The 513,149-nt window shown below is 43.2% G+C and overlaps 5 protein-coding genes across 21 annotated transcripts; 3 read left to right on the plus strand and 2 right to left on the minus strand.

Annotated features, from left to right (window-relative positions):
* Positions 1-120,554: 120,554 nt before the first annotated feature.
* LOC121284785 (extended synaptotagmin-3-like) lies at positions 120,555-257,632 on the plus strand. 3 transcript variants are annotated; one of them, XM_041200436.1, is made up of 24 exons: positions 120,557-120,985; positions 121,086-121,252; positions 137,900-137,941; positions 141,100-141,234; positions 162,150-162,226; positions 183,286-183,355; positions 184,430-184,519; positions 188,668-188,723; positions 209,131-209,251; positions 214,602-214,778; positions 218,781-218,863; positions 219,555-219,603; positions 228,721-228,810; positions 233,919-233,999; positions 238,241-238,309; positions 239,834-239,908; positions 241,230-241,316; positions 246,076-246,225; positions 247,596-247,957; positions 249,766-249,864; positions 251,007-251,138; positions 251,576-251,681; positions 254,351-254,400; positions 255,672-257,632. In XM_041200436.1, exons 4-24 carry the CDS (start codon positions 141,130-141,132, stop codon positions 255,721-255,723), a joined length of 2,181 nt encoding a protein of 726 aa, XP_041056370.1. In that variant the 5' UTR covers positions 120,557-120,985; positions 121,086-121,252; positions 137,900-137,941; positions 141,100-141,129; the 3' UTR covers positions 255,724-257,632. The 3 variants fall into 3 exon arrangements, with proteins under 3 accessions (XP_041056368.1, XP_041056369.1, XP_041056370.1); XM_041200434.1 differs by having other exon boundaries at positions 120,555-121,252; XM_041200435.1 differs by lacking the exon at positions 214,602-214,778 and having other exon boundaries at positions 120,555-121,252.
* An 890-nt stretch (positions 257,633-258,522) lies between these two features.
* cep70 (centrosomal protein 70) lies at positions 258,523-323,563 on the minus strand. Of its 8 annotated transcripts, XM_041200444.1 has the most exons (20): positions 323,424-323,563; positions 306,589-306,708; positions 303,072-303,207; positions 302,742-302,767; positions 297,357-297,439; positions 297,020-297,119; positions 289,008-289,131; positions 285,492-285,672; positions 284,081-284,256; positions 283,908-283,967; positions 281,499-281,616; positions 279,210-279,295; positions 277,090-277,195; positions 271,788-271,886; positions 270,998-271,174; positions 267,265-267,423; positions 265,694-265,862; positions 265,355-265,469; positions 259,646-259,725; positions 258,523-258,742 (listed from the first exon to the last, which is right to left on the minus strand). In XM_041200444.1, exons 7-20 carry the CDS (start codon positions 289,085-289,087, stop codon positions 258,681-258,683), a joined length of 1,668 nt encoding a protein of 555 aa, XP_041056378.1. In that variant the 5' UTR covers positions 289,088-289,131; positions 297,020-297,119; positions 297,357-297,439; positions 302,742-302,767; positions 303,072-303,207; positions 306,589-306,708; positions 323,424-323,563; the 3' UTR covers positions 258,523-258,680. The 8 variants fall into 8 exon arrangements, with proteins under 8 accessions (XP_041056378.1, XP_041056375.1, XP_041056372.1 ...); XM_041200441.1 differs by lacking the exon at positions 297,357-297,439 and having other exon boundaries at positions 265,694-265,808; XM_041200438.1 differs by lacking the exon at positions 297,357-297,439.
* On the plus strand, positions 305,934-345,140 carry faima (Fas apoptotic inhibitory molecule a). 3 transcript variants are annotated; one of them, XM_041200448.1, is made up of 6 exons: positions 305,934-306,172; positions 324,143-324,274; positions 331,329-331,463; positions 338,176-338,404; positions 342,878-342,927; positions 344,026-345,140. In XM_041200448.1, the coding sequence occupies exons 3-6, from the start codon at positions 331,353-331,355 to the stop codon at positions 344,173-344,175; spliced, it is 540 nt and encodes a 179-aa protein (XP_041056382.1). In that variant the 5' UTR covers positions 305,934-306,172; positions 324,143-324,274; positions 331,329-331,352; the 3' UTR covers positions 344,176-345,140. The 3 variants fall into 3 exon arrangements, with proteins under 3 accessions (XP_041056382.1, XP_041056381.1, XP_041056383.1); XM_041200449.1 differs by lacking the exon at positions 305,934-306,172 and adding an exon at positions 323,600-323,710; XM_041200447.1 differs by lacking the exon at positions 324,143-324,274.
* Positions 345,141-409,744: 64,604 nt separating this feature from the next.
* parp9 (poly(ADP-ribose) polymerase family member 9) lies at positions 409,745-438,009 on the minus strand. Of its 5 annotated transcripts, none has more exons than XM_041200193.1 (7): positions 437,929-438,009; positions 437,142-437,382; positions 436,293-436,420; positions 433,568-433,598; positions 431,742-431,828; positions 414,378-414,458; positions 409,745-410,779 (listed from the first exon to the last, which is right to left on the minus strand). In XM_041200193.1, exons 2-7 carry the CDS (start codon positions 437,332-437,334, stop codon positions 409,827-409,829), a joined length of 1,473 nt encoding a protein of 490 aa, XP_041056127.1. In that variant the 5' UTR covers positions 437,335-437,382; positions 437,929-438,009; the 3' UTR covers positions 409,745-409,826. The 5 variants fall into 5 exon arrangements, with proteins under 5 accessions (XP_041056127.1, XP_041056129.1, XP_041056128.1 ...); XM_041200195.1 differs by having other exon boundaries at positions 437,938-437,981; XM_041200194.1 differs by lacking the exon at positions 437,929-438,009 and adding an exon at positions 437,485-437,560.
* Positions 438,010-455,756: 17,747 nt separating this feature from the next.
* On the plus strand, positions 455,757-506,061 carry parp14rs1 (poly(ADP-ribose) polymerase family member 14-related sequence 1). 2 transcript variants are annotated; one of them, XM_041201674.1, is made up of 17 exons: positions 455,758-455,989; positions 464,087-464,229; positions 465,381-465,420; positions 467,150-467,392; positions 470,755-470,991; positions 472,232-474,486; positions 474,575-474,811; positions 474,909-475,130; positions 482,387-482,465; positions 484,590-484,742; positions 485,859-485,921; positions 491,932-492,108; positions 496,049-496,255; positions 496,355-496,984; positions 497,628-497,773; positions 503,281-503,458; positions 504,014-506,061. In XM_041201674.1, the coding sequence occupies exons 1-17, from the start codon at positions 455,797-455,799 to the stop codon at positions 504,319-504,321; spliced, it is 5,511 nt and encodes a 1,836-aa protein (XP_041057608.1). In that variant the 5' UTR covers positions 455,758-455,796; the 3' UTR covers positions 504,322-506,061. The 2 variants fall into 2 exon arrangements, with proteins under 2 accessions (XP_041057609.1, XP_041057608.1); XM_041201675.1 differs by lacking the exon at positions 491,932-492,108 and having other exon boundaries at positions 455,757-455,989.
* Positions 506,062-513,149: the final 7,088 nt, after the last annotated feature.

A 513,149-nucleotide genomic window follows, 5' to 3' on the forward strand; every position in this document is an offset into this window, starting at 1 on the left:
ATGCACACATGGGGCAGAATCTTGTTGAGACGTTAGTGGGGCTTGCCTGCTGGCTGGAGAGCCAGCAAGAAACCCATGCTGCCTCTTTTTGGGAAGGACGACCGAATCACACAGGCACTGGAGTCTGAAGATTGCAGAGCAATCCAGACCACAGGTAAATAATGTTGGGGTGAGTTTTGTGGGGTGGAAGGTCATGGGTTGCGGGTTGAAAGCAAGAGCAGTGGTTGGCACTCAGCAGGACCCCCTTCCCGATTCCAGTCCCTCAATCAGGCACTCAATCACTCATGCACCATCCCCACCCATTCACTCATGCCTTCTCTCCAATCAGCCCCAACTCATACAGCTTTCTCCTTCTCCACCATCCCCTTACCTGGATTTCATCACATTGCCTGAATGTGGGAAAGCTCCCACCCCAGCCCAACACCTTCAACCCCCACTGCCGACTCGGGCCTACCACCAGCAGCCTACTGCCAGACCTGGGACCCTGGCTAGACCTTCCCCCCCACTACTGATTCAGGCTACTGCCTCCCATCAAACCCAGAACGCTGGCTGGACCTTAGCCCCCTAACACCGATTTGGGCCTGCAGCGTGGACCACACCCCCACTCTCACCCCAGCCCCACACCCTTACCTGCTTTATTCTTCTGCCCAAGTGCCTCCCTGTGGTGAAACTCGTACCCCTTTGAGAGTGAGTGTTTCTGGAATCCGTACCCCAGTAAAGGTCAGTGTCTGTTGAACCCTTACCCCAGTGAGAGTCAGTGTGTGGGGAACCCATACCGCAGTGACAGTCAGTCTGTGTGGAACCCTTACGCCAGTGGAAGTCAGTGTCTGTGGAACCTTTACCCCAGTGAGAGTCAGTGTGTAGGAAACCCATACCTCTGACAGCTCTGACAGTCAGTCTGTGTGGAACCCTTACCCCAGTGGCAGTCAGTGTCTGTGGAACCTTTACCCCAGTGAGAGTCAGTGTGTAGGAAACCCATACCTCTGACAGTCAGTCTTTGTGGAACCTTTACTCCAGTGACGGTGTCTGTGGAATCCCTATCCCAGTGAGAGTCAGCGTTTGTGGAACCTGTACCTCAGTGAGAGTCATTGTGTAGAATCCATACCCCAGTGAGAGTCAGTATCTCCAGAACCCTTACCCCAGTGAGAGTCAGTGTGTAGAAACCATCCATTTCTCCACCCTTTCCCCAACCTGGATTTCGCCATTTTTCCCCAATGCGGGAGAACTCCCAAACCTCCTCACCCAAACACCGCCTCGACCCACACTTGTCTGCCACTAGCTCGGGGCGACTGCCAGCCCCCTACCACTGACCTGGGATCTTGATTGGACCCTCCCCCTGGCACCAACTCAGTCCTAATGTCCATCAGTAACCTGCCTTTTCTGATATCCAGAATCATCCAGGTATCTAACATGGGTGAAATGGCGGAGGATGATCCTTTGAAAGCAAAGGCTGGTGGGGTGATAAGTGAGGACAACCACCATGGGTGGAAAACTTCGACTGTCCACCAATATTCATTACAAGCCTACCAACTCCCACAGCTGCCTCAACTACAGCTCCTCACACTCCACTTCCTGTAAGGACTCCATCCCATTCTCTCAGTTCCTTCGCCTCCGTCTCATCTGCTCTGATGATGCCACTTTCCAAAACAGTTCCTCTGACATGTCTTCCTTCTTCCCTAACCAAGGTTTTCCACCCACGGTGGTTGACAGGGCCCTCAACCATGTCCGGCCCATCTCCCACGCATCCATCCTCACACCTTCCTCTCCCCCCCAGAACCATGATAGGTTCCCCCTTGTCCTCACGTCACCCCACCAGCCGCCCCATTCAAAGGAACGTCCTCCGCCATTTCCACCAACTCCAGCATGATGCCACGACCAACCACATCTTCCCTTCACCCCCCCACCCCAGGCGGCTTTCCGCAGGGATCGTTCCCTCCAGGACACCCTGGTCCACTCCTCCATCACCCCCTACACCTCAACCCCCTCCCATAGCACCTGCACATGCAACAGCAGAAGGTGCAACACCTGCCCCTTCTCTTTCCCCCTCCTCACTGTCCAAGGGCCCAAACACTCCTTTCAAGTGAAGCAGCGCTTCACTTGCACTTCCCTCAATTTAGTCTACTGCATTTGCTACTCCCAATGCGGTCTCCGCTACATTGGAGAGACCAAACGCAGACTGGGTGAACGCTTTGCGGAACACGTTCGGTCTGTCCACAAGCATGACCCAGACCTCCCTGTTGCTGGCCATTTCAACACTCCACCCTGCTCTCAAGCCCACATGTCCATCCTTGGCCTGCTGCATTGTTCGAGTGAAGCTCAACACAAACTGGAGGAACAGCACCTTATCTTCCGACTAGGCACTTTACAGTCTTCCGGACTTATTATTGAGTTCAACAATTTCAGATCATGAACTCTCTCCTCCATCCCCACCCCCTTTCCGATCCCCCTTTTTCCAATAATTTATAATTTTTTTTTACAAATATATTTTTCTTTTCCCATCTATTTTTAAATTTATTTCAATCTATTGTTTCATCTCCACCTTTTAGCCCATTTCGATCCCTTCCCCCCACCCCACCCCCACTAGGGCCATGTGTCACTAGCTTGTCCTGCTTGCTGCCCTTAATGTCCCCATTAGCGCATTCCTTAGATGATATCACCACCATCAACACTCCTTTGTCCTTTTGCCTATGACATCTTTGGCAGTCTCTTCATGGCCTCCGCCTATCACTGGCCCCCTATCGAGCTCTACCTGTCCCACCCCCCTCTACCAGCTTATATTTCATCTCACTTCTATATGTCCTAGTTCTGATGAAGGGTCATACTGACTCGAAACGCAGATTTTGTCAGACCTGCTGAGTTTTTCCAGGTATTTTTGTTTTTGTTGTATATGTGCATACGGTATCAGCGGCCATCATTGCGGCTATCTTGCGTTGGCAGGAGACACAGTGAATATAGACTGAGAGTAGCAAGATTTACAGTAAATTTTATAAGTCAATAGTTAAGTATCAGTTAGAGTATTGTACCCAATTCTGGATACCAGACATTAAGAAGGCTGCCAAGGCCTTGAAGCAGTGTTGACGTGTTTTACTGGAATAGTACCAGAAATGAGAGATTTTACATATGTGGAGAAGCAAGAGGAACTAGGGTTCTTCTCTCTCCAGCAGAGAAGATTGAGATTTAATAGAGGCATTCAAAATAGAGGAGTTTTGATACAATTGATTGAAGAAAAACTGTTTCTGGTAGCAGGAAAGTTGGGAACCAGAGGGCATAGATTTAAGATAATTTGCAAAAGGATCAGGGAGAGAATGAGGAGATTTTTATGCAGTGAATTGTTCTGATCTGGAATGCGCTGTCAGAAGGAGTGTTGGAAGCAGATTTACTAAATAACCTTCAGTTCTTGGTGGCACTAGGGCTGCATTTTCCTTGTATAGTTCTCAGTAGTGTACAAGACCATTCACTTTTATATTATTTTTCATTCTTTATTACAATGCTGAGCCAGAGTTACCTCATGGGCAGGATCTTCCGGTCAGCGAGCAGGGGCGGGGCCCGCTCGCCGAAGCGTAAAATGATGCAGGATGACGAAGACTGGAACTCCTGACGTCACCCTGCGTCATTTCCATTTTCAGGTCAGCGGGGGCACAGCTGAGTGAGCTGCCAGCCAGCCGACCTGTCAATGGCCTATTGAGGCCATTGAAAAAGTAATTAAGGTCATTAATGGACCTGCCCATCCGACCTTAAGGTTCTGAAGCCTGGCGGGCTTCATAAAAAGCATGAAACCTCATCCACGGACAGGGTGAGGTTTCATGAGGGTTTTTAAATCTTTTAAGAAAGGTTTCAATGAAACCTATGGACATATTCCAACTCATGTGACAATGTCACATTTCCACATGGCAGGGAAATTTTTTAAACATGTTTAATAAAAGTTTTAAATCGGAGCTGATCTCCCTGACGCAACACTTAGCCTTAGTGAAAGAGCGCACTCCCGGCTGAGGGAATCCCCCACCTGCCCACACAGGCAGCGCATTGTATAAAATAGCGGCACGCCCCCAATCAGGGGCGCCGATCAGAGGCACGCCCACCCCCGCACTTCCCCCCCCCCCCAATGGGGGGAAAATTTTCCCCCATATATCATCCATTATTGTGACACATTAATGATAGGATCTGTTTACATTGCATAATCCCCAATAATCAGAAATATTTCTTTCTATTACAATTTATTAATCAACTTAAATGTAATAATCAATGGCTAGGATGGTCACAGCAAGATTCTCTTCTACTGGAAATCTAATGAAGCAATTCAAATGTAGTATGCTTTAGGGTGTTAATGTATCAAACATTCTCTTCAAAAAAATTTTAAAGTAAAAGTAGTTGCACTGTGATGTGTTGATGTCACTTTTATATGCAATAAAACTATAAATGAAATGGCATCCACACTTGTGGTATAAAAAGTTTCTTCTTATTAAGAGAACACAACAGAGCTCTCAGATATAAACACTCCAAATCTGTTCTAAGTCATGTTACCCTCATGATGTCAAATTGTTAATAAATGTGATAAATTGCAGTTTTACAAGGACTCTGTCATTTATTTGACCTTTTCATAGTTGTTCTGAATACTCCCTAATTTTAATAAAGCTATCCTGTTAGCAGAAAGGACATGCAGAGAAACACACACAGATAGCCCTATAAATTCAGTGGCATGCACCCATTTTTGGGCATTAACCAATCTACTAAGCCCCAATATGGTGGGCAGTAGGGAAGGCTGCATGAACCAGCAACAAAATTTAAAGGAAGGAATAACACATGGAAATTAAGGTCCTCTGCTTTTTGCAGCAGCCATATTCAATTTTTGACTGCCCCAGTGTGACGCTTGACATGTGTTGCACTTGCACAGCAGAGTGCTGCACTAGCCAGCATGAAAGCCCCACACTACTGCTCTTTAAAGGGACCATGCAATACTTACAGGTTACTTGCTGGTTTTTTATTTCTGGATGTAGTTTGACTTCTGAGTGCTTTTTGGTATGTTGTAGCACTCCAGAAAATTCACTTCGTCTGCACAGTCACAGAGAGAGGTTTGGCCGGACTTTTACTGTTGTTAGCCTGGCTCAGTGGTAGCACTCTCACATCTGAGGCTGAAGTTGTGGCTTTAATTTCCACTCCAGAGACTTGAACACAAAAATTGAGGCTGACACTCCATTGCAGTACTAAGGGAGTGCTGCACTATCACCAGTGCCAACTTTCAGATGGGGCTTAGAAAATCCAGTCTCTGTCTGCCTTCCCAGGTGGACATAAAAGATGCCATGGCGCTATTTTGAAAAAAAGCAGGGCAGGTAACCCTGATGTCCTGGCTCCTATTTATCCCTCAGTCAACAATCAAAAATAGATTATTTGGTCATTATCACATTGCTGTTTGTGGGAGCTCGCTGTATGCATATTGGCTGCTGCTTTGCATGCATTACAATAGTGGCTACTCTTCAAAAAGTACCTTATTGGCTACAAAGTGCTTTGGGATGTCCTGAGGTTGTGAAAAGCCCTATATAAATGAAAGGCTTTTTTGTTATTGTTGCCCTTTGCACCACAAATACTTGGGCTGTAAATGTGGGCGATTTCATAGGACTGCTTTTGGGGCTAGAGGATGAGGGGAACAAGGAAGATCTGGACAAACTGCCACAGTGGTGAACACTGAACAGGATATATCTACAGAGGGTCATCAGTGAGAACTTCTTCATCAACTTTACTCAGAAACAAGGTGAATGTAAGCCTTTGCTTCACTAAGGGGGCTGTCACTGAGCTATGTCACCTGCTGCAGCTCAAATTGAAAAAGATTGCATTCTTTCAAGCTACAATTCGATCGAAACCACAGGCAAAATATTGTGCAGGTCTGATTCTGTTATCCCAATGCTGTGATGATTCATTCTACACCAGTCCTTAGCATTGCCTTTATACTAATCAAGCAACCACATTAAGGTTAGTTATTGGGCGATAAGTGTGATCTCCAGATATGGCTCCTGTCTACAATGGCTACAATAAGAGCACAAAGAACATTATCAAACATGTTCAAGTGACACATCCACAGCCTGGATCATTCAGGAAGAGCTTTAGTACACCCTTGATCGGGATATCAAGATTTATGATTGTCTGCTTCATGCTCCACAAACGTCACCAACATGATGGACAAACCCTAACCTGAGTAGCAAAAAATATAGGATAAGGAGTGGGAAGAGGAGGCAGAAGAGGAGGAGGTGAGACAGTGACCACTAAAACCCCATCTGCCTGAGATATCAGTAACAAGCTCATTGAGGATTGTTTCACCTAAGCCAACCCTCCCAATCTGGCAGGGGGATGGGAACCTGAGCGGGGAGACACAAGAGAGGGAATCAAAGATAGGAATGAAAGACAGAAAAGTAGAAAGCAAAAGTGGAAGGCAGGGGAAACAAGGGCTAGCAGTAAATAGGGCCATAATGCAAAATAAAATGGATAAAAATGTTAAAAAGACAAGGCACTGTATCTGAATGCATGGAGCATTTGCAATAAGGTGGACAAATTTACAGCACAAATATATGTAAATGGATAAGATATGATTGCAATTACAAAGACATGGCTGCAGGATGACCAGGGCTGGGGTGGATAGGCAAAAAGGAAAAAGAGGTGGTGCGGCATTGTTAGTTAAAGATTAAATCAGTGCAATAGTCAGAGGATATGGACTCAGAATATCAGTCTGGGTGGAGCTAAGAAGCAACAAGGGGCAGAGGGGCAGAAAACATTAGTGGGAGTTGTCTATAGGCTTCCAAGTAGTAGTGATAAGGTAGGGGATGGCATTAATCAGGAAATTAGAGATGCATGTAACAAGGGTGCTACAGTAATCGTGGATGACTTTAATCTACAGATAGACTGGGCAAACCAAATTAGGAATAATAGTGTGGCGGATGAATTCCTGGAGTGTGTACAAGATGGTTTTTTAGGCCACTATGGTGAGGAACTGTCCAGGAAATAGGCTATCCTAGATTTGGTATTGCGAAGGGGTTAATTAAAAAAATCTTATTGTGCAGGGCCCTTTAGGGAGCAGTAACCATAACATGATTGAATTCTTCATTAGGATGGAAAGTGAAGTAGTCCAATCTGAAACTAGGGCACTAAATCTAAACAAAGGAAACTACAAAGGTATGAGGTGCGAGTTGGCTAAGATAGATTTACTTCAGTAAAAGGCATGACGGTGGATTGGCCGATTGGCCCACCCATCCACCGTAAAAGTGCATGGGTCACAAAAAATCACGTTCAAGTGCCTCTTAATGGGCTTAATTTCCCACTTCTGACTGTCGCGTGCACCTGCCGAGCGAGATTTCGCATGAGTACACTACGATGTCGGGACACTCACCTGACGTCATCTTGCGCTATTTCATGGCTGGATGGGTCGGGCGCGGGCCCACCTACGGAATGTAAAATTCTGGCCCTGGGGTATTGTGTGCAGTTTTGGTCTCCTTACCTAAAGAAGGATAAACTTGCCAGAGAGGGAGTACAGCGAAGGCTCACCAGACTGATTCCTAGGATGGCAGGATTGTCGTATGAAGAGAGATTGGGCTGACTAGGCCTGTATTCACTGGAGTTTAAAAGAATGAGGGGGGATCTCATTGAAACATATAAAATTCTGACAGGGATGGACAGGGATGCAGGGATGATATTTCCTCTGGCTGGGAGGCCTAGAACAAGGGGTCACAGTCTCAGGATATGAGGTAGACCATTTAGGATTGAAATGAGGAGAAACTTCTTCACTCAGAGGGTGGTGAACCTGTGGAATTCTCTACCACAGAGGGCTGTGGAGGCCAAGTCACTGAATATATTTAAGAAGGAAATAGATAGATTTCTGGACTCTAAAAGTGTCAAGGGGTATCAGGAGAGAGTGGGAGTATGGCATTGAGATAAAGGATCAGCCATGATCCTATTGAATGGCTGAGCAGACGCGAAGGACTGAATGACCTTCTCCAGCTCCAATTTTCTATGTTTTCTATGTTTAGTCCCCATTCACGAGTTTGCATTCCCCCAGGACTTCAGGGTAGGTGGTGGCATAGTGGACTACTCCACTAGTAATCCAAAGTAGTAACAGACTAGTAATCCAGTGAACCAGGATAATGCCCTGTGGGACCCAGGTTCAATTTCCACCACAGCAGATGGTGGAATTTGAATTCAATCAATAAAAACCTGCAACTAAGACTCTAATGATGATGTTGTAACCATTGCCAATTGTTGTAATAACCCATCTGGTTCACTAATGCACCTTTAGGGAAGGGAAATCTGCTGTCCTTACACTGTCTGGCCTACACGTGACTCCAGACCAGCAGCAATATGGTTGACTCTTAAATGCCCTCTGAAATAGCCCAGAAAGCCACTCCATTGCATCAAATGGCTAGAAAGTCAATAAGGAATGAAACCGGATGGACTACCTGGCATTGACCTGGGCACCGGAAACAACAATGGCAAACTTAGCCCTGTCAACACTGCAAAGTCCTCCTTACTAACATCTGGAGGCTGGTGCCAAAATTGGGAGAGCTGTCTCACAGACTAATCAAGCAACAGCCTGGTATAGTCAGGAATCATACCTCACAGACACACCCATCCCCATCCTTGGACATGTCCTGGACACCAGCAGGAAAGGCCCAGCAGATGTGGCAGCACAGTGATAGACAGTCAGGAGGGAGTTGCCCTGGGAGTCCTCAATATCGACTCCGGAGTCCATGAAGTTTCATGGCATCAGATCAACCATGGGCAAGGAAACCTCCTGCTGATTGCCTCGTACCGCACCACCCCCTCAGTTGATGAATCAGGACTCCTCCATGTTGAACACCACTTGCAAGGGCACAGAATGTACTCTGCGTGGGGCACTTCAATGTCCATCACCAAGAGTGGCTCAGAAGCACAACTACTGACCAAACTGGCCGAGTCCTAAACCAGCTCACAGTTAGGCTGCATCTGTGGCAGATGGTGAGGGAACCAACAAGACCTCATCCTCACCAAACTGCCTGCCACAGATGCCTCTGTCCATGACAGTATTGGTAGGAGTGACCACTGCACAGCCTTTGTGAAGACAAAGTCCCTTCTTCAGATCAAGGGTACCCTCCATCATGTTGTGTGGCACTACCACCATGCTAAATGTGATAGATTTTGAACAGATCTAGCAACTCAAGACTGGGCATCCTTGAGGTGCTGTGGACCATCAGCAGCAGCAGAATTGTACACAACCACAATCTGTAACCACATGGCCTGGCATATCCCCTACTCTACCATTACCACCAAGTCAGGGGATCAACCCTGGTTCAATGAAGAGTGCAGGACTGCATGCCAGGAACAGCACCAGGCATACCTAAAAATGAGGTGTCAACCTGGTGAAGCTACACCACAGGGCTATTTGCATGGTAAACAACATAAGCAGCATGTGATAGACAGAGCTAATTGACCCCACAACCAGATCTAAACTCTGCAGTCCTGCCACGTCCAGTCATGAATGGTGGTGGACAATTAAACAACTCACTGGAGGCGCAGGAAGCTCCACAAATATCCCCATCCTCAATGATGGAAGAGCCCAGCCCATCTGTTTGAAAGATAAGGCTGAATAATTTGCTACAACCTTCAGCCATAAGTGCCAAGTGGATAATCCATCTCAGCCTCCTCCAGAGGTCCCCAGCATCAGAGATGCTTGTCTTCAGCCAATTCAATTCACTTCACTTGATATCAAGAAACTGCTGAAGGCATTGGATGCTGCAAAGGCTTTGGGCCCAGACAGTACTCCTGTAATAGTACTGAAGCCCTAGCCAAGCTGTTCCAGTGCAGCTACAACACTGGAATCCACCCGGGAATGTGGACAAAACAGGACAAATCCAACCCGGCCAATTACCACCCCATCAGTCTACTCTCAGTCTCAGTAAAGTGATGGAAGGGGTCGTCAACAGAGCCAACTAGCGGCGCTTGCTTAGCAATAAGCTGCCCACTGATGGCCAGTTTGGGTTCCGTCAGAGTCACTCAGATTCTGACCTTGTTACAGCCTTTGTTCAAAAGGGCTGAACTTCAGAGTTGAGGTGTGAGTGACTGCCCTTGACATCAAGGCAGCATTTGACTGAGAGTGGCATCAAGGAGCCCTAGCAAAACTGGAGTCAATGGGAAACAGGGGGAAAACCCTCCACATGTTGGAGTCATGCTTAGCACAAGGGAAGATGGTTATGGTTATTGGAGGTCAATCATCTCAGTTCCAGGACATCACTGCAGGAGTTCCTCAGGATAGTGTCCTAGGCCCAACCATCTTCAGCTACTTCAGCAATGACCTTCCTTCCATCATAAGGTCAGAAGTAGGGATGTTTGCTGATGACTGCACAATATTCAGCAGCATCCATGAATCCTCAGATACTGAAGCAGTCCATATCCAAATGCAGCAAGACCTGGACAATATCCAGGCTTGGACTGACAAGTGGCAAGTAACATTCACGCCACACAAGTGCCAGGTAATGACCAGCTCCAATAAGAGAGAATCTAACCATTGCCCAATAAGATTCAATGACATTACCACCACTGAGTCCCCCACTATCAACATCCTGGGGGTTGCCATTCATCAGAAACTGAACTGGACTAGCCATATAAATACTGTGGCTACAAGAGCAGGTCAGAGTCTGGAAATCCTGTAGCGAGTAATTCACCTGCTGACTCTCCAAAGCCTGTCCACCATCTACAAGGCACAAGTCAGGAGTGTGATGAAATACTCTTCGATTGCCTGGATGAGTCCAGTTCCAACAACAACCAAGAAGCTTGACACCATCCAGGACAAAGTAGCCTGCTTGATTGATGCCCCATCCACAAAAACTCACTCCCTCCACCACCAACGATCAGTGGCAGCAATGTGTACCATCTGCAAGATGCACTGCAGAAACTCAAGGCTCCTTAGACAGCACCTTCCAAACCCATAACCACTACCATCTAGAAGGTCAAGGACAGCAGTTGCATGAGAACACCACCATCTGGAATGTTCCCTCCAAGCCACTCACCCTCCTCACTTGGAAATCTATTGCCATTCCTTCACTGTCGCTGGGTCAAAATCCTAGAATTCACTACCTAACAGCACTGTGGGTGTACCTACACTGCTGGGACTGCAGCGGTTCAAGAAGGCAGCTCACTGCCACCTTCTCATCAGCAACTAGGGTTGGGCAATAAATGGTGGCCGAGCCAACAACACCCACATCCAGTAAATGAATAAACAAAAAGCTATTCCAATAATGGCAGGCACCATCTCCTTCAGTGGGGTTCATGCATTCATGCCTGAACCCTCTAGTTAGCTCCTCCTGTTTCCAGTTGAGCATTACCTTATGCTACATGAGAAGGAGAAGTATGTCAGTGAGTGCCATACAATTTGTTTGTGTGATGTTGCTGTTATGGTTGAATTGCTGCCAGTATGTGCAACCTGTGAGATGTGGCTACGAGGCTAGTGGAAGTGATAAATGTGTGAGGCTCAGTTAAAGCCTCACCAAAAGGTGTTATGTTTCAGTCCTGATTGATTGGTAGAGATTGTCGTTAGGTTTCTCATGGGGTTGTGGTGAATTGAGCAGTGGCTGAGGCTAGTTGTGCAGCTGGTAGAATATGGCATTTGAAGATATATTCACTGACCTTGACCACATGTGTGAGGTCATTGAAATCCTTGCAGCACTTCAAATAGATCCTTATGACTTACTCCTGCCATTGACCTCTACAAATACCTGCTCCCAGTGCCATTTAACCCTGTGCCTGGTAGCCCTTCTGGTCCCTGGAAGTACAAAACACCTCCTCCTTTCCACCTCCTTCACCAAGACAACTAGAACATGGTCTGAGCTCTTTGGAGCCTACTTTCTCCCACATTGTGTCAGCACTCATTGTCTACCAGTGCAGAATCACAATGCAATTCCCTTGTAAGGAGTGCAGGCGAGCTTTACACAGTGCAAGTCAGCTTTAAGTGGTACATGGAAATTCTGTTATCATGGTTTTATCTCAGGATTCATTAGCTTCTTGCTCTAGAAGAGATCCTGCTGGAGGCAATGGTTTTTTTGATGAAAACACATTTGTATATAAACTAATTATTTACAAAGTTTAAGTAAGACCAAGGCCCGAATTTTCAGCATTGGTGGGGGCGGGGGTGTGGGGGGGGCGCATGATCGGCGGGCCTGGGAGTGGTCGAGAAATGGATCGGCCCCCGACTGCAATTTCACGTTGGCTGGCCAATTAATGGCTAGCCAGCATGAAGCGCGGGCTGAAAAGCTCAACACTACTGAGGTGGGGGTGGGAGGAGAGCGGGCAGTGACTTTCCATGGGCGAGCGCTGAGTGAAAGCGCCCTGAAACCAGAGGGCTGCCTCAGGGAGCTGCAGACCCAAAACCCACGAAATAAAGTTTTGAAAATCAGGAAAAAATGTCCAAGCATCACAATCAGGCACCCGAACATACAGATGATAAAAATGCTGTCCCCAGATTTTTATTTTATATAATAACGGAAACCTCATCCCGCCCTTGGATGAGTTTTGATGAAAAATGCACAGTCTGCCTGGCCAATTTGCCCGTCTGCCAACCATAAGAATGGACGGACCACAAAAAATCGGAGATTTGCACCGTTAATGGGCTTAATTGCCCTCTTAATTGTCGGTGGGTGCTTCCGACTTTTGCGCGCACCCGCCAAGTGAAATATGCTGCGAGCGCAGGATGACGTCAGGACACTCACCCAACATCTTCTCGTGCGATTTTACACCCAATCGGCTTGGCACACACCCACTTGCGGGACCTAAAATTCTGCCCCAAGACATAGCTGCAGCTACCCTCTAAGATGCCTCTCAGTCATCTTCTCTCACTGAGTGACATCACTGTGACAGAGCTCCTTTCGAACGTGCTCAGTGGCTATTATTAGAGTTAATCCTTTATTCTACAGAAATCACAATTTGAGGTCCTCTGCTAATGTGTGCAGCCAAAGAACAGTGAAGTCAGCATTGGCTACACGCAGACATCATTATAGCAAGCAGGCAACACTAAGTTGGCGTGCTGTTTGTGTTATGAACAATGCATAATTTTAAGTTGAATATATACATATATATATATGTACTTATGTGTTTGTGTGTTAAGAAAGATGAAAATGGTTTCAGTTTCATATGTATTTTGTTTATGAGCCTTGGTGCCTGGGAGTCTGGATAGACTTGTGACTAAAAGGTTTCAAGTCTTTTGGTTTTGTATGTATATATACATTTTTAATGAGGTCTTATAACCTCTGAAATTAAAGAGATGGGTTAAAGGGGGTTGAAAGTTCAGTGATTCTGGTAAAAAGCACAAAGTAAAAAGGCCTTACTGTTGCCTAGCAACAGTGACCTGTGACAAAGACACAGAAAAGATGAGTTGGGAGGAAGTTAACAGCAAAATACTGCAGATGCCGGACATCTGAAACAGAAACAGAAAATGCTGGAAAAACTCAGCAGGTCTAACAGCATCTGTGGAGAGAAAAACAGAGTTAACATTTTGAGTCCGTAAGACTCATCTTCAGCTCTGAAGAATAGTAATACGGACTCAAAACGTTAACTCTGTTTCTCTCTCCACAGATGCTGTTAGAACTGCTGAGTTTTTCCAGCATTTTCTGTTTCTGTAGTTGAGAGGGAGTGTTCATTGTGTGTCAGAGAGAGAAGACAGGGATTTTAAGCACTCTGAGAAGAAAAACTACAAGGCTAGTGGAACAGTAGTTAACTGAATAATCAGTTATGGGACTCAGCAAAGTGATCAGTTTAGTGGAGGCACTACTGGAAGGCTGAGTTTAGGGAACTTTTTTTGTTTGTTCTGCAGTTGAAGAAACAATGAGTTTAGAGTGCGGTATTTGGGTGTCTCAGGAGAGATAAGAGTTGGGTGAGAAGCATCAAATGGATTCTCAGGAATTCACCAGAAGAAAACCATTTGCAGCTGTGCCAGTCCTAAGCAAGAAGCCGTTGTGTCAAGCTAGTGGTAACACTTCACTGGTTTATGTGTCTGTTAATATATTACTGGGGTAAAGAATAGTGTGAATTTGAATTGTCTTCTTGTGATAATATTGAGAACTTTCCAACTGTTTTGCCTGCTGTAATATAGTTCACTTTTCTTGCTTTAATAAAGATTTTATTCTTTATATTAGAAGTTCACCAGCAGACTCCTGTGAATTTGTTCAGTAACTTTCCTCCATGGTTTCTAAAAAAAAAGTTAGGATCTATCAAGCCAGATTTCAGTGTGGGATTTGACTTATCCAGTATTAACAACTGGGATCGTAACACTTGCATTTCAACCAACGGACACAATTTAATTATGGATCAGGATCCTATGTCTGTTTTGGGAGGATATCCTCTTTATCTCTGCAATCTCCAACTGTTTTTAAGAGCCTCATGCTATTACCAGCAATTGAACAAGGACCCAGTAGGGTTGTCAACCCTCCAGGATTGGCTTGGAGTCTCCAGGAATTGAAGGTCAATCTCCAGGACACTGCTATGTGCAATCCTGGAGAAAAATCATTGGGACGTTAAAAAAGATTATTTTTAAAATTTCTTCTTCACCGGATACAAAAATATTGAAAATGTGGGGAAAAAACGACTGTTTGGCTGACAGTCAAACATCATCCGATTGGGCAGAGAAAAATACATCTTGAGGGAAATAATTTGAACAGCCTACTGCTGGGGAACTCTGAATCTTTAATTCATAGATATGACATGATCTGTGGAGTAATATGGTTATAGTGTAGGATTGTAGCTTACCTGCAGCAGCTGTTCTATTTTGGCAAGCCAGTTCTAGCACTGTGTATAGTCTTAGTATATGAATATGATAGTTGGTGCTCAGAATTATTAGCAGTAGGTTTGAAAGATTCAATTACTTTATAAATGCTTCAGTGCACTTCATTAGGTGGCCTTTAATTCCACATGCCTATGGCCCCAAATGTGAAGAAATTATTCCTCAGATTGAAACAAAATCATAGGGCAGAGTTTTCCACTGAGCGGGCAGGCACGGGCCCGACCCACTGGAGCATAAACTAGCCCATGATAACGTCGAGCGAGCGTCCCGATGTCATCACACAGTCCATAAGACCATAAGACCAGTTGCACGATATTTCGGTTGACGGGCGCATGCAAGAGTCAGAACCACGCCCGCCATCAATTACAAGGCCAGTTAAGACCATTAAAAAGGCAATTAAGGTAAATTTTACTTTGCTCATGCGATTTTGTACTCGTCGCATGGGCAAAATGGATAGGCAGGCAGCCAACAATTTCAAACACCTCATCCAAGGTCGGGTCTGCAGCATTGTCAGTGTAAGTAGTGAGGTGTTTTGGAGGTAGTTTGTTGCTGGTTGCTTATTGGTAGTTGGCAGCTTCATCTCTGTTCAGGGCTTCATTCTTAGTATTCTTAGCATTTCCAGGCTTAATTTCAGGACTCATCGTTTCCAAGGCCCCTGGAGGATTCAGGCCATGTGGACCCTTCCAGGTATCAGACAGCCTTCTGTTACCCTAGTAATGGGGATAGTGGTCTCTGCTGGTGGCGCCTCCTCTGAGGAGGAAAAGAGGGGCAAAAGGGAGAGGAGGCCAGGTGTCCCAATGTAGCTTCCAGGGGAGGGACCTGTGGGAGGAGAGGCGCAGGCACAAGGGCACAGGGTCAGCAGGAAGGCCAAGGCTGAAGGAACTGAAGTAGATGCCACTATCCTGCTGTCAGGGTTTACAGGCTGTGATGCAGCTACCTCAATATGTCTGAGGTACAATACCGAAGGACGCTGCGACCTCCATTTGTCAGATGATTGGGCCTGAGATCAGCTCCAACTATGTGCGTAGACACCCCATGCCAATGGCTCTGAAGGTCACAGTGGCCCTCAACTTCTATGGCTCTGTCTCTTTCCAGGGGTCAGTGGGAGATCTTTGTGGAGTCTCCCAATCAGCTGTCCAAAGTTGCGTGAAGCTGGTGACAGAAGCTCTGTTCTGGCGGGTACTGACTTTTCTTCTTTACCATGTGGACAAGGCCAGCCAGGCTGAGCAAGCCAGAGGCTTTGCAGCGATTGCTGGTTTCTCCCCATTCAGAATGCCATCAATTGCACACATGTGGCCATCAAGGCACCAGCGGGTCAGCCGGGTGCCTCGTAATCAGGAAGGGCTTCCACTCCATGAATGTGCAGGTAGCGTGTGACCACAGGATGCAGATTCTGCAAGTCTGTGCAAGGTACCCTGGCAACTCCCAAGACTCTTACATCCTGAGACATTCCCAGGTGCCAAGGTTCTTCAGTGCTCCAGCCTGATTGGATGAATGGCTGCTGGGTGACAAGGGCTATCAGTTAAAAATGTGGCTTATGACACCTTTTTCCACCCAAGAACAGTGGCTGAGCAGCGGTACAACAGGAGTCATGCCCCCACAAGGGCGGTGTTAGAGAGGACAGTAGGTTTTCTCAAGATGTGCTTCCGATGCCTGGACAGTTCAGGGGGAGCACCACAGTACCCCTCAGAGTGGGTGGCACTGATAGTGGCTACATGCTGTGCTCTACACAATCTGGCACTAGCAAGGAGGACCCACTGGAGGAAAACAATTTTGAGGTAACTGCACAGGCCACAAATGACGAATCCAGTGGTGAGTCAGAAGAAGATCACAGTGAAGTGAATGCTGAGGGTGTGGAGGCAGACCTTGATAGCCTTCAGGGAGACAGGGACACCAGGGATGCCTTGATCCAATGTTCCTTCAGCTAGGCTACCAAAGATCTGCTTCCACCTCATGCCAGGGCTGTCGCCTCCATCCTGGATGTCTGAAATGACCCTTTCATTTGCACCCAAAGTCAACTGTCATGAAGAGATATTAATGTGTATAATGGCATTGGAAATTATGTTTTAAAATAGAATTCTAGTGGGGGTCTGTGTCAAGGGGCAGAAATTTCTGCCTGTTGGGCGGGCGGAGCTGGAGCGACCGCGGGTGGGCGCAGACCCGATTGGCACCCGCAATCAGGTCCATGCCACCATTTTGCGAGGACGGGTCAATTAAGACCTGCCCAGCATGTTTCCGACTCCCATGGATAGCAGGAGTGTGCAGGCTGTGGTGAGCGTGCACAGACCACCGGGTCCAATGGCAACCCGGCAGTCTGTTTAAAAGAAGGCCTGGCAGCCTCCTGTAAGCTGCTTGCAATGGCCACATGGAGATCCAACCACAGGGGGTCTGCTTAACAGGGCACTCTGAAGGGAAGGGCAGAGGAGCAGGGCAGGCTGCAGGGTCTGCCACAGGAGCAGGGCAGGCTTCAGGGTAGACCAGCAGAGGGCCAGTGCGCCCCTCACTTTTCTGCCCTCCTTGAGGAGGACGCAGCACGGCGGGAGGTGTTGGTCCCCCAGGATGGGAGGAGGAGGCCCCCCCACATGACCAAACATGCCTGGGAGGAGGTGGTGGAGGTGGTGAGCTCCCGGGACATGGTGCGGCGCACCTGGATCCAGTGCCGTAAGCAGTTCAATGATTTGTTGCACTTTGGAGGGGTGAGTACCATGTTGGCATTGGGCATTTAACCCAGCAGGTAGCCTTAGCCTTTGAGGCCCTCCCCTGCTAAGTCCTAATGTTGTGACTGCATTGAATCATGTTGGGCATTTCACGTACGCTGGGTGGGCAAGCAGATAGTGCCCATGCTTACATCAGCCTGAATGGTTCATGAGGAGATGGATTCTTCCCCGCACCATGTGTTGCTCTTGGTCACACATTACTAGTCTGGGGTCAATCTGCAGGAGATGCAGCTAGGCGCATACTCAGAACTCCAACACATGTCCTATTCACGGTGATGAGATTGTGGCAGGGGTGCTTTAAGGTGTCGTGGCCAAGAATTATCTCTTGCCCTCGACTCTGCACGTAGTTGTGCCTCCCTGCTATGGGAGCAAAGACCATGTATTTCCTAAAGTGATGGATGCAGAATGTGTCCAAGGTGGCTGTTGGTGGGGGTTGGGAGCAGGTGTACAATTTTTGTGTGACTGATCAGCAGTAGCGTGGAGAGGAGGCACTGGAGGCCTGATATGGGCCAGTGTGGTTGGGGTGCAGCGTGCGCGTGCAAAGTCCATGTACAAATTGCCGCAATGAATGGTCTTCTCTGCTTTTCAGGAGAAGAATGCTCATAATGCGTCTGAGCGTTCGTAAGCAGGATCGAGAGTCCCGCATGGTATGTTGTCTGCCCGGTCCCTGGGTGAGGGACATATCTGACCGGCTTGAAAGGATATTGGAGAGGGAGGGGGAGGATCCAGTTGTTGTGGTCCATGTCGGGACAAATATCATAGGTAAGACTAGGAAAGAGGACCTGTTTGGGGATTATCAGGAACTAGGAACTAAATTAAAGAACCATCAAGGGTTATAATCTCTGGATTACTACCCAAGCCACGTGCAAATTGGCATAGGGATGCGAGAATAAGGGAAGTAAACAAGTGGCTAAAGGAGTGGTGTGGGAAAGAGAGGTTTCATTTCATGGGGCACTGGCATCAGTATTGGAACAAAAAGGATCTGTACCGTTGGGACGGTCTCCGTCTGAACTGATCTAGGACCAATGTTCTAGTGAAAAGGGTAAATAGGGTGGTCAACAGGACTTTAAACTAGAAAGTGGGGGGGCGGAGGGAAGGGTAAAACTCCAAGAAGTATGACTAATGGGAAACAAAGCAGCAGGTTAGCGTGTGGGGGGTGGATTCAACTTCATGGAAAATTATGAAAAAACTGAAAAGAAAGGAGAGCCCAGGAGAGGCTATTAAATTCTCCAGAACATAAAATAAGACAAGAGTGTTTGGAAAGGGCTAGGAATCTAACTCCAAGCACGTCAGATAAAGGGACGACAATGAGAAATGGGACGGAAGGTGTTGTATCTGAATGCATGCAGTATACGAAATAAATGAGCTTGTGGCGCAGATTGAAATTGGGAGGTATGATGTGGTGGGCAACACGGAGACATGGCTGCAAGGGGATCAGGACCGGGAGCTAAATATCCAAGGATATACATCCGATAGAAAAGATAGGCAGGTTGGCAGAGGGGGTGGGGTTGCTTTTTAGCAAGAAATGAAATTAAATCGATAGCAAGAATTGACATAGGATCAGATGATGTAGAATCTGTGTGGGTAGAGTTGAGGAACCGCAAAGGTAAAAAAACCATAATGGGAGTTATGTACAGGCTTCCGAACAATAGTCAGGATGTGGGGCACAAGATACACCAGGAGATAGAAAAGGCGTGTAAGAAAGGCAAGATTACAGTGATCATGGGGGATTTCAATATGCAGGTAGAATGGGAAAATCAGATTGGTAATGGATCCCAAGAAAAGGAATTTGTAGAATGTCTACAAGATGGCTTTTTGGAGCAGCTTGTGGTGGAGCCCACTAGGTAACAGGCAATTCTAAATTTAGTGATTTAGTGAAGGAACTCTTAGGAGGAAGTGACCATAATATGACAGAATTTACCCTGCAATTTGAGAGGGAAAAGCTGGAATCAGATCTAATTGTATTACAGTTGAATAAAGGCAACTACAGAGGCATGAGAGAGGAGCTGGCTAGAAGTGACTGGGAGATGGGCCTAGCAGGAAAGACAGTGGAGCAGCAATGGCAGGAGTTTCTGGGAGTAATTTGGGAGACACAGCAAAAATTCATCACTAGGAAGAAGAAGCATACTAAAGGAGGACGAGGCAGCCATGGCTGACAAGGGAAGTCAGCGACAGCATAATAGCAAAAGAGAAAGCATACAATGCGGCGAAGAGCAGTGGGAAACCAGGTTATTGGGAAGCCTACAAAGACCAACAGAGGCCAACTAAAAAAGAATTAAGGAGGGAGAAGATTAAATATGAGGTAAACTAGCCAGTAATAAAAAAGAAGATTGCAAGAGACTTTTTTAGATATATAAAGGGTAAGAGAGAGGCAGAAGTGGACATTGGGCTGCTGGAAAATGACGCTGGAGAAGTAGTAGTGGGGAACAAAGAAATGGCAGAGGAACTTTAGAGGCACTTTGCATCAGTCTTCACGGTGGAAAACACGAGTAACATCCCTAAAGTTCAAGAGAGCTGGGGGGGGCAAAGGTGAGTATGGTGGCCATTACCAAGGAGAAGGTGCTAGGAAAACTGAAAGCTGGATAAATCACCTGGACCAGATGGATTACATCCCAGAGTTCTAAAGGAAATAGCTGAAGAGATAGTGGAGGCATTAGTGGTGATCTTTCAGGAATCACTGGAGTCAGGGAGGGTCCCAGAGGACTGGAAAATCGCTAATGTAACCCCCCCTGTTTAAGAAGGGATTGAGGCAAAAGACGGGAAATTACAGGCCAATTAGCCTGACCTTGGTCATTAGGAAGATTTTGGAGTCCATTATTAAGGATGAGATTTCAGAATACTTGGAAGTGCATGATAACATAGGGCAAAGTCAGCATGGTTTCATCAAGGGGAGCTCATGCCTGACAAATCTGTTAGAATTCTTTGAGGAGGTAACGAGTAGGTTAGACAAAGGAGAGCCAATGGATGTTATCTTATTAAGGACTTCCAGAAGGCCTTTGACAGGGTGCCGCACAGGAGGCTGCTCAGTAAGATAAGAGCCCATGGTGTTAGAGGCAAGACACTAGCATGCATAGAAGATTGGCTGTCTGGCAGGAGGCAGAGAGTTGGGATAAGGGGGTCCTTCTCAGGATGGTGGCGGTGACTAGTGGAGTTCCGCAGGGGTCTGTGTTGGGACCACAACTTTTCACTTTATATAATAATGATCTAGATGAAGGAACTGAGGGCATCCTGGCTAGGTTTGCAGATGATACAAAGATAGGTGGAGGGACAGGTAGCATTGAGGAGGTGGGGAGACTGCAGAAGGATTTGAACAGGTTAGGAGAATGGGCAAAGAAGTGGCAGATGGAATATAACGTGGGGAAGTGTGAGGACATGCACTTTGGTAGGAAGAATAGAGGCATAGACTATTTTCTAAATGAGGAGAGAATTCAGAAATCTGGAATGCAAAGGGACTTGGGAGTCCTAGTCCAGGATTCTCTTAAGGTTACCTTGCAGGTTGAGTGGGTAATTAGGAAGACAAATGCAATGTTGGCATTTATTTCGAGAGGACTAGAATATAAAAGCTGCTGAGTCTTTATAAGGCTCTGGTCAGACCACATTTAGAATATTGTGAGCAATTTTGGGCCCCATATCTCAGGAAAGATGTGCTGGCCCTGGAGAGGGTCCAGAGGAGGTTCACGAGAACAATCCCAGGAATGAAAGGCTTAACATATGAGGAACATTTGAGGACTCTGTGTCTATACTCAATGGAGTTTAGAAGGATGAGGGGGGATCTGATTGAAACTTACAGAATACTGAAAGGCCTGGATAGAGTGGATGTGGGGAAGATGTTTCCATTAGTAGGAGAGACTAGGACCCGAGGGCACAGCCTCAGAGTAAAGTGAAGACCTTTTAGAACAGAGATGAGGAGAAACTTCTTTAGCCAGAGAGTGGTGAATCTATGGAATTCATTGCCACAGAAGGCTGTGGAGGCCAGGTCATTGAGTGTATTTAAGACCGAGAAAGATAGGTTCTTGATTGGTAAGGGGATCAAAGGTTACGGGGAGAAGTAGGGAGAATGCGGTTGAGAAACTAAGCAGCCATAATTGAATGGCGGAGCAGACTCGATGGGCCGAATGGCCTAATTTCTGCTCGTATGTCTTATGGTCTTATGGTCTTATGGACTGGAGGCAGCCAGGCCCACCTAATGATGTTAAGCCATTTCGAACAGGAGGCACTGGAGATTGACAGGGGCCATGCGCCCAGGTCAACTGGTGTCAGTGAGGCTGGGGTGGAGCAGCCAGGTATTTGAGGCCAACAGTGAGATCCGCTATGTCCTCCCAACATCATATCACTGATGATTGTTTAATTTGTTATTGTTGCAACATTGCTCGGTCACAGAGTGATAGAGTCAGAGAGGTGGATCATAGAGAAAGGTTCTTCGGCCTTTCAAGGATGCGCGCGTCAAACACTTTCCAAAGTTGCCTTGTCCCATTTCCCAGCACTATCCCCATGGCCTTGTATGCCATGGCATCGCAACTGCAGATCCAAATAGTTATTACATTGTAGGAGGGTTTCTACATCCACCACCCTTTCAGTGTGTTCCACATTCCCAAAACACTCTGTGTGCAAAAGTTGCTCATCACATCACCTGTCAACCTCATGCCCCTTATCTTAAATCTATGCCAACTGGTTACTCCTCCCTCCGCCAAGGGGAAAAGTTCCTTTCTGTCCACCCTATCTATGCCCCTCATAATGTTATAAACCTCAATAATGTCACCCCTCAATCCCCTCTGCTCCAGGTGAAATATCCCCAGTCTATGCTATGTTTCCTCAAAAGTCAAACTCTCCAGTCCAGCATGCATCCTAGTCAGCGACCTCTGGACTTTCTCCACTCCAATCACATCGATCCCGTGAAGCGCATTTCACAACTGCACACAGAATTATAGCTGTGGCCTAGGCAGTGTTTTCTGCACTTGGAACATTACCTCCCTGTTCCTGTATTCTATTCCTCAGCTAATGAAGGCAAGTATTGCATTTACCTTCTTAAACACCTTATGCACCTGTCCCGCTACCTTAAGGGGCCCAGGCACATGCTGAGTCAATGCGTGATGATGTGCCACTGGAGTTGTCCACGACGCAGCAGCTGCAGGAAATGCGGCAAGGTGTGCGGGAGCATCTGGAAGTGTTGCATGAGACTGTGCTTCTCTTGGTGTCCGTAGTGGAGGAGTCCACACGGAGCATCACTGATGCAATGAGCCTCATGGCAGAGCGTCATGCTTCCTCCATGGATAAAGTGACAACTCTCGTGGAGATGCACCTCCAGGAGAACAATCAGGTCCTCCTAGGGCTACGCTAGGACCTGCAACCCCACACAGTGGCATTGGTCACAGCTGGTCAGTGCCAATGTGGGAGATGGTGTGGGCTTCAAGCTTTCCAGCTCATTGCCCAACCATCCACGGTGAGCAGGGAGGTCCAAGGCGACCTCACGTCGGCGCAGCAGCTGCCTGTCGTATCTGTGGGCTCCTCTCACAGCGCTCTGGATGAGGCCAACAGCTGCTCCACCCTTTTCCAATGACCACTTCATCGGGTGAGGCTGCGACGACTGGGGAGATACCAGCTGTGGAACTGGCAGCTCCCTCCCAGGCGGGGCCAGCACAGGCTACACGGACCAGAGCACAGCCGCCAAGGTCATCGAGGCCAACAGGACAGCAGAGTCAGCAGATTGTCTCAGATGCCACTCCAAGCGATGGGGCGGCACCCAGACGTAACACCCATAAACGTAAGCATAAGGCACCTTAGGCACACCACTGATTTCTCACTGGTACTTTTGTGTTGGCCTGAGATTAGGCCCTTATGATTTGTTTCTGCTTGATTAACGTTTTGTTTTGAATTTGTGAGGACTTCTGGTGGTTAAAATAAAAAGCAGATGTGTTACCATGGTTGAGGGTGGCTCCTTTGTTCTGCATTTATATGTTTTAGATACATGTCATGAGTGTTTGAGTGGACATCGAGGTTTATGTCCAAAGCCATTAGTTGCAGCTGATGACCTGGCAGATTTAGCACTTAAGTGCCGAGTATGGAAGCGCCAGACAAGCCTGGTCCTGCTGATCCATTTGTGTGGAGCTAGCTGAAGGTTCGTTGGATTAAAGTGTCCCAGGTGTCCCTGCTTCCTTGGTGTAGTCCCGGGTCAGCGTTTAACCCTCAGCGTTCCCCTGTGCCTCCTCATCCTCAGAATCAGTGCTGGGCTCACCATGCACAGCCGCATCCAGAGCGTCAACATCTTCATCGTCCACAGCATCCCCCTTTCCAGCACAAGATTGTGGAGAGCGCAGCATGCAACCACTATCACTGACACATGATCTGGGGGATACTGGAGTGCGGCCCCTGAGCAATCCAGGCTTCGGAAGCCCATCTTGAGAAGACCGATGGCTCTCTCCACCACAGCCCTTGTGGAGGCGTGGCTCCTATTGTACCGCTGCTCAGCTTCTGTTCTTGGATGGCGGAGAAGTGTCATGAGCCACCTTTTGAAGGGATAGCCCTTGTCACCCAGAAGCCATTCATCCAGCCGGGCTGGAGCACTGAAGAGCCCCGGCACCTGGGAGTGTCTGAGGATATAGGCATCGTGGGATCTGCCTGGGTACCTTGCACAGGCTTGTAGAATCAGCATTCTGTGGTCACACACTATCTGCACATTCATGGAGTGGAAGCCCTTCCTGTTGACAAAGGCACTGGGCTCACCTGCTGGCGCCTTAATGGCCACATGTGTGCAGTCTATTGCACCCTGGACATGGGGGAAGCCAGCAATGGCCGCAAAGCCTTTGGCTCACTGTGCCTGAATTGCCTGGTCCCAGGGGAGGTGGATGAAGGTCAATGCACACCTGAACAGAGGTCTGTGACCTGCTTGACACAAGTGTGGACAGATGATTGGGAGACACTGCAAAGATCACCCACCGAGCCCTGGAAGGAACCAGAGGCATAGAAGTGGAGGGCAACTGTGACCTTCAGAGCCACTGGCATGGGGTGTCCGCCCACACAGTTAGGAGAGATCTCAGGGCCAATCATCTGACAGATATCTGTCTCCCTTGACAGTTGGAGCCTCCTTCAGCACTGCACCTCAGTCATATTGCGGTAGCTGCTTCTCCGCCTGTATACCCTGGCAGCAGGACAGTGATGTTTTCTGTGGCCCTTCCGCCTTGAACTACCTCTTGGCCCTGCATCCCTTGTGCATGTGCCTGTGTTCCCAAGGGTGGCTTCACTGGAGGCTGAATGTGCACTCCTGGCCTCCTCCTTATTCTAGCCCTCCCTTCTTCCTCCAATGGACATGTCAGAACCCATTCCCAGGCTAAAGGGAGGCCTTTGGAAAGCCGTAGACTCAATATAGATTACTGACTACAGAATGGTGACCTGAAGGTTCAAAGCACATAGAAAGCTGCTGGAATTCATTCTGAACTGCTGCAGATCACACAGGCAAGTTTAAAAAAATTGCTGCAATAAATACTTCACAGACCAGATTGACGACCCCGCTGACCCCTTTTATCTCGCCCGTGGATGGGTTTCATTAAAAAGTCTGTTACCCGCCTGCCCGTTGCGTCCATGCGCCAACCCGAAGATCACATGGGTGCTTGAAAATCGCCATCAATTGACGATTTAAGGGCTTTAACTAGCCCGTTAATCAATGGCAGGCGCACGTCAAACTTCATTGCATACCAGCCCAGCAAAATATCACAATGGCACGTGGTGACATTGGGACACTCACCCATTGTCACCGTGCATCATTTCAGGCACCCCGCATGTCAAGCAGAAAATTCTGCCCTAGGTGTGTGTCTGTGTTTGTCTTAATTGGATTAAAGACAGCTAGTCTGGATGCTTTGATGTTTCGTAGTTTTGAGATGCTAATTGGGTGAACATTAAGGAAAACAGGAAGGTAAAAAGTTCATTTGCATTTGTTGAATAAACCGTTGAAGAGTACAGGTAAAATCCTGCACCTAGCTAGAATAAGCCAAACAATGTATTTATTTTTTCAGCTTACTAATAAAATTGGTGATATGAAAGGGGTTTTATTGTTAGAAGTGCTGAAGTTCAAAAGACCTAATGATGACAATGGAAAACTTACATTCAAAGGGAAAGCTAGGTATATAAAGAAAGGAGCTTGTGTGTGTCAGTAGAGGCATTTAATACCTAACCAGCCTGTATGCCTCCATCCCACTTACAAAGGAACCTCATTTGAAATTCGTAAGGTCAAATGTGCTTTGCCTGGTGTCTATTTAAAGTGTATGGGTTACTGTTGCCTTAATGGAGGTTTACCTGGGGCTAATTAATTTAGGGATTTGTTAAAGAGTTATTATAGTAGTAATTTGTAGCCATGTGTATGTGTTTAATTTGTTGTTAAAGTCATAAATGTTTAATTTAGTTTTATATAAACACCACGAGACTCCGTTGTCTTATTCCTACTGAGTTCAAAGTCTGCAATCTCGAAATTACAAATTGCAAAAATGGATTATGACAGTTGTTTCAAGTTTCCCTCTGGGATTTGAACAACTCAGCCTTTACTATCGGCTGTGTCATAATAACACTCAATGCCTTTGCATTAAGGTATCCAGCCACTCAGGTCCAGCATTACATATTGGTGTACCCTGCACCAGAAAGGAAAAAGGTGAAGCATACCCTGGCCATCAGAACAAAAGCAAATTTAATGTCATTATCACATTGAATGCATAATGACATTACCATTACTGGCGTTGATGTCCACACCAGCAGACACATAAACCAAACATAAATTAACAGAAAATCACCCTGTGAGCTGTCCCTCGTGCTCATGGTGCCTTTAACTTGTGTTTCCGAGTGCTACATCTTGGTGACACCCCCCCTCCCCCATCACTGGCACCAGCATTGGAGACAGCCTGCTGTCTCTGCTGTCTTGTTGGCCTTGATGACTTTGGCGGCCATCCTCTGGCTAGTGGAGCCTGTACTGGTCCCACCTGGGAAGGAGTGGCCAGTGCCACGGCAGGCATCTCCCTATTCATTACAGCCACATCAGTCACTTGCGGAGGGGCGGAAGAGCTGCTTCTGCCATTCAGAATGCGCTGAGAGGAGCCCACCGAGGCGACAAGCAGCTTGTGCTCCAACATGAGGTTGCTCTGGGCCTCCCTGCTCACCATTGATAGACGGGCACCTATCTGGGATACTGAGTGCCTCATCCATCTCCCACATTGGCACCGGATGGCCACAAGGTACTCATCCGAAAAGCGGGGACTGAGTGCCCAACCGACCTGCCTTCCTGCCTGGTGTCTCCAGCCACACTCGACTCCATCACTTGAGTTTGCTAACACAGAACAGACATTTTTCTGCTGCAGCCTTCCAGGGGCTGCTTGTGCCATTTTTAAACTGGCCGCTGGGTCACCATTGGACCCGGTGGCTGACAGGCACCCCCCTCCGCTTGGCCCTTCCCAACCTGTGGGGAGCTGTGTTTCACACTGGGCGGGCCTTAATTAGCCTGCCAGCATGAACTCGTGGTCAGCAGCCAATCATGGGCAACAGCTTGTTCCCTAGCCGATCGCAGGCCCACCGATCATGCCCACCCGCCAAACTCAAAATTCTGCTCATAAGAATGCTGACAACACAAGGCAAGTTTATCAACATCTGTAAATATAAAAAGCAAGTTAATATTTCATCAGTGCAGCATTGTCTGCTTTGATTTCAAATTTCCAACATTTATTGAATTATTCATTCTTTCAACCTGAGTTTAACTGTGCTCTTTCATTTATAATTTTATGATAGATTTTTCACCCTTTATAAATGGGTGGAATCTAATTTATAGTTGTTCTATTCCGGTTTGAGGTAAAGCACCTCTGAACATTGTCAGCTTAGTTGAGTTGGTAGTACCTGCGTTCTGAGTCAGAGAGCCCAGCTTCAGTAAGGCCCACGTAATTAAGATTTACAATTCTGTTTATTTTGAGGCAGTGCTGGTTCCCTTCGAGGTGCTGTTTCTCAGATGATAACCGGGGCTTTAGTTGGATGCAACAAATCCCATAACGTTATTTGAAAAACGGGAAGTTCTTCCTGAACCAACGTCACAAAAATAAAACAGTTCCATCAGAGCATACATACATGTTTGTGGTGGGGTTGAAGATGATAGCTTTAGTCTCCCCACTGTGTAACTGGAGTAAATTGTGACTCACCCAAGACTGGATGTTGGAGAAGCAATCTGACAACACAGAAGGGTCAAGTGAGGTGGTAGCAAGATAGAGTTCAGTGTAGTCAGGATTCATGTGGAAGGTGATCCCATGTTCTCAGATGATATCTCCAATCGGATCCAGACAGATAAGGAAGAGGAGAGGGCCAAGGATAAATCTTTGGGTATTTGAGCAGGCTAGAGAGTTGGATATTCCTGGTTACAAAATATGCAGGTGAGATTGTGCTTTAAAAAAGAAAGGAAGGGTTCAGTGTTATGAAGGATTCCACAACAGCACTAGAATATAGAAGTATAAAAGTACATGATTTAAATGTGAACATACAACATTTTCTCGGAGTCATGCCCCAGACTATCACTTGAAGTGCATTGCTGATTTTATGATTTCATCAATTTATATTTTATGCATTCATATTTCTTTATCTTTGAATACAGGTGAAGGAAGTTATTGCTGTACCCGCAGCTCCAGTTACAAAACTTGCTTGACTATTCATTTTGTAGGCTTATGATCAGGGCCACTCTAGATATGAGCTGCATCAGCTTTTTTGAAGCTATTGCACAGTTTTTGAATTCAAAGTTGGCAAGTGTGTTAATAATAAAATTGCACTACAATTGCACTATTTTCCTGGTGCAACTGTCTATGGACAGACACTGCACTTCAAAGTAATTCATTATTTACAGACAACTAAATGTTATTCCTTTTCTCCGCAGTCAACCAATGGGTCTCTTCATTATTTCATAAATATTAGATCATTCTTCAAGCAAATATACATTTTGTACAATTTAGCAAAATGATAAATAATGTGGTATATAATTCAGAAGCTTTTATTCACAATTCAAATATTATATCTTACAACATGCCTTGTGCTCAGTCACCTGATCACCTATGTTTCATTTATTAACAATTGCTGAATTAATAACAAATATGTGCATGCTGTATGTTGTAGTGCAATTTTATTATTCCCTTACCCAGGGAAAAATGGGTTAAAAAGCTAGCTGCAGAGCTGTCTAGTGTGTACTAATGTGCTGGTGTGCTGTGTGTGTGACAGCAAGAAGACCAACTAGCCACCTCTGCAACTGCAGACAAAGTCTCTTTCTCTCTCTCTCTCTCTCTTTCTCTCTGTTGCTGGAGGCAAAGCAGTAGAAGCCACAATCAAAAAGGAAGTAGGACAACTTCTTCAGCTATCCTGCAGACCCAAGTGTCTCCAAACTATTTGTGAAACTACCAAAGCCAGCTTCACCGGAATCACTCAACGGCCACAACGTTTTGTCACCTACGCCTCATGTACAAACCAAACTCTGATTCACTTTTCTTTTTAAAATTTTATATAGACTCTTAACTTCTCATTTCTGATCTGTGTGTTGGGTTTTTATTATTTTCCTTGGGTTTTTAGTAATGAATGAACTTACTCTTTCTTTGGCTCAAGGAAACCTGAGTGGTCCCCCGGAATTGTCAAGGCATCGGAAGTGCATCTTCAGAAGACTTATGGTTATCTCTACCACAGCCCTTGTGGAGGCAAGGCTCCTATTGAATTGCTGTTCAGCCTCTTTTCTTGGGTGGCAGAGAGGTTTCATGAGCCACCTTTTGAGGGGATGGCCCTTGTCACCCAGCAGCCATCCATCCAGCCGGGCTGGAGCACTGAAGAGCCTCGGCACTTGGAAGTGCCTCAGGATGTAAGCGTCATGGGAGCTGCCTGGGTATCTTGCACAGACTTACAGAATCTGCATCTTGTGATCACAGACTATCTGCGCGTTTATGGAGTGGAAGCCCTTCCTGTTGTTGAAGGCACCGGGCTCATCCGTTGGCCCATTGATGGCCACATCTGTGCAGCCTATTGCACCCTGGACAATGGTGGAACCCAGCAGTCACTGCAAAGCCTCTGGCTCTCTCTACCTGGTTGGCCTCGTCCATACGGTAATGAATGAAAGTCAATGCACACCTGAATAGGGCGTCTGTCACCAGTTTGACGCAACTATGGACAGCTGATTGGAACACTCCACAAAGATCCCCCACAGACCCCTGGAAGGAGTCGAAGGCATAGAAGTTGAGGGCCACTGTGACCTTCAGTGCCACTGGCATGGGGTGTGGGGTGTCCACCTAAACAGTCAGAGCTGATCTCAGGGCTGATCATCTGACAGATGGAGGTCACTGTCTCCATTGAGAGACGGAGCCTTCATCAGCGTTGTACCTCAGACATATTGAGGTAGATGCATCACTGCCTGTAAACCCTGGCAGCAGCATATTGGCATCTTTTGTGGCCCTTTCCACCTTGGACTTCCTGTTGGCCCTGCACCCTTTGTGCCTGCATCTCTTCTCCCACAGGTCGGTCCCCTGGAAGCTGCATAGGGACCCCCTTCTAGCCCTCTCTTCCTCCTCTGAGGAGGTGCATCCAGTGGAGACCACAATCCCCATTAACAGCATAAGGGAAGTCTGTCTGATACCTGGAAGGCCCCATGCGGCGCAAATCCTCTGGGGGCCTGGAAAATAACAGTTGCGTCCTGAACTGAAGCCTCTGGAATATCTGAATGCAGCTCTGAAGTGAAATGAAGCTGTCCTGTTCACAGAAGCAAGCAGCAGCAAGTGACATCCTGCACCCCTCACTAATCGCTTTGACAAGGCCACTGACCCCTCTTATCCTGCCCGTGGATGAGATTGTGGCCTGCCCGCTTGCTCGTTTTGCCTGTGCCTAAGTAGCCTAAAAATCGCACAGGCTACATAAAGTCAGAGACAATTGGTGTCTCAAGGGCCTTAACTGGCCACTTAATTAATGGTGGGCGCACCTCCGTCTTCATCGCGCACCTGCCTAGCAAAATATCGCCAGGGTGTGCGTTGACGTCTGCATGCTTGGCCGACGTCAACGTGCTTTGTTTAATGCTCGAACGGGTCTGGGACATGCCTGCCCGCCATGCTAAAAATTCTGCCCATAGTTATCCAGGAGTTAGAAGTGATTTAATTCTTCTAACTTCTCCTGGGTAACTATCCTACTAAGAGAGTTGGAACCATCCTAAGTCTCCAAATTAAGTTGGAGTATTGGATGTTTACCAGTGTAGGGTTAATGCCCATCGGATGTTTGAACTTCCTGGGCAATTTCCATGCCATCTTTGTTTGGGGACTTCCAGTGCAACTTCTGGCCCTCAAAGGATTCACACTGCGTAGAGCCTTCTAGGTATCAGACAGCCTTCCCTTATCCTGGCAATGGGGATTGTGGTCTCTGGTGGAGGAGGAAGGGATTACAATCTCCCAGTATGACCCCCACATGGAGGTCAGAAGTTCTGGGCCAAAATTTTTGAACCTGAAATGTGTCCTTGCTACTCATATAATTTATAGCATTTTGCTGAATTCAGAAAAAGAAGCTGGAAACAGTGAATTTAATATGATCAAACTCGGCATGAATTTTATATAGGTACCAAAAATCTTCAATTGATATCTTTAGTATGAAAAATGGCATTGATGGATTAAGGAAGAAAATGTGAATGGATGTGATGGAGGTGAAATTAGTGCATGAGTTTATATTCTGGTTACAGTCACAAAATAGATGAAGAAACCAATTGATGTATCTAAAATTGTCCTTAATGGACTATGGAAACTTCTGTTCTGGACACCTAGACTTGCTCCTTTTCTTTCTCCAGTGACACAATGGCCAGATTTGTTTGCATCTGCCTTTCACAGGTTTGGACAATTTCTAAACTTAGAAAAAATGTAAGGAGTGTTGAGAAATGCATTAAAATCTGGATGTTTTGCCAACTATGAAACCAACATAACCACAGACCAAACAGGTGAAAATGGTTGTGCAACAATGAAATTATCACAAATCATCTAGCCCTGGACATTCTATTGTCAAAAACAGTGACCTATTTCTGTGCTGATAAGCAAGTATAGAACAGGATGCCAATTGATCAGTGTTTAAAAAATACAATGCACTTTACAATAAGAAACCCCTCACCCTCCCCTCAACCCTACAACTTCCCACCCCACCCCACCCCTACTCCATTCACTCATATTATTTCGTAAGGTCAAACGAAAGAACTTCAATATTTTACATTCTTTACATTCTCCATAAGGATTTTCCACAATTCTTTCAAAATGTTTTTACATGATGGTTTCTAAATCCTTATCAGTATTAGTTTATTTACAGACCAAAGAAAACAGCTTGTGCTCACTGTGTTCTTTCATTCAATTTGGCATCAGTTGGCAATCATGAACTATAAGATTTTAGTCACATGTTCCAGATTGGACATTTTACATGTTGGAATGAATACTGCTTTAGTTCATATGTCAAAGAAGCAATCCATTTTGACTCAAGAATGTATTCATAAATGGTGTTTTTCTGGTGTAGAGCATTCATAATATAGCTGCACAGTTACCAGATATACTGTGCTCTCATCCCCTGCCTCTAATGGAATTTAGTCATTAATTTTGTCATCTACCACTCTGATTAGTGCATTTCTAGAATGGTTTCCTACATCTGAAAATGAATATAATCAGAGTAATGCGGTGTCACTCACTTTTCCAGAATCACTTCATCCAATTCAGGGTTGCAGGGTGTCAGAGCCTGTCCCAACAGGCAATGGGCTCTTGGCAGGGTACACCCAGGACAGGACACCAGTCCATCACAGGGAACACACTGACAGACAATTTACATAGCCAATCCATCAAACCAGCACATCTTTGGAGAAAGCCAGAGCACCCGGAGAAAGCCCACACAGACACAGGGACAACATACAAACTCCACACAGACAGACACCCAAAGTCAGAATTGAATCCATATCCCTGGAGCTGTGAGGCAGCAGTGCTAACCACTACACCACCATGGCAAGCCATCACACAGGGTCACCATCAGCAAATTCAAAATATGTGTGCTGATTTCTACAAAAAAGGGATTGTAACAGATTAGCGTTTTTTTTTTATTTATTGGTTTCATTGTGATTGTTGACACCCAGCAAATTAGTGTGCTATACCCAACATAAACTTTAAATTGAAAACTTCATAGTATCATTGTAAAATATAGTAAACTAATCAATTTATAGTCTTGCATCTGTCTCCTCTGCTCAGATCGTCTGCTGCTGCAACCCATAAGAGCATCAGGCAGTCTAAGTGTTGGAGTCCACAGGGATGTCACACATGACCAGCAGATGGAACATCAGCCCTGACTGTCTGCCAGCCACTTTAAGATCATCATCTCATGTAAGTTCTTGCACAAAGAGTGTCCTAAACCCTTACTAGGGATGGCTCACCACATACAACAGGCATGTATGCTTCTGAACTGCTCTTTCATCCACAGTGTTCACAGTCAATCTTTCTGCCTTTATGCAGGACAAGATTGTCCACAACAGAAAGGAGAGAGCCAAGGCCAGAGGCGGGGTGGGGACCACAGAGCTGAGGACATTTTCCTCCTATGAGCAGCAGGCGGCAGAACTGGTAGAGATCACTCCTGCTGGATTGGCTTCCCCCAACAAACCAGTGAGGATCCATCTAACATACATCGGCCACGTGCAGACAATGACTGTGAGTGGCTGTTGGAGCCTCGTCAATCACTAATTATCTCCTCTCCCTATTCCAGCTACCAGCAAAAAAAGGCAGAGGAATAGCTCCAGCAAGTAACTCAGCCCCAGGCCCCAGACCACCTCAGACAAGGAGGCAGAGCAACCATCTAATGAAAACCAGTCACTATGTCCACCTGCACCCTCCACCAGCACAATTACACGCACATCGATGGGACCTAGTTCTAGAGTAGGCTCGGGTTCACAATCTGGTGATCACCTCATGGACATGTCCACAGCAGGCAGGGTGAGTGGCAGCCAAGGTCTCTGATGCTTGGAGGACTGCTGCAGGCAAGCCCATTGGAGAAGCAATGGACAGGGGAACATCACACAGGTTTGTCAGAGGCCTTCAACAGACAGAAACGAAGGATGGAGGAGTCTGTCCATGTTCTGTCTGATGTCGTGGCTCTGGCACATGAGCACACCGACGTCTATATAGACAGGGTCATAACTGTCTTCGATATCCAGGTCCATCAGTTTCTGCCACACTTGCGCTCGGACCTGCACATCTTCACTCTAGCCATGGGTGCAGTTCAGCAGTGGCTAGGCAAGAGGGGGGTCAGGAAACCTCAGCCTCCCTCCAGGTACCCCTTCTCCTCAAGGAGTCAGGGAGGGGCCCTCGGCACTCAAAGAGAGGAAAGACATGAGCCAGACACCCTGGTAGCATCCGCCAAGCTCACTCCAAGGGTGTCCTGCGACTCCAAATCCCTTCTGTCTGTGATCCTATCAGCTCCAGCAGGTCAGGCCAAGGAGGGTGCACCTGTCCTAGAGCAGGAGACCCTTAGCAGGCCAGGGATCTCCAGGCCTCGAGCCACCAGGGGATGCCTGCCAAAGTCAACTCAGACAACAGGGCATAGCAGTCAGCAGGCTGCATCCACCTCTGCTGTGGATCGTTGGGGCTGCACCTGGACATAGCTGTAGAGTTAGGAAAATTACCAAGTGTGAATGCACAATGGCGGCATGGGCATTCGTTCGCTGTACATAATCTGTACTAATATAAATATGTTTCATATTTATCCATCTCCAAGTCTCAGGTACTGAGTAACAAATAAATGTGATGCAAGGTCCCACGTTCATTCAAGGATCCAAAATGTACCCCCATCAATTATCTCCCATCTGGGTCCTCAGTTCCTTTAACTCTCATTCAATCTCAACGCAGTGATTAGTCTTTATTTCCACATACGTGGCATGAACAGAGGCACTTCACAAATGAAAATGATGGCTGGAAAATACCCATGTGACCCTTGGATCTCAGGCAGACATTATCTGGCCTCATGGGAATGGGTCATTAAGGTTCGTGATTATCCTGATGCTGTCACACTGAAGTCTGTAGTTTGGATGTTATAAGTATTCGTCGTGACCAACGTCAGAATCTTTTCTCCCAAGTGAACTTTATAATGGTGTTTATTTTATGTCTGTGAATTTTTAGGAAAAGTAGTATTAATCATCGAGCATCATAGTCTTTCATGCCTCCCTGTTGTCTATGTGATTAAGGTTGAACAATGTTCCTTTCTTAGTTCCCTCTTTCTCCATGCTTGACATTGAACGATTGAAGTAGGTTCTACTCGGTGATATTTGAAATGTGTGCTAGAGGGGAATGTGTGTCCAATATTAGAGGTGTGTGCTCATCCTGATCAAGCCACCTACTTACCTGTGAGGATCTTACTTTGCTCCTGAATGGCTGCCTAGTGGTGCATTTTGGAATCCTTCTGTAAAGGCACGGTACACATGGAATTCATTGCATGACTGTGCACTCATTAACTTAGGGTAAATAGAAAGCATTGGCCTTTGTGAGATGGACAATTTAGAGGACTGTAATGCTATGAGAGCGATGCTCCAGCACTTCTCCTAAGTTCTCAAAAGGGCCTATGAAGCAAAGAAGGCCACATCTCTCCCAAATGTGAAGGCAGTGCAGGACATAGACTTGACAGGCTTCTGACAAATCCTGAATGATTGTAAGTAATCAAACAATAGTCCTCCTGAGTCACTCTCTGTGACGAAAATGCGAGCATAACTTGCTGCTTTGGGTGAATGCTGTAGAGCAACAGGTCACTGCATCTTGATGTCCGAAGGCATATCAGGGCTCAGTATCAAGATGAGGCCTCTACATTATTCACCCATGAGAGCTGGTGTTGGAGAGATGGTGCTGTCTGGATGTAGCTTCCTCTTGGGACAGTCAAGCATTAACCATTGATGAACATTTTTCCTATTAGCGTTGCCTTGCTAAGCTGCTGTCGCACTGGCATGAATTCATCCATGTATGCAATGGTGTTTTAGCCGCTTGAAGGCTGCCATGCTCACTGACTTGTTGATGTCATGGCTAAAAGGACTGCACTATGTTTAGTTGCTTAAGGAGGTATGCCAATTGGTGATTGGTCCTTGTTCTCTTCGTTCTAATCATAGCTATCAACAAGGTAGCCTGCATTCTCCTCTCCTCCTTGTACCTGTGAACAGATACAATTGAGCAATCCATGGTAATTCTCATTGAATGGTCTCCCTCCATATACAAGGCAGGAATGCAGTCTATAGCCCTTGACTTGCTCTTAGTCTGTACATGGCATACCAAGGCCATACCTTGTAGAACGAGATCATTCTAGAGGCAGCTGAGCTTTCCCCTCAAACGTGACTGTGGATTGTCTCAAAAACAGGAAATTGTGACTGAGTGAGATCTATTTACAATGTCAGCAGCTAACCATAGACATGTTTAACTGTTAAAGAAGACCTGCTTTAAAAAAAACGAGTAAAGACACTGATCAAACTATGGCTGCTATGAGTCACCTGACGTTTGATATTGTAAGTTGACCACTTCTTTGGAAAGTTTCAACATGAATTGCAGTGCACACCTGGAGATCATCAAGGCCCATTTCAAACAGGAACTCTCTTGAAACAAAGGCATTAAAAAATGCAAAGTGCTGGACTTTGATCAGCTGTAGTTCTATCAGGACAATGGGAACTGCTAACCAGCCAGAACGTCATCTGGAGTATGGCCTCCATATTCAAATGTGTGAAAAGTTTCTGAGATGAAAAGCTCAAAAAATGGGATTACTTGGTCTGCAACAATGACTGCAAGACATGATAATCAAACTCCTTTCTGGGAATATACAGACAGGAGTTTTAAAAACTGGTTCTGCCAAACAGAATCAGAAGAAGGAGGAGAAAGAAACACGACAGTCATCTGAAAATATTACTGGAAGAGAGCTGTAATGATCTCTCTCTCTACCACTGAAACTAAAGGAGTGTCTTCAACAAAATGCAGACTTGAACCAAGTCAATTCCAGAATTCTACAGGAAATCAACTAACTTCAAAAGGCCACAGTGTTCAATAATCTACACCTCAAAGACAAGCAAAGGACTTAATTGTATAATCATTTAACGTTTCTTGGACTCTAACTTTCTTACTCCTGATATCTGTCTGTCTGTCATTGCATCTTTATTATTTTTTCTTGGGTTTAATAACTAATAAACTTACTCATTCTTTGCCTCAAGAAAACCTGGTTTACTGGCTTCTTATTAACAAATAAATACATTTGGTTTGGAAAGGGCATTTACAGGGAAAAGAAATTTTAAAACCTTAGTTGTGAACAACAGAAGGGACTGAATAGAGGGGGAGCCAGCTCACTCCTCCTCATCTGGTCATAACAGCATTCACAGTGTGGGTCTTAATTAGGATCAAAAGACTCATGTCCAAAGAAACATAGTCAGGTTTCTGCTAGTTGTCCTCCAGTGGCTGTGACAATAAATATTAATACCCAATCGTTGCACTTATGTCATGACTGAAAGCATGGTGCCTTGAATGCCATGACAATGCAATGGAAACATGGAGGCTTGTAGGGCCCATGCTGCCTTTCTGCAGCAGTCGTGACCCTTGATTTTTTGATCCTACATCCATTCTCGCATGCCTCTGAAAGGATCAGATGTCACTTAAGGCCATATGCATTGCAGTACCTAAAATTAATGGATTCTTGTCTAAATGTGCACCATTAGTAAAGGAGCCAAGCACATTCACTGTCCGTTAGACTTTCGAGACCAGTACTCAGCTGAACCATACCATCCATGGTTTGAGCAGGAGATTTATAGGGTGCCTCTTCAATCAGCCCAAAATTGCTGTGCTGAACTCCTCCCACTAGCCCTGAGACCCCTCCCCAATTAATTTTTACTAGCTTGTTTTTCAAACTACATCATTCTTAGGTGAAATCAAAAATGGTGCTGCTGACCTTCATCCGTGAGACCAGCTTCCGGCCTCCACCAAGTTCCTCCCAACCTCCTTCATACTCACCGCCTCCTAATTCCCATTCCTGCTGTCACTACCCAGCCTCCCACTGTTACCCTTGACCCCATCATTGCTCATGTAGATATTCCTGTTCTCCCCCAAAACCTTTAGTGTTGATGTCCCCATGCTGTATATCAACCTGACCTCTTCCTTTCCCAAAGCCACTTGCACTCTTTCTTTTCTAGACACCCTTCATGAGACCATCCAATAACCCCCATGATGTTTCAGCTACTGACTTACATGATCCAGATGCCTCCCCTGAACATTACTGGGGCCTCTGTCTCACAATACCATGACTTGAGCCCCCAGGACTAAATTCCTTAGATGACTGACCATGCCCTGCACTCCATACTGTGCATGACTATCACTGCCCAGAGAGGCCTTTCCCCACCCAAGACTGGAACCAAGACATGTGTGCCATACAGAGACCTCTCACATGGCCTGTACAGCCCCAGGTCAGTCTCTTGAATATGCCCCATGACAGCGTGGCCTCAGCTTCAGGACAGTCTGTTCAATATGCCGTCAACAGTGTGACTTAAGCCCCAGGATAGTCTCTGACTCCTCCTTGGACAGTCTTATAACTCTTGCCTCAGGACAGTCTTTCACTACTCCTCTGTTCTTTGACCACCCCATAGTCCTACCTCTATCTCCTCCCTCCTCACCCATGTTTCCCACAGGCCCTCCTCTGTCTCCTCCCTGCCCGCTCCTGTTCAACACACCCCTCAGTCCTGCCTCCGTCTCCCCACTCCCCTCTCATGGTCTACACACTCTGCCAGTCCTGCCTATGTCTCAACCCTCCCTGCTGCCCTTAACTCCCATGCCCAGCCTTGGTGCAGCTTGTGCTAAAGGCACCCAACATTTCACAACAATGCTCTCAAAGGATGCCAAAGTCAGCATCTACTGTCCTCCAAGTCGTGGATAAACTGAAGTTCATCAGGTGCACACCATTTTTATACAGTTGTGAAACAGACCATTCTAATCATCCATTGCCAGGACATTTAATTTGGAGCAGGAATGTAATTCCGGCCAGTTGGCCTTTTAATGAGCATTTATAAGATGCACATGTGGTTCCCGACATAGATCACCAGGAAACTTGACCCACCTTTAACCCGCCATCAAAGTCAAGAGAACAAAATTCCAAACTAATTCCCTGCTGGCGGGAAACTGGCTTTTTCCATCATGCTAAATTTAGTGCCCACGCACACCATGACTTCCACAGCCAGCAGGAGTGGAAAATTCCACCCCAAGTGTTGCAAACTGACCCATTCCAAGGTTCAGGACTATGTGCTGAGAGATGCACTGAAGCTTGGGACACCTGTCTCAAAGACTCAATTTGGGATGACAACTGCCTAATACCCTCCTGCCTTAGTATACCAAGAGACTGGAAGCCATGTAAAAACCCCTGGGCTGTGTGTACCAGAGAATGTTTGACATGGAATGTAAGTATACATTACAAAAATAATCCCAAATGGCATGTGTTATGAGGCAGCTTGTGTACTGTATTGAAAGAAACTGATCTGTGTACTTTTACAAATTTTATGAACAAAGTGTGTTTTGGGAGAGCAAAATCATGCTTGAGATAAAGAAGACACTAAAAATGGTTTAACTGCACCGATCATAATGTTACAACCATACATGGTAGTTCTGGCAAAGCTGCGTTGCAATAACATTGAGGAATTGGTTTTCTGGGCAAGGATCATTATGAAGCAATTTCAATGTCTGTTCCATCTGCTGCAAGGACATTTCCACCTGTACAACTGAAACACATGGCCATTGGTAGACACTGTTCCCAATGCACTCCAATTTTTTGCCTCCACCTGCTTCATGTCTGACATTGGGAAAGAATGCATTCAAATGTGCTGCCCAAAGGTATGTGGAATGAATAACTGATTCATCAGCCTTGGCCACTGACAGACACCAGTATAATGGCATGGCTGTCTAAAGTCATGGCATGCTGCATTTCCCACAATAGGTTGCTTGACAACAATTTGTAGCTTACATATTTAAGTATTGCATGTGGCAAATGGTATCAACGTGTAAGCTCAGTTTTAACAATTCCCTTAATATGTGACAACATCTTCCACAACTATCCCAAGGTCATAAGGGTGAAGCACAAGGTTTCAGCCTGCCTATCTACTTCCAGCTTGCTATACTACAGTGCTGTCATCTGAGCAGAGACAAATCTTCCTCAGCCCCATCTCATGAAACAGAATATCCCACTCATCAGCAAGGCAATGATGAATTAGATCCATCACTTGGTCACATACTTTCCTTTCTGCCTTTACATATACATTTTATCTGCCACTGTTTCCTGGCAGTGAATGTTTGTCCCATTGTGGCTTTTGTGAAGTTTTATTTTAAGTGTTACACATTTAGTACAATATTTACACAGATTTTGAAACAAGATCCTTAATAAATGATGTACAAACTTCTGACTCCATATATGGACCTGATATTTTTTAAGTTGTTGCATCATTTTAAATTTCCCACAATATAATGTCAGCAATCCTTCAAGGGAAATTTTCCCTCCTCCACCTCTCCCACCCCTTTGGTTATCTCCAAGTGCCAGAATGAAGACAACATTTATTGTGAGTTTATCTGCACAAATTTTCATAAGTAAAACTGAAATCCTGTGAAGTTAGCACGTGCAAAAAGTGGTAACCATAATGCCCGCTACAATCTGGCCCTGCTGCTTTAGAATGTTGAAATCCTTTGATCTTGCTTACATTGCTGCCAGCTGTCTCAAAACATCCAGGTTGCTATCACAGGCTAATTGCCTCTTGTAGCATCTATTCACTTTTCCACCTATAATTCACCAGACATTGTGGTGCTACCTCCTTGGCTGCAAAATTTATCCCTGTCAGAAATTAATGTCACAAATACATACTTTCCTTTACACCTCAATGCCAAAGGCACTGGATTGTGTGAAACACTGCCGGAGTGGGATGGAGGTGCAACGAACTTTCTGAACATGAAAAACCTAAAAAGTGCCGTCACTCAACCTCCCTACTGGAGCAAATCTAAGTTAGTGGCAAGTTAGTGTGATTTCTCACCCTATTATAGAGTTATCTGTAATTTAAGGTGAAGATTGCTGCTCTGTCAGATTATTCACAGATTTTTTTCATTTTTGCCACCCAATGGAAATTCCAGGTAATGGTTTTCAACATTTGTTATAAAACAATATTTTTTTTAATCAAAAATGACTTTATTTATTGAGTGCAGGATAAGTTTGAAAAAGACTAACAACAGACCATTTTTAAATGGTCTAAACAGCAATTCTTAAAATGGCCGATTGTTGACATGACTTCATCTTGCAAATTACAAAGCTATCAGAAAAAAGATATGCTGTCTGGAAATGGACCACCAGGACAATCAGCTTAAATTAGTGTGAATGGCTCAACCCCTGGACTACTTACAGACATTCTGGCAGAATGTAGTTTATCTAGGTGCATCCAGACCATTCAGTTAAAATCATCACATTGGACCATAGGCCCCAAATGAGAGAGGTCTCCATCGACCTTCTAATCTGATCACTTTAGGAAATGGACCCCAGCTGAGCAGGGTCTCCATCCCAGATCATTCAGATACCTGCTACAGTAAGCAATTAACACTTAGACCATGGACCTGGAATGAGGGCTTCCCAGCTTGCTGAGACCATATTTAGTAACTGGCTCGATTGTGAATTGATGTCATGTGCTAGCAAGCTAACTCTTTGTGTTAAATGGAAACTGCTTTTCCAGAGTGAGTCAGTCACTAACAGTGAGTGAGTGGATAAAGGCAAGAAGAGAACTCGTGGCCTTTCTCTCTCTCTCTCTCTCTTTCTCTTTCTCTTCAGCTGTTCTGCAAGGCATGCCCTGCTTGTAGCTGACCAGCCAAACACTTCAGGCAGTGTCATCAATGTAAACCCAATAGCTGTTGACTTCAGAAAAAAAGAAAGAGATCATCTGTCAAGAATTGAAATCGTCTCTGTGCAGAATCCAGGAAAAATCACCAAACAGGGCCTGAAACCATCCAACACTTAAACCCATATGATCTATATATGATTGCCTCTGTTTTGGACACTCTTAAACCATTTGACCTACCTTGCCTCCTTGTAACCTACGTGTATGTGTGTGTGTGTGTGTTTATCTTTTGGATGCATGTGTGAGTTAGAGCATTTTTATTATTTTTTTTACTTATCAAGTATCAAGAACAATATCTGTTGCAATCAACTGAGAGGTGGAAAGAGAGCAGAGCTATTCTCGCACTCCTCACCTGGCCCTAACAGCTTAAATAGTACTTAGGGTTAATGTTTTCTGTTCCACTTTGTTATACCATCTTGCATACTTCTCATAAGGTCTCTTCTCATGCTTCTTGCCTCTTTGATTAGGGAGCAGCCTTATACCTCCTTTTTGTACTGTTTCCAAAGTTGTATTGATCTACATAGACTCTGCAACAAAGAAAGAAGCCATTTTGTCCAACTGATTTGTGCCAGTATTTATGCTCCACTTGGATATCTTCCCCCCCACTTCACCTAACACTATTTGCCTAATCTATTCCTCATGTACTTAACTAGCTTCCCTTAAAGGCATCTATGTCTAACTTATGAGTAACTTTAGTAATTACCTGTCCCCTTTCAATCTTAAATGCTTTGGTATAATTTTTGATCTCTTCTTCAAATATCATGCCCTGTAAGTTTCCCTACTGAATACCAAGTTAAATTAATTATTGATTACTTCTGCAATTTTGCTGTCGTTACCCGTGAGTTTATCTTGTGCATCCCTTAGTGGCCTTTTCCTGATTTTCATTTTGTTATCTGTGTCTGTAAAATATCTTACTATTTATTTTTCATATCCCTTTACCATTTAATATCATGTATCTTTTTTTGCCTTCCTAGTTGTTGTTTTTTTTGCTTCTTAACCCTTCATATTCCCTTTTTATCATTCACTCCCTTAATGTCTATGTACTTAGTTTATATCCTTATCATTAGCTTCAATTTTGTACCTCAGTAACCAGAAATAAACACAATGTTCAATATGCAGCTATATACCCCTTCATCTATACACGCAGAGCACTATATACAGTTTCATCTATATATTCAGAGAACTATATATACCTATTTATACAACTATATATATGTACAGAGCACTACATAGATCTTCAGCTTGATTTGAGTGTGTAGTCCAGACATTTATTTGCTTTGTTAATTGTTCCACTCCATTTACTGGATCTGGTTGGCATGGACAAATCTGATAACGTCCAGTCATTTTCTCTTTCAATTTCAACTGCCATCATTCTGCTATTCCACTCACTCATAAATATTGTTTAAGTCCTTCTAGATTCCCTCATCCGATTCATTACATCTTACATCTCCCTTGCTTCATCCCTCAATTTGGTGACATCTGCAAATTTGGTCAAATTGAGTTACTGAATCCAGGTCAGTTATATAGATCAGATTGGTGTGCAGGATTCCAAAAATACCCTTCCAAGAATTTTTAAATCTCAACTCTCTAAGAATGCAAAAAATCCCAGGCTTCAAAAAAGATTGTACCATAATTTTCCTGACTGTTAGCTTTCCACCTTGGTCTAGAATTTTCAGCTTTGTCCTACATGATAGCTACGAGCAGAGCTGTCTGCATATATTTCTCTAGGTTACCTTTCAAATTGTCTTCTCTTTGTCATAAAGTAATTACTTCCCTTTTGATCAAATTTCTGGATGGGGCTTTTAGTTTATCAAGTTTCTTTTTAAATAATGCTAAAAAAATCTTGGTAACTTTGTTTTCAAAATAGGAAAAAAATTAATTGAAAGAATGAAAAATGTAAATATACTGAACTACTAGTGTGTAGACTGATGTGTACTTCTGATAGGGAGAAATTCTCTTAAGTGTGAGAACACTGTTTCAGTAATTGAGCAATAATGAGCATTGGTGGGATGTTGGGCTCAAGGTCAAAATTCCATTAGTCAATTTTATATAATTGGCCAGTTCTTTCAGACTCAAATAATGGTCATCATTGTTTTTGTGAGAGAGAGAGAGACTTGTTCATAAAACTCTAATGGATAAAATTGTTCAGCTACAGGGAGCATCCAGTTGAAAGTAAAAGTAAATTATTCAATGAAGTACAACAGTTAATAGAAGAGCTCTGCTGTTTCTAACTGGTTAAAAGGTGTGTTCACACTGGCATGTGAAATATAACCAAAGGTTTCTGCAACCATGTTATAAACTGTGACAAACTCAGTTAAAAATCACTAAATAGGTCACCATATCTATCAAATTGCAAATCAAGCACCTGTCATTTGCTATTGACTTCTGGGTCCTTGTTCACCAGCGTTGATTTGTTTTTAACAGCAGAAATTCAAACACTATCCCCAGTGTTGTTACAATTATTAATTTTACACTAGTACATAGTCATTGATAAAACCTGATCAGCAATGTTCTTAGTTCATGGAAAACAATGCATCAAGAATTAAGTCAATGCCATGGGTAATATTGAGTTTGGAGTAAATGAAGATTTACAAGCTGTAAAATAGAGCCATCTGCTGTTTACTTAATGAAATGCAGCATTTTATATGCTTAGATTAACCCTGATTTTTCTGTAACAAGGCATCCCGCAGCATCTGCTGTTAGAAGAGTGTCTGAAGAAGAGCCATACAGAATCAAAATGTTAACTCTTTTTTTTTTCTCTACAGATGCTGTTAGACCTGCTGACTTTTTCCAGCATATTCTGATTTTGTTTCAGATTTGCAGCATCCGCAGTATTTTGTTTTTAACATCTGCTGCTACTTAGACTTGCCTTTGTACATTTAGCTTTTTAAATTTTTGCGTGACAAGTTGCTGAAAGCACAATCTGACAATGTCACAGTGACAGAACTGTGTACCTCCTTAATCAATCAAATTGAAGGAGTGTGAAATAACAGAGCACAGACTGAGAAGGAAGTATAATTTAGAAAGAGAAGTAAAGAGAGGAAAGAAAAATGTGGATTATGAGAGAGGAGGAATGAGATTCATGGGCTGAAATTTTAAGCCCCAATTGGAGACAGGCAGGAGTGTAAATTTATGCTGCTGGCTGGCATGCCGATTTTCCGGCTCCATCCCGCCAATGGCCATTTTCCCAGAGGCGGGATGGGGAGCAGCAGGGCTGCTACCCCCAAGCAGCAACTAACCAACAGACCTCATTAAAGGCTATTAATGCTATTGTCGGAAGCTGACTTTTCTTGTCTGCCTTTGTGCCCTCAGGGGCTTTGGGGTACAGTGAAGCTGCCTGGAGGTGGCCTATTCATGGCAGATCGGGGGATCCAGCAGGCCTAGAGGCCCTGCCTGCCTGCCTAGTTTCAGCTGCAGTCATAGGTTGTCCTGTGAAGGGGTTCCTCTCCACAATGGCCACCTGGCCAGTGAGGCCATTTTTAAATTTGAAGTTAAAAAAGTTGGAGACTTACCTGAAAAGACAGCCAGCCACTTCTTCACAGTTGGGGGGCCTCCTATTGGACGACCCACCCATCCCAGTTTCAAGGGCCTGCTTGCCATCCTTAATTGGACAGCAAGCCCAGCCCCTGGCCTTTAATTGGTCAATTCAGAGAAAATAACAGCCGAGTGACTGTTCCCCATGCAGCACAAGCTTCTAAACTCCATTTGACCCTGATGTTGAGGTCTCAAAGTCCCCGAGGAAAATCCTGCCCCACATTTGTACTAGCTAAATTTCAATGCCAGAGAGGTTCATTGGCAATAATTAACACTTCTCACATCATTGAAAGGGTACTTAGACTAACTTAACTTTCCATGACAAGGTTAGTTCCTATTTCTATAAATACAACAGCTTCATGCTATTCAATTTCACTGATGAGACAGACTGCGAAATAGTGCATTCATAAAACCGCAGTGAAGCAGCCCATCTCAGACAGCAAGTTCTGAAAATTAATCTCTGCCCCTTGCCTGAATTTGCTATCCCATTCATGTATAAATAATAGTAACGCCACTAGCCTGATATTATTTTGACACCAAAATCTGGCCCAATAATTCAACAATGTTAATCATTTATTGTTTTCATTTATTTCCATGTTTTTTTTTCAATTCAACGTTCCCTCTTTCCTGAAGGCAATGGCTGAAGCTGGAGTACAGCTAGCCTCCAGCATTCCAACCAACTTTACATTTATTTCCTATGAGCCCAGACAGTGGTTCAAGGTTTTCTTTTGTTCTACCATTTGTTTTCAGGCAGTAGAGCCTGAGTGGGAACAGGATACCAAGCAATGACTCTTTACACTGGCTCCCCACTTCCAGGACTTCTTGCCAAAGTGACAGCAGATGTTGAATGCTTTGAACCAAATACGGGCTGGTGTGTTCAAATTATGTGCTGATGAACGGAAAATGTCAAACAACATATTTCTCACCATTAACTGTAATATAAGGGTCTGGTATATACAGGGTTAATGTGGGACTGAGTACATTACTGCCCACATAGTGGTGTATGAAGGCACATGACCCAGACATAGGGTCTGTGTGGTGTTGGCCAGAGCATGTTAAGATCTAGACATGGAGTTAGCTCCTTCCCTGTACCCTTTACCGTATATATGTATATAGTTACAAGTAGGTAATAAAGACTTGCTGTTAACATACAGAAGAATACAAAGACTTCCTTAACAGGCACATTCTGTAACCAACACCGTTACAGCAGCATGACAACATTGAACACTAGAAAAGTTGGTATGTTCCTTGCCCCCAGTGACAATCAATTGCAGGACAATGAATTAGACTTGGTCAGCACACTATCTTCTTTTTAGTTGACCAACTTCAACTGCCTGAAAGGTCAAGCTTCCGTGCTGCAGGTGCCCAAAGCCTGCAGCAGCAACATTCTCTTGAACCCTCCTCTTTTCTCCACAGCTCCCATCACTGCACCCCAACACCACCTAACTCCTGCACCCACCACCCCCCACCCCCCAACATACCCTGAAGGCAGGCTCCTCCATGATGCTGGAAATGCCACCAGGCTCCCAACAAAAATGTGCAACTGAGATTTACCCCAGAAAATGTGTCTGTTAAGGAAGTCTTCGTATTTTTCTGTATGTTAACAGTAAGTCTTTATTACCTACTTGTAACGTTTCCTGGTTGTTGAAATGATGGAAGGTATTCAAAAAACATCTACCTACTTTGAGTTCTAAAAATGGGAAAAAAAATGGATTTACAGATTAAGTTTTATGACTCACTAAGTTTGGAACTAAAATGAATTACTTTAATTAAGACAAGAATTTAATTGTTTGATAAAATCACAATTCATAGACTGGAATTTGAACAGCGCAATGACAAAAATAAATCACTGAATTCAATTTGGCGCACTTTCTGTTTCATTAGCTTCAAATGAAATGGACTTAAAAGGTGATTTATGTTGGAGTGGGTACTATTGACTTTAACCACACCAACTGTGAGGTCATGAAACTTCGGTACAAAATGAACAAACAATATATATTTCAACCTGTCTCTCTATTGTGCAACTTTCCTTTAAACATACGTGCATACGAATTAGTAACAGGGGTACAACACTCGGCTCCTCAAACCTTAAATATGAATCATGGCCTGGATTTTTCAGATGGCAAGGTTATCCTTCCTGCCACCTGAAGAGTCAGTGGGGGACACACCCCTGCCGACACCGAGTGCCCCGCAGCCATTTCACGCTCGAATGTGCATCAATTTGTTATGAGTGAAACTAACATCCCGGAAGTCCCGCCTTCGAGAGCTGCTGGGCAATCTGATTGGCCAACAACTCTCCAGTCCCTGCAGTGACAAGAGCTGCAGTGTATATAAGAGGAAGTTCAGGGAGAAGCTTCAGCCTAAGTCCCAGGACCAGAGAACAAGGGGTGTTCAAGGGGTCCCGGGGAGGGGACGGTAGGGAAGGCCCGGGAGTGGGGGGGGGCACGCAACATGGGTGATCGGATGTTGGGGGAAAGGCAGGGGGAGAGGAGTGAGGTCTAGCGGTCACTGGACCTTAATGGGGGCTTCTGATGGAGGCAGACCACCCCCCTTCCATTACCACCCTTCCCACCCAAGATCTAAGCCCATTCTTTTCCAGGCTATCCCCATGCCAGGTAAATCCTTCCACCAGCCTAAAAATTGAGGCTGAGCAGGAAATAGCCATTAAGTGGCCAATAAGTGGCCCAACATAAAATCGTTGTGAGGCCAGGGCAGGCAGGAACCTAGAGGGATCCCATTTCTTCAATTTCACACCCCGCACACCCCCCCCCCACCCCCAGCCTAAAAACCCACTGCCAAGGGACCATGAAATTCAGGCCCGAAACTATTTTCCCCATCAGTACAGAGCAGTTTGCATAGTCCAGCAACCAGAAAACATTAGTTTGTAATTTGAACACTTTTACATTTAATGAAATAAGAAATTGAGACCTGGAAGGTACAACTTTATACTTCAGCGGGAGATGGGCAGAGCGAGAGCAATGACCACCTGGAGGAATCAATAAGGGACCCACCCCAGTTCATGCTTAATCATTATTTATGTAATTGAGGCAAGTTGCCAATGTGAAACCCAATACCCATGGGTGATTTGCCAATTAGGAGGCAGGAAATTGGGGACTATAGCAAGTTCTTAAGGGCTGAGAGAAGCTTAAAGGGGAAGTCCAATTTTTATGGCCAAAACTGGGAAATGACACTGTGGATCTGCAGACACAGATCAGAGTTGCTACTATAGTAATTATGGAATATAAATGATAATTTCTTCCCCTTGGATGCCAAAACCAATTGGTGAATAGCCAGGGGAAGAGTTGGCACAACACATCATCATTTACTTCAAAATCTGGCTGCAGTTCAGAAAGAAAATTAATGATCACACCAGGAGCCATTCATACCTATTCATACTTTCTGCACAGCCCTGCAGAATCCTACCTTTACCTCAGTACAAATAGGAACTGTTGCTCCATTCAATTAGATCATGGCTTACCTGAACCTCAACTTCATTTACCCGCCTGTGCTCCAATTTCTTTGACACCTTTACCAAACAAATAGCCCTGGATCTCAGCCTTGCAAGTGTCAGTTGACCAAGCATCTACAACATTTTGAGCAAGAGAGTTCCAGAAAAGTGCTTTTGATTTCATGCCTAACCTCCTAATTTTAACAGAGTCTTCCTTGTTTGGGATTCATTCCCAGAAGGAATATTATTTCTCTGTCTATCCAGTCAAATCATTTTAAATACCCTGACCAGAGTGCCCCTCAATCTTCTATACTCAAGGTAATACAAGCAAAGTTTATGCAACCAGTCCTCATATTTTGACTCTTTAAGCCTTAGTATCATTCTAGTGAATCTGCACTGTATCCTAATATCCTTTCTGAGGTGTGCTGTCCTAAATGGAACGCAGTACAGATGAGATCTGATGAAGGTTCTGTAAAACTGAAGAACCACTTTCTCTCCTTTGTATTTCAACCCCCTTAAGTTCAGAGTTCACATTGCAGTTTGAATTTTTCAGTTTCACTGCCAGATCAACTACAAAATCAAACACAAATTAAACATACAATTCTCTAGGCCCGGTTGGTACATCTCCTGCTTCAAATAGTAGAGCTGACATGTAACACAGTTTATTGTTGAAGCAACCCACTATAGACTTACGTGGCGCCTTACCACATCACATATCTCAACGAAAAACTAATAAAATGCATTGACTTTTATCTAGGATGAATTTTGGAATGTAGAACTGCACATTTTATTTTCAGTCCTGATGTAACTTGAATATTTAATCACAGTAGTGTGCCAAAAGCTTTTCTTTCAGCTCTCTGGAGTTCCCCAAGGATCAAATCTTCAATTCCTCATCGACCTGCTGCCTCTCTGTGACATAATTTAAAAATGCAATATCAAGTTCCACATGTACACTCACTACTTTACCCCAGTAAGCCTTTCAACAACAACACCCCACCCCCTGCCCTTCACTGCCTCTGTGTCCTCAGGATGCCTGTCTGACATCCATACCTGGGTGAGCCCTTTTTTAAGGTCAATCAAAAGTTGCAATCACAGATACCACATAGATTGATGATGAACACTTTAATGATACTCTGAATCCTTCAGAGCACCAGCACAGCAAGCAGCATCTCACTTAGATAGCAAGTTAGAGAAATTTGTGCTGAGGGACAAGTGAGCAGGAGGAGGTGGAGGTGGCAAGGAAGGTAAAGGGAAGAGCAAACCAGAGAGCCAGACACCTCCCGGATCTGCTGAACAGAACAGAGATGGATTTTAAGGGGCAAACATTTTGAAGAAAGATGGGTTCCCTGAATAAGTGATTGCTGAATGCATTGGGCTGCCTGCATGGAAGTTTCCAAAACATATTGGATAATATGAAGGAATCTACTAACCACTTGTGTAAGATTCTTAAGCATGGTATCAACACTCAACAGTTAAACATGGAGTAATTGGTTTGTTTTTCACATTCACTTTGGAATGTGGCCTTGCATTTTTAAGTAGTTTTGTTCTGTCTCATTTCAAATTGCAATATTTCCAGTCAGTTGAAAGTTGAATAGTCATATTTTCAAAAATAAACGAGCATAGCCTTGTGACATTACAATGTCCACATCATCAGCCTTTGAAAGGTGGCTGGGGCATTTCTGAGTCCAAATGGCATGATTCAACATTGGTATAACCCATCCAGAGTCACATAGGTGGAGATTTCTTTTGTGCAGACGGTCATGGGAACCTGCCAGTATCCCTTAAGTGAATCTATCTTTGTAATGTAGGCAGCCTATCTCTGCATCTTCTAGGTGGGGTGTCGGATAGGAGTCACCTCTGGTCACTGCGTTAACCTTTCGTTAGTCAATGCAGAGCCTTTGTGGAGCCATTCAGCTTGGGCATGAGCACAGCTGGGAAGCTCCAGCTACAGCTGCTAGGCATGGTGCTGCAGCATGTAGCTAATCTCCTCCCGGGCCTGGGCCAGCTTTTCTGGACATAGATATCAGGGATGTTGCCTTATGGGACGGGCCTCTCCCACACCCACATCATGTAGAGCCAGATGCAGCCTGGTTTGTCTCAACAAGTGCTTTTAAATTCAGTGAGCAGCCTTGTCAAGTCTCCTTGCTATTTTGCATTTAGGTGGGTGAATATGGTTCCAAATTCACTAGAATTTCTGTATTCGCTAGCCAGACATTAGCGGTTCAATGTGGGCCTCAGTCATGTCTCCCTCAAATTCATCCTCTCTGTTCCACTCATCCTCCATGTCTGTTGTAATTGGATTCCCGTTATCTTCTTGTCCTCTCCTCGGCTGTGATATTGTTTAATCATGTTGACATGACGCAGCCTTTGCTCTTTCCTGCAGTCTAGGGTGTCATTTAGATAGTTTACCTCCCCAAGATTCTTTGCTACTCTGTACGGGGCACTGAACTGGGCATTTAGGGGTTTGCTCAGTATTGATAGGAGCACTAGCACATAGTCTCCTGGCTGAAAGGTTCAGACTCTGGCATGTTTGCCTGTATTTTCATAGCTGTCTGGGAGATTTTTAAGCGCTCTCAAGCCACATCACAGGCTCTCATGAGTTGCTCACAGAACACAGTTATGTAGCCTAACTTGGAGATTTCCTCCTTCTGCTCTAAAAATCTCTCCTTGATTAGTGTCAGAAGACCTCTCACTCGGTGTCCGTAAACTAATTCAAATGGAGTAAAACCGGTGGACTCACTGGGCGGGACCCTGGTAGTGAACAGAAGAAAACCTAGTCATTTATCCCAGTCATGGGGCTACCCATGGCAGTATGTCCTGGACATTGTGTTTAGGGTCTTTTAGTACCATTCTAGTGCCCCCCCCCCCCCGTGACTGCAGGTGATACGCTAAGGACTTCAGCCAGGTCACGCCCAGGTTATAAGACCATAAGACATAGGAGCAGAAATTAGGCCATTCAGCCCATCAAGTCTGCTCCGTTATTCAGTCATGGCTGATAATTTTCTCAACACCATTCTCCCACCTTCTCCCCGTAACCTTTGATCCCCTTACCAATCAAGAACCTATCTACCTCAGTCTTAAATACAGTCAATGACCTGTCCTCCACAGCCTTCAGTGGCAATGAATTCCATAGATTCACCACTCTCTGGCTAAAGAAGTTTCTCCTCATCTCTGTTCTAAAAGTTCTTCTCTTTACTCTGAGGCTGTGCCCTCGGGTCCTAGCCTCTCCTACTAATGGAAACATCTTCCCTATGTCCACTCTATCCAGGCCTTTCAGTATTCTGTATGTTTCAATCAGATCCCCCCTCATCCTTCTAAACTCCATCAAGTATAGACCCAGAGCCCTCAAACGTTCCTCATATGTTAAGCTTTTCATTCCTGGGATCGTTCTTGTGAACCTGCTCTGGACCCTCTCCAGGGCCAGAACATCCTTTCCTGAAATACGGGGCCCAAAATTGCTCACAATATTCTAAATGTGGTCTGACCAGAGCCTTATAAAGCCTCAGCAGCACATCCCTGCATTTATATTCTAATCCTCTCGAAATAAATGCCAACATTGCATTTGCCTTCCTAACTACCGACTCAACCTGCAAGTTAACCTTAAGAGAATCCTGGACTAGGACTCCCAAGTCCCTTTGCACTCCAGATTTCTGAATTCTCTCCCCATTTAGAAAATAGTCTATGCCTCTATTCTTCCTACCAAAGTGCATGACCTCACACTTGCCCATGTTGTATTCCATCTGCCATTTCTTTGCCCATTCTCCTAACCCGTTCAAATCCTTCTGCAGCCTCCCCACCTCCTCAATACTACCTGTCCCTCCACCTATCTTTGTATCATCTGCAAACTTAGCCAGGATGCCCTCAGTTCCTTCATCTAGATCATTAATGTATAAAGTGAAAAGTTGTCGTCCCAACACTGACCCCTGTGGAACTCCACTAGTCACCAGCCACCATCCTGAGAAGGACCTCCTTATCCCAACTCTCTGCTTCCTGCCAGACAGCCAATCTTCTATCCATGCTTGTACCTTGCCTCTAACACCATGGGCTCTTATCTTACTGAGCAGCCTCCTGTGCAGCACCTTGTCAAAGGCCTTCTGGAAGTTCAAGTAGCTAACATCCATTGGCTCTCCTTTGTCTAACTTACTCGTTACCTCCTCAAAGAATTCTAACAGATTTGTCAGGCATGACCTTCCCTTGATGAAACTATGCTGACTTTGCCCTATTTTACCATGCATTTCCAAATATTCTGAAATCTCATCCTTAATAATGGACTCCAAAATCTTACCAATGACCGAGGTCAGGCTAATCAGCCTGTAATTTCCCATCTTTTGCCTCACTCCCTTCTTGAACAGGGTGGTTACATTAGCACTTTTTCAGTCCTCTGGGACCCTCCCTGACTCCAGTGATTCCTGAAAGATCACCACTAACGCCTCCACTATCTCTTCAGCTAATTCCTTTAGAACTCTGGGGTGTAATCCATCTGGTCTAGGTGATTTATCCATCTTCAGACCCTTCAGTTTTCCTAGCACCTTCTCCTTGGTAATAGCCACCATAATCACCTCTGCCCCCCGACTCTCTTGAACTTTGGGGATGTTACTCGTGTCTTCCACCATGAAGACTGATGCAAAATACCTATTCAGTTCCTCCGCCATTTCTTTGTTTTGCCACTACTACTTCTCCAGTGTCATTTTCCAGCGGCCCAATGTCCACTTTTACCTCTCTCTTACCCTTTATATATCTAAAAAAACTCTTGCAATCTTCTTTTATATTACTGGCTAGTTTACCCTCATATTTAATCTTCTCCCTCCTTATTTCTTTTTTAGTTGTCCTCTGTTAGTCTTTGTAGGCTTCCCATTCCCCTGGTTTCCCACTGCTCTTCGCCGCATTGTATGCTTTCTCTTTTGCTTTTATGCTGTTCCTGACTTCCTTTGTCAGCCATGGTTGCCTCGTCCTCCCTTTACTATGCTTCTTCTTCCTAGTGATGAATTTTTGCTGTGTCTCCCAAATTACTCCCAGAAACTCCTGCCATTGCTGTTCCACTGTCTTTCCTGCTAAGCTCATCTCGCAGTCAATTCTGGCCAGCTCCTCCCTCATGCCTCTGTAGTTGCTTTTATTCAACTGTAATACTGTTACATTTGATTCCAGCTTTTTCCTCTCAAATTGCAGGGTAAATTCTATCATATTATGGTCACTTCCTCCTAAGGGTTCCTTCACCTTAAGCTCCCTTATCAAATCTGCTTCGTTACATATCACTAAATCTAGAATGACCTGTTCCCTAGTGGGCTCCACCACAAGATGCTCCAAAAAGCCATCTCGTAGACATTTTCTTGGGATCCACTACCAATCTGATTTTCCCAGTCTACCTGCATATTGAAATCCCCAATGATCACTATAACCTTGCTTTTCTTACACGCCTTTTCTATATCCTGGTGTATCTTGTGCCCCACATCCTGACTACTGTTTGGAGGCCTGTACATAACTTCCATTGTGTTTTTTAACCTTTGCGGTTCCTCAACTCTACCCACACAGATTCTACATCATCTGACCTTAAGTCATTTCTTGCTATTGATTTAATTTCATTTCTTACTAACAAAGCAACCCCACCCCCTCTGCCAACCTGCCAATCTTTTCGATAGGATATATATCCTTGGATATTTAGCTCCCAGTCCTGATCCCCTTGCAGCCATGTCTCCGTGATGCCCACCACATCAAACCTGCCAACTTCAATCTGCGCCACAAGCTCATTTACCTTATTTCGTATACTGCGTTCATTCAGATACAACACCTTCAGTCCTGTATTTCCCATCCCCTTTCTCATTGTCGTCCCTTTATTTGATGTGCTTGAAGTTAGATTCCTAGCCCTTTCCAAACACTCTGTCCTATTTTGTGTTCTGGAGACTTTAATTGCCTCCCCTGGGCTCTCCTTTCTTTTCAGTTTTTTCATAATTTTCCATGCTAACATGTTGTTTTGTTTCCCATTAGTCATACTTCTTGGAGTTTTACCCTTCCCTCCCTCCCCCACTTTCTAGTTTAAAGTCCTGTTGACTACCCTATTTACCCTTTTCGCTAGAACATTGGTCCCAGATCGGTTCAGGTGGAGACCGTCCCAACGGTACAGATCCCTCCTGTTCCAATACTGGTGCCAGTGCCACACGAAATTGAACCCCTCTTTCCCGCACCACTCCTTTAGCCACTTGTTTACTTCCCTTATTCTCGCATCCCTATGGTCCAGGTGATTTATCCACATTCAGACCCTTCAGTTTTCCTAGCACCTTCTCCTTGGTACTAGCTACCATAATCACCTCTGCCCCCCGACTCTCTTGAACTTTGGGGATGTTACTCGTGTCTTCCACCATGAAGACTGATGCAAAGTACCTATTCAGTTCCTCCGCCATTTCTTTGTTTTGCCACTTCTACTTCTACTTCAGTGAGATTTTCCAGCGGCCCAATGTCCACTTTTACCTCACTCTTACCCTTTATATATCTAAAAAAAAACTCTTGCAATCTTCTTTTATATTACTGGATAGTTTACCCTCATATTTAATCTTCTCCCTCCTTATTTCTTTTTCAGTTGTCCTCTGTTGGTCTTTGTAGGCCTCCCATTCCCCTGGTTTCCCACTGCTCTTCGCCGCATTGTATGCTTTCTCTTTTGCACGTGACTCGGGTAGTAATCCGAAGATTATAACCCTTGAGGACCTGTTCTTTAATTTAGTTCCTAGTTCTTGATAATCCCCAAACAGGTCCTCTTTCCTAGTCTTACCTATGTTATCTGTCCCGGCGTGGACCACAACAACTGGATCCTCCCCCTCCCTCTCCAATATCCTATCAAGCTGGTCAGAGATGTCCCTCACCCTGGCACCGGGCAGGCAACATACCATGCAGGAATCTCGATCCTGCTTACAAAAGATGCTATCAATTCCCCTAATCATAGAATCCCCTACAACTACCACTTGTCTTTTTGCTCCCTCCTCTTGAATGGCCTCCTGTGCCACGGTGCCGTGGTCAGCTGGCTCATCCTCCCTACAGCCCTGTTCCTCATCCACACAGGTAGCAAGTACCTCGTAACTGTTGGACAAGGTCAAGAGCTGATGCTCCTCTGTTCCTGAATACAGGATCCCTGTACCTGCCTCACTTGCAGTCACACTCTGCTGACCCTGACCACTGACCGAATTTGAGGTACTTAATCTACGGGGTGTGACTGCCTCCTGAAACAAAGCGTCCAGGTAACTCTCCCCCTCCCGGATGTGCCACAGTGTCTGGAGCTCAGACTCCAGCTCATCAATTCTGAGCCGGAGTTCCTCCAGCAACCAACACTTGCTGCAGATGTGGTCACTGTGGCTCGCAATGGGATCTGCCAGCTCCCACATCATACAGCTACAGCACATCACCTGCCCAGACATCTTGACTTAGATAATTAATTTATTAATTCGCCTTGCAGTGTTTTTTTTTTCAAATTTGGTGCAGATTTCCTATCAACCAATCAGGTCACAGCTATCCTGTGATGTCACTTTTTCAGTTTTGGCTTCAGTTAATCTGTGCCCCAATGTCACCGCTCCGGTGGTCCTCCCTCCGAGTCTGCTCCTTGGAGACAAGGCCGCGAATCCCCAAGGTAAGCTAGATTTATACTCACCGCTCTTGTGCTCCTCTCTCCGAGTCTGCTCCCAGGATTTACTCACCAATCAGCTGCTTTTTCTTTAAAATCCACTTTCAGAAGAGTGTCCCTCGCAGGTCTGGTGCACTCCTGAAGGCACAGCCTCTTCCTCTATCTTTTTTTTGGGTTTGAGGAAGAGGGAGGGATGGAAACACTACAACAATGTAATGTTTGGGGCTATTCTGTTCTTTGACAGTGGGTCGTCCTCGATTCCCTCCTGAGTCGCAGTGGCTGCGGTGACCTCTCCCAGAATGCTTCAGTCACTTCTCACCAGCCTGTTGGATCAGGTTACTCATGAATCCCTGGAATATTCAGGACAGGAAATTTGAGCCCTGTTCCGACTGGACCTTGGTGGGACGACCATACCAGGTAAAGAATCCTGTTAATTCCCTCACCACTGTTTTGAACAGATATGGCTCTCAGGGGAACCACCTCTGGGAAGCGGGTAGCCACATCCATGATTGTAAGGTTATACTGGTAATCCCCTTTTGTTTAGAGCAGAGGCCACACAAAATCCGTTAGCACCTTGCTGAATGGTTCCCCAAAAGCCGGCACAGGAATCATAAGTGCAGGTCGTATTGCAGGCTGGGATTTTTCCACAACCTGGCAGGCGTGGCATGTTCTGCAAAACCTTACTACATCCTTGTAAAAATATTGGCTGGTGTGGGCTTGAGTTTCTCATTTATCTATTTGCCCATCTCTCGTAACTATGTATGCTAGTCTTAATATTGCCTCGACGGCACGACTACCTGGTGGATCACTGTCCACCCCTCAAGTGCAGGTCTGTGAGGCAGTCTCCATTTCCTCATCAGCACCTCATTCAATGTATTGCATTCAAGAACTGCCTCTGCTTCAGCTTCAGTTTGGGCAGTCTGAGCTAACCTTTTTAACAATGGGTGGCATGCTGAGCCTCAGCCAAGCAAGACCTGCTTATTACCTCCTTAGGGTCCTCTAGACTCATAAAAAAATATTCAGATAACCAGACAGTAGAGTCATCGGTCTGCTGTGCCAATTCAGTCTCCCCTGACAGAGATTGTTTGGCCATAGACTGGGTTACCACACAGTCAGGGAAAATACCAGGCACTTTCTCCTACAGCTGTTCCATCTCCCTGACCTTGGTCAGCTTCTCTGAGACTACTAGGGATGCTATCACTTTTGATCCCTCTAGGTCATTGCCGAGGAGCAGGTTGACCCTGTCCTTAGGCAAACTGGGGACTACTTCCACGGTCACTGGTCCTGACACAAGGTTGCACTCCAGGTGCAACCAGTATAAGGGAATGGATATGTACCCTCCTTAAGTACCCTTTACCAACACCTTGGCACTTACTGCACTCTCTGGTGGAAAGGTCATACCTTTTCCCAGCAGGAGAATTTGAATGCTCCTAAATTAAAAATGAGGTGCTGATGAGGAAATGGAGACTACCTCACAGACCTGCAAATGAGGGGTGGACAGTGATCCATCAGGTAGTCATGCCGTCGAGGTATTGTGGGGAAATATTAAGACTAGCATACATAGTTACGAGGGCTGGGATATAGATACTGTATCCCTCAGTATCACTACAGGCTTACTCGCCTCACCCTGGGGAAATGTGGCCACTCTTCCTTTTGATGCAAATTTCTTGTAACTCTCAGGGATTTTTTTAAACTCACCTGCATTCACAGTAGTGCATCTCTAGAGATTTTCTGCTGGAGTCAGAGCCATTGCCTGGTCTGCTATGCTCACTACCTGACTCCCATTTTCTGCTTAGGGTTTGTGTGCCCCAACAAATCCCACGGGTTTTTCCTGTAACCTCCAGCAATCAGCATGGAGGTGTCCTACTTTGTGGCTGTTAAAATATATTGGCTTCTCGGCTTCACTCCTGTTCTCAGCACCATCCTTTCTGGCCTGAGGAAGGCCCCCTGTGTTTCCAACTGCCACCTCTCTCCTAAGGGCACACAGTTTCCTATCACTCTCCCACTTTCTATCATTCTCAGCTGGTTGGGGGTGACTAGGGAAAGGTTTCCTTTGTGATGAGGGTTTGTGGTAAGCTTATATTCAACAGCTAGAGTTGCAGCCTGCCTGATCCTTGTTGCTCTCTGTCCCTCTATGTGAGTTCTTATCGGGAAGAGTATGGAGCTTTTGAACTCCTCGAAGAGAATTATTTCATGAAAGTTTTCTTAGGTGGCCTCAATTTGAAGCACCCTACCCACAGGTCAAAAGTGCGCTGCTTAAGCCGTTCAAATTTGAGGAACATCTGGTCAGGTGTTCCCTGAGGGGATGGAATTTCTGATGGTACACCTCAGGCACTAACTGGTACGCACTTAAAATAGTCCTTTTTTGCTGCCTCACAACTTGTTGCACTTTCCTCAGGCAAGAGGGAATAAACCTCATGAGCTTTTTCTGTCAGCTTTCTCTGCAACAGCAAAGACCAGTGTTGGGCTGGCCACTTTAACTGCTGTGTTAACTTTTAGAAAGAGATAAAGAAGTTGTCCACCTTGTCTTCATTAAGGATTAAATGGGAAAACTTGAATATTTCAGTCCTTAAGTCTGAGCTAGGGGTCTCTTCAATGGGCACAGTGGGATCCTCCCTTCTCAGCTTGAGCTGTTTAAATTAAATTCCCTTTCTTGTTCTCTTTCCTGGAATTCTCTTTCCTCCTTACATTCCTGCCTCTCTCTCTCTTCTCCCCTTTCCTCAAATTCAAGTTCCAATTTCTGCTGCTCTAATCTAAGTTTTTTTGCTACTGATTTATCTGTTTCAGTGTCCTCAATGTCCACTGCTAGATGTTTCACCACCCATTTTAAAGTTTCCATTTTTTTGGCTTTTGAGCAGAACTTCACTTCTAAATGCCTAGCTGCACCTTTTAATTCTTCCAAGGACAGTGCCCTTAAGTTCTTGTCAGTTATCTTGTTCTATGAAAGCATTGGCATTGAACGTGAATATTTTAGCACTTAGTATTACAGACCCAAGAAAACCTTTTTCAGTTTTTAAATTGCTTTTAAAGGAACAATTTACTTTCCCTACTCCAATTCTTTCATCAGTCTGTGGAACGATCCCAGATACAAGCCCCCAATTTTGTTATGACCAGGTGAGAAAGGGTGAACTGCCTCCCCTCTATTCAACCTTCTCAGTTGATCACAACAAAGTTTTAAATTCCTTTTTCATGATTATATGTCTTTTCTGAATCCAAGAGTATTTAACTATTTAAGCTGTGAGCAATAAGGAACCAATTAAACAAGGATTACTTGAGTCAAAGAAAGAGCAAATTTATTAACCAGTAAACACGAGAGAAAAAAATAATAAAAACGTGATGTCACACACACAGGTATTAGAAATAAGGGAAGATTGAGCCCAATAAAAAGAAGTTAAAAGAACATACAGTTAAGTGTCCTTTGATTATCCTTGAGGTGTAGATTTTTAAATTTGCTGGTTTCGCGAATGCGGTCAGATGTAGAAGATGTTGTAATTATTACAAGATCTCACTTCACTGGTAGATTTCCAGTAAAGTTGGCTTCCAAACCAGGTAATGCACTTGTTCCAAAAGAGAGAGGGGGAGAGAGGCAGCGTTCAGCCTTTTTCCTCTGCTGAAAACTTGCTTGCAAGCACTTTGTGTAGTGGCTGGCCATCTTGCCCTAAAATACTTCACCCATTGTGTAGTTCCAGGGCGTTTTGAGTGGGTCTATCTATGGCAGCAATTGTTTCAATATTCAATAGGCACTTTGCATTTTAATGTCTCTTCCTTAGACAGTGATGAGTTTTGATGGATCTCTGAATTATAAGAAATGTCTCTCTCTTCACACTCTCTTGAGGGTGATTTGTTTGTTTTTCACCTTCACTTCAGATGGAGGCCTTGCATTTCTAAGTACTTTGTTCTATCTTATTTCAAAATGCAAAATTTCCCATCCACTGAAAGCTGAAAAAGTCATATTTTCAAAAATAAAGGGGAATAGTCTCATGACACAGGTTTGAACAGGCTGGAGTCAAATAAGCTTTTCTGCCATATACAAAATGTAAGCACAAGGGATCATATTTACAAATTCAAGATTACAAAAGATGAAAAGGAATGCAGCTGGAATTTTTTTTAACAAAAAGTATCCCAAGTGTGTGGAGTATATTACCAACATGGTGGTGCATCAAGAAATTTGAATGGGTTTCAAGAAGGAAGTAAACAGATTCTTGACCAAAAATGGTAATTTAGTTTATCAGAAATGCATCAAGAGAATATTATGGATAGATGGGTAAGATGGACCAAATGTCTTTTCCAATCTAAAACTGTTAGTAAGTAAGCACTGTTCACTGGGATTAAATACGATGTCTAAAATATTTTATTGTTTTAAAGAGCTTTTTTTCCCCTTTCTGCTCCAGTTTGTGTCTCTTTCAATCTTGGAGATGCTAAATTCTTCCTGTTGTGACAATGTTAGAAATGCAGATCTCTTTAAGAGTAAACAAGGACAAGCTTCAGAATGAATTGAGACCTGGTGATGCTCATTGAAGCCTACACTTAAGAGCTGGGTTTTTCACCAGTAGAGGCTTTTTGCTTCTGGACAGGGTAAGGGTCCAGAAGGGAAGAGTGGAAACTGGTATTTATACTTAACTATAGTTTAAGAAGAAAAGAGTTGTGATTCACAGAATGCCTTCTGCTGCCTGATTCAGTAAATGGCTATCCACCTATTAAATATTGCACACAATACACAGGCAATCGTTGCGCTCTAGTACCTTGGCCAAGAGATCATTTTTCATGGGTAACCCTAAACTGTAAGTGTCAACTGACTATCCTGACATCAAGAATTACTGGATAGTAATGGGAACATGAATCCTGAATTATTTCACTGCCCCTCCCCTCTTCATAACCAAAAAAACTAATTGGTTGATCTCCCCACCAATGTCCAGAGGCCAATTAATGTACAGAAACCAGATTCACATGACACGGTGCACTTGCTAAATAAACAATCAGGGAAGTCCAAACTCTCTCTTCAGTATTGTATCCAAGTGGTCATCATTGTTTCATGAAACTGAATGCCATAAAGCTATTTCACTAGGGTACACAGCCAATACTAATCCTGTCCTTGCCTAATGTTTATGTTCAACACATTTCCAGGGTACTGGATCAGACTCAGGAGCAGAAATACTACATAAGTTCCCCTTTAACCAAGGGGCATTGAGGCTAATTGTGTTACCTTTTCTGATACCTTGACTGAGATTTACTAACACAGAACAGACCAATGTGGTTTGAGTATCCAAATCAGTGTGGTTCATTCAGCTCACAAACCCAATTGGGGGAGCACGCAATACTTGCTCTGTTTAAACTCATGTTGCCCATCATTCAGTGACTATATCAGAAAATATGTGAAAACAGTTTATTGCCTAACATTTATATGGTTCTGCCTAGAGTAACTTTGCTTTTGGAGCCAGTCACATAGTTAAAAAAAATTTACTTATCTGTCCCATCAGATCATAAATATAGCTATGGTATTTGACATGTTTTTAAGAAAATGTTGTCTGTTACTATTGAATATACATCAGGGATTCCATGTTTCATCCAACACAGATTTAGCCACACGCTCAATGACCCAACTCTGAATAGGAAGTATTCTACATGGCATAGTCTGTGCTTATTTGCTGCTTTTTTCTTTTGTGTTAAAATTGTAACTGTTGGATACAAGCTCCTCCTTACATTACATTCTTCCAATTGGCAAAGCCATGACTTTACTCAAAGGATAAGTGAAGGACGTTACATTCACAGAAGAGAGAGCATTCAACCCATCATGTCTCTGCAAGCTGTTTAGTTGGAGATTTTGACTCTAATCCATTTTTCTGCCCTTTCCTTGTATCCTTATATGTTCTGCCATTTCAAATATCTGTTGTCTCTTTAAATGGTGATGTGCACCAGGGGAATCCCCTCTCTCAGGTCGGGTTCTGTCAGGGTGGAGCTTATTGCATGACTTTGATCCCAACCCATTTCCTTGCTAGGGACTTTAAAGGAATAGGGCCACCTCGAATATTTAACCAGCTGACCCACTGAAGGCCTCTACTGGAACCTCTCTTAACCTTCTGTTTTCTCGTAAATAGAGTCCTCATTATGTCAGCCTTTTTTCATAACAATAATCTCTCAGTTCTAGTATCACACCAGTAAAATTTCACCCTGAACTAATATTCTTCCTATAATTGTATACCCATGTAATTGATCCTGAGGTGATACCAAGTTGGTTACAACTGTCCTTTATTTCAAATACATTAATACATTTCAGTATTTAAGCTGTAATTTACAGAGAAGTAGAAAGGTATTACACCGTCCCTTCTCTGCATAGAGCATGCAGTCTAGTTGGCCTTTTTCAATGCGACATCTTGATCCCTACAATTGGAAGCTGCTTCATGTACTCCTGAACTATCAAAATAATTATAGTTACCACCTTTCCAGTTTCATCTTCCCTTATCTGGCACACCTCCTCAAGATTCATCTGTTGTTTCTTTACTTGATTCATTACCATGGCCTTTGCCTTGCACCATCATCCCTTTTGTCACTTAACCTCACCTGCCTTCCACTCTATCAGAGACCTTCCCTCTTGTTCTTTCCTCCCCTCCCCCATTTCCCTGCTCCTGAACTTCCTTAAACCTGTCAGATATCTAACATTTCCAGTTTTAATGAAAAGTCATTGACCTGAAACATTAACTTTGTTTCTCTCTCTCTAGATGTTGCCTTACTTGCTGAATATTTTGAGCATTTTCTGTTTTATTTCAGATTTCCAGCATCTGCGATATTTTACTTTTGTGTGAACCGTGGCTCAGCTCTCAGCTTTGAGTCAGAAGATTGTGGGTTCAGGTCCCACATCAAGACTTGAGCACAATAAATCTAGCCTGGCATTCCATTACAGTAGTCAAGGAGTGCTCAACTGGTAGAGATGCCATCTTTCAGATGAGACATTAAACCGAGGTCCCATCTGACCTCTGAGGCAGACAGAAAAAAAATTGCATGGCACTGTTTTGAAGAAGTGCATGTAAGTTAAATTTGGCATCCTGGACAATAGCCAAACCTCAATAAATATTACAAAAATTAGTCATTATCACATTGCCATTTGTGGGAGCTTGATGTTTGCAAAGTGGCAGCCTCGTTTCCTATATCACAACAGCAGCAACACTTCAAGAAGTACACCATTGGCTGTAAAGTGCTTTGGGATATCCGTTGGTCATGACAGGGGTTGCATGAATGCAAATCTTTCTTTCTTTTTTTAATAGTGTGTATCCTGTCTGCTTTCTGACTTGACTGCTTGATCAAGATAACATTTGTTTCCTTTTGACATTTCCTAAGAGCATGAAATGTCTCACTCACAACCCAGATAATTTCAGGTAATCACGAATACAAGCATTACCTTATCTGATGATGACCTCCTAATGTGGCAAGGAAGTTCTAAAAGTTTGTGTCCTTTCTTAATGCACCAGCAGCTATCCTATAGACTCCCTACCTTGAGTTTGGAGAACAATTTCTGATCCCCTAAAATATGATGCTAATTAATTGTTCTACTTCTGCTATGACAATCTCCACACAAGCTAAAGCCAATATACCAAAATAATTAAAACAATTAATACAATTGCTTGCACTATTAACAAGCACATGGAGATTCATTGATGCTACAGGAGTGCTCCTACATTTCAGATCAGTTCCCACCACTCCCCTAACTTTTGCATTTGATGTTCAATTGCCTCCTTGTTCTGAAGCATGTGTACATTTTAGGCTATATCAAACAGCCAGAATAGCATGCAATATTCCAATGATGGCCTAAGCAATGTCTTGTACATTTCAGCATTAGTCTTAAATTGCTCTGCTTTTATATTGTCTTTACATATAAAACTAGAATCCGGTTTGACTTTTAAAATGTTTTTTTCTGCTTGCACTCCTAATTGTGTTGCATCTCCAGATCTCTTTGTTCCCCTACTCTTGTTAGAACCTCTTGGGGGATATTTCCTTTCACAATATTTCTTTCCCCAAAATAGTGTACTTTTCTCTACATTGAATGGTAGCTACCCACTCTGTTAACCTGTCTGTCTTCCTGCATTCTTCCTCACAGTTTGCCATGCCTCCAAATTTGATTTCTTGGCAAACTTCATTATCACTTAACATGTGCTTATGCCCAAATCCTTTACATGCATGGACAACAAGAGATTCTAGCATAGATTACTAGAACACACCATATGTGACATACAGAAGAATTTCAAGACAAGGTAAGGGAATCATTATTGCTAAGTCATACTTGCAAGAATAAAGTTACACTCCTAGAAATTCAGTGATGCCGCAGCTGTTTTTTTGAGTGTTAATGCATGGCTAAGCATCTAATATGGCAGACAGGAAGGGCAAGCTCAGTACAAACCAGAAATTCACCATCTGATGTATTAGTACACAGAAAAATAAATCTCCAGGGCCCTTGCCTGCAGGCATTAGGCCTTTGTACATACAAATAAGTAACTTAAGTGTTTGAGGTTCTCTTGACTATTGGGTTGCCCTGAGGCAGTGCGTGCCAGCATCAGCTGAGTTCAGGAAAACTAGGTGTGTAAGCAAAGTAACAGGTAGTCCATAAAGAAGCCACTGCAGGCCACCACCAAAAAAGTAAGATATTGAAATACTTACTTGAACGTGGAGCTAGAATCACATCCTTTCTAAGGGAATGGTCCCTGGTTGTGAGTTAAGTTGATTGCTGGGGGGATTAGGGGGTGGTTCAGGACAGCTTTGTGGTCAGAGAGGTGGGGGTAAACCCAGGACAGAGGAGGCTCAAACAATTCTGCTCTTCCTAGTCCACAAGCATGTGTTAAGAAAATATTAAAATGTTAAACTTGGCTGGAGGTCTATATCTGCTTCCATCCTTCTTGCCATTAGATTTTGCCGGTGACTCCTGGATGATGCACACTACAGGCCACTGCATTATCACAGAATCAAAGAATAGTTACAGCCTGCTCCAGTTCTCCAAGTAAGCATTACACTTAATGCCTTTCTCCCACCTTCTCCCCACAACTCTGCACATTCTTCCTTTTCAGATGACAGCATCATTCCTTTTTGAATGCTTCAGTTGAAGCAGCTCCACCACTCTCTCAGGCAGTACACTCCAGAATTTAACCACTCGCTGCGTGAAAAAGGTTTTCCCCATGAAGCTTTTGCTTCTTTTACCAATTACTTTAAATCTGTGCCCTCTTGTTCTCGATCCTTTCACAAGTGGGAACAGTTTCCCCCTGTCTACTCTGTCCAGACTCCTCAGGATTTTGAATGTCTGTATCAGATCACCTCTCAACCTACTTCTCTCTGAGGAAAACAGTCCTAACTTCTCCAGTCTATCTTCATAACTGAAGTTCTTCACCCCAAAACAATTCTCATGAATCTTTTCTGTGCTCTCTCCAATGCTTTCACAACTTTCCTAAAGTGCAGCACTCAGAACTGGATGCAATACTTCAGCTGAGGCTGAACTAATGTCTTATACAAGCTCAACATAACCTCCTTGATTTTCTGAGCCTCTATTAATACAGCCTGGGATACTATATGCTTTATTAACCTTACTGTCAACCTGTTCTGCCACCTTCAAAGACTTATGCACATAAACACCCAGGTTCCTCTGCTCCTGCACCACCTTTAGAATTGTGCCCTTTATTGTATATTGTCTGTCCGTGTTCTTCCTACCAAAATGAATCACTTCACATTGAACTTTATCTGCCACTTATTTGACCATTCTACCAACTTGCCTTTTGAACTTTGACAGTGCAGTCACAATGGGCCAAATGGCCTCCTTCTGCACTGTAACTATTCTGTGATTCTGTTAATACAGAAGTGTGCATCATCTAGGCACCCTCACAATTCACAATGCTTCCAAGTTTTGTATTATCTGCAAACTTTGAACTTGTGCCCTATACACCAAGGTCTAGGTCATTAATATATATCAGGAAAATCAGTTCATTTTCCAAAGTTTGTCATTGGACCCTGATTCCTGAATATTGGAGGCTCCCCATGGGCTACAGTGGGCACCATAACCCATGTTCAGCTGGTTAAAAAGCCCGCCTTGGTGCTTTGGGACTTTGTCCCAGTTATAATAAAAACACAGTAGGAACCTCTAGCCCTCACCACTCATAATCGCCCTCCCCCCCTCCCGCCCCGCACAGTCTTCTTGAGTTGAATTGATGAGGTTAAAATGCAGCAGGTGCAAATGCATTGGGAACACTGCGGATATCGCACAAGCACCATTTTAACTCAAGTAAAAATAAAACATCGTGGATGCTGGAAACCTGAAATATAAGCAGATAGTGCTGGAAATACGCAGTAGGTCTGGCAGCATCTGTGGAGAGAGAAATAGAGTTAATGTTTCGAGTTGATTATGATTGTTCTTCAGAACTTGCCCTGTTTACGCCAGGCAGGCAGGATTAAAATCAGGGCTATGCTCTTTACAGCACTTAATAGCAAATATTTTGCAACTAAAATGCACATAAAGGCAAATTTAGGACTGGGTTTTCATCTTTGAGGTGGATAACTGGAGCCGGGAAATTTCCCAGTTTGGAGAAAATCCCAGTAGAAATGGGATTTTCATTCTGGTGGGTGCAGTTGCTAACAGGAGTTGGGCCGACCTCCCCAGAAAGGGTTCGGAGGCAGCAACAGGAGCTGCCAGGCGCTGAGGCAGGCTGGTTAAAAGGTGCTTTAGGACTTCGTCCCATTTGTAATAAAAAACAGTAGGACATCTAGCCCTCACCTCTCAGAACCGCCCTCCAACCCCCACTCTCCACACACTCTCCATGCACCATCTATGCCTCCTCATGCCCCCCACTCACCCCACAATGGCCCCTCATATCCTCCATTCCAAGCTATGCCAACCCAACATGCCCTCCATGCCAACCCATGGCATTTCAATGCAAATTCACCCACTGAACACTCTGCATAGAACAAATGAACCCTATAGTGACAATAGGGTGTGTTTTAAAAAAAGGGCCAATGCTGGTGAACTGAGATTTTTTAAAAAGCAGCACCGTGAATCTATGTCACAGAGTCATAGAATCTTACAGCACAGAGGAGGCCATTCAGTCCATCATATCTATGCTGGCTGACTAGTAGCCATCTAGCCTAATCCCCTTTCCGGCTTTCGGTCCATAATCTTGTAGGTTATGGTACTTTTAGTACATATTCAAGTGCTTTTTAAATTTTATGAGGGTTTCCACCTCTACCATCTTTTCAGGCAGTGAATTCTAAATCACCACTGCCTCTAGATGAACGATTTTCCCACAATCCCCTCTAAACCTCTTACATCTTACCCTAAACCTAGGCCCCAGTTTATGGATCTGCTCAACCAAGGGGAGTTGGGTCATCCTGAATCTCGACCCCTCTAGCTTTAGACACTTTAATTAGGTCTCCCCTTAATCTCTTGTGTTCCAAAGAAACAAACAGATGTCGTATTAATTTCACACAGTAACATGTCTTAAACACAATTAATTTTTCTTGTGAAAACTCTGTTTTTGGACAATGTAGGAACAAACAGGAAGGTCCCCCCAAGGAAAATGCATCAAGTCCTGGGGAAACCATATGGGTAGGGAGAGAGCTCCAGTCCACTTTACTGATAATGTCAGGAAAATCCCCCATTATACATCCCAGTCTTCAGAGATGTCCATTTTGTATCACTAGGTGGCATTATTGGGTAATTTTGCATGAATATTTTCAAAAACAATTTTAAAGGACCACACTCATCAATCTGATTTCTTTTGTCCAGAATGAAATTACAATAAATTAAATCCCCAGATGTATACCCGTTAATTTGGGATGCATATGAATTCAATCTGTTTCACCAGGAAAGGGTCAAAATTGTGATAAAATTGGCTAAAATCTTCAGCTATTTATCACTATTTATAAATGTGACACAGAATAATATAACTATAAATATAAAAAATGAACGCATGTGATTCCAAACCCTTTATACCTCTCTTGAGATCACCTCTCCCCACCTTCCTTTAGCTTACCTGTGCTAGCTGGGGTCAGTGGTGGAGTCATTGGAATTTCCCACCCCACAGTACTAACACATTTTGGTTAGAGTGATGTAGGGTACCCTAGTAAAGCATAGGCATGACAGCATAGTTCAATAGTAGGTCTTCAAACTCAGTGGGGTTCTTCTCATCTTCTGCACAAACCAGCAGAACAACTGAACCCCAGAGAAACAGTCCCAATGGTTGTTCTTGGCTGTTTATGCAATTTACCTGGGGATTCTGCCAATCTCCCATTGGAAAACCCTCCTGTAAATTCAAGGTGTAGATGAACACTTACTAGTCATATGTATTGTCCCTCTGTGATGCTGGGTCAGGCTTAGACTGAAGTGTAAGTGCTATGCCCTACAATATTGTTAAATTAAAAACAAAAATACCTGGAAAATCTCAGCAGGTCCGGCAGCATCTGCAGAGAGGAACACAGTCAACGTTTCGAGTCCGTATGACTATTCAACAGAACTAAGTAAAAATAGAAAAGAGGTGAAATATAAGCTGGTTTAAGGTGGGGGGGGTGGGGGGCAGTGGGACAGGTAGAGCTGGTTAGAGGGCCAGGATAGATAGTGGAGATAGCCAAAAGATGTCATAGACAAAAGGACAAAGAGGTGTTGAAGGTGGTGATATTATCTAAGGAATGTGCTAATTAAGGGCCGAAAGCAGGACAAGCAAGGTACAGATAGCCCTAGTGATGGTGGGGTGGGGTGAAGGGAAGGGATCGAAATAGGCTAAAAGGTACAGATAAAACAATGGGTGGAAATACATTTAAAAATAATGGAAATAGGTGGGAAAAGAAAAATCCATATAAATTATTGGGAAAAAAGAAAGAAAAGGGGGATCGGAAAGGGAGTGGGGATGGAGGAGACAGTTCATGATCTAAAATTGTTAAACTCAATATTCAGTCCAGAAGGCTGTAAAGTGCCTAGTCGGAAGTTGAAGTGCTGTTCCTCCAGTTTCCATTGAAATTATTCAGTGTCAGGGCAACTATCATGGTAATTTGTGGAGTCCGGCAAATTTATTCCCTATTTCTTCCCATGTTTATGTCCCTGTTGAGACATTACTTTTGGCTGCAACATCCAAGCTGTCCTGCTGATACTTGTGACTGAATGGTACCCCACTTCTCCAAAAGGATGCACTCTTTTCCACAGCGCAGCCTGCACAGGGGCTTAAAAGGCAAAAACTTAGAATGGTGCTGTTCTGCACCTAACTTCTGCTTTTTATTTTTAACTTGGAGCCGTTATCATTTAAGGTTGCAAGATGACCCTTCCATTCACGCCCACACTCCACACCATCCACCACCCCCCACTGTCTGCATCATGAACTTCCATTACATCAAGTGCTGTAGCACCACAAATGTACTTTTATGTGACATCTTCTTAGAGTATGAAATCAGCACAATTTACAATAGGTGCATGCGGCACCCCAAGGAGCAACGGGTCTGGTGTCTCTGGCCAGAATGCAAGTACCTGACACACAGTCTAAATTTCCTGATTATATATTGGTGGGTTAAAAGTTCATTGCTTGCAGCACAAATCAGAAACAATGTTCCTGTGAATTTACGAGATAATTTGGCATTGGGCAAAGTTCCATGCTGCTAGCATTAATTCAGAAGAATACCTGGCATTTGCTCAACATGATCAAAGTGTACAGATATTTGTCACAAATTAACTGAATACTGTTGGTTCTAAACAAATGTGAATGGCTTATTTATGATCATAAGGTTTGAGCCACTTTTTAAAAATTCATTTATGGGATGTGGCCATTGCTAGCTAGGCCAGCATTTATTGCCCATCCCTAATTGCCCTTGAGAAGATGGTAATGAGCTGCCTCTTGAACTGCTGCAGTCCATGTCGTGTAGGCACACCTACAGTGAGAGGGAGTTCCATGATTATGACCCAGTGACACTGAAGGAGCAGCGATATATTTCCAAGTCAGGATGGTGTCTTGGAGAGGAACTTCCAGGTGGTGATCTTCCCATGTGTCTACTGCCCTTGTCTTTCTGGATGGTAGCAGTCCTAGGTTTGGAAGGTGCTGCCTAAGGAGTCTTGGTGAGTTCTGCTGTGCATCTTATAGATGGTAAATGCTGCTGCGGCTGTTCGTCAATGGCTGAGAGATTGGATGTTTGTGGATCGGGTGCCATTCAAGCAGATTGCCTTGTCCTGGATAATGTCGAGCTCCTTGAGTGTTGTGGGAGCTGCACTCATCCAGGCAAGTGGAGAGCATTCCATTGCACTCCTGACTTGTGCCATGTAGATGATGGACAGGCTTTGGGGAAGCAGCAGGTGAGTTACTTGCCACAAGATTTCTAGGCGCTGGCCTGATCTTACAGCCATGGTATTTATACAACTAGTCCAGTTTAGTTTCTGGTCAAAGGTAATCCCCAGGATGTTGATAGTGGGGGATTCAGTGATGGTAATGCCATTGAACATTAAGGGAAGATGGTTAGATTCTTTCTTGTTGGAGATGGTCATTGCCTGACACTTGTGTGGCACGAATGTTACTTGCCACTTGTCAGCCCAAGCCTGGATATTGTCCAGGCCTTGCTGCATTTGGACATGGTCTGCTTCAGAATCTGAGGTGTCAGGAATGGTGCTGAACATTGTGCAATCATCAGCGAACATCCCCACTTCTGACTTTATGATGGAAGGAAGATCATTGATGAAGCAACTGAAGGCCTAGGATACTATCCTGAGGTAATGGTGCCCTGGAACTGAGTTGATCTCCAACAACCACAGCCATCTTCTTTTGTGCTAGGTATGACTCCAACCAGCAGAGAGTTTTCCTCCGATTCCCATTGACTCCAGTTTTGCTAGGGCTCCTTGATGCCACACTCAGTCAAATGCTGCCTTGACGTCAAGGGCAGTCACTTTCCCCTCACCTCTGGAGTTCAGCTTTTTTGTCCATGTTTGAATCAAGGCTGTGATGAGGTCAGGAGCTGAGTGGCCCTGGCAGAACCCAAACTGGGCATCAGTGGCCAGGTTATTGCTAAGCAGTGCTGCTTGATGGCACTGTTGAAGACCTCTTCCATCACTTTACTGATGACCAAGTGTAGACTGATGGGGCAGTAATTGGCCAGATTGGTTTTGTCCTGCTTTTTGAGTACAGGACATACCAGGGCAATTTTCCACATAGCCGGGTAGATGCCAGTGTTGTAGCTGTATGGGAACAGCTTGGCTAGGAGCGAAGCAAGTTCTGGAGCACAGGTCTTCAGCAATATTGCCGGAATATTGTCAGAGCCCTAAGCCTTTGAAGTATCACGTGCCTTCAGTCCCTTCTTGATATCATGTGGAGTGAATTGAATTGGCTGAAGACTGGCATCTGTGATGCTAGGGACCTCTGGAGGAGGCCGAGATGGATAATCCACTTGGCACATCTGGCTGAAGATTGTTGCAAATGCTTCAGCCTTATGTTTTGCCGTGATGTGCTGGGCTCCCCCATCATTGAGGATGGGGATATTTGTGGAGCCTCCTGCTCCTCCAGTGAGTTGTTCAATTGTCCACCACCATTCGCAACTGGACATGGCAAAACTGCAGAGCTTAGATCTGATCCTTGGTTGTGGAATCACATAGCTCTGTCTATCACTTGCTGCTTATGCTGTTTGGTTTTCAAGTAGTACTGTGTTGTAGCTTCACCAGGTTAACACCCCATTTTTAGGAATGCCTGATGCTGATCCTGGCATGCTCTCCTGCACTCTTCATTAAACCAGGTTTTATGGCAATGATAGATTGGCAGATATGCTGGGCCATGTGCTTACAAATTGTGGTTGAGTACAATTCTGCTGCTGCTGATGGTCCACATCTCTTGATGGATGCCCAATCTTAAGTTGCTAGATCTGTTCGAAATCTATCTTATTTAGCATGGTGGTAGTGCCATACACCATGATGGAGGATATCCTCAGTGTGAAGGCAGGACTTCATCTCCACAAGGCCTATGCGATAGTCACTCCTACCAATACTGTCATGGATAGGTGCATCTGTGACCGGCAAATTGGCAAGGATAAGGTCAAGTTTGTTTTTCCCTCTTATTGGTTCCCTCACCACCTGCTGCAGACCCAGTCTAGCAGCTATGTCCTTTAGGACTCAGCCAGCTCAGTCTGTACTGGTGCTACCCAGCCACTTTTGGTGATAGGCATTGAAGTCCCCCACCCAGAGTACATTCTGCACTCTTGCCACCCTCAGCACTTCCTACAAGTGGTGTTCAGCATGGAGGAGCACTGATTCATCAGTTAAGGGGGAACAGTAGGTAGTAATCAGCAGGAGGTTTCCTTGCCCATGTTTGACCTGATGCCATGAGACTTCATGGGGTCTGGAGTTGACATTGAGGACTCCCAGGGCAACTCCCTCCTGACTATATGCCACCTCTGCTGTTTCTGTCCTGCCGGTGGGACAAGACATAGCCAGGGATGGTGATGTCTGGGACATGATCTGTAAGTTATGATTCCATGAGTATGATTATGTCAGGTTGTTGCTCGACTTGTCTGTGAGATAGCTATCCAAATTTTGGCACAAGACACCAGATGTTAGTAAAGAGGACTTTGTTAGGTGCACAGGGTCAACAGGACTGAGTTTGCCGTTGTCGCTTCTGGTGCCTAGGTCAATGCCAGGTCGTCTGTCCAGTTTCATTCCTTATTGAATTTCTAGCGGCTTGGTACAGCTGAGTGGCTCACTAGCCCATTTAAGAGTCAACCACATTGCTGTGGGTCAGGAGTCACATGTAGGCCAGACCAGGTAAGGAGAGCAGATTTCCTTCCCTAAAGGACATGAACCAGGTGGGTTTTTCCGAAAGTCCACAATCATTTATTGGCCATCATCTGCCGTGGTGGGATTAGAACCCAGGTCCCCAGAGCATTTCTCCAGATCTCAGGATTACTACCACTATGCCCCTGCCTCCCCCTTCTTTGCTTTGATGGATTACAAACTATGAAGATATAATAGCTCAGTCAACTGCCATTCTCAATTAAAAGAAAATTTCTGGTCCCAGTTGAACATCAATATGATATTTCATAAAATATCAATTAGTTCCTATCTCCACCCCAGTATTCAGCTTATCATTAGCGTTGATAAAATTGAAATCATGTCTTTCAGTTTTCGATATATCCAAATAGTTTAGTTCTGGATGGCATTACATTCCTGAAGTGATCAGTTCCTTATTAGCATCAGCATAAGAGCAGGTGATCATGTAAGCCTTCCTTGTATTTCAAAATTTGTAGTGTATCTGTTTTTCTCTCATTAATAACCCACTACTGAAATTATGAATTTTGAAACTGACAATTTCTAAGAATGCAATTCCATTAATGTTTCATTAAGTAACTAAGGACCTCAGGAAATGTCTCCCTTTCTGTGAAGGTGATTGGCAAGAGAGCCAGAGGCAACAAGAGGAAAAACTTGCAATCGTGAAGCCCTTAGTTAGCTGAAGAGGAAAGATTGCAGGGCTACAGGGAAGAGGGACTAATTAAGTAGCACTTACAGAGAGATGGCATGGACATGATGAACTGAATGGCCTCCTTCTGTGCTTGTAACCATTCTAAGATTCTAAGTCCTTGCAAAACCCCAGCAGAATTCACATAGGTTGAGACTGACAAGTCTCTTGGAGTCTTCCAAAGGCCCCAAACCTTCGCTAGAATACTGTAATCAACCTCCTTTCAGGTTGATGACCTTCTCAATTCAGAGTGGCTCCCAAAGGGGGGAATTTTCCCAGCCCCATGGTAGTGGGTCTGGACAGTTGTGAAAAACCCCGTTGGAATGGCTTCCCAAGCATGTACCATGGCAGACTATCATTGATATCAGCAACCCACCCATGGAGGCTGGCAAACAATCAACATGATTCAATCAAGGATGATTGGCAACACTGGATTTTTCCTTACATTGTACTGATCCCCTGCTGTGTCAGGAGCCAGGTAATGAATTTGGAGGCAGCCCCTCAGCAGGAAGTTGGAAGCCCATCGGACACTGATTGCAATGGCTCATTTGGGTCTCCACAAGGATCAAAGAAGTCCAGTCAAGGTCACAGGCATTCTTGTAGAGGGGCTTCCTCTCCACTCACAGCCCTTCTGTAAGGAACATATCTTTTTTATTTCTGTTGGGCTGTTGTAAAAAATATATCTTTTTATTTTCTGTTGGTCTGTGGATTAGCATTACAATGGCTGCAGATGGAAAGGCATGTCCATTGGAACAGGATGAGAGATATATACAATGTTGCAGTACTGGTACAGAGTGTGCCATGAAAGACAGGGTGGTGCTAGAAAGGGGTCCTGGACCAATGGAGCTGCCTGACAACAGCATTTTAATCGGCTCCTGACCAGGTGACCAGGTTTTGTGTGAAAACAGTGCAGCTAAATAGCTCCTAGCCTGAAAGGAACAAGATGTAAAACCTCTCTCTCCCATGTGTGGAAGATTTCAGTAATTCCACAATAATAGCTAGCTTGCTTTTCTCCTATATATCTATAGCCTGCTCTTTCTCTGAGGAACCTCTGTACTACGGCTGAGGCCAAAATGAGATCAGCCATGATCGTATTAAATGGCGGGGCAGGCTCGAGGGGCTGGATTGCCTACTCCTGCTCCTAGTTCTTATGTTCTTATGTACAAAGGAAAAGGGGAAAACCACTGTTCGAGACATTAAAAAGCAAGTTCTCAACCAGTAAACTAAATATGAAAGTGCCAGAAGATCACTTTGTGTCATCAACAAGAACTGAAAGGAATTTGGAAGACATCAATCAAAATCAACCCACCAATTCCCGTATTCCAGAATTGGTGCCATTGAACTGTTTTATCCCACCCTTAAAATCCATGTTTCTATGTGTTGTGTGTGTCTTTGTTGCATGTTTCTATTTGTCAGTTCTTAGTACAGACTTTGGAGATATCACTTCTAAAATTGGGGGTTTTGAATGTGTATAGGGATTTGTGAGCATGTATAGGGATTTAAGAAGGTGGTAGAGTTTAAGTTATAGTCTTAGAAATTAGCAGTTCATATTTCTTTCTTTTGTCACAGTTATTTACTTATTAAGTATACAAACTTGGTGCTTGTATTCTGTTAACCTAAATTAAACAGTTAGATAGAATTGGGGCAATCTGGTGGTTTGGTCAAACTTTTCACATTTATCACAGCTCGGGGAACAGTGGGGCTTGATATTACAGCACACTATCCCCAGTGAATCGTGACACTTCTGGCCCTTGTTTTTGGAAACAGTGTTTGGAGCCTGAGCTTCTCCATTTTGAGAGCCCTCTTGGTCTCCCTCTTCGTCAGCAGCGCTGAACCCCTGGTGGTTCTGCCAGTCAGAAATTCCTGCATGCTCTCCAATTGGCCCTTCCACCTCTCTGTCCACCCACCATCCTTCATTGGATGCTAAACTCTAATTTTTCTAATTGGCTTTCTACTTGGCTGCTTGCCAACATACCGCCAAATGGAGATGGTCCCAGCACCAAAAAATAAGTGCATAATGTTCTACCCGTTGTGTTTTTAAAAATGTTTTTCTGTGACCTATTTGGGCCTTCGAAGAATTCACCTTCATATTAAAATGGTGGATCAACCCTGGCAGACCATCTCAACCATGCATATAGGCCTGTCCCTGGAATTTGAGAAAGGGTTTGCGGCCTTTGGTTAGGGCAGGTATGTGTTCCATGCTGCTAAAATTGCACCAGTCGAGTCGGGCCCAGGGAAATATGAGGTTGAAGTATTCTTTTATGCTTCATACTAAATTTCCCAACATTTCTCAGTTACTCCCTGGTCCCAATTGTAGGCACCTGCAGCACATCACTTTCTTATCCATGTTGATTAGGATGATTCAGGCCACTCACCTTGCAATCAACTCCATTAATACTGCTCCTTGGGTGAATTACTAGGCAGTTTGGGAGAGATTGTGGCATAGTGATAATGTCAGTGGATTAGTAATCCAGCAACTCAGGTTAATATTCTAGGGGCATAGTTTCAAATCCCACCATGACAGTGGGTGGAATTTGAATTTAATTAATAAAATCTAGAATTGAAAGCTAATCTCACTAATGATAACTATGGTATTATTATTGATTGTCGTAAAATCCCACCTGGTTCACTTCCCATTGGGAAGGAAATGAGTCACCCTTACCTGGTCTGGCCTATGTGTGACTCTACATCCACAGCAATGTGGTTGACTCTTAACTGCTCTCGGAAGTGGCCTAGCAAGCCACTCAATTCAAGGATATTAGGGATGGGCAAATGCTGACTTTGCCAGCAATGCCCATATTCCTTCAAAGAACATAAAAAAAAATCAAACTCATCTGAGATTGACTAAAACTTAGCCTTTAGAGGAAGAATGAGTGTGAAAGGCATTGGACGTTGGAACTTGGATGGCTGAGTTGGAATCCTAATGGCCCTGAATTGTCATTTTTCAAAACCATATGACTTACAATAATAGCACAATATTCAAATTGAAATAAGTCACTTTCTGTGTGACCTAACTGAAAAAGTCCCATTACAGTCAAACAGATTATTGTCAGTTCATTTTTTATTTTATTTTTCAATTTGCAAAAAAACAGAAACTAAAAGCCTCAAAAGCCAAGTGGAAATATTTCAGTGTGATAATCTTGATTGCTTCATCAAGTTTTATACTTAGATTAGAAAGTTGTATTATTGTGCATTCACTACCTCTGGGTGATCTGTTTTAGCATTAAACATTAAACCACCTTAAATACTTACTCCTATGCCCACCAGCACACAACGGCTGCTGTGTGTACCATCTACAAGTTGCACTGCAGTAATTCGCCAAGGCCCTTTTGACAGCAGCTCCCAAAGCCACAACCTCTACCACTTAGAAGGACAAGGGCAACAGGCACCTGGGATCACCATTACCAGCAGGTTTCCCTCCAAGTCACACACCACCTAAAATTGGAAATATTGCCACTTGTTTATCATCACTCAGTCAAAATCCCAGAATTCCCTCCCTAAGAGCAATGAAAAGTGTTGTCATCACACAAGCTACAGAAGTTCAAGAATGTGGCTCACCACCATCTGCACAAGGGCAATTAGGAATGGGCAACAAATGTCCACATCTTATGAATAAATAAAATAGACAAACATTTGCAGAGACTTCTATTTATAAGTTCTTAGTACAGACTTTGGAGACATCACTTCTAAAATTGGGGTTCCTGAAATTCCAAGGTCTACGATGTGATACTGCAAGAATGGAACACTCATCCAACCAGTCTCTCCTAAATATAGGTCATTAAATGAAATATTGCTGGACTAACAAAATTATTTTTATTTAGCGAATGCAAATCCCTGAAGCCAAGCAAAAGCCTCCTCATTTGTTGAGTTTAAGGTGAGTAGTCCGCTACGTAGTCTGTAGAAGGGACATCCTCAGTTATGTCTCACAAGTTTCCACAAGTTCATAAGGGGTTTGTACTGAGGCACCAGCAGTAGGGTTTGGTTGCACAGGAGCCCTTGCCTGTCCTGAACCTTTTTAATAAGGACCGCTCTCATCATGGTAGTTCAAAGCCTGCCATTTGACAGGTGGATTTGTCACAAGGAACTTGTTAGTGATTCCTGTGTTTCCCATTCTTTGACCTAAAGGATGTTTGCTCGAAGTGCTCAGGAAGGATACTCCATATGGGGCACTGAGATGGAAGGCGGGCAGTAGGAGGGTTGAATAGGTCATCATGTAGTGGTAAGTGAGGTACAACAAGGACTGTTTCAACCAGCTTGTGGGTTTTCGTAAGTCAGCAGATGTATGGGGGAGTGATGTTTGCAACGGCAGGAAGCCCGAAGATGGGTGTTGAGCGGAGAGTTCCAGTTATGATGCACATTGTTGCATTTAGTTGATTGTCAACAAGATGTCTAGGTGATGACCTTTGTCAGACAGGTGCATAGTATCCTGCTGCAAAGTATGATAGGGCAAGTGCTGAGGTCCGGAGCAGCAGCCCCCCACGTAGATCCAGCAAGTTTGGTTAGTAGGTTGTTTCTGATTTTGACCTTTGCTGCTGTTTTCTTCAGATGTTCCTAGAAGGACAGAGCCCTATCTAGAGTCACTAGAGTTGGGATCATGCTCTTACCATCCATGCAGATATGCAATTCTTTTTCGGCACTGGTACTGTGGAGGTGGAATATGCCAAATAGCAAAAGCTTGTATCCTACCAACAAGTGCTCAGTTGTCCAGGGAGAACAGAAAACTCATGATGGACGAGAAAAACAAGCTCTGCTGGGGGCAAAATTGCCGTGCTTAAAGCTGGACTGCTCTTAAAGCAATATCAGCACGCAACAATTGCAAACCATATATCAAAAATGATGCAGGAAGATGAGGGTCTAAAACTTCTTAGTGTAATGTAAAAGTGATTCTGATTAAAATTAGGCATGGAGCAGAAGGATAAATTATTAGGAATGGTAAGCAAGAATTCTGCCAATACAACAAATGGGAGGACTGAGTTGTGAAGGGCAATTCCATAAGCCCCAGGACCACTCCTCAAGGAAAGATAAATTTTATTGACCTCACAAGGTCAGAAAAGCTAGATTTGATGGCTATAAATTGCCATACATTTCAGAGAGTAGATCGTTAGTTACCCCAAGTACATTTGCAGATCCACAGTTATCATCTTGTGCATGAAATGATCTGTAATGACACCTGCACATGGAAAACTTTAATTAACTAGTTTCAGCATCCTGCATGGAAAACTTTAATTAACTACTTTCAGCATCCTGCAATGCATGAATAAACACTCTTTGAAACCTTCCTTCTTCAGCTAGTATTCCTTCAAAGAAACGACAGTTGTCGTACAACAGTCTGTTCAGCACTGTTTGTTATGCAGGAAAAGATGGTACACAATTTCTATGATGAGCAGCCTACAAGAGGATAAACAACAACAGGAGAAGGGAAAACAAATTCTGGGCTAATACTGTAGGGAATGTAGACATGAGTAATCCTGCACCCATCAATAGTTTACTGAATAAGGGCTAATGGTCATAGATCAGAAATAGTTTTTCTTTTTGGGGTTCCTACATTGAGGGAACTTTTACATGAGCCTAGCTACAAGGATACAATGGACAACAGGAAATTCATGACATTACTCATTCATCTGACTTCCACAGAAGCCAAAAGCAAGAATAACTTTGCAGAGAGGGTGAGAGAGGGAAAGAACATTCAACATCTGCCTCTGGCAGCTGAAATTAGATCATTTCATCTGAACTTTATCAATTGCTCTCATCAGCCCAGATAGGTTTACCTGGAGTGAGTCAGACTATCCAGATAATGAATTGGCATAAGTTCATTCACAATTTATAAAAAAAGCCAAAGGATGAGATTTCAGAGCAGAGGTTCAGGAGATGGCTGCTGAGAATTCTGATAATCATTAAAATTATTCTGCCACGAAAATATAAAAGATCAGAAAGCAGCAGTACAATATGAAGACACAGCAACTATACGTGGCAGATGGAAAGATGGCCTTTGCCATAGACCATCTTGGACATCAGCTCCAGGAATTTTTGAAAACATCACAGAGAACACAGGAGGCTCCTGACATATCCTGATATGGGGAAAATATTTTACGGCCTTCCCTTTAATTTTAGGGCAAGTCTCCAAACAAGAAACAGCCTCAATGAAGACATCCAGATGAAGCTAGCAGCTTGCAAAATAAGAGCAGAAACAATCACAAAAGCCTTAATCTAAGGATGCATCGAAACACAGCAATTCATCCGTAATGTTTCAGCATCAACTGCTGTTACCATTGGTTTACAACTGTAAATTCAGACCAGTGGGTCCCAGGTTATAAATGTCATAATTTAGGATTCATGGAGTCATCTATAACATCCTAAATCTATAATTTGCACCATAGCCAAGGTGAAAATATTTTACACCTTTTCATACGTTCAGCAAAATTTAGGGTGCATTTTAAAAGTGGCATAAATATCATCTACCCTTTCTACATCCCAAATAGCAATGCTGCCTCCCCACCTGCCCAACTCCAAGTTAGAGCTAGTAGGTCATCCCTGCTAAAATCTTTGGAATTTCAGGCTCAGGGTTTTTCATTGGGAATGCTGTGCTCATCAAAAATGTACTAAGAAATGGGATACTTTCCATGCCAGGCCAGCCAGTTTCAGCAGCAAACATCCCCATGTTTGATAGAGCACAAATAGATAAAGTTCCTTCCAATCTTCACCTACAATATTCCTCAGCTCCAAGCTTCAGAAGAGCATCCCCGTTTTCCACACCATCATCCAATAGTCTCTCTGAATCATTTTGAGGCATTTTATGTTTATAGGCCCATGCCATTAGGCAATGATTTAAGTAATTTTACATTGTGCCCACCCATCCAGCAGTAAGAAGAGAATATTATTAACCTATACTGCATTTGAACCCCTGTTTCAGTAGCACATAGTAAAACCCAACTACTAATCTTACATCAAGTACATGAATGTACATCATTCAGCTAATTTATGTAGAAGAATTTTTAATGTAATGCCCTCTTTGGATGCCAGAGTGTTAGAAATTCTAGTTGCAAGCTGCAACTTGGATGTACTCCCTGGTACATTATGTATATGTATAATAACTTTTACATAGCTGGACCCTTTTCTGGTTAATATAGAACAGCAGTAAATATGTAACAGGTAAACACGCAACACTTTACTTACACAAAAGCAGAAAATGCTGGAAAAACTCAGCAGGTCTGAGCATCTGTGGAGAGAGAAACAGAGTTAACGTTTCGAGTCCATATGGCCCTTCTTCAGAGGGTCATACGGACTCGTTTTGAAGAAGGGTCATACAGACTAGAAACATCAACTCTGCTTCTCTCTCCACAGATGCTGTCAGACCCGCTGAGCTTTTCCAGCATTTTCTGTTTTTGTTTCAGATTTCCAGCATCCTCAGTATTTTGCTTTTAACACTTCACTTATGCCATCTACTTGTCATGGAAAATTTTTGGAAAGCTTTGCCATGGCATTTTTCTTCATATCCTTTGTCATTTCCTTCAACATCACATGAGCTCCAGAAGCAGCATTGACGCTAATCATCATTCCCTACCAGGCATTTTGCAATTGTTGTCCTCTAGGGTGGCATCCTTGAGGGCCAAGAAAGCATTCTTCTTTGCATTCATTCAATGCATCATCATCTTCACTCCTGCATTTGGAAATCTAAATGTTCTTGTGTTGGCGTGTTCCATGACTTTGAATTGCTGCCCTAGAAGGTTTAATATGCCAGCCATTTTAATAGGTGCAGCAACACTCTAAATGTCAGTTTTTTGCATGTGAGCTCCCCAAGACAGCCTGTGTGTGGGTGGGAGTTCGTTAGGCACAATTATTTAGAGAATAGACTGAAACAGCCAAGTGCAGTACGTTGAGTAGATTTCAAGTTGTGCAATTTTCCAGCTCTGTAAGTACTGTTTCTCATCAATTTTTTTAAAGAAAATATTTAATTAGTAAATGCAGTGGTGATGACACATTTATGCCATTGTATCATCAGTAACATCATTTCACTTTCTGTTGATAAACAAGGTAATGTGTTTTACAAGTTTTGTTATTTGTGCAGAATTCTTGCGACTTCACTAACTTAGAAAGGGCTAACTGGTTACTAATATGGAATTGGGACTAGTCTTCTGTTGTGGACACAAGCTCAGTCTATATTGGTGTGTATCCTATACCTGAACAATGCTTTTAATCATGGGTGACAACTCTGTTCTTGTATCCTTTATTCCTCTTTTCTTCAACTACAAATCTAACTTGTGTTTAAATGTTGACATGATCATTGCTTCAACCATTAATCGTGACTCGGATTGGTAGCATTTTTGCCTCTGAGTCAGAAAATTGTGGGTTTAAGTCACACTCCTGGATTTGAGCGCAAAAATCAAGGCTGACACTCCAGTACAGGAGTGAGGGAGCACTGCACTTAGGGGTGCTATCCTTCAGATGAGATTTTAAACCAAGGCCCCATCTGCCCTCTCAGGTGAATGTAAAAGATCTCATGGCATTATTTTGAAGAAGAGCAAGAAAGTTATGCCTGGTGTCTTGACCAATTTTTATCCCTCAATCTCCATTCTAAAAACAGATTACCTGGTCATTATTACTTTGCTGTTTGTGGGAGCTTGCTGTGTGCAAATTGGCTATTACGTTTCCTAAGTTGCAAAAATGACTACATATAAAAAGCACTTAATTGGCTGTGAGGTGCTTTAGCATGTCCTGTGGTCATATATGTTAATACTATAGAAGAGCACTATTCTAGTGTTTGTCTCAACCTTAAAGACCTAGAATTCAGGCCCCTTTCCACCTGTATTTATCATGCTGAATGTGGGTAAAAAACACTGATTTTGCTCTGCTATCTCTTCTGCCCCAGGAGAACATAAAATATGTTCAAACTCTTATTGGGTCAGGTGATATTCAAGTATCCTGGCTGCTGCCTAAATGAGGAGCCCAACACCTATTTCAAGACCCAATTGGTTAGCACTGAGTGGAGTCAGTGTTTAGGTGCTTTAGCAACCTCACCAGTGATTCTTTAAGGGATCACAGAAGACAACCAACTTAAAGGTGTGTTTTTGAAACTTACCTTCATGTGGAGTCGGAAGGATCTGAAGTGCCTCTTCTGAATCCACAAGGCTACTGCATTATAATTGCACAGCTAACAACTGACTCTCGCATTTCACTGTGATCTGATAACTAACTTTTGACATGGCTTTGAATATTCCACTATATAAATGAAGCTGAAAAGGTCAGCAGTTTTTTTTGCAGACAATATGCAAACTCTTCTCAAATCTGGATTGGTAGTGCCTACTTTGTACTATGTGAGCACAGTTTTGTGATGAGTCAGGCCAGACTCCAAGTTGGTTATCACTTCCATGCTGGAAAGGATGGGCTACAAACTCTGCACAAAGTTCTGCGCCAAATTGGTGCTGGACTCCTCCATACTCCTTGGCATTAACTACAGGCAGGTTTCCCAATGCAGCATTTTGTTGTGCATACACATCAGCATTCTTAGCAGACTACCCCATCAAAATCCTCTTCTGAATCCTCTGCAGAGGAACTCATGTGCAACATCAGCCTCTGGCAAGCCAGCATGTTGAACACAGCGCCCTTGGTTTGCTGGGGCTAAAGGATCGGGATTGCACGCTTGCTTTGGGGTGACCGAGTTGGTAGAGACAGAGAACATCCGAAGGTCATTGTTAGAATGAACATATACTAATTATTTACAAACTAAACTCAGCAGCTACACTTGTGCGCTCACAACATAAAACTCTGTCTTCCCTTATCAGTGACTAACTCAAGACTCCCCCACATAGAGGTAGCCCGCGCTACTCTGCAATTGAATATTAAGATCATGTGACCTTACATTACAATACTTGTCTTAAAGGTATATTACATACTAGATTACAACATCCCTCCCCTTTACTGAAAAATACATTTTACAATTTTCAATACATCAAGTTATTTATACAGATCAATTATTTACAAAATCAGTCTCTCTTATGTGTGTAGAATGTCTCAGCTCTACAGCTCCTGAAGTTTGAATAGGAATCCCCCTTACTGTAGTTGTCTGAGCATCAGCAGGTTCTTCAGCAGGTACCTGTAAATTTTTTTCTTCAACTTCTCAGGTACAGTCAGCCCTTCAAATACATTTGTACTTGGTTGAGTTCTTTCAACAGGAGATGTTGATTCAGTCTCAAACACTGGTGGAATCACTTCTGGATATTTGGTTTCTCCACTTTGTATGTGATCCACATGTCTCCTTATTATTCAATCTCCGGCTTTCATGTGGTAGGAAAGAGGTCCCATTACGGCACTTAGTTCACTGAACAACCATGCTGGTCCTTCCCTAAAAATTTTCACAAATACCTTCTCTCCTACGTTAAATATTCTGTCCCAACTGTGACAATCATGTCCCATTTTCTGACTTTCCTGCCTTCTTTCTACCTTCCCCTCCAAGTTTGGCATGATTAGGCTCAGTCTCAATTGGAGACAGCATTTCATCAACAGTTCAGCAGGTGTGACACCTGTTGTCGAATGAGGGGTGGTTCTATAATGGAAAAGAAAACGTGCTAATTTAATCGCTATTGAATCTCCAGGTAATTTCTTCATACCAGATTTGAATGTCTGAGCTGCTCTCTCAGCGAGTCTGTTTGAAGAAGGGAGGTATGGAGATGTTTTCACATGAACAATATCATTGAGGCTTATAAATCGGTTGAATTCAGCACTTGTGAATACTGTTCCATTATCTGATACTTGCGTTTCAGGCAATCCATTTATAACAAAACTTTGTCATAGCTTGTCTATTGTCCCTGAAGATGTGGGTGACCTTACTTCGTATATGCCCATCCATTTTGAATGGGTGTCTATGATAAGGAGAAACATTGTTCCCATAAAAGGTCCCACATTGTCGATGTGTACTCATATCCATGGCCTCCCTGGCTACTCCCAGGGGTGTAATGGGGCTGTTGCAAGTAATTTTTGTACTTGTTGATACTGCATACAACTTCTCACTAAGGTTTCTTTTTCTCCTTCCATTCCCGGCTACCACATATAGCTACGTGCTATTGCCTTCAGTTTGGAAATTCTGGGATGTGCATTGTGCAGTTCAGATAACAATAGCTTTCGTCCCTTTGGAGGAACAATCAATTGAGCTCCCCGCAATAAAAGACCTTCTTGGCTGGTTATTTCGTAACTTCTCTGGAAATATGGTTACATTTCATCAGACTCTTGTGTTTGTGACCAACCATAAAGAACTTGATTTTTCACTTTGGATAAGACTGGATCCTGGTTTGTTCAATCTTTAATTTGTTTAGCACATATCGGTGATGAGTCTAGGAAGTTTAATAACGAGACGTATTTCTGGGGAATTGGAACATCCTCATCTTTTACCTGCAAGGGTAAATGGCAGAGTGCATCTGCATTTGCAATTGGACTTCTGGGTTTATGAACAAAAGTATACTCATACACTACTAAGATCAATGCCCATCTTTGTAACTCTTACTAAAGCTATAGGAGGTATAGCCTTGTCTTCACCGGATAGTCTTAATAATGGCTTGTGGTTCATCATAATAGTAAAATGACGACCATGTATACATTGATGAAACTTCTTAACACCGAAAATAATTGCCAGACTTTCTTTTCCAATTTGCGAGTGCTTTTTCTCTGCAGCACTAAGTGTTCTCGACACATATTCTATAGGTCGTTCTGATTGTTCTACTGTGGGGTCGCTTTGCTCGCGACCCGGTTGCACGCTTATCTATCGGTGGGTGAGTCTATAACAATATATTGCAGATGCAGAGGCCAATATGAAATGAAGTACATGCAATTTATTTACACAGACAATAGAGCACTAACATGATGTATGCTTCTCCAACCAGATCCTATTTTAGACTAACATTAACATTGTAGCCTGCTCTACACAGCTATTGGGTCATACAGTCACATGGTCAATCTGCTTACATTCTCATAAAGGTGTATTGCACCTCAGGTTACCACATTTTACCATATATTAATTATTTATATAAATAAACTATTTACAAATTCAGTCTCTCAGGAGGCTTTTAAAATCATGTCAACCGTCATAGTTTTACGACTTCAGGTGGTTTATCTGAGGCCTCCCTCTCAGGAGTTGTCCACTAGGGTCCCCAGTAGGAACCTGTAAGTTTGCCTCTTAAACTCTCTCAGGCTCAAGAGGTCCTACAAAGCAAGAGGAGTTCCTTCTACCTGTGGTGTAGATTCTAACGGGAATGTTTGGTGCACCTTTTCTTGTGGATCTGTTTCTCTTTTTCTGAGGTGATCTACATGACTCCTGATTGTCCAACCTTCAATTAATATGTGGAGGACAGGGGCCTTGCCACTGCACTGGCTTCACCTGTTAGCCATTTGGGACCCATGCCCAAAGTTCTTTGCAAAAACTGCTTCTCCTATAGTGAAGTTTCTTTCATGACTGCGGTAATTGTGTTCATTCTTCTGAGCCTCCTAACTTCTCTCTACCCTCCCCCCTAAATTCGGCCTTATGAGGCTCAAATGTGTCCTGAGACGTCCCTTCATTAGTAACTCTGCGGGGGCAATACCGGGGGTCATATGTGGCATAATCCTATAGATGAGCAGGAAACATGATAACTTAGTTGCTATAGAGTCTCCATTTAGTTTTTTTATTCCAGCCTTGAAGGTCTGGGCTTCCCTCTCGGTCAATCCATTGGATGCAGGGTGGTATGGCAAGGTCTTGACATGTGTTATGCCATTGAGAGTTGTAAATCTTTGGAATTCCCACTGGTGAATGCCATTCCATTATCAGACACTATTATCTCTGGTAAACTGTGTATCGCAAAACTCTGGTGCAATCTGTCTATGATGGCAGCAGATGTGGGTGATGTCACCTCATATACATCCATCCATTTGGAATGAGTGCCGATAAGTGAAAGGAACATTGTGCCCAAAAAAGGCCCCACATAGTCAACATGGAGGCGGACCCATGACCTTCCTGGCCATTCCCAAGGATGCAGTGGAGCAGAAGGAAGCAATTTCTGTACCTGTTGGCACTGCATGCAGTTCTTGACCATGTTTCAATTTCAGTGTCCATCCCTGGCCACCATAAGTAGCTGCACGCCAACATTTTCATTCTAGAAATGCTGGGGTGAGCGCTATGCAATTCTGTCAATAATAGTTGTCTTCCTCTGGGAGGCACAATGACTCATGCTCCCACAGTGAGATGCCATCCTGGCAGGTGAGCTCGTACCTCCTGTTAAAATAGGGCTTTATTTTGTCCGTCTTGGATCGTTAGACCATTCCTGCAAGACTTGTTCCCTGACGTAAGACAAAACAGGATTGCAGTTTGTCCATTCTCTGATCCATTTGGCATTCACTGGTGAGGAGTCCAGAAAGTTTAATAACAAGACAGGTTCTTGAGGGATGGGGACATTCACATTGCTGTCCTTTAAAGGTAATTGGCTCAGCACATCAGCATTGGCAATCTGGCTTCCTGGCCGATGGATAAAAGTATATTCATAAGCGGCTGGAATCAGTGCACATCTTTGGATGTGTGCTGAGGCAATTGGGGGTATTGGCTTGTGATCAGATATGATGGTGAAGTGGCGACCATGGATGTATTGGTGGAATTTCTTAACACCAGATATAATGGACAAGTCTTCTTTCTCTATTTGTGAGTATATTCGTTCTGCCACACTGAGAGTTCTTGAGATGCAGCCAATAGGCTGTTCGGAGCCACCCACCATCTGATTGGAGAACAGTACCCCTAGTCTGTAAGGGGACGCTTCACAGGTTAAAATCAATTCTTCCTTTGGGTCGAAATGTACCATTGGGGCCGATGAATGTAGCAACTGCTTTACTGTTGTAAGACCCTGTTGTTATGAGGCTTGCCAAGTCCACCTGTGGTTTTCCATGAGTAACCCATATAATGGAGCCAGTACGGTTGACAAATTTGGGAGAAAACGACCGTAGTAGTTACCTTTCCCAAGAAGATCTTGAGTTCTGTGACATTTTTCGGCGCTGGTGCCTCACGAATAGCTCTCACCTTGTCTTCTACTGGGTTAAAGCCCTGCGAGTCGATCCTGTGACCCAGGTAAATTACTTATTTCACTTGGAAGATACATTTTTCCCTTTTCAAGTGTACTCCGGCTTGTGAGAAACGCTTCAATACCACTTCCAAGTTAGCCAGGTATTCTTCATTGGTTAATCGGACATCACCGAGATAAAACACAAAATGGGGCAGACCTTAAAGTAAATTCTCCATAGTCCGTTGGAAAATGGAAAATGAGACTCCGAAGGGTAACCTGGTATACTGGTATAAACCCCTCTGTGCATTGATAGTCACAAAATCCCAAGGGGCCTTTTCTAGCTTGACTTGCTGGTAAGCATGGCTCATGTTAAATTTCTTATACGCGGTTCCGCCTGCCAGATTGGAGTACAATTCATCAATTTTTGGTATAGGATGCCTGTCAAATCTGGCCACCTTGTTAACGGCCAATTTGTAGTGTCCGCATATTTGCACAGCCTGGTCAGGCTTTAGTACTGGAACTACGGGCATTCGGAAAATTGTACAGATTGTAAGACTCCTAACCTTTCCAGCCTGTCTAATTCAATATCCACTTTTTCTCATAATACATAGGGGACTGACCTCCCCTTCAAATATCTAGGGTTTGCTCTGGGATCCATGTGGATTTTAGCTTGCAGCCCCTGAACCTCCCTGAGCACAGAGGCATATTTCTGTAACAATTCTTGCAGGCCTTTCATTCTGTGTTGATAAATCTCAGTCCGCTCCAACTTTATTTCCTTAAGCCAGTTCCAACCAAGTAGGGTTGGTTCCTCCCTTGCTATCACTATCAAGGATAGGTTAGCAGACTGGCTTCTATATTGTACTTGAACCTTGCATATACCCTTCACTCCTGTGTCTTCACCAGTATATATCTTTAATCTAGCATCTAGGTTATGCAGCTTTAGTAAATGGGCTCCTCCATTAAGATACTTAAACATGTGTTCCCTATAACTGTCGTGGATGCACTTGTATCCACCTCCATTCAGATGGGTTTTCTGTTGACTTCTACTGTCACATAGATTGCGTCTGTTTTACTGATTTTTAAGTTGTGTAGCAAGTAAATATCTGACTCTGTTTCTTCTGGTTCCTCCATTATATATACTTCACGACTTCTGCCTTTGTGTTTGAACTTTTGTCTCAATCTGTCTTTGCAATATCGCATAATGTGCCCATTGCGATGGCAGTAGAAACACACAGTTCTTTTAAATTGTCGTTCATTTGCAGGCTGTCTGGTTCCCATTCTGCTATTATTTATGTGGTTTTTATCGGTTAAGTCATTGTTTTTTGCTGGTCTGTTAATTGTGGCTGTTTCCCGCCTTCCCACGGAGCCCTGCACTTGCGCGCCATTTCTAACAGAATTGACCACCACACTGCAAACCATTGTCTTAAGTGAAGGAAGGCTGCCTATCCATGTAAATGTCTAGTATCATTCAAATTATAGAGGTTAACTGGTCTGGATCATTTGGTTATTCAAACATCCAAAACGACTATTTGCTTAATTGCAAGGTAACAGATGGCTGACAATACTAATCATCTTATGTCTGTAATGATGCTTATATAACAGGATAGTTAATAATAGCAAAGAGAGTGGCAAATGGAGCAAGTGATGTTATAAGAAACAATTTTGAAAAGACTCATAAAACCTACTTAAATGACATTGTTAAATGATGATTTTATTATCCTACTTAAACTGAAGAATTAGTGCAATTTAAACAATGGAAGCTTATATTTATATAGCACCTTTTAAGATGATAAAATGTTCCAAGGTGCTTCACAGGAGTGTTACAAAGCAAAATTTGGCACCAAGTCACATAAAGCAATATAAGGAAAGATGGCCAAATGCTTGGTCTAAGAGGTAGGATTTAAGGAGAATCTTATAGGATAAAAGAGAAGTGGGGATGCAGAGAGGTTTTGAGAGATCTGGGATGCTCTAGAAGCCAGAATTAGATAAGTGCAGACTTCTCAGATAGGGAAACAAGGTCATGGAGAGATTTGAAAACAGGAATGAGAATTTTAGAAGTATTGCTTGACTGGAAGCCAGTGTAGGTCATCAAGCTCAGGGGTGATCGATGGATGGGACTTGGTACAAGAAAAGATAGGGACAGCAGAGTTTTGGATGACCTCAAATTTACAGAGGGTCAGCCAGGAGTGTGTTGGAATCGTCATGTATTGAGATATCAAAGGTATGAATGAGCATTTCAGCAGCAATTGAGCTGAGGCAGGAGCAATGTTAGGTAATAGTGCAGAGGAGGAAATGCTAGTGATGGCACAGCTATGTGGTTGGAAACACATCTCAGATTAAAGTATGACACCAAGGTTGCAAACAGTTTGATTTTGTTTCAGACGGTTGCCAGGGAGAGGAATGGAGTTGGTAGCTAGGCAACAGTATTTGAAGTTGGAACTGAAGACAATGGCTTCAGTCTTCCCAATATTTAATTGGAGGAAATTTCTATTCATCCAGTACTGGATGTCGGATAAGCAGTCTGATAATTTAGCAGCAGTGCAGAAGTCAAAAGACATGGTGGTGAGTTAGATTTTGGTGTTTGTTGGCGTACATGTAAAAACTGATGCTGTGCTTTTAGATGATGTTGCCAAGGGGCAACAGATAGATGGTAAATAGAAGCGATAGATCCTTGAGGGAGTAGTGGTAACATTGTGGGAACAGAAAGAGAAGCCATTGCAAATGAGATTCTGGCTTTGATTAGATACATAAAAATAGGTATGGACAGATAAGTGCAATTCCAACTAGCTGGAAAACAGTAGAGAGAATTTAAATAAAGATGGTGTGGCCAACTGTGACAAAGGATGCAGAAAGATCGAGAAGGATGAGGCATCAATAATCTAAGATCCTAAAACATTGGATCTATTATTAATTAAACTATGATTCTCCACTAACAGAAGATTCTGCAGCACTTTGACAAACTTAACTACAGTGTTGAAGTGCTACAGCTTCTGTCCAAAACTTCAACAGAAGAGAAACAATGTTCTCTTTTATGTGATGTTTCTTTGGCATTCTTCAACAGGCACAACGATCGGATTTTCACCGTGGCTATGGAGGACTGAGCAGACCCATCGCCATGGAAATAACTCCCGCGTACATCATTTTCACATTGTGGTGGAGCGGGGGGGGCGCCGTGGGGAGAGAAGGGGCACGCTCAAGTCAGCTGCCATCTTAGGAAGCAGTTTGGAGGTGGCTTTGAGTGCCCAGGCGGGTTAGTTAGAAGGCCTGCCTTGGTTCTCTGAGACACTGGCCCAATTTTATAAAAGACTGTTAGCCCCCTAGCCCTCAGCTCTTACCTCAACCACATCCCATGCACCCTAATGTCCCCATGGCACTTCCATGCCACCTCACACTTCCCCATGCCACTTCCATAGCCATTCACCCAGTATCTACTATGGGCAGACCTCAGGAGACCTGTGGAGATGAAAAAAATATACTTCTAACAATCCAAGTGAGCTCTCACTTATACACACATAACACTGAAAAAACTCTCATTCATGAAACCCATTCAAAGATTTTAATCTCCTCAAGTGGTCATTCTGTTATAAAAAAGCAAACAAACTTCTATTCACATCAACCATATCAAAGGTATTTAATCCTATAATAGCCCCTTAAAACTGTCAATCAAACTGTGAACTCAGACCCCCCTTTGGAGCTTTTGAAACTCAACCAAGCATTCACCATGGGCTGAGCCACAATAACAGGGAAATGAAAACAATGAAAGCTGTTGAAACTGCAAGAACAAATGGTAATTTTTTTCTGAGTTACATTAGTTGCACTGTCAATAAATTCACTCTAGCAGTAGATGTTTGTTCTTTTTTTACTCTAACTGACAGTTGCGGTCTGTTTTTTCATGTTTTAAGGGTCGGGGAGTTATATAACTTCAGATCATGACACTCAAACAGACCATTTCCGCCCTTCCTTTGTGACTCCCACACTATGGGTTAAAGCTCTTGGAGCAGTGAAAATAGGATCTGCTTGAGTTCAGCACTAATTTCAAATTGCCCTGCTGAGTTTCGGTTTCCCATCTCTGTGATTCACATTCTGCCCCCTTCCCCCTGCAGCAAAAATTATATCTACTGGAAATAGGGACAGGACTTCTAGATCTGGGTCCTGCCTGCCATTTTAAAGGAAGCCAGAGTGTCCCAGCCCTGCGGAAATCCATTCCAATGTTGTTCTAGACCTAAACACTGCTACAGTGGCATTACTTGATGATAGCTATTTAAAAGCACCAGACCAATGCTATTACATTGCTGACACTATCCCTCATTGCAGATTTACCTGTTTACCGTTTCTCCTGTTTTAATTTTAGTCTACAATGTTGAATTAATAATTTTCTCATTTCAAGTACATTTACAGCTAAATAAGGCTAAAATCTAACATACTGATTTCATAAGTAGAATAACATGGCTTCTCTTCAGTGCAGTATTACATATCGGCAGAGGAGGCTATCCCTCAATTTAAGGATGATGTCTACTCAGGATCATGAGTTCCTGCCATGGGTCTTCATGTGACTAACAGGCTGATTCTCAACCCACAGTTCCTTGGGCATATGGGGCAGGATGTCCCACAAGGTAGTGGGACCCAGGTTGCAGGATTTTCTTCCTTATATTTCCATCTCTGCTGCCACTCTGCCTCATCATTAAGATGCTGTGATTCAAAAGTTGATGCAACTTGATGGGCAATTTGTCACCATTCTGAATGATTGGCAGCAAGCTCCTCCCAGTCATTAATATTCAATTATGGCACATTTCAAGGAGAGCTTCAGAATATCTTTGAAGCTTTTTCTTTGCCCTTCCCTGGTACAATGGCTATTTGAGAATTGAGAAAACAGGACCTGTTGGGGAAGATGGTTTCTGGCCCTTGATACACAGTATCCAGTCCATTGAAGTTGATTTTGTAGGGTGTTTTCCTGAATCCTTGTGGAGCTGGCTTCAAAAAGGATGCTAGCATTTGTACAATGGACCTCCCATTGAATCTGGAGGTTGGGATGGAGACATTGCTTGTTTTTATTCTTTCACAGGGTGTGAACATTGCTGGCTAGGCCATCATTTGTTACCCATTCCTAATTGCCCTTGAGAAGGTAGTAACAAGCCAGCTTCTTGAGCTGCTGCAGTATATGTGGTGTAGGTATATACCCACAGTGCTGGTAGGGAGGAGTTCTAGGATTTTGACCCAGTGACAGTGAAAGAACTGTGGTATTTCTATGTTTGCTTAATATAAACTTGCCAATCTCACACAGGACTGGTAAACTAAATGTAGGTTCAGTTTATCTGAAGATATAGTGCAGGATTGCTCAGCAGACGTATTTACTATAAAGATTCAACAGCTATTGTTAACATGAAAATACAGCTGCAATCCCATCACATCACATGCTACCCGCCAAACTGAAAGCTTCTCTGAACAATGTCTGCTGGTAACATAGTTTACTTCCTGGCTATTTACTCATTAGCATATTCTCTCTTAAAATGGAACTCCTGGCTTGTGCCTTTTAGATGGTGGACAGGCGTTGAGGAGTCAGGAGGTGAGCTACTCCCGGCAGATTTCCCAGCCTTTAACCTGCTCTTTTAGCCATAGTATTTATATGGCAAGTCCAGTTCAGTTTCTGGTCAAAGGTAACCCCCAGAATGTTGAGCAATGGTAATGCAACTGAATGTCATGGCATGATTATTAGATTCTCTCTTGTTGGAGATGGTCATTGTCAGGCACTTTTGTGGTACAAATGTTACTTTCCACTTATCAGCCCAAGCCTGAAAATTGTCTAGATCTTGCTGCATATGGACATGGACTGCTTCAGTATCTGAGGAATCACAAATGATGCTGAACCTTGTGCAATCATCAGTGAAAATCCCCACTCTGAGCTTATGATGGAGAGTAGATCATTGATGAAGCAGATCAAGATGCTTGGGCCTAGGACACATCCCCGAAGAACTCCTGCAGCCATGTCCTGTGACTGAGATGATTAACCTCCAACAATCACTACCATCCTCCTTTGTGCTAGGAATGACTCCAAGCAGTGTAGAGTTTTCCCCCTGACTCCCATTGATTCCAATTTTGCTAGGACAACTTGATGCCACACTCGGTCAAATGTTTCCTTGATGTCAAGGGCAGTCACTCTCACCTCGCCTCTTGAGGTCAGCCCATTTGTCCATGTTCGGACCAAGGCTGTAATGAGGTCAGGAGTTGAGTGGCGCTGAGCATCAGTGAGCAGGTTAGTGTTGAGTAAGTGCTGCTTGATAGCACCGTCGATGGCCCCTTCCATCACTTTGCTGATCTCCAATGCTTTCACGTGTTACGATACATAGATCAGGTCTCACTACAGCACAGGAGTGTGTTGTCGACAACTGCTCTATACATTGACTTCCATTGTGTCCAATGTACTGTATTGCCCAATCGGAGGAGGATGGTAGATCCCATGGCATTGTTCAAGAAAACTGAGTTCTCCAGATACTCCTGAGCCAACCTCACTAAAACAGGTTATCTGATCACTCATATCTTTGCTGTAAGTGAGATCTTGCATGAGTGATCTCTTGCTTATGTTACTTGCTGTGTCTGGAGAAAGCTCATTCTGTTGCAGCAGGGTTCAAAAATATTGAAAATTTGAAAAATAAAGAATAATTTCTATATACCTATGTCTGATTGTACCTGGTCTATATAGAGGATGTATCCATCTGAAGTCCATTTTGGGTGGTGGCAGAATCCATTAAATTCATTGAAAAATCATTATATATTAAAATATATGAAGAAATAGGGATTGATTATAGTGTGTCAATAATAAAGCAAATTATATTGTGGGAAGTGTGTGTTTGTATCTTAGGGGAAAAGCTGGAGCAAAATGTTTTGTTGTCTAGCGGGTGAAGGGGAAAATATTTTGCAGTTAAGTGGGGGAATATTAGCGAATTCTTGGTGCTCCACGGCGTTTATAAATTTTATCCTTAGTGCTCTGGGGTGTGGCATCGGATGAGAATGCATGCAGTGGAGCAGTCTAAAAAATATATCTTTAAATAGAAATGTGTCACTCATCTGCTGTTGGTTTTTGCAATGATCAAAGTGTGGCAAATTCAATCCCTAGCTTTTGATACATCAATCTTAAAAAAAAACACAATTCTTCATTAGGAGGTATTCAGATGATGACACTACATAATTTATTTAAAATAATTTTTCTGGTGTTGGTAACTTTAATGATCAGATTGTATCTTCTTTGTGGCAACCAAAGATTGAACTGTAAATTGCTCGGAGTAGCAATCAGCATCAAATTGCCACTCCATGCCCAATTACTTACTTCCGAGCCTGTCTTGCCCAACATTCCCACTCAAGCCAGGTGAGATACAGGCAGCACAGCTCATCCCGCGGTGGGGGTGGGGGGTGGTGGTGAAGGGTTCAGGCCTTGTGGGCTCGTGAGGGGTGGGGTGGTGGGGTCAGGCCTTGAGGAGTCTCAGACATTGGGGGGTGTGTGTTCGGGCCTCGGAGAGGGTGGGGAGGGCTCAGACCTTGGGGGCTGGGGGTGTCAGAGCTTGGCGGGTGAGGGTGTTGGGCCTTCAGAAATGGTGGAGATGGACCTCGGAGGGATGGGGTGGGTCGGTCCATGGGGGGATGGGGCTTTGGGAGGGGGGTAGGGTGTGTGTCGGACCTCAGTGGGGGTGGGAGTATTGGGCCTCAAGGTGGGGGTCAGACCTTGGGGGAGGATGGGAGCGATGGGCCTCGGGGGATGGGGGGTGGGGTGGGGGGGAGGGGGAGGTGGTGTGTTGGGCCTCAGGGGAGTGGTGGAGATAGACCTTGGAAGGATGGAGTGGGTCGGTCCACGGGGTGGGGGGGAGATTGGGAGTGGGTGGGTGATGAGTCAGACCTCAGTGGGGTGTGGGGTGTTGGGCCTCGGGCCTCGGGAGAAGTCGGACCTTGGGAGAATGTGGGGGTGTCGGGCCTCGAGGGGATGTGGGGTTCAGGCCTAGGAGGCTGTTGGTTGGACCTCAGTGGTGGGGGCTGGACCTCGCTGGGGAGGGTCGGGTCAGGCCTGCGGGGGGAGGGGGGAAGGGGGGGAAGGTCGTGGCGGGTTGGCAGGACTGTTGGATTGGGTTGGAGGCATCGGGTAAAGGAGGGGTTTGGGTCATGTCAGAGAGGTTGGGTTGGGGATAGATTGTGTCAGGTTGAGCCTTTGAGGAGATTCGGGCCTCAGGCAGGTTTCGAGGTGCAAATCAGGCCCGCAGGGGGTTGGGGTGATGGTGGAGTCTTGTGCTGATAAGGGGGGTTCCCATGTGGGGTTGAGAGGGGAAGATACCATGGAATGTTGGTTAGCCTGGGGTGGGTGGAGTGCCTTAGGGGGTCAGATGGTGGGGGGGAGTCCTGTGAGAGGGAGTAATCGGGTGGGGCGAGTCCCCTGAGGAGTCAGGTGTTGGGGGGAGTCTCCTGGGGTGTCTGGGTTATGGGGGAAGTCCTGTGGGGCGTTGGTCTGGGTCTTTACACTAGTTACCCAGAAGCCAGAAGAGGTTTTTATTCTACTAACTTTTTTGGCTGACTATTGGTGCAACACAGTCAGAACCATCCGAAGTTTGCAACCTAAATCGCATTTTCGGATGGTTCCCAGTGCAGGGCAATTGCCCAGAGGAAGTCTGTGCTCCTGGGCAATTGCCATGCAAACACTTACCTGTGAACCTCAATAGGGGATTCCCCAGCGCATCTTTGAAGTTCCCACCCCCCTCCAAATCTGATGGTGGGGAGCTGAGATGTTACAGCCTTGATGAATGCCCTAGCCTAAACAAAATATTTGTGTTTATTACCAGGAATTTTAAAATGAAAATTATGTGTGAATTTGTCCAGGTAGCACATTTTAATCCCTTAGTGTGACCCAGGTAGATCTTGTTTAACTCCCATTAAATCCTTTAAACATTTCTTTCGGAGTTGAAATAGAAAACAGACTTTCACTTTTTCACGGGCCATGTTTTTAAAAAATATCAGCACAGGCATTTCCATTCTTCAGTATATCCATGGTTTCAAAGACTGAATTTCTTGGCTTAAAGACTGAATGGCTTTAGTGCCTATTTATATAGTATTAAATATAGCTTTCACATTTGATTTACTGCTTTCACACAGGATATAGGATTCCCAGGGAAATTTTTACAATGCATTTTATATACTGCAAAGATGTGTCTTTATGTTTTGAGTCCCCAAAAATCCTCCCAATGAATAGCCCATTTTTTTCTATAAAATCCCACAAAAAAAGAGTCCTTAGTTTATTAGCAGAGAAATATCAGAAGCCAAGCTAAAAAAAAAATGCAGAAGAGGTCATAAAACATGATCTAGTTCAACCTAATTAAAATGAACTCTGATCAGAGATAGATGAAGAATTCTTCAGGCCCTGGGCATCAAGAACATTCAGAGCCTCTTTTTTAGACTGACCAGCATCTCAAAAATCATAACCAGGATTCCTGTCCCGGTTGGTGCAGCCCCAGAGCACTGCAGGACTGACTGTGTTTGATATGCTCCCACCCTTCAGTCTGTGGACAATATGGCCTGTACACAAAAAGCAGGACAAATCAAACCCGGCCAATTACCACCCCAACAGTCTACTCTTGATTATCAGTAAAGTAATGGAAGGGCTCATCAACAGTGCTATCAAACGACACTTGCTTAGCAATAACCAGCTCACTGACACTTAGTTTGGGTTCCGCCAGGGCCACTCAGCTCCTGACTTCATTGAAGCCTTGATTCAAACATGGACAAAAGTGCTGAATTCCAGAGGTGAGGGGAGAGTGACTGCCCTTGGCGTCAAGGCTGCATTTGACTGAGTGTGGCATCAAGCAGCCCTACCAAAAATTGGAGTCAATGGGAATCAGGGGGAAAACTCTCCGCTTGTTGGAGTCATAGCTAGTGCAAAGGAAGATGGTTGTGGAGATCAATCGTCTCAGTTCCAGGACATTAGTGCAGGAGTTCCACAGGGTAGTGTCCTTGGCCCAACCATCTTCAGCTGCTTCATCAATAACATTGCTTCCATCACAAGATCAGAAGTGGGATGTTCACTGATGATTGCACAACATTCAGCACCATTTATGACTCCTCAGTGACTGAAGCAATCCATGTTGAAATGCAACAAGACCTGGAAAATACAAGAGCAGGTCAAAGGCTAGGAATCCTGTGGTGAGTAATTCACCTCCTGACTCCCCAAAGCCTGTCCACCATCTACAAGGCACAAGTTATGAGTATGATAGAATACTCTCCACTTGCCTGAATAAGTGCAGCTCCAACAACAGTCAAGAAATTGACACCATCCAGGACAAAGCAGCCCCCTTGATTGGCACCCCATCCACAAACATTCACTCCCTCCACCACCACTGCAAAATGGCAGCAGTGTGCACAATCCAGAAGATGCACTGCAGAAACTCACAAAGGCTCCTTAAGCAAGACCTTCCAAATCTATTACCTCTACCATTTAGAAGGACAAGGGCAGACACTTGGGAATGCCACCACTTGGAAGTTCCCCTCCAAGCCACTCACCATTCTGACTTGGGAGTATATCACTGTTCCTTCACTGCTGCTGGGTAAAAATCCTGGAACTCCCTCCCTAACAGCACTGTGGGTGTACCTACATCACATGGACTGCAATGGTTCAAGAATACGGTTCCACTACCTTCTCAAGGGCAATTAGTGATGGTCAATAAATACTGGCCTAGCCAGCAACACCACATCCCAGGAATGAATTTTTAAAAAATAATAATAGGAACATGGTAGTCATGTCTATGTTCTCCCTATTCATAATGCATCATGCATGTAGATTTCAGCGGCTGTGTTGGTTTGCAGCCCCCCCTTACAAGATTAAGGCTGGGCATTAGAAGGTACATGGATGCAAATACAATGAAGTTGAAGTGTCGCCTCCATTCTTCACATCCTGTGCCAGATCAAAAGATTGCATTTCTGGCATGTCTTCTAAATAGCAACCCAAACAGTCTTCAAGGTCAAGATCACCTACAGTTGCACTCTTGCTGCTGCCTGCTGCTTCATTTGTTCTGACATCCTATGGACATGGCGTACCCAGTATCTCAATTATCAAACTTCACCCAGCTATTTTGCAACCAATACATAACTAGGTGGCCTTCCATGCCAGAAATAGATTCTTGGGTAGGCTCTTCTCTTTGTAATCCATCATTGTTTGACAGTCACTACAGCAGAAATGCTGTTCATCTCTAAACGTTAGCAGCAGCCCTTAAGACCAGCTGCCTGATCAAATTTCATATCCACTTGCTAATCTGTTCCCTGCACTCCTGAAATCCACAAAGAGTTGAATTAAAATTAGTTTGAGGGTTTAACTTTCCAAAATTTGTGCATTCCAGCCATGCTCATAGCAGCCCTGGCATTCTTAAATCTGGATTTCAAAATTGGTCCTATTATATTCTTGCGCTGTTACATGGAGGACCAGCTTGCCATCCTTTTGTACTTGGTGTATTATTAAAATAATTTTATGAACAATTTCATAGAATATTCAATTATAATAGAACAGGAACAGATCAACAATCATGTTCCATATTAATAAGTTACTATTGTGCTTTTATATGTTGAATGAACTGGGAGATTTGTTTGTCTATTTATCTTGCTGCGTGACTAATCACCATTGTGACGTGCAAATAAACTTGTGATGCCATGGAAACTATACTATTATAAAAGGATAACAAATCACATGTACCCGAGGGAAAGTTGAAAGGTCACCACTTCAATTGGGGATTATTATGTTTATCTGATCATTGCCAAGCTTCAGAATGGAAGAGAGAAAATGTGAGTTTTACTTATCACCTGGTGCATTACCTTAAATATCCTAAATATATTTCACCTAGTTTAATCTATAACCTTAAGCAATAAAATTATGTGACACAAGAGCAGGATGGACTTGAAAAAAGCTTCTGCTTTGTAGGCTGGGCAAAAATGATGACAATTTTTTTTCCTGGATATCAGTGACTTCATGAAAATGGCAGCCCACATGAGTTACTAATGGAAACATTGAACAAATAAAGTAAGCAGCCAACTGAACTAACCGGCTCCTCTATCATAACAATAGAAAAGTGAAAATTGGATACTGAGCCAGTACTTCCATCACCCTGCTCCCTGTTATACTGGCTTGTCACCTTCCTTGAACTCACATGGGAGCTCTTTAGCTGGTGCCAGAACTAGAGCCAAATTCAAAACCTGACAATTGCTCTATTTTTGTCATTTGATTAAAAGCAGGATAGTAATGCCATTTCTATATGTAAGAAGAGGGGTTCCAGTCCTCAAGATACTTGTCCTATATATACTGAGGTTGGAATCGCCCCAAATTTATTCTAAGTGCGGTAGCGGGCAGGTAAAATAATGTTTTAACCGCAATGTCAGGTTTTCACGCTGTATCGTCCCAAACCGGCATATTATTTATGCATTCCTAGGAAACACACCATTTCTATGGTGGGTGGGCTCTCATTCACCTGCCCGCTATCACTTTGCTCCTTCACCAAGCCAGGCACCATATTTAAAGTCTAGCTGCACTCACATACCTCAGTGCATCCAGCCCACGACTGCTGCAGGGAAGATATCCATGAAAGGCAAAAAGATTGCAGCTGCCAGATTTAGCAACATGTCACTGGAACATCTTTTGGATGCTGTGGAGGCCCGTCACAATGTCCTCCAACCCCACTCTGGCTGCAGGATAGGCAGCAGCATGACCAACCAGGCTTGGGAGGTGGTGGCAGAAGTGGTCAGCACCAATGCACTTCAAAAGAGCACAGCCATCCAGTGCCACAAGAGGATGAATGATCTCCTCCATTCTGCCAGGGTAAGTCACTCTTCTCATCACTCTCAACTCACACACTCAAAAATCAGCATATCGCACTGTCTGATCCACAGCAGGCGGTGGCAGGGACTTTCCAGGTCCCTAGCATTCGGAGGACTGCTGGAGACCAGAAATTTGCTGAGCCTGAGTCAGATGATGAGCCTCTGAACTGGGTCATGTCATAGTTGCTGGAGGCGCAAAGGCAAGCTCAGGAACATCAGGAAGGGATGTCCGCTGCACTCCACAGATTGCAAGGCACGATGGAGGACTCTGTCCGCCTTCAGTCTGAAATGATAGCGCCAGCCTTGCAATGCACTGAGGTCAACACTGGTAGGATGGTGGCCACCTTGGAGACCTTGGTTCAGGACATCGCTCCTGCACTGCTGCGCGGGCTGAACTCCATGACTGATGCCATAGTTGGCTTCCAACAGTGTGTATATGAGAGGGGTGCTGGGCAGCTCAATCTCACTCCAGCTACCCCTTCTCGTCAAGGAGCCAGCCTAGGGCCCTTGGGCACCCATAGAGAGGAGAATCAGCAGGTCCACATCCCGGGTCCATCCATCCAGGTGACTCTGGGAGTGTCCAGCCCGTCCGAATCTCCTCTTTCTGTGACCTCAGCAGCTCCAGCTCCACAGGCCGAGGACGGTGCCACTGCCACACAGCAGGAACCTGAAAGCAGGCCAGGGCCCTCCAAGTCATAGCTGCAGAGAAATGGTTACTTTATACAGGTGTCCTTAATGCGTGGCTGCTTCCCTCACCCACCTTACCCTCCACCCTGAATGCTTGTGTGTGATATTCAACTACAGGGCTGCCCTTGCCCTCGCCCTACAAGCCGCCTTAACGGCAGGGCTGCCCTTCACCACCATCATCCCCCCAACACTTCTCAAGCTGGAAGTCCAACAGGCGGCCCTGGCAAGCATTGCACATCGTTGCTGTGTACTCACCTCCAAGTTCCCCTCAAAGTGCAGCTTGCCAAGTGCACGACTTTTATATGCTGTTGTGAAAAACGTCGGTGTGCATTCCCACCAACGTGGGTGGACAATCCAGAGGTGGGGGAACGATTCCGGCAGGCTGACCTATTAAAGATATGCAGATGTATTACAACAAGGTTCATGATGTCTGAATGCAGGGAAAACGGCCCGCCATCGCCAGGCTGAACAGACGATCTCCAACTAGTTTCACGCCATTGTGAAACAGATCGCACCATGTTGTCCGCTCACACACCGAACAAGCCCGATACTGGCGGGCAAAGAAAATCCCAGCCTTAGTAAAAGTGAAGAAATCCAGTCAAAAATCAATGACTGAATGATGAATAACTTAAATGACACTTCACCTGGTACACGCTCGCTACTACTTTATAAATGTGGGACTTACGTTCTACAGTCAAGTTGCTAGTATAATCACAAAATTAAAACCATGCAGAATAAACTTGCACATTTGTTAACTGCAAAAAAATGAGAGCAGTTCTCAAGAGGGATATATTTCCTTAGAAGGAGTGCAGCATAGATTCATCACACTAATACCTGGATCCCGATTTTCGTCGCCGGGTCTGGTACCCCGACATTCGAAAATGGCGGCACACAGCTCCAATTTTCATTCTGGGGCAGGGCAGGCTGAATTAGAAGCCAGGTCCACCACCCTCAGTATGAGTGCGGAGGCTGCCGGGTGCGGAGGCCAGCTGAGAGGAAGGCCTGTCCCTGTGCTCCAGCACTTTGTTGAATTCAATAAAAAACGATTAAAACAAAAAACAGCCATCCAGCCCTCAAACCCCACACACTCCTCATGCTCCATACATGCCAAACGATGCCACTTCAATACCCTCACCCACATCCAATAGTTCCTCATACACCCTATGCTAAACCATGTCCCACTTGGAAATGTGTTGCTGTGGAGAATTCTCCATGGCATTGTCTCTACCAATCAGAGTCCACTTGCCAACCAATCAGCACTCTCTTCTCATGCAGTATAAACTGTTCTTCCCTTTATTGTTTTTTTTTCTTGTGAGCTGTTCTGATGCGTGCAAGATGAAAAGCTTCGATAGTATGTCTCTTTTTTCAACAATACCCAAATTCTGTACTACCAAACGACTAAATGATAACCCTCAGGCTTAAGTCAACAGGCAGAATGAAATATCAAGTACTGATTTTTTTTTAACTCCAGGCTGTTTTTTTAAACTTGAAGCACAGCAGGGTTAAATCCAATGACAGCTTTGTCAGTTCCAATGAGTTTTGACAGTTCTTTGACAGCTTTACAGTTACTTGACAGCTTTGGTAGTTCCAATGGATTTATGCACTTTTTACACACAATCATGTCGAATTTTAACAATCCCAAAATGTGCCTTACCTCTCCCAAAGTGTATCTTACCTAACCCAAAGGGTGCTTTACCTCTCCAAAAGGGTGTCTTACCTTTCCTAAAGGTGTCCCAGGATGCCTGTCAGGATGTCTCCCACATCCAAAGGGATACCTCACCTCTCCAAAGGGGTACTCTGGTTATCCAAATGAATCCACCAAGCTCAGACCAGCTTTTGCCTGGATTTCACACTCCTGGCCCACCAAGATCCCTCTTAAGTGGAGGCAGCTGATGATTTAAATGGCCAGCTGCCTCCATAAACTGCGTATGCGCAAACCCAACCTGACCCCTGTCCCAGCCCCGCAAAAATAGAGAGTGCCATGTTCAGGGATGGGACTTAGGATTTCCAGGATCATCCATAATTTTTGCCATGGCTCTCCATCATGTTGAAAATCTGGGCCCTGAACTCCAAGGGTTAAATTACCAGTAGAAATTCCACAAACTAAGACTGTACTCCATTGAATTTAGAAGGTTAAGGAGCGATTTGATCGAAATTTTCAAGATATTAAGAGGAACAGATAGGGTAGGTAGAGGGCAACTATTTACACTGACTGGAGAGTCATAGACTGGGGCCATCATCTCAGAGTTAGAGCCAGGCCTTTCAGCAGTGTGATTAGGAAACACTTCAACTCACGAATGGTAGTAGAAGATTGGAACTCTCATCTGCAAATGGCAATTTATGCTTGGTCAACTGTAAATTTTAAGTCTCAGATTGATAGATTTTTGTTAATCAAAGATATTTAGGGATATGGACTAAGGCAGGGACGCAGAGTTAGGTTGCAGATCAACAATGATATTAGGCCACAGAGGGCATGTGAATGGCAAAATAGGCTTGAGGGGCTAAATGTTCCCATGTCCTAAATTACTATTGTGCGATTGGTCCAGGGCTTTTAAAAATATTTCCTTAGAAGAAATAAAATGCATAGAAATAAAGTACATATACTGTCTTTCAAGCAGCGAGTGATAAAAAGATTTGAACTGTAATGTTGTCTTGCAAAAATGGTGTGACTTTGACTTAAGAAGTCATTCATAATGGTGATTCCTTGGAGAAAGGGAGAGTTTTAGAGGGTGCATTATACATGGGCAGGGTTAAACATAAGGATACACTTTATACTTTAGTAAAAGATAACAAGATATATTACAGTATTTGTCCTGTTCTTGAGCTCAGAACATGACAAATTTCCTCTAATTCTGTGTAGACAAACAGTTCTTCCCTTTTGACCAATTACAATGTTGCTGAGGTCATTGGATAAGAATATCCTCCCCTAATATAAATTCCACCATTACATTAGTTTCCAATGCCTTTATCATTAAAAGCCCCTCGCCATCATCTAAGAAAGTTTTTAACCTTAGCTCCTATAACTACTTACTTCTAAAGCTCAGTTGGAATTCCCCTAATTAGAATTAGCACCAGACAGTTGTGCTGTACTAAGGACCAGGCGTGCTTCAATATGAGTTTTCATAAGGTACTTTTCATTTGTTATGTAAATCTAAAACAATGAGGCTGTAGTCATGATGGGATAATGAAGGAAATTCTCTTTCACAATCCCTATTGAAAATCGAGCAGGATCAGGACACAGGATTCTGAAAAATTAGGCTGGTGACACCTACAGTTGCCTCACCCCATTTACTAGGATTTTCCTTCACCAAACCTGTCAGATGTACCTTAGCAATTCCTTGTACTCACGACAAGAAATGGCAGCGCATAGCAGTCCAAAAAAAATCTCCCTTAGGGTTTGCTTGGTTGCACAAGAGTGGAGGGGATTCCACTTGCTGATTGACATCCCACCAGGAGCCATATTCCTGCAATGAGTCTCAACCCAAGAGGGTGATAGAGGGTTGAGGTGGGTACAGAAGGAGAGGTGGAGCTCGATCTCAGAGGAAAAAAAATTCCCTGTTTGTTAGGACGTGGCAGGTGATGTGTCCCAGGTGGACCAAATCCACAAAGAAAACTTGGCCACGCTATCACAACAGTTTTACAATTTGTATTTATTATAAGAAGATTTGTGCACTGAATTTAGAAGTAATGAGTCCACTAATGCCTTTAGAGATTTTAAAAACTAAATTAAAACCTTCATTAACAAAAGAAAAGATTTCAAGCACATACATAAGATTAAGGTTACTTAATACTATAACAAATCCCAAAATCCCTAATTAACTACATACCCTCTTTAAGGCAACAGTCCCAAAATAGATTTTAAATTTACAAAGGCAAGCCAGTAAGCTTACCACAGTGCATTTTTATATCTGCGAGTATTCCTTGTCCGCTGAGATACATAACCTATTGGTCATTCTGTGCCGTGATCCATTCGATGAGAGAGCACTGCTCCCACTCCATAGGGAGATGCGTCACATGTCAGCACCAATTCTTTCGTCTGGTCATAATGCATTATAGATTGGACAAGTGCAACAATTCATTCACCTTTAAGAAAGCTTCTTTCTGAGACGCCTCCCAAGACCAACACTGGTTCTTTTGGAGTAGAGAATACAGGGGGGCCAGCACTGTGAACAAATTGGGTAAGAACAGCCCATAATATTTGATAATTCCTCGGAATGATTTAAGCTCCAAGGCATTCTCTGGCGCAGGCACCTCTCTTATGAGTTTCTCTTTCTCCTCAACCAGGTGGAGGCTGGATTATTATTTGTAACATTTTTCTACGTGCCTTCTTCTTTCTAGCACAGACTTCTTCCTTTTGATTTCACTATTGGTCAGACTTCTCTCAGATGTAAGCTCAACTTTTCTGAGCTCAGTGGCTGAGTCTCCCAAAATTTAATTATCTGCCTGCTTCTTGGGAAATTCTGCAACTTTTGCTTTCAAAACCTCTTTGGCTTCATTTAACTGATTCTTCAGCTATTTGGTAGGCAGTTAGCTTCACTGAGCTGGCACTGCCTTGGAGTTTATCCAAACTCCTGTCTCCTGGGTGTAGCCAGCTGTACACAACTCCTAGGGCTTCTTGTAAGCCGTCTCTGATTACCAGGGCTTCCCCTGAGCCCTCCTTGCGTTTCTTCTGTGTGTTTCCATTCTACTGTTTGAGACGTCCTTCATTTCTTCATGTTGCTGAATGTTCCTTTTGCATTTGATCACGAAGGGAATCAACTGTTCTTTCAACTGTTTCATTTCTTGTTTCCCTCCCTCTGGGGTCTCCTGGTGCCCTTGGTGGAGTTGCCTTCTTTCTGGGGTCTCTTGTTGACTTCTGCAGAGTTGTCTTCTCTCTGGGGCCTCATGTTGTCCTTGGCAGAGTTGCCCTCTCTCTGGGGTCTCTTCTAATTTTCTGTCCATAGCCACTTTTCTTGTATTTACCATTTTAAATGTATTGCCACTTTAAGAACAGTCACCATTTTTTTAAACTCAGGCTGTCTCTGCAGCTGTCAGCTTTTCTGCGCTGTGTTTCCCGCGCTTTTTGAGTTTTGGCAGAATCCCCGCGATTGGGGGTCGCCTTTTCTTTTAACTTTGTAAAACTTTGTTCCTGTTCAGGAGAAAAAAACAGCAGCAATTTCTTCTCCCTTTTCTGGGTGATTCTGCAGGGTTTTTTTTTAAATTTAAAACTGCTCTCTGCTCTGATTGCCTCCCTCCCCCCCTTTCTACTTGCAAGCCGTGTACCAGCCTCTCCAACCTACTGAGCCTGGGGCTGCCACCTATTTACAATGTAACTGCAGATTCTCCTTTCTTTTGTTTTGCTCACCCGTCTTGTAGATTCTCACTCAGGGGTCTTGCAATTTAGGTATTTTTTTTAAATGTCGGGAGTGCTCTGGGAGATTTCTCAGCCATTTTATCTTTAAGTGACAGCATACCTGGTGATTATGGGCAGAATTTTACCCTTGCAGGGCAGGCTCAGCAGTCAAACTTCGCGCATGCACATGAGTGCATGAAAATCTCCCTGGGGCACAGAATTGCCTCAGGGAGATGAAGGGTTTTAAAAATTAGAATTAAAGATTTCAAAAATATTATAAAACATGTCCCCTCATGTGACACTGTCACATGAATAGGGACATCTTATAAATAAAATTAAAATAAAACTTTTTAAATTTCATTTGCTGTTGGAAACCTCATCCCGCCTGTGGATGAGGTTTCCAAAAACATCCAAAGGCCGCCAACCGTAAGGCTGAAAAGGCCACAAAAAAATTTGTTTCAATGACCTTGTTAATGGCCTTAATAGGTTTTTTAATTGTCGGCGAACACGCTGCCGACTCCGGCACATGGCCGCCGACCAAAATATCACACTAGTGCACAATGACATCAGGATACTCGCCTGACACTCATCGTTGCGTATCATTTTACACTCAGTCGGGTCGCGTGCGCACCCACACAGCAAGCTAAAAATTTTCCCCTATATCTTCCTTTCTTTTTAACTTGATTTCTTCTGTTCAATCCTATGTTATCCTCACCACCAGTTTGTTGCAGGATGGCCGAGTTGTACTATTAATGATAGAGTTGATCTGCAGATATTTCTTGGGTGGAAACATTAAGTTTATTTACAATATACTCAGCAGCAACTACACATGTACTTGCAACTCCAACTCTATCACTGCTGATGTCGCCCATGCTACTCTCCTATTGGTTACTACAGATCATGTGATCTTCCTTAACAAGTATTATTCTTAAAGGTACATTATACACAAAATAAAACCATAAATACTACAGTACCAGTACCCTGATATTTCTGGTAACTGAGCATTGTTCTGCCCTCTATTAGATTTGTTTGACTTTGGTTTAAAGGCTCAAAACTTGTGGGCAGATGGTTTGTTATTGCTGTGCGCCACCAGCTTTATGAAGTGAAAGTCATCCAGAATATTTTTATGAAGACCAAGGAACAAATTCTGCTTTATGTTCTCATTAGAGATAATTGTAATTCTGGTAATAATTTCTTCTTTAACATAGGGTGTACTGAAGCACAAGTATCTCATTATATTTCTTCGCCCTGAATTCTTTTTTGTGCTTCATTTCTTATTTTCCTTCCCCCTCAAACTTGCAAGCAACTTTATTCCCAAATGATTGGAATTTTGGTGCTAAGAGAATGGAAACAAATTTTAACCAGCACATTTAGACTGTTGGCACAGAGGTTGGGAAAACCTAACTATGGCACATCAATTTGCCTGCTTTGCAAATATGTGCCATCAATATCTAGTCAAGGACTTTAGCCACCAAAGGCAAAGTATTTTTGATATATTAGTGAATCATCTGTGGCATTGCTCATAAATGCTAGCCAGGAATGGAGCCAGAGTACTTGAGCAGACAACAATTTTAACATTGTGAGCTGACATTTCGTTGGGCACTGCCATTGTATACACATAGAGGCGGTGCACATCAGTGAACTATACCCATTGTGCCACTGCCATGGATGCCCAAGCTCTAGTGCATCCCTTAGCATGTCGTTCCTGGATCTTGGAATGTGCCAACTTGCAACACTCGGTTGGGGAAAACTTTTTGCACTGGAGGCCCAATATGTTTTGGGCAGATCATAGAACATATTTCACCGTGTTGATGATCCACAAACATTTCTCTCTATCAAGCACAAGCCATACTAAGTACTAGGGTGCTGCAATATGAGCTTTTATCAATGTACATTCTGTTTCCTGCTCACGTTCATAAAAGGTTTGCTGTAATCATGGTGAGATATTGGGGAAAATTGTCTTTCATGATTCTGTCTGAAATTAAGAAACATTGGAAAATTGGGGGTGATATCTACCTCTGCCTCACCACCCCAACTGGAATTTCCCTCCCACCAACTCTACTGGGGCCACCATTTGCCATTCCTTCTCACTGCTGCAGTAAAATAGCAGCAGCTTGCAGAATTCAGGTCCCTGACAATTTCTCTCCTGGGGTTTTCTTGGGTGCATGGGGCATGGAGAAGTTTCCACTTGATGGTGAGAATCCCCCCTTGAGCAATGAGCCAAGTGAGTAGTACAGCTTTGAGGTGGATGCAACGTTGTAGGTAGAACTTGACCCCAGAGACAAGAATCTCCGCTGATGCATTTGATCAATATTTATAAATCCAGTAAAGAAACAAGGCCAGATGGCATTGATCCTTTAAAAGTTCTTACCTGCAAGTCAATTTAACTAACTCAAAATTATTCACAATCTTCATTACATTAAACCTAAATATCAACAAAAATACAAAAAGCAGCAAGTTTTCTAAAATTTTCTGGATGCTTGCCTGTTCTTATCCTAAAGATCACCCAGCCCCAATCTGATGGAATTATTTTAAGTCCACACCCATTCAATTTCTTCCAGTCATGTTTACCTCCAAAAGTTCTTATCTTGAGAGCAAATTCCAATGCTGTAACATTTGGTGAATGCTGGCAATGGGAGAAAAAGAAATGATTTAGAACTAGAATTATTCTGGATGCCAGTAATCCTACCTAAATTTTGGTTCTCTTTTGAAGTAGAATTTAACTTACTTCATTTGTTTTTAATGCTCCAAAAATATGGATACAGGGTGCATTTTCTCTCCTCTCCTCACACTTGTATGCATTAGTCCTGTGACATTTGGCATTTTGCCACTCAGAGATGGAAACAGTTTTAATGCATCCATTAAAAAGTTGTGCACATTTCACCAGAGGGAAAGGCAATTCCATTTTTATACTCTGAAATTAGCCTTCCACAGGGATGTTCTATAATATGTTGGCAGTTCTCTTATTACTTTCTGTTAAGCACACCCTGCTAAGCATGAATCAACTGGGTGTGGCAACACTACTGTTTAGAATAGGCTTGACCAACTTTTTCGTGTGGGGTGCCACATTTCCATTTTTTTCTCACTCAAAAGGCCGATGAACAAATTTCAGAAAGATAAGGTTAGGCACAACATTAAAGATGGAGTTCAAAAAACATTGAGATATGAAGTAAAGAACCAACTTGTTGAGCAAAAATAAAGCAATGTCAAAGCAATAATTTGATAATTTTTAAAAAGAGCAATTAATAAAGATGGCCATTAGAATATGAGAGAGTCAAAGTATGTGTGTCTGGCTCACACCCAGTCTCAGGGTGCTCATTAACTCACCATCAACCACTGTGTGAGTGGGTGAGTGTATATATTAGGGCGCAGGAGTGAGGGTGAGTGAGACACTGGGAGTTAGCCAGACGCACTCTCCCTCACTCTCCATCACTCTCACACACTCTCTCATACTCTGTCACACACACACGCACACACACCCCTCCCCTCCACAATCCCCCCACCAGCAGCAAGTCTCTTGACCCCTCCACCACCACACCCGCACCCCCCCCCCCCCCCCACCCCCCCCCCCCCCCCCACCCCACCCCCCCCAACTTAGGCCCCGCAGCCAGCCTTTCCCCCTTCCCCTGGGCCCTGCAGATCACTCTCCCCACAAGCCCCAGCATCTTCTCTACCTCCACAAGACCAGGCAGCCTCTCTCTCTCTCACCCCAGACCCCAGCAGCCTCTCTCTCCCCACATGCCACAGCAGCTTCCCACTCCCTCCCTCCCTGTCCCCGAAATCTCCTCTTTTTCCTCCACACACTCATCGCTGCTGATGTTAGCTGTTCTTCCACTAAGTGAACCTATCAGCAGCAAATGCAGGAGAAGAAAGCCTGCAATTGGAGGAGCAGCCCTTTGCAGAATCTCCAACTTAACTTACCCGTCTTACTGGCATTTTGAACAACTCCTCCAGAAGCCACATAGAATGGCTTCACTGAGAGCATCCAGCCAGCAAGCCACATGTTGGACAAGCCTGAGTTAGAACATCAGGTGACAGACTATTACATTCTGAGAATACTTTTTATTAGGAAACCATAAATCACAGGTAAAAACAACAGATATATCAGCAATCTGCATTTATATGGCATCTTTTAACTTAGTAAAATGTGTCAAAGCACTTCATGAAAATGTTTTTGACACCAAACCACAGAAGGCGATATCAGAACAGAAGTTTGATCAAAGAGATAGGTTTTAGGGAGCATCCTAAATGGGAGGAGTTGGGAATTGGGAGGAGGAGAGGTTTATGGAGGGAGTTACAGAGCTAAGAGCCAAGGAAGCTGTATGCACAGCCATCAATGATGGAGCCATTAAAATTGGGGATGTGCAAGAGGCCAGAATTGAAGGAGCATAGAGATCTCAAAGACTTATAATACTGAAGGAGGTTACAGAGGGGCAAGTCTATGGAACAACTAGAAAGGAATGAGGATTTTAAAATTCAGGCCTAGCCTGATTGTGAGCAACAGTGTAGGGATGATGGGTGAATGTAACCTGGAATGAATTAAGCTATAGCGAATTAAGCAGAGTTTTAGATAAGCACAGGTTTATGTAGGGTGGAAGGCAGGAGACTGGCCAGGAGAGCATTGGAATAGTCAAGTCTAGAGGTAACAAAGTCACGGATGAGGGTTTCAGCAGCAGACTAGCTGAGCCAGAATCAAAGTCTGGCTATGCTATGGTGGTGAATGTTGGCAGTCTTGGTAATGGAGCAGTTATGTGGTCAGAAACTCACCCCAGAGTCAAATGTACATCAAAGTTGTGAATGGAAACCTGACTCAGTTTTGGATAGTTTCCAAATGGAAACAGTGGGCAGTTAATGGAGTTTGTAGGGATCAAAGACAATGGCTTCAGTCTTGCCAATAGTTAGTTGGAGTACATCTCCACAGATGCAATTTTGAATGTCAGATAACCACTGAAACAAGTTAGATAGAAAGGAAGGTCCCAGAAGGGTGTTCAAGAGATAGAGCCGAGTGTTGTAAGTATACAGATGGAATCTGAGATTCTGTTTTCAGATGATGTTGGTGAGGCATACGATGTTGATGAGGAACAGAAAGGAGCGAAATATAGGTCCTTCAGGAACTGCAGAGGTAAAGTGGGAAGAGAAGACATTTCAGGTGATTCCCTGGCAAGGATTCGATGGATAAAAATGGAACCAAGTAAGGGCAGTTCCACATAGTTGGTCAATAGGGGAGAGACTCTGGAGGATGATGGTATAGTCAATTGTGTTGAAAGCTATAGATAAATCAGGAAGGATGAGGAGATATTGTTTAACACAGTCACAGTCACAAAGAACATCATTTGTGACTTTGATAAGGACAGTTCCAGTACTGCAGCAGAGCTGGAAAGTGAGGTTGGAGATGGGGCAGTAGTTTGTAAGTGCAGAGGGGTTTCAATGGGCTTTTTGAGGAAAGAGACGCTGATGGAAAATTTGAGGGGTAGGGGACAATATTTGAGAAGGAACTATTAATAATACCATTTAACATGGGCCCCAGGAAGGAACGTTAGATGGTCAACAGTTTGGTTCAAATGGGACCGAGACAACATGTGGTGGAACCCATGGGTAAGATGAGCTCAAAGAGAGCAATGCCAGAGATAGTATAGAATCTACAGAAAGCCATGAGTTCAGAGTGAGAGCAGAGGGCAAAATTAGATGAAGTTTGGCCTGTGGGCTAGAAGGAGGAACTAACAGCTGAATGAATGGTCTTGAACATTGTGATTAAAGTCCTGAATTCCTTGCACTTGTTGTTGGAAGTGAGGGTAGAGGAGGCAATGGAGGGCAGTATAATAAGACAGTTTGTGGTAGAGCAGAAGCCAAGGCTTATCTTTGCATCCTTGGATGAGCAATTTTAGTAATGCACAGCAGGAAGCAATAATGCTTTGTGTGGTTTAGCCAGATGGGGTAGTGAATGGTTAAACCAGTTGTCTGTCAAAGACGTTCAAGGTTGTATCCCTTGGACTTAAGGGAGTGGAGATCACAGAAGCACAGAATTTTAACAGCACATTGTCTCTGTACTGGCTCTCCAAATGAGCATTTGATAAGACATTTGAGGGAGAATGACTAGGAGGAGAGGGAGTAATGGCTTTAAAATGTGATTTAGCAGATTGTTCACTGCAGAAGTGACACAATGAATTGTGGATTGAAGGCTAAATAATGCAGAAACACACATTTATCTGAAGTAGGTTACTAGTTAAATATCAATCAATAAAGCCACGTCAGTTCATCCAACCAAAACTATTTTACAATCTCTCCACTGTGATACCCATGCTTACCCTTAGATTTTCCAAGGCTTTTTGTCCACTATTCTTTCCGGGACTCCATTCTATGAGTTGCTCACGCATTCGGCTGAATTATACAAGGTGCCTGGTCCCTGCTCCACCTCTCCACCCCACTAAAAAATCCACAGCCCCACAGTCATTTAACAGCCAATTGCCTGTTAATAGGTTGGAGCTGGGATTTACGCTTCTCAGAGACAGGAAGTCCTGCTTCAGAGAGTTGCCAGCCAATCCGAGGGCAGCAGCTCTAGATCTACCAGTATTGCCACTGACAGTGGTGGCCATGACCAGTACTGCACCCGAATAATAAAGAGGTGAGCTGCATTGAATTGGAACTTTGTAAGTATTTTGGGGTCAACAAGGAGTTGGTGTTGGTGGGGGCCAGGGTTTGCGAGGCCACAGGGGAAGTACAGTCTGAGGCAGGTGGGGGGTTTACTATGGGCAGGGTTCCTCTGATGGGCCCAGGGGTCCAGTTAAGGATGGATCCCAACCCCTTGTCCAACACCAACCTGCACCGAGAAACCTGCCAGGCTGGTCACATGGTATGGGCCTCTCCTGCAGCCAGTTAAATACCAGCAGTGGTGGGCTGAGTCCCTTAAGTGAACATCAGTTGTCCACTTAAGAGCCTCAATTGGCTCACTGGCAGGTGGGTGGGCTACCCTGACACTGGTATAATTACGATGAAAGCAAGGACGGCTGGGTCTGCAGTGGGCAAGTCACTCGTCACTCCTTATTTTTAACTTGCACCTTGCCTTCAAACCCATCGAGGGATGGGGACAGCATTAACTCCAGCCCCTTGTGTGGAGAATTTTAGACATTATTCCCAAATTAGCATTCTACCCGTTCTATTCTCTCATCTCCTACTCTCAGTTTAGAATAATGTGATTTTTCAGATGTATTTTTCCATACTGTTTAGTATCTTAACTATATCTATAAAATTGCTTCATAGGTGCCTCTTCTCTAGGCTGAAAATATTAAGTTTTATCTGTCTATCATCATATGTCTGACAATTGGGATCAGCTTCTGATTCTTTCTGAGCCACTAGTACCTAACTGCCTTGCCTCAGTGACCAGGACTACACACTATTCAAGGTATGGTCTGACCAGAGTCACTATTGAATTTAAGAATAACTTCTCTGACTTCTTGTTCAGCATTGCACTTGCTTTGTTGCTTGCCACTCTGCATTGTTTGGACATGTTGAGTGTTGAATTACATTTTCCGTTTTGCCCAATGTATTTCATACATCCCAAACCATACAAAGCTGGCAAAAACTATTCAATAATTCCAAAACAGCTGACAGACCAAAAGAGCAGTATATAAAGAATTGGCATTGAAATGGTGCCTTATGCATCCTCAGGGCATCCTCTTCACTGCCAATGAAATACTTTTGAAATGCAAGTCACTGTTATATAACTAAATGTGGCAGCCAAAGTAACTTCTAATTGATTTCTTCTAACAGTTTCCAGCTGCACCAGACATGGAGTTTACCTATGTAATATCATAACACATCTTATCTTTTTGCAAACATTAATTACCATGTAGTCCCACTTTTTCTGGTTTTATGCAACCACAAAAAGCTGGTTCTTCATGTAAAAACATGAGAAGTTAAAATATTGTTTAATAGGTTGACAATCAGCATAAAAACCTAATATTTGACATATGTGTAATTTGTATCCCGCGCACTGTCTCCTCAAAACCAACTGTCGTTTCTAGTTTTGGTATTTTCTGCAAATCTGACCAATTTGCATTGAGTTTTTTAAGTAAATACGAAGTAATTGTCATCTGAACATAAGTCCCTAGGCAACCACATGGCACTTCATCCAGCTCACTATCACTCCTCGAATTACACTCTGGGGGGACTTCTAACCACCAAAAGGAAGTGGATTAGGATCCAGGCTGAAAGGTTTTAAAGAGCTGAAAAGTGGTGTCAGGTTGGAAAACAACAAGATCCCACCCATTTCTGGCTAAAGCTCAGGTGTGTTTACGAATCCAAGGAAAGAAAATTTACCTTTTGAAAAAATCAAAGGAAGGGCCTCAGTGGTTTTTATGCATGTGCTTACCCTGGAATGGCTGCACATGCGCAGATGGGGCATGTTCATGTCTTCAAGCCTGTAAACAGCCCTACGCATGTGCGCGGTTTATTCTTTTTCCTTTTTCAAGACACAGTTAAGTCAAACAATGAGAACAGAAATCTGGAACAGATCCTGTTCAGTGAAGTTAAAGTAAGGATCAGAGGAAGAGGCTCCTAATTAAAGAGAGAAAGCTGCGGTGAGCAGAATTAAGGCAAAGTATGCTTGCGAGAAGCCAGAAGATCCGAGAAGAGAGCCAAAGGTTGGTGACTCCTTTCTATGGACCTGTGAAGTAGTGGTGTTCTGTCGGCATGGCTGAGTCTCTGAGAGAGTGCGTGGAAGGTGAAGCTTGAATGCACTTGGCAATCTATGGGAGAAAAACATCAGGGGGATAGATCAAAACCTCAGAGGTAGATCCTTGCTGAAGAAATTCAAGAGAAAGAATCTGTTGGGAAAAGATTCCAAGGAAAGTTCTTCAAAAGTGGAGTTTGGAAATGCTCATGTGAAAGATGGAGTTCCTGTGAGACTGGTTGGCTTACAGTGGGATGAGCATTTCGGCGGAGTTGATGAGAGATCCATAGCACCTGCTTTCGGTGCCATCTGTCACTTGGTTACAGAATGTGGGGTGTCCAATCACAGGTCACCTATTGGTTTACATGGATTGTATACTTATCCTTACGAATCTGGATATAGTTGTAAAGGTATAGTTGGGTTGAAGGAGTGGTGTAATATAGTCCTTTTTTCTTGTTTAATAAATGTTTTATTCTTATGTTAAAAGTAGATCAGCAGGCTCCTGTGAATGTGTTCAGTAACCGTTCTCCAAGTTTCTCAACAAAAAATGAAAGTTAGGATCTGTTGAGCCAGGTTCCACCCTGGGATCTGGCTTGTCTAGTAGTAACATCAGCTGGGATTATAACAGCAGGAAAAAGGGAACCCCCATGCATTTGTTGAGTAAGTTATTAAAATATGCAAAGAGGCTATTATCAGGAAGATAAAATAATTCTCATAATGTTATTGGAATTTATTGTAAAGTAACAATGGGGTCTGTGTCTATGGGCCTATAGCCGGGATTTTCTGGCCCCATTGCAGGTGGGACCCGCCGTGGGTGAGGCAGCACCCCAGCCAGAAGTCCAATGACTTGCAGCGGGACCGGAAGATTGCAGCGGCAAGTGGGTGTAGAAAATCCCGCCGTTTATCTATGTGTGGGTGTGTGTGACTTAACTGAATTAAAGGCAGCTGGCCTGAAGGAGTTGAAGTATTAGAAGATAAGCTAGGTTTGAAATGTTAAATAGGCAAACATAGGGGTAAAGGGAACATTTGCATTTTTTAAATAAACTAGACTAGATTGATTTCAAAGGAGGGGTGAAATGTTTCACCTAGCCAGGAGAAGTAAGAAGCAGTATGTTTATTTTTCCCAAAGATTACTGGTAAAATTGGTACTATGAGAGATTTTTATTATCAGAGAGGTAAAGTCCAAAGACATAGTGAAACAATGGGAATTTGCATTCAAAGGAGAGAATATGCATAAAGGAGCAAAGGTTGTTTGCAAGGAAAGCCATTCGAAGATCTAACAATTGTGAAACGCCTTCAGCATCTAAGCTTCAAGCTGCTGTCTACAAAGAACTGAAGTTGAGGAAATTTACTTTGAATCGGGTTGTTTAAGGAATCATGGGCAGAATTTTTAGCTCGGCGGGCAGGTGCGCGCCCGACCCATTTAAGCATAAAATGACGCACATTGACAAACGTCCTGACGTCAACACGAATTGCGTGATATTTTGTTTGGCGGGCACATGCCGGAGTCGGCAGCGCGCCCACTGACAATTAAAAGGCCTGTTAAGGCCATTAACAAGGTTATTGACTGACATTTTCCGCTGCCCATCCAACTTTATAGTTGGCAGGCAGGCGAAAAGGCCAAGCAGCCTTTGCACTTTTTAGGAAAATCCATCCATGAGGTTTCCTAAAGCAAATAAAAATAAAACAAAAAAATTAAAATTTAATTAATAACATGTCCCTGCTCATGTGACAGGTGATACAAAAATTGGTTGTGTAGTTGATTGTGAAGAAAAAAGCTGCAAGAAGATATCAAGGTGGGCAGAAAAGTGGCAGATAGAATTAAATCTTGAGAAGTATGAGGTAATTAATTTGGGAAGGACAAATAATGTAAGGGAATACACAATAAACATAAGCTAAGGAGAAGTGTAGAGGAACAGGGGGACATTGGAATGCATGTCAACAGATCGCTGAAGGTAGCAGCACAGGTAGATAAGGTGATTAAGAAGACATATGGGAAATTTTCCTTTATTAGCTGAGGCACGTTATGCTCAAATTGTGTAAAACACCAGTTAGGCCACAGCTACAGTATTGCATACACTTCTGCTCTCTGTATTACAAGAAGGATGAGGGTAGAGGGTGGAGATGGTACAGAGGAGATTTTACAAGGATGTTGCCAGGAATTAAGAATTTTAGTTATGAGAAAAGAATAGATAAGTTCAAGTTGTTTTCTTTGGAACAGAAGAGGCTGAGGGGAGATTTAACTGAAGAGATTTGGGAGACTTAAAATTATGAGGGGCCTAGGTAGAGTGGATAGGAAGGACCTATTTCCCTTACCATAGAAGTCAATAATCAGGAAGGCTTATGTTAATGCAAAAGGGTTAGACGGGAGTTGACAAGAAATATTTTTGCCCAAAGGATGGTTGGGGTCTGGGACCTCACTACCTGAAAAAGATTGAAAAAGAAACACACATCACATTAAAAAAAAAACTTGGATATACACTTGAAGAGTTGTAACTATGGATCAAAAGCTGGGTGGAGGCATTAACTGGATAGTTCTTTTTTGGCTGGCGCCAACATGATGGGCTGAATGGGCACCATCTGTGCCATAACTTTTCTATGTTTCTTTGTAAGGCAATAAGGAAGCCCAATCCTGGACCTGGAACAAAGGCAGTGGGGAGTTGGATGTAGACCATAAGACATAGGAGCAGAAATTAGGCCATTCAATCATGGTTGATAAGTTTCTCAACCCCATTCTCCTGCCTTCTCCCCACAACCTTTGATCCCCATACCAATCAAGAACCTATCTATCTATCTCAGTGTAAATTACACTCAATGACCTGGCCTCCACAGCCTTCTGTAGCAATGAATTCCATAGATTCACCACTCTCTGGCTAAAGAAGTTTCTCCTCATCTCTGTTCTAAAAGGTCTTCCCTTTACTCTGAGGCTGTGCCCTCGGGTCCTAGTCTCTCCTACTAATGGAAACATCTTCTCCACATCCACTCTATCCAGGCCTTTCAGTATTCTCTAAGTTTCAATCAGATCCCCCCTCATCCTTCTAAACTCCATTGAGTATAGACACAGAGTCCTCAAACGTTCCTCATATGTTAAGCCCTTCATTCCTGGGATCATTCTCGTGAAACTCCTCTGGACCCTCTCCAGGGCCAGAACATCCTTCCTGAGATACAGGGCCCAAAATTGCTCACAATATTCTAAATGTGGTCTGACCTGAGCCTTATAAAAAGCAGCATATCCCTGCTTTTATATTCTAGTCCTCTCGAAATAAATGCCAACATTGCATTTGCCTTCCTAACTACCGACTCAACCTGCAAGTTAATCTTAAGAGAATCCTGGACTAGGACTCCCAAGTCCCTTTGCATTCCAGATTTCTGAATTCTCTCCCCATTTAGAAAATAGTCTATGCCTCTATTCTTCCTACCAAAGTACATGACCTCACACTTGCCCATGTTGTATTCCATCTGCCACTTCTTTGCCCATTCTCCGAACCTGTCCAAATCCTTCTGCAGCCTCCCCACCTCCTCAATACTACCTGTCCCTCCACCTATCTTTGTATCATCTGCAAACTTAGCCAGGATGCCCTCAGTTCCTTCATCTAGATCATTATTATATAAAGTGAAAAGTTATGGTCCCAACACTGACCCCTGGGGAACTCCACTAGTCACCAGCCACCATCCTAAGAAGGACCCCCTTATCCCCACTCTCTGCCTCTTGCCAGACAGCCAATCTTCTATCCATGCTTGTACCTTGCCTCTAATACCCTGGGCTTTTATTTTACAGAGCAGCCTCCTGTGCGGCACCTTGTCAAAGGCCTTCTGGAAGTCCAAGTAGATAACATCCATTGGCTCTCCTTTGTCTAACCTACTCGTTACCTCCTCAAAGAATTCTAACAGATTTGTCAGGCATGACCTCCCCTCGATGAAACCATGCTGACTTTGCCCTATTTTACTATGCACTTCCAAGTATTCTGAAATCTCATCCTTAATAATGGACTCTAAAATCTTACCAACGACCGAGGTCAGGCTAATTGGCCTGTAATTTCCCGTCTTTTGCCTCACTCCCTTCTTAAACAGGGGTATTGGGTGAGCAGTCGGTTTTCCATCCTAAGATCCACTTTATAACACCCCTTCCAAATTCTAATTTATAAAAAATGTTTCAAAACGTCCTTTTCAACTGAAGTTTATCCACAAATACTTTGCTCCCTCTTCTAAGCTTCATTATTATAGTGCGAGAGGACAACAAACCTCCTGGAAACATCAGTAACAGACATGATTATGTAATATCATTGTCACCTGCCTCCACTCACAACTCTCATTTCACCTTTGAACCAGATCCGATCGTGACAAAAGACACAGAAGTTAAGAACAGAAAACTGCTATTACTCAATTATGTCACAAACCCATTGGAAACTGATCTTAGTATCATCAAACATTAACCAAATATGCTTTATAAATCCGCTGTAACTTCTGAATTGACTATGCTCAATAATACATCTGTCATCGGAATAAACATTCCTTTGGTCTGCCGTGTGGACGCCTCCATATCACACATTGGGCCAGGCTGTTGGCCTGGAGTTGCCCCTGTGTTGTTCGTAAGTCCTGTGTACAAGGCGGGTGAGAGGGAGTTAATTGTTAGATGATTGGAAGGTGGAATGGGTACCTTGTGAGTTTTCTATTATTGTTTGAATGTTGTAATGAGTTCATTATTTATCAAATATTTTTAGGCAAATTTCTTGGAGTGGGTGAGGAACTGTTAGGATATTTGATCGGGGAGTTGATTTTTTTTAGCGCCTGTTCTCTGGTTGTTTAATGCAGTAGATAAATCGGAAAGCTCATTCACAACAGAATACTGATACCCCGCCCCCTCCCAATAAACAGATTAATTAACTTCCAAAACCCCACCTCAATAGAACGCTAAAAGTCAGATGCTTTCAAACCGTTGGGAGCTTTCATTTTCCATATTTTAATGATAGTTATTACAAACGGGGATGTGTGATGTTCTCTCTAAACAGAACATTACAATGAACCACATACACGTATGTGAAAAAAAATAAAATACTGCGGATGCTGGCAATCTGAAACAAAAACAAAAATTGCTGGAAAAACTCAGCAGGTGTTTCGAATCCGTATGATTCTTCTTCAGAACTAAAGAGCAGAAAAGTGGTGCAATTTCACCGAAAACCTGCTGAGTTTTTCCAGCAAGTTTTGGTACATATATGTGAGTTTATGTTTCAGGTTTCACATTTCATTGTTAAAATAAACAGACATTTCACGCTGTTTGCTTCAGAGTTGCCGCTGAGAATTGGTTTGCACCTGCCAATCTGCAAATTTACTTCACTCACATCGATTGACCTGAGTGATCCGAACTGGGCAGGAATTGGATTTGTACAGAGCAACACCGAGGAACAGATCACTTAGTCTAAGCAATGGGGGGGTGGGGGTGGGTGGGGGAGGGGGGGAGGGGTGGACGATAATACTTCCTATAAAGTGAAGTGCATTTTAAATATCTACTCAACTAAAGATGCAAATATTTTAAATTGAGTTACAAATCGCGTGTGGGTTTCGGTTTCACCATTTATAAGCAGCCTTCAATCAACAAGTTTCCAAAGTTGACACTAGGGGGAGGAGGCAGCAGCAGTCACTGGTCAGAGGGGTGTGTCTCTCTCCTGTAGGCGGACGAGGCTTTCATTTGCGTAGCGATGAGAAGGTGGAGGGAGACGCAGAGGATTGAAACCGTGATTCCAGCCAGAAATCCGTGATGTTCCAGGAGCCGGAGGGAGCGGAGGGTCAAGGGCAAGGCTGAGAAGGAGGTGCTGGGTGTGTGTGTTTGTGCCGAGGCGGTGCCGGAGGTGACGAGCTGGGTTGTTGATCGGAGAAGTTTCATCCCAAAGAAGAGGAAGGTGCGCCCGACATTAACCTGCTGGGGCTGTTGGAGCCGAGCCTGCCCATTAACTGCAGCCGCCGAGCAAACATGACAAGCGCCGCGGAAGTGAAGAAATTCCGACCGAGGGAGAGTATCTCGTTCTCCAAGCGGCGAGCGTCTGTATCCTCGGAGATACTTTGTAATGAGGTGGGAGAGAGCTCAGCCGACCATCTGGTCCCCGGCTTGATGGAATTGTTGACACAATTCGCCAAAGCTTTCAGCTACCTTTTCCCCGTCTACCTGACAGGTTATTTCGGATTGAGCCTCACCTGGATCATCTTCGGGCTCCTCATTTGGATCTGGTGGAAGAGGAACAGAGGATGGAAATTTGCGCGTTTGCAAGCAGCATTTCAATTGCTGGAAGATGAGAAGTTTGTGGTTACTAATGAGATTAAGCAAGATCTTCCCGCATGGGTGGGTATAATCATTGATGAAACAAGATTAAAATCAAATCAAACGTTTAATGCAGTGGGTTAATATGCATACAGGTATCGTTTTAGGAACCTGTTTGATTTGTCTGCGTAGTTTTATAATCATCATTGTCATTTCAGATTTGTTGTTACTTGGCAACCAGATGGCAGCAAGGGGTTCCTCGCTGGATCCTGCTTTCCCCATGGTGCTAGATTGAAACTTTTGACAGTTGCTTAATTAACTCGAGCAATTGCCCGCTTTAGAATTCCTCACTCCCTATCTGTACAATTTTACAATCTGTCCGGGCTCTTTAAATAATTCTAGGTCACATGCTGTTAAATAATTGCGCAACAGAGCTGAGTCAAAATGTTGCCTAAGTTAGACCGGTTTCTAAGGGTATAATTGAGAGATACCATTATTATCCCAGTTGTCAATGGGTTATGGAGACGTTCACAAAATAACATGGTAACAACCAGGTGGCACACTTATCTTGTGCACTAAAAACATTTTGGGGTATTTTCGAAAGAAAGATCCAATAAAACAGACGTTAAATAAGTAATATAATATACATATGTATGTGTGTATATATATATATATGTATGTGTATATTTTATAAATGTGTCTATTAAAAATGTGTATATGTTTGTGTGTATATATGTTTCTCCATAAATGAAAGTAAGTATTATGTTTATAATAATGTGAAATGTGACAGACCATTGTAATAACAGAAAAAGCTCCAAGTGTACAACAGATCAGTCAGTACCTGAAAGAGAATGCTTACTATTTCAAATGGTACCTTTTCATTGGAAACATAAGTTTATGATGTGCTGAGTTGGGACACAGTTCTGTGAAGATCTGTGAAGGACTCAGAGTAAAACAAAAACAGAATTACCTGGAAAAACTCAGCAGGTCTGGCAGCATCGGCAGAGAAGAAAAGAGTTGACGTTTCGAGTCCTCATGACCCTTCAACAAAACTGATTTTTCTTTACAAGGAGAGGGGTGAAATATAAGCTGGTTTAGTGTGTGTGTGTGTGTGTGTGTGTGTGTGTGTGTGTGTGTGTGTGTGTGTGTGTGTGTGTGTGTGTGTGTGTGTGTGTGTGTGTGTGTGTGTGTGTGTGTGTGTGTGTGTGTGTGTGTGTGTGTGTGTGTGTGTGTGTGTGTGTGTGTGTGTGTGTGTGTGTGTGTGTGTGTGTGTGTGTGTGTGTGTGTGTGTGTGTGTGTGTGTGTGTGTGTGGACAGACAACAGAACAAAAGAACACACAGGTGTTGAAGTTGGTGATATTATCTAAACGAATGTGCTAATTAAGAATGGATGGTAGGGCACTCAATGTATAGTTCTAGTGGGGGTGGGGGGGCATAAAAGATTTAAAAATAATGGAAATAGGTGGGAAAAGAAAAATCTATATAATTTATTGGAAAAAACAAAAGGAAGGGGGAAGAAACAGAAAGGGGGTGGGGATGGAGGAGGGAGGTCAAGACCTAAAGTTGCTGAATTCAATATTCAGTCCGGAAGGCTGTAAAGTGCCTAGTCGGAAGATGAGGTGTTGTTCCTCCAGTTTGCGTTGGGCTTCACCAGAACAATGCAGCAAGCCAAGGACAGACATGTGGGCAAGAGAGCAGGGTGGAGTGTTAAAATGGCAAGTGACAGGGAGGTTTGGGTCATTCTTGCAGACAGACCGCAGGTGTTCTGCAAAGTGGTCGCCCAGTTTACGTTTGGTCTCTCCAATGTAGAGGAGACCACATTGGGAGCAACGAATACAGTAGACTAAGTTGGGGGAAATGCAAATGAAATGCTGCTTCACTTGAAAGGAGTGTTTGGGTCCTTGGACGGTGAGGAGAGAGGAAGTGAAGGGGCAGGTGCTACATCTTTTGCGTGGGCATGGGGTGGTGCCATAGGTGGGGGTTGAGGATTAGGGGGTGATGGAGGAGTGGACTAGGGTGTCCCGGAGGGAATGATCCCTATGGAATGCCGACAGGGGGGGTGAAAGGAAGATGTGTTTGGTGGTGGCATCATGCTGGAGTTGGCAGAAATGGCGGAGGATGATCCTTTGAATGCGGAGACTGGTGGGGTGATAAGTGAGGACAAGGGGGACCCTATCATGTTTCTGGGAGGGAGGAGAAGGCGTGAGGGCGGATGCCCGGGAGATGGGCCGGACACGGTTGAGGGCCCTGTCAACGACCGTGGATGGAAAACCTCGGTTAAGGAAGTAGGAGGACATGTCAGAGGAACTGTTTTTGAAGGTAGCGTCATCGGAACAGATGCGACGGAGGTGAAGGAACTGAGAGAATGGGATGGAGCCCTTACAGGAAGCAGGGTGTGAGGAGATGTAGTCGAGGTAGCTGTGGGAGTCGGTAGGCTTGTAATGGATATTCAAAACAAAAACAGAATTACCTGGAAAAACTCAGCAGGTCTGGCAGCATCGGGGGAGAAGAAAAGAGTTGGCGTTTCGAGTCCTTATGACCCTTCGACAGAACTAGGTGAATCCCAGGAAGGGTTGAAATATAAGCTGGTTTAAGGTGGGGGGTTTTGGGTTGGGGGGGAGAGGGAGAGAAGTGGAGGGGGGTGGTGTGGTTGTAAGCAAAAGCAGTGATAGAAGCAGATCATCAAAAGATGTCACAGATGGCAGAACAAAAGAACACACAGGTGTCGAAGTTGGTGATATTATCTAAACGAATGTGCTAGTTAAGAATGGATGGTAAGGCACTCAAGGTATAGCTCTAGTGGGGGTAGGGGGAGCATAAAAGATTTAAAAATATTTTTAAATAATGGAAATAGGAGGAGGGAAAAAGAAAAATCTATATAATTTATTGGAAAAAAACAAAATGAAGGGGGAAGAAACAGAAAGGGGGTGGGGATGGAGGAGGGAGGTCAAGACCTAAAGTTGTTGAATTCAATATTCAATCCGGACGGCTGTAAAGTGCCTAGTCGGAAGATGAGGTGTTGTTCCTCCAGTTTGCGTTGGGCTTCACTGGAACAATGCAGCAAGCCAAGGACAGACATGTGGGCAAGAGAGCAGGGTGGAGTGTTGAAATGGCAAGCGACAGGGAGGTTTGGGTCATTCTTGCGGACAGACCGCAGGTGTTCTGCAAAGTGGTCGCCCAGTTTACGTTTGGTCTCTCCAATGTAGAGGAGACCACATTGGTAGCAACGAATGCAGTAGACTAAGTTGGGGGAAATGCAAATGAAATGCTGCTTCACTTGAAAGGAGTGTTTGGGCCCTTGGACGGTGAGGAGAGAGGAAGTGAAGGGGCAGGTGTTACATCTTTTGCGTGGGCATGGGATGGTGCGATAATGTAATGGATATTGGTGGACAGTCTATCACCAGAGATTGAGACAGAGAGGTCAAGGAAGGGAAGGGAAGTGTCAGAGATGGACCACGTGAAAATGATGGAGGGGTGGAGCTTGGAAGCAAAATTAATAATTTTTTCCAAGTCCCGACGAGAGCATGAAGCAGCACCGAGGTAATCATTGATGTACCGGAGAAAGAGTTGTGGAAGGGGGCCGGAGTAGGACTGGAACAAGGAATGTTCCACATATCCCATAAAGAGACAGGCATTGCTGAGTCTTGTTCTTTTTCTAAAATATTCCATGGTAACAATTGAAGATGGCTAAAGAGTTCTACCATGTCCTCGACAATATACCTTCCACAATGAACACTACTATGTCAGGTCATCTATCAGGTTGCTGTTTCAAATTGCCTGCTCTTTTGCCTACATAAAGCTGTGACTATACTTTAAAAGTATAAAAGTAATTAAGTTATTGTGAAGTGTTTTGGGATAACCTAAAAAGGTGAAAGATAATATAAATATATTTTTTCCCTCAAGTAGCTGTGATTATACTACTAATCCACATTTACCATGGAACAGGCCCATACAAGCAGAGATGCTTGTACTGATTATCAGTCTCTGACTGCCAGTGAGATTTACAAATTATTTCAAAACAACTGATTAAATCATTATCTACTTTCAGTCATTGGGAGTTGAGAATAATTGTTCCATGGGCACCTAAATTGTTTTTGAAAATCCACAACACAATTTCTGCAGGATGCACAGCATGATTGAATGAAACTGTCTTATCTGGATCAGCTCATTATCAGAAGCACTTCTAGCATTATGCAAAACTGGCACCAAGGAACTTAATCCTTGTTGCTGTTATGCATTCTTTGTATTGTAGTGATCGCAATTAATGAATAAGATTGCAAAAGCAGGTAACACATTCTAATGGTCAGGGCAGTTTAAATTACTGTGCAACAATATTTTTTAATGTTTAAATAACATGACTGTTATGGCGATGATGGTGTTACATGACAGGATAAGCTGTGAGCGAAAGACTTCAATTATACATCATTTGAGAGAAAAGTTAGTCATAAAATATTTTGGAGAAGAGTTTACAATCTCACGTTCATTGTGCAATGTTGGAAGTGCTTGTTAGTATATTTTCAGTACTGGAAAGGTTGTCTTAATGGAGTATTAACTTCTAAGATTTTCCCTGTTTGATCAGTATTTGTTATTTTTAAAATTCATCTGGAGCTTATTATCTTTGCGAAGCATTCAGTTTCGAATACAGTACAAGCACATTGCACAGCTCAGTATTGCCTGAAGTTAGTATAATTATGTTGAACATTAATAGAGTTTGGGGATCAAGAATGGAAAGGGGATCAAAAGTGCACCCACCAAGTGCACCACCTGATGCAAACTAGCACAGACACCATTTCACTGCCTCTTATAAACTTGTACCTTTTCTATGGCTCCTTTTAATGCAGTAAGTTGTCTCAAAACCCATCATAAAATAGGATGTGGGAAGAAAAACCCCTGAGTAGATTTACAGGAGATGAACAAAGGGATATTTGAGGAGGTTTTTGAATGGGTGGAGAGAAATAGCAAAGTGCAGATTTGGAGGAGAGTTTCCAAGTGCATAATATCTGAAAGCAAGGAAAATTTGGAACTATTTTCATCAGATATGAGCGTATGTCAAATGCAACATACTTCCTGCTGCTAATCCATAACTACTTATTTGGCAGATAACTTGTGAAAAACTCCAAGATATAATTTGAGCTGAATTTATATTTTAAAACTGCATCTGCCGCAAAATGTAAAACAAAACACAGAATGTTTTAATTCCAGCACAGAAAAAGGCCATTTGCTCCATGCAATAAGTTTTCTGCAGAAGTTAAGTACACTAATAGATCACCCGCTGGTGGTTCTTCACTGCCATACTAAATCCTTTGCTGAGATCAGATCTAGTAACATTTAGGCAAGGACATGATGCAGATGTTAGAATATCACAATGCTGGATGGGTGAATATCCTATCACTGTCATTAATTCCAGTTCTAGTCACTGGAGCAATTGACAAAATAGAGCAAAAGATCCTCGATGAGTGTATATGCCTGCTTGTCTCGCTCTCTCTTTTTCTTCTTTTCCCGGCACTTCTAAAATAAAACAAAAGTTTGCATCTCAGAAACCTGAGTATTAGATACCGTGACTGTGATGGCAAGCCTCTCTGAAGTATATACCCCAGCTTTGAAATCATGTCTAGCTCCCTGAATACAATTGAACAAGCGAATTAAACAAAAATGATGGCTAACTCAGAGTAGTGATGAGGCTTTAATCTAACTGATTCAATTGCTATCATAAATGACTAAACAAATTTATTGAGTTTTGTATTAACCAGTGGAGTGAATTAGATTAGATGGCCAGAATTAGATTGCAGCCTTAATTTAATTATCTTGGATTTTGTTATAATTGTAGATACCAAATATCTGGCTGGTTATGTCCCAAACTCTTGACCCAATGTTGAAAGTTATACATTGTGAATTTGACTGAAGCATCTTCAGGGTTTTGATGCACAGTATTTTACAATTATTTAACATAATAAAAGAGGTTAACAGAATAGATTAAAATTATTCTCCATTGTAATTAACTTTGACAAGATGTATTGCAATGAATTTGATATACAAATTAGTCATGATCTGACTGAATGATGGAACAGACTTAAGGAATTGAATAACCTACTCCTGCTCCTACATAACATAGTAATTGAGGTGATGCAGTATTTAATATGTTTAAAATAATAATTAAATATGCCATCTAAGCAACCTTTCCAGATGATCAGTCCTTTCAGTAATAGATGCGTATATAAGAATGTAAACAGCTACTAGTCAATATTTAGTCTGCCAGTGCTTTTTGCATGTGTAATTGATGTAGCCCTATAGAATAAATATTATACTACTCATTAATTTAGTGCAGAGTTTTTTTAAAAACCTTCAGAAAAGGGACAGTGGTAGCATGGATAAAATATTGGCTGAATGACAGGTGTGAATGAGTAGTGGCGAATGATTTTTTTGGACTGGAAGGGGTTTGGTACTAAGACTTTTTTTGATCTATGTTAATGATTTGACTTCAATGTTCAGGGCACAGTTTCAAAATTTGCAAAAAAAAACTTGGTAGCATTGTGAACTGTGAGGAGGATTGATATTGACTTCAAGAGGACATAGTCTGATACAATGGGTGGACATTTGGCAAATTAAATTTAATACAGGGAAGTGGAAAGTGGTACATTTTAGTAGGAAGAATGAGGAGAGCTAATAAAGAAAGATGCATCAGAGTGGCCTGGGGTAATGTGCACAAATCATTTGAAGGTGGTAGGATGGGTTGAGAAAGGGGTTAAAAGGACCTTTATTAGTAAAGGCATAGAACACAAAACTAGGAAAGTTATGATAAACCTTCATAATAGACTGGTTTGGCCTCCACTGAGTTATTGGGCAGAATCTTGCCGTTGTCGGGCAGGCTCAGCGGGGGTGGTCGTGAAGTCAATCGCTGCCGGTGATCGAGGCCGGAAGGCGATTTCACACTGGCAGGCCAGTTAAGGCCTGCCTAGCGTGAAACATGAGTAGCAGTGCTCAGTGCTGCCTGTGCGAGCAGGGGGAGGAGGGAGACCGGAGGGGGGTGTGAGGGAGGAGGGCAAACTTCGCACACACATGTAAGTACGCACTTCAGAATCCCTGAGGCACAGAGCTGCCTCAGGGAGATGAAGAGTTTTTTTTTCAAATAAATTAAAAATGTTAAAACGTCCCCTCATGTGACTCTGTCACATGAGCAGGAACATGCTATTAATTAAACTTCAAAATTTTTATTTGCTTTAGGAAACCTCACCCCACCCATGGATGAGGTTTTCTAAAAAGTGCAAAGACCACTTGGCCTTTTCACCTGCCCGCCAACCATAAGGTTGGACAGGCATCAAAAAATGTCAGCCAATTGTCTTTTTAATGGCCTTAACAGCCTTTTAATTGTTGGCAAGCATGCTGCTGATTCCCGCGTACGCCCACTGACTGAAATATCATGCAACTGCTCATTGACGTCGGGAGGCTCACCCGACGTCAGCGTGTCGTTTTACGCTCAAGCAGATCGGGTGTGTGCCCGCCCACTGGGCTAAAAATTTTACCCATTGTGTACAATTCTGGGCACTGCACTTAAAGAAGGGTGTGAAGGAATTAGATAGGGTGCAGAAAACATTTGCAAGAAGGGATAAGGAACTTCAGTTCTGTGGATAGATTGGAGAAGTGCGGGTTCTTTTTAGAAAAGAAAGGTTGAGAGGAGATTTGATAGAAGTATTCAAAATCACGAATGGTCATGCAGAGTAGATAGAGAGAAACTGTTCCCATGGCAGAAGAGTCAAGAATTGGAAGACACCAATTTAAGGTGAATGGCGAAAGAACTAACACTGACATGAGGAGAAACATTTTTACCAGCAAGTGACTTAGATCTGGAGGGAGCTGGAGTGACTCAATGGGTAGTTCTTCTAACTCTGAGCCACAAGGCTGTGGGTTCAAGTCTCACTCTAGGACATGTTGGCCACAAAAAAACACAGCCACTGGTGCAGGCAAGTAAACATATATCGGCACCAGTCCTCAGCCTGGATAAATGTGAGGAGGGTTAGTGGCAGGGAGGGCATCTGGCTGTAAAACCACCTGCCAAATCCAAAAGTAATGGTAGGTGTTAAGGAATGATTAACCAGCATTGTAGTGACCCCATGTGATGTGTGAAAAACCGAAAAAGAAAGGAAAGGAATGATTAGGGTCTGGAATGCATTGCCTGGGAATGTGGGTGGAGGCAGATTCAATCATGGCTTTCAAAGGGGAATTGGATAAGCACCTGAAAAGAGAAAATTTGCAGGACTAGAGGGAAAGGGGAGACAAGTGCAGAGAGCTGGTGCAGGCATATTGGGCTGAATGACCTCCTGCAAAAAGCTGAAACAAAGCACAAAACACTGGAAACAGGTCAGTTTTAGCATCTGATGAGAGAATAAGCAAGTCTTATTCCATCAAGCCTTTTTTTATCTGAACTTGTCAGTTAATAATTATTTATTTTGAGTTCTGTCAAACAGAGGTTTTAATATCATTTTGATTGCAGAAAATAGAGTTGCCAATTTATAACATCTTTGCTGGATGGATGAAATATTATGTTGTTTGTATCATAGATATTTCAAAATAGTCAGGAACTTCCTATGTAATTGACAAACTATGTTTAAAAATCTTAGTAAAATTAAGGGAAATGTAAGTATACCTTCGAAGTTATGTTTACTGCAGGAGTTACTCTATATTCCATTAGCCAGAAGAGCAATTGGGTTAGTTTAACAAGTTTTGCCCACAAGAAGTGAGCCTTAGTTTTTAAGATTCAGCGTATGTTGAGCTCAGAATTATCTTGGATATATTATGAAGTATAATAGTTTGTGAATTACTGTAAAATGTATTGTTTTGTACTGAATACTGTTCATATACCTGTTCTGTGTTAAATGGTTGCTATATAACTTGAGGCTTAATCTGATAGTTTACCACACTGTTCTGAAGATAAAAAGAATCATGTGGTGCATTAAGTGAATTGGTGCATTGTAGCAAAGGTTCTTCGTACAATTTTGATCATTTAATTGGGTTTTAACCATTTGAGCATGTATACAACATCATAAAGAAAAACAGGACAAATGTGGCCTACAGGGGAAAGTTTGCTTAAGTCATGGAACACTGCAAAAGTTGTTTTCTTTTCCCATTTTGCACTTTGCCATAAAATATATGTGCTGTAGTTAAAGATTATATGAAGGCAATAATTAGTAACGTGAATAGTTTATAGCTGAACATATATTTGTACCCTACTGTGTTAAGTCCCTTACATGGTCTGTTATTTCAAAAAGGAGAATTTACTCTTAGACTGAGCTAATTCTTAAATCTTCAGTATTTTTTGGATTAACCACAATTAGACAAGAGACCATTTTACATTTATAACTTTTGGTTGGATAAGAACCTAAATGAAACTTCCAATCAAAAATATGAATGAGACATCAAACTTTATGTTTTGATTATTTTTTTAATAAGTTTATTAATGGGGTAAAAAGCAGGTGAGAAGTAATTTCTAAATTGACTTTTTTAAACTGGAAGAGCAAAGCAACTGAATAGATGTGCTTCCAGATTTCAGTGGGATAACTGAGGAATTCCCAAGGGAACTGCAGGTTAATGAATTCTCAGCTCAACGTAATTATATTCTGGAAAATATCAGCATGACAATACAATCCCATTATTTTCATGTCTTTTTGGGGTAACTTCTATAGTTTGGAAGAAATTCAATTGAGGATGTTTTCAAATGTTGAGTAAAGGCCTGAGAACCCTTTGATTATATCAATGTCCTGTTCTGTGGTCTCTGTAGTGAAGGGCACAAGCAGTGTCTTCTTCCTGAGTGTACAACCCTTCCACTTTGTAAAACAGATTCCTGTATCATAAAATCTGTTAAGTGCATTGACTGTTCCATCAGGACCTTTTTAGCGCTATTATGATATCATTCTTTTGCTTCAATGTGTGACTGGCAAGGGTTGCAAGCATTTAGGATTGTGTCAGCCAGGCAAGTATGAGTGGGTTGCCAATGCCTCATTAAAGAACCAAATTAAGGTCACCTAGTCCAGGAACAAATGGGTATGTTGCACACCTCCGAAACAAAGTAGACACATTTCTCTTAAATGAACTTTTAAAGACCTTTGTTTGGAATACAGAAATGGTGTTTCTATTTATAAGTTTTTTAAGTTTATCAGGAAGTCCCATTTTATAAATATATTGTTCAGATTTGTTCAGTCTTTGTTCCATTCATTGAATCTGTGAAGCCTCTGAGCAGTTTCACAGCAGTGAAGGAGGGAGCTGAGAGACAGAATACAGTCTCAACAAATCACAAGCATTTTACTAAGTTCGTAAGTTTAAAAAGCACAAAATATTCATAACTGTTTAAGATAAGACATGACCGAGAATGTAAGGCACCGGGTTTTGCCATTTATCTAGACATGAGGAAATTTTTTAATAATCAAGGCTATTTAGAGGGGATATCGAATGATTTGTGTTCAGGTGAATAGTCTCACCAGCCAAGTGATGTCAGTTTTGGTCCGTCTGTGCTGCCAGTAGCCGCCCAAAAGTAAATTCGGGGAGGGGACTTGGCAGGATAAAGTTTGGGGAGGTGGGTGGTGATCACATCTCATGTGGAGTAAGGGAAATATTTCTGTTCTTTCTGGCTCCATGGGGATGAGTTTTTTTTTATAAACATAAATGTAAGTGGTTATAATTTGACTGGGGGCCATTGAAGAATTGAGTGGGGCAAGCCCAACCTCTGCCTCACTCATTGGTGACCAACTTCTCATAGGTCCTTTAACAGATATTAGGCCTCTAATTTGCATATTTAAGTGTGCCCATGAATTTGATGATGGGACCAATGCCTTTGGATATAAACTATCCCACTGTTAAATTGAGATGTCCCAAAAAAAGGCACAATAAATTTTCTGTTAATATCTAATGTCACACTGGGGGCATAGCAGAATAATTGGTCAAGTAACTGAACATTCATTTCTGTCCTTCTGAATAGAAACTACATATTTCACTCTTGTCCACTGTAGGCTTTCTCTAAACTTACTATAACACGCCGTAACTCAAGTATCATTGATCTGATTGGCAGTTTTCAATCGTATTTACCTTTTAACTCTGATAAAGTTTTGTATGTTTTGACCGTGCTAAAATGCATTCTAGAGGCTATCTTTTATTCAAAGTTTGCACATTGAGCATTTCTCTTAGGTTTAATACTCAGCCTTCAGTAACATTTCTATGGTTTCTCAGGTTATTCAAATGGCATACATCTGTACTCAACCCCAATCACTTGCACAAGTTTCTAAAGTGGAAAAGTAAGCATGTTTGAAAGTCTGTCTCTGGGTACTGATATCTATCAGAAATTTCTTCTCTTTTCTACCATGCATAATGTAATAGTCCTCCAGTGAAGTGGAATTTACTTGCATGTAAGCAGATGTATTCAAAATCTACTGAAATGCATGGTCTGGTGGAAAGAAGGAACTAATGAACTTTGAATGGATTAACTTTGTTGTCCAACTTAGTGCAAGCTTCGATATACATGTTCTGGACATTGCAAGAAGGAACATGTGGTTGATACAAGCTGTTTAATTTGTAGCCATATGTTTTTTATTTTAATTATGAAATTTAATTAATCAGAAATATAATTTGAGCATATGATTCACATTTATGTTATCTATACCTTGCTTAGATAGAATAATTTGAGTAGAGCATATAATATGAACAAAATCATGTCTTGCATAGTACATCAAGTATCCTTGTACTTGTATTTACATCAGTGGCTTTAGAATGTTAACCACAGTCTATCTTTTATTACAATATTTTTAACATAGGCAACCATTTTTAAAAATGAATAAGCTATTATAAAAGTTGCATATTTCATAGTATCTTCACAAAAATATAGGGAATTGCACTCTTAAAAAATTTCTTGCAATCGTTAACATTTTTAAATGTACATAAGTACCATAATTGTATCTTACTAATTTCCAATGACATACACTTGGTTTTCAGCAATATTTTTGGAACGAAATGTTTCCTGATTTAATAGCATCTATTATAAAGTAATGATTTATGCATAATGTATAAATTAGCGGTTCTACTTGACAATGTAACAGTACAGTATGTCATTCACAGTTTCATTGTCATTTTGTGGCAAGTTCAGCCATGAGTGAATTTGTAGCAAAGTAACAATGAAACTGTAATAAATTTAGGAGTGCAGGGCAGGTTTCTTGTAAGAAACAGTAAACTCCTGGTGAGGCTACATGCTTGCTCCAAGACCAAGGCTAAAAAGCTCCGCCCCTAAGATTCCCCGCACTTAGGGCTGATTTGTCTATACAGTCACATGGTCCCCATAACAGTAAGAAAAGGCTTAGCTTACAATTACTGCAGAAACTGTAAATTGAGATACCATTACATTGCCCCATGTCAACTTTTAAAATTTTGTCTATTAAATTTGAATGTGTTGCTTGTACAAATGGTGCACAAAGAAGAGAGTTTAGACTTGATATTGGCTATTTCTAGTTAATATTGCCCCTAAATTCCTTGGATTCCACTTTACAGAAATGGTGTCAAAAGTTAAATGACTCCTATATGGACCTTGCCAGTATAACTTATTTCAAAGGTTTTCTGCAGTGCTCATTTGCCTAAATGAAAATGTAAATCTGGGGCAAAATGTGTACAGTTGTAGGGGTAATGGTGACTGGGGCTTTGACTAAATTGCCTCACTCTCAGAGCCTTTTGCCTATGCTGTTTCTTTTCCACCTTCATGCAAAACCAAGTTATTCACATTGGAAAGACCATTCCTGTTAAGTTTCAGGTGCATGGAGACTAACAGAGCTTTGATTTAAGTATAATGCAGATTCCAATAAGATTTTTTTTTCAAATGCAAAGAATTGCTATCAAACTCCAGAAATTCCAATTAATGTTGATATCAGGTGACAAATAGGTCATGATGTGCCTAAATTTTGGGGCATAAATCTATACCAATACAAGGCCTGGATTTTGCGGTGAGTGGTGAAGTGACAGTGCTCGCCATTGACCTCCAAAGAAAGTTCCCCACAAAGAATTAGTGACCTTCTGTGGCATGGATTTCCACTTTCCCAACATTAGTTAAATCTGACACCAAGTCAAGGAGGTGTCAAGGTATCTGGCAGCATTGATTCCAATCAGGCAGGGCAAGCTGCTAGTCACCTTGAAGTGTTCTTACAATAAACCAGGAAATAAAATGTGCTTATTTTATTATGCATTTTTATTTATGCCCATATCATTAAACTGCAAAATTTAATGCTATGGGCATAGAATTGTGATTAAGATAAAAACTGAAATATCAAACTTTATGAAAAGTTTAAAGTGTAAACATTTTTTATTATTGAAAAACTGATATTCTGCAAATATAAGGTTAGTTTCTTAGTGTCAGTGAGGCTGTTCAACTGTAAATTTGAACTTGGTACACCATTATAAGCTCCTTAAACAATGTGTAACTTTTTCTATGGTTTTTACATTGAGACAAGTTATTTTCAGTTCAGCAATTTCTAATTGTCGACTGGAGGGCTTCAACAGTGCACCCTCTGGAGAAGTGTAGAATTACTGGCAGCATTTCTGGATTTCCACATTCAACTGCACATGTGTGAACTCCAGAAGTTTCAGTGGAGTAATGATGGCAAACACTGACAGCTTTGCAATCATTACAACCACAAAACCTAGACAATTATTCTGATAAATACAGGAAACTCATGTGAGCTGGTATTTTGCCTGGGGGTAGCATTATCTAAGTAAGCGGCTGAGGGTTTCAGTAGACTTATCTTTAGAAGCAACACAAATTTCCTCAAAGTAAAATACTCCAATATCACTCTTGGACCATAGTTATGTCAAAACTTTCTAGGAAATTCCAGACCTCTCGTTTTGCCCGCAATTTTTTATAGGTATCAAGGACATACACCAGCTGATCACAACTCTTCTCTGCATTAGTTAAATATTTGTATTGGTTCCTGAAATATGGTCAGCCTGTTTTGCATAATTGCAGGAAAATAGATTAGGAAGGGATGAGGAAAGAAGTCATTGTTGTGATTATAATTGGCCAGTGACATGGGCCAAACCTTCCTCTGTGCTTGGGAAAGCCCAACCTGCACACTTTTTCAAGCTCGCAAACTGCACATTGACCCATGTGTGACTTCACACACCATTTTTGCCTTTTCACACTGGGATCAGGTTCACAGCATAGTTTGTGAGTCATGCAGGAGTACATGAGGTGTGTGGGTGAGCAGGTAAGCCGGTTAGAAGGCCTGCCTTTTTTTTCAACATAGTATAATATCTCCCAACAGTGTTTAAAGGCTCCCTAAACCTCACCTCCCTTACCCATTTCCCTCATGCCCCCTCAGATCACCTCTGCCACTTCCATGCCTCCTCCGATCACCCGTGCCTCCTCTATGCCCTCATGTATCCTTCATTGCTACTCACCCAGTGTGAACTATGTGCAGTCCTCAGATTCCATGCAACATCAGTGCAAAGAAATATATATTCCTTGGGAAAATAAATAAACCTCTCACCATTTAATAAAAGCCTCCATTTCATTGACACTGAAAGAAAAATGCATTCTGTCATGTGAAAAAAGCCTTGTAATACATGAAATCCTATTAGCTTGCGCATGCATGGAAGAACGCGCTCTCGAATTTGGGATTCAACACCCCCCCCCCCCCTCCCCTGCCTGCACAGAAAGCACATAGCGCTTCCATGCGGACATCGTGCTGGGTGGGCCTTAATTGGCCTGCCCACGTAAAATGGCGCTGCGCCCCTGATCGGGGATGCTGATCGGAAGCGCGTCTGTGCGCGCCCACCCTTCAACTTTGCCTCCAATGGGGGGAAATTTCAACCCCTGGTGTGCTTACACCCATTAGCTCTTGAAACTCAGTCAAACATTCAAAATGGCCACAGCTGTCCAAACAGTGCTCTGTGAAGGAAAGAACACAGATTGCTAATTTCAATTTCAAATCAAGCGTTCCTGTTAATCAATATAAAGGAGCAGGTGGTTTAATTTTTTTTCCATGTGTAGACTTTCAAGTGTTAAAGCCAGTTTTTTTTTATTAGCTAGAGTCATCTAAATTAAAGTAGAAAAGATGACAGCTAGAGTCATTTAAATTAAAGTAGAAAAGATGACAGCATAGGCTGTTGTAACATTTTTCACTGTATTATGGTGCTTCCTTCATTGAAAAAGTACTGTAAATGCATGTGAACAAGTACAGAAGGCTGGTCAATATTAGGGTGAACTTACCTTTAAAGGACAGATCTCTATGCATTATAAACACACATAGATTAGAAATCATTACCTAATAGAGACACTTGAAATTGTGAAAACACTTTACACTGACATTTCAGAATGTTACAAATTCCTCGGCCGGCTTTCCATATTTTTTCTGAACTCTCAAATCTTGGTGTGCTTTTAATTAATGGGCTTTCAAAATCTTTCACCACCAGACAGAACTGGTGTGCACGAGGAAATCCAATTTGCATTCTCCATTTAAATTACAAACCCAGTTTCAGCTGGGACGGGGGTGTTTGTTTTGCACACTAGGTATTCCCAACCTGCAAAAAGGCCAGAGGAAAATGGGTCCAGGGTTGGGAATTCAGGGGAAAATCAGATTTCCTTAAAAAAAAAACTAAGTGTGGCTGTTTGTACATTGAAATGTGCCTCCACATTCAGATGTAAAATGCCTGCCTTGGTTCTCTGTAATTTCATCTCAGTTGTTTTATAAACTGTTAAGCCTTCTAGCCCTCACCCTTTACACCCCTCAACCCCCACCCATCCTCCATGGCCCCTCATGCCCTCCATATGAACTCATGTCCTCATAGCCTCCATGCCAACTCATGTCCCCTTGCCCAACCACCATGCTCTCTCATAGTCCCCATGGTACCTCCATAACCACTCACTCAATATTCACTATGGGCAGACCTCGGGAGCCATGTGAAGATGAAAAAATCTCTTAACAATCTAAACAGGTCTCACTCATATACACTGCATAGTGAAAAACCTCCCATTCATGAAATCCATTCAAAGCTTTTAAATCTCCCTAGGTGATTGATCTCTCACAAAAAAAACAAACAAACTTCTATTCAGATCACATATAAAAACAACTAATCGCCTAATAGCCTCTTTAAGCTGTCAATCAAATTGTTAATTCAGAACCTCTCATTGAGATAATTGTAGCATTTGAAAGTCAGCCAAGCATTCATAATGACAATGCTAGCCTTTGGGGTTGTGGCAACAAAGAGCTCTATTAAAACTGCTCTATTAAAACTACACAATTTCTTCTACATCCAAGTCCTGTCGGCTACTCTCTAAAGGTCTGCATCATCGGGAAGACTGCAAAAATCTGTCCCATTGTGTAGAAGGCAAGGACTATTGGATAGAAGGTAGGTATGTCTGGGGAATTTAATTTGGTCAAATTTGAAGAAATTTTAAGCTGCCTGGAGTGAGCAATAAATATGGCTTCAGGGCTATTCTATCCAAAATTGTCAATGTGATAGATATTGGTGATTAATAGAACAGTTATCCAGCCATGCAGTCTTAGCCAGAGTCAGAATGTGGATCGTTTGAGAAGGAGAAATTGAGGAAGATGAGTGGAGAAAAATCTGGGCACAAGTACACACAGGCTGGCCTTATTGCTGATGGAATATTACTAAAATATATTTCAAAGTTGATCATACAATGGATTCTACCCAGATTTCTCTGCAAGTTTCAACTATTTTATATTAACCTTTTTCTTTCTTCAGGTTCATTTTCCAGATATAGAAAGAGTGGAATGGTTAAACAAGGTAAGGGGAAGAGAATTATATTTAAATTATTATGTTTTAAGTTAAAGACTTAGACTTGCCTTTCAGAAAATTGTTTACAATGCAGTGGAATTGTTGTCAATGTTAGTCCTATTTAAGATCTGAATTCTGCCAGGATATTTCACTGTAAAATGGTTTAGCTCTAATTTTAAAATTATGCTCCTTTTTGTCTTGCCCGTCAGAGGAAATAGTTTCTCAGTATAAATCTGATTGAATTCCTTTGTAATTTTAAACAGCTCAGTTAAATATCCTCTCAACCTTTAAAGGGAATATAAGTCATGTTTGTTAAACTGCATTGTTCATTTAACCTGTTGGCCTGGTATCATTCTGGTGACTCCATACTGTACTGTTCTCAAGGCCAGTGTACCTTCTTTCTGAAATAAAAGCCAAGGTACAGTTGCCTTTTCAATTACGTTTGTAGTGCCTTTGCAATAGTTTTTAGTGACTTGTGCACACAGACTCCTCATTACTTTCCCGCAGCTCCTAGCCTATTCTCGTTGAACGTCCTAATTACCATCTTAAATATTCATCCCCTCTACCACCAGTGCATTGTGACAGCATGGTGCATCTACAAGATGTACTGCAGCAACTTGCAAGGCTCCTTTGACAGCACCTGTCAAACCCAGACCTCTACTGCATAGAAGGACAAGGACAGTAGGTGCATGGGAACATCGCCACTGCTAATTTGCATGCCCCCCCTCCCCCAACCCATTAACCACCTTGACTTGGAAATATATTGCCCTTCCTTCATCATTGCTGGGTGTTGGAGCTCCATCTCTAACAGTACTGTGGGAATACCTTCACTGCACAGACTACAGCAGTTCAAGGGGGCAGCTCACCACCATCTTCTTGAGGCCATTTAGGAATCGGCAATAAATACAGGTCTTATCAGCAATGCTCATGTCCCATGAATCAATAATAAAAATTTTGATTTGTGTTTCTCGGATTGAAAGTCGATGGCCTCACATTTCCCACATTGAACTCTGTCTACCATAGTTTTGCCCACTTTATAGTTTGTCCAAGCCCTTTTTAAACTAACTGTTCCCCTCTGCACAATGCTGTGTTTCTTACATAATTTCATCCGCAAACTCGGATGCATACTTTTATTTCAGCTAAGCCATAGATGTTTGAGGAAAAGCTGAGGATCTATTGCTTGTCCCTGGGGAACATCACTTGCCACAGCTTGCCAATCAAAGCTTTTTTGTAATCTCTGCTCTCTTGTCACCTATCCCTCAACTAACTTCATCAAGTGTTAGATTATCAAGTCTTATTTCCTGGCTTCCAGCATCAGATGAATTATTATAGAGCCAATTAGACCCTAACAATACCCATCTTGCCTCTTTTTCCCTGGGTTCCCAGGTAGGTGGTTGCTATTTAGTCCTTTAATGTGAAAACCAGTTTATCAGCATTCTCTCAAATTGAAGCTTTGTTTGGAATGACCGCCCTATCTAAATATTTAAACTTGGAAACTTCTATTGCTTCCCCTACTAATTCCACCAGCAATCGTTTAAATATGTTAGATCAGTATCTTGGCTAAGTTAAATTACAGATTTAAATAAGAGCACGACAATGATTGTTTTGATTTTTTAAATCAACTTTAATGAGAATGACACTAAAAGCTTTCAACTTTATTGCTGCAACAGAACATTGGGAATATCAGCAAGTTAACAACTATCAATTAATAACATTCCAATTTCTGGCTACATGTCAAATGCGCTCCTATAAGTGTTTAAATCTATTAAACCATTCAATTTTCCTATCAATAGCTGTTAAACTTGATGGGCTGCACCACTTGACTGCTCCATGTCCCTTTTTATGACTGACTCCTCTCCACGTGTCTGTTTGATTTATGCATTGCATGTTACTGAGGCTGGTATCAAATAATCTATATCTTGCTTTTTGGACTGTAGTCTCAAGGGCACTGCATTCCTAACACATACCTTAGGAACAGAGCCCCTCTTTTGTCAGCTTTCTCCATTTCTGTTCCTTACTTTAGGACACTAGTCCCTTTGACCTATAAGTACCTCACCTATAATGCATACATTGCTATAGTTCAGTTGCGTGAGAACTTGAGTACCTTTAGGATTACATTCTCCAGTAAGCCAACACTCTCAGTCTATGCTTCACTGTCACAATTTTGCTTCATAAACATTGAAATGTGCAAAACATTGGAAATTTGTCCTTCGCATTAAACATTTTTAAATAGAGGTTCCTTCTGCTTGGTCCAGTGGTTCAGGTGGATGTTAAAGATTCCACAACACTATTTGAAGAAAAACAGTGAGTTTTCTAGTGTCCAAACTAACAATCCTTCCATAAACAATGCAACTAAAACAGAAGTTTCATCTTATTGATTTGGGGGATCCTGTTGCACACAGATTACTGTTACTTTTGCTTAAAACATTCATTTCATTTCAAAATAATTATTTGTGTGTAAAGTTATTCAATATGTCAGAAGATGTTCTATGAATGGAATTCGTTTCTTTTTTCCATTACTTGCTCAATTAGGTCCAACTCAAAGTCTTGGGTATTTGCAAATAAGGCTCCTGTTACCCGCGTGAGGTCCCCGCTTCAACATTAGCTTGACCTGAGGCAGCCTGGGCCATTGTGAGCTGCAGTCTTGAAAGACTTGCCCAACGTTAAAGCACTCCAACCCAGATATCCCCCTGCCTGATCTCCTCCCCATCCCCTGGTCTCCATCTTCCTTCACTTTAGACCAGGGGGCTCTTCCAGCCACAAAAGCTCCACGTTAATGAGATACTAGGCCAGATACCTAGGGCTTCTCGGACCTCCCTATTCTGCTGCCGGCAATGGATGCTTTTGAATTTCCAGGCTAAGAAAAGATGTGGCAGAGAGCCTATCTTTGTCATTCAGGGGCATATCTCCTATATCCAAGTACTGGGCAGGAAGCTCCTGTGACTACATTTAATGTATTTTAAAGTAAGAATTAAGGATGCATGGGTTTTCTGAGCACTTATGGAAATAGAGATACTCATTATTGTTTAGTTGATAGATACATTAGAAAAGCTAATTGTGTCAATATTGTAAGTCTTCACTGAATTAAACTTGGATGTTCGGAGCTTCACATTACATAGATATCATCTGTGTACGTGCATTTCTAATATTATAATTTTTTGAACCAGATTGTTAAACAAGCCTGGCCATATTTTGGGATGTATTTGGAGAAATTCTTTAGAGACAGCATTGAGCCTTCAATATGTGGATCAAGTGTTTGCTTGAAAACCTTTGTCTTTGCAAAACTTAATTTTGGAGAAAAGGTAAGAATATTACCCTTCATGACTGAATTGCTTTCCCGCGACATGACTAATCATAAAATAAAAACATTCATTGCATTTCTGAGGAGTCTAATTAACAATAACATTGACCATGGCTGCAATATTATTATATGATGTGAGTCCATGTCTTCATTCTGTCTATCTTTAGACTTTGCACTGGGTACATGCAATGTACCTTGCTAAACTGCAGTTTGTATTAAGAAACTGTCAAGAGGTTAGGAATTAAAGCCAAATAAGATTGTTTAACTTTGTATTAATTGTACTAACTTCTGCTGACTAATAAGCTTTTGTCAGATTCACTGACCGTCCACGAGTGAAATTATAGTGAGAGCTCTTGTTAATGCAGCATGTTCAAATCCAAATGTTTCATTCAGCCTTTTACTGTAAATTGTAAGTTTTCCTGATGGCTTTTTAAAATTTATCTTATGTTACTTGGCTAAATCTGTCTGGATCTGTTGAGGATGGTGGTGACATTGACAGCCACTGAGAAAGTATTCCACCAGCAAGAATCTGATGCAATGCACCTCAGATAGATCCTGGAAACCAACTGTTGGGTCACAATATTCGCTTGCTGTGCACCTGTTTTTCTGGTGCTGCGAGTACCATTTGGCTCCAAAATGGTACCTGCAGCACATGCACAGTCTTCAGGTACAAGCTGTGCTGGGCATTTTGGTGAGGGTATTGCCATGCATGCAGTGAACATGTGCAAAAAGTATGCAGTGTAAGCAGATTGTAACATTAAAGTAGAATGTAATGCTGACCTGATCCTAGTGTCGCCATTCTAGAGCTGAAGCTGGCATGTTGCCTGTATCAGAAGTAATGGGTACAGACTAATTGCACATTTGCAATCCCTGCCTGCATTTTTGGGATGGTCCAATTTGCCCCTTGGACTACAGACACCATGGGACACATAAGCCCTGCTACAAGTAACTCTCCTCCACCTATTGTGTTCTAATAGGCCCACCAGAGGCGGTTGTTGAGACATTTTTATTTATTCATGGGATGCGTGTGTCACTGCCAAGACATGCATTAATTTCCCATCCCTAATTGTCCTTGAGAAGGTGGTGGTGAGCCACTTTATGAACTGCTGCAGTCTATGTGATGTAAGTACACCCACAGTGCTGTTAAAGAGGGAGTACCAGGATGTTGAACAAGTGACATTTGTTATGGCACAGCCGATGGTAAATGTTGAGTTGTTCAAATCCCAAAGGGAAGCTTGAAACAACTGCTGCAACTTGTTTTTCAGCTTGCAAAAATTTCTAGATGCACCAAGTCTTATAAAACTAGATTAAACATTTATTAATAAGAGAAATGGTTTTTAAGTACGTACATAGATCTACAAATTACTGCAATGAAAACTTCTAAATACCCTAATCAATCTAACTCCCAGTTACACTTTTGTTAAGGCAACACTTTTGTTAAGGCAACTGTAAGTCACATAGGGCTGAATTTTGCCCTTATCAGGTGGGCGCGATGGGTGAGCCCGGAAGCAGTCGCGAAACCAACCACTGCCTGTGATCTGGCCCCGACTGCAATTTCACGCTGGCTGAAATTTAGAATAGTACAAATAAAGGTTTAAAAAATAAGGTGAACATGTCCCCTCATGTGACTCTGTCACATGAGCAGGGACATGCTATAAATGAGATTTAATAATTTTTATTTTATTAATTATTGTTGGAAACCTCATCCCACCCACGGCTGAGGTTTCATAAAAAATCCAAAGGCCACTTCGCCTTTTTGCCCACCTGCCAATCGAATGGTTGGACGGGTAGCGAAAAATTCAATTTAATTCATTAATGGCCTTAGTAAGCTGCTTACTTATTGGCGGGCGCGCTGCTGCTTCTCACCTGCCCAATGTCTACGCATGCTATTTTATTCTTGTTTGGGTCGGGCACGTGCCCGCCCGACGAGAGAAAAATTCTGCCCATAGATTTTAAAAGAACCAGCATGCTACCCTGAAACAAAAACAAAAATAGCTGGAAAAACTCAGCAGGTCTGACAGCATCTGCAGAGAGGAATACAGTTAACATTTCGAGTCCGTATGATGCTGCCCTGAACAAGTTGAATTCAAAGTGAGTTTTCTTAACTTCAGTCCTTTGAAGACAGCAGCTTGAGGCATTGATGCTGAAGGTTTTTCATACATGTAAGATCTTAAAATGTCTACCCTTACGCACAGCCTTCGCTCTTTTATACATATTTTCCCTTTTGAATGCATATTCCCATTGTTTCACCAAGTCTTTGGAATTTATCTTCCTGATTAAAACTTAGTGCTTTGAGAGGTTTTTATTATCAGTAATCTTTGGGGAAAAATAAACACACTGTTTCTAAACTTCACATGGCTAGATGACACATTTCACCCCTCCTTTGAAAACAATCCTGTCTGGTTTGTTTAAAAGTGCAAAAGCCCTTTTACCTTACATTCTAAACTTCCCCCATGTTTGTATCAAAGCCTTCAGACCACCTGCCTTTCATCCAATTAAGTCTCCTTTTTATATATACACACACACACTCACACTCACACACACACACACACACACTCTCTCTCTCTCTCTCTCTCTCTCTCTCTCTCTCTCTCTCTCTCTCTCTCTCTCTCTCTCTCTCTCTCTCTCTCTCTCTCTCTCTCTCTCTCTCTCTCTCTCTCTCTCTCTCTCTCTCTCTCTCTCTCTCTCTCTCTCTCTCTCTCTCTATATTACTCTATTTTACAATAAATCCCAATAACATTGTGAGAATTATATCTTCCTGACAACAGTGAAGGAATGGCAATATGGTTCCAAGTCCATATGGTATGTGACTTGGAAGGGAACTTGCCAAATTTTCCTGGTTTCTATGCGCTTGCTGCCCTTTGTTCTTCTAGGTGGTAGATGGCGGCTGCTGCTGCTGCTCTTCCTCCATTCAAAGTTGTATGGTGTGAGAAAACAAATAGAGGCCGATGTTGAGGAAAAATGCTTTCTGCTATGTTACGCTATTTATTTTCAAACAGTTCACCAACATTAAGACATACGAGCACACAAACTTTCGAGCACAAATTACATCCAGTATAAATCGAGTTTCCACTGTCCCTTTGCACTAGTTTGGAAACATCGAGATAGAATTTGGCCCTGCCCCCAACAGGCTGTGTCTTCAGATTGAATTGATCACTAATGGGAACCACTGCTAATTGCACCCATGTGTGGATCTTTAATAAGGCTCTTATAATTAAGCTGTTATTTTTGGCCTCAAGGTTGCTAAAAAGCACATTTTAAAGCTTTTAAATATAATTTTTTAATTTACTTAGTAATTGACTACACCAATATAACTAGCAAATTTTTCTGTATAGTTTTTTTTAAATGTTATCTTCAGTTAATTCAAATCTGTTTCCTCATGCTGTACTAAAACTCTGAATAAAAATGCATATTTTTATTTGGGGGGTGAAATTAGCTGCATTAATCAAACTTCGTCAAGATAACCCTCTTAAATATATCAAGGAATATTTAAAGTCAAAATTATTTTTAAAAATTACATTCTAAAGCACTGCCTGATTGCTCTGAGTCATGGCAGATTTTATGTTCGGCAAGATGCAAGTGAGTTTGAGAAGCAACTTGGGGGGGGGTGGTGGGGAGAGACACAATCACCTAAAAACTAGTGCAATTTTGGGTAAATTTTCTGCCCAGATTTTCAATTGTATCTACTGTGGAAACTCCAGTCTCTTACTTATAATTAATTATAAATTAGCTTATATTCCTCCCTCTTCAAATTCTGTACTATTTTTGTTGAAACCACACAAATACTCCTTTTAATTGAGGGGGAAGTGCAGGAGCGGGCGTGGGCGGGCACGCCTCCAATCGGGGGCATGCTGTCATTTTATGTGGACGGGCCTTCATTGTGACCACCGCCAAGAAGCGCTTTGCGTTCCCTGTGCGGTCGGGGAGGATTCCTTCAGCCAGGAGTACGCTTTTTCACACATGCGCGCGAAAGAGCGCACTGATTGCAATAAAAGTGGTAGAAGAATTTCCCTGACATGTCCCCTCATGCGACACTGTCACATGAGTTGGGACATGTCCATAACTTTAACTGAAACCTTTATTAAAAATTTAAATAATCTCATGAAACCTCATCCTGTCTATGGATGAGGTTTCCTGCTTTTTCTGAAGCCTGCCAGGTTGGACCTTAAGGTTGGACGGGCAGGTCCATTAATGATTTGAATTAGTTTCTCAATGGCCTCAATAGGCTGTTGACAGGTCGGCGGGTGCGCAGCTGAGAGCTGCGCCCCCGCCAACCTGAAAATGGAAATGACACCAGGTGATGTCGGGAGTTCTGCCCAATGTCATCCTACGTCATTTTACACATCGGTGAGCAGGCCCCGTCCCTGCTCCTTGACCGGAAGATCCTGCCCCCTAAGCTTCACTAAATTACTGTTTATAGTGTCAACTTAATACCTTGGTTTTGTAGCTGACTTTTCAAGGCAGGCTGAATAGTCAATTTGCCAGTTTCATTATGTGTTTGCTGTTTTCTAAATCAATAACCTATGTTGAAATAACTAAAATGCAATGTAAATAATTTTTTTAAAACTTCATTTTAATGATATTGTTTCTGATCGTGTTGCTTTGATGGCTAATTGCTAATTTACAGCAGGCTGATTCTATGCATTAAAAGGGTCCCTCCATTGCAACACATCTGTGAATCACATCCCTGAAAGCCGTAGAGGCAGGTGTACAATTACAGGCTTGCAACAGGCTCAAAAGAAACAAAGTTTGCCTGAAAGACATCTGACCTGATTTTGGGTCAGGGTGTTTTTCAAGTGCCTCTGCTCTGTTATGTTGACATTGGCTTTGGGCCTCTCATTGGCATATATGTTTAAGGCCTAATATCTGTTTCACGTTGCCTCTGGAAAATTAGATAGTAATAAGTGGGGCAGGAGTCAGGTCTGCGTCATTCAAAATTCTTCAGCAGCTGTTGTAGCCTAAGCAGTGGCTTAGTTGCAACCCAGTATTAATTTGCTTAAAATGGATGAGGTACTGGTTGAAGCATGTCAGCAGTTCACCTAAATAACTATAATGAGGCTCCATTTCAGACTGGCCTTGGGTTTCCAGGTTGGTGTGTATAATCCGTCCATTTCAGGTTCAAAAACAGGCCTAAAGGAAAATAAACCACCCCATTGTGCATCAGTTATGATTGACTCAAATAACAACTATCTGGCGTGTTAATCATGCAGATGGATTTGTTTTTAGTCAGTGGGATATTTGGTCTAATCAAGGGCCAGTTCCATTTACTAGACAAAAACTTGCATTTAGAAGTGGGAAAAGCAATCAAGCATTTTGGTGATTTTTTTTTCCCCCCATTTAAAGCTATCATTCATGAGTCAGCACGAACCACAAATAACTCTTTTTCTGAATTCTTCAGTGACCACCCAATTATATACAATTTAATAACAAAAATTGAATTTATGACCTGAAGAACACAAAATACTGTGGTCACAAAATTACTCATTGTATTCTGTAAGTCTTGTGGAAATCTGCCCAACATTTTTGGTTCCCATTCTTGTAGGTCTTAGAGCTTGAGATTTGCTGTTTTTCTAAAGTTTTCTCTGAACTATTCTCAGCATTTTATGGACCACTATACAGAAGACAGTGCAATTCCTCTCCTCCCGCCTTCCCCATTCAAAAGATTTATTGTCTAGACCATAATTACAGTAGCTCTTCTCTTTTTCTCTTTCTTCTGACGTATCTCTTCATTGTCTGTTCTAATCTGCACAGCCTCACGCCCATCATACTATGACTCTTCATTAACCTCCTTTTAGTGCCCACCTCATCCCACTACTGGTCATGCTCCACTGCGGCATCTGCACTATGCTTCTGGTGTGTACCTATGCCACATTCCAAGGCTTGCCCGCTCCTGAACATTGTAATTGGAAACTAGGCTAGTCTCCTGTACTATTTCCATCAAAAAGTGACTGAGGACACACCTCCATATTGAAGCGCCCTCTCAGTTACTTACCAATATTTGCAGCAAGTAGTTTCTTGGAAGCTGGAAGGACTCTGATTAACTTTCCAGCTTCAGGAGCCTGCCCTTCACCCTTAATTGTAAAGGGAACCTGCCTTCATGCCACTTAAGGAGTACCCTGGTCACAGTCCCATAGAGTCACTGGGGCAGAATCTTGTTGAGGCATCAGAGGTCTCGCCTGCTGGCTGGAGAGCCAATGAGCTGCTCTTTTTAGGAAGGCCTGCCAAACCGCAAGCTAATTAGTCAGTGGCGAGCCCAGCGATGGGGTATCCCCTGGAATCAAGACCCTGGGGGCGGAAGTCTTGCCTACTGAGAGTCTCTGGCTGATCGGAGGCTGGCAGTTCTTGTGCTCAGTGGTGCCACTGGGGTGGGGGGGGTTGGCTGCGGCTGCTGCTGGAAGGACAAGCACCAAGGTCCCTGGATAGCAGCATGGGTGTTGCAGGGAGAGGGGTGCAGAGGGTTGGCAGCGAGGGCAGAGGGGTGGTTCTCAGTGCCCCCACAACTCCCCCATTCTCAAAGCGCAGTCCCTCTATCAGGCATGGTGATGGGCCCACCTGCAGCTAAGCTAATACCAACCGTGGCGGGTTGAGGCCCTTGATTGGTCATGAATTGGTCACTTAAAGGCCTCAATTGGCGACAGGGTGGGAAGGTAGACCATGGGCCTTCCCGCCTATAACATAATTCTAGTGGAAGCAGGAAGGTGGCAGCGTTCAGGTATGCCAACATCCTGCCTAATTAAATGCCCTTCCCACCTCCAGGCTTTCCACCAGAGATCATAGAAGATTCCACTGACTGTTTCTCCTCAGGGGCAATTTCAGGACTTGTAAACGGTCCTGGCTCCTGTTTCCCACCGCTAAAGCAAAAATTCAACCCTTAAGTTGGAATCGTCCGGTCCCATTGGCAGCAGGCGTCATGGCGGGCAGGAGGGTCAATTTGGCGTGAGCGGCAGAAATTGGCTTCATGTCAGGGTGAAAATACAGTGGGATTATGCAATGGTGTCCACCATGGTAGAACGCGTATTCCGCCAGAGGCCGGTGTGAACCCGATTTGCATCGCGGTAATGGGATGCAAAGTAAGGCCCGACCAGAATCAACACCCCGCACCTGATTTAACTTTATGTCGGCATTAAAACATGCCGACCCAGAACACCTCTGCACAAGTGTGACGTTACCGTTAGGGCCTTGCTCAGATTGTGGACTTCCGAGAAGCGGAAGATGCTGGAGCCCTACAGCTATCAGATCCTGGAGGAGCATGTACATTGAATGCTGGGTGGATCCCCAAGGATATGGCTACACCATGAAGCAGCCGTTGGAAGTTGGGAGTTCTCCGTTGATGTCTTGGGCCTGCTTCAGAGCATCACGGCCTTGGCCATGGGCTGCAATGGATGATCGACGGAGGGGGAGAGGAAGGTCTAGCTGTGAGTGGGATAGGTAGGTGTACTGGGGTTGGGCGGGGGGCAGCTGGAGGAAGGTCTAGGTGGGAGAGGTAGGTGTGTTGGGTCTAGGTGCAACTGGAAGAGGAAGGGTGGAAATAACGGTGTTTGGGGGTGGGGTGGTGGGATTGCGCTTGAGGCTTGGGGGGTGATGAGTGAAGATTTTGGGATGGGTAAGGTTGGGTTGGGGGGGTGGAGGAAGGTGTAACTGCAAGTGGGGAGGTAGGTGTAAAGGAGGGAGTTCAGGGGGAGGAGGGTGTGCAGAGGGGTTAAGGAGTTCCGGTGCGGCGGGGCGGGGGTGGGGGGTGTAGGGAGGGAGAGGATGGAGGACAGAGTAAGGGAGGCAGGGTCATCCAGGTGAACATGTAAGGGAGGGGTCTGTGGCCTCAATGGCTGCCTCCTGGGGAGTGAACTGAGGGGTATGATAGGAGGGAATGGTGATCGTGAGAGGGGGCAGAGGGAGCCAGTAGGGTGGGAGGGTGAGGCTGTGTCAGTAGTGTTAGAAGAGATGGTGAGGGTGATCGTTGGGAACTTGGAGGCAGACACAGATCCTGGGAGTGGGGAGGAGGAGGGTGGGGAGGTCAGTGTGGATGGGGGTGGGATATCCTGGAAAGACAAAGGTTTAGTTTGGTAGGTGACGATCGGGGGGTGGGGTGGTGGTGGTAGAAGGTGATGCCGAGGGGGGTTCTCAGTGATGGGGGAGAGGACATGGGTGACTGGAGGAGGGGAAAGGATGGGGGAAGCTGACGAGATACATGACCACTGCCATGGCTTTTAAAATCGAAAGTGGACGGATCCTCATGTTGGTCGGGCCCAGGTGCTGCATGGGAGTACATGAAGTGGATGGGCAGAGATGCAGGTCAGCTCAGATGGACAACTGAAAGAGAACCCCAGATGCAGCTGTGAAAATGTGCGGGAACGTAAGATGAGTGTGATGGATGAAGACTCCGCGTGTGTGGGAGAGTGCTTGCACGAGGTTCTGAACGGCCCTGTCACACATACACACGTTTCTCCCTCCAGAATCATTCATCGTCCTTCTGCGTGCAGCTGAACTGCTAGTTGGGGAGGGGAGGGGGGGGGTGCGGGGTGGGGTGGGGGATGCAGTGGGAGGACTTGCGAAGCCTGTCAATGAAGCTGAAAGACAGCATTACACATTATTCAGTGAAAGTGAATATATTTTCAGATTATGAAGCAACAAAATGTGTTCACCTGTGCAACCACTTGTGATCAGAATTTCTTAACTTTTCTAGGTATACCACTTCTTCTAGGCACTGCCCTGACACCTGCAGCAGGGATGGAGACAGCCTGTGTAATGGTTGGCCCTGTTGCCTCTGATGGCTTTGGTGTCTGTCATCTGGAGAGCTGAGGCCTTGAGGGCCCTGACTTGCTTTCATTGTCCTCCTGTGGACCAGTTGCTCCCTCTGTGGTGACAGAGGATGAGTTTAAGGGGGCCACAGGAAAAGACTTGGAAGGAGAGGACAGGCTCTGAGATTCTTGAGAGGAAGACCCAGGGGTGTCCAGCTGCAGCTGCTCCTCCATTTGGGTGCCTGAGGGCCCTGGACTGACTTCTTGAGGGGAAGGCGCACCTAGAGGAATGTGAAGTATCCCGTTTCACACTCATGTTGCTACTGCAGGAACACACCCATGGCGAACATGATGGAGTGCAAGTCTATGTGCATTTCCGCATTCTGCTTTACCCAGGGTCTCCATGGCACCTTCCATCCTTCCCATAGATACCTCCATATGTGCACATGTGGACACCACTTAATCAGAGAGCAAGTGGAAGCACTCCTCTGGCTCTCGCGCCACTCTGCTGAAGGTATCCAACAGCTCTGTGTCATGTTCATCCATCTTCTGCTGACTCTCCATGATGATTTGGAAGGCCAAATCCACAGGCTCGTCATCTGATTCGGACCCTCACAGAAGCCTCTTCCCCAGCAATCCCCCGAGTGCCAGGGAGCTCGGCTGAACTGCCTCCTCCTGCAGCAGACACATGTCCACGTGGTGACCACCAGATTGTGAACCTGAGCCTGCTCTAGATCTAGATCCCACCGAGATGTGTCTCTCTGCGCTGTTGGAGGGTGTGGGTAAACGCTGTGACGGGTCTTCCAGGCTGCTCGTTTCCAGCTCTTCAATGGACAAGGTGTCCCCGTGACTGGAGGTGCAAACTTGGATGGAGCTGAGGGACTGGCTGGTCACTTGGCAGAGCTCCCCGTGAACCAAAGTAGAGATGATTCTACTTCATCGTTCATTCATCGTTCTGATGAAGAGTCATACGGACTCAAAACGTTAAATCTGTCTTCCTCTCCACAACAGCTGTCAGACCTGCTGAGTTTTTCCAGCAATTTCTGTTTTTGTTAGATAATTAGTGCATGGCAGCTGAGTCAAATGCAAGAGAGAGAGCACTCAGTTGCCTTTAGAGAGAGGTGATGTGGTGCAGGATCCTTACATGGGTATTTGGCGCTGACCTCACCATCGCCACAGGCACGGTCCACGTCCTCCCCAGTCAGTGCGATGGCATGCTCCTCAAAGTGAGTGAGGAGCCTAATGTGGGCCACTCCACCCACTGGCCTGGGACCTTTCCCTGCTGTTTAGGCAGCTTCTTCTGCATCAAAACAGATGGAGAGTATGTGAACAGGATGCGTGGCACTGTGTGGAATGTTTGTGTGGTAAGTGGAACAATGGACAGGATGAGGACGTGAGCTTCAGAGGATATGAGCCTGACAGAGATGTGAGGGTGTGTATGAGAATTAATGGTGTTGTCCTTGTGGTGTGAGATCCCTGTGGGTGTGTGATGGGTTTGAGAGTGAGAGTGCAGAGCGATGATGTAGTTCGCTTGCCCTGGTGGAACACATGAGAGCATTCATCCTCTTTCTGCACTGGATGACTGACCTCCCCTGTGCTCCGATGGTCGCTGCCACCGCCTCCCAGCTGGATTGGTGACTCTGGTGGATCTGCAGCTAGACCGAGGCTATAGGATATGGCAGTGGCCTTCCAATGTGCCCAGCTACTGTTATCTTTGCTTTCAGGGCCATCTGTCACCCGGAGCAGTGCTGGTCTCAAGACATGAATAGTGCGCTTTAAATATGGTGCCTGGAGCGAGGAAGTGCTGAGGTCACAGCATGGCAGGCAAATCTGAGCCCACCTGCCAGCGATCTGGAGTGTTGAATGCATTATTAATAAGGCAGGACACGCCGGGAAGGGGATGGTACGATGTGAAAACCCGCCATTGTGGCCAGCGCGTAAAGCATCCTTTTCCACTCCCACTACCTCACTTAGTGCAAATCTGTGATGATTGCACCTTTCATGTTTCATACATTAGGCTGTTGTCACAGTCAGAATGTGTTTTAATATTGTCCATGATCGAAGTGATTTTATGCGTGAGATTAGTTTGTTTTCTTACTCTCAGAATGATTTGTCCCATTTTGAATGATTGCAGCAGCAAGCTTTTATGGATTTAAAAATAAAGAATATAATTTATCTCACACTTGCCTCAGAGGTTTAAAACGTGATGCCTCACACACACTATCACACAAACAACATTAGATACAGATGAAGAAAAAAGCAATACAATTTACAATCTGGAATTATTTCAGTCTTTTTTGTAGCAGGCCTGTAATTTCTTGGATGAATTGATGCTTTAGTTGGAGTGGTGGTCTTGTAAAAGCAGAGGATCCTCAGTAAGCTGCAGGGCTTCTTGTAGTTGAATTACCTGGAGGTTGGCTGCCATGTGTATTTGAAGTTGGAACAGATTGGTGGGGGAGAGTTCTTCTCCCACTTTCGAGATATAGCTGTATATTAAAAGCAAAAAACTGTGGATGCTGGAAATCCAAAACAAAAACAAAATTACCTGGAAAAAGGTCTGACAGCATCTGTGGAGAAAAACACAGTTAATGTTTCGAGTCCGTATGGCTCTTCAACAGAACTAAGGAAAAATAGAAAAGAGGTGAAATATAAGCTGGTTTAAGGGGCGTGGGTGGGACAGGTAGGGCTGGATAGAGGGCCAGTGATAGGTGGAGATAACCAAAAGATGTCTTAGACAAAAGGACAAAGAGGTGTTGAAGGTGGTGATATTATCTAAGGAATGTGATAATAAAGGTACAGATAGCCCTAGAGGGGGTGAGGTGGGGGGAAAGGATCGAAATATGCCAAAAGGTAGAGATAAAACAATGGATGGAAATAGGTGGGAAAAGAAAAATCTATATAAATTATTGGAAAAAAGGGGGATCGGAAAGGGGGTGGGGATGGAGGAGAGAGTTCATGATCTAAAATTGTTGAACTCAATATTCAGTCCGGAAGGCTGTAAAGTGCCTAGTCAGAAGATGAGGTGCTGTTCCTCCAATTTGTGTTGAGCTTCATTGGAACAATGCAGCAAGCCAAGGATGGACATGTGGGCAAGAGAGCAGGGTGAAATGTTGAAATGGCAAGTGATAGGGAGGTCTGGGTCATGCTTGCGGACAGACTGAAGGCTTAATATATAGCTGTATATTACCTTGACTGCATAGTTGTCTTGCAGTTGGTTTGATGGCTTAAATGGTATTTCTGATGGTATCTGTTTCAGAACAGCTTCTGCTGTTAGATTTTAAAAGCAGGAAACAAACATTGCTGCCTTACCCATCTTACCTTTTCAAGTCCCAAATCCTTTCCCAAATAAGGTGGTGTGTTGGGTCAGTAAACATCCTGTGTTATGACTTTTCATACTTGCAGAGTTTGAGACATCAGAGTTCTTTGTATTGTGATGGCTACTCATCCAAACACAATGAAAGGTCGATGAGATACATTTCATATTCATCTACAACCCATGGAGATTCGATGTCTCTATGATCACTGGTGAAACATGGAGATGAGCCATCTGCAAAACCGATTGTCTATAGCTTTTGGCCTATTCTTAAACAATGAGATGTGTGAATCTCGCAAGTGACTGAGATTCTGTCATTCAGTTCTCTATTTAATCAGGTATTGGCCACAGACTCTATTGTCTAATGGTTCAAATGCCTAACAAGTTACATATGTTGCCGCCATCTTAAGCTTTTGTGTCTTTCTTATAAATATAGTTTTAAAATTTGTAATATCTTCATGCCTTTCCTGAGCATGGTGCTACTAATGAGTTTTCAGTTCATTGATATGTACGTCTATTGATATTATGAGATCTGTCCTTTTCAATTCCTCTCAATGTTCACAAAATATATTCCTAGATTGAACATACACTGGTGTGTGCACATAGCCACATATACATGCCCACATAACCATTGACATAGTGGCTGAATAATTTGAAAATGGGTTTACTGGACATTGACACTTTGAATTCTTCTTTTTGTTTCAGTTTATATTCTTATTGGTTAGTTCCTATTTTTCCAGAGTTCTGCTATTGTAATGAATGCTGCTGCAGTATGACCTTTCTGACTAATGGCAGTGAAACCCAAATATCAATGGAATTTCGCCATCAGTGACTCAGGCTCATGTTTTCAAATGAATTTTAATTTCATTTCATTTATTCTTTTTCTTTTAAATTGTCGTCTTATTGAGTCTTTGTAACTGGTATACAGTGGTCTCACAGTAAGTTTCTTGAAACAAGAATCGAACAATCTGGCAGATTGAGTGGGTCATTTGAAGAACATCCAATTTGTTTTGATGATTACTTCAGGACAGCATTTTCCTTGCACTTACAAGTTAATGAGAATGAACTAGGTGAGTGGCTTTGTAATGATTTAAAAAATCACTGAAAATGTCATGCCCTTCCTGACTGTTCATTAAAATGGTAACTTTTTTATAGTCTGAGTCTCCTATTCAATAAGATTTCTGACTTGTAAGCTGTGCCATAAATGTATTTTGATGTAGTTAGCAAATTTTCCAGCCATGCAAAGATACTTAGTGACAAAACCTGAGAATGTAAAGATGTGCTGAAACATTATATTAGTGGACTGGAAAAACAATTGCTGCTGAATCATAAAATTAGCTTCTCGTTTTCAATATCACAAGATTACAAGATACTTATTGAGAAAAGCCATTCAGGCCATCTTTATTCATCCATCCTGAACAACTCTTCTTTGCACCCCACTTCTCCACCAATCCCCACCCCTCACGTTGTTCCATCCAATTGGAACTTCAATGATTTCAGGGTTTTCTCAGTCTGCTTGGAAGACAAATGTTAATCACTCTCTGCCTGTGGAACAAACTTCTAATGTCAGTTCTGATATTGCCTTTGACAATAACAGCAGTATCCCTTTGTCCTATTCCTACTGTTTTAATGTAAAGCAGTATCATATTATATGTTGTAAACCTTTAATATCACTTGGAAATGTTTGCATTCAGAGGAACTTGCATGTCCTTTCTACATGAATCGCAAAGTTAACATGCAGGTCCAACAAGTAATTAAGAAGGCAAATTGTATATTAGCTCTTGTTACAAAGGGGATTGGAGTATAAAAGTTAATGAGTTTTATTACAATTATGCAAGCCATTAGTGAGCCCACATCGAGAGTAAAGTGTGCTATTTTGGTCTCCTTATCTAAGGAAGGATATGCTTGCCATAGAGAGAGTGCATCAAATGTTCACTAGATTGATTTCTGAGCTGAGGGGATTGTCCTTTGAGAGATTGAATAGACAGGCCCTATATTCTCTGGAGTTTAGAGGAATTAGAGGTGATCTAATCTAAACATATAAAAACGTAGATGTGGAGAAAATATTTCCCCTGAATGGGGAATCTAGAACATAGGGTCATGGTCTCAGGATAAGGGGGTCAGCCATTGAGGACTGTGTTGAGAAATTTCTTCACTGAAAGAGCTGTAAATCTTTGAAATTTGGCACCCAGAGAGCTGTGGATGCTCGGTCATTGAGTTTATTAAAGACTAGGTCAGTAGATTTTGGAGTATTGAAGAATATGGGAATAGTGATCAGCCTTGGCATTGAACGGTTGAGGGGGCCCATTTCTGACATTTTTGTGGATGCTTCCTTTCCAGGTTTCTCAATTCTAATCTCTAACACTTCTTTATGACTTTTCTCTGCACCCCCCTCCAATGTTTGGTGACCAGAACTGAGCACAGTTCTCAAGCTGCAGTCTGATCAGGGCACAGTACAGTTTGAGAATGACTTCTAGCCTGCTTTATGCAGTTGTCTATGTAATTCATTTTTAAAATGTATTCTTTCATGGATGTGGGCGACGCTGGCAAAGCCAGCATTTGTTGCCCATCCGTAATTGCCCTTGAACTGAGTGGCTTGCCATATCATTTCAGAGGGCCATTTAGAGTCAGCCACAATGCTGCGGTTCTGGGGTAACATGCAGGCTGGACGAGGTAAGGACAGCAGATTTCCTTTCCTTTCCTAAAGGACATTAGTGAACCAGTTGGGTTTTTACAACAATCGACAATGGTTTCATGGTCACTATTACTGAGACTAGCTTTTATATTCAAGATTATTAAATGAATTTAAATTCCACCAGCTATTGGGACTTGAACCCTTGTCCCCAGAACATTAGTCTTGGCCTCTGGGTTATTAGTCCAATGGCATTGCCACTATGCCACCGTCTCCTCCATTAGACTGGATTTGTTCATTACTGCTCTGGACAACTTGAATATTGAGTCTACAATGACTCCTAGGCCCCTTCATACTTGACTATTTCAGTGCTATTTCAATAAAGTATTAAGTTGCCCATTTTTCCTTCCAATGTATAATACTTTTACTCTTATCTATATTTAAATTTGTATCCATTATTTTTGAGTCCGCTCATATACTTTATTTAGCTTGTCCTGCAGTTTCCTGGCTCTGTCTCTCGATTCCACTGCATCTTATAGTTTGGTATTGTTTGCAAAGTTAAGCAAATTGCTCTGATTTTGAATCAAAATTGGAATCTTATAGAGGTGACGGGTTCTCGGCTTCTGGCTGGAGAGCTGACGAGAGCCTCAGACTGCCTCTTTCTGCCTCCTGGGCTGGACTAGTGACTCTGGTGGACCACCGTCTGCCGTGGTGGGATTCGAACCTGGATCCCCAGAGCATTACCCTGGGTGTCTGGAATATTGATCGTTTGACAATACCTCTATGTCACCACCTCCCTATTATCAAGCTCCTTGCATGGTGAGCCATGCACTAATACCAGCAACAGCCAGTTGAGGCCCTTAAGTAAGCATTAATTGTTCATTTAAGTGCCTCAATCAGCAGGGCAGGAAGGCCATCCACTAGTCTTCCCGGCACAGACTTAATTGGGGTGGAGGCAGGAAGGTGGTAGGATCTCTAGCCACCATTCTCCCGCCTGATTAAATGCTCCTCACCACCACATTTGCTTTGGGGAGAGCAAGTCATTGATGCAATTAGGAATAGGAGGTGACCTACAACTGAACCCAGGAGTGATCCTCACAGTGATGTGTACAATTGTTACCTTCCATTCAACCAGTTTTTAAATCTCTGCCCAAAGTTTGCCCTGAATTTTTAAGGCAGAATTTTATTAAATATTTTTGGGGAGGACAAGAACACAATGTTCGGAACAGATGTAAGCCACATGAGCCTGCACCACCATTTAGTTAGATCATGGCTGATCCGTGCCTCAGTCCCATTTATCCACCTTTGCTTTTGTTGTATGATTTATCACAGCCGACTTAGATTAACATTTCCTCAAAGAAATTAAGGTGGTTGGTCTGGCATGATCCTCCATGTTTAAAACTGTGTTGTTTACCACATTATTTGTGTACATATAATCTGTAAATTTACTCCTGATGATCAAACTCAATGTTACGGTTCCTGTAGAGAACAATAACCTTAAAAAGAGATATGTATTTCCCAGAGACCAGTGCAAAGTATGTGCACAACATTTCACATTTTAAGACTTGTGCAGTAAAAAATTAAATTCAACATTTACTAAACATTACTTAGTAGACAATGCATATAAACTATTCCTTACTAACTTCTTACACAATTGAAAACCCAACACCATGCCTATACACTGCACCACACTCTTTGCAAAAGTAGCCTTGTTTTTAAAATCCCAAGCTCCTCCTGGCTTTAATAGGATCCCTTCTCCCTGCCCCACCATGGTAAATCTTCCAGTGCCCTTTTAAACAAAATTCCCTTCATTTAATCTTCTGAGCTAAATGGAATGGGCTACCAGTAGCAAGGTACCCTCTGATGATGCCTTAGTTTCTAACTCTCCACAGTCCTTGTTTCCTCCAGCAGAGGTTTTGCCCTCATCAGCACTCCACTTGCTAATTAACCCTAAAGCAGTCCTTTTCTTCTGCTTGTCATAACAGTGCCTGTTTTCAGCTTTTTCCCCCAAATCCCTTGGCCTGACTGACTGACTCTGAGGACCAAATTTTCATGGAGTCATGTAGACTCTGTGGAGCTTCCAAAATGGCAGGCGGGATCTGGATGTGGAGATCCTGCCCCATTTCTGACAGATCCCATTTTTGTCAGCAGAGGAAAGAGGGAGGGCCGTGACTCTCACATGAGGGAAAACCAAACTCAGCAGGGCTGTTTGGACAGACTGCCAATATTCTTGAGAAGTTTTTAAAAAAAACTCTTGTGCCAGTTACAATAGCTGTTTGTTGACATTTCCCTAAGGGTTATCAATATGTCATTATGAATGCTTGGCTAATTTCCAAAAGCTAAATTTCAGCAGAGAGGTTCTACGTTCACCATTTGATTGATAGATCAAGGGGGCTGTTAAAGAATCAGCTATCTTTGTGGGGTAATGAAGAGAAGTTTGTTTTTATGAGAGATTAACCACAAATGGGAGCTTTTTATTAGAGCGAAGGCCGAATTACATTTTTAGAACTTTATTTTACTTCATTTTAACATGGCTCCTGAGGTCTGCCCATGGTGGATACTGGGTTAGTTGACAAGGGCCAAGGGTGGTGTGAGAGTTGGCATGTGGGCTATAAGGGGCCATGGGGATGAGAGAAGGCATGAGTTGGCATGGGGTATGGATGTTACATGGGGATTGGGTGTGAGATGATGGAGGGGTGAGGGCTAGAGCACCTAAAATTTAATGAAAAAACTGAGACAAAGTCCCAGAGAACTAAGGCAGACCTTTAACCAGCCCATCTTGGCACTTGGCCACCCTTATGGCTGCCTCCAGTTTGCTTCTAGTGGGGAGGGGGGGGGGGGCGTTGTGGGCAAGCCCCAACTCTCTGCTCCCCTGGAGTGAAAAGTTTAGTCAAGTGAGCACCTTCCACTGAGGCAGGTCTGTCGGGTCAGGAAATTTCCTGACTTGTGCTACCTGCCTCAGTAGCAAAAATCCAGCCCTGAGAGTCTGGACAGCAGTATTACCGCTTCTTCCTTCAGGTGTTAAAGCTTGCACCTTACTTTGAATAAGTTTTAAATTGGAGTTTCAGGATGGAATTTTATGGCCCCATCACACTGGGGGTGGGGGGCAGAAAATGCGGTGAGCTGTTCAAAACTCCATTGTCTTTGGCGGGACCAGAAGTTCTTGCCAGAGGGAGGAGTTGCAAAACTCTGTCCTCCGTCTCCATAATAAACAGGCCACATGCGCTTGTCTCTGGGCAGACTCAGTATGAGATCGTATGAGCTTGTTTGCAGGCAGATCCCGTACGAGGTCCCATTCCTACTCCATTTCACCTTGAATTAAAGGACACATTTGAAAGCATCTTGTAATATCTAGCAATCATAACCAAAATATGAAATCAATTTTGTTTAAAGAAAAACTTGTGAATTGCTAGTTTGAAAAAGCACATTCTGTACTTGCAATGGTTTCTGAAGTTGATTTTGTTGCTCTTAGCTTGCTTGTATTTTTAATCAGAAGTGTCAATAAAGCATCTACTTAGAATGGTTACAGCACAGAAGGAGGCCATTCAGCCTTCGTGTTTGTGCTGATTCTCTGCAAGAACAATTCATCTGGTACCACTACACTACTTTTTCCCCATAGCCCTGCAAATCTTTCCTTTTCAGATAATAATCCACTTCTCTTTTGAAAGCCATGATTAAAGCTGTCTCCACTATAATCTCAGGCAGTGCATTCCAGGTCTTAACCACTCCCTACATTTAAAATAAAGTTCTACTTCGTGTCATCATTGCTTCCTTTGCCAATCGCTTTAAATCAGTGACCTCTGGTTTTCGATCCTGCCACCAATGGGAACAAAATTTCCCTAGCTATTCTGTCCAGGCCAATCATGATTGTGAATAGCTCTATCAAATCTCCTCTCAGCCTTCTCTTCTACAAGGACAAGAGCCTCCATTCCAACATAATCTACATAACTGAAGTTCCTCATCTGTAGAGCCTTTCACATAAACCATAAAAGGTACCCAACAATTATAGATCAGAACATCTTATTCTTGCTCACTGTGGATATGAAGACATTAGGACAGTGAGACCTGCTCATAGCAGTTTCCAGTGATCCTCTCAGTGGTCAAAACATTTCACAGCAGGATCCATTCAAGGAATTACCAGCTGTCCTGGTAATTTGCCAAATATCATTCGAGCTCGGAGTCCATTGGTTCTGCTTTATTTGTTCTTTCACACTTCATTTTAATGTGCTTTTAGCCAGTTTTATAAATACTAAACGAACCTAACTCAAGGGATTGTGTTGCATAACACTTAAATAAATCCAAATATGCCACTGGTGAATACATTCACTAATTTAGTAACTTGGAAAATAACTCTGGAAAGCTGGGTAATCAGTTACTCCATCCCCAGATACGTGTGCTCCACAATTGCACTAATTAATGCAACGTCAGTTGAAAATAGTTTGGCTTCTTATTGTTTGGTAAGCTATCCACAGGTGAACTGCTGACTATTATACAATTCCAGCTGCAGTACTTTTTTTCAGAAGTCTCCATTTTTGCCCAGTGGTTCCAAACCAAATGAGCTCTGGTGATTTATGTCAGAAGCAGCTTGTGGAACATTCTATTTGCCAAGATTTTTTTCTGGTGCTTGAGTTTCTAAGAGGCAGGAGAGAACAAATGCTTTATATTTTAACCAGCTCTTGCTGATTGTGTACATTAAAACTACATTGGGAAAGGGAGAACTTTTCTCTCTCTGAAGGTGCTAATCAGAAGCTCGTTATTTACACAGGCGCATTTAAGACTTTTCTAGGGAATCCATTAGAAATTTTGGGGCAATTTTATACCATAATCCTCCAAAACTGATTGGTTTGGGTTGGTCAGGAGGTAAAAATGTTAAAAATCTGAAACCCTCCTCCAACTTCTGGTTTTAAAGGAAGCAAGATGGTGGGGCTGGGGGGGTGCAGGTATGGTGGGAATGCAGCCAACTCGCTCGCTGGAGGTGCGTTTGTCATTTAAATATTTAAATAAGGCTGTCTGCCTCAGAATTAGCCACCATTTTAAATTCAAACCCAGCTGGCTGGATTCCCTGTGCCTTTTACATGGGAGGTGAAGACTGCTGGATCCAGGAAGTAAGTGCCTTCCCACTTAACTGTTGGATCTAGTCTACCTGCTTCACCAATTTCCATGCCTCTGTTTCCCAAACCTGACCCTTCCAATCTCCCCCACCCATGGCCCCTGATTTTCCCTGATCTCTGACCACTAATCTCTCCTTCAACCCCAGTGCCTCCTCCCTCCCCCGAGCACATCTTTCTGATCCCTCCAGTCTATTCCCCATCTGTGGCATGGGGCCAGAGGCCATAAGTTCCCCACCAACCAACTTCAATGTGGCTGCCTAAAGTGGGGAAACAGAAACGTTGCTAATCAGCTCCTACTGTTAAATTTGAGGTAAACCTGTTCTTTTGGCTTTCCCACCCTCACTCCCTCCCTGTCTCCAAGTAAAATCAGAGTCGAAATTTCTAAGTAGAATGTCTGCAGCAAAGGTAAAATGACCAAATTTTCAAATAAAAAATAAAGGTTGCAGGCTGTATTCCTGGATTATAAAAGATTAGGCAAAGACAACCTACCACCTTGTTGGAGAGGGATTCCATTTATCTGACTGTCATCTAGGTATTGTGGAAATCGACCTGTTGCTATTCCTGATAGTCTCCAGCTGAGAGATTCATTGGCCTATTGCTCTGTTTCAAGGGTTGTTATTGGCAAACAGCAAGTGTGCAATCTGTTCAAGGTAGAATGTTGGTACTTGGTAACTCTCAGCAGTGCTTTGTGCATAATTAACTTCATAAACATCCTGGAAATGAAATAAAACAGAAAATAATGGAAACCAACTGTAAATCTGACAACAGCTGAAAACACAAATTAACATTTTTTGAGGGGACTTGTCAACTGAACTCTAGTAAATGATTCTCATCACTTTCTGCTAATGGCACTGAATTGGCCTTCGACCCCAGGAAGTGCTTATTGCCCTGGGCACAAAGGTCAGGGAAAAGCAGGATTCTATTTTAACAGATCTCTTGCACTCTTTACATAGCCATAGGAATTCCAATGCTTTCCCAATGAAGTCACCGGCCTATTGCCTTAATGCAAATGAGGCAGGAGCATGTGTACCCATCCTGCCATGTTATTTTCTTGCTAGGCATCACAGTAAAGGGACGCTTGGTGTATGTGACTGTTGCTAATACTCTAATTTTTCCCATTTCCAGGCACCTAAAATCTCTGGTGTTAAAGTGTATACTGAGCAAGTGGACAAGCGACAAGTGATCATCGATTTACAAATTAGGTAATTTTATTTTTTATAGGTTGTCTTTTGTTTATTTCCTGCACTATTTATTTCCCTAAAAATCAAAGTGAAGCATTTCCAATTATTTTATCTGGTATGCTTTTACTTTACCCATCGCTGCTCCTTACTCTATTTCCAATTATTGTACAAGATGGAGAAAATCACTGCAAGCAATTAAGACTAAATTCCTCTCTTGGTACAGAGGTTCCTCTTTTGATCCTCTTTGTCATTAAGAAAATGTTAGAGTCCATTATTAAGGAAGAATAGCAGAACATTTAGAAAAGCTTAACGCAATCAAGCAGAGTCAACATAGTTTTGTGGAAGAGAAATCACATTTGACAAATTTGCTTGAGTTCTTTGAGGATATAACAAGCAGACTTGATAAGGGGAACCGGTAGATGTAATGTATTTGGATTTCCTGAAGGCATTCGATAAGGTGCCACATAAAAGGTTATTGCACAAGGTAGGAGCTCACATTATTGGGGGTAATGTATTAGCATGGATTGAGGATTGGTTAACACACAAAAGATAGAGAGTCGGGATTAATGGGTCTTTTTCAGGTTGGAAAGACTTAACTAATGGAGTGCCACAAGGATCAGTCCCAGGGCCTCAGTTATTTACTATCTATACTAATGACTTGGAGGAGGGAGCAGACTGTAATGTATCTAAATTTGCTGACTATACAAAAATAGGTGGGAAGGCATATTGTGATGAGGACCTAAGGAATCTGCAAGGGCATATGGATAGATTGAGTGAGTGGACAAAAACTTGGCTGATTGAGTTTAATGCAGGAAAGTGTGAGGTCATGCATTTCAGTAGGAAGAGTCAAAAGGCAGACTATTATTTAAATGGAGAGAGACTGCAAAAAAGTGCAGTACAGAGGAACCTGAATGTTCTTATGCCATGAAACACAAAAGGTTAGCATGCAGGTGCAGCAAGTAATTAAGAAGGCAAATGGAAATTTGGCCTGTATTGCTATGGGGTTGGAGTTTAAAAATAGGGAGGTCTTGTTACAACAGTACAGGGTGTTGGTGAGGCCACATCTGGAGTACTGTGTACAGTTTTGGTCCCTATATTTAAGAAAGAACATACTGGCATTGGAGGCAGTTCTAAAGAGATTCACTAGACTGATTCCTGGGATGAAAGGGTTGACTTAGCAAGAATGGCTAAACAGGTTAGGCCTTTATTTATTAGAGTTTAGAAGAATAAGGGGTGACCTTATTGAAATGTGCAAAATTCTGAGGGGGCTTGACAGGGTAGATGTTGAGAAGATGTTTCCACTAGTGGGGGAATCTCGAAGTAGGAGACATAGTTACAGAATAAGGGGACACTCATTTAAAACTGAGATGCAAAGACATTTATTCCCTCAGAGGGTAGTGACTGTCTGGAATTCTCTACCTCGGAGCTGTGGAGGCTAGATCTTTGAAAGTATTTCAGGAGGAGTTAGATTTTTGAAATATTGGGGAGTTGAGAGCTATGAGGAGCTGGCACGAAAGAGGAGTTGAGGCCTAGGGCAGATCAGCCATGATCTTGTTCAGTAGCGGGGGAGGCTTGAGGGGCCGAATGGCCTACTCCTGCTCCTGTTTCTTATGTCCTTAATAGCAGTATAGACATCGGAGTATAGTGGGTAACCTATTGGATGCAAGTGAATTACTTTGACCATTATTCAATTTATTTTAGAGTATTTTATAAAATATATCACCCCTGTGCAAAATTGCCATCAATTTAAAAAAGGAACACTTAATATTTTCTCAAATTAGACAGATTTCTTTCAAAAAAATCTTGCAATATTGCAGATGAATAACCTGAGAACAGATATGTAGTCAGTGTGACATGCTTGACAGGTGTCTTAGTTAAAATAGTTGCCAAAGCTTTTCCACCACAGGTTTTTCTTGTCATGTCTAGGTCTGTTATATACAAATGGATAGCTGTGATTAGTCATCACCAGATAATTGTATCATGTGACTACTAAATTGAACCAGATGGACCTTGATGTTTTTCATCAAGTAGTTCCAATGTTCCTATTTATTGGTCTCCCACAACAATGACAACTTGCATTTATATAGTACCTTCAATGTAGAGAAATATCCTAAAAGTGTTTAAAGGAAGAATAAAGGAACAAATGAACAGCAAGCCAAAGAAGCAACTATTGGGAAGAGTAACCAAACCCTTGGTCAAAGACAGGTGAGTTTTAGGGAGGAGCTCAAAAAAAGAGGTCGAGAGGCACAGAGGTTTCAGGAAGGAATTCCAGAGCTTAGAACTTTTTAAATGGTTGAAGGTGAAATACTAATGTGATGGAGAGTGAAATTGGGGATGCCCAAGAGGTCAGAATTGAAACTGTTCCCAATTTATACTGCTGCGCTTCTGTGAACTTGCCTTCTCTCCCCCCCCCCCCCCCACTTTAATTTACCAAATTAACCTCATCACCTTTTACTTTTTATGCAAACTTCAAATGTAAAAACAGGAATGTGTTGCAAGGATGTTATTTTGGGATTGTTTTCCTAGTACCTGGAGGGTACCACCATGCACAAACATGTCTCTTGGCTCACTCTTACCTGCATTATAGTCCTTTTCATTTCAGCTAATTGGCCACCTGGAATATACCTCACCAGGTCTGTCGTAGAGCTGGACATATCCAAAGCGCAGAAAATACATTAAAAATTTGCCAGTATGAATATTACATGCAAGATTTGAATGTATAATAAAACCCTCCTATATTACTGCCATAGTATTTAACTTCTATGTAATTTCTTTTATGACATAGCCCATAAACATGGTCAGAAAGTTGGTTAATGATTGATCAAACATATTTAACATATCTGCCTGCAAACCATCCAGAGTTGAACATTCAGTTGTGTGAAACGTACTGACTCTGTGCAATAAGGAAGTTGTTAACCCCGAGCAAGCCAGCACTTAGTTTATGTCATCAGCACTTCCTCTTTTAAAAAAAGTATCTTGGAAATAATTGAAGGAAATTGTAACTGTCTTTCTATAGTACCTTTCCACATAAATCATGGGTTTCTTACTTTGGTATCGTTTGCTTATATTCTTGTACATAAGAAGAAGGTCCGAGGAATGGAAATATTTGCAACTTGATACTCTGTGTTAACAGAAAGTGCTCCTCAGCCAAAGGCACTATACTTAAGGTCAGATAACAACAAGAAGAATTTGCATTTATATGGTGCTGAAAATGTAATAAAATGTCTCAAGTCTCTTCACAGGAATATGCTCAGGCAAGAAAATTATTGACATTGAGCTAAAGGTAGACACTCGGATAGTTGCTCAAAGAGATAGGTGTTAAAGAGAGTCATGGAAGAAGAAAGACAGGATAAAGAGGCAGAAAGATTTAGGAAGTGAAATCCAGAGCTTAGAACCCCTTAGAAAGCTAAAGGCAAAGGAAGTCAGGGGTGCACAAGAGGTTATTGGAGCAATATAGAGTTCTCAGAATTGTAGGATTGGAGGAGGCTACAATGTAAGTACTTATATTTATGAGGTACCTTTAATGTATACTAACACATGGTATGTCATTTATGTCTTTGATAAGAACTGTATTAGATTACAGCAACGGCAGAAATTGGTGAGATTCAAACAAGGAGTTCCAGAACAGACAGATATTTATTGGGAGGAGACAACATGTTTGAGAACTTTGGAGAGGAAAAGGAGCTTGAAGATGGGGTGGCAGTTTACAAGAATAAGTGTCCAAGGCTTTTTTTGAGAAGAGTGATGATGATGGCTGATAGCTAAGAGAGGAGAGTCAACCATTAAAAATATTAGTTAACATGGGAACCAGGAAAGGAAGTTGGATAGTCAGAAGTTTAATGGAAAGAGGGTTGAGGGAGAAAGAAATGGTTCTCATTGGCAAGGTGACTACTGCGAGGGCATGAGGGATAAACTGGAGGAAGATGTAAGTTCAGGGCTAGTACTAAGATTCTTAGAGGAAGCTTGGCCTGGTGGGCTAGGGGAAAGGAGGCAAGTGGCAGAAGCAGCAGATGGGATGGCTTCAGCCTTCGGGACAATGAAGTCCATGAGCTCCTTGGACTTTTCTTGGAGGCAAGGGCAGAAGAGATGGGGAGAAGAGTTTAAGAAGGTGGTTTGCAGTGGGGAATAGAAGCTGGGAATTAGTTTTGCATTCCAGAATGACCCTCAAATAGCGAACAATTTTGGCAGACATGAATAGGACTGAATAGTGCTTTGTGGTACAGCCAAATCTGGTGGTGAATGACTAAACCAGTTGTCCACCATATCCAGTAAAGTTTGCACTCTTAACTTTGCCCCCTTAAGTTCAAGAGCCAGGATGAAAGAGTGAGAGAGTAATGGCTTTAATGTCTACAGAGATGGGGAAACAAAATCAATAGCTTCTACTATGTTCGACATCACCTTAGTTCAGCCTAGGACATTCATCTTGCATCTTTTCTGACCTATCGTTCCAGCTTTGTGTATAGTTATAAATTTGGTATTAACTGTAACTAGTTAAAGAGAAATTTGAAAGTTCAATCTTTCAATCCAGAGGGAGGTTGAGTTTGTTGGAATTTCTTTTAACTTTTAATACTTCATTCTTACTACTTGACCAAATATTACTATATATTTTCCCAGATTTTATAAGCTAAAATAAAACACTACTATTCTTTGATATTTTGATATACTAATGGCTACTTCAAATCATGTAAAAAGGCGACTGTAGCCAGTTGATTAAAGTACTGTATTGCTCCTTTTACAAAGATTACTGTAGTTTTTCAAATAATGTAATTTTACAGTTTTAATTAAAATGTACATTGCCTGTTGGGATGCTAGTGTATTTTAAATGTAAAAAAAAAAAATCAGCAGTTATTTTTAAATTGTAAATGTTTTAATCAGCCTATTTTAATATTTGTTCATGGAACATGGGCGTGTTGGCAAGGCCAGCATTTATTGCCCATCACTTATTATCTTTCAGAAGATATGAGGTGTTCTCGAACTGCTACAGTCTGTGTGATGTAGATACACCCACAGGGCTCTGGGAAGGGAGTGCCAGGACTAGGACCCAGAGGCAATGATAGAACCGCAATATACTCCAAATTCAGGATGGTATTTTAATTAACATGTTTGTCATGCCCTGTAGACACTTAATATTTCAATCCCACTTTTGCCATTACTCCTAGCCCAGTAAGCATTTTGTTTCACAATCTCTCCCATTCTCCATTTGCTCATTTAGGCCTTTCTTGGTTCTCCTAAAAATGTTTTAAATGTTAATTATGCTCCGTGTATTCTTAGCGTAGTTCCTGGCTTCTGGTATGCATGACCTATCTTCCTTGGACAGACAGTAGTTTTATTCTAGTCCTTGCTTTAAACTGGTTTATTAACACCATATATAAGGCAGGTTGCAGAGTATCTATGTTGCTCCTGAGTACAGTGTGTTCCATCTTCTTTCTTCAGAGTCTAGCACATGACATTGATGCATCATCGTCTATATCAGTCATTAACATATCTATTCTATTAACCCACTACACTACAGATTTATACCCCTTTTAATTAGTTTGTTAAATGTACATTTTACCCACAATTCCTTTTTACCAAAAAAAGTCTTATTTTTGTTTCCTTACTTTTCTGGTTTGTTTCTCTCCCAATCTCCATTATGTGCAACCACTAACATCTGAAGATTTCAACAAAGCTAGGAGATGTATAGGCTTGACCATGTAGAAGCTTATGCTGGTCAGGGGCTCCCAGCTAAATAGACTTATTCTCTGTTCACTCCCTGTTTTAACCTGTTAAAATTTTGAAAATCACCTTTACATTTCCTGTTTTCTTCTCCAATAGAAATGGTCACAACTGTGGTTTTGCTTCCCTGGGTATCCTCTTGCTGCATCTATGGTTGCATGCTTTTTATGGTTTTAATGTTATTTCTGTAATGGTATGTGGAAAATAGGTCTCAATACTCTTAATTATAGCATAACAATGGTCTTGTATAAATCTATCAAAACCTGTTTACTCTCATACTCCATATCTCTGTTTATAAAACCCAAATTCTTTTGGCATTTTTTATTGCATAATATGCCTGCATACACTTAACAAGAAATTGGATATTTACATCCTTGGGTCCTTATTCCTTGGCACCATTCAGCTTCTTTCCCTTGCACATCTACTCCCACTCCTTGATCTTGCTCACAAAGTGCATATTGAATTTCTTCTGGCACCGGTCAACTCATTCTGCTAATTTCCCGATGAACTGTGAGGTCTTTTATAATCCTCTTTCTGTATATTGAATTCTTTTACATTTGTATTGCCAGCAAATTGTGCTGTCTTGCTCCCTATGCACAAGTCCAAATAATATATTGGGCAGAATTTTATGTTTGTCAGGCAGCGGGCCCAACCCAATCGATGGTGGGCGTGGAGCCGATCTCTGCCGGCGAAACAGGCTGTGCCACCATTTTGCACGGGCGGGCTAATTAAGGCCCACCCAGTGCATTGCAGACTCCCATGGACAGCGGGAATTTCAAATGTGCGGCAGACGTGTACAGACCGCTGGTTCCAATGGGGTGTTCACCATGGCCAGCGACCGGTGCAGGGGGTCTGCACAGCGGGCTCCAGAAAAGGAGGGTAGGCCAGCGGGGGGGCCACTGTGCCCCTCGGTTCTCTGATGCCTGCCTTGCAGACCTCCTTGAAGAAGTTACAGAATGTCAGGAGGTCTTGTTTCCCGGGGATGGGAGGAGGGGAACCCCCCACGAAACCAAGCAGGCCTGGCAGGAGGTGACGGAGGTCATCAGCTCCCAAGATGCTGTGTGGTACACAGGGACCCAGTGCCACAAGCGCTTCAATGATTTGTTGCTCTCTGGAAGGGTGAGTACCATGTTGGCCTTGGCCATTTAACCCAGCAGGTAGCCTTAGCCTTTGAGGCCCCCCCACCCTCCAAACAACGTCTGAGTGTTGTTACTGCATTGGACATTTGGTGCACACTGAGTGGGCAAACAGATAGTGACCATCCTTACATCAGTGGTTGAGGAGAAGATGGTTCTCCCTGCTGCATATATTGGTGTTTTGTCGCATTTGAGCAGTTTGGGGCAACCTGCAGGAGAGGCAGCTAGGCACATACTCAGAACTCCAACACATGTCTTATTGATGGTGATGAAATGGTGGAAGGGGAGCCTGAAGATGTCATGGCCAAGAGCCATCTGCTGGCCTCAGTGCTGCACCAAGTTGCGCCTCCTTGCCATGGGCACTAAGACCCATGTATTATTCAAAGTGATGGATGCCGAATGTGTCCAAGGTGGCCTCAGATGGGCTGCTGTGGTTGGGGTGCGGCGTGCATGTTGCAGAGTACATGAGCGATTAGCTCCAATAAATGATGTTCTCTGTTCTGCAGGCGAAAACTGAACACAACAACCAAGAGCGTTTGCGGACTGGTGGTGGGCACGCCGTGCTGCAGCACATCACCCACTCCGAGGAGCAGGCCATGGAGCTAGGGAGGAGGCAAGTGGCCAGGTTGGCAGGTGTTGGTGAGGCTGGGGTGCAGCGGCCAAGTACTTGAGGCCCACAGTCCCATCCACTCTGTTTTCCCACATCCAAAGCACTGATTGCTGCAATCATTAATGCAGCAACACTGCTCCTCACAGACTGATACAGTCAGACATGTGGGTCATACACAAAGGTCCCTCGGCCCCTTGAGGATGGCCATCTCTAGCATCTTCCAGGCAGTGTCAGTGATGGCATGAACCTCAGGACAGAGCTTCAGGCTTCCTCCATTAAGAGATTGGCGACTCTCATGGAGAGGGGCTTCCAATAGATTGATCATCATCTGATTGGGTTATGTTCGGAACTGCAAGCCCTCACAGCGCTAATGGCCACAGGTGGTCATTGACAATGTGGGAGATGATCTGGGCACCAAGTGTCCCAGCTCGGTGCCCATCCATCTGCGGTGAGCAGGGAGGTCCAAAGTGACCTCACGTCGGCACAGCAGCTGCCTGTCGTTGCTGCGAGCTCCTCTCGGCGCTCCGGATAAGGGCAGCAACTCCTCCGCCCCTCTGCCAGTGACCATTGCATTTGTTGAGGCTGCGACAACTGGGGAGGTGCCAGTTCTGGAACTTGCCACTCCTTCCCGTGCGGGGCCAGCACAGGCTCCACGGGCCATAGGACGTCCGCCAAGGTCATCCAGGCCAACAGAGTCAGCAGGCTGTCTCTCAAGCTACTCCGAGTGATGGGGTGGCACCAAGACGCAGCACCCGCAAAAGGAAGTATAAAGTATTTTAGGCACTCCACGGGTTTGTCTCTGGTAATTTTGTGTTGGCCCTAGATTCGAGAATTTTTATTTGTCAACATCACATTTTTTCATGTTTTTGGTGATAATAAAGTCCACATTTGTGACCATGGCTGAGGATTTTTCCTTTGTGCTACATTTGTCTGTTTCACAGACATATCATGAGTGTTTGAGTGGACATTGATGTTTCTGTACTAAGCCCTTAGCTGCAGCTGATGAGGTGGAAGATGTAGCACCTAAGTGCCGTGTGTGGAAGCGCCAGGCAATGCTGGTCCTGCAGATCTATTTGTGTGAAGTTAACTGGAAGTTCTTTGGATTAAAGTGTCCCGGATGTCCCTCCCTCCTTGGTGTAGTAGTGGGTAGGTGTGCTGCCCCTCGTCATTGCCCTGTGCTTCCTCATCCTCTGAGCCACTGCTGGATTCATCATGTGTAGCCACATCCACTGCGTCAAGGTCTTCATCGTCAACCACTTCCCCCCCCTTTACAGCGCAAGATTGTGCAGAGTGCAGCATGCTACCACTATCACAGAGACACAATCTGGGGGGTATTGGAGTGTGCCCCCGAGCAGTCCAGGCATCGGAAGCACATCTTGAGAAGACCGATGGCTCTCTCCACCCAGCCCCTGTGGTGGCTCCTATTGTCCCGCTGCTCAGCTTCTGTTCTTGGATGGTGGAGAGGCGCCATGAGCCACCTGAGGGGATAGCCCTTGTCACCCAGCAGCCAACTATCCTGCTGGGCCGGAGCACTGAAGAGCCCCGGCACCTGGGGGTATCTGAGGATGTAGGCGTTGTGGCAGCTAACTTTCACAAACTTGCAGAATCTGCATCCTGTGATCACACACTATCTGCATGTTCATGGAGTGGAAGCCCTTCCTGTTGACCAAGGCACCAGGCTCATCTGCTGGCACCTAGATGGCCACATGTGTGCAGTCTATTGCACCCTGGATGCGGGGGAAGCCAGCAGTGGCCGCGAAGCCTCTGGCTCGCTGTGTCTGGCTGGCCTGGTCTCAGCGGAAGTGGATGAAGGTCAATGCACGTCTGAACAGAGTGTCTGTAACCTGCTTGACACAATTGTGGACAGCTGATTGGGAGACACAGCAAAGATCACCCACTGAGCCCAGGAAGGAGCTAGAGGCATAGAAGTGGAGGGCAACTGTGACCTTCAGAGCTGCTGGCATGGGGTGTCCACCCACACAGTTCGGGGAGATCTCAGGGCCAATCATCTGACAGATATAGTTGATTGTTTCCCTCGACAGTCAGAGCTTCCTTCGGCACTGCACCTCAGTCATATTGAGGTAGCTGCTTCGCTGCCTGTATACCCTGGCAGCAGGATAGTGGCATCTTCTGTGGCCCCTTCCACCTTGGACAACCTCTTGGACCTGCGCCCCTTGTGCCTTCGCCTGGCCTCCCAAAGGTGGCTCCCCTGGAGACTGATTGTCCAGTCCTGGCCTCCTCCTTATTCTATCCCTCCCTTCCTCCTCAGAGGAGCTGCCTCCAGTGGAGATGTCAGAACCCATACGCCCAGGCTAAATGGAGGCCTCCGGAAAGCTGTAGGCCCAATAAAGATTCCTGACTACAGACTGGTGAGCTGAAGCTTCAAAGTACACAGAAAGCTGTTGGAAATCGGTCTGAACTGTTACAGATCACACAGGCAAGTTTAAAACACTTTCTGCAATAAATACTTCACATAAAGCATTAACAACCCCACTGAGCCCATATTTCCCGCCCATGGATGAGTTTTGTTAAAAAGTCTCTTACGCACCTGCCTGTTGCCCCTGTGTGCCGAGCCAAAGGTCGCGTGGATGCCTCAAAATCGGCGTTGATTGTCGAGTTAAGGATCTTAACAAAGCCTTTGTTTAATGGTGGGCACATGTCGAACTTCATCGTGTGCCCGCCCAGCTAAATATCACGATGGCGCGCGCTGACGTTGGAACCCTCGCCAGACTTTAGCGCAGGTGACGTTTTAAGCGCTGACGTGTGGCATCCGCCGCCCAGAAAGTTCTGCCCATAATGTGTGAGAGGGAACAAAAGTGAACTGACTCCTGGTTACATTACTTTCAACTATCCTCCAATCTGATCAACATCCGCTAACCCTAGCCATGACCATGTTATTTCCTGCCCTTAAACTAAGTTTATAACCATACTGCTAAATATGTGCCTGATATTTTATAATGAGGCTTCTATGAGACAGCTTAGTGAGCACCTTCTGAAATTTTTAAATATAGTGCATTTATTGTATTCCCTTTATCCAGTTCATCACTTCCTCAAAAAGACCTATTAAATATGCAAGACTTGTCTTTAACAGAAATGAGCTAGCCATTCTTGATTATTCCATGCATCACTGAAAGCTCACTAATTTAATATTGATCTGTGGATTCTGTAAGAGTTCGCCAGCAACTGATATTTTTCGTTGACCCTTGAATAGAGGTCTTGGATTGGCTATCTATCTTCCTAATATCTGACCTTCTGTTATTTCCTCTCTGACTTCCTTCAGCAACTTAAGATAAATGACACCAGGGTTCATTAATGGAATTTATCTTGAAGTTTTAGAGAACCAATTCCTTTTCTACAGTTAACTATTTTTCCACATTCACTTACAACTGCATTGTTACTCCCACCAAGATTTCTAAAATTAATTCTCGAGATGTTGGCAAAAGTTACTGGGCAAGGGAACTGTAGTGACTATATGCTTGAAAAGAAGCCAAATACTGTGGACACTTAAAATTTGAAGTAAAAACAAAGTGCTGGAAATACTCAGCAGGTCTGCCAGCATCTGTGGAGAAAGAATCTTTTGCCTTAATAATCTTTTGTCATGAAAGGTCATCATGATGCTGCCTGACCTGCTCAGTATTTCCAGTATTTTCTGTTCCATTTAAACATTCCTCAGTTTGGCACTACAATTATCTGAGTCTCTGGAAATTTGACTTCTTTGTCAGAGAACATTGGTTCCCTCTCTCAGCCCTGGTTATAACATATGATGATAATGTTGTTGCTGTTCAGAAATGCAGACCTAAATTTTGAAAATGCCAGATTTTCTACATGGTTGAATTAAGCTCAAGTTAACAAAACAATTACTAACACTGTCTACCATGTATATAACGCTGCAGCATAGATCGGTCCAAGAAAATCACTGACATGCTCGAGCATGCACTCGGCCAGGGCTACGTTCTATGGTCAGAACAAGTTTTATGGAATGTTGTACAATACAATTTTATTGGTGACACATCTTGGAGTCTTTTGTAAAACCAGTTCTGTTATGCCTCATTGTGAGGATGAATGATGTGACTTTTTCTCCCACAAAATCCTCAGACATGGATGTTTTGTTACCATGTACCCTATACAGTAAATCATTCCTTTTTAATCTGGCATTAAGTAAGTCATTTTATTTGTGTATTTTGTTTGGTCTTTCCCATGTGTCTATGGTGCAGCAGTCCATTTTGGGGAATCAGATGCTTAGCTTTTATTGGCTTGCTTTTCATTACCAGGAGCAGCCCGAGAATGTTCCAGGTCGGCACACTTTCTGAAAGGAAAATCCTCATGTCAGGTGTGGAATTATTTTACTTACATTAGTTTTCTCCCTCAGTCCCAAAGGGCCAGCATAGGTCAGAAACTTGCCTTGTACAATATCTGAGAATGATAAATCTATACCTATCCTCTCCATCATCAAGACTACCAACATGCACCTCAGTAATATTGCTCATCTTCATCCATGCCTCTGCTCACCTACTGTTGAAACTCACATCCATACTTTTGTTATGCCCAAACTCAATTATTCCAATGCTTTCCTGACTGGCCTCCCAGCTTCCATCCTCTGTAAATTTAAGCTCATCCAAAACTCTGCTGCCCCTATTCCAATTTGCCTTGTCCTGTTTACCCATCACCTCTTTGCTTGCTAAACATTGGCATCCAGTCCAACAATGTATTGATTTTAAATTCTCATCCTCGTGTTCAAAAATCTCCATGGCTTTGCCATTCCATATCTTTGTAAGTTCCTCCAGTGCGCTAAAACTCTGCAATTCTCCAGCTCTAACTTCTAGACCATTCCCTTCTTCGACACATCATCATTGCAGTTGGGCCTTAACTGTCTAAGATCCAAACTTTGGAATTCCCTCCCTCCTTAAACCACTCCACCTCACTTTCCTCCTCTAAATTCCTTCCATAAAGCTGACCCCTTTGACCAAGCTTTTGGTCATCAGTCCTAATGTCACTTTCATTGCCTCCAGTGTAAATTTTTGGGATGTTTCACAACACAGAATTACATAAATCCTCTCTTTTGCGGGCCCTCACTCCCCCTCGCAGGTAGCTGCTCCCCCTCATGGCGCTCTGCCACTCGCGTGCGCACACACCCTTGCTCTGTCTGTCTGTCTCTCTTTTCCCCCCCCCCCCCCCGCCCCAACCTGCTGGCTTTTCTCTCTCTCTCTTTTTCTCTCTCTGTCTCTCTCTCGCCATCTTTCCTCTGTTTCTTTCATCTCCCTCTTTGTCTCCCTCTCTCTATCACATGCTGCTTCCACAGTTTGGCATGCAAATTTATCTCTGTTGTAGCTTCACCAGGCTGGCAAATCATTTTTTGCTATGCCTGGTGCTGTTCCTGGCATGCCCTGCTACACACTTTATTATAACATGAGAAATAGGAGCAGGAATAGGCCATTTGGCCTCTCAAGCCTGTCCCGCCATTGGATAAGATCACGGCTGATCTGCCCTGCACCTCAACTCCTCTTTCGTGCCAGCTCCTCGTAGCTCTCAACTCCCTGATATTTCAAAAATCTATCTACCCTCTCTTTAAGTATTTTCAGTGATCTAACCTCCATGCTCTCTCGGGTAGAGAATTCCAGACATTCACTACTCTCTGAGAAGAAATTCCTTTGCATCTCGGTTTTAAATGAATGTCCTCTTGTTTTGTAACTATGTCCCCTAGTTCGAGATTCCCCACTAGTGGAAACGTCTTCAACATCTGCTCTGTCAAGCCCCCTCGGAATCTTGTATGGTTTAATAAGATCACCCCTCAGTCTTCTAAACTCTAATGAATAAAGTCCTAACCTGCTTAACTGTTCTTGATAGGTCAACCCCTTCATCCCAGGTTGTTCCCTGGCTTGACGCTGCTCGTATAGTGGGGAATATGCCAGGCCATGAGGTCGTGGTTGAATGCAATTCTGCTGCTGTTGATGGCCCAAAGAGCCTCCTGGAAGCCTGGTTTTGAGATACTAGATCTGTTCAAAATCTATCCCATATATTACCATGGTAGTGCTATACAACATGACGGGGGGGCATCATCAATGTGAAAACAGAGCTTTGTCTTCACAAGGACTATGCGGTGGTCAGTCCTGCCAAAACTGTCATGGACAGATGCATCAGCAAGTAGAGAGGGTGAGGTCAAGTAGGTTTTTCCCTCTTGTTGATTCCCTCACCACTTAACACAGAGCCAGCCTAGCAGCTATATCCTTTAGGACTTGGCCAACTCAGTCTGTAATTGGTGCTCCAAAGCCACTCTTGGTGATGGACATTGAAGTCCCCGACCCAAAGTACATTCTGTGCCCTTGCCACCTTCAGTGCTTTTTCCAATTGGTGTTCAACATGGAGGAGTACTGATTTATCAGCAGGGTCCAGGGGTGTGGGAATACCGTAGCTGTTGATCAACTGGTGGTTTTCCTCCCAATGTTTGACTTGATGCCATGAGACTTCATGGGATCTGGAATCAATGTTGACTCCCAGGGCAACTCCCTCCTGACTGTATAGCACTGTGCTGCCACCTCTAGCGGGTCTGTCCTGCTGGTGGGAAATGATCTGTAAGGTATGATTTGGTGAGTATGACGATGTTAGGCTATTGCTTGACTAGTCTGTGGGACAGCTCTCCCAGTTTTGGCACAATCCCCCTGATGTTAGTAAGAAATTGATTTTGATTGATTGAAATTTGATTTGAATTTTGACTTGCAAGATATGGCCCTTATGATTAAAGGTAAGCAGGTTTGAGTTGTTTTCCTGTGGTAAAAAGCTAAAACTGTTTTAAAACCAATACAGCAGAACCTTCCTGTTTATGCATCCAGAAAAGCCCCTTACCTTTTAAATGTAACCACCTCTGGCTTGTCAGGTTTTTTATTCTTTCATGGGCATTGCTGGCAAGGCTAGTATTTGTTACCCACCATTCCCACTTGCCCTTGGGAAGGTAGTTGCATTCCTTCAAAGTTGTTTTACCCCAATATGTAAAATATTGTAAGCTTTGGCTTTTTGTTTTCTTTTCACGTTCTTGATATTAATGAAAGAACATAATTATGGTATTGTATGACCTGAAAAACATAATATCCATTGCAGAAAATGTAGAACAACCTTGCTGTTCCTTACAGGCAAAGTACTTGCAGAAGGAATTTATCAATTGACTGTGCAGTTAGCACATTTGTGTCTGTTTTTGGTCGCATTTTGAAACATGGTTTCCACTACCATTTGAATGAGTATTTCTCATCCCACTGACCTCGCTTTAAAGAGCATATTGTTTGAGATAATAGAATGTTTAAATCTTGCACAATTGTACTTAACAGAAGATCTAGAGCATTAGCTAACTTGCTGTGAATTGCACTTCAGAATTAAAATATAAAAGTCTGAAATCTAAAAAATAGAATAAAGAAATGAATGTCTCAAAATATATAAAACAGGAAAATCCTGGAAATACTCAGTAGGTCAGGCAGCGATTTGTGGGGAGAGGCACAAAGTTAATGGGTGGGATTTCCCACACCTCCTGGCGTGGGCCGTGTTTGGTGGCATGAGTGGACAGTATGGCGGGAAGGCCGTTCTGAAACCAGTTTGCAATCATCCAATCTGCCCTTCAATGACTGGCCACGTTTCCTGCCTTTGGGAACGTCGTTGTAATATATCTGCATATCATCATAAGGCCAACTCGCCGGAATCATCCTCCATGCTGGATCATTGAGCACACAAGTGTTTCACAACAGCATTTATAATATGTGCAGCTGGCGAGCTGCACCTTGAGGGAAACTTGGAGGTGAGAAATGTTGCACAGCGCTCACAAGGGTTGCCTGTTGGAGCTCGATGTTGAGACACCACGCGTTCAGGTGAGGGCACAGGCAAGTTGCTTTTTCCAAGCTGGTTGACAGTGCAATGCTGGGGCAACGGCTGCCCTGCAGCTAAGTCGAGTTGAGGGTGGTGGGGAAGCAGGGGCTGCACCACGGTTGATAGTCGTGCACAAGGGGGAGGGAAGCAGCCATGCATTAGGGAAACCTTGTATAAAGTGATCATTCCTCCGCAGCTGAAACAGTTCAGGTGTAGCCACATTGACATGCGTGGAGTTAGGTCCCTAGCTTATCTGCCTACTCAAGTAATGCAGAGGCATCATAGTGCCACCAAGTGCTCCAGAGCTTTTCACCCCTTAGGCACAGACTGCAAACTAATGAGTGTTTTAGTGGACTGCAGAACAGTTGGATGCCTGCGCATGTTGTACAATCACCTTGAAAAGGCTGGCCATGGAGCAGTCACTGGTGGAAGTGCTCACAACCCTTTGCAATGTCATCGCCAGGTTTGGACCAGTCTCCCCCATGGTTCAAACTCACAGTGCAGGTTAGGAGAATGCCTGAGCTAAGAGCACAGCATGCAGTCCAATGGGACAGCCACCAATCGGTCAGGTGCAGGGGGGAGGAGTTGGGTGAGGACTCGGGCAGCCATGCAGCGCACTAAACTCTGGAGTTCCAAGTGGTGGTAGCACTCTCTGAGATGCATTGGGCTTGCAGAATTAACCAAGAGAGGTTCTTAGAACACCCATGCAAACCCACACATCTCTCTCTTTCATCCTGCAGGAGGAGTACATCAGGATCATGGAGCCTTGTGACCTAGCTGTATGCCTCATGGCTTACAGAGAGCGAAGATGACAGAGAAGAGAGTGACAGAGGCGCCTCACTGGGCCGAAGAAGGAGCAGTGCCCTCAGAAATAAGGGGCAACTGGGGTTCCCGCACACGCCGCTGAAGGGCCATTGCTGGTCGGCGCCTAGTTAGACCCAGAGTTTAGAGAGGCCACTGTTCATCCCTGCAGATGACTGAGATCCAGTGTTGCCAACGACTGCGCTCGTCCAGGGAACTGGTCGGTCACATCTGCCAGCCGCTGCAGGATTTGGTGCCATGGGGACATGGAGGTCATCCACTGCCAGCGGCCATGAAAGTGACCACAGTGCTTATTCTTATGCCAGTGGCTCCTTTCAGGGCTCCACAGGTGATGTTGAAAGCCTCCACCCACAAATGCATCCATGAGGTCATGGATGCCATCTTCGCGAGGGCACACAACTTTGTGCATTTCACCCGGGACCAGGAGAGCCAGGATGCAAGTGCACAGGGATTTGATCAGATCTCGGGTTTCCCACAGGTGCTGGGTTTCATCGACTATACTCACGTGGCGCTCAGATATCCATAGCAACAAACAGTCAACTATGTCAACTGCAAGACTTCCACATGCTGAATGTTCAGCTGGTGTGTGACCACCACAACCACATCCTGCAGATCTGTGTACAGTTCCGCAGGAGTGTCTGAAACTCCTGCATTCTCAGTCAGTCACAAATCCCTGACGTATTCCAGTGTCCAAAGAGGCTGCAGGGATGGCTCTTTGGGGTAAAGGGCTGCCCACAGAGGACATGGCAGAGCAAAGGTATGATGAGACTCATGCTACAGCTCGCACTTTAGGGGAGCAAACTATTGGGATGCTGAAAATGAGGTTCCAGTGCCTGGACAGGTCTGGTGGAGCCCTGCAACACAGTCCACAGAGGGTGTCATGCATTGCGTCACCTGCTGCACCCTGGCGCTCCTCAGGCGTCCACAGCAGAGGTGGGGGCAGCCTGCTGACGACAGCTATGCCCTGTCTGTGATGACCTTGAAGCGCGTCCTGTGGAGGGCCGAAACCTGGATGGCCCCGGCCTGCTTTCAGGGACCTGCTGTATAGCAGTGGCTCCCTCCTTGACCTGCAGAGCTGGAGCTGCTGGGGTCACAGTGAGGATTTGGATGGGCTGGACACTCTCAGAGTCACCTGGATGAATGACCCTGGGGTTTGCACCTGCTAATTCTCCTCCCTATGGGTGCCTGCGGGCCCCTGGCTGACTCCTTTTGAGGAGAAGGGGTAGCTGCAGTGAGATTGAGCTACCCCCACCCCTCTCGCATTCTGGGGCCAACTATGGCGTCAATGATGGAGTTGAGCCCGCGCAGCAGTGTAGGAGCGATGTCCTGGACCAAGTTCTTCGTGGTAGCTGCCATCCTCCCAGTGTTGTCCTCGGTGCATTGGCATGCTGGTGCTATCACATCATGCTAAAGCTGGACAGGCTCCTCTGTTGTGCCTTGCAATCTGAGGAGTGCAGCGGACATCCCTTCCTGATGTTCCTGTGCTTGCCTTTGTGGCTCCAGGAACTGAGGTATGACTGAGTCCAGAGACTTATCATCTGACTTGGACTCAGCAGATTTCTGGCCTCCAGCAGCCCTCCGAGTGCTGGAAACCTGGGAACTCCCTGCCACTTCCTGCTGTAGATTGTGACCCCAAGGCTCCTCTGGAACTAGATCCGACCAAGGTATGTGTCTCTGCGCTGGTGGAAGGTGTGGGTGAGCGCTGTGATGGGACTTCAAGGACGGTGCCTCCAGCTTCCTCTTCGGGGCTTGATTGGAAGCCCAGGGTCATGGACTCCATTGGCTGTTTCCCAGATGTGCCTGCAAAAGCAAGGGGAGATAATTAGTGCATGGCAGCGGCCTATGAAACAGGACACATCGCTCACGGCATGGTTGTCTGATGGATGTTGCACTTGGTAGAGTGGTGCCGGCCTCACCATCAGCACAGGAATGGTGCTGATCTTCACTGGCCAGCTGGATGACTCGATTTTCAAAGTTCGTGAGGACCTTGAGTTCTGGCATTTCTGTGCTGATGGTGACCTCTCCCCCTTGTGTGCCAGCTTATCCTGCATGAATACAGATGGGGAGAGTCTAAGCAGGATCCTGCCAGGTGAAATGTTAAGTATGCCTGGCATGTGTGGGTGGTGAGTGGTCCCATGGACGGGATGAGGTCAGTGAAGCTGTGTGTGAAAGAGTGAACGGTGATGTCCCTTGCACTGGCAGTGAGTGAGTGCCCAGTGGATATGTGATGGGTTTGTGGGTGTGAGTTGAGAGTGATGAGAAGAGTGACTTACCCTGGTGGAACGGAGGAGATCATTCTTCCTCTTGCAGCACTGGATGGCTGTCCTCTTTTGTAGGGCATTGGCGCTGACCACCACTGCCACCGCCTCCCAAGCCAGATTTGTAATGTTGCTGCCCCTGATGCGGTCAGATCAGGGGTAGAGGACATCATGACGGGCCTCCACGGTATCGAAAAGGTGCTCGAGGGACTCTACACTAAACCGGGGGTCTGCACTTTTCTTGCATTTCAGGGCCATGTCTTCTGTGCAGCAGTCCTGGGATGGAAGCACTGAGAGGTGTGCGCATGACTGCACTTTAAATATGGCGCCTGGCATGATGAAACAGTGGGGTGGTGGCATGAGAGACCAATGAGAGCCCATTTGTCATCGAAATGGCCTGTTTCCTGGGAATGCATGATTAATGTGGTGGGATTGGAACGATATGGTGTGAGACATCGCCATTGAGGCCAGCAGGGAAAACTTTATTTTTCCTCACCTGCTACCACACTTAGTGGACATCTGGGATGATTCCGTCCAATATTTCACGTTGATGACCTATCATCAAGACTGGGAAAAAAGGGAGATGTAACAGATTTTAAGTAAATAAGCAGGGAAAGGGGGGAAGGTAGGACAGGTTAAATGACAATGGTGTAAGGCAGCAGGGGATGGTAATGGGTAAGAAACAAATGATGGGTAGGAAGTGCAACACCTGCCCTTTTACCTCTTCCCCACTGTCCAGGGTCTTAAACACTTAGGTGAAAGAAAATAAACATGCTCCAAACATAAATTGGGCAACCACTTTGTGGAACACTTAAACTCAGTCCTCAGTTGTGATCCTGAGTTTCTGGTTACTTCTAGGCCCCCACCCTCACTCTGTCCTCAACCTCCTTACATTGTTCTAGTGAAGCTCAACATAAGTTCGAGGATCTTTTGATCAAGCACTTTGCAGCCTTCCAGACTGAACACCGAGTTCAAAAATTTCAGATCATAATTACTGCCCCCATTTTTCCAGATAGCAATTGCTGAAAATGAATCAGCTATTGCCATTTACACCTCCTCCAGACCTTTTTGTATATTTGCTTGTTTTATTACCATTGTCCCTGTTGTCATCTAATCTCTGCCTTAGAAATATCATTGTTCTACCCTTTTGTTTTCCCCTCCATCCCCCTTTTCCAGTTCTAATGAAAGGTTATCAACCTGAAACATTCTCTCTCTCTCTCTCTCTCTCTCCTTCCCCCTCTCCTTCCCCTTCTCCCTCACCCTCTCCTTCCCCTTCTCCCTCTCCTTCCCCTTCTCCCTCTCCTTCCCCTTCTCCCTCCACCTCTCCACCTCTCTCTCTCTCCCCGCCCCTCCCCCCCGGCCACCCCCGCTGCTGCAGATACCTAACCTGCTGAATATTTCCAACATTTCCTGTTTCTCTTTTGGATTTCCAGCATCTGCAGTATTTTGCTTTTGGACTTATGTGAATTGTGACTAATCGACAGCAGCAAATCGTGGGGTAACCAGTTGGACCACATTTTTCTAAGTGCTGCAGTCTATTCATCTTGTGTGAAGCCATTGTAATGATTTCTGCACCATTTGTAGAAGTCAGCACTGGCTGAAATCTAGTCCACTATCATTTACTTTCCAGATCAAATAAACTTTAAGGTTCAGTACTGTAGGAAGCAACCATTACTATCAGCACAAAATATACTTTAGCACTGCATTTAATTTACAGAATGGATTCTTATCGAAATTTTAATGAATTAGATGTCTGCTTTGTAAACTCAGCCTGGGAAACTCCCAACCTATTAACCAGATCTGCCTAAGCCGTAGTTCCAAGCCCAGGACTGTTTTTAAATTCTGAGGGGAAAATTGGCTCATAGCCTTGACATCAAATCTAGGGAAGTAATAAGTGGGAGGGTGAAAGATGCCTAAATCATTTCAGCATCTAGTTCAGTAGAAAGTCAGTTGTCAGTGCCATTAGGCTCACAGATCTGAACTTCTGGGTGGTCAGTAACAACAGTGTTTGGTAGTTGTCTTCAATTTCATCGTTCCTCTTACACACACTATGGGACCAGCTGGTTAATCATATATAATTACAGTGGCCATGTTTTTTCTAATGTCAGGCATTAAGTGCCAGACCCTGTTTAATGTAATTTCAAAGTCCAAGACCCCCTGCCAACCAATGAACAACAACATCAAAGACCAAAGTTCCCAGCCTTCCAAACGTGACCTGAGAGAATGTAAACCAGAAATTTATTTTGGGTGCACAAACATTGTATTCTGGTTAATTCAGAAATTATGCCTTGAACATACTTTTCTCCAGAGCTCTTGTGCCCCAATCATTTGCTTTTACTGGGAAAGTCAGTAGAGAAAACTTTCAGGAGAATGTGGGGAAAACACATTTCTTTTTAGGTGGGAAACATAACAGAAGCCCTTGTAAAACTCAACTTAATTTTCTTTAAATTGGAAAACAAAGCAACTGTTCTAATACAAAATCAAAATACTGCTGATGCTGGAAATCTGAAATAAAAAATGGTGCAAATATTCAACAGTTCAGGCTGCATCTGTGGAGTGCAACAGAGTTAACATTTCAGGTCAAGACCTTTCATCAGAAATAATCAGCTCTAATTATTCAGCTCATCATTGGGGCTCTGTGCTCAACGCATTTGACAAACCTGAGTTTCATATAAAATGTTGTCTGTCTTTCAGCTACATAGGAGATTGTGAAATTAATGTGGAGGTGAAGAAAGTATGTAAAGCTGGCTTGAAGGGAATTCAGGTAGGTGGTAAATTTTGAAATTGGTTCTTAGCACAATTTATGAAGTAATTTAGGACTATGGTGTTGTCTCTGATGATCCAGAGTTTCAAACATACATATAATGAGGTTCATTGAAGAGATCGATGAAACTTGGCTCAATAGTGCTCGTGTCCTTGCACCATTACAGATAGCTGGGAAGCAGGTTTTATCCCCTAAGGTGCTGATCTCTGGAGTGATGTTGCTGTTTGAACTGTATATGATATGATAATCTATCTTTATTCTCCTTTTCTCTTTCCCTACATGCCACATAAGGCCCAGTCAAGGAAAGACAGAAACCTCATCTTCATTTCTAGCCTCCTACAATACTACTTTTCAAACAGTTCCTAGAAAATACACAGAAGTGGCCATGGTTACTTATCCAATCTTTTAGCTTTCTGAAATACCTATTTCGTGCTCCTTCGTCGTCACTGGTTCAAAATCCTGGAATTGTCTTCTCAAAAGCACCTTCACCAGAAGGACTGTAGTGGCTCTCCATTACTTTCTTGTGGGAAATTAGGAAGGGAGAATGAATGCTGGACTTCCCAGCATCCCAAGAGCAAATAATATAAAGAAGGTTCAGTAAGCCAGCGACTCCTATACTCGCCTTTTGAAGTCTGCTCTAGCTTTTCTGGCTTTATACATCTACACTGTGCAAAATTAATACAATGTGCAAATCAAGTAAATTCTTGGAAAAGTTCCACACTTCTTGATAATTCCTGCTTAAACAAGCAAAAGAAAAAATGATCAGCGCATTAACAACATTGCATGAGCAATTTTAGGAGTTGGGCAAAAGTTGGCAACCACTGTTGGTATGAACAAAATAATTGTATCTTAATTCACAATTAGTATATATGGTAGCTGTAATCTTGAGTGAATTGTACTTGCAGTGCAACACATTGAAATTAACATTCATACTAATCTAGTCTCCCACTATTTCTAAATGCTAATGTGCTTTGTTTGTCTGTTTCATCAAACCTTCATCATGTTAACAATTAGGAAGTGCTGGTCCTTAAAGCTGACATTTAGTAATAGTTATGGTATACGCTTGTACTACAGCTACACGGTACACTCCGAGTGATCCTGGAACCTCTCTCCAGTCAGATGCCCTTAGTTGGAGCTGTGACTTTGTTCTTCATTCGCCGACCAGTAAGTTTTTACATTTTTTCACTGTTTTAAGTTTTAACTTTCTAACACAAAGCACTGTAATTTATTAAAGTGATGTCATTCATAGTATTTTTTTTAAAGTACAAGAGTAAAACCAGTTACAGATTTGATGTCATGGGATTCAATGTAATAATTGTTTATTTCATGCCAAGGCGATCTATGACACCTCTTGGTGAAAAATAACACTTTGTTTCCCAAAACAAAAGATACCCATGAAAAACATTCATTAAGTTTTAGACACATTAATATATTACTAATTGATATTCAACTGCAGGGTTATTTATAATAACAGTTGTTAGACCACATGTCAGCCATTTGGCCTATCTAGGATGGCCACATGGCACCAGTTCTTGCTGTTCTGCTCTTCCCTGTATGAGCCCTTTCAGCTGTCTGCTACTGTCACTCTTTTTCATTCAAGCCTTCTAGTGTAGAGTTCCCATCAGCTCAGTCTTGTCCTTCTGTATGGTCTTTTCGCAAATGGGATCCAGCTTCAACCACAAGATATGAATGTATATACAAAACCATGACAGCTTTACGATATTCTACCATATTGTAAGTATAGGATGTTGCACTGCTATCTTATAAGAACATCAAGAAAAGGATTAGGCCATTAAGCCCTTTTGAGCCTGCTCCGCCATTCAGTAATGGCTGATATTCTACTTCAACTACACTTCCCCAAACTATCCCATTTCCCTTGATTCCCTGTGTAGCAATTAAAAACTATCGATCTCTGAATTGAATATGCACAATGACTGAAGATCTACAGCTCTCTGCAGTACAAAATTCCAAACGTTCACAGTAAAAGGAACAATTGTACATTCTTGAAGATTATCCAACATGCAGAAGTTTTTATCTGTGCCAAAATCCTAATAATTTTTACAATTACATCCAGCTTGATAATGGGAAGGGGATGTGCTGTCAGAAGGAACCTTTGCAATTTGCTACAGTAGATGGTACACATTGCTGCTGTGTGGCAGTGGTGGAAGGAGTGAATGTTTAAAGTGGTGAGTGGGCTGGATGGTGTTGAGCTTCTTGAGTGATGTTGGGGCAGCACTCATTCAGGCAAGTGGAGAATATTTCATTGTAATCCTGACTTGTGCCTTATAGATGGTGGGCAGGCTTTGGTGAATCAGGAGGTGAGTTGCTTGCTGCAGAATTCCCAGCCTTGAGCTGTTCTTTTAGCCACAGTACTTACATGGTAGACATTTACTTTCTGGCCCAGGATGCTGATGGTTGGCAGATTCAGCAATGATAATGTCATTGAACGGCAAAAGGAGGTGGTTAGATTCTCTTGATGGAGATGTTCATTGCCTGGCACTGTGTACCACATTTGTTACTTGCCACTTATCAACCCAAGCCTGAATGTTGTCCACATCTTGCTGCTTGCAGTCACAAACTGCATCATTACATGAGGAGTTGCGAATGGTACTGAACACTACAATTATCAGTGAACATCCCTAATCTGACCTTATAATGAAGGGAAAGTTGTTGTTGAAGCAGCTGAGATACTTGGGCCTAGGACACTGCCCTGACAGGCTCCTGCTACAAAATCCTGCCAAGACCATAACCTTTCACAGAACTTATCATGTCCTTTGTGGACCTATTTCACTGAGAGCCAAAAAGCTGGATCCTCCTTTGCTGGATTGAAAATAGTAACATTTCAACTGAAGAACCTTAATATTTCTGGGCTATATGCCCTCAATCACAAAAGCCTTAGAAATGTCAATGAGCCATGTTATAGGCACAAAATGGCTACCCTGCCCCTTGCTGCAGTGCATGATTTTCGTATTCCCTCCCCCTCCACTTCCAAGAGATGGGCTGTCTATGGAAAAGCTGGGTCCATCATGAATATTTAATGAAGTTACCGCAAGGAAAATTGGATGGTTTCTGGACAGAATAACGGGCAGTTTTGACCAATCAAGTGCAGGTACATTTATACTGAAGTGCATTGTCCTTTCAAATATCCAACTTGCCTGAAATTCGTAATAATGATTTAAAGCTTAAAAATGTGATCATGGGAGGCTTTTTTAACTTAATTAACAAAGTTAACCCTAAAAAAAAAGAATGGTTTCATTTCCTTAATATGCACCCCAATCTTTACTGAAATAGCTGATCTCACCTGGCAAATGGGTAAGGACTAACCTAACAATCTGCCAACAAATTGAATCAAAAATACTCTTCCTCACCTTCAAAAGTTTTCATGATCTCGCATCACCTTGCCTTTAGCAATTTCTTAGTCTTGTGTCCCTTTCTGCATCTTCCAATGCCCCAGCTCTGGCCTTATATGCATCTGCCCCATCCTTTGCCCTGCCATTCATGGTAGACTCTTCAGCTGCCTGAGTTGCACTCTCTGCAACTCCTTCCCAATTCCTATCTGACCCTGTCAATTTTCATCTCTTTTGAAAACTGCCTAGCATTCTATCTCTTTGACCAGATTTTCTTTCACCACTCAATCTCTTGCTACAATTGCTTAGCAGCTTGTTCCTTTCATTTTTCTCTTCTGTAAAGCATAGTGCAATGTTTTTCTGCTTAAAATTGCTGCACCAATATGGGATATTGTTATTGATCCCCTACTTTAAGGAACAAATTCAAGTTATGTAATGCACATTTCTCTTAATGTTTCATTTTAATCCCAAAGCCACCAGTTAATTGTGTTATTGCTATATATGTTTTCATTCCCTCTGCAGTTGTCAATTTGCTTCAGTTAATTCCAATCATAGTTATGGTTTTGACGTTGGTTCCGATTTCCAGTTCTGCAGATAGCAGCAGTATGCCCATACTTATTTGTCCAAATGTAAAGTATTACCATTGTGGACAAATGGAGAGAAGTTTAAAAAGGAATTCACTGCCTAAATTGGTGGTTGAGGCTGAAACATTCAGCTCATTTTAAAAGGTACCTGGATCTGCACCTGATGTGCTGTAACCTGCAAGACTACGGACCAGGTGCTGGAAAGTGGGATTAAAATGAGTGGCTAGTTTCTTTTTTTTGGCTGACACAAACATGATGGGCTGAATGGCCTCTTTCTATTCCGTAACTTTTCTATAGTTTCTATGGAGCAGATGTAACTGGTGGGAAAGGACAGTGAGAGGAAATTAATAATAACTTAATAACTGAGAAGGGGTGGGGGGGAACAAGATCAAAGGGAGCCATCTCAGTGAGCAGGGAATGTTGGCCTGAGTCAGTTATAAATATTTCACTCCTTTTGTATGATTTTTGTGGCTAAATGAAGATAAACTACTGCTTTCCATCAGTGCCATCTCTGTCTTTGAGAGAAGAAAGCAGGGATGTGGGAGGAGTTGGTGAAATGGTCTTGGGGAATTCCTTCCAAATTTCACGACAAGTATCCAGTTGACCTTAGATTGGAAAGCAGCCCAGAAGCACCAGCATCCGCTGAAGATTTGGAAGGTGAAGCAGCTCCCAGATTTTGGAGTATTCCACCTCCCGACTTGTGATGGAAGGCAAAATCACTAAGATTGTGACTGCATTGAAGTTATTCCAGAACTGACAATCCATGAAGATCTACAGAACCTACTGAATATGCAACTCAAAACATGCAAACCTTTCTGGGGCTCTGCGAATGCTTTGAGCAGTTCAGGTTTTGGCATAAAGGACAAATGCTGCAACCTTTGGGCTGATATCAATATCACCAACAAAGATCTGGTGAGTGATCTGACAGTAGAGCCTCCAGGGTTTGACCTCCCCGAAAGCAATGCCTATGCATAAAAGGATCTGCACTGTCCCATGCAAGGACATCCCACCTCCTCCATAAATGAAATTCCAAGGACAGCCCAGCATGGGATAGGCACCCAGATCAGACTCCCATCATGTTGTCAATAAATGTGACTTACAAAAATGTGCTGCCGGATTCAAGGCAATCCATCAGGGAGACACAGTCCTGTGACTTTAGCTGTCCAACATGGACTTAGACATGTAAGGCTGCAAGACGTCATATGCCAGAAGGAGACTGCTTTCCATATCAACCCCCAAGAAAATATTATTTTTCTAACCTGAAAAAAGACTAAAATATAATTTGAATATTATATCTCATTGTGGGGAGACAAAAGTTCTTTTGTTAACATATCCATAGCATGCTGTGCTTCTAGTTAATGCTATTAATTTCTCCCATCAGGTTCTGGAAATCAACTGGACAGGACTGACCAATCTACTAGATATTCCTGGTCTCAAGTTAGTATTCCACACACCTAACATTTTTCACAGATTAGGAAGTGGGAATTGATTAGGATATTGACTTCGCACTGAAATAAAGGAATAATGAATAATTGGGTAATCCTGGGGAATGAATAATTGGGTAATCTGGGTATATCTTCCTCTGTTCAGTAACTTCAGCAAAAAGTGTGCATAAAATATAGTTGCATCTACTATTTTACAAAAATTTTTGAATGTAGAATGCTGAAGTCTACCTCAAGTAATAAATCCACTTCATTATTCCTGGTCCTAACTAAGTGATGGGTAAACCAGGAGGTTTGGGCTTGGCACGATGCTGAACTCTTCTTCCGCCGTCTTCGTCTCCAGGCTCACTTCTTTGGGCAGGAGTCCTCTCCCCGTTCAACGGATCCTTTCACCCACCTCCAATATTCTCCCTCCATCTGGACCCCTCCCTCTGGATTCTTACCTTCTCTTGATCTTTTCACTGAGAACTGTCGGTACGATATTAGTCGTCTCAATTTCTCTGCTCCCCTCACCCATTCTAATCTCTCTCTCTCTCTCTCTCTCTCTCTCTCTCTCTCTCTCTCTCTCTCTCTCTCTCTCTCTCTGAACTTACTGCACTCCATTCTCTCAGGTCCAACCCTGACATTGTCATCAAACCCGCTGACAAGGGTGGTGCTGTTGTTGTCTGGCGCACTGACCTCTACCTCGCGGAGGCTGAGCGTCAACTCTCAGACACTTCCTCCTACCTCTCCCTGGACCATGACCCCACCACTGAACATCAAGCCATTGTTTCCAGGACTGTCACTGACCTCATCTCCTCTAGGGATCTTCCTCCCACAGCTTCCAACCTCATAGTTGCCCAACCTCGGACGGCCCGCTTCTACCTCCTACCCAAAATCCACAAACAGAACTGTCCCGGTAGATCGATCGTGTCAGCTTGCTCCTGCCCTACAGAACTCATTTCTCGTTATCTTGACTCCCTTCTCTCTCCCCTTGTCCAGTCCCTTCCCACCTACATCCGTGATTCCTCTGACACCTTACGTCACGTCAACAATTTCCAGTTCCCTGGCCCCAACCGCTTCCTCTTCACCATGGACATCCAATCCCTCTACACCTCCATCCCCCACCAGGATGGTCTGAGGGTCCTTAGCTTCTTCCTCGAACAGAGGCCTGAACAATCCCCATCCACCACTACTCTCCTCCGTCTGGCTGAACTTGTTCTCACACTGAACAATTTCTCCTTCAACTCCTTTCACTTGCTCCAAATAAAAGGTGTGGCTATGGGTACCTGCATGGGCCCCAGCTATTCCTGTCTCTTTATGGGGTATGTGGAACATTCCTTGTTCCAGTCCTACTCTGGCCCCCTTCCACAACTCTTTCTCCGGTACATCGATGATTACTTCGGTGCTGCTTCATGCTCTCGTCGGGACTTGGAAAAATTTATTAATTTTGCTTCCGATCTTCACCCCGCCATCATTTTCAGGTGGTCCATCTCTGACACTTCCCTTCCCTTCCTTGACCTCTCTGTCTCAATTTCTGATGATAGACTGTCCACCAATATCAATTACAAGCCTACCGACTCCCACAGCTACCTCGACTACATCTCCTCACACCCCGCTTCCTGTAAGGACTCCATCCCATTCTCTCAGTTCCTTAGCCTCCGTCGCATCTGTTCTGATGATGCTACATTCAAAAACAGTTCCTCTGACATGTCCTCCTTCTTCCTTAACCGAGGTTTTCCACCCACGGTCATTGACAGGGCCCTCAACCGTGTCCGGCCCATCTCCCGCGCATCCGCCCTCGCACCTTCTCCTCCCTCCATCCCTGAAACATGACAGGGTCCCCCTTGTCCTCACTTATCACCCCACCAGCCTCCGCATTCAAAGGATTATCCTCCGCCATTTCCGCCAACTCTAGCATGATGCCACCACCAAACACATCTTCCCTTCACCCCCCCCCCGGTCGGCATTCCGTATGGATCGTTCCCTCCGGGACACCCTGGTCCACTCCATCACCCCCTACTCCTCAACCCCCACCTATGGCACCACCCCATGCCCACGCAAAAGATGTAACACCAACCCCTTCACTTCCTCTCTCCTCACCATCCAAGATCCCAAACACTCCTTTCAAGTGAAGCAGCATTTCACTTGCATTTCCCCAAACTTAGTCTACTGCATTCGTTGCTCCCAATGTGGTCTCCTCTACATTGAAGAGACCAAAAGAAAACTGGGCGACCGCTTTGCAGAACACTTGCGGTCTGTCCGCAAGAATGACCCAAACCTCCCTGTCGCTTGCCATTTTAACACTCCACCCTGCTCTCTTGCCCACATGTCTGTCCTTGGCTTGCTGCATTGTTCCAGTGAAGCCCAACGCAAACTGGGGGAACTACACCTCATCTTCCGACTAGGCACTTTACAGCCTTCCGGACTGAATATTGAATTCAACAACTTTAGGTCTTGAACTCCCTCCTCCATCCCCACCCCCTTTCTGTTTCTTCCCCCTTCCTTTTGTTTTTTTCCAATAAATTATATAGATTTTTCTTTTCCCACCTATTTCCATTATTTTTAAATATTTTTAAATCTTTTATGCTCCCCCCACCCCTACTAGAGCTATACCTTGAGTGCCCTACCATCCATTCTTAATTAGCACATTCGTTTAGATAATATCACCAACTTCAACACCTCTGTGTTCTTTTGTTCTGTTGTCTGTGACATCTTTTGATGATCTGCTTCTATCACTGCTTGCTTGTCCCTACAACCACACCACCCCACTCCACTTCTCTCCCCCAACCCAAACCCCCTCCCACCGACACACACCTTAAACCAGCTTATATTTCACCCCGTCCTTGGATTCACCTAGTTCTGTTGAAGGGTAATGAGGACTCGAAACGTCAACTCTTCTTCTCCGCCAATGCTGCCAGACCTGCTGAGTTTTTCCAGGTAATTGTTTTTGTTTTGGATTTCCAGCATCTGCAGTTTTTTTTATTTTTATCTTTTGGTTTTCTCAGTAACTCATTAGCAAAATTTGGAAGTAATTCCAGAATATCAGTTAGTTTAAGTGATTCAGATAATCTCCAAATACTCTCTGGGCAGAATTTTCCGGTCGGCATGCGAGGGCGGGCCTGACACGCTGACATGTAAAATGACTCACAATGACGTCAGCCGTGTGTCCCGACATCATCACGATATTTTGTTTGGCAGGCGTGCACCGAAGTCAGCTGCACGCCCGCCAAAATGTAAATAGCCTATTAAGACCATTAAGAAATTAATTAAAGCACTTAAGTTTGGACGGGCAGCATTCTTAAGGTTGGCGGGCAGGCGAAAAGCCCAAGCGGCCTTCGCATTTTTCAGGAAACCTCATCCACAGGCGGGATGAGGTTTTCTGAACCTTTTATAAAATAAATTTTCATAAATATAAAAACATGTCCCCTCTTATGTGACACAGTTAATGTTTAAATAAAATTTTAAATCTTTTCTTTCATTATTTTAATATCCATTCAATCTCCCTGAAGCAGCTCTGCCTCAGGGAGATTGACGCACTCTTTCACATGCACATGCGATAGAGCGCTGGCCCTGACTCTTCCTCTTAACCTGCCCGCACAGGTAGCACTGAGCGCTACTGGCTGCCTATCATGCTGGGCAGGCCTTAATTGGCCCGCCCGTGTAATTTGGCGGCACGGGGCCAATCGCAGGCGGCGATTGGCTCCGCGCCCGCCTCTGTCCACTCCCAGCCCACCCACCGTAGGAAAAACCCTGGCCACTATTTCAGTCTGTATAAGATTTGCTTGATGTAACACCATCAATCGAATTGCATTTCTTGTAATATACTGCTGTGTCCTTGGGGTGGAATAGTCCCAGATCTGCACCAAGTGCAGTAGCGGGCAGGTAAAACACCATCCGCAATGGCGGGTTTTCACGCCTTATTGTCTCAAACCCGCTGCATTAGTTATGCATTCCTGTGAAACATACCATTTTGATGGTGGCAAGCTCTCATTCGCCTGCCACACCATCACCTCACTGCTTCAGCACAATGGGCACCATATTTAAAGTCCAGCCACACGCACCACATCTCATTGCTTCCAGCCCACAATTGCTGCAGGAAAGATGTCCACGAAAGGCAAGAAGGCTGCAGCCCCCAGGATTAGCGAAGCATCAGTGGAACACCTTTTGGGATGCCGTGGAGGCCTGCGGTGAGGTCCTCTACCCCCATGACCAACCAGGCTTGGGAGGCAGTGGCAGCGGTGGTCAGTGCCAACACCCTTCAAAAGAAGTCAGCCACCCAGTGCTGCAAGAGGATGAATGATCTCCTCCATTCTGTCAGGGTAAGTCACTCTTCTCATCACTCTCACTCTCAAACCCATAACACATCCACAGGGCCTGCAATCACTGCCAGTTCAAGGAACATCACCTTTCACTTTCTCACACTCGCCGCCATTGTTCTCATCCCGTCCATGGGACCACTCACCACCCACACGTGCCAGGCATACTTTTCATTTGGCCTGGCAGGTGTGCTGCTTATACTCTCTCCATCTGTATTTATGCAGGACATACTGGCCCACAACAAAAGGGAGAGGTCGCAATGGAGGAACGCCTGAAATCAAGGTCCTCACGGTCTTTGAAAACAGAGTCAACCAGCTTGGCAGTGACAATCTGGGTTGGTCCTGTGCTGATGGTGAGGTCAGCACTGCTCTACCAAGAGAGGGTCCAGCAGTGCAACATCCATCAGACAACCATGCTGTGAGCGATGTATCCTGTTTCACAGGCCACTGCCATGCACTAATTATCTCCCCTTGCTTCCGCAGACACGCTGGGAAACAGCTAACAGAGTCCATGACCCAGGGCCTCCAATACAACCATGAAGAAACCTCTGAAGAGGAATCTGGAAACACCCTCCTTGAAGTCCCATCACAGCGCTCACCCACACCCACCACCAGCGCAGAGACACACACCTCGTTGGGACCTAGCTTTAGAATAGCCCCAGGATCACAATCTGGTGAGCACATCGCACTGTCTGATCCACAGCATGCTGCAGCAGGGACTTCCCAGGTGACCGGCACTCGGAGGACTGTTGGAGGTCAGAAATTTGCTGAGTCTGAGTCAGATGATGAACCTCTGTACTTGGTCATGTCACAATTGCTGGAGCTGCAAAGGCAAGCTCAGGAACATCAGGAAGGGATGTCCACTACACTCCTCAGATACTGAAGGCATGATGGAGGAGTTTGTCTGCCTTCACTCTGAAATGATAATGCCAATGCACCAAGGTCAACACTGGTAGGATGGCTGCTGCCATAGAGACCTTGGTCCAGGACGTCACTCCTGCACTGCTGCGTGGGCTCAACTCCATAGCTGGTGCCATAGTTGGCCTCCAACAGTGTGAACACGAGAGGTCCCAGGCAGCTCGATCTACAACTACCCCTTCTCAAGGAGTCAGACTGGGGCCCTCAGGCGCCCATAGGGAGGAGGATCAGCAGGTGCACACCCCAGGGCCACCCATATAAATCCTCTCTCCATCTCTGCAGGCCGAGGAAGGTGCCACTGATATACAGCTGGACCCCTAAAGCTGGCCGGGGACCTAAAGGTCTCGGCCCTCCAGAGGATGCCTACCAAGGTCATCACAGGTTGCAGTCAGCAGGCTGCCTCCACATCCACTGTAGATGTTCGGGGAGCACCAAGATGTAGTGGCGGGGTTAGGAAAGTTAATAAGAATTAGCTGCACAGCCTGGGCATGGGCATTAATCACTTGTACATTTTGTTCACTGTTGTCAATAAACTCCCAAGAATGTCTCCCTGCCTATGGCTTCTTATTCTAATGAGCAGTGTTCATGGCACTCAGATGTGAAACCTTTCTACACAAGATAAAGGCAGGTGTCTCAGTCCAGGGCCACTTCCCTGTGCTTTGTGCAGCCTTCAGACAAAGTGATGTCCTACCTCACACTTCCTGGACAGATTACTGATGCCTTCACCACAATGGTGCTTGTCCTTGCTGCCAGAATGTAGTGGGCAGGCATCACCGAATTCCATCATTCTCTCTGGGTGCTCTCAGCACCTTTTAAGGTGGGGCTGGCCCCCATATTTTCAGCATCTGTGACCAGTGACATTTTGCTCCTGAATGGCTCAGGTGCTGAAGGTGTACAAAGGATCAGATGCTTCTAAAGTTTTATAGCTGTGTCTCTATGATATGATCCTGATCACAGAGCACAAACGAACTGCCCTCGGCCAGATGAGAGTCAGACATTCTCAGAGGTTTTGTGAAGATCTATGGAGTGTCCTCACTTCATGCTGGCATCATCCTCCTTCAATTAGGCCTCCACTGCGTCTCCATAATAGGAGCATTATCACAGAGGTTATGCGCGCTGCCATAAGCCAGACTGGAGTCAAACGTTCACAGATGCAATGTGAGGATCTATGGTGTCTCCTCACTGTATGTCGTCATCATCCTCCACAAATCTAGCAGCTATGAGGGCCTCCTGAGTGCACCTGTCTAGTCTAGCCAATGCGAGGGCCTCATCCCCATCATTGCCTTCGATGACCTCCTCATCCTCTTCCCATTAGTGTCTTCCTCATCAGAGAAGACCTCCAGCTCCTCCATCTCCTCCCTCAGCCAGCTCCTCTCCCCGTTGCAGCGCCAGTTTGTAAAGGGCGCAGCAGACGATGATGATGCGTGACACCCTTTGTGGACTGTATTGCAGGGCATCACCAGACCGGTCCAGGCACCTGAACCTCATCTTCAGCATGCTGCACCAATTTGAGAGTTGCAGCATGAGCCTCATTATACTGTCGCTCTGCTGCAGTCTGAGGCCACCACATGGATGTCATCAGCCACTGACTGTGCGGGTAGCCCTGATGAGCCATGTCTGCAGCTTCTGTGGACCCTGGAAGACTCCAGGGTTCTGTGACACACTGAGAATGTAGGAGTCATGGACACTCCCTGGAAACTGTGCACACACCTGCAGGATGTGTTTCTGGTGGTTGCACACCAGCTGCACATTCAGCGAATGGAATCCCTTGCGGTTGACATAGTTGACTGTGTGTTGCAATGGAGATCTGAGTGCCACATGAGACATGAGTGCAGTCGATGGCACCCTGTACCCATGGGAAACCTGAGATCTGGGTGTATCCAATCGTTCTTGCATCCTGGCTGTCCTAGACCTGGATGAAATGCATAAAAGTTGTGTGCCCTTGCAAAGATGGCATCCGTGACCTCATGGATGCATGTGTGGATGGAGGCTTGTGATATCCCACAGAGGTCACCTGTGGAGCACTGAGAGGAGCCACTAGCATAGAAATTGAGCACCGCTGTCACTGGCACTTTCACATCCACTGGCAGTAGATGCCCTCCATCTCCTTGTGGTGCCAAATCCTGCAGCAGGTGGCAGATGTGACCAACCAGCTCCCTAGACATGTGCAGTCTTCAGTGACACTGGTTCTTGGTCATCTGCTGGAATAAAAGGTTGCTTCTACAGACCGTGGGTGTCGCTTGGTACCGACCAGCGACGGTTCGCTGTAGCTCTTCAGTGGCGTGTGCGGGAGCCCCAGCCACCCCTCCTACCAGGCTGCTCCTCCACAGCCAGAAGCCTCAGTCGCTCTCTCCTCCGTCGTCTTCACTCTCTGTAGGCCATCAGACATACAGCTAGTTCACCAAACTCCATGATCCTGATGTTGTACTCCTGCAGGATGAAAGAGAGAGAAACGTGGGGTAGTTTGGGTGTACTAGGAACCTGTCCTGTTTAAGTGTGAAGGTCCCTTAATGCTTCCTGGGGAGTGCTGGCCACCGCTTGCATGGCCAGCAAAGCATGAGACCCCACCCACTTCCGCCCCACTCCACCTGACCGATTTGTGGCAGATTTACCCATTGGACTGCATGCTGAGCTCTCAGCTCAGGCACAGGCATTCTCCTAACTCAAGCTGCAAAGCTGCACTTGTCAGCTTGAACCATAAGGGAGGCCGGTCCAAACCTGAATGATAACATTGCAAGGGGCTGTGAAAGCCTCCACCAGTGACTGCTCCAAGGCCATCTTTAGCAAGGAGATTGTAAAACATGCACAGTGTTACAACAGCCCTTGCTCCTCTTGTCACGCACCCCCCCCCCCCCCCCCCCCCCCCCCGACCCCCACAAGTCGCCTCAACCACAAGGCAGCCCTTGACACCCACCCCCCCCCCTCCCCAATGGGCCTCAAGCTTGAAGTCCAACAGGTGACCCTGGTGAGCACTGTACATTGTTGCTGTGTACTCACCTCCCTGTTCTCCTCAAAGTGCAGCCCGCTAATTGCATGCCACATATGTGCCATTGTGAAACACCAGTGGGGTGCTTTCCTGTTGACGTGGACAGACGATCCTGGGGGTGGGGGGGGAGGTTGGGAGTGATCCCCCCAGGGGGACGAACAATCCTGGTGGGCTGGCCTAATAATAATATGCAGATGTGTGACAATGAGGGTAAAGTGAAGGAAAATGTTGCAAGCAGCATAAGTCTACTTCATGTCAGTTCCAGGAATTGTGAAGTTTGCATGTTCTGGGAGAATTAAAATTAAAGCACTTTTCAATTCTCAACTTCAGAAACTGCTACAAATGTAAAGAATGGCCTAGAGTTTGTAGTCTCCTTCAATGAGCTGCCTAGAGTCCAACACAATCCTTTACGTAAACAAATGTGCATCAAAAAAAATCAGTATATTAATGGCGGGAGACAGTTATGTTTTTCAAGTGTTTCACTCACCATGCATGAATCTGCTGTAAATTAAGTATCTTCTGTCAAACAGTTTAAAATATGCTTTTTCTGGTCATTAGATCATATTTCTTATAATGCTCTTGCAATATTTAAATGTGTTTAGTGGCTAGTCTTAAATGGATTCTAGATAAGATGGAATTCAACTGTTAACAGATTTATTGTAACCCAAAGGAGAACGCAAAAGTTTTCATGGCTTTATAATAAATAGTAATCAACGAATGATGCACAGATTGAGGTAACAATGATAATGCTGGGTTAAACCTCAGCTACTTTATTTGAGATGGTGAGGTTTAATTTATACTGTGTATAACAAGTTTGTATTTTATATTATCTTTTTAAACTTGTTTATGACTTAGTTATGCATGGTACACAAAGGAAATATTCCCTCAGGTTAGCGTTTCAGTGAATTTAATTAATCACTGTGGGAGGCAGCGTACTTGAATGCCTATTATCAGACGCTCATCCAAACACACTTGCTGTGTCTTCTGGCTTTTCCCACTTTAATTAAATCCATTTAAGTTTGGTGCTTTCGTGATAATGGTATATTCAAAGAACTGGTATTTAAAATGGAAATTTGATTGATGCTGAAGATAAATTGTACTCATAACTCTGCGATCTGTTGTGTGTGGTAATGCTGATGTTGGGTGAATCATGCCAAAAAACCAACACAACCAAGCAGAAGCTATCCTGTAGTATCTAGTCATTGATTTTGGATTGGCCATCTAATTCAACAATGTTTTTGGAAAAACATTCAATTATATCTGCACCGTTGTACTGTGGTACTTTGCTTCTCCCTTATTTATTACTTCATTCCTGTTTACTTTGAGAAATTGCTTGACATTAAACAAACACACAATACAGCTTAGAATATATAGCAAAGAACTCTACAGAGTACTGTGAAATCTGAAACCCAATCCATTAAAGAAAAACATACATAATGGCTTGCTGGTAAAGTATTCATTAAGTTTCTCTGTGCTTTGTAAATATTCTGCAGAGACATCACTGTTTACAATTTAATCTTATAAAAGCACTATAATAATGTTATGGTAACTAAGGGATCATCATTTTTAATTCAGCAATGTACAAAACACTAGTGACTGAGGTAATGTATATTGAAAGTTTAATGCTTATGCTTCACATGGTATTTAAGTTAAATTAACTCAAACCCACATACTTCATCCAACAGTGGACTGCAGCTAGCTTGTATCAGATTGCAAATCTAGGACAAGAGATAGCTAAAATGGTAATAACTGTAATAGTGAGGTCAGATCATTTACACAGTTCCATCTCTCTTCAGGTTGTGTGCCACTGTTAATTTTAAAAATTGACTTCAGTCACTATTGTGCTGTTGCCTGCCCTGGCCAGGCATCAAATAAAGGTAAATAAGGGTGACTCGGATCTCTACCAGTGCCATTGGGCACATGACTGAGAGGCATGGAGACTTTCTCTTCCCCCATAACTATGAGTGCGCAGACAATTGTAATTTTCCATTTTTCTTTGGTTCGATTTTAAAGTTAATTTGTGACTTTAACAGAGAGATGCATGATTAACAAATCTGAAAGTGGGACATTGGGCGGTAACATAGTGTAGCAAATCTTCACTTGGAAGTGGCCCATTTTATTTATGCTAATCCCATTTCCTTGCCCTTTCCCATGCCATTTTACTATTTATCTGCTTTAACTGCATTAGGCTCCCCCTTATTATTGCGATTGACTTGGAGTCAATGTTCGCTTATAATAAAGCATTTCACTTATTAATAATCAATTATGTAAATAAAGTACTTCAACTACCCCATCAATACTTGTAGTAGTAATGCTAAATTTATGCCTACTTGTTATTAACTGACTAGTCAGTAGATATCATTGTTGACTTCTCCACCTCTTAGAATTTTGAACACATCTATTTAATAGATCATTCCCTCTTAATGTTTGCAGCCCCGCAAGTTCCAAGTTTCTTATCAAAACTATATTTTGTCATTTTTGGTATCTTGCATATTTCCTGGTGACAAAATGACAACCCGTGTGCTTTTGTGTCATTTATATAGACCCAGAATACACTTTGTTTCCAGCCACAATCAAGTTTTTGAAATTTGTATATTTATAATTTAAATCTATCTTTTCTTCTACTTGTAAGTAATTATTTAGGTTATATTTTTATTTTCTTTCTCCAGAATGTATTGCTTAATGTCATAGACCCATAGTTTTACAGCATGGAAAGAGGTCCTTCAGCCCATCGTGTCTGCATCAGTCATTAAGCTCCTATCTACTGTAATCCCATTTTCCAGAACTTGGCCCATAGCCTTGTATGCTATGGTGTTTCAAGTGTTCAGCTATATACTTCTCGCCTCTACCACCTTTTCAGGCAGAGAATTCCAGATACCGCCCCGGCCACCCTCCGGGTGAAAATATGTTTTCCTCAAATCCCCTCTAAACCTCCTGCCCCTTAGTTTAAATCTATGCCTCCTGGTTATTGACCCATCCACTAAGGGAAAAAGTTTTTTCTTATCTATCCTATCTATGCCATTCATAATTTTGAACACTTCAATCAGGTGCCCCCTCAGCCTTCTCTGCTCTGAGGAAAACAACTCCAACCTATCTAGTCTCTCTTCATAGCTGAAATGCTCCAGCCCAGGCAACATCCTGATGAATCTGCTCTGCACCCTCTCCAGTGTAATCATGTTCTTCCTATAGTGTGGCGACCAGAACTGCACACACCACTCCAGATGTGGCCTAACTAACACTCTATACAGCTCCATCATAACTTTGTACAACTCTTGTATTCAATACCTCGACTAATAAAGGCAAGTATCCTGTAACCCCATGCCTCCTCAACCACTTTATCTACCTGTCCTGCTGCCTTCAAGGACCTAAGGACATGCAAAGCAAGGTCCCCCTGATCCTCTGTACTTCCTAGGGTCCTACCATTCATTGTGTACTCCCCTGCCTTGTTAGTCCTCACAAAATGCATCACCTCACACTTTTCATGAATAAATTCCATTTGCCACTGTTCTGCCCATCTGACCAGCCCAATTATATTGTCCTGTAGTCTACGGTTTTCCTCCTCACTATTTACCAAACCACCAATTTTCGTGTCATCTGCAAATTTACTGATCATACCTCCTACAATCATGTCTAGATCATTAATGTACACTACAAACAGCAAGGGACCCAGCACTGAACCTGCGGTATGCCACTGGACACAGACTTCCAGTCTCAAAAACAACCTTCAACCATCACTCTCTGCCTCCTGCCTCTAAGCCAATTTTAGATCCAATTTGCCAAATTGCCCTGGATCCCATGACCTCTTACCTTCTTGACCAGGCTCCCATGTGAGACCGGGTCAAAAGCCTTGCTGAAGTCCATGTAGACTATATCAACGGCACTACCCTCATCTACACACCTAGCCACCTCAAAAAATTCAATTAAATTTGTTAGGCATGATCTCTCCTTGACAAAGCCATGCTGACTATACTTGATTAATCCTTGCCTCTCCAAATGGAGATTAATCTGTCCCTCAGAAGTTTTTTCCAAAAGCTTTCCTACCACCGATGTTAGACTCACTGGCCTATAGTTCCCTGGTTTATCCCTATCACCCTTCTTGAATAATGGTGCCACTTTAGCTGCCTTCTGGCCAGAGAGAATTTGAAAATTAGTGTCAGAATCCCTGTAATCTCCCCCCTAACCTCCCACAGCAGCCTGGGGATTTATCCACTTTTACATCTCATCTGGGCCTGGGGATTTATCCACTTTTAAGCCTGCTAAAACTGCTAATACCTCCTCCTTCTCAATGCTAATTTATTCAAGTATATCACAGTCCCGCTCCCTGATTTCTATACCTACATTGTCCTTCTCCATAATGAACACAGATGCAAAGTACTCATTTAAAATCTCACCTATGTCTTCCGGCTCCTCACACAGATTTCCACTTTGGTCCCTAATGGACCCTACTCTTTCCCTGGCTATCCACTTGCCCCTAATACACTTATAAAACACCTTTTTAAAAAACATTTCTTTACATTAAACTGTATTTGTTGCATATCTTCCCGCTTCCCTAGCTTATTTGTGTCCTGCAGTCTCCTACCTTCTTCCTCACAGTTTACTATTCCCATATTGTAATCAAATTTTCACGTTCCTGTATGTTTATGTCAAAAACACTTATCACCTCTTGTTCAATATGTAGATGAGGTGATCCCAACATGGATTCCCGGACCACTAGCTACATCCTCTCTATCTGAGAAACATCCACTTACTCTTATATTCCACTTCTTATGTTTCACCTATCCTGTGTTGCCACTTCAACTTCTTCACCATGGTAATAAAGTTACTTGCCTTTCACCCACCGGAATGAAAATTGGTAGATTCTACAACAGGTAGGGGACTCACTCCAACAAATTTGTCCAGGATGTGAAAATTTCCAAAAAAAACTACCTGCCTAATCTTACCCCACGTGGATTTCAACTGAAATTCCATCCCTCTTGTTTCGAACCCACCCAGGATTACAGGTATCTCCGGGACATAAAACGTTTCTCGGACTGCTGTTCCCGTCACATTCTGAGATCCACAGAATGCCATGCACCGCCATATGAACACACTTGACCTCTCCCTCCAGCAGCACCGCCGCACCCTTTTTCAAAGCTGCGCGTGCCCCCAGTTTCATTTTATTCTTCGTCTCATCCGACGCCTCAACAAGAAACTTTTTCTCTTTCTTTCAAGTGCTAAGGAACGCAAGCTCCAACAACTCATCAACACCAACACCCATCTAGGACCCTCCACCCCTGCCTGTCCCTCCGTCCCCACCCCATCTTCCAATCCCAGCCCCGGCCGTGTATTCACTATACTCCTTCCCCTCTCCGACTCTGAACGTTCAGTGGTCAGCAAAGGACTTAGTTTCATACCCTTACGCCCTCATCTCAATGAATTTCGGGCTCGGCACGATGCTGAACTGTTCCTCCGCCATCTTCGTCTCCATGCTCACTTCTTTGGGCAGGAGTCCTCTCCCCGTTCAACAGATCCTTTTACCCACCTCCAATATTCTCCCTCCACCTGGACCCCTCCCTCTGGATTCTTACCTTCTCTTGATCTTTTCACTGAGAACTGTCGGCACGATATTAGTCGTCTCAATTTCTCTGCTCCTCTCACCCATTCTAATCTCTCTCTCTGAACTTACTGCACTCCATTCTCTCAGGTCCAACCCTGACATTGTCATCAAACCCGCTGACAAGGGTGGTGCTGTTGTTGTCTGGCGCACTGACCTCTACCTCGCAGAGGCTGAGCGTCAACTCTCAGACACTTCATCCTACCTCGCCCTGGACCATGACCCCACCACTGAACATCAAGCCATTGTTTCCAGGGCTGTCACTGACCTCATCTCCTCTGGAGATCTTGCTCCCACAGCTTCCAACCTGATGGTCGCCCAACCTCGGACGGCCCGCTTCTACCTCCTACCCAAAATCCACAAACAGGACTGTCCCGGCAGACCAATCGTGTCAGCCTGTTCCTGCCCCACGGAACTCATTTCTCGTTATCTTGACTCCCTTCTCTCTCTCCCCTTGTCCAGTCCCTTCCCACCTACATCTGTGATTCCTCTGACACCTTACGTCACATCAACAAATTCCAGTTCCCTGGCCCCAACCGCTTCCTCTTCACCATGGACGTCCAATCCCTCTACAGCTTCGTCCCCCACCAGGATGGTCTGAGGGCCCTTAGCTTCTTCCTCGAGGCCCGAACAATTCGCATCCACCACTACTCTCCTCCGTCTGGCTGAACTTGTTCTCACACTGAACAATTTCTCCTTTAACTCCTCTCACTTCCTCCAAATAAAAGGTGTGGCTATGGGTACGCACATGGGCCCCAGCTACGCCTGTCCCTTTATGGGGTATGTGGAACATTCCTTGTTCCAGTCCTACTCTGGCCCCCTCCCACAACTCTTTCTCCGGTACGTCGATGATTACTTCGGTGCTGCTTCATGCTCTCGTCGGGACTTGGAAAAATGTATCAATTTTGCTTCCGATCTCCACTCCTCCATCATTTTCACATGGTCCATCTCTGACACTACCCTTCCTTGACCTCTCTGTCTCAATTTCTGGTGATAGACTGTCTACCAATATCCATTACAAGCCTACCAACTCCCACAGCTACCTCGACTACAGTTCCTCACACCCCACTTCCTGTAAGGACTCCATCGCATTCTCTCAGTTCCTTCACCTCCGTTGCATCTGTTCTGATGATGCTACCTTCAAAAACAGTTCCTCTGACATGTCCTCCTTCTTCCTTAACCGAGGTTTTCCACCCAGGGTCATTGACAAGGCCCTCAACCGTATCCAGCCCATCTTCCGCGCATCCGCCCTCACGCCTTCTCCTCCTTCCCAGAAACATGATAGGGTCCCCCTTGTCCTCACTTATCACCCACCAGCCTCCGCATTCAAAGGATGATCGTCCGCCATTTCCGCCAACTCCAGCATGATGCCACCACCAAACACATCTTCCCTTCACCCCGCCCCCCCGGTCGGCAGTCCGTATGGATCGTTCCCTCCGGGACACCCTGGTCCACTCCTCCATCACCCCCTACTCCTCAACCCCTACCTATGGCACCTCCCCATGCCCACGCAAAAGATGCAACACCTGCCCTTCACTTCCTCTCTCCTCACCGTCCAAGGGCCCAAACACTCCTTTCAAGTGAAGCAGCATTTCACTTGCATTTCCCCCAACTTAGTCTACTGCATTCGTTGCTCCCAATGCGGTCTCCTCTACATTGGAGAGACCAAACCGTTAACTGGGCGACCGCTTTGCAGAACACCTGCGGTCTGTCCGCAAGAAAGACCCAAACGTCCCTGTTGCTTGCCATTTTAACACTCCACCCTGCTCTCTTGCTCACATGTCTGTCCTTGGCTTGCTGCATTGTTCCAGTGAAGCCCAACGCAGATGAGGAACAGCACCTCATCTTCCGACTAGGCACTTTACAGCCTTCCGGACTGAATATTGAATTCAACAACTTTAGATCTTGAACTCCCTCCTCCATCCCCACCCCCTTTCCATTTCTTCCCCCTTCCTTTTGTTTTATCCAATTATTTATATAAATTTTTCTTTTCCCACCTATTCCATTATTTTTAATTCTTGTATGCCCTGCTAGTCTTTCCACCCCACCCCCACTAGAGCTGTACCTTGAGTGCCCTGCCATCCATTCTTAATTAGCACATTCGTTTAGATAATATCACCACCTTCAACACCTCTTTGTTCTTTTGTCTGTGGCATCTTTTAATTAGCTACTATCGCTGCTTGTTGTCCTTACAACCACACCACCCTCCCCCCACCCCCACCTTAAACCAGCTTATATTTCACCCCTCTAATATTCATTCAGTTCTGTTGATGGGTCATGAGGACTCGAAACGTCAACTCTTTTCTTCTCCGCCGATGCTGCCAGACCTGCTGAGTTTTTCCAGGTAATTCTGTTTTTGTTTTGGAATTCCAGCATCTGCAGTTTTTTGTTTTTATACCTGCCTAAATGTCTGCAACAGGTTTCTTGAAGAGATTTGTCTTACTCCCAGCACTTCTGTTCTCACAGCAAAAAGGGCAGACCAATTTTTCATGGCCATAGTTTTGCTTAATTCATACTCATATGAGCTCAAGATACTATGTAAGATACCCATTATTCTCTAAAGGGCCAATAATTTTAATAGCTGGACTACGGGCCTTAGCTTCAACACTCCATCTCTGTCTCTTGTAAGTTAAACTTTGGTAATGGAAGATGATGACCTAGGTATTTGAAATAGAGACACAAATTCCATTGCTTGACATGAGGCATAGATTGCTTTATCATATCTCCTATATTGCATTTTGGTCAGATCTACTACATTCCCTACATCCTTGGCCATATTCTTGATGAACATGCCCCTTGGAGATCCATGTTGACTAAATGTTTGTACCTTTCTAAACGTTTACTAATGTTCTCTGGCAATTATCTTGGTACCCGTAGGAGCTTTAGTGGCCCTTTTCAGTACTTGGTTTATTTTTTTCCTTCTCAATCTAGAAAATAACAGGAAGCTTCCATCCCTTTGGTCTGGGATTGTATCAAACTCTTGCCTTAGAGCCCACTAACTCCCTTAATATTCAGTTTTTAGCACATTGTTGTTTGAACCCTAATTGAGTCCATCTCAGGCTAATTGGACAAAAACTTGCTCTACCCGTTTAGTATGAAAATCCTTTAAATGATTTAGTGCAGTTTCAATGCACAGTGCAAAATTGCCCATGTTTTGTGCTAATTGATAGTGCCACTAGGCAAGGCCAAAATGTTAACTGGTGTAAGAAATGGGAAACTTGTAATGCTGCAATCGGTGATGGTGTTCTGAAGTTGAAGGTGGCACATGCTATACTGAATCTTGGATGATAAATACTGCCATCATCTGATTGAAATGAGAAATGTTCTGTTCTCCATCGAGAATATCACTTGATTTGATAATTATAAAGAATCCTAGAATGTAATTAAATATTGCCAATGTGTTTTTTGACATTCTTCTCAGAAAAGCAATGAAACCATAGAAAACAAAAACAGAAAATGCTGGAAAAACTCAGCAGGTCAACAGCATCTTTGGAGAGAGAATTGGAGTTAACGTTTTGAGTCCATATGATTCTTCTTCAAAGCCATAGAAAACACATTGCTAGAGCACTGCTATTGAATGATCATTCATACTTATTTGTGCTGAAGATTTATGAATTTTCCTTTGACCTTCGGACGAGATGTTAAACCTGGGCCGCATCTGTCCTCTCAGCTGAACATAAAATATTCCATTTTAGCTTTGAAGCAGAGCAGGGAAGTTCTCCCTGATGTCTTGGCCAATATTTATCCTTTAACCAATACTACTTTTTAAAAAAGAAACATTATTTGCTCATTATGGTATTGCTGTTTGTGGGACCTTGCTGTGCACAAATTGGTGACCATGTTTCCTACATTAAAACAGTGACTACACTCCAAAAAAGTACTTTTTTTGGCTGTAAAGTACTTTGGGACATCCTGAGGTCACGAAAGGTGCTATATGTTCTTTCTTTGTTAAATCAGAGAAGAAGCACATTGTTGACTAATCAAGTATTCACACACAAGAACATTTATATGGAAAGTGGCCATTGTGAAATAAGAGACTCATTAAAATGCAGCATGCAAATGTTTAATAATTGGGCCATAATTTGCTGGAGCAGGGCATCATAAAGCGAGCACCAGGAGTTGAATCTTTTTCTTGTCCTTCAGCTCCAATTATTTTTGTGCCACAAATTGCTGAAAGGGTGAATTGATAAAGCTGCAGTTGGGCCAATGGAATATCTGCGGACCTTGTTGAGCAACAAGAGCAAGTCTATCTCCTAAACCAAAATAAGTTTAAAGAGGGGGAAAGAAATAGAGGAACGATGGAGAAGGAAATAGGGTAGCTCCGATATAGAAAGTGAAGTAGAGAAAGAAAGATGGATTGGGAGAAAGAGGGCAAAAAAAGACCAAGGAAAAGTTGAAAAATTTAAAGCCTTCAAGGTTGAGTGGTCTTTCAGCACCATTAGTAATCCCATTAACCAGCCCCTTGCACAATGAAGTAGCAGCCCTAGCTTCATGCAACGAGTTTAATTTGTGTTTAAGGTGCAAATTCAGCAATTTCTTGACAGTTACTGGGAGAGTGACAACACCTCAATTTCTGGTGAGGAGAAAATATGCTGGGAGTTGCAAATCACAATTGGTGGAGGATTTATGCCAGTGTGAAGGAATCATTTAATAGTGAAAATTTTTAAAATGGTGTTACTGAATCAATCTGTGGCAGTTCATACCGCTCAGTGTATATTTTCATCACAGCTTGTTTTTTTACTAGTAAAACCGTGTGCCATGAACCTGCCATTATATTCCCAGCAAATTCAGGACCAGTATAATGTAAAGACTTTGATTCAGTTTTATTTTCTTTGCAAGATCACCATTTTGAACAACTATGAGATAAATGGAGCTTCAATAATGCATCTTCTGAGAAAATATTCCTACATAACTAAACAATTATGTATATAACACAGTGCCAGTTTCAGTAGCGAATGAGCTGAGGCGCAGTGGATTGGGGGAGGGGGTATGTCAGACAGTGTTATGGGAGTGACAAAAGGGAGTCTTAGTCTTGGCGCAGCTATGTGGCCGGGATCTCGTATTGGTCAAATGTGACACCAAATTTGTGAACAGTCTGGTTCTTGCAGTTGCCAGGGAGAGGGATGAAGGAGGTCATTAGGGAATGCTGTTTGTGATGGGGACCACAGACAATGGTTTCAGTCGTCTTAATATTTAATTGGTGAAAAGTGCTACTCATCCAGTACTCAATGTCGGACAAGCAATCTGATCATTAAGAGGCAGTGGTGTGGTCAAGGGAGGTGGCGGTGAGGTAGAGCTTGGTGTTGTTCACATCCATGTTGGAAACTGATGATGTATTTCAAATGATGCTGTAATAAGGCAGCATGCAATGAGAAATAGGAGGAGGTCAAGGATAGGCCCTTCAGGAACATCAGAGGTAACAGTGCAGCAGTGGGAGAGAAGCCCTTGTGGATGATTCTGTGGTTCCAATTAGATTGGTTAGAAAGCAACCAGGTGACAGCAATCCCAACCCACTGAACGACAGTGGAGAGGCATTAGAGGAGAATGGTGTGGTCAACCATGTCAAAGGCTGCTCAGGAAGGATGAGGAGGGATAGATTACCTTTGTCATAGTTACATCAGAAATAATTTTTGAATTTAAGAGTCATTTTGGAACAGTGGCAGGGATGGAAACCCGTTTTGAATGATTCAAACCTGGAGTTCTGGGAAAGATGCCCAGATTTGGGAGGTGACAAAATGTTAAAATACTTAGGACAGGAAAGGCAAGGTGGAGAAAGGATGCTAGTTTGTGAGGATAGAGGTGGGGTCAAGGGTTTTTATTTTAGGTGTTGATGCAAATTTGAAAGAGAAAGGGACAGTAACTGAAGAGAGAGAGCGAATAACAGTATCAGCTAACATGGGAGATAGGAAAGAAAGTTGAACTGTCAGTAGCTTAGTCAGAGTAAATTTAAGAGAGCAAGAGGTGGGTCTCCTGGACATGATGAGCATTGACAGGACACAAGGAAAGATAGAAGGAAAACCAGAAAAATATGAATTCAGGGTTAGGGCAGAGTTGAACCTTAGAGGAAGTCTGGCCCAGTGAACAAGTGGAAGGGGAAGTGGCCGCGGCAGGAAATAAAACCACAAATACAGGTCCGAAAATAATCAGAAATCATAAATGCGTGTTTTTATTCTGTCACAGGGTGTAGGCATTGCTGGCTAAGACAGCATTTGTCCATCCCTAATTGTCCTTGAAGGGCAAAAATCTAACAGCTTCTGAAATAGAGAAAAGCTCAGTTAATGTTTCTTCAGAACATTCTGATCAAGAATCTTGACCCAAAATATTTTCTCTTTGCAGTTGCTGAAAAAAAACCTGTTGTTTATTTCCAGCATCTTTTTTTATTTCAGGTTGATCCTTGGTTTAAATCTTATTATGAATAGTGAATGTTAAGAAACAAAATCCCTCTTTATCCTAACAAATAAAAAAATGATTTTTTTTTAACCACAGACAATGGTATAAGGAGGCGTCTTGCTCACTGTTCTTATGATGAGAACACAAAAACAGAATACAATGTTCAGCATTTGTTTTGCTATTTTGCCATTTTTAATTACCTTTTTCTTCTTTTCAGTGAATTGTCAGACACAAAGATTCTTGACACTATTGCATCATACATGGTCTTGCCTAATAGGTTCACCTATCCACTCATTAACGATGTCAATGTTTCTCAGCTAAGGTTTCCTTTACCACACGTAAGTAACTTATTTTGACAAGTGCATGTTCTGAATAGTTTTTTAATCTCTGTGCTTTGTCAATTTGGTATATTGAAAATTTGAAATACTTCTGAATCTTCTATAAACTACTGGAGGCATTTGGTTCCTTTTACTGGGCTGGATAGGTTGCCTAGTGAATGATTTCCCCCACCTGTAGCCCCATCTCCTATATGCAGAATTGGATATTTCTATGGCATTTATGGGTGTTCATTCTAAGTAAGTAAACTCCCTGAACATAATCAGGAACTGTTTGGGAGTAAATTGGAAGGCCTGGAAAAGGGCGGGGGGGATCACGATGTGTGATTAACCCATGCCCTTCCTGCTGATGAAGCGAGCATGCAAACTTTGTGCTGTCTGCATGATAGCCACATGTAGCCCAGCTCTAACCACACCACTGAGTGGCTGCATTCCTCAGCAGGGGACCCAGGTTCATGTGAGGCTAGCACTACTTAAAGCTATTCTCTCCAACTTGGTCATCCTGCATCTCTTAAAGGAGAGGCACATTCTGACTGGAGCAGCTGCTAGAAGTAGAGGGTCTGACTTAGAAGAAGAGTGACAACAGGGGAGAGGGCTCCAAAATTTTCACATGCCTCACTAGAGACTATGGTGCAGGAGGTGGAGAGGTGGAAGCCTCACTACAGGAGTGTCTTGCCTCTCAGAAAGCAGTGGGGCCGGTTGTGGTCAATACAGGGAGTGCAGCCCTGTGGACCTGGATGCAACTGGTCAAGGTGAGTGAATTCACCTTCAAATGTCACTTGAACCATGAGCCTCTCACTCTGAAGGGGATTTGGTGAATTGAGCAATCACCAGTAACAATCGTATCACTGCTACTAGCCTCACCTGACATCTCACAGGCTGCACACACTGCCCCGTATTCGACCACGACAGCCACATCACCCAAATAAATACATTACGCTACAGGCCAGTGAGAGACAGGCTAGGCTGCATCTCTTTCTCCCCACGGAGAAGGTTGGCGCTCACCATCCTTGGAGTGGTTACCAATGAGGCCATGGCCAGCAGAGAGGCTGAAACTGTCAAAGATGACTGTGTGCTCATACCTAATTCTCCTTCTTTGTCCCACTTCTCTCTCAACCCACAATCCCTCCTAATTTACAAGCTGTAGATTGTTTCAGGACACACCTCCCACATTCCCCACCACCCCCGCTCCCTCACCAAAACCCTACCATTGTGCCTCCCTCATTTCAGTTACCCAAGGACTGGAACAGGCCAGGTAGTACTACAAAATCAAGAAGTGGTAGAAGAGACTGATGATGAAGAAACACCATCATTCGCAGCCACTGGCTCAGATCCTGACACTGTGCAAGCTTTAGAGGATGGCTTCGAGATGGAGCCTGCTCATTGTCAGGCATCAGGCATATATGGCCTGAGGGCAGGGCAAAGAGGTAGTGAAAGTGCCAGTTTACTGGAAGGCAAGGATGCACACAAGTTCTGCTTCAGAGGACTGACCTGAGGACTTTGGGGCTGTGTACAAAAATCATAAATGTTTGGCCTACCATCAGTAGGCCTACCAGAAAGCCTGTGATCACTGTCGAAGTATGGAGGATTATGGCACCCACTTAGCACAGGGCTTGCACAGAACATGGAATCCATCATTTCCAACATTGAAGTGGTGGCCAATTTCATGAGAATACTTGTGAACTATGAACCATGAAGCAATGTGTATTGGCCAATGCCTCAGCTTTCATTGCACCACAAGCAGAAGTCACTCAATGTTTGGGTGCAGTGGAAGCTCAGATTAAAGTTGTTCAAGGCCAGCTTGCTGCCATGCCAGCTTGGGCTGTTACCATTATGGCTGGAGATTCCAGTGCTCAATGGAGTTTGCAGGCATTCACAGCAGTCCAGCAATCTGTGCTCCAGATTACTTGGCTTGCTGCGGCACCACTCTAAGGGAGAGGCAGTGACTCCATGGAGCATGAATCTGTTGCCCACGCAGGATGACAGCAATCATTCTCCACTACCACTCCACCAGCTCCCTTGTTACTGCCTGTCAGCCAGATAGCCCACACTGCTGCTGCGCATGCCAAGATTGTGCAGTCTGAGACTGGATCTTTTCAGGCCAGAGCTGCATGAGATCATACTGCAAGGCCACCTACAGCCTTCTGCCAACCACTGGGGTAGTACTGCAAAGGAGCACCAGGCCAGGCAAAGGCACACACAAAACGAGCATTAAGTGAACACATGAGGGCGATTAGTTGACTTTGCTGCATACCTGATGGCAAGGGCTGTGTCCTCATGACAGTGAGGTTGTGCAGGATGCAGCAGACCAAGATGAATTATGACATGTACTCTGGAGACTGCTATAGGCTCCTTGACAGCAGTCCAGACAGAAGAAGCATTGCTCAAGCATTCCAATGGTCATCTTGTTTACATTTTGTGTTGCAGCATAGCTCTCATATGCATACTGCTGACATATGGGTGGATTGTGCACTGCAGGCCTGATTCAAGGCGTCGGCAGATAGCCCTTGTTGCTTAGTGACCCCCTGGTCTCTCATCGTGTCTCAAATGGTGATAGTGCAGGGGACTGGCACAGAATAAAGGCATCATGATTGCTGCCAGGATACTGGGCATTGAGCTGCTTGGGAGTATGGTCACACATCAGCTGCACATTGATGCAATATGTTACAATCCCCATGGAAACCGATTAACGTTTAGAAAGAAATTTGAACTTCCAGTTAATAACTGAAAAAAGGTGACACCACAATATTTCACATTTTAAGATTTTTACTGTAACAAATGATTAAAAATGCTATTAACTAAACACCTTTTTTGTAGACACCTTATACTTTAAACTACGGAAAGGAACGTTACGCTTTTATACGTATCACACATCACACTCTCCACAGAATTACAGTCCCAATAGCAAACAGTCCGCAGTCGTCGTTTCCAGTGGTTTACATTTTCCAGTTTCACTGAGTAGTAACTTCAAGTAATTATCCAGGCACTTCCTTCCATTTGTGAAAAGTTTCCCAAATCCACTACCAGCAGTAAAGCCTGTTCAGATGATTCTTCTTTGTCTTCCCTCCACACTCCATGCCCCCCCGCCACACCCCCCCACCTCCACCCGCCCCGCACCCTCACCCCAATCATGCCAGAACAAATCGTCGGGATTCCTTAGATGGTTGACTAGAGACCTTCGACTAGAGACCTTCTCCCTCCCACATCCAGCTTTAATAACTTAGAGAACCGGCAGCCTATCCTCTTTACTGACCACACCAATTATTGTTCATTTCCTCCCTATCTTTCCTCTTCTGTCCCAAAAGCTTGGAGCCAACATGTTTATTTACTGTTCACACAGCTGCCCTTGCCTTTTATTCCCAGGTGTGAGAACTTCACACCTTGCTCAGCCAGACCCTTAACTAAGCCAGGCTTGTTGTCAGGCAGGACTTGGAATAGTCACTTTAACCTAAATTTAAAGACATAGTCCAAAACGTAATTATCTTACAAACTTCATAATTATAACAAGTGGAACCCTTTACTGTTGTTGTACACCTCTGAATTTAGATGGGGCACTTGCAAAGCAAAGTATGTGCAGTCAGTGGCACCCTATATCATGGGGCAACCATGTGCATACTCCACATGGTTGCTTATGGTCAGAAACCTCCCTTTTTATAACAGTGAAACTGCGAGATATTGGAAAGGTTCCCTGCAAAGACGTTCATGGTCATGGTCACCTTCACAGCCACAGGCAGTGCAGCTCCGGACCTGCCATAAGGCTCCAAGTTTGGCTGCATGAGGTGCAATATTTCAATGAGCACCTCTTTAGTGAATCAGAGACATTGTGCTTCCTGTTCCTAGCTTCGGTTGAGGTAAGAGAATTACTCGCTTGGATAGATACAGCCTCCTGCTGCCCTTCTCCTCCTCCACCCCCTTTCTCTTTTGCAGAATGGCACCCATAGCATCAAAAATAACTGGCACTGCACATCTGACATTTGAGTAGTTATATCTTGATGTATCTGCCACTCAATTAGCTAATAATGCCTCACTTTTGGTATTTGGAAACTGCAATTAACTTTCAATCATTAATGCCCAGGTTTTTTTTACAATTGGAAATGATAGGAAGTAGTTCCTTGGGCCACCTCTTAACTGTCAGCTTAACTTATTGATTTCTAAATTCCTGTCTAATGCAGAAGGTTGCATCATCTGTAATGGGAAATGCTTTGCATTTTCCATTACTATTTGAGTTAAATTATAGAAATCGTACCTTCTAATCTCATACCATTAAGACATTTCAGAATAGGAAAGAAAATCATTACAAAAACCGCACACCTTCAAAATATTTCAAAGTTAGACTTTGTTAAAGATTGTCAGCATATGGGGCAGAATTTTAGGTCGGCATGTGGGCACGCGCCTGACCCGCTTGAACGTGAAATAGCGCATGATGATGTCAGGCGAGCGTCCCAATGTCATCCCGCGCTTGTGTGATATTTCGGTCAGTGGGCACGTGCAAAAGTTGAAAGTGCGCTCCCCAACAATTAAGAGGGCAATTAAGCCCATTAAAGTTGCAATTGTCCCCAATTTTTCATGGTCCGTCCAACCTTACAGTTGGCGGATGGGCAAATCTCCCAGGCAGACTTTGCATTTTTGTTGAAACCTCATCCAGGGGCGGGATGAGGTCTCCATTATTAAATGAAAAAAAAATGTATGGACAGAATTTTCACCATGTATATCTTCAAGTAACTGATTCTGCTGCATGGACATTTTTTCCTGGATTTTAAAATCTTTATTTATTGTTTTTGAATTCTTCAGCTCTCTGAGGCAGTTCTCTGCCTTCAGGGAGCTTTCATTCCCCGCACCTGCGTTTACGTCAGCGCCTGCCCTCTTCCCGCCCCCACCCTGGCAGCACTGAGCTTTTCAGTGCACATTTCATTCCGACTGGTCATTAATTGGCCAGCCAGTGTGAAATCGCGGTCGGGGGCTGATTGTGGGCAGCAGTCCATTGCCCAGTTGCTCCTGGGCCCGCTGATCACGCCCACATGCTGACCTAAATATCCCGCCCAAGAACTTGTTGCCCACGAGCTTTCACTTGAAGAAATGGTTCAGCAGTATGACTTTAGAGCCAGGATGTGGAAACTATTTGAACAGTAACAACAATGCAATGTGATCCCTATTCTTGGTTTCACTTTGTGCAAAGGAGAAAAATGGTGTTTAGGTGCAAATGGCGGGACAACATATCCAATTTAAAGCAGCGTCAGTGATTGGAGAAAATCAGATTTGAGCATGTGTAATACTATGGAGTCATTTCTGCAGTAGGAAAAAAAAATATTTTCATCTGAAAAATCTTTTGGAAATTGCCTCATTTATTTTACAGGGTGTGGTGAGAATTTATCTAAACAAGGCTGCAGATTTGATAAGAAAGGACACATATCTTATGGGCATGGTCCAAGGAAAATCTGATCCATATGCTCTTATTCGAGTTGGCACCCAGACCTTTCGCAGCAAAACAATCAAAGGAAATTTAAATCCTGAATGGTATGAAATCTATGAGGTAAGCTCTCCTAAAATTTACAACCTTTTCCCTCTGATGGAAGACTGAGTTGTGGATTAGGTAAGTACTTCAGGAACTGGGGGGAGGCGATGGCGTAGTGGTATGGTCACTGGACTAGTAATCCAGAGACCCAGGGTAATGCAAAAGTCAGAAGTGTGTGCCCCCCCACTCCTCCGTCAATTAAGAGGGCAATTAAACCCATTAAAGTTCCAATTGTCCCTGATTTTTCGAGGTCTGTCCTCAGGCAGACTTTGCATTTTTGATGAAAATTATTCATCTGCCTGCCCCGTATGTTCGAATCCTGCCACGGCAGATGGTGGAATTTGAATTCAATAAAAATCTGGAACTAAAAGTCTAATGATGACCATGAAACCATTGCCGATTGTTATAAAAACCCATCTGGTTCACTAATGTCCTTTAGGTAAAGAAATCTGTCGTCCTTACCTGGTCCGGCTTACATGTGACTTCAGACCCACAGCAATGTGGTTGACTCTTAAATGGCCTCTGAAATGGCCTAGCAAGCCACTCAGTTGGAACAAACCGCTAAAAAGTCACAAAAAAGGAATGAAACCAGACGAACCACCCGGCATCGGCCTAGGCACCGGAAACAACAACGGCAGTTGCAGCCCTGTCGACACTGCAAAGTCCTCCTTAGTAACATCTAGGGGCTAGTGCCAAAATTGGGAGAGCTGTCTCACAGACTAGTCAAGCAACAGCCTGGTATAGTCATCCTCACGGAATCATACCTGACAAACAATGTCCCAGACGACACCATCACCATCTCTGCGTATGTCCTTTTCCACCGGCAGGACAGACCCTGCAAAGGTGGTGGCACAATGGTATACAGTTGGGAGGGAGTTGCCCTGGGAGTCCTCAACATCGACTCTGGACCCCATGAAATCTCATGGCATCAGGTCAAACATGGGCAAGGAAACCTGCTGATTATCACGTACCACCCTCCCTCAGCTGATGAATCAGTGCTCCTCCATATTGTATATCACTTGGAAGAAGCACTGAGGATGGCAACGGTGCAGAATGTACTTTTGGGTGGGGGACTTCATTGTCCATCACCAAGAGTGGCTTGGCAGCACCATTACTGGCCAAGTCCTAAATAACATAGCTGCTAGGCTGGGTCTGTGGTAGGTGGTGAGGGAACCAACAAGAGGGAAAAACATACTTGACCTCATCCTCACCAACCTGCCTCCCACAGATGCATCTGTCCATGACAGTATTGGTACGAGTGACCAACGCACTGTCATTGTGGAGACGAGGTTCCACCTTCACGTTGAGGATACCCTCCATCATGTCGTGGGGCACTACTACCGTGCTAAATGGGGTAGATTTCGAACAGATCTGGCAACTCAAGACTGGGCACTCATGATGTGCTGTCGGCATCAGCAGCCACAGAATTGTACTCGAACACAATCTGTAACCTCATGACTCGGCATATCCCCCACTCTACCATTACCATCAAGCCGGGGAATCAACCCTGGTTCAATGAAGAGCGCAGGAGGGCCTGCCAGGAGCAGCACCAGGCATACCTAAAAATGAGGTGTCAACCTGATGAAGCTATAACACAGGACTACTTGCATGCCAACCAGTATGAGCTGCAAGTGATAGACAGAGCTAAGTGATCCCAGAACCAACAGATCAGATCTAAGCTCTGCAGTCCTGCCACATCCAGTCATGAATGGTGGTGGGCAATTAAACAACACGCTGGAGGAGGAGGCTCCACAAATATCCCCATCCTCAATGATGGAGGAGCCCAGCAGATCGGCACAAAAGATAAAGCTGAAGCATTCGCAACAACCTCCAGCAAGAAGTGCCAAATGGATGATCCATCTCTGCCTCCTCCAGAGGTCCCCAGCATCACAGGTGCCTGGCTTCAGCCAATTCGATTCACTCCAAATGATATCAAATAACGGCTGAAGGCATTGGATACTGCAAAGACTATGGGGCCCTGACAATATTCCGGCAATAGTACTGAAGACTTGTGCTCCAGAACTTGCCGCGCCCCTAGCCAAGCTGTTCCAATACAGCTACTAAACTGGCATCTACCCGGCTATGTGGAAAATTGCCCAGGTATGTCCTGTACACACACAGCAGGACAAATTCAACCCAACCAATTACCATCCCATCAGTCTACTCTCGATCATCAGTAAAGTAATGGAAGAGGTCATCAACAGTGCTATCAAGTGGCACTTGCTTAGCAATAAGCTGCTTGCTGACGCTCAGTTTCTGGGTTCTGCCAGAGCCACTCAGCTCCTGAACTCATTATAGCATTGGTTCAAACATGGACAAAAGAGCTGAACTCCCAAGGGTGAGGTGAGAGTGACTGCCCTTGACATCAAGGCAGCATTTGACCAAGTGTGGCATCAAGGAGCCCTAGCAAAACTGGAGTGTCAGTGGGAATTGGAGGAAAACTCTCTGCTGGTCAGAGTCATACCTAGCACAAAGGAAGATGGCTGTTGTTGTTGGTCAGTAATCTCCATTCCAGGATATCACTGCAGGAGTTCCTCTGGGTAGTGTTCTCAGTCGAACCATCTTCAGCTGCTTCATCAATGACCTTCCTTCCATCATGAGCTCAGAATTGAGGATGTTCACTGATGATTGCACAAAGTTCAGCACCATTCTCGACTCCTCAGAAACTGAAGCAGACTATGTCCAAATGACAATATCCAGGCTTGGGCTGACAAATGGCAAGTAACATGCACACCACAAGTTTCAGGCAATGACAACAAGAGAGAATCCAACCATCGCCTCTTAATATTCAATGGCATTACCATCACTGATTCCCCCACTATCAACATCCTGGGGGTTACCATTGACCAGAAACTTATCTAGACTAGCCATATAAATACTGTGGCTACAAGAGCATGTCAGAGGCTAGGAATCATGCAATGAGTAACTCACCTTCTGACTCCCCAAAGCCTGTCCACCATCTACAAGGCACAAGTCAGGAGTGTGATGGAATACTCCCCACTTGCCTGGATGAGTGCAGTTCCCACAACACCTAAAGAAGCTGGACACCATCCAGGACAAAGCAGTCTGCTTGATTGGCACCACATCCACAAACATTCACTCCCACCACCACCAATGCGTACGTAGCAGCAGTGTGTACCATCTACAAGATACACTGCAGGAATTCACCAAGGCTCCTTAGACAGCACCTTCCAAATCCACAACCACTACCAGAAGGACAAGGTCAGCAGATAGATGGGAACACGACCACCTGGAAGTTCCCCTCCAAGTCATTCACCATCCTGACTTGGAAATATATTGCTGTTCCTTCACTATCGCTGGGTCAAAATCCTGGAACTCACTTCCTAACAGCACTGTGGGTGTACCTACACCACATGGGCTGCAGCCGTTCAAGAAGGCAGCTCACCACCCCCTTCTCATGAGCAACTAGGGATGGGCAATAAATGCTGGCCCAGCCAGCGAAGCCCACATCCCGTGAATGAATAAAAAAAAACTGCAGCCTTGATGGTGCAGTTTAGATAGAATAAGGTTACAGCAGCTAGTTGATTTATAGCAGATGCTTACCCTTCCATCAAGTACTGGTATTTGGGTTTTGAAAATAACTCCCAATAAAAACCCATTATAGGTTGCACCCTTTGAGTAGATAAGCAGAACAGACCAAGCTTTCACTTCCTTTTAAGTGATTGTGATACAGTCCAATTGTGATATTTTTACACTTCTGAGCACTCTCGTGTGAGGTAAGAATTACATTTTATGACTGAAAAAGGGTGAAAAAATCTGTTTAATTTTACATCTGAAAAGAATGATAGCGTGGATCTTTGCTCTTCACATAACCAAAGTGTACTTTTAATACTCTTTTAAAAAAAAAAGTTTGCTTATCTTTTTGTGTATAGTCTCCAAATCCCAAAAAATAGAATGTTTTGATGGTTCATTTTTATTTTTACTCTGGAATACTAAAATTCAAACATTCGTCAGAAAGAATAAATGACCCATAATACTTTTGCTGCTTCCTTTTTTTAGGCTGTAGTTCATGAGGCCCCTGGTCAAGACTTGGAGGTGGAACTTTTTGATGAAGATCCAGATAAGGATGACTTCCTTGGCAGGTCAGGTGTAACTCCTCACAATAGTTCACAATAATGTGCTTTTTTAAAATTTCCTCCATTATCTCCAGAAGATGGTTGATTTCATAGGCATTGTCAGTCTGCTGGTACCTTTCCCAAGTGAGAGGCAATCTGGCCATTATGAAAGATTTCCTGAGTGCCCCTGTGAATAGTTCCATCGCGCTATCATTGATGCCTCTCCCCACACCCCCACCCACCCCCACCATCACCTGAGCCTTATTCTTTGAGAATCCTGAAGAATTACACAATTATTTTGAAGGGAGTTCATCTTCTCCCTCTTCACATGCCTTGAAAGCGAATGTCAGTATGTTGTTTGGGCAATCACACATCCTGTTCTTGCATGACACCCATTCACACAAAAGTGCACATGTACGGTACATGGGATCAATAGATAGTGATTAGGAAGGCCCAGCGTAGAATCCCTGTTTGCTGGCCTTGCTGATATTTGCTAACTCAGTACGAAGTAGGAATCATACCTGGAACCTTTCTGTCCATTTACAACTTACTACTACACCAGGCAATTCAACTATCCCATTAATGCACTCTCAAAGCATCATGGGTAATTGCTATTCTACCGATTCAAAGTGTAACTTTGAGGTTTATGCCGAAGTCTGTAGTATTAACCTACGTATATCTTGACTTGTAGTCATTTATTTTATATTCTGATATACAGCCTCGTTATAGACCTTGGAAAAGTGATGACAGACAGAGTTGTGGATGAGGTAAGTACTTTAGAAACTGCAGCCTTGATGGTACAGTTTAGATGGAATAAGGTTACAGCAGCTAGTTGATCTATAGCAGATGCATACCTTTTCATCAAATACTGGTATTTAGGTTTTGAAAATAACTCCCAATAAAAACCCATTATAGATTGCACGCATTTTGGTAGATAAGTAGAACAGGCCAAGCTTTCACTTCCTTTTAATTGTGATACAGTCCAATTGTGATATTTTTACACTTCTGAATGCTCTAGATAAGAATCCCATTTTATGTCTGAAAAAGAGTGTAAAATTGTTTAATTTTATATCTGAAAAGGAATGAAAGCGTGGATCTTTGCTTTTCACATAACCAAAGCGTACCTTTAATACTCTTTTTAAAAAAGTTTGCTTAGCTTTTGTGTATAGTCTAAAATACTGGGCAATGGTTTTTATTAGCCTTAACTATTTTGTGCAGAAGTGTTGCAAATATCAACAAGATACTAAATGCTGTGCACTCAAGTTTAATGAGTGGGCAAAAAATTGACAGATGGAGTATTATTATGTGGGAAAATGTGAGGTTGTCTACTTTGGCAGGAAGAACAGAAAAATAGATTATTTAAATAGAGAAAGACTGAAAAGTGCTGCAGTATAGAGGAATCTGGGTGTCCTTGTACATGAAGCATAAGAACTTAACATGCAGGTACAGGAAGTAATGAGGAAGGCAAATGTGGAACATTGGCCTTTATTGCAAGGGGGATGGAGTATAAAAATAGGGAAGTCTTGCTACTTATATACAGAGCATTGCTCACATCTAGAGTACTGCAGTTTTGGTCTCATAAGAACATACAAATTAGGAGCAGGAGTAGGCCACTGGACCCTTCGGGCCTGCTCCGCCATTCAATGAGATCATGGCTGACCTGGTTGTAACTTCAACCCAATGTTCTCGCCTGTCCCAAAATAACCTTTCACCCCCTTGCTTAACAATCTTTCTACCTCTGCCTTAAAAATATTCAAAGACTCTGCTTCCTCTGCCTTTTGAGGAAGGGAGTTCCAAAGATTCTCTGGCTTTTTCCTACCTGAGAGCTGAACAGAGGCAGTCGGGAGTCAGCGGCATCTCAGTTGTTGAAGAAACTGAGTAAAAAAAACAACTGTGACATCACAGGAAACTAGTAAATTGATTGGCCGTAATTGCTTGGTGTAAGGGGCAGTGTGGTAATCGCCAAGTTAGGACACAGGAATTAAGGTGACCTTTAAATAACAAGAACTAAAGCTAAAATAAAATAAAAATAAATATAAAATAATTAAAATGAAAGTGATGAAATAAAATAATTAAAATAAATACCTAAAACGCATGCAGATGCAGTATAATGTGGATAAATGGGAAATTATACATTTAGGTGTGAAAACCAAAAAGGCAGAGTGTTATTTAAATGGTGATACATTAGGAAATATGGATGTACAAAGAGATCTGGGTGTCCTTGTACACCAGTCAATGAAAGTAAACAGACAGGTGCAGCAAGCAATTCGGAAGGCAAATGGTATGTTGGCCTTCATTGTGAGAAGATTTGAGTTCAGAAGTAGGGATGTCTTACTGCAGTTATACAGGGCCTTGGTGAGACCACACCTGGAGTATTGTGTGCAGTTTTGGTCTCCCTACCTAAGAAAGGATATACTTGCCATAGAAGGAGGGAGTGCAGCGAAGGATCACTAAGCTGATACCAGGGATGCCAGGACTGTTGTATGAGGAGAGATTGGTTCGACTAGGCCTGTATTCACCAGAGTTTAGAAGAATGAGATGGTATCTGATTGAAATGTATAAAATTCTAACAGGGCTAGATGGACAAGATGCAGGGAGGATGTTTTCCCTGGCTGGGGAATCTAGAACCAGGGGTCAGAGTCTCAGGATACAGGGCAGGCCATTTAGGACGAGATGAGGAAAGATTTCTTCACTCAGAAGGTGGTCAACCTGTGGCATTCTCTATCACAAAAGGCTGTGGATGCTGGGCCACTGAGTATATTCCAGAAAGAAATTGATAATTTTGTGAATGTGAGGGGCATCAAGCAGTATGGAGAGAAAGCGGGAATATGGTGTTGAGATAGAGGATCAGCCATGATCATATTGAATGGCAGAGCAGGCTCAAAGGGCCGAATGGTCTACTCCTCCTAGCTTCTATGTTAATGCAATTAAGAATGGTATAATCTTTAGTTTTATTTATGGATGGCACTTGCATTTAGTAAGCACAGTAAATTGCAGTATACATAGTAATTATTCTGAATTAATTAAGAAAGCAATTGAATTAACTTAACTTAAGTAACAATGGCAGGACAGGTATTATGTTGCAGCCGTGGAATGTGGGGAATTTTTAGATGCCAAGGCGATCCAGGACAAAGATTTCTGCAGAAAGTGTAAGCAGATAGAGGAATTCTGGATCAGGATTATTGATCTGGAAGTTGAACTGTAGACATTGCACAACATAAGGGAGGGGGAGAAATAACTAGGGCAGGATTTTACGCCCCGTGGGTGGCCACATGCCTAAAATCACGTGTGATGACGTTGGGCCAGCATCCCAACGTCATCACACACTCACACGATATTTCAGTTGGCGGGCACACGCTGAAGTCGGCAGTGGCCTGCCGACAATTAAGAGGCCTATTAACGCCCTTCGTTAATTTATTTCTATTTTTCGTTACCCGTTGTATTTTTACAAAATCTCCTCCACGGGTGGGATGAGGTTTTCAACGGTAGATAAAAATCCAATAAAAAATTTTTAACAGCATTTTTATAATGTTCCTCTTCATGGGTCACATGTGGGGACATGTTTATGTCATTTCTAAAAATCTTTATTTGTGTATGTCCAATTCTTCAGCTCCCCGAGGCAGCTCTGTGCCCTCAGAGAGCTTTCAGTATGTACTCCCCCATTAATTGGCCAGCCAGTGTAAAATCATGGTTGAGGGTCGATCGCGGGCGGCGGACTGTTTCCCGGGTGCACCTGCCCGGTGACCTGAAAATCCGGTGCCGGCACACTTTGTTTTAGAAGACAGTCACACCACTTAGAATAGAGTCGTCTGTCTAGGCCAGCAGTGAGGGACGGAAGGATGTGACCGTGAATGAGGCAGGTAAAGGGACTGAGCAAACAGGAGTGGAGGAGCCTCAGACTTTGCAATTGTGAATCAGGTTTGAGGCGCTCAAAACTTATATGGACGAAGGTGTGGTTTGCAAGGTGGACAAGCAGGCTGGCCATGGCACCATGGTAAAGGAAACCGTTCAAGCTGGGGGAGCAAATAGGAATGTAGTGACTGTAAGGGACTGTATAGTGAGGGGGATTGACACTGTTTTGTGCAGCAATGAGCGAGAGTCCAGGTGGCTATGTTGCCTGTCTGGTGCCAGGGCTTGAGAGGAACTTGCAATGGGAGGGGGAGGATCCAGTTGTTGTGATCCATGCAGGTACCAGTGACATAGGCAGACTAGGAAAGAGGTTCTGCATAGTCAGTTTGAGGAGCTAGGCAACAAATTAAAAAGCAGACCCTCAAAGGTAATAATCTCTGGATTATTACCTGAGCCATGTGCAAATTGGCATGGGACAAATAATATTAGAGACATGAAATCGTGGCTCAAAGTCTGGTGTGGGAGAAGTGGGTTCCGATTCGTGGGGCACTAGCATCAGTACTGGGGAAAGTGGGAGCTGTACCATTGGGACAGTCTACACGTGAACCGTGCTGGAACCAGTTTTCTGGCGAACTGCATAATTAAGGAAGTGGAGAGGGCTTTAAATTAAACAACGAGGCTGAAGGATCAAGCTTGGGTAGATGTTGCAAATTATGAGGTAGATTCAAAGCAGGAGAGCAAAATAGTGATATGGGAAATTACAGTCAGAGAATGGCAGAAAGGGAAAGAGAAAAGAACTAAGAATGCATCAATAGTCAAGACTACATGTTACAAAGATAACAAAAAGGCAAAACTAAAGGCTCTGCATCTGAATGCAGTATTCATAACAAAGTAAATGAATTGAAGTAAATAAATATGATCTGTTAGCCATTATGGAGATATGCCTGCAGGATGACGAATTGAAGGCTTTATGAAATTCCAGAAGAACCGGAAGCTAGGTAAAGGTGGAGGGGTAGCACTGTTAATCAAAGATGGCACTGGTGCAATAGTTGGAGATGACCTTGGTTCAGAAGATCTGGATGTAGAATCGATTTGGGTGGAGATGAGGAATAGCAGGGGGAAGAAGTCACTAGTGGGAATGGTCTGCAGGTCCCCTAACAATAACCACAATGTAGGACAAAGTATACAAAAATAAATATTGGGTGCTTTTGATAAGGGGACAGCAATAATCATGGGTGATTTTAATCTACGTATAAATTGGAAAAATCAGAATGGCAGTAGTAGCCTGGATGAAGAGTTCATGGAGTGTTTTCGAGAGAGTTTCTTAGAGCAGCATGTTTTGGAACCAACCAGAGAGCAGGTTATATTAGACTTGGCATGGTGTAATGTGACTGGTTTAATTAATGACCTCAGAGTAAAGGCATCCTAGTAGCAGTGACCATAATGATTGAATTTTACATCCAGTTTGAAAGAGAGTGGGTCTAAACTAAGGCAGAGGTAGATAGATTCTTGTTAGGTAAGGGAATCAAAGGTTTTCGGGATTAGATGGAAATGTGGAAATCGAAACACCATAAGATCAGCCATGAGGGGCCGAATGGTCCACTCATGTTCCTATTTCTTATGTTCTTACTAGTATTTTAAACTTAAATAAGGGCAACTATGTGGGCATGAGAGCTGAGCTAGCTGAAGTGAACAGGAATACTAGGCTAGAGGATAGATCAATAGAGAAGCAGTGGCAGACATTTAAGTGGATATTTCAGAATATTCAGAATAATTACATTATTACTATAAGGGGAGGACCCACCACCTGTGGTTAAGTAAAGAAGCTAAGGAAAGCATCAAACTTAAGGAAAAAGCATACAACTGCGCAAAGATGAGTGGCAGGTCAGAGGACAGGTCAGAATATAAAGAACAGCAGAAAATGACTAAAATGTTAATCAGGAGAAAGAAATTAGAGTATGAGAGGAAGTTAGCTAGAAATGTAAAATGGATAACAAGAGCTGCTTCAGGTATTTAAGAAGGGAAAGAGTAAGTAAAGTAAGGGTTGCTCCTCTACAGTGTGAGAGTGGGGAGTTATTTGGAGATAATAAGGAAATGGCGGATGAAATGAACAAATATTTTGCTTCTGACTTCACTATAAAGGGTACAAAAAACATTCCAGTAATAGCTGTAAATCAAGAAGTGGAAGGGAGAGGGGAACTTGGTGAAATTACAATCACTAGGAAAGCCTTACTGAGCAAACTGTTGGAGCTGCGGGCTAACAAGTCTCCGGGTCCTGATGGACTTCATCCTAGGGTCTTTGAAAGAGGTGGTTAACGAGGTTGTCGGTGCTTTGGTGTTAATTTTCCAAAATTCCACATTCTGGAAAGGTTCCATTAGATTGGAAAGTAGCAAATCTAACCCCTCTATTCAAGAATGGAGGGAGGCAGAAAACAGGAAACTATAGGCCAGTTAGCTTGATGTCTGTCGTGGCGAAGGTGCTAGAATCAATCATAGCAGGACACTTAGAAAAACTCAAGGTAAGCAGGAAGAGTCAGTGTGGTTTTGTGAAAGGGAAATGATATTTAACCAATTTACTGGAGTCCTTTTGAAGGAGTAATTTGCATCATGGATAAAGGGGAGCCTGTAGACGTACTGTACTTGATTTCCAGATGGCATTTGATAAGGCACCACATCAAAGGTTATTGTAGAACATAAAAGCTCATGGTATAGGGGGTAACATATTAGCATGAATAGAAGATTGGCTGGTTGGCTGGCTGGCAGAAAACTGAGACTATGCACAAATGGGTCGTTTTCTGATTGGCAGGATATATTGACTGGATCCTGCAGGGGTCTGTGCTGAGGCCTCAACTTTTTGCAGTTTACATCAATGACTTAGATGAGGGGAACAAAGGCATGGTAGCTAAACTTGCAGATGACAAGATAGGTAGGAAAATATATTGTGAAGAGGATATAAGAAGGTTGCAGATGTATATAGGTTGAGTGAATGAGCAAAAATCTGGCAGATGGAGTATAATATGGGAAAATTTGAAGTTGTTCACTTTGGCAGGAAGAACAAAAAAATGTGTTACTTAAATGGAGAAAGACTGCAGAATTCCAAGGTGGAGAGGAATGTAGGTGTTCTAGTGCATGAGTCACAAAAAGTTAGTATGCAGGTACAACAAGTAGTTAAGAAAGCTAATGGAATGCTGTCCTTTATTATGAGAGAAATTGAACATAAAAGTAAGGATGTCATGCTTCAGCTGTACAGGGCTTTGGTGAGACCACATTGTGAATACTATGTGAAGTTTTAGTCTCCTTATTTAATAAAGGATGTGAATGCATTAGAGGCGGTTCAGAGGAGGCTTACTGGTTCGATACCTGGAATAATTGGGTTGTCTTGAGGATAGGTTGGACAGGCTGGGCTTGTTTCCACTGAAGATTAGAAGAGTGAGGCGTGACTTGATTGAAGTATATAAGTTCCTGAACGGTCTTGACTAGGTGGATGCGGAAATGATGTTTCCTCTTGTGGGTAAGTCTAGAACTAGAGGGCACTGTTTTAAAATTAGGAGTCACCCTTTTAGGACAGAGATGAGAATTTTTTTTCTCTGAGGGCTCTGCGACTTTGGAATTCTCTGCTGTAGAAGGCGGTGGGGGCAGACTCATTGAAAATCTTTAAGACGGCAGTAGAAAGATTCTTGTCAGGCAAGGGAATCAAAGTTTATTGGGGGAAGATGGGAATGTGGAATTAGAGATACAAACAGATCAGCCATGAACTCCTGATGACACCACGTCCCATTTACATTTTCAGGTAGGTGGGGGCTCAGCAAAATCAGCTGTGTGCCCACCAACTGTCAATGGCCAATTGAGGTCATTGACAGTCATTAAAGTAATTAATGGACCTGCCCATTCAACCTTAAGGTTGGTGGGCAAGCCAGGAGTCCTGGTGGGCATTAGTAAAAGCATGAAACCTCATCCATGAGAGCGTGCTCTCGAGTTTAGGGATTCCCCCTGCCCGCACAGGGAACGCATAGCGCTTCCGTGTGGACATCACACCGGGTGGGCCTTAATTGGACCACCCACAAAATGGCATGCCCTCGATTGTGGGCACCGATCTGAGGCGCACCTCCATGTGCCCACTCTTCAACTTCCCCCCCGATGGGGGGAAAATTCTGCCCTATATGTCTCAATCAAATCGGCTCTTGCTCTTCTAAACTGCAGTGGATATAGGCCTAGCCTGTCCAACCTTTCCCCATAAGACAATCTGCCCAATCCAGATATTAGTTTAGTAAACCCTCTCTAAACTGATTCCAACGCATTTACATCCTTCCTTAACTAAGGAAACCAGTACTGTACATGGCACTTGAGGTTTGGTCTCATTAATGCGCTGTATAACTGAAGCATAACCTCCCTACTTTTGTTTCAATTCCCCTCACAATAAATGATAACATTCTATTAGCTTTCCTACTTGCTGTGCCTGCATACTAGCATTTTGCGATTCATGCACTAAGACCCCTGGATCTACTGCATCTCAGAACTCTGCAAGTTCTCACCATTTTGATAATATGCATCTTTATTTTTCCTGCCAAAATGGACAATTTCCCACTTTCCCACATTATATTCCATTTGCAGGTCTTTGCCCACTCACTGAACCTAACTATATTCCTTTGCAGCCTCCTTTTGCCCTCTTCACATCTTATTATCCTACCTATCTTTGTGCCATCAGCAAATTTATCAACCCCACATTTGGTCTCTTCATCCAAGTCATTTATATAAATTAGATAAAGTTGAGGCTCCAGCACTGATTCCTGTGGCATATTACTCATTACATCTTGCTAACCAGAAAAAGACCCATTTATGCCTCCTTGTTGCATTGGAAGCAGTTCAAGGGAAGGTTCACTAAGCTGATTCTTGGGCATAAGGGATTGTCTTATGAGGAAAGATTGAAAAGGTTGGGCCTATGCTCACTGGAGTGATCTCATTTGTGATCTTATTGAAACACATAAGATTCTGAGGGGGGTGTTGACAGGTAGATACTGGGAGGCTGTTTCCTTTTGTTGGGGAATCTAAAACTAGGGGACACAGTTTAAAAATAATGGATCTCCCATTTAAGACTGAGATGAGGAGGAATTTATTCTGTCAGGTATTCATTAGTGTTTGGAAATCTCTTCTACAGAGCCCAGTGGAGGCTGGGTCATTGAATGTATTCAAGCCTGAGCAAGACAGATTTTTGATTGACAAAGGACTTGAGTGTTATGGGACAGGAGCGTGGAGTTAAGACCACAACCAGATCAGCCTGAATCTTATTGAATTGTGGAGCAGGCTCGATGGACCCTTTGGCCTACTCCTCCTCATTTCTTATGATCTTATGATCAAAATGCTCCTTAGCTGCATTGTAAGATAAAATAAAATAAAACAAGTTACCTTGCTCAGGAGTGTATAAATTCATTGCCAGAAGTTTTTTGCATTATTCTACTGCAACTTTCCATCTGATTTCTCTTTTTTTGTGGCATTGACTATTAGCAAGGATCTGAGGGAGCAATTTTAAGCTGGTAAAATGGAACTACCTGGAGCTGCTTGGTAGAGTGGTTAATATTAACGTTCCTATTTAGTTAAATTCAAGACTCTTCATCAATGTTGATCTTATAATGTTTTCCTCAGACATGTCTGTTAGATGAATAGAAATCTCTTACCTTTAATTTCTAGAGTCTGGATGTGGACTATTTGCAAATAATAATGGAAGCAGGATAGTATTTTTGAATCATACTGACATTTAAAACTGTTCTTCATGAATAATTTGACACTAAAATATTGTAAAACTAACTTCTCTTCATTACTTGTAAGGAAGAAAAATTAATCAATTTCCTTTGAAACTTGCCAAAAGAGAACCATTTACATATGATTGTACTGATATGTTAGGGTCAAGGATCAGATTATTGATAGCATGAATGAGAGTTAGTCTATCTTTAATGCAGATTCATTATATGCCATTTCACAGTTTCATATTACTGTGTCCTGTAGCCATTGCCATAACTCAAACATTTTGCCTGTTACAGTGGTTTCCTCTGAATGATGTGGAACATGGAAAAGTACAACTAAAGCTTGAATGGCTATCCTTGGTCACTGATCTAGAAAAAGAACCCATGGTATGTTTCAAACAGCATGAACATGAATTGACACAATGGAGATTTGTGTGCACAAAATGACAAACATCATTATCAAAAAAAGTATCGTGTACAGTGCACATTTTCTTTAATTGTCACAGCGACTTTTTGGAATATTTTTCCTGTCACACTTCTGTAGGGTGGCCGAGTTGTGCTATTAATGATAGATTGATCTGCAGACACTTCTTGGGTGGAAACTTTAAGTTTATTTACAACATACTCAGCAGCAGATCAACACACATGCATTCAACTCTAACTCTACACTGCCTGCTGAGGTAGCCTGCGCTACTCACCTATTGGTTACTATAGATCATGTGATCTTGCCTAACAAGTATTATTCTTAAAGGTATATTACACTAAATAAAACCATAATTACTACATTCCTTCCCCTTAAACTCATCTATATATATTATATTTACAAGTACATATTTTTCAAGATATAATATTTACACTGGGTAAGGGATTTACAAGCTCAGTCTTTCAGGTGGTTTCCTGGTACATGTGGAACATCGCAACTCCGCAACTTCAGATTCTTTGTCAGGAACCTCCTTTTCCGGAGTTGCCTGAACAGTAGGTGCTTCGGTGGGCACTTGCAGTTCTGTATCCTCAACTTTTACAGGCACATCAAACATTTCAGTCCTGGGTTGAGTAGCTTCAACATGAAACACAGACCTGGTCATGATCACTGGTGGAACCAAATCTTGGTGATTTGTCTCTCTCTTCCTTAAATGGTCCACATATTTAAAAATGATCCAGCTTTCCACCTCCACATGGTAAGATAGAGGTCCAGTCACCACACTTATTTCACCCAGTAACCACTTTGGTCCTTCCCTGAAGTTTTTTTTATGTATACCGGCTCTCCCACGGTAAATTTCCTTTTGCGATTATGCCAGTCATGTTTGGTTTTCTGGCTTCCCTGACTCCTTTCCAACTTTCCCTCTACATTCGACATTATTAAGCTCAATCTCATCCTGAGATAGCGTTTCAACAATAACGCTGCTGGTGTGATACCTGTTGTTGTGTGAGGGGTAGTCCTGTAATGAAAAAAAAGTGTGCTAGCTTGGTTGCCAAGGAATCACTAGTCAGATTTATCATGCCTGCCCTGAACGTTTGAACGTTCCTTTGAGGAAGGGTGGCATGGTGCAGTTTTCACATGAGTGATACCATTGAGACTGATAAACCATTGAAACTCAGCACTCGTAAATGCCGTGTCATTATCGGAAACGACTACTGGTAGTCTGTGAATGGCAAAACTGGCGTAGTTTCTCAGTTGTAGCGGCCAACGTTGGTGACTTCACCTCATTTTTGTCCAACCATTCTGAGTGTGCATCGACAATGAGCAGAAGTATCGTTCTCAGGAAAGGTCCAATGTAGTCAATGTGTAACCGCACCCAGGGTCTACCTGGCTACTCCCACTGGTGTAATGGAGCTATCGCTGGTAGCTTTTGCAGTTGCTGATATTGCACACAGTGCTTCAATAAACTCTCGATTTCACCATTCATTCCAAGCCACGATAGATAGCTGCACGCTATGGTCTTCATTCAGGAAATTCCTGGATGGGCACTGTGTAGTTCAATTAAAAGTGGCTCCCTTTCCTTTGGAGGAACTATCACTTATGCACCCCACAATAAGATGCCATCTTGGCTGGTTATTTTATGTCTTCGGTTGAAGTACAGTTTCATTTCATCAGATACAGGCTCCTGTGACCAACCATGTAGCACTTGATCTCGTGCTTGAGTTAGGATCGGGCCCCAACTTGTCCTGTCTCTGATCTGTCAAGTATCGTACCAGCGACAGTAAAACAAGTTCCTGTGGAACTGGGACATGCTCATCATTTTCTTATAAAGGCAAACAACTGAGGGCACCGGCATTTGTGATTTGATTGCCAGGCCTATGTATGAAAGTGTATTCGTATGCTGCCAGAATTAAAGCCCATCGTTGCTGAGGCTATAGGTGATCTAGCCTAGTCCTGACTAAACATTCTTAGCAATGGTTTGTGGTCTGAAATGATTGTAAAATGAGGGCTGTGTACGTACTGGTGAAATTTCTTGACACCAAAGATGACGGACAGGCCTTCTCTTTCTATCTGTGAGCATCCCTTTCCCACTGTAGTGAGCGTTCTTGATACGTATCCTATTGGCCGTTCTGTGCCATTGTCCATCCGATGAGAGAGCACTGCTCCCACCTCGTAGGGAGATGTGTCACATGTCAGCACCAATTCTTTCATCTAGTCATATTGCACTATTAGATTGGACGAGTGCAACAATTGTGTTTCACCTTTATGAAAGCTTCTTTTTGGGCCACCTCTCAAGGCCAATGTTGGTTCTTTTTCAGTAGAGAATGCAGGGGGGGCAGCTCTGTAGACAAATTGGGTAAGGACCGCCCATAATAGTTTATCATTCCTTGGAATGATTTGAGCTCTGAGGTATTCTTTGGCGCAGGTGCCATTCTTATGGCTCTCACATTGTCCTTAACTTGGTGGGGGCCCTGTGAATCTACCCGGTGACCCAAATAGATTACCTTCTTCGCTTGGAACGTGCACTTTTCTTTTTTTAAATGCACTCCAGCTTGCAAGAAACGTTTTAAGACCTCTTCTAAGTTTGCCAGATGCTCTTTTTCAGTGAATTCTGTCACTAATTCATCTTCTAAATAGACTACAGCCTGGGGCAGCCCCTGCAGTAAGCTTTCCATTGTGCTCTGAAAGATGGCACAAGCGGAGGAGACACCAAAAGGCAGATGTGTATATTGGTACAACTCTATGTGGGTATTAATGTAACAAATTCCCGGGAGGCATTATCCAACTCTAATTATTGAGAAGCATGACTCATGTTAAACTTTGTGTACATTGTCCCTCCTCCAACTTGACATACAGGTCTTCAATTTTTGGAATCGGGTGCCTGTCTAGTTTAGCGACTTTATTAACCGTCAGTTTGTAGTCTCCACAAATTCAGACGCTTTGGTCGGGTTTAAGGGTGGGGACTATGGGTGCTGCCCGTTTTGAGAACTGAACAGGTTGTATAATGTCCAGTTTCTCTAGTTTGTTCAGTTCAATGTCAACTTTTTCTCGCAGGGCTTATGATACCAGTCTCACCTTCATGAAGCAAGGGGTTGTTTCGAGAGCCACATGAACCTTGGCCTGCAGGTCCTGGATTTTCCTTAGTTTGTCCTTAAAGAGGATGGTGTCCTTTCTAAGTAGCTCTGGTAGCCCAATTGCTCTCAAATGGAAAATTTCAGCCCATTCTAACTTAATCTCCTTTAACCAATTTTGCCCCAGGAGGCTTGCCTATTCACCTACCACCAAGGGTAGCTTTGCCTATTGGTTTCTATAATGGATAGTTACTTTGCTTATGCTTTTTACTTGAATGTCTTCACCCGTATATATTTAAAGCTTGGCATTTGTTTGTTCTAAACTTAATTGATGTTCACCATTATTCAAGTATCTGAAGGTATGTTCCCCAGTTACTGCATTGAGAACTCCCATGTCCAATTCTATTCTAACAGGTTTGCCATTTACTTTCACTGTGACAAATATTGGTTCTGTTTTCCAACTTTCAGTATAAAACAATGAGTAAATGCCTGAATTTGTTGTTTCAGGATCTTCTACTTTGTAGGTTTCATTGGGCTTCTTCTTTTGTTTACAAGCCTGCTTGAATCTTTCCTTGCATTGTCTCATCATATGTCCATTGCTATGACAATAGTAGCATTTGATTTGTTTTAAACTGCCAATCACTAAAAGACTGTTTCCACCTCCATTAAAATTATTCTTTGATTTCGCTGCTAAGTTATTTTCCTTAATTCTTTGGCAAGGGGGCCTGCTTCTCGGCAGAGTTTTGCTTTCTCGCACCTCTTTCGGTTGAGGTTTCCCGCCCAATGTGGAGGATGGTGCCATTTTGCGCAGCCTGTATTGCTTTTGAATCTCTTACTGTGCTTTTCATGGGCAGCACTATCTCCAGTGCCTTCTTGAAATCCAGATGCACTTCGGACAATAATCTTTTCTGAATGGAGTCCTCTTTCACACCACAAATTAAACGATATCTGAGCATGTTGTTCAGAGTCATATCAAACTCTCAATGTTCTATTAGCTGCTTCAAGTTTGCTATGTAGCATGGAATTGTCTCATCCAGGGCTCTATTTCGCGAATTAAGCCTGAACCTCTGAGGGCTTTGGTTGAAAGTGACCCTTCACAAGGTCCACCAATTCGTCAAAATTCTTCTGAGGCACTAGGTGCCTTCAAACTTCGAATCAGACTGTAGGTTTTGCTCCCACAAGTACTCAAGAGGGTTGCTCGCCTCTTTCCCCCGTAATCTCATTCATTGAAAAAAGAACATGAGGTGTTCTATATATTGAGACCAATCATCAAAAGGATCAATTCTCAAAAATTGTGGCTTTTTGAGAGGGGATAACTTGTTCAATTCTAACACAGCTTGCTACTTACAATCACTGGGCAAGGTACAGTGCCAATTTCTTTTTAACTTGATTTCTTCTGTTCAATCCTGTTTTATCCTCATCGCCAGTTTGTTTCAGGGTGGCTGAGTTGTGCTATTAGTGATAGAGTTGATCTGCAGACACTTCTTGGGTGGAAACTTTAAATTTATTTACAATATACTCAGCAGCCACTACATGTGTGCTTTCAACTCCAACTCTATCTCTACACTGCCTGCTGAAGTAGCCCATGCTACTCTCCTATTGGTTAATACAGATCATGTGATCTTGCCTAACAAGTATAATTCTTAAAGGTACATTACACACTAAATAAAACCATAATTACTACAACTTCCTTGGTAACACCCCTGATGTTATAAAACAGCATGTCTTCCTTCTCACTGAGAGTCACATAGCAATTCACTAATATTCCTTAAAAACACAGAGCACAGAGAAAACCTTCCCCAATATTAAACTAACACTGCATGAAATACTCAGAAAATTGACAATTCAAAGTAAATGTTAAAATCATATTTAAACTACTAAATGTGATAGATTAGATCAAAATTGAAAAAAAGTATTCATAGTTTCAAACTTGCATGTTAGAGGAATAAGGCCATAAAGTCATATGAAAGAGAAAAAAGCTACTTTGTTCCTCTAATTTACAGGAATATACAATGAAGCAGACTCTTCCAGGCCAATCAAATGCATTGCTGGTGGTTTATTTGGATAGTGCATATCATCTGCCTGTAAGTAAACGATAATATATTTTACCCAAATGTGATTTAATTTGTGGAACATTTATCTTCTGAAATAGTCATTTAACATTATAGCAATTACTGTAGTTTCTTACAAGTGATGAGAGTACATAAGTAAATAAGTATCGTCATCTTTAGAGATTAATGACCATAATATGCAATATGTGATTAAATGCAACTTGGTAATCAACACCCACGAGAACCACAGCTAAAATATATTATAGAGCCTGCTGAAAAATGAATTATGCAGGCCATTATTATGTAAATCAACCAAAAAGTTTTGGCAAGGAAGCGATTTTGGTAAGGAAGTTTTAGGAAACTTAAAATGTTATTTTTTTGTCCTTGCTTTTTTCTGTATCTCTGTTCTCTCTCTCTCTTAATCTAACTTTTCTTTTCCCTCTGGTATTTTTCTTCCTGTATGCAATTTCATATTGAATTCGCTCTCTTTCTCATCTTCCCTCTGATTATTTCTAATTGCTTTCATCTCATTGGTTAAGGAGATACACTATCCCATTATTCACCAAGATCCCTGATAGCCCCTTGTCTTCAGAATGTCATTATCCACTTGCACAAATTTTTAAACCCTTAACTTACAGGCTGGGATTTTCCGTGCCTGCTGATGTCGAGTGTGTTCGGTGGTGTGAGTGGACAATGGGCCACAAACGGTTTCACGACGGCATGATACCAGTTTGCGATTGTTTGTTAAGCCCGCCAATGGCGGGCCACGTTCTCCGCCATCGGATGTCAGGAACCTCATTATAATACATCAGCATATCATTATTAGCCCTGCCCGCCAGAATTATCCCCTGGATTGTCTGCCCACGTCGGTGGGAAAACACGCTGGCGTAGAACACATCTTGACAACTGTGACATGCAGAAGTCGGGACTTACCCGACAGGGTCTTGCGGACATCCGAGGAGCAGAAGATGCTGGAGCCCAACACCAACAGCACACTGGAGGAATGTCCATGGCATGCTGGGTGGATTTTCATGGATATGGCTCTGCTGTGAATCAGCTTACAGAAGTTGGATAGTCATCATTGATGCTCACAACAGATGATGGTCAAGTGGGTGAGAGGAAGGGCTAGAATCGGCTGGGAATGGAAGATGTGTCTGTGGGGGGGTGAGGCTGGGAGTGGGGGTGATGAAAGTGTCAGGATGGGGTGAGGTTGGGAGTGGGGGAGTGAAAGTGTCAGGATGGGATGAGGTTGGGAGGGGATGAATGTGTCAGGATAGGGTGGCATTGAGGGGGAGGAATGAAAGTGTTGGGAGGGGGAGGGAGAGATGGGGGAGGATGGGGTTACGGGTGAGAAGAGGTAGGTGTAAGGGGGGGGAAGGTATCTAGGGGAAGGAAGGGGTGTGGAGAGACGATGGTGTCCTGGGGAAGAAGTAAAGGTGGAAGGAGTCAGGGAGGGGGTAAGAGTAAGGCTGGAGAAAGGACTTTGAGGGGGGAGGGGCTGGGTAGTGAAAGAGGTAAGATCGGAGGAAGGAGCCAGGAAGGGGGAAGGACTAAGGGAGGGAGGAGTCTGGGGTGGGGGTGGGAGGACTAGGGGGGTGAGGAGAAAGGGGTTCTGGTGAGGGATGTGAACGGGTGGGGGGGGGGTGGTGGGGGATGTGAAAGGGGGAAGGGGTGCAGAGGGGTCAAGGGGTCCGGCAGAGGATGGGTTATGCAGGTGAATGTGCACCAGAAGGGTTAGATAGGTCCATGTCTGCCTCCTGAGGAGCGACCTGAGGGTGGGTGTGATATGGAGGAAGGGTGAGAATGACCAAGGGCACAGTGAGGCCATAGGGTGGGAGGGTGAGGGTTCGACAATAGCAAAAGAAGGGAGAGAGAAGGTGGTTGGTCGGGACCCAGAGGCAGACACAGACCCTGGGGTGGGAAGGAGGAGGTCAGGGAGGTAAATGTGGATGAGGGTGGGATTTTCTGGAAGGAAGGAAATGTGCATGTTCACCTGGACATTCCCAAAGGAAAAGGGTTGGGGCTGGAAGGTAACAGAGGGGAGGTGAAATGTGATGCCAGAGAGGTCAACTGTGATGGAGGAAAGGAAATGGGTAACTGAGGGTAAAGGACAAGGGGGTGAAAGTAAAATCGAATCAGCACTATTCTGTCCAGATAGGAAATGAAACGAGAGTCGTCGTGGGCGAGATCAGGTATTGCATGGGAATATGATCATTGGGTGGGTGTAGATGCAGGTCAGCTCCAATGGACAACTGAAAGAGAACCCCAGCAGGCAGCATTCAAAATGCTCAGCACATTGAGATGAGTGTGAAACGTGAAGGATCCGCGTGGGTGGGAGAGTGCTTGCACGAGACTACAAAAGACCCTACCACACACACACTCTTCCATCCAGAATCACTCGGGCCGGCTGCTCCATCTGCAGTGACGTGTCTTCCGGGCTGCTTCTTTTCACCTCTCCACTAGAGGAGTCCTCTTCGCTGCAGATGAGGACGTGGATGGAGCTGAGAGACTGGCTGGCTGAGGGTGTTGGTCCCTTGGCAGAGCTCCCTGTGAACCTAGGTATAGATAAGTAGTGCATGGCAGCAGAGTCAAAAGCAGGAGAGAAAGCACTCAGTTGCATTGAGGGAGGGGTGACATGATGCAGGATCCTCAGGTGAGTGTTTACTGTCGCCACAGGCAGTGTCCACATCCTCGCTAGCTGGCACGAAGGCACACTCCTAAAAGTGTGAGGGGCCTAATGTGGGCCACTCCACCCCTAATCTGGGACCTCTCCCTGCTGATGTGAGCAGGCTTCTCCTGCGTAAAAATAAATGGAGAGAGCGTGAGCAAGACACATGGCAGTGCATAGAATGTTTGTGTGGTGGGTGGCGCCATTGGCAGGAATGAGGACATGAGCTTGAGAGGACATGAGCCTGATGAAGATGTGAGGGTGTATGAGCAAGGTTGAGGTGTGAGATCCTTGTGGGTGTGTGATGGGTTTGTGAATGTGAGTTGAGAGTGATGAGAAGAATGTGTTACCCTGGCGGAACGGATGAGACCATTTATCCTGTAGTGGCACTGGGTGGCTGTCCTCTTTTGCAGGGCATCAGCACTGACCACTGCTGCTGCTACCTCCCAAGCCTTGTTTGTAATGCCTATCCTGCAGCCAGAGGACATCATGGCAGGCCTTCACAGCATCCAAAATGTGTTCCAGTGATGCGTTGCTAAACCTGGGGCTGCGGTCTTTTTGCCTGTCGTGGACTTCTTCCCTGCAGTAATCATGGCCTGGAAGCACTGAGAGGTGTGCTGGACTTTAAATATGGTGCCCGGCATGATGAAGCGGCAAGGTGATGGCAGGCGGGCGAATGAGAGCCAACCCGGGAGTGCATAAATAATGTGGCGGGCTTGGGAGATATGGCATGAAAAGCCACCATTGCGGCCAGGGGTAAAACATTGTTTTATCTGTCCACTACCGGACTTAATGCAAATCTGGGATGGTTCTGCCCTCAACTGCAAGCCTAAATAACACGGCACACTACAGCAAAATTTGACCCAATATTTAAAAAAAAACAAACTTGCAGGGAATGAACAATGAATTAAAAGGAAGGAACTGAGAAAGGATTGATGAACGCTATCCCATTGAGAAAAAACTGTTAAGTCCAGTATGTAAGAAAAGTGTTTCCATAAACAAAGTTATGGATGTCAGTTAAGGTGAGAATGGAAAGGTACACATTTTGTATTCATCCAAGGTAAAGGAAGAGTATGCAGAGAAAAGTATATTAATTGGTTAAAATGGATCCACAAGAAACTTATGGATGAGAAAGGCCATTCAGTCCATCTTAATTCATTCATCCAGAAGAACTTAGACTCCTTCCCCTCTGTTGCTACAGCTAGCTATTTCTTAAATTATTCCAGAGCTTTCACCTTCACCCAGAAATCTATTTCAAGTGTTACCCATCCTCTGCGTAAGGAAGAACCATCTGATATTAGTCCAGAAGTTATATTTAACATGTCTTAACCTGTGTCTCCTTGTCCTACCTCCACTGTTTAAAGTAGCATTTCAGATGAACATTTTTTGTATGATTTTACTATCTTCTGTACTTCAATATAGTCAGCTTTCTTTTCTTGCTGGAAAGCCCAAGTCTCTCCAGTTTTCCTCATAATTCAAACGCCCGACATTTGGGATGCAGCTGTGTCACTTTTGTGTACTTTGTAAATTGTTGTTTGGTTCCTCGGTGAATTTGTAAAACATAGTCTAACTAGAAACTTATGAAAGTAATTTATTTTTCTCCAAGAGAAATCAATTTGAATATACCAACAATGAGTACAGTGTGAAGAAAAAGAACAAATCAAACTACATTAAGGTAATTTTATGTTACTACATTAAATCTAATGCATAATCACATTAAATCCAAAACAATTAGTTTAATCTGGGGATCTACTAGAAACTTACAAATTAGGGCTGCCAGACGCAGGACACCGACGCTCAATGCTTTCAGACCATTGACACCTCTCCTACCACAGCTAAAAGACCCCAGGCATACGCAGTGAGTTGTACCCCACATTAGGGCATTTATTCATACTGACCATGTCCAGCACTCCAACTGCACTGCTGTCAAACTCCAGGACCCCTATGCCATTATTCCCAATTACCACTATCCCCCAAGTGCTACCAAAATCTAGGGCTACCCTTCTGGAGCTACAAAACCCCATGATGTTTTCTTAGAACTATTAAACATCAGGTACTTGTTTCCAACCTGCTACATGTTGCACACCAGTTTGCCAAGTAGCTTTAATTTGTTCTCTGAGAAACTACCATGACATCACGTGGTATTCAATTATGTCAACACTGTTGGAAGATTATGAAAAACTGTTGGGAATGGATTTTGGGAAATCAGAGTTAACCTTTGCAACTATGGCAATTGACTTCACCAAGAAACTCCTAAACAACTAAGGAGTGTTTTGAGCAGAAGCTTGAATATCAGTTTTCTGTTCGACATGTGCCACCTCGACCTGAAAGAAAAGTGGGTGATCCAGTTCGGACAGTGAAAAAGACTAAGTGCAAAAGAGATTTTTTAATAAAGTCTTTACATGGTGAATCCTTGCAAACACAACAGTTCCCAAATTAGGTCTCTTTATATCTGGCTGTAGTGAGAAGGAGGTTCACTACAGGCAGTCCATCAATGACTGCACAAACCTAAGTGAGCACATTAGCAATGTCGGTAACTTCCCTCCATGTAACTCATAGAGTGGGGTCCAGCCTCTGACAGGGCCACCCACCTTTGTAGCACCTCCAGGAGCAGCATTTCCAGCTCTTATTCATTAAAGGGACAAAGTTGTTCACATTTCTACTATTCCGTTGTGAGCAATTAGTCCTCCTTTCAAGCCACGCATTCCACTGTAATGGTGAGCTGCTGTCTCCATTATTTTCTGCTGTCGAGTGGAACTTGCCACACGCCAATCTGTCTGAACAAACTTTTCATACGCTGGAAACTTTTTTTAAAATTTCCTGCAAAAGTCCTTTCCCCAATTTATGCTCAGCTCATGTGACTTATCCTCTCAATTTCCAATCTATATGAGCCAATATGACATTATTTGTATTGGACTTTAATAATCAGCATTATTATGTTTCTTTAAACCTTGGAATATGTATCATCTGTAAGTTGACAAAAAAGCACTTGATGATCTAGTGAGGCAAAAGCTTTAGCTAATAACATCACCATCTAAAGGAACTAAAGTTTAAAAACAATCACATCAAAATAAAACTAGTCCTAATGAGCTGGGCAATAGCAGTTAGACATTGATAGCCTTTATTGTAATTAAAAATTGTTCATATATTTGTATCAGCATGTTTTCAATGAAGGATTATCCTATTTTTACATTCACAGTCAACAAAGAGGGCCAACTTAGAACCTAGCTGCTCTGTTCAGCTTGTTGTAGGAAACGACATACAAGAAAGCAAGGTATGAGTTGTCCATGTTCAAAGCTGTATGTTTATGTGTATCTGCAATATAGTATAACGCAAATTGCATGAGTTGAATTTCTTGATGCATTTTTAGTGTTGTAAAACTTTACTGAATCACTTCTGCCTCAGATAAGATGGGCATGACCTCAGGATTCTGCCCAAAATCTGAGCAGAATAGTCAGAATGTCCATTCCACTTGCCTAAAATCGGTGACGAGAGACCTGAACCAGGAATAGTTTGGGCCTCAGTCAGATGCTGCTGGTGAGTTGTAGGCACCAAATGATTGCAGTTAGTTGGTTGTAAATGAGCAGAAAATCAGCCAGCTCCCACAATGAGTCAGATGGCAAGTTGAACCAGAGGGTGAGGGGAGATGGGTGGAAAGGGAGCGAGAGGGATCCCAGGGCAGCCCTCACATGGACTAGCAAAAGGCTCTGATTTCTTTGTAAGCTCAGCACTTCTCCTGGTCCTCCTGACCCCACATTACTTCTTTTGGCTGTATTTTGAACAGTCAGCAACAGATCCCTTTACATCTACTGGTTACAGATCTCTACCTTGTACAGTTGTGTCAATGCAGGAAATCAGTATGCTTATTTAAGCAGCCTTCTGGAAGCTGACAAGCCTTGATGTTAAAAGGGCCTGCATTGTTCCTGATTTACAACTGCCAGCTGCTCAAGGAGTCTTTGAGAGGGAGTTTGTTTTTGCTATCAAAAATCAATCGCTTTGGTGGTGCTCTAGGGTTTAAAGTCTCTGAGGGAGAAATTTGCTTATGGAACAACACTTCTAGCTGTGCTAGGCAAATTTGTGTCAATTCTCCAGGAACAGGCAGTGCTGCTGACCACTACCTGCACAGCCTGTGTGGCTTTCTTCATTGATATAATTGAAGAACACACAGTGGCCTGCAGCACTGCCTGCTCCAGTGAATTGAGGTAAGTCTAGGAGTAGTGCTACACAAATGAATTTCTCCCTCTGTTGTGGTCCTGGGAGGCAGTTTGATTATCACTGTTTTCAGCAACTTCTCACTATGACTGTACAATTAGGGAAATAAAATGAATATCTGCAATACAAGTATACATCTGAAGGATGTGTAAAAGCCATACTTTGAGGAAGTACAGAAATTGTGCTGTAATATCAAATAACTTAGGCATCAGACTATTAAAACCTTGATTAAATATATCATCATTAGACCATTGATTCTTAAGAAGGGAATACCTTCTTTGACACTAGTTAGCATTTTACTTAAAGGAATCATTTAAATAATTTGCAAAAATTATTAGCATTATGAAGGACTGTATACCTAACAAATAATTTTGGATTCACAGATTTGCCACAATACCAGTTCACCAATCTGGGAACAAGCATTTGTATTCTTCATCAAAAATGTTCATTCCGAACAGCTAAGCATAGAGGTAAAGTACTGTTATATTTCAAGCTGCTATCAATAATTGGGGTTGAACATAACAGTGACAGAACTATATTTAATAAACTCAAGCTTATTTTCAGTACTAAAATGCATTAAGTTGTTCAGATTTTGAAATTGCTTTAAGAAAACTCCAAAGTATAAGCTCATACTTAGTGGTTCACTCTGCTTGGATTACCAAATTCCCAGTATAACTGTCTGGAAGCTTGTACACATTTCTGGTCTGAAGTGTGCCATCCAAAGTCAGGGTGAAAAATCACAGTCACTGGTCCCTGATTCCAGGTCCCTTATTTCCCCCCACTTTAAGCCTCCCCATCACTTCCTTCAGGTGCCTGTTATTGGAAACCATAGTCACAGGGCAAACTCTTTTCTATAGGTTTAGAAATATTTTTTGGCTTTTGTACTCTCTGCCTCTGTTTACAAAGCCCATCAAAAGCTCAGGTTTCAGTATAATACAGTTCACAACCACGGCTTTGTCAGACAATTACACACAACTTGGTCATTTGTATCATGCAACCAGCTTGGCTTCTTTGAACCTGGTTCTATGTAATATCTGAACACCAACTGCCAAAAGACTTGAACCTCACAAGCACTGCAAACAACAATCCTATGCATTGTCGCATAATTCCTGTTTTCCCTTCCAAATTTAAAAATGGTAAAACCTTCCAGTAAATTAGCACCAAACAACTGACCTGCAATAATGTGCTATTTCTATCCACACATCTGTGCTTTGTTAACAGAAAAATTATACTTTGCATTGATTGATAAATATTTTCTCGTTTTAAATTGAAACTAACCACACTTACAAATGCCTAGCATGGAGCATATAAAAGGAAATCAAAGTACAGCAGATGCTGGAAATCTGAAATATAAACAGGATGTGCTGGTAATATTCAACAGGCCAGGGAGAATATGTGGAGAGAGAACTAGAGTCAATGCTTCAGGTCCACAACCTGCACTAGTCCTGATGAAGGGCCACTGATCTCTGTTTCTCTCTACACAGATGCCATCAGAAGTGCTGAGCATTTCAAACACTTTCTATTTCTATTGGAGCAAAAATAACTTTTTTTCCAGCCTTCCAAAAAGCAATCAGATTTCCGGTGAGCCTCTTATTCAGCAAGAAACCCAGCAGCAACTGCCTGAGATCTGGTTAAGCACAACATTAAACATGAATTTCAAAAAAATGTTAAGGTATAAAGAAAACATAAACAACTTGCGAGCAAAAATTTAAGTGTCAAAGCAATAAATTGATCAGTTAAAAAATGAGTAGTTAATAAAAATGATCGATACACAGTGCCAAGCAGCAGTGCTAACTAATAAAACCTTTTTGGCCCCAAGTCCTTTTCAAGACGGGAGGAGACAGGGGCCAAGCTAAGGAGTTGTGTTTAACTAACACCAACCCTGCATTCACCTCTGGTGGTGCACACTCCAAGCTGGCCTTAGTCAAATTCATATAAAAGTGGGTGTTGTCTTTCAGCCTGGGTTTTCCTCCTCTCCTGGCCCGGTGTGTGGATAGATTTTTGGGAGGGTGTGTCCCCTCTGCACTGGGCTGGGGGAGGGAAGGTGCCTGTGTGTGTGTCTCTGTCTGCATGCATGTCTGTGTCCATGTTTGGCTCACTCTCCATCTCAGGGAGGAGAGGTCGGTGGAGAAGGGCCGGAGCAGGTCCACAGACACCAGCGCCTCGAGAGAGAGGGAGGAAAGGCCGGGAGTGGAAACTAAGCCCAGACCAACACCATCGTCAAAGGACTAAGGAGAGGTCAGGAAGGGCTGAGGCCACAGACACCAAGGACTCGAGGGAGAACTTTGAGGAAAGGTCAGGAAGCCAACGGCCTTGTGGGGCTAAAGTAAACATCGATGCATCTGGGACTTTACCTCACCTTGCGCTTCAGCAGCTTCCAGCCAGGTCTGAAGAAGAATGAAGAAAGTAGCACCCCACAACCACAAACAGAACAGTCCACACAATAAAGATAGAAGGCACTAGGGAATCTGGTGTGTCCTACTTAGCCAATGTTTGGTGTTGTTCAGAACAACAGCAGTCATTGGCCGGGTAGCCTGTCTGGATGGTATACCTGCCAGATTGGCTGCTTGGACACTGACCAAGAGATTGACAGGCTACACAGCACAGACCCCAGTGTTGTGCTCTTTATGCACCCCGCTTCTCCCAGGCCCTAGTACCACCCACGATAGAGGGTAAGGAAAAACAAGAGGCCTTTACCAATGCCTAAAACAGGCATAAGGCCCTTTTGCTATATTCAAGTATGGGATCTAACTTCTATATCAGGCTCCCTTCTGTAAGATTGGTTTGCCCTGACAAACCAGCCCTGGGGATCACACACAACAAAAAAAAATGAGTGACTTACCTGAATGTGGAGCTGGGAGAAATGAGTACACCACCTGACCCTACACTAAAGGACTAAATCACTGGTCCCAAACTCACCACTCCCATTGCCTCTCCTCTCTGTTCCCAAACCTTACTCCCATCACCAACCCAAGTCCCCATTCATGGTAATGCTTGCTGAGGTCTACTGCAATTTTAGCAGCAGCCCAAACTTGGGAGTCCTTTTCACTGGCTAGTTCCATGTTCCACTGGTAATATTGAAATGAGGCCCAAACCCCAATACCTGGAGAGCCACAAGGCTCAACATTCAGGCTCGGCTTTCATGAACTTTCCATGTACCCCCAAAAAATGGCTGTGGACCAATTTCTAGGCTGTATAATGTGGCTTGTATAAATGTCTGTCCATGATAGATCACTTAAGATTGCATGAAATGTAGCCGGTATTTAGATGCCTGATTCAGCATGTTCCATTTAGAAGTTATAGATTTACATGAAGTAGAAAATCTGTTTACATTAGCTTGCCACCTTACTGGCTTTAGAATGTGTTACTGTAGACAAATGTTATGAATGTTCTTATTTTGTGGAACATAGTTCTTAGCATATGTATCTGCAATCAAATGTTTACGCATTGAAATAAGTTTCCAGTTTAAATCTTTCCAGGTTTTTAGTCAAATTTAATAATATAAAGGACTAGCAAAATAGATTATTTATCCCATTTGCCTTTAAATGGACAATAGCATTTTGAATATTCTCTCTTAAGAAGGTCTCCCCTCTCATTGAGAGGGGTCTTCTGAAACCTCATTTAATATTCTGTCCATAAACCAGGGGTGAGTGGTGTCAACTCTCAGATACAGGTGGGGATTGTGCCCTCAGGAGGAGAGACAACCTCCAGTGAGGCGGGGAGGAGCATTAGGAGGAGGAGAAGGGTAAGAGGACTAAGGGATCTGAGGGAGGCTCAGGAGGCTGTGGACCCTCAGGATGCGGACAGAGAAGCACCAGGTCCCAATGGTCAGAAGGAGCCTCGAGTGCCTCATTGGAGGTGCAGAAGACATGCTGCACCAAGGGTGTACAAGCAGTGATTCAGCTACCTACAAATGACTGAGATTTAGTGCTATAGACAGCTGAGGGTCTCAAAGGCAACTGTTTATCCCTTTGTGAGATGTTGGTTGGAGAGATTTTGTTAAACTGCCTTTGGGGCCACCCGATGCCTGTTGCCCTGAAGGTTATGGTGTCGCTGAACCTTTTTGAGACAGGTTGTTTTCAAGCAGCATCCGTTGACCTGACAGGGAATAGCCCAGTGTAGGTGCATACCCAGGCAGCAGCCACAACGCCTATGTCCTTCGGAAATTCACAAATTCCAGATCTTTTCACCTGCCTGGGTGCATTGGTGGGTTGGCTTTGAGGTGATAAAGGCTGTCTTCTCAAGAGATGGCATATGACACCTGTGAGGGTCCAAGATCTGAGGGAGCGAGGAGGTACAATGAGAGCCACACCAGCATCAAGGCCATGGTGGAACAGACAATTGACCTTCTAAAAATGTGTTTCCAATGCCTGGACTATTCAGGGGGTGCATTACAGTACTCTCCCTTCACAGGTTTCCCTGATGGTCATAGTCTGCTGTGTCCTCCACAACATTGCAGTAGAGAGAGAGAGACTTTGGAGGATGAAGTGGTGCCAGAAAGGTAGCAGTTGAACTGAGGTCAACGGCAAGGATGATGCCAGGGAACATGCCAATGCTGCTGGGAATGCCCCCGGCTGCGACCTGTTGGAAGGCCATGATACCAGAGGCGCCTTATTACGGCAGTGGCTTAGTAGAACCTCATACTGAATCTTTTCTGACAGTGCAACCAGCTCCTCTTCAAAACTTCCACACTGCTAACCTCCTCAGCCACCACCTCCCATGCATTGGTTCTGGGTCACAGCCTCCAGCCTCAGATTGGACATCCCAACTTCCAGAATTCATTGGGAGGAATGGCAGTCTGTCACCTGCCCTTGCCACTAATTGGTGGCAATTAGCGTTTTATCCAACACGCAACGACAGTGGGCCCGGGAATCAGAACATCACCAACTTCCATCAGCGCATGAGCATAAAATTCAGCCCCTTGTCTTTGAGTTTCATACAACCTAAAACTGTTAAGAGCTGGAATACCCTGTTGTGCAGGGAAATTAACAACCCAATTAATAATCTCCTCTCTCCACAGTGTCTTTTGAGAAGGAAGTATTTGCATTAAATATGAAGCATTTTTGGGTAATTCATATAATTTAAAATTACTTTTCAGAATTAGGGGATGTTTGGCTAATATTTTTAGTATATGCATATCTATTGTGGATTTATAACAGAAGTGATTTATTAAATGCTCAGTTTCATTCAGTAACATATGCAACTACTATTGCAATTTGTTTTGAGAAGATCAAAGACAAAGACCGGGAGTGTGCCCTTGGAATCTTGACTGTTCCTTTCTACCATTTGTTGAAAGCATCTGATATGACTCTTGACCAAAGGTTTCCGCTGGAACATTCGGGCCCCAACAGCCTTATAAAATTGAAGATGGTTCTTCGGGTAGGTTACATATACCAGAGAAATGATTACCGTTTTGGTGTATCCTGCCGCCTTAGATATGGATACGTGCTTTCGTGGCATGGACGTGAAAGCTTAAAGGGCCTTTGTTATCTTCCAGTATAAACTGAATCCAATACAATCAAATGTTTAGAAAGCAACATTTTTGAAACTTTAGAAATCTATTACCAAAATGAACTTAAACTTAACCACCTTAAATGTACTTAATATAAGATATTTTACATTTAACACTATGGAGTTTTCTTCAAAGTGATATAATCCCTCAATTAAAGATCCATATTGTAAAATTCTAATTGGCAGAGTTCCCATTTAAACACTTAAGTACTCTGTTTTTCGTGTGCTATTTATTTTAAATAATTTTTAAAATTGTATTTTAAAAGGCACAAAAGAATGTAGTATGAGCATATTCAGCTTCCATGCATGAGTTTGCCAATCAGAAATTTTACCCTCATTTATTTGGAACGGCAGCAAAATTCTGATCGGTTTTGTGCTGTGGAATTGGATTAAGATCTTGCAAATAAATTTTACCTGTGACAGTTAGCAGCCATGAAATAAAGAGACTTTGATCCCAATGTCATGTCATAGCTGGAGTTGAACTCAAATCACTAATGTGAAATGATAAACATTAACCCACTTGCTCCCAAAATTTCCACAATTTACAAAACTCTTATGTGAAGTGAATTGCTTTAAATTTGTGATGCTGAATGCTTTTTTTTCTAAAATGCACAGTGATTAAGAAGTGTACTATAGTTGAAGTAATTTAATAAAGTAAAATATTTTAAGTTTGTTTTGATGCAGAATGACTTCTTAAATTTGGTCTGGTTCTATGAAATAATTATCCTCCCATACAGAAAGTCATAAGTTGCATATGAAATATGTTGTTTCTGTTAAATTTTCTCCATGCGTATCTTTCCTTCTCAATGTAGCATCTCTGCCTAGCCTACTGTTCCATGAGCAACTACTCTCTAATATCTTACCTAAAGAGCCATTTCATGCATGAAGTTGCTATTTTGTTTGACCATGGGAATGATTTTACTGAAACATTTTCAGCAGGATCAGCAGTCAAAAGCAAAAATCCTGCCTGATACTTTTTATCATTGTTAGCTGAGAAGCATTATCCCTCTGCTTCCTGGATGAAATTGGCTAACAATGCAAATCAGAGACTGACCCTTCAGACTTTTCCATTCAATATAGTGTAGTGCCACAGCATAAGGTGCATTTATTCCTGAGGCATTGAGGTGGCCAATCATCAGAGAAAAATAAATATGAAATTATTAGAATTAGTATTAGAAATTGCAAGGACCTATGACTGAGTTGTTTGCTGACATCTGTCCTTTGTGAAATACACACAGATACTCACCTTTGAGGAACCAGATCCTGACAGTGTCTACACAGGTTTGAATGCCCTTAAAAAAGGCCCTATTTCAATAAAGAAAAAGAAAACTGGAAGCAAGCCTAACACTCCGCCTTCAACACCAAGATCACCAAATGTTCCAAAGACATGTGGTAATAGTGCAGTATGTGACCCAATGGAAAAAGAAGAAAATAATCAGCAGTCTAAACACACTGATGAAATTAAATCAGAACTGCCAGCAACTCCAAGACAATCCAACTCCTCAGATACCTTACGAAAAGATATAACCAGTACTACTTTGGAATCGTCACTCACCATTCCTAACATTGAACCTCATGACACAGATGAGCAACTGCAAAAGTATAGTCTATAGTGAATTTTGTATTTAAGTGCTTTACATGTTTTGAAACTAAAAGTACAGAAATTAAAAGCTTACGGATGACAAATTTTGTAGCTTGTGATACAAATCTTGAAATGTAATTAGGCAGGAATCTCAGGTGAAACTAAGGGTCATCACAACTTTAAGAATGACTACAGAAACCATAGAACAATCCTTATGGTAGGCTAAGGTTATCAAGGGCTAAAATCTGTCACTGCAATTGACGCTTAACCATTACACAGACAATTGACAAGCTCAGATCTTTTTTGCTTAATATCTCTAAACTAAAGCTTACAACGTTTATTTAAACAAACCAGTAGGTGCTAATGTTCCTTTCTGGAAATATTGTTTGAATGTTCCTGAGTAATGGTCAGAAAAAAGTTGATATTTTCAATTAATTTCCTATCACCTTGATCTATTTGTGGGCTTGGCTTTGTCTTGCTATGTGCTTCAGAGTTGTCTGCATTTTCGTTGATTTATTTGTTAATTGAAAATCTATTTATCTCAATAATTACTTCATAATTTGTCTTTTTTTCTTACATCCAAAAAAAATTGTCCAACATATTCCCACTTGTAGCCTGAAGTTACCAGACTTTAAAAATAGAAACGATCATGTGAGTAGCATATGCAGCTTTAGTAGGAAGACCCATACAAGCTAGTTCCAAAAAAAAAATCAGAGAATGAGTTAGACAATATGATTGGACAGAAATTAGAGACTAAATCAACGCAAGATCTCAATATCTGGAATCTGTCTCCTGAGCAGTGTATTTTAGGAACATTTGGATGAATTGATTCACCCACAGGAGAACCAGTGAAAGCTGTATAACCTTGGGATGAAATTATCTCAATCATATTTTATGATAGAATAATAGGAATGTTTCGTGAAAAATCTAGTATACATTAGAATTATTTATAACCTGTTTTAAGTAATTCCATTATCTATTTACAAACCAATTGCCCCAAAGTTCCAATGCATTGCTACAGGTTTCACAGGAGTTTACCAGAAACAGCCATAAAGTGGACCCTAAATGGTAATGGAACCACCACCTTCCTGAAACAAACAATGCCATCGTGCTGGAGGTAGAGATTTCCTATGTCAGGAATTCTCACACCCTAGATTCTCCTAATGGGCCTAATTTATAGATAACTGAAGGATGCCTGCCAGTTCAGATGTATGTCCCTGATGAGGGTTGAAGATTGGAATTTTAATAGGACTACTGTGAAGAAGCTTCTGGTGCAGGGGTAAATGACATCTCCACAACTCCCTAATACCCCGAGGCCGGGCACTCATACAATGTTGGACACTCTGGCTGCACTTCTAGAAGTGCGAGTTCTACCATTGTCAGAGCAGTGAGGGAGCCTTTGCCTGACCCCAAAGAGCCTGCCAAAGTCAGTGACTGATTCCTGTCTGATATGATCTTGTATAATTGTTGGATAGTTGGCACACACATTTTTGGGTTCTGTATCTCTTTTCTGAGCTTAAAACTTCTGAATAACAAATATCCAATGTAAATTTCTGGCACAAATCATTGAGTAAAATTGCAGCATATTAGGAAGCATAAAGAATTGTAGAACATTTCCTTTGAAGTCCTAGTGTAGATTTTTAAGTATGATTTGATTCAAGTTTGTTGATTAACTTTAATTGCCTTATTTTCTAAATGTTAACTATTGTAACTAGTGTTGAGAAGACACTATTGTAAGTTATTGCATAATTAAGGTTTCAAACCCCTGAAATCCATGTACAGAAGTGAAGTAGATAAGCAAATTAATGTCTTCATTTTTCTTCCAGTGGAATGGCCCTGAATGAGGAATCTCTGGGCAAAATCCAGCTCACAGTGCGTTATTCTGCCTCTCATGAGAGCCTGATTATAATTGTTAATCGTTGCAGGTAATATTTCTTAGTGGCAATCAGTTAAATTTATACACCTTATATTAAACCACCAATAAGGTAAATAAGTGGCTTAAACTTGAATGCCTTGCCCAGTGAATGAACCTAATAAATCAAGCAAACAACCAATTTTGCTGGAGGCCTGATTTTTCAACAATTGATTCAGTGGGAGGAAACACAGGTCATAACACCAGTATCCATTGGTCTCCAACAGACATTTTAATCTGTTAATTAAATATCCCATGCTGCATCTTATGCTTATAATAATTTCCCTGCAATATTTTGTTGATCATCCATGGCCCAAGAGCAAGTGTAGTCTTCAGGTGAAATTGTGTTAGGGGGTGGGGGATAATTGAATCAGGACACAGATGTGATTTGATCATTTCAAAGTCAGACGTTGTGTCGTTAGGTTTACGTAATACTGCGGTCTTATATGATTTATAGTTAATTAGCAAAATATACTAGAATTTTCTTTACAGTACAGCCTGAGGAGTTGGGAGATACAAGACAATGGAAGCACCACCACATATTGAACAATTAATTACACTCTAATCAAGGAGCTTAAAATGATTTAGAAATTTGAGAGGGTGGATACAAATAAACTATTTTTCAGTGAGGTATCCAGAGCAAAGGAGTACAATTTTAAAATTAGAGATAGACCAGTTAGAAGTGAAATCAAAATGCACTTATTCAAATAAATGCTAATGGGAATGTAAAACCTTCTTTCCCAAAAGGCTGGATATGATGGGTCAATTGAAATGTTCAAGGCCTAAGATTGACAGATTTTTTTTCAAACAGGGTAAGGATATCAAAGTATATAGATCAAAGGCAGGCCACTGGACTGGAGGTACATTTCTGCCATAGAATGGACAGAATGAATAAAATACCAGGATGGACTTGAGCAACTAAATGGGCTACTTTTGTTCCTATTGCCACTTGAATGATATTTATTGCACTATTGAAGTTTTATTTATACAATTTCATTGTCCAGCACATTTATAGGGTTTCAAGCTTTTCACAGATTGGCTTATATGGTTTTAATGAAATAAATGAGTTTTTATTTCCAAGAATACACCGAAGATAATATCTAGAAGTGTATGCACCATTTAATATCATGAATCATTTTGACATTTGTACTGCAGAAGCCTGATATCCTGTTCAAAGGATGGATCAGATCCATATGTACGACTCTACCTTCTTCCTGACAAAAGCTGGTCAGGTCGGAGAAGAACACAAGTCAAGAAGAAGACTGTAGATCCACAATATGATGAAAAGTATGTGGGTTGAATAACATACAGGCAAAAATATATTTTGCACCTGCTTTAAAAATGGTAGAATTAGGCTGACCTGTACAATAGTGGTTTGGAGTGGTTTGAGCTTTTATTCTTTGTGATTGACAGTAAACTTTGAATATATATAACTTTCTGATATATTGAATCACTTAAAGCTAATTTTGGATTTATGACTAACTGTACAATCAACTTTCATGCGGAATATCTATTAGGTCTTAAAAGGCTGTTGGGTTGCATTTCCCTGATGGCAGCAGAGACCCAGTTTTTCATCCTTCTCCCTCCATCTGATAATCGAATACATGACTAGTTAGGAAGCATGAAAAATGTATCTGACAATCCTAGAAATACTGATATTTAACGTAGATTGATCAGTGATTTTTTTTTTAAATATCAATTGGTTTCATTTGCACCTCTTTCAGATTTGAGTTTTCAGTTTCAGTAAAGGAAATTCCTAAACGAAAATTAGATATCGCTGTAAAGAACAACCGGTCATTTGGATCCCATGAGAGAAAAGAACTTGGAAAGGTAACGACGATTGCTACTTACCAGGATTATGCAAAATATATAATTTAATGTATTTGGGCTAAGTCTGCAGCATGACATGAGCAGTTGTTCACTGCTAAGAATATACATATGGTTTGGAAACAGCAAAATGATCAATATTTTGCATCGACTGCTAATTAAGCTTAGTTGTCCAGTTAGTGCAATGAGAATAATTTAGTGTTCTGTGCATAATTTTGGTTTTATCATGCAGCTTAATCAAATCAGATTTGACATAGCAAATGACAAAATATGACTGCTAGCAACTGTGGTATAATTAACTTTTTTGATAAAAGAAAACCCAATGTTGTGTTGCTAAATTGTACAAGAAATTTTGGAGAATTAAATGTTGAAAAATTCTATTTTTGTGGCTATTGACATCTTCCTCTTATTATTCTTTCTACCAAGAAAGTAGTAGCACATATTTGATGGTTCCACAGATGCTAACAGCTGTCATGAATCCCATGCAGATGGTTATTTTTCAATCTGAGGGCTGGATTTTCTTGTTTCCATCTGTGTAGAAGAGCTAGAAAGGCTTTAAAAATAATGGGGGGACCAGATTCCAGGATTCCCACTCACATTACAGTTTGCCAGCGGAGGATAAGGATGTGGGGAGTATGCTGCATTCCCGACCTTGCCAGCTCCTTTGCGGGAATGAACGTTTTAGACCCCTTGCAAATTTGGTGGTGTCGGTCAGCTTTTGCAGGAGATATGGTTCACACCTTGCCTCACGGGGAACCCTAGCCTGGAACTTTTTGACAGTTATGTTTAAAAGATGTTTAAATGATCTATGTTAAGTTTATTTTAAGGTACGTGTTTAAGGCTTTTTTATGGCTTTAAGTTTGTCTTCAATGCAGTGATTGATCATAGGGCTCTGTCCTTAAAAGGTAAGAAACCATTACATTGACTAGCGCTGCTGTATTAGCATCTTTTCACCAATGGATGAAGTCCTCTTCTGCAACCCACATTATGGATAATTAGATATGAATGCATGTAGAGGATCCTGGGGTTTGATCGTCACATTGATTTAATGTCCTGACATCTGCTGAGCCTTTGAAGCACTCTTCCAATACCTACTAAGTACTGAACCATGAGCCATATATTAACTGGCAAGTTCTTTTTTAATTTCAAGAGGATTTCCCTCAGGTATTCAAGATCCTGAGAGATATGGACAAGGTAAATAATGAGAAACTGTTCCCGCTCAAAAGAACAAGAAGAACTAATGGGTACAGATTCAAAATAATTGGCAAAAGGAGTAAATGTGATGTGAGGAAAATTTATTCACCTAGAAGATAGTTGGAGTCTGAACCAAGCTTCCTGAAAGGGTGGTGGAGGCAGGTTCGATTGAGGTATCCAAAAGAGAATTGGATTGCTACGTGAAAAGAGACGTGCAAGGTTACAGGGATAAGGTAGGGGAGTGGGACTAGGTGGAATGCTCTTTGAGAGCCAGTGCAGACTCGATGGGCCGAATGGCCTCCTGCTGCACGGTAAAGATATTGTGAACTAAACATTCCCTTGGGAAAAATACTTCCTTCATTCTCATAAAACTATCAAACACAGCCAGTGAAAGCCCCGTTGAAGAAATCTTTAATCCACTTGATACCTCTTAGTGTTGTTCAAATAAACACACAGGCATTGAAAAAACAGGAGCAGATTTTTATAATTTCATTAAACTGTCAATGTAACAAAGTTGGAGGTCCCCTGTGCAGCTGTGTAAACCACCCCATTCTGGGCTGACTCCATTGGTCTTTTTTGCCTAAAGATTTATTAATGGGGATTTCACTGGCGGTGTTTGACAAGATCATAAGAGGGTCAATCTTTTTCAAAGAGAGAGCCTGATTTAAAAAAAAATTTCATTAGCATTTAAAGTGTTATTATATGGCTCATGAGTTCTGTACCTAGTTAATATTGGGTGTGGGTATGGAAGATGCATATGGGGAGGAAGGGGGTAATGAGGCCCTAACTGAGCCAAAGCCCCGCTTTGTAATCTGCTGGCCTCATCATCTACCTACCTTCATTGCCACCTCGGGAGGAGGCGGCAGCCCACACCCGACTGATACAAAATACCAGATGAATGGGCTGACCTTTAGAAGTCAGATACGCAACGTCAGGAAATGGCCCAACCTGGTTCCAGAACCAAGGATGAAAATCCAGCCCCGAGTTTTTTTTTTTAGCAAACTACAATATTTGAATGAGGAGATGGGTGCTACTTGCAGCAAAGCCTAATGCCCCTGTTCTCTTACAGTTATTGGCAGGGGTTACTGAATAGCGAACAGAAGTTGGAACCCAAGCTATCCCCATTGCTATTCCTCCTATCAGCCCCCCTCCTCCCAAGGCTGTAAGCAAGAGACCCTACAGATCTGTGCTGCATTTGATGACTGGAGCACTGTTTTCCATATGACTCATTTTTAAAATTATTTCAACTTTATTGCAGAAATATTCATGCTAGGATTCATTTTTCCATGATAACTTCAGTACAGTTATAGGGAAAAAAAACTCCAAATGTCTCAGCGGTGCATTTATTGTGATCATCATTGCTGTATCCCTAAAAAGGAATAGGTTTTCAGTATGTACATAATGAAGTACTACATTGAAAGCATTTCTTAAAGAACTGTAGATTATACTCCAATTTATTAACTTTTCTTTTATTGAAGGTATTGATTGACATCCCAAACGATAACTTAAGCCAAGGTTTTACAGAATGGTAAGGTGTATTCCTTCTTTGTGTATTGATATCAAGGTAAATAACATTTTAAAAGAAGATTATATACATGCAGACACAGTTGAAACATTTAAGAGCATAATTGTATTCTATATTCCTTATCAAGTGTCACTTCAAGAACTTTAAACAGAAAAATCAACGTTTTTTAATTCAAGATGACCCACCTATTTTTGCCCTGCCACCCCATCCCCCTCCTCCCCACCCCCACCGCCTCCCCTCCCCCAACCACCCCCCACCAACAAAAGTGCAGAATAATATATTCCCAATTTTTTGGCTTTTTACTATCCTTTAGTTAGTTTATGGGACGTATACATGAACAATCTAGGTTTCTATGTCTCTGTGCAACTGATACACCAGGAAACCTGGACTGTTTTCTCAGTCTCATTGATCATTAGATTGTGAAAAACATATTCTGTTGACATTTACAACCATTGTACACTGATTTCCACTGATTCTTAAAGGTATAAATCTGGTTTCTTCAAAGGAACAATGGTATGTAACTAATATTCATTGCCTTTTTACAGTAGAAAAGAAAATATTGGAACAGGAATAAGCCATTGAGATTAAATGTACATCATTTAGTGAGATAATTTTTCTTAACTCCATTTACCAGCGTTGGTTCCAGGAAATTAAGGTCTTGTGGCGCAGTGGGTAGCATCCTGCCTCTGGGGCTAGTAGCTCCAGGTTCAAGTCCCGCCCCAGGACCTGATGGCCAAGAAAGGTGCATTCATAACGTACCAAACAGGTTGGTTATCAACCTGCGAATCCTTCTAATAGACCTGATGGCAGGCAGTAGGAGCAGGAGAGTTTGCTGGTCAGCCATACTGCAGAAGGCACTGGTAAATCACTGCAGTAATTTGTCAAGCATAATCATGAACCAATCCAATGGAAGTCCATGATTGCCAAAGCCCTCTCAGGGCATGGTACCTGTAGGATGTTCCAGGAAATTTTCAAGTAACCTTGCTAGGCTGGATGGATGCAGAAGAAAATGGAGTTCAAGAAAACCAATACTTTTCCAAAATATTTTCCCCATGGTCTCCAGTGTAGTGCACAATAATTAAAAGCTAATTATTGTAACCCTGTGGCACAATCTTTTACTGCATCCACAAAACTTACTGTTTACTGTAACTGCTCTTTTGCTGTGAACTCGTATGATAACTATGGCTTTAACAAACTTCTCTTTGATTAATATTTGTCATATGGAAGATTGTATACAAGTGGAAAATGTTTATTTCCTTTTGTTGCCTCCATAGGTATGAACTGACCAATGATGGATTGCCAAGAAAAGCAACAAAAAACCTTTAATGCTATTCATCCAGAGGCTCGTTTGATTTTTTAAAATTGTTTTGTTTGAAGAAAGATCTTGTTATTTTCATGTTAAATCACTGAATACACTTGCAGTTAATACTTAAATGTTCTGTTAAATTTCTTTTAATGACACGGAAACTCATTATATTAGAGAGAACTGCATGTATGCCTAAATTTCTTAAAACCAAATGCCCAAGTGTCGATTCTTTCATCAAGCCAAGTGCTCTAGTCACAGCCAATGGTGAGGAATTTTACAAATTAATCTGAATACATCGGAATAGCGAAAGCCTATTTGATGATATAGGATTATAAATAAACAGTAGGCCCTTGAGCACATTTTCCCCATTAAATTAGATCATTGGCTGCTCACCCCCTTGGGCACACTTCTCCATTCAGTTAGATCATAGCAAATCTGTACTTTAATTCCATTTACTTGCCTTTGATCCATACCCTTGGCAACCTTACCTTAAAAAAAAATGTTGAACTCAGTGTTGAAAATTTCAATTAACCCAGTACGAAAGCCTTCTGAGGGAGAATTCTACATTTGCACTATTCTGTGGAATCTGCTTCCAGATTTCAGCCCTAAATGGCCTAGCTCTAATTTTAAGATTATGATGCCTCCTTGTTCCTGCACTAAAAGAAAGTTTTTCTGAATGCAAACCATCAAATCTTTTTTAAAGACTTCAACTAAATCATCACTTAACCTTGCAAATTGCATAAATCAAAGTTTATGCGACCTATTCTCAGATTAGTCCTTGAAGTACCAGTATTGTCCTATTCAATTAGAGTTTGGTTTTAGAAGTACAGTGATTGTTCAAGGTGCAGTACCCAAAGCTGTGCACAATACTAAATATGAGGACCAATCAAGGCTCTGTACAACTGAAACATAACTTATTTTATCTAATTGAGGTGTTACAAATGATTTGATCGACATAAAGGGACGGAGATCAAAACCAGATAAATTGAGCTGAAGTACAAATCAGCCATAACCCAACTGAATGGTAGAACAGGCTTGAGGGACTGAATGGCCTGTTCTGTTACATTCTATCCCACTTAAAATCAAGGCCAACATTCCATTAGCCTTTTTGTACCCATGCAGTAGTTTTAGTAATGTGTACGTGGACCCAGATACCACCCCCCCCCCACCCCAAGTTTTGTCTCTCTCACTCTTGAGAAAATATTCTGACTTGTCTTGCCAAGCCTGCAAAATCGCACTTTTAGAAGAAAATTGAGAAAACTCATAGCTTAGTTGCATGTGCGATAACTGAATCTCATTATGGCTTTCATGCTTACTTGTACTGAGTTCATTAGTACTCTTCAGATTACTGCTCAGTTCAATACTATTCAAATGTTTCCTTGTATTTAAAGTTCTGAAAGAACAATGTTAAAAATCTTGAAGTCAGCTTGAAATATATTTTCTAGACACAAGATTGTTCAATTTGTACAAGTACACTGGATAAATTCTGTTTGTGTGTTAATTTTAATGTATATTTTTACCAGATTCTATTTAACTTTTGCTTTTAGTTTAGTCAGTTTTTATTTTTATGCACATTTCTTGGCCAAAAAGCCAACTTTATACTAGGTACTTTTAATTTTGGGGCTTAAATAATTTGGTATCAAAATAGTGAGTCATGTTCATGATTCACATGAATTGGTTATTATTAAAAATTTTTAAAAGAACAGATTGCAACATTTTTAATTGTTGTAAGAATTAGCCAAATATTGCCAGTTAACACTTACATTAAGGAAAACAGGTCTATTTTTATCAAGTGTTTATATTTGTAAATGTCATGTGATGTTGGTTAGTGTACAATGCTTTAAGGAAAATGCTCATGAACAGAGCATAGCTACTGAATTATGATTTGCTATTTTTTAGCAGTTGTAAATAAAATTGATTTCATATGAAGAACTGTGTTTACTTGGTGTAGTGACCTGGCACTTAATATTTAAAGATAAAGACCGAACTTTCCATGAATCATTAGTCATAAACATGTAATCAAACAAACAGCCTAAATATCAAAGATGTTCTAAGCCATTAGTTGTTGTTCATGGGACCAATCATTAAATTCCACATTGAGAAATTAGTATTATAACCCATTCAAATTTTTTACAACTAATGCCGCTTCCCCACCCTTGAAAATCCTGCATCAGTAAATATCATGGCCTATGGTAAATGTTGCACTTGTTTTTGCATATAGGGACAGTTTTCACGAACAACACAGTCTCCAAGGAAAGTTTCAGCAGGCAAGATAAATTTGGTGTGAAACTTCAGTGTTAGATAGATGAAAAGGTACAGTTCATATGTTCTTACCATAAAAAGATCTCATTACCAGTCGGTCTTACTAGTTTCTTTACCTCACATGAAACAACAATCTTAAAGCAAGTACTACTTGAAGAATACATCCACAGAAGTTTAGATTATGCTACTCAACTGTTAGAAATGCATAATCCATCTGCAACAGCGGAATAAGAGACTCAGCTTTAAAAGTTGTAGTGCTCACCAAGCCAGAAATGAACATTATAAATGTAAAAGAAAGTAGATTTTTGCTGTTTTAGTCCCATGTACTTCTGGGTGTTTTCTAGAACCTATCAGTGAATATTTTTCCCTTTTTTTATAGAAGTCTAGTTTCAATGACTAGCCACATATCCTGAAGATTTATATATATGCAGAATTTTCAGCTACTGGAAGATAATACTGTAAAGCAATGGTGTCACCATAGGGGCGTGCCCTGATGGAAAAAATATCCAACTATAAATGAAAATCCATGTATATGTTGGCAAGAATGCTTCACAAGCTTAAGATATTTAAAATAAATTTAATTGAAGGATATCCAAAAATAGAAATTCATACAGATTATAAATAGATAAAATGTACACTATTGCAAAAATAAACATTTGCATAAGCACCAGCTAACAAATACTTCCAGTAGAAATGCATGGAATTCTGAGGTCTGTTATCTGGTTTTCAACTTTAGTGCACAGACTGCTGGTAAAATATGATCCATACTGTCTACCTCTGAAACAAAAGGAGTGAGGTTACATAGAGCATAGCACAAGTCTGAATAGAGAAAAGTGTTAAACCCAACAAATATTTAAACACCATCAACATCCTGGGGGTTACAATTGACCAGAAACTGAACTGGACTAGCCATATAAATACTGTGGCTACAAGAGCAGGTAAGGGGCTGGGAATTCTGTGGAGGGTAACTCACCTCCTGACTCCCCAAAGCCTGTCCCCACATTCTACAAAGGCACAAGTCAGGAGTGTAACGGAATGCTCTCCACCTGACTGGATGACTACAGCTCCAACAACACTCAACACCATCCAGGACAAAGTAAAGTAAGACTGACAGCCCATCCACCGCCTTCAACATTTACTCCCTCCACCACCTACGCACAGTGGCACCAGTGTGTATAATCTGCAAGATGCACTACAGCAACGCACCAAGGATTCTTCAACAGCACCTTCTAAACCAGTGACCTCTACCACCAAGGAGGACAAGGGAGCAGATGCATGGGAGCACCACCACCAGTAAGTTCCTCTCCGAGCCAGACACCATCCTGACTTGGAACTATATCGCCATTCCTTCACTGTCACTGGGTTAAAATCCTGGAATTTCCTCCCAAACAGCAATGTGGATGTGCCTACACCACATAGACTGCAGCAGTTCAAGGTGGCAGCTCACCATCTTCTCAATTAGGGATGGAAAATAAAATGCTGGCCTAGTCAGCAACACCCACATCCCATAAAAGAAAAAAACATTCCTCCAAAAAGTTGGAAATTAACATTGCTATGGCATATGCGCGGTTAAAATAAAATGCCTACAATACAAACAATTGCCAATTATCTGGATTTGAATTTCATAAGAAAACCTACACTTAAAGAAAAATTGATAAAATAATTTAGAGTAGTTCTTACCCAATATCTGCAGCAAGTTCTGAAAAACTGTGTGGAATGCTGGAAAGAATTCTTCATGTTCTTCCAATTTAGTGATTATGCTTAAAAAAAATTAAAATTAAATGTCCTAAGTAAAATATGTAGTACAAAGACAGGTGACTTTATTTAAGAGTAATTTTATATTGAAGACAACACCCCATTAAAAATGGGTTTCTTTAACTGCAGCAAACTCAATCTAAGGCCATCATATGCCTTATAATGTCAACTGTAGAGCTCACTTGATTTATAGATAGGGAAAAAGCAATCCTCCCAGTGCCCTTTTACATTTCAGTGTGTAATCAATCATAATATAACCTTGCGTTTTGTACTGCTTTCAGTAAAATCTTTAGCTTCACAATAACATTGGTCTAGGACAATAGGAAGCAGAGTTTGGCATGATCTATATTAAAGAATGCTTTCAATTACTGAGGCACTGCTGACAGAAATCCCACATAGTTTTAAAAAACAAATTCCAATTGGCGTCAGTCTTAGGTCAGTGGTATCACTTTTTCATCTGTGCCAGAAGGCTGAGTTTTCAAGTTCCAACAGGTAATCTAGACTAATCTGGTTGTAAGGAAGTAAATACTGCACTGTCATTTCAATCAGATATTAAACAGAGGCTCCACTTATCTTAAGTGAGCATAAAAGATCCAACGGCACTATTCCACAGAGTAGAGACATTTTATCTGTGTCCTAGTCAACCTTAATCCCTCAACAACACCGAAAACTGATGAGGTGGTCACATATTCCATTGCTGTATGTAGGATCTTGCTGTGCGCAAATTAGCTGCCATTTTTCCTACATTGAAATATTAGTTATTTATTTGTAAAGTGTTTTGGATTTCCTGAGTTGCTTTATAAATATTTTCTACAAATTCTCATTCTGATACTTAGCTGTGCTAGACTTTATTTTCTGCTGTTTGCCCTGTGCATAGCTCTATTCCACTCTACTGACTCCGTGCTGGAGTTTATGCTTGATATGAACCTACTTCATCTAACCCTATCTGCATATACTTCTTTTCCTCTTTTCTTCAAGTAATAATCCAGCTTCTCCTCTAAGGCATCTAATGATTTCACCTCAACTAACTCCATGGGGAGAATTTTCTCCCCTTCAGGGGTTTGAGCGGGCCTGTGACACGCACCTGGAAACACAAAGCGCTCCGTGCAGGCGGGCTGGCGAAGTAAGCTGAGTCGAGGCATGCACTCTTTTGCACATGCGCAGAAATCTCCCTGGGGCACAGAGTTGCCTCAGAGAGATTAGTTTAATTTGTATAAATTTTAATAAAGAAAAAAAGTGTTTAAGACATGTCCCCTTATGTGACAGTGTCACATGAGCTGGGATATGTGAATGAACTTTAATGAAAACTTTCATTCAATTTATAAGCACTTCATGAAACCTCATCCCGTCTTTGGATTGTTAATCCATTCACTAATGCCCCTTTAGGGAAGAAAATCTGTCGTCCTTATCTGGTCTGGCCTACATGTGATACTACATGGCCTCCAGACCCAGACCCAGACCCACTGCAATGTGGTTGACTCTAGCAAGTCACTCAGTTGTAACAAACCCGCTGCTACAAAGGTACAAAATAGTAATGAATAGGACTACCAGACGTCAACCTAGGCACCGGAGGTGACAACAGCAAGCGCAATCCTGTTGATCCTGCAAAGTCCTCCTTATTAACATCTGGGGGCAAGTGCCAAATGGGAAAGCTGTCTCATAGACTAGTCAAGGAACAGCCTGACAGTCATCTTCATGGTATCATTATGTCCCAGACTCCACCATCACTATCCCTGGGTATGTCCTGTCCCATCGGCAGGACAAATTCAACAGAGGTGAGGGCAGAGTGGTATACAGTCAGGAGGGAGTTGCCCTGGGAGTTGCACTGGGGGTCCTCAATATCGACTCCGGACCTCATGAAGTCTCATGAAATCAGGTCTAACATGGGCAAAGAAACCTCCTGCTAATTACCACATACTTTCCTCCCTCAGCTGATGAATCAGTGTTGGACATCACTTGGAGGAAGCACTGAGGGTGGCAAGGGCACAGAATGTTCTCTGGGTGTGGGACTCCAATGTCCATCACCGAGTGGCTCGGTAGCAGCACTGCTGGCCAAGTCCTAAATGACATAGCTGCTAGGCTGGGACTGCGGCAGGTAGTGAGGGAACCAAGAGGGAAAAACATACTGGACCTCAGTCTCACCAATCTGCCTGCTGCAGATGCATCTGTCCTGACAGTATCGGTAGGAGAGATCACCGTACAGTCATTGTGGAGACGCAGTCCCGCCATCACGTTGAGGATACCCTCCATCGTGTTGTGTGGCACTACCACTGTGCAAAATTGGATAAATTTCAAACTCTAGACTGGGTATCCATGAGGCACTGTGGGCCATCAGCAGCAGCAGAATTGTAACTCTTTCGAGTACAAACACGTTTCCATCTGTTTCCAGATGAAGTTACATTGTTTCATAGTTTGCCATTGTGAGATTTGAACTCTTGATTCCCTTTGTAACTCTTTCGAGTACAAACTCGTTTCCATCTGTTTCAGATGAAGTTACATTGTTTCATAGTTTGCCATTGGGTGATTTGAACTCTTGATCTCGGGGTTACAAACCCAGTACCATAACCACTTGGCTATTTAGGCCAAGCCTTAAAGTAACTCTTTCGAGTACAAACCCATTTCCATCTGTTTCAGATGAAGTTACATTGCTTTACCATTGTGAGATTTGAACTCTTGATCTTGGGGTTACAAACGCAGTACCATAACCACTTGGCTATTTAGGCCAAGCTCATAGATATGTTGAGACAATTAACCTAAGCATTTAGCACCATTGTAACTCTTTTGAGTACAAACATGTTTCTGTCTGTTTCAGATGAAGTTACATTGTTTCATAGTTTGCCATTGTGAGATTTGAACTCTTGATCTTGGGGATACAAGCCCAGTACCATAACCACTTGGCTATTTAGGCTAGCCCCAAAGTGTCACTCCAATGTAACTCTTTCGAGTACAAACCCATTTCCATCTGTTTCAGATGAAGTTACATTGTTTGCCATTGTGAGATTTGAACTCCTGATCTTGGGATTACAAACCCAGTACCTTAACCACTTGGCTATTTAGGCCAAGCGCAGCAGAATTGTATTGGAACACAATCTGTAACCTCATGGCCTGGCACATCCCCCACTCTACCATTACCATCAAGCCAGGGGATCAGCCCTGGTTCAATGAAGAGTGCAGGAGGGCATGCCAAGAGCAGCACCAGGCATACCTAAAAATGAGAAGTCAACCTGGTGAAGCTATAAAACAGGATTACTTGTTGCCAAACAGCATAAGCAGCAAGTGATAGTCAGAGCTAAGCAATCCCACAGCCAACAGATCAGATCTAAGTTCTGCAATCCTGCCACATCCAGTAATGAATGGTGGTGGACAATTAAACAATTCACTGGAGGAGGTGGCTCCACAGATATCCCCATCCTCAATGATGGAGGAGCCCAGCACAGCAGTGCAAAAGATAAGACTGAAGCATTCGCAACAAACTTCAGCCAGAAGTGCCAAGTGGATGATCCATCTTGGCCTCCTCTTTTGGTCCCCAGCATCAAAGCTGCCAGTCTTCAGCCAATTTAATTCACTCCACGTGATATCAATAAACGGCTGAAAGCACTGGATACTGAAAAGGCTATGGGCCCTGACAACATTCCGGCAATAGTACTGAAGACTTGGGCTCCAGAACTTGTCGTCCCCCAAGCCAAGCTGTTCCAGTACAGCTACAACACAGACATCTACCCGGCTATGTGGAAAATTGGCCAGGTATGTCCTGTACACAAAAAGCAGGACAAATTCGACCCGGCCAATTATCACCTCAAAAGTCTACTCTCCATCATCAGTAAAGTAATGGAAGGGTTCAACAACAAAGCTATCAAGTGGCACTTGCTTAGCAATAAGCTGTTCATTGATGCCCAGTTTGGGTTCCGCCAGGGCCACTCAGCTCCTGACTTCGTTACAGCCTTGGTTCAAACATGGACAAAAGAGCTGAACTTGCAAGGTGAGGTGAGAGTGACTGCCCTTGACATCAAGGCAGCATTTGGCTGAGTGTGGCATCAAGGAGCCCTAGCAAAACTGGAGTCAATGTGAATCAGGGGGAAAACTCTCTGCTGGTTGGAGTCATACCTAGCACAAAGGAAGATGGATGTGGTTGTTGGAGGTCAGTCACCTCAGCTCCAGGACATCACTGCAGGAGTTCTTCAGGGTAGTGTCCTAGGCCCAACCATCTTCAGCTGCTTCATCAATGATCTTCCTTCCATCATAAGGTCAGAGGTGGGGATGTTTGCTGATGATTGCACAATGTTCAGCACTATTCATGACTCCTCAGATACTGAAGCAGTCCATGTCCAAATGCAGAAAGACCTGGACATTATCCAGGCTTGGGCTGACAAGTGGCAAGTAACATTCGCACCACACAAGTATCAGGCAATGCCCACCTCCAACAAGAATGAATCTTGATGTTCAATGGCATTACCATCACTGAATCCCCCACTATTAACATCCTGGGGGTTACCATTGACCAGAAACTGAACTGGACTAGCCATATAAATACTGTGGCTACAAGGGCAGAATCATGCGACAATTAACTCACCTCCTGACTCCCCAAAGCCTGTCCACCATCTACAAGGCACAAGTCAGGAGTGTGGTGGAATAATCCCTACTTGCCTGGATGAGTGCAGCTCCAACAACACTCAAGAAGCTGGACAACGTCCAAGACAAAGCAATCCGCTTGATTGACACCACATCCACAACATTCACTCACTCCACCACTGACGCACTGTTGCAGCAGTGTGTATCAGCTACAAGATGCACTGCAGAAATTCACCAAGGCTCCCTTGACAGCACCTTCCAAACCCACGGCCACTATCCCTAGAAGGACAAGGGCAGCAGATAAATGGGAACACTACCACCTGGAAGTTCCCCTCCAAGTCACTCACCATTCTGACTTGGAAATATATCACTGTTCCTTCTCTGTTGCTGGGTCAAAATCCTGGAACTCCTTTCCTAACAGCACTGTGGGTGTACCAACACCACATGGACTGCAGCTGTTCAAAAAGGAAGCTCACCACTATCTTCTCAAGGGCAACTAGGGATGGGCAATAAATGCTTGCCCAGCCAGCGAAGCCCACATACTGTGAATGAATAAAACAATAACCTTAAGGTTGGACAGGCAGCCGAACTGGAAATCAAATGACGCGCGGTGACATCGGGACACATGCCTGATGTCACCGCGTGTCATTTTACGCATCGGCAAGCGGGGCCCGCTCCCACTCGCCAACCTGAAAATTCTGGCCCATGTGGTCGTAAATAGTATTGTCATTGAACAGAAAGGTAACATTTAAGCTTTGATTTTTGCTTTCATTTAATTGTACGATTTTTGCTAATGAAGAATTATTCTCATTCTTTCCATTATACAAACATTCTTGCAAATATTCTGAATTAACTTTTGACATTACAATCTAATTTCAGATATTCCATAATTAGATGTGAAGCAGACACAACTTTAGTATGCAGGACACAAACAAAAATACCTGGAAAAACTCAGCAGGTCTGGCAGCATCTCCAGATAGGAACACAGTTAACGTTTCGAGTCCGAATGACCCTTCAACAGAATGCAGGTGTTTGAGATATCTGACCATTGACAAAAATAATTACCTGTCTACATCCTGGGTACCCAGGAGTTGCTGCACTTGTCTACAGGTGTCAGCATTGACAGAGCTGCACAGTTTTCCAATCATATTCACTAACACACTCGGAGGAGTGGATTCAGCTGAAAAGAAGTGCAAGTTTTCAAAAAGTTTATCTTATCACAAGAAAATAAAACAAATAAAAACGAATGTTAATTTCAATTCAATCTTATTTATGAAGTAATTTTAAGATAGCTGTGGTTTAATTACCTCTTACTTCTATTGTGTTTCTCCTCCAAATAATGTCATTTAAATTTTATAGCTAAATATAACAGCTATAAAAGTGCATAAATTTTAAGTTTCTTACCTAACCCCAAAACTTGTCGGAGGTTTCTCATAGCATTGCTCATTTCACCAAGCTTAGAGTATACTTCATTCATTCTAGTATAGACTCCACTGAGAGAACTCACATCAAACAGTATCTGGAAATGGGATACAATAGCCTTCAGCGTTTGTAGTGAAGCACGCTTACACCCCTAGAATAATAAACAATTAGTTTGATCTTGTACCTCATTATTTCATGGAGATATTAATAAATTCTAAGTCAATAATTAGCAATATCATTCTATATTTGGCTCAGAAGACAAGATTTTTCGTATAATGCCTAAGCCAATTTGCAGATTCACCTTTTAACACAATAAAACTAATTTCCCATTGCCAAATCAATTAGAGAAATGTATACAAGGAAATAAAGGGCTTCAGTTGTCAAAGAAGCCCAAACATTCAAGGTTACTCAGCTCTGATCCTGAGGTCAAACCGTTGCACGCAACTTGAGTAATTTATAGAACCAAAACAATTTCAGTAGTAAGGGGGTCTAATTGGTCCATTTCATATATGATCTACCTACCTCTGACTCTGACTCCAACACACTGTTTTCCCCATAAACATTTTTGTCTGATTATCTATTGCTTAAAAAAATAACTTGTACAGTTATTTTTTTAAAAATTGGGCTTTTTTTTTTAAAAGGCACATCTTAAGATGGCTTGTTCTCTTGAAATGGTAATCCTAATTTTAACTGGGCTACCAAGTTCCATGGGTAATTTTCACCACCTGTCCAGTAGGTTGCAGGAGTGTGCTTGTGCCTGTCCCAAGATACCATAATTTGAATAAAGATATGCAAGAAAAATAACTTTCCTATTTTGATAAATGTATTTATCAAATTAAATGATAATTTTAGAAACAATAAATAACCAAGCAAAAGTGTTCTAGAAGCATTAAGTAAACAGATAAAAACATTTAGATAAAGGCAAAAAACTGCAGATGCTAGAAATCGGAAACCGAAACAAAAAATGCTGGAAAACCTCAGCAGGTCTGACAGCATCTGTGGAGAGAGAAACAGTTAACGTTTCGAGTCCGTATGACAGAGCTCTGAAGAGTCACGGATTCGAAATGTTAACTCTATCCTTCTCTCCACAGATGCTGTTAGGCCAATTTTTCCAGCACTTTTTTGTTTTTGTTTCAGGAAAAAACACTTACTTGGCAAACAACAGGGAACTGGGGTTTGAGGAGATGGGTGTGATGTGGTATGGGTACAATAGGATAATGGAATATGTTCTAAACAAAACACAGTGGAGATTTTAATTTTAAATCTCATCCATACAACTCAAACGCAATCTTTGAAAATGAACTAGATTTGTCTAGGTGCCAGGATTAAAAACAAAAGCAGAAACAAATTGAATAACTTTCTTCTATTTATATGTAGCAAGAAAAAACATTAACTTACACTTTGGAAACACTGTAATGATAACAGTAATAAAACAAAAGGTGTGTGCTGGGCTTTTGCTGCACATCATTATCAATAAAATATAGTAGTATGTACTGTTTCCTGCTCACCTATGCACTAAAGAAAAATAATCAATTTTGAAAAATGAGGCATACTTCTAATGCAGTCTTTTCATGCTTATTTCCAAGATCGCCCATAATTGCATCCACTATCAACTGCAAGTCCTCAACCCTGACTTCACCACTTGAGTTACACATATCCATAGATTTTCCACATATCAATTTTGACAACTTTTTTAAAGATCCATACAAGCCCTGAACAAAGAGAATTAAAATATATTAATCGAATACGTTGAATATTAAAATGGTATATAGTTGTTGTAAGGTTGCTTTAATCAGAAATTAATACTTTCTAGCAGGCACACGATCTTATACATTGAAGAACAATAATGAAAATAAAATAGCAGCACATACCTTTGTCTGTAACTGCAGCTAATTTAGCTTATTTTAATTAATACTGGCTACCACTGTGTTGAGTTTTGCCAAAGCCAAAATAAAAGTTGGTGGGCACAAAAAGTAGAGACAATTTATTGACAGCCCAGTTGAGGAAACCGCCCCACACGGTAGTGAAAATCTAGTTGCTCTGATTATGTCTAAAGTTAGATTTAGAACTGATCTACTACAAGGAGTTGCAGATGTATAATTCTTGCCCATTCACAAATGATGCTGCACTTGGTTCCCTAAAAGTATAATTCCCAGGGGCAGGTATATTAGGTTCATTAGTAGACTTCCCTGAAATTAATCCAGGAACAGAAGTAAATGATGAGCTATTTGAGTCTACAACACCTGAACCCCATTTTTAATTACGTTAAACATCTATTTTGATTAAAAACAATCCTTTCTTTTGGTTAATTATTCATTTTAGTAAAAACTTCTACGCAAGTTTTTTTAATTCTTTTATGGGATGTGGAAGTCGCTGGCTAGGCTGAAAATTATTGCCCATTCTTGATTGCCCTTAGAAGGTGATGGTAAGTTGTCTTCTTAAATCACTGCAGTTTATGTGGTGTAGGTACAACCACAGTGCAGTTAGGGGGTTCCAGGAATTTGACCCAGTGACAATGAGAGAGTGGTGATATAGTTCCAAGTCAGGATGATGTATGCTTTGCAGGGGAACTTGCAGGTGGTGGCATTCCCATACATCTGCTGTCCTTGTCCTTCTAGATGGTAAAGGTCAGAGGTTTGTAAGGTGCTGTTGAAGGAGCCTTGGTGAGTTGCTGCAGTGCATCTTGTTGATGGTACAAACTGCATCAGTGTGGAGGGAGTGAATGTTTAAGGTGGTGGATGGGGTGCCAATCAAGCGGGCTGCTTTGCCCTGGATGGTGTCAAGATTCATGAGTTGTTGGAGCTGCACTCATCCAGGCAAGTGGAGGGTATTCCATCACACTCCAGGCCTGTGCCTTGTAGATGGACAGGCATTGGAGAGTTAGGTGAGTTATTCGCTGCAGAATTCCCAGCATCTGACCTTGTAGCCACAGTATTTATATGGCTGACCAACTTCAATTTCTGGTCAGTGGTAACCCCCAGAATGTTGATAGCGGGGGATTCAGCGATGATGTTGCCATTAAATATCATGGGGAGATGGTTAGATTTTCCCTTGTTGAGTCATTTCCTGGCACTTGTGTGGCACAAATGTTACTTGCCACTTATTTGCCAAAGCCTGAATGTTATCCAGGTCTTGCTTCATATAGACATAGACTACTTCAATATCTGGGGAATCACAAACGTGCCGAACATGGCGCAATCAGTGAACATCCACACTTCTCACCTTACGATGGAGGGAAGATCATTGAGAAGCAGAAAGTGGTTGACCCTGAGGAAATCCTGCAGCAATGTCTCAGGACTGGTTGACCTCCAACAACCACAACCAACTTCATTTGTGCTAGATATGACTCCAACAGTGGAGGGTTTTTTCCTGATTCTGATTGACTTCTGTTTTGCTAGGGTTCCTTGGTGCCATGCTCAGTCAAATGCTGTTTTGATATCAAAAGCAGTCACTCTCACCTCGCCTTTTGAGTTCAGCTCTTTTGTCCATGTTTAGACCAAGGCTGTAATGAGGTCAGGAGCTAAGTTGCCCTGGCAGAACCCAAACTGAGCATCAGTGAGCAGGTATTGCTGTGTAAGTGCTGCATGACAACACTGTCGATGAACCTTACATCAATTTGCTTATGACTGAGAGTAGATTGATGAAGCAGTAATTAGCCAGTTGGATTTGTCCTGCTTTTTATGGACAGGAGGTACCTAGGCAATTTTCCACATTTCTGGGTAGATGCTAATGTTGTAACTGGAACAGCTTGGCTGGAGGCATGGCTTGTTCTGCAGCACAAGTCGTCAGGACTATTGCCAAAATGTTGTCAGGGCCCATGGCCTTTGCAGCATCCAGTACCTTCAGCCGTTTCTTGATATCAAATGGAGGGAATCAAATTTGATGAAGACTGGCATCTGTGATGCTGGGGACCTCTGAAGGAAGCCAAGATGGATCATCTACTCAGCACTTCTGGCTGAAGATAGTTCCAAATGTATCAGCCTTGATTTTTGCACTGATGTGCTCCATCAGCATTGAGAACGAGGATATTTGTGCAGCCTCCTCCTCCAGTTATTGCTTAATTCTCCATCACCATTCATGACTGGATGTGGTAGGACTGCAGAGCTTTGATCTGATCCGTAGGATGTGGAATCACTTAGCTCTATCTTTCATATGCTGCTTACATTGTTTGGCATGCAAATAGTCTTGTGCTGTGTCTTCACCAGGTTGACCTCATTTTCAAGTATAACTGGTGCTGCTTCTGGCATGCCATCCTGTACTCTTCATTGAACCAGAGCTGATTCCCTGGTTTGATGGCAATGATAGAGTGGGGGATATGCCAGGCCATTACAGGTTGTGGCTGAATACAATTCTGTTACTGCTAATGGCCCACAGTGCCTCATTAGATGCCATGCTTTGAGTCGCTCGATCTGTTTACAATCTATCCCTTTAGTACAGTGGCCGTGCCACACAACACAATGGAGGGTATTCTCAATGTGAAGATGGGACTTCGTTTCCACAAAGGATACGCAGTGATCACTCCTACCAATATGACCATGGACAGATTCATCTGTGACAGGTAGATTGGTGAGGATGAGGCTCTCTTGCTGGTTCCCTCACCACTTGCCACAGACCCAGTCTAGCAACTCTGTTCTTTAGAACTCAGTCACTAGTGATGCTACCAAGCCACTCTTGGTGATGGACGTTGAAGCCTCCCTGCCCATGTTTGACTTGATGCCATAAGACTTAATGAGGTCCCAGGGTAACTTCCTCTTGATTGTATACCATTGTGCCACCACCTCTGATGGGTCTGTCTCTGTGACATTCGATGTATGGTATAATTCAGTGAGTATGTCAGGCTGGTGCTTGGCTAGTCTGTGAGACAGCTCTCCCAATTTTGGCACAAGCCCCCAGATGTTAGTAAGGAGGACTTTGCAGGGTCGACAGGCTGGGTGTTCCATTGTTGTTTCTGGTGCCTATGTCACATATTGGTAAGGATAGCAAATTTCCTTCCCAAAACTACATTAGTGAACCAGATGGGTTTTTACAACAATCAACAATTACTGAGACTAGCTTTTAATTCAAGATTTATTAATCAAATTTAAATTCCACCAGCTGCCATGGTGAGATTTGAACCCATGAGCAATCAGCCTGGACCTCCAGATTGCTAGTCCAGTGACATTACCACTATGTCATTGCCTCCCTCCAGAAAGTTCAAGAGTTCAATAAATAACATTCCACAATTAGGAGTATTTATAAAACAATTAGTATTGGATTGTATTACATGACTAATTTACGTTACAATACCTTCAGTGCAATTAATTGTTCAGCCCACACTTCTATAGTACCAACAAGGGGCATATACACCAAAATATCATCTGGAATAGCTTCTGCATGGGGTTGTGGAAGAAACTTTTGCCTCAGTTTATAAATCTTAGTTGGATCATGTTCACTGCTTACAAGGGAGTTGAGATCATTTAAAATCTGAAAGAAAAAAGTAAAATTAAAAAGCCATGGTAGAATGGATTTTAAACTAGAAAAAAACTGATCTCCCCAAAACTTGCAAAGCAAATCAGTAAAAGTGCTGAAGAGGTTTTAGCATATTTATTGGTATGCTTTGGCCTTTTGGCATTTCTTTTCATTCATTAAAAATCATTACAGATCAGTGCTGTACAATAACTGGTGAAAGGGTTAGTGAAGTTTAGGATTAACAAATGCAAATTGAATAATAACCTTGGTGGAATAACCTTGGTGCCAAACTAAATTTCCAATTAAACTGATTCTACCTTTCCAAAATGCAGTGCAATCAATAAATGAAGTATGTTTCAACTTTGAAGCAGAGTGTAAACTTTGAGTTACCATTACATGTTTGGCAGAGACACATGTAAAAACCGTCATGTTACAGATCAAACAATTATACTGCTTTAATAAATTTTGTTGAGTTAATAAGGTTTGACAAAAGTACTCCATGTAAGATCTTAATTTATCCAAGATGTTTTAACCATTGTCCTTTATTTCTAAGCACCACAAGAACCTTTTTAAAAAGGTGAAAATAGTATGGAGGAGAAAAAATATATAATTTTAATTTGAGATTTACCTTCTGTAGTTTGGGGTGAGCTGCTGCTAACCTAGACCTCTCGTAAACAGTTGGTAGAAGGTCATTTACATCGGTAACTTCCACTTCTTTGCAAATATTCTATGCGAGGGGAACAAAACTGGATGATCAATGTAGAAAATACAATTTCTTAAGCATTGTATAAGTAAATGGGCATCATCTTTCTCTGATGTGTGAGTATCTTTTGAAAGATGTGATCATGATTTTATACAAATTATAAATAGTTATTTGACTTTAATCTAAGAATGCTTTTGCATGAGAAGTGTCCCCAAAATAAAAACATTCTTGGTGTTTAAGTAGCATTAGGCACAAATCAAAAGCAATTATTTGACTTTAATCCATCACAGATGTACAAAATCTTATAAATGAGATCCATATTTCCAGAAAACCAATATCCTTAAACTGTTATGTAAAAAAAATTGTAAATCCTGTTATAGTTTTGACTACCATTTTTTCTAACTCCTTTTAATACAGAAGACTGTAAAGTAGCTGCCAGAAATCTTTCAACAAAATGCAACATTTCATTTCCACAGATATTTTAATATCGATCAATATATGGTTTCGCAATGCTCTCATATAAAGGATGTGTTTCTATATTTAGCGAGCTGTATATGCATAGAGGAACATATTCATATATTATAAATAATTTACATTATACATGAAAATACTTCTGTCTTTCGCTAGGAAAATTTGGATGGAATTGTAAATGTTTGCATATTTTTAAAAGGATAAAATCTCTCGACTTTTTATTTTTATTATGCACAAGGCAAAAATGCTGGTTCTAGTAAACTGATTACTTTTCTGCTTTTAGTGCATAGTATCAATATTGGACATTCTCAGGTCAGTTACAATAGGTAACAGATGCAGGATGAAGCTGACTATACCTCTGCCCCAACAATAACTCTGAATCCCAACCCATTCTCCACTTCAACCTGAGAGCCTTTTCTCTTCCATGCCCTCCCTCCAATATTCACCATCCTTATGGTTTTCAAAGTGAAAAGGCCATCCATTTTAAACTTGGCCCCTAAACTGAGATCAGTGACCACAAGGAACTGGGTTCAGAATTTTGTGATGGAATTCGTGCTATCAAAGTTTGTATCTTTTGAGACAGGCCCTAAATGAAAAGGGAAACTGAGAAAGGAAACTGATTCTCCCAGTTTCTAAGAAAACAAAAACTGAAATTGAGATTGGAAACCAAACCTTATTGACAGACTGAAACTGGCTGAGGCTATGTAAGGGATGCAGAGCGATGCAAGTTCAGCAGTAGTAGCAGTCGATGAGTCCAGTAGTGCAGTACAGGCAAGCTGAAGACGCCAGAGGCCAGATCCAGAAACCGAGAATAAGTTCAGCAGCTATTTCTGTTATTTGAAGATAAAAATTGGTGGATCTATGTCATCCATAACAGGTTGAGGAGGTTCTATATGCCATTTTTGGTGAAGACTGTGTCCATGGAACACGATTGTGCTCTGCTGGCAGGTGGGGATCAGGCTGGCTCCAAGGAAAGGAACTAAAATTCCTTGTGAGGAATACAGAGTTTTGGAGGACTTAGTGACTGAGGTTGATGACATTATGCTGCGTGGATTGCCGAGCTAAGTCATAAGATCTATCTTAGTTCTGTCTACCGTTTAATGTGCAATTTATAGTTTATAATCTACCACAATTTGGCCAATACTTTCAAGTTTAATTTATGTTGATACAGGGTGTTAGAGTATAGATGGTTAGCTAGGATAGCATTTAGTGTTTGCTTTGTTTGACTGTTGTGTAGTAAAATTCTTTAGTATTAAACCATGAAATCTTGTGACTTCATTCTTTTAGTAAATAGTTGGAATTTTGGATTTCTTTTTTCAAAAGAAGTTACTTTTCTCTACCAAGATAGTAACAATTTCTTTCAGAGCATTTTCATCCCTTGGGACCTTGAACACGGAAAAGGACACGACCACACAGTAACACCATCATATCCAATTACCCCTCCAAATTACATGTCATCCTGACTTGGATATATAAATCACCTCTCTATTGCCTCAACATTCTGAATCTTTTTACCTGACACCATGACCCACTCACAATAACTGCAAAAATTCAAGGCAGTTGCCTACCGTCATCTTCTCAACTAAGGATGGGCAATAAACACAGCTTTGCCACTGTCACACACATACTGGGAACTTTTTTAAATTGAAGTAAAGGGTATTATTGTTGACAGAGGTCATTGTAGTATAAGTTGGATTCATATTCCGGGTCTGGAGTAAAAAAGGATATTAATGGTCCATTAGACCACCCAGATCTTCTCTCCTGAGCATCTTTCACTACTAAATGTCCCTTCCATAGAAGTATCAAAGATGTTTTAGGAAGCTAGTGAAATAAAAGGAATTGTACATAGTGGGTCTAATGGTGATTAAGTCATCCCTGCACACACTTTTAAAAAACATAATAGTAGTGCTGCATTGCACATCATTTGGCTAAAAATAGAATAGTGTTATGGCACAGCCGATGGTAAATGCTGAGTTGTTCAAATCCCAGAGGAAAACTTGAGGCAACTGCCACAACTATTTTTCAATTTGCATGTTTCAAGGTGTGGGCTTTGAATTCAGTAGTGATAATACCACTGAGCCTGATAGGTTTTTACAAAACTAGATCAAACATTTATTAATAAGAGCAATGATTTTAATCACATAAATATGTCTACAAATTACTACTATAATAACTTCTGAATCCCTTAAATAATCTGACTTTCAGTTACACTTTCATTAAGGCAACTGTACGACACATAGATTTTAAAAGGCCCAGGCAAAGAAATATTGAACAATCCAATTCAAATTGAGTTTCCTTAGCTTCAGTTCTTTGTAGACAGCAGCTTGAGGCGTAGTTGCTGAAGGCTTTTCACACTTGTTAGATCTTAAAATGTCTACGCTTACACACAGCCTTCACTCCTTGATACATATTTTCCTCTTTGAATGCAAATTCCCTTTGTTGCACTTTAGCCAGAATCTTTGGATCAGCATGCAGGGGCGGACCCCACTCGCCAAAGCGTAAAATGATGCATGGTGACGTCTGCCGTGAATCCCGACATCACTGCACATCATTTTGACCATCAGTTCGGCGGGCGGGAAGCAAAGTTGGCTACGCGCCTTCTGAACTGTCAAAGGCCTATTAAGGCAATTTAAAAACTAATCAAAGTGATTAACTGAGCTGCCCGTCCAACCTTAAGGTTGGCAGGCAGGCGAAGGGCCCAGGTGGCCTTCGCATTTTTCATGAAACCTCATCCACAGGCGGGATGAGGTTTCATGAAGTGTTTATAAATTGAATGAAAGTTTTTTACTGAAGTTCATTGACATGTCCCAGCTCATGTGACAATGTCACATGAAGGGACATGTCTTAAATTTTTTTTTTTCTTTATTAAAATTTTTAAAAATCAAATTAATCTCCCAGAGGCAGCCCTGTTCCTCGGGGAGATTTCTGTGCTCTCCCGCATGTATGCGCGAAAGAGCGCAGGCCCTGACTCAGCCTCCTCGCCCCGCCCGCACAGGGAGCACTGAGCGCTTCCAAGTGCGCGTCATGCTGGGCAGGCCTTAATTGGCCTGCCCACGTAAAATGGTGGCACACAGCCGATTGCGGACAGCGATCAGCTGCGCGCTCACCTGCACCTGCTCCCATCCAACTCCCCCGACAGGGAGAAAATTCTCCACTATATCTTTGGACTTTACCTTTCTAATAATAAAAATCTCTCATAGTACTAATTTTAACCAGTAATCTTTGGGAAAAATAAATACACAGGGGAGAATTTTCTCCCCATCTGGTGGGCTGGCAGGAGCCGGCGCAGGTGGGCATGCATCCAATCGCCACCTGTGATCGGCTGTGCGCCGCCATTTTACATGGGCGGGCCAATTAAGGCCTGCCCAGCATGATGCGCACCCGGAAGCGCTCAGTGCAACTGTGCGGGCAGGGGGAGGAGGGAGAGTCAAGGCATGCACGTGAAAGAGCACAGAAATTTCCCTGAGGCAGCTCCATGCCTCAGAGAGATTAATGTAAGTTTGAAAACTTGAAAAAAAGAATTTAAGAAATTATGCAGACATGACCGCTCATGTGACAGTGTCACAGGAGCTGGGACATGTCAATGAATTTTACTAAAAATTTTCATTACAGTTATAAACCCTTCACGAAACCTCATCCCACCTGTGGATAGGTTCCATGAAAAATGCGAAGGCCGGCTGGGCTCTTCACCTGCCCGCCAACCTTAAGATTGGGCAGGCAGCCCTGACAACTGCTTTCAATGAGTTGATTAATGGCCTTAATAGGCCTTTGGCAGTTTGGCGGGCGCGCAGTCAACTCCAGTGCACGCCCACTGAACTGAAGATCGGAATGATGTGCGGTGAAGTCAGGATGCATGCCCGATGTCACCCCACACCAAATAGTAGATTCTGCCCACTGTTTCTGAACTTCACCCGGCTAGGTAACACATTTTACCCCTCCTTTGAAAACAATCTAGTCTAGTTTATTTAAAAATGCAAATACCCAGTTACACCTTACATTCTAAACTTCCCCCATGTTTACCTATTTAACATTTCAAACCTAGCTTATCTTTTAACAAATCAAAGTCTTCAGACTAGCTGCCTTTAATCCAGTTTAGCCTCACACCCATACACAGAGACACAAATAGACACAGATACCATTATTTTACAATAAATTCCAACAACATTATTATATTCTTCCTGACAACAGAATCTGGACCACAGAATAAACAGTATTAAATTCATTTTTTCTACTCATCTTGAAACTTTCATTTCACAAATAGTTTTCAAGCAGCAAATGCCAGATATACAATCAAAAAAGTTAGTGAGAGGGAACATTGCCCTACAAATCATGGGTTTTTAGTTTCGATTTAACAAAAGTGCTTTAAATTGAAACATTTTAATTGCAAACTGAGAGGGTTAAAAGTTAATTTTTTGCATGCCACAGATTGTAAATTCTACAGCAAAAGGAAGTTCTGACTCAAAAGCAGCATAAATACAAGTGCCAATGGGGGAAATATCTGAAGCAAGACGTAATAGGGGCTGGAAAGAAAAAAGATATTCCAGAAACTGGCAAAAGAAAGGGTTATCTATAGAGATAATATACACTTTTAAAAGGGCAGAGGCTCTTAAATCTTGGTTTCAGATTCTGAAGCAATGCTATTTTGCATAGTAGAAATTAAGAATTACATGCTCTCACAATAACACTAATCGACAAAACATTAAATTTGAGGCACTTCAGACATTGGGCATTCAAAAGAGCAAACACATTACAATACCTTTAGCAATCTTTTACAGGTGGCTTCCTGCATGCAATCCATGTCTTCGACTTTGATATTAATAAATTCTTCATCATTCCCACCTCGGCAGCCGCTACCTGAAAAGCTAGATCCAAGATGTCGTAAGCTAAATATATCCTTGATGTTTTCACAAAGAACGGGTTTCCGTCAGATAACATAGGGTATAATGTTAAGCGTGACATAAAAGAATAAAACAGAAAGTACTGAAAAACAAAAGAGGTTTTTCAGTAAAGCAGAGGCAGATTAATGTTTTCAGGCAAAGTCTTCATCAAAACTTGAAGATATGAATACTCTTTAATAGGCCTGGATAAACAAAGTAATGGATGTGTGGGTTGGGAAGAAAAGACAGGAAACCAAATACTTATCCCAACCAACCCACCCCTTGCTCAAAGCGTATTATTTCTCTATTTTTTCCCAGTTCTGATGAAAGGTCCTTGACCTGAAATGTTAACTCTGTTTCTGTCTCCACAAATGTTCCTGCTGAATGTTTCCAGCATTTTCTGTTTTTATTTCAGATTTCTAATGTCTGCAGCATGTTGCTTTAGGAAAAACATCAAAGTATCCTACTATCAAAATAAAGCAGCAAATGAATTTAATACCCTCAGTCTTGCAGTAAAATTAACAGTTAGGCTATTAGTGCTCACCATAACAACCATAAATTGGATAGCAACCACGCATGCATAATTAACGGAAATCAGGAAGCTGATATCTCAAGTTGCTTGTTTGTCCAGAAGCTTCACTTTCCAGTATCTTGTTGAAAGACTCAGCATTGAATTATGTGCAATACTTTGAAGTTGCTGTACTTACAGGACAGATACACACTGAAGTCACAAGAAAATGTTGGAGTTTTTTTATTCCAACTTTAAACTTTTTTTTAGCAGCATGCTAAGTCTTAATTACAGCCAATTACTCTCCGGCACTGAAAATTAATTTTTACAAGTGTGTTATCCCAGTCCTTTAGATGTTAATTATCGTTGGAGGTTTTAAAAACATTAAAAAATGTAATTTAAACTTTTTCTCTCTGTCTCTCATCCTCCTCTATGTCTCCTATGTTCCAACGGGACAGTATACACAGGAGGTTGGACAGATTTGAGCTGTACAACAGATGGTACCATAGTTAAATTAGAATGCAGGCAAAACACAATTTATATGGTTATCCTTTAAATCACATTTTCAAGAAGTAGAGAACATAGTTTACACTATATGTTACAGTATATCAGTTTATAAAAATAATTTATTTCCCCATTCATTTATGCAAATAAAGACACATAGTATATATTGTGCTCCAGGCTCCATAAAAGCTTATACTTAGAATAGCTCATACGTGTTTACTCATATGGGTGCTGCTGGAACGTTATCTTGTTCATTGTTACATATTTGTAATGTGTTAAATATGAAATTAGTCACTCCTATAAACCAGGTGAAAGGAAGAAATTCAATACATTTAGAAACTGCAAATACAAAATGCAAATGAGGAAAAATATAGGGTGAGTAAAAATGAACTTTCATTAAAGATTTTATACTTTAGTTTTATTTGATTACCACATTAATATCACTAAGGTTGAAGTAATTCACTGTAATTTTATGTGGTGATGTGGTGACTGAACAAATGGACAATACAATTTTCCGATGGCTAACTCAAGCATGAATATGAAAGTTTTGAAAAGCTAGTCACCTGGTGCTGAGTTTTAAAATATAGATAGATGTTAGTATTCAAAAAAAGCCATTGTGAGAGACTATCCTAAAGTTCTCATTTAACAGATACCACTGTTTCAGTCCAGAACCAAGGGACACCAAGAACAGGTGTTGTGTGGCCAATCCATGGCAGAAGTAGATGCAGGTCTTTCAATGAAGAAATGAAGCAGAAATTCTGAATAAAATTACACTATCATTTTCTCAGTTATTATATGCAACATCAATGAACAACAATGAGAACAGATATTTATCTTAAAAGCAAACTACTGCAGGTGCTGGAGATTTGAAATTTAAAAAAGTATTAGAAAAACTCAGCAGATCTGGCAGCATCTGTGGAGAGAGAAACAATTAATGTTTCAAGTCCAATATGACTCTTCTTCGAACTGAAAATTTATCTTTTTCACCTGTTTAGAACTTGTTTAAGATTTTGATTTTTCTGCAAAACATGATGGTTCCTGGACCTTGTTTCTTTTAAATAGTCTTCATAGGCCTAAAAGAAAAACCATATTGCTTTGTTATAAAACAGATAGGAACCGGATGACACATTCAGCACATTCAGTCTATTCAATTTTGTGATGAAGATAATGTCATCCAAGTTACTCCCAGCTAATGAATCCATTCCCTTTTCCCTTCCTGAATAATTCAGCAATCAGCATTCCTTGTACTTCTTGGCAGCTCACTCTTGAAATTCACAGTTATTCAACTTAGCTGTCAGTTTACTAAACTTATATATTGTCCTTTGCAGTTCTTACAGAATCTCACAAACTTCAAACTTTCAATCACTATGCCCCCCTCCCCTGTCTTTTTTCTAATAAAATGGTGAGATAAGGACTCTGGGTTATAAGTAACAAATTTGAGATCTACCAAACTATCTTCAAGAGAGGAATAGCAGAGGTTCCTGATAAAATAACTAAGGAGAAATTGTTCCAGGAAGAAGGATCGATTACTATAAGACACAAATTTAAGGCATTCAGCAAAGGAACCAGAAGAAACATGAGGAAACATTTTTTTCTTAACACAGTGAATTGCTGCGACCTACAATACACAGCCTGAACGGGTGGCCGAAACAAGTTCACTACTAGCATTCAAAACAGAATTGGATAAATGCTTATAGAGGAAACCATATAAGATTATGGGGAAAAAGGAGAGGACAGAAATTAATTGTATAACAAAAACAAAAATACCTGGAAAGACTCAGCAGGTCTGGCAGCATCTGTGGAGAGGAACACAGTTAACATTTTAAGTCCAAATGACCCTTCAACATAGTATACAGTGACAACCCTTCTCTGTTGAAGGGTCATTCGGACTCGAAACATTAACTGTGCTCCTCTCCACAGATGCTGCCAGACCTGCTGAGTTTTTCCAGGTATGTTTGTTTTTGTTTTGGATTTCTAGCATCTGCTGTTTTTTGCTTTTATTTAATTGTATAACTCTGCCAAAAAGCCGGCACAAGTATAATGTGCCGAACAGCATCCTCCCATACTGCATCATTCTATGATTCTATAGGGGTCTCTTTGCTTATACCTCTGGTAGGTAGCAGTTGGGCATATAAGGGGAAGGAAGGTAGGGACACAAGGTGGAGTTCAACAAATGAAAGCCTTTTCTTGCCCCAAGTACATACCATACCATGTTGAGCTCCTTATCTGCACACTTATCTTCTGTACTCCAAATCCCAAAAGTTTACTTTTTAGTCAAAAGCAGGGATGTGAAGTGATGCATTTTGAAAGAGAAATTTAGGAGACTGTTTTGTGTGAGCGACCAAGCAGAATGCTGATGAGAATGGAGTCTCTGAACGATGCAGCTTGGAGTGATTTAAGAACCAAAGATGGCCAGTGTGCCTTGCTGCTGAAAGTCAGTTCAATCATACTCAGAAGATTGAGTGAAGAAACTTTCCAAGGGCACAGGAGGACTTGCCCTGATATGGCAGGGAGAAGGGATCTTATTGGAAAGCTGGGACGAGTTTAGGACTTAACCTACAAGCCTACAGACCTGTGAGAGTGTGGCATAATGTATAAACATGGCATAAAGCATTTTCAGTTTTGTTAATTAGTTAATGAGGAAGTACCTTTTCTGTAGATTAGTTGCCATTAGACTTTGTTGGTTTTAGCTTGTTTGTTACAGTAAAAGCCTTAAAATATGAAATTTTGTCATGTGATTCTTTCCAATGGTTTCAAGGAAATTCATACCTCTTTTTAAACCTTATCAGTCTCTACAGTGAGCATAGCAATATAATTGGTTAAAAGAAATCCATGAGGAGAATTATGCAGTAAGCTGTTACAGTCTAGAATGTACTAGCTGAAAGAGTTGTGGCAACATAATAAAAGTAACTTTCAAAGAGAAGTTGATAAATATGCAGGTTAGAAGGAAAGTGCAGAGTATGACTAATTAAGTAACTCTTTCCAAGAGCTGGCATAGACATTATAGGCCAAATGGCCTCCATCAGTGCTGTGATTCTGTGACTCAAATAAAATGGATAAAAATGTGACCTAAGTTACTTAAGACCAAACTTCCTTACCTTTCCTTGTAATACTTTACCTTGATTGATCAAATGCATTTTTTAAATGGAATATTCACAAATATGATTGTTAAGTTTGTACCTTACATTCATGCATGCAAAGCAACAGTCCGTAAACAGATATTTAACCCACAACATGTTTTGAGCAAATCTCAAACTTAATTCATTCAAATCATACCTTTACCAGTACCTTGCCTTCTGGAATTTCATCTAGAACTGAATATTTCTGCTTTCTATTGTTTCCTAGTTGCTCTTTTCTTTCTCTAGGAACATCTTCAATTTTATTTTTCTGAGTACTATGATAAATAAAACGACCAGTTACAAAGAAATCAGAAATGTATCTGATCATTCACAATACCACTCAGATACTGTAATTTTATGATAACTAAACTGTGGTACATATTGTAAATCGAGTTTGCCAATTAACAGCATGACACCTACAAAGGTATAATTAACATACAAGTTAATTGTCAGCTAAAAGTATGGAAATTAGAGTCAGGATAAATAGATTTTTAGCTCTAACATGTTCAGTCTTCAAATAAGTTGACCACTGCTTTATAAACCCATCACAGCTTATAATTTATATCAAAACATGAGTATTTCATTTGTGAAACATCATTGTGGTGACCATAGTACAACTCGGTCAATACCTCTCAAAATAGCAATGACCTGCAACTTCAAAAGCAGATGGCATGTTCTGAAGTTGTTTTATGGGATCATGCAAGTGTAAAGAATTTTATTTCTACTGATTTTATTTACACACAAGTATTGTAAACAGAAGTTGTGCAAAATGAGTCCTCTGTTAGAGCATTTTCTCATGCAGACCCAAAAGCCTGGAGTGCAAGCTATATTCTGGGGTTTATACATGAGGATTGAATTTAAAAGCAAAAACAAAAAAAATACTGTAGATCACTTGAAGTATTGGGAATGCATGTATTATAATGACATTAGTGCCATTAAAAGAATGCAATAGATTCACAATAGTGACACCAGAAATAAGATTGTAGTAATAAAGAAAAACTAAAAAAAAAGCTGTACTCCTCTCCCCGGCACCCTCATTATCAACCATTAGAATAGAGAAGGTTAAGGGATTTCAGAGAAATTTTCAAAATTATAAAATATTGGGAGAGGACAAGTACACAAAGATTCTTTTCACTGGCTTGTAAACAGGAAGCGAGCTATATTAGAAGCGAAGAATGAAGGGCAAAGTTACAATCAATCTTTGTGCAGAGTGGTATTTGAATGTGAAGTCATTACCGCAAGTAGTTATCAAGCCACTCATTGTATGAAAACGTTTTTTCTCATATCACATTTGCTTCATTTGCAAATCACTTTAAATCTGGGCCCTCTCGTCCTTGATCCTTTTACGAGCGGGAACACCTTTTCCCTATCTACTCTCTCCAGCCCCCTCATAACTTTGAACATCTCTATCAAATCTCATCTTAGCCTTCTTCTCTCCAAGGAGAACAGTCCCAACCTCTCTAATCTGTCCTCATAGCTGAAGTTTCTCATCACTGGAATCATTCTTGTAAACCTCTTCTGCACTCTCCCCAATGTGTTCACATCCTTCCTATAGTGTGGCGCCCAGAACTGTACACAATTCATCCCTTATTTTATATTGTCTGTCCAGGCTTTTCCTACCAAAATGCATCATTGTCCCCTGCACACCAAGATCTAGGTCCTTAACATATATCAGGAAAAGCAAGATCCCAGTACCGACCCCTGAGGAATTCCACAACAAACCTTCCTCCAGCGTGAAAAATATCCATTGATCATTACTCTCTGCTTCATATTTTTCAGCCAATTTTGTATCCATGCTGCTACTGTCCCTTTTATTCCATGAGCAACAAGTTTTCTCACAAGTTTGTTGTGTGGCACTGTATCAAATGCCTTTTGAAAGTCCATGTACACCACCTTAAAAGCCTTACCTTTTCTGTTACTTTTTCAAAAAACTCCAGCAAGTTAGTTAAACACGGTTTCCCCTTTAGAAATCTATGCTGGCTCTTCCTTATCAACCCATATTTTTCCATATGACCACTAATTCTATTCCGAATAATTGTTTCTAGAATTTGGCCACCACTGAAGTTAAACTGATTGGTTTGTAATTGTTGGGTTTACCCTTACAACCTTTTTGAATAAGGGCGTAATGTTTGTAATTCTCCAGTCCTCTGGCACCACCCCTGAATCTAGAGAAGACTGAAAGGTTATGGCCAGTGCCCCTGCAATTTCTACTCTCACTTCCTTCAATATCCATGGATGCATCTCCTCCGGTCCCGGTGCCTTGTCAACTTTAAGTCTTCCCAGAGCCTTCTCCTGTCTCCGCTCAAATTCTATTCTCCAGTATATTTGGCTCAATAGCAGGATAGTATTCCCAGCAAAAGAGCCTGCATAGGCAACAATGGTGCAAATGATGATCTCCTGTGCTATGATTCAAGTTGGGAAACAGAAACTACACAATCTTTAAATAAGTAGTTTAGCTTGCAAATTTTTCTACATTATTTTCCTAAAACAGTTTCAAGATGACAGGAAATGCACAAATTTTAAAAATATACAAAATGAAAGGCAAATAAAATTCTATACAGTCTACCTCAACTCCTTCTGCAAGCAGTGGATTTGGGATTCATAAGCATCGATTACATCACGCAACCTGCAAAGAACAGAAAAACTAGTTACTTGTCAATCATTCCAAATGATCTGTATGGTAGAACATATTCTATTCTCACTAGTCAAAAGATTTCAAACAAACATGTAGACCCTTACTGTTGATTGGGTATAGTATGTGCTCTGGCGGCTTGCTTATGAAACTGAAGAAACACTTTATTCTGTCTTTCAATGCGCTGTTCTTCCTCAGTCACGACCATGTACAACTTTTTCTGCAATCGCACAATAATCTTCTCTTGCTCATGTAATTTTTGTTTGAACTGATGAAGCTGTACCTAATGGACATATAAAATTTTCATAAAACACCAAAATGCAAATTGAACCAATCCACAATAGCACTGCATTGTTTAATTTAGAATCTCTGTGTAAAGACTAAATATAAAAGATTGGGTTTGGTACAATATTTTGAATTGCAGTCATTTTAATTGTAACGGCAGGGTTTGAAGCAACGGACTTCAAACCAAATCTCCTGTTACATAGAGTTTACAATCTGAACTGCTAATAAAAACACAATTACCAAAAGTTAAGCCACAAAATTCTAGTTAAATTTATCTTCTCCAGTTCAGCTCAAAAACCACACAGAAAACGGGAGTGGAAATTTATTTGTTTCAGTTAAAAAGTAATTATTAATCACACTTCATTCTGTGTTTCAAAAATCTCAAAGAGCTTCAGCTGGAATTAATTACTTTGAAGTTTATGACTAAGTAGGCACCTATAGTAGCTATTTTGTGCACAGCACGCTCCCACAAAATGCAATGAGATGACTATGGCCGTGCAGATTTTGGATGCCAATTTGTCTGCTGCCTTAAACAAGATGACTGATACCATGTACATGGCCTTACAATACTTCACTGATCTTCAACAATCTGGTCTTCAGCACAGCAGTAGGAGTAATCTGCTGCTGGGCCAGGAGAGGGATGGCAGCAAAAGAGCACATGGAAGTGGAATTCCACCCAAAGTGCTTCAACTTCTCACTGCGCCCTCCTCCCCTATAGCAATGAGACGTGCTGTCATGTCTCCCAATGGTCAAGTCCTCATCTGAGCAGGTTCAGGTGGGCAGTCTTGAGTGGAGCCATGAAGGGCTCCAAAATGATCTCAGAAGTCAGGCTAAGATTTGAGTTACCTCTGCTAGAGTCACAAGTGGAACAAAGGGTGTTTCACCTATCCCACAAAATGGCTAGGACACATACAGATACCCATAGCAACACATTTTACGCAGAGGAAGTGAGTGGAGTTGAAGAAGTTTTTCCAAAGTGGGAACAAGTTCAGCTGGACACTGGTTGGGCCTCCATTGGAGGAAAAAAATTGAGAACTCTTAGACTGTCCTGGTAGGAGATGGAAGTGTAGAGGAATTGGACATTTGTCTTATTATTTTTTAAACACTGATCATTGAAGGTAATAGTTAGAACATTCACGAATCACAGAACTCAAATAGATTATCCATAGTCCTAGACAAGAATGAAATTGAAGTCTTAAAATATAACCAAGCAGTTTGCCTCAACTCTATTACCTGCATATCTTGTTTATTATGCTGCAGTTGCTCAACTTGCTTCTGCAGTTGACAACACTTTGCAAAATAGTCACCCTTCACCTTCTGAATTTTCAATTCAACAGCATCATGAACTTGCTCCAGGTCAGACGGAGACTGTTCTTTGGAAGAGGTTTTACTCTGCTGTTGGCAGAGGTCATTCCTGCAATAGTAAGAAAAATTCAGCTTATGTTCTCAAAAGTACAATGAAACTTGCAAAATTCTGCTTCATTGTTCCAAGGCAAGAATATAGTGGGGCATTTTACTTCCTTTGCAAGCCTTATTACGTCTCGCTTAACTTCTAGAAACCAATATAATAAGGCAACACCACAATTTTGCTTTTAAAGGCTGTTCAGTTGTAACCACAAGCCACTTCTATTCTATTCTTCTGTGGGGTATTGGCAGAATAGAGATTTGAAAAAATATCCACTTACATTTAAATTCATTTCACTCTCATAAAGAAATAAGATTGGCTGCAGTATACAAGATCACTTCTTCCTGGATGGATCTCTAAAAATCTAATACAGTCACCAGCATTTCAGTAAACAGTGACTGTGCAGATTTCACCACCCCAACATTAAGATTTCAGCAGACTAAAAGGGGCACATAAATAAAAAATTCATGCTGTGTCTACTTGAACTGGAAAAATAACTAAGATTTCAAGTATATATTTCTCCTCTAAGCTTGGGTATTGTTTTGATATAGTATTTTGAGCTACAGAATGCTAGTATGAAGCACTAACATTGGGACAAGTTGAGGTGCTAAACAAGTGTATTGACACATTTAAGTATGTTGACTCATGTTTTCTTCTGTATTAGTTTTTTTAAAATAAATAAACCAGGATGACTGAGGGAGTGCTGCACTGTAAGAGCCGGCTTACTGATGAGGTGTTAGACCAAGGTTCCATATGACCTCAAAAGAACACTAAAAAATTCATTAACCCGTTTTCAAGAGCAAGGGGTTTTGCCCTGGTTTTCTATTATTTGTCTGCCCACTAGCATCACTAAAGCAGGTCATCTCATTGTTGTGTCTGAGATTTTGCTGTGCACAAATTCACTGCTGTGTTTCCTACACAATGACTACATTTCAAAAGTACTTCACTGTTGTAAAGCACCTTGTGTCCTGAGGTTTTGAAAGGCAAATTGTATAAATACAAATCTTTTTTTTATATGGCAGGCAATTCCACCATTATCGTATGCCAGGTTCTGAAGTGCACCATAACTTTCTTTCAGTCCATCCGAATCATAACCAAGGTACTAACTATTTTTTGAAAAATGTGAAAGCTTTATTGGAGGTCATAATGGTAATTGCTGCACTCTATGTGGTAAAAAAACACTTTTCCTATATCTAAATAATGGTAAGTTTTCTCTTGTTCTCAATCAACTTGACATGCACTCCAGTGGTGAAGAAATATGGTATTCTAAAAGGCATACGAACATTTGGAGACGGTTTAGAGACAAAATAAGCTCGTGTGATGACCTTACTGAATACCAATACTAGCATCTCCACATTATAACGTCCAACTATTTCTTAATGAAGTTAAATGCCCTGGCTTCAGTTCTCCCATTCCTCACAATCTGCTGCAGCTGTTGATAATCCTTAGTTCAGAGAATGCATTAACGTCACGCCTAACCCTGAACCTGCACCCTCATCCTTCTGCTCTGAAAAATGAGATTGCTTAAGGTTAATTTTTACTATCCCTTTGAAAATTTGCAAGGTAAATAGCATTGCATAACACTCTAAAAAGAGGAAATTGAGAGTTTGGTTATCACCTTTTATCTCTGAAAACTGTTAAGCAACAGGAAGCAGGCCGTTTCACCCCTCCACCTTGTTGACCAGACTCAAATTACAGTACTAGTCGGCAAGCTACTAAAATGACTAGCAACCAACTAACTACCAATAAAAATAAGTGAATTTCTACTTCTATTAAAATGTAGGTAAATTTCAACTTCTTTCTTTTAATGGGACAAATACAGAATAAGTTTATGTCTATGGTGCACAGGTTCTAATAATCAGATATTCAACAGGAAAACAAGCAGCAATTTAAATTTCAACAATGCTCTTAGCACACTGCAGTTTTTAAGACAATGCCTAACATCAGAGGTTTGGTACAAAAATGGCACTCAACTGCAAGTAATTTTCACTCTAATTCTCACCCAAAGCAGAGGATGTAAGTGTATTGTATCTGCTTTCACCTACCAGTTAAAACTGATATAATGCTTCAAAATGCAACATGTGCCACATTTTCACAAAATTATGCTTTATCTATGTATACCAATGCAAGCATGAACCAGGCTGTCCACAGCTCCAGCATCCTATATGACCCTGAACTGAGCTTCTGACCACATATCTTCTCCATCACCAGAACGCCAAATTCCACCCCTGTAAAATTACTCATCCCTGCCCTTGCTTCAGCACATTTACTAAGGAAACCCTCATTCATGCTTTTGTTGCCTCCAGATTAGACTATTCCAGTACTCTGCTGGCTGGCCTCCATCCTCCACTCTGCAAACTTCAGCTTATCCAAAATTCTGCAACCTGTAATCTCACTCATATCAAGTCCCTTTCAGCCATCATACTTGGGTTTACTGAATTACATGAGCATGCAGTCCAGCAATACCACAAATGTTAAATTTTCATCCTGGTTTTCAAATTCTTCCATATTGTCGCCCCTCCTCATCTCTATAACTTCCTCCAGGCCTATGAGATCTTTGAACTCTATTCTGAACTCTGTGCTACCCCGGTTTCCTTTGTCCCGTCCTTTGTAGCTGTGCTTTCAATTGTTGTGGCCCCTTAGCTCAGGAGTTCCTTCCCTAAACCTCTCCACCCCACTCACCTCTTTCAAGATGAAGTGTTAATTATTGATCTGTCTCTTTGTCCAAGCTTATGGTCACCTTTCCCAATATGTCTTAAAGTGGTTCTGTGTCAAACTTTGTCTGATAATGCTCCTATGAAGCATCTTGGGACATTTTACTTAAAAATGTCTTAATTGCTGGACTTGGAAGATTTTTAATATCTTAAATGTCTTAATATACTTATAAATGTGTTAAAGAGGCTATATAAATATAAGTTGTTGTTACAGCAAGCTGGGTATAATAGCCAAATAGACTAGGATTTGACACTTGGTCATGCTGAGAGGGGTTAAATTAAATCCAACATAGTCGCTGAGCAGTCTGGATTGACCACATGATATTAAATTGAATTATTAGGAAGATGCTTATAATAATGAAAATAAAAGCACTTGATAAAAAAAATTCTATTTTATGTAGATTAGAATGACCCTTGGTATCATGTGGGTAGCAAGAACTAATTTTGCAATCTGATTTATTAATGCGACTTAGCACAGACTGATTATTATATGGCCACTATAGTCATACAATATTACAGACAGATTAGTAAGCAGGTATGGTCATTTATATTAGTAAACACAGTATACAAAAAGAATTGATTTTAACAGTTCATATTTGTTTGGTGAAATAATCATGAAAATAGTTTTACTTCAGTTCCTTGTTAGACTGTATAAGATCGCAGATTAAAGCCTGTCGTCGTTCTGTATCTTTCATTAGGGTCTCCACCATCTTTCTTATTTCCACGGCTGATTGTTTGTCCAGAACAATCACATCTATAATAGTTCCAAACAGATGTAATGAACATAACTTAAAAATTCTTCTTGGAAAACAAAGAACATGGCTACCTAAAGTCATGAGCAATTTAGAAATGTTAAATATTGGAAGGCTGCCTGTGGCAAACTCAGGTACCCATACACAAAATAATAGATCTTCTCTGTATTTTCCAGCCAATACGTAAAGCTATATCATTATATTTGAATACTCTCTTGGCCATAACCCACTGTTAATCCCAAGATGATAGATAGAGCCCATCAGATCCCCATGTGTCTGCCACCATGTGAAAAGGAGCAGTGTAATAATTTCATACGTGTCTGGAACAGAATGGTGACAGCAGACAACATTATAGTGCTTTCATTTTGAGATATAGCTTCATTAGATCTTTAATTGCCTTTGTAGCTCAGCATGCTCATCTTGTTAGTGTCTCTGGGTGCAAACAATGCAATGTTTCAGTCATTTGCCACCTGGAGCAAGTTCCAGACATCCACAACACTCAAAAGTGCTTCCTAATTTCACAAATAACCATAGAGTTCTAATTTTAAAATACCCTCTTGTTCAGAATCCCCCAAAGGAAATAGTTTCTCTATATTGAATTCTTTAATCATGTTTAAATATTTCAATATCACACCTCAATCAAAAAATTTAGCCTACGCTGCTGACTAGCAGCAATGCAAAAAATGTGTAAGTCTCTCCCTGTCATTACACAGCCACAGGCATGTCGTGTGCTGTGCCTCCTCATGATGACACAGAAACTGAATCCCTCACGGCCCCACACTAAAGCTTCTGTGAGGAGTCTTGTCCCCAGGTGTGCAGTGTGCAAGCCCACCAGTGTATGGACACATCCTGGCACACACAGGAAAAAATCCAAGCTATGGGCAAACAGCTCCACTGCCTTGTGTGGATACCTCAGAAGAGTTGAAGGCTAAGGGAGCAGAACACTGCCAAAAAAAATCTGGAGTGAAGTCCAAAGGCAGACAGGTCAAGAGGGGTCCCCTGACGTTTGATCAGCCCAGTGTCTCCATAAATTTTGTCCAGGCTTGTGCACAGGAGTGGAAACTCCAGTTTCGCTGCTTAGTTAATACAGTACTGGAGACAGAAGTTACAAGTGATAACCCCAATTTGACTGGCACGGAGAATCGGTACTATGGGCTGTTTCCAATGGTGAGAGGGACCATCACATTCCACTAGTTAGCCACTGTCTACTGTTACAATCCGCGTAGAGACTATAAACATTTAAAAAGAAATTAGAATATCTGGTGATTTACTGAAAGAATGAAGCCACAAGATTCCACAGTTTAAAAGCAAATGAACTTTACTAAATAACAATCAAGCAAACACTACTAAATAAACACTGTCTTAGGTAATTATTTACACTTTACATCAAAAAGCATGATAACACACACAACCACAGATACCTTAGACTGAAATCCCAACTCAAACTTCCCTTTTCCACTATGACTCCTCCCCACTCCCCCCAGGAAGACTTTGGCTACTTATCAGGTTTTAGAAGATTGGCCACTTTCTTGGGAGTAACTCAAAACTTCTCCACAGCTGCCTTGTAAGGTCTGGGAATTTTCAGCTCAAGTCTGAGCTTCACTCGCAATTCCTGCGCAGTGACTTTGCCAGAAAATTAGAAACACCCTTGGTTTCTAATAACTCTAGTCTCCTGGTCCTCAGCTGTCCCACAGCTCTTGGCAAATTTGTGTTTCTGCCTGATTTTAAGCTGAATTGCTTGTTTCACTCTGAAGGTTACTGTAGATTTCTTCCTCTAGCTCCAAACTAGGCAAATCTTCCAGCTTCTTTTTCCTTCATAAATTCTACCTCCAAATTGTGCACAAGCTCCCGTCCGTATTCCACGTGGTGAACAATAATGTTAATATTTTCTCTCCTTAAGGTGCAGGCCTGGCTAACATTCATCTCCTTTGCTCCCCCGACTCAGTAAACTGGAAACTGCACAAGGCCACAGCTCAACTGCCTCTGCCTGCTTCTATCAACAAATATCCACACACACATAAATTAAGCAAAGGAACCTTCCTCATTGCACATCTCATCTCAATGGCAACATGGGATGTTCCGAACAGAAAGGTAAACTATCTTAAACCTTCAAAACCCCTTTGATTCTGGAATCCACGTGAATAATTTATACCTCTATTGGACTACCTGGGTCCACCAAGGAACTCTCTTATTTGTTTTTGATTCTTTGCTTCTTTGACCTGGGAGCTGCATGAATATTCCAAATCCCATATTGAAATAGATGTAGATCTCCTATGCCTAACAAAAGCTCAAAGATGGGTTATCCATTCTTTAAGGGCTGAATCTTTGGCTCGGCGAGCAGGGGCGGGGTCCGCTCACCAAGGTGTAACATGACGCGGGGTGACGTCAGCGGATTGGGGGCACCGATCAGCTCCTCACCTGCCCACGCCAGCACAACCCCCTCCGATGGGGAGAAAATTCTCCACTAAGTTTTCCTCCTGCTAATTCTAACCTTATTAAATGAACTCTAATCACCCTAGGTCTGTCTGAATTCCACTTACTTCAGGATTGCTTATCAGTTTCTCAACCATGTGTTACAATTTATCTTACATTTAACACTTTAATTCCTAAACCTAAAAGTTATCTCACTAAAATAAATGAATTGTGGAACCAGATATTCGCAACATTCCCTCAAATAAGTCAGCCCCCACCTTACAAGGTGCTGACCCACCATGGTCCACCTGCATCAATGGGTGTTAAAGTCTCAGCTCAACACATGGATCGATTCCATCACCCCAGACAAACCAATGAAAAAATGAAAGAGAAAGAAGATGTCAACACTTTGATTAGCAAGCTGGAACATCAGGACCACATGCACAAGATTGACAGAACACTTGCAACTGGTCGATAATGCCTGCAAGACAGCTGTGATAGACATAAACATTGCATGGCTCCTTACAAGAAACAAGGCTTGCCAAGTGTGGATCATGAAAGACAAATATTAAACGTTCATCTGGGAGTGGCAGAGTTCAGAGGAAACAGGCTTCGCTGTATGGGACTAACTCAGAACCCTCAGAAATAATTCAGAACTTATTCTTTCTATCTATCTCTCAACTCAAGCAGGGCTAGTTAACCTCATGTGTATGCTCCCATGCCATGCTCCACTACAGAGGCAAAAGACCAGTCCAATGAAAAGCTTGACACAGCCATCAGTAGAATCCCCAAGTCAGAACATCTTTACTTACTGCAGGATTTCAAAGTAAAAGTGGATGCAGACCAAAAGGCATGGTCTTCCTGCCTTGGACATCAATGCTTGGGAAAGCCAACCAAGAACAGAGACTATCTGAGCGTTGCTGTCACCATGAGCTTTGTGAGGCTTACACTTTCTTTCAGAATAAACAATGCCACAAGGTGTCCTGGAGACATACATGATCTGGACAATGGCACCAACTGGACCTGATCATCACCAGACAAGACACTCAACACACCCAGCTGCCACAACTCAGAGAGATACACATCATTCCCTGGAGTGCATCAGGATTAGGATGCAACACTCAAAGCTTTTTCATTCAAAGCGTAAAGGCCTTGTATCAGCTTTGGTGCCCACCCAGATAAAAATCTACAGTTTCTTGATTCAAATGAACATGTGCTCTCCAGTATTCCCACACAGTATGCAGAAGCAAAATGGAACATACTTCGAGACACCAATTACAACACCATACTTGACATCTGGGAAGCAAGAGGAGAAAACTTTGGTTCAAGACTAGCACTACCGTAATGGAACCTGTTATTAAAATAGAGCAATCCGGTCTCATTAATGTAAGAGACTTCTGAGTGAAAAGACTCTGAATGCACCGAGAGCTGCTTGAAGTAAAGTCCAATAGACTTCTAGGCTCTGCACCAATGACTAGGGGGTACAACTTTGCCAAAAGTTCCAAAGGCTCGATGCATAGGGAATGCTGGGGACATAAACAATTGGTCAAAAAAGCAACAGGTCCATCAACAAAGTAAACACCTCCACTGAAAACAGGTCATCATCGCCTGCAACAAACATCTGGAGGGTTGGGTGGAATACTACCTTCAGTTGTACTCTACAGAGAACATGGTCACTATGGAAGCTTTAGACATCAAGGCCAGCCTGCCTGCCATGGAAGAGCTGGATGTCAAACTAGTGGAGGGTCTTAGCAAAGCTATTGACTCGCTTGCCATGTGCAAAGCTCCAGGTGCTGATGCTATACCACCTGAATTCATCAAGCTTGGGTAACCAGCACTCCTGCAGCATCTGCACGAACTTCTCTATCGCTGTTGGAGGGAGGGGCAGAGCCTCGGGATATGTGTGATGCCAAGATTGTGAACCTGTGCAAGAACAAGGGTAACCACAGCGATTACAAGAGCTATAGAGGCATCTTCCCATTGAGCATTGTGGGACAAGTATTTGCCTGTGTTGCTCTCATCAGGCTGCAGATCTTGGCTGAACATATCTATCCTGAATCCTAGTGTGGTGTCAGAACAGGAAGATCCACAATTGATGTGATCGTCTCAATCTGGCAGCTGCAAGACAAATGCCGTGTACAAAGGGGACCACTATGTATTGCCTTCATCAATCTCACTACTGCATTTGACCATGTAAGCAGAGGTGGTCTGTTTAAGCTGCTGAAGAAAATTGACTGCCTGCCAAAGCTACTCAGTGAGATTTCGTCTTTCCTTGGCAACATAATGGGTAAAGACAGCAATAACGAGCCATCATCAGAGCCCTTTGAGATCCGCAGTGGAGTTAAACAGGGTTGCATTGTGCTGCTGAAACTCTTTGGTACATTATTTGCTTTGCTGCTGCCGTGTGTCTTCAAGTCATCTACAGAGGGTGTCTTTTTACATATCAGAACTGATGGAAAGCTATTCAGCATTACCCAGCTGAGGTCCAAGACAAAAGTCCTCAATGATGCCACACTAGCATTCCATACCAAGGAATGCCAAGTGTCTTCATCTGCAGCAAATGCAAAATATAAACTAAATTACTATAATCTGGCCTTAATTTAACTCCAGCCTTCTCATTTTGATGAATCTGCACTTTGTCCCTTTCAAGGGCAATATATCTTGCCTGAGGCTTGGTTCCCAAAACTGAAAGCAATGCTCCTGATGGGCTTTGACAAAAGGTCTGTACAACTGAAGCGCCCCATCCTTTTAAATTCCAACCCTCCAGACATTAAAGATTCATAATGAAATAGGTCAAAAAGCCTTATAAAAGAAATCAATGCAAGCCGTTTGCCCCTGAGCCTAAGAGCACTGATCTTAAAAAGAAAACTGTCCTAGAGCTGATCACCTCATTGATTTCTTGCTCAACAGGATTCTAAGAAACTGGATACGAGTACAGTAATTCCTCACTTAACATTGACTCGCTCAACATTGTTTCATTATAACACTGCTGATAAAATAGGGAATATATATCTTTTCAATGTCACAACATTCACGATAACATCAATTGCCAGAGTTCCTGTTCCATAACCTACACATCCCAAATTGAGGGTCTGAGATTTACATCAACAATGCACCTGCAGATGGCAACCTCAAATCCTGCAGATTTCACTGGTCCACTCTACCTGTTGGCCTCAGCTGAGATGCACACTTTCAGTTCCCTTCACAGCCCACAAAGCCTTTTCACCTGCTGTTGACCTAAAGGAAATCCGACATTCTGTTTCCTTGGCACTACCGGATAGATACCTGGTGTCCCAAGACAACCTTTCGCAATTTTCCCCTGCACTGCTGGGGTCAGAGCACCACCACTGGGAATTCCTTCAGCTACTCCCCTACACCATCCCCCAACCCCCTCCCCGTGTCCACCACCACCACCTCTCCTTCAGCTGCTACAGCACTGACACCATCTTCTGCCACCAGATGGAGCCTGGTGACTCCAAAACCAGGCAGCTGAGTAAACAAGCTCCACAAGCATCATTGGTGAGTGTAATCTCCTTTTACATTTGTTTTATGTTTATAAATTCATTTTGTTTAGAGAAACTGCAAACATTTTTGGATATAGTGAGTGAAAGTAAGAAGAAAGGGGTGAGCATCAATTGTAAGGAAACAAAAGGTCTAGTAGTGTCCAAAAAGAAAGTCATACCGGAACATAAGATCACAGCGAAGAATGAAAAGGTCACACAGCTAGACAAATTTTGTTACCTAGGAAGTATGTTAACATTGGACGGAAAATGCAATCAGGAAATAAGTTGAAGAATTGGAATGACCAAAGATGTATTTCAAAAAATGGAAAAGGTTATGATCAACACAAAATTTGCTACGAAAACAAAGCCGGGAATCCTGGAATGCCACATCATACCAATTTTGACATACTGAAGCAAGTGTTGGATGATCAGTGAAGCAATGCAGAGAACAACTGCACATGCAGAGTCACGGTTTTTGAAGCGAATAATGAAGATACTTTGGACAAGTCACACTACCAATGAAGAGGTGCTAGAAAAATCTGAGACCAAAAGAACTCTGTTGACCAGAAGAGACAGTTGGAATTTCTTGGGCAAGTAATACAAAATCATGATTTAGAAAGTATGATGCTGATGGGAAAGATCGATGGTAAAAGAGCTCAAGGTAGATAAAGAACGATCTTTCTAAAGAGCCTCGCAAACTGGATGAATGTACCATCAACAAAGATGATCCATGTCTCCAGAGCAAGATTAACTTGGAGGTCCATTGTCACCAATGCCCTCTTAGGGCATGGTGCCTGAAGAGAGAGAAAGAGATTAGGATTTCACCTTATAAAGTTATAATGTTTGTTTTTCTATGAGAAATGTCCAAAAGAACCTATAGTTTTTACATTAGTTATAATGGAAAAATCTGATTCATTTATTATTTTGTTTCAAGTCGCACTTTTCAGGAATGCAACTACAACGCAAAGTGAGGAATCTCTGTATCAAAACAATTCCAAGAACCAGATTAACCAACTTCTATCAGAAAGATTACTCAGTAATTTTGGGATCAGATAATTTCCCCTGTGGACAAAAACCACAACTGAACTATGGAATGATCAGTGTATACAAGCCTCACACATAATTCTATTCACCAGCCTCAGACGCACAGTTTTGATGATTCCTGTCACAGTTGACCTAGATTATTGCTGTAGCCTTCTCTGCCTGTTATGGTTAGCCAAGAACAGGCAAACCACCATTGAAAGTAAGTCCCAGTCAACCATTAGCCACATCAAGAGTCTGGGTCTAAAGTGCTTTCAACTACTCGGTAAGCGTGAAGCAATAATTCTTCCATGCATTTCTGATAAGGTGAGGACTAAACGGAGAAGTCTAATTTTAGGTTCCCACCATTTAAGGAACTGATATTTCAGGTAAAAAAAGAGAACGTGAACTTTTTGGCTGATGAGCTTGCACTTCTGTGATGGAATTAACACTGAGTTAAGTTGAGGATATTAGCTGATCAGCACATCAATCAACAATGCTCACCATCAAAAGTCCTATCCACATGAATTTTCATCCTCCCACCAGCCGAGACACACTTAAAAATTGATTGAAGTGGTGGCAGTGTGAGAGCAATCATTTGAAAAATAATTTGGAGACACTAATATTCTTCACACATGAATACAAAATTCCTACAATGGCTCAATCTTTCAATAAAGCAAAAATGATTTAATGTTGTGTTTACACTACAAGTTTAACACTAGCAAGGAACAGTCTCAAGGATCACATTGACTCTTGTGAAGGCCCAAACCGCCTCCCAAGCAAAACAGAATGAGATTCCTTGTTCCAGGCTGTCTCACTTTATTTTGTTCACTGTGAAGCTGTGCCCAGACTACACATACAAACTGCATTAATCCTATTGCAGCAATATAACCCAAATATGAATTTAACAGCAACAGGTCAGTAAACTAGCTTTCTGGGTCTGTCAGTTGTTTACCTCTCTGGTTTTTACTTGTTTGTGGGTCTGCAAGCTGGACTGGCTTGAAGCCATGTTGCTGAAGGAACTTGTTTAGGATGTCCCATTCTGCTTGTTCATACTAGATAGTGAAATAGAATAATCTGTTAATGAAAGTTTAATTTTGAAATATAGGCAGGTAGACACAATGAATAAATATGGCAGACACCTTTTCATGTTCAGTGTGATACTGAAAATAGTATAAATTCAAAATTTATCACTTGCAACTTTAATCAAAGACTGGTTTCAGATCAAAAAATTAAAAAATATACTACTTGTAATATTAAAGAACATTGCAAATCCACACATAAACACCTACCTATTAAATTATCTTGATAAAAGGAAGCAGACTGTCAAGACCAGTAATTTTGTTTGAATACAGGCAGCAAAGTATCCAGCAGACTTGACAGGGATAAAATTTGATATTGGTCATAATGGTCTAAGAAAATATAACTTATGGAGGTAAGTTATGCGGAAAAATAAATTAATGGGGAAAAGAGGCAAAAAACAAAAATACTTTATTTTTCTTCGGAAGAGTTAGTAACTGTACCATCAAAACAGCAGAGTATTGAGGAATTCAAAAAAATCATGACATGCTTTTGACAAAAGATTGGAAAGAATGGTTACTCTGAATTGGCAGAAATCAATAGGTATTGCTTTTCTTCCCTGTTTTAAGCATGTCTGACAATGGTTCCAAACCACACTCAGAGATCTGTGCACATATTCTAAGCTGACACTCCAATGCAGTACACAATGTACTGGACTACCCGAGATGCTGTCTTTCAGATGAGACATTAAATTGGCCCTCTCAGTATGTAAAAGATCCCATGGCATCAATCAAAGCAAACCAAAGGAGTCCAAACCAACATTTAGCCCTTAAGCAACATCACCGAAAGAGATATTATCTGGTTACTACCATTGTCAGCGCTGTGGGTGTACCTTCACCACATGGACTGCAGTAGTTCAAAATGGGCAGATCGCCATCAACTTCTCAAGGGCAATTAAGGACAGGCAACAAATGCTGACCTTGTGTGGGGTTGAGGGGGGTACAAGAGAGTTTTAGATGGAGTTCTGGAACTTAGTACCTAAGCAACTGAAAACACAGCTGGCAAATGGTGGAGCCAATAAAGTCAGGGGTACACAAGAAGCTCGAATTGAAGGTTTAGAAATCTCAGTGGGGTAGAGGACTAGAGGCGATTACAAAGATACCCAGGGTAAGGCAACAGAACACTATGAAAACAAGATGGCAAGCTGGACCGGGAGCCAAGGTAGGCCAGCAAGCACAGGCCGCTTGAGTGAACAGGTCTTGGTGCAATTTTGGATACAGGTTCAATTTATGGAGGGTGTAAGGCGGTAAGCCAGCAAAACAGGTATTGGAATAGATGAGTCTAGAGGTGAGAAAAACATGAATTGGCTCAGAGGGGACAGAAATCTGTGGTGATACAGAGATGGAGGTGAGCAGTTTTTGCTATGGTTGCACGTGGCAGTTCACATCCAACTGGTTGTATGTTTGTAACTGGTTGTAACTCTACATTGATCCTAACATTTATTCACCAGCCCATAGAATCATTTTATTACAACAGTGTAAATTTTAGATCATCTAAAATTTGGCTGCCCATGTCCAAACTCCCACCATCCCCCCAACCCTGCTCACTGACATTGGTTCCAATTTAAGCCAGGTCTTTTAAAATCCCTCCATGGCCGCACCACTCCCTATCACATTTCCGAGACAGTTGTGCTTCTCCAATGCTGGCCTCTTCAACATCCTCGATGTTAACTGCTCACCAGCAGCAGCCATGCCACCGGCTGCTGAGGCCCAGAGCTCTGGAATTTCCTTTCTAAAACCCGCTTTCTTGTTTAAGACATTTCCTTCAAGCTAACTCTTTGACCAAGCTTTTGGTCACCTGCCCTAATATCTCCCTAAGTGGTTGAGTGTCAAATTTTATTTCCTAAAGCTCCTGTTTTGTGCCTTAGGAAGGATACTAACACTGAAGGCACTACAGATATAGAAGTAGTCGCTGTTGTAGTACAGCACTCTACCTACCAATCTTAGAGAATCAGTAAACATCTTTCATCGAAGGCCACAGATTTTCAAAGGTCAAAACCATTTTTAAAATTAATTCACAGATGTAGGCATCACTGGCAAGGCCAGCATTTACTGCCCATTCCCAATTGCCCTTAAACCAGCAGGAGTGAGCTAACTTCTTGAATCACTGCAGTCCATGTGGTGAAGGTACTCTCTGTGCTCAGGTAGGGAGTTCCAAGATTTTGACCCAGCCATGAAGGAACAGCGATATCTTTCCAAGTCAGAATGGTGGCATTCTCATTTGTTTGCTGCCCTTGTCCTTTGAAGTAAGAGGACACAGATTAGGGACGGTTTGTCAAAGAAATCTTGATGAGTTGCTCCTATGCATCTTGATGGTACACACAGTAGGCATGGTTCGCTGCTGGTGGAAGGAGCGGATGAGATAGCATTAAACGGGCTGTATTGTCCTAAATGGTGCCGAGCTTCCTGAGTGCTGTTGCAGCTGCATTCATCCGGGCAAGTAGAGAATGTTCCATTACATTCCTGACTTGTGCCTTGCAGTTGGTGGACAGGCTTTCAGGAGTCAGGAGTTGTTACTTGCTACAGAACAACCAGTCTCTGACCTGCATTTGCAGCCTAGTATTTAAATGGCTGACCCAGTTAAATTTCTAATCAATGGTGACCGCAGGATGTTGACGGTGCAGAATTCAATGATGGCAATATCATTGAGTATCATGGGGATGTGGTTAGGCACTACTTTGTTGGAGATGGTTATTGCTTTACAAACTGTGTAGCGGAATTATTACTTGCCAGTTATTGGCCCAAGCCTGAATGTTATCCTGGTCTTGTTGCATGTGGGAATGGACGGCCTCAGAATCTAAAGAGTTGCGAATGGAACTGAAGACTGAAGTCAGCGAACATCCCCACTTCTCACCTCATGTTGGAGGACGGTCATTGATGAAGCAGCAGCACACAGTTGGGCATAGGATACTGTCCTGGAGGAACCCCTGCTGAGATGCAGTGGGATGGGTGACCTCCACCACAACCTCCTTCCTTTGTTCTAGGTATAACATCAGCCAGCAGAGAGTGCTTCCCCAAAGATTCCCATGAATTTCAATTTTTCCAGGGCTCCTTGATGCAACACATGGTCAAATTCTGCTTTTGTGACAAGGGCTGTTACAATCATGTCAAAGTTAGAATTTAGCTCCTTTGTCCATGTTTGGATGAAGTCTGGAATGGGATCTGGAGCTGAATGGCCCCGGCGGACCCCAAACTGAGCATCAATGAGCATGTTATTGATGATTAAGTGCTAATTGATAGCACCAGTGAACTCTTCCATCAATTTGCTGAAGAATGAATTAGCAGCAATTGGCCAAATTAGAATTGTCCCACTTTTTGTGGACAGGGCAAAGCTGGGCAATTTCTCACTTTGTCAGCTAGATGCCAGTTTTGCAGCTGTACTGTAACAGCTTGGCTATAGGTAAGGCTAATTCAGTACTACAGCTACGATGTTTTTGGGGCCCTTAGCCTTTGCTGTATCTTGTGGGCTTGATCAATTTTTGATATCACGTGTGGTGAATCAAATTGACTGAAGACTGGCTTCAGTGACTTTAGGATTCTCAGGAGGAGGCCAAGATGGGTTATCCCCTCAGTAATACTGGCTAAAGATGGTTGCAAACATTTCATCATTGCCTTTTGCACTCACAGTCTTGGTTCCACAATCATTGAGGATGAAAACATTCATGGAGACTCCGCTTCCAGTTCCTAGAACTTGCTCCGCATGTTAGTTGGTTGTTTAATTGCTCGTCACCATTCATGCCTGGATGTGGCAGTACTGAAGAGATTCGATCTGATTCTGGCAACACTCCTGGCATGCTGTCCTACAGTAATCATTGAACCAGGGTGTGTCCGCTGGATTGTGAGGGATATGACAGGCCATAAGGCTCCAGATTATGGCAGAGTACAATTCTGCTGCTGCTGATGGCCCACAGTGTCTCATGGATGCCCAGTTGAGCTGCTACATCAGTTCCAAATCTATTCCATTTAGCTTGCTGGTCATGTCAAATAACTCAATGGATAGTGTCCCTCACCGTGAAGATGGGACTTTGTCTCCACAAGTACGGTGCACTAGTTATTCCTACCAATACTGTCATGAACAGATGAGTCTGCAACAGATAGATTAGCGAGGACAAAGTCAAGCAGGCTTTTCCCTCGTGCTTGTTCTCTTGCTGCCTACCACAGACACAGTCAGACAGCTACATCCTTCAGGCAGCTTGGTAATGGACATTGGGGACCTCATCCAGAGTTCATTCTGTGCCCTTGTTTCCCTCAGAACTTCTTTCAATGGAGGAGTACTGATTCAGCTGAAAGGTGTGAGGTGGTAATCAGCAAGTTTCCTTGTCCATATTTGACCTGATGCCAATATTGAAGACTCCCAGGGTCATTCCCTCCTGACTGTATCCCAGTAAGTAATTCTGCAAGAAGTTGAGAGTTTCTTTTCCATAAGTATGGCACTAAAGTAAGCTGGCACCAAATTTGAAGAACACAAGTTCTTACGGGACCTTATCCATTGAAGAATAAGAAAGTCAATTTAAGGCAGTGTACAGACTATGCTTCATCTATTTCACCACCTGGGGTAAAGCTGTGAGCATATATTTTCTGACTGAAAGTTGCCTCTCCTTTATACTCATCTTAAAAACATAGTTTGAACCGGACTTTCCAACTATATAATATTCTGCTTAGAGCAATATTAAATGGTAGTGAAGGTACTTATGAAACAGGCAGATACACTTAAGAATTGGTCCCGTTTCAGATAAAATATGTTACATACTTTTTAAACACAGTTTGCCTATCTCCAATACAATATAGAAATAGCTTCCGCGAATTCTAGTGGGAAAGATTTCTTTGAAAAGAAAATTCATAAATTGGGTTTGATATTAAAGTGCTTACTCATCATGGATGTTTTGTATATAATAGTGTGTTTCAGAAGACATAGACATGCCTATAAAAGTGACTTATAGATAGTACAACCGAACAACATTGTGAAGTAGCCTGAATTGTGATACAGTTGATCACCATTTTCCAACAAAACAATTTTTATGAAGCATTTAAAGTGATATAAAAGTCATTGGAAAAATGTAGTTATGGTGAGTTTAAGTTTACAAGAAATATTTGTGAGCTCTGAAAATAATTCTAGCTACATGCAGAGATGAATGAATAATACAGTGGAGGAGCACTAGTCAATCTTCAAAAAATGTTAAAGCTTGAGTCAATGGTATGCTAAAATATAACCAAAATATTCCATATCCAAATTTCAAACAAATTAAAACTAGTCCAAATTGTACAAAATCTGCAAGATCCAAAACAGAATAAAGAAAATTAAGTCATTAACCTTTTACAATCCAACCTTCGCCAGCAATATTTACATATGAATTAAAGACAAGGGAGTGAAAGGGTTTGGGGGGTAAGAAGGAAGGTGAAGTTGAGGCCACAGTCAGATTAGTCATGGTCTTATTGAATGGCAGAGCAGGTTCAAGGGATTGAATGGCCTACCCCTGCTCCTAGTTCGTATGTATGTAAAATAACTTATTAACAATAGGATAACAAATTGGAATGAAGGGATAATTTACCATATGTACTCAAAGCAATTCTAATCACTAATATTTAAACAGAACTTACCTGTCGCAAGTTATCTTTACCCGCCCCTGCAATAAGAAATAAAATGTCACATATGTGGAATGTAACTCAATCTTCCCACCTACTTCAAAGTCTGAAGCTGGGAATTAATTTTAGCCAAAACCATTCACAAAAGTATGAAATTACATCTCTCAGGTTGATCCACAATGTCTGTTTTTTAACCATACAATTTTTATGCAATTGTAGACTTATATTCATCTATTAGCTTACACTTACCAACCTGTCCCTTTAAATAAAATATTAAAGTTTGGGGAAAATATGCAGTTATAAAAATATGCTCGATGCTGAATAAATCAAAAAGTAAAACTCTACCCAAGGTCAAATGTCTACTGGTGGCGCTCATCACATAGTCATTGCTTTGAGGGTGTAGGAGGTTTGTTCTTTTATCTGCCAACAGAATGGATTTGTGACCAGCAATCACCTGAGTCTTTTTGTCTTCCTGTTATGGCTAAGAAAAAAGTCAGTTGAGAACAGTATAAATATCACTTTTTGTAGTCAGGAGTGACAACAACAACTTGCACTACACAGCATCTTTAACATGGTAAAATGCCCTATGGTGCTTCACAAGAGTTATCATACAAAATCTGACACTGAGCCACGAGATACTAGGACAGGAGTTAGGTTTTAAGAAGCTTCTTTCTTAAAGAAAGTTAGAGGCGGAGTGGTTTAGGGAGAAAATTCCAGAGCTTAGTACCTCACCAAATAAAGGCACAACCAGCAATAGTGGAGCAATTGAAATAGGGATGTGCGAGAGACCAGAATCGGAGGAACACAGAGATTTTGAAGGGTTCTAGGTTACAGAAATTGGGAGGCCGTGTAAAGATTCAAACACAAGGATCAGAATCTTAAGAGAGGATTTGCCACACAAGGAGGCAACGTAGGACAGTGAACAAAGGAACATTGGGAGAACAGAACTTGGTGAGAGTAAGGATAGGGGCAAGAGGTTTGGATGAATTCAAGGTAATGGAGGATGAAAAATGGGTAGCCAGGGGAAACTGAAATAGTCTAAAGGTAACAAAGCCATGAATGAGGGTTTCAGCAGCAGATGAACTGAAGCAAAGGCAGGGATGGTCAATGTTAAAAATGCAAGTAGGCAGTCTTGGTGATGGAGCAAATAGAAGACTCTTCGCAGACTCAACCAGCATACCAGGTTTCAAATGGTCTGGATCAGCCTCAGACAGCTACCCAGGAGAGGAACAGAGTTTGCAACATGGACCAAAGACAATAGCATCAGTTTTCCAATATTTAGTAAAAGGAAGTTTCTGCTTGTTTTGGACTAGATGTCAGACAAATGTCATGGCAAAGCAGAGGCAATGAAGAAATAGGGGTAAGTGGTGGAAGGATTGAGAAAGATATTGGATGTAGAGCTGGATGTCATCAGCGTACATGTGGAACCTGACATTGAGTTTCCAAGTCACAAGTGTAAGGAGTATACTCAACACCCAAAAAAGACATATACTGAAAGGCAGTATGTCCCAATAGAACACGTTTATCTGCAGGGCTATCAATCAGGTCACAAACATATTTTTGTATCCTGGCCAGGAGTGCAGAAGAGGTTCTTACAATCCTTTCTCAGATAATCGCAGTAGCAATTACGGTGAATTAAAACTGTATCCTACAGTTCAGGTCTTTCAATCTGAAGAAACCTTCCAGAAGCCTTGGTTCATCACAAATGGTTACTTGATTCAAATATATTGTGTAAGTTAATGAGACGGGTTTACGTATATTTTATTCAAAGGTAGGTGTTTAGTCAGAAATGACAAATGAGTTGTCAGGTCTACAGGTAATCTTAAAGTAGCAAAGGAAGAAATGTTGGTGCCACTTCAGTTAAAATTACATCTAATAGGCAGAAGTTCAAACAGGAGTCTTCACACCCAGAAATAAAAACAAAGAATGCTGGAAACACTCAGTTCAGGCAGCCTCTGTGGAGATAGTGTACGTGCACATGTCACTGTGAAATCCTAGATAAATTGCCATCTCTCACCACTTTAAACCACCAGCAACTAGTGGCTCACTCTAAATTGTTCAGCGTAGAAAACAGTCAGTGCTGAAAGTAACGTAGCATGGAGGGCCAGTGTAACCACTGCACAAACTAGGTAGTCACCTAAAGTGACAGAATTTGGGGAAGGACGTGGCAGCAAAAAGCTAAATGAATTATTCAAGAAACTACATTAGTAAACAAATAGGTTTCAGCAGTGGGAATGAAAGGTCTAGATCTGCTGATATACATGCACATATGTTCATACATATATTTTCATGTATTTAACTCGCAGCCTTTCCCAAAGTGTCATGAAATTCCTCATTCTGTGTATGCAACAGTTTCAAAAATGTGACTATCCCAAAACCACAAAGCAGTAAACATCAGAGAGTATAATGTAATCTAGCCCACTCTACTGAAATAATTCTTGATGATATAAATAGTGCACAAAGGCAGCTAGTAACTGTTGCAGGGTCAGTGAAAAGTGTAGAACAATGAGAATGTACAATCTATGTCATAATTCTCCTTTTCATGTAAAATAACTCTAAACATAAATGTAGAATTTTTATTCATATTAACGCATAATGTTCATTTTCGAAAGTTAATTGTGAGGGGGTGGGGGAGGACAAGGCTGAAGGTTCGCCTAGGGAATCTATTACTCTTATACCAGCCCTGGTCACTGAACAACCACCTACCCTCCATCTTACTGTACCTACCGTGCCAAGGCTGGAACAACAGCTTAATTAGCCCGTTCTTGTTCACTACTGAATGACCAGTACCACCCCACCCTCAATGGCAAACAGAACCGAAACCCACAACGCACGGTGGGGGAGGGGGGGAAAGGGGTGGTAGGGAGAACCTACCACAAGTCAACGGGGAAAGACGCAGCTGCTCAAAAGCATTAATACAAAATTAAAAGTGAATGTCTACAATAAAGTCCAGAGCTATCACTATTTAAATTAATTCAGCAGTTTGGAGACCGTATGTGTTCACTGCTTAGTTTCTTTAACATTTCCAACGGTTTCATTTATCTCTTCATTCCGTCTCCACCCCCCGAAATTCCCGTTGCTAGCGGCCCAGCCAAGTGTCGCCATCAACGGCGGCAAAAGTAGCCGCGCCCACAAATACAAATAAGCCAATCATATCACTTCGATCTATTGGGGGAGGTGGAAAATTGCCTCTATTCTCGCGAGATCTGGGGCCGCGGGATTTCCTCAGCGCTTGGCATTCCAGTGAAGGAGTGGGGAAGATGTTGGTTTTTTTGTGTCCACGACCACTCTGACCGGCCTGTGCTATCTGCCGAAGGCCAATCATTAAGGCATCCGAGGGCTCCGCGTTTATATTTCTGTGAAGAACACGCTCTCAGTCGCTAAGAGGATTGTGGCTGAAAGTTGCCATAGTTACCGGTCGGTGTTGGTCAGGCGCAGAGGAGCTGGTAAATAACAAGCGGCATCTCCTTTACAAACATTGCGACTGTCGCTCAGTCTTAGATTAAAACCATTCATCCCCTTTCAGGGTTTATGTTTAATCGCTTTATAAGATTTCAGTTGTAATATTCCCTTCCAAGATGATGGAATTCAAGTGGTTATTGAACTGATTTGTTTCACTCATTAAGATGCTGTTCCGATGCTCTGTAGTGATTATATCTGGATTTTATTATTGCCTGAGGTGCGGTTGGTAAATACTGCTTTGATACATTTACTATAAATGCCATGAACCATCTTCGCCCAAAACAATGATCTGCCACATTGGTAAAGGAGAGAGCTTTGTGGGATCCGTTCTAAAAATATAAATCTATTTTCCTCAGAGCGCAATAGATTGAGTTTACTGTTAATGAATGAAACTTCTTACCTCTGCCAAAGCAATCGCGTTACTGTTGAAACTTGTTAATTTAAAATGCAGACTTATAATTTAATTCTACAAGCAGTTAATCGTGGAATCTTCACTCTGTAGTGCAGAACTTGAATAGTGCTGAAAAAAGAAACATGTTATTGAAGCTTTTCGACCTGCATTCGTCAGGACAAATACAAGAATGCCAAATTTCAAACAGTCACAGCAAACTATAGGACTGGAGAAAAGGGTGCTGATTGCTTGGCAAGTTGACTCTGGCCAAGGTCGTGCCACGGAGGAGGCAACTGGGAATTATAGGCTTCCCCAAGCTACAGGGTAGTTCAAAAAAAGTGCAAGGCCAGAACATATTCATTTTGTTTGCAGAGAACAGGTCCCTATGTATGAATATGTGTCACTTCTAGCAAACATACATGAGTCACATTATGAGCTCAACTGATTATCTTAAATTGGATGTCAGATGCACACTCAGAATTGTTCAGCAAGTGCTGCCCAATCGCAGAATCATATTTAACAGTAGAAATTTGGTTTGGGTTTTGCAAGCTTCAGCTAGTTCAGTACAGTCTGTATGCTGCCTGTTAAGAACAACTGAAGGAACTGAAGTTTGATGTGATCATTCAACCATTGGGCCTACATACCTGGCATCGCATGGGCACTGAAATTCGTACACAACGTTGCTCAATTGTGTTTAGGCAGAACATTTTTAGGGACTGACAGCAGCATCCAGTTAGTTTCACACTGCTACTATGCAAACTTTATTAATAACACACCAAATGTTACTATGCTGCTTTCATGCTGTTTTCTTTTTGTTTGGCTGGCAAAGCCAGCCTTTGCCCATCCCTAAGTGCCCAAGAGAAGGTGGTAGTGAGTTAAAATGGGGTCACAATGAAAAATAGTTTGCAAAGCACTCCTGTAGTCCTTTGCTTCGCTTTGCATGTACACAATCCAGCAAGGTCATGTTCTGATATTAGTATGGATTTTGTCCTGTATTACACGCACAAACTGCATTGATTACTGAAATGCTGAGGTCATTTTGGTGATTATAAACAAATGCATTTGTCCACACTCTTGATAGTAATAGAAGATAAACAAAGGGAAAACTAATGTTTCTACCCACTTGAAGTCTAATAATTCTGCTCATTTGAAGTCGCCTAGAAGCACTTCAATTTCACTGCAGACCATAAAAGTGCTAAAATTACATGATTCCTTGTAACAAAAGTATTTCAGACCTTTTAGCCTTCAGCCACTCTCATCCCTGCAAAGAAAGATAATGAAGGCACACTCCAGCGCAGACTACCCGAGGATGTGATAATAGCCTTAGAACAGGAAGTTTTCTTTGGCCTCCCGTGGTGAAGCTGACAGTTGTGCACCAGACTGTCAAAGGTCGCCAAAATAATCTTGGAAAATTGTACTTGCGATTGCACAGGCCACTCAAATAACATTATGCTCCTTTAGGAACAAAAACAAAATGCTGGAAAAACTCAGCAGGCCTGACAGCATCTGTGGAGAGAAAGACAGAGTTAACGTTTCGAGTCCGTATGACTCTTCTTCAGAGCTACACGCTGTCAGACCTGCTGAATTTTTCCAGCATTTTTCGTTTTTGTTCCAGATTTCCAGCATCCACAGTATTTTGCCTTTATGCTCCTTTAGGAACTTGTTAATGTTAATTGGCAGCGAGCAAGCCATTCAAACTTCCCTTCACTTTGGCGGGATTGGAAAATCCCACCCAATGTCATGATCTAAATATCCAGGCAAGATAGCCAGACTCATAAGACTGAGCTTTTGACAGCTATTATTTCAGGTAATGTATTACCGTCCTTTCTAGTATTCTGCAAAAAAAAAAATTTAAGGTGGATAGGAAATACTGTATATACTTGAGTAATGGTCGATCTATTGTCAAAGTTGACACCCAACTTTTGGCCAAAAAATTCAAACCCTTTGTACTTACCACTGACCGCTGAAGTCAAACTTGCCTTGGTGCAAACCTACTCCTTGATAGAATCATAGAATAGCACACCAGTGAATTGGCTGTTGAGCTTCTCATGTCTGCGCATGTCACCCTGTGCTGTCAAGGCACTGGTCTGTGCTGTGTTTCTTTGCCACACCCGCCCTCTTAATATGGCAGCATATGGCATCAAGAAGGAATGGTAGATACACAGCCCAGATCAAACTTAAAGTCATTGAGATTATAAAGCAGACAAATAATTGTGCAGTAGCTAGAGAATTCAAGATATCAGAGAAGAACATTAGAGATTGGAGGAAGCTATCTACACAGCCTAGGCAGATGCCTGAGAATAAATATGCAAACAGAGAAAAGCCTAGCACGTGGCCCAGTTGGAAAATTAAATTGCAAAATATGTCAGTGAAAATCGCCAGAATGGATCCTCAGTTCCTTGCCCTGAAACGAGCGAAAAACTTAGGCATTGCAGATTTCAAAGCCAGCCATGGATGGAGTACCAGCCTTATGAAGAAAAACAATTTTGTACTGCAATAGAATACCAAGATTTCACAGTGTCTCTTAGCAGAACTTGATGACAAGCTTATCACTTCTCAGCACTTCTGGCTAGAGGTTTATAATCAATCGTCAACAGAAGAATGGATATGGATTGACTTGTATTGGGAACATGGATAGGACTTCCATGAATTTTGACATGCCAGGCAGTCAAATAGTGAGCAAAGCTGGAGAGAAGCCAGTATTAGTGAAGACAACTGGCCATGAAAAAAAATGCATGAAATTATATGGATTTTGTTTTTGATAAATTTGAGGAATTTAGTGTTCATAAATTAATATCTGTCTCCACAGAACTTGTTATTTATTTATAAATAAAAATTCAATAATAAAAATACTTTTTGGTTCTTTTTGCATTATTTTTGGGGCTAGGGTTGGCAGGAATAGTCTCCAACCTGGCAAGTCTGTGATAGCAAGGCAATGGCAGAGGATGTATTTCAATCCCTCAAAAATATTACTCGTGTAAAAGTCAACTCTCTACTTGTTGGCTAAAAATTTAGTCTTAGAAAATCAGCTTTTGCACGAATATATACAGTATTTTCTCCTTGCGAATTATTTTCAGTACTTGGACCAGTAACTGGAGTCATAACCAGTAGTTTGCCTATGTAACAACAGTAACTATACTTTAGTAGTACATCATTGGCTGTTTAGCACTTTAGGACATTCTGAAATTGTGAAAGATGCTAGTTTTAAACATTTTCAATTCATTCTCATCCAGAATCAATAATCTAAAAGAATTATTAACTGTTCAAATATGATTTTTCGACTTGTCACCACTTCATTAGATGAATGGTTAGTAGGAAAGGCAGCTGCAGTCTTCATTGCTTGTCTAAACTGTCACATGTCAGCAAGAGTATTTCATTGTTGATCTTTTAGAACCTTTAAAGGTTTAGCTGTTAGTCAAGATGTAGTATTCAGAATTTGTAAGCATTAATGCCAAATTAATTAAGATGTACATCTACTGTGTAGTCTAATTATGCAATATATTGGCTCATAACTTGCGATCTCCAGAGGGTCATGTTTGGACTAGAGATGTAATGATGCTGGGGACCTCAGGAGGAGACCGAAATGGATCATCCGCTTGGCACTTCTGGCTGGAGATTGTTGCAAATGCTTTAGCCTTGTCTTTTACGTTGATGTGCTGGGCTCCCCTATCATTGAGGATGGGGATATTTGTAGAGCTTCCTCCTCCAGTTAGTTGTTTACATGTCCTCCACCATTCACAACTAGATGTGGCAGGACTGCAGAGCTTAGATCTGATCGTTGGTTGTGGGATCACTTGGCTCTGTCTATCACATGCTGCTTTCACTTTTTTGGCATGTAGTCCTGTGTCACCAGGTTGACACCTCATTTTTAGGTATGCCTGGTGCTGGTCCTGGCATGCCCTCCTTCACTCTTCTTTGAACCAGGGTTGATCACCTGGTTTGATGGTAATGGTAGAGTGGGGGAAATGGGACATGAGATTACAAATTGTGGTTGTATACAGTTCTGCTGCTGTTGATGGTCCTCATGGATGCCCAGTTTTGAGTTGCTAGATCTGTTTGAAATCTATCCCATTTAGCTTGGTGGTAGTGCCACACAACACGATGGAATTGTGAAGGCGGATCTTCGTCTCCACAAGGACTGTGCAGTGGTCACTCCTACTGATATTGTCATGGACAGATGCATCTGCAGCAAGTAAATTGGTGAAGACAAGGTCAAGTAGGTTTTTCCCTCTTGTTGATTCCCTCACCACCTGCTGCAGACCCAGTCCAGCAACTGTGTCCTTTAGGACTCGGGTCCTTTAGGACTCCATCAAGAGTGGTGTTACCGAGGCATTCTTGGTGTTGGACATTAGAGTCTCCCACCTAGAGTACATCCTGTGGCCTTGCCACCCTCAATGCTTCCCCCAAATAGCATTCAACTGACTCATCAGCTGAGACAGGGCAGTAGGTGGTAATCACCAGGAGGTTTCCTTGCCATGACACTTCATGGGGTCCAGAGACCAAGTTGGGAATTCCCAGGGTAACTCCCTCCCGACTGTGTACCACTATGCTACCACCTCTGGTGAATGTGTGCTGAAGGTAGGACAGGACATATCCAGGGATGGTGATGGTGGTGGAGGTAACTGGGACATTATCTGTGAGGTATGATTCCATAAGTATGACAATGGCAGACTTTTACTTGACTACTCTGTGGGACAGCTCTACCAATTTTGGCACAAGGCCCCAGATGTTAGAAAGGAGGAATTTGCAGGGTCGACAGGGCTGGGCTTGCCGTTGTTATTTCCAGTGCTTATGTTGATGCTGGGTGATCCGTCCGGTTTCATTCCTTTTTTGTAGGCTTTGTAGCAGTTTGACACAACTGGGTGGCTTGCTAGGGCATTTCAGAGGGCAGTTAAGAGTCAACCACATTGCTGTGGGTCTGGAGTCACTTGGAGGCCAGATAGCATATTTCTTCCACTGTGAAAACACAGTGCTCTGCCATGGTGTAATTCAAACCTGTGTCCCCAGAGCATTACCCTGGGCCTCTGGATTACTAGTCCAGTGACATTACCACTACACCACTTAATATTGGTAAATGTGATGACTCACATTTGCTACACTTCATTATTGGATAAAAATAATTAACATTATTTTTCCTTTTCAGAAGAATGTAAAATGTTCTGGTTCTTATACTTTATAACCAGGAATTCAATATGATAGTAATTAAAGGAAATTCTGGAATTGGAGCAACACTACAAGCACATGATATTAAAGGGATGGCGTTAATTTGTATATGTAATTAGCTAAAAGATAGTGGTAAGACAGAAAATAGTGGTAAACGGATGCTTTTCTAACTGGACGGAATTGTACATTGGCATTCCCAGGGGTTGGTATTAGGGTCATTGATTTTCTTGTTATATATAAATAATCTGGACTTTGGTATAGAGAATCCAATTTTGAAGTTGTCAAATTATACAAAACTTGGCTAATAGTTAATAGTGAACTGAAAAGGAGTAGACTTCAAGAGGCCATGGACTAGTGAAGTGTAAAGATGCAATTTAATGCAAGCTGGTGTGAATTGATGCACTACAAAAGGAACAATACGGACAGTATGATAAAAATTGTGTTATTTTTGAAGTGAGTGCATGAGCAGAGAGACCTGGGTGTGCATATTCACAAGTCCTTGAAGGTGGCAGATCTGGTTGAGAAGGCAGTTAAGAAAGTGTATAAGCTACTTGGCTTTGTAATTAGGGGCTTTGATTACCAAAACAAGGAATTCATGCTAAACATTTATAAATCACTGGTTTGCCCCAGCTGGAGCACTGAACACAATTCTGAACACCACCCTTTAGGAAGGTTGTCAAAGCTTTGGAGCAGGTAAGGAAGAGACTTACCAAGATGATACCAGAAGTGGGGCACTTCAGTTATGTGGATAACATGTGATTGTTCTCTTTAAATCTGGGAAGGCTAAAGGAAGACCTGATAGATCTATAATTCTATAACACTTCAATACGCAGGAACATTCTTTCAAAATCTACTTTCCACTGATTTGCACTGATGTATTATTTTATCATTTTATCAGCAATGGATGTTTGAAACCCAATATTGATATGAATGTTTTGACTTGCTTTTCATTTCCTACTTTTGGAAAGATTGTTTTTCAGGATTTTGCCACAATTTTATAAGCAAAGATTATTTGTTTCCAGATGAAGTATGTGTGATAAGGTACTCTGTGCCTTTGCAACATCAAAAGAAGAAAATCTCATATTGGAACAAATTGTATTATTACTGTGCAAATGTTTGTGTTTAGTCAGCAATAATTGGCTACCTGTGGCAAAAATCCAATTCCTAAAACAATTAATGGCATAACATAGCATTGGAATTTTTTTCAGTGTGCAGATAAAAGTTTTTTAAAATCTGTGTAAGAAATTGGTTATTGAGTGTTCTGGGTAATAAAATACTTCTCTCATTGACCTTTGTTCAATTTTTTAAATGTGTTCTTAATTTGAAAGAACACTTAAGGATGGAGCCGATGCTGACAAGACCAAATTTAATGCCCAAGCTTTGTTGCTTTGAAAAGCCATGTCTACTTTGTTTTATGAAAATGATAGGGCTGTCTCTTCAATCCACATAAATAGTTTCTTATTGCCTGAGCAAGGACAACCCTACTTGTCTAAGCCTAAAAATATGTGGGTCTGTGTCTATAAGATGCACAGTCAAAGAACCCCAGAGGTGTCCATGGTTAATTGGAGTTTGGTCATCTTAAACTGAATTGCTAGCACAGGGCAATGGGGTAAGATTCCTTCTGCTTTTCCAGCTAAGGTTAAGGCAGTGGTTTACAGGATTCTATGCTGTTTAATGGAAGGATCCAAATCCAAAGCTCTACTTCTCAAGTACCAATCAATGACCCTGACTGTCAGCTTCTCAATTATTAGTAGCTCTTGCTGTATTGCAGACCTCCCTAGCTTGAATATTGAACAGAAATGTCTGCCATCAAGGATTGGCTCAGGACCTATGCTGAGACATTTCAACTTGGAAGCATCTAAATTCCTTATAGATCCCATTAGCCTCCCCTCTTGCTACCTTTTAAAGGAAGAGGGAGGAATTAAATTAATTGATCATTAGACAACTGATGAACATAGGTTTTAGCTTTAGCTTTAGCTAGTTGTATACTAGGCACTCTGAATTTCTCTTGAGTGGTATAATGAGTACAATGCACTTTCGGTGCAGTACACCTTCATTTCCCTTGATTTATGTCCATGCCATTTTACCAGGTATACTCAACAGCAGCTGTTTAATCCAGACCCTCCTGTAAATTACTTTGTCAAGGAGATGCCACCTTTAAAACTTCAGAACAATTTATGAAATTAAAGTCTTATACCATTGTGTTATTTTATATAAAGCTACAATCTGCCTGGGCGTTGCTCCTAAAAATGACAGTAGTCTGAATATTTCTACAAAATTTTAAAAATTACTACACTTAAAACCAGGGTCAGAATTTTGTGCTTGACATGCGGGGGGCGGGCCCCACATGTCAGCGCGTAAAATAACACGTAGTGACCATCCCGACATCACCGCGTGCCATCGCGATATTTCGCTGGGTGGGTGCATGATGAAGTTCAACGTGCACCCGCCATTAATTAATGGGCTAGTTAAGGCCCTTAAATCCGCAATCGACGCCGATTTTCAGGCACTCATGCAATCTTCGGCTTGGCGCAACGGGCAGGCGGGTAAGAGACTTTTTAATAAAATTCATCCATGGGCGGGATAAGAGGGCTCACTGGGATTGTCAATCTGGTCTGTCAGTATTTATTGCAGAAAGTTTTTTAAACTTGCCTGTGTGATCTGTAACAATTCAGAACAAATTCCAGCAGCTTTCTGTGTACTTTGAACTTTCAGGTCAGCACTCTGCAGTCAGGAATCTTTATTGGACCTGCAGCTTTCCGGAGGCCTCCCTTTAGCCTGGGTATGAGTTCTGACAAGTCCACTAGAGGCAGCTCCTCTGAGGAGGAAGGGAGGGCTACAATAAGGAGGAGGACAGGAGTGCATATTCAGCCTCCAGGGGAGCCACCTTTGGAAGGACAGGCGCAGGCACAAGGTGCGCAGGGCCAAGAGGTAGACCAAGGTGGAAAGGTTCGCAGAAGATGCTAATATCTTGCTGCCAGGTTATACAGGCGGCGAAGCAGCTACCTCAATATGACTGAGTCTCAGTGCCAAAGGAGGGTCCGACTGTCAAGGGAGACAATTACATCTGTCAGATGATTAGTGCTGAGATCTCTCCTAATTGTGTGGGCGGACATCCCATGCCAGCGGCTCTGAAGGTCATAGTTGCCCTCAACATTTATGCCTCTAGCTCCTTCCAGGGCTCAGTGGGTGATCTTTGTGGTGTCTCCCGATCAGCTGTCCACACTTGTGTCAACCTATTCAGAGGTGCATTGACTTTCATCCACTACCGCTGGGACCAGTCAAACCAGAGGCTTCGCAGCCATTGCTGGCTTCCCCCACATCCAGGGTGCTATAGACTGCACACATGTGGCCATCAAGGTGCCAGCAGGTGAGCCTGTGTCAACAGGAAGGTATTCCACTCAATGAATGTGCAGATAGTGTGTGATCACAGGATGGTGATTCTACAAGTCTTTGCAAGGTACCCAGGCAGCTTCCACGATACCAACATCCTGAGACACTCCCAGGTGCTGGGGCTCTTCAGTGCTCTGGCTCGGCTTGATGGCTGCTGGGTGACAAGGGCTTTCCCCTCAAAAGGTGGCTCATGATGCCTCTCTGCCATCCAAGAACAGAAGCCGAGCAGCGGTACAATAGGAGCAACGCCTCCACAAGGGCTGTGGTGGAGAGAGCCATTGGTCTTAAGATGGGCTTCCGATGCCTGGACCGCTCAGGGGCCGCACTCCAGTACCCCCCACATCGTGTCTCGGGGATAGTGGTTGCATGCTGCGCTCTCCACAGTCTTGTGCTGGAAAGGGGGAATGTAGTGGACGATGAAGACATTGACTCAGTGGATGCGGCTGCACACAGTGAGTCCAGCACTGATTCTGAGGATGAGGGGGCACAGGGGAATGCTGAGGGTTAAACGCTGACCCGGGACTACACCAAGGAGGCAGGGACACCCAGGACACTTTAATCCAACGAACCTTCAGCTAGCTCCACACAAATGGATCAAGAGGACCAGCCTTGCCTGGCACTTCCATAGTTGGCGCTTAAACGCTAAATCTGCCATGTCATCAGCTGCAACTAAGGGCTTTGTACATAAACCTCAATGTCCACTCAAACACTCATGACACGTATCTAAAACATAGAAATGCAGAACAAAGGAGCCACCCTCAGCCATGGTAACACATCCAGTTTTTAATTTTTTCCTTCATAAGGTCTCACAAAATGAAAGCAAAATATTTTTCAACCATAAACAAATAATAATTCCCCAATCTAGGGCCAACACACAAGCACCAATGAGAAACCCGTGGTGTGCTTAAGGTGCCTTATGCTTAGGTTTACAAATGCTACGTCTTGGTGCCGCCCCATCGCTCAGAATGGCTTCTGAGACAATCTGCTGACTCTGCTGTCCTGTTGGCCTTGATGACCTTGGCGGCCATCCTCTGGTCTGTGGAGCCTGTGCTGGCCCTGCCTGGGAGGGAGCTGCCAGTTCCACAGCTGGCATTTCCCCAGTCGTTGCAGCCTCACCCGATGAAGCGGTCACTGGGCGAGGGGCGGAGCAGCTGGTGCCGTCATCCAGAGCGCCGTGAGAGGAGCCTGCTGATGCAACAGGCAGCTGCTCCGCTGACCATGAGGTTGTCCCGGACCTCCCTGCTCACCGTGGATGGATGGGCAACGAGCTGGGAAGCTTGAAGCCCACACCATCTCCCACATTGGCAATGATCAGCTGTGGCCACTGCTGCTGTGAGGGCTTGCAGGTCCAAGTGTATCCCCAGGAGAAGCTGCTTGTTCTGCTGGAATCCCCCTCTACAAGAGTCGCCACTCTCTCCATGGAGGAAGCATGACGCTCTGCCATGAGACTCATTGCATCACTGATGCTCTGCGTGGACTCCTCCACCACTGACACCAAGCGAAGCATTGTCTCATGCAATACTCCCAGGTGTTCCTGCACACCCGGCTGCATTTCCTGCAGCTGCTGCATTGCCGATGACTCCAGAGGCACATCGTCACAGTCTGACTCAGCATGTGCCGGTCCCTTGAAATCCTCCGGCTGCTGGCGCCATCAGCACTCTCTGTCTCTGCCAGGTCCTCCAGCGATTGTGAAGTACCCTCTCCACTGTGCCCTGGGACACTAGCCAATGTTGCAATTCCCACCGATGTGCTAATATCTGCACTGGTGCCTGCCTCACAGAAATGGTGTGACACAGGTAGCAGTTGCGGGCCCTCAGGTGTGAGAGGGGGCATCTACAATTGCTCCTGTTGGACAGGCTCTGATGATGCTAAAATTAACAACAAGGACAGTGGATCACAGTGTGCACACAGTGACACACTTCATCCCTTTCCCCCGATTCATTATGCACTCAACCCTCCAGAACCTATGAAGACGAATATTGGTGGGGTGGCAAATAGTCACGAGGAGACCCAAACATTACAGGCGGATACAGATGGGCTGGTCAGATGGCCTAAGGAATGCCAAATGGAATGTTAAATGGATAAGTGTGTGGTGATGCACTTGGGCAGGAGAAACAAGGTACGGGAATACACGAGGAATGCTAGGACCGTGGAAAGTAAGGAGGATCAGAGGGACCTTGCTGGGCATGTCGACAGGCCCGTTAAGGTAGCGGGACAGGTACATAAGGCATTTAAGGAGGTAAAAGCCATACTTTCCTTTATTAGCTGAGGAATAGAATATAGGAACCGGGAGGTAATGTTGCAAGTGCAGAAAACGCTGCCTAGGCCACAGCTATAATTCTGCGTGCAGTTGTGATATGCGCTTCATGGGAGGGATGTGATTGGAGTGGAGAGAGTGCTGAGGTTGCTGGCCAGGATGCATGCTGGGCTAGAGAGTTGGAGTTATGAGGAGACATAGCATAGACTGGGGATATTTCACCTGGAGTAGAAGAGATTGAGGGGTGACATTATTGAGCTTTATAATATGAGGGGCATAGATAGGGTTGACAGAAAGGAACTTTAGCCCTTGGTGGAGGGATGAGTAACTTGGTGGTATTGATTTAAGGTAAGGGGCATGAGGTTAACAGGTGAGGTGATGAGGAACTTTTGCACACAGTAATGTGGGATGCCCTGCCTAAAAGGGTGGTGGACGCAGAAACCCTCCTGACATGTAATAAGTATTTGGATGTACAGTTGCGATGCCATGGCATACAAGACCATGGGGATAGTGGTCGGGAATGGGATAAGGCGACTTTGGAAGGTGGGTGACACGCATCTTCGAAGGGCCAAGGGACCTTTATCTATGACCCACACCTCAGACTCTATCAGTCTGTGAATGAGCAATGTTGCTACAATAACGATTCAAACAATCATCAGTGCTATGGAAGGTGGGAAGACGGAGTGGATGTCACTGTGGATCTCAAATACCTGGCTGTTCCTCACTGACACCTGTGGACCTGGGCGCATGGCGCCTCTCAAGCTCCAGGACCTCTTACTCGAGTCAGCTCAAAATCATCAGCTGGGCCTGGCCGCCTCTAGTCCACAAACACTCAGGCATTGTGAGCATTCTTCTCCTGAGAAACAGAGAAGACCATTCATTGTGGCAATTTGCACGTGGACTCTGCACGCACACGCTGCATCCGAACCACACTGGCCCGCATCAGACCTCAGTGCCTGCTCTCCACACTGTTGATCAGTCACAAAAAGATAGCACGCCTGCTCCCAACCCCCGCACCCCCACCCATCAGCCAAAATTGGACACATTCTGCGTACATCACTTTAGGAAACACACGGTCTTAGCTCCCATAGCAAGGAGGTGCAACTAGGTGCTGTGTCAAGGGCAGCAGATGGCTCTTGGCCACGAGACATTGAGGCTCCCCTTCCACAATCTCATCACCGTGAATAGGACATGTGTTGGAGTTCTGAGTATGCGCCTAGCTGCATCTCCTGCAGATTGACCCCAGACTAGATATATGTGACTAAGAGCAACACATGATGTGGGGGAGAATTCATCTCCTCATGAACCACTGAGGCTGATGTAAGCATGGGCACTATCTGCTTGCCCACCCAGCGTATGAGAAATGCCCAACATGATTCAATGCAGTCACGACAGTAAGACTTGGGGTGGGAGGGCCCAAAGGCTAAGGCTATCTGCTGGTTTAAATGCCCAGCGCCAACATGGTTCTCACCCACAGCGCAACAAATCATTGAAGTGCTTACGGCACTGGATCCAGGTGCACTGCACCATGTCACGGGAGCTCGCCACCTCCACCAGCCCCTACCAGGCAAGGTTCATCAGGTGGGGTGGCCTCCTCCTCCCATCCTGGAGGACCAACACCTCCCGCCGTGCTGCCTCCTCAAGGAGGCTAGCAAAGCAATCATCAGAAAAGCGAGGGGCACATTAGCCCCCTGCTGGCCTACACTGCAGCCTGCCCTACTCCACTGCCTTTCCCTCCAGAGTGCCCTGCTGAGCAGACCCCCTGCGGTTGGATCTCCACGTGGCCATTGCAAGCTGCTTACAGGAGGCTGCCATGCCTTTTAAGCAGACTGCTGGGTTGCCATTGGACCCGATGGTCTGTGCACGCTCACCACAGCCTGCACACTCCTGCTATCCACAGGAGTCGGAAACACGCTGGGCGGGTCTTAATTGGCCTGCCCTCGCAAAATGGTGGCACAGCCCCGATCGAGCCTGCATCTGCTCCTGCTCCACCCACCTGCTTAATAGAAAATTTTGGCCCAGGAGCGGGGGAGAGAGGTTATTTTCGGTAAATATTGTCTTGTTTTTTATGTGTAAATTGTACTGCTGATGTCTAGTTTTTACATTGAGTCCCTGTTGGCAGGAAAAAAGGGTATAATAAGTCCACTGTGTCTCGAACATGTATTTCATTATCTGAATGTCTATCCTGTAGAATGCATGGAACAGCAATTGGTTTGCACATTATGATTTTATATGCATGGGAAATACATAAGAGAAAATAATTTTATCTAGTTATAAATGATAAACCCGCTCAAGCATTTTTTCCCAGTCTTTGAAACATATGTAAGTGTTCTTGTTTGCTGCTAGATATTTATCGAAGATTGTTCTTAGGTTAAATATTCCCTCTCTTGTTCTACTCTGGATCTAAATCCAGATGCGATTCACCAATTTCTGTTTCAAATGTGTTATTATTTCTTTCTATTATGATTTTAAAAATCAATTTAATGAGATAACTCATTGAGCTTATTGTTCTAAAATGATTACGTTCCATTACTTTAGGCATCTTAGGTAATGTAACAAATAATGAATGTCTCAAGTCACTTGGAATGTATCCTTTGGTATGTATTTGATCACAAATTTCTGATATTACTTTTATTTCTGTTTCTCCAAGAGTTTTTGTATGTTCTGTTGTTGCTTCATCTATGCCTGGAGCTTTTCCTGTAGTCGTCAATTTCAAAGCATTCTTTACCTCTGATATTAGACTGTGGCTAGAATCTTCAGGTCGGCGAGCGGAGCCCAGCTCGCCAACGGGTAAAATGACGCGCAGTGATGTCGGGCGTGTGTCCCAACATCACTGCATCATTCTGATCCTCAGTTCGGCGGGCGTGTAGCAGAGTCGGCTGCACGCCCACCAAACTGTCAAAGGCCTATTAAGGCCATTTAAAAACTAATAAAAGTTATGAACTGAGCTGCCTGTCCAACCTTAAGGTTGGCAGGCAGGCGAAGAGCCCAGGCAGCCTTCACATTTATCGTGAAACCTCATCCACGGGTGAGTTTATACATTAAATAAATTTTTTAATTAAAATTCATTCATTGGCATATCCCAGCTCATGTGACACAGTCACATGAGGGGACATATCTTAAATTTTTTTTTTCTTTAAAATTTTTAAAAATCAAACTTATCTCCCTGAGGCAGCTCTGTGCTGGCCCCGACTCAGCCTACTCCCCCCGCCCGCAATGGGAGCGCTCAGCACTTCTGGGTGCGTGTCATGCAGGGCGGGCCTTAATTGGCCCACCCACGCAAAATGGTGGCGCTCAGCTGATCACAGGCGGCAATCGGCTGCGTGTCCATCCATACCCACTCCCGCCCAATACCCCCCACCCCCACCCCGTGTATCTTGAGAACACCCTCATAATCAGAGACCATAAAAAAAGCATTTGCTCATGTTTATCACCAAAAGCTAATAGATGTGTGCTGAAATGTGACATTGACAGTAAAGATGTGAGATTTATGCAGAGCCCATATTGGGACCAAATGGCCAGCATCAGACTAGAAGCTGGAGAATCAGATATGATTCAGTAAAGAGAGGAATACAACAAGACTGTGTACTGTCATCAAAATTATTCATCCCATATACAGAACAAATATCCAGAAAATTAGATGTTCTCCAGGGGGTAAAAATTGGAGGCAAGAACATAACAAACTTGCGGTATGCTGACGACACAGTGCTACATGCAGCATCAGTAGACACCCTACAAAATATCTTAGATGAAATAAAATCTAGAGGTTTAGAATATGGAATGAGTATAAAAAGTCAAAAACAATTGTAGTGTTATGATCCCAGCTGATGCTAAAAACTGATCAAGTCAGATCCCAGAGTGAAACCTGGCTTGATAGATTCTTACGTCTTTTTTTTAGAAACTGTTAAGGAAAGTTACTGAACAAATTCACAGGAGTCTGCTGATGAACTTTTAACAAAGAATAAAATATTTGTTAAGCAAGAAAAATTAACTATCTCACACCAGACAAAACGATTGGAAAGATCTTGATATAATTCACACTATTTCTTTACCCCAGTACTATCTTTACAGATAAACCAGTGAAGAGTTACCACAACAGTGTCTTGCTTTGGACTTGCACGTTACAAACGGTTTTCTTCAGGTGTATTCATTCGATGCTTTTCACCCAACTATCTCTCCCAAAAACCACACTCTAAACTTACTACTTCTTCAACTACAGAGCAAACAAATGAGTTCTCTAAACTCAGTCATCAGTAGCACCTCTGCTAAACTGATCACTACTAAGTTCTGTAGCTAACTATTCAGTCAACTACTGTCTCCAATAGCCTTGTAGTCTTTCTTATCAGGGAGCTTAGAATTCCTGTCCCCTCTCTCTGACATGCACCAAACTCTCTCTTCTGTCTTTTCTTTGTGTCTGTCCCTGGACCACTGTCACTATGCAACAGTAAAGCTTTTCTATTTTGTTTTCTTTTCCAAAATCACTAAACTTTTAACTTTCAACCCATCTTTTTAACTTCGGGGGCTGTAAAATCTCATCAAACATGTATATGTACAAACAAGCCCAAAAGACTTGACGCTTTATTCCAGAGTCTATCCAGACTCCCAGGCACCAAACTACCTGAATGAAACTGAAATCATTTTACCTTCCTTAACACACAAATATATATTTCAACTTAAAAATTATACATTGTTCATAACAATAGTTAGAAGGAATACATTAGAAGAAACTAGATTGAAAATTGAAGTGGATCATGTCACAGTGGAACAAGTAGATAAGCTGATATCATTTGTCTAAATAGATAAAAGGATGTTATATGTGATGCCAACGTTAGAAGAAAGTAGAGATAGCTAGAAGTAATTTCGTGAAGATGAAGGACATATTAATTATGAAAAATAAACTCATAAGATGGTACATTCTATCTATCCACTTTCCTCTATGCCTCAGAAACCTGGACAATAAATAAAGATCTGTGGAAGAAAATAGAGGCCTTTGAAATGTGCATGCTAAGACGAATGCTAAACATTCCATGTACAGACCATAAGACCAATGAAGAGGTACTTGAAAATGCAAGAGTAAAAAGAACTCTTAAAAGTGACACCCATAAAAGAAAATGTCGGTACTTCAGCTATTTAATCAGAGCTGAAAAGCTGCAAATATCTCTTTGAGAGCAAAGTGGAGGGAAGCAAAAAGAGAGGTTGACCTAGGCATAAGACATCAGTTGCAGACAAGTGGATGTGTGATGATGGTGTAAGACAGACAAGTGTGATATACCATGACAGCAGATCTCCTGCTAGGAATAGCTACTAGCAACAGCAGCAGATAAAAATAATTGGTAGAAGGATTAGAGGGAACATGAGGAAAATCTTTTACACAAAGAGATGATGGGTGTCTGGAATTCACTGCCTAAATTGTATCTGAGGCTGAAACACTCAATTTATTTAAAAGGTACCTGGATATACACCTGAAACGCTGTAACCTGAAAGACTATGGACCAGGGTGCTGGAAATTGGGGTTAAAAATGAGCAACTAGCTTTTGTCTCTTTTTATGGTCAGTGCAGACACAATGGGCTGAATGGCCTCTTTCTGCATCGTAACTTTTCTATTGTTCTATAGTAATTGTAAACTGTTTTAAATAGAGATGTTCCCTTGTAGTAACCCATTGTAAGAAAATTGAATTTTAGGCATGATTTCAAGCTGTATAGGTTAGTGATCTGATATGAGGATTCAGTATTTTATAGAAAATAATAATTACTACCAAGGTTTAAATTTTCTGGTAGTGAAGTTTGGTTACTGCATGGTTGTAAAATTATTTAGTGTACTGTCTGGGAGACCTAGTTAAAAGAGCTTTGTGCAAGCACATTAACCAGTATGCTATGAAAGAAAATTAAACCTGCTGGCTGATTTACTAATGTGAAAGACCACTTGCAGCAATGATTATAATGGAAAATTATTAATGCTATTAGCCATTACTGCAAATGAAACTTCGTGGTGTATACTAAAGTAATGGCCCTTAACTTCCTCATTACTTACTGGTACTCCGGTAGTCTGGAAGTTGCGTGTCGGGACCCCACGGAAGTCCCAATGCTTCCACATGCACACTAAACGCACATTACATTCGAACTTCCAACTCAGGATTTTTAACTGCGCAGCTGAGTACGTTACGCTCAAGGGCTTCTATTTATATTGATGTCACAGCGCTAACTTTGCCGAGATGCCCCAGTGATAGGCAAGTATTTACATGGATTTCTTTACACACTTTCATTCTCGGTCTAACTGCAGTGAAGAGAGGCAGCAGACATTTCGGAGAGATTCTTTAGGTGGGTGACCTTCTTTATATATGTTTAAAAGATGTTAAAAGTATAAGTAATATGCAGAAAGTGTAAGGTAGAAATTTTATTCTTTTCACAACCTTTTCATGCAATTCTACTGTTTATTCCATTAAAAAGTCCTTTCATATTTAACAACATAGGTTGACTCTTAGAAATGTCTGTAATAAGTTTCAGCCAGTTATTTTGTAAAAAATGTGTTTACAATGCATTTTAATGCAGTGTGGTGTATTCTAGTTTTAAGAGCCCCTTTAATGCAATGTTGATCCTTAGCCTCTTAAATAGTTGATATATGTGAAAAAGATTCTGCATTCACTGTTACAAATATGTCATTTGGCTATTTCAAATGATTTAGAAAAATATAATGTTTAAAAGGACATATGTAAGCCTTCTGTCAGCTGAAGTGAACTATCTCTCCGACAGGTATTCCAGAATCCAGTGCAGATTTCAAACTTGATCTGGAGTCATATTCAATACCTGGTACATCGCAATTGCTGCTCTGCTCATGTGTCCCTACCTCCCTCCATTCCAAAATAAGACAGCAGAACTGTTGTGGTAAAGTTTTTTTAAAGTTCCATTTTATTTGTAAAAACTTAAAAATGTTGAGGTAATTATTATTCAAAATGTCATTATGTGGCTGCTTAACTTAAAGATTACTGAGTTGTCAAAAATTTAAGACTTTGTATCATTACATTATTTTTGTGAATAAATGTTTTTCATAAAACTTCACTGACTACTACAAATGTGTTATTATAACGTCAAAAACACTGAACTTTAAATAAAAGAAAACTATAACTGAATAGCGTAACTCAAACAACAAATCTGAACTGGAACATTTTTAAATGAAGGCATCACTATACTAATAAACAACACAAACCAAAAATAAATCAAATGTAACAAAACACAATTTACAGTCATCAGTGGTCAAAAGCATAATAAATAAGGAACCCAAAGCAATGAGAAACAAAGAAAACATCCATCATGAAAAAAATGGGCACGGATGAGATAGAGGAGGCAGTGTTGGAAGGAGAGGGGAGGGACCCTAATGCCTTCCGCGTCGTCGCCGTCCCCGGCCACATGGGACGTAACTTCCTATCTCCCAGGTGCATGCCCAACAGCAGGTTTCTCTGAACTAGGTGGCTGCTGGACAGTAGGTGCAGAGGCTGCAACATAACCAGCAGCAACTGTCTCTGAACTGGGTGACTCCTGGCCAGAAAATGCAGCTGCAGGTGTTACAATTTTGGTTAGAATCTGATAAAGAGACTCGTTGTGCTGTCTCATAAGCTCCCCGTGTTCCCGAGAAATCTGCACACGCTAAGTATTGACCTCAGTTAATCCTTGCAAATGGTGGTAAATTTCTTTTAAGGCCTGGTACTGCAGTTGTGAATTAGTCTTACAACTTTCACCCCTCTGTGCCAGATCCTGATACAGGCGGTCAAGGATAAACTCAGCGTCCTCATCATCACCTGCGTGGGCCACAAGTTGCCTGTGTGGTTGTAGAGGTCTGCTGTCAATGCTGCAAGCTCCTCACTTCCTGAAGGTTCTGCGTGCCCTCCCTCCGACACAGCAGCCATATCATCACAGGCCTCCCCCTACCCAACCACCATTAAATTTAGCGTCAACACAGGACTTACCACGGCATTACCTTCAAAGTCTTAAATCTCACTCTCTTGCAAGGCCCCTCCCTCCTTTGCTGCAACTACAATGCTGCATTACTCTGACACACTCACCTCTGTTACATCCTGACCCCTTCCAGGTATCTCTGTGCTGCACCAAACTCACCTGCATTGGCATCTGATGTGACCATGGCACCTGAGAGCAAAAAAAGTGAAGTAATTTTTTGTTACAAGTTAACTGTCATCTTGATGGTGTAAGCACTCAGCATTTTTTACCTTTTGCTTATTCCCATATCTGATATACTGCTGTTAATCATGGCATTAGAAAGACACATCAGCCTCCATACTTGCTCCTCCTGTTCTGTTAGGTCCTTAATGTACGGCAGCCCCCTTCAGTCAGTGAGAGCTCTCAGGCATTATGGGCCAGCTTTGTCCAAAGAAAGAAATGGAACTTTTTGTTTTAAAAAAAAAAACTGTCAGTCCTGTCCTGTGACACATTTTACAACTTCTGGAGACAGATGAAAGCTTGTAACCTGGGGGGCTTTTTGTTCCATGGTAAGACTTGTGACAAAGTCAGAGCCATCTCCAAGGCATTTTACAACGCCTCTCAAAGTTATCAAAGAAACTTTATTTATTACCTTATCAAGATTGGATGGAACTAGTTCATTGCATCTCCAAGGCAACTGCATTCTTTACACCTCTGTATTGTTTTATCAAGATTGGATACAACTGGTTCAAAGTATTTCCACAGCAACTACATTTATGACACCTCAAACTTAGTAGAAAAAATTTTCTGACCTACCTTTAATTTTTAAAGTCACAAACCAGGATTTTAAGTTTCAGAAATTATGTATTCAGGTATATACATACCCTGGCTGAATGCATTAAATCATTCAATTTCTTATGGCACTAATCCACCACCCTAGGCACAATGCTGTTGACATTAAGAACTGCTGCAACCTTTTTTCCAAGCCATGCTCTGAAGTTTTCTCGGAGGCTTAGATTTTCCACGCCCTCGGGTGTGTACGTGCCTTTCTTCCACCTCGTTTAAAAGAATATTCAATTCCTCATCTGTGAAGTTTTGACTTCTCTTCTTCACCACATTATCATGAGTTGCCATCTTCTAAATGCAAAGATATGAATACTTCTAAATATGCTACGTTTAAAAGTCATTTAATAGCATTACAGGTTTAAAATAAATAACTTATAAATCTTGCCTAAAATTGTATTCAATCGTTAAATTAAATAATTACACTTAGAATGGATCATTATCAACAGCATTAACTGTTTTTAAAAAATGTTTTAAAAAGCTGGGAAATACCTTTAAAATTATGGGGAATCCTTTGGTCTTCATCTTATCTCTTTAAAACTCTTCTGTCAATTGTTGCCTTCATGGGGTATCCCCTGTTCTGGTTGCATCATTGTGGGAGGGTGTGTGGCTTTGCCTGAGTTACACTTCACGGGGGCCTGTGAGAAGTCCTTCAATGCAGGCCCCAAGCATCTCGCGGGATCAGAATGGTCAGCATAAATTTGCAGGGTACGTAAGTGCGTATTTTTATGTTGGTTTTGTGGCGGGCAGTCACTTTCCGACGGAAGTCGGAAGTTATCACCCATAATGCAATACCTATAGTGATCAGTCCAGTACACTGGGCTAATACGCTGAGTCCTTTTTAAGCATCTGTCTTGTTTAGTCTATCACTAATCAAACCATAATCTGAAGATCATGTGACTCTGTTGGCAGAACGCTTGCCTTTGAGTCAGAATGTTCCGGATACGAGTCCCACTCAACTTCAGTTGCTAGCAAATTTATTCATAAAAAGGACTCTAAAATCTGGTAGGAAACTAGTAGAGAATGATGAAAATTTGATCATCCTTCTGAGTTACTCAATGTTCATATATTGTACAAGAACTTGCATAAAGACCCAGGTTCCTAATGTGCTTGTTTTAATAAGGTAAGTCGCTGAGTTAGAAAATCACCTAAGACAAACCAATTGAGCATTAATACCTGGATCGATAGACTGTTATGTCCCAATTCCTAATGACATCTTTGCTGCATGTTATTCTGTCTTTGTTCTTTCTGCTTGCTAATTAGATAAGAAAATTATAAATTGGCTCCTGTGATATTCTGGGAGGAGATTATTATACATAAAATTGATATAAATTACTGACTGCTTTCAGTAGTTTATTATACTGTGGCAGTTAAGTAAAGATGTTGCAAATAGATTCAATTTGCATTATTATTATGAATTTTGTTTCTGGCGTTTTGAAATAGAGCAGGATTTCTTGAAATGGTTCAAACAATGATGTGTAGTGATGATGTTCAACCTACAAAGTAGTTTACCAAACCTATCAAGTAATACTGTAATCTTGCTTGTTTTTTTAAACAGCATAATTGTAATAGGAAAAAATGGTTTATATGGAATGATTATTACTTTAAGTAAAGAACAATATTAAATGGTAGAATTTTGTTATTTTCTAAGAGTTCTTTGTTACAAAATATGCCTTAATCTTTTCATATGTCTAGCTTTGTATTTACTATGTACAGGAATATAAATCTATATTTCATCATTTTCCACCAAGGACCTGGTGGAAGGCCCCTCTCCCAGTGGCCACTTCATCGGGTGAGGCTGTGACGACTGGGGAGATGCCAGCTGTGAAACTGGTAGATCCCTCCCAGGCAGGCCCAGCACAGGCTCCGCGGGCCAGAGGACGACTGCCAAGGTCATCAAGGCCAACAGGACAGCAGAGTCAGCAGACTGTCTCAGAAGCCACTCCGAGCAATGGGGCAGCACCGAAACGTAGCATCCGTAAATGAAAGCATAAGGCACCTTAGGCACACCACGGGTTTCTCACTGGTGCTTTTGCATTGGCCCGAGATTAGACATTTATAATTTTTTTCTGCTTGCTTAACGTTTTGTTTTGGATTTGTGAGAATTTCTGATGGTTAAAATAAAAATCTGATGTGTTACCATGGCTGAGGGTGGTTCCTTTATTCTGTATTTGTATGTTTAAGATAAATGTCATGAGTGTTTGTTTGGACATTCAAGTTTATATGCAAAGCCCTTACCTCCTGCTGATGACCTGGCAGATTTAGCACTTAAGTGCCAAGTTTGAAAGCACCAGGCAAGGCTGGTCCTCCTGATCCATTTGTGTTGAGCTTGCTGAAGATTCATTGGATTAAAGCCTCCCGGATGTCCCTGCCTCCTTGGTCTGTCCCAGGTCAGCGTTTATCCCCTCAGCATTCCCCTGTTTCCTCATCCTCAGAATCAGAGCTGGACTCATCATGTGCAGCCGCACCCACTGCGTCAACGTCTTCATCGTCTACTGCGTCCGCCCTTTCCAGCACAAGATTGTGGAGAGTGCAGCATGCAACCACTATCAGCAACACACGATCTGGGGGGTACTGGAGTGCGTCCCCTGAGCGGCCCAGGCATCGGAAGCACATCTTGAGAAGATCGATGGTTCTCACCACCAGAGCCCTTGTGGAGGCATGGCTCCTATTGTAGCGCTGCTCAGCTTCTGATATTGGATGGCGGAGCTGCATCATGATCCACCTTCTGAGGGGATAGCCCTTGTCACCCAGCAGCCAGCCATCAAGCCGGGCTGGAGCACTAAAGAGCCCTGGCACCTGGGAGTGTCTGAGGATGTAGGCGTTGTGGGAGCTGCCTGGATACCTTGCACAGACTTGTAGAATCACCATCCTGTGATCACACACTATCTGCACGTTCATGGAGTGGAAGTCCTTCCTGTTGATGAAGGCACTGGCCTCACCTGCTGGCGCTTTGATGGCCACGTGTGTGCAGTCTATTGCACCCTGGACGCGGGGGAAGCCAGCAATGGCTGTGAAGCCTCTGGCTCGCTGTGTCTGGTTTGCCTGGTCCCAGTGGAAGTGGATGAAGGTCAATGCACGCCTGAACAGAGCGTCTGTGACCTGCTTGACACAACTGTGGACAGCTGATTGGGAGACACCACAAAGATCACCCACCGAGCCCTGGAAGTAGCCAGAGTCTTAGAAGTTGAGGACAGCCATTACCTTCAGAGCCACTGGCATGGGGTGTCCACCCACACAGTTAGAGATCTCAGGGCCAATCATCTGACAGATGTAATTGACTGTCTCCCTTGAGAGACCGAGCCTCCTTTGGCACTGCACCTCAGTCATATTGAAGTAGCTGCTTCATCATCTGTATACTCTGGCAGCAGGATGGTGGCATCTTTTGCGGCCCCTTCCACCTTGGATTACCTCTTGGCCCTGCGCCCCTTTTGCCTGCGCCTGTCCTCCCAAAGGTGGCTCCCCTGGAGGCTGAATGTGCACACCTGGCCTCCTCCTCATTCTACCCCTCCCTTCCTCCTCAGAGGAGCTGCCTCCAGTGGATGTCAGAATCCATACCCAGGCTAAAGGGAGGTTTCTGGGAAGCTGCAGGCCGGATAAAGATTACTGAATGCAGAGTGCTGACCTGAAGATTCAAAGTACACAGAAAACTGCTGTAATTCGTTCTGAACTGCTACTGATCACAGAGGCAAGTTTAAAAAAACTTTCTCCAATAAATACTTCACAGAACAGATTCACGACCCCAGTGAGCCCTCTCATCCTGCCTGTGGATGAGGTTCATTAAACAGTCTCTTACCCACCTGCCCATTGCCTGAAAATCGCCCTCAATTGACGAATTAAGGGCCTTAACTAGCCCGTTAATTAATGGCGGGTGCGCGTCAAACTTCATCACATGCCTGCCCAGCGAAATATCACATTGGCATGAGGTGACGTTGGGAAGCTCGCCAGACATCATCGCGTGTCATTTTATGCGCTGACGTGTGGGGCCCGCCCCCCGCATGTCAAACAGAAAGTCCTGCCCTTAGTGTTTTCACCTGTCAGAATGTGCATCTTGTCAGTTATGGGCTTGTTGCTTTCTGCTTCTTTAACTGTGTATTTCTAGGTTTTTTACATTTAAGTGTTTGCTGCTGTTTATTTGCTGCCATTGTGATCTAGAGTGCTGTCTTTCGAACACCTGCATTTGAACATTTGAATATGGTGAATATGTTGTAATGATTCATTAGATTTTGTAATGCGAAGTAATTTTCAAGTTGTGTTAGATTGTATGTGTGTGTGCATTTAGAATTCTAGGTTGTCATGAAAAAGTCCACAGTTTTGGTATCTAATTAGTTGGGCAACAAGATGGCATATATAATGTAATATAAGGAGTATAATGTAGAGAAGCGAGAAGTTATTCACTTTGGTTATATGAGTAGAAAAACTGAATTTTTTAAAGGGTGTGAAACGTGTAAGTGTTGATATTCAAAGAGACTTGCTTGTGCTCATACAAGGAACACAAAGTTTGCACGCAGGTGCAGCAAGCAACTAGGAAGGCAAATGGCATGTTGGCCTTTATTGCGAGGGAATTAGAGTATAAGAACATAGAAATCTTGCTACAATTGTACAGGGTTTTGGTCAGATCACATCTGGAATACTGGGTACAGTTTTGGTCTCTACATTTAAGAAAGGATATACTTGCTTTGGAGGCTGTACAGCAAAGGTTCACTAGATTGTTTCCTTGGATGAGAAGGTTGCCCTATGATGAGAGCCTGAGTAAATTGGGCTTATATTCTCTGAAGGGGCTTGATAGGGTAGCTGCTGAGAGGTGTTTCTGCTGGTTGGGGAATCTAAAACATGGGGAAAAACTCTCAGGATATGGAACAAATTATTTAAGACTGAGATGAGGGGAAATTATTTCACTCAAAGGGACATGAATCTTTGGATTTCTCTACCCCAGAGGGTTTTGGATGTTCCATTATTGAATACATTTAAGGCTGGGGTGGACAGCTTTTTGGTCTCCCAGGGAATTAAGGGATGTGGAGAGCTGGCGGGAAAATGGAGTTGAAGTTCATGATTGTATTGAATGACGGAGCAGGCTCAATGGGCCACATGGTCTACTCCTGCCCCCATTTCTTATATTCTGTGTTTGTCTCTTGTGTAGCATTTATGTTTTTGTATTTTTTAGGGTTCAAGTATACCCACTGAGAGAATGGCTGACCTAGTGGCATTTTGGGAAGTTGCTCTAAGTGATGGTGTGCACAAAATAGAATTTGAGCATGGCACCACCTCAGGAAAGCGAGTGGTGTATGTTGATGGAAAGGTAAGATATTCAAAGTTTGTTTCAATATTGTCTCAATGATTGACTTTAATTTGCCAAGTTTTTATATATGCAAACTCTCCTAGTAAACAAGTATACTTCATGGTGTAATACTAATCCATACAAACCAGAAGGTTGTGGATGGATCCTTAATTGCGACATCAGTTGGGATACTGAAATCGATATTGATGTTGTTTCGGAAGAGTGAAAATTGAGCAAAATTTCTTGCTGACTATTCAATAACCCTTGTTGGGAAACACACACACATGGACGTTAGTTGAGAACAAGATCAACCTGTGCTGCAGTGCTTCCCATTGTCAAATAACTTGCCAATACTGAGTTCCCACAAGAAGTTTAGCTACTTGAGCAAAGTATCAAGGGACTGTTAATGATGCTGAAGGGTAAAATATCATTTTTCTATATAGGTATAGATTCATCAAGTTTATTTACTTAAAAATCAAATTCAGCCAAGGGCTGAATCAATCATTGGGAATAAATGTAGGCCAGGATTTTAAAGTCGGTGTGCAAGGGCAACAACAAGTTGGCATGTAAATGATGCGCAATGACGTGGACGTGCCTGCTGATAATTAAAAGGCCTATTAAGGCCATTAAGGCTCTGTACCTCAGGGAGATTGAAGCACTCTTTCACGCTAGACACGACTCTCCCTCCTCCCTCTACCCGCACGCTGCTGCTCGCGTATTATGCTGGGCGGGCCTTAATTGGCCCACCCGCATAAAATGGTGGTGCGGAGCCGCTGGCAGTCAGCTCCATGGCCGCTCCCGATGCAGGAATGATTCAGATCATAAAATACAAAAAATGATTGAACAGAGTAAAGTAACATATTGATCATCAGATTTGGGCCTAGACATTATCAGATTTCATAGTTTAACAATCATTAGCGTTTGCTCATTGTGTGGATGGATATGTTGTTGGACTATTCTTAAACTTTGTCATTTTACATCTTAATTCACTTAGTTGTTTTGAGTTCCATAGCTGGTAGCCACTGTTTGTCAATGCTAGAAAAAGCAGCTCTTTTCCATTTTGAACACCCAATCGTGAACTCCCATGTTAGATGCATATTAGTACATTGTAATCTCTCCAGTCTGGAATGCTTGGGACCAAGACATGTCTGGATTTCAGAATTTTCTGGATTCTAGAATGGCACTAGACTACCTAACCACAAACAGCATAGATATAAATATTTACCCGAAGCATAAAATAGTGTTTAGAATTATGAGGCAGTATTAAAAATTGTTTTACTTCTCTAAATACTGTATCTTCCATTTTTCTGCTCCCAAAGCACTGTACTGTATTGCTTGGATCTGCTCAAAACGTTTCTGGACAACTGCTGTTTCTGAACAATAGATATGGGATTGGAAAGATTACAGTGTACTCCCTTTATTTTATTCCAGTCCCTTTAGAGACTTACTGCTTGGTCTTCTCTTTGTGGGAGTTAAGGAATACAGTATGCAAGTTTGCCCATCAAAGGGAAAAGGTAGAAACATTATACTTGCAATCCATCACCATGTATACAATGTTGCAGGTTGTGTGCAACAGTTGAAGGCATGAGGAAGCCAATGTTGTTGTATTTCTGGGGATTCTGCGAGTTGGTTACTTATCAAAGAGCTGTATAAGCTTGGATTCCATGGGATTGTGAGATAGAGGATCCCTTCAAACAAGTTCGGTCTGAAGTGACACTTGAGTGCTGCCCTCTGAGTGTTTTTTTAAAATTTATTCACGGGATGTGGGCTTCATTGGCTGAGCCAGCATTTATTGCCCCATCCCTAGTTGCCCTTGAGAAGGTGGTAGTGAGCTGCCTTCTTGAACCGCTGCAGTCCATGTGCTGTAGGTACACCCATAGAGCTGCTAGGAAGAGTATTCCAGGATTTTGACCCAGCAACAGTGAAGGAACACTGATCTATTTCAAAGTCAGGATGGTGATTGACTGGGAGGACAACCTCCAGATGGGGTGTTCCCATCTATTTGCTGCCCTTATCCTTCTAGATGGTAGTGATAGTGGGTTTGGAAGGTGCTAAGGAGCCTTGGTGAATTTCTGTGGTGCATCTTGTCGATGGTACACACTGCTGCTACTGTATGTCGGTCGTGGTGGGAGTGAATGTTTGTGGGTGTGGTGCCAATCAAGCGGGCTGCTTTGTCCTGGATGTTGTCAAGTTTCCTGGGTATTGTTGGAGCTGCAGTCATCCAGGCAAGTGGGGAGTATTCCATCACACTCCTGACTTGTGCCTTGTAGATTGTGGACAGGTTTTGGGGAGTCGGGAGATGGGTTACTCATCGCACAATTCCTAGCCTCTGACCTGCTCTTGTAGTTACAGTATTTATATGGATAGTCCAGTTTAGTTTCTGGTCAATGGTAATCACCAGGATGTTGATAGTGGGGGATTCAGTGATGGTAATGCCATTGAACATCAAGGGGCGATGGTTGGATTCTCTCATGTTGGAGATGGTCATTGCTTGACACTTGAGGGGCTCGAGTGTTACTTGCCACTAGTCAGCCCAAGCCTGGTTATTGTCCAGGTCTTGCTGCATTTGGACTTGGACTGCTTCAGAATCTGAGGAGTTGCGAATAGTGCTGAATATCATGCAGTCATCAGTGAACATCCCCACTTCTGACCTTATGATGGAAAGAAGGTCATTGATGAAGCAGGTGAAGATGTTTGGGCCCAGGACACTACCCTGAGGAAGTCCTGGAATTGAGACAACTGACCTCCAACAACGATAATCATCTTCCTTTGTGCGAGGTATGACTCCAACCAGAGTTTTGCCCCTGATTCCCATTGACTCCAGTTTTGCGAGGGCTCCTTGATGCCACACTTGGTCAAATGCTGCGTTTATGTCAAGTCAGTCACTCTCACCTCACCTCTGCAGTTCAGCTTTTTTGTCCATGTTTGGACCAAAGTTGTAATGAGTTGAGGAGCTGAGTGGCCCTGGCAGAACCCGAACTGAGCGTCAGCGAGCAAGTTATTGCTAAGCAAGTGCCACTTTATAGCACTGTTGATGACTCCTTCCATTACTTTACTGATGATGGAGAGTAGACTGATGGGGCAGTAATTAGCTATGTTGGATTTGTCATGCTTTTTGTGTACATGACATCCCTGGGCTTTTCCACATAGCCAGGTAGATGCCAGTGTTGTAGCTTTACTGGAACAGCTTGGCTAGGGGTGCATCAAGATCTGGAGCATTTCTTCAGTACTATTGCTGGAATATTGTCAGGGCCCATAGCCTTTGCAGTATTCAGTGCCTTCGGCCATTTCTTGGTATCACCATGGAGTGAATCGAATTGGCTGAAGACTTGCATCTACGGAGGAGAGGAGGCCAAGATGGATCATCCACTCAGCAGTTCTGGCTGAAGATTATAGCAAATGTTTCACCCTTATCTTTTGCACTGATGTGCTGGGCTCCTCCATCATTGAGGGTGGAGGGATATTTGTGGAGCCTCCTCCTCCTCCAGTGAGTTGTTTAGTTGTCCACCACTATTCACAACTGGTTGTGGCAGGACTGCAGAGCTTAGATCTGACCTGTTGATTGTGCGATCGCTTAGCCCTGTAGATCACTTGCTTCTTATGCTGGTTGGCACGCAAGTAGTCCTGTGTTTATAGCTTCAACATGTTGACACCTCATTTTTAGGTGTGCTTGGTGCTGCTCCTGGCATGCCCTCCTGCACTATTCATTGAACCAGGATTGATCCCCTGGCTTGATGGTAATGGTAGCGTGGAGGATGTGACGGGCCATGAGATTACAGATTGTATTCGAGTACAATTCTGCTGCTGCTGATTCCCTATAGCGCCTCATGGATGCCCTGTCTTGAGTTGCTAGATTTGCTCGAAACCTATCCCATTTAACATAGTGGTAGTGCCACACAACACGACGGAGGGTATCCTTAATGTGAAGGGAGGGCTTCGTCTCCACAATGACTGTACAGTGGTCACTCCTACCAATACTGTCATGGACAGATGCATCTGCGGCAGGCAGGTTGGTGAGGATGAGGTCGTTTGTTTTTCCCTTTTGTTGGTTCCCTCACCATCTGCCGCAGATCCAGCCTAGCAGCTATGTCATTTAGGACTCGGCCAGCTCGGTCAGTAGTGGTGCTACCGAGCCACTCTTGATGATGAACATTGAAGTCCCCCACCCAGAGTACATTCTGTGCCCTTGTCACCCTCAGTGCTTCCTCCAAGTGGTGTTCAACATGGAGGAGAACTGATTCATCAGCTGAGGGAGGGCAGTACATGGTAATCAGCAGGTTTCCTTGCCCATGTTTGACCTGATGCCATGAGAGTTCATGGGGTTCAGAGTCGATGTTGAGAACTCCCAGGGCAACTCACTCCCGACTGCGTACCACTGTGCCGCCACCTTTGCTGGCCTGTCCTGTCTGTGGGACAGGACACACCCAGGGATGGTGATGCTGGTTTCTGGGACATTATCTGTAAGGTATGATTCTGTAAAGATGACTATGTCAGGCTGTTGCTTGACTAGTCTGTGCGACAGCTCTCCCAATTTTGGCACAAGTCCCCAGATGTTAGTAAGGAGGATTTTGCGGAGTCGACAGGGCTGAGATTGCAGTTGTCGTTTCCGATGCCTTGCTCGATGCCCGTTGGTCCATCCGGTTTCACTCCTTTTTTTGTGACTTTGTAGAGGTTTGTTACAACTGAGTGGCTTGCTAGGCCATTTCAGAGAGCAGTTAAGAGTCAACCACATTGCTGTGGCTCAGGAGTCATGTGTAGGCCAGACCATGGAAGGACAACAGATTTCCTTCCCTAAAGAACATCGTGAACCAGATGAGTTTTTACAACAATCAACCATGGTTCCATGGCCATCATTAATTCCAGATTTTTTTTTATTGAATTCAAATTCCGCCATCTGCCATGGCGGGATTCAAACCTGTGCCCCCAGAGCATTACCCAGCGTCTCTAGATTACTAACCAGTGACAATACCACTACGCCATTGTTTAAAGTGTGGTGGTGCACAGGCTGAGCAAGGAAGAAAGGGAGAACATGGTGAGTTATAAGCAAAATACCGCAGATGCTGGAAATCTGAAACAAAAACAAAAATAGCTGGAAAAACGCAGCATGTCTGACAGCATCTGCGGAGAGGAACACAGTTTAACTTTTTGAGTCTGAATGACTCTTCATCAGAACTAAAGAAATATAGAAATGTGGTGAAATATAAGCTGGTTGAGGTGGGTGGGATACGTAGAGCTGGATAGAGGGCCAGTGATAGGTGGAGGTAAAGAAGAGATTACCAAAGATGTCATAAACAAAAGGAAAAGGGGGTGTTGACGATGGTGTTATTATCTAAGGAACGTGCTAATGGTGACATTCAGGGTAGAAAGCAGGACAAACAAGTGACAGATGCCCTAGTGGGGATGGGGTGGGGGGAAGGGATTGAAATGGGCTAAAAGGTGGAGATAAAACGATAGATCAAAATAAATTTAAAAATAGGTGGGAAAAGAAAAATATATTTTAAAAAAATATAAATTTTGAGTGTTATAAATGGTGAGTGTTCATTTCTAGCTCTGGTCAGGTCATTGAACTTCATTCTGAATAGTTCTATCCTTGGGGGTCATGGAGGTGGCAAGTATTGCGTCTGTCACCTCTCTGTACCCCTCAATGTGCCCCTCAGCTGACTGCTCAAGCTGGCTTGGTCTAGGGGAGCCCATGAACCAGTTTGGCTGGCTCAAAGAGGGCCTGCAGTTCACTTTATGTATAATGGCAGATGCTCTTCCTGATAGATTTGAGCTCCTCAGTGTTAATTTCTCACTATGCATCAAGAAATGCTGTTCAAACAGTAGCAACACTCTGGAAAAGTAATTCAAAAATAACTTACAGACAGAAAACTGCCTATCGCTTACCTAAAACACCCAAGCCTCACTCTGAAGAATGGTTCTTTTACCCACACTAGATTCCCTGGGGATCTTGTTGGTTACAATGAATGCATAGTAATTTTTCTGTGTTTTTTTTTAATGTTACTGCATAATCAAATGAACTTCGCTGGAAATTTTAGCTTAAACAGCCATTCACTAGATGGGCATAAAAACAAACATAAATTTTGTTGTAATTTGTCACATACACCATTGTATGAATATTTAGGCCTACATGTGAGCATGATTTTGTTGGTACAAAAACTTGGCTCAGTTGTAAGACTGCAAGCTCAAGCCCCATGATGTCACTTGACATCCAGTGTAGTATTAACATTGCATTGTTTGACATGCCTTCTTTAAAAAATAAAATATTCCATGACACTATTCAAAGAACAGGGAGATCTCCAAATGTTTTGGCCAGCACTTTTCTCTCAAACAATAAGAGATTATCTGGTAATTAATTTATTTGTTGCTTGTGAAACCTTACTGTATGCAATTTGGCTACTTTGTTTACCTACTTAACTATGAATGCACCTCAAAAATTATTCATTGGTTTGAAAGCACTCTGCAAGGTTCTGATGACTTGATAAGACATTAAATCAATCCATGTTTGCTGTTTCTGCTTTCCATTTGATGGTTTAATAAGCTTTTATATCTGGCATCTGCTGATTAATTTGGATTTATTAATGGCTTAATGGCCCATTATGATTTGTAAAATGCTCACAGTTTTTAATTCAGCATGCAATGTGTTTTATTTATTATGGTAAAACATCTGAAAATCCTCAAGAATTGAAGAAACCTTTTACTTTGTGTGTAACAAACAATATTTTATTGTCAGGAAGTTATACGGAGAGACTGGATGTTCAAACTTGTTGGGAAGGAAACCTTTGCAGTCGGGGCTACTAACACAAAAGCAACAATCAACATTGATGCAATTAGTGGTTTTGCTTATGAGTACACATTGGAGATCAATGGGAAAAGCCTGAAGAAATATATGGAGAACAGGTCAAAGACTACAAACACTTGGATATTAAATCTGGATGGAATAGATTCTCGAATTGTGCTAGGTAGGTGATGTTAGGGCAGGAAATTTTTTGCTTCTTCACCAAAAGTGATTGTATACTTAAATTATCCTGGTTTGAGAAACCTACGAAATGTTTCTGAAAGGCTTCCCTGCACCCTCAGAACCCATCATTCTAGTGTGTGTCTTACTACTCTCACCAGACTCATCTGATGCATACCTGCTGCACTTTTAACCTCCTTCCATTCCAACTCCTTGCTATATTATCATTCTTTCTATGACCTAATGCTGATACTAGGAGTTCTCTTTCCTGAGAGTCTTTTCTTCTGCCTTTTCAAATTGCTGCTATCACCCTCTTCAAAAATTACTCTCAAACCATCCATCCTATCCAACTGCTATATTATGGCCAACCTCCTTTCCTCTCCAAGGCCCTTGAACACAATGCCGACCAGATAGGTGTTCACTTCTCCCTTCGCTGCATTTCAAATTCTTTCAGTCACTTTGTTATTTTCCTCTGCGGTGAGACTGCCTTGGTCAAAGTCAGTAACGGCATTCTTTGATTGCGATTATGATGTATGATTCCCCCACTGTCTTTCACATCCTTTACCTGGCATTCATTAGGCAGGGCAAGTCGGGGGTCGGGGGGGGGAGACTTCTAGAACAAGAGGGCGTAACCTTAAAATTAGAGCTAGACTGTTCAAGAGTGATATCAGGAAGCACTTCTTCCCACAAAGGGTAGTGGAAATCTGGAACTGACTTCCCACAAAAAGCTGTTGAGGCTCGGTCAATTTGAAAATTTTAAAAGGGAAAATGATAGATTCTAGTTAGACAAAGGTATTAATGATTATGGAACCAAAGCATGTAAATAAAGTTAAGGTGCATATCAATGTGTCTTATATCCCACTTCTCCACATTAACGTTCATTTGTTCTGTGTTGTTCATTCTGCTAACCTGTCTCCCTGAAGTCTTTTAACATAATTCCCACTGTTTGCCAAAATTCCTTTGTGCCATCAGCAAATTTCAAGGTACGATCCATTTGTCCAAGAGCAAATCATCCATGTCCAAGAACCAAAGTGCATTCAGTACAAACCTTGGGGTACACCACTTCCACACTTTCTCCAACTTGAGCAATCTTGGTTTCTTGTCCTCAAACAACTTTATAATCCATTTTGCTACACTCTTTGTTATACCATATTCTTCAAAGTCCGCTATATTTGTAGGTAAAAGATGCAAAATATTTCTTTACTATCTTTGCTGTATCTTCCTCTTAGACTCTCTCTATCAACTCTCTGCATCCTCAATGTCTTTTCAATTACTCTCTTTTTAATATGCTTATAAAATTCCTCACTGTTTCCTTTTTTATATTAATCTGTATGGCTTTTTCATACTTCTTTTATTCTTCTTTTTCACCTCCCCACTGCACTTTGTATATCACTTATAATTTTCTTTGGTGGAATATATCCAAGGCTCCAATGTAATATATTGTTTCTTTTATACAAAAACAAAAACAGAATTACCTGGAAAAACTCAGCAGGTCTGGCAGCATCGGCGGAGAAAAAAAGAGTTGACGTTTCGAGTCCTCATGACCCTTCGACAGAACTTGAGTTCGAGTCCAAGAATGAGTTGAAATATAAGCTGGTTTAAGGTGTGTGTGTGGGGGGCGGAGAGAGAGAGAGATGTGGAGTGGGGGTGTGGTTGTAGGGACAAACAAGCAGTGAGAGAAGCAGATCATCAAAAGATGTCAACAACAATAGTACAAAAGAACACATAGGTGTTAAAGTTAAAGTTGGTGATATTATCTAAACAAATGTGCTAATTAAGAATGGATGGTAGGGCACTCAAGGTATAGCTCTAGTGGGGGTGGGGAGAGCATAAAAGATGTAAAAAAAAAAATATTTTTTTTTTTATAATGGAAATAGGTGGGAAAAGGAAAATCTATATAATTTATTGGAAAAAAAAAAGAAAAGGAAGGGGGAAACAGAAAGGGGGTGGGGATGGGGGAGGGAGCTCACGACCTAAAGTTGTTGAATTCAATATTCAGTCCAGATGGCTGTAAAGTGCCTAGTCGGAAGATGAGGTGTTGTTCCTCCAGTTTGCATTGGGCTTCACTGGAACAATGCAGCAAGCCAAGGACAGACATGTGGGCAAGAGAGCAGGGTGGAGTGTTAAAATGGCAAGCGACAGGGAGGTTTGGGTCATTCTTGCGGACAGACCGCAGCTGTTCTGCAAAGTGGTCGCCCAGTTTACGTTTGGTCTCTCCAATGTAGAGGAGACCACATTGGGAGCAACGAATGCAGTAGACTAAGTTGGGGGAAATGCAAGTGAAATGCTGCTTCACTTGAAAGGAGTGTTTGGGTCCTTGGACAGTGAGGAGAGAGGAAGTGAAGGGGCAGGTGTTGCATCTTTTGCGTGGGCATGGGGTGGTGCCATAGGAGGGGGTTGAGGAGTAGGAGGTGATGGAGGAGTGGACCAGGGTGTCCCGGAGGGAGCGATCCCTACGGAATGCCAATAGGGGGGGTGAAGGGAAGATGTGTTTGGTGGTGGCATCATGCTGGAGTTGGCGGAAATGGCGGAGGATGATCCTTTGAATGCGGAGGCTGGTGGGGTGATAAGTGAGGACAAGGGGGACCCTATCATGTTTCTGGGAGGGAGGAGAAGGCATGAGGGCGGATGCGCGGGAGATGGGCCGGACACGGTTGAGGGCCCTGTCAACGACCGTGGGTGGAAAACCTCGGTTAAGGAAGAAGGAGGACATGTCAGAGGAACTGTTTTTGAATGTAGCATCATCGGAACAGATGCGACGGAGGCGAAGGAACTGAGAGAATGGGATGGAGTCCTTACAGGAAGCGGGGTGTGAGGAGCTGTGGTCGAGATAGCTGTGGGAGTCGGTGGGTTTGTAATGGATATTGGTGGACAGTCTATCACCAGAGATTGAGACAGAGAGGTCCGCCCTCACGCCTTCTCCTCCCTCCCAGAAACATGATAGGGTCCCCCTTGTCCTAACTTATCACCCCACCAGCCTCCGCATTCAAAGGATCATCCTCCGCCATTTCCGCCAACTCCAGCATGATGCCACCACCAAACACATCTTCCCTTCACCCCCCCTATCGGCATTCCGTAGGGATCGCTCTCTCCAGGACACCCTGGTCCACTCCTCCATCACCCCCTACTCCTCAACCCCCTCCTATGGCACCACCCCATGCCCACGCAAAAGATGCAACACCTGCCCCTTCACTTCCTCTCTCCTCACCGTCCAAGGGCCCAAACACTCCTTTCAAGTGAAGCAGCATTTCACTTGCATTTCCCCCAACTTAGTCTACTGCATTCGTTGCTCCCAATGTGGTCTCCTCTACATTGGAGAGACCAAACGTAAACTGGGCGACCACTTTGCAGAACACCTGTGGTCTGTCCGCAAGAATGACCCAAACCTCCCTGTCGCTTGCCATTTTAACACTCCACCCTGCTCTCTTGCCCACATGTCTGTCCTTGGCTTGCTGCATTGTTCCAGTGAAGCCCAACGCAAACTGGAGGAACAACACCTCATCTTCCGACTAGGCACTTTACAGCCATCCGGACTGAATATTGAATTCAACAACTTTAGGTCGTGAGCTCCCTCCCCCATCCCCACCCCCTTTCTGTTTCCCCCTTCCTTTTCTTTTTTTTCCAATAAATTATATAGATTTTCCTTTTCCCACCTATTTCCATTATAAAAAAAAATTATTTTTTTGTTTACATCTTTTATGCTCTCCCCACCCCCACTAGAGCTATACCTTGAGTGCCCTACCATCCATTCTTAATTAGCACATTCATTTAGATAATATCACCAACTTTAACACCTATGTGTTCCTTTGTACTATTGTTGTTGACATCTTTTGATGATCTGCTTCTATCACTGCTTGTTTGTCCCTACAACCACACCCCCACTCCACCTCTCTCTCTCTCTCTCTCTCTCCACCCCCCACACACACACCTTAAACCAGCTTATATTTCAACTCTTTCTTGGACTCGAACTCAAGTTCTGTCGAAGGGTCATGAGGACTCGAAACGTCAACTCTTTTCTTCTCCGCCGATGCTGCCAGACCTGCTGAGTTTTTCCAGGTAATTCTGTTTTTGTTTTTGTTTTGGATTCCCAGCATCCTTAGTTTTTTTGTTTTTTTTCTTTTATACATGTCTATGTGCAATTAACAAAGTAACCAGCATAATTTTATAAACTATCATTGCACATGCATTCGTTTTTATTTTTATATCTCCTAATTCTCCAAAAGCAATGGAAAATGAATGTTTCACATCCATTCACATTGATTTTATTTGCAACCACCATATGAATCAAACTACCGCTAATTTTTGATAAGTAAATGTGAATAGATTTTACTGTTGTTTGAAGTAATAGGAAAAGTAAATAAAAGAAATAATTTGGCTCAGTTATGTCAGAAAAGAGAGAAATGAAAGCAATTGTAAACTCTAGCATTTAGTGCTTTTCCCTAATAATGTGATCATTTTGTGATATTGGTCCTTACAGAGAAGGACACCATGGATGTTTGGTGCAATGGGAGGAAAGTGGAGACAGCGGTAAGATTGTGAATATTAGAGATGATTTTTCTTTGATATTGAGAGACAGGCATTCTAACTAAAATATGCATTTGATCATTGAACTATATTTTTCTTTCAAGGCTTCATTTTGAGCAAGGTTTAACTGATCAACTGCAGTAATTTGAAACTTTTAACATTAAACTTCAAACTTCTGGGTACAATTTTACAGTCCCCCACTAATGTGCAAAATCCTCTGGGTGGCCTTCCCACCTCTCCCCGACCTGTCCACAATTTTAAATGGGGCAGGTGAGGGTAGCAGGAGGAGTTCAGGGGCGGGGATAAGCCTGCCATGTCACCGAGTTCAGGCCTTGGGCAGGAAGTGGGGAATGCCTCCCTCATGGGCCCCTTTCCACATCAGGCCTCCCTCCCTCCCATAGTCCAAGGTCTACTCTGCCCTCCCCTGGGCCTCACCTGCCAATGGACTTTTGGCTGGACATCAGCACCCCCCATGGTGGGTCCCACCACGGCAGGGCCAGAAAATCCCGGCCATAGCTTTATTAATGCCTTTCCTGCTTGCTTAATATACTGCTTTAAGTAATGGAGTGAAATAACTTCTGATGTGAAACATAGAATAATTTTAGTTTGATTGAGTTGATGCTCTTTTACCTCGGAGTCAGGAGATTGTGTGTTCAAGTCCCACTCAGGGACTTGAGCACATTACGTAGTACAATAGCATGGGAAAGCTGCATTGCCAGTTATGTCATAATTCAGTTGAGATGTTAAACTGAGGCCCTCACTGCCATTCAGAGATCCTTGTGCTAGCTTAAGAGCAGTGTTCCATTGATGCCCTATTAAAAACCGACCACATGATCTTCCAGTCCCGCCCACCAGCACAATTTCCGGCACCACCAAAGTCAGTGGACTTTTGACTGGCTCACCTCATCTTCCATTGTGGCACTGGAAGATCCTGGCCTGAGTTGCAGTTCATTCGTCTCATATTATTTGCTGTTTATCAATCTATGCATAAATTGGGTGCCACAATTGCTACATTTTGAAAGTGCTTTGGGGCATTGAGGATGAGGTTCTATACTAACACAAATCTCTTCCTTCACTTCAACTATTTTATTAATTTTGTAGGGTGAATTTGTGGAGGATGGTACTGAAACCCACTTCACTATCGGTAACCATGACTGCTGTATCAAAGCTGTTAGCAGTGGGAAACGAAGAGAAGGAATCATCCACACTCTTATTATGGATGACCAGGAAATCCCAGAGTCTGTTGAGTGACTTCCTGTAGACCAGCTGCACAAAAGAACAAAATTCTAGAAAAAATGGGGACATCAGTTGTCATGATTTCAAATATGTCATAGTAATGAAGGAATACTACTCATGAAGTTGTCAGTTGAGAAAATGCATGTTTCAGTGCATAAATCACATCTCAGTGACAATTTGAGTTAATTGGTTAATCTGAAACTACTCTGTTGCTATCAAACCATCTAAAATAAGCATTTATAATGAACTACAGTTTTGTTGTTCGCTGTATTTAAACACAAACAGGGTATCTTATGATCTATGCTTCTGGTATAGGTTGTAGATGAATAAAACACTATAAATCCAAGAAATGAATTAGGAATTATTAATAAATTCAAAAAATGAAGCATATCATGTTAATTTTGACATTTTTAGTTTTAATTACTTAACTTTTAATTCTCTTACAATGTAAACAATATTTCACTATTTTGTAACAATAGGCTTCTATTACATATATTCTAATTAATAAAAACCACAGAGTCAAATGGAAAATCATTTTCTAAGTTGCCCTGTCCACTTCACATTACTAAAAAGCACAGTTACATAATATAGGTCAGGATTTGTTTCTTTAATATGTTTATGTTTTATTTTAATGAGTACAAATCTGATGCAAACAATAATATGGGACGAGAAAGGAACTTTATGCTGAACAGATGATATTCAGTCTATATGCTGTTCTGTTAATATGTGACCAGGTTCAGATCAATGTCTTCACCTGGTGTAGCAACGTTTGGCCAGGCCAACTTTAAACAAATTATGCTCTCTAAACAGGAGTTTGTGTAAATGTTTAAAAAGTTTTTATTTAACTAATCAAGTTTACCTCTTTACACTGAGAAATATGGGCCCAAGTATGCATATGGTTTTGGTACAGAGTTTTTTTTCTACATAAGACTTTTACGATATGGACTGTTTTTAATACAAATAAATGTTTTTGCATCATAGGAGTGTGTGATTTTCTCTAAGCATAAAAACAGAATTCACTGAGTATTTGTTTATGTTTTTTGTGTAGAGACCTTTACTTTCCTGCATTTTTCAAAGCTGCTAATTTGTGTGCCCAAATTTCTGTTAAATTAAGTAAAAATTCAGAAAAGTACATTGCACTGATAACACAGAAACTGTGGCCACCCCTCTGACTGCCTTAGGTTACTACTCACTGCCTCCTCTCTTGCTCACACCATTACCAACAATCTCCAAACCCTCCACACACATCTTAACCTGAACACTCCATCATCTGCAACTTTTAACCTGTTCCCTCGCTCTCATTCTCCAACCTCATCTCCTCTGAGTTGCACCTCCTCCCCCTTAACCCCTCTATATCTAACTCCTGATCATTTAACTGCCTTGCCTGATACCAATGTTTGCTGACATTTTTTTCATGCCTCTCTCTCTTCAAGTATGAACTTTTTTCCTTTGAAAACCACCCCACTCAACAAAAAGCCCAAGTTTGACACATCCACCCCTTCAAACTACAACATAATTATCTAATCTCTCCCTTTTTGTCCAAGTTTCTTGAATGTGTTGTTACTTCTCAGCTGTGAGCTGACCCACCCCGCTCCCTCCCCCCCCAACTCCCTCCCCTTCCCTCTCTTCCCCCCACTCTAAACTCTTTGTTCCAATCCCTTCAATCTGATTTTCACCCTGGTTGAAGTCATAAATTATATCCTCTATAACTGTGATCATGGTGCTTTATCCTTGCACGTTCTTTCTGCAGTATTCAATCCCAGCATTTTCCTCCACTGACTGTCCTCTCACCTTAGTTAAGCTACCCTTGCATGTACAGCCAGCAAATCTCAAAGATTGACTTTTCTTCCAAGCTCTGCACAGAAACCTTTTGGATATCCCTGTGAATTATTCTTGTTCATCTACATCCTGGTCCCCAATGATCTCCACAGAGGTGGGTCAGCTTCCACATGTCTACTAAGACCAGCTCAGCTTTTCCACCACTTTCCTTAACCCATGACTATCTCCATCCTGTCAGATTGCCTGACTAATATTGTCAGACTTTCCTACAGTTGAATATCAGAAAGCCCTAACCTATTGTCATTGGTCTGCATCCTTGTCATTGATTCATACCCCTGCCCTGTTTGCTTGCTTAGGCTGAACCAAATTGCATGGATCCATAACAGAAACAGAATTACCTGGGAAAACTCAGCAGGTCTGGCAGCATCGGCGGAGAAGAAAAGAGTTGACGTTTCGAGTCCTCATGACCCTTCAACAGAACTGATGTTTCTTTACAATGAGAGGGGTGAAATATAAGCTGGTTTAAGGTGGGGGGGGGGAGGAGAAGTGGAGGTGGGGGTGTTGTTGTAGGGACAAGCATGCAGTGATAGGAGCAGATCATCAAAAGATGTCACAGACAAAGGAACAAAAGAACACAGGTCTTGAAGTTGGTGATATTATCTAAATGAATGTGCTAATTAAGAATGGATGGTAGGGCACTCAAGGTATAGCTCTAGTGGGGGTGGGGGGGCATAAAAGATTTAAAAATAATGGAAATAGGTGGGAAAAGAGAAATCTATATAAATTATTGGAAAAAAAACAAAAGGAAGGGAAGAAACAGAAAGGGGGTGGGGATGGAGGAGGGAGTTCAAGACCTAAAGTTGTTGAATTCAATATTCAGGCCGGAAGGCTGTAAAGTGCCTAGTCGGAAGATGAGGTGCTGTTCCTCCAGTTTGCGTTGGGCTTCACTGGAACGATGCAGCAGGCCAAGGACAGACATGTGGGCAAGAGAGCAGGGTGGAGTGTTAAAATGGCAAGCGACAGGGAGGTTTGGGTCATTCTTGCGGACAGGCCGCAGGTGTTCTGCAAAGCAGTTGCCCAGCTTACATTTGGTCTCTCCAATGTAGAGGAGACCACATTGGGAGCAACAAGTGCAGTAGGCTAAGTTGGGGGAAATGCAAGTGAAATGCTGCTTCACTTGAAAGGAGTGTTTGGGCCCTTGGACGGTGAGGAGAGAGGAAGTGAAGGGGCAGGTGTTACATCTTTTGCGTGGGCATGGGGAGGTGCCATAGGTGGGGGTTGAGGAGTAGGGGGTGATGGAGGAGTGGACCAGGGTGTCCCGGAGGGAACAATCCCTACAGAATGCCGACAGGGGGTTGAAGGGAAGATGTGTTTGGTGGTGGCATCATGCTGGAGTTGGCGGAAATGGCGGAGGATGATCCTTTGAATACAGAGGCTGGTGGGGTGATAAGTGAGGAAAAGGGGGACCCTATCATGTTTCTGGGAGGGAGGAGAAGGCGTGAGGGTGGATGCGCGGGAGATGGGCCGGATATTGTTGAGGGCCCTGTCAATGACCGTGGATGGAAAACCTCGGTTAAGGAAGAAGGAGGACATGTCAGAGGAACTGTTTTTGAAGGTAGCATCATCGGAACAGATGCGACGGAGGTGAAGGAACTGAGAGAATGGGATGGAGTCCTTACAGGAAGCGGGGTGTGAGGAGCTGTAGTCAAGGTAGCTGTGGGAGTCGGTAGGCTTGTAATGGATATTGGTGGACAGTCTATCACCAAAGATTGAGACAGAGAGGTCAAGGAAGGGAAGGGAAGTGTCAGAGATGGACCACGTGAAAATGATGGAGGGGTGGAGATTGGAAGCAAAATTAATAAATTTTTCCAAGTCCCAACGAGAGCATGAAGCAGCACCAAAGTAATTATCGATGTACTGGAGAAAGAGTTGTGGAAGGGGGCCAGAGTAGGACTGGAACAAGGAATGTTCCACATACCCCATAAAGAGACAGGCATAGCTGGGGCCCATGCGGGTAACCATAATGTTCTGTTCAACTCAACTACAAGAAGCAACACAAAACCTTCCATCAACAAGACTGTTTATTTCCACCCATTGGACTTAACTGCCTTCAATGCTACTTCGCCCCCAGTGCTGCTGAAAACTTTATCTATGCTTTCAGCACGCCTTGACTGGATTTCTCTAATGTGCTAGCATTCTCCCATCCTCAATAAACTCCAACTTGCTCAAAACTCAGCACCCACACTAAGTCCTGCTTGACCTATCATTCCCATTCTCAGTAGCTGGCAGGGGCTCCCCCCCATCCCCAAACACTCACTCTCTCTCTCTCTCTCTGTCTCTCCTAGGATTGAATTTCAAATCCTTAGTGCAAATCCCTCCATAGCCTCGCCTTACCCTGGACAATATCCAACAGCCTTATGTCTCCTTTGGTCCTCCAATTCTGGTCTTTGTATATTGCCAACGACTACAAGTGGAAGAACTTTCATCTGCCTGAACACTACTCCAAAATTGTCTTGCCAAACTCCTCCATCTCTTCTTCTGACTCAACATTTAAAGCTCCATCTTTTCAATCAAGCTTTCAGTCCTTTTTCAAATTCTTACATTGTGATTCAATTTCCATCAGTTTTGACTTTTTTTCCTTCACTTTGAAAAGTTTAAGAACATTTTCCACATTATAGATGGTTTGAAAATGCAAGTTGTATAAATGCAAGATGCTGTTGTAAGCTGAGCAAAATCATTCAGTTATTCCAACCACATCCATCCTTTCTAAAGAAGAGGTACCTTGGCCTAGTTGGTACCACAACACAGAATCATTTTCTCAAAAAAATTGAGGAGTTTGATCAGGCAGAACTTTCACAATCTGAATCCAAAACAGCTGCTGTTTACTTGATGATGCTGTATTAGAATTGCTGCCTTGCTACCCTCAATGCTTCTTGTTCAACACAAAGCAGTACTAATTTATCAGCTGAGGGAAGTGATAAGCAGCAGGAGGTTTCCTTACCTGTGTTTGACCTGATGCTATGAGATTTCATTGGGTCTGGGATCAAAGTTGCGTTTGATAGAATACATGCCCCTCACCTTGATGGTGCTGGTGCAACAACATTCAAGAATCTCAACATTTGAGATAGAGTAAGTCACTTGATTAGTGCAATTGTCACCCGAGCTCAGTAGCCAGCCACTCCATCACCACCAACTGGAACTCTCTACTACAGATAGATGGAGTTGCTCAGAGCATATTCAAAGACAGAGGTCACTACATGTATGGATACTAAGGGAATTAAGGGATATGCAGATTGTGTGGGAAGGAGGAGTTCAGGTAGTAGATCAGCCAAGATCTTATTCAATGGTGGAGCAGGGTCAAATGGCCTACTCCTGCTCCTCTTTCTAATATTCTCTGTCCAATGTGACTTTTATTACCAAGAAGTACAAATGAGCAGAAATATCATGGGAGCACCATCATCCTCGATTTCTCACTCAATTCATAAACATTCCTGACTTGAACATATATTGCCATTCTTTCACCATTGCTGAATCAAAGACCGTAATCCTGGGTCAAAAATCTAGAACTCCTTGACAGTACATATGGTATACCAACACCACATTTAATGCAGCTGTTCAAGAAGGTGACTCACTACCATCTTCTCAAGGGCAATTAGGGCTATAAATGCTGGCTTTGCTAGTGATGTTCATATCCCATTAACAAATAAAAATTCCCTGTATAACACCATTCTGTGTGCAGTATGAACATAATCACTGCAGTGATTCAAGGAAAAGGCCCACCAGTACCTTCCCAGAGAAAACTAGGAATGAGAAATAAATACAACCTTTCCAACATCACCCATATCCTGTGAACAATGTCTTTTAATTAGCACCAACTTATATTTACATGGAGTACACCCTGCTGCCATTCTGCCCTGATCCCTAAGGCAGCAACTTCTCATTGCATCACCAACTCCTGGGGGCTTATATGCTGAGCTGAAGCATCGCTTGATGCTGGTCCTGACTACCACCTGTAGCTATTTGTTCTGGGAGCAAATTCTCTATGCTGTATCTAAGGCAGGAATTCCAGATATGACAAAAGCTATCACATACTCAGAATTTTTCACTTGGGTTTGCAGCTGGGAACTAAGGCAACAGCTTTCAAAAATAACAGCAAACATTACTGTCCTGATGTGACTTGCAATGCCCTGTACTCCCTGCCCCACAATGGAGAAATTGTGATAGATTGAAGCCACAGATGTTAATATTTAACCAGTTTATGCTGTTGGAGCTGAAATTGATGGGTACAATACTGTAGGATTTTTCAATTATCAGATTTAACAGGTAGTTCATTTGCTCTGCTGCCTTCTACATGCAATAAGATATCTTGGATAAGCTTGAACACTGTTAAAAATAACATAAGTTTGTGGCGGATGTGCATTGTCCATAATGTTTTCACTATACTCATAACAACCACAATCTCTGTGATCTGATAAAATATGTGATGAGGGAATTTTGCAGCAGTTGCCAGTAAAAACTTCAGCTTCAAAAATGTGAATTATTTTCCCAACATCAGTGATTTCTTTCATGAGATGTTTCAAGTCATTGCTGAAGTAGATCCCATCACCATACTTTCTCACTATAAAATCAAAATATACATAAATTAAATTAAAATTACTTTCACCGAATCACAAAGCTGTTTACCTTCTGATGTATTCTTCCCACCCAAAAGTTAGACCAATCAGGTGAGAGTTGCATCCACATCTTTGACCTATATCACTCTTAAATTGAAAGGGTGGAATTTAATCTGGCCTATAGGAATGGGCTGGGAGGTGGAGTAAGGGAAGGGATGAGGGGACACAGAATGAAGAGGAAAGGCTGTAGGCAGGGTGAAGTGCCCATCGCCCTCCCAACTCTGACTCAGTCAAGGTCGGGGAAGGTTGTAGAAGTGTTCCTGCCTAGGGGCCACTGAGGCCCACAGGTGACCAATTTAAGGATTTCTTCCTGTCATGGTATTCTGCCAGCTGTGGCAGGGGACAAGGGGGTCCACTGCCACTTAGGGAGACCGTCCAGTAAAAGCTGGTGACCACCATACCAGGTTGGTGGGTACTCCGAACTGGGCATCTTATGGCCATTGAACAGACCCCCACCCTTGGCTACCACCCCCCCTCCCACCCGCTGAAAAACTCCTGGCCTTCAGCAATAACAACATCCCCCCACCCCCACACCTACTTGATTCGTCCCAGATAACCCAACTCACTTACCTGGGTTCGACGTCTCCTCCATCATTGCTGTTCCTGCCTGGTTGCAATACCAGTGGTGTCCACCGCTCCAGGCGGTGCTGTGGGACCAAAGCTGCAGGCCCTCTGATTGGCCGGCAACTCTTGGAGGCAAGATATCATCTCTTAAATGGATGGGAGCCACAAAACCAGGCTGTTAATTGCCTGATGGGCATCGAAGCACGTCAGGGCTCCCGGAAACAGCAGTGGCAGGATTGTTATGGTTTTTGGCCCACTTTGGGGACCACTGTCATCAGCATTAAACTTCTAGCTGGGCAAGATTAGCTGCATGAACGTACTTTCTAATGGATAGTTAAAAAGAAATCTTAAGCAAAAAAAGGAGAAAACATTCTTCCTGTCCTCTTCACCTGGAAAATGGAACAGTTGGAAATTACCTACTTTCCAAAAACCCATAACTGGACATGTTATGTATCTCCTTGTTAATATTCAGACTTTTTAAACAAAATTATGTTTTGGAACAGGTTTTTAGTAAAGTATAATCACAGTATTATAGGACGATAGTACAAGATTTAATAAGTATTTTTATGGCAGAATGAAAAATACTTACCATGTCCTTGTGAATATATTTCCTGAAATCCAATTCTACAGACAAAATTGCAAAACTGTGCTGGAACTCTCTGGTACAGGATAGAGACTTGACTATCAATCTTTGGAGTTGCTGTATCCAGCTCTTTCTTAAGTAAATGGCAATTCCACAAAACAGGATTCTCAATTCTTTCAATCTGTATTGGAGCAAGTCAAACATCTGGAATGACATTTTTTTCTATGATAAGCTTGGTTTTATTCATCCTCTGAATATATCTGAACTTCCACATACAAATTCAAACAAGAGAAATCACTGGGGCATGCAATGTCATGTTGATCACCTGGTTCCTCAGTGTCTCTGTTGTATTTACAGTCTCATTTTGGAAAAATATCCAATTTCCTTTGATGGAACTGCCAGCAAGGAGATCAAGCTCAGGTAACAATGGAGTAAAACACACAAGCTTATAGGTTGAGTCAATTACCAAAAAAGATATACAAAGACCTGAATCTCAGAGTTGGTATCAAACAAAGTCAAAGACCTGACCAGAGAAAGTTTCAGCCAATGGAGATTGAATAACTGAGCAGAAAAATAAAAACAGAAAATGCTGGAAATATGCAGCAGGTCATGCAGCATCTATGGAGAAACAGGGTTAATATTTCAGGTTGATGACCTTTCATCAGAACATTCACTAGCCTTAGACACCCATGACACTCATTAGATAGAATCTGGAGGAATTGGTTTGATTGCATCATGACTGATTTCAAAAATTCCAGCAGCCTGGCTTGGAGCTCATTAGACACACATGGCAGAATTCTCACCATCAAAAGAGAGTCTGTATGGTGCATTGTTGATGCCAGTGCAGCAATAAAAGATCTAGTAAACAACTTAAAGGAGAAGAACCTCAAGATGAGAACATTTTTTATCCATTCAGAGGCAAGGTAGACGCTGGAGCTATCTGGGGCGATAGGATGCTAGAAGGCCCTCAGCCTCCATTTGGGTTTTCACAACAATTTTGTAGGGTCTTCTGCCACCTGCCACATGGTGGCCTTTGGTGACAGAGAACTGGGAATTTGCTGGGACCCTTAAAGCCCTACCAACCTTTCCTGCACCACACCCCCACACCAATAAGGAAATGATGGTCCTAACAAAGATTGAGGGAAGGGAAATCCCAATCTTTCAATGAGGCAGTGATAGACCTGACTCAACATTTTCTGACATTCTCCAACTTTATCCCAACTGATCTCAGGCAGGGTCATGAAGAAAGCACCCCAATGTATCCAAAGAAATAGAGAAAATAAACTGAAAACAATAGAATTATATAAGGCATGGAAGCAGGGCAAGGTGGCACATCCCAGGGTTGTGATGAGCAAATTTAAGGCAGAAAACAATGAGTATTTATCAACAGAGGGTAATCACCAACAGGAATTGGTTTCCAGGAGGTATGGTTGAGACCAGGAAACTGGGCCTATTTAAGAAACAGATAGATACCAGATAGAAAGATTGTAAAGTTAGTATTCTAGAAAGCTAAGATCAAAAGGGCTGAATGGCCTTCAGCCAAACTTAAATTATGACGTTTGTTATGTTCGATAAGACTATAGATTTAAGAATTTAGAAGCACTCCTGAAAAGCCAACTGCCTTACCTTCAAAATGATGAGACCTAGATCTGCAAGATCATGAGTCAGTTTTTGAAATTCTGATCTGGTTATATCCACTGGTATTTTCTGAAAAAATGAACTACTAGGTGCACCCCAGTTGCATGGTATATTCTTCAAATAATCGTCATGCCCCTGAACTAAGAAATGGTTATGAAAAAGTTTTAATAATATTAGTGTACAGTACAATCAATAAATGAGAGTATAAAGCCAGTTGTTTAGAGAACCTTTAAACTTGTTTAAAAGCAAAATACTGCAGATGCTAGAAATCTGAAACAAAAACAGAAAATGCTGGAAAAACTCAGCAGATCTAGCAGCATCTGTGGAGAGAAAAACATAATTAATATTTCAAGTCCGTCATACGGATTTGAAATGTTAACTCTATTTCTCTCTCCACAGATGTTGCTGGACCTGCTGAGTTTTTCCAGCATTTTCTGTTCTTGCTTTAAACTTGTTTACTCATTTAATGTCTATCAAACTGCTTATTCTGCTGGGTGATAAAGGGAAAACCAAGTAATCATTCGAAAAATATTCTCTGGATACAATTAATCTCGTAATAAAAAATCTACAGATTAGAATTTGACGGTGCACATGTAAAAAACTTCTTGGCAGATAAAGGATTAAACATGATCAACTGTGTTTGTCTTATTCATAAATGATTTGATTTTTTAAATGATCTTAAATGTTGCAACCCAATTTTTTCAACATCTTGGATCAGCATCAGCTACAGTAAAACTCGCCTTTCAAGTTAGCTACATGCTTTCCTGTTTCATATTGAATTTCCTAAAACTAGCAAACTAATCCCTTAATTGGTAGCTGGTGGTGTTAACTAATAATGTTGGTATCATAGGGTATCTGAACCTCCGCCTGTTCTGTTTTTTCCTCTTCTAATGTGGAGCAAAGCTGAGCTCATGCTCTTTATTGCTGCACAATTCCAGGAGTTGATGCTAATCTGGATTCATTATAAACTTGGATAGAATAGATAATAGAAATGTGATGAAGTATAGATGAATTTTCAGACAGCATTTAATAGAATGCCTCACAAGAGAAGTTAGTGATGTGTGCTCTGCCTGCAGGCAGATCGTTGGCTCATTGTCCGCTGATGCTTCATCCTGAGCCTTAGCTGAATTTCCCTTGGTGGTTTGCCATTGCCTTCCAACTAATATGGGGCAGGGTAAGGAGGCAGGAACCAAGTCTGCCTCAGAGAGAACAGGAACTGAACCCATACAATTGGCACTATTCTGAACCGCACGCTGGCAAGGCCAGTAATTATTGCTCATCCCTAATTGCCCTTGAGAAGGTAGTGGTGAGCTGCCTTCTTGAACTGTTGTAGTCCATGTGATGTAGGTACACCCACAGTGCTGTTAGGGAGGGAGTTCTAGGATTTTGACCCAGCAGCAGTGAAGAAACGGCGATATATTTCCAAGCAAGGATGGTGAGTGGCTTGAAGGGGACCTTCCGGGTGGTGGTGTTCCCAGGTATATGCTGCCCTTATCCTTCTGGATGGTAGCATCATGGATTTGGAAGGTGCTGCCTGAGGAGCTTGTTGAGTTTCTGCAGTGCATCTTGTATATGGTAAACACTGCTGCCACTGTTCGGCAGTGGTGAAGGGAGTGAATGTTTGTGGAAGGGGTGCCAATCAAGTGGGCTGCTTTGTCCTGGATAGTGTCAAGCTTCTTAAGTGTTGTTGGAGCTGCACTCGTCCAGGCAAGTGGAGAGTATTCCGTCACACTCCTGACTTGTGCCTCGTAGATGCTGGACAGAATTTGGGGAGTCAGGAGGTGAGTTACTCACCACAGGATTCCTAGCCTCTGACCTGCTCTTGTAGCCACAGTATTTATGTGGCTAGTCCAGTTTCTGGTCAATGGTAACTATCAGGATGTTGATAGTGAGAGATTCAGTGATGGTAATGCCATTGAATATCAAGGAGCAATGGTTAGATTCTCTCTTGTTGGAGATGGTCATTCCCTGGCACTTGTGTGGTGCGAATGTTACTTGGTGCTTGTCAGCCCAAGCCTGGATATTGTCCAGGTCTTGCTGCATTTAGACATGGACTGCTTCAGTATCTGAGGAGTCACAAATGGTGCTAAACATTGTGCAAACAACAGCGAACATCCTCATTTTTGACATTATGATGGATGGAAGGTCATTGATGAAGCAGCTGAAAATGATTGGGCCGAGGACACTATCCTGAGGAACTCCTGCAGTGATGTCCTGGAACTGAGATAATTGACCTCCAACAACCACAACCATCTTCCTTTGTGCTATGTCCAACCACCAGAGAGTTTTCCCCTGATTCCCATTGACTCCAGTTTTGCTAGGGCTCCTTGATGCCACACTCGATCAAATGCTGCTTTGATGTCAAAGTCTTACCTCATCTCTTGAGTTCAACTGTTTTGTCCACATTTAAACCAAGGCAGTAATGTGGTCAGAAGCTGAAAGACCCTGGCAGAACCCAAACTGAGTGTCAGTATGCAGGTTCCTGCTGAGCAAGTGTCGCTTGACAGCACTGTTGATGATCCTTTCCGTCACTTTACTGAAGATTGAGAGTAGACTGATGGGGTGGTAATGGGCCAGGTTGGATTTGTCCTGCTTTTGTGTACAGGACATACCTGGGCAATCTCTACATAGCCGGGTAGATGCCAGTGTTGCAGCTGTACCGGAACAGCTTGGCTAGAGGCACAGTACGCTCTGGAGCACAAGTCTTCAGTACTATTGTCGATAGCCTTTGCAGTATCCAGTGCCTTAAGCCATTTCTTGGTATCTCGTGGAGTGAATCGAATTGGCTGAAGACTGACAGCTGTGCTGCTGGGGACCTGTGGAGGAGGCAAAGATGGATCATCCACTCGGCACTTCTGGCTGAAGCTTGTTGCGAATGCTTCAGCCTTGTCTTTTGCGCTGATGTGCTGGGCTCCTCTATCATTGAGGGTGGGGACATTTATGGAGTCTCCTCCTCCAATGAGTTTTTTAATTGTCCACCACCATTCACGACTGGATGTGGCAGGGCTGCAGAGCTTCGATCTGATCCGTTGGTTGTGTGATCACTTAACCCTATCTAACACTTGCTGTTTATGCTGTTTGGCACGCAAGTAGTCCTGTGTTATAGCTTCACCAGGTTGACACCTCATTTTTAGGCATGCCTGGTGCTGCTCCTAGCTTAGTTGTAATGGTAGATTGGGGGGTATGCTGGGCCATGAGGTTACAGATTGTGGCTAAGTACAATTCTGCTGCTGCTGATGGTCCACTGCGCCTCTTGGATGCCCAGTCTTGAGTTGCTAGATCTGTTTGAAATCCATCCCATTTAGCACAGTGTTAGTGCCACACAACACGATGGAGGATATCCTCAATGTGAAGACATTTGGAACACATTCTTGAAATTTGGTGGGAACAAAGTGGAGAGATTTTGATGAATTGTGAAAAGAATTGGAAAATACTTCAGGAAGAGGTGGGTTTGCAGTGTGATAAATGTGTGACAGATGTGGGGGTGCAGGAACAGAGATGTCTGGGGATGTGTTTGTACAAATCATTAAAGGTGGCAGGAGAGGTTCAGAAATTGGTTCAGGCAAAAGCAATCCTGGGCTTTATAAATAGATGTATAGAGTACAAAAGCAAGGGAGTTATGGTGAACTTTTATAAAACATTGGTTCAGTCTCAACTGGAGGATTGTGACCAATTCTGGGCGCAGCACTTTAGGAAGGAAGTGAAGGCTTTGGAGAGGATACAGAAAGGACCCAATGAGAATGGTTCTGGGGATGAGAGACTTCTGTTCAGTGGATCGATTGGCAAAACTGGAGCTGTTCTCTTTAGGGGAGAGAAGGTTGAGAGGAGATTTGATAGAGGTGTTCAAAATCAAGAATGCTCTGCACAGGAAGAAACATAGGAAGAAACTGTTCCTAAGGAGGTAGGGTCGAGAACCAGAGGACACCGGTTTATGGCAAAAAAAACAGAAGTGATGTGAGGAAAATGTTTATACACAGACAGTGGGTAGAATCTGTAATGTGCTGCCTGAGAACTTGGTGGAGGCAGAGTCAACCAAAGCTTTCAGATAACACCTAGTGATGTTAAAGCCATTTGCATTCATTAATATCTCCTGACTGCTTATTAAAACAGCTGCTCGCTGGAAGCTTTCCACGCCTTCCAATCTTGCATTACGCCAGCGGGAAATTAGGTCGGCCTCAAACCCGTTTGAAAAGGGGTGGCATGCACAAGTTGGACCACAGTTCGTGGTAACTTTGAGATGAGTGCAACATACATAGCCTACCTGCCATAGTGCTGCGCTGGTCTTGTTGGGATGAACACCACTCGGCTGGAGCTGTAGGGTTGGTCTGATTGGTCTGCTCCTGCTGTTTGCCTACCTTGTCCCAAAGAACACTACTGTACTGTGGCACTCATGCAGGCCTGCACTTTCAGAAACTAGCACTTCAACCAAGGACGGATTGTGGGTCAAGGGTGAATTTGATGAACACTAAGTAGGAAATGGGGAGGGGAGGCTATGGAATGGCAGTGAGGGGGAACGGTGAACATGAGGGGACCTTCCTGGGGTCACCCTCTAACCTCTTGTTGCTGCAGGAGTCTGCTTAGAAAGAAAGGAGGAAGACTTCCTTGCGATGAAAGCCACCAAAAGCCAGTGGCTTCATTAGCATTGTTAAAGGGCGACTCAGAACTCAGTGGCTTCACATCACAGTCATTGCATCTCAAGGGTAACACACAGGAATGTAGAATTTGGGAATGCAGGCAATAGTGATGGAGGCACAGCTGTATCACATATGGCATTCCATCAATGAAGGCCTGTCACCTGTTCACCAGGTTTGACACTCCTACTGAGCCAATGGGCATCCACTCACAGCAGACACATGGGAACACCATCAACTGCAAATTCCCCTCCAAGCCACTCACCATCCTGACTTGGAAATATGTCGCCATCCCTTCACTGTTGCTGGGACAAAATCCTGGAACTCTCTCCCTAACAGCTCTATGAGTGTACCTACACCACAGGAACTGCAGTGGTTCAAGAAGGCAGCTCACCCACCACCTTCTCAAGAGCAACTAGCAATGGGCAATAAATGCTGGCCCAGCCGGCAAAGCCCACATCACATAAATGAATTAAAAAAACCGATTGGTCATTAATATGCCACATCAGAGACTGGAGCACAGAGCTAGGTTGGGTCACTCATCTCAATTAAACTTTAGCATCCCACACAGGGCTCAAGATGTGGCATCTGCAACACCATCTTGGTCACTTTTATGTGCCTACTAGTCTCTCAGGGTCAAGGCGGCATCAGCCACCATGCAAGTAGGGCAGGAAAAACTATGGGCCCTTACACTTTCCATATGTTTCCTCTTCTGCACTTCATTTTCCTGCCCCTTGACTCACTAATGTCTTCAATGTTTCCTTTCGGAGAGGAGTCAAAAGCATATATGGATTCAGGGCTCAATGTTGCCTTTGTCAGGGTCCTAATGCAACGGAGGAAGTGAAGGAGAGGGAGGCGACTTCGCAAGCAGCTCCAGCAGGAGGGACATGATCAAGCGGAGCCACAGCATGAACAGGAGGGTCAGGAGGAGACACCCAGACAACGGGGGCAACTCACCAGGCCTAGTTTATCATGGAAGAGTCTCCTATTTATAAGTAAGTGAGAGACAATACCATGCACATCTGCGCTTGTCCCAAGATCTGATACATCACATATGCCATATTCTTCTTGAAGACCTGACTCCACGTGGAGTTGGAGGATATCCCCTGCCAGTGGCTTTGAAGATGACCGCTGCAATCAATTTCTTGGCCTCAGTTTTTTTCCAAGGAGCAACATGCGACCAGTGTGGCATCACTCAGTCCACAACACATCGATGCATAAAGGAGGTCACAGATCCTTTACAGGTAGGTCCGTCATTATGTCAGGTATGTTCTGGACGAAGATAGCCAGGTTGCAAGATTCACTGACTTCACCGCCATCTCAGGCTTCCCTAGAGTGCAGGGTGCAATACACTGCACCCATGTGGCTATATGGCCTCCATGGCAGCAGCCCCTAATGTTTATATGCAAGGGCTATCTTTCCATCAATGTACAGTTGATGTGTGATCACCGGAAGCACATACTGCACGTTTGTGCACAATACTCTGGGAGTTGCCATAACTCCTACATCCTGAGTCACTCCCAGGTGCCTGAAATTTTTGAAGGGCCATTACATCAGCAGGGATGGCTGCTTGGGGATAAGGGGTACCCAATGAAATGCTGGCTGATGACACTGGTGCATCACCCTCAGAGTCATTCCGAGGAGGGGTACAATGCCGCTCACAGCTCCACATGCTCCCTTATAGAGCGAACCATAGGGCTTCTGAAGACGTGCTTCAGATGTTTCCCGGGAATACATAATTAATGCACCGGGGTTGGGACAACATGGTGTGAAAAGCCACTATTGCCTGCTGGTAAGTAAAATGTCTTTTTTCCCAACCGCTACAGCACTTGGTGCAAATCTGGGATGATTCGCCCTATGATTCTATAACTTTGCCACAAAGCCACACACAATTATATCATTAAAAATAAACTAATGCAAGCTTAAGATACTGGAGTTCTGATGGTGAAATAATTACATATATCAAACTAAGTTGTGGAACAAATATTACATTTTACTCACTGAGTCTCTTAACTCTAAGTACTTCCCTGTGATCATTCAATGCCATAAATCGCTGTAAACATACTGCCTGCTCAGTACCATTAGCTTCAATGTTCACAAACATTTTCTTGTTCAGGAAGGCATTTTCTAGAATGAGGTTTTCAGTGGGATCATAATGATTTATCTGACACTCATGTATAAAGACCCAGTGTACTAGGAACTGCAGAAGTTCAGCTTCTATCGCCTGAGCCATTTCCTCCTGCAAATCACAAAGTAATTGTTCTATATGGAGTGCGACTTCCAATATCTGAAAGTGAGGTCCACTTAGTTCAATGAATGTCCCCAGTTCATTCATTATTTTGTGCATGCTGATTTGATTCTTTGCTTGAAGGGCCATTAAGGCGTCATTTTCAGCTATTGTAAAGTAATTGATGCTTCTATTTTCTATGGTGAGGTGTTCTTGAGGTGCTAGAATGAAATCAGTGATCCAAGACTGAGCACATTCCAGAAAGGGATAATCTGTACCACAAACTTTGATGAGTATGTCAGTTCTTTCCTCCTCATTAAGTCTGAAAGGTATTGTATCTACATAGACAATAGAAGACAACATTAAAAAACAGGTTTTTTTGATGTTGTAACTGTGGAGCATTTGATTTTGAGGCTTTCTATTTTATATAATTTTTGTGTACACATTTCATATTTATTGCCTTAGTTGGATAGACTTTCAAAATCCACAGAATATTAATGAAAGAAAGGTGAAATAATTGCTAATTGTTCTACTAAACTATTCCTGGGCTAGTAAACATTTTATTAATCAGTGGTCCACTTACAGCACACGCACTCCCATAATCAGAGCAAAATTACCAAGGCTGAACCTCACTGGTTATGTTTTTGGGTCTTCTGCGCTCCATTTTTATCCCAAATACATCAGCTCCCTAATTTTAGGTTATTGTCTCATTGGTGTATTTGTGTCTTCATTGTCTCATTAGTCTAGGGCCCATTTATCTCAGTAAGTTTTGGTAACATGCTCAGGATAATAAATAGAAATCTTTATTTTAAAATTTTCTTTGACTAAATTTATCTCATATTGCTGCAGGAACTTTCTCACGCCTCAAAAAACACAGCCTTGTTTCAGACTAACTGTCAAATCAATTGCTGATCCACCATTGTATTGCAATGGGAGTATAGAAGATCAAGCAGTGGTATGATCAACGTGTTTAAAATATAAAAAGATTTGTTCAGGTAGATACAAAGCGCAGAATTTTCCGGTCCTGCCATTTGTGATGCGTGAGAGCGGAAAATTCAGAGAGAAGCCAAAAGTCAGAATCTTGCCAACGGGAAATCAATTCAGAATTTTTCCCTCACCACTTTCATGGATGGCTGGAGGCTGGTTGGGTTTCCCGCTGATCCATGTTGGGAAAGCCACTTGCATGCATTACCATGCCATGAATATCATTAAAAACACTACTCGTCGGAATCACGTTCCCTCTCCCAATTGCGTGCCACGTCAACAGGAAATTAGACTGGTCTGAATCACATCCGGAAAGATGTGCCGTGCAGTTGTCAGCCCTCACTTCACTCGTAACTTCGACGTGAGTGCAACATTCAATGCCCTACCTGCAACAGCGCTGCTCTGGTTCCTCAGCAATGCCAGCAAGATGCCAAGCTGGTGAGGGTATAGGGTTGGGCTGCTCATGGTGGGTGCCTCCATACTCCGGAAGGCAGCACTCAGTGTGTGCTATGGGAATCAGGCAGGGCTGCACTCTGAAACAGAGACCAGCATTACAATTAGAGGTGAGGAGGTGGGAGGCTGGGAAGGATGACAGAAACATGGAGGACACTGGGGTATGGTGGGGTTGAAGAGGGGGGAATTGACAGAGACATAAGGATCAATAGGATATGACACGGGTTGGCGAGGGGAGAGAATGGCAGGTAGAGGGGAGATCGAGGGCGAGGAAGCTGGAGCCTGACATGGGAGACTGGAACACAGACACAGAAGGAGGTGGATGGGAATCAAACTGTATGAACGGGAGGGGATGCATGCAGACTCCGGAATAGGAGTGAGGGGGGTGGGCTGTGTTAGTGTGGCACAGGAGGGATGGGTTACATAGAGACTCATGGAGGTGGGGGGAGAGGAAAGGCTTACACATGATAGACAGGTTGCACAGAGACACATGGGGCAATGGGGGGTTGGGGGAGGGGAAGAGAGATCAATCATGAAGGAACAGGAAAGCTCATCAAAAGACAGTCATAGTCCTTGGCCTGGGGCCAAGAGGTCGGGATGAGAGATTAAAGGCAGTTCTGGGGATTTGTGGACCTCACAGTCATGGTGAGAGATTAAAGACAGTCCTGGAGCTTTGTGGGCCAGTGTTATACATACATCATAGTCCTGCACCAGGGAGCGGCAGGCCTGTGTGCTCAATTGAGATAAGGCACAGCTTAGTATGCAGGGTGTGATCATGGTCTTACAGTCATTGGTAATGAGCTTGTCTGCCTTGGCACTGGGCTACAGATGGGACGGTCATGGTTAGGGAAGGCATCTGCAGCCTGTAAATGGGGAAAAGGTGTTAAAGGGGGACGGTTGGGTTTCACATCTGTATGTGACTTTTGCACACAACTTCAAAATGTTGAGGGGTGAGGTCCACATGGGGCATGCGGACATCAAGTGATGGGTTCAGCGGGTAGGGCAGGTGTGTCCACCACAATGACAACGGGATCCAGGGTTACTGGGGGAGGCTGGAGAATAAGCAGAGGGAGTTCTAGCTGCAAAATGTGAGGCTCCAGGAAGATTGTAGGAATCCAAACACTGACAGGGGGAGCGTCAAAGCTGGTCTGAAATTAAAAATGCAGCATCACCATCTTGAAACGCTGAAGATATTGCACATTCTAAAATCAAAACTGGAAAAGAATCTGCAGGGGAGGGATCTGAGGCAGTGTGGGAGGAGCCCACAGGCTGGACTCAGGGGCCCTTTCAACGGGCACGTTCAAACTGCTTTGTGTCACAATATTGAAATAGAGTCAGAGCTGAAGGAAAAGAGGAAGACTTCCCCGAGAAGGTCAGTTGGAGCCACTGCCTTTTGGCATGCTTTAACGAGAGGCTGCTGGAATCATTGGCTTCACAATACAGTTTCTCCATTTGAACATTAACCGAGAGGTATGTGTGAATGGAAAATGCAGGTAACCGTTAAGGAGGCACAGCTGCTGCATATTTACCTGTACATCAATGAAAGCCTCTAATGTGCTTTCTCCAATTGGCCTGGATAACGGGCCAAAGGGCATCCAATCATTGCTGAAGTGCAAGTTAACACCCTGAAGATCACCACTGCACTCAATTTTATTGTCTGCAGATAGTTCCAGGGATCCACAGGAGGATCAGGGATGTATCAGGAGGTGACAAATGCCCTTTACAGTAAGGGTCATCATTATTTAAAGTTCACACTGGACGAAGCTAGCCAGGCTGCTCGATTCCTGGGTTTCTTACCAATCTCTGGCCTCCCCAAAGTACAGGGTGCGATCTAATGCACACATGTGACTTTGAGAGCTCCATGGCAGCAGCCCCTGATGTTCATTAACAGGAAGGATGTTATGCTTCAGTTATACAGGGCATTGATGAGACCGCAACTCGAATAGTGTGTAGTCTCTGTCTCCTTATTTAAGGAAGGATGTAAATGCATTGGATGTGGGAGGTTTACTAGACTGATACCTGGAATGAGTGGGTTGTCTTATGAGGAAAGGTTGGACAGACTGGGCTTGTTTCCACTGGGGTTTAGAAGAGGGAGGGGTGATTTGATTGAAGTATACAAGATCCTGAACAACCTTGACAAGGTGGACGCTGAAATGAAGTTTCCTCTTGTGGATGAGTCCAGAACTAGGGGGCACTGTTTTAAAATTAGGGGTCACTTTTAGGACAGAGATGAGGATACATTTTTTTCTCTCAGAGGGCTGAGCAACTTTGGAATTCTCTGCCTCAGAAGTCGGTGGAGCGGGGTCATTGAATATTTTTAAGGCAGAGATAGATAGATTCTTGTTAGGCAAGGGAATCAAAGATTATCGGGGTTAGATGGGAATGTGGAAATCGAAACACAAGAAGATCAGCCATGATCTTATTGAATGGTGGAGCAGGCTCGAGGGGCCGAATGGTCCACTCCTGTTCCTTTTTCTTACGTTCTTATGAAAGGGTTTCACTCCCTGAATGTTCAGCTGATGTGCGATCATCAGAAGCACATCATACACGTTTGTGCCAGGTACCCTGGGAGCTCTCTTGACTCATACATCCTGAGTTACTCTCAGGTACGTGAGATGTTCGAAGGGTCTCAGCGATTACAATGCTGGATGCTTGGGATAAGAGGTACTCACTCAAACGATGGCTCATGTTCCCCGTGCATTGTCCTTTGAATGCCTCAGAGGAGAGATACAACACGGCACAAAACTCGACACGATCCATCATCAAGCAGACCACTGGAATCCTGAAGATGCGCTTCCGAAGTTTGGACGGCTTAGATGGGGCTCTGCAGTTTTCTCCACAGAGGGTGTCCCACATAATTGTGGTCTGTTGCACCCTTCACTACCTGGTGCTTCAAAGGGTGAATCCCTTGCAAGAGAGAAACATAGAGGAGGCTGAGAACTCCTTCGATGATGAACAGCAGGAGAGGCAGGAACCTGAGGAGGGAGATGAGCTTCCACATGAGGATGCCATCAAAGAAGTACGATGTGGAAGATGTGCTTGTGTCACATTGACAGCCACAAGATTCCAGGAGAAGTATGGTGCAAGCAACTGGACACGACCCCATTCCTTCTGTCCCTTAGTGCCAATCCAGTGCACTGAAAGCCTTTACAACCAGTAACACCGAGTGCAAGTTCAGCACTTAGACTTGCACCATCAACCCTCATGATTCACTAGGCCCTAATCTTTGGAAAGGTCAGTGGAGAACCCTGTATCTGTGTGCTCTGGCAAGTGAAAGTTGGCATAACAGCACAAATGCTGCATCAAAGGACTTGATGCAGTCACCGCCACCTTAATGAGAAAAATTTAGCGGGCACTGAGATCCGTGCATGGTTGGCGAGATCGTCATGGCTGCAGGTCTTGAGCTTTGACACAAACAATGAAGGCAGCCATCTTGTTTTGAGGAACAGTTAGAGCTAACCGTCTGAGGCTATTCAGCACATCTAACTCCATGTTGTCTTGTAAGATGTAAAGGTTACTAACACAATTTATCCTTTTGAGCAACCAATTAAACTAAAACTAACAAATTTATAAACACTTTCAGTAAAGTGTTTGACACATCTCCCTGACATAACACACGGGTCGAGTAACTATTATAAGTCAGCTATTCATCACATGAACATGAGGCTCACAAAGGGGGGCAAACACTGAGTGGGAACATGGCTCACCCTCGCAATAAGAGGGCATATGGACACATATGCATGACATTTTCAAATGACGAGACTATTCTCATGAACAGCAAGTGTATTTACAAAGGTGCTCAATATACACAGTGATTGAACACCCGTGACCCAGAAGTGATGTCAAGTTTCTTAATTTTCCTAAGCCCAGCACTACGTCTTGGTGCATCTCTGACAGTCACAGTGGAGGTGGAGGCAGCCTGCTGACTGGTACGTCCCATTGTCTTTGGTGACTTTGGCAGGCATCCTGTAGAGGGCCGAGACCTGGGGGGGCCCCAACCTGCTTTGGGTCTTCTGCTGTGGGGTAGATGCACTTTCCTCACCTGTACAGCTGGAGGTGATGGGGTCACAGGCAGAGGGGATTGGAATCAGCTGAACGTTCTTACAGTCATCTAGGTCGATGGCTCTGGAGCATCCAGCTGCTAGTCCTCCCTACTATGAGTGTCCAAGGGCCCTTGCCTGACTTGCTGAGAAGAAAGGGTGCCTGGAAGGAGGTCTAAGTGCCCCAACCCCTCTCGCCTAGCCACTAATGGATCCCTCCAATGTCTATAGCAATAGAGTGCAGGTTTGAGAGAAAATCCAACAGTATCTGCTGGACCAAGTTCTCCAAGGTGGCCACCATTCCTCCCATGGTGACCTCAAGGCATTCCTATATTGGAGCCACAACATCAGACAGAACGCAGACAGACTCTTCCATCCTTTGCTCTAGTCTGTTGGTTGCTTCTCGCAACTCTGCCTGACTTTCCACCGCCTGCCCTTGCATCTCCAGCAAGTTTGCTTCGAGAAGCTCATCATCTGGCTTGGACTCAGCGGATGGCTGTTCTCCAGCAGTCCTCGGAGTGCCAAAGACTTGGGCTGTCATCGTCTGCAACTGCTGCACAGGCATGTCAGTGAAGTGTTCCCCAGAATGTGACCCCGAACCTAATCTGGATCCATGTCACACTGGGTTGTGTATCCCTGCACTGGTGAAGGGTGCAGGTGAATGCAGTGATCGGTCTTCATCTGTTACATCCTCAGCATCCTCCTCTGAGGTGACCAGGGGGCTGGGGCTTATGGTTGGCCTGGAGCTCCGTCTGGGCTTGCAGGTGCCTGTGAGATAGGGAGAAGATAGAGTTAGACCATAAGCAGTCAGAATACAACATTGCATGTCACTCACTGTGATTATCATGATGTGATCAACTCATGGAGGGCTCACCTGTACTGGCTTGGTGGAGAGGTCGATCTTGCCTTCTTTGCAGAATCGATCTTTGTTTTCATCTGCCAGTTGGGCAGCATCCTCTTCAAACAGGGACAGCTCCTGGACGTCTGCCAGTCCTCCTCCCATTGGGGATATCAGCCTCCGGCTGTGGGCAAGCTTGGCCTGCGTGAAGATAAATGGAGAGGAACGTGATGAGGAGGTGGCTGAGAGGTTGGGAAGCGTGCATGCCTGCTGTGTGTGCTGAGCCCTCCCCAGTGAGGGCCAAGGATGGAGTTTGTGCAGCTCAATAGATGAGATGCCGGTGATGTTAAACTGTCCATAAGACAATCAATGCTAATGTCTCCCCTGCTAATATTGTGTGAGATCCCTGAGCAATGTAACCCTATGAGTGGATGCTGTCATTATGAAAGCATGAGACTGGAGTGAGCTGAAAGTTGACTTACCCTGGCAGAGCAGATGAGATCATTCAGCCTCTTCCTACACTGGATGGCGTTTTTTGGGCAGGTGCCCGACAAGCTGACCTCCCTTGCAACCGCCTCCCAGGCTGATGAGGTGAGGCTAATGGGACTCCTGGAGCCATCCCCTGGGTAGAAGACACACCAGTGCTGGAGGAATCCATGGATGAGGGCCTCAAGGGAGTCATTGCTGAACCTGGGAGCAACCTTTTTCTTCGGTGGAGCCATATCAAGAAACTTCCTGCACACCGCTGGCCTGCTGAGAGCAATGTGTGGGTGTTGTCTAAATACGGCGCCTGGCCCTTTGACCCCATTAGGTAATGGCAGGGTGGACAAATCAGTGCCCGCCCCACCATGTGATTTGGAGAGCTATTCGCCGATGCATAATTAACGAGCTTCCAAGCATGAAATCAGGTGCGATTTCCTGCCTCAACGCCCAGCAGGAAATGCACCGCAAAACTCACCCGCCGCCACACTTAGTCTCTGGAACAGAGAATTCTGCCCAGAGAAACTATTTCCTCTAGTGGGGGAATCAAGAACGAGGGTCATGGATCTTAGAGCTAGTCCATTTGGAAGGGAAATCAAGAAGCATTTCTTCACACAAATGGTACTGGAAATTTGTAATTCTCTGCTGTAAGAAGCTGTGGATGCTGGGACAATTCGAGCTTTCAAGATTGAGATTGACACATTTTGTAAGTCAAAGGTGCCAGGGGATATGGAGCTAAGACAAGTAAATAGTATTGAGGTAATAATCAGCCATCTGAACAGTAGTGCAGGCTCGAGGGCTGAAAGTGTAGTTCAGAAAGCCAGTTGGTAAAGTACATAACTGGAGCTAATCTTTACACTCTTTCATAAGCATTTATTTACACAGTTACAGATTATAATCAAGCACCTCAGAACCCCACAACCACAGTTTAGGTCAGTGGGCAGAATCTTCCATTCTGAATTCTATGCCCAGTGGCATGATTCCTGCTGAGTGCCCAGGGAGGCTGAACTCACGTGATCTTCCACTGTTCAGCTCATTATGCATCTCTGAGGAGCTCAACCAATTTCGTGGCAAAAACAGAATTACCTGGAAAAACTCAGCAGGTCTGGCAGCATCGGCGGAGAAGAAAAGAGTTGACGTTTCGAGTCCTCATGTTGAAGGGTCATGAGGACTCGAAACGTCAACTCTTTTCTTCTCCGCCGATGCTGCCAGACCTGCTGAGTTTTTCCAAGTAATTCTGTTTTTGTTTTGGATTTCCAGCATCCGCAGTTTTTTTGTTCTTATTTCGTGGCAGGTTTGGGCAGGAAGTCGCTTGCCCCGCCATTACCTCATGAGGTCCAAGGTCCTGGTGCTATATTTAAATGGCACCCAGACAGCCATTCACTCAGCGCAGGCCAGGAGCTCCAGGTTACTCCTCCGGAGTCCTTGGAGCCACAGCTCAAACTGAAGAAGCTAGCAGATGTGAGCAACCACATGCTGGGACCTACGTGTCCACCTCCAGCATTGTCTTTTGCTCATTTCTAAATAAGAGCACTGCCGACAGTACACCTGTGGTGTGGCAAATGCTTGCTGTTGCATCGGACGATGTTTGCCGGCATCTTGATCTTCTAGAGGCCCCACTGCCTCTTGCTGCTCAGGTCATTGCTCTTCCTGGCCCTGTGCCAACTTGTGATGGGTACTCCTTCTCCTTAACTGGATGAGAGCCATTAGCAAGACGGGGTTGCTTGCAGCCTGCATCATCGATGTTTAATAGATCTGTGGACAAATTGAATTGGTACATTTAGTGGGTATGTCCTTTACAGGTTTCCCTCCATCTCAAAGCCAGTTGTAAGTAGTCTGGCTTCCACCAGCTGTGCCCCTTGGAGGCATCCCCTTCCCTCCCTTCCTTCATCCCTGCCTCTAACTGTGGCCGATGGCAAATGGCACAGAATAAATGGCAGCTCCACACCTTACTGGGATCTCAATGTTATGTGACCCATGAGTCAAGAACAAACCTGCTGCTGTGAGGGCTTCACTGTGGAGGGGAGAACACAACTGAGCATGGTTGACATCCAGTTGCTTCATAATTTTGAGGGTATCCCTTTAGTCAGTCACTTGTGCTGACCTTGAACTCCACCCACACAAAAATACTCTCCTCCCACTTCAAGGAAACTCACCGACTAACTGTGTGGTCAATGTCAGACTTGAAAAATGGTGAACAGCACCTTTCAAACTCACTCCACCTTCTTCTACCATCCCCATGTCACCCAACAACTCCCCCTCATCATCCTTGACCCATTGAATACCATTCCTCTCTCCTCTGTCACCCTTGAATCTCCCCCCATTATGCTGATCCCTATCAATATGCACCTCCACATGCATTTCTTCCCCTCAGAGCCAACATTAATTATTGTCCCCTCCCATCATCTGAGCCACCTGTCTTGTCCCCTCCATGGCCCACTTGATGAGACCTTCCCCTACCCAACTCTCACCCTGCACCTGCCACCTTACTGTATCCCACTCCCTCCTCTGACTGTGACTGTTCCTATCACCAGAACCCTGAGTTCAACACCCAGAACCCCACCAACGACACCACTGACCCTGCCCTCTAAGACACTCTCCCTCACGCATCCCCCCCAACAATTTCCCCGGACACTCTCCATCCCGCTTCCCCATTTAGCTTGCCGCCCCTGTCCAGCCTTCGCCTCCATTCTTCCACCATAGCCCCCACTTCCAGCCTTCACCTGCCTCCTGTGACCAGCCTTGCCACGCTTTTGTAACCAGCACTCAACATGAGTCCCCAAGAAAGCGAAAGCAGTGCCTACTCACCTCAAAAGTGTGGAAGAAGTGAAGCTCTCCAGGTGCACGGCACTTATAAACAGTTATATATGTGAACATTCTAAATTCTTGCTGAGGGGAGCTTTATGTGGAGGGTAAATTTAATGCTGGCGAGGTGGCCTTTGAATGAGCTTGCATGAGATGCTAATACATGAAAATGGGGTTCCTGACATTGTTTGTTGGGAAACTTGACCTGCCTTTAACCCACCTTGAAAGTTGGGAAGACAAAATTCACACAGTTCATCCCACTGTCGGGAAAAAGATTTTTTGCCTCCCACCAAATTAAGTGCACCCGCCTGCCACCATTCCAGTTACTGGCAGATCTGGAAGATTCTACCCAGTGTCTATTTATGTTGGCACAACTGAATTCCCAAATAATGTGCACCACCTCCCAACAATTAAACACAATTAATATACAAGTAACAGCATGGCCTGTTCAGTTGTTTCTAAATTAATAGAACTTCTGTTAAGCTAAAACAAGACAAAATTCTGTACTTCATTTTTGACAAGTCATATCTTGATCTGGAGAGGAGAATATTTGAATTCAGGAAAGAATGATGCCAGATGACATAAAGCCAAAGATGTGGCCCTAAGAAATGGGTTCAAATTTAGTGATCAGTTTTGTCGGGAAATTTATGAGAATGAACATTAAAAACTGTTAAGAGAAACAGGAAAACAACTTTTAGCAATTATTTAATTACAATGCAGTATGTATACTCATCTGAATAATATATAGCCATTTTTAACTTCTGATTTAAGATCCCCAATGACACTGAGCCAAACCATGGCAAGTTTATAATACCAGACTGCATTGAAAATACTGATCTCAGCCAGCTGATTGGTGTTTCAGCATTTCTGGGCTAGAATAGGGAAAGAAAGCAAGCCATGGTTCCTGCTGTTTGTCACTATCCATTGACATTTGCTGCATAGCCTACATGTGGATGTGGATAAGGATGAAATTGGACTCAGGTAGGATGTACCAAATACTCTATAGGTTTACATCCCAGTTTGAACAGCCACATTTAAGAAAAATAAATACATTTCTTATGAAGGAAAATAAATACTGAATGTTATCTGACAAATGAATTTATATTAAATGTAAATATAATGGGTTAGTTTATGCAGGATAGAGGATTCTAGAGAAACAGACATACAACAATATTAAAAAAATTGTTAGTCAGTTTTTAATCAGGGTGCTTTCAAAAGGAACTCCATTTGTTCAGTTGCTTTGCAATCAAAAGAAATGTGCAAGTTAGTGAAAAGGCACCAACAAATCACATCTCTGGCATTTGTGTTGCTCCTTCTTCTTCACAGAAGTACATTTTATGACTGAGAAATACAGTGCTCATAGCTGTTCCATAGAAACTAGCAAAGTTCATTCGCTACTGTTGATCTGAATGGACCTTCATCAGCTGTTTGTGAAGGCTGCAACTGCAGACAAATGGCTGTATTTTTGTGACTTGAAAGCAACTGCACATGAACAGTTGTTTTAAGAGTTTATGTCCATTGCTTTAAAACTATCACATGACATAAACTGGGTAAGTATTACAAAGCTACTATATGAAGTTCTGCAGTATGTATAATGATAATGGATATTTTAAACATTTAGCATCTCTATAATCAATTCCTACTATCTGTATTTTTATTTGTCTGCAAACTTACCAATTACTGATGAGAGCCTATTTCTTCGATTAGATAATTGTTTTACTCTACATAATTCCTGCAGAAATGCCTAAATGTAAACATGGAGATAAAGCTTCACTGTTATCAAACTGTTTTGTTAGCACATCACATTCTCAAATGACAATTTTATTTTTAGTAAGATTTTTGATACACAATGAGAAGGATATTGATAAAGGCTCAAATTACATGTATTTTAACTGATTTAAAACATTATTAAACTAAAAAAATTTGGACACAATGTGATTCAGAAAATCAGAAGTTCATATTATAAACTGTGAAAAGAAGAAACATTACGTGGAATAGTAACACAATGAGGAATGACTCCAAAATTTGTATCACTTGATGATTGAACTTGCGGCATTTGTCTCAGAGACAAGCACATTCCTTAAGGTTTTAGTTAAAAATTTCCTGTAAATTACAACCACTACAGTTTAATCTTTTTCTGAATTAATTGACTATTTACAAAAAGAAAAGACGGAAAGGTTCATCGAGCAGTTGAACTTGTGTGTAGTTTTAAGCAATCTGACAGATTATTTGCCAATTTGCAATTTTGTGTGAACATAGAAATAATAGGCCATTCAACACAAGGACCCTGCCCCATCATTCAGTTAGATCATGGCTTACCTATTCCTCAGCCCAGTTTAACGTCTTTGCTCCATACCCCTTGATAGCTTTAATCACAGTATATAGTCGTGTAAAAGTTGAGCTTGTGTAAAAGTCAACCCCAAAACATTTGGCCTAAAAAAAAAATGTTCAATGTCCCTCATGTAAAAGTCAACCCGAGTATTTTAGAAATCAAACAGTGTTGTGATTATTACTTACTGGTAATTAATACAGTGCTTAATTTAAAGGCATGTGTGGGAACTTTTGATTTTCCTTCTTCCAATTCTAGAGACAATCTCCAGACAATCTACAAGCCTAATGTGTACCACATGATCTATCATGGTGCCTTCAAGAAAGAATGCTAAGTGCACAGCTCAATTTAAACTGAGGGGAAAAGTGGCAGGATGGCTTAACACGCATCAGTAAAATGGTCATATTATCACCCACAAAGCCATCCAACTCTATGCCCTCAGAGAAGCGAAGAAAGATGGTATTTTAGAATTCAAGGCCAGTACCAGGTGGTGCACAAGATTCACAAAAAGGCATGATTTAGCACTCTGTCCAAAATCAAAAACTTCACAGGATCTGCCACTTGAATTTGAAGATAAAATGTTTTTTTTCTTCATTCTTTCATTGGATGTGGGCATCACTGACAAGGCCAGCATTTGTTGCCCATCCCTAAATGCCCTTGCTAGGTCATTTAAGAGGCAACCACATTGCTGTGGATCTGGAGTCACATGTAGGCCAGACTAAGTAAGGATGGAAATCCCTGGAGGATCTTAGTGAACAAGATGGGTTTTTACAACAATTGATGATAGTTTCATAGTTCCATTACTGATTCCAGCTTTTATATTTGAGATTTATTATCTATAATAATAGGTTCCACCAGCTGCCATTTGAACCTATGCCCTCAGATTATTAGGCCAGCAACATTACCACTACACCACCATCTCCCCCTCACTCCATACCACTGTTTTGTCAATCAACATTGAGAGAAGAAGGCATATCAATGGCACAAAATTAAAACCAATGATGATATTCAAGCGCAAAGCTCTCAAAGGCTGGTACTGACTAAAGGAATTAGTGGCATCCTCATTTATCCTGCTAAACTACTTTGAACTGTTATTCAAAATAAATCCTAGAATGCCTTACTCCAGTAATTCACAACACAAACTTTCTTTTGGAATGTGGTAATGCAAGAACAAAGAGATATGGTGGATGCTGTGTTCAGCACACTACATTAAAATCACTGAAAACTTCTAAAAATGAGTTAGTGATGGATCATTACCGCACAATTCAGTTTTGAACTGTGCTTTGAACTTGGGTTATCCTACAAAATGATTCCATGTCTCAAGAACGTTTCAATTAATTCATCCAAACCTGACAGTGCATAAAATGGAGACTCTCAAATTTCTAATGGGATGAGATTGCAGGCACATGCTATGATGCTGGTGAGAGACCAACAGAAATCTCCAAAAAAAACTTGCATTTATATAGTGTTTCTCACAACCACCAGACCTCTCACTGTGTTTTATAGCCAATTAAGTGTTTTTTGTAATCTAGAAAATGTAGTAGCTAATTTGCGCTCAGCAAACTCCATCAAGCAGCAATGTGATAATGACCAATCTATTTCTGGCGATGTTGATCGAATGATAAATATTGGCCAGGACACCAGGGCCAACTCATGTGCTCTCCTTTGAAACAGCACCATGGGATCTTTTACATCCACCCAAGGAGGAAGAGGGCCCAATGCCTCAGCCAAAAGACAGTTCCTCTAACAGTGTATCACTCCCTCAGTACTGCACAGGAGTGGCAGTCTTGATTTTTTGTGCTCAAGTGGGACTTGAAGCCAGAGTGGGGCTCAAATCCAGAACCTTGTGAGTCAGAAGTGAATGTGCTACCAACTGAGCCATGGCCAATGCTTAAAACACCAGAAAGCAGTGGGGGTCCAGTTACAATGAATCTCCACTTACTAGGATTTTTCAGGCAACTATGTAAGGAGTAGAACCTCTGATTTTGCTTAGTTCCTAATCAGCTTGGTTAGTTTATAAGATTTCAGATGGATAAAATAAATTATTCTGTGCACACATCAGGGAATTGTCAACAGATGAGCACTTGACGCAAAATTTTGAACAATTGAAGAGAGCTCTCAGTAGAGCACATACCTCTGCCACGCTGTGTTAACTCAGCATTATTACAATTATGTAGTGTTTATTTGAGGCTTTTCCCTGCCTGGTTGATGCTCAGTAACTACAAGGCTGAAAAAAGAAATCTTTTTAGTTAGAGCTTCCAACTCACTGAGGACACTTCAGACCAACCCACACCCAACAACCTGCTCTGAAAACTCTGCTCACATTTTGACAGTTGTGACAAATTCCACCATGGTAGCTGGGACAATCCACAACATTCTAAAACAATCTACAACATTTTTTAAAGTCAATTCACCCAATCTCCCAATGTTAACAGATCTTTAAAAAAAAATCCAGGATCCAGATCCACAACTTTGCCAAAAGCTAATCATTCCTCCTTAGGCTATACCCTTTCTGTATTCTAAGTTTTATTGAAATCCTTCCATTAGTTGTTGAGACATATTGTTTACAGACAAATAAACAGAGGCAAAAACATTTTGACCACCCACCTTCAGTGGTGGAGCAATTATATAGAAGTCGCCATCATTTTGTCTGGAAACCCCCACCTGCCTTTCACATTAAGCTAGAAAATGCAGCACTGGGTGACTTTAAGAGGGGTGGAGGCTGTCCCCTGGCCCCTGACAACTACATATGGTGTACTTTCAATCCTCTTTGTAAGGGAGCCATCTCAAATTTACTTTAAAAATTTGTCCAATCTTTGGGGATACAGGCCACTGCCCCAACATCTAGAGGTTAGTACTCTGAGTCAAGTCACATGTCCTGGCCTCCAGGGTTAGCTGATGAATTGGAATCCACTGACATGTGGACAGAAGCCTTTTGATGTAATTTGCACTCACGGGGCTTAATGTTATGGGGCTTGCAGGAGTGGGATGAGGGGCGGGGGTGCCAAAAATCAGGAGGAAGAGTGAGGAGTGGCATGTCCATTGCCTTCCTGCCGATATGGCATTTTGCCAGCAGTGGGGAAGGCTGAGAATGGCCCTGGGGCCCAGAAACCAATTATGCCCCTCAAGGGACCAATTTAGGCCTTTGTCCTACTGCCACTCATATTTTATTGTTGAAAAATAATGGCCTCCCTGCGGCCTAGGTGGACAACTAATCTGGCACCCTGTGGCCCACAAAGTGGCTCCCAGTGGATAAAGCTGCCCCACACCCTCACTAAATACTCGTTTTTCCCCTTGCCAAGGCCTGCCTGGCATCTTGCGGTGACCCACAACCCCATCTACTTTGTTCCTCTGATTGGCTGGCAGTTCTAAAAGGCATGTTCTCATCTTTTAAAGGTTGGAAGTGCCAATGGCAGCTCACTAACTGCTGTATTGCCATAGAACCTGGCCCCCAAACAACTGAGGCAGGGTCCTCCCCCATCCCCCTTCTTTCCTGCCCATCATTGGGGCCACTGCCATAAAGACAAAATTTAGGGCATAGAGGCATGTGCACCCACTGACCCCATGCAAATCAACTGTCTTCATGCAGACCCCATAAACTCTGACAGGGTCAGTGGGAGGGGGATTTGACAGGCCAAATCCTGACATACCCACCAGGACTGTGGCCTATAGGTTTCTGAGATCAAAGTCATTGTGACTTCATTTTTTTTATTTCTCATGCATAAATCATTTTGAGTGAATTATGCTAATTAAAAACCAATCTTAATCAGTTCCGCACACAGTAATGACAACTCCACTGTAATGAACTTGATGTATCAGACAGATTTCTTACTTGAAACAAGTAACTTGATTACAGAGCTCGTTTAGAAGCTACATGCTTGAACCAGGCCCACGACTGGTAAGCTCCACCCCCAGGGTTATCTGGGTTTAGGGCTCATTCGTCAGTACAATCACATGACCCCTAAAGGTAGTAGGAAAAGTTATACCTTCACTCACTACAATTCCTCCCCTTTTAGCTTTTTTATGTTTCCTATTTATAAAGAATGTTTTAATCCACATGTACATATATACACAGGTCATGTGATTAAAGATTAAGGGGGAATTTTCCTAGAATTGCACTAAGTGTGGTAGTGGGTGGGTAAAATGGAGCCATACCCGCCGCTGAAAATGATGGGTTTTCACGCTGTATCGACCCGCGGTTCACTCCCGCAAAACACACTGTTTCTGTGGCAGGCGGACGGGCTTTCATTCGCCCTCCCGCCATCACCTTGCTGTTGCGTCACGCCAGCCGCCATGTTTAAAAGGCAGCCGCTAGGAAGGCGTTCATTGCCACCAGCTCACCACTGCTGCCCGGGAGTCATGGCCAGCAAAGGAAAAAAGACTACAGCCCCCCATTTCAACGACAGGTACCTCAAGTGACTGCTGGATGCTGTGGGGCTGAGATACGCTCTATCCCCGCTCTGGCCACAGGATGGGCGGCAACATCACCAACCCGGCTTGGGAGGCAATGGCAGCTGTGGTCAGCACAAACGCCCTGCGGAGGAAGACAGCCACCCAGTGTCGCAAATGAATGAATGATCTCCTCCGTTCCGCAAGGGTAAGTCATTTTTTTCATCACTCCCAACTCACATACCTATCACACATCCACATGGCCCACACTCACTGCCAGTGCAAGGGGCATCACCATTCACCCTTTCACGCACACCGTCATTGTCCTCATCCCATCCATGGGACCACTTACCACCCACACAGACCAGGCATACTTATCATCTGGCCTGGCAGAAGTCCTGATACACATTCTCCCCATTTCTATCCATGCAGGACGAATTGGCTCACAAAAGGAGGGAAAGGTCACAGCCAGGTGTAATTTGAAAGCAGAGCCATCCAGCTGGCCGGTGATGACCGGGACCAGTCCTGTGCTGACGGTAAGGACAGTGCTCCAAGTGAGGATCCAGCAGTGCAACATCCATCAGACAACCATGCCGTGAGTGATGTGCCCTCTTTCACAGGCCACTGCCATGCACTACTTATCTCCCCTTACTTTTGCAGGCACATCTGCAAAACGGCCGACAGCGTCCATGGCCCAGGGCCTCCAATTAAGCCCCAAAGAAACCTCTGAAGAGGAATGTGGAGGCACCTTCCCTGAAGTCCCGTCACAGTGCTCACCCACACCCTCCACCATCACAGAGACACAAACCTTGGTGGGACCTAGCTTTAGAGAGCCTCAGGATCATAATCTGGTGAGCACATCACACTTTCTGATCCACAGCAGGGCAGAAGCAGGGACTTCCCAGGTCCTCAGCACTCAGAGGAACGGCTGGAGGCCAGAATGTTGCTGAGTCCGAGTCAGACGACGAGTCTCTGGACTCGATCATGTTACAGTTGCTGGAGCTGCAAAGACAAGCTTAGGAACATCAGGAAGGGATGGCCACTGCACTCCTCAGATTGCAAGGCACAATAGAGGAGTCCGACTGTCTTCAAGCTGAGGTGATAGGGCCAGCATTGCAACGCATCGAGGCCAATACTGGCAGGATGGCGGCTGCCACGGAGACTTTGGTCCAAGATGTCACTCCTGCACTGCTGCGTGGGGTGAATTCCATCATTAATGCCATATTTGGCCCCCAACAGTGTGTACACAAGAGGGGTACGGGGCGGCCCGATCTCACTCCAGCTACCCCTTCCACTTACGGAGTCAGCCAGGGGCCCCTGGGCACCCATAGGGAGGAGAATCAGTCGCTGCACACTCCAGGGTCATCCACCCAGGCGATTCTGGGAGTGACCGGCCCATCTGAATCCCCTCTTCCTGTGGCCTCCGCAGATCCAGCTTCACAGGCCAAGGAAGGTGCCACTGCCACACAGCAGGGCCCTGAAAGCAGGTCAGGGCCCTCCACGGGACCCTCCAAGTCTCGGCCCTCTGGAGGATGCCTGCCAAAGTCATCACAGAGAGGGCATCACAGTCAGCAGGCTGCCCCCACCTCTGCTGTGGATATCCAGGGAGCACCAAGACACAGCGGCAGGGTTAGGAAGTAAGTCTATTGGAGTAGAAGATGTAACTCTTTTGGAGAGGGTTAGGAAGTAGGTGCACAGCCTGGTCACAGGTGTTGATCACTTGTACATACTGTACATTATTAGTCAATAAACCCCTAAGAGTATCTCCCTGCCTGTGGCTCCTTGTTCTGATGAGCAGTGTTCTTATCATGCAGATGTGAAATCTTTCTGCACAAGATAAAAGGCAGGTGTCTCAGTCCAGGGCCTCTTCCCTGTGCTCTGTGCAGCCTTCAGGCCACAGTGATGGTCCAGCCTCACACTCCCTGGAAACGTTACTGATGCCTGCACCTTAGTGGTGCTGGTCATTGCTGCTGGAATGTAGTGGGCAAGTGCCACAGATTTCTCTCATTCTCTCTATGTGCTCTCAGCACCTTTAAGGTGGGGTGGCCCCCATCACACCAGCATCTGCGACCAGTGATGCTGCGCACCAGCTCCTGTAAGGCTGAGGTACTGAAGGCTGACCCAGCATTGGATACGTCTAAAGTTTCATGGCTGTGTCTCTGAGATGGCCCTGATCAAGGAGCGCAAGCGAGCTGCCCTCGGACAGATAGGAGTCAGACATTCTCAGAGGCTATGTGAAGATCTAGGGAGTGTCCTCACTGCACACTGTCATCACCTTCCTGTGATCAATCAACTATGAAGGCCTCCACTGCATCTCCATGACAGCAGCATTCCCACAGAGGGCATTGGCACTTCCATAAGCCAGACTGGAGGGCCTCTCGAGTGCGTCTGCCTTGTCTAGCCAGTGCGAGAACCTCATCCCTGCCATCGTCACCATCAAGGATCACCTCACTCTCATCCGCGTCGGCATCTTCCTCATCGGAGGAAACTTCCAGCTCCTCCATCTCCTCCTCAGCCAGCTCCTCTCCCCATTGTAGTGCCAGTTTGTAAAGGGCGCAGCAGACGATGATGATGCGTGACACCCTTTGTGGACTGTATTGCAGGGTTCCACCAGACCGGTCCAGGCACCAGAACTGCATCTTCAGCATCCTGATGGTCTGCTCCACCAAGTTGTGAGCTGCTGCATGAGCCTCATTATAGTGTTGCTCTGCTGCAGTCTGAGGCCGCTGCATGGGTGTCATCAGCCACAGCCTCTGCTGGTAGCCCTTGTCCCCGTGGAGCCAACCCTGCAGCCTCTAAGGACCCTGGAGGACTGCAGGGATCTGCAAGGGTCTCAGGATGTAGGCATTGTGCACACTCCCTGAAGTCCATCGAGTGTAGCGACGGAGGCCTGAGTGCCACATGAATGCTGGGGGTAAGGTATGGAGCACTTGGTGGCCTTTGGTGCCACCAAGTTGCTTGTATGGGCTAGGAGACTGACCCCAATCATAACATTATGACTGCACCTGATCTGTCTCAGTTACAGAGGCATGGTCAGTTTATACAGGTGTCCATAATGTGTGGCTACTTCCCTCGCTTACCCTGACCGCCACCTTAATTGCATGTGCATGGGATGCAGTGCCAGGGCAGCAATTGACACCACCCCCCCCAGAAGTCGACTCCGAGGCTGCCCAGGACTTGCCCCCAGACAGCCCCCACCACCCCCGCAACACCCCCCACCAAAAGCCCTTCTAAGGCCGGGATTTTCCAGCCCCGTCACGGGTGGGACCCGCCGCGGGTGAGGTGCCAGAAGTCCACTGACTTGCAGCGGGACCAGAAGATCCTGGAGGCGAGCGGGTGCAGAAAATTCCGCCCTAAGTTTAGAAACATCAGACTCAACCTAGTACAAAGGGGGCATTCATCAGTAATTCAGGCAGTGTTGAACCCGTAAATGAATGAGGAGTCGTACAATAATTGAGAAGAAAATGTGAAAGTCGAGTTTCTAAAGTACATTCAGATAACTTCTTCAATCCTGATTTGAAAGTTTGCACTGCTCTTTCAGCTAACCCATTTGATGAGGGGTGATATGATGCTGTTTTAATATGTTTAATTCCATCTCAGCACATGAACCTCTTAAATTCTGTACTAGTGAAGACATGTATACTAAAACATTGGCACAGCTTTTCGATAGTTGCCAACAATGTTAGTGATCTAACTCCATGCACATCCATCTACTTAGAATGCGCATCGATGATCAATAAAAACATGGCACTACATAATCTATATGTAGGATAACCCAGGATCGACCAGGCCACTCTCACGGATGCAGTGGAGCTGAAACAGGGAACTTTTGTTGTTGCTGACAATGGAGAAAGTACTTGACAATGCTTTCAATGTCACTGTCTATGCCTGGCCACCAGATATAGCTTCACCCAAGCATCTTCATCTTTAATATGCCTGGGTGCGCACTGTGAAGCTCTGACAAGAGTTGTTCTCTTCCTTGTAAAGGGATGACGATTCTTGATCCCAGAACCAAGATTCCATCTTGACAACTTAACTCTGCTTTATGCACATGGAATGGTCTCATCTCTTCAGACACTGGTGAATTCGACCATCCTTGCAATACCAGGTCTTGGACTTTGGACAAAATTTGATCCCTGTTTGTTCAATTCCTTATTTGCTTCACATACACAGGTGAAGAGTCCAAAAAATTCAGCACAAGCACAACATCTTATGGCACTGGAGCATGTACCATGCTATCTGTTAGTGGAAGACAACTGACTGCATCTGCATTTGCCATATGCACACCAGGATGGTGCATAAAGGTGCACTCATACGCCGATAATAATAAAGCCCAATGTTGAATTCTTGCTGAGGCTATTAGCAGAATGGCTTTATCCTCACTGAGTAAACCCATTGGTGGTTTATTGTCTGACACTATGGTGAAATGTTGTCCATGCAGATACTGATGCAATTTCATCACTCCAAACATTACTGATAAACCTTCCTTTTCAAGTTGTGAATAACCCTTCTCGGCTGCAGAGAGCGCTCTGGAGACATAGCCTATTGGCCTTTCGGATCCATCTTCCATTCTGTGTGATAACACAGCTCCCACAGCATAAGGAGATGCGTCACAGGTTAATATTAATTCTTTTAATGGGTCATAATGTACTAGTAGATATGATGAATGTAATAGCTTCTTGACTTTTATGAAGGCTTCTTCTTGTTGCGCCTTCCATGACCATCGTTGGTTCTTTTTCGATAAGAAATGTAAAGGTGTTAACTCTGTTGACAAGTTTGGCAAGAAGCGACAACAATAATTTATCATGCCCAAAAAAGTCTCAAGTTCAGTGACACTGGAAGGAGGGGGTGCCTCTTTGATTGCCCTGATTTTCTCTTCTACTGGATGCAACCATTGGGCATCCACTCAGTGACCCAAGTAAGTGATTTCTGGTGCTTGGAATGTACATTTCTCTTTCTTCAATTGTACACCAGCTTCAAAAAATCTCCTTAAAACGATTTCTAGGTTCAGCTTCCATTGGTCCTGTGATCAGGACATCATCCAGGTACACTACTACTGGGGGAAGTCCTTGCAGTAGACTTTCCATGGTCCTTTGAAAGATTGCACATGCAGCTGATACACCAAAATCTAGGTGTGTATATTGGTGCAGGCCCATGTGCATGTTAATGATTACATACCCACTAGACGTGCTATCCAGCTCTAGCTGTTGATATACATGGCTCATGTCCAGTTTGATGTAGGGTTTTCCTCCAGCTAGCTTAGCGTTCAATCCTAGTTTAGCAGCCTTGTTCACCGTTAATTTGTGGTCTCCGCAAATGCAAACAGCTTGATCTGGTTTCATCACAGGGACTACGGATGCTGCCCATTCTGTAAACTGGGCTGGCTGGATGATGCCTAACTTCTCTAAGTGGCACAATTCTGCATCCATCTCTCCTTTGGGGAAAAGGCACAGGTCTGGCCTTAAAGAACTGGGGGGTCACCACTGAATCTACATATATTTTTGCTTGTAAGCCTTTCATCTTTCCCAATTCATCATGAAATACGTTGTTGTTCTTCCTTAACAGCTCAGGAATTCCTCCTGTTCTCACTTGAAAGATTTCTGGCCAGTTGAGTTTAATTTTTTGTAAACAGTCATGGCCTAGAAAACTAGGTCCTCCACCAGTCACTATGATCACTGGAAGCTGGGCTGTCTGTTGCCTATAGGACACAGGGTACTGTAGTGATGCCCTTTGCCTGTATTTACTCTCCAGTGTATGTCTTCAGTTCAGCCATGGTTTGCACCAGATTCAGTGGCTGGGTACCTTCATTTAGGTATTTAAATGTGTGTTCTTCCACCACTGCGGTCGAGGCTCCCATGTCTGCCTCCATGGCTGGAGGCATCCCATTCACATGAAGGTGACAGTTATTGGTTCAATTTTTACTGCTTTGACATTATATAGAAATAGATATGAGTATCAGCAGCTTTTGATTTTGTTATATTATGCACTTCAAACATCTTGGTCTGCTGTCTGATTTCGCCCTTTTTGTGGCAATAATGGTATTCTGCCTCCTTGAATCTGCAGGTTTCCGGTGCAAGGTTACCCACACATCTGTAACAGATTAATTTCTGAATCGCTGTGAGATGCTTCCACTACGCTTTTTCGTTTTTCAAGCAGCAGAGACTGAATCCCGCTTCACTGTTGTCTCTCTGGTTTCTGCGCCGCGCCCCGCAGTAGGTTCCTGCCCCAAATGAAGAACAGCCCCTTTCTGTTGCACTTTCCATTGCTAGCACTATTTCCATGGCGCGCTTCAAAGTGATCTTAACTTCTGCAAGTAAACGGAACTGAATGGCTTCGTCATGAACACCACAAATCAACCAGTCCTGCAATATTTCATTGAGTGTATCTTCGAAGTCGCAGCATTCAGTCAACTGTTTCAACTTCGCTATATAAGTTGCGATGGACTCACCTGGAGCCCTTACTCTGAAGTTAAACTCAAATGTCTGCATTATTACTGATGGCGTTGGCTGAAAATGCATCTTCATGAGGTCTACCGATTTGTTAAAAGATTTGGAATTGGGGGCATTCGGGGCCATCAGGTTGCGGATGAGGTTAAATGTCTTGCTGCCACAGACATTTAAAAGAATTACTTTCTGATTCTCCTCTGCTGTTATTTCATTTCCCACGACATAAAAACCTAGACGCTCCATGTACTGGCTCCGCTCTTCCATGGAGGAGTCATAATGGTTGATTCTGCTGAAGAGTGGCATGACTGATGAGTATACTTTTCTTTCTTTCATTAAGAATTGATATACTCACATTCACAAGGCAAGGTGCAGCGTCGGAGCTATCTTACCTTCGTCACCAAATGTAATGACTTGACGTACCGAACAGGTTTCTTACTTCAAACAGCTAACTTTAATCCAGAGCTCTTTTAGAAGCTACATGCTTGAACCCGGTCCATGACTAGAAAGTTCCATCCCCAGGATTAGCCCCACTTAAGGCTCTTTTGTGAGAGCAATCATGTGGCCCCTACAGGCGGTAGGAAAGGTCAGACCTTCAATCGCTACCATCTTAAATCAAGAGACAATCTTTTAAAAATCAACAGACTTCAATTAAATATCATGAATTGCTTTTTTTTCAAACATAAACCAAAATAGATTGACAGCTTGGCTTATAAACATCATTAATGGCTTATTTAACTCCACAAGTTAAGAGTTCTTTATGAAGACTATGGGTGGAATTTAATCAGCCCAATGGGAGTCTCATTGGAGAACCAGCAGAAACTCCCATCAATTCCTTCAGACACTGAAGTGGCCACTGGCAGGTCTTCCCAGGGATTCAAGACCCAAGTGGTGGAAGACCCATCTGGACTTCAGATGCCTGGCAGCTCTTCATTGCTTTTCAGTGCCACCAGGAGTGGTGGCAGCTGTCAGAAGTGCATCTACCAGAGGCCTAGGGCAGAATCTTCTGAGCCTGCTGGCGTTGGGCGTGTTCAGCGGCGTGAGCAGACAAATGGCAAGAAGACCAAAAATCGGCCAAAAACGTTGTGGAACCAGTTTGCAATCGTCCCATCAATGGCGAGCCATGTTTCCCAACATTGGACATCAGGAACCTCATTGTAATACATCTGCATATCATGATAAGCCCACCCTGCCGGAATCATCCCCCCACACTGGATCATCCTAGTGCCTCGTGTGAGTGCACGCCAACGTGTTTCACAACAGCATATATAAGGTGTGCACTTGACAGGCTGAACTTCGAGGGGAACTTGGAGCTGAGTGCGCAGTAACATTGCACAGCGCTGGCAAGGGTAGCCTGTTGGACTTCAAGGATGAGGCATATTGTGGGGGGCAAGGGCTACACTGCAGTTGATAGTGGTACATAAGCATATGCGCGATGGGGGAGAGGGAACTGGCCATGCATTAGAGACACCTTGTATAAAATGACCATTCTCCGCAACTGAGACAGTTCAGACACAGCTACCTTGACATGCTTGGAATTGGGTCTCTAGCTTATCTACCACCAAGCGTTCCTGAGCTTTTCAACCCTCGGGCACAGAGTGCAAACTAAGACTGTTTTACTGAACTGCAGAACAGATGAAAGACTGCGCACGTTGTACAATCTCCTTGCAAAAGCTGGCCATGGAGCAGTCACTGATGGAGATGCTCATAGCCCCTTGCAATGTCATCATTCAGGTTTGAACCAGTCTCCCCCTTGGTTCAAGCTAATAATGCAGCCTTGCAGTGCGGGTTAGGAGAATGCCTGCGTTTGAGCTGAGAGCACAGCATGCAGTCCAGTGGGCAAAGCTGCCGCCAATCAGTCAGATGGAGTGGGGAGGGGTTGGATGGGGTCTCAGGCAGCGACGCACTAAACTCTGGCCATTCAAGTGGTGGCCAGCACTCTCTGGGGTGCATTAAGGAGCCTTCAGACTTAACCAGGAGAGGTTCCTTTAACACCCAAGCTAACCCATGCATCTCTCTCTTTCGTCCCGTAGGAGGAGTACATCAGGATCATGGAGCCTGTTGACCTAGCTTTATGCCTCATGGCATACAGACAGCAGAGACAATGGAGAAGAGAGCAACAGAGGCACTTGGCTGCGCAGAAGGAGCAGCACCCTCAAGAAGAAAGGGCAGCAGGGGCTCCCGCACATGTCACTGAAGAGCCACAGAGAGCCATCACTGGTCAGCACCTAGCTAGACACACCTTTCATTCCTGCAGATGACCAAGAACCAGTGTCGCTGAAGACTGCGCATGTCCAAGGAACTGGTCGGTCAGCTTTTTTAAAATTATTCATTCATGGGATGTAAGCAGCAACTGACTAGGCCAGCATTTATTGCTCATCCCTAATTACCCTTGTTCAGAGCTAACCACATTGCTGTGGGTCTGGAGTCACATGTAGGCCAGAACAGGTAAGGATGGCAGGTTTCCTTTCCTAAAGGGCATTAGTGAACCAAATCTGTTTTTACAATAATCGGCAATGGTTTCATGGTCATCAGTAGACTTTCAGTTCCAGATTTTTATTGAATTCAAACTTCACCATCTGCTGTGGACAGGATTCGAACCCGGGTCCCCAGAGCTTTACCCTGGGTCTCTGGAATACTAGTCCAGTGACAACACGATTACACTACCACCTCCCAGGATTTGGCACCACAGAGGCATGGAGCGCATCCACTTGCCCAAGTCCCTGAGAAACAGACCGGAGCCAGTGGCTCCTTTCAGGGTTCCACAGGTGACCTCTGTGGGATATCACAAGCCTCCACCCACAAATGCATCCAGAAGATCATGGATGCCACCTTTGCAAAGGCATATAACTTTGTGCATTTCACTCGGGACCAGAACACCCAGGATGCAAGAGTGATTGGATTTGCCCAGATCTCAAGTTTCCCACAGTGCAGAGTGTGATCAACTGCACTCACGTAGCACTCAGATCTCTGTCGCAACACACGGTGGACTACATCAACCACAAGAGGTTTCATTCGCTGAATGTGCAGCTGGTATGCAACCACCAGAAATGCATCCTGCAGATCTAAACACTTTTCCTAGGCAGAGTGCACGGCTCCTACATTCTCAGTTTCACAGATCCCTGGAGTCTTCCAGGGTCCCCAGAAGCTGTAGGGTTGGCTCCTTGGGCAGAAGGATCATGAGCAGAGGGTGTGGCTGATGACACCCATGCAGCAGCATCAGACTGCAGCAGAGTGAAGGTACAACAAGGCTCATGCTGCAACTCGCAACTTGGTGGACGGACCATCAGGATGCTTAAAATTAGGGTCTGATGCCTCGACCAGTCTGGTGGAGCCCTACAATACAGTAGGGCTTCCTCGTCGCCTGCTGCACCCTTTACAACCTGGCACTGCAATAGGGAGAGGAGCTGGCTGAGGAGGAGACGGAGGAGCTGGAGGTCTTCTCGGATGAGGAGGACATTGATGGGGATGCGGATGAGGAGGTCCTTGAAGGCGACGATGATGAATGAGACCACCACACCAGCCAGATAAGGCAGGCACACTCAGGAGGCCCTCATAGCTCTAGATTTGTGAAGGATGATGGCATGTAGTGAGGACACTCCATAGATCTTCACATAGCCTCTGTGAATGTCTGACTCCTGTCTGACCGAGGGCAGCCCGCTTGCGCTCTGTGATTAGGGTCATATCATAAAGACGCAGACATGAAAATTTAAATGCACCTGATCCTTTGTCAGCCTTCAGCACCTGAGCTCTTCAGGAGCACAGCGTCACCAGTCACAGATGCTGATAAGATGGGGGCCAGCTCCACCTTAAAGGTGCTGAGAGCACACAGAGAGAATGACAGAACTCTGTGACGCCTGCCTGCTACATTCAGGCAGCAATGACCAGCACCATCGAGGTGTAGGCATCACTAATGTGTCCAGGGAGTGTGAGGCCAGACCATCACTTTGGTATAAAGGCTGCACAAAGCGCAGGGAAGAGGCCCTGCACTGAGACCCTTGCCATTATCTTGTGCAGGAACCAATGTGACATGAACACTGCTCATCAGCACAAGGAGCCATAGGCAAGGAGACCTTCTTAGGAGTTGATTTAAAATAGTGAACATTATGTACAAGTAATTAACACCTGTGCTCAAGCCATGCAACTACATCTCCTTAACGCTTGGCCTAAATAGCCAAGTGGTTATGGTACTGGGTTTATAACCCTAAGATCAAAAGTTCAAATCTCACAATGGCAAACTATGAAACAATGTAACTTCATCTGAAACAGATGGAAACGGGTTTGTACTCGAAAGAGTTACATCGCCTTAACGCTTGGCCTAAATAGCCAAGTGGTTATGGTACTGGGTTTGTAACCCTAAGATCAAGAGTTCAAATCTCACAATGGTTAAAATCATGAAACAATGTAATTTCATCTGAAAAAATAGATGGAAATGTGTTTGTACTTGCAAGAGTTACATCTCCTTAACGCTTGGCCTAAATAGCCAAGTGGTTATGGTACTGGGTTTATAACCCTAAGATCAAAAGTTCAAATCTCACAATGGCAAACTATGAAACAATGTAACTTCATCTGAAACAGATGGAAACGGGTTTGTACTCGAAAGAGTTACATTGCCTTAACGCTTGGCCTAAATAGCCAAGTGGTTATGGTACTGGGTTTGTAACCCCAAGATCAAGAGTTCAAATCTCACAATAGCAAACTATGAAACAATGTAACTTCATCTGAATAGGAACAGATGGAAACGTGTTTGTACTCGAAAGAGTTACAAAGACAACTTGTTTGCTTGGGCTTGGCCTAAATAGCCAAGTGGTTATGGTACTGGGTTTGTAACCCCAAAAAAAATCGAGAGTTCAAATCTCACAATGGCAAACTATGAAACAATGTAACTTCATCTGAAACAGATGGAAAACGGGTTTGTACTCGAAAGAGTTACATCTCCTTAAGGCTTGGCCTAAGTAGCCAAGTGGTTATGGTACTGGGTTTATAACCCCAAAATCAAGAGTTCAAATCTCACAATGGCAAACTATGAAACAATGTAACTTCATCTGAAACAGAAGGAAATGGGTTTGTACTTGAAAGAGTTACATCTCCTTAACGGTTGGCCTAAATAGCCAAGTGGTTATGGTACTGGGTTTATAACCCTAAGATCAAAAGTTCAAATCTCACAATGGCAAACTATGAAACAATGTAACTTCATCTGAAACAGATGGAAACGGGTTTGTACTCGAAAGAGTTACATCGCCTTAACGCTTGGCCTAAATAGCCAAGTGGTTATGGTACTGGGTTTGTAACCCCAAGATCAAGAGTTCAAATCTCACAATAGCAAACTATGAAACAATGTAACTTCATCTGAATAGGAACAGATGGAAACGTGTTTGTACTCGAAAGAGTTACAAAGACAACTTGTTTGCTTGGCCTAAATAGCCAAGTGGTTATGGTACTGGGTTTATAACCCTAAGATCAAGAGTTCAAATCTCACAATGGCAAACTATGAAACAATGTAACTTCATCTGAATAGGAACAGATGGAAACGTGTTTGTACTCGAAAGAGTTACAACTTGTTTGCTTGGCCTAAATAGCCAAGTGGTTATGGTACTGGGTTTGTAACCCCAAGATCAAGAGTTCAAATCTCACAATGGCAAACTATGAAACAATGTAACTTCATCTGAAACAGATGGAAACGGGTTTGTACTCGAAAGAGTTACAAGCTTCTGCCTTTAGCTTGGCCTAAATAGTCAAGTGGTTATGGTACTGGGTTTGTAACCCCAAGATCAAGAGTTCAAATCTCACAATGGCAAACTATGAAACAATGTAACTTCATCTGAAACAGATGGAAACGGGTTTGTACTCGAAAGAATTACAAGCGGAAATAGTTTGAAAAGAGCTTGGCCTAAATAGCCAAGTAGTTATGGTACTGGGTTTGTAACCCCAAGATCAAGAGTTCAAATCTCACAATGGCAAACTATGAAACAATGTAACTTCATCTGAAACAGATGGAAACATGTTTGTACTCAAAAGAGCTACATCTCCTTAATGCTTGGCCTAAATAGCCAAGTGGTTATGGTACTGGGTTTGTAACCCCAAGATCAAGAGTTCAAATCTCACAATGGCAAACTATGAAACAATGTAACTTCATCTGAATAGGAACAGATGGAAACGTGTTTGTACTCGAAAGAGTTACAACTTGTTTGCTTGGCCTAAATAGCCAAGTGGTTATGGTACTGGGTTTGTAACCCCAAGATTAAGAGTTCAAATCTCACAATAGCAAACTATGAAACAATGTAACTTCATCTGAAACAGATGGAAACAGGTTTACTCAAAAGAGTATCAAGAGTTCAAATCTCACAATGGCAAACTATGAAACAATGTAACTTCATCTGAAACAGATGGAAATGGGTTTGTACTCGAAAGAGTTACAAACTTCTGCCTTAAGCTTGGCCTAAATAGCCAAGTGGTTTTGGTACTGGGTTTGTAATCCCAAGATCAAGAGTTCAAATCTCACAATGGCAAACTATGAAACAATGTAACTTCATCTGAAACAGATGGAAACGGGTTTGTACTCGAAAGAGTTACATCTCCTTAACGCTTGGCCTAAATAGCCAAGTGGTTATGGTACTGGGTTTATAATCCCAAGATCAAGAGTTCAAATCTCACAATGGCAAACTATGAAACAATGTAACTTCATCTGAAAAGGAACAGATGGAAACGGGTTTGTAAAAAAAGCTTGGCCTAAATAGCCAAGTGGTTATGGTACTGGGCTTGCAACCCCAAGATCAAGAGTTCAAATCTCACAATGGCAAACTATGAAACAATGTAACTTCATCTGAAAAAACAGATGGAAACGTGTTTGTACTCGAAAGAGTTACATCTCCTTAACGCTTGGCCTAAATAGCCAAGTGGTTATGGTACTGGGTTTGTAACCCCAAGATCAGGAGTTCAAATCTCACAATGGCAAACTATGAAACAATGTAACTTCATCCAAGTGGTTATGGTACTGGGCTTGCAACCCCAAGATCAAGAGTTCAAATCTCACAATGGCAAACTATGAAACAACGTAACTTCATCTGAAAAAACAGATGGAAACGTGTTTGTACTCGAAAGAGTTACATCTCCTTAACCTAAATAGCCAAGTGGTTATGGTACTGGGTTTGTAACCCCAAGATCAAAAGTTCAAATCTCACAATGGCAAACTATGAAACAATGTAACTTCATCTGAAGCAGATGGAAACGTGTTTGTACTCGAAAGAGTTACATCTCCTTAACTTTCCTAACCCTGCCGCCATGCCTTGGTGCTCCCCCAACATCCACAGTGGAGATGGAAGAAGCCTGCTGACTCATACACCCTGTCTATGATGACCTTGGTGGCATCATCTGGATGGCTGAGACCTGGAGGGCCCCAGCCTGCATTCGGGATCCTGCTGTGTGGCAGTGGCCTGTGGAGCTGGAGCTGCTGGGTCACTTGCAGAGGGGATTCATTTGGGTCAGACACTCCTGGAGTCACCTGCGTGGATGGCCCCGGGGTGTACACCTGCTGATCCTCTTCTCTATGGGCGCCCAAGGGTCCCTGGTTGACTCCTTGAGGGGAAGCTGGATTGAGATTGAGCTGCCCAGCACCCCTCTCGCGTACACACTGTTCGAGGCCAACTATAGGGTCAACAATGGAGTTCAGCCCGCACCACGGTACAGGACCAATGTCCTGGACCAAGGTCTCCATGGTGGCCACCATCCTACCAGTGTTGACCTCATTGCACTGGCATGCCTATGCTATCACCTCAGCCTGAAGGCGAATGGATTCCTCCATCGTGCCTTGCAATCTGAGGAGTGTAGCAAACAACCCTTCCTGATGTTCCCGAACTTGCATTTGCAGCTCCAATAGCTGAAGTATGACCAAGTCCAGAGTCTCCTCACCTGACTTGGACTCAGCAGATTTCTGGTCTCCAGCTGTCCTCCGAGTACCAGAAACCTGGGAAGTTCCTTCTACTGCCTGCTGTGGATCAGATTGTGTGATGTGCTCACCAGATTGTGATCCCTAGGCTACTCTAAAGCTAGTTCCCACCAAGGTGTGTATCCTCGCGTTGGTGGAGGGTGTAACTCTTTTGGGTCACAAACAATAAACTAAATTAACAAATCAGGGACAAAGTAAAAGGCAGCCCCTTAAAGGGAAACTGCAAAAGACAAAATTTAAAGGAAACATATAAACATTAATTCAATGGTGGAGGGTGTAGGTGAGCGTTGTGACAGGTCTCCAATGCAGGTATCTTCAGATTCCTCTTCAGAGGTTTCTTCAGCCTTGATTGGAGGCCCTGGGTAGTGGACTCCGTTGGCTGTTTCCCAGATGTGTCTGCAAAAGCAAGGAGTGATGATTAGTACATAGCCGGAGATTACAGAACAGGACAGATCACTCACAGCATGGTTGTCTGATGGATGTTGCACTGCTGGGTCCTCACTTGGTTGAGCATCGCCGACCTTAAGGTCAGCACAGGACCGGTCCCGGTCCTCACCGGATAGCTGGATGTCTCTATTTTCAAAGTCTGTGAGCACCTTGATTTTAGGCATTCCTCCGCAATCTGCGACTGTTGTGTTCCAACTGGTACTGCATGAATAGAGATGGAGAGACTGTAAGCAGGATGCCTGACAGTCCAGATGATAAGTATGTTTGGCATGTGTGGGTGCTGAGTGGTCGCACAGTCAGGATGAGGACAATGAAGGTGTATAGAGAGGATGAATGGTGATGTTCCTTGAATTGACAGTGAGTGAGGGATCTGTGATGGGTTTGTGAGTGTGTGACTTGACAGTGATGAGGAGAGTGACTTACCCTGGCAGAATGAAAGAGATCATTCCTACTTTTTCTGCACTGGGTGGATGTCCTCTTTTGTACGGCAATGGCGCTGACCACTGCCTCCCTTGCTAGATTAGTGAAGCTGCTGCCTATCCTGCAGCCAGAGTGGGGGTAGATGACATCATAGCGGGCCTCCACTGCGTTCAAAAGGCACTCAAGGGACGCGTCATTAAATTGGAGGGGTGGAGGCTGCAGTCTTCTTACCTTTCGGAGCCATGTCTTCTGTGCAGCAGTCTGGGCTGGAAGCGCTCGCGGCTCCACTTTAAATATGGCGCCCGACGTGATGAATTAGCAAGGTGACAGCGTGGCAGATGAACGAGAGCCTGCCCACTACTGAAACAGCGTGTTTCCCAGGAATGCATAATTAATGATGCGGGATTGAGATGATGCGGCCGGGAAAAACATCCTTTTTCCCACCAGCCACCACACAGTGCAAATCTGGGAAGATTCTGCCCCCCAGTATCACCGAGGGAACCCAGGCCAAAGGTGAGCGAGGGCGAAATGGGGATCACAGGAAATTGGGGACGGGGGACTCAGAGGCAAAGGCCGGGAGGTGGCTTTCAGCAGCACCGCCCTCCCAATTCCCGGTGCAAATCGATCGGGCACAAAGTGCCTGATAACGGAAGGCTCCCTGCAGGAGGTGGCTGGCAAACCCGACATGATTTGTTGAGAGATCCTCAGAAGGTGCAGGAAATCCTTCCGCTTCCAATTTAACGCCTAAGCCACCAGTGAATTGCTGTAGGCTCGGGGATAATGGAAGGTGGGGCGATTTATTGGAGCCCACAAGGGTGAGAAATCTGGCGTGTGGGGTAATTTAGGTGGGATGTGAAATTTCGATTTCCCACAGCGGGTTGAGACCAAGAGATAAAGTCAGCGGTGTGTTTGAATCGTATTGAGCATTACACTGGCCTGTGACGGGTTCATACTAGTGAATGCATGCCATGAACATTCATTAGTGTGAAACAGCTTTTAAGAAAGTCTTACCCTCAAGATAAAGTCAGCGGCACAGGCGAATCTCACGGCACCTGGTTCACAATTGTTTAAAGATGATGTTCACCAGTCAGCTTTGTGCAGTTATGTGTAAGATCAACAGTTTTCCTTGTTTAACTCAATGGCACCAAGGGAGGGGCGACCAAACATAGATTGGTTGACCGTTTTGCAGAACATTTCCACTCAGCCCACAAGCATGACCCAAACTTTGCTTGCCTTTTAATTCACCATCTTCAACTCACACTCACATTTCTGTCCTTGACCGCTGCTGAGTGAAGCTCAACGTGAGCTCAAGGAACAACACAACGTCTTCAGATTAAGCACTTTACAGCCTTCTGGACTCAACATTGAGTTCAACAATTTCAGACCATGAACTCCATTCCCCATTTTGATTTTTTTTTTTGTCATGTGCTGGATTGAATTTTGTTCTTCATATTTTTGCTTTCGCAAAAAGCTGTTCATTATTCTTCCATTCACGCTCACTCTAGACAAATGCTTTGTTTCTTTAGTACAACAATTATGACTCCCTTTGTCTTTTGCTCCATGACATCTTTTTCAGTTAATCTCTCCCACCCTATCCCAAATATTCCCTTTATATCTTCCTCCATCTCCCCTACTTTTAACGGCATAAAATCCATTTCATTTCTGCCTTCCTTCAGTATGCGACTCAAAACTCTGTTTCTTACTCCACAGGTGCTGCCAGACCTGCTGAGTATTTTCAGGACTTTCTGTTTTTATTAATATATCCAGAAGATATATATTATAAGGGGGTTGAAGTCATGCTTCAGCCAAACAAAGCCCTGGTTAGACTACATCTGGAGTACTGCAAGCAATTCTGGGCATATATTGGCCTATGGCATTAGTTTACCAGAACGACACTTGGATTCCAAAGGTTACATTACACAAACTAGGCCTGGAACTTAGAAGGTTAAAGAATAATTTGATCTAAGTTTTCAAGATATTAAAAGGAACAGATAGGGTAGATTGGGAGAAACTATTTCCACTATTTGGGGAGTATAGGACTTGGGGCTTAGTCTAAAAATTGGAACCATACCTTTCTGGAGTGAAATTAGGGAACATTCTTTCACACGGATGGCAGGTAGAAGTTTGGAGCTTTCTTCCCCAAACAACTACTGATGCTAGAACAATTGTTACTTGTAAAACTGAGACTGATAGATTTTTGTTAATGTAAGTGATTTGGTGCAAAGGTACGTATACAGAATCATGTTGCAGATCAGCCATGATTTCACTGAATAGAACAGGCTTGTGGGACTAACTTGCCTACTCCTGTTCTTATGCTCCTACGAGTAGCAGAAACTGATTCTGGGACGCCATTTCAATAATTGGGCTGAGGAGCTTGTGATGGTCATGCCTTAACATATGGGCAAGTTCTAGTGGCTGTTAATGTGGTGGGTGGGGTGGGGGGGTTGCGAGTGGTGGGGAAGGGTCACCAAGGGGTGACCACCAAATCTTTGCAATCAATGGGGCACTCATGCTCCTCTTGGCTCCACTTAAAACTTACTTCAAATTTTTTTAAATGTTTGGTTGTCAGCTGCGGGAGCCACTTTAGAATACTGAGCAAGGAAGAACCAACTTCCACTCCATTTATTGGGAACAAATATAAAACAGGGGTTCTTCAACAGGAATTCCATAAGTTTAGCAGTAGGAGCAACAAATGTGCAGATTGGATACAGGCCACACAACTTTTAAACTGGTAAAATCAGGCACAATACCTACCAATATCAACCTAATTGGTTTCTAATTTTAGACATAAGCAGTACCATTGCAGATCAGCTATATTATGCATTTCATCATGTTGGGCCATAACTTCCTCGGAGTGGCAATCTGGATCAGATTGCTACTCCGTGTCCACTTACTTATGCTAAATTTCTTCCAAGTCTGTCTTGCCTGACCTTCCAACTCAGGCCGAGTGAGATCCAGGTATCACAGCTGTCTCCAAAGCCCGGCGTCGCAGTTCAGCACCATTGAATTGAAGAAGGATACGTCCGCTTTTTTACAGCACTGGCTGCCGTAAAGCAGGTAAGTTTAAAGGTCTGATTGAAATTGACAGGTCAGAGGGGAGGTAAGTGGGTAGGATTTGGATGGGTCAGGGTGTTCAGAGATCAGGTGGGGATGGGGGAGGGTTTCGGACACCGGGAGTTGGTGGGGGCTCAGACATTTCGCGTGGTTGGGGGGAGGGGGGGTGGGGGGGGGGGGGGTGGGGGAGAGAGAGAGGTGGTGGTGGTGGTGGTGGGGGGTGGGGGGGGGTTGGAATTTTGGGGTGGTGGGGGTTGGAATTTTGTATTGGTGGAAAATATCGGATATTCGGGGTGGTGGGGGGATTGGAATTTCAAGGGAGTGGGTGGGGGTGTTGAACATGTGGGGGGATGGGGGTCGGACATTGGGAGGGGTGGGGGTTTGGAATTTTGAGGGGCTAGGGAGCATCAGACATTGGGGGCGGGGCAAGGGTCTGGTCGGACCACGGGGGTGGGGGGGTCCAGTCAGGTCGGGGGATGAGGGTTGGACCCGAGGTGGGTGTTTGTTAGGTGAGGGTGGGGGGAATCCCATGGGGGGCTGGGGGTGGGGAATACTATGGTTTGTCAGGGGTGGGGGAGTCCCCTGGGGCCTCAGAGCCGTTGGCGGAGTCCCATGGTGGAGGGGGGTGGGGGGAGGCGGTGTCAGTCTTTGTCCTTACAATTGTTACCCAGAAGTTAGAAGAGGTTTTAATTCTTTTAGCTCTTTTTGGGTAACTATTGATGTAACCCTGTCGGAACCATCTGAAGTTTGAGATTTAAATTGCATTTTCAGTTGGTTGCTAGCGCAGTGTAATTGCCCAGAGGAAGTTTGCGCTTCTGGGCAATTGCTGTGCAAATGCTTACCTGTAAAGTTCCAAGAGGAAGACCCCAGCGCATCTTTGGGTAACCGCCACCCCCCCCACCCCCAATCTGATGCCAGGGAGCTCAGAAGTTACAGCCCATTGTATTTTCTAATTTAAAAGGTTATATGATAAACTGTTAACAATGTAATAAAAGCTATTAATTAATATTAAAAATAAACCATTTAAAACTTACATTCTTACATTACTACATTACCTCATACATCACTGTTTCTGCTGGATGAAGCACAAAGTAAACGCTGGTAAATCTAAGGTTTTCATTGCATTCAACATAATTGATCAATTCTTCAATGAATAGCCTTGCTAACTTCTTCGGGCTGAGTACTTTTGTTGAATCACTGGTTACAGGAATAGCAATTGAACAAATGCCATCTTCTTTCGCAAGCTCAAAACATTTGACAGCAATCTTCTTTATAAGCTTTTAGAGAAAATAAAGGACAGTATCTCAATCAGGACATATTAAATAACTTCACAGATTTATGCTGTTTAAAATATATATAATGTACTTAAAATGGTGTTTACCTCTTCTCTATCAAAGGGTCTACGAGGGTAATATGCTACGTGATACACATATTCACAGTGCAGCTGAAATCCAGATGTTTTTAATACTTCTCCATAATCTAGTAGCTCTGTCTTTTTAATTCTATACAGCTCCTTTTGAAGTTCTGGACCAGCCACTTTTGCAATTACTTTAGAAACTCTGTTCAAATTCAGATTTAGATCCCTAGATATTGTATTCACAATCACATCAGTCTGTTTTAAGACAAAAAAGGTCCAAATAGTAACCTCTATCAACTTTTTATGTCATTCATTTAAGTAAGATTAAATTTTAATAGGCATTCATGAATATTAACATTTTACCAATAGTACCTGACTTTACAAAAGTCAAAATCCAACTGTATTTAAAAACACAGGGGGCATAGATTTAAGGTAAGGGGAAGGAGGTTTAGAGGAGATGTGAGGAAGAATTTTTTCGCCTAGATGGTGCTGGGAATCTGAAACTCACTGCTGGAAAGGGTGGGAGAGGCAGAAACCTTCACAACATTTAAGAAGTATTTGGATGTGCGCTTGCGATGCCTTGGCATACCAGGCTTTGGGTCTAGTGCTGAAAAATGGGTTTAGAATAGTTAGGTACTCATTTGACCAGCGCAGACTCCATGGGCCAAAGGGCCTTTTTCTATGCTGTAGACCTCTATGAGTCTATGATGGGCTAGAAATGCAATTGCACCTTGATTCGGCTGCACAGTGTGGGCACTGAGCTCACCAGCTGTAATTAACTTAAGTGGCATATGAATTGACGTGCACCCAGCATTGCCCATGCTACTCATTGGTGCACACCTGTAGGGTATTACATCTACCTCAAGGCACCCAGAACCTCTTAAAGTGGAGGTGCAATCTGGCATCAGAAAAACACATCTGGAAGGAGAGATAAAGCTGAAGCGAGTGCTGGGAGAGCACCAAACTTCACAAAAACTACCTTGGAGGCTGTGGCACAGGCTGCAGATGACAGAGAGGACAAATTCTTCCCTCCAGGGCATTAAGTACCCCAGGCATCAACTCTATCACCAGTGGGAAAGATTGCCAAGTATATGAATGCCAGGAGCCTAGCACCTAAGATGCCCACAATATTGGAATAAATTCAATGATTTCACAAGAGTTGTTAAGCTAAGAATACTCTCTTACTCTGCTCATGGTTGCATCACTACTTGACTAATCACAAGACTTCCCCCATCCTGCTTAATATCACTTTCCAACAATCATTGTACCACACACCTCCTTCTCATACTCACACTTATGCATTATTACAACCCTCACTTCCCACAACTCACATTTTATACTCTGCCTGTTGGTTATTCTACCATGCCAACTACTTTCTCCAAACATTTCACAAGACTCTCACCAGCCTACTCCCTTCATTTTTGCAGGAAAAGAGCACATACAATCCAAAACAGCAAACTGACATTGCAGGAAGAAGAGCCAGCTTGCGCACCCATTCAAAAAAATCCAATCATATGGAAGGGCAGAGTCGAAGGTGCGCAACTGAGAATATTGGAGGAGGTGCTGCCCAGGGATTCTTGATACCTAATTTTCTTTGTCTCTTCTGAATTTTATCTTATCCCACAGACTCTGCACTATTTACACACCACCTCTTGGGCTAACTCTTGGGCAGAACCATCCCAGATTTGCATTAAGTGCAGTAGCAGGCAGGAAAAAGAATGTTTTTCCCACCATCCGCAATGGCAGGTTTTCACGCTGTATCGTCCCAATTCCGCCTCATTAATCATGCATCCCCGAGAAACATGCCTTTTCAATGGCAGGCAGGGTCTCATTCGCCTGCCATGCCGTCACCTCGCCATTTCATCACTCCAGGTGCCATATTTAAAGTACAGCCATATGCACACCTCTCAGTGCTTCCAGCCCACGTCTGCTGCACAGAAGACATAGCCCTGATAGGCAAGAAGATTGCAGCCCCGCAATTCAGTGACATGACCCTTGAGCGCGTTTTGGATGGCGCAGTGGCCTGCCGTGTTGTCCTCTACCCTCACTCTGGCCGCAGGAGGGCCAGCAACATCATCAACACGGCTTGGGAGGTGGTGACAGCAGTGGTCAGCACCAATGCCCTACAAAAGAGGACAGCCATCCTATGCCGCAAGAGGATGAAGGATCTCCTCCATTCTGCCTGGGTAAGGCACTTTTCTCATCACTTCCAACTCACCCAATCACAAACGCATCGCATATCACAGGGATCTCACTCACTGCCAGTTCAAGGGACATCATCATTCACTCTCTCGCGCACACCGTTATTGTCCTCATCCTGTCCATGGGACCACCCACCACTTACACATGCCAGGCACGCTTATCATCTGACCTGGCAGGCAAACTGCTTACACTTTCCCCATCCATATTCATTCAGGACAAGCTGGCACACAAGAGGGAGAGGTTGCAGACTGGTCAAGGAATGCCTAAAATCCAGACCCTCGCAGACTTTGAAAATAGAACCATCCAGCTGGTCAGCGAGGATCTGGACCAATCTTGTGCTGACGGTGAGATCAACTGTGCTGTACCAGGTGAGGAGCCAGCAATGTAACCTCCAACAGACAACCATGCTGTAATGATTTGTCCTTTTTCACAGGCCACTGCCATGCACTAATCATAGCTCCTTGCTTTCGCAGGCACATTTAGGAAACACCAAAGGAGTCCACGATCCAGTGCCTCCAATCAAGGCCTGAAGAAAGCTTTGAAGAGGTATCTAAGGCCCATCACATTGTTCACCTACGCCCTCCAGAGTCACACACCTCGGTGGGACCTAGCTTTAGAGGAGCCTTGGGATCACAATCTGATAAGCATATCGCACTGTCTGATCCACAGCAGGGACTTCCCTGGTCTCTGGCATTCAGAGAACTGCTGGAGACCAGAAATCTGCTGAGTCTGGGTCAGATGGTGAGTCTCTGGATTCGGTCATACCTCTGGAGCTACAAAGGCAAGCTCAAAAATATCAGGAAGTTCTGTCTGCTGCACTCCTCAGATTGCAAGGCATGATGGAGGAGTCCATCTGCCTTCAGTCTAAGGTGATAGCACCAGCATGCCAGTGCACCGTGGCCACTATGGAGACCTTGGTCCAGGACATCAGCCCTGCACTGCTGCGTGGGCTGAACTCCATCGCTGAAGCCATAGAAGGCCTCCAACAGTGTATACACGAGAGGGGTGCGGGAGAGCTCAATCTCACTCCATCTACCTCTTCTTCTCAAGGAGTCAGCCAAAGGCCATCAGGCAACCATAGGGAGAAGGACCAGTAGCTCGACATCCCAGGGTCATCCACCCAGGTGACTCCAGAAGTGTCTGGCCCATCCGAATCCCCTCTTCCTGTGACCTCAGCAGCTCCAGCTCCACAGGCTAAGGAGGGCGCCACTGTCACACAGCAGGATCCCAAAAGCAGGCTGGGGCCCTCCAGATCTCAGCCATCCAGATGATGCCTGCCAAGGCCATCACAGACAGGGCATACCAGTCAACAGGCTGCCTCCACCTCCGCTGTGGATGTTCGGGGAGCACCAAGACATTGCAGCAGAGTTGCGAAGGTTAAGGAGATGTAATTCTTTTGGGTCACAAACAAATAAACTAAATTAACAAAATCAGGGACAAAGTAAAAGCAGCCGCTTAAAGGGAAACTGCAAAAACAAAAGATGAAATTTAAAGGAAATTTACAAACATTAAATCAAAATGTGATCAAAAGGGCCTATAAAGTACCCCAGTCCCCGCAGCACCCACCAAGCATGGAAGGCCTCAATGGTGCCAGCGGACACCACATGCTCCCTCTCCAGGAACACCTGGAGCTGAACATAGCCACGGAAGAAGGGCAGGCAGTCATTTGTGGTGGGTGCACGCCAGCTGAAAATTCAGCAAGTGGAAGCCTTGTGGTTGACATAGTTAACCGCTTGTTGCTATGGAGACCTGAGTTCCACATGAGTATAATCGATGGCACCCTGCACCTGTGGGAAACCTGAGATCTGGGCAATCCCAGCACTCTTGCTTCCTGGCTTTCCTAGTCCTGTGTGAAATGCACAAAGTTGTGTACCCTCGGAAAATGGCATCCGTAACCTTATGGATGTATTTGTGGGTGGCAGCTTGTGAAATCCCACAGGGGTCACCTGTGGAGCCCTGAAAGGGGCCACTGGCGTAGAAATTGAGTGTCACTGTCACTTTCACAGCCACTGGCAGTGGATGCCCCCCCTGTCCCCCGTGGCGCCAAATCCTGCAGCAGGTGACAGATGTGACTGACCAGTTCCCTAGACATACACAGTCTTCAGCTTCACTGGTTTTCGGTCATCTGCAGGAATGAAAGGTGGCGTCTATAGACCCTGGGTCTAGCTAGATGACAACCAACAACAGCTCGCTGTGGCTCTTCAGTGGCATGTGCAGGAACTCCAACTGCCCCTTCTTCCTGAGGGTGCTGCTCTTCCCTCTGCCCAGCCAGGTGCCTCCATCGCTCTCTTCTCCTTCGTCTCCACTATCTATACATCACAAAGCAAACAGCTAGGTCACCAGGCTCCATGTTTCTGGTGTTCTCCTCCTGCAGGATGAAAGAGAGAGATGCGTGAGTTAGCTTGGGTGTTCTAAGAATCTTTCTTGTTTAAGTCTGAGAGCCCCTTAATGCATCACAGAGAGTGCTGGCCACCATGTGGATGGTCAGAGATTAGAGCAATGCATGGCTGCCCGAAACCTCACCCACCTCTGCCCCACTCCACCTGACGGATTGGAGGCAGCTTCACCCATTGGACTGCATGGTGTGCTCTCAGCTCAGCGCAGGCATTCTCCTAACCCGCACTGTGAGGCTGCACTGTTAGCTTGAACCATGGGGAAGACTGGTCCAAACTGGGAAGATAATATTACAAGGGGCTGTGAGCACCTCCACCAGTGACTGCTCCAAGGCCAGCTTTGGCAAGAAGATTGTACAACATGCCCAGTCATCCAACTGTTCTGCAGTCAACTAAAACGCTCATTAGTTTGCTGTCTGTGCCCAAGGGGTGAAAAGTTCAGCATCGTTTGGTGGCACTTTGGTGTCTCTGCATTGCTTCAGTGGGTAGATAAGCTAATGGCCCGAATCCAATTATATCAATGCGTCTGCAGCTTAACGGTCTCAGCTGCAGAGGAATGGTCACTTTATACAAGGTTTTCCTCATACGCAGCTGCTTCCCTCCCCCAGCACCCCACCCCGGCATGTGCTTGTGCAGTACAATTAACAGCAGTGCAGCACTGGCCCCCACAACTCGCCTCAACCAAAAAGCAGCCCTTGCCCCCTATCAAACTCAACGTGACCGCAGTTAGCCCTTACACCCCCAACTCAGCTCAACCGCAGTGTTGCCCTTACCCCTCCCAAACCCACCCGACCACAGTGCAACTGTTGCTCCCCCCCACCAAGTCACCTCAACCTTGAAGCCCAGTAGACGACCCTGGTGAGTGCTGCACAACCTCACTGTGCAATCACTTCTGAGTTCCCCTCAAAGTGCAGCCCAGCAGGTGCATGTCTTATATGTGCTGTTGTGAAACATGTCAGCGTGCAATCACGCCGATGTGCCCAGATGGTCCAGCGTGGGGGATGATTCTGGCAGACTGGGTTTATAATGATATCTGATGTATTACAATAAGATACCTGACGTCCAACAGTGGAAAATGTGGCCTGCCATTGAGAAGCAGAGCAGATGATTGCAAATGGTTTCACTACACCATGAAACTGATTTCTAGCCATCTCGCCATATTGTCCGCTCAAGCTGCCGAACACGCCCGGTGCCAGTAGGCACGGAAAATTGTGCCCCTTATCTCTCTTTTTTATTGCAGTTGCTGGAAATATGGAAGCAAGTGTGCCAGTGCAGGAAGAGGAATTAGGCTTTCAAGAAGATGCACCATTATTCAGTCTGACCCTCACAAACACCAGCTCAGATACTGGACCATGTGGACTTTAGAAGCCTAAAAATGAGGAGTTAACCTGGCGAAGCTTTAACACAGGACAGCTTTCGTGCCCAAAAAGCACGAGCAGCAAGTGATAGAGCTAAACAATCCCATAACCAACAAATCAGACCTAAGCTCTGCAGTCCTGCCACATCCAGTCGTGGACAGTTAAACAATTCACTGGAGGAGGAGGCTCCATAAATATCCCCATCTTCAATGATGGGAGAGCCCAGCACATCAGTGCAAAAGATAACGCTCGAGCATTTGCTACAATCTTCAGCCAAAAGTGCCGAGTGGATGATCCATCACAGATGCCAGTCTTCAACCAATTCGATCCAGTCCGCACGATATCAAGAAATGGCTGCAGGCACTGGATAGCACAAAGCCTATGGGCCCTGACAATATTCCGGCAATAGTACTGAAGACTTGTGCTCCAGAACTTGCCACGCCCCTAGCCAAGCTGTTCCAATACAGCTACAACACTGGCATCTACCCGGCTATGTGGAAAATTGCCCAGGTATGTACTGTGCATAAAAAGCATGACAAATCCAACTTGGCCAAATACCACTCCATCAGTCTACTCTCAATCATCAGTAAATAATGGAAGGGGTCATCAACAATGTTATCAAGTGGCACTTGCTTAGCAATAACCTGCTCACTGCCCAGTTTGGGTTCCGCCAGGGTAACTCGTCTCCTGACCTCATTACAGCCTTGGTTCAAACATGGACAAAAAAGCAGAACTGCTGAGGTGAAGTGAGAGTGACTGCTCTTGACATCAAGGCAGTATTTGTCCGAGTGTGCCATGAGGAGCCCTAGCAAAACTGGAGTCAATGGGAATCGGGGGGAAACTCTCTACTGGTTGGAGTCCTACCTAGCACAAAGATGGTTGTGATTGCTGGAGGTCAGTCATCTCAGCTACAGGACATCACTACAGGAGTTCCTCAGGATAGTGTCCTCGGCCCAATCATTTTCAGCTGCTTCATCAATGACCTTCCTTCCTTCATAAGGTCAGAAGTGGGGATCTTCGCTGATGATTGCACAATGTTCAGCACCATTCACAACTCCCCAGATACTGAAGCAGTCCACGTTCAAATGCAGCAAGACCTGGACAATATCCAGGCTTGGGCTGACAAGTGGCAAGTAACATTCGCACCACACAAGTGCCAGGCAATGATCATCTCCAACAAGACAGAATCTAACCATTGTCCCTTGACATTCAATGGCATTACCATTACTGAATCCCCCGCTATCAACATCCTGGGAGTTACCATTGACCAGAAACTGAACCGGACTAGCTGGAGAATACTGTGGTTACAAAAGCAGGTCGGAGGTTAGGAATCCTGCGATGAGTAACTCACCTCCTGACTCCTCAAAGCCAGGAGCGTGATGGAATATTCCCCACTTGCCTGGATGAGTGCAGTTCCCACAACACTCAAGAAGTTTGACACCGTCCAGGACAAAGCAGCCCGCTTGATTGGCAGCACATCCACAAACATTCACTCCCTCTACCACCGACACACAGTGGCAGCAGTGTGTACCATCTACAAGATGCACTGCAGGAATTCAACAAGTCTCTTTAGACACCTTCCAAACACACAACCACTACCATCCAGAGGACAAGGGGAGCAGACAGATGGGAACAGCACCACCTGGAAGATCCCCTCCAAGTCACTCACAATCCTGACTTGGAAATATATCACTGTTCCTTCACTGATGCTGGGTGAAAATCCTGGAACTTCCTTCCTAACATCACTTTGGGTGTATCTACACCACATGGACTGCAGTAATTCAAGAAGGCAGCTCACCACCACCTTCTCAAGGGCATCTAATGTTGGGCAATAAATGCTGGCCCAGCCAGCGAAGCCCACATCCCGTGAATGAATAAAAAAATGTTAGAGCAGGTCTGCATGGAGTGACTGTGCAAGTGCACAGGAGCCAAGACAGAGAGATAAGATGCAACAGATGCCAGATTGTTGATGGCCACAATTACATACTAATTTTGCTGCACTGGACTCAGATGCAGACATCAAGTGCTCAATCTACTGAAGATAATTAACAGGCACATACCGAGATGTGCAGGACATCAATATAAATAAAATCATCTTCACTTCACTTTCCTACATTACAACTGCAATCACACTTCGCGACGTGATGAATTGACTTTTTTATTTATTCTTTCATGGGTGTCACTAAGCCATCATTTATTGCCCATCCCTAATTGTCCTTGCAATTAGGTGGTGGTGCACCGTCTTCTTGAACCGCTGCAGGCCATGTGGCATAGGTACACCCATAGTGCTGTTAGGAAGGGAGTTCCAGGATTTTGACCCCGCATCCCTAAGTCATGAAAGGCACCAAATGAATACAAGGGCGGAATTTAACGATCCTGTAGCGGCAGGGGCGGGGCCGTAAAATGTGGCGAGCTGTTCAAAGCTCCATTGGCCAGGATTTTCCGGCCCCATCATAGGGCGACCTGCCATGGGAGATTTGGCGGCCCAGCCAAAAGTCCATTGATTTTTGACGGACCGGACAATTCTGATGGCGGGCAAGGCTGAAAAATCATACCCATTGGCTTCCATGTGACCGGGAATCCCACCAGCATAAAATTCTGCACAGTCTTTCTTTCTTTAAAAAATCTTAATATTTGTTGCTAATGCTGGTGTATCCACTTCATTGAATAATACAGACTGTATAATTCTGTATAGAAATGCACGTGTGGTTCCTGCCCTGCATATTGGGGCCAAGTAGGTTAGTTCACACTTGAAAAATTGGTGTCATGTGGCTAAATTCCTCACATTATTAAGATCATCACATTACTATCATAGATAAAGCTATCTGATAATTTTAATTCTAATATCAACAGTGCTGATAAGAGCGTTTATTATTTATATTATAAATGAGAAAAGCATAAACGAATAGAAAAGGGCACCACTATCATCAAAGCCAACAGTTCCCCAAATATGAGGGCCTCTGCCCAATGAGTATGGGTGATAATGACCCAAAAGTCATGGCAAGAACTTACCATTCCTATTCTATCCACTGTCATTTTCTTGAAGACCTTCATCAAGCCAATCTGGGTATTTGCTTGCTTCATATTGGGACTAGTTGTAGGACCGGTGGAACGTGCACTGTACATTCTTCTCCCATGGGTACTAGGCAGTTAAAGAGACCACTGCCAGTGGTCCAGAAGATGGGTATGTAAAGTTTCTTAGAAATCTCCTCCAGACTCTACTAAAATCAAAAGCCCCCTTGCCAGTAACAAAACAGTAAATTTAAACCTATTTCATAATGTTCCTTGTAATTTATAATGTGGGGGGAGGGTGGTGCTGGTGAGATGGCTAGTCACCTAGTTTGGGGTTCAATCCATCCTCCAACTGAGGCCTACCTCCTCCCCCTGTCCCATGGTAAAGTCACAGCATAAGCCATGGGTCAAATCGAGATGCTACTTGGAGAAGGTGAAAAATATAGAGCAAAAAGCGTACTAAGTGTTGCTTCTAATGAGCTAAAATTACTTTACTGACTAGCAAATCCCTGCAATTACAGCACTAATCTTTGGAAGAAAATTCTCTCCTACTGTATCTATCACTCCAGATTTCCAGGAAGCCTTCATCACTGATATCTGACACCAGGACATCCCTGCTAGCCAGCTCTTCATGTCCAGAGACTGGTTAGCTGAACTGCCAATCAAATGGGCTATAGGTGTGGGTTTTCCTGGCTGCTAGCCTCCATGTGAAAAACGAATGAAAGCATTCCAATATTTCAACTATGCATTTGGCTGAAATGACTGAACCACCCCCACTATCTCAAGCTGACATGATGTGCAAGAGTCACTATTTCTCCAGCTGCATCTAGCATCAGGGTATTTTGTACGGATTTAAAGCCTTGTGAGCTAAATTATTTTCCCGTTGGCGTGCGGGAGCGGACCCGACGTCACCGCGCATCATTGCGATATTTTGGTGGGCGGGCACACGATATTCTTGGATCCGTGCCCACTATTAATTAACGTACCAATTGAGGCACCAATTGACAGCGATTTTTTGGGGCCCATGTGATCTTCAGGTCGTCGCATGGGGGAGAAGCCCAGGAGTGCACAATCAGCCTCCAGGGGAGTCACCTTTGGGAGGACAGGCGTAGGCACAAAGGGGACAGGGCCAACAGGAAGTCCAAGGTGGAAGATGCTGCAGAAGACACCACTATCCTGGTGCCAGGGTATACTGCAAAGCAGCTACCTCAATATGTCTGAGATGCAGTGCCATAGGAGGCTCCATCTCTCAAGGGAGACAGTCAGCTATATCTGTCAGATGAAAGGCCCTGAGATCTCTGCTGTGTGGGTGGGCACCCCATGCCAGTGGCTCTAAAGATTACAGCTGCCCTCAACTTCTATGCCACTGGCTCTTTCCAGGGCTCGGTGGGTGATCTTTGCGGCATGTCCCAATCAGCTGTCCGCACTTGTATCAAGCAGGTGACAGACGCTCTGTTCAGGCATGCTTTGACCTTCATCTACTACCGCTGGGACCAGGCCAACCAGATGGAGTGAGCCAGAGGCTTCGCGGCCATTGCTGGCTTCCCCCACATCCAGGGTGCAATAGACTGTACACATGTGGCCATCAAGGCACCAGCAGGTGAGCCCGGTGCCTTCGTCAACAGGAAGGGCTTCCACTCCATGAACGTGCAGATAGTGTGTGTTAGGGAGAAGAAAGGAAGTAAGAATTTATGGTAAGGGAGAACTTATTGAAAAGGAATGAATTACTTAAAATCTCCAGGCAACCAGCGCTACCAAGCACATTGGCAGTTAAAAGTTACCAGATGAACCTTGCACAGCCTTAGGGCCTGCAAACAACAGAAAGGCCTTGGGAGCTGGACTGCAGTCAGAGCATTGGCAATAACAACTAAGATTAAGTGTGCTCTTCAACAGATAGGGGAGGAACAGATGGTCCTAGTTTAGGTAGGAGGGAAGGTCTCTACCTGGGTGAGAAACAAATAGAGACATACGGTGCATGTACTTGTCTGTTTAATGTAAACCTATATGTTGACAAGATCGAAATCTGGAAACTGTTCTTGTACGTGGCCAAAAATGTATAAATATGATGAACACTTGTAGTTTAGCAGAGTGCTATCTCAAGCTGTATTGAGATGATGTTCTCCTTGCAATTGCTTGAATAAACGATCGTGCCCTGTACCTGAGAATCCTGTGGTCCGTTTGTCAAAGTGACCACAACAGTGTGTGATCACAGGATGCAGATTCTGCAAGTCTGTGCAAGGTACCCAGGCAGCTCCCACCATGCCTACTTCTTCAGACATTCCCAGGTGCCGGGGCTCTTCAGTGCTCCGGCCCAGCTTGATGGATGGCTGCTGGGTGACAAGGGCTATCTCCTCAGAAGGTAGCTCATGACGCCTCTCCGCCATCTAAAAATGGAAGCTAAGCAGCAGTACAATAGGAGCCACGGTCACTTCGGATTTCCTTGCTCACTGTAGATAGATGGGCACCAAGCTGCGAAACTTGGTCCCCAGATCATCTCCCACGCTGGCACTGACCAGCTGATAATCACCACTCTCTCCACGGAGGAAGCATGGCACTCGGCCATGAGGCTCATTGCATTGGCGAGGGTCCGTGTGGACTCCTCCACCACGGAGGCCAAGCCAAGCATAGCCTCATGTATCTCCGCCAGATCTTCCCGCACACCCTGCTGGATTTGCTGCCTCATGGACGATTCCGGAGGCACATCATCAGCCACCGACTAAGCATGTGCCCGGTCCCCCACAGTTCTCTGACTGCTGGTGCCATGGGCACTTTCTGTCTCCGCCTGCTCCTCCAGCGACTTGGAAATGCCCTCACACTAACCGATGATCTAATTCCCACTGAGGTGCCAGTATCTGCACTGGTGCCTGCCTGGCAGAGATAGTGTGATGCTGGTGGGTCAGAGACTTCTGGACCCTCAGATATGAGAGGGGGCCCCTGTGCCTCCTCCTTCCGGCCCTGCTCCACTGATGTTGAAAGGAAGGACAAGGACATTGGATCAATTAATGTGGAGACAATGTCAATGTGCATCCCTGTCCCCCAGATCATTATGTGCTTATCCTTCCATAAGCAATGGTCAAGCCATGTTGCAAACTTCAATCACTGAACATTCAGCAGTGTTATGGCTGCTGGGACACTAATGGTGACCTCAATGCTGGGCTAATATACCTGCCCATGGCACCCCAGCCTCACCAACACCAGTGGACCTGGGTGCATGACGCCTCAACATGTCGAGGGCCTCCTGCTTGAAACTGGAAATGATGGCCAGCTGGGCCAGCCCTCCGCCCATCCTCACCCGCTCGGCAGCATTATGAGCATTCTTCTCATGAAAAGGAGAAAAGGGCATTGATTAGTGCAACTGGTACCTGGAATCTCTTCGCTGCCGTCCCACCCCAACCAGAGTGGAACATTGCAGAGCTCCAGTGCCTCCTCACCCCACAGCTGCCACACACTCACAAAAAGATGCCAGGCCTGTCCGCCCGGCCAAGTGCAGCCTACATCACATTTGGCACCACACAGTCCAACCTTGAGAGCAAGGAGGCGCAAGCAGGTGGAATACAAAGGGAAGCAGATGGATCGGGGCCCCGCCACCTGGAAGCTCCCCTCCCAAGATGTTAGCAGCCTGACTTTGACATGTTTCGCAGTTCCAGCACTGTGCCTAGGTGCAGATCCTCCAGGTTGACCGCAAAACAGTAATGAGGGTGTCACTGCACCACATGCTGCGGGTGCAGAACCCATCTCATCACCACCCTCTCAGGGTGACCTTGCCATGGCCAATATCTGCTGCCCCACCAAGTGAAGGACACATGCTGTCACTGATTCAATGTAGTAACTGCACTCAGAGTTGGTGGTGGGAGGGGGGGGGGTGCCCAGGGGGGAAAGCCTAACTGCTGGGTTCACTGACCAATGGCAACATGGTACTCACCCTTCCAGAGCACAAGAGGTCGTTGTAGTGCTTGCAGCACTGGATCCAGGTGCACCACACCACGTCGCAGGAGCTCACCAACTCCACCACCTCCTCCCAGGCACGTTTGGCCATGTGGAGGGGCCTCCTCCTCCCATCCCTCAGAACAAGGACCTCCCGCTGTGCTGCCACCTCCTCGAGGAGGGCAGCAAGGCAATCGCCTGAGAAATGAGGGGCACAGTAGACCCCTGCCCTACCCTCCTGCCTGGCCTGCTCATCAGCAGCGCTCTAGGGAGCCCTTCCACTGGCCATGTTTAACAGCCTTTGCAAGGCTGCAGGAGGACTTTTAAACAGGCCGCCGGGTCACCATTGGACCTGGTGGTCATAGCAGTCTCCCCTGCCCACTCCTGCTCTCCTTGTGAGCTGCGTTTCACGCTGGGCAGACCTTAATTGGTCTGCCCATGTAAAATGGCGGAGCGGACCCGATCACGGCGGTGATCGAGTCCACGCCCACTCCTGCACGGCACTCCCAACAGGCAGAAAATTCTGCTCTTGATCACCTTAACATTATCTGAAATCCCTCTTAGCCCAAATAGTCAAGAGTCCGGAAACACGATAATAAATATTCTAAAATTCATTTAATAAAAACAGAATTCAATTTAATCTGTCAGAATATATGATTTTAAAATGGAGAAAAGGCCTACTTTTTAAGTAAAGGAAATTAAGCTGTACATACATTCTGTTCTTCAATATTTTCTCTCTTGATTTCTATATGAAGATTCTGAAACCTATATATGTCACGTATCTGATTTGGTACAAAATCCACACTTAGCAAACGTTTTTGGTCTGTTTCGCCAAGGATATTCTTACACGCATTTTCTATTGCTGCAGTTGTCGGCTCACTGAAATTTACTAAATGGATCTCTTTCAAAGGATTTTCAGGCATCCATATCCCATGAAAAGTTTTAATTGTATTTACTATCAATTCTGCACACCTTCGCAATGGGAAACCATTTCCCAAACCTACAGCAGGTATGGCAATTGAGGTCAATTGTAATTCATTTGCTAGCACAAGGCTATTTCTGATGGTATAAGAAAGTAAGCGATCGTTTTCTGAACTTGTATTTAGAATCCAAATAGGTCCTACTGCATGTATGACCTTTTTACATGGGAGCTTTCCTGCCCCAGTGACGACAGCAGAACCAACTGGCACTGCCCCATGTTGTTGTACAATATTGTCACTTTCAGCTGTGAATTCTTGTCCAGCTGTTCGTGCCAAAGCACGAGCAATTCCACGGTCATGTTTTAAATATTCATTGGCAGAGTTCACAACAACATCGACCTCATGTTTTGTCAGATCATCTAAGCATGCAAAAATACGAAGCCCTCCCGATAGGACCTTCAGGTACCTTACTCCAGTAGGAAAATTGATTATCAGAGGGAATGTTTCTTCAGTAGTAGCTAAATCCTTAGCTGAAGCTTCTGCCATAGAAGCTGGTTGTTTATTTCCATCCATACAGAGTGTAGCAGTACAGTTAAACTTCCCAGAAATGATGTTAAGCAGCCACATCTTCTTATTCTGAAGAAACTGACCAACATCATTTTCGACAGGAATCTCAATACATATATCCTCCTGGCTCAAGTCTTCATTTTCAGCTTTCATCTGCTTTCCATCTACTTGGAACAGAACAATTAAAAACAATCTTTGAGGAATCACATGATTTTAGAAGTGTGCAGCTATGACACCAACCACTTATTGCTCCCACAAGACCATTTTGCAACGTGGAATTGAATTTTTCGTTCCCATTAATTTTAATCAATTGCATCCACCATGACTAGGAAGTGCCAAAAGGCAACCCACCTTGTCTTAATTATTTTAAAACTTTCAAACTCCAAGGCAGGCATCAAATATTAAAGTGGTCTGCCTTAAAATTAAGCTAAAAGGAAGACAGAAATGTATCATTTTATCAGCCATTCTTACACAACCATATCAAATTATATATACAATCAGGCATGATTTACTTAATTCAAGAGAAAGGCTCTTTTGCTTAGATTCCTAGAATTGTCTTTCTTTTCTTATCACAAGATGCTTAATTATCTTTTTATTAAACTATCAAAACAAACATACCCTTAATAAAACAGAACTAATAAGATATACTTTTTCAACTTCTTGTTCTTATACTGATTTCAGACGGTGTGGATCAGTATGCAAAGTTTGCACTTCGCATACAGAAGTATGTAAACAGCTCTACATACTTTCTTGCGTCACACATGAACATAGAAAATGTCAGACAAGATAATATTAGCTGGTTCATTTATCTTGGCCCATATAAATATGATGCCTTATGCATCAGATGAGAAGATCCCCTACTCCTTGGATGCCATGTAGGAAAATGTAAAAATAAAGAAGCTCAAAACCCAAGGCCAAGACAATAAATCTGGAAAGTGTGATCCAGAGGTCCACGTTCACAATGATTTATATTCATTTGTTCTTATCTCTTGTATAATTCAGTTTCCACCTCAGCCGAGCCCTGGTTCAGTTCTCTCTTGAAGGCGAAAAGTGAATCAGCATCCACCACACAAGCCTGCAGCCTGTTCGACACATCTATTAATGGCTGGGCAAGGAAAGACCATTTCCCATTTATCTTATTTCTTCCCTTGTGTAAATTATGCACATAAACCTGGTCGCTGCCAACATATTAATTAAAACTAATTTGCTGGTATGCACCTAATCTAGCAACTTCATAGTTTTATGGATCTCAATCAAATCGCCTCCATACTCTACAGTTCTCAAAAATATATTGGCTCAGCTCCTTAAGCCTATCTCGGTAGCTAAATTCCTTTAAACTGGGAATCACTCGTGTGGCCCTCCTCTGAATATTTTCCAAAGGTTTTATACAACTTAGCATGTGAGGAGACCAGAGCTGGACCAAGTATTTTCAATGAGCCCCAAATAGGTCCCGTTCTTGGACAAAATGAAATGTTTGCTTTATGATGCATAATCCTGTGAATGCAGCACAATATTCCATTTGCTTTAGCTGTAGCTTTAATACCTGGTTCACTTTCATTCATCACAAGCTTCAGTTCTATTCTGTGTAAAGAGTGAGCATGCTAGGCATTGGTCCTGTCCACATGCATAATGATGCATTTACCTAAGTGAAATACTTTGAAAATGCAGACCTGTTCTCCCAACACATTGAGACCTGCTTACAGTGGTTCAGTCTCTACCATGATCCTAACACTTCCACAAATCTTTATATCATCCTCCATTCCCCCAACACCTTAACCATTCTTTGAAGGAGTCACATGTGCTGTGAATAAAGGAGAACCAATGGATGTACTGTACTTAGGTTTCCAGAAGGCATTTAATAAAGTCCCACATCAAAGGTTTTTGTGGAAAATAAATGTTCATGGTGTAGGGGATAATAGTTTGGCATGGATAGAAGATTGGCTGGCTAACAGTGAGCAGAGAGTAGGCATAAATGGGTCTCTTTCAGGTGGGCAAGATGGAACATGTGGTGTGCCACAGGGATCAGTGTTGGGACCTCAACTGTTTACAGTTAGTGTGGATAGAAGATTGGCTAGCTAACAGGAAGCAGAGAGTTGACATAAATGGGACATTTTCTGGTTGCCAGGATGTGACAAGTAGCGTGCCACAGGGATCAGTGCCAGGGCCTCAACTTTTTACAATTTATATAAATGACTTTGATCAAGGGACCGAAGGTATGGTTACTAAATTTGCTGATGACGCAAGATAGATACGGAAGTAAATTGTGAAGAGGACAAAGTGGCTATGAAGGGACATAGATAGGTTAAGCGAGTAGGCAAATGAAGTATAATGTGGGCAAATGTGGTATTGTTCATTTTGGCAGGGAGAAAAAAAAAAGCTTATTATCTAAATAGTGAGAGATTGCAGAGCTCAGATTCAGAGGGATCTGGGTGTCCTTGTGCACGAATCACAAAAGGCTAGCATGCAGGTACAGCAAGTATTTAAGGAAGTTAATAGAATGTTATCATTTATTGTTAGGGGAATTGATTACAAAAGTAGGGAGGTTATGCTCCAGTTTTATAGGGCACTGGTAAGACCACATCTGGAATACTGTGTACAGTACTGTGCTGTCTCCTTATTTAAGGAAAGACGTAAATATGTTAGAAGCAGTTCAGAGACTAATAACAGGAATGGGAGGGTTGTCTTATGAGGAAAGGTTGGACAGGTTAGGCTTGTATCCGCTGACGTTTAGAAGAGTAAGAGGTGACTTGATCGAAACCTTTAACGTCCTGAGAGATCTTGACAGGGTGGATTTGAAGATGTTTCCTCTCATGGGAGAATCTAAAAATAGGGGTCCTTCATTTAAGACAGAGGGTCGTGAATCTTTGGAACTCTCTTCCTCAAAAGGCAGTGGAAGGAGAGTCTTTGAATATTTTTTAAGGCAGAGCTAGATACATTCTTGATTAATAAGGGGTTAAAAGGCTATTGGGGGTAGGCAGGAGTGTGGGTTTGAGGTTATCATTAGATCAGCCATGATAGGTTGTTAGAATCATAGAATCATCAAAATTTACAGCCATTTGCCCCATTGTGTCTATGTCAGCCAAAGAAGGGTTACTGGGCCTAATCCCACTTTCCAACTCTTGAACCATAGTTTTGTGGGTTATGGCATTCAGAGCCTATCCAAGTGCTTTTTAAATACGATGAAGGTTTCTGCATCTACCTTTTCCCTTTCAGACACTGAGTTCCAGACCCCCACAGGGTCAGGCTGAAGAAATTTCTCCTCAATTCCTCTCTAATCCTTCTACTTTAAATGTATGCCCCCTAGTTATTGGCCTTACTGCTAAGAGAAATATGTTCTTTCTTTCCACTCTGTCTATGTCCTCAATCTTATACATCTCAGTTAAGTCTCTGCTCAGCCTCCTTTGTTCCAAATAACCCCAACCTATCAACAGAGGGTGCTGGTGAGAAGTGACTGAAGCACTCTGGGAGAAGTCACCGCAGCTACTGCGACTCGGTGGGGGGGGGATTGAGGAGGACCCACTGTCAAAAAACGGAATAGCCCCAAACATTACATTGCTGTAGTGTTTCCATCCCGCCCTCCTCCTCAAACCTAAAAGAAAAGGAGAGAGAGGAAGAGGCAGTGCCTTCAGGAGTGCTCCAGACCTGCGAGGGACACTCTTCTGAAAGTGGATTTTAAAAGAAAAAGCAGCTGATTGGTGAGTAAATCCTGGGAGCAGACTTGGAGGGAGGAGCAACGGAGCGGTGAGTATAAGTCTAGCTTACCACGGGGATTCACGGCCTTGTCTCCAGGGAGCAGACTCGGAGGGAGGACTATCGGAGCGGTGACATCGGAGCACAGAGTAACTGAAGCCAAAATTGAAAACGTGACATCATAGGAAAGCTGTGACCTGATTGGTTGGTAGGAAATCTGCACCAAATTTGAAAACAAAAACACTGCAAACCTAATTAATAAATTAATTATCTAAGTCGAGATGGCTGGGCAGGTGATGTGCTGTAGCTGTATGATGTGGGAGCTGGCAGATCCCATTGCGGGCCGCAGTGACCACATCTGCAGCAAGTGTTGGTTGTTGGAGGAACTCCGGCTCAGAATTGATGAGCTGGAGTCCGAGCTCCGGACGCTGCGGCACATCCAGGAGGGGAAGAGTTACCTGAATGCTTTGTTTCAGGAGGCGGTCACACCCGGTAGATTAAGTACCTCAAGTTCGGTCAGTGGTCAGGGTCAGCAGGGTGTGACTGCAAATGAGGCAGGTACAGGGATCCTGTGTTCAGGAACAGAATAGCCTCAGCTCTTGACCTTGTCCAACAGGTACAAGGTATTTGCTCCCTGTGTGGATGAGGAACAGGGCTGTAGGGAGGATGAGCCAGCTGACCACGGCACCGTGGCACAGGAGGTCATTCAAGAGGGTGGAGCAAAAAGACAAGCGGTAGTTGTAGGGGATTCTATAATTAGGGGAATTAATAGCATCCTTTGTAAGCAGGATCGAGAGTCCTGCATGGTATGTTGCCTGCCCAATGCCAGGGTGAGGGACATCTCTGACCGGATTGAAAGGATATTGGAGAGTGAAGGGGAGGATCCAGTTGTTGTGGTCCACGTCGGGACAAATAACATAGGAAAGACTAGGAAAGAGGACCTGTTTGGGGATTATCAGGAACTACGAACTAAAAGAAAGAACAAGCCCTCAAGGGTTATTATCTCTGGATTACTACCTGAGCCATGTGCAAATTGGCATAGGGACGCGAGAATAAGGGAAGTAAACAAGTGGCTGAAGGAGTGATGTGGGAAAGAGGGGTTCCATTTCGTGGGGCACTGGCAACAGTATTGGAACAGGAGGGATCTGTACCGTTGGGATGGTCTCCACCTTAAACGATCTGGGACCAATTTTCTAGCGAAAAGGGTAAATAGGATGGTCAACAGGACTTTAAACTAGAAAGTGGGGGATGGGGTGGAGGGGGGGGGGGGGGGGGGGGGGGGGGGGGCGGTGGGGGGGATGTTGATGGTGTTGATAAAACTCCAAGAAGTATGACTAATGGGAAAAAAAGCAGCAGGTTAGCATGTGGGGGGATGGATTCAACTTCATGGAAAATTATGAAAAAACTGATAAGAAAGGAGAGCCCAGGAGAGGCTATTAAAGTCCCCAGAACACAAAATAGGACAGAGTGTTTGGAAAGGACTAGGAATCTAATTTCAAGCACATCAGATAAAGGGACGACAATGAGAAAGGGGACACGAAATACAGAGATAAAAACAAAACAACTGCGGATGCTGGAAATCCAAAACAAAAACAAAAACAGAATTACCTGGAAAAATTCAGCAGGTCTGGCAGCATCGGCAGAGAAGAAAAGAGTTGACGTTTTGAGTCCTCATGACCCTTCGACAGAACTTGAGTTCGAGTCCAAGAAAGAGTTGAAATATAAGCTGCTTTAAGGTGTGTGTGTGGGGGGCAGAGAGAGAGAGAGAGAGAGAGGTGTGGGGGGGGGTATGGTTGTAGGGACAAACAAGCAGTGATAAAAGCAGATCATCAAAAGATGTCAACAACAATAATACAAAAGAACACATAGGTGTTAAAGTTAAAGTTGGTGATATTATCTAAACAAATGTGCTAATTAAGAATGGATGGTAGGGCACTCAAGGTATAGCTCTAGTGGGGGTGGGGAGAGCATAAAAGATGTAAAAAAAAAAGAAAATAAATAAATATTTTTTTTTTCTTTTTCTCTTTTTATAATGGAAATAGGTGGGAAAAGGAAAATCTATATAATTTATTGGAAAAAAAAGAAAAGCAAGGGGGAAACAGAAAGGGGGTGGGGTGGGGGAGGGAGCTCACGACCTAAAGTTGTTGAATTCAATATTCAGTCCGGATGGCTGTAAAGTGCCTAGTCGGAAGATGAGGTGTTGTTCCTCCAGTTTGCGTTGGGCTTCACTGGAACAATGCAGCAAGCCAAGGACAGACATGTGGGCAAGAGAGCAGGGTGGAGTGTTAAAATGGCAAGCGACAGGGAGGTTTGGGTCATTCTTGCGGACAGACCGCAGGTGTTCTGCAAAGCGGTCGCCCAGTTTACGTTTGGTCTCTCCAATGTAGAGGAGACCACATTGGGAGCAACGAATGCAGTAGACTAAGTTGGGGGAAATGCAAGTGAAATGCTGCTTCACTTGAAAGGAGTGTTTGGGTCCTTGGACGGTGAGGAGAGAGGAAGTGAAGGGGCAGGTATTGCATCTTTTACTTGGGCATGGGGTGGTGCCATAGGAGGGGGTTGAGGAGTAGGGGGTGATGGAGAAGTGGACCAGGGTGTCCCGGAGGGAGCGATCCCTACGGAATGCCGATAGGGGGGGTGAAGGGAAGATGTGTTTGGTGGTGGCATCATGCTGGAGTTGGCGGAAATGGCGGAGGATGATCCTTTGAATGCAGAGGCTGGTGGGGTGATAAGTGAGGACAAGGGGGACCCTATCATGTTTCTGGGAGGGAGGAGAAGGCGTGAGGGTGGATGCGCGGGAGATGGGCCGGACACGGCTGAGGGCCCTGTCAACGACCGTGGGTAGAAAACCTCGGTTAAGGAAGATGGAGGACATGTCAGAGGAACTGTTTTTGAAGGTAGCATCATCGGAACAGATGCGACGGAGACGAAGGAACTGAGAGAATGGGATGGAGTCCTTACAGGAAGTGGGGTGTGAGGAGCTGTAGTCGAGATAGCTGTGGGAGTCGGTGGGTTTGTAATGGATATTGGTGGACAGTCTATCACCAGAGATTGAGACAGAGAGGTCAAGGAAGGGAAGGGAAGTGTCAGAGATGGACCACGTGAAAATGATGGAGGGGTGGAGATTGGAAGCAAAATTAATAAATTTTTCCGAGTCCCGACGAGAGCATGAAGCGGCACCGAAGTAATCATCGATGTACCGGAGAAAGAGTTGTGGAAGGGGGCTGGAGTAGGACTGCAACAAGGAATTTTCCACATACCCCATAAAGAGACAGGCATAGCTGGGGCCCATGTGGGTACCCATAGCCACACCTTTTATTTGGAGGAAGTGAGAGGAGTTGAAGGAGAAATTGTTCAGCGTGAGAACAAATTCAGCCAGACGGAGGAGAGTAGTGGTGGATGGGGATTATTCGGGCCTCTGTTCGAGGAAGAAGCTAAGGGCCCTCAGACCATCCTGGTGGGGGATGGAGGTGTAGAGGGATTGGACGTCCATGGTGAAGAGGAAGCGGTTGGGGCCAGGGAACTGGAAATTGTTGATGTGACGTAAGGTCTCAGAGGAATCACAGATGTAGGTGGGAAGGGACTGGACAAGGGGAGAGAGAAGGGAGTCAAGATAACGAGAAATGAGTTCTGTGGGGCAGGAGCAAGCTGAGACGATCAGTCTACCGGGGCAGTTCTGTTTGTGGATTTTGGGTAGGAGGTAGAAGCGGGCCGTCCGAGGTTGGGCGACTATCAGGTTGGAAGCTGTGGGAGGGAGATCCCCAGAGGAGATGAGGTCAGTGACAGTCCTGGAAACAATGGCTTGATGTTCAGTGGTGGGGTCATGGTCCAGGGAGAGGTAGGAGGAAGTGTCTGCGAGTTGACGCTCAGCCTCTGCGAGGTAGAGGTCAGTGCGCCAGACAGCAACAGCACCACCCTTGTCAGCGGGTTTGATGACAATGTCAGGGTTGGACCTGAGAGAATGGAGTGCAGTAAGTGCAGAGAGAGACAGGTTAGAATGGGTGAGAGGAGCAGAGAAATTGAGACGACTAATGTCGCGCCGACAGTTCTCAATGAAAAGATCAAGAGAAGGTAAGAATCCAGAGGGAGGGGTCCAGGTGGAGGGAGAATATTGGAGATGGGTAAAAGGATCTGTTGAACTGGGAGAGGACTCCTACCCAAAGAAGTGAGCCCGGAGACGAAGACAGCGGAAGAAGAGTTCAGCATCATGCCGAGCCCGAAATTCATTGAGGTGAGGGCATAAGGGTATGAAACTAAGTCCTTTGCTGAGCACTGAACGTTCAGCATTGGAGAGGGGAAGGTCAGGGGGTATAGTGAATACACGGCTGGGGTTGGGATTGGAAGATGGGGTGGGAACGGAGGGACAGGCCGGGATGGAGGGTCCTAGATGGGTGTTGGTGTCGATGAGTTGTTGGAGCTTGCGTTCCTTAGCACTTGAGAGAAAGAGAAAAAGTTTCTTGTTGAGGCGTCGGATGAGCCGAAGGATAAAATGAAACTGGGGGCACGCGCAGCTTTGAAAAAGGGTACTGCGGTGCTGCTGGAGGGAGAGGTCGAGTGTGTTCATATGGCGGCGCATGGCACTGAGTGTGGATTTCAGAATGTGACGGGAACAGCAGTCCGAGAAACGTTTTATGTCCCGGAGATACCTGTAATCCTGGGTGGGTTCGAAACATGAGGGGTGGAATTTCAGTTGAAATCCACGTGGGGTAAGTCGGAGATGGAGACAGTCACTGAGAAAGGAGATGTGGCTGTGAAAGTGGGTTTTAGTAAACACCTTGTCAAACACCAGGAGGGAAATGGAAAGCAAGGAAGGTGAGCAGGGCAAAAGAGAGATACGGAAATCTTGTCGCAGGGAGGAACAGAACTTCTTCAAGGAGGTAGGCATTTCTTGAAGAGCAGTAGCAGTCAATTGAACACAGAGATAAAAACAAAAAAACTGCGGATGCTGGAAATCCAAAACAAAAACAAGAACAGAATTACCTGGAAAAACTCAGCAGGTCTGGCAGCATCAGCGGAGAAGAAAAGAGTTGACGTTTCGAGTCCTCATGACCCTTCGACAGAACTTGAGTTCGAGTCCAAGAAAGAGTTGAAATATAAGCTGGTTTAAGGTGTGTGTGTGGGGGGCGGAGAGAGAGAGAGAGAGAGGTGGGGGGGGTGTGGTTGTAGGGACAAACAAGCAGTGATAGAAGCAGATCATCAAAAGATGTCAACAACATTAGTACAAAAGAACACATAGGTGTTAAAGTTAAAGTTGGTGATATTATCTAAACAAATGTGCTAATTAAGAATGGATGGTAGGGCACTCAAGGTATAGCTCTAGTGGGGGTGGGGAGAGCATAAAAGATGTAGTAAATAAATAAATATTTTTTTTTTTCTTTTTCTCTTTTTATAATGGAAATAGATGGGAAAAGGAAAATCTATATAATTTATTGGAAAAAAAAAAAAGGAAGGGGGAAACAGAAAGGGGGTGGGGTGGGGGAGGGATGCTCCAGCATCATGCTGGAGTTGGCGGAAATGGCGGAGGATGATCCTTTGAATGCGGAGGCTGGTGGGGTGATAAGTGAGGACAAGGGGGACCCTATCATGTTTCTGGGAGGGAGGAGAAGGCGTGAGGGTGGATGCGCGGGAGATGGTCCAGTTCTGTCAAAGGGTCATGAGGACTCGAAACGTCAACTCTTTTCTTCTCCGCCGATGCTGCCAGACCTGCTGAGTTTTTCCAGGTAATTCTGTTTTTGTTTTTGACACGAAATACAGGACTGAAGGTGTTGTATCTGAATGCACGCAGTATACGAAATAAGATAAATGAGCTTGTGGTGCAGATTGAAATTGCCAGGTATGATGTGGTGGGCATCACGGAGACATGGCTGCAAGGGATCAGGACTGGGAGCTAAATATCCAAAGATATACATCCTATCAAAAAGATAGGCAGGTTGGCTTGAGGGCGGGGTTGCTTTGTTAGTAAGAAATGAAATTAAATCGATAGCAAGAAATGATGTAGGGTCAGATGATGTAGAATCTGTGTGGGTAGAGTTGAGGAACCAAAAAGGTTAAAAAAAACATAATGGGAGTTATGTACAGGCCTCCAAACAGTAGTCAGGATGTGGGGCACAAGATACACCAGGAGATAGAAAAGGTGTGTAAGAAAGGCAAGGTTACAGTGATCATGGGGGATTTCAATATGCAGGTAGACTGGGAAAATCAGGTTGGTAGTGGATCCCAAGAAAAGGAATTTGTGGAATGTCTATGAGATGGCTTTTTGGAGCAGCTTGTGATGGAGCCCACTAGGGAACAGGCAATTCTAGATTTAGTGATGTGTAATGAGGCAGATTTGATAACGGAGCTTAAGATGAAGGAACCCTTAGGAGGAAGTGACCATAACATGATAGAATTTACCCTGCAATTTGAGAGGAAAAAGCTGGAATCAGATGTAACGGTATTACAGTTGAATAAAAACGACTACAGAGGCATGAAGGAGGAGCTAGCCAGAATTGTCTGGGAGATGAGCCTAGCAGGAAAGACAGTGGAACAGCAATGGCAGGAGTTTTTGGGAGTAATTTGGGAGACATAGCAAAAGTTCATCCTTAGGAAGAAGAAGCATACTTAAGGGAGGACGAGGCAACCATGGCTGACAAGGGAAATCAGGGACAGCATAAAAGCTAAAGAGAAAGCATACAATGCAGTGATGAGCAGTGGGAAACCAGGGGATTGGGAAGCCTACAAAGACCAACAGAGGACAACTAAAAAAGAAATAAGGAGGGAGAAGATTAAATATGAGGGTAAACTAGCCAGTAATATAAAAGAAGATTGCAAGAGTTTTTTAACATATACAAAGGGTAAGAGAGAGGCAAAAGTGGACATTGGGCTGCCGGAAAATGATGCTGGAGAAGTTGTAGTGGGGAACAAAGAAATGGCAGAAGAACTGAATGGGTACTTTGCGTCAGTCTTCACAGTGGAAGACATGAGTAACATCCCCAAAGTTCAAGAGAGTCGGGGGACAGAGGTGAGTATGGTGGCCATTACCAAGGAGAAAGTGCTAGGAAAACTGAAAGATCTGAAGGTGGATAAATCAGCTGGGCCAGATGGATTACACCCCACAGTTCTGAAGGAGATAGCTGACGAGATAGTTGGAATCAGGGAGGGTCCCAGAGGACTGGAAAATCGCTAATGCAACCCCCCTGTTTAAGAAGGGAGTGAGGCAAAAGACGGGAAATTACAGGCCAATTAGCCTGAGTTCGGTCGTTGGTAAGATTTTAGAGTCCATTATTAAGGATGCGATTTCAGAATACCTGGAAGTGAATGATAACATAGGGCAAAGTCAGTATGGTTTCATCAAGGGGAGGTCATGCCTGACAAATCTGTTAGAATTCTTTGAGGAGGTAACAAGTAGGTTAGACAAAGGAGAGCCAATGGATGTTATCTACTTGGACTTCTAGAAGGTCTTTGACAAGGTGCCGCACAGGAGGCTGCTCAGTAAGATAAGAGCCCATGGTGTTAGAGGCAAGGTACTAGCATGGATAGAAGATTGGCTGTCTGGCAGGAGGCAGAGAGTGGAGATAAGGGGGTCCTTCTCACGATGGCGGCCAGTGACTAGTGGAGTTCCGCAGGGGTCAGTATTGGACCACAACTTTTCACTTTATACATTAATGATCTAGATGAAGGAACTGAGGGCATCCTGGCTAAGTTTGCAGATGACACAAAGATAGGTGAAGGGACAGGTAGTATTGAGGAGGCGGGGAGACTGCAAAAGGATTTGGACAGGTTAGGAGAAGGGGCAAAGAAGTGGCAGATGGAGTACAACGTGGGCAAGTGTGAGGTCATGCACTTTGGTAGGAAGAATAGAGGCATAGACTATTTTCTAAATGGGGAGAGAATTCAGAAATCTGGAGTGCAAAGGGACTTGGGAGTCCTATTCTAGGATTCTCTTAAGGTTAACTTGTAGGTTGAGTCGGTAGTTAGGAAGGCAAATGCAATGCTGGCATTTATTTCGAGAGGACTAGAATATAAAAGCAGGGATGTGAAGCTGAGGCTTTATAAGGCTCTGGTCAGACCACATTTAGAATATTGAGAGCAATTTTAGGCCCCGTATCTCAGGAAGGATGTGCTGGCCCTGGAGAGGGTCCAGAGGAGTTTCACGAGAATGATCCCAGGAATAAAAGGTTTATCATATGAGGGACGTTTGAGGACTCTGGGTCTATACTCGATGGAGTTTAGAAGGATGAGGGGGGATCTGATTGAAACTTACAGAATACTGAAAGGCCTGGATAGAGTGGATGTGGGGAAGATGTTTCCATTAGTAGGAGAGACTAGGACCTGAGGGCACAGCCTCAGAGTAAAGAGAAGACCATTTAGAATAGAGATGAGGAGAAACTTCTTTAGCCAGAGAGAGGTGAATCTATGGAATTCATTGCCACAGAAGGCTGTGGAGGCCAGGTCATTGAGTGTATTTAAGACCGAGATAGATAGGTTCTTGATTGGTAAGGGGATCAAAGGTTAAGGGGAGAAGGCGGGTGAATGGGGCTGAGAAATTTATCAGCCATGATTGAATGGCAGAGCAGACTCGATGGGCCGAATGGCCTAATTTCTGCTCCTATGTCTTATGATCTTATGGTCTATCCAATCTTTCCTCATGCATAAAATATTTTCGCCTTGGCAGTATCTGTGTAAATCTCGTCTGTACCTTCTTGAATATGATCACAGCCTTCCTGCAATGTAGTAACCAGGCTTTATAAAGTTCAGAGGTCTAATTAGTGTTTCATGCAGTTCCTGCATTTTTTTCGCTCTTTTATTCTATGCCATGATTAACAAAGGAAAGTATTGTGAGAATGAATGTTATTATTTTTTAAAATCTTTTTTCTGGAATACTGTGTTATTCTGAAAAGAAGGCTGGGTGTCTGTGTGTGTGTGTGTGTGTGTGTGTGTGTGTGTGATTTAATTAAGCTGGTAAGAGATTGATTGGAGTCAGACTGTCTGGAGGGTTTAAAACATGAAAAGGATAGAGGTGTTAAGTTTGAGGTACAAGTAAAGAGGTTAGATCTAACATTTGCATTTTTAGATAAGTTGAGAGTTTGTTTCAATATCAAAGGAGAGTCAGAGGTGCCAAGAAGTATGTTTGCACCTTGCAGGAGTTCCACAGGTAAATAGTAGTGGGGATATTGTATCTTATTGACCTGAAAGCAAAGACAAGATAGAGACATAAAAGATTTTATACTTGGAAGGATTTGAGTTTCAAAGAGGTGTGTGAACAATGGAACTGGAGATGAAATGGGAAATAGGTATTTTGGATTTACTGTGGAGAGATTAGATAGAGATAGCTGGAACTGAGCTGGAGTTATGGAGATAGCTGGAGCTGTTTGAACTGTTGAGCTATAGCTGGAGCTCTGGGCTGGGGGAGGATTCTATTTGAATAAGCCATCCAGTCAAGCCAAAAAGGTTTTGGGCTGCACCAAGAATTTTTATTCTGAAGTGGATTCTACCACAGAATGGAAGGGGGTACGGGGTCATGTGGTATACCTTTATTGAAGCTACAGGAGTTTGTCTTGTGTAATATTACTGGGTTTTTTATAGTTAACACTTATAAGGGAGTGTTGCTTGCAGGCATTTACTTATGAGCTTGACCAAGTAGAGAGTCTTTTTGGGGAATGTTCTGTAATCTTTTTTGTGTAACTGTAATCTTGTGTACGTAAGTTTTCTTTTACCCTTGTTAATAAAACTTTTACTTCTAATTTTTAAAAGCCTGAGAGTGTTACTGGATCACTTACTGCTGAGATCTGTATGTCTTCTTCTCGTTTTCAGGATACAAAAAAAAAGGGTATGGCCCATAAGCCAAGTTTCCCTCTGGGATTTGTTTTGCGCAGCAATTAATACCAGCTGTGGTCATGATAGTATCCCATATGCCTTCTTAACCACCTTTTCTATCTGTCATGCTACCCTCAGGGATCTGTGGACATGCACTCCAAGGTCTCCCTATCCTCTACGCTTCTCAGAATCCTACCGTTCATTGTACATTCCCTTGCCTTGTTTGTCTTCCCCAAATACATTACCTCACACATCTCTGAATTGAATTCCATTTGCCACTTCTCTGCCTACCTGACCAGTCCACTGACGATACCTTCCTGCAGTCTACAGCTTTCTTCCTCACTATCAGACAGTCAATTTTTGTTACATCTGCAAACTTTTAAATTATGCCCTCAACATTTAATTCTACATCGCTGATACATACCATGAAAAGCAAGGAATCTGCTATTGAGTCCTGGGAAACCCCAGTGGAAACAGACTTCCAGTCACAAAATGACTCTTGCCCATCAGTGACATTATCCAAAAATGAGTGTTAGTTTTTACAAATATGCTGACAACACCTAGTTCTAGCCCACCACCACCTCTCTTGACTCCGCTGTTGTTGCTAAATTATCCAACTGCTTTTCCAGTAACCAATTTTGAACGAGTAGAGGCTTCCTCAAATGAAATATTGGGAAGGTTGTCTTCAGTCTCTGTTCCCAGCTACCGACACCATCCCTCTCCCTGGCAACTGTCTGAAGCTGAACCAGCCTGTTCACAATCTTGGGCCCAGATTTTCACGGGGTCATGGAGGCTCCGTGCCTCATCCAAAAAGATGACAGGACCTCAGATCGGGAATACCCACCCCATTTCCAACAAAACCAGTTTTCATTGGCAGGGTAAAGGTGCAGGATGTGAATTGCAGTACTGAGTTCAAACTGACCCCACTTTCACTAGAGCGAGGTCTTTTTCCTGCAATGTATGACTTATGATTTTTAAGAGTAGATATGAATGCTCATGAAAGATGGATAAGGTCTGTGGAACTACAAAGCTGACAAGTTACTTAAATTCCCTGCACTTTAAATTTTGAAAGAAAGAAACAAGCTCACCGTGTCCCTAAGCTGAAAAAAATCGCTGCTTGCAGTTTCAATAGATATTTATTGCCATAACCTCATTACAGTGAAGGGGGTGAGGGTGAGGAGGTTTAAGTTCAGAGTTTGATTGACAGCTTTACGAGGTTATTAAGGGATTAGCTGTCTTTATCTACGAATATAAATGTTTATTTTTATAGGAGATTAAGTACGTGAGATGATTTAAATGCGTTTAATGGGCTTTTGTCAATTAGAGTGATTTTTTTTATATTGTGATCTCTGTAATAGATACTTAGAATTTTATTTTACTTCATCTGTTTTACTTCATCTCAGCATGGCTCCTGTGGTCTGCCCATGGTGGATACTGGGTGAATTGACATGGAAGGTATAAGGACTAAGGAAGCTGGTTGGGAGACATGCATTGGCATGTGTAGGCACAAAGTTGGCAAAGGAGCCATAAGGGGCCATGGAAATGACTGTGGGGAGGCATCAAGTGTTGGGATGAGTTGGCACTAAGTTGGTACAGGGGCTATAAGGGGCCGTTGGATGAGGGAGTCATTTGTTGGCGTGAGATGGCTTGGGGTTAAAGAGTTAATGGAGATGAATGGGGGTCATGAGTTGGCATTGGTGATATAAGGGGCCATGAGTTGGCACTAAGATGATTTATGGGCTATAAGGTTCATAAGGATGAATGGGTAGTCACCTTTTGGCAAGAGCTGGCAAGAGCTATAAGGGGCCATGGGTATGAGTATGGGCATCTGTTGGCATGGAGGCAATGAGGGGCCATGGAGTGGGTGGTGGCACAGAGTGGCATGAGTTGGCATGGGGATTGGGTAAGGGGGTATGAGGGCTGAGGGCTAGAGGGCCTTTCATTCAACTACACAACTGGGACCAAGTCCCTGAGCACGAAGGCAGGTATTTTAGCCTAATCAGTCTGCCTCAGCATTTGGCAGTCCTTGTGCCACCTCAGAACTATCCCGGGGGACAGCATGTGTGACTCCCTCCTCCCCGCGACTGCCCACTGCCCCCACCCATCAGAACAAAGATCTCGTTACTTGGGGCACTTTTTCCCAAGGCAGGCATGGCGAGCCGGGAAATTTCCCTGATTCTGGAGCAAAAAGCAGGGCCTTGCTGATAAATCCATGCCATCGCTAAGGCTGCCTATTTTAATCTGCGTAACATCATCTAACCCTGCCCTTGTCTCAGCTCATCTACAACTGAAACTCTCACCCATGTCTATGTCACATCTAGACCTGGCTATTTCAATGCACTCCTGGCTAACCTCCCACAGTCTACCCTTCAAAAACTTAATATTATTCTAAGCTGCCTGTGTCCTTCCGTTAACTCCTGTTCATCTATTGTCCCTGTGCCCATTAACCTACATTGATTCCTTCTAACTAAAGTCCACATCCTAATTTTCAAATCCTTACTGGACAGTTCTCTCTTAGCTAACTTTCTCTGAAAATGAGCAAAGAGAGATTGTGATGGTCACAATGATTCAAATGCAGTTCAGCAACTAAGGACCAAAAACTTGCTTTTATATAGTTCTTCTAATGCTGAAAAACATCCCAAGTCACTTTACAGGATGCCAAGTAATACAAAAGATATGGATATTGAGCCTTTTTTGGGAAAAAAGAGTTGATTGATTGAAGAGATGAGTTTCAGGGTGCTTTTCTCCAGGCATTAAAGACGCAGAGAGGTTTAGGACAACAGCTCTAGAGATAAGGGCAACCGAAGACTCAGTTATTAACTGTGACAAAGAGCAAGGTGGATGAATAGAAGGGCAAAGTCAGAGAAGGAGATATAATTCTGAAGAAGCTTGGAAATATATGGTTAATTTGAAATCATTTAGGGGTATGAAGGGGATAATAAACATGTAAAATTCAATGCATTTGAGGAAAGGAAGTCAATGCAGACTGTTGGAATCATATTTCCCAAGACTGAATTTTTCTTTTACAAAAGGGAAGGACATGTCATTATCTGTACATTTGGATGCTAACCTGGGATTTTTCTTTAAAAAAGTCGTAAGTTCACCTTGGAACTGTCAATAAGTAGGCCTCTTCCAAGAAATCACCTGACCTTTATGGTACTTGAGGAAGATCTGGCTGTTTGTTTTGAACAGTGATCACTTTAATTGATGGGGAAAAAAATGAAAAAGGCAAAGGTTGGAAGCTTGCTGGGAATCACATGGGGGAAAGAAAAAAACTTAAGTTGTGAACATGCTGGTTTTGAAGGCAGTCTTGTTGGGGAACAAGCTGTAGAAGGGAGGCTACCTTAATTGACTCTCTCTCTACCTTGCCTGCAATTGTGTGTGACTTCCACCTGTAGACAGGGAACCCTCATCTGAGTGTAGCATTTGCATCTCATCTGCATTCGGACCTGCAAAGCTGAGACTAGTTGGTGAGAACTTCCAGGCTTCCACTGGGACCAGCGACCCAACCTTCACATGAGGGAACTCCAGGTCTTCAGCGTTTGAGACCCTGTGAACTTTAGCTTTTATTCTTTAACGCCCATCCTTTAAAGCCCATCTCTGCAGAGAGACTCTATCCGTTTGCCCTTTATTTGTCTGTGTACGCTGAGGAAATTCTTTAAGAAGAGTTAGGTAGTTATACTTTCCGATCATAATTGTGTGTTAACCAGTACTTGCAGCTTGTTAAAAAGAAGTTTCATTTTATAATAAACAATTGTTATGAGTTTATTGGAAGAAGCCTGGGCTGAAGACTCTTATTTTGGGCACCAGTAGGGGAAATAGATGATTGGCTATTTTGGTGAGAAATTTAAACTTTTAAATTAATGGTACGGCCTGCAGAGCAGTGGGGCTAGATCATATGCACACTCCTCCCATCCCAGTCGTAACAAGATCAACGCAAGCAAATGTATGGGGCCTGGTGTAGGATGCAGCTGGATGAGTTTTGAATGAGTTTGAGTTTATTAATAGGAAGGATAGGAAGATATTAAAGAGGATATTAACAGTAGACGATGCAAGAATGAAAGAGTTTTCAAAAGTGGGAGCGAAATGGAAACAAATGCAGATTATGTTGCAAAGGTGGAAGTGAGCAGTCTTACTCATGGACAGGATTTGTTATAGTCAAATGCTAATTCAAGATTTTAAACAGTGTGATTCTGATTAAGTGAGAGGGGTATGGAATTAGTGGTGAGCCTTAATGGACTCAAAAACAGAGGCTTTGGAACTTCCCTATACGTGTTCAGTTGAAAGAAATTTTGATTCATCCATAACTTAGGCCTGAATTTTCGCAAAGCCGGAAGGGTTCCGTATCTTAGCCAAGATGGGGCCAGAGCCCCAATTCCAGAAGTCCAAAACACAACTCGTGGGCTTCAGAGATTTGAGGAAAAAGTCTAAAGCTGCCAGAATTATTTGGAGAAGTAAGGAACCCCTTTGGGTGAGGTAGGGTACCCCTTTGAGAGAGGTAAGGTGCATTTGTGATTGTTAAGAGTAATTATCAATGTGCATAAAAAGTGGATTAGCTCAGTGGAATTGTCAAGCCATTTAAGTCCCTAAGCCCTTTAAATGTTTGAAAAAAAACAGCCTGCCATGATTCTGCTTGCAATTTCACTAGCTGTCTGTTGACATGACCTGAGGACTATCATTATAGGAATAGTGCTGATTGACTGATTCCACAATCTATCATTATCACAGTGGGAAGCCTGTAAGTTCACAGGTTGATTGACAGCTCCAAAAAAATTAGCTGTCTTTGATGCAGGGCAATGAATAAAAATGGTTGTTTTCATAAATTATTAAGTACTTGAAAAAAAAGTTTTTTTTTATAAGGGATTAAATGCTTGAAGGATTTTAAGAACTTAAGATTAGGAGCAGGAATAGGCATTCAGCCCTGCTAGCCTGCCCCGCCATTCAATAAGATCATGGCTGATCTGCCCCAGGCCTCAACTCTGCTTTCATGCCAGCTCCTCTTAGCCCTCAAGCCCTCGATATTTCAAAAATCTATCTACCCCCTCTTTAAATACTTTCAGTGATCTAGCCTCCACAACTCTCTGGGGTAGAGAATTCCAGACATTCACTACCCTCTGAGAGAAGAAATTCCTTTGCATCTCAGTTTTAAATGCATGTCCCCTTATTCTGTAACTATGTCCCCTGGTTCGAGATTCCCCCACTAGTGGAAACATCTTCTCAACATCTACCCTGTCAAGCCCCCTCAGAATCTTGAATGTTTCAATAAGGTCACCCTTCATTCTTCTAAACTCTAATGAATAAAGGCCTAACCTGTTCAGCCATTCTTGATAGTCAACCCTTTCATCCCAGGAATCAGCCTAGTGAATCTCTTTTGAATTGCCTCCAATGCTAGTATATCTTTTCTTAAATATGGGGACCAAAACTGTACACAGTTCTCCAGCTGCAGCCTCACCAACACCCTGTACAGTTGTAACAAGAGTTCCCTAATTTTAAACTCCAACCCCCTAGCAATACAGGCCAAAATTGCATTTGCCTTCTTAATTACTTGCTGCAACTGCATGCTAACTTTTTGTGTTTCATGCACAAGAACACCCAGGTCCCTCTGTGCTGCACTATTTTGAAGTCTCTCTCCATTTAAATAATAGTCTGCCTTTTGATTCTTCCTACCAAAGTGCATAACCTCACACTTTCCTACATTAAACTCCATCTGCCAAGTTTTTGCCCACTCACTCAACCTATCTATATCCCCATGCAGATTCCTTATGTCCTCATCACAACATGCCCTCCCACCTATTTTTGTATTGTTAGCAAATTTGGATACATTACACTCTGCCCCCTCCTCCAAGTCATTAATATAGATAGTAATAATTGAGGCCCAAGGACTGATCATTGTGGCACTCCACTAGTTACATCTTTCCAACCTGACAAAGACCCATTAATCCCGATTCTTTATGTTTGAGAGTGTTTTATAACAATAGTGAAGTCTGCAATATATACATAGAATTTTATTTTATTTCATCTCACCATGGCTCCTGAGTTCTGCCCTGGTGGATACTGGAGGAGCTGGCATGGAGGGTGTAAGGTAAAATGGTGATGGATGGGGGCATAGGTTGACATGGTTTGGCATTAAGTTGGCATAGAGGCTATAAAGGGCCATGAGGATGAGTGGGAGAGTAATGGGTTGGCATGAGCTAGCACTAAATTGGCATAGGGGCTACAAAGGGCCAGGGGGGGTTAGTGTGGGCATGAGGTGGCATGGAGGGTATGAGGGGCCATGGGAGTGGGTAGAGGGGCATATGTTGGCATAGAGAGTATTAGAGGCCATGAGGCACGAGAGAGGGGGTATGAGGTGGCATGAGTTGGCATGGATGGGACATGGGAAGTGTGTGGGGTGGTTGAGGGAGTATGAGGAATGAGGGCCTGGGGGCTGTTTTTGGTTTTATTGCTTGTTTTAAAACTGAGACAAAGTCCCAGAGCACCAAGGTGGGCCTTTTAACTAACCCGCTTGACACTTAGCAGTCTCTGCGGCTGCCTACAAACTCACTCGGGGGTGATAGGCCCGACTCCAGCAATCATCTGCCCCCCTGAATGAAAATCAGATTATTCAAAGCATTTTTTCCTGAGTCAGGTTTGCCCTGCATTCCGACTCAGGAGCGAAAATTGAGCCCAGAGTATCAGACAAACAGACTGAGAAAGCACAGAAGTCATTTCAAAGGAAATTCATAGAGTTGGATTTCAGATGGCAGCTGAGCTTTAGATCATGTTACCAAAGAGCACCATGAAGATGTGGATAAGCTGAAACACAAGGTTAGATCCTGAAGAACTCTGGAGATGATGATGCTGGGACAACAGAAGGCATTGTTGCAGATCCACCAGCTGCGCTGGGAGATGTAGGAATGGATTCATCCAAAGGGTGTCACACAGGGTTGGACAACAGAGATGTTGATGGTAGAGGATGGTTAATCATGTCAAAGGCTACAGAGGACAAGCAGGGTTAATAACAATGGTTGCATGCTCAGTGGAGGTTTTTCCAGGACAGGACAAGGGCAGTCTTGATGCATAAACTAGGCAGAGCACTGCAAATACAACTGAAAGGATTTAAGGAAGGAGCTTTGAGAAAAATAGACACATAGCCTTGAGGCGAAAATACATTCAAGAAACTTATAGCGCAAGAAGAGGTTTGAGATGAGTAATAGTTGGAAATGATGCAGGGATTGAGGCTGAGATTTTGAGGACTAGATTGATGACAGCAGTTTTAAAAGGAAAAGAGATGGTACTTGAACAAAGGGAGGCAATGACAATATTTGTTTGGGGGCCAACAAAGATCAGGAATTTGGTTGGGAAGGGATGGCAAAAATAGGAATTGAGTCTCATGGAAAAAATTAGCTTAGGAACCATGGAGTGAGATGGAAGAGAAACTAGAGGGGGTTAGGGAACCAGCCTAGGGTGAATGAGGTGGGGTTGGATGGGGCAGTGGGGTGAGGTTACGGGAGGGAAAACAATATATAACATATAACAGTTTACTGTAAAACAGAAAAATGATTTGTTTCTCAGGAAAAGCACTCTCCTATCAATGTGGTCAGACAATACTGTTTCTTTGTATTCTGATGATAGGTCATTGACCTAGAATGCTAACTCTACCTTTCCCACTCTGCTCGAACTGCTGAGTTTCTATTTCATTCGTTTTGTCTTCCTGTAAAATCCCTTCGTCTTGCTCAGATGTCTCTTCTTTTCAGTCACATCAGATAAAGGCATGTAGAAAGACACAGCAGAAATAATAGGATTTAATAGAGATCAAACACTGCAAAATTAATAGCAAAAAAACAAATAGAAAACTTAATAGTACTAATATTGATACGTAGAGCAAACCAGAAAAATCCAGCAACTGGTTTACAATTAGTTTCTAAAGAGACTGAATAGTTTGCCAATAATAATATCTAACAAATACACAAGGGGAGTTTCCCTTGTTATACATAATTTTGTCATATGTTCTTAATCCTCTGCCTGAAGTAGCTTTATTCTATACAAGACCACGACAAATGATTTCTATTGTAAGCTGGCCTGGATTTTAGATTTTAATTTAGTAAGATTTAGCTTACCTGCTTAACCTGACAATTTTTAAAGGCTTTTACAACACATGTATTTTGCTATCAGCAAACAAGATCAAGTCGCCATTTCATACTGCTACACTATCTAAAAAGAAGCCATTTTGTGATTTGAACATCTGCTGCCAAACTATACAACATTTTCATATACTACTGTTAGGATTGTAAAGTAGCAATGACCAGCAACAGATGATTATTATAAGTACCACCCCAATTACTCTGTAATTGATAGAATAAGTAATTAGTCAGGCATTTAAAAGAGTTGGGTTCTATTTATTTCTGTTGTTCTACTAACATCCTATCTGTATTTTAAACGTGGTGTGAGAATGTCTGTGGGAAGTAACTGCATTATTCCGCCAAGGCCCCTATCAAAACAAACTGTCCTTGATTGCTGGACCTAATGAATAATTAGTCTGTCCAGTTTGAGATCAGGGATACATCTTGAAATAAACCATTGCCTTATGCCTCCGGCAATGTGAACAATAGCTAGAACCAATGAAAACAAACCTTACAGCATTATTGACCAATTAGCTATTAACAACAACTGTGGGCTAAGGTGGGGAAATCCCAGAATTAGGTATAAAATGGAATTTCAGGATCCATCTTGCTTTGTGTACACCAAGTAAAGGGATCCTGTATTGCCTTTTCTCGGAAGCAGAGGTAGAATTCTTGTCAGCACGACAACAGGTAGTGTAGTACAGGGGCCAGGAACAGAAGCAGAATTCCTGTTGGCGTGGACCCTGGATAGGGCAGTTTCCTTCTGAGACAGAAGCAGAATTCCTGTCAGTAAGAAGGGTTGAGGTCGTTTTCCATTTCTTCTGGGTTGGCCATCCATTTGAAGTTGTGAAGTCTGTAGTGTATTATTGATAAGTATATATTTTTGTTCTTTTGCTCCTTTAGTTAATTGATAAGTGCATTATTGTTTTATTTCATTCTTTATTCAATAAACTATAGCATTATTTGCTATTTCATTGTCTGAGCCTTTGCCTTATGGTTATATATCTCTGCTAAACTAAAACAGTTTGAAGGGTTAATTTGGGATCCAGTAATTAGGCTCCATGCAACTAAATTAAATCCAGTCTAAATTTATCAAAAAACCCCTTTTTTAAATGTACACCATTAATGTAAACAGAATAACGAAATCTCAGCGGTAATGAGTATCTTTAATTCATAGCACTTTACCAATACAGTTCTCTTCTCGAACCTTTTAAATATTTCCAATTCTGAAATCAAGCATTTTGTTCTATATGCTGTGCACAAATCTGTTCAATTTTGCCAGAATGTTTTTCAATTGCAAGAACTACTTTCAGAGTTATAGAGAAATTTATTAAATTTCATCTCCTGAAACTGGGAAACACTTACCAATTTCATGCTTGTCGTCACTCTCAGTAGCCTATTAATGAAAATAAGAATGAAAACAATTTTGAATAATAAACCCACTTTTAAAGTAAAATAATTGCTAAATAAAACTTGCAATAGGCAACAACATTCCACAAGTTCAGGTCTTGAGAAGGAGTTACCACAGGAAAAATTGAGGCAGTTCTCCCCTTCATGGTAGAACTCTGGAGGACAGGACTTCTACTCACCCCATCTCAATCCACTTTCCAGAGATGGGGATCATTATGTATACATGCTGCATTCGCAATAGGGTTCCTGTTGTCAAGAGGGAGCCCACCAGTGTGAAGGCAGTGCTACAATGAGGATGTTGATACACCAGAAAAGCAAGGACAGCCATTAATGATCCAGCAAGATATCCCACTGAAGAGCTGAAAATAAGGCCATCAGCAGGTATGTGTTGCAGGAAGAAAATAAAGACACTAGGTCATTACAAGGCCCTCTCCATGGGGCACCTCAGAGTAATTAGGTCCATTTCCATGGGCCTACCACTACCTTTCCCCCATGGAGTCCTCATGAAGTGCTTGTACAAAAAGTGGATGGGGGTAGTTGTGGGGGTGGGGGGGAGGAAACACACCCAGCCTCCGCCCTGTCCCAACAGCCATATATGTGCCGCAAATCGAGAAGCAGCAGTTAGCTGCAGTTATGGCAGGGTGAGATAATGGCTGGCCTAATTCCCACATCTTCCGCCCAATTTTGGTGGAAGAGAATTCCCTCGAACTTGTCTTGGTTTCATTACAGTGAGGATGGAACACTATGTAGGAGGATTTTTGCAGCACTGGAGGAACAAGGGAATATCAGACAATTAACAATCATCAGCCATAATAATGTAGCCAACCTTCCCCTCCCCCCACTATATATAATGCACTCCAGGCTGTTAGGTATTTGTTGTACGTACATGTTTGGTCAGTGTTGGGTGGACATTTAATAGTACTACTCTTCACTTTATCAAAAAAACATTTTTCTACAAAATTTGCATTGTTCATATTGTTGGATAAAGCTGTATGAAGTCAGTATCATGACAGATGGCGGGTGCTTCTAACTATATAATCACAGTGCAACTAAACATTTCCTCCTTCATTCATTGTCTGTACAACAGGGAACTGAAATATGGAGTCTATTTCAAGATATACTACAAAATAGTTTCAGAAAGATAATTTTAAAATACTCAGACTTCAAGATGTTTTAATTTTGAAATACCTACTTTCATAAGAACAGTGGTTCTGGTGACTGATTACTCTTTCCTCATTTGTTTCCATAGCTCCTCGACGATGTGGTGGGACTGTCTGTAGTCCCAGCAGTGACCACTGCACCACCTGATGCTGCTGGGGCTACATAGCTACTCGCTCTAAAACTGGACTTCCTTCCGAGAAAGGGATGCAAGTGTCGTCTTGAAGCAATTAACCCTACTCCCAGCATTAACTTGTTGTGGGGCAGCTGTTGGGATAGTGGATGGGCTCCGCCTTGACCTTTCAGCTGGAGGGGTGGGTTCGGGTGGTGAGGGTGGAGGGAGGGGCAGGAACTGTGGTGTCTCATAAAATCCAACCCATTGTCCTTCATAATAGATTCGAGCCTTCTGCCTACAACTGAGCTGACAGTTCCCCTTTTCTCTCTTCCTCCTATCTTAAATAGTGGGGTTATGTTTTGCCATTCTCCATCCTTAGGAACTGATCTAGGGTCTGAGGAGTTCTGGAACATCAAAACAAATGCATCCACTATCTCTGCAACTACCCTTTTTTTAAACCCCTAGGATGAAGTATATCAGATCCAGAGGATTTGTCGCCACATAGCCCAATTCATTTCTCCACAACCATTTCTTCACGTATACTGATTCCTTTCAGTTCCTTCTATTTTCTTAGGGCAGAATTTTGCCCTTGTTGGGCGGGCAGGCCCTACCAGCTCGGCGGCAGGCAGGCAGCCGACCGTCACCGCTGGAATGGGCCCCACCGCCATTTTGAGTGGGCAGGCCAATTAAGGCCTGCCGATCGGGCCACCCGACGGGAAGCACTATGCAGAGGGATTCCCCAACTGTCGAAGTACGCTCTTTCATGGGCACAGTGCAGTCTCAGGGAGAGCGCTGAAAGTTTTATAAACTTAAAATATAGAAAAATGTTAAAATTATTAACATGTCCCCCTCATGTGACAATGTCACACGAGATGGGACATGTTAATAAATATCACATAAAGTTTATTAAAGTTTTTTTTAAACGGACATGAAACCTCATCCTGCCAGCGGATGAGGTTTCATGTTTTTTCAGAAGCCCGCTGGGGATCCTGGCCTGCCCGCCAGCCTTAAGTTTGGATGGGCAGGGTCTTTAATTGGCTTAATTATCTTGACAATGGCCTCAATTGGCCATTGACAGGTCGATGGGTGTACAGCTGATTTTGCTATTCCCCCCGCATTCCTGAATATTTAAATGGGGCGGGATGACATCGGGGGTTCCCGCTGATGTCATCCCGTGTCATTTTCACGTCGGTGAGCGGGCCCCGTGCCCAACTCACCAACGGAAAAATTCTGGCCTTAGAAGTAGCTTTGGGAGTGGAGGAGATGTGGGTGTTTCATTTGAAATCAGAGGAGATGGTATAGCTAAGATTGTTAATAAGTGGGAAAGAACTGTGTGGGATTACAGAAAAGTTTTCTGAGCAAAAGTTTCAAAATTAAAACAAAAGTTGACTCTACAATAAACATTACCTCCATTGTTTCTTCAGCTAAATTTGTTGAATGCACAGTAAAAAAATCGTCAACTGGGATTTTAATGTCAAGTTTAATTTCTTCATCTTTATATGCGACATGTGCGTTTTCAGCAATACTGCTTAACACTAGCCAGAAGAGAAAAACTCTCATTATTGTACTGTTATTAATATTATTTAGAAAACAGCAATGAGTAACTGTTTTACAATAAGTCAATAGAATAATGTTAACCAGAAAAATAGATTATCATGCCCCTCTAGAGTTATGGCTTGTCTGAATATAATAGCTAAGTAAATTCCAAAGAATGTCAAAAGTTCTCTTTCAAGAAATAGATTAAATTAATAAATAAGCTGTTTCTATTAATTCATGGCACCTGATTTTCCACTAGACTTTAGGAGGAGGTGATGGTGTGGTATTGTTACTAGACCAGTTAATCCAGAGACCCTCAAGTAATACTCTGGGAACCTGGGTTCAAATCCTTCCATGACAGATGGTGGAATTTGAATTCATTAAAAATCTGGAATCAAAAATCTAATAATGACTATGAAACAAGTGTTATAGAAACCCATTTGGTTCAGGGAATTAGCCCTGGTTCTGGTTGACTCTTAAATGCCCTCTGAGCACTGATTGCCACTCCATGGAAGTTCAGGCCCTTTGTCACAGGATTTATATGTGACTCCAGACCCACAAAAATTGTGGTTGACTCCTTTAACTGCCCTCTAAAGCAATCTACTCAGTTCAAGAGCAAGGGATGGGCAATAAATCCTGTGGCCTTGACAGGTGGCGCGTCTGAATCCCATGAAAGAATATTTTAAAAACCATCTTGATCGTGCAAAGATTAACGTTCACCTTCTTTCGTTATTCTCGGCAGGATAACCAGAACTTCCTGGGAGTCGAGTTTCTGCACCATACAGTCGGCTTGAAACCTGTGCGCCAGATCCTTGAAGTGAACGTAAAGGATCCCTTGCAGTTCTTCGACCGGGACTTTTTCCTTCCAGCTCACTAATAGAGTCGATCTACCATCTGGAAATGCAACTGCCATTTTGTCTGAACTGTGCAAACCAGATTTCCTTAATAGTGCTTTGTCTTTCTGAAAAGGAAAACTCGAAATTGTGATAACTACCTAGTGCGGAGGAAAATGTATACAATTCAACTGCCCACCACATCGTTAGCTAGAGAGGCAAAGATCCACCTTCTCATTCCAGGGACACAGGTTAACATTTCGGGTAGAAAATCTCGAGCCTAAGTTTGCTGGAGTGTTGGGGCTGGACTTGGCTTCACCGAGGTAGCGACTTGGGAGCCGGCTGCACGCTTGTGTTTAACTCATTTTTCCCAACCCCACCTTTTACTGACTCCAAAGTGAAAATAACTGAACCCAAAACGGCCAGCGCGATACAAAAGTTTGAAACTTGACTTGAACACTTAACATTTAACCGGTGTAATTGTAATTAATTAATTTTACCCAATATATATAAAAAAGAAATATGCTGGAAATCTGGTAGAAAAGTACATTGAATATCATTGATCAATTGAGACACAGTTGAACATGTCTGTGTCCCACTCATTTCTTTGTGTTCTATGTATTTTAGCCACAGTAACAGTGAGCATTTGACTAAAGTGCGAACAAACTGCTCACCTCTGTTACCTTTGGTAGCACGATGGGTGCTGAACCTGTCAATAGTCTGCTCTTTATTAATATTATACGTCACCGGAATACAATTATTGCGTTGGGGAGAGGGGGTGAACAAGGTGTTGGATGTGACATTGCTAAAGACTGGCACCCAGCCAGGGAACTCTTTCAGGTTGCAGCAGGTTTACTGGAGGGACGCAGGTTTGTTTGAAGAGGGGAAAGTGATAGTTGATTTTATTAAAGTGGTTTAATTTCAGATAGAGCGCTCTGGAAATTATCCCAAACGACCAGCAGCATATAATTGTCCGCTCCCAGATCTTTCTCTAGGTTTCCAAAACAAAAACTGAAAGGCACAAGTTTAAGGTTGGCAGAGTGCAGTGTACTACACTTTCACTTTCATAAACAGACTCTTACAGATCAAAATCATAATTATAAAGCTAGGTATAGTCAAATATTGGATTAACTTCAAGGAATTAGTCCTGTGACTAAATTGGGATGTTAACTGTCTGCTGGTGAGAAATAGTTCTGGAGACAGCCTATAGTTCTGGAGACTTCTTTAGCTCTTTATGTAGATGAACCTGTTTAAACCGAGCCAAACAATTGCTTTGTCACACCATGTAGTGTCCAAAGGAAAAAAAAGTGCTTAAATCTATGGAAAATTGAGTTTCTGAGAATGCCTAACTTTAAGCCACCAGAAAGTTTTAGTGTTAACCCACTGTCCTCCCATCCAGCATGGAAAGAAAAATTTTTGTAGTTCAAGAAGACAACATAACTTCACAGATTGGTAATATACAACAATAACTTATATTTATATCACACTTTTCACCTAAGGAAATGTCTCAAGGTGTTTCACAGGAATATTATAAGAGAAAGTATGACACCAAGTCACATAAGCAAATATTAGATAAGATGACCAAAACCTCAGTCAAAGAGGGAGGTTTTAAAAAGTGTCTTAAAGGAAGAAAGTGAGGTAGAGAGACGGAGAAGTGTAGGGAGTGAATTCCAGAGCATGAGGGATAGGCAACTAAAGACACAGTCACCATTGGTGGAGCAGCTTCTTTCCCTGTGTTATAAACGGTATAATTGAGTCTGTAGTAAGTTCCATTCCCCAATCATCCCTGTTCTCACTGACGTGCATTGACTCCCAGTCAAGCAACATCTTGATTTTAAAATTCTCATCCTTGTTTTTAAAACCCTTCATGGTTTCCCTCATCCATACCTCTGTCATACTATCCAACCCCACAACTGTCCAAGATATCTGAACACCGTCTAAGCACACAAAGGAGAAGGATAAAATAATTTCTTATGCAATTGTTATACAGATAGATTTATCTACCAGTTGGTTAGAACTCCAAAAAGAACAAACAACTATCTTTTATCTTTTCAGTTTATACCAGCCACGAAACAGTCTTAAAGTTCTGAGCTGATTTTATCCATGCAGCAGATATTTTAGCAGTTTTTAGTGGAAACTGACTATCAACTGTAAAATGGAGTCCCCAATGCAAGATAGAACCCAAAGACAATCTCAGGTAACATAGCTGCTTTATAAAGAAAGACATACATATATATAGAGTTGTTCACAATCTCAAGACATCTCTTTCATACTTTACAACCAAGTAAGTACTTTTGAAGTGTAGCCACTGTTGTAATGTAGGAAAATGCAACAGCCAATTTGTTCACATCATGAAGCTATTAATGTATATAATATTATTGGAAAATATTTTTATTTTAAAATAGAAGTTTAGTCTGTTGGTGTGTCTTAGTTGGATTAAAGCCAGCTAGTCTGGGTGCTTTGATGTGTACTAGTTTTGAGATGTAAGAGAGGTAGGGTGCATTTGCATTTTTTGAATAGAGCATTAAAGAAGGCAAGTGGAATTTGGCACCTAGCTAGCAGAGACCAAGCAATTTGTTTACATTACTAATAAAATTGGTACTATGAAAGGAGTTTTATTGTTAGGAGAGGCTAGTGATACAATGAACATTTATATTCAATGAGTTGTGCTAAGTATAACTTCAGCAGTTTTGTCTATGTAGGGCAGGGGCAATGTAAGATCAAAGCAGTTGTAAGCCTCCAACTGTCTCCACAGGAACCGAAGTGAAAGGAACCTCATTTTGAATTTGTAAGGTGAAAATGCTTTGCCTGGCATTTGGTTAAGTCTATGGGTTGCTGTTGCCTTAATGGAGATTAGTTTGGGAATCTGTTATAAGTTATGACAGTGGTAATTTGTAGCCATGTGTATATATTTAAGTTCACAGTGCAGAAGAGGCCTTTCGGCCCATCGAGTCTGCACCGACACATGAGAAACACCTGACCTACCTACCTAATCCCACTTACCAGCACTTGGCACATAGCCTTGAATGTTATGACATGCCAAGTGCTCATCCAGGTAATTTTTAAAGGATGTGAGGCAACCCACCTCCATCATGCTCCCAGGCAGCACTTTCCAGACCATCACCACCCTCTGGGTAAAAAAAAGTTTTTCCTTACGTCCCCCCTAAACCTCCTGCCCCTCACCTTGAACTTATGTCCCCTTGTGACTGATTCTTCAACTAAGGGGAACAGCTGCTCCCAATCCAACCTGTGCATGCCCCTCATAATCTTGTACACCTCGATCAGGTCACCCCTCAGTCTTCTCTGCTCCAATATAAACAACCCAAGTCTATCCAACCTCTCTTCATAACTTAAATGTTTCATCCCAGGCAACATCCTGGTGAATCTCCTCTGCACCCCCTCCAGTGCAATCACATCCTTCCTATAATGTGGCAACCAGAACTGCACACAGTACTCCAGCTATGGCCTCACCAAGGTCTATACAACTCCAATATGACCTACCCACTTTTTGTGTAGATTAATAATATGTTTCATTTAGTTTAATATAAAACCTCTTGAGAGCTGGTGGGCTGATTCCCAAATTTAGAGTTGCATCTCAAACATACCACTTACAAATATAGGGTATGGCAGTTGTTTAAACTTTCCCTCTGGGATTTTTAAATAACTCAGCTTTACCAAACTGCTGTCTCATAATACACAGCAAGATTCCACAAACAGAAATGTGATAATAACCAGACAATTGTTCTTTTATAATGTTAATTCAGAGATAGTGTCCTGTGTTTTTTTTAGTCAATTGACAATGGCTTCATGGTCATCATTGGACTTCTAATTCCAGATTTTTATTGAATTCAAATTCCACCATCTGCCATGGTGGGATTCGAAACCAGGTCACCAGAGCATTACCCTGGGTCTCTGGATTACTAGTCCAGCAACAATACCATCGCCTCCCAGGATTTGGTGCCGTGGGGACATGGAGGGCATCCACTTTTCCATGGCTGTGAAAGTGACCACAGGCATTCCTGAGGAACTTGTTACCAACAATGAAACACAGTTTATGTTTACAAAGCTTCAGATATTCAGAACTCAAATTGACTTTTTGCACGTTATTGTCAGTCTTTATTATTTTTCTGCAAGCTAACTGGGTTATTGTTGTGCTGGAAAACTGCAAAATAACTCTCAAACAAGAGTAATCTTTCTTGTGTCACTGATTTACAGATCAATTCCATTGTGGCTATAGACATTAGACTTGCACTGCTAATAATAGAAAGACAGATTCGAAAACTTCATTTCCTGCAATGGAAACCATTCTAAGGCCCCAAGTGAAAAAAATGTAGAAAAGAACATCAACATTTTTAAACATGTGATACCCAGTTAGAATATTTGGAGAACTAGGACCTAATAATTAAGTAAAGACCAAAACTGAAGGGAGAAATCAAGTTCAGGAATTTAGGATCATCTATTTCATGGTGGCCAATCGCACTAAGTTCAAAATTCAAATAAATCAGGTCTTTTTTTTAAATTCTTTCATGGGATGTAAGCATTGTTGACAAGGCCAGCATTTGTTGCTCATCCCTAATTGCCCTTGAGAAAGTGGTGGTGAGTTGTCTTCTGTATTATAAGGGTCTGGCACATATAGAGTTAGTAGGGGACTGACTGAGTACAGTACTGCCCATACAGTGATGTAAGAGAGCACATGACCCGCACCCACAGTCAGTGTGGTTTTGGACGGAGCGTGTGAAGACCTAAGCATGGAGACCAGGATCCAGCTTTTACCCTTTACTGTATATTTGTAAATAGTTCTAGTAGTTAATAAAGACTTAGAGTTAACCTGCTAAAAACTACAAATACTTCATCAAAACCTACCGAGATGCGACCAACGTCCCACAACAAAACCCAGAACCTCGCTGAAACACAGAGATGAACTGAAATACTGGAAGACTGAGTAACATTAACAAAGCATTCTGACCTGAAAAGAAGCTCCTGAAGCAGGGACACAAAAAAAAAATCACCAGAAAAAAGATCCAAAGAAAGGCTTGGAAGCTGAAGGCAAAGATCTAAAATTCCTTACTGTAGCAGAAGAGAAGACTCCATTGAACGTCCTTTGGAAATCCAGCATCAGAGTAGAGTCAGCAGAATTTGCAAGGGTCAGCTACATCTTTTAAGATTCAAGGCTGTGGCAATGCCTGAGAAATCTTTAAACTAATTCAGACAGAAGTGCTGTTTGAGGGAAACCCATTGCTAAAGTCCAATCCCAGAGTCAAAGGCAAAACACATGGTGTCTGAGCTGGTCAGAAATGAAAAAAAGAGCTAATTAAATATTTGGGCACATCACAACTGTTCAACTCAGCAAAAGGGAATGCATTGTAAGATCTACCAGAAGTGTAAAAAGCCTCCAGTCATTATGCATTAAGCTGCTCTCTACAGAAACAGAAGGTGGGAAAAGTCATTTTGAATTCTATTGTCCAGGGTATTGTGTTAACTGGCTGAAATCTATTTAAAATCTTTTTTTTTTGTTTACTGTTGCTAGTGAGGGTGTAACTGGAAGCTAGATTAATTAGGAGTTTTAGGCGTTATTATAGTAGTAATTTGTAGACCTATGTCTGTGCTTGAAATCTTTTAATTTGTTAATAAATGTTTAATTTTCTAAAAATCTCTAAAGTCATGGTAGATTTATTACTACTGAATTCAGGGCATGCATCTTGAAATAAATTACAAATTGCAAAAGAGTTGTGACCGCATGATCAAGTTTCCTTCGTGGACTTGATCCACCTGGCACACGTCAGCTACCGCCTCAAAACAGCAGGGCAAAAACTCTGAAAAGCACAGAAGGCCCAAACATTAAGACATGAGGTCGAGACTGCAAGCATGGAAGACACACAGTCATGCTTCTTGGATGTGGTCAAAGAACGTGGTTTCTCATTTTGGAATGCGGACATTTCCATTAATGGCCATTTAACAAGTTTTAAATTAGATACAGGAGCCAGCATAACAATCCTGTCAGACAAAGAACAATGGCTGGTGGCTCAGTATCTGATGCTACCCATGACACACCTATACAGAGCAGAAGGCTTAAAGCACCCAGTGAAATGCACCCTGCAGAAGACACTGAGATACAAGAATAAAACAATCCATGAGACCCTCTTTGTGATCCACAACAAGGACTGTTCATTACTAAGTCACGAAGCCTGTGTTGAACTTAACCTGTTACAGAAGATTGACAAGGTCAGCCAGCCAGGGCCTGGCTCCAACTCACTAATGTGAGTTCCTGAAACTCTTCACAGGACTGGGGTGACTGAAACACACATAAAGGATCACACTGAGATGGGATGCTAAACTCATGTGCCTAAACACACCACATAAGATCCCCCACCCACTCATGAAGCAGGTGCAGCAGCAGCTAGACAAGGTGACAAACATGGGAGTCATCTCCCCAGTCACACAACCAAGTGTCTGGTGTTCCGGGATGCTCCCAGTCCCAAAACCAAATGGGTCCATTCGTATTTGCATCGATCTGACACAGCTCAATAAAGCCGTAGGCCAGAGAAATACATCCTAAGTCCTCAGTGGACAAAACCCTGATTAAACTTTCAAAGAGCACGGTATTTTCAAAATTGGATGCAAACAGTGGCTCTTGGAAACTCCCTCTTGGCGAAGAGTCCAGGTTACAATTAAAACGGATCAAAAGCCACTAGTTTCCGTATTGAACAAGAAGGAGCTCACAAAGATACCTCCCAGGATGCAGAGGTTTCTCCTACACTTCATGAGGTTTGCCTATGAGACTGTATACATTCAACTTAAAAATCAGACAACAGCCACAGTGGGCCTCCCAACAAAACAGCATGTCAATCTTATCAAACAACTGGAAATGTACTCCCAATTGACAAGGACACACCTGCCAGCGACCATAAGTAAACTCCAACAGATCTGCCAGGAACAAATGTGCAATGAGCAGTGTGCCCACATCCGCAGATACTGTCAACAAGGATGGCCTCACGAGAGATCAAACAGAGAGACCATGAAAACCTGATTCTATCTGGAAAAACGATTATAGATGACCTGGTCTATGATGAGCACTGGTCATCCCAGTTTTCCTACAGCCAGAGATCCTTCAAAAAGTACACCAGGGCCACCTAGGCATTGCCGCATGGGCCCAATCCACTGTTTGATGGCCAGGCATTTCCAAGGCAATGACAGAGACCTTTGCAAATTGCCAGGTGTGTGTCTTGCACTGGCAAGACAAAAGAGAGCCCCTCATCACTACACAATTCCAAACCAGGCCATGGGATAGGCTGGGTATCTACCTGTTCAACTTCAATAGCAAATCATTCCTTATGGTGGTGCACTACTTCTCCAGATGGGTTGAGGTGAAGCAACTATATACAACTACAACAGAGGCAATAATTAAGGCGCTAAAAGAGATGTTCGCCAGATACGGCATTCTGGATGAGATTGTGTCCGATAACCACCCATAATTTTCAAACAAGTACTTTGCACACTTTGCCACCACATCCAGCTTCCACCACCGCACCAGCTCCCCGAGATACCCACAGTCAAGTGGGGAGTCTGAAAGAGGGGTCTGTACAGTAAAGGCCCACCTAAAAAGAAATTTCCCACAGCACTGCTAACCTACAGGTCCAGCCCATTACAATGTGGCCTGTCCCTATCCAAACTCTTGATGGGCAGGAAACTCTGCACAAAACTTCCAATCCTCCCAAGCATACCAGGGTTGGTGACCAAGGATTATCAGAACCTCTTATAATCTTTTTTGGTTCTACCTACTCCTACTGTAAAAACATTAGAAACACTGAATGTCTCACAAGTTTCACTTCCTGGTGCAACATTTCTCCGTGGAGGTTTCTATCACTTGCACCAATGCCACTGTTTTAACATCCATTTCCTTTTCTGCTACAGCCTTTTCCAAAGACTTCTTTAGTGTTTTTATTACTGCCACTGGTTTACCTACCGTTCAGCTTCCAACAATGGGCTTTGAGAGGCCCAGTCTTGTGACAATAAAAGCATACTGGTTCCTTTACATCACTTTTAACTTCTACACTATCAATTTTCTTAGGTGGAACATTGTCTGCCTCCTCCATAAAGCTAGACTCTTTTCTGTTCCCCCAGCTTCCCTGTGAGTTAGATGGGAATCTACAGACCCCAGCTGCCTATGTGATCTATCATACCCATCTGCCAGAACTACTGCTTCCAGTACCTCAGAAACCTTATGGTCTTTCCAGCTGTGGCCTAATAGATATTGGGATGCTATTTTGAAATTCCTCCATTGTCATTAGCTCCCACACATTCACAAAATTTTGTTCTAACCTCAGTGATCAAAACCACGGGTCCCACAGCATTAATTTTTCCCTAGCAAATTCGACAACCGTTTCATTCGGTCTTTTCTTTAAAGTCCAAAATTGCAACTGGCACATGCACAGGAGACCCAAGGTTAATGAGAACTCCAGTTCCTGACCTCCAAACCTCAATTTAAGCTAAGTTTAGGTTTCACCACACAAGATTGATGGGGGGAAGTTGGTGGTTGACAGAGGGAGGGCAGAAGATGGTGGACTGATTTTGAAAGATGATGAGCACCATTTTTCAAATCTGACCTTGAGAACACAGTTGGTGAGTAAGTGCAAACCCTTGAAGTGGGAGGAGGGTCTTTTTGGGTGGGTGGAGTTAATGGTCAGCAGAAATGGCCCACTAAAGAGAACTAGCTGCACATGCGCAGTTCGGTTATTTTTCGTTCTTCATTGGAAACCTTTGTGAGAAAGAGAAAGTTTCAGTGACATTGATTGGCTCACAAAGTGGCAAACATCTGTGTGGGTTTGGTCGCATCTGTCATTTATTGTGAAGTGTGATGTGTTCGACTATACTTTGCCTGTTGATTCACATGTACCTCATACTTACCCTGTATGTTAGAGTGTAAGATAGATATTGTAAATTGTTTTATCTTTCTGAACTTGTACACTGAAGTTTATACCCTAATAATCACGAGGAAACCAGATGGCAACCTTGCTCAATTGTGTTCTCCTCTCTAAGGTGAAGCACACACGGCTGCAGATGGTACTGACTCATGGGTCAAACATCAAGATCCTAGCAAGCTGTGGAGTTGCCATTCATTCGGTGCCATTTCCATCTGCTGCAGTCAGAGGCAGGGATGAAGGGGGGGTGGATGCCTCCAAGGAGCCCAGCAGCCAACTCTTGACTTCAAACCTCCATCCTCCTAGGTGAATGTTTATGGTGCAGATTTTCGCACACCTGAAGCTGTCCTGCTCCTGAGTGGGAATCACTCCCACTTCCATGCTTGCCACTGAACGTAGACTGCAGAACGGAACATTCCACCCTATGCCTACAGCACTAAAGGTGTACCTACACCAGATAGATTGCAGTAGTTAACCAAGGTGTTGTGGGGTTTGGGTTACATCTTGCTAGGTTTGATGAAGTCTTTGCAGTCTTTAACAGGTAAATTGTAAGTTTTTATTAACAAGAATGATTTACAAATATACAGTAAAAGGCACACGCTAGGAGCTGTCTCCATGTTTAGGTCTGCACACAGCTCTATCCAACACCACACTGACCCTGGGTGTGGGTCATGTGCTCTCTTACATCCCTGTGTGGGTGGTACTGTACTCAATTGCACATTAACTCTATATGTACCAGACCCTTTTTCTACACCTCCCCCCTAAATCTTTATCCAATGTATTTTAAGTGATTATAGTTTACTTTATGTCTGACATTGTTAGTACTATATTATCACCACCCCATCTACCCCTTTCATTTCCTTGAATTCATAGGTTCATGTGTTCTGGAGGCCTTATAACCTTTCCATATCTCATTCACACTACTGTTGGAGGAATGGTAGGCTCCATCGCTGCTGATTCTTCCTGTAGGTTTAGAGGTTGTTCTGGCACCTAGGTATGTTCCTTGATATATCTCCATTGTACAGTGGGGATGGGCTGTCTAGGGATGAGGTGGAGATTCCTCCCTGTTTCTCCTGACTGTGCTCTCTGCTATGCCAACCACGGAGTTAGATGTAGCTCTTGGGGTGAAAGGGATCAAAGGAAAAGGGGAGAAAGTTGGAGCAGGCTATTGAGCTGGATGATCAGCCATGATCATAATAAATAATCCAGATCTTGTCACCTTTCTGTAATTGTGGCAAGTGTCTGGTGCGGCACCTTCTGTTGTAGGCAGAAGCCTGCTTCTGCCTGTAAGACTACTTTCTTGTCTGGATGTCCTGATAATCCTTGGTCACCAACCCTTGGTTATAAGGGGAAGTCACTCCCCCTCTGTCCAAGAAAGAGCCCAGAAAAATTGTTTTCCTGAGAGATACTGTTTGACCTCAGAGCTTATTGTTAGCAAAGTATTTGGACCTTTCTTCAGAAAGTTCACTGAATCGGAATTGGGAAGTCTATGTCTTATGCATTGCATAGAGCAAAGTTAAGTTGTCCTCTGAGAAGGGGCCTTGGATGGTTGGAGTTATTCCAAAATTATCTATTACAAATGTAGACTTTATATTGGGCAATGATATAGCGGGCAGTACAGTTTTTCCACAACCAGGAATGGAGTGTCACTGTTCCAAAGTTGTTCCTGTAAATAAAAATTATTTGCACAATTATGACCCCACTGGGTAAAGAACCGATCCAAGTAATAATACTGATGTATCAGCCTCAGTAACGGATAGTACAGAAGCAACAGTAGTGCCTGCAGAATTGAAAACTAAAATTGTCAAAGGACAGGACTGAAACCGCAAAATTGTCTAGAAGGGTCAATGACCATGGACACTGAATTACCAGTGTTTACCAGTGTTGAGTCACAGGGTTCAGCAGCAGGAATCCAGGTAAGTGGACAGTTTGCAAAATATCATTTCAAACTTGCAGAGGAGTGGAATGATATGGTTTGTGAATAATGTGAACGAATAGAAATATTGAAACAAACAATAAAAATCCAGAGTGTGGAAGTGGTTGATGTTGCTTGAAGAGAATTAAATAAGACCTATATGGAATAGGATCAGGAGAAACTACAAGATTTTAACATGTTCAAAGTTCAAACCAAGCAGGAGAATGAAAACCTTTTGTGTGAGCGTAAAAAGCATCACTATAACTTCCTTGAAACAGCTAAAAAGATTTTGATCAGGGGAAAAAGGAATTGATAACACACAAAGATGCCATCTTGACTTTATTGTCTCGAAATAAGAATTTACCACATTTGAGTTCAGTAAATGAGCTTGAAAAGAGGATTACACTTACAGCTAATAAAATAATGACAATTGGGCTGTGGACTTAAGCAAAACATTCTTAAAGACTGGGAATAAAAGGAAAAAGAAATACCAGCATTGAGTTATGATAATTTTATGATGTATAAATTATGCTAATCCTACTTATTACAGGTATTGGCTTTTGTTTTGGTTAAACCTCTGTAATTGTACAACGTGACATGTGTAGCTGTGAAACAAAATGGGGAGTTAATCTGTATGGTATGTAATAAGCTATTTGTTCGAAGTTTATTATGTTAAATTCTTGTAAAGAAGGTGTAAAGCCATTGTAAATAAACCTTCATGTTAGTGAAGCTTGCTTTCTTACATGTGAAAAGATGTGGTGAAACCTAAGCTTACCTTAATCCGAAGTTGAGTCTGGGAACTCCAGATCCTGACGAACCTCGGGTCTCCTGCGCATGTGCTGGTTGGGAACTGGCTGCCTATGTGCAGCTCGGTTATTTTTCGTTCTTCAGGCCAAGGACTTGCCCTGCATGCCTGCACAGAGAAAAGAAAAAGAATGACACAAAAACCAGGCCAAGTGACCTGAAAAGGAGCTGGTAGGTGTCCCAGGGAGCAGAAGACAATGGTGGGTGGTGGGTGGGTGGTGGGGCGGCGGCGGCGGGGTTGGGGGGGGTGGGTGGTGGTGGGGGAGGGAGGACAGGGAGAGGTCCCAAAACAGGAAGGGACACAGGGAGAGCTCCTAAAAAGAAGTCCCAGGTAAGGGAACAAGATTGGGGACAGAAATAGGTCCTGTTAAGTTAAAAGAAAGGAGCAGAGTAATTGGCTCTGAATTCAAGAAAGAGCTGCAGGGAGCAGCTTTAAATGAGGTGGGCACAAGAGAAGCCCTGAAGACCCAAGAAGGCAGCTCAAGGTTTGTGACTCTATGCTGTGGACTGGTGGGGTAGACCCTTGGCCCAGTCGAAGATCTGAAATTGTGCTTGGAAGGTGAAGCTGGAGTATACTCGAAGATGCAGGGAGAAGAACCTCGGATGGCGAGATTGAAATCCTGCGATGTGAGTCATTGCTGAAAACATCTGAGTGGGAGTGGCTTTTGGAGAGAATTCCAAGGCAGATCTTCAAATCTGGAGATTGGAAATTCTCATGAGAAAGTTGAAGTTTCAGTGAGATTGGTTAGCTCACAATGTGGCTTGTTGAGAAATCCGTGGAATTGGGTTTACTCGCATCTGTCACTTATTGTGTGGTGTGGTGTGTTCAATCCACTCTTTGCCTCTTAATTCACATATACATCATGCTTACTCTGAACGCTAGAGTATAAGATAGATATTGTAAATTGTTTTATCTGTCTGAACTTGTGCAGTAAAGTTTATTTTTGTTTGTTCCAAAGCCATGGAATCTTGTGGCTTAAATCACCTAGTAAGTATCTTGAATCTCAAACCTTATCCACTTTAAGCAAAATGTTATTGGTCCCTAATTGGACCTCCCCCCACGAACCCGGGTATGGTCAAGGATCATAACACTTGACCCACGCAATTTCACCACTCTTCTCCCTTCTATCACCCTTAAATCTCCCTCATTTCCCTAGACCCTATTACCATCAAACTCAACATGCCTTCCCTCCCGCTCAGTGCCAACACCCACTACCGTCCCTATGCCCTCCCTGACCCCCAGTTTTGCAAGGCACTTGTGTAGTCTGCCTCCATGAGCACCCCCATGAAACCTTCATCTACCAAACTATCCTCCTGGGCCTGCCACCCTACCTCATCCCATTGGCCCCACCGCCCCAGCCACCCACTCCCCCCCCGATTGTTCTCTCCACTGACCATGCTAAGTTCAATCCGCAGGACACGACTATCGATAGAACCAGCCCCAACCTCTAGGACAATATCCCTCCCCTCCAACCAACTTCCCTGGACACTCACCCCCACTTTCCTCAGACAGTCTATCACCCGTCCTTCCCTGGACAATATCTGCCCCCGTCCCAACTTCCTCGGAGAGTCTCTGCAGCCTCGATCCCTGGCAGTCTCAGGCCTCCTTACAGTCTTCCCCTGCCTCCCCTCCACCATTCCCCACCTTAACCTGCCTCCCCTGTCCAGACTCCACTCCACCCTGCCATCCTTAGCCTGCCTCCCGTTTCCAGCCTTGGAGTAGCTTTTGCTACTAGTACGAGTGAAGTTTTTTTTATTCTTTCATGGGATGTGTGCATTGCTGGCCAGGCCAGCATTTATTGCCCATCCCTAATTGTCCTTGAGAAGATGGTGGTGAGCTGTCTCCTTGAACTGCTGCAGTCCATGTGGTGTAGATACACCCACAATGCTGTTAGGGAGGGAGTTCAAAAATTTTGACCCAGTGACAGTGAAGGAACAGCAATATATTTCCAAGTCAGGATGGTGAGTGGCTTGGAGAGGAATATCCAGGTGGTGGTGTTCCTGTCTATCTGCTGCCCTTGTCCTTCTAGATGGCAGAGGTCGTGAGTTTGGAAGGTGCTGTCTAAGGAGCCTTGGTGAATTCCTGCAGTGCATCTTGTAGATGGTAAACACTGCTGCTACTGCGCATCAGTGGTGGAGGGAATGAATGTTTGTGGATGGGGTGTCAATAAATCCTGGATGGTGTCAAGCTTCTTGCGTGTTTGTAGGAGCTGCACTCATCCAGGCAATTGGAGAGTATTCCATCACACTCCTGACTTGTGCCTTGGAGATGGTGGACAAACTTTTGGGAGTCAGGAGATGATTTATCCACTGCAGGATTCCTAACCACAAACCTGCTCTTGTAGCCACAGTATTTATATGGCTAGTCCAGTTCAGTTTCTTGTCAATGGTAACCCCAGGATGTTGATAGTGGGGGATTCAGTGATGGTAATGCCATTGAATGTCAAGGGGCGATGGTTAGATTCTGTCTTTTTGGAAATGGTCATTCCCTGGCACTTGTGTGGCACAAATGTTACTTGCCACTTGTCAGCTCAAGCCTGTGCTGTGGTGTCTTTGACAAACAGACCACAGGAGTCTCAGGTACAGGTTTCGATCATTTATTCGAGCAATTGCAAGGAGAGCACTATCTCAATACAGCTTGAGATAGCACTCTGCTAAACTACAAGTGTTCACCATTTTTATACATTATTGGTCACATACAAGAACAGTTTCCAGATTCCGATCTTGTCAACATATAGGTTTACATTAAACAGACAAGTCTGATAACAAGTACATGCACCGTACATCCCTATTTGTTTTTCACCCAGGCAGAGACCTTCCCTCCTACCTAAGCTAGGACCATCTGTTCTTTCCCTATCTGCTGTAAACAGGCTCAATCTTAGTTGTTTTTTAACCCAAGGCTCCGGTCTGACTCCCAAAACACCCAATCGATCATATTTGCATTCTTCTTCATCCAGTATAGCCTTGCTGATACTCACAAGCCCTGAGAATGTGCAAGGTTCAGATTTCTCTCTGTCCAGCCTGGCCTTTAACTGTTAACTGCTTATGCAAACAGGTTTTGCATGCCTGGATATTCTAAGTATCCATTCCCTTCAATAAGTTCTTTCTGTATCCCTATATTTTCCCCTAATAATTACTGTATCCCTTTATTTCCCCCTAACATCTGCATATTGTCCAGATCTTGCTGCATTTGGACATGGACTGCTTCAGTATCGGAGGAGACTTGAATGGTGCTGAACATTGTGCAATCATCAGCAATCATCCCCACTTCTGACATTATGACAGAAGGAAGGTCATTGATGAAGCAGCTGAAGGTGGCTGGGCAATGGACACTACCCTGAGAAACTCCTGCAGTGATGTCCTGGAACTGAGATGACTGACCTCCAACTAACCACAACCATCTTCCTTTCTGCTAGGTATGACTCCAACCAGCGGGGAGTTTTCCCCCTGATTCCCATTGACTCCAGTTTTGCTTGAGCTCCTTGATGTTATATTCGATCAAATGCTGTCCTGATGTCAAGGGCAGTCACTCTCACCTCACCTCTTGAGTTGAGCTCTTTTGTCCATATTTGAACCAAAGCTGTAATGAAGTCAAGAGCTGAGTGGCCCTGGTGGAACCCAAACGTGCATCAGTGAGCTGGTTATTGCTAAGCAAGTGCTGCTGGTAGCACTGTTGATAACCCCTTACATCACTTTACTGATGATCGAGAGTAGACTGATGGGGTGTTAATTGGCCAGGTTGGATTTGTCCTGCTTTTTTTGTTACAGGACATATCTGTACAATTTTCCACATTGCCAGGTATATGCCAATATGCCAGTGTTGCAGCTGTACTAGAACAGCTTGACTAGGAGCACAGCAACCTCTGCAGCATAAGTTTCAGTAGTATTGCCGGATTATTGTCAGGGCACATAGCCTTTGCAGTATCCAGTGACTCCAGCCATTTCTTGATGCCACGTGAAGTGAATCAAATTGGCTGAAGACTGGCATCTGTGATGCTGGGAACCTCTGGAGGAGGCTGAGATGGATCATCCACTTAGCACTTCTGGCTGAAGATTGTAGCAAATGCTTCAGCCTTATATGTTGCACTGATGTGCTAGGTCCCCCATCATTGATGATGGGGTTATTTGTGGAGCCTCCTCCACCAGTGAGTTGTTTAATTGTCCACCAGCATTCATGACCGGACGTGAGAGCTTAGATCTGATCCGTTGGTTATGGAATCACTTAGCTCTGTCTAACGCTTGCTACTTATGCTGTTTGGCATGCAAGTAGTCCTGTGCTGTAGTTTCACCAGGGTGACACTTCATTTTTAGGTATGCCTGGTGCTGCTCCTGGCATGCCCTCCTACACTCATTGAACCAGGATTAATCTCCTGGCTTGATGATAATGGTGTGATGGGGGATATGCCAGGCCATGAGGTTACAGATTGTACTCAAGTACAATTCTGCTGCTGCTGATGGTCCACAGCACCTCATGATTACCCAGTCTTGAATTACTAGGCCTGTTCGAAATCTATTCCCATTTAGCACAGTGGTAGTGCCACACAACATGATGGAGGGTATCCTCAATGTGAAGACGGGACTTCATCTCCACAATGACTGTTCGATGGTCACTCTGACTAACACTGTCATGAACAGATGTATCAGTGGCAGGCAGATTGGTGAAGATCATCCTTACCACTTGCTGCAGACCCAGTCTAGTAGCTATGCCCTTCAGGACTTGGCCAGCTCGGTCAATAGTGGTGGACATTGAAGTCCCCCAGCCAGAGTACATTCAGCACCTTGCCGCCCTCAGTGCTTCCTCCAAATGATGTTCAACATGGAGGAGTACTGATTCATCAGCTGAGGGCGATACATGGTAATCAGAAGGAGGTCTCCTTGCCCATGTTTGGCCTGATAGCAAGACATTTCATGGGATCCGGGGTCAATGTTGAGCACTCTCAGGTCAACTCCCTCCTGCCTGTATACCACTGTGCAGCCACCTCTGCTGGGCCTGCCGGTGGGACATTATCTATAAGGTATGATTCTGTGAGTATGGCTATGTCAGCCTGTTGCTTGACTAGTCTGTGGGACAGCTCTCCCAATTTTGGCACAAACCCCCGGATGTTAGTAAGGAGGACTTTGCGGGATCGACAGGGCTGAGTTTGCCATTGTTGTTTCTGGTGCCTAGGTTGATGCCAGGGATTCTGTCCGGTTTCATTCCTTCTGCTGCCCTTGTCCTTGTCACAGGTTTGGAAGGTGCTGTTGAAGGAGCCTTGGTGAGTTGCCGCAGTGCGTCTTGCAAGTGGTACACACTGCTGCCATTGTGTGGCAGTGGTGGAGGGAATGAATGTTTGTGGATGGGGTGCCAATCAAGTGGGTTGCTTTGTCCTGGATGGTGTTGAGGTTCTTGAGTGTTGATGGAGCTGCACGCATCCAGGCAAGTGGAGCCTATTCCATCACACTCCTGACTTATACCTCGTAGATCGTAAACAGGCTTTGGGGACTTAGGAGGTGTGTTATTCGCTGCAGAATTCCTAGCCTCTGACCTGCTCTTGTAGCCACAGTATTTACATGGCTGGTGCAGCTCCGTCAATGGTAACCTCCCCCCAAGATATTGCTAATCAAGGATTCAATGATAGTAATGCAATTGAATGTCAAGTGGGCATGGTTGGATTCTCTCTTGTTGGATATGGTCATTTCCTGGCACTTAGGTGGCAATTAACATTCACACCACACATCAGTTCAAGCCTGAATGTCATCCTGGTGCTGCTGCTTTTGGCAGGTATTGCTTCAGTATCTGAGAAGTTGCGAATGGTGATGAACATTCTGCAATCATCAGCGAATGTCCGTTTCTGACATTATGATGGAGAAAAGGTCATTGATGGAGCAGCTGAAGATGGTTGGGCCTAGGACGCTACCCTGAGGAACTCCTGCAGTGATGTCCTGGGATTGAGATGATTGATCTCCAACAACCACAACCATCTGCCTTTGTGCAAGGTGTAGTGATGAGTCACCTCCAAGAAGGTGAAAGCAGCATCTACTGACCTCAAAGTCGTGGAAGAATTGAAGCTCGCCAGCTGCATGCCATTTATATACAGTAGTAAAGCAAAAGCTCTCATTTCTCGTTGGCCGCAACTTAACTTAGCAGGGGAACTTAATTCTGGTGAGGTGGCCTTTTAATGTGCATGCATGACATGCTAGTGTATGCTAAAACACTTCCCGATATTGTTCTTTGGGAAGCTTGACCTGCCTTTAATGTCTCAAGAGCAAAATTCCAAAACTTAATCCTGATGCCGGGAAACTGATTTTTGACCTCACACCAAATTATGTTCCTCTGCCCGCATTGCTTCCAGCTGCTGGTGGAACTGCTACATTCCACCCTTGGAGTGAATTATTGTCAGAAGAGTCACTGCTTAAAGGTTGCATTGTTTAAATCCTATTTCCTTGGTGGGTATCTTGGTGATAGCAAAAATTCTTTTGCAGAATGGTGAAGCCCAGTTACAATGCAGTTGTTTCATTAGCTGCTCAAAAGAATGAAGAAAATTGCCCTAGCCGACAGGAATGGATTCTTCTTCAGAACTGAGAAATAAGGCAATATTTTTCTCACCTGCCTGAAGCATGGACCCTGGGGAAAAAATACATATTACATCATGAGTTTTTAAATATAGCAGGAGGCAAACTAAAATATCAACGTTTACAAATTTGAATTTGTGATTTGCAAGCCATACAATTCCTATAAGTCACCTTCAAAAATGCTTTCTGAAACCGAATTTTAGAAATATCAGAAGAAAAAAAACGCTTGTAAGCAAGAGATCTATATTTTTGATTACTTGGCCTTTACGATGGGTTCGTTTCTTGAGAAACGAAAATGAAACCAATTAGAAAACATCGCACAGGACGGAAGAGTTTCCATTTGCCTGCAGACAATGGCGACAGAAGCTGACTATCCATATCCTCTGCTGATAGAAGGGGACTGGGGTCCAGACATCGCCAAACTCTTAAAAACAAAACTTCAAGTTTATTTCCAAAGTAGAAAGAAATCTAACGGCGGAGACTGCATCGTGGAATACGAAGATCTCGTAAAAGGGAAGGCAGTGGTCCGGTTCGCCACTGAGGAAAGTGCGTGAGTTTCTTTAATCACTGAAAGTTCACACTTTCAAACACAACTCGTTCAAATTCATTGTTACACAGTCAAATCCAACGTTTATATTACAAACTCATTTGGTGACCGCAGGTAATTCTCGGATGGTTGGGCTCAAATTCAGAAAAGCGGGTGGGTCGGGTGTGTCAGCGTTGAAAAGAAAAACAGAAAATGCAGGAAATACTGAGTAGGTCAAACAACATCTGCGGAGAGAGAAACAGGCCTTTCCATTAACCCGAAAAGTTAACTCTGTTTCACTTTCCAGAAATACTGCTTGACCTGGGGTATTCCCAGCATTGTCTGTTTTTATCTCACGCGCAGCATCAGCTAGTGGCGGGGTTTCCCCTGGAATTTCGACGGTGGGAGAGAAATGGATGGAAGACTCACTTACAGCATCACTAGGAGGCCGTGACTGCTGCTGGAAGGACGGACATCTGACCCGCAGAATTGCAGGGTCACAGGTAACCAATGGGGGGGGGGGGGGGGGGGCTGCTGCGTGGTCATCAGCAAGTGTGAGAGCCACCCCCTCCTTCCCAATGTCCAGTCCGTCCATCAGGCACTGAGTGCCTTTGATCATGGGACCCATCCCCCAGAGGTGACAAGCTGGCCACACAGTTTTAGCTGCTGTCACACCACATGGTGACAAGCTCACCTGTCACTGGGTTAATACCAGCATGGCGGGATGAGGCCCTTGAATGGTCATTAATTGGCCATTTAAGGCCCTCAATGGGCAGCAGGGTGGGAAGGTCAACAATGGGCCTTCCTCCCCAGAGCTTAGTTCTGGCGGAGGCAGGAAGGGTTCCAGCACGCCATCATCCCCATCTTTACATGTCCTTCTCACGCCCAAACTTGCCACAAGTGAGAGTAGAAGATTCTGTCTTAAGAGCCTCAAGAAGTGGTGGGGATTTCCATATCTTTCTTAAAATCTGAACACTCATTTCCAAAGTGACTCCAATGATTGTAAAGTTTATTCTCGTTCTCTGGAGCAAATAGATAGCAGCTGAGCACCAGGAGGTAAAAGGCAAATATTTAACATTTTACTCAAGTTTTAACGCTAAGTATGCTGGGCTCTTCCACTCAGGCAATTTACTGAAGAACAAAGCATCCAATTTTGTCAAAAACTATCAGCTTCTGGAACTGAATGTTGTAGATATTCTCAGCAGAGTGACAATGCCAATAAACAGTTCGTTCTATCAGTTTATTTATGTCAGTTTTATGGGAGAGAGGGAGAAGAAACAAGAATCTAACCAACTCCCCTTGACATTCAATGGCATTACCATCGCTGAATCCCTTGGGGTGGGGGAGGGGGGTGGGTGGTGGTAGCAGTTTACCCATGACCAGAAACTGAACTGCACCAGCCATATAAATACTGTAGCTACAAGAGCAGGTCAGAGGCTGGGAATTCTGTGGCAAATAACTCATCTCCTGACATCCCTAAAGCCTGTCCATCACCTACAAGGCACAAGTCAAGAGTGTGATGGAATATTTTCCACTCACCTGGACCAGTGCAGCTCCAACAACACTCAAGAAGCTCAACACCATCCAGGACAAAGCAGCCTACTTGATTGTCACCCCATCCACAAACATTCATTCCCTCCACCGACGGCGCACAATGGCAGCAGTGTGTACCATCCACAAAATACACTGCCACAAGTCACCAAGCCTCCTTAGACAGTACCTTCCAAAACCACACTCTACCACCTAGAAGGACAAGGGCATCAGATACATGGGAACAGCACCACCTGGAAGTGCACCTCCAAGTGACACACCATCCTGACTATGAAATATATTGCTATTACTTCTTTGTCGCTGGGTCAAAATCCTGGAACTCCCTCCCTAACAGCATTGTGGGTGTACCTGTACCACTTGGACTGCAGCAGTTGAAGAAGGCTGCTCTCCGCCACCTTCTCAAGGGTAATTAGGGATGAGCAATAAATGCTGGCATAGCCAGCAATGCCACCTGCTGTGAAAGAATAAATTAAAAAACTTGAAGCGAATGTCCAATAATTAGTTCCAACATGGATGGAATATTTTTGTCTGTTGAAGCGAATATCATATTATGCTTATATATGTATAATTTATTGATAACCTTGATAATCTGTGTTATAAATTGTAAAATGGGGAGCAATATAGAGAAGGATTGTGGTCAAGCAATGGAGAGAGGTTATTATTAGAGCAGACCTGAGCAAAGTACGGCCCATGGGCCACATCTGGCCACGGGAGCTTCCAGCTCAGCCCACTGCTGCACCAGGGAAAGCATTCAAGGTGTGTCAATGAATGCGATGCGAGACAAACGCCCATGCACGTCTGTCCCTGGCACCTGGCCAATTGGCGTCAGGAATTATCAAAGTAAAATGCAGATCCTGGACAGCTTCAAGGCAAGTACTTCAAGGTCAAAGGAAATACCTCCAGGTAATTTGGAGTTGGCCAACAATAGGAGGTTGGATGTGGGCTTTTCTTGCGATATGCCTCTGCCGCCATATTAGTAGAGGCGAGCTCACATGATGGTCTCTACAAGCAATCTCGGCTTAACATTTTGAGATGGCATCTCGGTGATTAGTTTGATTAGGCACTTCTGAAAATTAGAGTTGAAAAAGCATCTTCTGTTCCTGCTGGATGTGCAGCTAAAGTTTAGATTTTTAGAGTTGAGTCCCCATATCAGGGGAATGGCCATGATGAGAGACAGTAATGCTTTTATTGAGGAGTAGGACATTTAGACATTACTATTAAGGAGGGAATACCAGGATTTTTAGAAAACCATAATATGGTCAATATTGTTTTGCGAAAGGGAAATTGTGTTTGACTAGAGGCAGGGCGGGGTCCATGAGGGCACCTCTACATGGAGACATGGAGGTGTTCATGAAGTTCAAAACTTTGCGGATAAAGCCGTTAAGACCCATTGGAGCAGAGGGGAAGCCCTTCGCATGAACTGTTTGGGCCATTGGTGTGATCTTTACTACCCATGGCCCTGTCATTGGGGCATAGAGCTTCCAGCTCCAAAGACCCACCCCCACCCAACAACCTGCCACAAGAAGGCTGCCTCCATTGAGATGGTGGCTTGTGCAGTAAGGGTGGGGGGGGAACTACGCTGGTGCAAAATGCTTGCGAGACCACAAAATTGCCCTAATTTGGCCCTCAATTATCTTAATTGGCTGCCCACTTCCATTGTGCAGGAAACCAATCAGGTTCCCCGCCCACCTTTGGGAAACTTCCTCAACGGTGGGAATGCATTGGATAGCTGTCCTGACCTGACATCCCCCTATTTTCCCCAGTCTCCTTGCTTCCAAAGCCATTTCCATTGAGTCGGGAAAATACAGTCTGTTAAAACAGATTGTATAAGCTTCTATAAGTATGATTACAAAAAGTAAGGAGATCAGCAAGATTAACCCTGGTCCCTTGCAGGCAGAGACAGGAGAAATTATAATGGGAATAAGGAAATGGAATAGACGTTAAAGGGGTACTTTACTCCTTCCATTGTAGAAAACACTGCTTCCATAGTAGAAAACACAAAAAAACCTCCTGCAGTAATGAGGGAACTGAAGGTTTAGTGAAAATGAAGAAATTTAGGATATTAGTATTAGTGAATAAACAGTACTGGAGAAAATAAATAACAAATAAACAGTACTGGAGAAAATAATGGACTGTAAACTGACAAATTGCTTGAACCTGGTAGTATATTAGCATTTTAAAGAAGGTGGCTACAGAGATAGTGAATGCATTGTTTCTGATCTTCCAGCATTCCCTAGATTCTAGAATGGCCCCTGTGGATTAGAAGGTAGCAAACATAACCCTGCTATTTAAAGAAGGAAGGAGAGAGAAAAACAGGGAACTGTTGGCCAATTAACCCGACATCAATGCACTAGCTCATATTTGCTCAGTGATTCCCCAGTGTCCCCACTAACTCACTATTTAAATCACGGTTTGCAGTAGAGAAAATAAGCTGGGGATTATCTTTGCATTCCAGGATAATCCTGGAATTGTGAACATTTTTAGCAGATGAGACCAGGACCCGATAATACTTTTCATGTTCCGGACAGATCTGGCAGCAAATGGATAGACCAGTTGTTTGCCTTATCACTTCAAGTCCCGTGGAATTCAGAGACATGTAGGCCATATCAGGGGAATGGCCAGGGTGAGAGACAGTAATGGTTTTATTGAGGATTAGGACACTTAGACATTATTATTAAGGAGGGAAGACCAGGATTTTTAGAAAAACATAATAAAATCAGGGAGAGTCAAAGTTGTTTTGTGAAAGGGAAATTGTGTTTGACTAATTTATTAGAATTCTTTGAGGAAGTAACAAGCCAAGTGGATAAAGGGAATTGTGTAGAAGTGGTGACCTCAGATTTCCAAAAGACATTCAATAAAGTGCCACATCAAAGGTTACTACACAAAATAAGAGCTCATGGTGTAGGGAGCAACATTATAGCATAGATAAAGGATTGGTTAGCAGGGAATAGCATTTTTGGGTTGGCTAGCTGTAACTAGTGGAGTGCCACAGGGATCAGTGGCCTCTCAATCTGTATCAATGACTTGGATGAAGGGACTGAGTGTATGGCAGCTAAATTTGCTGATGACACAATAATAGGTAGGAAAGTAAGTTGTCAAGATGATATAAAGATTCTACAGAGGGATTTTGATAGGTTAAGTGAGTGGGCAAGAATTTGGCAGATGGCGTATAATGAATTTGTCCACTTTGCAGGAAGAATAAAAAGTATGTATATTATTTTAAGAATAGGATGGGACTAGAGGGATATGGAACCTGGAAGTGCAAAATGTTTTAGTTTGACAGGCAATATGATCGGCGCAGGCTTGGAGGGATGAAGGGCCTGTTCCTTTGCTGTACTTTTCTTTGTTCTTTGTTCTATTTAAATGGAGAGGGACTGCAGAACTCTACGATACGGAAGGATCTGGGTGTCCTGGTACATTAATCACAAAAGGTTAGTATGCTGGTACAGGGAGTGGTTAGCAAGGCAAATGGAATGTTGGTGTTTATTGCAAGGGGAATCGAGTGTAAAAGTAGGAAAGAGTTGCTGCAACTGTATAGAGCCTTAGTGGGACCACATCTGCAGTACTGTATGTAGTTTTGGCCTGCTTACTTAAGAAAGGATATAACACCAGTGCCTGTAAGTTCCTCTCCAAAAAACTCACCATCCTGACTTGGAAAGATATCGCCATTCTTTCACTGTCGCTGGGTCAAAATCCCGAAACTCCCTCCCTAACAGCACTGTGGGTGTACCTACACCACATGGACTGCAGCGGTTCAAGAAGGCTGCTCAAGGGCAATTAGGGATGGGCACTAGATGTTGGCCTAGCCAGCGACATCCACATCCCCTGAAAGAATTTTTAAAATTACGTTATAAGCAGTTCAGAGAAGGTTTGCTCGACTGATTCCTGGGATGAAGGGGTTAATTTATGAGGAAAGGTTGAGCAGGTTGGGCCTATACCCATTGGAGTTTAGAAGAATGAGAGGTGATCTTATTGAAACACATAAGATCCTGCGGGGATTTGACAGAGTGGATGCTGAGAGGATGTTCCCCCTTGTGAGAGAGTTTAGAACTAGGGGACACAGTTTAAAAATTAGGGGGTCTCCCGCTTAGGACTGAGACAAGGAGATTTTTTTTCTCTCAGAGGGTCGTTAGTCTGTGAAATTTTATTCCCCAAAGAGCAGTGAAGAACAGGTCGTTGATATATATTCAAGGCTGAATTAGATAAATTTCTGATCAATAAGAGAGTCAAGGGTTATGGTGGAGGACAGGCAGGAAAGTGGAGTTAAGGCCACAGTCAGATCAGCGATGATCTTAATGAATGGTGGAGCAGGCTCAAGGAGCCAATTGACCTACTCCTGTTCTTAATCCTTGTGCTCTTCTATCAAAAGTAGAGGTGAGGGTTCAGTTGCTGCAGAAATGTTGTGCGAACAAAGGGCCAAAGGTTAGACACAGAATTTTGAAAGTGTAGTTGTAAGTGAATTGGGAGACAGTTTATCCAGGGCAGAATACAGAAGAAATTAGGGTTGGGGTGCGGAAGGGGAATGTGGCTGGAGAGTGATACAAGGAAGTGATCAGAGATGGCCTCACCTATGATTGACATGATGTGAGTAGCAAGACCATGTGAGATGGCAAGGTCAGGAAAGTGGCCATGAATATTAACCAGGGAGTTTACATGGAGGGCGATGAGTAAGGCAGGATAAGAGGGTGGGGAACTCAGGAGAGAAGGCATGAGGAGTTGAAATGAAGTTTGAAATTACCAAAGATGAGTAGTTGTTTGGTGCAGAAGCTGAGGAATGAAAGCAGTTCATTAATATATATCAAAAAAATCTGTGTGCCCTATACCAATCTTTGGGGGACAGCATTGTATATTTTCCTTCTGCTTTCCTTCTCCCTGGTTTCTATTCCTTAGCCAATTACAAATCCGTTTTCCCAATAACCCAACACCCCAACAATCACATGGACATAAATTTTGCTAACAAGTCTAATACTTTATCAAAAAACTTTTGAAAACCTTTTGAAAATCCAATTGTGTAATATCTGCTGAAATACCTTCATCAGCTCATTCCATTTAATCAGTAGGTAGGTGAACTCGCACTTTCCCTCTCATACTCTAATTCCAGAGTCTGACCTGATCCTGTCAGGGTGGAGTAAAATGGTCAAGGCTCACAACTCAGGGTTCCTTTAACTGCTTATTGGACCAGGGATTACATGCACTACTCCTTTCAATTACATTCAGCATCCACATTCACTGTTCCCTTTAACTCTCCTTAATTCCAAACAATAATCATTCTGACCATCACTCAGAGAAATATGTTCCCATCTGTGTGGGCGATCAATCCCACCCGTGGTTTCTCCCTTTGACCCTCAGTGCTCTCTTATAGTATAGAGATCACATCCATGACAATGATTGACACAAAACCAACCCCTGCCCCACCCCAACCTTTTGATTATAATGTCTTAAATCAATTCTACATCCTGCACTCGTGAATGATCAATTAACATATGATGCTGTTTTGATAGGGAAATTTCTGGCCTTACCAGCAACCTCATGTTGGTGAATGAGTTTTGCCTTCTATAATAGTTTTGAGATTACATTTCCAAGGACTGTGGGGCTGTTGCAGTGAAACTATAGTCATTATTTTGTGCATCTTGTTAACAGCTTGGCCACAGGAATTCAGTGGTCACAGCAGTCACTTAAATTTGAACAAATGTATACAGTTGTGTGGCCTGATTGCTCCAGCTATTTCTTAGTTAATGTATTCATGAAGACAACCAATTGTGTATCTGTATGAGTAATTTCATTTCAACTCCCAGTTTATTTTAAAAATTCAGGTAAAAGTTGCAGTGGATCTTGGAATATGAAACTTGGCCCATTTCTGATGATTGTCAATTTACAAACTGCCTTTACAGTACAGCCACTTTACCCTTTAAGTAAGCTCACTTTGGACTGGCTGTACTTTGTTAAAAGAACTGAATCAAGTAGTCAAATACAATTTACCTTTATCAAATCCGTATAGATTGTCACTGATTATGTTTTTCCAAGTGACAATTAATTTTGTCGTGGACTAGTGTCTCTATAAGTTTGCCCACCACTATCACTCGGCTTACTAGCCTGTAGTTATAAAAACAAAAAACTGCGGGTGCTGGAAATCCAAAACAAAAACAGAATACTCTTCTCCGCCGATGCTGCCAGACCTGCTGAGTTTTTCCAGGTGGCCTGTAGTTACCTGGTTTCTCCCTCTCCCCCTTTTTGAACAGGGTTGTAAACATTTGCAATCCTCCCGTCCTCTGGCACCACTGATAAATTTTGCTCAGTGATTAATTGGTTTCCTACATGTCTGGAAGCCTTTAGACTTTAGATGCCACCTTTTCTGATAGGTTTGCTGATATTTGGAACCTTCATGTGATAAATCAATCTGCAGTCTTTTACATTGAGTCACTACACATTGACAGAGCAACGTGTGATAATACTGCTTCAGACTCTGAGAAAAATAAGCCCATTAATTTCCACAATTCCTACCAACACATTATACATATGTACATACAGTACAATCTTACAATTGTTCCTCCCAATGTTTTCTTCAGCAAGATGTTGTGTATTGGAGAAAGAGGCTCATGAAATTGACTTGCAAAAGAGGGGCAAAGTTCACTTTACAGTCAGACCTCTACCTCAAGGAGCTGCTGGAACGGACTGGGCAGCAGCAACACAACTGACTCCAGAACAATATGTAAGTTTATATGTCCAGGTATCCCCCATTTAAAGCACATTCTAAATGTGCGTTTTGTTTGAGCGTGGTTTCTAAATAATGGAATTTGCCTGAATAGCACTGGCTCCGTTTTCGTTTCAGCGCAGCCACTGCACATGTGCCAAGAACCTCGCTGTAATTGCACAAGCTCGGCCTGTCTTTTAAACACTATCTCACTCCCTCCCATTTGCTGCCTCGCCCAACCTTCCCGCTCCATCCTTCTCACCACCTCTCCCAATCTTCTCACTCCGTTCTTACTCGTCGTTTCCCTCTCGTGACCCTCTCACTCCCGGTTGCTGCTTCCCATCTCTCTCTCACCATCCTGCTTGCCGCCTCTCCCGACCTCCTTGCTCCCTCCTACTAGCTGCCCCTTTCCCGAACCCTTTACTCCCTGCTACTAACTGCCCCGCTGGCCGGTTCCCTCCTCTGATACCCTCATTGCTTCCCGCTCATCGCCTCACTTGTCACCTCCCTCCCAGGTTCTCGCAGTGTGTGAGGACTCGCGAAAGGGGTGGCGAGGGCGAGAGTGAAAGATTTGGAAGAGGTGCCTTGAGTAAGAGGGAAAGAGAGAAGTGGAGAGCAGGGGGAAAAGGGAACTGGCAAGTGAGGGGGCCAGGAGGGGGCGTGAGGGCACAAGGGAGTTAGAGAGAGCAAGGGGTCCGGGAGAGAGACAGCGAGCGGGAGGGAGTGAACGAGGTGGCAAGTGGGAGGGAGCCGAGAGGGGAGGTAAGCGGGAGGGAGAGGGTAGTAGCTAGTGGGAGGGAGCAAGGGGGCAGGTGATGGATGCTCCAGGCAGGAGCGAGAGGGGGCAGCAAGCTGGTAGCAGATGCAATGAGTGAGAAACAGTGAGCAGGAGGTAGGTAATAAGAGTATTCAGTTGAAAGAGGGTCTTTAGGCCAGTTAGATTCAAAGCAGTCAATTGATTTTTAATGTAAAAATTACAGGTCAGGAACCTAACCCGCCCTTGTACAGTTTCTTATGGGAGAGTGATTTTCATTAATCCATTTTCATTTAGCATGCCATTTTTTAGGAACACATTAGGAGTGCTAACCGTGGAATATTGTGCAAATTGTAAATATAAAATATGATTTTGATTCCTTTTAAATGTTGGCATTATTTTTGTGCTTTAACAGGACCTGAATTCTGTAAGAAAACAACGCACAACAGAACAAGGTACTTCTATTTTCTTCTCAAAAGTTAAACATTGATTCACTCAGGAGATGGTGGCATAGTGGGAATATCGCTGGACTGGCAGTCCAGAGGCCTAACTAATGCTGTTGAGGATATGGGTTCAAATCACAGCTGGTGGAATTTAAGTTTAATTAATAACTTAATAATGAAACTTGTGACCATGAAACTATCATTGATTGTTGCAAAAACCCATCTGGTGCACTGATGCCATCCTTCCCTGGGGTGGTGGGGGGGCGGGGGAGCTCAAGAGGGCACACAAAAGAATCCACAAAAGGAATGATGTTTTTCTGTGGATTGAAAGTTACTAGTGCAGTTACATGGAATTGAGTGGCTAAGGCAGAATGTAGAAGAAAATACGTGTGTAAATCAGTTTAAAATATTTTGGTTCAGTGACAATAAATCTATATTAATGGTGATTTGGGGTGGGGGAAGGTGGATGCAAGATTCGGAATATTAGGAAGACCCAAAACGAAAAAACTATGCCTCCATGTTTTCTTTAAATAAATACATTTTTAAAATTTCTTGTTATTGACTGTAATTTTAGTGGATACTAAATTTGCACTGCAATTTTAGTTGAAACTTATTTCTGCTATGATCTTATTGAATGATGAAACAGGCTCAAGGGCCGAATGGCTTACTCCTGTTTCAATGTTCCTTTCATATTGTATTTCAAGTTTAATTCACATCTTAGAAAATGTCATTTATATTTTTGAGGGATTTTAACCCATTGCCAAAGAGAAAGCTATTTTATTTAGGAATGTGGGAAAGTACAGCATCAAGGACCTTTGTTGCGCATCTGACTGCTCCCATAGTTCAAAATGCACCAAGCTATTTTCTGAACGTAAGGTACATTTGACCAGGGCTGTCTGATTCTATGAACGTTGATGTGATTGATGACGTGAAAAATTTTATATTTCCTTCAGCTGAAACGTAACCCTATAGTTTCAGCAGCATGCCTGTTGAATACTTCACTGCATGATACCTCCTGCTGTCCCTCAAACAGCATTAGTCACGGTGGTACCATTTCAGATGTAACCCCTCACCACCCACTCACTTCCTCAATGCTGCTGTGTGTATCAGGGTTTTTTCCCTCACTGTCTGTAGTTTACCAACCTGTCTTTGCTGGAATATCGTTGACACATTGCCACTGGGACACTGCCAGTAACTGGGGCGGCCATCAGTGCTCACCCACAGTGCACCATCACAGCTTCAGATCCTATTGAAATTAGTTCACAGATTCCCTGAAAGGTTGCCACAGATCCATGGTTCCCAGTTTGAGACCGGCTAAGGGAACATGTCTGGCGTCAATTAAGACCTAGCTAACTCATTCTGCCCCTTCCCTCATTGGTGGCGAGTGCCAGAGCACAGGCAGATGGTTGTCAGAGGTACTTGAAATAGCATTTGTGCCTACCTGTACTCTCACCCTGACTCTACAAACTTCATAGATCAGCACCAGAGGGCACTGGTGTTTGTGATCCACATATTTTTGGCACCATCGTCTAGTAAGCTGCAAATTAACATAATTTTTTGTTTCATAACCTAAATATGCTGGCATCTTTTTTTAGCTTAAATGCAACTTATACCACTGATCAGTTTTGCATCTTATAAATTTACAAAAAAACTAAAGAAAAGATCCAGTGGGAATTGGAGGAGCAAAGGTCTTGATGCTATTAATGTTTGTTGTGCTGATGTTGTGATTCTTTTTCTTAAGATGCTCAGGCAGCGTTGAACCAACAAACCCATTCAGTGGCGAGGGGGCTTCATGATGAAGGGAGTAAAGCTCCTCAACAATCCTCAGCTGTAGCACTTAAAAATCTTCCTAAAAATATCCCGTGTGACATGTTAAATCTACTGGTCGAAAATTATACTGGACTATCTGAAGAAGATGATAATTTCAGCCTGGAAGTGTTGCGCGAAATTAATGTGGCTGTTGTGACTTTCAAAACTGATGTTGGTAAGTGTTAACATTCAGTTAATATTTCGTTCAAGGTAATAGAATCATAGAAAGTTTATGGCACGAAAAGAGGCCCCTTGGTCCATCATGTATTACCCACCCAGCCTAATCCCACTTTCCAACATTTGGTCCGTAGCCCTGCAGGTTATGACACTTAAGGTGTCCAGACACCTTTTAAATGAGTTGAGGGTTTCTGCCTCTATTATCCTTTCAGGCAGTGAGCTCCAGACCTCCACAAACCTCCAGGTGAAAAAAGATTTCCTGATCTCCCCTCTAACCTTTCTACCAATCACTTTAAACCTGTGCCCCCTAGTCACTGACCTCTTTGCTAAAGTAAATAGGCCTTTCCCATCCACTCTTTCCAGGCCCCCCACAATTTTGTACATCTCAATCAAATCTCCCCTCAGCCTCCTCTGTTCCAAGGAGAACAACCCTATCCTATCTTTCCTCATAGCTGCAATTTTCCAGCCCTGGCAACAACCTCGTAAATCTCCTCTGTAACCTCACTCACTCACTCACTTTTCCAGAACCGCTTTATCCAATTCAGGGTGGCAGGGAGTCAGGGCCTAATCTGACAGGCAATGGGCGCTAGACAGGGTAACCCAAGATGGGACACCAGTCCATCACAGCACATACTCACAGACACACTAAGGGGCAATTTAACCATAGGCAATCCATCTAAGCAGCACACCTTTGGATGGTGAGAAGAAACCGGAGCACCCAGTGGAAACCCACATAGGCAACATGCAAACTCCACTGAGGCAGACACAAACACACCTCACACACACCACCCCACCCCACTGTGACCACTCTAATGCAATTACATCCTTTCTGTAATGAGGTGACCAGAACAGTACACTGTGTTACAGAATTAGAATATCTATGTTCAGCAACAGAAGTACAACAGGCATCTTTTATTTTGAAGAAAAAGCAATCCAAGTTATTGATAGAAATACAAACAATGTTGAGAATGTGCAACAGGTCTTCAGCACTTGAACAGAGAAAATAAAATTAACATTTCAGGCGACAATTGATTGTTGGAGTTGATTTCCAGCACAAAACTGCATACTTTTTCCCTCAACTTATTTTTCACAACAGAAAAATTTAAATTTCTTTTTTACATATATTAGTTTATTAGGAGAAATACTGCATCTTAGCATATTAGACTGAAGCCCTAAACTTTAAGCCCATTAAGTGTACATCAATTACATGCATACTTTTCCGTTGGCCAGAAGGGCACTGCTTGCTCTGCTGGTTCCTGCTGTGTGGTCTCATGTACCCAGCAGTAACCCCGATGTAAAGTTACTTATTCAGTAGGACCAACCACCAGGAAAATGAAACATAGAAAATTTATGGCACAGAAGGAGGCCATTCAGTCCATTGTGTCTGAAACAAAAAGAGCTAACCAGCCCACTTTCCAGCTCTTGGCTCATATTCCTGTAGGTTATTGTATTTCTTGTGCCTTTCCAAGTATTTCTTAAATATGATGAGAGTTTCTGCCTCTACCATTCTTTAAGGCAGTGAATTGTACACCCCATTACCTTCTAAGTGCAAAAAAAAACTCCTTAAGTCTCCTCTCATCCTTCCACCAATGACTTTAAATCTATGCCCCTTAGTTATTGACCTCTCTGCCAATGGAAGTAGGATGTTCCTCTCCACTCAGGTTATATTTTCCTAAGTTTTACTCGGATAAAAGAAAATTGCACTTTGAGCCTTTTGACATTGGCATCCTTGTGAGATCCATATATCAGGAGCCAGCAACACAACATCAATAAAAAAGCAACTTTAGATAAGAACGTAGAGTTGCTTTTATTCATCCCTGTATCGAGACATTTGAGAATAGCATTAAAAAGAAACAATTGAACAGAGTTCTAGTCCAAAAGAGCACAGGCTGCTATTCATCTTTACAATTTCAATCTAGACTCAAGCTGCTGTAAATTTGACTGTCAATCACAAGAAACTCCTTCAGCAGAGATGGAAGGATCTTTGCGATGTTAATATTTCAAAAGCTGCACATCTAAAGTGCTGGCAAGTAGAGGATATTGTTAAATATAGCACTGGCTGTTTACTGTATATTGCTGTATATCCAACAGCACATGCTTCGCTCATGTCTGTAGCTATACTTGTTATTCTGTTGTCGAGGGGGCAAAATTGAATAACCCCTGCAATAGGCACAAAGGTCCTGATGCCCAAGTAACCCATGGCAGTTTCTCCTAATGCAGATAGAATGCAAACTCAGTGCTGCCTGCTCAGTTAAATGATTGTAGCGTGCAGCCCAGTTCTTAATACGCTGGTGAGTGGATGCATGTCTCAAGAGGGACCCTAGTTTCTGTGAAATTAGAACCAATTAAAACCAGCTTGCATTAATTAAAGTCAGCATGCATTACTTAAATGGGAACTGCATTCTGGCTAGAGCAGGTGTGGCAATTGGCCAGAGAAGAGTGTCTAAGCTGCAAGAAATTCTCTCTGGTGCAAGAGGGAGAGAGCCTCCAAGGTTGTCAGATGCTGCACTGGAGGCTTTGGTGCAGGAGATAAACAGAAGAAGCCATGTCGTTTATCCACAAGGTGCTGGAAAGCCCTTCAGACAGACGTTGCAAAGGCAGAGGGGCCAGATAGCTGTTACGGTCAATATCAGCAGCCTTGGCCCCCCAAAGGCCTGGATGCTCTGTCGCAAGAAGTTCAATGACTTCATACAAGTGGTCAAGGTCAGTAATGCCTCTTCAAATGCCACGTTCTACCAATGAAACCAATACCCCCATCACTTGCCTGTGAACAATCTCTATCAATCATGATTCAGACCACACACTGCAGCAATAATTGAGCTAGCACATTGCAACTAGTGGCTTGATTCCAATATTCCTTTGATCTTTAGCTAGGAATCCAGTGGGGCAGTGTCAATATTAGAGTGATGGCGGGGTGGGGTAAAAAAAACGAAGGTGTGATTACATCACATCACAGATGTTCTAATTAAAGAATCAAATATGAAATATTGAACATGTTCATAACCAGTAGATGCAAATTTTAGTGCCAAGTTGACAAACTGAGGTGAACAAATATCTCAGGGATGGGTGGAATATAGAGACTAAAATGTAGAACTGACTAGAGTGGCACAAAATGTTATACTCTCAAGGACAAATGGGCTTCTCTTTGATGAGCATAGAATTCCCAAAAATTGACTTCTTTCTAAAGCACTGCCTCACTATCGTTGATTTTCTGAAATAATTGTTTTCCTAATAATCACAAGTGTTATGAGTATTAAGATATAATTTCAATTCCTCAATGATGCTATTTATTCATAATCTTCAGATAAATTGACAGAAAAAGTATTGCAATCATTTTTTGTTCTTGTAATTTATTTTTAGACATCACTGAATTCATCAAAAGGTGTTCCAAAAAGGTTTTGAGTAACCAGCAAAATATTGTGGCAGAGCAACTTGAAATAACAACAAGTGTAAGAGTGGAGAACCTGCCTTCTCATGTCAGTGAAGATTTGCTAAAACTGTACTTTGAAAACTCTAGGAATGGATGTGGAAATGTGACTACCACAGAACTAATACCTGAGGACAACATAGCTGTTGTTACTTTTGAAAATCCTGAAGGTAATGTTTGGATATCAGAAGGGGAGGCATTGGCGTAGTGATATTGTCGTTGGACTAGTAATCCAGAGACCCAGGGGAATGTTCTGGGGACCTGGGTTGAATCCTGCCACGGCGGATAATGGAATTTGAATCCAGTAAAAATCTGGAATAAAAAGCCTAACAATGATCATGAAATCATTATCGATTGTTGTAAAAACTCATCTGGTTCACTAATGTCCTTTAGGGAAAGGAAAACTGCCGACCTTACCTGGTCTGGCCTACATGTGACTTCAAACACACAGCAATGTGGTTGACTCTTAAAGTTCCCTCTGAACCATGGCAATTAGAGATGGGCAATAAATGCTGGCCTAGCCAGCGACGCCCATATCCCCTGAATGAATAGAAAAAAATAATCTGTAGACCATTTAAGCTAATTGGGCTGGATTTAATTGCTTCCAACAGTGGGGCCAGCTGAAGAGCTGGTGGTAACCACTCCACGGTCATTCTTGGTAGCCCTGGTGTGATTAAAATCCAATTAGGCATATACATGGTTGGCGTTGGGGCTTGTGGGCCTTGTAGGGTGATAGCCTGCCTCTGACTGGTGCTGGCCAGTCAGTGGCTGGCAGCACTTTATACCAGTAGTGCTACCAAAAGCAGTGGCCACTTCTGGTACTGCAGTAAGTCCAGGAGGAGGAAGACCCAAGAACACATGTAAGTGGGACGGGTTCACTAGGGCCAGTCAGGCAGGGTCTAACAAAGGGGTGGGTTCTTCGCACAGGGTCCCCCTTATCACTGGCAGGTCCCTCCATTGGGCGTAGGGTGCTTGAGCAAGAGGGAGAACTCTCCCCCTTCTCCCCCCCCCCACCCCTACCCCCAATGGGTCACAGGGTACAGCTGGTGTTCTGTCCACATGGCTTGGCTTCCCCCACCACTGGTAGAATATCAGCTATTACAGGATGAGGTCCATAAGTGTTCATAAATTGCCCGCAATGGCCTCAGTTCCCAGATGGGAAGGTCATCGTCAACTCCTTCTACCCCAGACTCAATTGGGAGGAGTCGGGAAGCAATGGACTCTCCACTCCACACCTTTCTGCTCCTTTAAACAGCAACCCCCCCCTCCTCCTCTCACTCTTCATCCACCCACGCCTCCCAACCCACTCCCGGGGGGATGGGGATGGTGGTTGGATGTGGGCATGAAATTCCCCCCATTGTTCCTAGAAAATGTTTCTAGAACATAATTCTCTGTTTGTTTTATTTACAGTTCTGAATACTATTCTGGCTAAAACACACACTATTGATAAAACACCAATCTACATCTATCCATATTACAAGTCTTTGGGTTCAGCTTTGTATGGGAATAAAAGACCAGTTGTGAAAATGCCAGATCCCTTCACCTTCGATATTGATCCCTACATCCTGAAGATTCTTAAAAGTGATAGACAGCGAATTGCGGAAATCAATGACAAAATGTCAAAGCACCACTGTAACATTGCTCTGCCAGACTCAGATTTATCAAACTCAGTCAAGATATTTCCAACTTTTTCAAGACAAGAAAGCTCATTGGGAAAACTTGTGAAGAATTGGAAAAAAGTAGCTTTAGGCAATTTAACTGGTATCCTATTAAAGTACAAAACCGTTGAAAATAACGTGAGTCAACAAATCTGGGAAATAATACGGGGAGATCTTGATCAGTATTTGAACCAAAATGTTGCTGTTATACTGGAGATTTCAAAGGGAAAAGTAATCGTCACTGGAGAATCTGGCAGTGTAGATACTCTGCAACGAGCATTGAAATCAGCTATGGATCGTGTCATAGAAAAATTGGAACAGGAAAAACAAAGTGTGACTGTGACAGTGGCTTGTAAGCCAGCTGAAAATAATTTATTATTGAGCACTGGCCTTGAAAAGCATGTTTCCACATTGTTTCCAAACCTCAGCATGCAATTCAACTCAACTACAGGTCAAATAACACTACACGGTTTGTGTTCAGATGTTTATGCTGCCAAAAGTAATATATTGGAAAGAGTTCTTCAAATGAAACAAAAGCAAATCAATATGAACCCTCAGCTTATAGGTTTTCTACAAAGATTAGACCACAATGAGGTTTCTTGCTGCTTGTTCATATCAAATGGAATCAATGCAGTGTATGACATTAAGGATAATTGTGTTCTGCTGCTAGGAAATACGGATATTTCTTTAACTGCAGCAGAACAGCAGATCAAAAAACATCTCAGTTTCAAGTGTATTGACGTAGAAGATCTAAATGTCACCAGAATGCGTGAGTGGGCACAACTGAAAGAAAAATTGAACACGAAGCTGAATTCTCCCAGTGAACAGGTTGAAATGGAGGAGACACCACTACATGGGCACATGCAGATCATTATCGCTGGCTATTCTAATGCTGTCATGGAAGCTTTTGAAATGCTTTCAGATTTTGTCAAGAAAAACACAATCATTCAAAAACACATTCTATTTAAATCTGGTGGAGTCCTGAAGTTTTTGATGGATGTTAAGAAAATTGATCTTTTCCAAGCACCACCAAAGGACATAAAAATAAAAGTCAATAATATGGCAAATGGTGTTGTCATATCTGGTCCCCAAGAGAATGTCTATCAAGTGGAGAATTTACTTTTAGATGCAGCTTCCAGAGTAATTAGTTCAGTCTTGAAAATGACCAAACCAGGAATAAACAAGATTTTCAAAGAAAAGGAAGATATGTATGTTACTACTGTAATGCATAAATTTGAATGTGTTCTAACAACTATTAAGCACGGTGTCTTTGGAGACAATGGTGAATTGGGGCAGGCTCACTGTAAAGTACAATTGCCTCTTGGGCCTTTAGTTACTGCTTACAAAGGAGACCTCTGCAAGATTCAAGTTGATGTAGTTGTCAATGCAGCAAATGAAGATCTACAGCACATTGGAGGTCTTGCAGGAGCTCTACTAAAAGCAGCAGGTCCCATATTGCAAAATGATTGTAATTGGATTGTTAACCATCAAGGAGCTCTTATGCCTGGTGATGCAGTTATTACAGATGCTGGTAACCTACCATGTTCCAAAGTGATTCATGCAGTTGGTCCAAGATGGATGCAAACTAATGCAGACACGGCTAAGAAATGCTTAAGAAAGGCCGTGAAGCAAAGCCTATGTCTTGCTGAATCCCACAATTTGAAGACTATAGCAATTCCTGCCATTAGTTCAGGAATATTTGGATTTCCATTGCCTTTGTGTGCAGAAATAATTGTCAGATCAATCAGAGAGCACTGTGTTGATTCACAGGGTGGCAGTGCACTGAAAGAGATCCATTTGGTAAACCATGATGAGCAAACAGTTCATGCTGTTTCAGGTGCTGTTCAGAAAATATTAGGTGAATTTTTGCTTCGTACTCCTGTGCAACCAGAAAGGCTTAACATTGACAGCAGGACGAAAAACACTAGCATAAGTTGTCTGCATAAAGCCCAAACAAAAGAAGGTCTAAATGTCATTGTTGACAACGGCAATATTCAACATGTAACAGTAAGTTTTTACCAATGTATTTGAGAATGTCATTCATTCCAAACATCATATTTTATTTTTTTTATAATTGTTTGTTTTCTATTTCCAGGTTGGTGTCATTGTAAATGTCATTGGAATGGATTTTGATCTTACTGGTGGTGCAGTTTCCCAAGCATTATTAGAGAAAGCTGGTCCAAAGCTCCAAGCATTACTGTTGAATGAAAAGCACAGTAAAAAACATGCTATGGGAAGAATTTATGAAACAAAAGGATGCAATCTTAACTGTGAAGAAGTCTTTCACGTTGTTGCTCCTCCCTGGGATAAAGGAAAAGGAGGTGCAGAAAAGGTAATATACATTCTAATATTAATCCCAAATCAGCAATTCATGTTTTTGAAGTATTACGTTATTGGATAGAAACACTTGGTGTGAATTTACTTTCCAGCTGTTAAGAAATATAATCAAAGACTGTCTGAAGAACACAGAAGCATTACAGTTGAATTCTATTGCTTTCCCAGCAATTGGAACTGGGAAATTGGGTTTTCCAAAGGAGCTTGTTGCAACCTTGATGTTTGAAAAAGTTCTAAATTTCAGTAGTAAGAGGCATACACAACATCTTAAGAATGTTCACTTTGTGGTGCATCCTGATGATATTCCAACTTTGCAGGTATGAATTTATTATAGTTGAGCTTTATTTTCAAGTCTCTTGCATCATTGAACTATTACTAGTGAAGCAAAATGTTGATCAAAATTGATGACTTTGTATGTTCATTAGGGTAACAAAATCCATTAATATGAAATAATTAGGCATTAATTATATATTTTTTACTGAATAATTTTGGCTTAACCAGCTTGATTTGATCCTGAATGGCGCTGCCTCCATTTTCGTTTTAGTGCAGTTACTGTACGTGAGCCAAGAACTGCTTTGAAACTGCATATGCTCATCTGCTTTTTAAACACACCGTCGCTTCACTCTCCTGACCCTCTCGCTCTCTCCCACTTGCTGCCTATCCTGACACTCTCGCTACTTTCTGCTTGTTGCCCCTCTCCCGACCCCCTCACTCTCTCCCATTCTCTGCCCTGCTCATTATTCCCTATCCCAACCCCTTGTGAGCATGGGCTCGGAAGGGAAGAAGCAAGGGGAGGGAGCTAGGGGGTCAGGAGGGGGCAGCAAATTGGAGGGAGTGAAGGGTTCCTGAGAGGGTGGCGAGTGGAAGGGAGCAAGCGGGGATCAGGAGTAGCAACAAGTGAGAGGGAGCGAGGGGATCAGGAGGTGGTAGTGAATGTGAAGGAGTGAGAGGGTCGGGAGAGGGTCAGCGAATGGGCGTGAGTGAAGTTGTTGGGAGGTACTGTCAAATAGGAGAGAGTGAGGGGGTCAGGAGGGGGTGGCGATTGGGATGCAATGAGGGGGTCTTGAGAGGTGTGGTGAGTGGGAGGGAGAGAAGGGTCAGGAGAGGGACAATGAGTGGGAAGGAATGAGGGGGGGTCGAAGAGGTGGTGAGTGGGAGGGAGAGGGAAGCAGCGAGGGAAAGGAGCAAGAGAGGTGGTGGGTGGGTGGTGGGAAGCAGTGAGTGGGAGAATGGTAGTAGGTTAGTAAGATAGAAGAGAAAACAGAGAGTAGTGATAAATGGCTGTTTTTCAGATTGGAGGAAGGTTTGTGGTGGAGTTCCCATGGGTCAATGTTGGGACCCTTGCTCTTGCTGATATACATTAATGTCCTAGACCATGGTGTGCAGGGCATGATTTCAAAATTTGCAGATGATATGAAGATTGGAAATATTGTCAACTGTGATGAGGAAAGTCTTGAACTTCAAAAGGACCTAGACATTTGGTGGATTCGGCAGACAAGTGGCAGATGAAGTTCAACACAGAGAAGTGTGAGGTGAAAGGCAGGAAAAAGAGAACATCAAGAGAACATCAAGAACTAAAGGGCACAGATTCAAAATAATTGGCAAAAGGAGTAATGTGATGTGAGGAAAGATTTTTTCACCCAGAAGCTGGTTGGAATTTGGAACAAACTTCCTAAAAGGGTGGTGGAAGTAGGTTTGATTGTGGTATTCAAAGGGGAATTGGATTGCTACCTGAAAAGAAAGAATGTGCAAGGTTATGGAAGTAAGGCAGGGAAGTGGGACCAAGAGTGCAGACTCGATGGGCCAAATGGCCTCCTTCTGCACTGTAAAGATACTGTGAAGAGGATTTTTGGGCCATGGTAGCCAATAAGTTTCCAAAGTAAAGACTATAGATCAGGAACATAACCTACCCTATTGCATGGTTTCTTAGGGAAAGTGACTTGTTTAGCATGTGTTCGTTTAGCATGGTGCTTTTTAGGAACATACTACTAAATGAGGGATAGCTGTATTAATTCAGGCATTGTGTGTTTTGCTAGCAAGGGCAGCATTTGTTGCCTATTCCTAATTGCCCATGGGAGGTGGTACATGAATGACCACTGCAGTCCATGTGGTGTAGGTACAGCCACAATGCTTTAGGGGGGCATTTCCAGGATTTTAACCAAGGGGCAATGAAGGAACGGTGCTACATTTCCAAGCCAGGATGATGTGTGACTTGCAGGAGACCTAGGAAGTGGTAGTGTTCCCTTGTGCCATTTACTCTTATACTTCTAGATCATAGATGTCGCAGGTTTGGGAAATGCAATCGAAGAAGCCTGGACAAGTTGCTGCAGTGCATTGTGCAAATGGTATATACTGCAGCCACTGTGTGCTGGTGGGAGGGAGTGCATATTTAAGGTTGTGGACGGGGTACCAATTGAGTGAGTTGCTTTGTCCTAGATAGTGTTGACCCACTTGAATGTTATTGCAGCTGCAATCATCAGGCAAGTGGAAAGTATTTCATCACACTCCTGATCTGAGAGTATTCCATTACACTGTGCCTGGTAGATTTTGGAAAGGATTTGCGATCTGGGGGTGAATCATTTGATGTGGAATATCTAGCCTCTGGTCTGCTGTATGTGGCAGTCCAATTAAATTTCGGATCAATGGTGACCCCACCCACCCCCACCCTCACCCCCTCCCCCACTGCCAGATGTTGATGGTTGGGAATTTTACAATGGTAATGCCATTGAATGTAAACGGGAGGTGATCAAACACTTTCTTATTGGAGATAGTTATTGCCTGGCACTTGTGTGGCATGAATGTTACTTGTCACTTATCAGCCATAGCCTGAATGTTTCCCAAATCTTGCTGCAGCTTGGCATGGATTGCTTCAGCACCTGAGAAGCTGAATATAAATTTAATATAATACAACTGAGGGTGATCTCAGCAATGGAAGTCATGTATGTACCACCATTCCATTTCCTTTCTAAAACTCTCATCTCATGGTATGCTTATGATTCACATTTTGACTAATGTGGACAGTGACAGTGTTACATTTAATTTGTTATTCGTATGATCAATTGCAATACTGATCTAAATTTGTTATAAATCTTTTGCCCTTTCCTTGTCCCTAATGCTCTGATCAGAAAATATGATAGCTAGTTATGATGTTTATCATCCATAGTCAGTTATTCCCATATATTAGAAATTACAATAATGCAAGCAACACCTCCCTGCACTCTAAAAGTGCCCGACTACTGATAAGTGTTCTGGGTTCCCTAATTTTTAACCAACTTGTTATGCAGTTCCATGATATAATAACTAAAGTGACTTATATTCGCACAGTGTCTTTGATGTAATGAAACATCCCGTGCACTTCACAGGAGTGGCAAAAAGCATGCTCCAAGTCCGCACTTGCCACCTGCGGTACTGATGGACCCCCACACCACCACAGGAAGTCTGCCACCATGAAGCTGGTGGACTCCCTATGTAACAGGGGGCTGCTCTGCTGTTGGCAAATTGCTGGTGGCTCTGTAAAATGGCACTTAGTAGGGCCTTTAAGTATGCAAATCGGCTGCCTCCCTCCTTGGAGTGGCATCACAACCTGCCTCTGAGAAATTTTCCTAGTGGCAGGACAGTGTTGGAAAGCCATCCTGACGTGGCTCCTTGCTATTTTACAGGCTGCCTCCCAGCCCGCCACCTGGGAGCCATTAAAATTCTGCCCATTGTGTCAGATGACCAAAAGCTTGGCCAAAGAGGTTGTTTTAAAGGAGTGTATTAAAGGAGGAAAGTGAGGTAGAGAGGCAAAGAGGCATAAGGAGGGTATTCCTGAGATTCGGGCCTAGGCAAATGAAGGCACTGTCACCAGTGGGGCAGTGATTAAGATTGGGGATGCTCGGAGGTAATAATTAGAGGGGTGACGATATCTAGGACAATTGTAGGGCTGGAGGAGGTTATAGAAACAGGGAGGGGTAAGGCCATGGAAGAATTTGAAAACATGGAGAATTTTAAAATCAAGGCATTGGTTGACTAACAGCCAGTGTACTGTATTGAAAGCCCAAACAATCTGTATTTTAGAGACTTCATTATCTAACTTATGTGTTACATATTCAAAGGAATCAAGGGTGGTTTGTACAGTAGGATCTCCCCTTCCAAATCTATACTGGCCGTTTCTTAAGCTATATCTAGGTAGCTACTTCTGAACACTATGCATTGGAATTTTACTTATTTTTGCTGTTAGGCTTAGTTGGTTTGTAATTACTGGAATCAGATTTGCCCCCTCCCAACTTCTGAATCAAAGTACAAAGTTTTCTTGCTTTCATTGCTGCAAAATTTTGCCAGGGTCCATTGGTCCCTTCAGGATAATAGACAGTACTCACATTTCCTCCCTGTTCTCCTTCAGAGTCCTAGAATGTATGCCATCCATCTCATTGAATTTGTTGGCCTTAAACCTCTTTAGCTTATTAAATATCACTGCCAAACTTACTTCAAAATTCAGATATCCCACATTTAAAGCATTGTTCTAATAGCGCATTTTCACATAATTGTTACAGCACAGAAGGAAGCCATTCAGCTCATGTCTACACCAGCTCTCCAAATGACCAATTCACTTAGTGCCATTCTCCCACCTTTTCCCCGTAGCCATGCACATTCTTCCTCTTCAGATAACAGTTTAATTCCTATCTGAATGCTTTGATTGAATCTGCCTCCACCACAGTCTTGCACAGTGCATTCCAGACCTTAGCTACTCACATGTGAAAAAGTATTTTCTCATGTGGCTTTTGTTTCTTTTGTTAATTACTTTAAATCTGTGCCCTCTCATTCTCAATCCTTTCATGAGTGGGAACAGTTTCTCCCTATCTATTCTGTTCAGACCTCTCATGATTCTGAATACCTCTATCAAATATCCTCTCAACCTTCTTTTCTCCAAGGAAGGTAGTCCTAACTTCTCCAATTTGCCTTCATATCTGAAGTTCCTCATCCCTGGAACCATTCTCATGAATCTTTTCTGCAATGCTCTCATATCCTTCCTAAAGTGTGGCACCCAGAACTGGACACAGTACTCCAGCTGAGGCTAAACCAGTATCTTATACAAGTTTAACATAACCTCCTTGCTCTTGTATTCTCTGCCCCTATTAATAAAGCCTACGATACTGTGTACTTTATTAACCGCTCTCTCAACCTGTCCTGCAACCTTCAGTCACTTATGCATATATGCACCCAAGCCCCTTTGCTCCTGCCCTTTAGAGTTGTACCCTTTACTTTATCTTCAGTTCCAATTAACCAATAAAATTCTAATTTGCTCTGTAGCTACTCTTTTACTGCAATGTATTGATACTTCATCTCTTGAGCTCTGATGTCTCTTTTAAGCTGTTCCAGAATATTCCTATAGTCCTTTCCGCGTTCCTCCCTTCTTTTATTGTCTCTTTACATGAATTATTTTATTCATCTATCTTGGAGACTAAGACCCCAAAGTTCCTGAGTGCCACATGGGGCTATCAGAACAGAATTTGGGCTGGGACTTGATTCTGTGATATCTGTACTGGTGTTTCTTGCATTCCTCTAGGTGGACATCATCTAAAATACTGAACTGGCAAAATAATGTCTCCTATCAGATATTCTGTCCTCTTGGTTCTGCCTCATGTGCCTCCAATGTGAAATACACCTGCAGGTTGCAGGTTAAAATGTGTGTCAGCATTAAATAAGCTTCCTAGATTTCAATTTTATCCTTAATATATACAGCTACGCTTTCCACTCTTCAGCGTTGTCAGTCCTTGCTGGATTTCCCTTATATGTTAAATTTACTCCCATCTTGTATCTCAGTTTGTCTTGTTGGTAGCACTTTAGCTTCTGGACCAAAAGAAAGTCCCGCATCAAGGGCTGGATTTTCACTACCAAGATGGTTAGCTCAAGTCAGAAAATTTCCCGAATCAGCAGACCTGCCTCAGCTTAAAACACCCGGTCACACACAATCTTTGCTCCAGGGGTGCAGATGTGGGATAGAGTCAGGCCCGCTGACCCTGGAAGCAGATTCTAGGTGGCAACAGGGGTGGGCAAATGCCAAGGCAGGCTAGTTAGAAGGCCCAGCTCAGTTCTCTGGAATGTGGTCCCAGTTGTAATGTAAGCAGTTGGCCCCCTAGTCCTCATCCCTTCACCCACACCCCATTCCACCTCCATGCCAACTCTCCCAGAATCCACCATGGACAGACCTCAGGAGCCATGCAGAGATAAAATAAACTTAGAAGAGAGCTCTCACTCTATATACTTGATAGTGAAAAAAAACTCCTGTTCATGAAACCCATTCAAATCTTTTAAATCTTTCCTAGTTAATATCTTATAAAAACAAACTTCTCTTCATTCCTCCCATCAAAAACAGCTAATCCTTTAATTCTCTTTAAGTTGTCAGTCACTGGAAACATCAACCAATTGTTTTCTACAACTTAATGAGTGGAAGATTTAAAAAACTTCAGATCATAACATTTAAACAGACCTCATCCGCCCTTCAAGAGTGTTTGTGACTACTCCATGAATTTGTGACTCCCACAATGCTGCTTAACACATTTGCAACAGCCAAAGTGGGTTCTGTTCAAAGTCAGCAATGAGTTCAAATGGCCCGCAGAGTTTGGGTTTCTCTCCTGTGTGATTCACACCCTTCCCCTTTCCTGGGGGATCATACCCCTGGATCTGTTGGAAATGGAGGAGGGGCCTCCACGTCCTGATCCCATCTGCCATTTTTAAAGATCCACAAAGTTTTCTCAATTCCATGAAAATCCAGCCCCAAGCTTTCAGTAGGTGATCTAGACTAGACCTCCAGTATATTACTAAAGTAGTGCTGTATTGTTGGATACATCACAATGTCCTGTGCAAGCGCAAGGCATGGAGTGCTGAGCGAGCCTGGGGGAGTGGGTTTGTATTTAGGCAGGTTCTTCACCCACGGGTGGTCCATACCTCTAGTGGGTTTCTCTATTGGACATGGGCTGCCCAAGTAGAAGAGGCCCCACCCGACCACCAGGCAGCAGGCACATGTGCCAGCATATAAGGACCCCTGCTACTTGCTGGTTAAGTACCAGCTGAGGCAGGCTGGGGTCCTTAAGTGGCCAGATAAGGGCATCAGTTGGCCTCCAGGCAACAAGACCATCTTGGGAATTTCTTATCTTGGACTAAACTGGAAAGAGGTGGGAGGGCAACTGAGGGTGGGATCTCCACCTTGCACCCTCCTGCCTGATCACACGGCTGCCTCTGTCTCTGAACCCATCTCCCATGGAGGCATTAAATTCTGCCCATGAATTTTTCCTGTGCATAGTTTCCCCCTGAAATGCTGAGTGGTTTTCCATTTTCTGTTTTTATTTTAGATTTCCAGCATGCACAGTAATTTGCTTTTGTTTATCATTACTCTACATTATAATAAAATTTTATTATTTCATTGAGTATTTATTTCATTGTTCATTAATTTTAATCTGTTCCAATAATTATGATTTTATTTCTGTGAAAATACTGAAACATGCTGGCAATGCAAGGTTGTTTTCTTTCTTATGATAATTGTTTCAAAAGTTGGCTCCACTGTTCTCAACCTTAACAATATTTTGTTGCTTAGGCAATGTCTCGTGAATTCGAAAAAACTTTTCTTTCTCAGCCGAAAAGAACCCATCTTGCTGCGCAGCAGAGACCCACAGGTAGGTGATTATTTGTTTCAAATACTGATTCAAATTGATTTACACACTGAGGATGAATGAATCATTTCTTAGCTCAATGCTCCCTTCCAACCTCCAGAGATTATTTGATCCAAGTATAGTCTAATTAAAGATACAAATGTCTATTGCATCCTTCCTGTACTTTCTAAAGAAGGATTAAGTATTCCACTATTTTTATTTCAGGAAACCTGAGTACATTTCTGTGCTTCCTTCCATGTAGTTGGATTTTCAAGTCAAATTCATTTTTACTGATACTTTATTTGAAGTGATTCAGCGTGTTAATGTTTATATTATACCTATATATTGTTATGATCCCCAGCTGAGATTACCACTGAACAAGCCTGATCCCAGGGTGGAACCCAGCTTGATAGATCCTAACTTTTATTTTGTTTGTTTAGGTATGTGGAGAGGGGTTACTGAATAGAGTCACCAGAGTCAGCTAAGGAACTTTTAATAAAAGCATAAAACATTTATTAAACAAGAAAATATGAACTATATTATAATATTCCTTCACTCACCGCTGTACCTTTACAGATATATACAGATTTGTAAGGATAACACAAGTTACAAAAGTTATCTTATACTCTAATGTTCACAGTAAGTGCACAGTCCATGTAAACCAATTGGTGACCTGTGGTCAGACACACCACACTCTGAAACCAAGTGACAGACCACCCCAGACAGATGCAATGGATCTCTCCTCAACTTCCCCCAGATGCCTGTTATACTGTGAGCTAACCAGTATTACTATCAGTGAGCTTACTGAACTCTGTCTTTCGCATAAGGATTTCCAATCTCCACTTTACAAGAAGACGCCTTGGAATCTTCTCCCAAACTGACACTTTCTCTCAGATGCCTTCCACAAGGGTTCACCTCCAGGGTTTCAAACTCTCCTTTTGTTTCACATGCCCATAGCAAAGAGGCACAGACCTTTGGTTGCATCTTTTGACCTTTTGACTTCTCACAAGCCTTTATATTGCTTTGACTCAGCTTCCTGCAGCTTGGAGCTTTAAGCTTGAAGTTTGGAGTCTTTCTCTGCCCTTCACTCTCAACTTCATTTAACAGGACCTTTTCCAGGATCCTGTCCTTTCTTTGACTAGAAGGTCTGCTTGGGACTTTCTCCCATTCCACTTCCTTGGATTTGGGGACTTTCTTCTTTACCTTGGGACTGGCTGTCTCCTTTGCTCCAGTCTCTCCCTGGCACCTACTTTCAACCAACTTTCCCTTGGGACTGGCTATCTGCCCCTTCTAGGCTGCTTCTGCCTGGCAGCTATCTTCAAAACTGAACTCAAAACTGCAGTTTCTAATGTGTGTCTATGGGAGGGACCTGCCTTTCTGGACCCCTGTTGCTAGGCAGCAGCACAATTTTTCTACTCATGTTTGCTTAACTCCTCTTACAGTTGTAAACACTCATTAGAAATGCAGGCACCTTTTGAAGTGAAACTGAAACTCAACTTGGCCTTTTCTTAACACATAGAAATACAAATCAAACTTAAACCTTAAAGCTAAAATTCATTCCTAACGCCCACAAATACCAATATAACTTACTTAAACTATCACTATTTCCTAACTCTCTCTGCTCTCTCTCTCATATATATATATATATATATATATATAAAATGTTGTACCAAAACTGATTTAGATATTTCAGATTTTCAGCATATACTATTTTTAAGTATGTTTTGCTCCGTCTCCTTCTAGTCTAATACTTAGCTCTATATTCAAATTTTGAATATTCTATGGTTGAATTCTTGCATCATAATACCAAATTTGAAATCAACCACCTCTAAACATTAAATTATATTTTTATAGTAATACCTGTTAGCCCTGGAATTCTAAGAGTGTTCTGTTGCAATTGTGGCAGGAGACCTGCTGAACCCATAGAGAAAAGCCTTTTAAGCTGTTTGTGCTGTTTTTTGTGGGGTCCACTGGCTTTCTGCAAGGATCTTGGGCCCATTGTCCATCATGTGCATCATATCTGTCCTTGTCCTTGTCCTTGTGTTAATATAATCTCATGCTTGCAGCTCCTTTTCCTTTTTTGTAGAAGAAAATAATAATGGACTCGTCATTAATATTGGTGCTTCTATTTATTTTTATCCTTTTCAGGACCTTTATTTGGAAGAGTTACTTCAGCTGTTGTAGGCCAGGATGAAATTCAAGTAGGGCCAATTTTGCTACAAGTAATAACAGGAGATATAACAAAGGAGACCACTGATGCCATTGTCAACTCAACAAATAATAAGTTCACTCTAAAAGCAGGTATTGAAGCACAATGTTCAAAAATGATTTGGAGATGTGGAATATATTTCTTAATCTTTAACTTCTGCACGGATTTTATACATCAAAATATTATGCAGCTGAGAGTGCCTTGGATTTTATTGTACTAATATAGGTGAGGAATTCGGCACTCATCATTACCATAGGTTGAAGCTGACAGTTATTTCTGGTGGCCACACATGCATAGTTAAATGTGGAAATCCAGAATTTGCTGTCTGAGATAACCTGCTGCTCCAAAGGGTGTCGTGTTACAGTCTTCACTGATTGACTTGATATTGAAGTTAATGTAATGGCATAAACTTGAGATATTTATCCATTAATTGCACATTTAGGACAGCTGAAAAAGTTAGAGCTAATGCATTCAGGAATAAGTGAAATTTTAATAAATGATAATTACTGCTGAACAACTTCTCTACCCCTGGAAAATTAATTTTAGAAGTGTGAGGTCTCATTCCCTTGGAAGAAAAGTATTGTTAGAGATTTTTTAAATTCTATTTTTCTGTCAATTTAATCTCTCTCCAAAAGTTCCATCTATATTTCCAATCTGTACTTCAATTTTGTACATGATTTAAACCCAATTTATAGACCCTGGTTTATTCCTCATGGTTTGGACTCTGTGTGCCTCAGTTAAGATACCACTATCCAAAAGGTTGAAGAGCCTTGCTGTTTTTTGGCCTGTTCAGAGGTGGTGGAGATCCTTGAAAGAAAGAAACACTGAAACAAACAACCGAATTAGTGGAAATGTCCACTGACAAAAAGTCAGTGGACAACTGTCAGGTGAACAATGAGTGTTATTCGTTCTCTGCCAAGAACAAAATTTGGTCATAGTGTTTGACCAGCAAGGCAGTTGCAACCATTAAATTATCATAGCATTAGCATAAAAAAAGGATACAATTGAAAGAAAGAAGAACTTACATTTATGATACATCCTATTTACTAGCAGAGACACTGTTGATTTGGTTTTATAAAAACATATCATCTGTGCCCATTTTGTTGTGTAGTACCAAGTATGATTGGTGCTTGGGTCAATTAATGATCAGTTATAAAATAAGGAATTGTTTTATGCTGCTGTAAATTAATTTATGAATTTCATTTCAGGTGTTTCCAAGGCAGTTTTAGATGCTGCTGGTCAAACTGTGGCAGATAAATGCGAAGAACTAGGTACAGTTACTGTAGAGATTTGTTTTGCTACCTCATTACCTACACTGAACAATGTAATTTATACCTGCAAATATTCCTGGTTGACAAATTTCTGTACTAAAAATGAAACATTGATTTTATGCAAAAGTATCAAGCAATGCAATAAGGCAGAATCAGGAGCTGTCTGATTGTTGAGGACGTGTTGATAGGGCTGCAAAAGAGATTTTGGGTGGATCAGGGAAAGGGCTGACTGAGGAGCATGGTGCTTGATGTTTTAAAAGAGGCCAAGAGCAGTTTGGGTCGCATTCTCCTGAGTCATCCTCCACACAAGGCTTCTACATCTTGCCCCACAATACAGCTAGTCTGTAGTTCTGACAATTGTTCCAAACTGGAGATCCCAAGCCCCCTCACCCAAGACTTGATTTCCCCCACCCCCCCCGAAATTTCACTCTGTGCTCAATCCTACACCATAGTACCATGCTACCTGATCCCAAGATTTTTCCCCACACTTGCAGACACTTGGACCCATCCCAAATATTCTCAGGGCCCCTACTTACATGTTCCCAAAAAATAGGACTTGCTTCTATTTTTATAGAACACCCCAACTCCTCTCAGTGCTAATAACAACAGCATACATTTCTATTGCGCCTTTGACATATGATGGCACAATGCTATACAGATGCATAATCAGATGAAAATGGACACAGAGCAACAGAAGGAGCTGTTAATTGGGTTGACCACATTCTTGGTCAAAGATGTTGGTTTTTAAGAGGGACTTAAAGGAGAAGGTATGTCAGAAGGTTTACATAGGATATTCCACAGGGATGACATTTTAAAGCAGGCTTGTCCAACCTACGGCCCATGGGCTGGATGTGTCCTGCAAAGCCTCTCTATGCGGCTTCTGGAGCCAGTTTTCAAAAGGCCTGTCAAACAGGTAAGTTTGAATGGAAGATTCTGCATGGAGCTGCTCCTCCAATCACAGGTTATTTCTCTTCCACCTTTGCTGCTGACAGGCTCACTCAGCTAATCTGGAAGAGAAACAACCTGTGATTGGAGGTGCAGCGATCATCAGCTGCAGTGAGTTTGGGGCCAGGGGAAGCCGAGGAGCAGGAAGGCGAGGCCCAGGCAGCCGGGGAGCAGGAAGGCGAGGCCCAGGCAGCCGAGGAGCAGGAAGGCGAGGCCCAGGCAGCCGAGGAGCAGGAAGGCGAGGCCCAGGCAGCCGAGGAGCAGGAAGGCGAGGCCCAGGCAGCCGAGGAGCAGGAAGGCGAGGCCCAGGCAGCCGAGGAGCAGGAAGGCGAGGCCCAGGCAGCCAGGGAGCAGGAAGGCGAGGCCCAGGCAGCCAGGGAGCAGGAAGGCGAGGCCCAGGCAGCCAGGGAGCAGGAAGAAGAGGTCCAGGCAGCCGAGCAGCAGGAATGTGAGGTCTGGGCAGCCGGGGGGAGGGACGGCGATATCCAGGCAGCCAAGGAGCAGGAAGGCAATGTCCAGGGATCGAGAAGTTAAGGGGTCAAGGAGCAGGGGGTCTGAGAGCCAGGGGGCCAAAGATCAGAGGGGGCTGAGGAGTGGGGCCTGGGCAAAAAGGAGAGAGCTGAGCCCACTGGCGTCTTGAGTAAGTGAGTGATTGGAGACTGTGTGTGTGAGAGAGAGTGAGTTTTGGGAGGAGAGGGAATGTGAGGAGGGAGAGAGAGAGAGAGAGTGTGAGGAGGGAGAGAGAGAGAGAGAGTGTGAGGAGGGAGAGAGAGAGAGAGTGTGAGGAGGGAGAGAGAGAGAGAGTGTGAGGAGGGAGAGAGAGAGAGAGTGTGAGGAGGGAGAGAGAGAGAGAGTGTGAGGAGGGAGAGAGAGAGAGAGTGTGAGGAGGGAGAGAGAGAGAGAGAGTGTGAGGAGGGAGAGAGAGTGAGAGAGAGAGAGAGAGAGTGTGAGGAGGGAGAGAGAGAGAGAGAGAGAGTGTGAGGAGGGAGAGAGAGAGAGTGTGAGGAGGGAGAGAGAGAGAGAGAGAGTGTGAGGAGGGAGAGAGAGAGAGAGTGTGAGGAGGGAGAGAGAGAGAGAGTGTGAGGAGGGAGAGAGAGAGAGAGTGTGAGGAGGGAGAGAGAGAGAGTGTGAGGAGGGAGAGAGAGAGTGTGAGGAGGGAGAGAGAGAGAGAGTGTGAGGAGGGAGAGAGAGAGAGTGTGAGGAGGGAGAGAGAGAGAGAGTGTGAGGAGGGAGAGAGAGAGAGAGTGTGAGGAGGGAGAGAGAGAGAGAGTGTGAGGAGGGAGAGAGAGAGAGAGTGTGAGGAGGGAGAGAGAGAGAGAGTGTGAGGAGGGAGAGAGAGAGAGAGTGTGAGGAGGGAGAGAGAGAGAGAGTGTGAGGAGGGAGAGAGAGAGAGAGTGTGAGGAGGGAGAGAGAGAGAGAGTGTGAGGAGGGAGAGAGAGAGAGAGTGTGAGGAGGGAGAGAGAGAGAGAGTGTGAGGAGAGAGAGAGAGAGAGTGTGAGGAGGGAGAGAGAGAGAGAGTGTGAGGAGGGAGAGAGAGAGTGTGAGGAGGGAGAGAGAGAGAGAGTGTGAGGAGGGAGAGAGAGAGAGAGTGTGAGGAGGCAGAGAGAGAGAGAGTGTGAGGAGGCAGAGAGAGTGTGAGGAGGCAGAGAGAGAGAGAGTGTGAGGAGGGAGAGAGAGAGAGAGTGTGAGGAGGGAGAGAGAGAGAGAGTGTGAGGAGGCAGAGAGAGTGTGAGGAGGCAGAGAGAGAGAGAGTGTGAGGAGGCAGAGAGTGTGAGGAGGCAGAGAGTGTGAGGAGGGAGAGAGTGTGTGAGGAGGGAGAGAGTGTGTGAGGAGGGAGAGAGTGTGTGAGGAGGGAGAGAGTGTGTGAGGAGGGAGAGAGTGTGTGAGGAGGGAGAGAGTGTGTGAGGAGGGAGAGAGAGAGAGTGTGAGGAGGGAGAGAGAGAGAGAGTGTGAGGAGGGAGAGAGAGAGAGAGTGTGAGGAGGGAGAGAGAGAGAGAGTGTGAGGAGGGAGAGAGAGAGAGAGTGTGAGGAGGGAGAGAGAGAGAGAGTGTGAGGAGGGAGAGAGAGAGAGAGATGTGAGGAGGGAGAGAGAGAGAGAGTGTGAGGAGGGAGAGAGAGAGAGAGTGTGAGGAGGGAGAGAGAGAGAGAGTGTGAGGAGGGAGAGAGAGAGAGAGTGTGAGGAGGGAGAGAGAGAGAGAGTGTGAGGAGGGAGAGAGAGAGAGAGTGTGAGGAGGGAGAGAGAGAGAGAGTGTGAGGAGGGAGAGAGAGAGAGAGTGTGAGGAGGGAGAGAGAGAGAGAGTGTGAGGAGGGAGAGAGAGAGAGTGTGAGGAGGGAGAGAGAGAGAGAGTGTGAGGAGGGAGAGAGAGAGAGTGTGAGGAGGGAGAGAGAGAGAGAGTGTGAGGTGTGAGAGAGAGAGAGAGTGTGAGGAGGGAGAGAGAGAGAGAGTGTGAGGAGGGAGAGAGAGAGAGAGTGTGAGGAGGGAGAGAGAGAGAGAGTGTGAGGAGGGAGAGAGAGAGAGAGTGTGAGGAGGGAGAGAGAGAGAGAGTGTGAGGAGGGAGAGAGAGAGAGAGAGAGTGTGAGGAGGGAGAGAGAGAGAGAGAGAGTGTGAGGAGGGAGAGAGAGAGAGTGTGAGGAGGGAGAGAGAGAGAGAGTGTGAGGAGGGAGAGAGAGAGAGAGTGTGAGGAGGGAGAGAGAGAGAGAGTGTGAGGAGGGAGAGAGAGAGAGAGTGTGAGGAGGGAGAGAGAGAGAGAGTGTGAGGAGGGAGAGAGAGAGAGAGTGTGAGGAGGGAGAGAGAGAGAGAGTGTGAGGAGGGAGAGAGAGAGAGAGTGAGAGTGTGAGGAGGGAGAGAGAGAGAGAGTGAGAGTGTGAGGAGGGAGAGAGAGAGAGAGTGAGAGTGTGAGGAGGGAGAGAGAGAGAGAGTGAGAGTGTGAGGAGGGGGAGAGAGAGAGAGAGAGTGTGAGGAGGCAGAGAGAGAGAGTGTGAGGAGGGAGAGAGTGTGTGAGGAGGGAGAGAGAGAGAGAAAGAGTGTGTCTTCCCAGTGTTTAACTGGAGGAAATTGTAGCTCATCTAACAGTAAATATCAGGCAAGCAATCTGACAACACAGAGGCAGTGCAGGAGTCAAGAGTAGTGATGGAGAATTAGAGCTGGGTGCCATCTGTATAAATGCGCAAATGATCCAATGTCTTCAAATCCTGTCACAAAGGGGCATTGTTGGAATGAGAAGAAAGCGGGGCCAAGGGGCCTTGGTAGATACATTACTGTCACTGATTATGTTGGAGAATATCTAACTCACGATCAACAATGCCATGGGAGATATGTGATGCAGGCAGGGACCCAAGAGGGATTTTACCAGCAGCAACCTCCACTGGGCCTTCATTCAATTGGGCCCCCTGTTGGAGCACGACAGTATCTGCAGCACCGCTGATAGAGGAGGCCGCTGCTGATTCTGTAGGGAGGAGAAGGGCAGGTAAGGATTTTTTTAAATGTTTTGGTGCCAGGCTGACAGGCCGCAGTGATCGGAGAGGTGAACCCTCCAGTGGTAATGTTGCTGCCGGGAGCCCCCCTCCATGGATCATGGAGCGGCAATAAAGGGAGAACCCCACCCCACGCCCATCCTGGGAATCCACTAAGAAGCCGCTTTGATATGCCACCACCTACCCGCACAATCCCATTCTCATTTAGGAAAACACCTGGGAAGGACAGGAGGAGTGGAATGTGACTGCTAATTGGCCAATTATTTGAAATACTTGGCCGCCTGCCTCCAGTCAGTGGGGTAGCTGTGCTGCTGCTGTTCCTGTTTCTTGGAATATGCTATAACAGTGGGAAGAAATCGGGCTTCCCTCCCAATGCCTTCTGCCACTATTTTACCAGCCCTCCTGCCTCCCACCCTGTCTCCAGAGGATTGTTAAATTTAGCACTTTATATTGAGCACCATCTCTATTTGACAATGCATCACAGATATTGTATTTGAATGCAACATATCCCCCATACAGCCAATGGGTGCAAATGTCACATTCATAAAATAGTAACAAATCACAACTGAGCAAGTGGGAAACATAGTCAATTTTCTTTCTTGCTAATGAACAAGCAGCAAACAGGTACAAAAAAAGCAATTGAAAATTAGCAGTCAGAAAACCGTTATCAAGAGTTATCAAGGCTAGCAAGAAGGAGAATCAACAAAATAACTCAAAATATCCTTTGAGAAAAGGTTTTACCCATTAGCTTGTTTTGTCAGTAATCTGAGGACGTAGTACTAAAAATAAGGTTTATAACCTTTTTTAAATTATGTAAGTCACCAGTCTAATTCTGACACTTGTTTCGGTGTTTAAACAGTGTTTAAACAGTGTTTAAAAGCAGTAACACTTGCCTTTGAACCGTTATCCATTGTTTTTACATTCCTGGTACAGTACTTGAGTTTATGGTAGTTCCCACAACTATCGTTTTATCACTATCCCCTACCCTAAATACAACAGGTGGCAGACCATAAAGCCTAGAATGCACTAGAATCACTCTGCAAGCTATTCAAATTAAGGCTGCCTCCTTTCTGAGTCCGAAGAACACCATTTGGAGAAGGAGTACTCTGAGGTAACTAAGAAAAAATTGTGAAACTAACTAATTTATAAAATACTGCAAACGTGGTATATTTTCCTGATGAACTAAGTCTGTCATTCTCACCAGCTTCATTTCACAGATATTTCTGCTTGCAGTTGCCAGATAACAAGAAACCAAGCTCATTCCGTCCTTGCTTCAAGTTGTACCTTGTGTCCTGTTGCATCTTCACTTGTTACACATTTCACCCAACTCTTTTCTCTTTCTCATTATGTTGCAATTCTCTTACCTCTGATCCTTTCCCAAATGATTGATCCATTCCTCAGCCATGTCCTGAATGAAATGTGAACAGTGCCATCAAAAAAATTATACTATCTGTCATCATAAAAAGACGCTAAAATATTATGGAAGGGGATACTTGCACTATTAATTACAGAACTGTTAATTCTGCCATTATTTCATTGTGACAATGAACTTACAAAAAACAGATGAGGTAATTCTCTATTCATTTTGAAGGCTTACAGCCAAACAACGGAGTAATAATAACAAATCCAGGAAATCTACAATGTCAAAAGATAATTCACATGGTTGGACAAAAAGACCCAAATCAAATAAAAGCTTTTGTTGGTATAATTCTTCAGATGTGTGAAGATCACAAATTCTCCTCAGTTGCTTTCCCTGCACTTGGAACAGGTTTGAATTTTGCTCACGTTTTTATTTGTTGATATTTAGTGTTTCATTACATATTAAAAATAAATGAAACCAAAAGATAGTTATTATCCCAGTGAGGGTTGGAAAAACTGGTATGCATAAGTGTTCCTTTAATTTGTTTAAATGTTATGACTATATATATGGGGTGGAGGAAGGGAGTCCAGTAAAACAGGCACCAGAATAACCAAGCCTGGAAATAACAAAGGCATATATAAAGGTTTCAGCAGAGTTGAAGTAAGAATGGAAGCAGGTGTCTTTGTGATGGAAAGGATATCACATTTGAAACCAAGTTCAGGATCAAACAGGGCAGCAAGATAAAAAACATCTGGTTCAACCTTAGACAGTGGCTGGGAGAGATATTGTGGTTGAGGGAGCTAACTAATACTATGCTGCAACATTTCTGCTGAGATTTGTCAGCAAGTGACTTACGGTTCTTGGTAGTAAATCTGGCCCCAATTACATGATTTTTAATGAAATAATGAAACTTAAAGCATGGAGATGTGTCACATGCCTATAGCTTAAATATACCTTCCTCAGGTGCACAATCACTATCGGCACAGCCAAAGTTGGCAACAAAACGTTCCATCCAAGGGTAATAAAATCTCAGCATCCAGTTCAGCCTGTTTGAACCAGTAATAGTAAAACCTTTGGGGAAATGCCCTAACTATCCAGATTAATTAATAGTCAGTACTGTTTTACTGATGTCAGACAAGATAACTTTTGGGTTACTACAACCAGCCTTAGCAGCATTGGCCAGAGAGGGGACAAATGATTCAGAGTTTTCACTTATGACTGTTTATCAGCAACCCTTATGTAAAGTCTATTGTGTGGAGCTATGAGGTTTTGGTATTGTATTTTCCAGTTAAATAGTACTAACCATCTGAGCCCACACATGAAATATGGCTAATTGAGGGAGCTACATGAAGGCTGCCTGTGGTTCGCAAACTGCGCTTCAGGAAGAACAATCAGCTTCAGTGGAAAAATGGGGAGATAATTGGGGGAAGTTATATTGTTACAAAAAATATGAGATTAAAGGCTATAGTCACAGGATTTACAATATCACAAGGTATCAGGAAAATTCTCCCTTCGTCCTTCCTGTCACCCTCCCAAATCCCATTCAACCAATCATAACATTTTCTTCTCAGGTATTTTTTTTAAAGTTAGTTTTTTTTTTAAATGGTTGTCAGAGTTCAGTAGTATAATGTAAAGGCAATGGAGTTGTAAAGGTGAGGCAGGTCCAAACTTAGGGAAAGTACCTGAAATAAGTACACAATGTTAATCTTCCATGTGCTCAGCTGGTTTCTGCTAACTGATTAATAAAATGAATTAGGTGCTGTAAGATTGAAGTGGGGACGCATTCATTTCCTAGCTATCAAGAACATGTTTATAATAGGAATATTGAAGAAAGTCAACATTGAGAGTGAGAAAGTGAAAATGTGAAGGGGATACATGCAAGAAAAAATTGTGCAGTTTTATAGTACTTTATCACATAATCAACATCTACTTTATAGCCAATGGCTTCGTTTGGAAATGCTATCAACATAGTTATACAACCAAAGGTTACAACCATTAAGGTTTCACAAATAGTAAATGAATGATTCACAGCATGATTTGTTTTCTAGTAAGAATGTTGACCAGGAGTGTTAGCCTGTATTATGTGCTCAAGTCCGTCACTTCCTAACCCTTGAGTTACGAGTGCTACCAACTAAGTCAAGCTGTCAGTTGGTCAAGAAATGTATTTCTGCAGCTGCAAGTGTTGTTGTGAGGCAACTCCTCTGTGGTGTGAAAAAGGCAATAGCTTAATGGCACCTTTGCAAGACATTGAGAGCAGGATAAAAACAAAAAAACTGCGGATGCTGGAAATCCGAAACAAAAACAGAAATACCTGGAAAAACTCAGCAGGTCTGGCAGCATCGGCGGAGAAGAAAAGAGTTGACATTTCGAGTCCTCATGACCCTTCAACAGAACTAGGTGAATCCAAGGAAGGGGTGAAATATAAGCTGGTTTATTGGGGGGGGGGGGGGAGAGAAGTGGAGGGGGGTGGTGTGGTTGTAGGGACAAGCAAGCAGTGATAGAAGCAGATCATCAAAAAATGTCACAGACAAGAGGAGAAGACACATAGGTGTTGAAGTTGGTGATATTATCTAAACAAATGTGCTAATTAAGAATGGATGGTAGGGCACTCATGGTATAGCTCTAGTGGGGGTGGAGGGAGCATAAAAGATTTAAAAATAATGGAAATAAGGGGAAAAGAAAAATCTATATAATTTATTGGAAGAAACAAAAGGAAGGGGGAAGAAACGGGGTGGGGATGGAGGAGGGAGTTCAAGACCTAAATTTGTTGAATTCAATATTCAGTCCGGAAAGCTGTAAAGTGCCTAGTCGGAAGATGAGGTGTTGTTCCTCCAGTTTGCGTTGGGCTTCACCGGAACAATGCAGCAAGCCAAGGACAGACATGTGGGCAAGAGAGCAGGGTGGAGTGTTAAAATGGCAAGCGACATGGAGGTTTGGGTCATTCTTGTGGACAGACCGCAGGTGTTCTGCAAAGCGGTCGTCCAGTTTACGTTTGGTCTCTCCAATGTTGCTCCCAATGTGGTCTCCTCTACATTGGAGAGACCAAACCGTAAACTGGGCGACCGCTTTGCAGAACACCTGCGATCTGTCCGCAAGAATGACCCAAACCTCCCTGTCGCTTGCTATTTTAACACTCCACCCTGCTCTTTTGCCCACATGTCTGTCCTTGGCTTGCTGCATTGTTCCAGTGAAGCCCAACGCAAACTGGAGGAACAACACGTCATCTTCCGACCAAGCACTTTACAGTCTTCCGGATTGAATATTGAATTCAACAACTTTAGGTCTTAAACTCCCTCCTCCATCCCCACCCCCTTTCTGTTTCTTCCCCCTTCCTTTTGTTTTTTCCAATAAATTATATAGATTTTTCTTTTCCCACCTATTTCCATTATTTTTAAATCTTTTATGCTCCCCCCACCCCCACTAGAGCTATACCTTGAGTGCCCTACCATACATTCTTAATTAGCACATTCGTTTGGATAATATCACCAACTTCAACACCTATGTGTTCTGTTGTCTGTGACATCTTTTGATGATCTGCTTCTATCACTCTTTGCTTGTCCGTACAACGACACCACCCACCTCCACTTCTCTCCCCCCACCCAACCCCCCCCCCCTACACACACACACACACACACACACACACCTTGAACCAGCTTATATTTCACCCCTTCCTTGGATTCACCTAGTTCTGTTGAAGGGTCATGAGGACTCGAAACGTCAACTCTTTTCTTCTCCGCCAATGCTGCCAAACCTGCTGAGTTTTTACAGGTAATTCTGTTTTCGTATTGAGAGCAGGATCCTGACAAGAAGGTGGATGCCATTTACTGGCCTAAAGAAGGACATGGCAACTAGTTTCAGTATGCCGGTTTGATCTTGTGCAGTAAGCTGGTAAAGGCATGTAATACCAAATTTGTACTTAAACTTAAATATGAATAATGTTAAAATGGGAATACTTAAGTAATGTAAAAAAGAAAGTTAAAATAATGGGTATAAAAGATGGACAAGAAGATCAAATCAGAAGTAAAATTTTAATCACTTGTATTTGGAATTAATATCTTTGAGCTGTTTAGCATTAATACAGTAATGAAACTACTTTTCATACCTGAAAACCATTATTATTGTAACTGGGAATTTTTTGGTGTCGTAGGTCATGAACTGAAATAGTTAAAAAAAAAAAGGATTTGCATGATGCATAAAGAAATCCTAGACTTACCATCAGTTGAAGAACTAACTTTAAGCACAGGAAGAGCTGAGAGAAGTTTACTTCTTAAGTAATGAGTTATTTTAAAAGTGACCAGAAGGCCAGGTCATATATACAAATGTTTAATTCTTTTTTTCACTCCAATAGGACAAGGACAAGCAAATCCTACCCAAGTTGCTGATGCAATGATTGATTCAGTTGGTGCTTTTGTAAACAGAAAATCTCCAACTTCTTTGCAGAAGATTCGTATTGTCATTTTTCAACCTCAAATGTTCAAAGAATTTCATAGCAGTCTGCAAAAACACGAAGGATCCATTCTTCCAGAAACAGGATCCCTCTGGAATAAGGCAAAGAGTAAGTCTCAAAACATTGTACTTAAAAAAACTGATGTATTTATGTATTACTCCATGACAGCTGTCTTGTTCTAATGGATAATATTTCTGATACTCCTAGATGTAGTCACAGAATTGATTTTTGGGGACCCAAGTAAAGAGAAGAAACAGCATGTCACTGAAGGCCATATTATATTCAAAGATCAGATAGAGCCGGTTCTGTTTGAGGTCTGTGGAGACAACAGGCAAACCGTAGAAAATGCTAAATCTTGGATGGAATGTTTAATTTTAATGGAACACGATGAGAAAATCATTAGCACAGACTACTTAATTCAACTTTCTGCAAAAGAAGATGAAGAATTACGCACACTCCAGAGAAATCTGCAAATTGCTATAGAGCTGAAACTTAAACAATCTGGGAGTCAGATCAAAGTTTTTGGTGCCGCTAAGGATGTTTTGACGGCTTATTCTGTTATTCAGGAAATGGTTAACAATCACAAAGAAAAAGAACACCAAAGAAGAGATGAGGAACTCTTCAGCAATATAGTGGAATGGCAGTTGGAATATGGCACTCAGTTCGTGCCATTTGACAGTGCTACAAACTTCACACTGGAACAGGCATTCAGGGAACACAAAACTGAAACTGTGATTGAAATGCGGAACAGAAAATATGTAGTGAAAGTCAGGATGGCAACTGCATCTGACAATCAGGGAAATATAATTAAATTAAAAAGGGTTTTAAAAACAGAAGGTAAAGTTTTTCATGCAACATTATTTACACTGCTCATGTTTATTCATTTGAACAAACTTTCTAAAGAAATGAAGTGGGTGATACTATGGATCAGGCACTCCTTTAGCCTTGTGGACAATAGCATGACATAAAGAAATCTACATAAAGTCAATTTGGCCAGTCTCAATTCAGTTTTAAGTGCCCATTGGTTCACAGTGCAAAACTGCATATAGTTGTGTCATCAGTTGGAACTAAGTGGTAATTTTAAGGGCTCCGGATGGTTTTGTGTGATATATGGAAGTAATCTAGCTAGCGTCATGTGGTACTGCTTTGAGTAGAGATGTTAGGCAATGCATTCATTAGATATTATTTTAATACAAAGAAATAGTTTGCAAACATATTACTGTTGGTCATTACAACATCTTGGACAAATGAATTGAACCAATCAATAGGTGCCATATTTCATGTATTTGTAACTAAATTGAACAAAACATTTCCCCATGCCTAACTTGTCTTATACCTACCTAGAGGTACTTGATGATTGGATGCTTAAAGTGGAAACATATCCTCACTCTGATAGCCATCTCTTGGAGCTAAAAAGAAAGTTTAATTAACCAATGAACTATTATAAAAATATGGTGTGATTCATTTAATACACCTGCAGGATTGCCAGTCCTGGACATTCCAAACCATTGGGATGACATGCAAAAATTACAATACAGATCTGTGCTGCTCCAACAGCAATCCCAGGAATATCAGGATGTAGAGGCATCAATCAAAAGATCACTGAATCAAATTCACATTATGAAGGTATTTCAATATTTTAATATTCGTTGGTATATAATCTTCTTTCATGGCATCACAACAGTATGAAGTGCAATCAATCACCTGTTTGATTGGTGTTTTATTTATATTCCAGTATAACACAGTTCTATGGCACATACACGCTGGTTCCAAAGATAATCATAAACTGTTGGCAGTTGGTTAATAACAACATACAAGAACACAAGAAACAGGAGCAGGAGTAGACCATGTCCCTTAATTCCCTGAGAAACCAAAAATCTGCCCACACCAGCCTTAAATGTATTGAATGACGGAGCATCCGCAACCCTCTGGGTAGAAAACCCCAAAGATCCACAACCCTTTGAGTGAAGTAATTTCTTATCGTCTCAGTCATAAATGATTGACTCCTTATCCTGAGACTGTGCCCCCATGTTTTAGACTGCCTGACCAACGGAAACAATCTCTCAGCATCTACCCTATCAAGCCCCTTCAGAATTTTGCAGGTTTCAATGAGATCACCTCTCATTCTTCTAAACTCCAGAGAATATAGACCCAATTTACTCAGCCTCTCATCATAGAACAATCCCCTCATCCCAGGGACCAATTTAGCGAACCTTTGCTGTAGCGCCTACAATGCAAGTACAAATAAATTAATATTAACGTAATCTGTATATTTTCAGAACTTGGAAGTATTCTTTTCAGACACTGCCTGTTTTGGAATGGATTTGGAGCAATTAAAGGTGAAGAATGTGTTTTGGAGGCCACCATTTCAAATCCTCCCAACTGCATTCTTGTAGGGGAGAATTTTCTCCCCGTTGGGCGGGCCGGCCGGGAGAGGGGGTGGGTGGGCGCGGAGTCGATCAACACCCACGATCAGCTGCGCTCCGCCATTGTGCATGGGCAGGCCAATTAAGGCCCGCCCAGCGTGACGCGCTTGGAAACGCTCAGTGCTACTTGTGCAGGAGGAGGGAGAGTCGGTGCCTGTGTGTGAAAGAGCACAGAAATATCCCTGAGGCATAGACCTGTCTCAGGGAGATTAATTTCATAATGCGAATTTGAAATAAAGAGGCTGAAAAATCACTTACAGATGTCCTCTCATGTGACAGTGTCACATGAGCTGGGACATGTTTTCAAATGTTCCAAAAATATTTATTAATGTTATAAACCCTTCATGAAACCTCATCCCGCCCGTGGATGAGGTTTCATGAAAAATGCGAAGGCCGCCAGGGGTCTTTGCCTGCCCGCCAACCTTAAGGTTGGGCGGGCAGCATTTTCACTTTGCTTAATTGTTTGATTAATGGCTTTATCAGGCCTTTGACAGTTCAGCGGGCACGCAGCCAATTCCAGTGTATGTCCGCCAAACGGAAGATCAGAATGACACGCGGTGATGTCAGGGACACGTGCCCGACGTCACCACGCGTCATTTTATGCGTCCGGGTGTGGGGCCTATCCCCACACACCAAACAGAAGATTCTGCCCATAGAATCACAGGGCCACATTTTTATCACAGGGTCTGGAATTTTCATGACGTTGTGAACTGCTTTCACCCTGACAGTGCTGGCCCTGGAATTTTCATCTGGGGGAGGCAGTGGAAGAAGCAGGCCAAAACATTACAGACAAGGTAAAAGACCTGCCTTCATTTGTAGGGACATTGACTCAGTCCTGCAGATAGGTATAGAACACCTTAACCCTCACCCCCTGGCCCTCTCACCCCCAGCTCCCAATGGTCCCCTTAACCAACACCCCCCCCCCCCCCCATCTATTTACCCTGTATCCACTGTAATCAGAACTCATGAGCACTATCAAAAACTGTAAATGTTTGGAAAGCTCATAAATCTGTCAAAATAAACATTGCTTGAATAGGCACTTAAAGGATGATTATCCTATTCAGGCATATAAATCTTTCAAAATAAACACACATGACTTGGATGAGGACTTAAAATCATTATCCTCATCATAAGCTCATAAATCGGTTAAAATAAACATGTTGATATTCCCCTGGACACCAGTGTAAATAAACCCTGCAGAGTAGAATCCATTAGTGGTTTGAAAGGTGTCCAAGCCATCAAACTAATATTCCCCTGAACAACTGTACAAATAAACAATGCAGTGCAGAATCCTTTAGTAATTCAGAAGGAAGCCAAACCATCAAACTAACAAATCCCTGAATAACTCTTTAAATAAGTTCTGCAGAGCAAAATCCATTAGAGCCTTTAAAGACAGCCAAAAGCTCGGACATCTGCCAAAGCTTTGAGACAGGCAAACAGATGGCTGAGGTGTTCTTTAAAAATTTAGTGAAAGCCATGGGGATAATGTAAAAAAATAGCTTTGGATCTGACACGGAGCTACGCTTTCCATATTGTACAATGCAGAATAGCACTTTATCCAGTGGCATTTAAAGATATTTCCACTTTCACAATGTTAATGCTGTTCTTTCACTTGACAACTTGCCAGTTTACAAAGTAACAATCTGGCAACCACATTATTTAATGGTCATTTAAGTTTTCCACAGCACTGCCATTACTCACTTTAGTAAACATAGATATAACTCAGGCTATAGCCTTTCACAATGTAAAATAAAAAGGGAAACATTTTAAATCACCTTTTACACTCTTCCCATCTCCAGTTCATGCTTCATGTCTCCACATGCATCCACTCGCCAAGTGTGATTTAGAAAGGCTTCCAAAATGCTGCCACCTTGCTGAAAATTGTAGAAGTTCTGAAATACCCTCTTTAAGAATAGTGCTGGTAAGTTGTAAACAGCAGCATGTAGGGTTCCCAATTCCTACACTGCTGAAAATAGCCATAGATGGAAATGGGTCAGGACTTCTGGCTCTGTGCTCTGCTTGCCGTTTTCTCCTCTCACCCAACTCAATGCGGTCCTGACTGAGACTTCTGGGCTGGCTGCCTTCCTTCTGTCTTCCCCTACCACACATATTATAGCATTGGAGATGGAATGAGGTCCTTAAATAACCACTAATTGGCCACTTAAGGGTCTCAGTAGGCTTAAGGGTGCATGGACTGTCTGACGCCTTACCTACCCCTTGTAATATGGGAGACAGGGCAGGAGTGGGCGGTAAGGCAGTGGGCTGGCCACCCGCTTTATTTTATGTGGCCCCACTGCCTTCAAATACATTGGCAGGGAGCAGTAAAATTCGCCCCAAAGTGAAGTTTCACATCATGACCTTCCATCAGAACTGGGAACAGTTAGAAATGTAAGGAACTAAGAGCTATTACATTTGTAACCAACAGACCTGTTGCATATTTCCTGCATTTTTTGTGTTTGTCGCAACTTCTACTTTTGTACTCAAAATCTCTAAGAAGCCCAAGATCCGATATGTTTTGCAAACTACGCTTGCAATATGACCTACCATCTTCAAAGATCTATGTTAATGAGCCCCCAGGTCCCTCTGCCTCTCTACACTCATTAGAACTGTGCCATTTAGTCTATATTGCTTCTCCCTTTTCCTTCTGCCAAAATGCATCACCTCACACCTTTATGTATTAAATTCAACTTAGCTGAAATTCTGTAGCCTATTGATGTCTTGTTGCAGTTCTTCATTGTTTGCCACAGCAAGTTTTGAAATTTTACTCTGTATTCCATTATTCAAGTCATTTATAAGTGGTGGTCCTAGCACTGAACCTTGGTGAACACCACTGCCTACCATCCTCCAGTCCAAAAAGCAACCATTTACCATGACTTCCTGTTTTCCATCCTTAACTAAATTTTTTACCCAAGCTGACACTGACCCTCCAATTCCATGAGCTTCACTTTTGTTAGCCAGCCTTTTACCTGGTACTTTGTCAAATGCTTTCTTAAAATCCATAGAGACAACATCCATTGCTTTCCCTTCATTAACCTCTTCTGTTACTTTATCAAAAAATTTAATTAGATTAGGAAAACACAATCTGCCTTTTATAAATGGCTGAGTTTGGTTATGCCACAACTAAGAGGGCGCACTTCTTGCACATGCATTTTCACTGCTTGTGATGCCAAAACTACGATGGAAACTGCAGCCTGCAACTCCGAAAACTTATTCAAAGTATAGTCAATGATTTATTTACAGGACTGGTACCAGAGTGCTGTAATTTCCATTTCAACATTGAAACACAATTGAATGGAAGCCGTTACCATTACCATTTTAAGTGGTAAATAAAAATTGGAAATCTTACAGCATTTATCGTGAAGTGCTTTATTTATGTGCTAGTCTAGGTCACCATTACCTTAAACCTCCTTGATGCTTCTTGGGTGATCGGTGATGCACTTACCAGTCCTCCAGCTTACTACTGTGTTAAGAAGTTCACTGATGTTATTTGGGAAAAAATTATTTCCTTCCAATGGAGCCAGACAAGCATAAACAGATAGAAAGCTATCCAATTCTATAGCCTAGCTGATGTTTCCCATGTGCTGAGTGCAATTGCTGAGACTCGCATGCCACTCAAAGCCTCCTATGAAAATACTGTTGATTTATGATTAGAAAGAGTTTCCAAAGCATCAATGTGTCACTTGTGTGCAATGTTAATCCTTTGACTTAGTGTTAAAACCAACCAACCACAAATCCACATCCAGGCCACTAAATACAAAGCATTGGGTAGAATTTATCTGTCAGCATGTGGGGGCAGGCCCAACGTAAAATGACGCCCGATGATGTCGGGCGTGTGTCCAGATGTTATTGCGCAATCCCACAATATTTCGTTTGGCGGGCGCATGCCGGAGTCAGCTGCACAATCACCAGATGTAAACGGCCTATTAAGGCCATTAAGAGGTTAATTGAAGTACTTGTTAACGCTGCCCGTTCACCCTTAATGGTTGGCAGGCAGGCAAAAAGCCCAAGCGGCCTTTGCGTGTTTTAGAAAACCTCATCCACGAGCAGGATGAGGTTTCCTAAAGCTTTTATTCAATAAATAACATGTTTTTCATAAATATAAAAACATGTCCCATCTCATTTGACACAGTCACATGAGAGGACATGTTGAAATAAATTTATAAGCCTTTTATTTAATAATTTCAGAAACCCTTCAATCTTCCTGAGGCTGCTGCATGCCCCAGGGAGATTGAAGCACTTTTTTGTGCGCACTCTCCCTCCTTCCCCTGCCCGCACAGGTAGAGGTGAGCACTACCAGTCGCGTCTTACGCTGGGTGTGCCTCAATTGGCCCGCCCGTGTAAAATGGTGACGCGGAGCCGATCGCGGGCGGCGATCAGCTCCACGACCACCCCCGCTCACTCCCTCCAAGCCCGCCCGCCGCCTGAAAAGTTCAGGCCATTGTTACCAGCAATATGGTGGTGTTGGAATTCATATATTTTCCAGATGTTTCATGAATGAATGATTGCAAGAGGAGCTAGAAAAACAAACTGCAGATGTTGGAAATCTGAAAAGACAGAAAATATCAGAAACACTTAACAAATCAGGAGAGAGCAAATGACTTAACATTTTGATAGTGGATGTGTACAAGAAGCCATCTTTGGTCCTAAGTATTTGGAGTTTTAAAATTAAGTTGTCCATAAAATTAACTAAGAAATTTCCTTGAACAGATTGAAAGATTGCAAAACCCATGTCTTTGGAAGAATTATATGATTAGAAAACAATTGCTGGAAGAAAAGAATCCATCTGGCACTATTAATGAAAAGATCTTATTTCACGGAACAGCACAGAACACACTCAATTCAATCAGCCATCATGGATTTAACCGTAGCTACGCGGGAAGGAATGGTAAGGAACACTATTTCCTTGTCCAAAAGGAAAAAATGTAAATGCTGAAAAGATCAGTTATGATTATTTTGATATTTACTATTTATCAGAGCTGCAGCCTTTTCTTCATTATTAAAATATTTGTAGCTATTTTCATTAAAAATATTTTTAAAGATGTAACCTTAAATTTGAATCTACTGAGCAAACTGGGGCTGATGTTCATATGCTTACCGTTCCATTTATGCTGCAAAATTTGCCGATGGGCAGAAGAAATTGTGAAAAAGTGCTTGCTCACTTTTCACCTAAGGTTGACCCAACTTGAGTTTAGAACAGACCTCTGCACTACAAACTACCTAGCCAATTACTGCATCAAACTAAAATCACCCCCACTGCTCCAAAATTCTTAGCTTAAAAAAATACAGATTTAGTGGAGATATAGATTTAAGAGTGCTTAATTTAGGGATGCAAGAAATCTATGATTCTGGTATGTTTTCTACAAAAGACGAACATTATGATTTCAGATGCCTTTAGTATATAAAATTAATGCACAATTAAGGAAGTTTTTTTTCTTTTTAGCCACAGCATATGGGAATGGCACCTATTTTGCTGTAGATGCAAGCTATTCTGCTGCGGAAACATATGCAAGAATTGATGCTAATGGATTGAAGCACATGTATCGTGCTCGAGTGCTTACTGGAGTCTATTGTCGAGGGATCGGAGGAATGGTCACTCCTCCTCCAAAAAATGCAGCAAATCCTACAGATTTGTATGACAGTGTCGTTGACAACGAGCAGAGACCATCAATGTTCATCATTTTCAATGATATTCAAGCCTATCCAGAATACTTAATCACCTTTAAATCACAGCAGTATTTGGGATTTTAATAGCTTATTATGTGCTCTGTACATCTGTGTAACGCAACTAAAATTGGAATTCAACTTTCTGCAATTCTTTCAGTCAACATAGTAACATTTCCATGCAGAAATCATAATTTTTAATTCAGGGAAAATCAATCTGAAAAGCCATCAAATGGACTGGTTGGCACTGCCAGCAAACTGTTGTTTAAACATCAGGCTCTAATCCCGATCAGACTCTTTATTATCTCTCAGTATCTGATATGAAATTACCTTTGGCAGTCTCAAACCAGTTCCTAGTAGGCACAGGCCCTCAGAATAAACTCCTGACAGATTGATAATTAATAGTAGATTGGCATGCAAAGGGTGTAAGGTACTTTTCATGGTATGCCAATTAGAAGAGTTTATGCTGGTGTAATCAAGATGCTTGTCTCATAACTTGTGCAATATTTTCATTGTTTACCAACTTCTTCTGCATAGATTAATCTCTGTTGACAGCATTCTTGCCACCACCAGTAGCGAAGTTGGTAAATAACCACATGACTTAGCTGTCCTGAATTTGGAAGTGGAAGACAGAACTATTTTCTCTGACCCTGTCATTTAAGAGTGTGAAATCTGGTATCAAATTCCTAAAAAAAAAAATAAAAATCCCCTTATTATTCTTGAAACCTAAAGTGAAAGTCTTTTGAAAATTGGAGCTGCAGGTCTCGTTAGCAAAATTGGGATCTGCTCCCCTGCAAATTGCTGTGGAGTTCTCATGTATTTCTTAGTGATTCGTAAAATACCTTGCATCCCTGCATCGATGTTAGGGCAACACTGATGAAAACTCTTCACAATTCCATCTGTGTAGATCCTCAAAAGACTGCCTGAAGAGCACTGTAAAGTAAAAAGAAATAGTTGGGCTCAAAAAAACTGCTGCATACCTCTAGTTTCTTCATCCTCTTGTACTGCTCAGCTGCTGCCATTTTTTCTTGGTCCTGCCTATTTTTGCTCGGAGCATCACCAGCTGAATCCACAACTTTATTTGGCCACCAGCAGTGGATGTATCTGCACCAAAACTTATGTCTGTGAGGTGCTTGCCAGTTACTGATCTGCTAGGGCAGATTCATGTTCATTTCTGATGTTAGATTCTTCGTCTTGGTTGTCACTAATCCAAAGAGGAAGTGAAAATGAGTTAAGATGGGGTATGCTGTAAATGGATAAACATTCCATGATAAGGCCAATAGGATTCCATGTTGATTGCTCTAATTTTATTTGAACATGCTCCTAATCAGAACGCCTAATGGGGAAGTAAAGATCAGAAAGACTAGTGGAGATGAGTGCTGTTGGACTGCACTGGTTTTGGGCTTGACTTTATGTTCTAGTTTCCCTTTTCTTCTCAGTGTAAAGCTGCAGACTTGGACTTTGGCATAACAACCAAGAGAGACTCTGACAGTGTCCAAAGAACCATTTTACAATGTCATCTGAGATTTTCCTTTATCCAATTGCTAATAGATTTTTAATAATTTAGGACACAAAATAAAAATTACTGAATGTTTATTGTACTAAATTCTTTAACTGTCACTTATTTCTTGCCAATATTCAAATAAACCACCGAAAAAAAAATATTCTTCTTGTTCACACTTCATTTTTATGATTGTCACTCAAAATCAAAATGTAATTTTGCATTTTTCTTTATATTTAGAAAAGTCTGTATTTGTTTAAAAGTTCATGCTATACTTGTATGACACATTTTAATACAGATTAATAAATCTACCCGATGTATCCTAATGTGCAGATATTAATTTGTCAAACAGTACAAAAACAGAACAAGAAATAGAACTGCAGAGAGGCTTAGTTGAGAGTGTCATTTTTTTAAATTTGTTCATCATATAGGAGCTTTGTTGGCAAGGCCAGCATTTGTTGTCCATTTGAATTGTCTTTGAGAAGGTGGTGCTGAGTTGCCTTTTTGAACCACTGCAGTTCATGTAGTATAGGTAAACCCATAGCGCTATTAAGAAGGGAGTTCCAAGATTTTGACCCAGCGACAAAGGTGATCTAGCTCCAAGTAAAGATGGCGTGCGACTTGGAGGGGAACTTGCAGGTGATGGTGTTCCCATGCATCTGCTGCCTTTGTCCTTCTAGGTGGTAGAGTTTATAGATTTGGAAGGTGCTGTCAAAGAAGGCTTGGAAAGTTGCAGTAGTGCATCTTATAGCTGGTATATACTGCAATGGAAGGAGTGAATGTTTAGGGTCATGATTGGGGTGTTGATCAAATGCTTTGCCTGGATGGTGTTGAGCTTCATGAGTGTTTTTGGAGTTGTGCACATCCAAACAAGCAGAGTGCACTTCATCACACTCCTGACGTGTTCCATGTAGATAGTGGACAGGCTTTTGGAGTCAGGAGTTGAGTTACTCGCTGCAGAATTCCCAGCCTCAGACCTGCTCTTGCAGCCATATTATTTACGTGGCTGGCCTAGTTAAGTTTCTGGTCAATGACAACCCCCAGGATGTTGATGGTGGGGAATACAGTGGTGGTAATGCCATTGAATATCAAATCCAGATGATTAGATTCCCTCTGGTTGGAGATAATCATTGCCTGGCACCTGTGTGGTGAGAACGTTACTTGCCACTTCCTAGCCCAAGCTTGAATATTGTTGCTTGCAGGCACAGGACTGCTTCAATATCTGAAGAGTTATGAATCATACTGAAAACTGTGGAATCATCAGCAAACATTCCGACTACTGATCTGACACTACACTGAGGTACACCTGCAGCGATGTTTTGGGCTGAGATCATTAGCCTCCAACAACAACAATAACCATCTTCCTTTGTGCTAGATATGTCTCCAACAAGTGGAGATATTTCCTCTGTTAAAATTTGATTCAATTTTGCTAGGGCTGCTTGATGGAAAGGGCAATCATTCTCACTTCACATTTGAATGAAAATAACTAGAGATTTTAGAAGGCACAAAAAATATATTGCACTGCATTCTGATGTCCCACCTGGGGCAGAAACGGAGGCGAGTGGGGGTGAAAATACCCGTGTGCTGGTTTCCTGTTGCCAGCGACTTCACCAGGGTGTGGGGGAGGGCAGTCCTGAGAACCCACTTGATTTGCTAATGAGGGCAATTAAGATAGGCAAAAAGCTCATTAAGGGCCATGTTCAGATTTTGGCAGGGGTGCATAGGCTGCACCAGGTAGAATGAATTTTATAAGGCCTTCAGCAGCAGGATAGGAGGTGGGGTGTGTCGAAAAATCAGGAGGGATGCACTCATCCAGAACCCTAATGCGACAACATAGTGGGACAGCATTTAAGATTGTTAATAAGGTAGTAACACATCATTTGCATGTACTTCATTGGGATTTTACTTGGAGTTTAGCATTTTATGCTCAGCGCACGGGGATTGTGGGCTTTAAGATCCCCAACCATTTAAAGCTGACAACACTGAGGTGTGGCCTTAATGCTGCCTTTGGAAGTCAGCCATATTGAGTTTGTTGGTTCATTCTTGAATGTCTTGAAGGAGGAAGAGTCAGGAGCAGAGGCCATTTCCAGCCTGTGGTCAAAGGCTTCTAAATGTGGGGGCTGATTGTGGAGATGGGCTATCAATAACAGCGGGAACTGATTAGGATGGTGGGCTCTCAGCAAGGGCACAGGGGGTATTGGTGCTTATTGAGAGGCAAGTAACAAGTGGAAAGGGAGTTCAACTCCAAAAACAGTGCACGAGAAAGGGAGAGATGAGCTGCCATGGGATTCATGCAATCAATCTTCTTTGACCCCTGTGTGGAGCAGGAGCGGCAAAGAGGGAGGGAGAATCAGGTGCAAGAGGCTGCACTGCAGTGGTAGCAAAAGAGCCAGCCTCTGGCTGGGCAAGGTGCAGAAGGGTACTTGGGGACTGGCAGCAGGCGGCTGCACAATGATGGGCTTATAGTGGCAAAATGTGTACTGGACTCACCTCATCCACCTGCAGATATCAGAAAGCCAGTGTCAATGAAGACCATGACTGTCAAGGGAGGCCACCACAGACCTGTGTGCCATGCTGCAGGATAAGCAGCAACTCACAGGCCTCACTGGACACCCAACGTCCATGACCCTGAAGATCACCATGGCTCTGAACTTTTATGAATCTGGCTTTTGCCAGGGATCCATTGGGGTGTCCCATGCAGCAGCTCATTGCAGAATCAAGGAGGTGACCAGTACCTTGTTCAAGAGGGCTGGTGTTTACATGTGCTACCAGACCCACCATGATAGCCAGGCAGAGACATCCATTGGCTTCAGGGCCATTGCTGGATTCTCCCGGTGCAAAGTGTCATCGATTGCACTCATATGGCCATCAAGGCTCCCAGACACCAGCCAGCCACCTTCCTTCCATCAACTTCCAAATGGTTGGAGACCACCAGAAGCTGATCCTTTAGGTATACGTATGGTTCCAAGGAAACAACCATGACGTAAACATACTTTTCTACTCCCCACTGCCATAGCTGTTCCAGCCCCACCCCTCCCCCACCATACACCTACAGGAATGTATCCTTGGGGACAGAGGTTACCCACTAAAGACATGGCTACGCACGCCTTTGAGGAACCTTCATACTGCAACTGAGCAACCATCGAGCAGGTCATTGGCCTGTTAAAGATGAGATTCTGGTGTATAGACTGATCCAGTGGAGCCCTGCACAATGTTTCAGCGAGAGTCTCTTGTATTATGGTGATCTGCTGTGCTCTACACAATCTGACACTGCTGAGTGGACACCTGAGTGGATTCCATCAGGTTGACAGAGTTGATCGCCACTTCTCATCCAATGTAAAAGATGTTGCTGAGCAGATGGGACAGGATGATGAGTCCCTTGCACTGGAGGCAAGTGGCATTGAGAGACGTGCAAAGGAGGCAAGGGACAATCGCATTCACACCCACGTCCTGCAATCACGATGCCCTTTCAATGACTGTGTAATAAAGACTCTGTCTCACATATCCCAAATATCATCTCCTTCATATTGATCGCCATCACCTAGCACCCAACTTCTCCATGTGCACAGACACAACTGAGGAATTAACCAAATTCAGCCTGTCCTACATTTGCATCTCATTGAGGCAGAAAGCTTTATGTGACATCTGACAAGGCAGAAAAATGAATAAAGGATTAACGCAAGTAATTTAAGTGAGGTGGGTAGTCCGCACTTACAGAGACAAAGAATTCCTTGCCACTTGTCACCCTCCAACTCTGCAGAAATTTCATCACTTTGGTCTTCTGTGTACTGGGCCTGCTACTATCTATAACAATTAAGTTGTATTTCATTGCTACCTGGAGTAAGTAGCTCCCCGGCCCTATTTTAAGTTTCTGTGTCCTCTGAATTTTCAGAAGAAATCCATTTGGCCCATTTCATCTGAACCTTTACTCACAATATGTTAAGAATAACCTGAGAACCCAAAATTCTATAATTGCCACTCTCTATCAGAAAACAGTTGCCAGCTCCTTGAAAACAAGCTTTGTGTCTCCATGCACATACTGGGCTTTCAAGTAGATGAATAGAAGTAGAAAAAAATCCTTGGAATTATTTCAAAGATGGCTAGACTTTGTTATGTTGCTTCAGTATTTCTTTCTTACATGGTACTTTTTTATTTTTTCATTGGATGTGAGCATCATTGACAAGGGGAGCATTTGTTGCTCATCTCTAATTTCCCTTGGGAAGATGAGCTGCCTTCTTGAACTGCTGCATTCCATCTGGTGGGGGTGCACGTATGGTGCTGTTAGCGAGATTCAGGTGTTTGACCCAGTGATGGTGAAGGAACAGCATATAGTTCCAAGCTCCTGCTCTATGTGGGAAGCTGGGAACATTTCCAGTGCCCGGGGCCACATCTGTGCAGGAAGTGTCTCCAGCTGCAGCTCCTGGAAGCCTGAGTTTCAGAGATGGAGCAGCAGCTGGGGATACTGTGGAGCATCTGTGAGGCGGAGAATATCATGGATAGCACGGATAGAGAAGTGGTCACACTGCAGGCTAAGAGTCCACAAGCAGGAAGGGAATGGGTGACCATCAGGCAGAGCAAGAGGACTAGGCAGGCAGTGCAGGAATCCCCTGTGGCTATTCCCCTGCAAAACAGATATACCGCATTGGATACTGTTGGGGGGAATGGCCTCTCAGGGGAAAGCAGCAACAGCCAAATTCGTTGTACTATGATTGGCTCTGCTGCACAGGGGAGGAGTAAAAAGTGTGGGAATGCAATAGTTATAGGGGATTCATTTGTGAGGGGAATAGATAGGCATTTCTGTGGCCGCAAATGAGACTCCAGGATTGTATATTGCCTCCCTGGTGCTAGGGTCAAGGATGTCTCAGAGCGGCTACAGGACATTCTGAAGGGGGAGGGTGAACAGCCAGTGGTCGTGGTACACATTGGTACTAACGACATAGGTAAAAAAAGGATGAGGTCTTAAAAGCAGAATATAGGGAGTTAGGAAGTTAATTGAAAAGTAGGACCTCAAAGGTAGTGATCTCAGGATTATTATCAGTGCCACGTGCTAGTCAGAGTAGAAATAGCAGGATATATCAGATGAATATGTGGCTGAAGAGATGGTGTGAGGGGGAGGGTTTCAGATTCCTGGGACATCGGGACTGGTTCTGGGGGAGGTGGGACCAGTACCAACTGGATGGGTTACACCTGGGTAGGACCAGGACTGATGTCTCAGGGGGAATATTTGCTAGAGTGGCTGGGGAGGGTTTAAACTAAAATGGCAGGGGGATGAGAACTTTTGCAAGGAGTCAGAGGAGGGGAAATCAAGGACAAGAACAAAAGACAGAAAGGGAAATAAGAAAAGTGATCTTCAGAGAAATCAAGGGCAAGAATCAAACAGGGCCTCAGTGAAAAATAGTGGGAACGGGACAAGTAATGTTAAAAAGACAAGCCTTAAGGCTTTGTGCCTTAACGTGAGGAGCATTCGTAATAAAGCGGATGAATTAACCGACCAAATACATGTAAACAGGTATGATATAGTCGGGATTACAGAGACATGGTTGCAAGGTAATCAGGGATGGGAACTGAACACCCAGGGGTATTCAGTATTTAGGAAGGGCAGACAAAAAGGAAAAGGCGGTGAAGTTGCAATGCTGGTTAAAGAGGAAATTAACGCAATAGTGAGGAAAGATATTAGCTTCAACGATGTGGAATCTGTTTGGGTAGAGCTGAGAAACACCAAAGGGCAAAAAACATTAGTGGGGGGTTGTATATAAACCCCCAAACTGTATTGGTGATGTTGGGAATGGCATTAAACAGGAAATTAGAGATGTATGCAATAAAGGGACATCTGTAACTATGGGTGACTTTAATCTGCATATAGATTGGGCAAATCAAATTGCTAACAATACTGTAGAGGGGGAATTCCTGGAGTGTATACAAGATGGTTTTCTGGACCAATACGTTGAGGAACCAACTAGAGAACAGTCCATCCTAGACTGGGTATTGTGTAATGAGAAAGGGATAATTGGCAATCTAGTTGTTTGAGGCCCCTTGGGGATGAGCAACCATAATATGATAGAATTCTTCATCAAGATGTAGAATGACGTAGTTGGTTCTGTGACTAGGGTCCTGAATCTTAATAAAGGAAACTACGATGGTATCAGGCACGAGTTGGTTATGATGGATTGGGAAACGTTACTTAAAGGGATAATGGTGGATAGGCAAGGGCAAACATTCAAAGAGAGCATGAGTGAACTCCAACAATTATTTACTCCTGTCTAGTGCAAAAGTAAAATAGGAAAGGTGGCCAAACCATGGCTTACAAGGGAAATTAGAGATAGCATTAAATCCAAGGAAGAGGCATACAAATTGGCCAGAAAAAACAACAGACCTAAGAATTGGGAGCACTTTAAAATTCAGCAAAGGAGGACCAAGGGATTAATTAAGAAGGGGAAAATAGAGTACGAGAGTAAGCTTGCAGGACCATAAAAACTGACTGTAAAAGTTTCTATAGTTATGTGAAGAGAAAAATATTGGTGAAGACAAATGTAGGTACCTTACAGTCAGAAACAGGGGAATTTATAACAGTGAACAAAGAAATGGCTGACCAACTAAATACATACTTTAGTTCTGTCTTCACAAAGGAGGACACAAATAACATACCAGAAATGTTGGGGAACACAGGGTTTAGTGAGAGAGAGGAACTGAAAGAAATCAGTATTAGTAGGGAAATGGTGTTGGAGAAATTGATGAGATTGAAGGCCAATAATTCCCCAGGGCCTGATAATCTACATCCCAGAGTAATTAAGGAAGTGGCCCTAGAAATAGTGGATGCATTGCTGGTCATCTTCTGAGATTCTATAGGCTCTGGAACAGTTTCTACAGATTGGAGGGTAGCTAATGTAACTCCACTATTTAAAAAGGGAGGTAGAGAGAAAACAGGGAATTATAGACCAGTCAGCCTGTTGTTGGTAGTGGGGAAAATTCAAGAGTCCATTATAAAAGATTTAATAGCTGAGCACTTGGAAAACAGTGGCAGAATCAGACAGAGTCAGCATGGATTTATGAAAGGGAAATTATGCTTGACAAATCTGGAATTTTTCGAGGATGTAACTAGTAGGGTTGATGAGGGGGACCCAGTGGATGTGGTTTATTTGGACTTTCAGAAGGTTTTCAACAAAATCCCACATAAGAGATTAGCATGTAAAATTAAAGCGCATGGGATTGGGGGTAGCATATTGAGATGGATAGAAAACTGGTTGGCAGACAGGAAACAGAGAGTAGGAATAAACAGGTCTTTTTCTGAATGGCAGGCAGTGACTAGTGGGGTACCGCAGGAATCAGTGCTGGGACCCCAGCTATTCACAATATATATTAATGATTTAGATGAGGGAACTAAATGTAATATCTCCAGATTTGCAGATGACACAAA

Source organism: Carcharodon carcharias, chromosome 12, assembly GCF_017639515.1.
Source record: "Carcharodon carcharias isolate sCarCar2 chromosome 12, sCarCar2.pri, whole genome shotgun sequence".
NCBI classification, from domain to species: domain Eukaryota; kingdom Metazoa; phylum Chordata; class Chondrichthyes; order Lamniformes; family Lamnidae; genus Carcharodon; species Carcharodon carcharias.

Bases quoted from the DNA above. Each gene is read 5' to 3' on its own strand.
- LOC121284785 (XM_041200434.1), top strand. From the start codon at position 120,887: ATGACAAGCGCCGCGGAAGTGAAGAAATTCCGACCGAGGGAGAGTATC. The intron at 162,227-183,285 runs GTAATTTTATTT...TCTGTCTTTCAG, and splicing joins ATCATCGATTTACAAATTAG to CTACATAGGAGATTGTGAAA. The intron at 234,000-238,240 runs GTAAGTAAACGA...TTTTTCTCCAAG, and splicing joins ATAGTGCATATCATCTGCCT to AGAAATCAATTTGAATATAC.
- cep70 (XM_041200440.1), bottom strand. From the start codon at position 303,102: ATGAGCGCCACCAGTAGACATTTGACCTTGG. The intron at 283,968-284,080 runs GTAAGGGTCTAC...TGTTCTTTGCAG, and splicing joins CATACTATACCCAATCAACA to GTTGCGTGATGTAATCGATG. The intron at 271,175-271,787 runs GTAAATCTCAAA...TTTTTCTTTCAG, and splicing joins CTCACCCCAAACTACAGAAG to ATTTTAAATGATCTCAACTC.
- faima (XM_041200448.1), top strand. From the start codon at position 331,353: ATGGCTGACCTAGTGGCATTTTGGGAAGTTGCTCTAAGTGATGGTGTG. The intron at 331,464-338,175 runs GTAAGATATTCA...TTTTATTGTCAG, and splicing joins TGGTGTATGTTGATGGAAAG to GAAGTTATACGGAGAGACTG. The intron at 342,928-344,025 runs GTAAGATTGTGA...TTAATTTTGTAG, and splicing joins GGAGGAAAGTGGAGACAGCG to GGTGAATTTGTGGAGGATGG.
- parp9 (XM_041200193.1), bottom strand. From the start codon at position 437,334: ATGGCAGTTGCATTTCCAGATGGTAGATCGACTCTATTAGTGAGCTGG. The intron at 414,459-431,741 runs GTAGAGTTAGCA...TTTTGGCTTCAG, and splicing joins GTTCGAGCAGAGTGGGAAAG to TTACTCTGTGCTCCGATGTC. The intron at 410,780-414,377 runs GTAAGCTAGACT...TGTTCCAAGTAG, and splicing joins CAAGGCCGTGAATCCCCGTG to ATGGAAAGCAGATGAAAGCT.
- parp14rs1 (XM_041201674.1), top strand. From the start codon at position 455,797: ATGGCGACAGAAGCTGACTATCCATATCCTCTGCTGATAGAAGGGGAC. The intron at 467,393-470,754 runs GTAAGTGTTAAC...ATTTATTTTTAG, and splicing joins GACTTTCAAAACTGATGTTG to ACATCACTGAATTCATCAAA. The intron at 496,256-496,354 runs GTAAGTCTCAAA...TGATACTCCTAG, and splicing joins CCTCTGGAATAAGGCAAAGA to ATGTAGTCACAGAATTGATT.